General features: G+C 40.8%; 6 protein-coding genes across 20 annotated transcripts; 3 read left to right on the top strand and 3 right to left on the bottom strand.

Annotated features, from left to right (window-relative positions):
• Positions 1-2,143: 2,143 nt before the first annotated feature.
• LOC309385296 (transmembrane protease serine 12-like) lies at positions 2,144-24,489 on the top strand. Its single transcript, XM_081939591.1, has 5 exons — positions 2,144-2,347; positions 4,047-4,251; positions 11,223-11,488; positions 22,874-23,007; positions 24,033-24,489. The coding sequence occupies exons 1-5, from the start codon at positions 2,245-2,247 to the stop codon at positions 24,270-24,272; spliced, it is 948 nt and encodes a 315-aa protein (XP_081795717.1). The 5' UTR covers positions 2,144-2,244; the 3' UTR covers positions 24,273-24,489.
• Positions 24,490-27,662: 3,173 nt separating this feature from the next.
• Positions 27,663-41,157, top strand: LOC309385291 (transmembrane protease serine 12-like). Its single transcript, XM_081939578.1, has 5 exons — positions 27,663-27,779; positions 28,832-29,033; positions 36,215-36,480; positions 39,522-39,664; positions 40,841-41,157. Exons 1-5 carry the CDS (start codon positions 27,677-27,679, stop codon positions 41,081-41,083), a joined length of 957 nt encoding a protein of 318 aa, XP_081795704.1. The 5' UTR covers positions 27,663-27,676; the 3' UTR covers positions 41,084-41,157.
• A 13,575-nt stretch (positions 41,158-54,732) lies between these two features.
• ATF1 (activating transcription factor 1) lies at positions 54,733-89,765 on the bottom strand. Of its 4 annotated transcripts, none has more exons than XM_081934562.1 (8): positions 77,370-77,557; positions 74,619-74,736; positions 72,123-72,245; positions 70,388-70,485; positions 67,555-67,676; positions 66,978-67,142; positions 64,744-64,903; positions 54,733-57,388 (listed from the first exon to the last, which is right to left on the bottom strand). In XM_081934562.1, exons 2-8 carry the CDS (start codon positions 74,727-74,729, stop codon positions 57,244-57,246), a joined length of 924 nt encoding a protein of 307 aa, XP_081790688.1. In that variant the 5' UTR covers positions 74,730-74,736; positions 77,370-77,557; the 3' UTR covers positions 54,733-57,243. The 4 variants fall into 4 exon arrangements, with proteins under 4 accessions (XP_081790688.1, XP_081790687.1, XP_081790690.1 ...); XM_081934561.1 differs by lacking the exon at positions 77,370-77,557 and adding an exon at positions 89,555-89,765 and having other exon boundaries at positions 54,734-57,388; XM_081934564.1 differs by lacking the exon at positions 77,370-77,557 and adding an exon at positions 89,555-89,765 and having other exon boundaries at positions 54,734-57,388; positions 74,663-74,736.
• Positions 89,766-93,035: 3,270 nt separating this feature from the next.
• DIP2B (disco interacting protein 2 homolog B) lies at positions 93,036-288,839 on the bottom strand. Of its 3 annotated transcripts, none has more exons than XM_081934084.1 (38): positions 288,524-288,839; positions 201,633-201,704; positions 169,700-169,828; positions 164,866-164,991; positions 149,830-150,042; positions 145,717-145,866; positions 138,460-138,579; positions 137,199-137,396; positions 135,659-135,750; positions 135,346-135,456; positions 134,446-134,569; positions 133,286-133,395; positions 131,627-131,729; positions 130,029-130,093; positions 127,937-128,030; positions 127,362-127,481; positions 125,005-125,119; positions 123,473-123,612; positions 122,336-122,472; positions 120,943-121,023; positions 119,883-120,010; positions 118,450-118,564; positions 116,839-117,040; positions 116,179-116,291; positions 114,939-115,019; positions 114,238-114,361; positions 112,580-112,701; positions 111,148-111,259; positions 110,843-110,952; positions 109,455-109,585; positions 107,920-108,088; positions 103,937-104,107; positions 103,296-103,357; positions 100,901-100,958; positions 100,276-100,350; positions 99,660-99,837; positions 97,290-97,413; positions 93,036-96,724 (listed from the first exon to the last, which is right to left on the bottom strand). In XM_081934084.1, exons 1-38 carry the CDS (start codon positions 288,624-288,626, stop codon positions 96,472-96,474), a joined length of 4,731 nt encoding a protein of 1,576 aa, XP_081790210.1. In that variant the 5' UTR covers positions 288,627-288,839; the 3' UTR covers positions 93,036-96,471. The 3 variants fall into 3 exon arrangements, with proteins under 3 accessions (XP_081790210.1, XP_081790211.1, XP_081790212.1); XM_081934085.1 differs by having other exon boundaries at positions 116,179-116,288; XM_081934086.1 differs by lacking the exon at positions 149,830-150,042.
• A 6,372-nt stretch (positions 288,840-295,211) lies between these two features.
• LARP4 (La ribonucleoprotein 4) lies at positions 295,212-343,237 on the bottom strand. Of its 5 annotated transcripts, none has more exons than XM_081934604.1 (17): positions 343,027-343,237; positions 325,092-325,197; positions 324,474-324,621; positions 321,885-322,040; positions 315,764-315,839; positions 314,677-314,813; positions 312,493-312,596; positions 311,857-311,967; positions 309,668-309,721; positions 308,837-309,046; positions 306,956-307,059; positions 304,511-304,744; positions 304,369-304,417; positions 301,765-301,923; positions 300,549-300,667; positions 300,017-300,185; positions 295,212-298,860 (listed from the first exon to the last, which is right to left on the bottom strand). In XM_081934604.1, the coding sequence occupies exons 2-17, from the start codon at positions 325,170-325,172 to the stop codon at positions 298,519-298,521; spliced, it is 2,253 nt and encodes a 750-aa protein (XP_081790730.1). In that variant the 5' UTR covers positions 325,173-325,197; positions 343,027-343,237; the 3' UTR covers positions 295,212-298,518. The 5 variants fall into 5 exon arrangements, with proteins under 5 accessions (XP_081790730.1, XP_081790731.1, XP_081790734.1 ...); XM_081934605.1 differs by having other exon boundaries at positions 324,474-324,618; XM_081934608.1 differs by lacking the exon at positions 321,885-322,040.
• Positions 343,238-427,388: 84,151 nt separating this feature from the next.
• Positions 427,389-506,917, top strand: LIMA1 (LIM domain and actin binding 1). Of its 6 annotated transcripts, none has more exons than XM_081934673.1 (11): positions 427,389-427,408; positions 458,664-458,800; positions 465,695-465,740; positions 473,073-473,534; positions 485,433-485,544; positions 487,610-487,740; positions 492,581-492,688; positions 496,083-496,131; positions 498,449-498,564; positions 502,821-502,954; positions 504,510-506,917. In XM_081934673.1, the coding sequence occupies exons 2-11, from the start codon at positions 458,682-458,684 to the stop codon at positions 505,510-505,512; spliced, it is 2,280 nt and encodes a 759-aa protein (XP_081790799.1). In that variant the 5' UTR covers positions 427,389-427,408; positions 458,664-458,681; the 3' UTR covers positions 505,513-506,917. The 6 variants fall into 6 exon arrangements, with proteins under 6 accessions (XP_081790799.1, XP_081790802.1, XP_081790801.1 ...); XM_081934676.1 differs by lacking the exon at positions 427,389-427,408 and adding an exon at positions 427,435-427,454 and having other exon boundaries at positions 473,073-473,195; positions 485,436-485,544; XM_081934675.1 differs by lacking the exon at positions 427,389-427,408 and adding an exon at positions 427,435-427,454 and having other exon boundaries at positions 473,073-473,195.
• The last annotated feature ends 2,651 nt before the right edge of the window (positions 506,918-509,568 follow it).

Raw genomic sequence — 509,568 nt, 5'->3', positions numbered from 1 at the left:
TAAAGGAGACTAAAGGAAAAACTGAATAAAGGAGGAGTGAAAAACTAATAATCCAAAGTGATAGAACATGAAAATATTTCAGTCACACTTTGGTATGTTTTAAGGCACATTATACCTTAATCAATATATTGCATGTTGCCTTCTAGCTGGTGGAATATGGGCAAATGTATCTTGGCTTGCAGAGTAAGTTTTGGACCTCTACTAGCTTGCAAAGAACAATGTGAGCATGCTTTGGATAAAATTGGAATGGTCGTTGGCTCAAGCATTCATTTTCTGTTAATATTAAGTGAAAACTTATTTAAGGAGGAAAAATAGTAAAACACTCCTTTGTCTAACTCTTGTAGATAATCCAAAAGGATATCATAATTCAAAGTAGCTATGGCTAAGAGCAAATGTCTGTTAATTTTGTGATATAATATTAATATATAAAGAGAAACAAGTTGAATTCAGTAGAATGAGGCATTTCAGAAGTATGTGGTAAAACAATGATGGGGAATGAATTGATCAACCCAGAAGTAAATGAAAAGCCTTGAAAAGCCAAGTGACAGTGGCTTGGTTTAATGTATTTCCTTAGTCGTTTCCCCAAATGCACTTCAATACAGCACAAATATGCCCTGTGTTTTGCTTCAAGTGCCTTGAATATTGTGTAATTTTGTGCATAAAAGGTAAAGGGGTCTGATTCCAGGAGGCAGTGCTCACCTCAGTTTTCTGGTCATTGGCTAACATGACTATGCCGAGATGCATGGAATACTGTTACTTTCCCACTGAAGTGGTCCTATTTATCTACTTGTATTTGCATATTTTCAAACTGCATAGTCCAATCCATTTAATCTATGTCTAGCACCAATATCAGTTTTATATATAAAAACCTTCTGAACAAAAAACAACTTAAGAGACCCTCCAGGACCTGATGTCTACGAATCCTCCATTAGAAGAGATTATCATTAATAGCCTGTCAGGGCAATTTCAAATAACAAATCTTAGTCTTCCATTTGTTACCTAGAACTTTAGGGTTCATTATCAACCTTTTAAAAGGTGATATTAACATTTTTAACATTGCAGTCTTGGCCTCTTTTCTAACTTCAGAAAAACATGTTCTTTTTCTTCTTAGCCAGCTATTTTTTTTTGGTATGGTTACAGGAGAACTTGTCTTTTCAGCAATAAACAATAGTATATTCTCAAAGCAAGGACACACAAGTTTTAGAAAAGTACACTTTGAAAAAGGAAGACCTAATGCAATCCATAAATTTGCCACTTGTGGAATGTAATCTAGAATCAATGTTTTATTGTTCAAGTGTCACACATAATGCCTTTCATTCTTTTATTGCTTTCTTTCTGAACTATCAAGTATGCTGAACGTATAGTTTCTTCCTGTACCTTATCCAAACATTTGACTCTCAATAAATGCTTTTTGCTTTGTCTTACTGTTTCCTAGTTTTAGGTAGTAAAGAAGCACTTATGCAACATTAAATGTTTTATCTCTAAAATTCTGGTATCAAGTTCTTATCAGCTTCACACCGAACTCGGGAGTGCCAGAATTTAGTGGCAACATATGGTTTAACGTTTTTGCCTGTAATACCATTCAAGCAACGAGTATGTGTTTTGCATCCAAAGGATCGTGATTTGCATGGGAGTCGTTCCCTTTAGCTAGTCTTTAATTGGAAACATACTTGGGGTGGGATGGGGGAGAACGTGGAACGAAATGAGTCCCTCTTATATGGGGACCCTACTATATTTGCTCCTGATAATAGACCGGCAATATTTTCTTCTGTCCCTCTCCTAAGATGGTCGTGACGAATTTAAGTCACTCATTGCTGTATCATGAACATGGCATGTGCAGTTTTTATATTTAAGTTATTAAATGTTTTATTTATGTATTAAATTTATTTGCCGCCCATCTCGTCACAAGGTTTCTCTGCGTCCCCCATTACTTCGGATGGTAAGCAGGCAGAGTCTGCCAGTCAGCATGAGAGTAGCTAAAGGGGCCCGCATGGTGATGGGGAGGGCCCGGAGTCGCCCGGTTCAGCCAGCGGTTATTTCAGTGACCGCTTGGAAAGCATGTCCCCACCTTCCCCCATTCGGTGGCCATGCGTGCCTCCATTTGCCGCAGGGAAGCGCCTTAGCCAGGGGCTCGCCGAGAGGAGAACCGTGGCTCTCTGGCCGCCTGTCACCTGACCCTTAGCGGCCCTTGCCTGAGGGAGAACGCGCGCGAAGCCGGCCGCCATTTTGCTCCCTGGACGGACGATGAGACGCAACTTCTGTCCCGCCGCCTTTTCCTTTTGGGCTTCGCTTGTGCTGTTTAGGGAAGCCGCGCCCAAGGCCCTGCCCTCCCTGAATCTTTCCGACGGTGAGCCCCGTCCTCGCAGGCCGTCGTGCTCGCCCGTTGATCGCCAACGTGCTGCTTAGGACGGGGCAACCTAACAGATCGAGGTTGAGGGGTGGGGGGGATGGAGCAGTCACCGGAGCTCGCGCGAATCCTTGGCTGAGGGCGCGCAAGGGACAAGGCCGTGGTCGGAAACGTCTGCTCGGCAGGGGGGTTTGCGAGCGCTGCCGAAAAGGAGGCGTCCCCGGGGTACGCTATTGCCATTTACGCGACAGTGGCGCCTCGCGAAAGGCCCATCGACGATTGCATAAATAGGGGCGAAAGTGGGGGTTGCCTCAGGCCTTTGCTCTCGGTAACTACTCCGCGAGGATGTCTGCGCAAAGTTGCCTTCCGACAATGCGGGGGTCTCGTTCCCTACGACCTTTATTGACGATACAGCAATTTGGTTGCGGGCATGTGAACCTCTCCCTCTTCTTTACTTTTGAAATGAACGAAGGAAATAACACCCTGGCGTACATAGCTACCGTTTCAACAATTGTCGATACGTTTCATTGAGATTCCTTCCCAGCTGTTTTCGCAATTACTTTATCTCACGGCCCGTAAATCTGTTGTCGCTCCTGTAGGAAATTCTGAGAAGCCTATTTGACCACATTCAATTTGTTAAGTTTTCAAGCTCGAAGGACCGGATTCATAATTGCTTTGGACCTATCTCTTATCAACATTACATTACAGCTGTTTTTATTATGGAAGAAGTATTGTTGCTAGTATTGTAGGTTTGACTTTTCACATTAATTGGAGATGTTGAAATCAGCTTGGGTTGGGAGTAGGAATTGTAAATAAAAGGGCTGTTACAACTTTTACCTGCTGTCTAATATATAAAGGCAGAATATAAATAAATACAAATACTCTTATGAGAACCTAGTAAGTATTTCAGATTGGAGAAATATCTGCAGTTTTCTTGGCAATATTTTTCAGAAATGGTTTGCCATTACCTCCTTATTAGGACTGAGAGAAAGTGACTGGCCAAGGCCACCCAGCTGATATAGTGCTCAAGATGGACTAGAATTCAGTCTCCCAGTTTGTAGCTTGATGCCTTAACTGCCATTCCATTGCTGCTAGATACTATTTGCAACCAAAATAAAAATATGTAGACCAGTATAGTGTTGAACTAGGAAGATTTGGAATCAAAACTTCACTGATTTACCAATTTCACTGGATAACTGCAATTTTTTCAGCCTAACAATTTTTTTTTGTAAAGATATTACAAGGGAAGGGGGAACTCGTATCAATTACTCTATTCTGATATCATGAGATTAAACTCAATTATTTTCAGTTTGTTTTACTGAGGCATCAATTGTGAACTGTGAGTTTAGAATTAGGCATTTAAACATCTGCAGATGGTTTGGATTACAGCTTCAAATCTCTTTACTGCTAATCCCATTGACTGGAGCAGATCAAAGTATTAGCCAAATTGACTTGAATTTACTGCTGCTTCAATTCAAATGATTAAGTTGGACAACTCTTCTAATAATAAAAGCTAGTGGTATTTCAGACTCATTAATCTAGCAGTATCTGGTCCAATAACAGCAAATATTTCCTTCCGGATAAGTTTTAAAAAGGCTCTTTGGTTATTACTTTATGTATGTTTCAAATTTTGGTGTTGATTTTTGAACTATTTTAGAATAACTGAAAATTAACAATCGAACTACATTTTGATTTCCAGGATGTGGAGCAAGGCCTGCAATAGTTAACATAACAGCAGAGACTCAGTCTTTAGGTGGACATGTTGCTCAGCTTGGAGCATGGCCATGGCAAGTTAGTCTTCAGATTTATCGTGTTCCATCAGGTCGATTTCGGCATGTATGTGGCGGATCGTTAATTGATAACAACTCGGTATTGACAGTAGCACGTTGCATTAAGAAATGGGTGTATGTATCTTTAATTTCTAAATCTTTTTCTGTACAGTTTGAAGATTTTAAATAAGTGATTGAATTTTGGAATTGCATGTGCAAGCAGAGATTCAGAAAGTGTTTTAGTATATTTCCAGCCTTTACAACACTTGTTCAAATCTTTTTATCAAACTAGATAAAATCAAATTAGATGAAACTAGATAGTATAGGGGTGCTTCAGCAGGGGGTTGGACTACAAGCCTTCCAAGGTCCCTTCCAACTCTGTTATTCTGTTAGATTCAGCAGTTTTTAACCCATGCAGAACATATTTTAGGAGAGGACAACAGCTAAAGAATTCCTTTATCTCTTTTCCTTGATAGTTAAAATGCTGTTCATCTGTTTGTCACTTGGCAGAAAAGTAAGCTAGGATAAAATTTCTGTTAGGGTTTGCTTTCAAGATTAATTCAAAGCTTTCCACGGGTTCTAGCTGTGGTTAGAATGCAGTATTGCAGGCTATCTCTGCCACAGCCTTGAGTTTGATCCTGACCACCTCAACGTTAACTCAGCCTTCCATCTTTCTGTGGTTGGTAAATGGGGAAACGTTGGGGCAATATAATGATGTAAACAGCTCAGATAAATATAGGCAGAATAAGCGTTCTAAGAGCTATTGCTATTAATCAACAGGGATTAATAAAGTTGTGGAAAGGGGGATTTGAATTTTGGTGGAGCCCAATTTATAAAGACAGGTAGGATGACCCATTACAGAATGAGAGCTCCCTCTCCTTCATGGCGTGTTTTTCCCCACACTTGCTAGCACTTAACTAAACTATTTACATATGGATTTAGCTTTCTTCTGAAGGAGCCTTAAACTGGTGATTAAAAGTAGTCTGATAAATAAATTACAAGCAAGAAAATAGGTTGTGGGGTGGGCATGGGAGTCCCCATTTATATGATACCTACACTGTGTGTGTTGTCTCTTAATTGGGCTAATCCCATTTTCAAAGCCAAGTTCCCAAAGAAAAACTGTTATGGCTTGTTTCCTGTTTAAGAACTGTTTTAAAACCAGAACTGAGGATGCTTTTGTTGTTATAAAGTTTTTTATTTTTTCCATTTTCATAACATATAATCTCACATGTATACATAGCCAAGATCATATTGTAATGTTTACATCAATTCATCTTGCCATCAATTCCCAAAGACAATTATTGGCTCTTCTACTCTTTGTACACCATATTTGTATCTTACCCATCACTTTCTTCCCCTTTTCTCCTCCCCCACCCTATCTCCTTTCTTCCCTCTGTCATCCTTCCCTTCTCTACTTGCCTTCCTCTCCCCTTTCCACTCCTCATTTCTCTCCTCCTCTTCCCCCCTCTTGCCCTCTCTTCTATCCCTCACTTCTTCCCTTACCTCTCTCCTCTATTTCCCACTCTTTCTCTCATTTACTTGGTGTATTTCAGCTTCTGAGCAAGCTCCATTTTATGTTGATGGTATTTATAATTCCTTTTCAATATACATATTTAATTTTAACATGTATTCTCCTTTAAAAAAAAAAGGACAAAAAACTATACATATATAGTCATTGTACTTTTAAAACCCTCCCCCCCCCTCCCCAGCCTAATTTTGGCCGAGATGTAGACCTGGTTACAATTCCCAGCTATTCTCATCATTATCTTTATATAATTATACATCCTTACATGCCCCCCGTTAGTGATTCTGTCTTTAAATCTCAATAGTTTCCCATTGTAGGTGTATTTCATGTTCCCTCTCCATTTTCCATATCTTAGTTTAATTACCCTTGATTGTCTATAAGTGGCAATCCTCACTGTTCAATGATCATTACAATTCCCTTAATCTATTATATAGAATAACTGGTAAACATCTAACTTTATTCATCATCTTAAAAATTCTATATATGTCCATATTTCATATATTTTAACCCATGTTTAGTTTTCCTTCTATTGTCATATTCAGTCAATTCACAACTCAGTTTAATTATCATATATAAAAGTGTATCTCTGCTTTACAACCTCCCCATATCAGTATCATATTTATCCATATTCCATATATTTGTTTATCTTTCCATTATTATATTCAACCAATTAGCAACTCCATTTTATTGTCATATTTAGGAATACCCTTATTTTATCTTTATATTTTCCTATATAAAAGTTTCTAGTTTTCTGATTTTTTCCTGGTAAGTCTTTTGTCCCACTTCACCGTTCCTCTCTTCTCCCTTTGTTTTGACACATCCACTCTCTTCAATTTTCACCAGGCCACCATCAAAAGGATATTTTATATTTCTCTATGTTGGGGCAAAACCTCCTACTTCAATTTTCCTTATACCACCAACAACCTCAACCTCTTTTGTCTGCTTTTTATTTCCTTTTATTGGGATACCTCCTCTTTTTATAGTTTTCCCTATATCACTGCCAAGACTAATGGAGTTTTTTTGTCTGCTTTTTATTTCCCTCCATTTCTACCCTTTCGTTGTCTTGCCCTTCTTTGAATTCTTTAGATATCTGCTTCTCTGGGTTCAGAATTCTATTTAGGCTTGATTTTAATGATTTATGCATATTTTTATAATTTCACATAGTTCTTCAAATTCCCAGCTTTCCATGATGTCCAGTTCCAAAGTTACAGTTAGTTATACAGTTCTTATTTCAGAGTTCTGATCCACCTTAAAATTATCTACTTCAGCTGCTGTGGGGAAGAGTGATGGGAGCCATCTTGGTCTTTTGTTCTTCCTTAATGTCTAGTTCTAAAATTGCAGTTAGTTATACAACTAACTACCTACGTATTTAATTATTTAACTGTTTTGTATGTATTTTATAACGTATTTTAGTGACTGTACACCGCCCCGAGTCCCTTCCGGGAGAGGGGGCGGTCTATAAATATGAATAATAAATAAATAAAATAAATAAGTCTTATTTTGAGTCCACCTTAAATTTAATTCAACTACTGTGAGACCGGAAGAGAAGCCGGGGCCATCTTAATCTTTTGCAGCGGGGAAAAAAAAGGGTGAAAGGGGGGGAACCCTTGTGTTTCCCAGTTCTTGACTCTGTAATTATTCTTTCGCCTGTCAACTTCCGCCTCCAGTCAACCACAGCTGCTCAAACATATCAATTGGAACAAATTTGCAAATAGCCAGATTTGGATATGTTTCTCTTTTGCCTCCTGCTTTCCCAAATTCTGATTTATGGCAGTTCGTTAATTAAAATTTCCTGCACAGTCAAGGTTAGATTTTCAGTTACCAGTGAGAAGAAGTGTTTTTCTTTTTACCTTGCTTTTTTGGAGTTGCTTCAAAGCAAAGTAAATCCTTCGGAATGTTTGGTTTCTATTTCAAATCCCAAACCGAGTTTAGAGTTTATATTTGAATGGGTTTGTCACTTCTCTGCTTTCTCCTTTTCTGTCCGAATTTGTTTCAAGCAAAATAGATTTTTTTGGGGGTGGGTGGGTTCAACCCTCCATTTTCCTTTCTTTCTTTTGGAGAAAATCCCAATCTAACCATCAATATTATTTATGCTTTCAAGATTTCTTTGCCTTTACCAGGCTTGATTTATGGCTGTGGGTTTGATAAATTTTCTTACCAGTCTTCCTCACCCTCCTGTTCATTTGCTTAGATGGGAAGACAGCATCTTGTCAGCCATATTGCAGGCTGCCGCCCCCACTCCGATTCATAAAGCAAATCTCCGACCTGTGAGGGACCTGTTGCCTCGCTCTGGGTCTGGTGAGACACTGCCCTTCTTCATCTCCCCTCCAGGGGGGTTCTGATCCAAAAAAGGGTCAGCAGAGTTAGTTTGTCAGGCAAGGTCATGTGAGGCTCTTCAGAGTTTACATTCAGCTAGAACTTCCTGTCGAATCCCAGAACTGAGGATGCTTTGAATCAGCTTCAGATTTGAGTTGGAGATGAGATGAAGGCAAAATCATAAGGCATGACAAAAAAAACCCCAGTGTAAAGTTCATTCTCTGATTAAGTGCAAGTGAGGAAAGGCCTTGAGTCAGTGGGAGTACAGGTGATTGCAAAGATTATTTCTGCTCCTTTAAGGTAGAGACAAATTTTATATCTGGAAACTTGGAATTTTTTGATCTTTGTTACTGACTTCAGTAGAAGAATAGAACTTTGCTGTTCCTGAACTACTGAAGGAGTCTGAGGTCTTAAATTCTTTAGGAAATTATTTTGCTTTCTTTCCTATGCCTTATTTTTAAACAGCAACTTTAAAGGAAGTATAACAAGAGGAAAATCTGTCTTTGGAATGTTTGGCTTTCAGACCATGATAATTAAATCCACATCTTCATATATTTAATTATTGCCGGGATAAAAATGTTACCTTAAGCATTATTTTTCCCCCAATCTATCTGGGGAAGCAAGAGGTTTCCAAGCACCATTACCTAATTTTCCACTCTTTTAGGAATAATGCAATCATTGAATTGTAAACTGCCCAGAATCATTTATTAATATGGGTGGCTATAAAATCATATGAATAAATAGAAATGAATCAACCAATTATATTAGCTGTGACTTGTATTACCAAAATAGCATCCTGCTTGTGTTTTACAAGTGGTCCTCACTTAAGAACCACTGATGCAGCACCATTCCAACGTAGGAACGGAACAAGTGATAGTCAATGACTGGTCTTCATATTTATGATAGTCACAGTATCCTCACGGTCATGTGATGGTGATCCAGACACTCAGTGACTGATTTAAAGTTATGAGGAGAACTTTACAATTCAGTGACGTAAGTATCTATTCATTTTTGGCTATCACAAAGCTGTGGCTGTTGAAAAGATAGGTAGCATGCATCTTGCCATAATGCATCAGGCTAAAGATAATCTAAATTCTTTAACACTCATATTAGATATCACCATTCACAAAAGCAAAAGGAAGAATTTTAAGAGCTCCAATTACTTCACTATTTTTTTTGTAAAGACTATTATAGAGGTGAAACTCGAAAAATTAGAATATCGTGCAAAAGTTCATTTATTTCAGTAATGCAACTTAAAAGGTGAAACTAATATATGAGATAAGACGCAAAGCAAGATAGTTCAAGCCGTGATTTGTCATAATTGTGATTATGGCTTACAGCTCATGAAAACCCCAAATCCACCACCTCAGAAAATTAGAATATTACATGCATAAAGCTCGTCTGCGGAAGGAAGCATGAAGTGCTCCAAAATCTCCTGGTAGACGGCTGCGTTGACCCTGGTCTTAATGAAGCACAGTAGTTCACTGTTGCTCAGTGGTCCAAAGTCCTCTTTTCTGATGAGAGCAACTTTTGCCAAAAGCGCCAAAAACTGGTTCAATGACGGTGGGATTACTGTGCTTGATTGGCCTCTCCATTCTTCCTCCATACTCTGGGTCCTTGGTTTCCAAATGAGATGCAAAATTTGCTCTCATCAGAAAAGAGGTCTTTGGACCACTGTGCTTCATTAAGACCAAGGTCAACGCAGCCATCTACCAGGAGATTTTGGAGGACTTCATGCTTCCTTCCGCAGACGAGCTTTATGGGGATGCTGACTTCATTTTCCAGCTGCCCACACTGCCAAAAGCACCAAAACCTGGTTCAATGACTGTTGGATTACTCTGCTTGATTGGCCAGCAAACTCGCCTGACCTGAACCCCATAGAGAATCTATGGGACATTGCCAAGAGAAAGATGAGAGACATGAGACCGAACAATGCAGAAGAGCTGAAGGCCGCTATTGAAACATCCTGGTCTTCCATAACACCTCAGCAGTGCCACAGGTTGATAGCTTCCATGCCACGCCGCATTGAGGCAGTAATTGCTGCAAAAGGGGCCCAAACCAAGTACTGAGTACATATGCATGCTTATACTTTTCAGAGGTCCGATATTGTTCTATGTACATGCCTTGTTTTATTGATTGCATGTAATATTCTAATTTTCTGAGATGGTGATTTGGGGTTTTCATGAGCTGTACACCATAATCATCACAATTATGACAAATCACAGCTTGAACTATCTTGCTTTGCATGTAATGAGTCTTATCTCATATATTAGCTTCACCTTTTAAGTTGCATTACTGAAATAAATGAACTTTTGCACAATATTCTAATTTTTCGAGTTTCACCTGTATACCTATGCCCACACAAACAGCAACAGCAAACTTTATAGAAGGAGAGAAAAAAACACAATATTTATCCTATGAAGTATATTATGACAGAGTCCCACTTAGGAGCAGGAGGTCCCTTTGTAAGTCCTTCCTTCTCATTTGAATAAAAGATGTACATATTTTTTTTGTTAGATAAACTGCTTTTTTTTATAAGACCGGAGGAGCCAAGACATTTCCTAGGACAATATTACTTCTGCTGCTTTAAAATGTACCAAATAATTGACTAAATTATACTTAGAAAGAGATAAAATATGTCTGTGAAAAGTTTAAAATTCGTCATCATGTGACTCAGCTGCTCATTGATTTCAGAATTGCTAAGCATTGAAACATTTTAAAGTTTTAGCCATTAAAATGGCATTGATGAAAAGGTCAATTTTTAGATTTTTCAGATAAAGTAGTGTCTAATAGATATGGAAGTAGAAAAAAGCATTCTATCTTCTTGAATTATGCTTTTTAGGAGATCCGGTTTTTTTGTCTGAACTACCCTTTTTTCTAGTAAAAAAAACACTGGATATATTGTAACTATTCAATGAAGGGTGAACTACCATCAAGTACAAAGTTACTAATTGGACCGGATGATTGCATAATTTTGCAGCTGTGCATAATAATGGCTAAACCAGCATGGCTGCATAAAGAACTCTGACAAATTGAAAGACAAAAAGGATAAGTATAAAAAGTGGAAAGGGGGGCACATAACTAAGGCAGACTATCACCAAATAACAGAGCCTATAAAGATGAAGTGAGGAAAGCTAAGCTCACAATGAAGAAAGCCTTGCGAATTAGAACTACAGTGCTACAGATTTTAAGATTGCATAATTCTAAAATTATATAAAGCAGCCTCTGACCCTCATTAATTCTACAAACAATTTTATTGTCCTAGAAATCCAGAATATTGGAGAGTTGTGATTGGCTTACATCGTCTTTACAAACCTCATCCTCATACTATAAGTCGTCGGGTGAAAAGTATCATTGTCCATTCTGGTTTCAAGTGGGACAGCTATGAAAATGACATTGCAATGTTTAAACTTGTGAAGCTCGTTGAGTACAATAAATACATTCAGCCTATCTGCTTACCTCAGGATTCTCATCTAGTGACTGATAAGAATCTATGTTACATAAGTGGATGGGAAAACATAAAGAAAAAAGGTAATTATTTAATCTCTCTGCGGATAACATTTCATGAATTCAGAAAACTTTCATATTTTAATTCAAGTAATTTAACAGAGAATAGGGTTTGGCAGCATTTAATGGGTTGGGAGCTATGCTTCCTTTCAGCCTACAAGAAAGCCTGTGATGCCATCACTAGGAAGGTTTGGGCTGATTCTTAGTCCTTCAAGGCAGTTCAGAGGTGCATATGGGAGCAGGAGACCAGTAGGAAACAAATTACTCCTACTGCTAACATTAAAATCCCTGAATCTCCATCCCTGTCTGTCTGCATTATTAATATAACTTTCAGCCTTAGCCTATACATAAAACTAAATTAAATTTCATTGTCTGCTGAATTACTTCATATTATAGATGTTAAGCAACTTTTTTTTTTTTTTTTGCAAATTGATATGAGTGATTTCATATTAGGGCTATGAAATGTTATGGAGTAAAAATTATAGGCTAGGAAAGAAAACCCAGGAGAATGAATAATTTTCATATAATCTACATTAAATCATATGTATTTAATCATATTCCTTTCCATTATATTAAATATTTAGTGACAAGTTCTGGAAATGCTTTTGTGCCTGCATCTTTTTCAGGCATATTTGTTTGAAATAAATTGCTCCAGCGAACATGAGCCTCACTATTTTGTTCTGGTTTCCTGATATAATCAACATAAAGAAATTATCACACATCCCATATAATCAGCTGATCAGATCAATCTGTTGTTTTCTAGGTAAAGAGAAGAATAGTAGTCTTCTGGGGGGGGGGATGGCTAATTGAAAACAGGCAGAGAGCTGGTGACTGCAATGGAATGAAGAGCTGGTGATGGGACCAGCTGTTCAGGTTTCCTCTCTGAACAAGAGCACTTGGAAATGTCCACATATGCTCCAGACAATTGATTCTCACACTGAGACCACCAGCCAATGATCTCCAGCAGGTTTAAAACTTTGGGAGATGAGGGCTTTTCATCTTTGCCCAAACTGGCACTTTTTCAAAAGACACCGGATTTTCTTTCTTAATCACTTTTGGAAATTGCTTATTAGCTCTTTTTTGAATACTAAGAACCTAAAGAAAGGCAAGTTTTACTACACTGAAGTGAGTTTCCTTCAATCCTTAGCAGAAGAAGATTTAAACACAAATATAAGTAGTTAAAAAACTTTTGGGTAATAACCTGCAAAAGGATGATTAGAATGTGGATTTTGAGAAGTTATAAAGGGATTAAGGGTTCCAAATTGTTTTGAAATAATTAAACTAATTTTAAGAATGCTTCCCATGGGAAAATGACCATTGGCTTACCTGAAGGGTCCTTTTCTGTACACCGCGGGAGAGTCCAAGCAATGGATTAATTCAGTCTGCTTGCCCTTAGGACTGAGGAACTATTTTTTCTTTAGCCACACCTCCTCCTGGTGTGATCAATCCCCCAGAATTCTTAGAAGGAGTCAGTTTGTGCGGACGGAGCGAAGCGTCCAAGATGATGTACTGTTGACACGAAGAACCCAAATCCCGGCCTTGAGAGCCAGGGTGGGTTGGACTCTCCCGCGGTGTACAGAAAAGGACCCTTCAGGTAAGCCAATGGTCATTTTCCTGTACACCGCTTGGAGAGTCCAAGCAATGGGACATACCCAAGTTATTGTCCATCTGGGTGGGCAGAAGGCGGCTCCCGGGATTCGGTCTCTGACACAACCGTCTGGAGCACACGCCTGCCGAAGGACGCCTCAGCTGAGGCGAAAATGTCCAATTTATAGTGTCGCACAAAAGGAGAAGGAGAGGACCACGTAGCGGCCCTGCAGATGTCCAGGATTGAGGCCTGGGTGGCCCAGGCCGCCGAGGTAGCAGCACTCCGTGTGGAGTGTGCGGTGATGCCGCGCGGAATGGCTTTGGATTGGCTTTCATAGGCTGTCGCAATGCAGGCACGAAGCCGCCTGCCAATCGTGGAGGAAGAGACCTTCTTCCCTAGGGAACCAGGCTGGAAGGAGAGGAAGAGAGCCTCTGACTTCCTGAACTCCGCAGTGCGAGCGATGTAAACCTTCAGAGCCCTCCTGACATCAAGATTGTGCCAGGAACGCTCTCTGGGATGCGACGGATGAGGACAGAAATTTGGCAACACAATGTCTTGCGCTCTATGGAACCATGAATTTACTTTGGGGGTAAAGGTCGGGTCCAGCCTCAAAATGACCCTGTCAGGGTGGATGACGCACAAGTCCTGGCGAACAGACAGAGCCGCCAGTTCCGAAATCCGGCGGGCGGATGTGATGGCAATCAAGAAGGCCGTCTTCAGCGTCAGGAATCGAAGAGAAGTAGTGCGTAGAGGCTCGAATGGAGGGCCGGAGAGGGCCCGTAGGACCACGGACAGCTGCCAAGTGGGGTAGCGATGAACGGTGGGAGGGCGAAGGTTAGAGGCGCCCTTGAGGAAGAGTCTCACCTTCGGGATTTTGCTGAGAGGCAAAAGAAGGTAGCCCGACCAGACGGTGGACAAGGCCGCCACTTGGCGTCGAAGGGTGTTCGGGGCCAGGCCCTTGTTGAGTCCCGCTTGAAGAAAGGACTCTGGAAACAGGCGCGGTCGTAGGCTCGATGAGCAGCTCCTCACACCACTTTGCGAATGCGGCCCAAGACGCATCATAAATTCTGGTGGTTGAAGGGCGTCTCGCCGCCTGAATGGTGTTCACTACCTCCTCTGACAGGCCTTCGCCTTTCAGTTGGTCCCCCTCAAGTGCCAGACGGCCAACTGGAGCCACTGGGGCTCTGGGTGAACCACGGCCCCCTGGCTGAGGGAGATCTGGTCCGGAGGGATGCGCCATGGAGGAGACACCGACAGGTGGACAAGGTCGGCGAACCACGACCTGCGGGGCCAGTGTGGGGCCACGAGGAGAACTTCCGCTCCCTCTGCGATGACTTTGGAAATGAATTGAGGAAGGAGAGGCAGGGGCGGGAAGGCATACAGTAGCTCGCGGGGCCACTTGCAACGCAGTGCATCTGTCCCCTCCGCCCCCGGGGTGAAGAACCGGGAGTAGAAGCGGTCGAGCTGCTTGTTGTCCCTGGACGCGAACAGGTCTACGGTCGGATTTCCGAATCTGTTGGACATCTGGTGGAACAGGCGAGGGTCCAGTTTCCACTCCGCAGGATCTATGGTTGTCCTGCTCAACCAGTCTGCCTGTGTGTTGTCCACTCCGGAGATGTGGTCGGAGCGGAGAGATTCCAGGTGGCGCTCCGCCCAGCGGCCCAGGGACTCCGCCTCTCTCATCAGTGCTCTGGATCTGGTGCCACCCTGGCGGTTGATGTGGGCCTTGGTGGCCACATTGTCCGTCATCAGAAGCACATGTTGACGATGGATGGACCGGCTGAAATGGCGCAGGGCCAGGCGAGCAGCTCTCAGTTCCAGTAGGTTGATGCTGTAACTGGTTTCCACTTGGGACCACTTGCCCTGGACAACCAGGGAACCCATGTGGGCTCCCCAGCCGGAGAGGCTGGCGTCTGTGGTGATGATTAACCTCTCGGGCTCCTTGAATAGGTGGCCCTTGAGGATGGCCGGAGACACCCACCAGCGGAGAGACCTCTTCACTTCCGGCGGAACTCGAATCGGTCTGGGAGAGTTGCTCCTGGATGCCCTCTGGTGCGGTAGCAGCAGCCACTGAAGAGCCCTGGAATGCAGGCGGGCCCACGGCACGATGCAAATGCAGGAGATCATTTTTCCCAACAGCTGCGACAGAAGGACCACTGGAGCCTGCCTCAAGCTCATCACCTTGTGGGTCATGGACCTTAGACCGTCCAACCTGTCTTGGGAGAGGAAAACCCTGCACAAGTTGGTATCTATCACCGCCCCCAGGTGTACAAGTCTGTTTGTTGGAGTGAGATGGCTCTTCTCTATGTTTAGAGTGAAGCCGTGATTTCTGAGGGATCTCATAGTGGTTTGGAGATCCCGCAGGGCCTGCTGCCTGGACGACGACTGGATAAGGATGTCGTCCAGGTAGCACTGGAGCCTTATGGGCCTGCGTCTTAGCTGGGCCGCCACTACCGCCAGAACTTTGGTAAACGTCCGAGGAGCGGACGAGAGGCCGAACGGGAGAGCTTTGTACTGGAAGTGGCGACCTGCATAATAAAAGCGCAGGAACTTCCTGTGCTGTGGACGGATGGGAATGTGGAGGTATGCCTCTTTGAGATCTATAGATGTGAGGAGATCTTCCTGTCGAATCCCCGCCAGGATGGTCTGCAGTGACTGCATCTTGAACCTCCGGTAGGCGATGTGCCTGTTGAGGTTTTTGAGGTCCAAGATGGCTCTCCACCCCCCCGAGTTCTTTGGCACCAGGAAGAGGATGGAGTAAAACCCCCTCCCCTCTTCGCCCTGGGGAACGGGTTCCACGGCCCTGATGTCTAGGAGATGTCTGACTTCCTGGTCCATACGCTCCCTCTTTTGAGGGCAGGATGGGACAGGGCACCGGATGAAGGTCCGGGGGGGAGGGACAGGAACTCCAGGGAGAGGCCTTCCCTGACTATCTGCAGAACCCAACCATCCTCGGTTGTCTGGGCCCAATGGGAGGCAAACAGCTGGAGCCGACCCCCGATGGGCGCCGAGCTCGGGCAGTCACTTTGACTTACGGAACGGCCTGTTGGAGGCCCCACCGCGGTTATACTTGCGGAAGCCGAACTGCTGCCTGCCTCTGTCCCGAAAGGGCGCCCTGTCCTGGGACCTGTCGCCCTGCTGACCGAAGGACCTATTGGAGGGAGAGAAGGAAGAGGCAGAGGTGGAAGGCTCGGAGGCACGAAAGGACTGCCTCCTGGAATAGGGAGCGGTCTTACGTTCCTGCTTCTTGTTTAGAGAAGGGAGGATCTTCCTCTTGTCCTTGGACTCGATGAGGAGAGGATCCAGGGACTCGCCAAATAATTTGGACCCCTTGAAGGGGGCGGAAGCCAGCTTCCACTTGTTTTTCTGGTCCGCTTGCCAATGGCGGAGCCAGATCAACCGGCGAGAAGTGATATTAGAGCCGAGTGCCCTGGAGGCGAACTTAGTGGCGTTCAGGGAAGCGTCAGCGGCGTATTGGGAAGCCGCGATTATTTTAGACACGTCCTGGTGGAGGCAGACGTCTCCCGCCGGGAGCTTGGTTAGGAGCTCGCGTAGCCAGATCACAGAAGCCCTATTGAAAAAGGAGGCGGATGAAGAGGCCCTAATAGCCCAGGCAGCCGCCAGGTGGGTCTTGTGGCATGCCTTTTCCGCCTTCTTGTCCTCCGCCTTAAGGCCTTCCAGGAGGTCGGCCGGTAGGGAGGAGTTAGAAGTGAGTGCAGCGATGGGCGGGTCGACAGTGGGAAGGGCCAGAAGGTCCTCCAGCACTGGCTCCATAGTATAAAGCTTCCTATCTACCCCACTGGGAGAGGACTCCGTGGGTGGTTGAGCCCACTGGCGCTGGATTAGGTCGAGAAACAGCCCCGGAACCAGCTCCTGTTGGGGTGCTGGGACATCAAACATGACCGCATTGGGATTAGCCGGAGTGGCATCCGCCGCCGGCGCGGCCGGCTTGGGCTTGATCCCCACCCTGGTGGCAGCCTTGACCTTGTGGAGGACAGATTTGAAAAGGCTGGGCTTGAACAGACCCGCAAAGGCGGGCGCTTCAGGGGGGAGGTCCTCGTCGTCCGAGAGACCTAGCACCTCCGGGTCAGGGTCCTCAATGGCAGAGGCCTCGCTGACCACCGAGGATTCCAGGGAAGGATGGCGAGCACGCTTGCTTGGAGGGGGAGCTGCCTGATCGGGTTTGGGACCCCTTGGGGCCACTGCAGTGGGATTCTTAAATTTCATGGCCTCCGTGATGCCCTTGGCAATGGCACGGGCCATCAGTTCCTGCATGCGGGGAGATAATTCCTCTGAGTCAGAATCAGGATCCAAACCCTCCTCTAGGGGGGGTGAAGCCTCACCCTGCATATCATCTATGCTAGCATCCCCAGGGGGAGGGGCCTGCTCACAGGCCCAAGAGGGTGCCCGGGAAACCGGCTCTGCAAATGACCTATTTGGGGATAGGTCCTGGGACTCCACCTCCTCGGCGAGGACCATCTGGAGATCTTCCCGGGAGGGAGGGATTCCTGAGTGGGACTGCTCCCTGTCTGCCTGGCATCTGGCCTTCTCAAACTGCTTGTCAAGGGCCCGCTGGCGCCTTTCAGCATCCTTGGCCTCAGCCACGGAAGGGGTTCTGGAACGCTGTTTCCCAGAACTACCCCCACCACTTGCCCGCACCCCCACTCCCCGATGAGGAGGAACCCTTGCTAGGGGCCTGAGAGAGGCTCGGCCTAGTATCTTGGGAATCGGGGGGACTAGGCAGGTCCATAGTCAATGACCACACAAGATGGAGCAAGGCTATGACAAGGCAGAAGTTAGAGAGAGAGACTGGTTGCTGCAAGGGGAACAAAACAAAAAGATTTGTCAAAATTGCTACATGCACAGTAATTGAGTCAATACGTATGAAATATCCCATGCTTAATACCAGTCAGAGGCCCAGGGGTAGGATTGGGGCCTGCACCGAGGCGCAAGGCTCCGCAGGAGAAGCAGGGAGGAGAATGACTAGAAAAATGCTTTGGCCTGCGCTTACTTAGGCCTCCTCCCTGAGCCGGTATAATGACTGTTGGTATGGCCCAGGAACCAGCACCGCTCGCAAAAATAGGCAAAAGGATGGAGGTGGTGATCCCAGCCTGAGAAACCCTTGCTAGGCCCTGCCACCTCCAGCGGTCTCCTGATAACGAGGCTGATGCAAAATGGCGGCCATGGCTGGGCGCGCTTTTTTTGCGCCTAAAATGGCCACCGCAACAGCGTGGGGCTAAGGGAGAGCGAGGAGCGAACGCGCCTCGAATGGCGACGATCGCTCACTCCTCCCTGCGGCAGAGGTCCTCTAGCAGGCCGGGGAACGAAAAAACTTCGTCTAAAATAACAAACGAGGGGCCTGGGAACGTAGGAACCTTGCCGCTGCAGCCGCGCCGTTTTAAACGACAAGCGGCAGGCCTCCGAAGCCGTCCCATAAGGATCGGCTGAGGGGCACCCCCCACCACCTTCCAGCTTACCTCCTGGCCTTCAAATGTAAATTCTGCTGGAGAAAAAAGCAGCGATGAGGAGAAAAACGTCTCACGAAGTTGGGGAAATGTTAGGAAAGAGAAATAAAACGCAAATAGAGAGTCCAAGCCAAAAAAAGGATTAATTCAGCTCAGAGCTCTAGCTAATTACGTCCAAACGGGCTGACTGAGGAAGAATTCTGGGGGATTGATCACACCAGGAGGAGGTGTGGCTAAAGGAAAAATAGTTCCTCAATCCTAAGGGCAAGCAGACTGAATTAACCCATTGCTTGGACTCTCCAAGCGGTGTACAGGAAAATGTGTTGCTTTTGTATGCATGCATGCATATAATAAGATGTGATTGTGAAGGTTGGACACTAGGGGGAACCAGAAGGAACTAAAGGACAAGAACACTTACCATAATTTGAATGGAACAAAATACTTTAATACTGGGTTTATTGAAGGATGAATCCAGAAGTTGATTTTAAAAGTGCCTGCCACTACAGATAGACCTTGACTTATGACCACAATTGAACCCCAAAACACCTTTGCAATTAAATGAATTTTGCCCCATTTTACAATTTTTGCCACAGGCAAATCACTGCAGTTATTAAATGAATCATGCTGTTGTTAAATGATTCTGACTTTCCCCATTGACTTTGCTTGTCAAATGCTGGCTGGGAAGGTCCCAAATGATGTTCAGATGACCCTGGAACTGTGCAACTGTCATAAATACATGCCATTTGCCAAGCACCCAAATTTTGATCATGTGACCATGGGGATGTTGCAATAGTCATAAGTCTGAAAACTGGTCATAAGTTCACTTTTTCAGTACCATTGTAACTTCAAATGGTCACTAAATGAATTGTTGTAAATCAAGGACTACCTATATAGTGTTTGGAAAATGGTATAGAAGAGGAGACATTTTATTGGCTATAAGTGAGATTGATTTGAAAGTGAATTTAAAAATCATTGGCTATAAGAATGGTATGGAAGGAGATGCTATACTGTATGTACAAATTAAATTGACTGCTATACAAATTAACAAACCAAAAGAGAGACCTGGATAACTTTTCTATATTGGATTTACAAAAGAAACTTATTAAAGAATTTTATGAAAAGGAATAAAGAAAAAATGAGGCAAAGGGAAGGAATATAAAGTTAATTTATTTGATCAAGGTTAAAAATGGACTTTTGCTCATCAGAACTCAGTGATGAGACTTTAAAGATTTGATGATAGATAACATGAGATATGGGGAGAAGAAACTTTGTTGAATTTTACAGGAAAATGGTAAGTTACTAAAATAGTTCATTCGCTTGAAGGGGAAGTAATTTCTATATTTTTCTTTTTTTAGCTATACTATTTTTTCCATTTTCTATTTTTTTATCTTTTTTACCTTTCTATTTTTGTTTTTCTAGTTTGTATTAGTTCTTATCTTTTTAATAGTAACATTCGGTAACATTAACAGTAAGAGTAACCTGTAGTTGGTGAGATGTACTTTGATTTTGCCAAGGGACCATTTTTTCTAGATTGGGAGAAGCCATCTTCAGTCTCCACATCAGTATTTTAAATACTGTAGGCCAGTGTTGGCGAACTTTTTCGGCACCAAATGCCAAAATGCGTGCACCAGAAGTGCAGCTGCCCGGTGCACATGTAAGCGCCTGGAAAATGATCTTCCAGTTTCCGGTGCATGCATGCACACCAACCAGCTGGTTTTCGTACATGCATGCTTGCCAGAAACAGGAAGACCAGATGGGCAGTGCGCACTGAAAACAGGAAGAGCAGCCGCCAGGTGTGCGCATGCGCGTCAGCGGCTGCTCTTCCGGTTTCCGGCATTCCCATACGTATGAAGACCAGCTGGCCGGTGCACCGGAACCTGGAAAAGCAACATGCGACAGCTCACATGGCTGGAGTGATGGCTCTATGTTCCACTTCCAGCACGTGTGCCATATGTTCACCATCATGGCTATAGGCTATAGTTGTTTTTGGATTCAAATTAGGGCACTAGTTAACATAAGTCCAGAGGTAACATAGTTAAAGATGTAAATGTGATATTGAGATTGCATTCCTAAAATATAAAATTCAATATTTTGAAGGGCTTTGACATTATCAAGCCTGTTTCTTGGAAAAGAAACAAAATTTATGTAGATGGAATTAAACTAACACTCTTGCTGTTAAGGAACAGAGTCAAGATTAAAAACATGATTTTTATTATAATAGTATAAGTTAATACTGTATTTAGAGAAATAAAATAGAGTATAAAGAGTAAAAAAATAAAGGAAAAGGAAAAAAGGAAAGACAAAATATGTAAAAAAAGTGGCTTTATCACAGGTATAAACAAACTTTATCACAGGTATAAACAAATTTATGGATTCTTCACCTTCATTAAGATTACAATTAATCAACATATTTCTTTCTTTTACTTCTAACAGTCTTAATCTTAAGATTAAGATTGTCTTAAGATTTGATTTTTCTTCAATTCTTTTTTATCTCATCACAAAGAAATCTTTAGGTCTTTTACATACTTGTTTTTTAAATCTAGTAAGGAAAAATATTTAGATCACTTTTTGGTTCGTCATTTGTATTTGTATAATCAATTTTTTTGTATAACCAGTGAGAAATCATTTTCCAAGCTATTCTTTTGGCCTGTCATTTGTAAATCCACTTTCAGTATCATCTCTAACTTGTTAGATACAATTTATTTTGCATTTCTTCAATTTCATTTTTTAAAACATAGTCTAACCATAGAGGCAGATGCCATGACTGACATTACTGATATTGTGGCTATTATTCTTCAAAAGTCTTCGTTAATATTTTGAATATTATGTTTTGCATCATTTTAAATGACACAAAATGTAGGCTTGTGGTTTCTACCTAGAATCTTTAGTTCCCTCTAGTGCCCAATTTTAAAAACATAAAATTACTTATCATTACAGCTTGCAAAACTAGAAAATACCTATTTCCCATGGTCTGTTTGTTCTTTATAATTAATTCCAAAATCTTACTTTTTCTATATTTCCAATTTATCTGCCCCCTTGTTCATTTATAATTTTCTGAGATGAATCTTATTTAGTTTTTGCTGTTTATTACAAATTCTTTAAATTTTTAAACTTATACGATTAAAATTTTCTTTTGTTTAGGATTGAAGCAAATTCACCAGGTGTTTTCAAATTTATCAATCCAAAGGTCTCTAATTTAGTTTACTTTATTGTCATTGCACATCATACAATGAAATTAAATGCCATCTTCAGTGTAGATTATAACTATAATAATAAAAACACATAAACACATCCTTCACATGTTATATAATTGAAACTGAAATGTCACTCTAATATCTTAAAAGTAATTAAAAAACAATTTTTGAAAGAGAATAGAAAATGAGGTTAGTAGTGTCCTTTAAAAGGTGCTGACCACAGTTGCAAGCAAGATGGCTATTCCTGCCATCTTCCATTGGTCACACCTGCAAAATATGAGGAGCACTTGTCTGGAATATATGGGTAATCTCCTATCTTCTCCTTCACAAAGAAGACAGAAGCAGGTCTGCTCACCAGTTCATCAATGTTTGCCATAGTTGTCAATTCTGCTTCTGCAAAAATGTCCTCAGTCAACCATTCTTTGCTTGGAAGCCAAATTTTATTTTTATTTTTCTAAAAATGAGATTATCGTGTTTTTATAATATTTAAAATATATTGCTGAATTTAGGATAAAATAATCTTGTATTGAAACTACCTGGATCTTTTCAATAATTTTTTTTATTACTACTTTATATTTCATTTTTTAATGGCTACAATGTAGGGGGTTCTATAGTAAAAATGGGATGGGTGAAAAAATGCCCATTTTTGTCATCTAATAATTTGAAGTCTTAGGACATTATGCTTAGAAAATAGCACTGGATCTAAAACTGCCAATATTCTGTATTTTTCACAAGGCTTGTCTTACTACAAAATTAGCAAAGAAATCTGTAGCATTTAAAGATTTGTGAGACGTGTACCCCAGGGGGACAGTGCCAGGGACCTCATAGCACCAGAAATCTCAAAACTTTGCCAAGAGACTCAAGCCAGCCCTTCCCCCTTTAAGAAAACCAAGAAGGACCAGCTGAAAGAAAAACACAGAGCAGACCTGCTACAGAGCTGACAATAGAAATACTTAAGTATTAAGGAAAATGAAGTAAAATAAATGTAAATAGTGATAATTACCCTCTGGTAGTAGCCTTTGACCTTTTTGTAATGCACATTGCCTAGTATTCAGTGAGGTAAGCTCTTTGAACACTTATTCCATAATAGACAATTTTTTTACTGCTCTTTTAGAAACACTTTTGCAAAGAATGCTGAACATATTTTGTGTTTTCTTTACAGGCAAAATTCAAACTGTATTACAAGAAGCTCGAGTAATTACTATTCCACTATATGCCTGCAATAAATATGAACAGTATAAAGAAATATTAGCAACTGATATGATTTGTGCTGCCTCACCAACAAATAGCTGTGTGGTAAAATAAAAATATTTTTATAAGTTTTAAGTGTATAATGTAGTGTGTCATTTGGTATTTTGCAGTGCCTTAAATTGAATAATGAGTAAATAAATTAAAAGAATTTGTGAATTCATGTATTTTTTTAAAGAACTTTTTTTTAATAATGAACATCTAAGTAATTTGTTCTTTAGCCCTCGACTAATGACCGCAATTGAGCCCAAAATTTCTAATGCTGTGAGACATTTGTTAAGTGAATATTGCCCCATTTTACAACCTTTCCACATTTGTTAAGTGAATCACTGCAGTTCATAACACAGTTGTTAAGTGTATCTGACTTCCCCCTTCACTTTGCTTGTCAGATAATGCAACTGTTGTAAATGAGTGAGTTGGCAAGCATCTAAATGTTGATCATGGGGATGCTGCATTGGTTGAAAGTGTGAAAAACAGTATAAGCCACTTTTTTCAGTGCTGCTTCAACTGAATGGTCACTAAACAAACTGCTGTAAGTGGAGGACTCAACTCTCAGCCTTGAATTGGCTTTGTATTGAACACAGATGGCATCAAATGCTCCTATTATAGTCTAGATTCAACTGACTGTTTTAAAACTTATTGGTAACTTTTTGTATTCATATAAAATTAAAAGTTTTAAAGTATTGAATGGCAAAAGAACTTCTGACATGAACATTTTGTATTTTCATGGATTTTTCTATCTACTTTTTAATGATTCTTTGAAGTGTGTGTGTAGGATTTTCAATTTTTCTGTACATATTTTTTTCTTAAGCACCTTTTTACAGCCCCTATATTGTTTTTAACATGGTTTTCATAAGTTTTGTAGTCTATGCTAAATGTGTAATATGCCAACAAAATTGTGTTGATATTTTGAAATTGAATAAATAATTGAATTTTTTTAAAATCTATTTTTTGTTAGCCGAAGGCCTGTGTAAATAACACACTATCTGAACCAAGCAGAAGATTCCTATATAGTAGTTCAGAACTTCAGAATAACATGAACATTTTACTTTTTCCATGTTTTCATATTCCAGGAAGATAATGGTGGACCTTTGATGTGCTATTTCCCAAGTGTATCCAAATACTATCTGATAGGCATCACCAGTTTTGCCAGTGGCTGTAATCAAGATTATTATCCAGGACTCTATACACGTACAATTAGTTACAGAAAATGGATAGATTTTCATCTTCATGATAAAACTACAACCACAGTGAACATCCAGAGTATTCTAGTTCTTTTAATTATGGAATGGATAATCTTTCACCTTCTATAAGTAGACACATTCTTAGGTGGAGTATTCAACATTTCTGCTTGTTTATTTAAACTATCTCAACTAATTGAATTTATAATCTATGACTTTACAATACCCAATAGCATTTAATTTATATTTCATTTGTAATTTTAGTTAACAGATCACATTATTAAATATTTCTGTATTGTTGTATTAAATGTCTAAAATTTTGAAATGCTGTATGATATAAATTAACGGATGTTATCTTTTGGCATAAATCAGCGATGGCTAACTTTTTTCGCACGGCTGCCCAATGCACACACCAATGGGTACCTTAAATGTATTCCACAGATTGGAAGGAAGTACCATATTTTTCAGAGTATAAAACGCACTGGAGTATAAGACACACCAAGGTTTTGCAAACTTTTTAAAAAGTAGGTAGATAGATAGAGGGGGAGAGAGGGAGAGAAAGAGAGAGAAATACAGTAGATAGGGAGAGAGAGTGTAGGTAGGTAGAGGGATAGAGAGAGAGAGGTAGGGAGAGAGAGTAGGTAGGTAGGTAGGTAGGTAGGTAGGTAGGTAGGTAAATAGAGGGGGAGAGAGAGGGAGAAATACAGTAGATAGGTAGGGGGAGAGAGGGTAGGTAGGTAGAGGGATAGACAGAGAGAGAAATACAGTAGATAGGGAGAGAGAGTAGGTAGGTAGATAGATAGAGGGAGAGAGAGAGAGAGAAATACAGTAGGTAGGTAGGTAGATGTTTCCAGATGTATTTATCCATGTGCTAGAGAAGGAAATCGCTGACAATCTGTAGCACCTAAGACTGTTTCTGCTGGCACAGCACTTGATCAATCTAATTCTCAATCAGGTAAAGAGCTTTCCAGGGGGGGGGGGTGTTGCATTCTGCAAACCTCCCAAAAATGGCCCGTTTTTCACACAAATGGCCCCATCCCCCCCCCAAAAAAGGCATAAATAGCCCGGAGAGGGGCTTGCAATGCTCCTGGGGAGGTGCCCCCCCAAACGAGCAAAAATCATATACCATATTTTTCAGAGTATAAGATGCACCAGAGTATAAGACGCACCAAGGTTTTGAAGAGGCAATTTTTTAAAAAAAGTAGGTAGGCAGAGAGAGAGAGAGAGTACATAGGGAGAGAGAGAGAAAGTAGGTAGGTAGATAGAGGGGGAAGAGAAATACAGTAGGTAGGTAGGTAGAGGGAGGGAGAGAGAGAAATACAGTAGGTAAGTAGGGAGAGAGAGTAGGTAGGTAGGTAGGTAGATGTTTCCAGGTGTATTTATCCATGTGCTAGAGAAGGAAATCACTGACAATTTGCAGCACCTAAGACTTTGTTTCTGCTGGCACAGCACTTGATCAATTTAATTCTCATCAATCACTCTAACTAAAGAGCTTTCCGAAAGGGGGGGGGAGTTTTTGCACTCTGAAAACCTCCCCAAAACAGCCCGTTTTTTGTCAAGAAAATTGCATACATAGCCTTATGGAGGCTTATAGAGTGCTCCTGGGGGCTGGGGGGGGTTGAGCAAAAAACAGCCTGTTTTTCACTCATTTCTGCCCTCCCCAGCCCCCAGGAGCTCTCTGAAAGCCTCCTACAAACTATGCTTGGCCATTTTGGTGAAAGGGGCAGAGTTTTGGGAGGCAAAAATGCTGTATTCAGTATATAAGACGCACCCAGATTTTCAACTTCTTTTTTGAGGGAAAAAGATGCGTCTTATACTCCGAAAAATACAGTAAATAAATAACAAAACAGAACATTAGTTGCTGTGAGTCCAATGATTTCTTCATTGCTAACAGTTTTCAAGCAATCAAAACAATGCCTGCTGTATATACCTGAACTTCAGATAAAGTACACAGAAATAACTGAGATCAAAGAGTTCAGCAAAGATGCGGCTATGGGCTGGTTATTGAACAGATCGCAAACTGTTCTTGTGCCAGTTCTATGTTCATCTAAAATTGAAGAAGAAAGCTAGTGGTTTCCACAATAGTCAGTTTTGATTGAGCATACCTTCCATTTTCCGGCACAACGCCAAAAATAATTTAAAATCCTAAACCTTCATGAAAGGGAGCCAGTGAAATGAAATTTTTAAAAGTTAAGGATGACTGTGAAGAGCGACTTCCAAAGACAGATAAACAAAAGTAAGCAAACAGGATGTCAGAACATTGGAGACTGCCAAGAAGAAAAGGCAAAGCCATGAAAAAAATATATCAAAATTTCAGAGAGTTGTTATAAGACAAGGAGTAGTAATACAACTACTACTTATAAATATGTTTATAAATATGTTGAAGATAAAAAAATCACTCGACAAAAAAGGAAAGTCTTACAAAAGCCTCCAGAAAATTCCAATCTCAAATTGATATGCTAAATGAAACTAATAGGCAGTAAGTCCTAATTCAAGAAAATTCTGTACCAGAATTTTATTGAATTAGAACAATATCCAAGATAGACTATATCCACTAAGAACTTCTAGAACTAGAAGACTAAGATGCCACTTGAACATTAGTGAAGCTTCATCATATCCATCTTCTCTAGCTTTCTGCCCTCTGAACACTTGGCTTACAATTCCCATCACTCTCATGGGGCAGGCCTGATTAAAGACCAGCTCAGGGAAGGAAAACCAGTTTCGCTGCCTTGAAGGGAGATGTAAAGAGCAGATTTCTCCATGTTTTCTGTACGCTGGCTATGTCTGGCAACTATGGAAAGTAAGTGTGTGTGTGTAAATATGTGTAGATATAGATCTATATATCTTAAACTTTCATCCACCCATCATCTATCAATAATCTATAATCTATTATCATTACTATCATATCTATCAATCTATTATTTATCATCTGTCAATCTATCATCTAACCATCTATCATCTAGCAATCATCTATCGTCCATTATCTGTCAATCTATCATTATCATTAGTCTATCATTAATCTACCTATGTCAATCTTTCATCTATCTATCCATCAATCAATCTATCAATCATCTATATAGCTCATCATTACTATCATTATCCATCTGTCAATCTTATCCATTTGTCAATGTATCATTAATCTACCTACCTACCTGTCGATCTCTCATCCATCAATCATTTATCTATAATCCATCATTTTCATCTATCAATCATTTGCCAATCTGTCAATCTATCATCTGTCAACTTATCTTTCATTAATCTACCTACCTACCTACCTGCTCTATCTAATCGTCTAGAAATTGCGAATCATCTTACTTCCCCCGCTCCACCCGATAGTGGGCCTGATGACCGCGATTCCTCTTTCCACCCCCCACCCCACCCATACATTCGATCCAACTGGCCTCCCGTTGCCGCGTCTCAGAGGCCATTCCAGGTGGAGCCCGCGGCTGCCTCCCCGCCGTTGGGCATCCTTTCCTGCCGGGAAGGAGGGCAAGAGCTCGCGCGGGCCTCTTTTTCCTTTCTCGTCGGGACTGACGATGCAGAGGCGGTTTTGCGCGCCGTTCTCTTCCTTATTCCCGCTGCTTTTTCTATTGAGCAAAACCCCGCCCAAAGCCCTGTCCTCTGTGATCCCTACAACCGGTAAGGCCGCCTCTCCGCCCGCGACCTCGACGCGTCTTACGGCGGCAGCTGTGAAAGGAGCCAGGCCCAGCCGCTCCCGCGCTCAAGCTGCGAAGGGCACGTGGGCCGCGCCGCTGCCCTTCCCCAGAGAACTACAACTCCCGACAACCTCTCCTCACAAGACCGCCACGCGGTGCAACTCCGCAAGCAGGGATTGGAAATCCCGCCCATCTTTTTAAAAACATGGAGCGGGAGATTTCTTCGTCTTCGAAAGTGGCTGATCATTGCAAACGTCCATAAAGGCTATCCTGGGCAGGGTGGCAGTGGGTGCCCTGGAGATTTGCTCAGCAATCCTGACCAAGAAATTTCTATAAGCTCTGGCGGATATGAAGGGAAGGGAATGTTTGCAGGCATATGGATAGGAATATGTAGGTGGGCAGACTAAATAGAAAGAAGAAAGGCATCTGAAATAAGGAACACGCGTGGGGGGGTGGAGGCGGAGGTGTCTTTCAAGCTGCCTCTTTTTGAACACATCAATCAGAATAGAGAAGGAAGGGGCCTTTTCAAGACTTCTAGTCCAACCCTCTTCTCAAGCAGGAGACCCTGGCCTATACCATTTCAGACATGTGGCTGTCCAGACTTCTTTAAAAAACCTTGAGTGATGGAGCACCCACAATTTCTAACCCATTCCACTGCTTAATTGTCCTCACTGTTGGGAGTTTCTCCTTGATTCCAGGTTGCTTCTCTCCTTGATTAGTTTCCAACCATTTTTTATTGTCTAGCCCTCTGGTGCTTTGAAAAATAAGTTGACCCCCCCCCCTCTTCTTTGTGGCAGCCCCTCAAATACTGGAATACTGCTATCATGTCACTCCCTCAACCTCAGAACATCATCGACAACATCAGCCGTGCCTCTGGTTTAAAATAAAGGCTGGCTGCGCCCATAGTGTGCAACCATCATCTGCTTAATCACTCTTAGTGCCTATTTCACACGTGCTGTTGCTGGTCAAGGAATTTACGTGTGTGTGGGGAGGAGTCCTTAAAACAGGCACTGTTAGTAGTCTTTTGCCTCCTAGATTGCGGAACAAGGCCAGTTGTGGATGACATAGTAACAGGAACACGAATTGTTGGTGGACTTGATGCTCAGCTTGGCGGATGGCCATGGCAAGTTAGTCTTGAGCTTTATCATTTTGGTAAAGGATTTCTTCATGTATGTGGTGGATCGTTAATTAATCACAACTCGGTGTTGACAGCTGCACACTGCATTAAAGAATGGACGTATGTATTATCTTCCATTTTAAAACTACTCTTATCATTATAGATTGGTTAGCCTGCAGTCACTGAATTTAGAAGTATGTTTTTGAATCGACATTGACTTCCTGAACTTGTAATAAAATATTAGTGTTAGAAAAATATATGTTGCTGACATTAACTTTTATCTCAAATCAGTTCACAATGAGATTAGGTGAGAAATAGGTCTGTAAAGCACTATATTAAAATGCTTAGCTAAATGGGCAGCGTTTGTTTATGCGATTTTTACTTATCAGTAGTTATGAGCAAAAGCGATATCTGCATGATAGTAAGACTATAGCTGAGTAAAATGGGTAGGGAAGAATAAAACAGCCGACAAAAATATTACTGAAAGAAATATAGAGAAGGAAGCTAAAGGTAGATGAGCTGCAAACTGAAGTGAATAAGAATAGAGCTGGAAGAGACCTTGGAGGTCCAATCCCCTACTCAAGTTAAAGAGCAAGAAATAACGTAGTTTGAAGGAATATAAAAAATCTGTTAGGGAGTATCCAGAACCAAACGTAAGAAATCTCTGAAGCAAAGTACCTGAGAGGGGAAAACTGGAATAAACTGGACCTAAGAAAAAAGAAAATTAGTCAGATCTAGGTAGCAGTTGAAAAGGAAGGTTGAGACTAGCATAGTTTTATTTATTTTTATCCCATTTTTATTATTTTTATAAACAACTCAAGGCAGTGAATTTACTTAATACAGATAGTCCTTGACTTGCGACCACAATTGAGTCCAAAATGTCTCTTAAGTGAGACATTTGTTAAGTTAGTTTTGTCCCATTTTACGACCTTTCTTGCCTAAGTTGTTAAGTCAATCACTGAAGTTGATACGTTAGTAACACGGATGTTAAGTGAATCTGGCTTTCCCATTGACTTCGCTTGTCAGAAAGTCCCCAAGTCACATGACTTGGGGACACAGCAACGGTCATAAATATGAACCAATTGCCAAACGTCTGGATTTTGATCACATGATCATGGGGATGCTGCAAAGGTTGTAACTGAAAAACGGTCGCAAGTCGCATTTTTAGTGCTGCTGTAAATTTGAACGGTCACTAAATGAAGTCGAGGATTACCTGTACTCCTTCCTCTTCCTGTTTTGCCCAAATAACCCTGTGAGGTGAATTGGATTAACAGTGTGTGACTGACCCAAAATCACCCAGCCAGCTTTCATGTCTAAAGTAGGATTATAATTGTTTACTCAGTTACCTTTAGCTGTCATTCTATTTTGGTGCTTCAGGTGAATCTTAAATTAGGTTCCATTTTCATGAATTGTAAGTTTTATGTCAGATTTTTACTTATGAATAAATGTGTCTAAAAAAACTCTAAGATTTTTTTGGGGGGGGCCAAAGTGGAGAAATAATCTGTTCGTTCATGGCTAATGGGTTAGAGCACGAATTACAAACTTGATCACGTCATATGATATCCCAACATTTTTTGCTTTTATGGAGTCGGGGTAGATGTGGCCTGCGTGTGATGCATCCAGCCCTTGGGCTGCCAGTTTGATACCCCTGGGAGGTTGTGTCCTTTGTACTTGAGTACTAAGTACTTTTTAAATACAATAGTAAACATGTTTACTCCGCCCAGAATTTCTATTTCCAAACATGATTTTTGTGAGCTCTGAAGAACAAGAATATATGAAATGAGACTTTGGCCGGGGTTCCAAATACCTTACTTGTACCCCTTGGAATTTTTAATACTGAATGTAGCAAACATCAGACTCCTTATGTAATTTCCTCCAGTTACAAATAGGAGCGCATAAAGCCAATTTATTTGGAGCATGGCATATCATACATGGATTAGCAATATAAATTAACATTTCAACTAGACTAGTAGAACCAGTGATGGAATTCAAAATTTTGTACTACCGGTTCTGTGGGTGTGGCATGGTGGGCGTGGCAGGGGAAGGATACTGTGAAATCTCCATTCCCACCCCACTCCAGTGGAACGTTAATGCAAAATCCCCATCCCCTTCCGAAAAGCTGGGATTCGGGAGGCAGAGAATAGATGGGGGTGGGGCCAGTCAGAGGTGCTATTTACCGGTTCTCCAAACTACCCAAAATTTCCGCTACCGTTTCTCCAGAACTGGTCAGAACCTGCTGAAAACTACCTCTGAGTAGAACCCAATAAAATATAAATGTTAAAAAGCATAAAGCATAAATACTTGGTGATTCAGGATCATAGGTTTAAATTATTGATTTTTTTTTTGATGCGGGCTTTAGTACTTTAAGACATGAGTCAATGGCTGATCTATCATGGTTTTCCTATCTTAATTTAATCCTAGCTCCATTTAATAATGAATAGAACTCAGGCAATAACTAGCAATCAGTGTTCTGGTGTAGGTTAAGGAGTGGCAGAACCTGGGGGCAGTGTCAAGAGAGGAATCAGCCTAGAATCTCTACATAGCCACAAATGGTCTAAATCCACTACCCCCTTGAATTCAATGGGAGTCTTAACACCACACAAGTGCTAACCATTAGTTGAGTAGATTCCTGCATAGGCCTGAGTAAAAATAAATCAGATTGATTGGAACTTCACATGTGATGCTGACATTTTTTTGCCTGACATCTGCTGGATGATATTGATGTTGCTGTATTTCTTCACTAGTAGGCTATTAAGAGGATTCAGATGTGAGTGGGGTTCTTAAAATACATTTTAAAACCATTGCCAGCAGCTTGAGTTTGATTTGATCAGATCATGTATTGTTAATTAGCGTAATCTGAGACATTTTCCTTTAGCATTTCATAGTGGGTGTTTTCCTCTCATTCATATTGGAAGCATGGCTAGATGCTTTTAAAATTGTGCCTGTGAGGGAACATTGTTCTGGACCTCCATTAGTCCAGAAACCATACACCTCTGGAACCTCTGCCTTTTTTTCCAGTATGGCCAAATCAAGCTAAACTTCCTTTCTTTTTTGTTCATCCTCTTTTCTACTTCTTTTTCTCCTTCTTATACCTTGCTACAGCCATGATTAGTGCCAAGAATAATCCATCTAGATCAGGGATGTCAAACTCGCCTCTTCACAGTGTTGTCATATAATATATCGGGACTCCCCCCCCCTTGATAAACTGGGTATGGGCGTGGCCAGCGCATGATGCATCTCGCCTGGGGGACGGGAGTTTGACAGCCCTGGTCTAGGTAAAAAGGAATGAGAAATTACACATTAGTGCTTCTCACCTGGGGCTGACCTACAGGAGAAGCAAGAAGAAGAAGTGATGGTGCCCTGCTCATCAGATACTACATTTTAGGCAGAGACATGAAGTGTTACTATGAGGAGAAGTGCCAGGCCACCAAACAGAAGGAACATCCAGGCCCCCCACACACACACACTTCTTTCAACTTATGTTTTTGATACTTCACTTCAGAATCACTCAGATAGGGAGGTGAGGGTGTTATCCCCAAAAAGAGAAGGCAAATAGTCCTTGGATTAACCAAACTTTTTAAAAAAATCAGACGCCAGGACGCCTGAAAGAATCGGAAACAAACCCTTCCCCCCCACCCCTGGACCTTAGCAGCAGAGGTCCTCAAGGAACTACCAATCTGACCTCATATTTCTCTTCCCAACAAAGAGAATGGTATCCACTTAGCATCTACTGTCCAGAGCTCCCTCTGAAACCCAATTTTAATCCGTTTCTTTTATTCAAATTTACTTTTATATCCTTGCACTTTATTCTTATGTCTGTTTTTACTCCTGCATCATTATCCATTTTATCAGTCTTTTGTTTTTACTCTTATTCCTCATTTTATTCTACTTCTCTCCTGCTGGGGAGTCTGGGCTGATATTTTGAATTCATGATGGATAGGCTGCATAAATTTTATTTTTAACCACCGGGCAGAATGTCTTTTGTTTCTATATCAATTATCCATCTGCCATTGCTAGAGGAGCATAAAAACAATGAAAAGGACATTGAAACTAATACAAGGGAGACTGAAAAAGACCAAAAGTTTATCTAGAAATCAATGCAAGAAATGCTCTGAGATGTAGAAAGGTGCTAAATATCTGAAATGGTTTACTATTGAAGATTATGGAGGGAGGCAGGGGGAGAGAGAGAGGATGGATGGATGGATGCAAACTTTAAGGTCATAACACAAGTATGGGAAAAATTATGGAACAAATCTATAAAATTTAGCGCAAGTTACAATTTATGAGAAAACTGGTATTCTTTGATGTTTTTATACATTGTATAAAATTCCCAAAATAGACAAATACATCAGTAATTGTCAAACTAGCCAAATTTAGTGATAAATGCTGGAAATGTCAGAAGACTGATGTCGAATTCATGGCACGCGTACAGGAAGTGGCACACAGAGCCATCTCTCCAGGCTCACCAGCTGTCGCCCATTGTCGCCCATTTTGGGTTCCGACGTGCACATGTGCGCAGGCCAGCTGGTCTAAGAGCAGCTCTCAGGCACGCATGCATGCACCGGGAAGCTGAAGCTGAGATTCTGTTTTCCAGTGCGCACCAGGGAGCTGTTCTTCCAGTTGTAGCCCAAGCTCTGTACGTGGAAATACTATTCACAGTACCATGAACCACATTTTTTTAACCAGCCATAATTCCAAGACATTATAAAAAAAGAAATCACTACTTCATAAGATACATTTTCATGGCTCCAAAGATAAGCCTGGCACAACACTGGAAAAGAGAGACCAGATTAAGAACTGAAACGTGGAGAATATGCAATAATGGCAAAATTAACAGCATACAGAACAGTTTGGAAAGCAAAAATAGCTTTCAAATCATGTATTTTCCGTGTTACATCACGCCAGACGTAAACATCCGAAGTGTTTTTTTTAATAAAAAGAATTTGACCAAAAAATTAAAATAAGAAATACACGAAAATGTATAAATATTATATACTACTCAGGGTACAAACAGCAAAGAGGAAATTAGAAACTAAATGTTAGAAACCTATGTTTTTCATTCTGTTCCTGTTTAATCCCTTTTTGATATCCTTAAATGCCAAAAAATGGAGACTTTAACACTCAGTTCAGATATTTAAAAAGCTCTAAAATCCTTTTTTAAATTATAAAAATAATTTAAGGTGTTCTATTTTTTTATTATTAAATGCTTCATCATTGACATACTGAGACTGTTTCCTCCCAGTAACTACTTTGTCCACTTATTGATTCTATATCTCTGCATTAATTATTTTTCCCTTTGCTTGTTTATTGTCTCTTTATCTAAAAAAGATTAACAAAAATAATATTTTTTAATATTTTTTTTATTTTCAGACAAACACAAACACACAACACATATAACATAAAAGCTTCTTCAATTACACACAGTGTGTCAATTGGTTACAAAATCTTTCTGTGTCCTTTCCGTTATCCTCATTTGAATTTTACCAAAATTCACATATTAACAATCAAGATATCTTTGTATGCATTGTTATTATGCTTCCTCCTATTCTAAGTCATTCAATCATTTTAGCATTGATAACATTCTCTAATAGTTTCCAGTTCCATGGTTTTCCCCCCCATTATTAGTATCATCAATCTAATATACATGCATACAAATATAAACATCCATTAAGGCCAGCTTTTATTACATCCTTTCAACATAAGGCATATTAAATTTGAAGTAAATTTATAGTATAACGTTTTATTACATTATCCTGAAATCATCCAATGATATTACATCTTTATAATCTATTCTATATAGAATTGTTTATCTTTTATAAAAAAGGCTTTTCAACATCATCTCCATGATCCCCACTTACAGTTTGTATAAGATTTCACATTATCAATCTAGTATATATAAATGCTTTGTTATCATTGTTAATCATTTATTTGACTATAGCTATTATTACGTTGTATATTGCACTCAGAATTTAACTACATTTAACTAAATTTATTGTGACATCATTCTATTAGTTTAGCATTGATAATATTCTCTAATACTTTTCAATTCCACGTTTTTCCCCCATTTTTAGTATCATCAATCTAATATACTTGTATACAAATTGATATAATTATTAAATATCCATTAAGCCCAGCTATTATTGCATCCTTTCAACATAAAGCATATTAAATTTAAAGTAAATTTATATGACATTTTATTACATCATCCTGAAAACATCCAATGATATTACATCTTTATATTCTATTCTATATAAAATTGTTTAACTTTTATAAAAAGGCTTTTCAACATCATCTCCATATCCTCACGTACAGTATTGTATAAAATTTCATATTATCAATCTAGTACATATAAATGCTTTGTTATCATTATTAATCATTTATTTGACTATAGCTATTATTACATTGTACATAGCACTCAAAATTTAACAACATTTAACTAAACTTTATTGTGACATTTCATTTCATCATCCTGTATCCTTCCAGAGATAGTGTAGTCCAATATCTCTTGCCATTTGTAAAGTCTCTATTCTAAATGTTTTGTTGATAGGTCTTATGTGGACTTATTGTCCATTTATTGTATAATGAACTTATTGTTATTGTTATAAGAATTCGAAACCCTTTATCTGCTCTTTTTATCAGCTTCACTTTTGTTATCATTAGTGCTTTTGCCGAGATTACTCTCATTATTTCTGCCAAATTTTCTCTCCTGTCTTCATCTATTTTCTGACATTCAAAATGAAGATCCGGTTCAACAAAAATAATTTTTAAAATGTAAGAAAAAGTGTGCAAATTTCAGGGTCTAGGAAGCTGCCATACAATTCTACAGCCAGCTCACATTTGTTAAAATATTCATGACTGGGAGACACATGGGAACAAGGTCAGCCAATGAATAGGCATAAGCAACTAAGTCAGCCAATGGAAGCTTAAACAAATTGAGTCTATGCAGAGAGTTGGAAACAGAAACTTAAGTACAAAGTCTGGGCATGGCTTAGCTATATTAAACTTTATGCTGAAAAATGAAACTTAAGCAGTCTGCTGCCCTGAGAAGTAAACAAGCAGTCTGTCTGGGTTTGTCTGCTGAAATGAAGCTAACTGCCTGTGTTTGCCTGTAACTCTCCTACCTTGTGTTTACTTGGAAGAACCATCTTTGGTGTTGTACATCTATTCATCTATTCTTAACGTATATAAAGAAGTTAATGAATCCAGCTGAAACAGTTATCTCTGTGTGCTTTCTGGATTTGATTTTTCTGCAACAAACTCTGACAACATTGATTTCTACAGAGGGCTTTATTCTGTTCTAGGGTCGCTTCGTTTTGGAGAGCTGTGGTTGGATTGCATCATATTTCTAGATACCACGTCCATACAAGAAAGAGCCGGATCAGGGCTATTATTATGCATTCCAGTTTTAACAAGATTACCTTTGAGAATGACATTGCCTTGTTCAAACTGATGGAGTCTATCAAATTCAATCAGTTTATCCAGCCCATCTGTATCCCTGATGTTCCTGTGGCTCTAAATGACGAGACACCCTGTTTTATAACTGGATGGGGACAGACAACAGAAAAAGGTGAATTTTTATTTTCCTCTTCCCGTTGGTCTATCAAGAATGAGAAAGTTGGATTGAAAACCTGAATGTTCCTTTTTGAAACTGGAAATTATCCAAGAATGAGGTACCACTCCCCTTTGATTTAAAGAAAAGTGAGACATTCTTAGGATGAGCGGTCCCCTTCAGTCAGAGTGCAGCTGACACCATTAATTGGTGGACGATATATTTGGGGAGTTGCACAAAATATGTCTTATTCTTAGCCGGGGATAAACGCACTGCCCAGATATTTGGCTGATCTCTTCCACAAGCCTCATATTCCCAATGAACTGAGACGCAGACTAGAGAGACCTAGAGGGTTCCTGTAGGTTCAGTAGGGTAAGATTGGTACACTCTGCCCCTCTCTCCTGCTCCGCATTGCCGTGGGTCCAGCTCTCCCATCATTTTCGTGTCCTTCTTTGAAGTAGACTAAATCCAGAACCCAGCAGGGATTCCAGGAATATTTTTTATTGTAGTAAAGCAGAACAGCAGAATATTGAAAGCCGGTCAAAGTTCGTTTCTGCCCCATCTTAAATTGAACAACGTAGGATGGGATTATTTGTACTTTCCTCCTCACGCTTCCCTCTTTCTGCAATTTCCGTCCCGCAAATTCTCCTTGAAATTCCTTCCTTCTCTATGCACAAGATCAGCTCTACTCTCCATTACACCTCTTTCCCAAGACTTTTCTTTACTTATGTGCTGCTCTCCCGCAACACAGCAGGCCAAACATGTTTCTACTGTTCCTCCAGATCTCACACCTTCCTGAACCATGCATGACTGTCAGCTTTTGCTAAATGTATCCAAATGGCCTCCTTACCCTTCTCTCCATTTTCCTATGCCTTCTTCTTGTATGCCTTCCTTTAACCTCCATCACTAGTGACCTTACCTCTTTCCACATTCTCCTGATTCTGGGGCATCTCTGCCTAGTACACATATGCCTGGATAAAACACATACAGTTCCAGGTCTTTGTTGAAATAATATATGTGATCTGTGTACATAACAAACATGTTGGTCCAGGCATGTACCATTCCAAATTCTTTGCGCTATGAAACTCACGACCAGATGCAGAGGTGGGCTTCAGCCGTTTCACACTGGTTTGGGCGAACTGGTTGTTAACTTTTAGCCCAGTTCGGAGAACCAGCTAATCCCACCTCTGGCTGCCACCGCCCACCCCTCCCCTACCAGGAGTCCCCCTGCGGCCTGTTTTGGCTTCCAGGGTGGTGCTGGAGGTCTTCCAGGCCCAAAACCCCTGCTCTAGGGTGAGTCAGGAGTGGGGCTTTTGCATATGATGCAAACTGATCCCCCTTGATCAGTTGCTTCACAAAAAGTGTTTTGATTGGTGCCAAGTCTCTATAACCTCAGGCAAAGAAGGACTATTCTGCACCCCTCCCTCAGATGTTCCCAGCATTTCTGTAGGAGCCTCCTACATGCAAATTGGTTACTCATCCTGAAATGAATCCTCTTTACCTGGAGCTTCAAAATTTGCTGTTTGCTGGGGAAGTGTGTAGCTAAAAGTCAGTCTACCTTTAGTGTACAATCTGACTTTGGGGATATTTCTTCATAACCAAATAAAAGTGTATTTTCTGTGCAGTTCACACCCCTTGCTCGCTGGATCTGGATGTCCCAAAGCAAAGCCCACATTTTGTAATTAAACCCCGCGCCCCGTTTTGACTGGCAAAATGCTGCAGGAGGCTGAGTGTTGTCCCGTCCCCTGGCCACGCCCAACCAGCTGGTCATTAGGGCAGAGAACCGGTTGTAAAATTATTTGAATCCCATCACTGGCCAGATGCGTCACGCGCTGGCCATGCCCATGCCCGGTTTAGCGAAGGGGGGGGGGGAAGTCACAATATGTCACGTAACAACACCATGACGTTGTGAGTTTGACACCCCTGGCGTAGACCTTTAAATGGAATATGCCTAACAGCACAGCATTCAACAAATGGGGAACAATGTTCCTACCTACTGTAGGTTTTACCCTAGAACTGCAGAGCAGCTATAATTATTGATGAATAAATTGAGTGATGAAACATATGGTAGATGAACACAACTGACTCCTTCAGACATTTTTCCTTGGTTATATGTAAGAATTGCTAATGAGGTTGGTGCCCTATAATCATTCTACTCCTTGATCATTCTGTTTTAATTTTTTCCATAAGGATAAAATATTGTTTCAATTCTTCATTCCTGCCTAAAATGGTTTTTTTTCCCCATAGGAACTGATATATTTAGTCTCCTTTTTACAAACCTTTTAACCATTAGTTTTATATTCAGAAAATGCCTTCTCCTGACAGAATCAATTTCTATTATAAATGTTGAAAGAAGGGAATATCTGTAATCCCATGTTTTTCTATTTTTTAGTTTCTACCTGTTTATATCTTTCATGAGACAGGAAACACCTGAATTTGTATTTTAAAAAAATAATGCAGTTTTTCACCATGTTGTTTTTCTTTGATCATGTCAGTAGCATCTTTTTTGCTTCGGTACGTTAACTGATTACTCAGCTCAAATGCATAATCATTGATGCTGTGAAGGACAGGTTGCTTAACAGTGGTCCCAGTATTCATTGTTTTTCGTTTCATTGCACTACTATACCTATGCCTAAACCAGGAATCTCCAAACTTGGCAACTTTAAGACATTGGACGAGGAATTCTGGGAGTTGGCATTCACAAGTCTTAAAGTTGCCAAAGTTGGACCTAAACCTAAACAGTTAAATGTTTGACCATTGGAAAAAATGAAAAAGAAAAAAATAGCATTGCATTGTAACTTTTCTATTTACCTTCTGGCTATGTTAAGTGCCAAATAAAATTCATTTCATATCCAAATGCTGAAAGAACCTCTGAATTTTTCTTTAGGCAAGCGACTGGGTAACCAGTTGGAAGCAATGTGCATTCGTGTTGTTAGATTTAAGATACTTATGATGCACCAAGAATAATCTGTACCAACGTTTTTCCATTTTTGCCTGAAACAGACATAGGAGTACTTCCAGGTTTGTTTGTTTGTTGTTTTTTTGAATTTTCATTTCAGAGAGAGAGAGAGATGTATTACAAGAAGCACAGGTTGATATTATTCCAATATCAACTTGTAATAGACATGACTGGTATGGAGGGATGGTGAAGGACAACATGCTTTGTGCTGGCTCTGAAAAAGGAGGAATTGATGGTTGTCAGGTAAAAGAGAATTTCCTTGTTTAGTTATTTGTTTATAAAACGTATTGGCTGCCCATCTTATCACATGGTAACTTCGGGCTGTTTACAATCATAATAGATAGCACTTAGACTTATATGCTGCTTCACAGTGCTTTACAGCCCTCTCTAAGCAGTTTACAGAGTTTACAAACTGTTGCCCTCAACAATCTGGGTCCTCATTTTACTGACCTTGGAAGGCTGAGTCAATCTTGCGCCTGGTGAGCCGGCAGTCAGCAGAAGTAGCCTGCAGTACAGCATTCTAACCACTGCGCCACCACAGATAAATATTATATCTACGAAAAACATAAATAAGTTAACACAAGCCAAATGCTACAGTCCAATTAAAGATGGGGAGGGTGTGGGAACAGAATGGAGGTGGGAAGTGGGATCTGTTGTTAAATTGTGGCCCACCTCCACTGCGATGCTCCCTCGTTGAATCCTTAAGCTAGCTAGTTTTAGGCTCTCGGGGAAGGTCAGGAGGGTTGGAGCTGACCTTACCCTGGGGGTGGGGGGAGAGATGTTCCAGAGAGCAGAGGCAATGGTAGAGAAGGCCCTTCTGTACCCCACCAGCTGTAATACTTGGGTCGATGGCTGTTCAAACATGCCATAAAGTAAGTCCTGTAAAATGACGTTAATTTTCAGAATATTTAAACTTCCAGCCAGGTTTGAAGCTAAGAAGGTTCAAGGCTGGCTCTCTTAATAACTGTTTACCTAATGCCTTCTTGGCAGCTACCATTGGAAGACTGGACTTTCAGAAAAGTCCCAGGAAGCCTGCAGTGGAGTTGTCATGGTCAGATGTTGAGAGACTGACAGGACTTGTACATTTTGCGGTATAACCGAGGCAAGAATATCTCATTTCCAGGAGGCGGTATCTTACAGAAAAGCTCTCTTTATGTCAAATCATGAAAGGTGTAGCTCACAATTTCTTTGCTGAGAACATACAGTGAGGCCCAATGCTTAGCTCAGCTTAACATATGAATCCAGCTAATATTTATACATTTGTGGATTGTGCTATATCAGCCAATTATGATTTTAAAATCTGGTTAAGCAAAGCATGCTTTGTGGGTTAAGTAAATGTGTTGGATTAATAATATGTGTCCCTCTAATATCTGAGAATTCCCTCCACTGATATTTTCTTCTTGGTGTCTTATGTTCCAGGGAGACAGCGGTGGTCCTCTTACGTGCTATATGCCAGATCTCACCAGGTACTATCTGGTAGGGATCAGCAGTTTTGGTTATGGTTGTGGCCGGCCAAGGTTGCCAGGAGTCTATCTGCAAACGGGTTTTTACAGAAAGTGGATACAGTCTCAAGTTATTTTATTCGACAAAGCCATGACTATGAAGGCTCCTTATCTTTTCTTTTTGACTGCAGGATGGATAGTTTTCTGCAATGTTTGGTGAAAAAAATAATAATCTCCCATTAGGTTGGGATATCTTAGCTTTCCAACTTGTTTCCACATGTAGCAATATTTATTACTTTTAACTGCTAACAGATGTAATAAAAATATTGCCCATTGCCCAGCAATTTATTGTGTCTGAACTTTAGACTTGCTACTTCGTCACTGACAACTGTAGCTTGAAGAGAAATTTTTTTTTCTGGTACCGAATGTTGAACTTAATATTATAAAATTTGATCTTAAGAATTATTAACGTTGCTGCTTCCCTTGTGGTAAACTAAACACATATTTTTAATCTGTCCAGAGATACAGATTTTTTTTTTACAAAATTTCCTGCTTACCTTCCTCCTTGTTTGAGTACCTTAATCCCATGGCCAGATTGCTGGTGGAGTTCTCCAGGTTTGGGTCTGGTGCGGTGGGCATTGGTCCAGACTCAGAGGTTACCCTTGGGCACTGTAGCAATCACAGACCTGGTCCAACTTATTCAGGGCTCAACTCTCAGAGGAGTTCACCAGTACGATTAGGGTGGTTGTGGGATAATCTAAAGGGAGGAATACTAATGCCAGTCACTTTCCATGGTTAGATCATTCCCCTTTTAACCCTGAGGTTCTCTATCACTGCCTTCCACTGCAGGAAGCTGGGGCCTATTCAACTAGTTAACACCAGGTCATTGATGAACCAATGAGGTTTCAGAGGGAACTTGAGTATTTTCTTGAAGCTCTGGTACATGGTTCCACTGAGGTCCTGGTCCAGAAGTAGGTTGTTCAATCCTTATTTGCCCAAAAGGCTGAGTCATAGTTGAAGCCACGCTCCCAGCTTCCCTGCTGCTTGGCTCCAATTCCAACTCAGTCTTGCCCGAAAAGAGATGTATTTTTCACTTGTTCGTGAGTTGGTTTTTTGGGGGTTTGTTGTTTTAGTTTGTTAGTTTTTCTTTTTTCTTTTAATTGTTGGTGTTGCCTGCCTAGACTGATTGGCTTACTTGGCTCCCAAGTGTTTTCCACTTTTGTTGCTGTTTTGGTGTGTGGATCAGCTCATGTGACTGTTTTGGAAGCTCCCCAGGTGTCGTGGGAGCGCTGCTGGCTGTGCTGGCTGTGGGGGCGCTCGTTGCGGCTTTGTTTGTCCCGCTGTTATGCCGCTGGATTGACGAGGATGGTGGCAGACTTCCTGCGATTGCCGCTGGCTATCAGTGGCAAGGGCAAGCTGGCGGCGGCGCTGTGGGTGCCGGGACACATTGGGAAGAGCGTTGGCCCCTCCACGTGGCAGCGGGTGAGTTCAGAGAACCCGAGGCGCTATTGGCGCGGGCTGATGGAGCGGCGGCACTTTGCAACTTTGCTAGGTTTCTCAGGGCCATTTTTGCTTGCTGGGCCGTTTGTCAGATGTGAGCTGCTTCCACGTGAGTATGGGACCCCTGGGAGTGGCCATTTTGGAAGGGATCCCCAGAAGGTGGCCATATTGGTGAGGTCCTCGTGGTGGCGGCCATTTTATGGGTGGCTATGAGGAGGAGGCCATTTTGGTTGTTGTTATGGGCAAGTCATGAGGGCAGCGGCCATTTTGTTTTCCCATTTCCTACCCATGAGGCTCATTGTTGCTGCTGGTTCCTGCGTGTGTAGTCGCAGTTCGGAAGGCAGCAACAGGGTCTGGTTTATTGCTGGGAAAGCTTTTTGGCTTAGCGTGTGTGGGCCGGTGAAGGGTACAGCGATGGCTGATTCCCCTGGTGAAGGCACCTCTGGGACCTCTGCTACTGCAAAGAAGAGCTCCAGGAAGAGAAAGGTCTCCCTAACTGATCCCCCAGCATTGGTGAGACAAAGTGCTACCAAGCAGGGTGGCAAGGAGGATGGGGGGGGGAGAGCTGAGAAGCCCAGACATGGGGATACAGAGAAGGTCTCTGGTTCGTTAATGAGATCCCCACCCTCTTTGAGGGCGGTATTGCTCTTCCCCTCACCTTCTCCACCAAGGCTCTCGAAGTCTCCGAGGGCTAACTCTATTTCACCCCCTCTCTCGGAGGTAGACGTTGAGGAAGGCAATGGTCAGCCTTTTGCATGCTTAGAACCTGTTTAGAGAGCCTTTGCCTTTGTACTGGCCACAGGTATACTGCAGGTGAATTCGATGACTTGCCTGATAACATTCAATCTCTTATTCATTGAGCCATTGTCCATGGCATAGCCCTTAAGGGGCGTTCCTCTTGCCAGGTGGATGTGGAACTGATGAAGGCCAGGCGCAGGCACGTCCAGAACCCGGACAGATGGTATCTCCTTCGCTGAGGAGCAAGGTCTTGGTCCCAGAGGATGAGGAGCAGAAGGAGACGGAGCTTTCTGATGACAAAGGTTTGGCGCCCGATGTCCCTGCTTTTGCGGGTTTGTTTCCTCCCAGTTTGTTTCATTCCTTGCTGTTCAAGGCCAGATGTACAGCGGCTGTCGAGACTGAAGCTGACAAGCAGAAGGAGAAGGAAAAGGAGACGGCAGTCGAGGCCACGGCTTCCAAAAAGGCCCTGAGGAAACGGCTTTTTTTGCAGAACATGCCGCTAGAAAGGAGGAGATCCCGGCACCGAAGCTGTTCCTGGATGTGATCCAGAAGCAGTGGGCCAAGTCAGGTATCTTTCCCACCCCAGGTGGGAATGATCGACGTTTCTATAATATGGAGCCTGATCAAGTACTGCAGGTCCCGGTGGTGGATGTGCCTGTGGCTGCCTTGGTGTCTCCGGCGACCATGGTAGCGAGTAATGTGGCAGACAACTTGAAGGTGGAGGATAAATGTATTGAACTGGCATTGCATAAGACTTTCCTGGCGGTGACATGGGCAATTAAGGCTGCCTCCTCTGCATCTTTCTTCAACCGTGCCACGTTGTCGTGGCTAGAGCAGATGCAAGAGCGGGTGCCCGCGCACGACATGAGGTTGCTGCAGGACATCAGCAAGGTCATCGCTACGATCCTGTTTTCGGCTGATGTGACCTTGAACGCTGCTAAGTTCACCTCCAGGGCTCTTTCCTCCTCTGTTTCATCTAGAGGGATGATATGGCTCCGAAATTGGCAGACGGACCCTAAGGCTGATAGAAAGAGCAGATGCTGGGTTTTGAGCTTTTATGAGATACGAAAGGAACAACATGTTGCAAAGAGAGGTTCACACAAGATTTATTAAGAAAGTAACTAGAATATTAATGCTATAAATGGCAAGAGATATAAGACTGCACTATTACTGGAAAGATACAGGTTGATGCAATGAAAATGTATAATAATAACTAAGCTAAATTTAGTTTACTAGTAGTTTACATGTATAAAATGAAGTGACAATAGCTATAGTTAAATAATGATTAATAATGCTAACAATACATATAGATATATTAGTTTGATAATATGAAATTAGTTTGATAACATGGAGAATATGAGAGGAGAATATGAGAGAAAGCTTTATCTAGAATATGTTATAAAGATGTATTGCGATTGGATGATTTTAGGATGATTTAATAGAATGTTATCATGTAATCCTATTCTAGATTTTGAATATTACATATAAGAGGATGTAAAAACAATTATAGTCAAATTAAGGTTGAGATATAATAATCGTGATATACATGAATATAGGTGAATTTAAAATATGCGATTTGATATGAAAAGCAGGTGATGACTATGGAAGAGATGCATGGAAATACTGTAACCAACTGACACACTTTCTACAATTTGTAATGGAAGATGGTTTTTTTTAATTTTTATGTTTGTTTGTCTTTGTTCAAAAATAAATAAATATTGTTTATTTAAAAAATGGTCTTGTGTTTCTTCTCTCCACTAGGTGGCTTTTGTTGTTCTTCTCTACAATTAGGTCACTAATTTGTCGAAACTTGCCAAAAGTCAAACCAAAAGCTCCAAATCCAAACTCAAATTGTCCTAATCTTCCCTTTGATAGTTTTAGGTTTTTCCAGTTCCAGTTTTATTAGCCAAATTCTCCTTGGGCTTAGTATTTTATCACCGATAGCTAATTCCCTCCTTTCTTTCCCTCTGTGTTCCGAGTGACATTTAGCCGCTAGTTTACCTCTGGAAAATTTTTAAGCACCAATATAAGTTTCTCTTGATCTTACATCAGCCAATCTTCCTCCGGATCTAACACTCTGTCCGTATCCTCCGCTCCTGCACAAGTCTTGTTCCACATGTGAGACAGGCTTCAGAGCGGTCATTCGAAGATGGCCGCCACCCCCACCACTGGTCTTTAGAGAGCTTGAATCGGACCTGCTGGGAAGCTTGCCTCACTCCCTGCAGTCGCCCGAAACATTTCTCCTTGTGCCCCGTCCCTTCAGGACGGCTCCAGTCCGCAAAGGACCTCTCGACGGTGGTTTGCCGGCTGGGCTTTCACATAGCTCAGCAGAGCTCACTATTTCCCCAGCTGTTCTCACCTCAGCGCTTCTGGTCTCTCCTGGGACCCATGTCTCCTATTCGACCAAGCCTTCCTAGGTACTGTAGTGGCATATAGTTGGGCCCAATCTGCGGTTAGTAATTCATTGCAGGATGGGTGGTCTTGCCTGTCTTGAAAAATGCAGGAGTCTGCCCCTTCTCAAATGGACATCCTTGGACCCCATAAAGTTTCATTTGGTGTCCAAATTTCTGTTTTTAGGAATAATTGTTGTGAGGGTATTAGGTCCTCTCCGGATCAGGGTTCAGGCCAGGTTACATTACTGACATGACATTGGTCTCTATATTCTTGAAAATAAAGATTTGCTGGAAATCAGTCTGTCTCATGGTGAGAATAATTATTTGTTTAAAAATATTATTGAGCCACCCAACTCTGGGCAGTTCCCAATCAAAAATTTACAACAAATTAAAAGAGATAAAATCATTTTAAAATCTAAAAACTCAAAAAGTTAAAACACAAAACATTAAAAACAACAAGAGCCCGGCACCAATGAATGCTAATATGCCAAAATCTAAATTCCCAGCGCTTGTGGGAAAAGCCAGGTCTATAAAGCTTACCTTATCTGACCTGCTAGGATGGGTGGATGTCCTTAGGGAAAAGCAATCTGCAGGTAGCCTGGGCCCCGTGCCATATAAAGCTGATGATGAGCACCTTGAATTGTAGGGGAAGCCAGTGCAGGTGTTACAGGGACAAACCTAGGGGCCCCTCATTACTGTACTTGCTACTGCATTCTGGACCTGTTGAGTTTTCTGTGTAAGTCTTCAATGGCAGCCCCCTGTAGAAAACATTGCAGTAACCCAGGTGGGAGATGACCAAGGCATGACTGACCATGGACAAGCTGTTCTGCTCCAGGAATGGGCCCAACTGGCACACCAAACCTGTGCAAAGGTCTCCCTAGCCACAGCTGCCATCTGCTCAAATAGGAGCCATGAGCCCAGGAGGACCATGGTTGAGCATTAAGTGTGCACCAGCTCAATCCAGGAAAGTGCCACCCTGTCTAAAGTCAATGATGAAATATCTGATCCTGGGGTGCCAAAACCCCATAGCCGTTCCATCTTGCAGTGTTGAGTTGATGCCAGTTCCTCCGCATCCAGACCCATAACAGCCTCCGGGCACTTGACTAGCACCGCCACCACTCCACTTATGTGGCTGGGGGTGGAGATACATAATTGGGTATACTGATGATACCAAACCCTGTAATGACAGATGACCTGCCCTAGTGATTTCATGTGAATGTTAAAAAAAGATTGGTGAGAGGCTTGAGCCCAAGGCACCTTCCCATTGCAGGGGCCTAGAGCTTGGCTCTTCCTCTTCTAACACCACCGACTGGAACCAGTCACGGAGGAAAGAGTACTACTATAACACAGTGCCTCCCACTCCCAACTCTGAAGCTAGTCCACAAGGATACCATGGTCAATGCTACCGAAAATACGCCAGGGTCTTATATTTTTTTGACCCACGAAATATGGCCTTGGGCTTATTAAAGGGGAGGGCTTATTATTTTTGGGTTGCCGGGCGGCTGCTCCCTTGTGACTGGGTTCCCGAAGAGCCGGGCACAGCCTCAGGGTCGAATGGCTGTGTTGCGCTGTCGCAGCAGCAATGCAGCAGCCATGAGGTGACCAAGCTTATGAGCAGCCGCCCGGCAACCCCCCTTTCCAGCCGCTGACCGACCTAGCAGTACCCGGAAGGCACCAAGCAACACGAGCACCTGTTCGCCGCCCTCCGCCTCCCGCGGCTCGGTGCCTTCGGAATGCCCCTAGGTGAGTGAATGGGGCTCTGCATGGCTGGAGAGGGGAGTTGCGCAGCGGCTTTTCCGCTCCCCGCTTGCGCGAAGGGCATCTGCACTGCTGGCGCCGTCCGCCGCTTGTTTTTTTTTTTCAAAGCACGGAGGATGGATGCCGCTCTGGAAGTACGCTCTATGGTCGTGGAGTATTGTTGCCATGCAAATCATGTTTAGTTTTGCAAAATACCATAGTTATCATTCATCAACAGGCTGTATAAAGATAGTTTTTTAAAAAGCCTCTTCTTGTTCTGAAATAATAACATTAAATAATTATTGTAATAGTTTCTGAATACCAAACTATTTTTACTATTAAATATATTTTGAGAACTACATACAGCAATACTAAACTAAGATTAGCAAAAGGTATTATAGGTATCAGATGTTATATAGTAGTGGCCAAAATTGTGGAAACCTTTTGGAAAAAAGTGTATTTTTGAGGTTGGATGGCTAATAACACCACTTTGTTTTGGGTAGTACCATAAAATTATATATCAATGGAAAGTTAATGTAATAAAGAACGTTATGCAATAACTTTTATGAAGAATTTGTTATTAGAATAGTAGTTATAAAGAAGAAAAGTGAAACACATAGAAAAGATGAGATATACAAAAATTATCACCATGTCTGTTAATACGTAGGTGGGTAACCTTCAGCATGAATTACAGCTTTACAACATCTTCCCATGGAGTGAACCAAGTCTTTTAGTTCTGCAGCTGTTATAATGTGAAACCAAGATTGAATGATTGGTTCTATTAACTGGGTTTTATTGCTGGGTTGCTTCTGACTTCTTTAGTCAGCTCCATAGATTTTCAATTGGGTTAAGGTCTGGGCTATTCCCAGATCATTCCAGCAGTAGAATATGATGATCTTGAAACCACTTTTTGCACACAGCGGCAATCTGATATGGAGCTGAATCTTGCTGAAATATAAACACTTAATTGTCTTAGAAAAGATCATGTGCGGAAGGCTTCAGTTTGGGCTCAAGTATTTCATTAATATATTTAGGGCCATTTATATTCCCATTAATCACACAAATTCTGCCCGCACCCTTTGATGTCATACAACCCAAGATTATAACACTGACTGTGTGTTTCACAGTACATGTAATGCAATCAGGATGCAAATTTTCTCTGATTCTTCTCCTAACGTATTTTATGCAGTCTCCGAAGTGAGGCGTGGGAGGAGTCACATATGGGTAATATCACAGCCCTTTTGCCCTGGAGGCTGAGGTAAATCTTGAGGCCATACCTCCGTACTCCTCTGACCTCCCAGATTAACCTCAGCCTTCGGCCCAGAAGGAGTGTTTTTACCTGACTCTCCCTCACTTCGAAGACTACGTTTTCCTTTACAGTTTTTTGCAGTTTTTATACCTTTTTCCATTCGTTTGGATTGCTGAGTCCTCCTCTCCGTGCTCAGCGTTGGTAGCAAAAGCCTTGCCGCTTGCTAGCGCGCTCTCCCCAAGCAGCCGGATGGTCGTGTAGAAGGGGAAGAAGCCTCGGCGCCGCCTGAGCGCTTGAAACAGCTGCCCAACCTCCAGGAGACCGGTGAAGATCCTCGGAGGACCGGGGATCTGGCAGGGATCGCCCCAATGCTCCCCAGCTACAAGGAGATCGGGCCGCAGATCGGCAGCCGCCATCTTGCCCGCCATCTTGAGCACGTGGGTGAGCGCGTGACCGGCGTTCCTCCTACGGACACCGAGAGCGCTCAGAAAGCACCGCCGAAGCCGGAAGAGGCTTCGAAGGGCCTAAACTCTGCCGGTAATCCGGGGAGAGCCATGGATCGGTGCCTGCCGGCAATTCGGGCCACAGATCGGCGATAGAGAAGAGGACTGTAAGGGGATTCGGAGCCCACAGTTGAGGCTGGCAAACAGGGAGGAGGTTGGTGATCAGCAGAACCATGAGTACGATGGTGGAGGCAGCGAGGAGTGGGGGTGCGAGCACCAGATCCACAGGGAATGCGGATCCCGGTGAGGGGACCTCCAGGGGGATTCCCCCAGTCACCAGAGGGAGGTGCCCCACCAAGAAGGGCCACCCCAGGGCCCATAAGAACAGAACCTCTAGGAAAGAGGTTTGGGCAACCAGGGCTTCTTCCAGAAGATTCAGGGCCACCATCAGCCCCTCACCTTCCAGATCTCGCTCCCCCTGCAGGCTCCCTGCCTTGGAGGAGACCCAGGTGGCAACCCCTGGCTCTCCAGAGGGTTCAGGAAGAGGACGTAGTTCCATATCGCCCCCCCCCCATCGCCTGGCCATCCATCTGAGACTAGAGCTGACCCCTTTGGGCGCAGGGCCTCCAGCCAGCCTAGGCACTGACTGGCACCACAGTGCCCTGATCCAGGGGAGCTTCTGCAACCCCCAGAGCTGCACCTCTCCCTCCCAGAGCTTCCTGAGAGCTTCCAGGAGGTGCTGGCCAGGGCCATAGCCCAGGGGATTGCTTCTGGGATGAAACACCAGTCACAGGGTGCCAGGAGTAGGTCTTCCCGGGACCAGTCCAGGGGACATCAGGATCACCCCAGGAACACCTCCACCAGAGAACCCAGATCACCTTCCCCCTCCACTGCCAGTGAGGTTTCGGATTTGGAGGAAGGGGAGTTGAATGAGGTGGGGTTCTCTGAGGATGAAGACACCCAGGCCCCTGATGCGCCCAACATTACCAGGCTCTTTCCCCCCTCCCTTTTTAGCTCCTTACTTCATAAGGCCAGTGCTACAGTGGATCTGGACTCCCCTCCAGAGTCTACTCCTATGACTGCCATCCCCAGCACCAGCGGGGGGAACAAGAAGGGGCCCTTCCACAGGCCCCAGGTGGAAAAGAAGGAGACCCCTACTCCAGAGATGTTTCTAGAGGTGCTTAAATCCCAGTGGATTAAGCCAGGATCTTTTCCCAACCCGGGGGGCAATGAGCGTAGATTCTATAATCTCAATTCTACCTTCGCCCAAGCTCTGCAGGTACCTTCAGTGGACACCTCAGTTGCCAGCCTGGCTTCTGCCTCTGCAGTGGTGACTGGAGACATAGCCAACTGCCTCAAGGCATAGGACAAAAAGGCGGAGATGATCTTGCGTAAGTCCTTCCAGGCTATAACCTGGGCTATTAGGGTGGCTGCAACCGCCTCCTTTTTTAACAGGTCAGCAGTGCTGTGGCTGGAACAGCTGAGAGACAGGACCTCGCCCACAGAGGTGCGTTTACTGCAAGACATCTCCAAGGTGCTGGCAGCGACCCAGTTTTCGGCGGACTCCACGCTGGATGCAGTTAAGTATGCCTCTCGAGCTTTATCGTCCTCTGTAGCTTCCAGGCGCCTGTTGTGGCTACGTCACAGGCAGGCGGAATCTCGAGCTAAGTGGCACTTGGCAGGAGCTGACTACACCAGGGACAAGCTGTTCGGTTCTTCACTGGATCCAATCCTGGTGGAAGACAAGAATAAGCGGAAGGTCTTCCCGGCCACGACCAGAAGGTCACAACACCGACCGGCCCCGTACCCCAGGAGAGCATCTTACCGCCCGCCTGACACGGACCCCCAGAATCAGAGGTACCCGGTTCCCAGGTTCCACAGGCAGTTCTCTAGGGACAGATTCAGAGGTCAGCAGCAGAGCAAGCGGCCCTTTTGAGGAAGGGGCGGCCGTCCTTTCTGCAGGTTCAAGTGATCCGAGCGGGGATCACCCCATTGGCAGTCGCCTCTCCTTATTTGCGGATGCCTGGGATTGTGTCACATCGGACAAGTGGGTCTTCCAGACGATCAAGCTCAGGCTCCAGATGGAGTTCTGCTCGCAGCCCCCGAATAGATTCCGCACCTTCGCCTCCTCCAGAGATCCGGCCAAACAGGCCCTTATGGCCAAGGTCATAAAACACCTGTTAGACATCAGGGCTATAGAGAGAGTACCAGAGGGGGAGAAGGGTTCTGGATTCTATTCAAACCTGTTCCTGGTTCCCAAGAGTTCAGGGGGCTGGATGGCCACCTTGGACCTTAAACTGCTCAACTCCAGAATGGTCTACCGTAGGTTCAAGATGGCCTCGCTGAAGTCCATCCTAGAGGGCATCAGACAGGGCAATTACCTGGCTTCCATTGACCTCACGGAGGCTTATTTACATATCAGAATCGCCCCGGAACACCGTAGATTCCTCAGATTCTCCCACGAGGGCAGTCACTTCGAGTATAGAGCCCTCCCCTTCGGGCTCGCCTCAGCTCCCAGGACCTTTACCAAGATGCTGGCCGCGGCCGCAGGTCACCTTCGTTTCTTCCCAGTCCATCTCCATTGCTACCTGGATGACATCTTAGTCCTAGCTAGGTCTCCAGACACGGCTAGGCAGGATCTGGGTCTCACCATTGACATGCTAAGGTCCCTGGGGTTCTCGATCAATCTCGTGAAGAGTCACCTAGCCCCTACTACCAGACTCCAACACCTAGGGTCCATTATAGATTCGGTGTCTGGAGAGGTTTTCCTTTCCCGGGAACGTAGGGACAGTATCGTCCAGCTGGTTCAGGAGATATGCAGGTTCCACTCTGTCCCTGTAGTTCTTCTTTCCAGGCTCCTTGGGAAATTCATTTCTTGCATAGGGATCGTGCCTTGGGCTCGTCTCCATGCCAGGGAGCTCCAGTGGTTCCTGCTCCTGCACCAGAGAGCCGGAACAAGCGACGCCAGCTTCAAGGTCTGGGTGTCACCCCAAGTTCTCCTATCACTCCGTTGGTGGTTGACCCCAGCCCTAGACAAGGGGTCACTCTTCAGAGAACCAGCAAGGAAGGCACTCAGACAGACGCGAGCCTGTTCGGCTGGGGAGCTCACCTGGAGGCCCAGATAGCCCAGGGCCGCTGGACTCCAACCGACCTGCGCAACAACATCAACTAGTTGGAGCTCAGGGCCATCCATCTGGCTCTACGCCACTTCAGGACTACGGTGACCGACCATCATGTCCTGGTTCTGATGGACAACGTGGCAGCCAAGGCCCACATGAACAGATAGGGAGGCACCCACTCGAAGGCCCTGCGCGACGAGGCCCTCCAATTGGGAAACTGGGCAGAGAGGAACCTCTGATCCATCAGAGCAGAACACATCTCGGGGACAGAGAACCAGCAGGCGGACTGGCTCAGCGGGGAGACAGTCGACAACGAAGAGTGGCAGCTCCATCCCGACATCTTCCTACAGATCTGCGAGAGGTTCGGATGCCAATGATGGATCTCTTCGAAACTCCAGAGAACGCCCAGCTGCCTACATTCGTGCTGAGGTTCCCCTCCAGATACGCCATGGACACGGATGCTCTTCGTTGCAGATGGCTGACCGGTCTCCTCTACACCTTTCCTCCCCTTCCCCTCATTCCCAGGGTCCTGAGGAAGTTAGTGGCAGAGAGAGCAGAGATGGTTCTAGTGGCTCCCTTCTGGCCACGTCGTCCCTGGCTAGCAGACCTGGTGGAGCTGTCTTCAGCCCCCACTGGAAGCTCCCACTAAGGGAGGTGTCCCTTCACCAGGGGTCTCTGGAACATCCAGACTCGGAGTGGCTCCATCTGACCACCTGGCGATTGAGCGGGAACGAGAGGGGCACACTTCTCTGCAGAGGTCATTAAGACCATCGAAGTGTCCAGGAGGCAGTCCACCACTCGCATTTACAATGCTTCCTGGGCCGCTTTCGCGGACTGGTGCCAAGCAAGAGGCCTTGTCCCGGCTTCGGCTTCTGTGCCCCAGGTGCTGGACTTCCTACAGGAAGGACTGGACAAAGGTCTGGCTCCCAGCACCCTCAGGAGACAAGTCTCTGCCCTCTCCACGGTCCTGAGGGGTGTGTGTCTCAACATCCGGTCCTAAGGCGTTTCCTTAAGGGAGCGGCGAATCTGAACCCCCCCCGTCGATTCCCTACCTGGGATTTACCCACGGTCCTCCAGTCACTAACAGAGGCACCCTTCGAACCCTTGAGGGAGGTTTCCCTTCAATTCCTGACCCTTAAGGTTGTTTTCCTGGTTGCCATCACCTCAGCCAGGAGTGTTTCCGAGCTCAACACTCTGTCCAGCAGGGCGGACCTCTGCTCCTTCCTGGAGAACCGGATCATCCTCAGACTGGACCCCGCCTTGATGCCCAAGATCAACTCCCCATTCCACAGAGGACTAGAGGTAGTTCTGCCGGATTTCTGCCCGCAGCCTTCCAGGGATAGAGAAAGATCTTGGCACCGGCTGGATGTTAGAAGAGCCCTGCACATCTACCTGAAGTGCACGGAGCCCTTCAGGCGTTCAGAGGCCCTCTTCGTCTCCTTTCAGCATTCCACCCGAGGAGCCAAGGTTTCCCCGGCAACCATAAGCAGGTGGATCAGAGCGGCCATTTCCAAAGCCTACGAGGCACGAGGTCTCCAGGTTCCAGGGGGCATCACCGCACACTCCACCAGGAGTGCAGCCACCTCGGTGGCTTGGGCCACTCAGGCTCCCATCGAGATCTGCAGGGCTGCAGCTTGGTCTTCTCCATCACCTTTCATCAGGCATTACCGGCTAGACACAGACGCCTCCGCGGACGCGGCCTTTGGGAGGAAGGTTCTTCAGGGAGTCCTGGACTCTCGGGGTGCTCAGGCCCATTGATCCCTCCCAAGGACATCTAGCTTTGGTATGTCCCATATGTGACTCCTCCCACGCCTCACTTCGGAGACTGTCAGTTGGTCTTACCTGAATTGCATGTCTCGAAGATGGCGTGGGAGTAGTCACCCCCCCCCGTTAGGGCGCCCATGCCAGGGGCCTGAGTTAGCTCAGCGGTCAGTCAGGGACCAGGCAGGAAGGATGTGTGTTTCTTATCTGTCCCTTCCTTTCCAGGTTCTTTGCTACGACCATCAGTTAATCTGGGAGGTCAGAGGAGGTACTGAGGTGTGGCCTCAAGATTTACCTCAGCCTCCAGGGCAAAAGGGCTGTGATAATACTCATATGTGACTATTCCCAAGCCATCTTCGAGACATGCAGTTCAGGTAAGACCAACTGACAATAACTACAAAAGGCACCTCATTGGCTCTCTAAACACTCATGCTCATTGGCTACCAAGCTACCTGATATCAACCTAAGCAAGTTGCGCTTCCTTTTTCTGGTTATTTGGCTATAACTTTTCATAGAATACAGATAATTGAACAGACTTTGTTGCATTACATTCCACAATTTTGGCCACTTACTATATCTTAGTGTTAAATATCAGATGTTGGTGTTAAATCTGACAACTTCAATTTTCTTCTAAACATAATAAAATTAACAAATGCACAGAAGGGAGTCCAGCTGTATACTATATTTTAGTTTTGGTGATTGTGATCCATAGCAGAGATTAGCAACACAGGTGCTCTATTTTATAAACAGCAGCTGTTTGCCATTTTATGCATGTGAACCATATGGCAAAACAGATTTGCGTGTGCTGGTTGGGATGATGGGTGTCTGACATTGTGTGTGTGCGCGCACCCTCGTGTGCACCCCCCCCCCTACTTAGAGGCTATTTTTGAAGACACAGACAACACATTTTTTGATAAGTTTTATTTATTAAAAGTTTTTATAGATATATATCATAGGCATTTGTTTTAAAGAGTTCAACATTCAGGTGAGGATAAATAATTGGAAAAGTTCATGTAAGGGTATATATATACCCTTCTCTCCACAGTGCATAACTATGGAGCTCTGGTGCAAAACTAATAGCTTCAGCTACATTTTACCCTGAACATCACCCCTCTGTGCTACGTCACCACATAGCACTGGCTGCTGAGTTTTACTTAGCTCCGCTTGTGCCTGCAGAAAATGGGAGCCCTAAAGAGAAGCTTCCAAAGATACCCATTCCCAGAATCCAATTACTCTCTTCAGAATATTTTAACTACAGAGATGGGCAATATGATGTCCTCATAGATTCATGGATCACAACTTCTCACAAACCTTTTTGTCCATCATATCAGGTTAGAATGATGTCAACTGCAGTCCAGTGTACCGGGTAGGTATTAAATTGCCTATAGCCAACGTAGGCAATAAAAAGTTGTAAGTACCCCACCTCCAATCCCTGCTGCCCTTTCAGTCTTTAAAAGAGAACAGAACCAAGAGAAGCATATGGCTTATTTTCAAGGATATCATCTTTTTAAAGCTCCCCCCCCCCTCATTTCCAGTTATTGTTCCTTTGCTGGGGGAGGTTACATCAGATGCGTTAAGCCTATTGTATAGGTTACACATTTTTTCCTTATGTTTACCCAAAAACTGCAGAAATCCATGCAGCTTCATTTCTTCTTTAGCTCTTGGGAGCTAACAGTTTTGGGAGAGAAAGGCGCTATCATTTTTGCTTTAAAGTTTAGTAACAATTTTCTGCACAATTCCATGGCTTTATAGAAATATTCTGCTGTACTGTCTCTAAGGCATGGGGCTGCTGGTATCAGAAGAAATAATTTCATGGCATTTTCTATGGAATGATGTACCATGATAATCTCAAAATTGCCCAGAATGTTAACATATGCAGCAGTATAATAGCTTCTTGGCCTAAAATACGGATTGAAATGGCATTTTAAAGGGTATCATTGGAATGGTTAAGTATTGTGGCAACAACTGTTGGCTTAACATTCACTAGGTATTCAAAAGAAGTCTTTAACATTTCTTGAAAATAAGAAAGCAAAGTAACATAATTATCCCTGACAGCATCTTCATATTGAAATGATCCATGCATTTTTCTATGAACAATAGGAACCTTTCGCCCCAGAATATTCAAGAATATTTTTGTTAATCTCTACCAGATGAAAGTACACAGAAATACGATTTAGTTTCTCAAAAATTTCTACAAATATAAAGTTGACAATCTGAGAGAAAAATATCTGCTTTCTGAAATTGTACATATCTAAAATACCCATATAAAAGGTAAATATTTTAACTATAAAAATATATCTGAGACCAATTCCAGCTGGATTACCTCTTTATAAAAATCGGAAATATTTTAACAAATTACTACGAGGCTTACAAATAGAGTCTTGAAATTAAGTATTTCAATGTCTCTCTGTGTGCATTATCTTTGGTTTGTAATTTTGGATTCTTTGTGGTATACAATGGGCAGAGCTAAGGATCTTGGCATTTGCTCAGTCATTGTATCCAGGAACAGCATCTTCAAATAACATACAGGATGCACATTCACTTGAATTAATCTTTCAGACATTTTTCTTACCTGTGACTAAACGCATAGGCAAAAAGTCAAAGTATTCTCCAGCAGCGTTTGTTCAGTTGTATAAAGCATCAAAAAATTTGGAATAACTATGATTGGTATTATATTTCATGTCTTCAGGTGCCTGCTATTGCTTTTATCAATACTGATAAACAGCACATTAAAAAAATTAAATTGTCTGCCTTTGAAATCATATGTATGGTCTCAACAAATTTATACTGCAGCTTAGAATTTCCAATCTGAAGGAAAAAATATGTATACAAAACTGAAAAGCCTTCTTATATGAGGATTGTTCCAGGTATACAAAAAATACAGAGGTGGCCTTGTCTACTAATATGACAAAAGTAAATAGAAACCACACAACTGGGAACTCTGAATGCATGGATTTGAAGCTTAGGGACTCTGTATAAACCAAAACATATGAATGCTCATTGCAGATGTGCAGTTCATTGCTCATCAATTTATATGCACAGATCTAGTATGGTGGGTTAAAGAATAAACATGAATATATCCTGATTAAACATGTTAATAGACATTTACAGCTGATGGCAGTCTTAGCTTCTCTGCAATTTAACTGCAATAAAAAGTTAACAAGCATTTAAAATTAAACTACAGCTCCTGAAATTCAATCGCTCGATTGACTGAAGGTACATGTCCATATAGCCTGATTTAATCAAGATTCCAGTTGTGCCAGAGGAATGCTTCTTCACACAATTTCATGCTTTCTTTGGTACTCTGCTATGCAACAATTTCAAATAATATTATAAGAGTCTTTAAGTTGTAGAATTTGAAGAGATTTTTGACCTTTCATTTTAATTTTTAAAAAATCAAATCCCCCTGATATTCGTGAAAAAGCTTCTACCTTCTTTTCTTACACACTTTTATGGCAATAAAGATCTTTTAAAGTTCTTAGTTCTTCAATTAAAGTTTTGTTCTGGTTTTCAAGGACTGCAACTCGATTTTCAAGGCATTTAACATATTCTTTTTTCTTTCTACGACATTCTCGAGCAGCTTCTCTGAAATCCAAAAGCAAAAATATGTTAATTACGATACAAAACTCAAAATATTTTGCAAACATTCCATTTTTGCTTAGAGAAGATGGTTATTATTATTTTTTTCTTTAAATGATGATCAGGATATTTTCCTTGCAAGGTAGTATAATTTAGTTCATTCTAGAGTGCTCTGTATTGTGATAGACATGGTCTGCCATGTACTAACATTTATGCTACCCTAAATCCATCTTCTGCTCCAACCCCTTTTAGATTCCTTTTTGTTTTTTATGTACATAATTTTATTCTATACCTTTTAGCTTTTTATTATTTTTTAGCCTTTGATGAAGTTTTTGTGTGTTTAATTGACAGTACCCTTCTCTCCTTATGCTGATATGGCTATAATAAAAATCTGATTTAATTCTTTTAACTAAATTCTGAAATAAATGCTGAGCATTTTTTCAATATGTTATACTAAACAAAATCAACAGTCAATGACTGTCTACAGTTAAATTAATCCAAGAAAAAGCAAGGTACTGCAACTGTGCATAAATATGCTCTAATGCTAAGGAACAAAATAACTGTCCACTGAATATGGCTTAAAACTAAATACCCACAGAAGGATAGTCTAAAGCAGTGATGGCTAACCTTTTTGTTGTTGGGTGACAAAAATACGAGGGCATGTGTGTGATTGCGTGCATGCGTGCCAGCACTCGTAATGCAAAGCGCCCCTCCCCCATGTGTGTATGTGTGTATAAACCCTCCCCATGCTCCCCCCCCCCCATGCGCGCTGCACTTCTTGCCTCCAAGCTGAGCTTGGTATTTCTTCCATGGGGCCGGGAGAGGCCATTTTCACCCTCCCCAGGCTCCAGGAAAGCCTCCAGAGCCTGGGGAAGGTGAAAAATTGGGCCAATAGGCCAACCAGAACAAACCTCCGGTATGCCAGTTGGGCCTGTTTTTCACCCTCCCCAAGCTCCAGAGGCTTTCCTGAAGCCTTGGGAGGGCACAAAATGACCGTTGACTTACCTGAACGGTCGTTCTCGGGGCGCTGCGGGAGAGTCCAAGGATGGGTTAACGCAACCAATCTGCCCAAGGACTGAGTTGATTTTTCCCCTGGTCACGCCTCCTTTGCCTCCTTAGGTTCAGTTTTAAAAACAAGGTTGGTCCGAAGCAGGACGCCCAAAGGTACTCTAAGTGCACGGTACAGTCTTGATTCCGTCCAGCGCCCAGAGAACGACTGTTCAGGTAAGTCAACGGTCATTCTCCAGTGCGCTGCTTGGGATGGGACATAACCAAGCTATTGTGTCTCAGGGTGGGGAGCATCACGACTGTCTGGAGCCTCGATAACCTTTTGCAAAACTCTTCTTCCAAAGGAGGCTTCGGCGGAGGCAAAGGTATCCATTTTGTAGTTCCTAATGAAAGCTGTGGGAGAAGCCCACGTAGCAGCCCTGCAAGTGTCAATGATGGACGCTTGGGTTGCCCAAGCTGCAGTCGTGGCTGCACTTCTTGTGGAGTGAGCCGTCACTTGAGCCGGAACAGCCTTTCCCTGGTGCTCATACACCATCTTAATGCAGGCTCTTATCCAGCCCCCAATGGTCGATGAAGAGACCTTGCGACCCAACGATCCTGGTTGAAACGACACAAAGAAGGATTCTGAGTGCCTGAGGTCCTTAGTCCGTTTCAAGTAGAAACGAACAGCTCGCCGCACATCCAACTTGTGCCAAATGCGCTCCTTGGGGCGCTGAAGCTTGGGACAAACGTTCGGAAGTATCACCTCCTGGGATCTGTGAAAATGAGTATTTACCTTCGGCAAGAAGGTCGGGTCCAGGTGCAAGATGACCCGGTCTGGATGTATGATGCACAGCTCCTCCCTGACCGAAAAGGCTGCAATCTCTGACACCCTTCTAGCAGAGGTGATCGCTATTCAGAAAGGCGGTTTTAAGAGTCAAGTGACGCAGAGAGACCGTTCTCAGCAGCTCAAATGGTGCAGCAGTCAATGCCTGCAGGACAAACGGCAAGTTCCAGGACGGATACCTGTGAACAGCTTGAGGTCATAGATTGGCAGCCCCCTTCAAAAAACTCTTGATCTGGGGGTGATGACTCAAGGACTGAAGATGGTGTCTAGCCAGAAGGGTTGACAGGGCAGCGACCTGATGCCTGAGTGTGGCGGGTGCCAAACCCTTGTCCAATTCCCTCCTGGAGGAAGTCCAGCAACTGCGGTATGGACGCCTCGTTTGCACCAAGTAGCAAACACTGACCAGGTTGCATCATAGATGCGAGTCGTTGCCGGTCTCCTGGAAGCCTGGATAGTCCTGAGAGGTGTTGTTCCCTCAGGAGCTGCCCTTCAAGTGCCAGACGGCTAGCTGTAGCCACTGGGGCTCCGGATGACTGATGGCCCCCTGGTACAGGGCTACTTGCTCCTGAGGGATTCTCTACGGTCTTTCCACAGAGAGATCGACCAGATCCGCGTACCAGGACCGCCTGGGCCAGTATGGAGCTACCAGAATGAGCTCCGCCCTTTCTGCCAGGAGCTTGTTGATCACCTGCGGGATGAGCAGGAGTGGCGGGAACGCATACAGGAGTTCTGGGGGCCACCTGGTCTGTAGCGCGTCCATCCCCTCCGCCTGAGTCGATCGGTAACGCGAGAAGAACCTCGGGAGTTCTGTGTTGGTAGCAGTCGCGAACAGGTTGACTTGCGGGAGTCCGAACCATCTCATGATCCGACGGAACAGGTCTGGATCCAGTCTCCACTCGGAGTTGTCGATCGTCTGTCAACTCAGCCAATCCGCGCTCATGTTGCTGGTGCCGGAGATGTGATCCGCTCTTATTGAAGCTAGGTGACGCTCCGCCCAACGGCCCAGGGTCTCCGCTTCCACCATGAGATGCTTGGAGTGAGTGTCACCCTGCCGGTTCACATAGGCCTTTGTCGCTACATTGTTCGTGAGCAGCAGGACGTGACGACCTACCAGTTGGCTTGCAAATCGTCTCAGGGCGAGTCGGGCCGCTCTCAACTCCAGCCAATTTATGTTTCGGGCTGCTTCCACACGCAACCATCTACCCTGCGCTAGTTGACCCTGGCAATGTGCACCCCAGCCGTAGAGGCTGGCGTCCGATGTTACCACGATCCTGTCGGGCTCCTTGAACAGACAGCCCTTCTCTACCACCCCCGACTGCCACCATCCCAGGGAGCGAGACACCTGTGGCGGGAGCCGAACCCTCCTGGGCGAGTTGCTGGCCTTCGCCCTCTGCATCGGCAGCAGGAACCACTGTAGTTCCCTGGCATGGAGTCGAGTCCAGGGAACTACATTGATGCGGGAAATCATGACCCCAGCAACTGCGAGAGTTGTACGATCAGCAAGGCAGAGGCCCGGTGGCACAGCCGAATTCTGCTCTTGAGAGAACGTAGCCTGTCCGGAGATAGGAACACCTGGCACGAGACAGAGTCCATCATGGTGACCAGGTGTTGGATGCGCATTGCGGGTTCTAGGTGGCTTTTCTCTAGATTCACCGAGAAGCCGTGTTCCTGCAAGGTTCAGATGGTGATTCTTACGTCTCTCACCGCTTGCAGACGAGTCTTTGAGTGAATAATGATGTCGTCTAGGTAGCATTCCAGACGGATGGGACGAGTGCGCAGATGAGCCGCCACAGCTGCAAGGAGCTTGGTAAAGGTCCTGGGGGCAGACGAGAGTCCGAACGGAAGAGCCCTGTACTGGTAGTGCCGTCCGTTGTAGCACAGCCGCATGAACTTCCTGTGGGCCTGGTGGATGGGCACATGTAGATACGCCTCCTTGAGATCAATGGATGTGAGTAGATTGCCTCGCCTTATGCAGCCCAAGATGGATTGGAGGGACTGCATCTTGAAACGCTTGTAGGCCAGATGTCGATTCAGACGCTTCAGATCTAGTATGGCCCTCCACCCCCCTGAGCTCTTGGGAACCAGGAAGAGAATGGAGTAAAATCCCTTCCCTTCCTGGTCCGGGGGAACTGGCTCTATGGCGTTTATTTGCAGAAGATGGTCGATTTCTGCTTGCATGAGGGATCTTTTTACAGGGTTCTTGGCCAGAGGGCAACGAACAAATGTTTGTGGTGGAATTGATAGGAATTCCAACGTCAGCCCCCTCCTGATGGTGTTTAGGACCCACGCATCCCCGGTGATTCCCTCCCAGCGGTCTGCATAAAGTTGCAGGCGGCCCCCGATGGGAGGGGAGCTCTGATGGTCATGTGCCGCGCCTGAACTGATGGTTGTTGGAACCCCCTCGAAAAGGCTTTCGAAAGGAGCCCTGGTTGTTCTGCCTGCCCCTGGAACTATAATTGTTCCTGTCCTGGTTCCTGTCATTAAGTTGGTTGTAGGACCTTTGGTAGGGGAAGGATGAGGTGGAAGCCTGGGTGCCCAAAAGGTCTGTTTCCTGTAGGAACCAGAACCCTTCTTCTCATTCTTCTTGAAGGTAGAGGGAAGGATCCTCCGTTTATCCTTCGTCTCAATCAAGAATTTCTCCAAGGAATCCCTGAAGAGCAAGCCTGCCTTGAACGGGGCTGAAGCCAGCTTCCACTTGACCTTCATGTCGGCCTCCCAATGCCGAAGCCACAGCAGGCGCCGTGAAGTCACATTGGAAGCCAGCGCCCTGGAGACAAACTTTGCTGCATTCAGGGAGGCATCCACCGAGTATTCCATGGCTGCAATGATCTTGTTGAGATCATGCTGCCAACGAGATGCCTCCGAAGGAGGCTTAAATCTCAGCTGGCGCAGCCAGAGCAAGGAAGCCCTTGTAAAGAATGAGGTGAAGGTGGATGCCTTAATCGCCCAGGCGGTCGCCTGATGCGTTTTATGGCAGGCCTTTTCAGCGCGCTTGTCCTCTGCCTTTAGCCCTTCTTACAGGTCAGCCGGGAGAGTGGAATTGGAGGTAAGCGAGACCACTGGGGCATCCACCTCGGACATCTTTAATGCATCCTCCAATTTCAGCTCCAGAGAATATAAGGTTTTGTCTGCACCACTGGGGTTGGCTAGGGTACCTGGCTGGACCCATTGGCGCTGTACCACGTCCATGAACAGGACAGGGACCGGGATAAGTTCTGGGTCCGGGGTAGTTTCACTAAATAGGCCTACTTTAAGGTCCTCGGAAGTAGAAGGAATGGCCTTATCCTTAGGTTTGGCTCCGAGCTCCGTAGAGGCCCTGGCCTTGTGTAAGATAGCTTTAAACAATGAAGGTTTAACAGGCCGGTGAAAGCCGGCTTATCGGGAGGCATGTCATCTTCATCCGCAGCTTCCTCTTCCCACACAGATACCTCTGTGGTAACAAATGTGCCTGGGGAGTCGAGGACGTGGCTTCTACCTTCCGCGTGGGGACGGGTAGCCCTAGGGGCCTTGCCACTTTTACTTTTCTTTTGGCACATGGCTTCAACCACCCTCTGGGAGATGGCCTGATCAATGACCTCACTCATCTCAGCTGAGAGAGCCGGGCCTCTGTCCTCAACAGGCCTGGGCCTAGAAGGGACTTGGCCTCTTTCAGAATGAATATGAGTCAAGGGTCCCCCCATGTGGGGGCAACCGTGGAAAGACTCCAACTCCTCCGTCACAGGGGAGCTAGGGGAGTCTGGATAACCTAGGGATGCTGCAGGGGAACCAGACAGGGAACCCCTACCACTGATAGAGGGTGACTGATCCCCTTGATTGGAGAGAGACTCCTCTCTCTCCTGTCTGGGTAAAGGAGGCCCCATTCCAGCCTCACAGGCTTGAGGAGGAAGAGGGGCCTGGGCCTTACTAGGCCTTTTCCTAGGACCCTCCTGCTTCTTCTCTCCCAGGTGTTTAGGGCCTGGGAGAGAGGAACTGTGGAAAGACTTGCTCCCTGCTCCCCTATTACCCTTTCTCCCCTGGCCTGAGGGATCTGGCCTCCTGCGCTTAGCAGGTGGCCCTGCCAACTCCTCCCTCTGCTCCAAACCTTCATCAGCCATGGTCTTGATGATTGTTCAGGAGGAGAATGAGCCAGCTGTAGGGGAAGGGCACTGGACGCTGGCCAGCCGGCTCCAAAGCATCTGCAGATCCGACAATTCCGGAGGCTGGAAGGGACACTAGGACATTCCACAGCCGCCCCTTTAGGCTGAAGGTCAAGTAGGGAGGGCCCAGGAACTGCCGGCGCCCCGGACAGGCCTTTGCAATCCCTGGCGGTGATCTGTGCTGAGGTGGAGAGCTGCGGAGAGCTGCTAGATTTTCTTGCCGTGCTGCTGCCGAAATGGCCAAAACAAAATGGCCGCCGCAACTTTCGCGTGCTTTAAACGGCCAGGAATGCAGCCGGCGCCTACAAGGAGGCCGTTGGAAAGCGCGCCAACACATCGCTTCCAAAATGGCCGCCGCAACCTCCGGAGCCTGCTGAGACACCGCTGGGGAGAAATTCAAGCCGAAAACTCCCTGGAGCGGTCGAAAACGCGCCGAAGCCTCGACCATCCCCACACTCGCCGGCATCCGCCAGACTAGTGGCCTCAGCTGATTCCCCCCACCGCGCACGAACGCAGCAGGTGGGCTCCTCCAATGCCTCAGAAAACAGCCTTAAAGTAACAAATCCTAACTAAAACACTAAAACACAGTAAGGAAAATAAGGGAAAAATCCTAAGATTCTACTCTAATCACTAATCTAACAACTTCACTTGGAGAGCCCAGCCTATCTGTCCAAAGACTGAGAGCTCCCCAAAACAAGTCCTATCGGGCAGACTGAGTTTTTAAAACTGAACCTAAGGAGGCAAAGGAGGCATGACCAGAGGAAAAATCAACTCAGTCCTTGGGCAGATAGGCTGTGTTAACCCATCCTTGAACTCTCCAAGCAGCGCACTGGAGAACGGCGTCTCCTGGCCCTCCAGAAGGCCGAAAATCAGCTGCCTGGCATGTGTATGCGTGCTGGAACTGACTGCTCACGTGCCAGCAGATATGGCTATGCATGCCACCTGTGGCACGCGTACCATAGGTTCGTCATCACAGGTCTCAAGCCTATTTAGGATTTTACTTCAGAAGTTTGACACATTAAAAAACACAGGTTAAAAGTTCAAGTGATCCATCAATATACGGTATATGTGATGGAACATTTCACAATAATTTTTCATTATGAAGCACAAGTAAAAAGCTAAGATTCCTAGGGGGGATGCTTTAAATTTATTTTTCAAGAATCTTGTTTTCTTATTTATTAAAAACAATTCTTTTCTCCTTATTTCTTCATTTTTAAATGAAGATATTTCCCACTCCAAAATAAAGTGAAATCAGGAAAAAAAAGCAGGCAATATAAGCAAACATTTAGTTAGAAGGGAATAATATTCCTTAGGCAAGATAAAATGCTGAAACCTATTGGTAAACTCTGTGCACAAGATATCTTTTAAGAACATAAGTGGAAAGTAAATACCTATTTTTCATCAGCCTTATTTCTCGTTTCAGTTGGGGATCATCTGTTTTGGTTGACTGAGATGTCAAGGACACAGGCGTTGTCATCACAACTGTTTGTGGAAGGGAAGTGGTGGTTGGTGTCCTGCGTAACTGGTAGGTCTGCATATCCCCAGATGTAGCTGTTAAAAGAATCAGAGTAGAGCATATGGTAAAGCAGTGATTCTTAAACTCTGAAATATTGCTACTCCCACCCTCCAAATAAAATTAATGATTCTACCGAGTTTAGGGTTGGGCAAGAAATAGATAGTATTTTTAGTGGTGGTTTTTGAGAATAGAGGCAAATACTGACAATGATGGACGCTGTACATAGAAAAAGAAAGTGGAAAATTGCAAAACTTATGGAATTAAGCAGTATTACTTTTTAAATCAAAAAGTATGCTTATATAATTGGTTAGGACTAATTGTTTTAATGGCTCAGGATTAGAGAGACTGTTCCCAACTAGTTAGACTGCCTAAATGATAGAAAATAGTACACTTAACTTAATAGCAAATACCCATTTTCTACAATAATAGATTTTACTGCACCACCCATTCTAGGGGAAGAACTAAAACCAGCTTTCTGTGGGAGGAGAAATTTTGAAAAAGGTAAGGTAGAAATAAAGAAAAGATCTTCTCCCCACTCTTTTTTGTAACTGCCTGGATAGGCCAGGTGGCCTCTCCCTGCTATAGGAAGTGGACCTTCATTGTAAGTCTAATATACTAACTTCTACAGTGAGACATACTAACTAGAGACAATTGTGGGATTGGAGTTTTCAAGAGAAGGGTCCTGAGCTTTGACAGAAACTCTTTTCAGTAGATCCTCTTCTTAGAGGAAATTTGTGAAGAGACATATAAATTAAGTTTGCAGTAATTAATAAATATGAACTCAGAAGGCCAGGTGACAACCCTACAAGGAAGCACTTGAAGTTTGAATGAACTCTTTACATTCACCACAAAACATTCTCCTGAAAATTTTTCTTAGTCTGTGCTATAAACACTTTTGCACATGATTGGCATGGGTTTCAACCTGCGGAAGCCTCAGATGTTACTTTAGTGAACACTCTGTATAATACCAGTCCACTTTATAAGAGAATCAAGAAAGGAGTTACAAGTACATAGATATTATTGGGAGGGTGGGCGAGATTCCTCAAAAGCTTTCTCATCCCTTGCTTCTTTTAAACCTGGAAATAATACTAACCAAATGGGAAGACTTTTGCATGCAAAAGTGAATGCTCCAGATCTGAACTTGAAGCCAGTTCACGGAGTAGTGCTCTGAACTGGGACTGTTGCTTCACTTAATGAAAATCCAAGAAAACTTTTGATGGAAATGAGCGAGTAAGCTTCTGGCACGTTTATCACAGTTTAAAAGGTTTTTAGATCATGATTTCTGTCATGCACCTCAGTAATTTCCATTCTGCATATTCCATGGCTAATAGAATCTATTAGCCAATTCCATGGCTAATAGAATAGAACAGTGGTCTGAGGTTCAGGATGACATGCCAAGCTCCAGTTTTTACTCCCTTGAACAGAAATAGGGAGAACAGATCCTCCATTCTTTTATGCCAGTGTCAACTAAGTGATATATTGCCACCTTCATTCTATGGAGAAAGGCCTGTCATGTTCAGCAGGAATGCCATCATACTGGACCCAGTTAACCCTTTCCTGTCAATCCTATATCCAGATGACCAAAAAAAAAGGCAAAAGAAAGAAAACAGCTAACCTGCATAGTCCTGGCCAGAAGGATAGCTGGCACAATTGGAGTAAAGGAAAGCCAAAATTGGAAAAAGAGCTAAATCCCCTTAGACAAGTAGCACCATAACAAAAGCCCTTTTCCAAAGCAACTGGGAGAATAATATCTACCACAGGTTGCCCTTCTTTCATTGTAGGAATACATCTTAGTTGCCAAAGCTAAATATTATGAACAATTTCTGCTAATGTCATGGAAGGGATTTGGGAGTTGAACCAAAGCTTTAAGTCTATTGGAAACTGCCCAACCTTGCCATAAATGGACATTTAATGAACTGGTAGTAATATTTATTTATTTATGTCCCGCCTTTCCTCCTCCTATTTTCCCCGCAACAACCACCCTGTGAGGTAGGTTAGACTGAGAGGGGGGGGAGGGAGGGAGAGGGAGAGAGAGAGAGAATATGACTGGTCCAAGGTCACCCAGGCAGCTTTCAGAGATGGTTTGAATTATTTAAAGTGGATACTTACTTTGCACCACTACCTGATTACTTGGTACCAGTATCTGCTGGCCATCGGATGTCTGCACATACTGCAATAGTGGAGTCCCAGCAGCATTTGTGAAGGTCTGTAAGCCCTGCACACTCTCCGCACCTGGACTGCTCAGCTGTAACGGTCCATTTGGGGCAATGGCAACTTCAAAACCGGACAGAACGAAAGAGGGAAGATGCTGAATAGTGCATAGCATAAGATAATCAATTATAAGCAAGAAATGTCTTTTCTTTTGGGCAGTTCCACAGGAATATTCCGTTAAATATAGTCCCTTGCCTAAAAATAGGTAATAAAGTAATCTTTGACTGACAAGTACATTTAAAAATATTTTCTCAAAGCTGGCTTGTTGGATTACATGCTTTGAATGAATAAATATTTAGGATGAGAAAAATATGATTTTTAAATCATAATAAACAATTATTGAATTAGAAACATTTCCAAAATTATTGCTTTGTTTTTCTGATAATAAATAATTTTGGAAGAGATTGTAATACTGAATTAGAATCAGGGGTGCTAGCAACCTATCCAGTGTAGAAGTTTATTAATTAATACATACTATATTGACCAGTGCTGGTCTGATAAACAGGTGTATTGATAGGCACTGAAGTGACCACCGAATTTGACTCATCTCCTTTCCTATCCCTTGTGTCTTCAGAAGAAAGATCGTTCAAGATTTTCCTTAAAAAAAGCAACACAATGTATCAGACATATACTGCTGGAAGAAACAAAAACCATGCTAAATAAATAGCTACATTATTATTATATTGATTATTACAATATGTACAATTTTAGGCAGAGTTTCTTTTTTCAAATTCAAGAGAAGCAGAGCCCAATATTTTGTGGCTTTATAAAACTAAAAACCGTTCATTAAAAAGGTTGCTAGTGATGCATATTTTTGAATTCTTTTGCCTTGGATATGTTATAGAAAAATACAATAAATGCAATAAAAAGACTGAAGGTGGATATTGTATAAAAGAGAGTTAGCATTTGCTTGGGAAGCAGTTTTAAAGCCTAGATTCCATGACTGAAAATATCTTAACAGTTAGCCGGGAAAGTCTAAGCAGCCTCAGAAGCAGATTGAAGTTCTTGTAGAAGCTCACAGGCAAACTTGGAAGTTGTAAGATACTGCTGTATGGTGCTGTTGTGGCACACACCTTATCTTTTCCAGATAACTTAAAGAGCAACCATGAGGGAGGTCATGTTTATCCTCACAACCATCCTGGGCCAGGTAATGCTCAAAGAGAGAAGGGCTTGCCAAAACTCACCCAGTGGACACAGACATGTCCACTGACGCACATCTAACAATTTACTACACTACACTGACTCCCTAAAATTCAGGTTTAGGCACAAAACAAATGGGCAATCTGTGACTGTTGGCTCCAGAAAATTCAGGATCCTTAACCGATAGCAATAAGACTTATATACCGCTTGACAGTGCTTTGTAGTCCTCTCTAAGCAGTTTACAAAGTCAGCCTATTGCCTCCAACAATCTGGGTTCTCATTTTACCCACCTCGGAAGGATGGAAGGCTGAGCCAACCTTGAGTCAGTTAGGATTGAATTCCTGGCAGTCGGCAGAATTAGCCTGCAATACTGCATTCTAATCACTGTGCCATCATGCCACTAATTAGCCAGAACATCAGCTAGCAATCTATGTGGCTCTCAGACATTAAAATATTTCCCTCACATGATTTAGGTCTTCGCAGAACAAAACAAACATTTGGAATTAGTGAATGTTTGGTTCTAAACATGATTTTTGATATTTTGAACCAACCAAAGCTGTTGAACAGTCTTCAAGGGCAGCACCGTACATAGCATATTACTATAATCTAAGTGGGAGGTGATTACATGGTAAATGACTAAGATGATTCTGGGTTCACCCCCTCCCCCCCCAAGAAAGGCCCCAACAATCATATAAGGTAACATTGATGAAGATCATTCTCAGTGTCTGTAGTAATTTGGCCAGCTAGAAAAAAAGTTCCAGCAGTGGGAAGAGATCCAGAAGAAAATCCCACTCTCTTCTACGTTATCTGCTTATTTGCTTCCAATCAGAAACACATAGTCAAAACAAGATTTAGAAAATGGAACATGAAGAATAGCAGCCTCTGTTGCTGTTGTTTTCCTTTTTGGAATATCTAAGTCAGTGTCTTGGCATGAGTTTCTCAGAGGCTTCAGTGTTAAATGCTGAAGGACAGAAATAAAATCTAACTCCCCAATGCACTATGCTTTAGCTTACTATTCAGGAAACGTTCTAGAGAAATTTGCAATGTTCAATACTCAGAGTGACACCTATTGCATTTCCCTACTGCAGAACAAAGATTATTGTGCAAAATAATTCATCTCCTATCAGGGACTTTTTTTCATCAGGAAGTACTACAATCTAGACTTGTACAAACACTGTCACCTTGAAATGTTCTAACCTCAAAATAGTTGAAAGTTCTGAACATGAAACAAAACAATGTGTTTTGAAAGTTTTGCTGAAAACATGAAAGAAAAACACTGCATAGTTTTATTGACTGTTCCAAACACTGCAACTGGGCTATTCTTACATCCTGTGGCAGGGCTGCTTTTTTCAAACCTTTCTCAGTCTTTCTAGAAGCAGGGAACAAAAAGTGTTGTTAATGCCGCTAAGGCTGTATAAATTTAAGAACTATTATTACAATGGTGATTTAGTTGGTTGATTATTGTTTGGTTTGACATTCTTATGCTATTTTATAATACTAATATGCATGCAGTTAAGAAACACTAGAAGTCTTTTTTATTTGTTTTGTCACCAGCAAGTACTCCTCTCTGCAAACATCTGGAAAGAACCACAACACAGAACTTTTATTACATTTAGGACTGCAAAATTGCAAAAAAAAAAAATTCCTACAGAACTGCCTACCAAACCATTAAACATAGGGAAGCAACTGTCAAAAATAAGTGACATTGTGGATTCATTTAAATAATCAGAAGAGCTTTAAAAAAACTTAAATTGTTTTAAATTTTTGCAAATATCTTCAATATCTGGGCAAATAATTTATTTTGTGGAACTGTGAAAGGAGGGGTTTTTGAACCATACTTTAAGAAATACTGATTTAAAGAAACTTAATTGGTTCCTTCTGTTGAGAGGCTTCTTAAAAAAATAGACACTATCTAATCAGTCTTTTGCAGTTAGTGAAATTGATGTGCTCATCATTTCCTAAGGGAATTTAACCATTCCAAAAATCATTTTAAAATTATGTGCCTGATCATTTCTTGTTGCCATTTGGCTAGTATAGATGAGGCCAAAAGAATTGGTACTCTTCCATGTTTTTCCCCAAAGAATCCAAATTTGCCAGGAAATATTATTTTCCATAATAATTCTAGAACAGATCTGAGAAGAAATTATATTTTGGTATAAAATAGAGACCTGTATGATGGACGGCGTGCTAAGAGACCTCTTGCTGTTTGGGAAGAGTCCATACTATCCGAAGAGTCTTGTGAATCATCATTCTCTGATAATGACACCTGAAAGAAATCAACTGTTGTTTTGTTGAATGTTATATGAGACAAAATGATGCACCATTTCTTCTATGTCAGGTATAACCATTAAAATTTAACAAATGACAGCAGCCTTCCAAAATTTTCCCATTAAAAATATTCTATGCTTAGGGTAAATAAATGTATTCTAAAAAATTGTTATTTGTTTTTTAAACTAGAAACTGGATTATAAAGTGATTATGGATTCCAGTCCCTTTATGTATAGATCCAAAGGAAAAAGATTGGAGCTGTCTCATGTTGATCAAACAAACAAACAAAAAGATTTAAAACAAATTAGAGTTATATTGCAAAACAGTGTTAGTATTAAAACAGGTACAATTATTTTTCCCAATAATTTTATTAAAAGATTATAATACACATACAGCAATTATTCAATGAAAGTTCTAGCCCCTGCCTTCATACATTCTCCTCTTATCTCAAAATTCTTGCTTTCATCTTTATTGTCCCCTTTGTACTTCCAATATAGCAACTCCAGTAAAACCTTCTTGTAAATTCAATATAAGAAAACAATCCAGATCACTCATCTGGTTTGTGATTAGTACTTTTTCAATTATTGAATTATTTACTTGTAAATCGTTAAGAAGGCAAAAAATTGGAAAGGGGAATTTACAAGAGAATAAAAAAAGAGAAAAATAGGAGGATAACTTTCAGTTTTCCTAAATGCAATTACAAATATAAAATATATTAACCTCTTGATATAAAATTCAATAATATACATTATTTTTATAATCATCAACAATTATAATCAACAGATCCCAAAATTAATATAGCATTTCTTTGAATTTCCAGAAAAAGTCCAAAAATGGTTTCACACAGAAACAAAGTTAGACAAAAACGTTTCTTTAATCAAGGTGGTTAATTTCGCCAGCCAGTTCCATTAAATTCACTATCCATTCTTCCATTGGGGCAATTTGTAAATCTTTCCATCTTTGTGCAAGTCTTGCGGCAGTTATCATATATAAAAACAAAGTCCCATGTTTTTTTTTTCTCCCAATGCTTATCCATCAAACCTAAAAGAAAAATCTCTGGTTTCAATTGTACATTTGTTTTAAGAATTTTGTGGATTAAAGTACATATTTATTCCAATAACGCTTAACCTTCTTACATGTTCAAAGGTGGTAAAAGGTACCTTCAGAATGATTACATTTCCAACGTATGTTTGACCCACCATTATACAGCTTTGATAATTTATTAGGTGTATGACCATAGCATGAGAGGCCCTCCCATATCCTCCCCTATATCCCAGAGTTTGCCTAAATTCATGTTCATTGTGTCAATGACCCTATCTAACAGTCTCATCCTCTGCTGTCCCCTTCTCTTCTTATTAGATGGACAAAGTATTTGACCTTATATTATTATAAAGTAACCAACCAATAAATAAATAACTTTTATAAATAGTGCAATTAACTATCAATTGCTTATAAAGACTTCTGCTATTTGTTTTATTTCTATACTGCTGAAAAAAATATTATACATGAAACTTGTCCATAAACTCAGCAGAATTCAAACTTGACTGGAGGGAAACTTTTTAAAAATCAAATGTATAAATGCAAACTTTTAGTAAAAGCTGAAAATAAGCTACATAATGGATATGAACAATGTACCTGTACTGATTGTCCTTGTGGTGAGTGAATCACAGAGGAGGTCTGAGCTGTGTGAATGACTCCCTGAACCTGATCTCCAGACAGATGTACCACTGTTAGTGGAGTTGGACCTCTAAGAGACATCTAAGGGAAAGAAGTAGTTTAGTATCCATATTCACGATCAATGGAAAGGAAAGTATAATTAATAAATAAACTCTCTTATGTAAATAAGATTTCAGTTGAGACACAGCAGAGCTTAATGTTAGTTTATTATTTTTATTTTATTTTATTTGTTTTTGCCACCTATCTCACCATGGGTTACTCTAGGACAGGGTTCCCCAACCCCCAGTCCATGGACCGGCAGCAGGCCGCAGCATGACAGCAACCAGGCCGTGCAAACAAGCAAAGTCCCATCCACAGGATGCAGGCAGCACACAAAACCACCCCCCTTCCGGTCCACGGAAAAGCCTTTCTTCACAGAACCGGTCCCTGGTGCACAAAAGGTTGGAGGCCACTGCTCTAGGAGGCTTAATAATAAAAAGGAAGAAAAGGGTATGGAATGCAAACGGAAGTAAAATAATAAAATAAACAACAACAAAGGAACCCAACAAGATAATACATCAATATGATAACCAAAAAGATGGATGGTTAGGGAGCAGAGAACACGGAGGGGGAGGGGAAATTTGCCTTCAGTTTAGCAGCCACCTCCAGAGACTTAATGTTTGTTAAGTCAGGCTATGCAATTGAAACATTAAAAAACCCCACTTAAACAAATTTAATTCTGAGAATGTACTCTAAGAACTATATGTACAGCAGATATCTTCAATTGTCATCTTTGACAGCTTTCAGTATTTGCTAATCTCATTTACTAAATCTAATAACTTACTTATACTCCATGTTTCAAAAAGCAAACAAAAATTTATCCATAGTCTCATATAGAAGCTCTTCCTTTTACATACAGGAAAACATAAAAATATAACCTTGTTCCCACATTCCTGAGTTTTAGGAAGCAATCAAAGTCAACCGGACTTTTAGGGGGATATGTGCATATAACTTTCTGGATTTTTATTGCTCCTTGGCATAGGAATATTTTATTATTACTGTGTTCAATTCATGTATATTAATATTTGTTTTTAATCTGGCTCTATTTTCTTAGTTGTTGTAATCCTGTTAGCCCATGGTAGAGATATAAATTGCTCATATCCAACCATAAATTATAAGCCTAGCATTATAAGCCTAGTACAATTATAAAAACATAAAAAATACAACCACTTGCTTAAGTTTCACAGATACTATTGTTGTGCTGCTGTTTAAATTTTATTGGGTAAGAATTTCTTAAATTTAAAGTATTTGCAGCAGGCCCTATAACGCTAATTTTAGAATGAGAAAATATAAATAGTGCACCTCTATTCTAGTAAAACTATCTTAACCACATGAATAATCTCCATAAAAAGAAGTGGAGACAATGTAATGTCAGTGCTTGGTGTTGCATTATTTGTGATGCATCATTATTTTCCTCCTGACATATTTGCTGAAGGCCTTAACAGATGGCAGAACCTAGCCAACTCCAGCTGATCTCAGAAAATTAAATATGACTGGCCTGGTAATACTTGAACAAGAAAATCTTATTGGAAAGTTGAAGAAGAAAATAAAGGTAAATCTGTACTGTTGCCAAGAAAACTACATGAATGTGACCATGCTTAAACAGGAGGTTAAGCTATAAAGCTTCTAATCCTCCTCCTGACCTTATGATTCTATGTAATTTAATTAATTATGCAAAAAGTAGATAGTTTCTTGGGAGCAATTTTTTTAAACAAGTATCACAATAATTGCAATGTACAATTTTTGAGGCTTAGCATATTTATGATTCTGATAACTGAAGACATCTTTTCAGAAATATTTTAAATTATAAGCTTAGGTTTTTAAAAGCATTGGGTATACTCAACAATAGTTCAAAGAAAACCAATTCTCCATTTCACCGGTAAACTAGTTCAGATGGACCAGAATTAGATAGACCTTCTAAAATTTATAGAAAATGAGCATGCAGATATTATGGGGTGTGCAAACACATTATAGTATATTGGGGGGGTGTTCCTTGGTGCTCTGCGAGTTTGCTTGTTTTCTTGCAAATGTTTCATTACCCTAACTTGGTAACGTGATCAGTGCTACTGTAGTAAGGAGTGCTGTTTGCTGTCAATTTATATTCTGGTGATTTGCCGGTCTGTGTGTGTGGTGTGATCTTAGAGATCTTTTGGTTGGGCTGTTTACTGATGTCTCATTGGAAGTTTCTTGATTGGGGTATTGTTTACTTGATTCTTGGTTTGAAGTTAATCTTGGTTATTATAGTATATTTGCATATATTTTGAGTTTTCTTCTGGAAGCACGATTGCCTAAAACCCTTTGAGATCGTATACATACTTATTGAAGTTATTTAGAAAGCAAACATCAGAAAGGAAAATTCTGCGGTAGCCTAGTTAAAACTCCTTCATGAATCTGGTCATAGGTAGCTAATTTTACCTGTTGAGAAACATGAGAAAGTTGAGCTTCCTGTAGAGCGGTACCTTGTAAAGATGCTACTTGTGGAGATGTTGATGAATTGTTATTACTGCTTTTGGGCACCTCGTCCATAATCAATCTATAATATATCAAAGATACATAATATGCATAACTAGTTAAAACTGATACCTTTTCAAAGTATACCTATCATATTTAACTATGTTTACCTGTGAAATAGAATATGGTGTCAAGAATATTAATATAGATCAGGGGTGTCAAACTCGATTTCATTGAAGGTCGTATCAGGATTGTTTTGACCTTGAGGGACTGGGGTGGGTGTGGCCAGCTTGACGTCACCTGTGGTGCCTGTGGTGGCCCAAGCGCTCTGCCAGTGAAAACTGAGCTTGGGAGAGCCGTGGCCCTTGCGAGCTCCCTTTTCGGCTGTGACAGCCTCCTGGAACCCTCTGCCAGTGAAAACAGAACCATTTCGAGCTCCATTTTTGCTGGCAGAAGCACCGCAGGCCGGCCCTTCACTGTTTCCAGGGTGGCCCTTCGGGCCAGATCTAAGCCCCCTGTGGGCTGGATCTGGCCCCCGGGCCTTGAGTTTGACATCCCTGATTTAGATAATTCAGGGATATTAACCTAGCTAAACTGCACATTCTGAAACCAATGGCACTTATAGAAATACAAGTACTTTAAAGCTCTAAACTTATACTTATTAAATGGGAATAAAATCCACTACACTCAGTAAGTCTGAATAAAAAGTATAGAATTGCCATATTTTTAGGCGTATAAGACGCATCTTTTTTCCTCAAAAAAGAGGCTGAAAATCTGGGTGCATCTTATACACTGAATACCACATTTTTTGCCTCCTGAAGCCCCTGCCCCTTCACCAAAATGGCCTTGCATATCCTTATGGAGGCTTTCAGAGTTCCTGGGGCTGGGGAGGGCAGAAATGAGAAAAAACAGGCCGTTTTTTGCCCCCCCAGCCTCCAGCAGTTCTCTATAACCCTCCATAAGGCTATGCATGCAATTTTTTTTCACAAAAAAAAAGAAAAAAAAACGGGCCTGTTTTTGTGAAAAATGGGCCAGTTTTGCTCATTTTTGCCCCCCCCCAGGAGCCCTCTGGAAGCCCCCCAAGGCTATTTATGCCTTTTCTGGGGGGGGAATGGGCCCATTTGTGCGAAAAACGGGCCATTTTTGGGAGGTTTGCAGAGTGCAAAAACTCCCCCCCTTTTGGAAAGCTCTTTAACTGATTGATGAGAATTACATTGATCAAGTGCTGTGCCAGCAGAAACACCTATCTACTTTATTTCTCTCTCTATATATATCCTACTACCTACCTACCTACACACTCTCTTTCTCCCTAGCTACCTACTGTATTTCTCTATCTCTCTATTTCTTTCTATATATCCCTCTACCTACCAACCTACCTACTCTCTCTCTCTCTCCCTACCTACCTACTCTCTTTCTATTTCTCTCTCCATCCCTCTACCTACCTACCTACCGACACAGACTCTCTATTTCTCTCTCTCTACCCCTTTATCTACCTACCTACCACCTACCTACCTACCTACCTACCTACCTACCTACCTACCTACTCTCTCTCTCCCTACCTACTGTATTTCTCTCTCTTTCTCTTCCTCTCTATCCCTCTATCTACCTACCTACTTTTTTTAAAAAAATTGCCTCTTCAAAACCTTAGTGCATCTTATACTCCGGTGCATCTTATACTCCGAAAAATACAGTATGTACTTTCAACTTTCACTTCCATTGCTGCTATAACTTTCTAGACTTTCAAAATATATAATGCATTTCCACTGAACCAGATGAACCAGTTTCCAGAATCTGTGGCAATGTTTCTTTTAAAATATTTTATAAGTTGTTTAGACTATAAAGCAGAGATGTCAAGTTGCGGTGTCACATTGTTGTCATGTGATGTATCGTAACTTCCCCTTCACTAAACTGGGGGTGGGCGTGGCCAGCATGTGATGCATCTGGCCTGTGGGCCACGAGTTTGACACTCCTGCTATAAATTGATCAGCAGCTTTTTAATATGGTGTGTTACAATTATATATTCCTAACTATTCACATGTTCAGGACTGACTTCTTGTCATATTTGTTCTAATAATTTACACTGGATGCATATTATTATTTTTATTATTAAAAATATCAAAGTATGAACAAAAATATATTGAGTATCCCCACCACTTGATATTACAGATAGTCCTTGTTTAATGGCACTAATGTGGGGTGGGAAATTCAGGAGACCTGTAATGGCTCAGTAGTTAGAATGTAGTACTGCAGGCTAACTCACTGCTCACTCCAGTTCGATTTTGACCGACTCAAGGTTAACTCATCCTTCCATCCCAGGGGAACCCAGATTGTTGAGGGAAATATGCTGACTCTACCAACCACTTAGAGAGGGCTGTAAAGCACTGTCAAGTGGTATATAAGTCTAAGTACTATTGCTATTTTGTTATTTCCTCCAGGAAATGACAAAAAGGGGAAAGGAGTAAGATAAAGAAGATAGCTTCTATCTTTGTATGTCTTAGAACTTTCTGTATCTGTATTGTCGTACCTGTTGTACAGTTAAGTAGTATTGTCTAGTTAACTGCACTACTGTATAGAAAGTATTTAAATAAAAATACCCCCAAAGCATTCAAGTTGATTTACCAGCTCTGAGAATGCTACAAAATATTTCAAGTAGTTGCAAAAACATGCATGATAAACTGAAAAAAAAAAACAATTTTCAATGGAAATGTGACTCACTGATCTTTCCCTGCTGAATCCAACCATAGGAGTTTAGTCTTGAAAGTATGCTGAGTATAAAAAGTCAACCCTCAGAAGATTCCATTCCCATCCACCACCATAAAATTCTTTAATTGATATCAGGTAGTGGACATAAAGTGACGTCTAACTGTATACCACTCCCGTATTTTCAGAATAATAATTTTTATTCCAACAATAGAATCATTCCATGGATAATATTTCCAAATTATATACGTTGAAAAGGCTATGCAACACTACCACCACCATCTCAAAAAAAAATCCTAGGAAAAAGGCTTCTAATATTCCTGTAAGTGATAAGATAGATATGCAGAAAAAAACAACCCTTAAGATGAAAGAAGAAACAAATGGAATGCATGAAAAAGGAACGCATAAACATAAGAAGGATCCAGGTGAATATGTTGTTTCCTGATTGGCATTGAACTACAAATTAAAATTGTTTCTAGAGAATATTGAGAATAAGGGATGATAACAAGCAAGTCTTTTAGCCTGAGATGGGCAGTATATAGAGTCTTTGTCACAGTAGGATTAGGTGGAATCTTCTACAGATGAATGCAGCTGGCCTAATTTGAAATATTAACACAATTCATGTTAGGTTATATCAAAAAAATGACTAGCTCCCAGTCTGTTTTCAATATTTTTTAGTATGGAACAAATTTTAAGAGACTAATAGTTTGCCTATCAACTGTAAGATTGTGTTTTTTAAAAAAGCCACTCTCAACTCCCCCACATGATTCAGCACAATTATTGTACATCGATGCAAGATGTGTGATTGAAATAGACTATCAAGAGCTGAGTGCCCTGTCTTTTTAATGTACCATCACCTCCTTATATGATGTGCTTACAGTAATTAATGGTTTATGAACATGAACTTTCAATGAAGGTACCCTATTTCTCCCAAAATAAGACCCAACTGGAAAATAAGCCTTAGCATGGCTTTTCAGGATGCTCATAATATAAGCCCTACCCCAAAAATAAGACCCAGTTAAGATAATCAACTAGACTGATGCATTTAGCACTGTATTTCCCAGAAAAACAAGACCTAAACAGAAAATAAGCCCCAATGCGTCTTTTGGAGCAAAAATTAATACAAGACTGAGTCTTATTTTCAGGGAAACACAGTAGTCAAATGTACATAACCCTGCAATATTGCTTTTTCCTCCAGTTTAGGCTGGGAGACTCCATAGTAACTTAGAGGCTCAGCTCTTATATTCCATGTACAAGTTAGAAGGCTGTGCCAGTGGAGGGTAACTTTGGGGAATGGACTGGAGTATCTTGAAAGAAGGTACAACAGGTACACTAAGCAGGATCACATTGTATTGCAATATTTTGCTGCCAGCACCCCTTGTACTTTTCTGATTCTGTAGTTTTCCAATCTGCTGATCCTAAACAAGAGGTTCAGTCAAGTTGGACTTGCTTTCCTGAAAATTAGCTGAACCATCATTTCCAATTTCAATGTGCAGCAGCTAAAAAATACTGATGATAATATAGAGTCCATTCTCTATCCAACAATGAGATACAACATGCCTGGCCAGTACTCAATAAGAACTTATAATGAATTTATTCCAGATAACACATTAATGCAATGGAATTGTAATGGAAGGAGATACCTTCACAGGAAAAACATGTGATGGGTTTCCAGAGCAATTTGCAAACAATGTACAATATGTGCCTTTGGTGTAAAGAGCAAATTCAAAATTTAAATTACTGCTACCACCAATATTTGTAAAACAAGGTTTTGAAAAACTAGTACAGTTTACAGTTTGAAATGAGATCACCTATCTCAAAGTCTCCTATACAATGAGATATACAGATTGAATGACATGAAAAACTAGAATCATTATAGAATACTACAAAAATTGCTGAATTTGTATTTTAGAAGGTTAAAAACTGTGACAACTATATGATCTCATTATTAATTCCTTGCATCACATTACTATAAATAAAAGGATGAACCATAGATTAAATCAGAACAGACTCCAGCCAACATATTACGTTCTATGCTCAGTAATGTAATTATCTTGTTATGTCCTAATTCTGTCTTTTCAATAAATATTTTCATTCAAGGAAAGACATGTTGGATGAGCCAAGAAAAAAGAATAAGAAAAAAAGTGTCACAACATTTCTATTAGGATTCATTTTTGGATTTAGTCATTTAAACTAAATAAAATGGTAGTTATAAAAATGTATTATAATTTTTATTTATATTCATATAGGCCCTTCCTTGTAAATAATTTGAGAAGAGCCAACGTTTTAACTGGAAATGCATAATACAAGAAAACAAATTTGTTTCCTTAGTTAGTAAGAAAAGGAACCTCCTGCCTTGCATATTGCCTTTCCATCAAACTAAAAAAAAAAATTCTAACATTAAAATTAGTATTTCTCTATATGAAACTTAGAGAAACGCATCAAACAGACATGTTACATATGTAAACAGTTCCACTAGCAAAGTTTTGATGAATTACATGTACTACATAATTATTATTTGTAACATAGACATTTTTACTATGAAAACAAAGGTATAGATGCCTACCTAGCCTATTGTGCTCCAGCATTCTATACATATTCTTGCAATTATTGTCACAACAATCCAATTAACAATTTATAGACAAACTGAAATTTATTTCAGTCATTGACCAATTAAAGTACATTCAAGAAAACAACACAACCCTAACCCTAACAACAAGAACCATTGGAATCCATTTGTGTGCAAAGCTTAAACATAATGTAGCAAAATTTTGCTACTTTTAGCGAAATAAACTTGACTAGTTTAACAGCAAATAAAAATGATCAAAATGCCCTGGGTATTTACATTAAAAAAAAGGGGGGGGGGAATCAGCTGGTGGTGAATGTTCCTGCACAACTGGCAGTATACTGTAGAAGAACATAAGCTATGGTTTCTATGGTGCCCATATCACAAGGGCGCTATCAACATTTGTATGGTGTTTTTCCTATATTTCCCTTCCAGGATAGTTGTGCGGAGAACATTAAACTGAGCTAAAGATAAGATTCTCCTGAATTTGGGAACTTTGATATGATATAAATAAGAGGCTGGTTTAGGCCCTAAAACATAGTTATTTGCTTATATTAGGAAACAAAGCAGCAATTTCAGTTTGACCTACTACATTAATATCTTTTGTCTTAGTATTAATCTACTTGATCTCTGGAGGTTAAGAAAGCATCACTGAAGAAACCATAGAGGCTCAATTTCTTTTGGATCACTATTTCCCAGGAAGATTAGTAGTTGTTTGCTAATATTAGATGGGTCAGTTCAGTGGAATTGTTGCATAATTTTAAGCAATAAGTAAAGACATTTATTCAGAGAGTCTACTGACTCCTACTTCCTGTCTAAGTGTTGTATTTGGAACACAGCAGGTAATCTGGAAGATATTACATACATACATAAGTGATTTCAAAGCTCTTTTAAAGCCAACAGAGTTAATGACAGAATTACTGCATCAACGGCATACAATAATAAATTTATATGTCTTTAGGCTATAATTTAGAAGGATGTAAAAATGTTATTTAAATGAAGAACTAAGCAGGCTATATAACAATTGAATAAAACTGGAGCCACTACACATCCCTAACTCTCTTCCTTATGGATATTTCCTTTATTACATATCCTTGATTACTGCACCTTCAATATCATATTTTCATGCACTTTGATGAGGAGCAAGAGTAGATATTTGTCAACTATGATACAGCTAGTCCTCAACTTATGACAATTGAGCCCAAAATGTATGTTGCTAAGTAAAACATTTGTTAAGTGAATTTGCCCCATTTTACAACCTTTCTTGCCACAGTTGTTAAGTGAATCTCTGCAGTTGTTAAGGTAGGAACACACTTATTAAGTGAATCTGATGTCCACATTGACTTTCTGTATCAGGTCATAAAAGGTGACTACATGACCCCAGGATGCTGCAACCGTCAAAAAGATGAGCCAGTTGCCAAACTTGAATTTTGATCATGTGACCACCAGGATGCTGCAATGTTTATCAATTTCAGGTCAGCTTCCAGCACAGTATCTAGAAGTACAGGTAATCCTCAACTTTCAACAATTCATTTAGTGATTGTTTAAAGTTACAACAGCATTGAAAAAAATGACTTATGACCGTTTTTCACACCATAAGTGTGAAAATGCCATTGTAACTTTAAACAATCACTAAATGAATTGTTGAAAGTTGAGGACTACCTGTACTTCTAGATACTGTGCTGGAAGCTGACCTGAAACTGATAAATGCTGGATAGAGAATTGTCCTGTATTATGGGTATACTTTTCTACTACATCAGTGATGGCAAACCTTTTTGGGCTGTCATGCCAAAAGTGGGGGGAGCACAGGAGGGGTCATGCGCCGGCACACCATACCCATGCTATGCACAAGGCCCCACCCAGCGCGCATGCATGAATGCAATCAGCGACACACACACACCCGCTTTTGCCACGGTTTTTTCGCCTTCCCCAGGTTCCAGAGGCTTTCTAGGAGCATGGGGAAGGTGAAAACAGCCTCCCCGCCCGCTCCCCGGAGGCCTCAGGAGCTTCTCTGAAGTCTCCAGAGGGCAAAAAACAGACCTACGGGGAACCCGGAAGTTCGGGAATTGTGACTTCCGGTTTGTCCTTAGGGCCTATTTTCAACCTCCAGAGCCTTCAGGAGGCTTCCCTGAAGGCTCTGGAGGGCAAAAAACGGTCCTACTAGCAAACCAGAAGTCCTTTCCCGAATTTCCGGTTTGCCCATAGGGCCGTTTTTTTGCACTTTGGAGGCTTGAGGAAAGCCTCTGGAGGGCAAAAAACGGCCTCAAAAAAAGGCCGAAGTCAGCTGGCCAGCCCTCGCATGCCCTGACAAATGGCTCCGCTTGCCATCTGTGGCATGCATGCCATAGGTTCGCCATCACGGTACTAGATGTTGCAAGGCCAAGGCATGATCTAATGTTGACTGGTCTGTTCCAAACAGTGTCTTCAAATTCAAACTACAGGTTAGCCCTTGACTACAACCACAACTGAGCCCCAAAATTTCCAATACAAGCAAGGCAGTTGTTAAGTGAGTTTGGCCTATTTTATAACCTATTTGGCCACCACTGTAAAGCAAATCACTGCAGTTGTTAAATGAATCATGATGTGATGATGTGACTTTGGGACTCTGCAACTGTCATAAATACATGTCAGCTGCTAAGTGCCCAAATTTTGATCATATGACCATAGGGATGATAGAACAGTCATAAGTGTGAAAACCGGTCATGTCACTTTTTTCTGAGGTATTGCAACTTTGAACGGATACTAAACAAATGATTATAAGCTCAGGATTACTTGTAATCAATTACCTTCTCCTGTAGATTTTTGGCATACATTTTGCTCATCTGATTTAGCAAGCAGATTGTGCAATAGTTAGCTGGATCTCTTTTGTCTTTCTTATATATTGGTATTACAATAGCCAAACCCCATCCTTCGATATCACAGCTGAACAATCTATTGCTATGAAAAGTGAAGCTAGCACTGGGACTCAACTATTCTACATTATTTTTTATTACTTCATATGTAATGGAATCTGAGCCTTAGGAATTAACAACAGTTCCCCTTATTTTCTCTGATTAATGCAATACCATATATTTCCATGTTTCTTTTGATAGAAATCTATCTTTGGTACTATCAATCTCTTAAAATAATTATAATTAATAATTAACAGTATTTGAATTTAGCAAGCCCTGATTACTTTATTGTTAAATTCATATTAACTATAAAAGGGCCTAACGCAACATTCAACAATCAATTTTTGCCCTATGCAATCTTAATTTTTTTCTGAAAGAACAATTCTGTACTAAGGGAATCATGACTAAAAAGCCCTAATGTGAGTTTCAGAGGGGATAATTGACGAAGGGCCTGGAGTGATGATTGTAGCACCTGAATCAGCATATAGAGAATAAGAATAAGCTACAGAGGTTCATACTTAAAAAACTTTATAAGTGATATCTTACAAGCACAAAGGTTAACCAGTGGTGACCATAATGGATTTATTTTAGAGTAAATGTACATTAAGTCCATTGAGAATATGCTTTAATTACTTGCTTTCCTTAATAATAATTAATTCTAAGATAATAAATTTTCAGAAACTCCTGATACTTGCTACTGCTATTTTTCAATAACAATAAATTATATACACATTACTATGACTCTTATTTTTATCTAATACTTTTCTCTTCTATTATATATATATATTCTTATATTCCTTAAAATATACTTATTGTAATCTATAAGAATAGGAACAGAATGTTTGCTTAAATTACCTGCACTTTAAATATTTCATTGTCTGCTAAAACTTAAATAATAATATATGTGCCCATTGACATAATTGTCTTCACTACTTAATTAAATGGAGATATAATGCAATAACAGAATCCTAGTTTGTTACCCTGTTTTAATATCTGTTATTTCAGATGCTTTGTTCCAGCAGGGGCCTTCTGAATATTCATCATTCAAAGCAATAAATGTATATTTAAACACTAGCTTTCCAGTAACACTGAGGAATAATTTAATTTGTTTTAAGTCGATTATTAATATTATGAAGTCATGGAATTTTGCTTTTTACCTAACAACACTGAGATTATTGTATGCACAAAGATGGAAAGATTCGGCATTTCCCACAATGATGGAATAGTTGGTGAAGATGATGGAACTTGCTGAGATGATAAAATGACATATTTGATCAAAGAAAAGATAATATATACATTTATTACTCACTGGAAACCTTTTAGCCTTTTTGCATGAAACAGAAAAAAATGAACATGATTTATGGTTTTGATTAGACAAAGTAGATTATATAAAGAAGAGTTATGTTGTAACTGTTGAATAAAAGGTAAATTTATAACTGTATTTATAATTGCTATAAAGATCAGAAGCTACTTCTTTGCATCTTTTTTCTTTCTTTTCTATTTTTCTTTTTCCTTTCTTGCACTTAGCTTTCTCTTTGATTTCTTCTTTTTCTTATATTATATTAGTTAGTTGGGTTTTTCAAAAAACGTGTTTAATAAAATTATTCAAAAAATACCTATTAAGTGGGAAATGGTTTTCATTCCCAACATATAGATGATAAGATTGATATAGCATAGCTTGATCCAAATCATGCAATGAATTTATATGAAGATGAGAATTTGAAGATTGCAATTTCTGCTTTGCACCATATATTTTTTTATCAAAGGTCTATTTTTATAATTATTTTGTATGTTGGGGCATCTCTATTACACTTGTTCAGAGTTGCTTATTCTTTGATTTCTGGTAGAAAATTAGTGTGAGATGATAAACTATTAAAACTAAAACCTTTATATGTTAAAAGAAATTTATAGTGAATTGGAAAAATGTATACCATCTAGCCATTACTGTTAAAATGGAAAAAATTAATCATTCTGTGCATTTTCGTAACTCTTATTAATCAAATGGCTACTAAAATAATTCCTTGTTTTAGAGCACTTTTTGATAAACAAATATTTTGAATAATAAAATCTATTATCCTTAGTCCACATACATATTTTAACAGTTAATCTAGATTTAATTGGCAATGCAAATGCTACTCTAGAAAGGTAAAAAGTGAACTAGATTTCTTGAGTAATTTTAGCAGTTTAAAAATACTTCTTTAAAATTATTTATTTATTTATAAAATTTATTGGCCACCCATCTTACCACAAGGTAACTTATGGTAACTTGCATCTGTACATATCACAATAGATGTCATGTATGAATTTTTACTGCATTTGAATAATTGTGCCTAAAGTACTATAAGAATATTGATCGATTGATTGACTGATTGTATGCCACCATGTCTGTTGTCATTTGGTGACCACATAGATAAGACTTTCTCCAGGACGGCATTTCTACAGCTTCACCTTTTAGTCTCCAGTAATAGAATCATCACTATTATAGTGAAGACCACCCATTTTGCTGCAGGATGTCCTTTTCTTCTCTTTCCTCCCATCCTTGCCAAAATTCTGCTTCTAATTATGTTGATAATCTTTTTAGTTTCCCTATTGGTTTCCTGTTTCACAATGGCAAAAATGTCTTTTTCTTCATTTACAGTTTAAAAAGTGGTTTAATGGTTGATCATGTATGATTATTTTAACAGAATAACATACTGTTCCCCTTGTGACTGAGTTTTTAAATATGCTAATATAGTAATATGATTTTAAAAATACAAAAAAAATCCTAATAAAAATACCATAGGCAGCAATGAACAACTAAACTCTATAAGTATTCCCTTTGCAGGAGGGATCAACATTAAATACATCAGATTTCCCCTCCCAAGTCTTAATTATATTTCAGAAATGAAAGAACATTAGGCCTGATCTGGCCTTTAGGGGAATGCTTTTCCAGCGAAGGGAGGCAGGTACTGAGAAGGATCTATGCTGCTAATAGGTGACATTCTCTAGGGATAGAGATCCAGATAAACTCTTGCTTTCTAGATTCTAACAAACAAGCAAAAACTACTGAGAGTGAGTAGTCTAGAAGATATCTGGGTTGTAAGCTATGTAGGCCTTTAAAGGTGACAAAGAGATTTTTCAATTGCACTCAGAAACAAACAACTAATACCGTTTCCCCAAAAATAAGACCTCCCGGATAATAAGCCCAATTGGGCTTTTGAGCGCATGCACTAAAGTAAGCCCTCCCCTGAAAATAAGCCCTCCCCCAAAATATTGCAACACAGCAGCGGCCATGAGGTGACCACACTTGCTGCCTCCTGCAGCTCAAAAATAATAAGACCTCCCCGAAAATAAGGCCAAGCACTTATTTCGGGGGTCAAAAGAAAATAAGACTCTGTCTTGTTTTCGGGGAAACACACTAGTATTATTTTGAGTAGCATGGGCCATAACTCCTGGAGTCACTGCATTTTGGACCAATTAAAGCTTCCACAGGGTCTTCAGGGATTTAGTGTAAATGAGACATGACCAAGGTTTAAGTGATACTGAGCAGAGCATCTCATCTATAAAAGTTCACAATGGAGACCGAAGATAGAGTTGTGGAAAAGCACTCCTCACCACATGTTTTTGATTACTGTTATTTATTAATCAAGTAAAAATTAAACAAAAAAGCATACTGATCATTAATAAATATCAATTCGGTTTTTAGCATTCCTCTTTCCCATCTTAAAACAATGAACAACAACTGCATTTGGAGCCTATCCACGTGATTATACCTGTTCAGTACATTTTGTTCCTTCCCTATATAGAGACTGAGTCATATACACATTCAATTCTGAATTCACTATATTTGCAGTTTCTAAATATCCATCTCCCTCAAACCATCAGCAGTACTGTGAATCAATTTCACATAACATACATTTACCTTGTATGGTAAACTAAAATCTCACTAAATATCAGTTATAATTTTCTTATAGGCCTAAACTCAGAAATTCTGGAGACAAAACAAAACAAAACATTTCAATATTATAACTGAAATAAACAGCTACGGTAATAATATTGTCTGTCATAATATACTAGCAAATCAACTGCAGCTGTTAAAACTCTAATGGGCCATTTTCAATTCAAATTTTAGATTAAAATCTTCTTTAGGATACTATTTCTTATTTCAATTCAACAATTTCTGCTCTTCCTCTTAACTTTATATCCAGAAGACACTATCCAGCATGCTTCTTCTTTGAAAATATTTCTTTATTTTGTCTTGTACACTTTTTGTAGATATAAAATTTAATTATTAAATCAAAATAAAAGTAAAATTGTAATTCTGTATCTATTACTTCAAGGTTGGACAACCTTTCACCTTCCTGTTTTTTTAATTCTTTTTGAAGACTACATTGTTCAGCAATCTACATTATTTGTTGAAAGCTATATAATATAGGTAATTACAGCATAATAAACATACAATTAATACAATTAAATAGGGGCTATTTAATCTTCCAAAAGATGTAATAGAGACTATTGGGAAAAACATTCCTTTTATTTTAGAATAGTTTTACAGTGCCCCTTTAAATCACTAAGCCAATATTATAGCATATATTTAATAGAAATGATGTAAGAACTTTCCTCTAAAACTGATCTAATTTTTTGCATAAGAATTCAAGATGCCATCAATAAGAACTAGGTGCAAAAAAAAGCAACTCAATAAAGAGATAGAACTGCAGAAGACATCTATGCGCAAAATACAAAAAAGGAGCTAACATAGAAATATACCATTTTTTTCTTAAGTGTTCTAATTTTAACTGTTTGCATATATCAAAAAACACAATTTGTTATTCATATTTTAGGCACACTGATATATATTATGAGTTTGAATCCCTATTTTCACTGTGTGCTACTTACAAAAGACACACACACACACACTTAAATGAAACTGAGGCTAAAAATAAACACAGTAAAAACAGTGATTGGATTTTAAAAGGCCACGAGAGCCACACTGAAGAATTCATTAGATGGTTATTATAAAAAGACTTTAAATAAACAATTTGCAATGATTTATTTAAACATGAAAAAAAATCTGAAAAAAAAATCAGGCTCCACCTGGCACCAAGAGTATCAGTTTGTATCAGGCAACTCTTGGGAAGAAATTCTGGGGAAATGATTATGCAAGCTTTCTCTCCTCCCCATGAAATGTGTAGCAAACTTTTTTAAAAAACAAGGAAAGTGTAACAAACAAATTAACAGAGCCAGATCAATTCCAGGGAAGACCAGTAGGTAGACTGCTGCACAAGAACAGAACATCACTGGCTGTCCAACCTATACCTCAATTCATTCAAACATATTATTAATAAAATACAACCCATACTGGACAATGACATTGCACTTTCTCAGGCAGGACTGTACTTGCATGCAGATAAACATCCATCCTGAAGCTGATTTTCACAAGTAATCAGAAACAGGGAAATAATACTGATGAGGTAACCAGACCCTGCACACTCTGCAGATGCCTACTTGCCCCCTCATTTATAGTAACAGCATCATCACAAGTCTCAGTAACTTCACACATAGGGTTAGCAGTGCCTTCCCACGCTCTTTCTCCACCTGCCTAGAAATGCCCTTTTGAATGCTACATAAGACAATTCGCACAAAATAATTAATAGTCATTGATTTCACACCAGACTCAAAAGAAAAGTAATATCAGCATTTCGACCTGTGATTTTAATCTTTATGACAGATTTTGGAGTAACTCTCTCTGAAACCAATGAAAAGTCCACAACTTGAATGAGACTGCTGAGCTCACCTACATTTAAAAGGTTTCAGGCTATCTCAAAGGCCACAATAATACTCATTATAATTATTGATAGAGCCTGTGTAATCTGACCTATATGTCACCCCTCTTCGCTCCCAAGTCTAACTTAAATCATATATTAGTCTATGCATCCGATGAAGTGAGTTGTAGTTCACAAAAACGTTGTAGTAGAAAACGGCCCTACAAGACTCCGGGTTTCGGGACTACCATACACTTAATTCTTCTTAGAGGATTTTGAGGTATAAAATCATGATTGATTCTGGCATTTGACGGTCTGCTGGAAGTGGGGCATAAACCTCTACCTAATCCGTTATTTGCACCGGCACCAACCACCGTCGCGTAGTATCGAGGGAGCCCGCTGACGACTTCTGTGACATTTGCTGGTTCTATAAAGTACTTCCATCCCCTGGCGTCGGCACAAAAAAATGTCTTTAAAAGTGTTCAAAAGTCGGCTCTGCTTGAAGCCATCGGCCTGAGGCGGGTAAGCGGGTGTAAACTGACTGGGCAGATGCCGCCCATCAACGACAGCTTTTATAGCAAGCCTTGCCCGGTTTTTTTTTGTGGGCACCCTGATCTTTTGGACTGATAAGCCGCGGCAAGAAAGTATGGATGTCAGTGCGCGAGCCCCGGTGCTTGAGCAACAGCTGGGAACGAAGGGCTAAGCGCTCGTCGGTACCGACGCGGCGCATCACAAGCTTCCCCTCCCGCCAAATCCCAACTGCCTCCAAAGCCTCCCTCCTTTCTCCCCCCCCCCCCCGCAGCGCCTCGCGCCTTTTTTATGCGCGCGTGCTCTGGAAGGGGGTCGCCCAACGACTCCCCTCCCCGGACTTTGCTCAGCCGCTTCTCTCCCCGCTCCCCCCCCCGCTCTCCCTTCCTTCCTCTTCCCGCTCGATGGTTTCAGTCGCGTCCGATCCGCTTCGCGCTCTAAATTGAGTCGCTTGGCCGTCGCGCCCGCTTTTACCTCAGAGGCTTTCCGGGTTTCGCCTCGACTTCGCGTTGCCCCACAGGGAATCGCCCTAATGCCTCAAGAAACCGGACCCACCGCTACTTGTCAGCATTACCAAACTAATCCCCGCCAGGGGGACGCTACCCTGCGGTTGCTCTTGGTGGGCGGGTTGTGACTATAGAGTGCGCCGGAGGCCAGCGCTAGAGTTGGCTACCGCCTGATAACAATAGAGTTTCTCTTTTTCCCTTGGTCTAGAGTAGACTAACCGCAGCCGGGAATCAGAGAGTTGCAAGTCTGGACGCTAGAGTGGCAAAGCAATGGGTATTTTTGAGGCCTTTGGACTATGGTTTCGTACCTTTCGGTGCCTTTTTATCGCGACCACTAAGTCTGCATACATAGGATTGTATCCTGATTCTACTTAAGTGTATTCAGAAGTGACTTCAAATAAACAACTTTAGGATTGCAATCTTGGCCTGTATCTCGCAAGAGCAGAGTATTAGTTTTAAAAAAAAACATTTACGGACGCAGCGACCAAGCGAAAAAAATAAAACAGTTCAAACATAGGTGTGCATTTAAAAAAGCTTGCTCAATTCTACGTAACTTCAGATTTTACCGGCTGCGAATTTTAAAAGTTGAGAGCGGATCAGGACATCTTCCTCTTCTGTGCAATGGAAGGAAGTGAAAGGAAGAAAAATTTGGACCTGAAGATCTGTTCTTATTTTCGCTTAGAATTCAAGATATTTTATGTTTTCACAAGAAATGACTGAAGGGGGGAAGCTTTGGGATTGCACATACATATGAAATGTTGAGAATTTGTGCACAGTCACAAAATGATTGCCTGCTCACCAATTAACCACTCTGTTGGGTGGGGCTAGTAAAAAAAAACCCTCAGCTTACAGGACACTAGAAATAGTTCCTCATCGTGATGAAATTATATCCATTGGGTCATGAAGAATTGGAATGGACTGAACCAAATAACAAAATGGAGAGATTGCTCAATGCCTTTTATTAACCTAAGTTATCTTGGCATTTTTTCTCACCAGTCACTAGTTTTATATCTATGATATTTATATGGGTTTTAGCTGCATTCCTCTAAATATATTAGAGGCTGGTACCATTGTTTTGCAGCATGCCTAAGAACCATATAATTTTAAACAAAATGCCTGCTTTGCCTTATTAGAGATAAAAGAATGATAGCCTCAATCTATCTATCCTTAACATGGTATAGTATATGGTGCAATTAAAAATCAAGCTCTTGCATGTGCTGTATCCTCCTTGCCTAATGTCCCAATGGTGCCTTTTTAAAGAGGCAACTGGACTTTCTGTTTTTGTTTGAAGACATTTCACTTCTCATCCAAGAAACTTCTTCAGTTCTGACTGGATGATGAGATATGGAAGGATTTACTGATATATTCCTTGCAGAAGGCTGGTCATTTCCATTCTTTTAGAGAGTCCTTGAGGCCACTTGGAGGATAACTGTGGTCAGGGTCACTGAGTAATGCAGATGGGCGTATGGAATGACGATGTTGGTTCATTTATTGTTCTCTGTGTAGTTTGTTATAGAGGAGTTCCTGTAGGGTCTTTCTGGAGATTTGGTGAAGGCCCACTTGGGATAACAACACGCTCTAAGGGCTTCCTTGAGGTGTTTTAGTTCTTTTTCCTTACCATCTTTGCTGGTAGGCAGGCCTTCAGCTCAGTGATGTAGGGCTTTGATGACTCCCGTTTTCTACTCCAATGGGTGGTGAAAATCAAACTGTAAACATTGATTCATGTGCGGGTTTTTCTGTAAACTACAATGTTAAGGCTTCTATCTTCCTTAATGTGTACTGCACAGCCCAGGAAGACTAAACTATTTTGCTTAAGATCTTCCAGTGTGAATTTGATATTTCTGTCCAGTGTTTGGTGAATGCTTCCAATTCCTGTGTTTTGATCTTAACCAAAGTATTGTCCATAAACCAATACCAGTATGTCAGTTGAACAGCCCTCTCGACAGAGGGGGGGGGCTGCAACCTCATCTATCTCCAGTCTATAACAGTCCTTTCAACAGTTCCAAGAAGGTTCCATACCAATTCCTGACAGATAAACCTCCAAGTGGCCCCAAGGACTCTCTAAAAGAATGCAAATGACCAGCTGTCTGCAAAGATTATAAATCCTTCCATTCCCCACCATCCAGTCTGAGCTGAAGCTTCTTGGATGAGAAGCAAAACGTCTTCAAAAAAACCCCTGAAGTCCAGTTGCCTCTTGAAAAAGCAGCTTTTGGACAATCATAACCTGGATGACTGAGATTCTCCATAGGCACTCCTTGCCTGATGTTTCAAGATCTTATTGCCTTACAATAGGGCAGTGATGGCGAACCTATGGCACACGTGCCACAGGTGGCACGCGGAGCCATTTGTCAGGGCACGTGAGGCGCTGCCCTGTCAGCTGGCCAGCGCGCTGGCCAGCTGAGTTCACCCTTTTAAAAAGCCATTTTTCGCCCTCCCCAGGCTCCAGAGGCTTTATAGGACCCTGGGGAGGGCGAAAACAGCCTCCCCCGCACACCCTCATGTAAAAATGGGGGGGGAAGCGCCTGTAGTGCACGCATGCGCTCTGGGGCACGCGCATTGCATTATGGGTGCGGCACGCCCGCACACGACCCCCCTCTGCTCCCCCCACTTATAGCACGCGAGCCAAAAAAGGTTCGCCATCGCTGCAATAGGGTATCTCTGAAGCACATTGCCCCCAAAGTTCAGTTTCAATAGTTCATTCTAGGCTGGTGGCCTTATTTATCGCCAGCAGTGATGGAAATCTGAATGCACTTTGTAGACATGAGTGTCATGAGGGATATGGGCTGCAAAAATCCAGCAGGCCACTAGGTGATCAAAAATTCTTGATTACTTTCCTGTGGTTGTCTGAACTTCAGCCTGAGTGACTGAAATTTCTGCTTTTCTTCCTAGCTCTTAATGCATGCCAGAGGACTTGCTCTGCAGGAGTGTAGAACAACTAATAGCGAGGACAAATGACAGTATATTTTTGTTCTTAGTAAGACTCAGAATACAAACTTGGTTACCTTTAGGACATTTTTAGGACAGTTCTTTTTTCTCTAGGGGCTACTTAGTAATACGTTTGATGCAAAATATACTTTCTTTTTGAGTTAGCATTTATTAGTTTCTTTTTTAAGCTTTGGGGGTTGTCCTGCTTCTTTTTCTTAATTTTTTAAAAATAATTATAGTAATTCTCTTCAAGAACTTTGCCAAAAATCAATTAGTGTTTCAAATAAGTCCTATAATGATTGGAATTAGGCTAAGATCAGTAAAATGCAAATAATATTCAATCACAGAAACTCACTAGATTATTTGGCCAACACCTCATCATTCAATTTACTATATAGTGTACAGAATTAATTGGACAAGGGAATATTATATGTGTAGACCACCAACAGGAGTTAAAGTTGGTAACATCCAACAGGCTTTGGAAAAAAAACATGGGATAAAATATTAATGATATAATAAAAACAGACAGGCATCATTATTTATTAACACAAGACAAGAAAGACACAATCAATGCATTAATGGAACACTGTCCAGCCAGATGTTAAATTTTTTTTAAAAGTATATCTAAAACCTAATTTCAAATAAATAAAAAAGACTTTTTACATAATTACAGTTGTGATTTGAATCTGACAAATGGTAAACGTATTGACATCAACAAAAGCAAAAAAGGATTAAAGACAATGATCTATTGTTCTTACAATCATATCTCCATCACAGTTAAGCTTGGCCCATCATTGCTAAACTGCACAATAAAAAATTGAAAAGCAAACCTATTTAACTAAAAAAAGCCTATCTTTGAAAAAAAAAAGTGAAATATGGTTTTGTAGTTTTGTGTTGAGGGTAGTAAGTTCATTTTCAGGAATAAGTGTTCTAATTGCTTCATATTAATATATATTTAGTAATGATGTGAATTCAGAGGGTTTTTTGTTAATGAAACTGCACTCATGAGATATTTATGGCAGAAGAATATAGGAAGGCAATTCTATCACTGTCAACACTCCATAAGCTTCTGAAAAGCAAAACATGAAAGAAACATGTTATGAGAATTACAGGGTATTCACAGAGCTCCCCCACTTCCATTGTTCTTGGAATTTAATTTTGAGCTTACGAAAACAGGAGTCCTTCCATTTGCAGAATGAATACTTTGATCCAAGCCACTGTATTTAAATTAAGTATTACCTGAGCTAATAAGTAAATCCAAAAAGCCAAGGCTGAAAATGCTGGCTTTAACCTCTTTGGATATATGAAAAAGTATTACCATACAATGATTACGTGGAATGGGGTGGGGTGGGGGGGAGGAGAACAAGCTAACTCCAGAACCTATGGAGAACTAATCCTTATTGTATTCCACAAAGAATCTTTAATGTCTGATGGAGAACACAGAATAGCACACCCAAAGCCACACTGAACAAATCAGTGTTAGAACCCCCATAAAGAGAGCACTGATTCTACAATCATTCCTTTGGAATCTCAGCCATGTGTATAAATTATTGGAAGGCAAATATGTGTGGCACTGAAGAGATCTCAGGGCTAAAGATTAACAATGAAATCCTTGGTGTATTAATTATAAATCTTTGGAGAAAGTATATTAAAATCTCACATTAACAGGGAAGAAATAAAATATTTAACAATTAAATCAAGGAGAAAAATGATATATTTGAAGTCAATGTTGAAAACAAAACTTGAAGTATTTCAGATTAGAAGATCTGTAATATTTTCAAATGTTTTTCTAGACTGCACATAGTAAATCTACCATATTACATGTAATAAGAATCTAAACATAAGCGTAGAAAATACTGCTACAACCTTGGGTAGAGAACCATGCTCTGTTTTCATTCAGTAGGACATTAAAAGTGTATTTTTATAAGAATTGAGACCTCTTAAGAGCCACATTGGAGTGAATAAATAAAGGCTGGAGTACACAGAACATTTATTTGCTGAAGGCCTTCTGTTCCCATGTGGAGTGCCAGCAACTGCTTTATCTGTGTTCGTTTTCCAAACTATTGCAAATTACAAGTTAAAAACAACTTCAGCATGGGGTGCATTTTAATTACATAGCAGCACCACACTGTGGAAATACTGATAATGCAAAATATTCAAATCGTCTCCATTAACAACCAGTAGTTAATATTTCAACAATTTGAAGTAATGAACCTCCCTCCACCCTGTACTGCTTTTGCCATAATTCTTCAATTCAAGATATATTGAACATATGTATAAGAAGGTAATTGTGAATATTTTGTTAATATATGTAAAAGTTTTCTGTCTAAATATCTATACGTCAAGCCATTAAAAAAACAAGCTTTTGAAAGTTTGTACAGAAAGGTTTTCAAGTATACATTTGGAATTTGTTTTAAGGAATAAGTTGCCAGAGCTACACTTAATATAGCTGCTGTAGCTGAGGATTTAATCCAGGTTTATATTTATATCTCTCTTAAAAATGTCTAAAAACACTAACTTTGTTACAGGGAGGGTAAACAGACATTATTAAAATATTCTAAGTATTTACACAATAGGCCACAAATGACCCAAGCAAGTTTGTCACCATTTCTAGTATCTGCTTTCTGTGTTATTTCAACAAACTTCTTAAGGAGAAACAAGAAGATTCTAAAGTGTAATCAGAAAAAAATAAGAATGGTTTAAATAGAAATATTGTTTTTCCTACCAGCTTATTGGAGATGGGGTTGCAGACCATTTTCAAACAATGGCTATTCCAGCACATTTTAAGGCATCTATTGTCATCAATTCTTTGAAGGCTGAAACTGATCAGCTATTTTGAATGGGATAATCACAATTTGCCAATCTTTCAAAACAATTAGTAGGCTGTTTCTGATTCAAAGACATCCTGCAAAAGCCCATGATTTGCAGTACAGTAATGAATCCCACCCAGAAAGTAGCACATCAAAGTAATGGTAGGAATTTTCTTTTAAATGAATTCTTACTGTGCACCAATCAAACAAAATATGTCTAAGATCATAAATGGAGTGATTCTAGTTAACACATGTTTGCTTATAAAAAACATTTTAGTAGGCTATACAAATTCTATTCAACATTCCAAAGTCACAGAATTGCTTCTTGCTTTTTAAAACGCTTGTAACGCTGATGAGAGTCAGCCTCTTTATAAACATGTGCATTGAAAACGTACATTTCTACATGCTATGTCATCATACCTGACCAGCAACAAAATAAGAGAAACCTAATAGTCTAATTGCATTCCTCACTTTAATTGCCTAACCATAATTTATTAAAGGACTTTGTTAAATTCTTATTTGAATCAGTTTTCTAAATAAATGAATTATGCATACTAATATTTACATATGTTTTAAATAGAGGCAAATTCTTTTTAAGTTCATGAGATAAGCTATATGAATAAGTGATTCTTCTGTTGAATATTGAGTGTGGTCATGGCACAATTTTAAGTAAACGTGATCCCTTTCAACACAGTACTACAGAATTAAGCTAACAGTTTTAAAGTACACTGTTTACAGACGGTATACATAGGACTTACATAACCAGGTTCTTACAGATTTGTATTTTAACTAAATAAATCATCCCTCATAGAATTCTAAATCAGTGTTAGAAAAAGTACAAATATATACAGTAATTGAAAATGTTAACACTACAATAAAGGCCCTAATAATTGCTGTTCGTTTTTCATAAGGGCCTATTTTTCATTGCCTGTAAAGCTATCATCTTACAATACAAATGTAGTTCCCTGGTTGCCATCTTTTGTCTTTTAATCAGTCCAGCTTGCTGTCAGTCCAGTAAGATGGAGAGAAAAGAAGTCAAACAGCATTGTCCAGTTTCACAACTACCATTGCTAACAAGCTTCTCTTGTTTCCACAGTCATTCCTGGTCCTTGCGCAGTTTGTAGGATAGTTTCAGACCCGCACTTCCAAATTACATGTTGTATGCTACATATATAGGATCCAGTTGATCAGCCAAGAAACTGTCACGGAGATGCATCCGCTGCTTCTCTCCTCTGGAATTGATGGGTATCACCCCAGGATCAACTACCACCACGACTCCTACGATCAGATAATGTTCTTCCAGGACCACATTGGTAACCAGAGGGACTAAATCAAGAGCTTCTTGCTCACAGCCACACAATTCCACAACCACTACAAGTAAATTGGTCCATGTGAATACAGCACTAAAGGAAAAATAAGAAATCCAGAGTTTATAACACACACTTTATAGGAATGAGCAGATTATTATTTTATAAGACTATGCTAATATGTTTAAATATCTCAATTTTAAACTGAAAGATCCCCCTGTCCAAAAGTTTTATGCATTCTGAAACGACCACTTGGAACGGATCAAGTACAGTAATATACTCACTTTAAAATATATAAATCAGTTCATGCATTCTACTTTTAGTTTACAATAAATAGTTATATAATAAATAAACCTAAATTACACATAGGAATCTGGTAAAGTATAATGCAAAATTTTAAGATGTGGTTATATAATCTATAAAATAGCACAGAATAGTTTGCTACTGTTCTCATATCAGTAATGAAATGAAAGCTGGGGCTATCATCCAAAGCTCTGAATAGATGTGCCCAATCTAATATTTTCTCAAAACACAGATGTGATTGCTCAGGATCCAGGTTGCTCTGAATTTACAACTACAGTCAGTAACTTTGTTTTCCTATTGCTACACCCTTGTTAAACAATGTATTTTCCCCAAAGGAATATATTGCATAAAACTGTACCATTCTGCGATGCTCCTGTGCATCCGAGAAATTGAAGTTTCTATATCAATTGGATGATAACGCAATCCACGTAATTCCAGAGTTTCATCCAGTGCCCCAACAACATACAATGCATCATGGCGTTCTAAGGAACATATTGTACATGAATATATAGAGATTTATGCAGATTCTTCAGAAGAGAATATTGAATTGTCCTAATTGTTTAAAATATATATGGGGGATTAATTCTCAAAGTACAGGTAATCCTCAAAATCATTTGTTTAGTAACCTTTTGAAATTGCAACGGAACTGAAAAAAGTGACTTATTACTGTTTTTCATACTTACAACCACTACGGTATCTCCATGGTCACATGACACTTGGCAACTGGCTCATATTTATGATGGTTGCAGTGTCCCTGGGTGATGAGATCACCTTTTGTGACCTCCTGACAAGCAAAATCAGTGGGGAAGCCAGATCTATTGAACCACCATGGTCCTCCAAAAATGGCATGCTAAGCGGTGGGGTTTCCTGCTGACAAACAGCTGATTTTGCCATCAAAACTGATTCTTTGGTGGCGTGCTCCCCAAATTTAAACAGAGCAACTAGGAATGACCCAAGATGACCCTTGGTACAACTGTGTACCTACCTGGGAAGAGTCTTGACAGTTGCAATTCTGGGTAGGAGCATCTGGAGAGCCACATCTCTATCTTTCCCTTTCAGCTATTTATTTTAAGCATCCCTTGGTTTTAACTGCACGCTTTGAATTTTTTTTCATTTTGATTTTTATCTTTAACTGTCAATGAACTGGTTGAATTCTGACTTATTCTAACCCCTTGCTGGATTTTAATGTGGGGTTTTGGGGGTGTTTTTTGTATCTTTTTATTACTTTATTTTGGAGTTGCAAATCACTTTTGCTTTCCCTGTATGGAGGTCGAGGGCAATTTCCAGGGTAATGAAAGCGATTTACACTTACACAGGATTTCAGTACAAGGATTCTGCATTTTATTAATTTTTAAAAGCTCTGTTGTTGTTGTTTTTTAATCTCTGCTGGAAAGCAAGGAAATTTGATCCTGGACAGATCAGAAATAATGATTGGGTGGTTTATCAGAAGCCAATGTGGCTTTTCTGCAAATGAAATACAATAATGGATTGTTAACAGAGAGCTTTGAATTTTAACTTTGCTGTTGACTTTACCTGTTAATTATGTTTTTTATATACTAGATATTTGCCAGGTTCAAATTAGTTGGGTAAACAGGTGTAGAAGTTTATAAACTCTGTGCCTGTTTTGCAAGGGGGAAAAGCTATTATTCTTGATATATTTTTATCAGTATTCAACTAGGAGGGACAATCTATGTATATGTTCGTCTTTTTCTTTTTATACACTTTTTCCCCGTGTCTTTACTTTTGCTTTGTTGTATTTCTCACCCCTTTTTTTACAGTTTGTATTTTAATGATGTCAATAAAATTAAAAACCTATTGGAAAAAAAACAACTGCAATGATTCACTTAACAACTGTGGCAAGAAAGATTGTAAAATGGAACAAAAGTTAGTTTTTGTTCTGTCTTACTTAGCAACAGAAATTTTGGGCTCAATTGTGGTTGTGAGTTGAGGACTATCTGTATAGCAATTCTCCTCTACTTTCCAAGCAACTAACATGCTGATAGAAAAATTCCCACTAGCTACTCCTGGATCTAAAAAAGTACTCAAGTTACATGCACTAGAATATATATTGATGTTGATTTGTGGGAAATTGTTCTAACAGCTTTTCTTGTAACATTAACTTTACATTCATGCAGGGGTAAATGCAACCGGTTTGGGCCAGTTCACCCAAACTGGTAGTAAAAAATGCTACCGTTTGCCAGAACCGGTAGTAAAATAATGCTTAAAAAAGTAAAAAAAAGTTCCGGTAATCAGCTGTGCCGCACTATCTCAGAACTTTTTTTAGCATTTTTTTTTACTACCTATTTGCCCAAACCGGTAGTAAAAAAAATGCTTTAAAAAAGTTTTTTAAAAAGTTCTGATTATCAGCTGTACGACAATCAGCTGTGCCTGATTGTCTTCCTGCTTCTTGCAGAGGCCATTTTGTGTGAAGTCCAGTTGCTTTTACACTGTGTGTGAGTCAGTTGTGCAGCTTTTGTGTTATTTTTGTGTAAAGTGTGATAGTTGGTTTTTGAGCTTTCTGCGAGGTTCCTGCTTGTTGCAGGGGCCATTTTGTGTGAAGTCCAGCTGCTTTTACACTGTGTGTGAGTCAGTTGTGCAGCCAGGCCCACCCGGTCACATGATCACCAAGCTACCCCCACAGAACCAGTAGGGACAATTTTTGAATTTCACCACTGCGTTCATGTCACCAGTAAAAATGTCCACAGAAAGGAAGAGTAATTTGTCCTACCTCCAGTAGCTGCTGTGAGTTCAGTCCGTCGTACAAAGCCAAGGTATCCTGTTCGTGCCCAGAGAGTTTGAGCAGCATCACCAAAGCTCAGGCGGGTATTGAAATGATCTGCTTGGAGGGTTTCATTATCATAGATGGTATAATATCCACTAGCAGTGTGAGGACTATTTACCCAAATCTATGAGGGTGATAAAACACAAGTCTTCTATTTCTTGTTTGTTTGTTTTTTTGTCGCTTTTTAACCACAGAATATAGATTATACTTTTTCGGATAAGCATAACTAAAATATAATATTCATCATCATATAAATTATCTGTAGTTTAAATGCTCTAAGTAGGAATTGACAGGCCTTAGAAGTAGCCTTCCTGCAAAAGGAATGCATTTTTTTTTAAGTTTCAAAAGATTTTGGTAACTGAAATAAGCACACTGTAGAATCCTTGGTGCTCTCTGAGCTTGGTAGTTTGCTTGCAGACGTTTCTTTACCCAAGTAGGTAACATCATCAGTGTACTACCTCCTCTTGAACTGGACATTGCTATGCATATTGGACACATATTGGGAGCATAAAGATTGGTTAGATTAAATACACTTTTGTAAAGTACCAATGGCAGCACTTACCTCTCCAAGGTGTGAGTCACCAACAGGTCCCTTGGTCTCAGGATTAACAATTATCACTTTGACTCCAGGCAATATCTGAGAGAAGGAAATTTGGGGAGAGGGAATATTGGCATCTGTATTATACTAAGTAAACACTTTAAACAAGCCTCTCTTTTCAACTTCTTGAGGATGTGACTTATCTCTTATGAAGTTAAGTGCAATACAAGCAATTGTGTATTTTATAGCCTAGAAACATTTCCCACTCTGACATCTCTGCTGTTGGGATTCAATTTAGCTCAAGCAATTTTTCCAATTTCTCCATTTCCACCAGAGCTATCTAGATCTAACCTGAGTTTTATTCTTAATTATTTTAGCATTACCCATTCCCAACTCCACCTGCTTTCTCAACAAGGCCAGACACAAGGAAACAGTACTTCAAACTCATTACTTGGCAAAGGAAAAAAATAGTATTTTAAATGGCCATTGGGGAAGAATCTATAATATAGCTGCAGAATGGAGGTTTTTTTTTGTCCTACACAAAAGTTGTACACCCCAAATCAAAAATGCCGACTGAATTCTACTGTTTCCTTACTTTGGGTTCCATGCAAATGAATCACAAAGACTTACAAACTGATGTATTATTTACCTTGCCTGATTCGGAGAGTAAGAGGCTCTGGGGAGCACCTCTTTCAACTAGCCGCACTCTGGAGATAGATTTTAAAAATTAACACAATCACATACTTGTGATTTAAGAACCTTCATTACAAGATACTTAAATTACTCTTTAATATTCCGAACATAACACAAACAACACTAAAGAGAAAGGATTTTTCTTCCGTTTTGTTTAAATTCATGTCACCACAAAATCATCAATTACATTCCAAGTTATTTTTTTTTTTTATCCTACCTTTATTATTGTTCATAAATAACCCAAAGTGGCAAATTTACCTAATACTCCTACCTCTTCCTATTTTCCCAACAACAATAACCCTGTGAAGCGGGTTGGGTTGAGAGAAAGGGATTGGCCAAAAGTTCAAATCAACTACTATGTCTGAACAACTGCTTTTATCTTAGTATAAATTATTTTTGTTACCTGATCTGCGCGATCCACCCACAACTACTTTACATACAAATGCACTCAACTTTGAAGTTCTTAGTTCAGTTATGATTCAGGAAATGAAAAACCCAAGGATGATCATTCCAAATTAACATTGACAAAGTACCTTCAATCTCTCCATTTGCTTGGCTGATAGTTGGTTATTAGCAAGAAAATGGCAAAGTTAGCTGAGGAATATTTGCACTAGGTATATCGGGCAGGTTTTTTGGAGAAGTAAGATAAGCAAATACCCATATTCTCTGGAAATGTTCTTTTTTAATACCCAGAAAAAGTGCCATTACCCAAACATATTCTTGCCTGTTTTATAAAATACCCTTGTTAAATTTATGTTTTTTTTTCATTAATGGGTATTTCATTCTAGGGTCTCCTTATAAATACAGCATTTTCTTTATGTCTCAGCATATGACTGTGCTGTCGGGTGCCCGTTCACTTGACAGTGATTTTGTGAAATTGATGTGAATTTGAGTAGTGAAATGGGTGGTATATAAATTTACCTTAATAAATATGCCATTATCTGTCTTGTCATTCTCACACAAGAATTAAGATGTTATTAGAATCAATAATATTTCATTCCAATTAGATACAGTTTTTGATTCTTGTTGATTTCTTAGCTTCTGCTCTGTTGAAATATTTTGCTTTCTGCTAATCTTCGGGCATAAATATGATTATAGGAGGAGAGATGGGAAGAGGTTTGGTTTGCTGGGCACTATTACATGTTGCCAACAAAAAGAAGAAATGTGAGAAAGCTCTCACATACTGAAAGTGATAGCCTGCATTTCAAAGGAGAGGTTCTAATCTAGAGTGGCAAAACCAATGGAAAATGCTTTCCATCATTAAAATTCATGTATGACGCATGTGTGAGCTTCAGCTAGCATTTCCCCACTCCCTTGTAAATGATCCTAATGCTTTCTATCCACTCGGTAACGTAAAAGCAAGAACCACTAAGTAAAATGTAGGTAAATTTGCATTAGCCTCTTTGAGCCAAATGAGGAAAATTGTATGTGTGTGTGTGTGCATACACATGTGCACGCTTGCACGCGCGCGCACACACACAGAGATCCCTATTATGATTTTGTAATACTGAATGTAAAGGAAGAGACTGTTCGAAAAACCGAAAATTCCGGAGTAACATCCTGTTATTGTTCACTTCAACAAGGCCTTTTGATCAGGACAATCACTGACCATATCCTGTCTAACACCAACTATTATGCTAAAGAATCCCCCACAGGCCTACTGCCATTTTTTTCTCCCTACAGTGCTACCTCTAAAAGTCTATGAAAATTGCTAGTTTTAAGTACTGAGTGCCTGTTTAACAATCTGAATTGACTAGCCATTCATTATAGGGTTGTTAACAGAACTTTCAGAACGTATATGCATATATAAAGTGTAAGAATACCAACGGAATTGAACTGTAAGTGTCTTCAGTTCATAATACTTATTGGAGTAGGGAAAAAAGTGTATAAAATAATCTGAACTGGTTGACTGATACTTGAAATCTTAGTAATTTTGCAAATTCAGAAGGAATGGCTATTCTCTTAGTGGGAGAAATAATTTTCTGGAATGTTAAATATTGGGCCAATTTTATTATTGGTGAGAAAGAAAGTAAATCCGTAACTGATAAGAATATTAAACATTGCACTTTCACTTTCCAAAAGGATTGTTACCACCATATGCTTAGCATAATATAAATAATAAACACTGATTTGTTCCAATACAATCATATTTGGGAAAATCAAGAAATTTGTATGTAAATCTGGGATAAGCCATCCATCAACTTCCAGAAGTTCTGAACTACTACTCATAATCTTGTGCCTGCTGGTTATTGCTGATAAGAAGTGAAATAACTTGCACACTCAGAAATGATCAAAGTGATCTGTTCTTACAGAATTCAGTAAAAAACCAAATACAATAAAAATAATAGTACCTGTCATGTCGCAATGATTTCAGATCCACATAAACTGTGGTTGGATCAGGCCCTGAGGTTCCCTATAATAATAACAGAGATTATTTTTAAATGTGTCATATTTTCTGCTGCTAAGTGATACATACTAAAGGCACTTTCAATGAGAGCAATGCCAACTAGATACATAAGTGTCCAATACTGTCAAATAAGGGAGATATTACATAAAAGAAAATATTTCTGCTGAAAATCCAAGAATACTTGCGTGTACATTTTCTTGAGAGATGCTCCACAACTTTTAGTTAATAGCACAGTCCCACTTTACTTTTTCGGTTTGGAAAATATTAGTGAAAAACTGAATTTTTAAAAAATGTTTTATTAATCTAATCTATTCATTTATGTTTAACCATGGGAACCTATAAAACTAGAGTTAAAACTAGGGTTAATGTTTTTTTAAAAAATAAGCAATATACAGTAAGAATGAGCCCATGTAAATTAAAAAAAATTCTGCAAATCAGCAATCACAATTCTTGAATCTCAAAAACAAACAAAACAAAAAAAAAACACCATCCCCTGCACAAACAGATTTAGAATAGGTTGAGAATCCTGCTAATGTGCAGAGCCCCTGATCTCTAAAAATAAATCTACCAAATCTTCACTGTTACCTGTAAACAGATAGCTACATTGACTCTTGACCCAAAGGTGGTGCTGACTGCACGAGATGATAGACCAATGTCCTTGAAAAGCTTGGAGAAAGACTGAGTAAGTGCAACACGTGGGCGTTCTTCGGCCACCACAACACATGTCCGAACTCCTGATAAATTGATACCTCTTGCCTGTTAATACAGAAAGGTTTAAATTATTGGGGGGGGGGGGGTGACAGCATATCAAATATCAGTTAATATCCAAGTACTTGGGAGGTCATTTGCTCTAATAATCATCTAGAAAACATAATCAGGCTCTTGGTTTTTTAATACCAGGCAAACCACTAAGAAATCACTAGCACTTGCCCATCTTTTTTATTTATCTCGTTCTTCAGAAATATAGAACCAAGCAAAATGTAGCCATAGGACTCTTCCCACATCATTTAGACCCATATGGAAAAGCTGTGTGAAGGTCCAAAGCGTTTGCAATTCTTTAGGATTAAAAGAAAAAAGAAAGTGAAGGATCAAAAGATATGAATTGTATTTTAAAAAATCAGAACAGGGTGTACTATCGAGGGCTGTTGGATAATTAAAACAATATATTTGTTGAATCAATAGCAAGATACTGATCTAAAGCAGCAGGGAAGAAAATTCTAACAATGGGAGTGACATGTCCTTCTCAACTCAACTCTAACAAAACTCCAACATCCAAATACTTAAGTGAACCCTCAAGTTTTCAAACCATTAAAACAAAAACATCGGCTGCTATCCAGTATAGTTTTAAAGAACATAATATGCACTATATTTCATTTTAGGAACTTACTATTTAACTATCTTTTCTAACAATCTGTACTGAGTTATATACAATTAATTTGCAAAATCCAGTGGAGTAAAATCAACATACACCTAAAACTGAACATACAGATCTAATTCACCTACAATGCTTAACTATGCTTTAGCCTGGTTAATATGAACACTGCTTCCAGTTCCTTCCATGAGCATTAACAGATAGAGAACAATTGCAGCATATTTGTTTATAGGTAACATTTTGTTCAAGTTCAGGGCATGTACTAGTTCTGACCAGAACCCAGAGCAAAAAGTATAATCCCTTGCATTGTTAATTTGGATGGAAGAAGTCGTCTTGAATTTTATGGCATGTTTAACTATAAATATACCATTGGACAGGAGTTTCAACAGCCCCATTGCAGAGGGAAATGGAAGTGGAAGAATCAGCAGAGAATTTTACACCAACCAAATCTAACAAAATATTGTGTTGAGCAACACTTCTATTGCCAAAGCCCTGGGATTCCCATGTTTGCCTTTCTTCTCCCTTTATATGCAAAGAAGATGGACCTTTAAGAGTTCTAATGACAATTTGGATCAATCTGCAATTTCCTTTTTCATGTCAACATAGGAAATTGGATCACGCAGCTTTTGTCTGTAAAGGAAGATTATCAAAATCTGGCTTATTATTATTTTTTAATGAAGCACTATTTCTCATATCGGATGAAATGAAAAAAATGCAGATTGTTTACAGTCATGATCAGATATAAAATGTCGGCCTCTTGGCTACAGAGCATAAAACGAGAGGGAGATGCACACATACCGTATTTTTCGGAGTATAAGACACACCTTTTTCCCTCAAAAAAGAGGCTGAAAATCTGGGTGCGTCTTATACACTGAATACAGCATTTTTTGCCTCCCGAAACCCCGCCCCTTCACCAAAATGGCCGTGCATAGCCTCTAGGAAGCTTTTAGAGAGCTCCTGGAGGCTGGGGAGGGCAGAAATGATCAAAAAATGGCCCGGTTTTTTGCTCAATTTTAACCCCCCCCCCCCCCAGCCACCAGGAGCACTCTATAAGCTTCCTAAAGGCTATCCATGCCCTTTTTAAAAAGAAAAAAACGGGCTGTTTTTTGCTCATTTTTGCCCCCCCACCCGCCAGGAGCATTCTGCAAGCTCTCTAAAGGCTATTCATGCCTTTTTTGGGGGGGGGGAATGGGGCGTTTTTGGGAGGTTTGCAGAGTGCAAAAACTTTTTAAAAAATTGCTGCATTTTATACTTCGGTGCGTCTTATACTCTGAAAAATACAGTAAATCTATGTCCCTGCATTTAACAATTATCTATAATTTGCCATCTCTGATAAAGTCAATTATTTCATCCTAAAACAAAAACAGAGTTGCCAAATATAATTTTAACAAAAATTTCCATTTTCTCTTTTGCTCTAAATCTAAATACATTGTATCTTCTGATACCATACTTACCCAGCACTAATTAAAAATTACTGACATTCTATTTAGATAACTTAGTATTGAAAATAGAGAAAATTTTATTAATATTAATTACAAGTAGGATATCATTAGTACAAGCATAAACGTATTTGACATTTTGATTTAAAACAGTGCTTAAAAATGCTACAGATTAAAGTATACATTGTACTATAAGGATTTCAGTCGAGATTTTTACTTAGTGTTAATGTCTTCAATGTATTGTTGCATCTACACATATTTAGTAAAAGGAAAAAATAAATAAGCAAAGCAATTTTAACAAGAATTAAACTATAAAAACTTAAAAAAGAAAAAAAAAACTACAGATAGTTCTCAATTTACAACAGTTCATTTAGTGACTGTTCAAAGTTACAATGACACTAAAAAAACATTTTTCACACTTACAACTGTTGCAGCATTGCCCTAGTTACGTGATCTAAATTTGGATGTTTGGCAACTGACTCATATTTATGATGGCTACAGAGGCCTGGGGTCATGTGATCATCTTTTGAGGCCTTTTGACAAGCAAAGTCAATGGGAAAGCCAAAGTCATTTTACAACCATGTTACTAACTTAACAACTGCAGTTGATTCACTTAACAACTGTGGCAAGACAGATTGTTAAATGAGGCAAAATTCACTTGACAACTCTTGCTTAACAACAGAAATTTTGGGTTTCATTGTGGTCATAAGCCGAGGACTACCTGTGTTGAAGTTATATAACAAGTTTCATAACTAAAAATATTTATATTTTCAATAGCAAGCTGATTGACATATAGTTATAAAAGCCAAACCACATCAAGTATGGTACTTAATTATGAAATACACTTACTGTATATGACCGCAGAAGAACTGAAATCTAAACTGGAACCTTAGAGAAAACTGATAGATTGTTCAACATAACATAAGATGTATGCAGAACGTTCCTAATTGAACTGAGCTATACATTTTTTTAGGGACACGGTGGCTCAGTGGCTAAGATGCTGAGCTTGTCAATCAGAAGGATCAGCGGTTCAAATCCCTAGCGCCGCGTAATGGAGTGTGCTCCCATTACTTGTCCAAGCTTCTGCCAATCTAGTAGTTCAAAAGCATGTAAAAATGCAAGTAGAAAAATAGGAACCACCTTTGGTGGGAAGGTAACAGTGTTCCGTGTACCTTCAGCATTTAGTCATGCCACCACATGACCACAGAGACGTCTTCAGACAGCGCTGGCTCTTTGGCTTTGAAACGGAGATGAGCACCGCCCTCTAGAGTCAGGAATGACTAGCACATATGTGCGAGGGGAACCTTTACCTTATACATTTTTAAAAAATGTGTTTTTAAGGTAGCGAGGCAAACTTGATTATTATCATTATTATTAATGTGGGTAATATACAGTTATATTCACAATCTAAGATTGGTGGAAACTTAATTCAAGTCCTAACCAAGAATCTAAGAATTATTAAAGTACTGTCTAGGAATATAAGCAGTTTCAAACATTTTAAAAAATAAATAAATTTGGGATATTCGGATCTGATAAATTCTATATTTCCAGATAGTGAGGAAGTTGCCAAGAATCTGATCTGTGTCTGTGGGGACACTGCAATGGTCACAACTTCAGTGCAAATGGTTGTTAAACAAGGACCACCTGTACTTACAAAATCAGTATGACCCTAATATTCTGTTGTAACAATCTGAATAGTAAAATAGATCTTCTAAAATATGTTTAAAAGGATAGGGGTGGAGGGAGAGGATTCTTACCTTTAATACTTCCACCTGATTCCCAAGCCCCTTGGTACACATATCCATGACAGAATAGGAACAGAAAGTATCCCGTATTTTATACTGGCTTACAGTGGAGAGCCACAGGAAAAGATTGGTTTCTAACTCCATAGGAGGAATTAAAATGGATTGATGACCAGAATATACGCTGCAAGAGAAGATCACTAATCAAATAGATGGATTTTATTAACCTGACAGCCTAAAATATAATCCTCAGCCTCAAACTGCTGATCCTTCTCTGCACAAATATGCAATCCAAAATGATTAGTAATCCATTCTCATTCGTTGCCTTAATTAGGACTGCCTAAATCACAGACTGACTACTGTCAAAGGCAGTTGTGTAACAAACATGGGATATTTAAAAGGTATATCATTATGTGTTCTCAAAGAAGCTTGTGATCAAACTGATCTCAATATTGTTTCTGAGCTAGTTATTTGCCCTGCTACAAGAAACAAGCCATTTCTGATTTGTTAATAGTTTCCCCCAACTATATGTCCCATGCTTACAAAAGATTTCAATAATTAGTTTCAATAATTGGTGTGAATTTGTTGTTTACAACAATTAATTCATAGTGAATTATACATTTTGTTATTGAATCCACAGTCAACTAGAGTTATTAGGCAAATCCACCAAAGTCTTGGGATTTTCCCTCCCAAGAATAATGTTATTTGCCAATCTGAAATATATCCTAAGAAAAACACCAACTTGTGATTTCTAATGTTCACAGCTTTAAAACATCACTTCAAAAACAAGCATAAATGCTTACATATTTGAAACATGTATATACCAGAGGTGGTATTCTACCGGTTCGGATCGGATCGCCCAAACTGGTAGCGAAATCGCAGGTGGCTCTGCCTACCCGTGCCTGGCTCTACGGCATCCCATTTAGGCCATATTTCTTTTTGCCAAAAGTGCATGCGCAGAAGGATCTGTGCATGTGCAGAGGTGGCACGTGCGCTCACATTTGCGAACCGGTAGGGAAGGTAAGTGTATACCACCACCCCTTGTATATACCAATTTGTACCCAAATTTGGGAGAGATGGAAGTTTTCTTAAGTGGTTGCAAACCTATTTGTTTAAATCTGCAGAACGAAGTAGAACACCTGACAGACACTGACATGGATTGGATTGGATCATATAACAATGATTCCCCGACGACATGGAAAAAATGTCAATACCAGCCTATTTTCCTTAGGCTGGTCTATGACCATAATAAAGATTTGATTGATTGAATGTCAATACACGGGATATAGGATAATCATGTAAAAAAAAGTGCAAAAACTCTTGTAATGTTTTAATAATCATCAGGAAAATACTGGACATTTAGTTAATAAAACTGCATGTTGCTTAAGAATTCTGTCTGCCATGTGAATTAGATTTCATTTGATATCCAATCCCCATACAAGCTCATACAATCAGGCATTTCATTGGATTAAGATAGATGTTCTAATTTATATCAAGCAAAAATTTATCTTCTGCCAACCCACCAGTTCTAATTACATCCTGACTCTTACCTACAAAGACACCAAAGTGCAAAGCCGAGGCCACAATAGGGATCAAGACAGATGGCAATTTGCCGTGTGGAGTACAGCTCACACTGGAGCTTTATGGCTCTACAGAGGGCACTGACTGATGCATGGGACATCTGTGGGAAGAAGAAGAAGCGGGGGGAGAGAAGCGGGGGGAGAGAGACTGAATCCCAGTTGCACAATAGAAGGACATAATAACATGTATAGGAATATGATAAAAGTATCACTAATACATAAGCATATGAGTAGCCATATATTATGTGGTGTGAATATTGAAAATAGTAGGATGTTTTATTGCATCAGCAAAAACCATAATCAATTCTTTTAAATTATTCATCCTGTTTTGTCATATTTGTCTACATAACTTTTTGTTTTAAAAAAGGGGAAATACGTATTTCCGTATTCTGCCAGGAGCCGTGCAGTCAAATGAAACTCAGAGCATGAACTAAACAAGGAATTAAATTTGGATGTTCACACTGCACCTTAGTATTAGCGTGAAAGTATTAACTGCTATTGCTGTCCATCAGTTTATATTCCAAATATTTTGTTTATGCCACTGGGACCCTCCAGGGTTTTCCCATCCTTACTCCTGGATGGGGTTACACTATGGCAGTGATAGCGAAACGTTTTGGCACCAAGTGCCCAAACCGGAACACACATGCGCCGGAGCCCCAGAAACTCAAAGACCAGCTGGCCGGTGTGCATGCGCACTGGCCAGCTGGCCTTCAGGTTTCCGGGGCTCCGGCACACGCAAAGATCAGCTGGCGCTCCGGAAACCAGAAGAGCAGCTGGCGACGGCGCACATGCCCACAGAGAGGGCTGTGTGTGCCACCTTTGGCATGCATGCCACAGGTTCGCCATCACAGCACTATGGCCATGGGAACAGGCCAGAGAATGAGCCAACACTATTAAAAAAGAAGGCCTAGTTACATGGTGACACTTCTGTTCCCCGCTGTTAACCAGGAACTGGTAACAGTGAAGCCTAAGCACAGAAGGGAACTTGCCCTTGTCCTTGTATATCTGCCACACCTTCTTTGGTAATACAAGCTGTTTCTTATTCCATCCAGCCTATTAGAAGATCATGAGCAATGTTCATTGAGAAATGGTGTTCTATCATATGCCACCCTGCTGTCTTTCATATCTTACAGTCAAAGCTATGAGAACCACTAAAGTGCCTTTTAAATTCAAAGCCAAGCAAGATTACTTTGCTCTCCTTCATGCATTACAGTTTCTAATATCTGACTTTAGCCATTCAGTGATTTTTATGCCCAGATAAAAATATGATGCCCTCTTTATCTGTAAACAAACAACTAGGAATATTTCAGAAACTCTACCTATAACACAGGCATCAAACACATCAAGCACTCTTATACCTTTACTCCTGTAAGCATCCCTGTTGTGGAAACACTAAAATCCAGGTATGCCAACATTTCCGGAGTCGGTGGTTTGTAGACCTGAGGTAGCCGCTTTCTGGGCAAATCATCTGAAACATATAAAGAATTAAAGTGCTTATTGTTGAATTAGCCTGGGGAGGAACATTGGAATGACATGCAGAAATGCAACAGAGCTAAGCAACGCAATTCTAAATAAAACAGAGTTGGCTCATGGCTCGCGTGTGCATTATAAGTGCTTGGAAATCCTGGGAATGAGTTTGATGGCCTAGCAAGGTCTGTGTCACCTGTATCAATGATGGTTGGCCAGGTTTTTACATCAACAGCAGTCGCCGCCTCTCTGGACCTCAGTAGTCTCATCAGAATTTGATTTGTGAGAATACAGGCAGCTTTGCTCACCTAAAATAACATTCGATAAATATGGTTGATTATCATTCTTGACAGCATTGTCATTAATCATTTATACAGTGCATTTTTAGCATGCAAAATAGTTCACAGATTCTTGCCTTCTTCATGCAGAAAGCTTGTACTATAGCTTTATATTAGCCCCACTCAGCAGGCGTAAGGGTCACACTGAGACTTGCCTCGTTACACTAAGTCAATCCACAAAGAAAGTGAAATATCTGTAACTCTATAGCAGCGGCCTCCAACCTTTCCGGCTTTGCGGACCAGCAGGGAGAGAAGGGTTGGTGGTTCTGTTTGAGTAGTGAGCACAAGTTGAGATGTGCTCATGTGTGCTTTCCCACCGCTTCCGTGGCCTGGTTCTGAGCAGGCTGCAGCCTGGTAGTGGGCCACAGCTTGGGTGTTGGGAACCCGTGCTCTATAGCTAGCACTTCACAGTTTAGTATCCTCTCTATTACCTTAACATTTTAAGAATTTCTTTTGATTTTTAACACTATCATTTTTGTCCAGTAAACTCAGTAAAGATCCTGAACTCAGTGAAAATACAATTTTGATTTTTATCTCAGTATCATTTGTATCTTTTGTAGCTTTGGGTTACAGAGAAGAAAATCAAATCATTAGACAGAAAACGTTACCATTCTCTATTAAAATATAACGATGTTCCCCTTAATGTGTGGCTTTAAAGGCTAAATAACCCTAAGAAACTTCCAAGATGATCAGGAAGGCAAAAGGCTTCTAACTTGAACACAAGAAACTTAACTGCTCTGATATTTAATGATTCATGAATTACAGGGCAGCAATACTAATATTTTTCTAGTATCTCACTGATAATCAGCATAAGGTGGTTCTCAGGTTACAACCAACTATCCAAACTTGCAAGGGTGCTGAATGTTGCTTATAAACCATGATTGGAGTTCAGGCCATCACAGTATCCCCCCGGTTTCTGACGTTCCCTGCTGGCTTTTGACAAGTAAAATAAATAAGAAAGCGGGCAGGAAGCCAAGTCGTGATCATGTGAGGTCCTCACTTAATGAACCACACGGGCCTCATTTATCAACACAACCGGGACTGCTGGAACTGCTCTCGTTAAGCGAAATGGTCACATGATCTTACGCTTTAAAATCATGTTGCTTAGCAGTGACAATTCCAGTCCTAATGGCTATCATAACCTGAGGACCACCTGTTATGACAACAGAAAACAAATTTCCCACAGAATAATTTCTATGTCAGCTGACGCACAATAAGCCACCATTCTAAAACAAAGGGCGAGAACTACTGATGGAGATGCGACAGCTTACGCTCAGCTCTTATACTCACATCTACTATCATCCGCACTGTGGGCAAAGTGGCAGTGAGGTTCTGAGCATGCGGAGGCCGGACAGTGACTGGGATACAGCCAGCGTACAGGCAGCCATAAAAGGCTGCAATGAGTTCAATGCCTAGAAGACCAAGAAACAGTGTCATATCATCCTTCTCCCTTTCTGTTTGCTTTGGCCGGAAGCTCCTTAAGAGTCACAGCACTAAGACAAAGTTGACAAATAGGAGAGCAAGCCAGGGAGGCGAACTGAAGGAACTTGACTACACAAAGCAAAAGATTAAAATAAGACAAATAAGCCAACGCGAAAGAGGAAGGGGGGGGGGAAACATTCAAAGGGTTGTTTATTCCAAGGAGTCCACTTTACAAACTACTTCAGTGACTTAAAACAGAAACCTGCTCTTAGTGGAGAGGAACATTCGGGGGAAAAACAGGAGAAGTGAGTTTATGTAGTAGATTCATAATCGTTAAATGCTATTTGTCCAAGCAAGCACTGAACATTTCCAACATAGAATATGGATATACGCATAGCTAAAAATTAAGACGCTGAAAGTTTTTGAAAATTCTTGGGACTATATATGACTGTGTCAGGACCATAGCTACTGGCAGGAAAACATGTCTCTTACTGCTTCAATTAGAATATGAGGTAGGCAAAGGGATTTGAAATATGACAAGGAAGCACCAGTGTGGTTTGATAGAAACACAAACGGACACCCTTCACCCAGTGACGGTGAATCCATGACACGTGTGTCAAAGGTATCACGGCATGACGTTTTGGGTGACATACTAGCATTCACTAGCACTTGTCAATATCTATTCTCGAAAGCATGCCCCTGTCTCGCATGATTTTTGGAGGATGGATGACAATGGGCGTGCTCTTGCGCAATCTCTGAAAGTCACGCAGCCTCCGGAGCCTCCGAAAATCACGCAAAAATGAGGCATGTTTTCATGTGGTTTTCAGAGGCTGCAGAAGCCACGGAAGGGCATTCTCCAAAGCTGCTTCAAGAACAAAGGCCTTGTGCAATCCAGAGCTGCTCCAATTTTTAAAAAATGAATATGTAAACAATTGTATATTTTTTCTTTGGAGGAGTGACATACCAGCAGAGTCGTTGGGCATTTTTCAAGTTTTTGACACGCTGAACCCAAAAGGTTCATACCATCACTGCCTTAGCCACCTCTTCATATTCTAAAGCAAGAGTTCTCAACTTTTCCGGCTTTGCAAACCGGCCGGGGGGGGGGGGGGGAGGAGGAGGAGGAGATGGTTCTTTGCAAGCGGCGGGCAAGTTTATGGGAAGCCCCATTTGTGTGCGCGAGGAGTATGCACACATGCCGCTTGCGCTGCTTGCAAAAGTGGGGATGCATGCACAGGTGCATGTGCTCATCCGCCACTTCCGTGGCCCGGTTCCAAATGGCTCAAGGTCTGGTAATGGGCCGTGGCACGGGGTTGTGGGACCCTGGATCTAAACAATTTCTTGCTCTAATTTGTTTTGCAGTTCTTGAATTTCAACTTGACATATCAAATGCTTCACTTCTAATAGGTGCAGCCACATTTTCCTGTAGTCCAGTGCCTCATGAAAGTTTACAGCTTAGACATGGCAAGGAATCCCATATAAACTCTCTCTCTTCGCCCTACGCCCCTCGGAATCTCGGTTTTCCTTACCAGGAGGATACAGCAGCACCACATTATCCCCAGCATTGAGGTGTCCCTTTTCATACAGAATTGATGCAATTCGCTCCGCTCGCTTATGCAGCTGTAGGCAAGTTGCTGTACAGACAGGGGCCCCCTTGCAGAGAATAAAAACAAACAAACTCTGAAAGTCTGCCCAGCTTGGAGAAATTGCTTCAGAAACAAAGGCAAGCTGCTCTCTTGAGTAATCAGAGGCAAAACATGATTTTCAAGAAACATTAGGGCCATTGGCTTTAACAGGGTATGCTGACACTCTGTGTTAAGAGGGTATGGCGTAACATCAGAGTTAAAATGAAAGTAACCCCATGAGTTTTAAGGGGAAATGTTAAGACTTGCAACATAGATTTGAACGCCTTCTCCAATATTTGCATGAAGACGTTACTGTCCCTTAGCCTTATCCCATTTTCAAATGGAAGTAATGCTAACCTACACCAAGCTAGATGGATGTGAATGAAAATGTCGGCAACATTGTGTAGGTTTAAAAGTGATTTAAAATCCCAGGTTTCTAAAACAGACAAAGTTCCTCAAAGAGAAACCAAACCAACCAACCAAGCTCCACAAACAATCACCTCATGTCTGGAAGAACAAGCAATGTTTTTAAAGGCTGAAGGGTGAGAAGTCACAGGAGTTCAAAACACACAAACATTGGGAAAGTGCAAAACTTTTATCTCTACCTTGGCATTGAGCAAGAGGAAAAGCATGTGCTCAGGAGTCGCCTGTGCTCGCCACTGAAGCACCTCAGACAGAAACTGATGCTGCAAAAAGAAAAAGAAAAAAATCAGTAAGTTGTAGAGCACCGAGGTATGTCTGTGTATGTCAAACCTGCGTCGTCCCGTTGCCGTCATGTGACGTATCATGACCTTTTTTCTCTTCGTGGAGCTGAGGTGGGTATGGCCTGTGCGTGTTGCATCTGGCCCGTGGGCTGCAAGTTTGACACCCCTGTTGTAGAGACAGTCTTAGGTTTGATGGGGTAAGGTAAAGGTTCCCCTCGCACATATGTGCTAGTCGTTCCCCACTCTAGGGGGTGGTTCTCATCTCCGTTTCAAAGCTGAAGAGCCACTGCTGTCTGAAGACGTCTCCGTGGTCATGTGGCCGGCATGACTAAACACCGCAGACACATGGAACACTGTTACCTTCCCACCAAAGGTGGTTCCTATTTTTCTACTTGCATTTTTACGTGCTTTCGAACTGCTAGGTTGGCAGAATCTGGGACAAGTAACGGGAGCTCACTCTGTTACGCAGCACTAGGGATTCGAACCGCCAACCTTTCTGATTGAGAAGCTCAGCATCTTAGCCACTGAGCCACCGCATCCCTCTAATGGGTTAGTATTGAGGTAAGGCTTGGCTGCACCTGTCCAGGACCACAATCCAATCCAATGATACAGATCTCTTTCACGCCCATTGAGTGACTGTACATGTACGGTATAATATTGCCTTATATTCATTAAGCCACTAACTACTTGCCTAAGCAAAGAAGCAGATATCCTTTTGTGAGTAAGAGAATGACATCAATGATTCTTAGAATTTAAGGAGGAGGAAAAAAGCACACATAGAAAAAAAATCCGCAATGAGGTTTAGCAACAATGGCCAGAAATATTACAGCATTTTTATTTCAGAAGTAGGCAACTCTTGGCTTTATTTTAAAGAATTACGGAAGTGACAGTTCAGGCTCAATCTGTTACTATGCTGTTTGTTCTTTGTGGAAAATGAAAAGAAACAATCAGATCATAAGCTAAGAGTCTTGTATTGGCTCTGGTCTTACCCAACATTGGCTTCCGCTCCTTCCAACAACTTTTGATCCACAGCTATCTGATTTTGAAAAGTTGCATTTCCCAACATAAAAAGTAACCACCATGCTTCCTAATTCGCGCAAGGGCCAAGAGGAAGTCTGGAAAGTATGGAAGAGATACTCACCTTTCTCACCAGGTCGTTCTCTTCTATCTGTCCCAGATCCCTCCCAGAGGCCTGTGCAATACGCTTCCCTGCAACCAGGTTCCCCACCATCACAGAGGCAGGACCAACACCTACTGGAACATACCAAGGTATAAACACTTAGGAAAAGAAGGCCACTGACAGTATTATGCATCAATAAAAAAATTACAACGTAAGTGTCGTGAAACATTTTTCTTGCTTAAATCATGTATTTACTTTTAATTCCAAATGAGCTTTGCATCAGAAAAAAATGCTTGAAAATAATAGGGTGATGTCTGATGCACAACTTTAGAGCCTGTCCATTGACCTGCCCCCTTGAAGATGTGCCCCCAGCTACTTATCCAGGAATTAACTCAGCTCCACTCAGTGGTGAAATTCAATTTTTTTACTACCAGTTCTGTGAGCGTGGCTTGGTTGGCTTGGTAGGTGAAGGATACTGCAAAATCTCCATTCCCACCCCACTCTGGGGCCAGCCAGAGGTGGCATTTTCCAGTTCTCTGAACTACTCAAAATTTCCACTACCGGTTCTCCAGAATCTGCTGAATTTCACCCTTGGCCCCACTCCTTTTCCATTATGACAAGTAACATTTTCACCTACACCAAGAACTTTTAATCCACTGAAGGGAAGTTTTGTCTAATTACCTGGTTGTTTCTGCCTGGGTTTTGGCAGATTGGTTACACATGTGTGTGGGCACATGAGAATGTTACATGGATGCAATGACCCTTCCAGGAAGTGCTGTTTGGTTTGAGATATATGAATCCCTCCCAGAGGAGTTTTTGGCAAAGTATTTGCTGGAACAAGAGCAAGGCAATATACTCCAACTTGGTGAATGCTGTCAATTGCCTAAGAATCAAGAAAACAAAGGTTGACATTCCAGAACTATGAAGAGCTATCTGTATTTTCCTAGATAACTCTAGAAAGGAGTAGACAAATTGGCCAAGTACTGAAAAATAAGTTGTTTTTAAAAAGCCTTTACAAGTCGCTTAGTGATTGCTTGAAGTTTCAATGGAGTCCCCCCCAAAAGGACTTACAACCCAGACTCAAACTTCTCATGGCTATTCCCCCCATGGTCACATGATAACTAAATTTTGAGCAGTCAGCAACTGGTTCACGTTAATGGCCGTTTTCAGTGTTCCATGGTCATGTGATCGTGATTTACAATGTTTTATGTTTTTTTGCAAACTGGTCTTTACTTTCAGTTAGTGGCAAAAACCACTTGTGTAGGAAATGACCAGGCTGAGCAGTCAAATGCTTTGTAAGTTACGAGTCCCTGTGTGCCTGCAAAAGATCTAAGTCCAGCCCACCTTGAATGTCTCTCTTACGTCCAGCACATTTCCCTCAACGGCCAGTCGGTCAATGATTGTTGTAGACAGCTTAAGCTTTCAATAAACCTTTATACTCATTTGAACTGCCTGAATCTCCTGATTTCCCTGCTGCTTGACAGATGTGGGCAGTGGGTTTGCTTAAGGATCATGGCATTTGCTTAACAACCATGATGCCACGGCAAAAAATACTGCAAAATCGGTCACGATCCGAGGTGGGTTCCTACCAGTTCCAGCGAATAGGTAGTAACTCGGTCTGCCATGCCCCTGAACCAGTTCTATCGCCGGTGCTGCCATCTTGATTTTAGATTCTGCCCATGCGCAGAACAACCTTCATACGCAGAAATGTATTTTTCCCCCTTTTCTAACGTTGTGCGCATGCACAAACCTTTTTAGGTGCAGATGTGCATGCACATGGAGCAAATTTTTTGTGCACCAAACCGACAGTGATGCCGGCAGCAACCCACCCCTGGTCATGATCACATGATGATCTGTTTAGCAACTGCCACGATTCGTGACTCCCGATTCTGGGCTCAGTTGTGATTGTAAGTTGAGGACCTGTAATTGCAATTAATATTGTACACTGCCCAAGGCCTCAAGCAGATGGTCTGTTTAGAAACGTGAAATATAAATAAATAATATGCAATCGGACTAAAATGTATTAGCGGATATTTACAGAAGGAACTTTCCACATGCCCGATTTTTGATTCAATACAAATGCGAAAGCACATGAAATGAGAAATTAAAGAAGATGGGGTCATGGTTAGGGTGAGGTGCATTCAGTTTTGAGACAGTGTCTCATAAGGATCAAAAAATTCCACTCCCACCACTCATAATGACTCTGTTGTATATGAAAGCGTACAGGTCAATGGTGGCTACTGCCCATCTATTAAGAGAGAGAAAAAATAAGTTGTCCTAGGCTAATCTGACCTGCAGTACACGACTCATCCACTGAAAACTATCTTCTTCAGAAGCATCAGGCCGTTGTTCAGCTACCACCACAATCCTTTCATCATAAAACACAGTCACAGAGAACACAGCAATCCTAAAAAGAAACAGAAGAGAGGTTGTATGGATGGGCTCTTACAGAGATGGGTGATCAGCTTTACCCCAAATAGTGTCTGGGAGATATGCCAAAACCGTACGAGATTACCAAATGTTAAAGCACGTTAAGAGTAAAGAACATGAATTCTCATGAAATGGGATGACATTACGAAGTTTCATATTATTATTTTAATGATTAGAGCAGGGTGATGTCCTCACCACATCCTTTGCTAGTACAAATCCTTGGCACTATTATTTTTGGGGGTTGTTTAAAATAAAACAATTTTTTTGTTTTATTTTTTGTTTCAATCAAACAGATGGCAGCCTGCAACACTAATTGCCACATATTTTGGACTGATATTTTAATGAAATAAAAATAAAGAAATCTGTTATCTGTACTAGAATTATTAAAGCTGCCAATTCGAAGTCGGGGAAATGGGGAGGTCATAGGTAGCAGCCATCCCCTTAGCAATGCTGGGGCTGAATCCTGGCCTATGTTTATTCCGTATACAAAGGGAAAAAAATTTCTGCGAGGTACCTGGTGCTCCCTTAGCTTGCTGTTTTCTTGAAGATAGTTCATTACCCCAACTAGGTAACGTCATCAGTGCTACCAGTAGTAAGGACTGCTGTTTGCTGTCAGTTTATACTTTGGTGTCTTGCCTGTCTGTCTGGGTGGGTGGGGGCACTTACGACATTCTTTGGTTGAGCTGTTTACTGATGGCTTTGGCAGTTTCTTGATTGGGGTATTGCTTACTTGATTGTTGGTCTGAAGTTAACCTTGGAGATAATCTATGCTTATCAGGGTGCTGATTACAGATGGAGAGATGCTGGAGCCTTTTTGTTCTCTTTGGGACTGGTCTTTTTCTACTGCATTTTTTGAGGGGGATGGTGGCAAAAAATAAAATGATTTCTATCAAATGTTTGGGGAGAAAGAGAATGTTTTAATAGGAAGATGCAGTTCTTCACTTATTAATCCTTCCGCAAGTCTAGATGGAGATTTTAAAAATCTCCCCCCCCGACCCTCCATCCCGTCTTTTGCTGGGTTGCCTGAACTGCAGACCATTCTTGGTGAAAGCTAGAATGGCAAATGGCAGGTTCTTCTTTGCTTCTTGTTTTTCAGGATGGGAGACACTGAGCCAGGAAGACATTAAGAAAGGAAACCCAGCCTGCTCTCAGTAGAAGATAAGAATCTGCCATTTAGATGACAAAGAGACTGCTTTGGATTCATAGAAGAACATTGCTAATTGAACAGCCTGATTCCAGCAATCGACCATCAAAAATATGTTATCATGGTATTATTTAGAGAGATGTAGACTAACCTTCCTCTGTAAACTGTCTTTAGGGATTCAACTGCCAATCCGGTGGCCACAATGTCATCAGCATTATGTCTGCGTCCACTAACAATGAGCATCCCATCTATTTTTCCAACCACAAATACCAGACTGCCCTATAAAGAGAAAAAAAGAAAAAGAAAAAGCCTATCATAAATGTCAAGTGCTTCCCTTGCCTTTTATAAAATGTCTATTATTATTTTAGCCACCATCTAACTTTGCTGGAATGTAAATCCCCCCCCTTGCACCCTAGAAATATCTACATTAAGAAAATGAATTAAAAAAGCATTTACTATTTATGACACGTAGAAGAAAATAAATCCAGGCAAAAGAACACAAGACTGTTTATAAAGGCTTATGGGCGAGTGGTAATGAGTTGCCCTACAAAAAGCAGAAATTGTAGCACTGGGCTAATTTCTAAATCATGTACCAAGATTATGCCAATTTAAAAGCACAGAATGTGTATTTAAGTCAAAATATGATATGCTTCTGTATTCTGTATATGGTGGGAAAGGGAGGTCTTTTCCTCCTTGTGGCTGCTACTGCGCAGACAATGAAGGAATAAGGATGCACCAAAACTCCTAGTTACAACTGATATATCTGAGAGCAGGAGGGGCTCTTGGAGTTGTCGCCAAAAGCACCCAAAGCATACGATGTATCAGCCGATCTGCTCGGTTAACAATATGTGTCTAGTCCAGGGGTGTCCAAACTTGGGAACTTTAAGACTTGTGGACTTCAACTCCCAGAATTCTGAGAATTAAAGTCCACAAGTCTTAAAGTTCTCAAGTTTGGACACCCCTGGTCTAGTCAATAGTTAAACTCGGATTCATGTTCCAGTTTATGCACGCCAGGTTCATAGGATCAACTTGTGAAATGTCACCGACCATTGATGTGCAAAACAGGGAATAACTCTGTGTATATGTTGATGACAAAGGCTGCGAAGTGTACCTCTGGGCTCTAAAGAAGTGGAGGATAAGGGAGAACTCAGCATCAACCTAAAGGTTGACACATAACAATAATAATAATAATACAGACAACTGAAACGTACAGGCCCAACAAACCCCAGCAAGCCAGATCGCACAAAAGGCACATCTCCCACAGGAGAACCAGCTGAATTCACTGGGAAGACCTGGAAGAAGAGAAAGATTGTTGGTGATCAAACAGCCAAAGCATTTTTGCCTGGAAAAAGACAAAACAGCTGAAAAATCTGTTCTTTTTTTACTGCAGCACCTTTATCAATTTAATCACAGCATTGACATTTTTCCAGAACCGATTAAAAACCCTGAAAACAAGCAAGTTAACAAAAAGACTTCAGTTAGGCACAATAAAATTGGAGACCAGAAAAGGATTCCAGGCAAGGTGAGCTTCTTCCTTGCAGAAGTCTCTCCTTGGGTATCTACAATTATCCTGAATAGAACCCTAAATCGCAAGACCTTCATTTTCAGAAGAAATTAACAAGGGACGACTTGCCAGCAGGAATATGTTGGCAAGGTAAACAGAGGACTAAGGAACCGCTGTTCACAGATTAGGAAGCTCCTGTATTTATTCCTGTTGTACTTCTTTTTTTCTTAACAACCAGAAAGAGAAATCTCCTGCTGTTAAGAAATGCTTAATATTTTGATGGTGCCCAACTGTGCAATTAATTAGTTTTACAGGATAGACATCCAATGTAAAAACGTAAGACTTATAATACATCAGAAAAAAAATCTTATGTAAAAATATATTATGCTCAATAAACTTTCTTCCAGCATGTTAAAACATCAGCGGTATGCCCATTCTAAATTGGCTTCAAAGTGATTAACAACACTTAAAAGTCACAATTCAGGTGGATGATTAATTTGCTCATTTTAAGTAGTACTTCTGATTCGGTATTAATAGTATGCTGTGATATCATAAAAATATTTCTAACTTTAACTATAAACAAATCAGTGGACTCGCTGGTATTGCTTAATATGAAACCTGAAAGCCCCCCCCCCCCCAGTTGTTGCTTAAAAAGTGAAAATTAAGCTGGTATAATTTAGCTATTGAGAGCACAGATAACACACTTGAAATCTCAGCTCAAAGAGAGCTTCAGAAAATAGCAATAGCACTTAGACTTATATACCGCTTCACTGTGCTTTACAGCGGTTTAGAGAGTCAGCATATTGCCCCCAACAATCTGGTTCCTCGTTTTGCCGACCTTGGAAGGATGGAAGGTTGAGTCAACCATGAGCCTGGTGAGATTTGATGTGCCAAAATGTAGGCAGTTGGCAGTCAGCAGAAGTAGCCTGCAGTACTGCATTCTAACCATTGCACCACCACGGCTCTTAAACATTCACTTTCAACACCATTCACTTTCAACACTGCAAATTAGCAATACAATGGACCTGTTCCAAACAGCTAACTGAACGAAACCCGATATAGTCCAAGTCAAAACAGAAAATGCAATTTGATTGCTATACCTCAAATGTGTTCTTTGTTACTCCACTGAGTCCGTAATACATCATCCCTCCTGTTCTGGCGCTAACACAGATTTCCCCAATCTCATCTGTCTTGCAAAGCTGAGGGGAGCCGTCCGGCTTTACGATACACATCATTCCTAGAACAAATCACATGCTATTATGAAAGTCCTCACCTGACACAAGGACAGGAATTTAGCTGAAAATACGGAAGATATGTAAGAAGACAGGAAATGAAATACAATGGCAGCTGAATGCATTCCAAGGATTCAGTGCACAATATGGTTGCCTATTATATAGAAAGCAAACAGCATATTTAAATCAATGTTAGTGCCCCCAGTTGTATTTGCTGTTTAAAAAATTTGAGTCAAACAAAGCACTTGGACATTATACCCCCCCTCCTGAAAAAGCCTGCTTCCGGAATTCTTTTCACGCAAAAGCTATTTCACTTACTCTGCATATTTTCAGATTTCTGCACACAGGATAGGAGGGAGCGGTGGAGATGGAGAATTAGTTGCAAGCATGCGGGAAGACCCAATAGGGCCCTAAAAGCTAGGTAATGTGAACCCTAAGCAGAAAAAAGATTAGGCAAACACAATGTCCCATTTTCTTCCTCAGTGAATTAAATAAGCCTCAAAAGACTTGAATATCCAAGTAGATGAAGAGATCTGTTGTCAGCATGCAGAGGCTCAAGAGTGCAACAGCAAAGGATTATACCCAGCAGCTGGGGCTCCAGCAGTAGCAAAGTAAGCTATGTGGTTCGCATTATGGATGCTTTACTCCTATTATTTATTTAATCTAAGCACACATTTCCTTTACTCTTCAACCCAAAAGGCTCTTAAAACGGCACACACAGTATTAATAGAAATAAGGGAGCGCTCAAATCTACAATCTAAAGATTATATTCCATAAAAACAGCCTGTGCCTACAGATCCACACACGCAAAAAGAAGGGAAAACGAAATAAGGCAAGCTTAGGTGCCGATTTTTAAAATTCAATTGCAATTCATAAAAGGAAACTCTGGAGTGCAAACAATTCAGGGGGAAGGAGGATCCAAATGGAGCTTGTATCTCAGCAGGACCTTGAAGGAAGCAATCGGAGAGCCTGTGTAACTTATCTTTCCTCTCCAAGGACACTTACCACCTGGCATAACGTGACCAACATCCTGTATGGTGAGAGCAGAATTCTTATCTTCTGTATTTACACGAATGACGCCATAGCTCAGACCATTCATTGATAAGATAGCTCTTCCAGGCAAAGGTGCCCCAGGAACACCAGGTCTGAAAAGAAAGGCAGATGCCATAATGACCGCAAAGTTTTGCGAAGATGAATCAGAATCTATGAGTAAATCACTGGGTGTTTCACCATAGACTGGACTGAGTTTCCAACTCCCATTAATTTACAAAATCTGCAAAAAAGGAACTAATTCTGCGCCTGGCTCCATATTTTAAAGCACAATTTTGTAATGGCTGGAACTCGAGGGTTTCCTACAGGAAAAAAGTTGAACTTATCTCACTTATTCTTATCCCTACGCCTATAAGGTAATAGGCAGGAGGACACTGCTGGATTCCACCATTTGGAAATTATTTTCAGATAGCCAAGTTTTTCTACTCATCTGAGTGTTACGATTCCCACCAGAACCAAGTATTTGGAAAGGAACTGACACAGTAAATCCCACAGAATAATGGCTAAGGAGCCTCCTGAGCATAAATTCATTTAGGAAACACAGTTCTACTGAATGTGTGCTCTCGGGTAACAGTAGAAAAAATTGTAATCACTTGCTAGACTGTGAGAAAAGTAATTATATGAGCAAAATGTAAGGTGACAAATATCCATTTAAAAGGTAAAGGCTGCCTTGCACATGCATGCTAGTCGTTTCCGGCTCTAGGGGGCAGTGCTCATCTCTGTTTCAAAGCTGAAGAGCCAGTGTTGTCCAAAGATGTCTCTGTGGTCATGTGGCTGGCATGACTAAACGCTGAAGGTGCATGAAGCACTGTTACCTTCCCACCAAGGTGGTCCCTATTTTTCTACTTGCATTTTTTACATGCTTTCAAACTGCTAGGTTGACAGAAGCTGGGACAAGTAACAGGAGTTCACTTCATTACGTGGCGCTAGGAATTCTAACCACTGACCTTTCTGATCTACAAGCTCAGCGTCTTAGCCACTGAGTCACTGTATCCCTCAAAAATATCCATTACAATCTTTAAATTAAATTACAGTATGCAACTGATTTGCACAGGATATGGATAAATGGAATCCCTCCCCTCAAAAAAAACAACCCTTGATATATTCTGCATGATATAAGCCAGTGTAAAATAAAAAATACCAAAACAGAACACATTATAGATGTTTTTATACTCCTGCAATATCATACATTCATTACAAAAACATTTTCAGGCATTGCACTTTGTTCTCCATCAGAACATTTTTATTTGTCTCTCCACTCAATGTTCAATATGAATGTATCGATCATAAACGTGTTAGAACTATTTGTCATAGCATGAAAAGACCACAGTTGCTGTATTTAATAGTAAAGTAGCTGTTCAAGAAATGAATCTAATTTTAGCTTCTGAAATGCCAGATAAGAAATGATACAGTACATGAAAAGGAAATGAATAGAGTCTCTTTAGCAGATAATGGAAATATCCTGGAAAAGCGAGATCCAATTTTACCTCCGGATAGCCACTGTCATTGCTTCAGGAGATGTAGCACAGGGACATATTGCCTCTGGTTTAAGCCCGTAGTTCTGGAATAGACTCAGGAAAGCATCACACGAGGACACAGACCCTGGAAAGCAATTACATCCCTGTTTGAAATAGTGAATTAGGGCTTGGTAACAGAAACACAAAGGCTTCTTTAAAAGCCATGATGACTGCTATTTATAAGACCTCCAAATGTAATTTGTTTTCTAAAAGATTTAATGCACTGCACACATGTGTAATTGCTGTAATAGAGTACCTCTTTCTAAAATTAAACTGCTTCATTTAATTACAATGCTGTAATGTAGACATGAACTTTGAGCATCTTACATCATCATTTGCAGAGGGATTGTCCGTAGATCAACCAGGCACAAAGCTTTAATACACTCTTGCAGAAATAAAACTGCAGGGCTGGATTATGCATCACTTTCCACCTGTTTATTTTTTTCCCCAGAATCCAAAAATAAATTACCAGAACTAATTTTAACCCCAAATAATCAAATGCAATTCTGAATAATGGCTTGCACAGCTAGAAGCTTTTGCAGGTTCTTTCTGAATCATAAAATACAATTTCAAAGAAGAGATTGTATCCTGTCCAGAAAAGAGCGACACACACATTTCCCTGTTGCAGTCTCCCTGCCTCCACTTGATCCAGAAATCATAACTGCATTCAAATCTCATTTCTTCCTAGCACCATCTGGGCAGACAATTCATTAAGCCCACTGAGCAGCAGGAATCCATGAAAATCTGTTGTTCATTTCTTTCAAAGACCTTGGATCATTTCTCATGTGCAATTCAAACACAGTTAGGCTGGCCCTCCTGCTTCCTTCCCTTAGGTGGCCCATTAAAGCTACTTTGGTTCTTAAAATTCCTTTTACAGGAATATTTCCACCTTTCCCCTTTAATGATACAATTTTTATATGAATTCCGCACAACTTTGATTGTTTCACTGAGGATTGGAAGTAGAATGCCAGCTATTCACAATCTGAGGCTAAGAAGTGCTTTTATCTCTCCATCATTTATTCTACCACTTTGCTGATACTATTCAGCATGACACCATTTAACTCTTCTTAAGACAAAGAAACGTAAAACTTGCTTCAGGGACAGTGATGGCTGCCATTTCACTCTCCCGATTTCTAGCAAAAGTGAGCTTTGTATACAAAGCAACCTCATCTATTTATTACTCGTTTATAAATATATTAAAATAAAATATAATGCTCTAGATCAGTGATGGCGAACCTTTTTTGGCTCGCGTGCCATAAGTGGAGGAGCGCAGGGAGGTCATGTGCGGGCGTGACGCACCCATAATGCAACGTGCAACCCCTCCCAGTGCGCATGCGCGCGTGAGAGGCGTTCCCCCCCCCATTTTTCCATGCTTTTTTCACCCTCCCCAGGCTCCAGAGGCTTTATAGGAGCCTGGGGACGGCGAAAACAGCCTCCCCCAAACACCCCGGAGGCCCTCTGGAGGCTTCATGGACCTTCAGGAGGCTTTCCTGAAACCTCCGGAGGGCTTAAACCGACCCTACGAGCAAACCGGAAGTCCGTTCCTGAACTTCCGGTTTGCCCGTAGGGCCGGTTTTTTGAGCTCGCGGGGGGGGGGGGGAGAGGCTCTTGTCGCCCTCCCCAGGCTCCTACAAAGCCTCTGGAACCTGGGGAGGGCGAAAAATGGCTTTAAAAAAGGCTGAACTCAGCTGGCCAGTGCGCATGCTGACAGGGCAACGCCTCACGTGCCCTGACAAATGGCTCCACATGCCACCTGTGGCACGTGTGCCATAGGTTCGCCATCCCGGCTCTAGATGTTGGCTTCAGTGATATATCTGCCCTGAACACTCAGGAAAGGTAGGTTAGAAATCCTTCACGAAATAAAAAATCAGAATCAGAGGAAGGACCTCATCAAATGCTGAGACACTGAATCAAATCTGGTAGTTCTTCAGTCTTTGATGAACTGTGCAAGTCCAAACCCTTGCACCGTTCATCAAAGACCGAGGGACTACCAGTTTAGATTCAACATCTCAGTGTTCAATGCAAGTGTACATTATTTAAATGTATGTCATACATTCATAAAATGCATGACAAACATTAGCCTGTATATCAGGACTGGGGGGGGAGGGGGGGAAGCAAACAGCTGTTTAACACATATTTGCCTTTCTATTTTTGTAGTTTGAAAGGAATGGAGAATGAAAAATGAATACCCATTTTCAAGGATGATACAGTCTGTTCTTTGGTGAATGCCCAACCCTTTCACTCATCCTCTCACTCATACAGACATTGGAAAAATTCAGGGAGAAAATCTGTTTAACTAGCAGGCAATACTATCAAGGCCTACTTACAGGGATTAGCACCATCAGTTACAATCAGCATTCGTAGGGAACTTAAGCTGACATCTCTTTGGTCCCGGTGAGCCATCATGGCCCAGTGCAAATCTCGACATTTCACCAAAGCTACTTTAGCTGCAAATCCAGGACAGAAGAGAAAGTAGAAATCAATACACAGAAACACAGGCATATTTATGAGAACCAACCGCAAGGATATTCCCCAAAGCTGAAAAACAAATGAAAAGATTTAATATATGGATACTTTTTTAGAACCATGGCAGACTTGGTTCCAAGAAGAAATGTGTTTACCAAAAGGCTCTAGGACTATTCAGTGAAAGAAGTAAGCCACCTGGGATAACCAAAGCAGTGGTGCAGATGGATCATGTATCCTAGTAATATGCTTTTAACTTCATAGCTCAAACCTATTGTCAGTCCCGTCCCGTCCCCATCCCCCAACATCTGCCTATAAGATAACTGGAACAGGATTAGAATTCTCTTGAGAGTTCTTAAATATCACCTGCCCCATTCATTTTTGCAGGTGCTAAAAATACTAGAGATCAATCCATCATGCAATTCAATATGCACACTACCTTTGTGAGTGTGAACCCTCTGTGCCCAAGAAAGAGGGCAGGTTTTCATCACTGCATAGGGCACGCTGACGGTGTGCAGCTTGTTCATTACACTCTGGGGGGGGAAAAACAAAATCAAAAAGCGATACTATTTTTACCAAAATAACAACAAAAGATACCGATCAAAAAGTACTTCCCCCCAGGAAGACAAACAACAACAATAACAACGCACAAGTCCTGAAAGCTTTCATGCAATTGGTTCCCCTGAAGCCTTGTTTCCTGATCATTAGAAGGTTCTGTTCAGATTGGGTTCAATATTTCGAAAGCAGTTTTATTCTGCCCGCCGCATTTCGTTTGCTGAAATGTCGAGTGTTACCCCAGTAAAGCAATGCTGTAGTGTGACATTTCCTACTTCAGCTGCAGTCTAGATTGGCACCAATGAAATCCTCAGGTTACAACCACAGTTGAGCCCAAAGTTTCTGTTGCTAAGTGAGAAATTTGCTAAGTGAGTTTTGCCCCATTTTACGACTTTTCTTGCCACCTTTGTTAGGTGAATCACTGCAGCTGTTAAATTAGGAACACGGTTGTTAAGTGAATCTGGGTTCCCCCGTTGACTTTGCTTGTCAGAAGGTCACCAAGGGTGATCACATGACTCCGAAACACTGCAATTGTCATAAACGTGAGTCAGTTGTCACACATCTGAAATGAAGTCATGTGACCATGTGAATGCTACAACGGTCGTAAGTGTGAAAAACAGTCATAAGTCACTTTTTCAGAGGCATTGTAACTTTGAACGGTCATTAAATGAAATGTTGTAAACTGAGAACTACCTATATCAGCGATGGCGAACGTTTTTTGACTCGCGTGCCACAAGTGGGGGGAGCGCAGGGGGGTTGTGTGAGGGCGTGCCGCACCCATAATGCAATACGCGACCCCCCGAGTGCGCATACACGCACAACACGCGGAAACCCCCCCCCCATTTTTACATGCTTTTTTTGCCCTCCCCAGGCTCCAGAGGCTTTATAGGAGCCTGGGGAGGGAGAAAAGAGCCTCCCTCGCCCCCCCAGAGGCCCTCCGGAGGCTTCAGGGACCGTCTGGAGGCTGCCCTGAAGTGACTTTCGGGTTGCTTGCAGGGTCGTTTTAAGCGCTCTGAAGGCATCAGGGAAGCCTCTGGATGGTCCCTGAAGCCTTCGGAACATTTGCTCGGAGGGTAGTTTTAAGCGCTCCGAAGGTGTCAGGGAAGCCTCTGGACGGTCCCTGAAGCCTCCGGAGGCCCTCTGAGAGGGTGGGGGTGGCTCTCTTCGCCCTCCCCAGGCTCCTATAAAGCCTCTGGAGCCTGGGGAGGGCGAAAAATGGCTTTTAAAAAGGTGAACTCAGCTGGCCAGCGCGCGCATGCGCACTGGCCAGCTGACAGGGAAGCGCCTCGCGTGCCCTGACAAATGGCTGCGCGTGCCACCTGTGGCACGCGTGCCATATGTTCACCATCACTGAACTATATAGTTTCCAAACTTCTAAGATGGGCTTTGGCTAGCCTAATCTCCATCAGCCTTCTTTTACCCAGAAAACTTTATTATTTAGACAATGCCTTTGTGCAGATTGACTTTTAGGGATGCAGCTATTTCATGTTTCATTATAGATCGTTCTATTATTATTACATGGTCATAAGTGTGATAATCTGCCCTGAGCGTTATTTCACAGAAAAATCACAATGCAAACATAACAAAATAATGAAAGAAATATACCTCAAGGAATAGAAACATCTTACCCTTACTTAGAATACAGAGGGAGGGAGGCTAACTGACAAGTGGGGAAATCCAGTGCCCATTGCCACTCTCAGCCCCCCCCTCCCAAACCAATTCTGAGGCTTCTCAACCACCATTTGGTGGAGGAAACACTTATCTGTCAGCAATCAAAATAATTTGTGACATTTTGAGCAGGGAAACACATGAATACCATAATGGAATCCCACCAAGATTAAAACCAGTAAAAATAGACATCTCAGCCCTTTCCCCACATATATGATGTAGCTCCGTGTCGATCCCTCTGGAGCTACCACCATCTCAAAAAGAAAAGTTAAGTGGTGTTATAGTCACCAAAAGGTTGTCCGACTCACCGTTAGCATGCTGTGCCACAGTCCTGCATCCTTTTTAAAATCCAGAACATTCACTAGCGTTTCACCTAAAACAAATGTAACAATCCTTACTGTTGAAATTCAAAATACACAACTCTGCAGCAAAAATTGGGTTCCTTTTATCAGAAGAAAAATAAAAAAGCCTATAGTTGTCTTTGGCTTCAATGTCTACAAGAAACCTGGGTTACAATCTGGTATTAGCCACTTATTGGCATTCATCGGAGGGGACAAAGATTGAGTAAGTGATGCAAACACCACCCTTTTTATATTTGTATCACAAAGGTCCACGCAGGTACTTAAGAGAGAGAGAGAGAGCACCTGCATTGTGACATCACAATGTATGTTTTTTATTTTGGCATCATTGTGAATCGGCACCGAAACCAATGTAACTGTATAGCTTCAATAAACATTTCAGTGGGAAATTAGCAAATTTGGTCTAGTGCTGTGATGGCAAACCTATGGCACGTATACCCAAAGTGGCATGCAAAGCCATGTTGCCCGGCCTTGCCTGTTTGTCTTCCGGGTTTCTGGCAAGCACACACATGCAAATATTAGTTGTCCTTCGCGTGTGTGGCAGTGCCAAAAACCAGTGTGCACATGCGCACCGGCCAGCTGATTGTTGGGTGCGCATGCATGCCAGAAACCAGAAGTTCGGCTTTTCCTGAGCGCGGCCCCGACGAGTGTGCGTTGAGTGCATGCATCATTTCCACGCGACCTTTTCGGCACTCGGTGCTGAAAAGGTTCGCCATCACTGGCCTAGCCATCAGGTTAGAAAATGGAAGATCGTGAGTTCTAGTCCCACCTTAGCCATGAAAGCCAGTTGGGTGACTTTGGGCCAGTCTCTCTCCCTCTCTTAGCTCAACTCAGCTCACAGGGTTGTTGTGGGGAAAAGAAGAGGAGGAGGGTGTTTTGGATAGGTTTGCTGGTTTCAGTTATTTATAGAAATAATAAAGGCAGGATACATAAAAAATAAAATCCACAGTGAAAATGACAATCAGGAACCAGGAAAGCTTGTATATATTCATCTGGCAGATATTTATTTCTTCGTTTGTTTGTTTGATTGATTTATATGCTGCCCATCTCATTATTGAGTGATTATGGGGGGTATGGAAGAAAGGGAAAAATTCACATATTGCCCTGCATTGGCAATAGCAATAAACATCTCTGGCACCCCAACCAAAAAAGGTTAAAGCAGTATTTCATTTATACATAAATTTTATTTTAATTTCTTTGAGTTTTGCAGTGATGGCACTTCAATATGGTTCTTTTTAAATTCAGCAAGCATGAAATGAAAGAGGCAGGAAAGTAATATGTCTAGAGAGAAGAAAATATCCTTATCTATCAAAATAAAAGTAGCTATTACTATCAGCTCCAAACTGTTTCCCAGAATAATTTATACCGATATCCGATTACGCAGAAAAGATCTATGCTGATGTTACATATATCTATATATCTAAATCTATATTGAAAATTTATCCATTCATTTTATATGCCACCTCCCCAACCCCCCATTTGTTTTTGTCTAGTAAGGGAAATTATTTAGCCTCATATGTAGTATGAGAAGGTATCATAGGACTCACCTTCCGAGTAGTTGCATGCCTGAGACAGAGCTTGACAATGAGACAAGAGGGCAATTCGGGACACAGTTACACCCATCACGCTCCCCTCCTTGCTGGTCTTATACTGGGAAAAAAAAGAATATTAACATCGTCAATTAAACTTCCTCTATCAGGAATCACTACAGCTATATTTACATCATGATTCATAAAGATGCAGTCATTTGGTCTTTCTCTCCTTTCATGACCATGCTTGTGTGTTTGTGTAGTGGAGTCCACCTACAAAAGCACTCAAGTGTTGATCACAATGCAAAAAAATGTAAGCCTGGATTTTCTTCCCTTACATCATCTTCATTCTAAATAAATGTGGGAAATTCGTGACGTAGGTTTCTGCAATTCTTAACACACACAAAAAGATCTACCGGATTAAAAAATAATAATAATAGGCAGACGGAATCTGCTGTAAGTGTAGAATGTTTACTTCCACTGTAAAGTTAGCTCCTAGTTCAGCAAATGATACATTCTCCATAAAACCCAAATCAGATAAGGCACACCAAAATGCTGCTATACTGGAATGGTATGCAAGCAATCCTTGATTTTAAACATGCTAAATACTGAGGAGGTGTTCAATAATTCTGCCTCCTTGTTCCAGATGAAGTGTGTTTTCACTACTTAAATGTTTGTGTCACGTTTGTTACTTCCCTATGAGACATGGACTGAGATTGTGAACAAAATCTAAACTAATCTTAAAGCATACATTTTCAAGAAAAAGAGGACATGCCTGGTGCATAAAATATTTGCAATGACCTAAAGGAGTGATGGCGAACCTATGGAACGCATGCCACAGGTGGCACACGGAGCCATTTGTCAGGGCATGTGAGGTGCTGCCCTGTTAGCCGGCAGGTGCGCATGCGCGTGCTGGCCAGCTGAGTTCACCCTTTTTAAAAGCCATTTTTCACCCTCCCCAGGCTCCAGAGGCTTTATAGGAGCCTGGGGAGGGCGAAAAGAGCCTCCCCCGCCCCCCCCAGAGGCATCAGGGAAGCCTCTGGATGGTCCTTGAAGCCTTTGGAGCGCTCAAAATGACCCTCTGAGCAAACCGGAAGTCACTTCCGGTTTGCTCGGAGGGTCGTTTTAAGCGTTCCGAAGGCTTCAGGGACTGTCCGGAGGCTTCCCTGACGCCTCCGGAGGGTGTCCGGGGGGGCGGGGGAGGCTGTTTTCGCCCTCCCCAGGCTCCTATAAAGCCTCTGGAGCCTGGGGAGGGCGAAAAAAGCATGTAAAAATGGGGGGTTGGCCTGTAGTGCGCGCATGCGCACTGGGGGTCGCACATTGCACTATGGGTGTGGCACGCCCACACATGACCCCCCTGCACTCCCCCCACTTATGGCACGCGAGCCAAAAAAGGTTCGCCATCGCTGACCTAAAGGTATTAACAGTTGTAACATATTTTATTTTGTCAAATCCCATTTGCACCTATATACCACAATATATGTAAAAATGCATGTAAAAAAATAGGGACCACCTTTGGTGGGAAGATAATAGCGTTCTGTGCATTTAGTCATGCCAGCCACAGGACCATAGAGACGTCTTCGGATGCTGGCTCTTCAGCTTTGAAATGGAGATGAGTAGTGCCCCCTAGAGTCGGGAACGACTAGCACATATGTGCAAGGGGAACCTTTACCTTACCTCAATATAAGCTGGTTCAGTCCCTGCATTTGAAATGTTGGGCTGCCAATCCTTTGGTGTTTTGGAGAGGTACTTGGAATCTGTAACCACCCACTTGAGCCTTGGCCAGCCTAGAACCAAAAAAGAAACTCAAACTTTAGGCCACAAGTTGTTAGGGTTGCACTTACAGTGCAAATCATGGGGATTTGGCTCATTCAGAAGCAGCTTGCTACCACAAATTCAGTTCCCCCATTTTCTCAATGTCTAATCCTCAGGAAAAGTTCATTTAAAAGAAAACAGGCGATAATGATACACACATAGACAGAGTACTATGTATACAATACATAGACAGAGTACAGATTACTGTGAACCACAAAAGGAATGATGAAATTAGGGCTGTCTCAGAAGACCGGCAGATTTCTCAGAAACTCTCTTTGCACAGAAATAATTGTACTAATGAAAATCTTTTTTTTGTGTGTGTGTGGCTATTTTTCCATTAATTGTATCGGATGAAGTTGCTGTGCACCAGCTGTTTACAAATATGTGAAACTGAGAAAAAAATAAGCAGACCATATTATTTTCATAGCATGAAGTGATACTCAATGTGTAAGCTATTTAGAGCTTCACTATTCTGTGTCCAAAGCGACAAAACAACAAGACAATGTGTTTCTAGTTCATTTCCATGATGAAAGATACTGTGGTTGGTGGATTCAACAGCAGGCATATACAGTAGATCATTCTAATTTTTGCACCCTAACAATCTAATGATTCCTCTACTAGAGGAATGACGGATGCTATATATTTTTGTGATAGTTAAAATTCATAACCTGCTTATGCCAAGTACACTTACAATTAACTATATTTAGGTCAATTACATTATTAATTCTACACTGAGAGAATATGCACCAGAGACAAATTCCTTGTGTGTCCAATCACGCTTGGCCAAGAAAGAATTCTATTCTATTCTTCTATTCTATTCTATTCTATTCTACTCTATTCTATTCTATTCTTCTATTCCATTCTATTCTATTCTATTCTATTCTATTCTATTCTTCTATTCTATTCTATTCTACTCTATTCTATTCTACTCTACTCTACAACTGGTGGAGAAGTAGATGTAGGCAACCATTTTCATTACTTTAAAAAAATATTTTAAAAAAAACATTTTAAAGTTAACAAACCCTTGAATTGCACAATTTCTCCATTTTGTGTTTTGGGGAGTCCTTTCAGGCAAACTTCAGTGGTGAGGGCCAAAGCAATGCCACAGCTACCCAGTAGAAAGCCAATCTGCTGGCCACCAGCATCCTGAAGAAAAAGAAAGGGAACAACTATGATTTGCAGACTAGTAACCAGTGCCACTTTTAACCACACAAAACTTATATTTTAGTAAAGTATTAGTAAATGGATAGTAACATTGTGACAAGAGTAAATGCACATATCCAGACAGTGGTTTGAGAATAATATCAATTGTCGAAAAGCATAAAATTGCCTAAAATCTGACTCTTTAGTAAACACAGCTTGTAATCTGAATTGCAATCTCTTTAATAAGAAAAGAAGTTTCAATTAAAGGTGATTTTCAGATTATTGTTCAAATTAAATAAATGTGTTCTTTTGGCATATCAATTAACATAGCTATGGAACAGTCTACTTTTTTCACTGTTCAATCTTAATTTTATTAAAATTGAAACATGTAAAAATGTCAAACTTTTAAACAAGCACAATAATATTTAAAACATAACAACAGAGCTTTTCAGCAACTGAAGACTATAAAACTCAATGGAATAATGAATAGACACCAGTGTCCCCGCTATTTTATTTTAGCAAAGTGCCTAGTTCTGAGATTCTTCTCCTATTTTACACTATATCAGCATGCATAATGAGCATACAGAGAAAGATACCATGGTTTTGTGAGTTTGTCTATATAATAGCTGTGAAATGAACATCTCTTTGCAAGCCTGGGAACTTAGCAAAGGAGCAACTGGTGGAAACCTTGAGTATGTAAGTGCATCTAAGAGCAACAACTTGTTTGTTTCTTATTTGCACTCATGGCTTATGATACCTCTATGATCAACCACTATTACCTTTCGGGTTAGAGGCACCTCTATCGGCACTGGGAGGACTTCAGCCAGCAAACAGCCATAGAATGCAACCATGAACATGACAGGGTCATTATTGGGATAAACAAGGGCTACCTGTGATTCACAAAAATACTTCGTTAGAGAAAGAAGGGAAAACAGCATTAGTGTTTTGACCATTACTTTTAACAGGTACAACTGCTTCACTTAGCAATGAAAATTGTACTCCCGATGACTGTTAAGTGAGAACTGCCTGTACATCTGATTGATCACTCTTGCTTATCATCAGAAGTGCGAGTTAGAAGGTAAAGCATCTTACCCTGTCTCCAGGTTTCAATACAGGTTCGTTTTTGGTGCCCAGCTTGTTCAATAGCGTATATGCCAACTTAAGGCTTCTGCTCCACAGCTTGCCTGGAATAAAGAGAAAAAGCAATCAACACATTTGTGGCATTAGCAACAGCATTATATACATACATAATATTTATTATTTATCAAAGAAGTACGTTCATATTTCAACCCTGGTATCTGACTCGGTTTGCGGTATGAAGGGGAAAAGGGTCCCAAAAATTTAAATTCAGCAGCTAAATCCTGATAAACAGCCACAGTGGCACAGTGGTTGAAAGTGCAGTACTGCAGGCTACTTCTGCTGATCACCGGCAGTCAACAGTTTGGCAAATCAAATCTCACCACGCTCAAGGTTGACTCAGCCTTCCATCGTTCCGAGGTCAGTAAAATGAAGACCCAGAGTGTTGGGGAAAACAAGCTGACCCTGTAAACCGCTTAGAGAGGGCTGTAAAGCACTGTGAAGCGGTATATAAATCTAAGTGCTATTGCTATAAATGCACGAGAAAAAAATGATGTCTTAAGCACCATAAAAAGGAGCACCCACAGAATGGTTCAGGTTTAGACCACTGAAAAGGCTAAGTGATCTTAACTGCCATTCACTTTGGCCCAAAAAGATAAGTGCCTCAGATGACAATCTTAATGAAATAAATTGAGTTGTCCTGTGAATAAAATCGGGGTTGAGAGCCAAGAGAGGCAAGAATATATCCTGCACAATGGTCACTCTGAGCAACCAAATACATGTAAGGTGCTTCTTTCCTTAGCATTGTGCTCTTCCCTGTAATGCCAGCCAGAGAGTAATAGCTGCTGACCATCCTAAATGACGCTTTACTTGCTATGGAGCAGAAATTAGCCAATAGAGATGCTCTATACCCAATGATACACAAACATACATGTTTTTGCTATACCCCAAATAAAATCTAAACTTATCACAATTTAAATTGACAAAACAGAATAGTAACAGTGTTCTCATTACTTTGGATTACCAGTTTTTTTTTTCTTTTAATGTATCCAATCTGTACTGATTTGCTGACTACTTGGTGAAACTTAATATACAATTTGTGCTATGGTGTCATAGATGTAACTATATACTATAGCTATATATAATCGATATATGCTGTATACGTTAAGACAAAAACCTAATGTCCATGCAGGGCAGAATGAATGCAGATTGCAAAACATTACTTCATCAATTAACTGCTTAATGCATCAAGCAAACAGATAAACTCAAAGAGATATCAATAGCACTTAGTCTTATATACCGCTTCGCAGTGCTTTAAGCCCTCTCTAAGCGGTTTATAGAGTCAGCATATTTCCCCCAACAATCTGAGTCCTCATTTTACTGACCTCGGAAGCATGGAAGGTGGAGTCAACCTTGAACCTGGTGAGATTCGAACTGCCAAATTGCAGTCAGCAGAAGTAGCCTGCAGTACTGCGTTCTAACCACTGTGCCACCCTGGCTCAATATAGAGATATGTACGGTAAAACATGAAGACCATCGAGCTAATGGAACTCACCATACGTCAATGTGTAGACGGGTTTTCCAGAGACATCCAGGGCTGTCAAACAAGGGCACTTGGCCTGTGTTGTTCCCCAGCGTTGCAGAGCTGCTTCTAAAGCAGGAGGCCAATTGCAAACTACACCCAAGGGTTCTCCCTTCACAGGTGTCATCTGACGCCCCTCAGGCCTGGGCTGATTAGGATCTGGCTGTGGAACTACAAAGAAAACATCATCCAATCAAATGTTAAAACCATTCACAAAATAGAACAATGTTCTAAAAAATGCTAATAAACTCTACATCTCCCCGTATTAGTGATGCAAAGGATTCCCCACTCTTCCCCTCCAATGGTTCTAATAATTAAGGTTTTCAAAACTATTGCTAAAGGTCAAAGCAATTTGAATATATTTGTTGCTAAGGAAAAACGTCTCACAATAGGAGATAGGAAATGCGTGTGCTTTCAAACCTAGAAAACCATATTGTTAATCCAACTGCAATTGGTAGGAACCTACTATTACTGTTTCTGCTACTGTATAATTATATTGTATAGCATGAACCACATACTAAACGCAATATAGAATACCAAGGTTTAAATTCATAACCAGAAAATTTTTAACTCTCAATATGACAGATTAGAAATGGGACTTGAGTTAAAAAAAAATACACCAAAGATAGAAGAGGGCAAGAAAAATGGGGACAAATTGTCTGGCTTTTAGAGAAGCAAAGAAGATTGTAATTTTTAGAAATAAAGAGAAACTATTCCTTATATAGAGCAATAGGGCAGAAAATTCTGAAGTGGGAGTAGATGATGGAATAAGGAACAAAGAAATAACTATATTAATAAAAAAGCAAGAGGAGACAAAATGTGTTTTATTAAAATCCAAACACCCCACCCCACCCCCAACATATCAAGTAATTTTAAATCAAGGAATTTGACCTTCAAATAATATTTATTCTATATGAATATTTTTATAGGGTAATATTACATCTGTCCATGAAGGCATACCTTCTACTAAACACCCTTTTAAATAAACTTGGCATTGGAATCAACAGCTTCGTATTCCATGTGCCCCATGTCATTTAGTGGGTCTTCTGTTGATCTGAGATGGTTATCGCATAAATTTTTCTCAACATATGGCCAAGAAAAAGACTTTTAATTAATTAATGGACTTTAAGATTTCAAGTAAACATGCACAAGTGAGAAAAAAGAGATTAAGATGCACTGGTATATGATAACAGCCACACTATATAGTCCATGGAAAGATGCCCAATCCATATACCTTCCACAATTTCTTCAAAATCATCCACAAAGAACTCCTTCAGAGGTGGCCGTTTAGGTCGCTTCAGAGTATTGAGTAGCTGCTGGATTTTAGTAGAGACTCTGCTATTTACAGGGACACCTACAGTATAGGAAATGAGTTCAGTTTACCAGAAATACATCAAATATGAGCAAACGTAGACCTATAGTATCTGGGCTACAAAAACCTGGCTGACCACTTGACAAAAGAACTCCAGTGTTGTTACCAAATGAGAGCCATTGTAAAATATGGGTAATTGTAATTTTAGAGAGATTACATAATCTTTCTGATATGTAAAGCTATTGGGATTTGGGATGAAGCCCAAATGTAGAGTAAACTGAATATTTCAGAAGATGTTTCTCTAATACTTGATTTATTTTTCTGCTTTCCAAATCTACCCTTAATATTGGCATCACACAGGATATATACGTTTATTATGTCTTACGGTGGATGTTATCATAAGATACCTTCTGTTTTTGCTAGGGCAAAAAACATGGCATTTATCAATACTTTTCAGACCTCAATTCCTAGCTGATCAGAAATGTTTGGCTGAAAGGATACAGCTGCACTCAAGGCTAATTTGCTAATAATGCCTTAAGACATGGCCACCAGAGGGTGCAAGGACAACTAGAGACTTATTAAAAGCTAGACAATTATCTTCAAAGGCTTTACATACTTCAAAAATCATTGCACAGCACAATTCTGCTATTCATTAAAGAACCCTCAGTTTTTTCCCAGGATTCTGCATGAATGTGACAAAAAAAAGTGCCTCTGCTTTAACAATCACCGTAGTGGGTTCCTTAAAGCAGCAGAATCTTTTTTTCAGGTTTCAGTGGAAGGCATGAAAAAATTAACCTGCTTCAATGAATAGTAGGCAGATGTGCTCATGGTCTGAAGCACGTCTTCTGAATCATTTCCAAAACATGAACAGCCTATCATAAATACAGGCAATTCTTGCTTAATGCTCATTTGTTCAGCAACCGTTCAAAGATACAGCAGTACTGAACAATTGGCACGTTCACCCAGGTCTCAAAATGTATACAATTTTTATAAGTTGTTATAAACCAGGGGTGTCAAACTCAATTTAATTGACAGCTTCATCAGGGTTGTGTTTGACGTGGGGAAGGCTCGCCGGGGAGGGGGTGTGGCCAGGTCGACATCACTCGTGTTGGGGGCACCTGTGGTGGCCTGGCCGGGGTTGGGGCATCCTCCTGCATCCCTCTGCCAGTGAAAAAGGAGCTCGGGAGGGCCGCACACAGCCCTCCTGAGCTCTGTTTTCACTGGCAGTGACACCACGGGCTGGTCCTTTGCTATTTACAGGGTGGCCCCGCGGGCCAGATCTAAGCACTCTACCGGTCAGATCTTATAAATGGGACATTTCACAATCTTTACGAAGCATTGTGATGCCACATGGCATCAGGAAGAAAGCATGGCACGGCCAGCAACTGCTTTCCATAGGGCCAGGCCAGGCGTGCCTGTCAGTGGTGGGAGGAAGACAATGAAAAAGGTCAGCTGAGCGCAAAACCCAGTGGAGTGCAGGTTGGTGGCGCAGCTGGGGTTTTGCATTGTAGCCCCTTGGTAGCTAGCTGCAGCAGGAGGATTGAGGTGGCACTTCTCAGTAGTGATGATGGGTGGTTCTAACGTAGAGGTCCAGGGCTGGTGGCAGCTGTTGAAAGCCATAGGCCTCTCTGTTTCAGCCCCAGTGTAAACTGCCATCTCCGCTGAGGAGCGTCACGGTGCAGGGCATTCAAAAGGGCAAAGATGGGGCGTGCAAATATAGCTGGTAGGGGGAGTTCAAGAGGAAGCAGACCCTTAGTGAGGCTTGGAGCTGGGGGGGACCAAGCCAGGAATGGCTAGAATCAGGTTGGATCTTTACCTAATGACCAGCGAGATTCGATTAATGATGCAACAGGGACTGCTAGGATTTCCATCTCTAAGCAATGTAGTCACATAACACGCTGCTTAGTGACAGAAATTCTGGGTCCCAATTACCATTATTAACCAAGGATTACTTGTAACAAAAGTCCTACAGCTACAATAATGTAGGGTCCCCCCCCCCAATCTTTAAATAGGCAAACTCCACCAGAACAGGCGTTTTACATATAAAGTAGGACACTTAACAATTATACATTTTTTTAAAACATGGAAAGCAGTTGCTCTGAAAAGTAGGACAAATTCACTTCTCTAGAGATGGAACTAGCTCAATAAATGAATAATATCAAAAACCCTTTGTTAAACACCACACATGGCTCTAGGAGTAAAACATATAAAGCAGTTTTGTACTTTTGACCTCAAAATGGGCAATCCAAATTTTCTAATAAATATGTTTAATTAACACATGGGAAATCAGCAATCTTTTTTTGACTGCAAAATTTGTTTCTAAAGCAAATTTAGTTTCTTAAAATAGAAACAGAGCAAGGGCGAAAAGAGAGAAGCAGAGATCTCACAAAACAAAACAAGAAATCCTGTGGGAATTTAGGTGCAGAGTTAAGAACTGAAAAAAAAAATATCCGCCTTTGGTTTCAGTGGTAGCAGCTGATATTGCACAAGTAACATACTTGTTTTACAAAAATGTTAATACAAACTACAACTGCGACTGCAGAGAAAACACAATATGGGATTATCCAATATTAAAAAGGCAGAGGCTCTGAAGTTCAGAATCCATCCAAGAATTTGTTCAACAAATCAAATTTATCGCTGACATTTGTACTCTACTACACAGGACTAATTCTTTAAAGGAAAGAAAACAAAACTTTTCCAATTTTATTTAGAAACACAATTTCATTACTTATATGCCAGGTTTACTTTCTTAATCTTTTACTCCTATAGCCATTATTTGGTAATGAACAATGGAAAGAGATCCATAATACAGCACATTTTATTCTTCTTCTTCAGAAAACACAATAAAAGTGACAGTAACTTGTGATTATTCCAACCATATACAGTGAAAGTCAAAAAATTAGAATATCGTGCAAAAGTTCATTTATTTCAGTAATGCAACTTAAAAGGTGAAACTAATATATGAGATAAGACTCATTACATGCAAAGCAAGATAGTTCAAGTCGTGATTTGTCATAATTGGGATGGTTATGGCGTACAGCTCATGAAAACCCCAAATCCACCATCTCAGAAAATTAGAAGATTACATGCAATCAATAAAACAAGGATTGTACATAGAACAATATTGGACCTCTGAAAAGTATAAGCATGCAACTTTTGCCAAAGTTTTGCCAAAAGCACCAAAAACGGGTTCAATGATGGTGGGATTACTGTGCTTGATTGGCCTCTCCATTCTTCCTCCATACTCTGGGTCCTTGGTTTCCAAATGAGATGCAAAAGTTGCTCTCATCAGAAAAGAGGTCTTTGGACCACTGTGCTTCATTAAGACCAGGTTCAACGCAGCCATCTACCAGGAGATTTTGGAGCACTTCATGCTTCCTTCGCAGACGAGCTTTATGGGGATGCTGACTTCATTTTCCAGCTGACCACACTGCCAAAAGCACCAAAACGTGGTTCAATGACTGTGGGATTACTGTGCTTGATTGGCCTCTCCATTCTTCCTCCATACTCTGGGTCCTTGGTTTCCAAATGAGATGCAAAAGTTGCTCTCATCAGAAAAGAGGACTTTGGCCCAAGGAGCAACAGGACTTTGGACCACTGTGCTTCATTAAGTCCATGGTCAACGCAGCCGTCTACCAGGAGATTTTGGAGCACTTCATGCTTCCTTCTGCAGACGAGCTTTATGGAGATGCTGACTTCATTTTCCAGCTGCCCACACTGCCAAAAGCACCAAAACCTGGTTCAATGACTGTTGGATTACTGTGCTTGATTGGCCAGCAAACTCGCCTGACCTGAACCCCATAGAGAATCTATGGGGCACTGCCAAGAGAAAGATGAGAGACATGAGATCGAACAATGCAGAAGAGCTGAAGGTCGCTATTGAAGCATCCTGGCCTTCCATAACACCTCAGCAGTGCCACAGGTTGATAGCTTCCATGCCACGCCGCATTGAGGCAGTAATTGCTGCAAAAGGGGCCCAAACCAAGTACTGAGTACATATGCATGCTTATACTTTTCAGAGGTCCGATATTGTTCTATGTACATGCCTTGTTTTATTGATTGCATGTAATATTCTAATTTTCTGAGATGGTAGATTTGGAATTTTTATGAGCTGTATGTCATAATCATCACAATTATGACAAATCACGGCTTGAACTATCTTGCTTTTCATGTAATGAGTCTTATCTCATATATTAGTTTCATTATTAATGAAACTAATTTAAGTTGCATTACTGAAATAAATAAGTTGCATTTTAAGTTGCATTACTGAAATAAATGAACTTTTGCACGATATTCTAATTTTTCAAGTTTCACCTGTATTTCTAAGTCCTATCAAAGAAGTGTATTTTGTCCAATTCCCAGAAACATTGAGTTATAAGGAGCAACAGGATTTCCACACAGTGGGACAACATGACAATCAGACATCAGGCTTTGGCTCTTCCAAGGAATACAAAATCAAAGCAGTACCAATAGAGTAACAGGAAAGAATAGAAAAGGAAAATCTCTGGGCATAAATTATGTTTTTGACAATTGCAAGAACTGTCTAGGCCAGCGATTGCGAACCTTTTTTGGCTTGCATGCCATAAGGGGGAAGCGCAGGGGGGTCGTGCACGGGCATGCCACACCCATAATGCAACGCGTGACACCCCTCCAGTGCGCATGCACGCATGAGAGGTGCTCCCCCCCCATTTTTCCATGCTTTTTCGCCCTCCCCAGGCTCCAGAGACTTTATAGGAGCCTGGGGAGGGTGAAAACAGCCCCCCCCCACCCCCTCAGAGGCCATCCGGAGACTTCAGGGACCTTCAGTGACTTCCGGTTTACTCGTTGGGTGGTTTTTAGTACTCTGGAGGCTTCAGGGAAGCCTCCTGAAGGTCCCTGAAGCCTCCAGGGGGCTTAAACTGACCCTACGAGCAAACTGGAAGTCCATTCTCGAACTTCCGGTTTGCCCGTAGGGCCGTTTTTTTCCACTCCGGAGGGCCTGGGGGGGGCTCTTTTCGCCCTCCCCAGGCTCCTATAAAGCCTCTGAACCCTGGGGAGGGCAAAAAATGTCTTTTAAAAAGGCTGCACGCTGGCCAGCTGACAGGACAACACCTCGCATGCCTTGACAAATGGCTCCATGTGCCACCTGTGGCATGTGTGCCATAGGTTCGCCATCCCGGGTCTAGAGTAAGCAGAGAGGAGTTTAAAGAACAAATTTATTCTGCTCACACATAAACTGAAAGGCTGACCCCCGTTACGGCAGTGAAGATATTTGCAATTTCTGGGAAAGCAGTGAGCAGTGCAATGTCCCAAATTTGGGTTACTAAATCACAAACTGAAAAACTGCATAAGGACCTGATCACCAGTTCTTTGAAAAGCACAAAAACATTCTAGTGTGACAGAATTCAGTGCTGCACAGGATCTAGATGAATCAAATATCTGAAAATTTGTCACTGTAAAATTTCCTCTGTGTAAGTTATTTCATATCTACCTATCTATTTTGCCACCTCAAAGGAAAACCTGCTGTTGGTGAACTTGCGTTTACTTCAAGCAGCTGGTGAACGATCAGGGCCAGATCCTGCTGTGATATCCTCAAGGAATAATTGCACTTGATCGTTTTAGTTTTCTATGTTTTATTTTAAATAGCAACTTTTCTTTTTTCTGATTCCTCTGTTAGATTTTTAATAGATGTACTAAACTGGCAAGTGGAGTTGCTTTAATGTTTTTACCTAGCTGATGGAGGGTCCTTTCCCCATGTGCCAAACTACAGAGTGTGCGTGCATATGGCTATTTGATTATTAAGGAGTGAAGACTCTGGAGGAGGAACTATCCTTCTCTAGAGTTCCAACTGTCAGGCCTGGATTTCCATTCATTTAGACTTAGGGTCAGTGGTGGGATTCAACCGGTGTAACAACCAGTTTGCTTTGCGAGCGCAAAGCGCAGACACATTGCATTTGAAATCAGCACTAATTCTTATCTTTTTCCGCAGCCCCGGTGAGTAAAACAGTTGAGACACAGCAATCCGCTCTGCTGCGCCAATCAGCTGGGCTTCAAACAAAGGAAATATAGGACAGAATAGAGCAGGGGCGAGTAGGCGGGGCCAACTGCTCCACGGAACTACCGGTTCGCCTGAACCAGTCCAAACCAGCTGAATCCCACCCCTGCTTAGGCTTATTAATTATAAGCAGCGGTCATGTGTCTCTCTCTGAAATATTTGACAAAGGCTCCAGCAGCTTATTCTTCTAAAAAAGGCTGGAGAAATAGATATCTCAGCTTGTCATATAACCAAAGAAGTATGAAACAAAATGTAAAGTGCCAACATAATTCAAGTCTTTGCCAATGCATTTGCCTGATATTCATCCGAAGAATTTTGTTTTGCCTGTAAAAAGAATCATTATCTTTCATTCTATAAGAGATGTAAGTATTATGTCTGCAGAAATGATTACAAAATATAACCTCTCAGTGTACCTCCTACCTGAGGATTTAATAGGATTCTGAATAGAAAGCAAAATACTACTAATGAATATTACCTACTGTGTCAGAAATTTAAATAAGATTTGCGGCTTGGTTGATTTTGGCTATTCCAAAACCATCTTTCTTTTTTTCTTTGTTGCTGCTCAAATCTGAATGATGTCATCTTTGCACCCCCTTCAAGAATCTAGACAAGCCAATTTTGTTTTTTTACAAAATTACATACTTTTTTTTCAGTTCACCTTACCAAGGAAAATTTGATTGAGAATTATCTCAACATTTTCTGCCTATCCTAGCAACATAAATGTTGGTGGTTATACAGGGCTAACTGTTCTGTTCACGAGTTTAGTTGGGACTATTTTGAAAACCTCAAGCCTTTTCTTTGCAGACATGGCATCTTCCATCGTAAGACATATTAAACCATCCTTGTGATGCTATTCCAGGTAGTTAACCTACTCATAGACCATGGCGGCTGTCAAGTCTGGGAGGCTTGGAAAGTTAAGCTAAATAACAGAAGTTTTTTTCTTAAATACACATAGTTATTTTTGCATAGAAGCAACAGAGGATAGAACTAAGGATTCCATGTTACCAGGAGCTCCCAGCTACCCCATTTGAGTCGCAAACTCCCATATGTTATCCTTTCAGAATTCTGTGACATTAAATGGCCTGATTCCTGCTTAAATTTTATTTGTGGGGGGACAATACAGCATTGTGGTTCTGCAGATGTACCATCAGCTGTGTCCATAAGGCTGGACCGGTTGGATGATTTGTGCATGCCCTTCACTATTCCCGATGGAGGAAGGTCAATAGCAGACGGGCGTGCAGAAGAGGCGGGTGTGGAGGTAGTTGCAGTAACATCCGGGGGAACTGAAAAATTCTCTGAAAAGAGGATCAAGGGAGAAAAGTCAGATTCTGATTACTTCTTGTTACAAGGTGACTCAAGAGGAAACTGGTTACCTTCATAATTCTTCCCTTCTCTGATGCAAGGGCATATGTTTTTTATTCAATTATCTTGACAAAAACCCACAAAGGATAGAGAACATGATGCATACTAAGTGTCATTTTTACTTTCCATTTGGTTATACATGCCAATTCACATGTCTGCTTTGGTAACCAACAGATTGCATTGTCTCTTTTCGAAGGTTAAAGGGACTATCTGGATTTGATTTAAGGTGTCCACTGCAATGTCCAAGAACAAGGAAAAAAGTACACTACACCATCATATCAAATGTATGCCTAGGTAAGAATTGTACCTAAGGGCAAGAGTAGAATTTTTGTCCACGTAACTACTATTACGAACTGTAGGATTCTTTCAGATTGTTTAGAATATAACTCAGCAAACGTGTGATGGGAAAAAGTCATATAACCTCTACACTTCATCTAGATAGCTGCATGTAATAGGAAAAACTGAATCCTTTTACAAACATACAGATTTTCATTAAGTTTCTAAATTGCAACAGAAACAATGATATTGACACTACTGACTAAACTAATTCTATACTGGGTTACTGCAAAGCCTCTCTACACTTTTATATCATTCTCTTGCTTTCTACTGAATTGCAATATAATTGTTTCTATTACACTGCTGAGAGCCAGTCACTTCCTCTCAGCCCTTGGAAGGAGTCAATGGCAAAAGGCTTCTGAAAAACCTTGACAAGAAAACTGCAGGGACTTTTCCAGGCAATCTCTAAGAAATGGAAGTGATTGAACACAAGAAAAAAATATACACTACTATTACTTATACAGATCACATTTCTCTATATAGTATTACAATAAATTATATGTATTAGAAGCCAAATATTCAATTTCTGTAGGAAGCATATTCTGATTACAGCACTGGTATATACAAAGAATACAAGTTCATTTATATCCATGCATTTATCATAAGCCACACAAATTAAAAGCTTGTACACAATTCATTTTGTTAATGATTGTTATGCTCACCAATGTTATTAGTCACGAAACGTATACAACTAGATCAGTGGTGGGTTTCAAAAATTTTTAGAACCTCTTCTGTAGGTGTGGCCTGCTTTGTGGGAGTGGCTTGCCAGCCGTGTGACCGGGTGGGAGTGGCTTGCCAGCCATGTGACTGAATGGGAGTGGCTTGCTGACCATGGACTGGGTGGGCATGGCCAACTTGTAAAATGTGGTGAAACTCACTTAACAACGCTCTTGCTTAGCAACCAAAATGTTGGCTCAGAAACTCTGGCATTTGAAGCACGCAAGTCTTAAAGCTGTAAAATTACAAGAAACTTGCACCCCTAACTCTTTAGGAAAAAAAAAACCCAGGGGTGTTCAAACTTGACAGCTTTAAGACTTGTGGACTTCAACTCCCAGAATTCCTCCTCTCGCTCTTCATCTTGATGATGTGCGGACGGTCAGGGTGAGGGAGCTGGAACCGGTTCTAAAAGGCACTGTAGATTTGTGGAACCTCTTCTATAGAAGAGGTTAGAACTGGCAGGAACCCACCCCTGAACTAGATGGACAGAACGTGTATTATATGTACCTTATTGAATTGCTTTCTGCATTTTAATGTTGAATTGTTTTGGACTTCTAAATGTGGATGCATATTTTCATTTAGATATTGAACAACAGCAAAGAGTTCCTCTCCAATACATAAATATAAAATAGAAACATCATCCTGCTTTCAAACAGGGTCAGATTTTCACTGTTGCACTCATTTAACTAATGCCAGTCCTTTTAGCCCATCTTTCAAAAGTGTTCACTAATAGCCTCTACTTCAGTTTTGCCCAAGAGTCAGTTCTCACTTGTGTGCAATGGTTAGAAGAAAGAAACTCAGTGTTTAATCAGATAATGTCAGTCTGTGGGGAAATAGCTTCATATTTGCTGCTGCTGTTACTAACACCCACTGAATTCAGTTTTGGTCAAATCAGTGCTGAATTAGGCACACGGCCACCAAAACAGTATGAAAACAAGCTTTCAGAAAGGTTTCAGAAGTTCAGATCTAGAAACATGATACTTCCAAGAACAAGCATCTATACATATATAACATTATACTTCAGACCTAGAAACACATCAAACCAAAATGGGATTTTTACCACTTGAAATGTTTTCAAAATAGTGAGCAAGTGCACGATCAATCAGTTTCTGTTCTTCTAACCACTGGTCTCTGAGAGTTGTATTTATCAATCAAATTAAGTTCTGTTGTTTTCAGGCTAACTATGGCTGTCTTTTATAAATGTGAAAATGCCCTAACATTTTAGAATGTTCTTACATTTATAGCTGATGACTAGTATCTGTCTCTGTATTGAGCAGTTCTTGCAGACATTTCATTATTCAACTAGATAACATCATCAGTGCAAGTGAGTGTGCGGTTTTCTGTCATTTATATGCAGCATATATAATGTTACAGTACCTGGTTGGGTAATGAAATGATTGCAAGCAAACCGGTAAGTTCAGAGAATACCCAGAACTCAGCAGTGTAACTCTTGAGCTACAAATATTACTATTTTTTTAAATATCGAAATGCAATGTTATTACTGGAAACCTCGCTTTTCATTAGCTGTTCTTAATATTCCTAACACGTTTCTTACAAAAGAAAAAAGGTGCATTTTATAACATCAATATGACACCAGTTATTCAACAACTGAATAGCCATGAGTTCCAATTTGAAGGAACATTTTAATGAGAATCACTTTATTTGAAGAAAGCGTGATTTATGGTGATGGACTTTTAAATAGGTACACCCCCACCCCCCCGCAAAAGTTTTCCATTTTAGAAAATGAGTCACATCCCAGTAAGTAAGAAAGTTAACAAAGAAAGAAAGAAAGAAAGAAAGAAAGAAAGAAAGAAAGAAAGAAAGAAAGAAAGAAAGAAAGAAAGAAAGAAAGAAAGAAAAGAAAGACAGCAGCAACATATAGGTTGAAAGAAATAAAATGCAGCAATTAAGAGACACCAAGTATTTACACAATGCTTGTCTGAAATCAATTAAGCCAAAGCAGACAGCACACAAAGACACAGGCACCCCCTGAGATGCAACAATATTGTTTGGGGCATGTTAATACAGAAACACATATGATGGAGCCAAACAGACCCTACAAAATTTCACACAGCAGCACCAGCGGCAGGGAGCACCTCAGAGCGTCAAAAAACTGAGCCTGGGGTATCCAAATCTATACGTGCCTCAACAAATATGTACTACTTGAGCTGGGGGAAATGTATTTGTTTGTTAAATTTATTAGCTGCCTATCTCACCGTGGGGCTATTCTAAGCAGCTCAGGGTCTATGGTTCAGGGTTCCCAAAAGCAATATAAAAAAACTTTACTCAAGACAGGTGGGCCATTTCCTACTTTCCTTCTTGGAAAGAGCTGAGATCAGTAACAACAACACAAAAGCCCCCCGTTTTGTATACTAGGACTCAGTCACTAGAGAGGTATAAAATTTCTTCCTGGTGATAAAGAGTGATAAAGTTGACTTTTTTCTCCCCAAGATCTCATCATAGGCAAATCTCATTGTGGCATTTGTCTGGTAGATTTTTTAAAAAGGGCAGTGGCTCTGACTGATTAAGGGGACATGTGGATTATTATACTCTCTTCTGCTGGCTTGGAAGTGAAATGACCGACTATAAAGAGCAGCTCCAAGCATCAGAAACATCAGTGGCATTAAAAAAAAAAGGCAGGCTGCTGTGCAAATGTTTCATGGTGATTATGACAAAAGGCTTCTCCCTTTCTCTCTTCCAATGGAGTCCTTTCTCCAAAATCATGCTTAAATTTGCCAGACTTCTAGAAAACGTTTGAAAATAATTTGAGCTTTGACACTGGGGAGATTTCTAAAGCTTTACAGAAAAATAAATATTTCCCACCCCCACCCCCCAGCTCCTACCTATTCGAGTATTGGCAAATACATCAGCTAGTGACCCACTGGTCCCTTTGCCTTCTCCATGGGATAGTGTAGAAGATGCTGATGAAGATGTGGATGACCCCTGAATAGATCGGTTGATCCATGACTCAGCATTCTGTAAGCTCTGATGCAATGCAGCAGATAGGGCAGCCTGGCGCCTGAGCGAACCTTCATCCTCGGAGGCAGAAGATGTGTCTGTGTGGGATCAGAAAAGGGAAGCACACTGCACTTAACATGCTCTGTTTGCAACCGAGGAAATACTGGCAAAGGCTCCGTACCACCCAATGCAGAGCGCACTAAGCATGGGTCAAGATGGAAGGAAGCTATTAGCAAACCCACCAACTTGGGCCAGCTTTGTTCCTTCCCGCAAAGGAAAAGCAAGTAAAATTGTTGAAACCCCACCAGAAAAATATCCATACACCAAACTCTCCAGGTAAAATAGCCCTGCAGTCATCACCCTGCAAATTGCATGCTATGGAACCTGGCCGCAGTTTTCCCCAACCATTAACAATTCTGAAATGGAAAACATCAGAATCAACCCATATATGAACATTTGTTTGGCAATTCCCATTCTGGGAAATTTCGTATGGTCTATAATTATTGATTTGCAGATGAACACAGAAAAAGTAAAACTTCCTTTACATACTGAAGATGTATATGGTGAAGAATTCCTCCCTTCCATCCCATTTTTTTTATACAAAAAACCAACATCAGTACTGTAGTATTCAACTATCTATGCAGTATGATTAATATTTAGGAATATTCAATCTGTTAATCTATGTAACTGTGTAATCTTTCACACAAAAGTATAGTAGAATCTCTGGTCATGACCATAATTCGTTCCATAACTTTGGTCACAACCCGATTTGGTCATGACTGGAACCTAATTTTAGAAATTTGGCGCTGATAAAAAACATTAGCGTGGAAGGGGAAATTGGCTGCGGAAAAAAATTGTGAATTTTTTGATCAAAACCCGATTTGGTCGTGGTCAGAAGCATTCATGACCAGAGATTCTACTGTATGCATAAATTTCTGCATGTAAATATGTCACAACTGGCCCGTCAATACATCAATAATCTCATTGTCACATACAAACTCAGAACTTGAAGGTGGCAGTCATTTGAGCCAAAGAAAAGAAAGCCAGACATCTTTTTGCTGTCCCCTGTTGAATAAAAAAATCATCCCCCCCCCAATGGATAATATTATTTTGATCCTGATGCATTCTTGACAAAGATGGGAAGCCTCAGCTTTTTTCATCTCAGCCCTCTCACCATGATATTGAAAGCAATTGCAAAAAAGATTTGTGATTTTTCTCATCTGTTTACTTGCTACTTTTCCCTATTCCAGATCTATATTTTTTTTCCCTCTGTCAATCATTATAAACATTTAAAAACTAGAGAAGCAAGAGTAATGTAATCAGGAGCCTAAAGAGGAAGGTAATTATCTGTGCACATGTAAATTTAAAACAATCTTCCTATCACCTTCACCCAGAACAGAGATGAGGTAATGATGACTATCCTGCCTGCTCTATAGAGCTGGAATGTATGACTACTGCCTTGTAATAAGGCACCTCAACTGATCTATCCACACATCTCTTCCGAATGGCACAAACTCAGGTTTTTCAGGTACTTGAACCTAAACATCAGGGACTAAAGAGCAAATTTTACACATGAAAAACCAAGCGTTCTGCTACTAAACTACAGCTCTTCCCCACTGAAAAAAAGTTGAATGAAAATATGTAGGTTTTTTAAAAGTATAAACCTATGTATAAATACTAACACATTCAGAAAAAAATGAGAAATGTTGAATTGTCAGTATGAAATTGTTGGGATTTTCATATTCAGCTAAGTTCAGGCAAATTTCTTTGATAAAAATAATCCAGAAAGTACCCACGTAAAGTTATTGCTGAATCTCAGACCAAGAATATATCAAATCGTACGTGAAAAGTATTAAGGCAAGCAACATATTGTAAGTGTCATGTGGCAACTGAAACAAGTTGTTGAACAAACAAAAAAAAAATGAAAGAAAAGGAAAAGAATGAAAAAGAAAAAAAGAAAATTCAACAACAAAATCCAGCTATTAGTAAAAAGTCTCTCTTAACAGGAATCTGATGCAATAATATTAATATACATTAATAATATATAATATTAATATTGCCAGCAGTAGCGCTTAGACGTATATACCACTTCACAGTGCTTTACAGCCTTCTCTAAGCAGTTTATGGAGTAGCATATTGCTCCTAACAAACTGGGTCCTCATTTTACCGATCTCAGAAGGATGGAAGGATCAGTTAACCTTGAGCCAGTGGGAATCGAACAACCAAACTTCTGGCAGCCAACAATCAGCAGAAGTAGCTTGTAGTACTGCATTCTAACTATTTCGCCACCATGGCTCTTGCCCAGCAACCTGAACAAATCTCATTTGACAAAAAGAAAAAAATGCCAGAAAGAGGATACCACTATTAAGATATTACTACTACTAAGATAATAAAGGTTTCAGGAAGTCAAGACATTGGGCACATGCACTGGCATCAGAAATAAGACTAATTTCTCAGATAATGTAATGGTATGAGGGAATGACTTTGGGAGACCAGGCGAACAGGTGCTGCCTAGGGAATGGTCAGATAAGCATAATCCACAGCTGCATAGTGGGTGGAGCAAGAAGCTCAGGAGAATTTCTACCCAAGGTATCACCTACCAAGGCAAGGGGAATGTCAGTTGGTCTTACCCGAACTGCATGTCTCGAAGGTGGCATGGGAGTAATCACAGCTGGGTATTAACACGGCCCGTTTGCCCGGAGACTGAGGTAAATCTTGAGGCCACACCTCTACTCCTCCTCCTGACTCCCCCAGATTAACCGTGACCAGAACTAACTACTCAGGCCCCTAGGCGCAGAGCGCACCTAACAGGTGGGAAGTGACTACTCCCACGCCACCTTCGAGACATGCAGTTCAGGTAAGACCAACTGACAGTATCCGAAGTGGGGCGTGGGAGGAGTCACAGCTGGGACATACCAAAGCTAGATGTCCATGGGAGGGCTCATTGGGCCTGAGTCCCCTGAGAGTCCAGGACTCCCTGCAGAACCCTCTTCCCGAAGGCAGCCTCCACGGAGGCGGAGGCATCCAGCCGGCAGTGTCTGATGAATGGCGAGGGCGACGACCAGGCAGCTGCTCTGCAGATCTCCTTGATGGGTGGCCCAGGCTGTGGAGGTGGCTGCACTCATGGTGGAGTGTGCGGTGATGCCCTCCGGTACCTGGAGCCCTCACGCCTCATAGGCCTTGGAGATTGCCAGTCCGATCCATCTGCTGATGGTGGCCGGGGAGACCTTAGCTTCTCGAGTTGAAGGTTGGAAGGAGACGAAGAGTGCCTCCAACTGCCTGAAAGCCGTCGTGCATTTTAGATATATGCGCAGGGCCCTTCTTACGTCCAGGCGATGCCAGGACTCTTCCCTTCCCCTGGAGGGGTTTGGACAGAAGTCCGGGAGAACTATCTCCTGAGCCCTATGGAAGGGAGAGTTGATCTTGGACATGAAGGCATGGTCGAGTCTGAGGACGACCCGGTTGGTGTGGAAGGAACAGAGATCCACCCTGCTGAAGAGAGCGTTAAGCTCGGACACCCTCCTAGCAGAGGTGATCGCTACCAGGAAGACCACCTTGAGGGTCAGGAACTGTAGACTTACCTCCCTCAGGGGCTCGAAAGGCGCCTCCAGCAGTCCCTGGAGCACCGTGGGGAGGTCCCAGGTGGGGAAGCAGTGGAGGGGCCCCCCCCTGCGACCGCCCAGCTGCTCAGAGGCTCTCTGCTACTGCAGCAAGCACCGCCTGAGCAAAGCTAGCAATTAGAGAGGCGCGAGTGAGGAGAGGTGGTCAGAAGTCAAAAAAACAGCTGAAAGGTAAGAAGTCTTCGAATCGAAGGGTGAGTCAGGAAAGTACTCCTTCTGGGCCGAAGACTGAGGTTAACCTGAGGGAGTCAGGAGGAGGAGCAGAGGTGTGGCCTCAAGATTTACCTTAGTCTCCGGGCAAATGGGCCGTGTTAATACCCAGCTGTGACTCCTCCCACGCCCCACTTCGGAGACCTGGACTTTCATACTTGCAAGATTGTGCACTGGGTATGTTTGGGATGGTGAGACATATCTAGCACTAAAGATAGCAAAATATCAGATTTGGAAGGCCTTAAGACCCAAACTCAATCTTGCCAACAATCAGTTGAAGTCTGTTGTTCCCCCTTCAGACCTTACAGCTTTCAGGCACTGGCACAAGACATCCACAGCATCACTCAGTTCACCAGGGGCAGAAATGAAATAATTAGGTATTATCAGTATTGCTCACTCATCCTTAATGGAGAACAATTTTACCCAGGGGCTTCATGCAAATGCTAAATAGGAGTGGAGAGAGTACCAATCTCTGAGGGAGCCCACATACTGTTTGCATGATCTTTCACTCCCAATCAACATCAACCGATATCAGTCCTGTAGGAAGAAAGAGAACCAGCCCAATACTGTGCCAGCCCATGACACCAATCCAAAAGGATACCATGGTAGAAAGCCACCAAGAAATCAAGAAAAGCCAGGATGGATGCATTAGCCCAAACTCACTTCTGACGCAGATCAACCAAAAGCATGAGCAATGTTATTTCTATCCCATGTTCAAACCTGGGGTGAAAGGGGCCCAGATAATCTGCTTCATTCAGAGCCTGCACAATCACCTTCTCCACAACCTTTCCTTTAAAAAAGGTAGATTGGACACTGGACAGATGTTGCCCAGTATAGTGAGATCTATCCATGGCTCCTTGATGAGGGAACAAATCAAAACCTCCTTATAAGGTAAAGGAACAACCCCTTCTCTCAAAGATGAATTAATCACTGCTAGAACCCACCTTACTATACGTGTCACTCTCTGGTCAACGTTGTACAATGAGGAGGGGAACTGGTCTAATGAACAAGTGACTGAGCTCATAGTCATAAGGATCCTATCCATTTCCTCAGGCCCAACAGATTCAAACCATTCTTTATAACAACAGGGCAAGATCTTTCCTCCAAGCACCTCCATGGGACCTGTACTAAAGCTGGCATTTAACGGGAAAATTCAAGTGATTTTTGTCTTACACTTGCTCTGAAAATTCCCTGGCACACTTTTATAAGTGAATTGCCTGGTTCCTGATCCACACTAGAAGGGCTTGGGTCATCCAGAACATGACTATTGGGAGGCAATCTGTGAACACAATAAGGCCAGATAAGTATTGTCACTTCGTCACCTTTACCACCATAAGATAGGACTTAATAGCAGCTTTCACCTATGTTCAGTTGAGTTCATCCTTCAATGACCTCTGACCACTGGGAGATTATTCTTCTATCAGTGAGGGATGGCACCAGAGAATCTAATGACTATCAGAACATGATCTGACCATGACAAAGGAGTCATAGAGAACTACCCCAATTCTAGATCCTTATTGGATTTCCTCTCAAACCAATAGGGATCATAACCCATCACTTGATTTTCCTCTTTCACTTTCATTAATAAGATTGAGAGACAGGGAAAAAAAACTTTATTGCTCCTTCTAGGAGTGTTCCAATAGCAAATCTTACAGCTTCGATACTCTATTAAATGCTGAAGAACCAAGACAAAGAATGTCAATGAAGTCTTAGGGATAGAACATCAAATAACTTTTTTTAAACTATATATTCTCCTGGCTTCTATTAACAACATACATTCAAACCTGATTGAGTGGGAATGAGTCTAAGCAAAATCTAATTTGAGCCCTGTACTATGGCCAGAAGCAAAAATGAGCTCCATTTATAGCAAGTACCTGCATCTGATCAACAAACAATATAAGGTTCTTCTGAGTGGCAACAAGATTCCAAGCCAACATTGCATGGAAACTGATTAATTAGTGCAAGAAGAATAGTGAATTTCTCTTCTCCATCAATAGAATTTAAAATAGCATGCTGGAAAGAAAAATGATTTAATCTGATCCTGAAGAATACATTGTTTTTCCTAATACATTCAAAACTATTCTCTGGATAGGAAATTGAGCAGCTGGCTCAATTTGATAAGCAGTGGGATCTAAAATTAATACAGGCCCAAGTATCAAATAAGTTCAAAACTGTCAGGGGAAAAACGCCTGAGATCTGAGATCAATGGATCGGGCTGATTCCCTTCCGCATATCTTTTGAGATATTAAGAAAAATAAAAGTCTTTAAGAAGTATTCTAATTAATAAACAAACTTTAATAAAAAAATAAAAAAATAAATGAAACAGAAATAACTAATTGATTACATTTTGATAATAAAAGCTCTGGTTGCCAAGTTGGCAGCCGAACAAAGAAGAAAGGAATTTTGGAATGTGTAACGCATGCGCAATAAATCACTTTCAGATAAGAACTTTTATGACCTGCGCAATAACTCTTTCTTAGTTTAACTCTTGAATGTCAGTTCATGCCTAGCAAACTTTTTAACATCGTGACAAAAACATTCCATTCCTCTTCCAGCCCATGCCAATCCCATTCTGGAAATTGCCTGGAATTTTTTAGAACTGAACCTCACCACCAGAAGTGGATTCTTATTTTTGGAGAATGGTATAGAAATGGGGCTGTCAGGCCTGCAGCCATCTTTTCTTTTGGATCTTTGGCCTGCCACATTTTCTATTATTCTACTATACATTTTCTATTGTGGGAAAATGGGAGGAGGGATTGTAGGAGTGAGATGTGATGTAGCCATAACAACATTCTTTTGAGAAAGCCAAGGCCATCCTTTGTCTTTGCACCTCTGCACCTGACCGGAACTGGATGGGTGGAACTGCCAGCATGGCAGTGGAAGATAGGACCATGTGATGGACTTATGAGTGTGGGGGCAAGATCTTGAACTTTCAATTAGGTGGGGAAAACCAGGAAGCTTTCAGATTCGCGTTTTCCCAGATGTGCCAACATGGCTCTCTTAATAAATTGGAAATTTGAGCAATACTTTGCCTTGGACTCTGATTTACTTTTGGATGCTATTTGGAACCCTGACAGGGGCTGGACCACATGTATAACATGGAAACCCATGTCCATTTGTAGGATTGATTTCACCTGAAGAACAGCTACATTAGTGTCATCTGGAGAAGCAACAGAAGTCTCTAGAAGAGTTCTCAGGAATGTTCTTTTCCCAAAATGGAAGATTCCACACATTTTGAATTTAGACATTAAAGAAAATGATAGTTATTGTTGCAGAGCAAAACAAAATACTACATTTTAAATGTCATGACTAGCAAACATTTTTGCAAAGTTAATTGCATATGCATATTTTGCAGGATTATATAACTGAGCTATTAAAAAAGAGGCCACATAAATAATTAAACATTAAAACAATCAATGTGAAATAAAATTAGATCTGGCAAAGACAATGTATGGCTGAATATAAAAGTACAATTATCCTTTCCTCTCTCTTTTTTTTTTTTTTTTTTTGCTGCGGTAGGCAAGGCTAAATTAATAAATTTAAGTTTGTTAAATCTAATAAAAGCATCATTTTAAAAATTAAAAAAGACCAGCAGCCAACTTTAAACTTATATATTGCTTTCTTCCTCTTTGGTGTCCCTGGGTAAAAAAGTTTTTGATTTTAAGTCAATTATAGTTTCTCTCACCAACTACAAATTTAATAATCATAATAGTAATGAAAAGGAAATGGAGGAAAAAGAAATCCTGGAAAATTATGATATAAACAGATATCTTCTCACACCCCAACTGTAATCATAGTGCTTGAAATTATTTGTCCTTTTATCAAAGACTCCTGATAAACAATTGTTCAACAATCCATTGTATTACCGTCTACATCTGTTCAGTTTTATTAGAATTCTTTGAGTCAAACTCTATCCTACTATTTGAAAAATCCATATCATTGATCTCCATATTATTGATAGATTTCAAATGCATGGCATATACAATAATTCTCAATAGGAGCTGAATTCTCAAGTTCTTCATTTCAGCAGATGACCAAGTGCCCAATGATAACCCTGAAAGTAGAGAAATCAGAAACTACCTATTCCAACAAATAAATCTAATTTGTGGCACGAAAATCTCACAGAATGCTGTTGCCTGTAAAGATACTAAAATAACATGATGGAATAAACCTAAGAAGGTCTCGCAAATTGTGAATCAACCTTGCAGTTGAATTTATCACATTTGCCTTTCTCCAAATACTTAAAATTGAATTGTAGATCTGCCTCTTGCCATTTGTTATTTGCATCAGGACAGGAAATAAACTCAGATTTGATCTGGTGAAAACATATTGAGGGAAGCTGGATTCTAAGAGATTAAAATGATTTTAAAATTGGAGAAACAAACATAAATAAGCTGCACTACGCCTATGACACTATTGATGGCTGAAAATGCAAATAATCTGCAAGCTCTGGTAAGGAAAATCTAGGGACACAGTGAAACAAATAAGAATAAGATTAAATATAAAGAGCAACTAATGACAACCAGCTTTAGAACTGAAAATGAATAAACTGAAGTGGTAGATTGCGTCTGTCTTTTAATAAATCCCCTTTAATAAGCCCAAAGGCCATAGTTCGTGGGTCAAAAAAATAAAAGACCCTGTCGTATTTTCGGGGAAACACGGTAGTTCTTTTGAAAAGTCTATAATATTGGAAAGGTAGAAGGAAAGAGGAACGACCAACAGCATGGTGGAGGAACTGAATCACTGTGATAATATACATATGCCACTGGAAGACCTGATGGGTCAGAAAAACCTGAAGGTACATAGTTGGAAAACCTGAAGAACAAATCATCCTTAAAAAAAGAGTCAACACCAATTTGATGTTGCATATAATCAACAAGTTCAGTTGAGAAAGTTATCTGATAGTGTTTATACTGTACCAAAATAAATAAGAGTCAAAGCACAATGCAACTCATCCCCAAAATGATAATAATAGGATTAATTATATATAAGAAATATTTAATTATTACTCTTTTAGTCATATTACATCCAGATAACTTTGGGGTCGACTTTTAGTTCATGGTGTCTGTGAAACAACATGGAGCCTTAGTTTTGAATCTCCAAAAAATGTACCTGGTTTCTTTTAAATACATATGTTCTCTTCCCTATGAGTGAGAGGGAGGTGAGATATGGAAGAAAGCCTGAAGTTTACTGATATTTCTTGATTGGGGAAATCAAAGTTTTTGTTATATGTGAATTGACCTACAGTCATCTATTGTGGTTACTCTTGGTACAGGCTACAATACATTATTTCACTCCACTTGTACAAGATATGAAATCCCGAATCCACTGCTAAATCTAGCTGTACCAGGCTGGCTTATGGAAATAGCTAATGTCCTATTTATTTAGTACATACACAGCATTCTACTTTAATATAAAGCACAATGCAAGATGGGCTGGATAGATAGATACATTTGGGGGGAAGCAGAATGAAATGTACTTTGACCTTGAATCTTTGTTATATATGTAGTAGTTTGTTCATGTGTTGCTTGACATGTCTTAGTAATATGTAAGGCACACAATGGACTCCTACAAATGGAGAGGGTGAAGTAATATAACCTCATGACATTAGGGAATGAATTCAGGCTTACAAAGAGAAATAAGAAAGCTGTAATTCAAGCCTTCTGAAATAATCTGAATATTTGTACAATTAGATCACACATGAATAATTTGGGAACCACCAAACTGATCTACATGCTGCAAATCTGCCCACCCCTCCCCTGCTCCCCACTTACAACAAATGTAATATTCTACATTTGATCCAACCAAGAGAAATTGTTAAGATTTGTTATGGTCTCAGGGTGATTTGTACATAATAAAAAATATGTTTGTTTATATATCAGCAAAATTACTAAGGTGTTTAAGGATGAAGATTGTTTCTTCAAAATCATACAAGAAAATTGACACAATCTGCATTCACAAGGAAGCATAACAACATAAGCAAAAAAATACTAGTATACAAAAAATAAAAATATGTACAATTTCTAATCTGAAACTGTATCAGTGGTGGTTTGCAGTGGTACGCCCCGGTACGAGCGTACTAGAGCATGCCTGGAACACTGGGTACTGTTCCGGTACGGTGCTCCGGAGGGCCCGCCCGCCCACCTGAGCTCCTTACCTGTCCTTTAAAGCCTTTGGCACTTCTGCACACGTGCATGGCGGGTACAGTGCCTGCGCGACACTCTGTCAAGCAGCTGGAGTGCCACGGAGATTTGCAGAGGCGTTGCTGGCAGGTATGCTGCACGCGCACACTGCATGTGTGCGTGCGCTGCGTGCGTCCATGTGGACAGTGCCGGGCCCGTTCCAACCGTACCGGTTGGAATGGGATCCGGAACCCGCCACTGAACTGTATTAAGTTCAAAGTACTGTACTTTCAAAATGAGAGGCAGTCTCCATCAAATACAAACAGTTCTTTTGCCTTAAAACAGGGAACCTTGAATTTGGGATGGTACAATGTGAAACATTTCGTACACCCTTAGTAAAAATCAAGAGTACTGTGGAGCAATAAACAAAGTAAGTCTGTATACAGCTAGGGCAGTTCTCAAATGGATCTGAATTGCTACAAGAACACTATAAAACAGGGCTTCAAACTTTGATTTATTTTGAGCATCATGGCACATAAACAAACAAACAAATAATTTCACTGCAAAACAGAGCTTCTGTTTCACTCTGATCACTAACCTGGAAGATTTTGTTTTCCTATTAACATGACAGCAATATTTGGTTTTATATCCTGAAATGAAGCCAGCCTGACTATTTCTTATACATATACGTTAGTTACTCTTAAATTCAATATAGATTTGTTGACTTTCATAGGTGAAAAAAAACTGTTCACATAAGCACATACATCTGAACAGTGCTAGTTTACTTATGGAAGTGATATTTTCAAAAATCATTCTTGGGAAGAAAAAAAAGTAGACAACTAAAACGTTATTATACTTCTGCTTTAAAATCTAAAACTCCTCTGTAACAGTCACTTCGCAGTAAATAGTGATAGCATTATTATTAGCATTTGAATTAAAAAGGAACATACGTAGTCAATGACATTTATTTGCAGTTTAATGTTGATACCAGCACTGTCTTTTTGTGTGTCACTATTAATCCTAAAATAGACAACTATGACTAATTCCTTGGGAGCAAACACCATTGAGTTTAATAGGTTTCCTTCTAAGTCGACATTCATAGAATGACAGTTTGTCTGGACACCCCCCCCCCCCAAATCCTATTCTCCCGCTAAATGGACTATAAAATCTCATCTTGAACTATTTTCCTCAACCTCCTGTCTTTCAGATGCTTCAGCAAGTACAATTCTTAACTTCAAAAATAATGCTGGCTAGGAAGCCTGGAAACTGAAATCTAAAGCATCTGGAGAATATGACTTACCATATTTTTCTAAGTATAAGACACACATTTCCCCCCCCCCCCCCCGCTAAAAGAGCGTGGAAATGTTGGTGAGTCTTATATACTGAATACAGCCATTTTGGGGCTCCCGAAGCCTCGCCCCTACATCCCAAAAATGGAAGAGTTTTCCCCTTCCTCCAGCCCCCAGAAGCACTCTGCAGGCTTCACCAGGGCTGGGAGAAGGGGAAAATGCCCCCGTTTTTGCAAAAAATGGCCCATTTTCCTCCCGTTTTTCGCAAAAACGGGGGCATTTTTGCCTTCCCCCAGCCCTGCTGAAGCCTGCAGAGTGCTCGGGGGGGGGGGGGGGAGGACAAAAACTTTTTTTTTCTTACTTACCTCTTTGAAATATTGGTGCGTCTTATACACCGTTGTGTCTTATAGTCCAAAAAATAAGATAAGTAAAGCACCTTTAAGCATGTATGAAGTACTCCAGCTTTTCTTGTGTTGAGCTACAATACCTGTTAGTCTCCATGGAGTAGGAAACCAAACCAACTTTGGGAAGGAGCTTGAATTCCTTCCTATTTCTATAACCTGAGGTTTGGCAGGCCTCTACTTCCTTGGCTTTTTGAAAAGCAACAAAGACCTGGCTTTTCCTCCCCAAGTGCTGGGATAGGATAATGTGACTTAGTTTTGATACTGTTTTTATACTGTTTTATTGTTGCTATCATTTTAATTCTTGATTGGGAGCCACCCAAAGTGGCTCTATAAATGTTTTAAATACGTAAATAAGAAGTCATGAATTCAGCTTTTGCTTTTCAACGTGGTTCTGTTTGAACTATGCACTAAGCACCCTTGCACACTCAGATGGATACACCCAAGCAAATCCATGGAAACTCCCCTAACAAGATTTATTCCCCAAATGCATTTATAAAGTGTCTTTTCGAACATGAATCACCGTTCAGTTTTTACAATCAGCTGCGACTGAGAAACATGCTTCCTAAGAAGCCAAGAATCAGGAGTCCCGGAAGTAAGTAGGCCATTGAGCCAAGGAGCATTACAGTGCCTACTCTGCAAGTCCCAACTTGCAACAGATCTGCACTTTTCAAATAGAAAAAGCCCTGGGTTTGTTTGGGTTTTTTTTTTGTTTGGCAATGTTCAAATACAGTTGTCAGAGCTGTTACAGTAATATGAAAACCAGAAATTCCACAGATGGTCTACCACTCCTTGTGGTATATCTTCAGAGGTTTTGCATTTTAATATATATTCAGTTTTGATATCACTTGCCTGCCTACCATCTCTGTTGCTGCACTTCCTTGCGACCAGAAGTAAACTGGTCCAGTCTGGGGATACGATGGTACTCCAAGGTAGGGCTAGAAATACAGTCAACTCTCAGCCTGGTGTGAAGCTATACTTTCTTCTCAACCTAAGGGAAGATTCATAATGCTGCAGTCTTGCTTTGTACATGACCCCTTTTCTCTTCTATTGTCCTTATTGGCTGCCAAAACCTGCAGAAAGGGTTCTCATAACACAAAACCACTAACACCTCTGGAGAATACCTGCAGCATTGCAGTTTGTTGACCATCCATCTTTTGCAGGAAAATCAACACCATTGTTCAACCTCAGTGCATATGTATGTAAAAATGTAACATAATCGGGTCTTTCAGGCCAATGTAATAGAGGCAAGAGTTCTCATGAGATCAGCCTCTTCACCAACACTAACAGGCCTTACAGGAAGGAAAAGAACTACTGTAAACAGTGCCCTGATCCTAACCCCAGAGCCAGTCCAAAAAGATATCATGGTTGATGGTATATAAAGCAACAGAGAAATCCAGAGATCATCTCCATCCTGATTTCTCCGAAGGTCATCAATGAGCACAACCAATGCCCTAACAATAATACAGTTCAGCCTGAACCCAACCTGAAAGGGTCCATCTAAATCGCTTCACCCAGGGCCTCGAAGCTAAGGGCCCATCAACCTTTCTATAGCCTTCCTTGAAAAGAGCGAAGGGGAATGCTAATTGCAGCTATGAAGAACCTTGGTTAATGGTGCAGTTAAGATATGTTTTCAAATGTACCAACAGTAATCTATAGTGAGTTCCACTGGAAAAAAAAGGCATATACATGCTTGCACATTAAGAAATAATGGCATGCTAAAAAGTAATTAACCTAACTACAAACTTGTTTAAGGACTAGTAACTGGAAAATAGTAAGTAATCTTGGTCTCACCCCCCCCCCAAAGGAAGTTAGCATCCACCCCTCTCCTAGAAAAATGAAATATTTTAGGAAATATAAAAAGGGAAGAATATTTCCCCCCCAAAAGGAGGCAGAAACTCAGCCCCTCACCTTTGTTAAGGCCTGGGTCAGCTTATGTACAACACAAAAGATGTGGCCTCCAGGACATAAAAGGACCTATCTAGCAACAGAACTCACCACATGGTACCTGGGAAGATTGCATCACCCAGCAAGGCTCAACCAAACTTGGGACTCAAAACACAACCTACAAAGTTATCCCTGTATGGCCCCATGGGAGTCTGACAACCAATCAGAACACAAGCTCAAATTCAAAAGCCTAGAGAGGGTATAAAACCCAGTTACTCTCAGCATCTCTTCACTTTTTGCCCAGGACCTCAAACCATGTGGTGGCCGTACCCATCGTAAAACCATCTTTCCAAGCAGCCTCCATGTTTCCAGTGTCTTTCTACCCACTTGGAACTGAACCCAGATTGACATTTCTTCCAACAGAAGAAGATAGTATGGTAGTATTCCTCCCATCCTTCTAAAGAGTGGTGATAGACATTGGGGGCCGGGGGGGAGATGTGAAGGGGACAAGGTCTCTTTCCAATCCATTTCCATTTGAGAAAACAGATATTTTTATCCTGCCTAACTGTATGGTAAACTAAAAAGACTGGACATTTTCTCCTTGTATGCTATTTATTCATTAAATTTCTACAGCACTCTCCTGGAACATGAGAAATCAATTGGATATGGAAATCAAGCTCACTTGGCCTTTTGGTTTTATTTGAATGAGAAAAAACACAAACCTAGGAATAAAGAAACAGCATGAGCAGAAACACATTTAACACAGTTCCTCTCTTCATTCATGTTTTCAACTGACAAGAGGAAGGTGCTGCCAGTCTTACAGCAACGGAATTTGAGTCTATTTCATTGGCTGTGTTGATTGGAAAGCTCAACAAATAGGGAATGCCCCATTCTCTATGAACAATAATCTCCATTCCATCTATTTCACATATCAACCACTCAATCACTAGCAACGACTGTTTTAAAAAAGATAATATCAGGTATATTATCCGGAGAGGTATGTACAAAATCTCAATTCTACAACACAGAATCCCTCCACATTAAAGAAATCTATTCCGATGAGAGTAACAGTAGATATGTCTTCCGTGCACATTGTTAGGAACATTCTGGATCAATAAAATAAACCGCATATATACATTCTATCTCACTTGAGAGACTTGTTAAAGCAAACAAAGTATATTTGGGGAGGCAGCAATCTTCAAAAGGTGAAAAATATTTTAAAAGCCAAAAAGAAGTTGGAGTTCATAAAGTTTCCTTTGAAGGGAAAGAAGGTACATATTTCATATGTAAAAAAAAATAATTTTCTAAATATGACTCATTCATCAAACAAAAAGTTAGCAGAAATTCAAGTTCTCGGAAAGGAAATCAATTGATTCCCAGTTGATTTCTAACCTGGAGGCGTGCAGGCATCAGCTGGAGACTGTACAAATGTAGAGCGCCTTTTTGTGGGCATAGGCAGGGCCATCTTCTGTTCCTTATGTTTTGCCAATGCAGCTTGCACTGCCTCTGTATGGATGTCTGAGAAATAGAAGCAAACCCGTAAGAAAATAAGAACATTGCAAGAGCAGAGCCTTTAATCATATGTCTAAAACAGAGGTATCCTTTTATAGCCATTTAGCAAACTGGTCATGAAGCCATATAGCAAGGTTAAGCATATAATTGCTAACAACAGAAGCTGAACAAAGTTGTATCGTTTAATTTTTTTTTTTAGGCACATCCTACACAAATTGACAGTGTCTCTGAAAGCTTCGCTGATTTCACAGAATATGAACTTCTGTTGATCAATGGGGTAGAATATTTCAAGACAAGAAACATTTATACTTGCATGCTTTTCTGAAGAAAATTTCATATGACTAAAATGAATTATTAAACATAGTTAATGGGTAAGATTGTGGTTACAGCCAGAGTGCAGAGATCCCCACTTTAGAAATACTCTTCTTTTCTACAACTTTTATGTCTCTAACCAACTCATCCAGAGAACTGGAAATCTTTTCAAATAACATGGGCTGATACCAGGGGTGGTTTCTGGCTTCTGTTACTGCCAGTTCGCACAGGGATGCTCTTTGGGCACCCAAGGTGCTTGATGCATGCATGCACAGTAGTGAAAAAATTGCTTCTGTGCATGGCGCAAAGTAAAAAACAAGATGGCAGTGCCGTAGGCGCCCCCGATAGGACCAGATGGGGGCATGGCCAGCCGAATTACTACCTACTCGGCTGAACCAGTCCAAATCGGTAGGAATTCACCTCTGGCTGATACTATACTGGTTCAGTGGTGTATATAATTCCTTTCTCATTCTTGAAGCAGGAATTTCTGATGTAGTATATTGTGTGTAAATTAAAGCTAAATACACACAATCTGAATTCTAATTCAACATTTCACACAAATTTGACATATATTTCCATTTTACAAAATGAATCATAATGAAATGTTTGAATTTGCAGAAATGCAAATGTCTAGATGCACAAAACATCAATAGAAGTTGAAAACACAGCAGTTGAAGAATATATGAAGAAAGGCATGTTAACAGCCCTTCACATCTCTTAAAGTTAGATAAAATACAGCTTTTTAGTTGGATAAATCTACAACTAGTTTAACACAACTGACTGCCTGGCTTCAAAGGGCTAGTACAGTTTTTAAATTCAACAATAATCTGCTGAACAATATGCTCCAGAAGAACAACTTCAGCAAGATGACAGGGACCAAGGTCATAAAGTCTGCAGGAGGTTATGCAAAAATAACAGAGTTCATGCTGAATGTGCCATTTACTCAATATGACTCATTTGGACAAGCACAATAACACAGTGCTAAGATGAAACCAACACAACGTGATTCATTCATTCATTCTGGAGCACAATAAGAAGGAACATATGGGCACAAAAGTTCACCTTATCCAGAAGGATTAAAAATATATATTTGTGCGTTCAAGGTCTGAATACATTTTGTAACTAAAAGTGACTCTTCATATAATTCATATTGACTGGCAACTGTGAAACACATTCAAATTCATAAACATTTCAATAATAGATTGGCTATTGGAATACATTATGAGAAACACCTAAAGTAAGAATATCACTTGTAAGAACTTTGACGACAATTGCAGATTACTCATATGTCAATAACGCTTTAAAAAATTCCCCTCAATTTTAGGACATTTCAGGTCCCAAACATGGGCAGAACTTATTCGAATCCACTATGGCAAAATCTGGATCTTGCTTAACAATATCAAACATTTTGTCCTCCGCTGAAATACTTTGATTGGCTTGAATTTAAACATTTGGTTTTCAACTGTTTTGTATAAGAACTACTCTTATTGAATGTGTCACACCCAGATTCCCAATCTGGAAATCGCATTATCTGCAGCAAGAACAGAGCTGTTACAGAGATTCTCAATCATCCAGGTCATGGTTGTCTCAAAAGTGATTTTCCAAAAGGGAAAAAAACCACCTTTGGGACATAGTTGATGCAGAAAATACTGAGGTTCTTCTGCCCCCACTACTAGTATAAAAGCACTGCCGACTATGAATAGTTTTTAAAAGTATAAGTGAGCACCAGCAATAGCAATAGCTTTTAGGCTTATATATTGCCCCATACTGCTTTATACTACTCGCTGGTGCAGTTTACAATGAAGAAGCAATATTTGCATATTGCCCCCAACAATTAGGTCCTCATTTTACCAACCTCGGAAGGATGAAAGGCCGAGTCAACCTTGAGCTGTTCAGAATCGAACTTCTGGCAGTGAGCAGTGAGTTAGCCTGCAATACCGCATTGTAACCATTGCGGCACCAGGCCTCCATCTTGCAGAAAATAGGTCTCTTTTTGAGACTCCTTCAACTCTTACCAAAGTTCAAATATAGGTTAAAAAAAAGAAGCTAATTCCAAGAAGATCAGAACTCCTCAGTGACATGTAATGACTACAAAAACTCAGGATAGAAGGAAACTGTTCCTTTATTCATATATTTTCTTTACAATAAGTCTGTGGACATGAAGGGGGAGGAGGGATCTTCTCCCACGTCAAGATGCAAGTTCTCTCTGTACAAAATGAACCTTTCCACAGCAGGCAGCTGTACTCCAATTCCCTTACTACTTCACAGCAGCTGGAAACAGTATATGGAAGATGTCAGAGTCACAGAGTCACGCTTACGTGAGAATCTTATGTAATCTCCAAACATAATAGTCATAATCAGTGAAAAGAAATGTCTCAATGGTGTAAGCTGAAGCCACCATGCTAATTTTTCTCATATGAAATGGACGTTCATTTTTACTGTGAGAAGCCATATGCTTGCTAGCTACCTAACTAACTAACTACTGTGAAAAAAAGATATTACATTGTGTAATCAGAGTATGGACTCTTGTTCAAATGAAACAAAGGTAGCCTGTTTCCCTGAAGGTCTTATTTTCTTTTTACCCCCTTGAAATAAGCAGTTGGCCTTTTTTTCGGAGAGATCTTATGGCCTCTTTTTTTTCTTTTTACCCCCTTGAAATAAGCAGTTGGCCTTTTTTTCGGAGAGATCTTATTAATTTTGAGGTCCAGGAATCGGCGAGCGTGGTTACCTCATGGCTGTTGCTGTGTTACAATATTTTCGGTGGAGGGCTTATTTTAGCGCATGTGCTCAAAAGCCTGACTGGGCTTATTATCTGGGGAGGTCTTATTTTCAGGGAAACAGGAGATAAAAACACAGTTTAAAAAGCAAGTGATTTTTATATTAAGACTATATTGGACAGTTTAAAGTAGAAAACTGATTCACTGTCATCAAGTGGATTTTGTGATTTTTAAAGTGTCTAAATCTGTGCTTCCTACTAAACAAATGACTCTTGATAATCAATTATTGAAGCATCCCAAAAAACATCTCAAAAGATGCTTAAAAGGCATAAAGTTTTCTTTCACCTATAATATGAAACTATTGAGAAATCAGTTTGTCAATCTGGCATCTCTGTTATAAGTAAAATGTAGCAACTTATTCAATGAGAATTTAGCATGCTGCTCATATGTAGAAATATTCATGTGCATGTGGTCGGAGACACTAATGTTAATATGTATGTGACAGTGTCATTACACAAATGCTACAATTTATGCACGTGTCATATATTGAGAAGTAACTATGCAGGGCAATTGCTGAAAGGCTTCAACTCAAACCTGTCATTTTGGTATTACTTTAGTTGCTGCAGATATTGTTGGGTATTTTTAAAATTGACAATAAGGAAATTAGTACTTAATAAATTATTACTAAATTTATTTACTAAATAAAACATCTCATAATCCTAAAAGTGTTTTTATCATGTATTGTATAGCATTCAGTTAAAATGAAACAGGCTTTAGATTAGGGTACTATACAGAGCCACACAGATGACCTTGGAGAAACTGTTAAAAAACAAAAACATGCTTTAAGCCCAGGAAACAGAGAAAGTGCTAGAAATAACCTGAGATTAGGTAAAGGTAAAGTTTCCCCTCGCACATATATGCTAGTCGTTCCCAACTCTAGAGGGCGGTGTCATCTCCATTTCCAAGCCAAAGAGCCAGTGCTGTCCGAAGACATCTCCATGGTCATGTGACTGGCATGATTAAACATCAAAGGTGCACGGAACACTGTCACCTTCCCACCAAAGATGGTTCCTATTTTACTACTTTCATTTTTACATGCTTTCGAACTGCTAGGTTGTCAGAAGTTGGGACCAGTAACGGGAGCTCCCTCCATTATGCGGCGCTAGGGATTCCAACCGCCAAACTGCCTACCTTTCTGATCGACAAGCTCAATGTCTTAACCACTGAGCCACCATGTCCCTGAAAAAATTAAAATTAAACATTAAAAAAGTAAACTGAGACTACTTTCATCCTAATTCGTTGGAGTATAAGCAGGAGAGGGGAAACCAGGCTTTAAATATTTTTAACCATAGCCTACATCAACATCACTCCAAACAAATTTGAAGAGTCCGTTTGTGACCTGATCTACCTCAGAAGACAGACGGGTGCTTTTAGCTCTTCTCCTAATCTCCACTGCTGACACAGATATTAATTTGGATAATTTTAAACATTATTATACATGAACAAAGTAAATTCACTACCATTCATAATTTGCCAACATCTAATGATCCCAGCTGGCCTTTTCCTTTTTCCCTCCTGTAGTACCCTCCGCTTGTCATAACTAATATTTCTGTTTATTGTTTAGTCAAAGATACTAAAGGTTCATTTGGTTCAAAGTTCATCAGGTGATTTTCTGGCTTCCTTACCAGACCGGTAGCGTTCGTCTCTGGCTCCCCCAGAGCGTCCTCGGTGATATTTAGATGAAGATGGTGCAGGAACCGCAGATGGAGTTGGTGTCTGATTGCGGGGTTCTTTTTGTAAACCTGTTTCAATCCCTGTGGGAATATTAAAAAATAAAAATATTTTGTCAGCAAACTGAAGTGGACATATTTGGGACATTGTTAAAAAAAACTCTACTGGTTTCACTGTGTAACCATTTGGAGTAATTACATTTAAAAATTCTTTTATTGAAATAGTTAAGGTCTCTGAAACAATGAGAGATCTCCCTTTGAGTGTATATATCAGGGATGTCACCGGCCAGCGGGGTGCTTAGATCTTGCCTACAGGGCTGCCCTGGAAACAACAAAGGACCGGCCTGCGGTGCCTCTGCCAATGAAAATTGAGCTCGGGAGGGCGCAGGTGGCCTTCTCGAGCTCTGTTTTTGCTGACAGAGGGTTGAAGGAGGCCGCCGCAGGTGAAAGCAGAGCCTGTTTTCGCTGGCAGAGCACTCAAGCTACCACAGGCGCCCCCGACACGAGTGACATTGAGCTGGCCATGCCCATCCTGGCCGCCAAGATCAAATACAACCCTGATGCGGCCCTCAATGAAATTGAGTTTGGTGTATAGCCCCAATTCTCAGTAGACAGAAAGTAAATACTCCATAAAGAAAGCAGAAAAGCTGACTAAGATAAGGCACTTCAAATAACTTCATGAGGCAGCAGTCCAAGAATATTTTCACAATACTGATGGTTCTATGTATAATCATAGATACATATTCCATGTATGGATATATACAATGAGAATTTCTACACTTCTCAGTATGCAGACCTTTGCTCTTTTGCTGTTTGCAGTACATTTAATGATACATTCTTTCATCAGAGGAAAATAATCAATTTGAGCCAAATATAAATTTGATCAGAATACCTTAAAATGTAATTCCTAATATTCTTTAAGCTAAGCCCAGCAAGCTTCACAAGAATAATAGCATACTAGCACCAAAAGGCACATGACATAATGTTTTTAAACACAGTACAATGGCTTTGTTTCAGTGCAGGAAGAGAAACAAGGTCATTCATAACTGGAGACCTTTTTGAGTAAACAATTGCAACCTGCTATTTTTATTTTATTTTATTTTTTGCAAAGCAGGATACGTATTGAAGATGCTGGAGGAGGAGGAGACATATTATTTCACATAAGATTGCATATCTTGGAAATTTGCTGCACCACCATTTTAAAGGCTGACAAGGTGGTTAAAAAAACCTAGATCTTTTTCCAAGGATTGGGGTGATCTTTCAAATCTTATTTCTTTTTTATTAGGACCCTAAGATCAAAGCACCACAGCAATTTGCAAAAAATCATAGATGGAGTTAATGATCAGGACTCTTTGAACAAATACCAAGCCTCAGAATTGGTTCTTAGTATTAGAAGTGAACTAGGTTTACAGTGTTTGATAAACTGAAGTTTCCTGCATTTTGGAAGCTTAATTTAGGTGTACAGTATTGGGGGAATAATCACTGCTGTTGTTAATTAATGGAATAAGAAATCTTGCTAATTTATCATAAATTACAGAAGGGCAATTCTGCTGCCCTTCTGCTGTAATTCTAAATTACAGAATGGTAATACTTATTTTTCCATTCCCACTTTCACAATCTTAATACAAGCAATCCTCCAGTTATGAAGGTCCATTCAGTTATCATCATCTTCATTTAACAACCCTGTAATCCTTGGCGTGATGAAGTCTGGGCAACTGAATGGAGCTAGCAGAATGTTTTAATGGCCCAATGCCCTTCCTGTCACCAATGCGGAGTTTTGTTCAGCAAATATATTCTCAGTGTGCCCAGAGAGAGAGGAGGCGGTCTAGAAATCTAAATAAATAAATAAATAAATAAATAAATAAATAAATAAATAAATAAATAAATAAATAATAAATAATAAATAAATAAATAAATAAATAAATAAATAAATAATAAATAAATAAATAATAAATAAATAAATCTGCCTCTACCTAGGATCGAACTCACAGCCTCCTGATTGTGAGGAGAGAGTTCCACCTGTAGGCCACTGCATTACTCTTATGATGGTTCGTTCAGTGACCGTTCAAAATTATGACAGTGCTGAGCGAGGCAACTTATGACCTGTGTCCTAAGTTACAGGCGTTGCAGCTCTCTCCCTGCAGTCACATGATCACAGTTTTGGCTCTTGCCAGCCTGTCCACACTTACAACTGCTGGGGAGGCGGGGGCTGTAACTCCTCTTACCTACCTATCTTTCCCTCCCATCTCTGCTCTTAAACACTGGGAAAGTTTCAACAGTGCAGTGCGGAGCAGCCAAGCTCCCCAAGGGCTAAACACTGATTAGCTTCCACACTGCCCCACAGGAAGCTCCAAATGCTCAGGAGACTCCAAGGGTGTGAAGTAGCCACCGCCCCCCTCAATTGAAGCCTGGGAGGCCCCAGCCTAGCCACCCTCACTGCCCTGCCTATCACTATGTTAACTGATCTTTACTGTTTTCCTCCTTCCATGAGGCCATCTGGAGTGGCTCTTTATCAGCAAAGGATTTTAAAAAAATATTGTGGTGCGGTGTCTTAAAATGCCTCCTTTCCTATGCTCCTGGGGCAGGGCTGGAACACTGGAGCTGGGTTCAAGGAGAATTTTTTTTTTAAAAAAAAACACCTTCTCCTTGCGTTCCCAAGGTTCTGCAAAGGGAGTGCAACTCTTCCAAGGCTGTGCAGAGCACCCTCGTATCCAAAAGCAAATGTTTTGGCTGCCATTAGCATTTCCCCCCCCCCTTTTTTTTTCCTCTTTGCAGAGTGTTTTCATAAGCTCAATCGTTTTAGAGGAGGAGCTAATTCTAGGTACAGAAGGCCAAGCCTTCAGAACAAATCCATACAAAGCCAAAATTGAAAAGATAGCAATAGACAGCAAACGCCATCCCAGCAAAGAAGTAGAAGAAATAGTGGACCACTTAGATACCCGCTGCAACAACATTGGACAGACTGATTACAGACAACAACATGACAAAGTAGCAGCAATGGTGCATTGGAATATCTGCAAGAAATACGATTCGCCTGCAAACAAGATCAGGGAGGACCAAAACATCGGCAAAGTCGTAAAAAATGAAGAAGCTAAATCGCGCTGGGAACTTTAGAATTCAAACAGACAAGCACCTCGTCACCTAACATCCCAGACTTAACAACTGTCAATAAGAAAGAGAAAAAAGTCTTCTGGATAGTGAACATGATAGCGGGATAGAAGAGAAAGAATAGGAGAGAAAAAAATACATAAAACTGTAACTAGAAGTAGAATGTGGCAATGCAAGTGAAGTTAGTTCCAATAGTAATAGGCACCACACTGTGCCCGAATTGGCCTGAGCAGTCATCTTAGATCATACATCTTAGATTTAACATGATTGATGTTCTCAAGGTTTCAATCAATGTCTCAAAGGTGCTTTTTGAAGAGGCAACTGGACTTTCTGGTTTCTCCATAGTGAGGGGAGGAGTATCCAGGATGGGTTGACCTTGTCCTCTCTTGATTGGACTGAGTCAGATAAGTTCTTTTAGCCACACCTTGGTCACCAGGCTCCACCCTGTTATCGACTCAGTCCATCTACGGACGGCTGTGTTCATCATGAGATCCTGAAGAAACTTAAAGGAAAATTTTTAAATTGCTGCAAAAGCGATTGAAATTGCCTCCATGCTGCCTGATCAATCACTAGAAGCTGAGGAAACCCCCAGCGGAGGTAGAAAGCCTGCGCAGCAACCGCTAAGGCGGCACGCAGCCCAGGTCACAGAGCGAGACCCAGGGCGCTAAGTGAGGACTCTCACCAAAGATATTTCGCTTCTCATCCAAGAAGCTTCTTCAGCTCTGGCTGGACGGTGGGGAATCAGAGCTGAAGAATCTTCTTGGATGAGAAGCGAAACGTCTTTGAAGAAAAACTAGAAAGTCCAGTTGCCTCTTGAAAAAGCACCTTTGGGACAATCATGACCTGGATGACTGAGAATCTCCAAAGACATTTTCATCACTGACGAACAAACAACATGTAACTGTACTACACATGGTGTCTACACTATATTCAGGTTTTACTGATATAGGTGGCCTTTAACCAGGGATGGGTTCCTGCCAGTTCTAGCCTCTTCTATAGAAGAGGTTCCATAAATCTACCGTGCCATTTAGAACCGGTTCCAGCTCCCTCCCCCCGCCCATCCGCACCACGCTTGCCCTGCCCGCAGCTCACTGATTGGCTGGCTCACCAATCGCCCCGCCTACTTCTAAGAGTTCTATATAAATTTTACTTAAAGCTGTCAAATTTGAACACCCCTGGGGTTTTTTTTTCCTAAAGGGTTAGGGGTGCAAGGGTCTTGTAACTTGACAGCTTTAAGACTTGTACACTTCAACGCCAGAGTTCCTGAGCCAACATGACTGGAGGAGGAATTCTGGGAGTTGAAGTCCACAAGTCTTAAAGCTGTCAAGTGTGAACACCCCTGGGTTTTTTTTCTAAAGGGTTGGGGTGCAAGGGCCTTGTAACCTGACAGCTTTAAGACTTGCATGCTTCAAATGCCAGAGTTTCTGAGCCAACATTTTGCTTGCTAAGCAAGAGCATTGTTAAGTGAGTTTCACCACATTTTATAAGTTGGCTACGCCCACCCAATCACATGACTGCCAACCCATTCCCACATGGTCACATGGCCGGCAAGCCATTCCCACAAAGCAGGCCACACCTACAGAAGAGGTTCTAAAATTTTTTGAAACCCACCACTGCCTTTAACTTACAACCACAATTCAAACCGGAATTTCCACTGCTAAGCGAGATGGTCAGTAAGGGAGTTACACCCAAAATTTTACAACCTTTTTGCTTAAGTGAATCGCTGTCACTGTTAAATGAATCACACAGACATTAAAGGAATCCAGCTTTCCTCATTGACTTTACTTGTTGGAAGCTGACTGGAAAGGTCACCAATGGTGATCATGTGACCCTGAGATCCTACAACCATTGTAAATACATGCTGGTTGCCAAGTGCCCAAATTTTGATCGCGTGACTTCAGGAATGCTGCAATGGTCCGAAAGTATGAGAACAAGTTGTAAGTCAAGGAATTACATCGTTGTCTATATCCCCATATAATTACTTAAGGCCTATCAGTCAATGAACCTAACACTGTTAATTATAGTTTTTCCCCCACTGTCATTATAGTTGCTAATTAGCAGTTATATTGCTAACAGTTAAACATTGCTTGAAAAGAAAAGAAAATTTAAAGAGAGATCAAACTGCTTTATGTAGGTAAATAATATGGTTCTAAAATTGGCTGGAAATCCCCAAAGAATAAAACATTTTATTTGTAGCATACCAATTATATTGCTTGTGATGGGAATTATATTGCTAGAATGAGGAAATTATAGGGGGACTATCAAAGCCTAGAAGAGCAGACATATTCATTTCAGCTTGAATTGCTCATTTTATACAGCTTAGTTTCTACATTCATTCCAAAAGGAGTACATTTTTAAATACAAAATATTGTAATATTTTACAAAATATTAAATCTTTGCTGTCAGGCCAAACGGCATTTTCAAGATTTGCTAGAAAACAACAACAAAAAAAGAATCACAGATAGGCAGGAAAAAGAAATTAAACCACACATAGACATGTTTTCACAATAATTACCATGACCCATAAAAGTTTGGAGTCAGCAAAATGGGACCCACAAAGGTATGCCTACAGCAAAACCCAATGATCTTTAAAATAGGTTTTTTCTTCAAAAAAATCTTGTTAAAATGTTCAAAAGTAAAGAAACCAAATCTGGTGTTCTCATGCGGAATGAGATTTTGATCTTTTTAATTTAAACCTTTTAATACAACCATAAATACTCTAGTGCTAACAATACAAATTGTCCAATTCCAGATTTTCACTGGGATTCTGAATTGATTAGATAGTCTAATAGTCCTTCGGGAGAGGGTGCGGCTAAGAAATAAATATTCTATTCTATTCTATTATCCAACCACTTGTACTTAACTTTTGAATGACTTTTTTCACATTTGCTGCAACTGTCTTGCCCTTCCAGAAGGAGGACAATGGATAAGAGTTGTGAAAAAAGGCAAATAAACTGTCTATACTAAGGAAATATATGTAATTGTGTTTTGACAATAATTGCGCTTTTCTCTTCATCTTTAAAACAATTGTTTGCTTAAAAGAAAATAAAAGGACACTGGTTAGACTTATCCTGTTTCATCTAATCTTAAAATATGTCTTACTTAAACTGGGGAAAGGGACTTAGCAAAAAGAATTTTGGTGTGTTTCTGAAACTATCATTTGTTAATCTGCATCACTTTTATTCCAAAAAAGATCTTGTCCATAACAATAATGTTTCCTGCTTATTCTTTCAGAGTTTGTCAATGTGTAAAATACATTGATTCTTCTTAAATTGCCAGATTTGATCTCTACAGGAAAAATGTTCTAAAAAGCCACTTCTGTAATCTGATGAAATGAAGGCTAAAACAATGTAATTATTGATTCACATACAACATTTTATCAAAAAAGTGCCAGTTTCTCTGAAGAGATTCGCTCTTTCATTAAAAAAAAATAACAACCATCACTGGATCCCCCCTATCTGGACAATTTCATCCAGTTTGCCACCTCCTGTTTTTAGAGAAGGTTGTAGAAAAGGTGGTGGCCTAGCAGCTTTAGATGTCTTGGATGAAACAAATTATCTGGACCCCTTTCAGTCAGGATTCAGGTCTGGCTATGGGACAAAAATGGCATTGGTCGCCCTTGTCAAAGATCTTTGGCGAGAGTGGAATGGGGGTAGTGTTTTGTGCTCATTCGGCTCCTTTCTTTGTGGCTGGTGCCAATTGGTGTTGATAAGGAGTGAGAGATCCAGCTCTCGGCATGCTGCATTGCTCGGTATGGAGACAACGGGATTTGACTGAATAAAAAAAGAAAAACTGAAAGTGTGAATCGGTTTGTGTACATAGAGCTCCAGGACTTTGTCTTCTTTGACTCTGAATGGAGTGGCATTGCCCCAGACAGATGAATGGTCCCTCAAGTAGCCTGGACAGATCTGACCGCCCCCCCCACTCTGCCCCCGCCCTCCCCACGTGTAATTAGACTTTAGATTTTAATGGTTGGATTTATCTTATGAATGGCTTTAAAGGCGATCACCAACACCTTGAATTGTATCCTGAAGCAAACCAGAAACCAATGCAGCTCATGGAGCAGTAGTGTTACATGGGCCATTCTTAGGGTCCCAAGAACTGCCCCCACTCTGCACCAGCTGTAGCTTGCAGATGCTTTCCAAGAGTAGCCCCATGTAGAGCACATTACAGTAGTCCAGTCATGAGATGGTCATGAGCACAGTCATGAGCACAGGAAATCCTGATCTAGAAAAGGCCCCAACTGGTAATTGTGCAAAGACTCTACCTAGCCATGACTGCCACCTGCTCTTTGAGCAGGAGTCACAAGTCCAGGAGAACCCCAAGGTGCAAACTGGATCTCACTGGGTTTGGCCCACCCTACTCATGTTGGCAGGGAGAGCAAGCTGTGGCTCCCGTCAGCCTGATTATTCTAGATGGCAGAGACCAGGAGGAGGGTCTTCTCTGCTGTTACATGTGCCTTCTGGAACATCTTGCCCCCTCCCCCCATGTGAGGTTTTCCTTAACCTTCCTATCATTTCATAAGGGACTAAAGATCTGACTCTCCCAGTCAGCTTGGGGCTCCGATAAAGGAAAAGGACAGCGGAGTTGGTCGATCAAACAACAGATCTGACCGCCCCCCCCCCACTCTGCCCCCGCCCTCCCCACGTGTAATTAGACTTTAGATTTTAATGGTTGGATTTATCTTATTTATGTATAGATACTGGTATATGTACACACAGGTATAGATTTTTATGACTGTAAGCCACTCAAGGTTATTCTGTGGCAGCCAATAAAAAGGATGGATGGATGGATGGACGGACGGACGGACGGACAGACAGACAGAGTAAATAACTAAATAAATAAATGTTGGACATTTTCTATTATGCAAATAAGTACGGTATGTAGCATACTTCACAATTTTTTCAGGATCTTCCAGAATAACAAACAAAATCAAAACATAATTTGCATTGCTTTATCTATATGCACAATTTTATTTTCAATCAGTTTTTACTTAAAATATGGAGACAAGCAGGACCATTAAAGTATTTCCAATTAAACCAAATTAAACCTCAGAGAAGTTAAGAAAAGCTTAAGAAATGAAGATTCTTACATCCACAGTATCTACTTTTATAATCACAATTAATTTCACTCCAGTATTATTTCTGAAGAAACCAATGAAACAGATTCTATTAAGTATATTCTAAAGAAAATATGAGCAATAGATTATCTTGATAGGAATAAGCAAGACATACAAATTGCTTTCCCTTTGCATAAGAAGATATTTATCTTCAGCATATGCTGGATTATTATTATCATTGACTGATTACTGGTAAGTATGCCTGTGATCTTATATTGCCACCCACTTACCATGTGGTGTTTATATGTTTTAATTCTTAAGAGTTCATTACAGTTAATTCTTGTAGAGGCATCAATAATCAAACAGTACAAAAACCTATTCCTGACTTTAAAGTCCCAACGATGCCGTCAAAGTGATGTCCCGGTGTCTGGAAGCCGTACGGATCTGGATGGGAAGTAACAGACTCAGGCTCAACCCGTCCAAGACGGAGTGGCTGTGGCTACCGGCACCCCAGTTCAACCAGTTGACTCCATCACTGGCCATTGGGGGCGAACATCTGGCCCCCGTGGATCGGGTACGCAATTTGGGCGTCGTCCTAGATGCCCGGCTGTCAATGGACGACCATGTGACAGCCGTGGCAAGGGGGGCGTTTCACCAGGTTCGCCTGGTGCGCCAATTGTGTCCCCTATTGGACCGGAATGCCCTCCGCACAGTCACCCATGCGCTTGTGACGTCCTGGCTGGACTACTGTAACACTCTCTACACGGGGCTCCCCTTGAGATGCACCCGAAGGCAGTTTCGGGAGTCGCTAGGTACTCCCACGTAACACCTCTCCTGCGCGGGCTGCACTGGCTACCTGTAGCTTTTCGGGTGCGTTTCAAGGTGCTGATTATCATCTTTAAAGCGCTCCATGGCACAGGACCTAGGTATTTGCGGGATCATATCCTGCCCCATACATCCATTCGGCCGATCAGCTCACACAGAGAGGGACTCCTCAGGGTGCCGTCCACTAGGCTGTGCCAGCGGGCGACACCCAGGGGAAGGGCCTTCTCTGTGATGGGCCCGACCCTCTGGAATGACCTTCCCCCTGATATTAGAATAACCACGGACCTCCGCTCCTTCCGTAAGAAGCTTAAAACTCACCTGTTCAATTTAGCCGGCCTGGCCTAATTCCAGCTCTCCCACCTCAATCTGTATTTTTAAATTTTACGGGTGGGTTTTAGGCCGAGTTTTAATTTTTATAAATTTGTACAGGGGTTAAGGTTTAATTTGATTTTAATGGTATTTATTCTTATGTGTATGGTTTTTTAATTTGGTGCCTGTACACCGCCCCGAGTCCCTTTGGGGAGAGGGGGTGGTCTAGAAATCAAATAAATTGAATTGAATAAAGTCTTTTTATTTGATCAAAAGAAAAGCTACTGTATTTTTTGGAGTATAAGACACACCTTTTGTCCTCAAAAAAGAGGCTGAAAATCTGGGTGCGTCTTATACGCTGATAACAGCATTTTGTGCCTCCCGAAACCCCGCCCCCTTCACCAAAATGGCTGTGCATACCCTTATGGAGGCTTTCAGAGAGCTCCTGGGGGCTGGGGAGGGCAGAAATGACCCGTTTTTTGTCTCCCCAGCCCCCAGCAACACTCTATAAGCCTCCATAAAGGTATGCATGCAAGGTTTTTTTTGACAAAAAACATTTTGCTCATTCCCCCCACCCAGCACTCTGCAAGCCCCTCCAAGGCTATTCATGCCTTTTTTTAAAAAAAAATGGGCATGTTTCCGTGAAAAATGGGCCGTTTTGGGGAGGTTTGCAGAGTGCCAAAACTTTTTTTTTCTTTTGGAAAGCTTTTTAACTGATTGATGAGAATTACATTGATCAAGTGCTGTGCCAGCAGAAACAAAGTGTTAAGTGCTGCAGATTATCAGCAATTTCCTTCTCCAGCACATGGATAAATACACCTGGAAACATCTATCTACCTACCTACTCTCTCTTTTGGCATTTTAACCACCTTATCCACCAAGTCCTAGCTGGCAGAGTGTTAAAGGCATCGTTGCAGGATGTAAGCTGTAAGTACTATAAAGCTGCCTTTGAAATTGACTGATGTGTCAGTGCTGATGTTGTTGAAGTGGTGGTCCAGATGCCATCAAAGGCATCTATTACTATTGATATTATCTTTGCTTTCTTTTGCCATATTTATTCTACTTCTGTTTGCTGGTCTTTGTATTTAGTAATTTTTCTCCAGTTCTTTCTCTTCTCTTCTTCTGTGCTCTTCTACTCTACTCTCTATCTCCAGGTATTACAATGTCCACTATCCAGACATCATCATCATCTACACAGCAATATGAAATCACAGCTGCCAGTTCTTTAGCTGGTGCTGGCCTTCATATGAATTGAGTACTTCCCAAGAATCTAAGATGTTGTAATGTATTGGTGTGATATATGTACAATATGCAATTGAAAGATGGAATTTTTGGCAATGCACAGATTTCCTAAATGCTGTCCAAGGTTTCTGGGTGTGGCATTGAGTGTGTTGATAAGCGCTGGGACCGCCACAACTCATTTATGCCACAATGTTTCAATTTTGATACTTTGTAATCTTCTCTAGTTCTCTGTCTTCTATTTTACTATCTCCTGGTATTGCTACACCAATTATCCACACTTTTTCTTTTCAACCACAGTTAAAACTGTTGGGTTATGAGCCAAAACTTTATTAGCTTATATTCAGAAATTCCACAATATTTTAAACTGCTTGCTTTCAACTACTTTTTCAAATCTATGTTTCATGAATGACATAGGATATTTTTTTTATTCAGTGAATCATTTTGGTGATTATATTATGTTGTTTATAATCAATCTGTGCAGCCTTCTTATACAAGCTGTCCAATCTACTGTTTTTTCTGCCTCTTTGCACGATCTGCATTTTGAATCATTTGATGATTTTTCAATTCTGGCCTTCATTCAAGCCTTAGTTTTAATAGCTTGTTCATAGTCAGCCAAAATCAAGCCTTCAATTTCTTTTTCTAGCCTTGTAAGCTATGCCAGGTTTTGACTTTATTCACTTTCTCAATATTTGGTAGAAATTGACCACGTAATGCTTTTCCTTGCCAGGAAAAACATTCTGTTCTTGTTTTTATTACATTATCATTATTATTGCCTCCTCCAATTAGCCCTGTCATGCCAGTAATATTTCTGGCATTACTTTTGTAACAGTGAGGTCAATATCATGGCAGAAATAAAATACTGAAACTGTTCAGAAATTAAGTATGGTCAACTCAAAAGCATCTTGTATACGTATTCTCTGAGAAATTGCAGGTATGTCTTGACTGCCGTCAACAATATCAAACTAAATCAGTAGTATCAGCTTCTGTTATCAAGTAAAAACTATTTAGAAATACGCATGGTTACAGCCAAGGAACTTGAATTGTGGAGTGTCTCTTCAAATTAATAGCAAGAAAAGGTTAGAGATTAACAGATTAACATTTTTTATAAAGGACATTAAAAGATATTAGCCAATCTATCTATACGTATTAACATACAAACTGGAAAAAAAACCATGTTTTGTATCACTAAAAACTAGTTAAAATGCAATAATCACGCTCCCAGTCTTTTAAAAAGTATCTGGAAATGCTTGTCTCACTTCGCTTTTGTTGCCTAGTCAAAGGATTGCATGCACATCACTGTTGCACCTTAATTTTAAATATAATTTGTTTAAACAAATCAACAAACTAAATAGAACTTGGATCTCTTTTAATTATTCAAAAGGCCGAGTCTTTGTCTAATGTACAATTGAGAAGCATAACTAAATAGAAAACCAGCAAGAGAGAAACTCAGTTTCTTTATTTTCATGTCTGAAACAACATTAAGCATCCACTTGAAGCTCACATAAAAAAATACAACAGAGACTCTTCCCTCTGAATGAAACTAATTTCCACACACATTTAAGACCCATTTCATATCATCCATTGGCATTGTCTTCCCTCTAAATGCTTTAGGTGTTGTAAGAATGCCAACATCTTCCTAAGCATTAAGCAACAAGTAAAACATTTGACCATTATTAATTATCCATAGATTTAACAATACTCTTGAGCATTTTAATAGCTGCAAGTTTTTATTTAGAAAAATGAAGACAATTAAATCCATTGGGATTTTATAACTGGCACTAAGCCTACTTGCTTTCCAGATACCCTGGAATCAGAACAGCAACTATTTCCGAATGAGCTAACCTATTGATGTGATGGCTAGATATGGAGGCAGTTACCTCAGCCTCAACTCTTCTGAAAGGCATAAACTTGGACAAGACTGAATCTAGGCTCCGGGTACTTCTTAAATGCTTTCTAAACTCAAGACTGATGTCTCCCTTCTTAGCCTGCTACAATCAAAATACCTAGAATCAGAGAGACTTACAGGATTTCCAGGAAAGCAAAACTTTTAAAAAGGTGACTTTGAAAGCACTGGCCCTGATCTAGCTGGCAACATTAATAACCACATGTCTTGTTTTCATGCCAATGAGGGAAGGGGAGATATATATTTTACTGAGCAGACAGGCCGCTTTTAAAATTATAGAGATATGAACTGTAGTTTTACAGAGAGCTAATGGAAAATGGAAAATATTAGTTTTTTCATGGGTGATCCACTCTGAGAGGGGCATAACCAGATTGCACATGATTATTTCATAAAGAAAAGATGAGCTCTTTTGTTCTTTTGGAGGAATGGGCACCAAGGGCTTTTCATTAAAATAGATAAATAAATGTATAGGTGTAGCGGATAGGATGACTACTGCTGCCATGAATTACCTCACAGGTGGTAGCTATTAGGTATTTGCATTCTTATGTTATGTGTGTGATGCTATATAACTCTTTAATGCATTCTTGAAAAATTATCTCTGAACCCTGAGATTTTAGGTACAAATATTCCTTTCTTAGGGACGTGGTGGCTCAGTGGCTAAGACACTGAGCTTGTCGATCAGAAGATCGGCAGTTCAGCGGTTCGAATCCCTAGCGCCGCGTAGGTGAGCTCCCATTACTTGTCGCAGCTTCTGCCAACCTATCAGTTCAAAAGCATGTAAAAATGCAAGTAGAAAAATAGGAACCACTTTGGTAGGAAGGTAACAGTGCTCTGTGCACCTTCGGTGTTTTAGTCATGCCGGTCACATGACCATGGAGACGTCTTCGAACAGCGCTGGCTCTTCGGCTTTGAAACGGAGATGAGCACTGCCCCCTAAAGTCGGGAACAAACAGCACATGTGTGTGAGGGGAACCTTTACCTTATTCCTTTTTTGGCCAAAATAATAGGGCGGTAATGAGTCAGAAGTGGAAAAGTGAGAAATTATATTTTAGTTTGGCTTTACATCAGCACCAAATAGTCTCAGCTATCTTAGGACAGCCCTTACAGTCCACATGGATCTCAAAACAGCTTTGGCACCATTGCAAAAGCAGTCCTGGGCTAGGAGGTAAAGGCAAAATACTGCAAAAGCATTGGAAGACGTTTCAAAAGCAGCAGCTCCTACAGAATGCAGCTACCTGATTATTACATAAGGCAAATAGGTGGTCTTTGTCACGCCTCCGTTAACTTGCACTCCTCCTCCAATTATATGCTATTATAATTTTTGCTGCCCTGATGGCCAAGCCTCTAATCTGCCTTAATAGAGCAAATGGCTATAATTGGCAGCACTCCAAATTATATAGGGAATAAAGAAAATGGCACTGCTGCCCTCTCAAGAGACACTATTAGGAAAAAGCTGAAGCAGCAGAAAACCTATAATGTACTCATTTGACGCAGAACTAAGCAATACAATACATTTCTAATATAAGTCAATGAATAGCCCCTTCCCCTCCCTTTTTTTAAACTAACATGTAGAATTACCTTTTTTTTAAGATCACTGAATATGTGTTTAATAACAAATGCAACAGTATACCAGAATACTCTCATATGTATATATATGAGTCCAGAGAAGGTCTGGACAGCATTATGGGAGAAGAAACATCCTTAAAATCAAATTTATGATTTCGCCCCTTAAGCCCAGTTCAAATTGGTCATGGAAGGAAATGCCCAGGGATCTAAGGGGAAAGGGAAGGTCTGAGCAGCTTTAATTGGCCAAAAGGTGCTCAGAAGATATAAACCCTGGCTTAATGATCGATAAGAACATGAATGATACTTCATAGATTGTTCACACACCAAGTCAAACAGCTAAGAAACAAGTTTCAAACTGAAACAGCTAAAGAAGAAATTAGACTACATGCATAGTGAGCAGGGGATAAGTCAATTAGACCAGCGGGCCTTCAACCTTTTGGGCACCAGGGCCCAGTTCCATGGAGAGAGGTTTTTCCGCGGACTGGAGGGGCGTGGTTTCTCATGCTTCCTACATCCCGCGGATGGGGCTTTGCTGGTTTGCATGGTCCAGTGCCGGTTTACTTTTTACAATTACTATGCTATCTTCGTACCATGGTTAGGAGAACATGAAGAAGAACTCTAAATAGGATAACATACTACAAAGTAGCTTTCTGGTTGCCCATGAACTCTCAAAATCATTTCAAAATGTTGGTTGCCCTAATATCCAATATTAGGCATTCAGTAAGTTAAAATAGCTTGGTAGACTGTCTTAATGTCCCACGTTTTAGGCATGGATCACAGGTGGCTTTGATTATGGACTTCTTCTACCAGCTGAATATTCAGTTGAATACCCAAGCCACAGACTGTATTTCTGCTGTTCTAATGTGCTTTTCTGTTTCTTTGTTTGTATATTGGAGTGTATCTTTTTATCTTGCATTGTGCCCTTTCTTTGACGTTTTAATGATGACAAATGGAATGTGTATTTCATAAGTTAAATAAATTAATGAAGCTGGGAATTATTTATTATTCCAGTGTTAAAACAATGCAGATTTTTATTGGAAAAATAATCTCTAGAAGAGACATTTAAGCTCCACAACAGCAAAAATTGCATTTATGGAGGAATAAATCAACCTGCAAAAATGATAAAAATAAGTTAGGAAAACAAGCAGCCAGACTCTATTGGCAATACCCAATAAAAGTCTCTTGGAGAAAACATAAACAAATACACCTGGATAAGAAACAGGTTACATTAAATTATTCCTTGCATCAAACAGCCTGCTATGTGACTACTGAGTACCAACAAACATGTCTGCTAATGATTAAAACAACTAAGGCAAGTGTCAATCTCTATGTAGGGTAGCCAGTAATGAATTAGATAATTCAGAGAGCTGAAAGTCTATAATATGATTTTTATGCTGACTGAAATAAAAGCAGCCAACACCTAATTTAAAATTTGGCTGTGTTAACAGGTTGGCTATTTATTTCTTTGCCACCATCTCTCTCCACCCTGAACCTTAGGATCATAATTTTGTCTGGGCTTGCCATAGATGAGTCAATACACTTTTAAAATAAATTTTCCATGAGATTTATCACACCCAAATCTAGAGCAAGGCATGTGGGTATCTTGCCCCTAGCACAGTCAGTAACCAGCACACTGACTGTTCCATTTAAAAACTTGTAGGGCAATAAAGCCATGCACACCACAATTTCTCTCTGCACGGATATCTGTCAATTACAGTGAGGGCACACACCACAATAGCAGAACTATTTTCGTAAAGAGCTAGGCAGAATGCAAAACTCTGGTTTTATAGACATTTTCTTTCTATACACCTGACTGGTATATGGCAGGCTTACTTGACTATACAATAAACTAAATAGCAAGCAAATAACCTTCAAATATTAGTAGATTAATTATCAAAAAGCAAAGAATTAAAATTCCATTTAAAATGAGAAACCGGAAGAAAGAACGTTGGTCCTTACCTGAACGTTTCTTTTCAGTAGACAAAGAAGCCACGGGGCATCTACTGTGGGCAATTAAAGTGCCTGGGAAAAGGCCTGCTCCATATTGTAGAAGTGGCGGTCATTGCTCCCAGGACTGGGAAAGGTAGGGGGCGGGCCCACTGATTCTTTACCACCTCCAGAAACAGAGGAGGAGTAGGAACCTCCTCCTTATTGGTGGGAGTATTGGAAAACATGACTAGGTTAGGATCCCTGGATTGAGGGACAGCTGGCTCCCCAGTCCCCACCTTAGAGGTCTTTCTGGCCTTGTGAAGCAGAGTTTTAAACACAGGAGGAGCAAATAGATTAGACCTTGATGGTCTTTGAGCAGCAGAAGGTCTGGCTGCTGCTGCCCTAGTTCTAGGGCCTTCCATTCCCCCAGATCCGGTCTCAATGTGGCCTTCCCCTTGGGCCTGTGATTCAGCCATCCGGCGACTCACGCGTCCGAACTCTGTGGGTTTGCCTGGAGACACCAGCCAGTGCAGAGGCCTTGCGGGTGAAGACGGAGCGCCGAGAACTTCAAATGCCAGCCCCACCATGGCCGCGATGCAATGAGGCTCAATTAGTGATCAAAATGGCCGCCTCAACATGCGTGCTTCAAAATGGCCACTGGAGCTTCGCTGCGCACTTCAAACGGCCTGTGAGCTCCGTCGTGGCTTGTTTGGATAACCGCGGTTCAATAGAAGGTCGCGTGGCTGGGAAATGGAAACCGGCGCCAGCCCAAAATGAGGCTACCCGCTTTGGAGCCTCACCTGCGTAGCTGCTATAAGGAGCCCAACACCCCCGTAGTAGTGGGAATCGGTCGGAGCTCCCAGTGCCATGAGAGGAGAGCGGAAAGCCAATTAGCTCTCCCTCGATGCGCTGCGGGACGGAGGACCCTGTCCCTGCGAGGCAGCAGCTGTTTTTGGAATTTAGAATGTCCAATGGATCTAATAGGTAGAAATATAAAATTTACCTAATTTTTCTCAATGAAATGCTGGAACCAAAGCAGTTGTTTGGACCAAAGACTGAGAGGAACTGGGAGACAACAGTGAAAAGAGGAGGTTAAAAGAAATTTCCCTCAGTCTTCGGACCAATCAGGCTTTTGGAATATCCCACGTATGGTCCCTCCCTCGAGTCTACTGGAAAATGTCTGCTGTAATAAGCCTCTCCCTGTGTCCTCTATCTACTTTTCTAGCATGAACTATAAGCCCAGGAGGACTCTTCCATCAGGACTTGCACCCTATCTGGAGACATTATTGGAGACAAACAGAAAAATACAATGGACAAATAGTAACTCTGCCTTGTTAAGATTCAATTGAAGCCTGTTGTCTCCTATCCAGATCCTCACAGTTTCTAGTTATCATGACAGGACTTCAATAGCATCATCAGCCTTCCTTGCAGTAATGGTACCAAGCTAGGTATCATCAGAATGATACCACTGATAATGCCAGACCCCAAACTGCCAGATGACTTCTCATATAGAGTTAAAGAAAGTAGTCGATGACAGTGATCTCTAACCTTTCCGGCTTTGTGGACTGCTGGGGAGAAGGAAAGAGGAGATGGTTTCGCATGAGCAATGGGCCCGCAGCTCCATTTGCCCAAGCGGTGGGCATGCGCGCCTGCTGCTCACATAAATAGAGCTGTGTGCGCATGCTCACTCACCCGCTGCACACAAAAGGGGGTATTGCGCGAATGTGCATGCTCACCAATTTCCAATTCCCGGTTCATTATGGGCTGGAGCCTGGAAATTGAGGACCCCTGGTCTATGAGACACCCCATAAAGGAGTAGCTCCTGGATCAACTTTCTCCTCCTTCTCCCCTATGCCTGGAACCAACCAATGAGGAAGGATCCCGAAACCCCCAGCAGCATTCCAGAAGGACACCATTGTTGATGGTACTGAAAAGAGAGTTCTTAGGGGACCAAGGTGGGACCACTTCCCCCATCAGGATCCCCAAAAAGGCAACTGACTAATGTAACCCATGCCAACTCTCCCTTTTCCGGGACTAGAAAATACACTAGAATTTCTTTTTTAATGTAGTATTACAATAAAATAGATTTGTTGTCTAGTCGTGCTTCCTGTCAGGTTTATCTGTGAGGGCTGACATCAGCCTTGCAATCTGAAGGTACAAACATCCTGTCACCACTTTTAATTGTCTGATCAATTGGGGGGGGGGGTCCTTTTTTCTCTGACCATTGACTGACTGCAGGCTCTTCCCTCTCTTTGTTCCATAGACAGCATCTTTCCTCTCTCTCATCCACAATTCCCTTCCATTCCTTGAGAGATTCCTATGGCAAGGGCTGCACCAAAACATTCTGTCAATTAATAGCCATGAAACTATTCCCCCTCTAACTGCACAAAGAAGCCAAGAGTAGCAAGGATCCAGTCCATAAGGAGCAGAGAACATCCTAGAGATATCTGATCAACTTCTTCAGAGGTCAGAGGTAAAAAGTACCAGTAATCCCTTGGGTAAAAAGATGATACAGCCACTATCTAAAGTCCCCAGACTTGAGTAAACTTTTTCTAGGAAAAAAATATTGCAATAATTGGTCACAGAACCAGGTGGAAACTCTTTATACCGATTCTTCCCAAAAGGGAATTAGCCATCCAAATATGGCTAAGGGACAACAACTTGTTAATAAAATATAAGGAAGAATAAATAGTCAGTTCATGTCTCTTATTAACACAGAAAAGACCCAAATGAGGGCATATACCTTAGGTTCATCATTCAGTTTTTCTCCACTGGCATTCTATGCAAAATTTCTGTTGCTTCATTTCCCAGATGCTTTCAGTAAAGAAGGATCCAACCAGGATGGATCAACAGGGAGAGAGGTTGATTTGGGATGACTTCATCAAGGACCCAAGTCACTTCACACTGGCAACAGTGGATCGGACCCTCACCAGATTCACCCACCAGATCATCAGCATATTCCAGAAACCATCCAGGTCCATGTGATACCTGGAATGGCTCATTCAAATGGGTCCAGCTTTACAGAGGTCACAAATAACTATCAATCAAATCTGGACCGAGAAATGATTGAGTCACGACAGAAGTGTGATGGTAATTCTCTTCACGTTTAGATCTGATATTCTGAAGCAAAGTTCTAATATGTCAGTCTGTGTATGTTGAGGCTAAGGCCCCCAAGGAAACAGGACCTGTCACATGGAGGTCCCCAATACCAACAGACAGAAGGTCTCCAGACTAGAAACCCACACATCATTATCCTGATGGGCACTAGACACTTAGTGCACCAACAGCATCCCTAGCTTGTGTCTATAGCCAATTAAACACAAAAACACCCACACTAAGCCACTGCAGGAACAATGATGACCAGAGATAAGATGTCCAGATAGTTCAGCACACAGACATAAATTCTAGCCCTGGCCTTGAGATTGATGTAGGAGATGAAACCACAGGACTTGTTACCAAATGCCAGGTCCACCACAAACATCATGTAAACGTATCTACCAGCAACACTTTTAAGACTAGGAGCACCAATAATCTGGCCATAGCTGAGATTGTTAAGATTCCCACACATATTATTTCTTACAGATTTAATTTTGTTTAAATTCAGGGATGGCATAAAATTCTAGCCCTCGAGGCCATCCTTAAAAGGGCACAAAATAAACAAAGCAAGGAAAGAAGGCAGAGCATAGCTTTTGGAATGATTTCCAACCCTTCTATCAGAAGTACCCAAAAAAAGGCGTTGGGAATTTCTTTTGCATAATTAAATAATATAACATCTCTGTATCTGTGTTTTTACTTTCTCCCCAGGGTCTAATCCAGGTGAAGTCATATGTTGCCTCTGTGTATGCAAATATATGTATCAATGGCATTCTAATTAAAGCAGGTGCCTATATATTGCAGTTATCTCCCCCCTCATGTTGTTTCTGTACTTGTGCTTATGTATTCCCTGGAAAATACAGGGCATACTTTTCACTCTAGACTACCAAACAGAAGGAAGAGGACCCAGACAAAATTCAAAACCATTACCCATCTGCTTCTACCATGGGGATGCACCAGATAATTTTTTTGAGGATTTTTTCCCCTCCATAATTTTAATCCTAGCCCATTTTTAGACTTATATTTTGCTGGTTCTACAATACCAAACTAAGGCCCATTCAATTTTGGCCTTAGGCAATTACTAGACAATCTATTGGTCATTGCTTCAGAGATATTTTTCTTACTCAGAGAAACAGAATGACCATGGGCAAAAAAAATAGAAGCAGGAGTGACTTCTGCTGGCTCTCCCATCGACTTTCCTTGTAGAAAGCTGGCAGGGAGCATTGGAAAAAACTGTCACATGACCACGTCTGACCATGACAGTATACACACACTGAAGCAGCCACAACTTTGCCAAATTTCAGTTCCACAGGAGCCATGGGTCCTGGGTTTTGGACACATTCTATAAGTCCATTTGAAGTCCATTTGATGCAAAAACTGTTACCTGTTTTATCTAACTGAAGGTTACAAACAATCAAATAGACGTGAGGGTTTTAGTAGTATGTAGATAGTTTCTGTGGATAGGTAGGGTCTTGAGTTCCTTTACATGTTTTCTTCACATTCTTTGGGATGGAAATAATAAAAATAACTGTCAATTAAAGTTATATTACTTCTGAGTCAATCCACTCAAGAAAAAGGTAAATTAGCAATGACAGAGAATATCCCGGAAGATTAGATAGATATAATTACAAGGAACTCAAAGGGGTAATAGGAAAAATAAATAAATCTTTTTTGCATGGAGAATGTTGTGTGTATTACGTGATATTATTTTGTCATAGCTAGTTGGTTTTTGAATCACTGGTGCACATTTTGCCTAAAACATTTTTTTCATATGTGAACCTCGGGTTTGAAGTAATTTTTAATTTTGGAATGGAGATTATATCACAGTCTTGTACTTAAACTCATATGAAAGGTTTTTTTTTTAACCTCAATGTCACATAAACATCACAGCAACCATTTTATAATTAGTCCACCCTTCCTCATGTGGTAGCCATTTTATGAGTCCACCAAAGCTTTGAAACTGCTAATTACAAATTACAGAGTAATAATTATGAAATTCACTCATGTTCACATCTAGGCTTCTTTGACTTGCATTACTACCATATATAGTGCTAATTGGAGCTTCATTCTCCAGAAGGTGCCAGGTATTTTCCTTAATATACTAACAGTAAGCAATATATTCAATTGTTTTTTCCAACAGTTTATTCAAAGATCTAAAAACAACTGAATGCCGCTTCCCTTTTCTCTGCACCATAAAGCAAAAGCATTTATTGGCAGCCTGGCAGCCAATACACCTGAACAGGATAGTGACTCATAAACTGTCTCTTTGTTCAAATACTGTTTGTATCTTTAACAACATAAAAGGGCTAAGCAAGGTTTTGAGCTTTGAGGTAGAGAGTGAGATGGCCTTGTATTTACACTAAAGTACATGATACTCCACTCCACTGTTCTCTGATAAAGCAAATTGGAGTCAATTAAACCTAGCAGATATTAGGTGACTACATTTATTATTCTTTTTAGAATAATCTGGCTTGATCTGCACTTCCTACCAGCAGGAAACTTTAGATATGCTTGGTCAAGATAGTGGTAAGATTTTTTTAAAGCAAAGAATTAATTAGTCTACTGGAAGTTTAAGGGTCATTAGACTTTGAAGAGATCTCTACAGGTTCTCAGTCATCCAGATCATGGTTGTCCCAAAGGTGCTTTTTCAGGAGGCAACTGGACTTTCTCCCCACCATCCAGTCAGAGCTGAAGAAGCTTCTTGGATGAGAAGCGAAACGTCTTCAAAGAAAAAGAAAAGTTCAGCTGTCTCCTGAACTTTTGGAATAGGCTTTGAAAAAATCTGAAGCGTCATAAATAAAATGGCTGATGAAGTGAAGGCAGACACAAAACAAACAATGTATGTTCACAAAAAAACACATTCAGAAAGGCACGTCTAAAGTAAGAAACTCAAAAAGTATGCATAAAAATTCAATAAGACTGTTCCATAATTACTACTTGTTCAAATAGCAAAGCAAGGTTCCTTTATAACAGAGATAGACAACCTGTGCCATATACACATTGCTGAACCACAGCAACCCTTATCATTGGCTAAGCAAACTGGAACAGCAGGGGGATGTAGTTTAGGAACAACTGGAGTGCAAGAAGTTACTATCACTTTACTATACTGCAAGTTAAGAACATTGGTATTGATTTTCTAGAAGCAGGTACAATACAACAATATCTGAAGTCTGTGTCTGTAGGCCTTTGGATTCAAAGATCTCTATTTCACAAAAAAAGAGCAATGATTCAAAGATAACCATATAGCATCCTCAAAATCTGTACACCACAGATTTAGACATTTGACATCTCTAAAAGACTACTTATTCCAAACTTACCCATAAAAAAATATCATGTAGCATAAAAACATGGACTGTGTAAACAGCACCCTTCATTTTCACCATGTATGATGCTTGTAGCATGTATTATTTACATAAGAGGAATGAATCTACTAAGATACATGAAGTGTATATTTAAAAGGCATTCATTTGATATTTAGGACCATCAAAAGCAATTTTTTTGTTGTCTCCTTATACGTGGGATCATTTTATTTTGGAATTATTGCTGAGTCATGCACACTGGATTCCTTTGAGTTTGCTGTAATTTCAGAAAATAAAATGCGCGCACACAATTCAGTGACATTAACTTGCAGGTTGATTCACCCGCTGCTGAAAAAGGAGAAAAATAAAAAGATCTTAATTTGGACTCTTAATGTGGAAGTAGCGAGAGGGGGGGGGGGAGACATGAATTCATTATATCAAAAGCCATCTTTTCTAAATTATGTTTATTGTTAAAAAGCCCAGTTAACCCAGGCGCAAATATCAAAATTACATCCACCAATAAAATAACTTTAAACAGAATAAGATGCTATTCTCAGAATTGTATTTTTTGTTTTTTGGGGTTTTTTTTTTTTTTACAAAACTCTAAAGCAGTATTTCTACATTCTACCACTAGGGGGCAGAGTTGCAAACCAAGGTATAAACTTGCACCAGCAAATCCAATTAAAAAGATTCTGAACAGCATCTTGTCAAGTTGCAACCAAAAAGTAGCTTCTTAGAAGCAACCACAATGGCCGTGGTTCCTGCTCACATGTGAAGACATCAATTTCTTCTACAAAAGGCTGTTTAACACAGGTTTATCAGTATTAGGTTCATCATTAATAAAGTTGTGCTATGGGGGGGGGGGGGATTAGAGCACCATAAGAGAAGGCAGAAATTAAGCAGAACTATGAGTAGTCTAGTGGCTAAGATTTTAATTATATTATATTTTGCCCTTTAACATATTTTATTAATTATATAATTATACTAGTGTTGCCTCATCATCTTGTGACTACTGGCTACCATACACAAAGGCAACATTCTGCCAAAAAAAAAAAAAAAAAAACCCAGACAATTTATCAATCTGATGCTAGTGGTACTGAACCTTAGCGCTGCTGCTGTTTTATTAAAGCCAAGTCACTGAAACACTTGATTTGCTAACTTGATAATTATAGTTTAAAAAAATGAAATCTTGAAAGGAATGTTCCAAAATTCAAAGAGTTCATATGTATTTGCTATATTGATTGTTCTCAATCACCAACACATCCAGCTAGCAACAGTGCTTGTAAAGAGATTTGAATGCTTTTAAATGCAGCATTTGAAGGATGACAATGTCCTTTGTCTAGAACAAATATCTCTCAAACAGCCATAAAGCTTAATGAATGCCCCTTGTTTGTTTTGTTTGCTGCAAGTCTAACCATATGGGGTTGGTGGTTTTTTTTTTTTTTTGCATTTAACCCTTTTTTCTAGTTTACAATGATTTAGTTTTATCTTAACATTAAATCATTTTTAAGTAGAAACCCACAATTAATATTTCATTAATAAAAATTCAAGCAAAGGAAACTCTTAGTTCCATATTCTATTCCTTATTTATTTACTATTCCACTGTATTTTTACTATTTTAATATATAATAAATAGCATTCAGAAATTCCCGAACTTCCGGTTTGCGCGTTGGGTTGTTTTTTTGCCCTCCAGAGGCTTCAGGAAAGTCTCCAGAGGGCGAAAAACAGCCAAAAATGAAAGCCAAAATCAGTTGGCCAGCACACACATGCGCTGTGGAGCTGACAGGGCAACGTCTCACGTGCCTTAAGAAATGGCTCTGCATGCCAGCTGTGGCACACGTGCCATAGGTTCGCCATCACAGTTCTAGCTGATAAATAAGCAAAATTTAGGGAGGGCGGATCTACAATGGATCAATTTGCCATTTTACAATTCCTAAGAGATAAATACATACATGAGCAATACTGCCTCTTTTAGATTATAGATATAGATTATCTTCAATGAATTAAACCATCAATTCTATTCCAAATAACTGAATCCAGTAGAAACTGTCCCTCATTTCTACTGACCAGGGGTTACCCTTTCTAATTAGGCTGCTATACCTTTGAAAGATCTGAACAACCAGGTTAAGGGCAGAGTACCCTGAAGAAAATCACTTAGTTGTGATTGCTGAGAATCAACACTGACTTGATGGCACATAATCAATAAATTATAACAAAATCAAGATAAAGTCACCCAAATTAAATGCTAAACAACTGACCATCATATTGGAGACATTCCAATCTACCTATTCAATCCTGAAAAAGGGTTGTAATTTAGCTTCCTTATTGTTTAATATCTATGTGAATTCATAGTAACTACCTTAGCCAGAAAGGAATTCCATCCTTCTAAACTCAGTGACAAGTATTTGACACTTCTGTTGTATGTCAACGATGGAGCAATTCTTTTGCTTACACAAGTGCACTTTCAGGAGTTGTCTGCAGGCCTTAGAAGGTTCCCCCCCCCCTGCACATATGTGCTAGTTGTTCCCGACTCTAGGGGGCAGTGCTCATCTCCATTTCAAAGCTGAAGAGCCAGCACTGTCCAAAGATGTCTCTGTGGTGGTGTGGCTGGCAATGACTAAACGCCAAGCCACACAGAATGCTTTTACCTTCCTACCAAAGGTGGTTCCTATTTTTCTACTTACATTTTTACATGTTTTTGAACTGCTAGGTTGGCAGAAGCTGAGACAAGTAACGGGAGCTCACTCAGTTACGCGGTGCTAGAGATTCGAACCGCCGAACTGCTGACCTTTCTGATCGACAAGGCCAGTGATGGCAAATCTTTTCGGCACCAAGTGCCCAAACCGGAACGTGCATGCATGTGCACACGCCAGAGCACCAGAAACCCAAAGACGAGCTGGTCGGTGCGCACATGCTTGTATTTTGGCCTTTTTTCAGGCAGTTTTTGAGGTGCTTTTCAGGCCATTTTGGGCCCCAAAATGACCTCAAAATGCCCCCAAAATGACCTGAAAACAGCCCCCCAAAGCCCCTGGAAAATGGCTGTTTTGGGGCCAGTTTTCAGGCTGTGCAGAGTAGCTGGTCAGCGCGCATGAGGAGCAGCTGGTGATGGCGCATGTGCCCACAGAGAGGCCTCTGAGTGCCATCTCTGGCACAAGTGGCATAGGTTCGCCATCACGGCTCTAGGCCTTAGAAAAATGCTTTAAGAAAGAAGGGCTTTTTATCAATTACTCTAAGACCAAAATTATGCTTTTCTGAGGAAGATCTAGTCACCACAAACATCAATAGCAAATTGGAAATAATAAAATTCTTTTTTTAAAAAACAGCATAATTTTTCAAATTACAAAGCTTGCCAAAGCCAACAACAGTGCTAAGGCAATTTTTTTCATTTCAAAAGAGGCAGATATATTCCTACCGCCATCAAGTTTTTCAAAGATAACACTACTTCCTAAATACTGTATGGTGTATAGCGTTGCTTACTATGGTTCAAAACCCTTAGATGTTTCTCAGTCTAGGTAGTCTTCTTCTGCTTCCCATACTATGTTTTGAATGCTTTAATCAACATGTCTGCATTTGCCAACTGTCCAGCTTCAACTCCTGTTCTCCGAACGTTCATTGGCCCCATTAATTCTCCTTGGTAACTTCTCCTCATGATAAAAGAAAGGGGGGGAGAATCTTCACTGACTTTTGTTAGCGTCACCTTTTTACCTATTTTCTGCTGCTGCTAAGCTAGAGAAAACTCAACTGAAACCCTTCAAGTGTCTTTGATATCACACTCCAAACAGGTTTGAATGCTGAAGCCAACTTTTTGAGGGGTGGGTGGGTTCTGAACTGGGAAACCTTTTAATGGCCACAAGCTACATTATCTAGCATGCTGTGGAGCCAATATTTTTGGCTTGGATGAATGCCTTGCCCTCAGCAGCACCAGATGGGAGATACAGCAAGATCCTATTCGGAGAGAGAGGTCATCCCACTGGTCAGTAAGAACCAGAGATTCTTATTGTGTGACTTTTTCTACTGCCTTTACTACACCAATTTAACTACAGCCATTCTTTTAGCCCCCTCCTAACAAATCCCCAGTCTTGAATGAGGAAGAGCAATCCGTTTCCTATTTGCTCCTCCATTTCTCTCTGTTGCAATTTCCCTAAGATGTCACAGCAGTGGCTTTCCTTTTTATCTTATTGCATTTCTGTTTTATGTTTTGTGCTGTTTTACTACATTTCATTGAATGTTCTCCTTGTCTTGTGTGTTTTAATTTTTTTTAGCTTTCACATGGTTTGTATTTTATTGTTTTTGTTCATTGCTTCTAAGGTTTTTTTTTTTTTTACTTGCTGGTCATCAACCATTATTTTTTAAAAGAAATTTGATTTCTGGCATAGAACATTAAGATTTTTTTATATTAATAAAACATTAACAAAGCTACTAATGATCTCATTTTCACAAATAAGAAAGAAGGCAAAGAAGCTGTGGTGAGCATAAATCTGAATCTAGGACATCTGCTATTAACCAAGGAAATGGTAAACATCAGTGGCATTAATTAACAGCAGAGGAAAGGAAATATTATAAGGAAACTGGAAACACTTCCCCAAAAGTATTGGGTTTTGAAAAAATATTTTAAAGAAAGGAATTGGAATATAAAAAGGAAGGTAGTCTACAGTATAATTTATATTCTCCCACGTGAAATAAGGAGGGTTATTACAAGCAAAGAGAGAAAAAGAAAAACACTTAAAACTACAGCTAGTCTTCTACTTACATCCATTCATTGAATGATGGGTCAAAGTTATGATGGCCCAGGGTAAAAATAGATGATTAAAAAAAAATTAAAAAATCAGATGTTTTTATTTCACAGATTTTTTTTATCAAATTTATTTTAATAAAATGCTTTTGGAGAAAAAAAATCTACCAAAAGATAGTTTTCTATTTAAGACACATAAATAATTTAGTTTATTCAGCATGAAATGGAACTTAGTTATGTAGCATGAGGCTGTATATTCTGCAAAAGTGAGACTGTCGGTGAGTCCACAGAGGGCCAGAGGAGCAGAGCAGAGATGATAGTTTTTAAAAATTATGATTTAAATCATGATTTAAATCAACTTGATTTACATCAAATCCACCCTGTGATGGGCTCAGAAAAAGTTATTTACAACCTGTCCTCACAATTGCCACTGTTTTGCACCACCCCTGCAGTCATGTGATCACAACTCGGGCGCCCGACCACCAGCTTGCATTTACAACTGGTTGCACCACTCTGCATTCATATGAACGTCATTTGCAATCTTTCCAGCTGGTTTCCAGCAAAACATCAACTGGGGAAGTTGGATTTGCTTAACAACCATGTGATTTTGCTTAACATTTCTACAATTTGCTTAAAAGACTGCAGTAAAAATGGTTGTAAAAAAACTCAGGTCCAGTGGTCATTTGATAACTTGATTTCTAAGGATATTCTACTGGTAGTAGAGATGGAATTGACCTAATAGCTGAACTTTTTTTCTAAAATTGCGAATGAGAAATTGAACAGAAAATCTGAAGTGATGGAAAATCTGAAGTGATGGAGCAAGAAGGAAGAGTTTGGATATCAATATAACAGAGAGGAAAGCAATCAGAACAGAACATATATATATAGGCAATTCAGAAATCAGCAGATTTTTTTTAAATTCATCTAATAACTCAACCTTTTTCTAAAATTGCAAAGGAGGCAAATTTTAATTATAAAAATTAAAATCGTGTGTGTGTGCGCGCGTGCGTGCACACACACACGCACACGATTTAATTTTTATAATCGTATTTATAATATAAATAATATTATTTGTTATTATTCCAAACATAAACAACTAGCTGACCTGGAATTGGAAATACGCCCATCCATCCATTTATTTGTATGTAAGTCTGGTACAGTTCTATTAATCCATTGTTTTATTATCTAAATAATAAATCTGAAAAAAGTTCCATTTATTGCTTTATATAACATATACCATTTCAATAATGAACGTGCTTTTATTAGAAAAGGTTATACAATCTACCTGTCTAGTGAGTACCAGTATATTATAATTTAAGTTGTTCACTTGTAAATCAAATCCACATTGCTAAAACTTTCAAATCAAAAACATATAACATCATATTACAATGGATACATTTTTGTATAGGTTTTGTATAGGCTAATAACAGAAAATTCTGAATTTTTAACATACAGATTAACAACAATTAAAAACAACTATTATTTATAGAACATGCTATATTAATTTAACTCTCAATAAAGCCAATTTATCTTTGAGGGCTCCAACTCCAAATATTTAGTATTATGACTTAAAAGATTGGATTTTTTTTTACTGGCCCACTTTTGGAGGCAGAATGCAGAAATAACTTAACTTAACTTAACTTTATTGGATTTCTAGACCGCCCCTCTCTCAAAAGAGACTCGGGGCAGTGTACAGTCATATTAAAATAGTTGAACAGTAAATATACATGTTATAATTATACAATAAATAAATTAAACAAATAATCAAGAATTACCATCATCACACATTTTCTGGGCATTATCTGAAAACTGTAAAGCCTCCTTTCTAATAAAAGTGAACACAAGCATCATATTTTTTAAAAAAAAACACCGGATGTTTTGTTATTTTAAGCTCTGGATATCAGGAGCAACACCACAGATTTGAATGCTAAACTAAGAATGCCATTCTTCATCTACAATCTGTTCCAATTGAAATAAAAAAAATTACCATCAGGTATTCCTGCAAAAGGCCCAACTGAGCTAGAAAGGAACAGTACAGTTTTAAAAAGTGAACAATCCTCCTGTATAGGAGGTCCCAAGGTATCACATATGGATCTTCTAGCAAAGATGTTTCTTATTTTACAAGAAAAAATAATTAATTTCACTTATGTGAATTAAGACACTAAAATATTCTTGTATGAATATGTTCGTTTTCCCCATGCGGCCAGCCTGGCTGCATCAAAATAAATTTATCCTCAGTAGCTTCAGGCACTAACGGGAGTAGGTCAGACACACCCAATTCCCACAGAAAGCAACATGCAATGCTTACCTCTATGTATCCATTCCTAAAATTTCTTGTTTCATTGCATCTGCTCCAGTTATTTTAATGAATGAGCTTCAATATGACCTCAATTTGTTTTTCTTTTACAAGTTTCAGAAGCAAACTGACTCAGCATCAAGAAGCATAAACCTTAAGTTTCCTTTTTAAGGATCTTTGTTGTTATTTAGAGTCAGTGAAAAGGACTACTTTCAAGCTAAAGTCCAATGTCATGCTATTTCCCAGATTGTTAATGTCGTACAAGACAGCAGTTTAAGAAGTTGGATTGTTGTTTGGTTTTTTTTAACTTGTTAAAACCTGAAATATATATGCTGATATTTTTGAAAATACATCTTTGTGTCATAAAATAACATGAAAACTGCAAAGCTCTTTCTTCTGTGGATGAAAGTAATGATGATGCTTGCCAGCTCAAATATATTGCCAACAAAACAAAATTCATTCTTCTAAGGTACTGACACTCAGTCCCTTCAACTCTCCCTCTCCTTCATTTAAATCTCTCCAACAGCTAATTGCAGTATGTCACTGGTATGAGACATTCAATTCCCTCCCACATCAAAAGGCCTCAGTACATTCTTTTGACTTTTTTTGTAAAAGCCTCATTTATTAAGTAGTCTTTTGCTATTTTTTTCTGTTTTTTGATAGCCATTACTGTTATTTTTATGACTAATGAACAAATAATCTTTCATTACATCTAGAATTCTGTGAATAGAATACTTCTTTATTTCCCACTGGCTCTATTTCTTTCATATTTTAATGTATACGGTTGTTTTAAAAACTACGTCATGCATACATTTCTAAACAAGTTATTCTAAGAGGGTATTTTAAGCATACATTGCATTCATTATTTTGCCGTCTTAGCCCATGTCAGTAGATTAGGCTGTAAGACAATGAGAAGAGCTATCTGTCTCTATCCGTCCAACTATCTACCCACCCACCCACCTATACCACAGGATGTGATTAGGTCCATACTATTTGTATCTGTTTTGTTGTGGAAGGGAATTGTCCCTGCAGTCTTGAAGGAAGCAGTGATGCATCCCCTCCTCAAGAGGCCTTTGTTAGACCCCATGTGCTGGACAACTTTTGCCCTGTCTCCAGCCTTTCCTTTTTAGGAAAGGTGACTGATGAGATGGTTAGGCTGTGAGTACAGAGGGCCCCGAGGAAACTGATTATCTGGAGTCCTTTCAGTCAGGATTCAGGCCCAGACATAGCACTGAGTCAGCAATAACTGCACTTGTTGATGATCTTTGGAGGAATTACAACATGTATATTACGGAACCAGAGACACTTTATCTTTCATCCTGAATAGGATGGCCTTTCCCCCTTTAGGACTGCACAGTTTGAGGGTCTTCCCGAACATTCAGATTTGAGGAGCAGATGGTAACTGTGGCTAACAAAGTATTTACACAGCTTCATTCATCTCTATCTGGATCAGAAAATTTTTCAGACACTCGTGTGGTTTAGTCACCTCATGCATGGAGTTTTGCAATGCCTTCTATATGAGGCTGTCCTTGAATGAAGCTCCAGCTAGTCCAGAATGAAGCTGCATAAATAATTATTGCCATGTCATATCATATCCGTGTAGCAGTCTTGCTATGTGAGCTGCAATGGTTACCACTAGACTTAAGAGACGCAATTAATGTTGCAGTTTTGTTTATTGCCTATAACAGTGATGGCTAACCTTTTCTGGACCGAGTGTCCAAAGAGCGCATGCATGTGTGAATGTGCGCACGTCTAAACCCCCCAAATGCAATTCACGCCCCATGCATGCACCCCACCCTGGCACATGTGCCCCCCACGCACCTTCCCCCCTGCGCATGTGCATGAGCCTCCCCATGCACCCTACCCACCCTGCATGCATGACAGATACTCAAAGATCAGCTGGCCAGTGGGAGGCACATGCGCATGTGCAGCGGACCTGAACTGGGGCAACGGCTCACGTGTCCACAGAGAGGGTACTGCGTGCTACATCTGGCACACGTGCCATAGGATTGCCATCACGGGCCTATAATCTAGAGAGTGTGATTAAGATTGCCTGTTTTCTAAAGTATCTTCCTAGCCAGTATAACTGGGCAGAATGGGGATGTTCCAGGTCATCCATTAAACACTACTATATTATGGGACCCAGGAAGTGTAACTTTTCTTTGCAGACTATGAAACCCTATGGAATCCCAATTCCCGAGATTTGTCTGGCTTCCATTCCTGACTATATTTAAAAGAGCCCTGAAAATCTATGTCTTCCCTTAGTCGTTGGTTTGGAGTGAGTGATGGATTGCCTGTATTTTACCCTTTAGAATTTTTTTTTCTAAATGTTTTTGGTTTTTAAATCTGTATTTTTTTTTGTATGCTATCCAGAATTATTATAGAGTTGTAAATTTAATAAAATAAATATCTAAATAAGCAAGTATGCAATGATATCATAACACACTATCTTTTGATATCCTTATGACTTATAATGGCCCAACTAATAATGTTCTTAAGAGCAGCTCAAGCATCACAAAAAGCCTACCTTGAGTCTGTGGGAAATATGGAGCCAACAATTTCGCCCTTTTCTTCTCATAGCCCTTCTGGGTAATATCTCCTAAAAAATATAAGGTAGCAAAATGTCAGATGTAACATATCATAAATTCAGGATAGGCTATTTAAAGTTACTATATGTACATATGCAGCTATGATAAACTGAACCAGCTTTATGCTCTACCAGCAAATAGCAATGGAGTGATTACAAACGCTTCTAAAAACCATTATTGGTGTTCCACACCATTTAAACTATCATAAACTTTACATATTTTTCATCTGTTTGGACGTGATCTATTTTTAACCTCGCTCATGGCTATTAATTTATTCAAAGCAAGCAGGATGGCCGTAAGAAGCATTGGGAGTCGTTATATAATATAAACTGAAGACAAAGTAATGTAAAAAAATAGGTTACACGATGATTAATTTATTAAATAAAGCTCTATGACACTGATCTGTTTGATATGCTGAAAGAACCATATGCTGTTCCTTTTTTCATTCTAAATTTATATTTTATCTGAATGTGTCAGTTCTTTAAGAAAGGCCAAATCCCTCACAAGGCTACATTATTACTTCAGGCTATGCAAACAGGGTGACAGAGTCTCTTCTCTCTCTCTCTCACCCCCTCTTACACCAAAAGAATCGAGAGAGAGAAATTTTGAGCGTCTTCCTCGACACCCTCCTCCCCTTCAGAACCAAGCTGATGTTTACTTAATGGCAGTTGGATACTTTCTTCAAGGTCACCTTTGCATTCCTTTTACAGAATGGCAGAGGAAAAAATGTTGAAACAAAGGATTAAGATAGAACAGAAAAAACATTAAGTCCAGAAACAATGGAAATGCTTTTGTAGATTTGTCATCACCTTTTTGTAACTGTACCACCAAAAGATTATTTGTAAACCATCCACTATAGAGGAGAGACTTAAGCATAGTCAACAGTCTAACGGAAACTGAATCAAAATACCTTAACTTATGGCAAAGATATTGCTCCTATACTCTTTTTGGTGTAACAATATTATATTGATACTGCTGAATAAAAACCCAAGTTCCAAAAAGAAGTAGAGTCCAAATTAGTAATAAATTAGGATTCTAGTCTAAGACATAATGGAGCAAAATTCACAAATGAATTAACTTTGCCTTTCACTTGTAGTGTCTTGCAAAAAAATAAACTTTGGGATGGGTCTGCCTCATACTACTCTGTTTCCCTGAAAATAAGTCCTCCCCAGATAAGCCTAATCGGGCTTTTGAGCACATGTGCTAAAATAAGCCCTCCCAAAAAAATAAGCCCTCCCTGAAAATATTGCAACACAGCAGCAGCCATGAGGTGACCACGCTCTCCGTCTCCTGCACCTCAAAAATAATAAGCCCTCCCTGAAAATAACGCTTATTTCGAGGGTCAAAAGAAAATAAGACCCTGTCTTATTTTCAGGGAAACATAGTATGCCGAACAACGACCACAGCAGGTCTTCCTGCTGCTATATAAACCTACATATGTTATTTCTTGATTTTATACTGCATTTCATAGGTACTTTTTATTTATTGAAGTATTTAAAATCTATATACTCAAGATCTTTGAAAACACTACAATCCATTAAATAGAAGAAAATAATGACACACAATTAAAATACTTTAAAAAGATTAAAACAATTTCTATAATAAGTAGTGAAGCACTAATTTTCTCAAGGGACAAGAGAAAAAAACAAAATGTAGTTGTTGACACATGAAATCGTAAAAAGAGGACTTCACCTGGAACTAAGCAGTAAACACACCCTGGTCTCCAGGATTCTGATGTTAAACACCTCCATAGAGAGGCCCTTGTTCCTATGTAACCATATAATACACTTTCAAGCTTAAGGGCGAACACATTACTGATAGAAATGTTGTATTGGAGGTTTAAGCAGTTTAAGGCTTTAAATGGCAAAACTAGTGAACTCCAGCACAGGAATTATATTTTAAAGACCCTTCTAATCATTATCTCCTGTAATTCTTAAAACTTAATTTACTTGGTAGCTGCAGTCACTGCAATTCCTCTAGCCTTAGTGTTACATATTCTAGATAGCAACCTCAAGGCAGCATTTAGTACTGCTTTGAAGTCATCTTCAAGGAGAGGGCTTGAGGCCACATCAGTATCCTTGGGGAGGCTAACAAGCATAATGTAAACCAAGGAAGCAGGACTCAGAAAAGTTATCTTTAATCTTCCTCCAGATCTACTGAACTACAATGTTCAGAATACACAGTCTGATTATTGTGATTTTACACTTTAAGGTAAAGCCATTATAGTATAGTATGTTGAAGGCTATATTTATTATGTTGAAGACTGTGTCAAAAAAAACCCAAACTCAAACACAAGTGAACCATGTCTAATTGTATTACTTTTCTTAATTTCTTTCTCCTCTAGAATTTAAATAAATATAAAACATTGCTATGTTGTTTCATCTATTTGTTTGGTTATCCATCCATTCATCTCCATAACTTTGTTTTTTAATTATGAAAAGAATAAAACTACTCCACTGTATTGTCAGTAAAATGCAGGTACAGAGATAGGGAAGCTTATGAGCTATACCATCGCCCCATTAAGTCATGATTTTTGAACTCTTTCCAAATGCATTTCAGAATAATATTTTTTATAACTGCTTTGGGTAATTTCCATATAGTTCAGTTCAAAGCAGTTTTGCCATAACCAACATCATTTTCTATGGTGTTTCAGTTTCCACTTATTTACCGTATTTTTTGGAGTATAAGACGCTCCGGAGTATACAATGCACCAAGGTTTTGAAGAGGCAAATAAAAAAAAGTTTTACACTCTGCAAACCTCCCAAAACATCCCATTTTTCTTCAAAAAAGGGGCATGATTAGCCCTTAGGAGGCTTGTAGAGTGTTCCGGGGGGGGGGGGAGGCAAAAACAAGGAAAAATGGCCCATTTTTCCACAAAAACAGGCCAATTTTTTGTCAAAAAAGAGCACTAGGAAGCTTATGGAGTGCTCCTGGGGCGGGGGTGGGGAAATGGAGCAAAAAACGGCCCGTTTTTTGCTCATTTCTGCCCTCCCCAGTCCCCAGGAGCTCTCTGAAAGCCTCCATAAGGGGATACACGGCCATTTTGGTGAAGGGGCGGAGTTTCAGGAGGCAAAAAATGCTGTATTCAGTGTATAACCAGATTTTCACCCTCTTTTTTGAGGGAAAAAGGTGTGTCTTATACTCCGAAAAATACAGTATTTATGTTGGCAGCTCAGGTTCGAGACAGAGCCGTGCGGCTAAAACACCCATAGCATTTTCTCTGCACAGCCCGCAACCGGCTACAATTCTGCATCCTTCACGGGCAGCTCAGCACCAGCCACCCTTCGTGTTGGCTCAGGAAGAAGGGGAATGGGGAGGAGCAGCCACCTCCACTGGATGCAGGGAGCTCTGGCTCTCCTGGCAGCACAGCTCTCCTGCGCAACATGGCTCTCCTGCACTGTGCAGCACAGTCTGCTACTCACCTCCCTGCCCAGTGGCGGCAGCGGGAAGAGTTGCCGCCGTCCCTGCCATTGTGATCCCAGCCCAGGAGGGTATCCCACTTGTGTGTGTGCAAGAGAGAGAAAGAGATGAAAGAGGAAAGGGGAGAAAAAGAGAGAAAGAAATGAGGACATGATAGAGGGAAAGAATGAGAGAGGGGAAAGAGATACAAATGAGAGAAAGAGAAGGGGACAGAATGAGAGAGAAGGAAAAGAGTGGGAAACAAATGAGAGCGGGAAAGAGATGAGAGAGGAAGAGAGAGAGGGAGATGACGCTACCTCCCACCGCGAGGAGGCGGAACCAGACTGTCTAAGCTGGTACCGCCCCAGGCACCTGATGGAACCGGATAGATTCCAGACGGAGCTTGGGCCAATACCTATAGCCCTGACCCGCTCCCGGTCGGAGGACCTAGCGGCCGCCTGGAATAGGGCGGCAGCTGGGGCCTTGGACCGGGTTGCGCCTTTGCGACGTCTCCTGCGGCAGCGATCCACCCGGGCTCCTTGGTTTACCGAGGAGCTGAGGGTGATGAAACGCCACAGGAGACGTCTAGAGAGCAGGTGGAGGTCCTCACGCTCCGAATCTGATCGAGCACAGGTAAGAGCCTACTTGCGGACTTACCTTGTGGCATTAAGGGCGGCCAAACGTAGACATTGTGCCGCCCTTATTGCGTCCGCCGATAACCGCCCTGCCGCCCTGTTTCGGGTGACCCGCTCCCTCCTATCACAGAGGACGCGGGGGGCACCCCTGCAGGGAAGAGCAGAGGAGTTTGGGGAATATCTGCAGGACAAAGTCGCTCAGATCCGGAGCGGATGGGCCCCCTTCAGTGGACCGGACGAGCCGTCAACAGCGAGTCTTGTGAGACCACTCTAGGAGGAGTTTGACTCTGTTGCCCCCGAGGATTTGGACAGGTTACGTGGACGGCTGCGACCCACCACATGTTCAATGGACCCGTGTCCCTCCTGGCTGGTACTGGCATCCTGGGAGACGACACGAGGCTGGCTTCTGGGCCTGGTGAACGCTTCGTTGGGTGAGGGATCCTTGCCAACCGCCTTGAAAGAGGCGGTGGTGAGGCCCCTGCTCAAGAAGCCTTCACTGGACCCAACGGAACTAGCTAATTACCGTCCAGTCTCCAACCTTCCCTTTTTGGCGAAGGTTGTTGAGAATGTGGTGGCGCAGCAATTTCCGCGACACCTCGACGAATCCGAATATCTAGACTCACGCCAGTCCGGTTTCCGACCCGGGCACAGCACGGAGACAGCCTTGGTCGCGTTGGTTGATGATCTCTGGAGGGCCAGAGATAGAGGTTGTTCCTCTATCCTGGTCCTATTAGACCTCTCAGCGGCTTTTGATACCATCGACCATGGTATCCTATTGCGCCGGCTGGGGGGGATGGGAGTCGGAGGCACCGTTCTATGGTGGTTCGGCTCCTACCTCTCTGACCGGACGCAATGTGTGTTGACAGGGGGGCAGAGGTCGACCCTGAGGCCACTCTCTTGTGGGGTGCCGCAGGGGTCGGTCCTCTCGCCCCTCCTGTTCAATGCATATGTGAAGCCGCTGGGGGAGATCATCCGTGGTTTTGGGGTTGAATACCATCTGTACGCTGATGATACGCAGCTGTACATCTCAACCCCAAACCACCCCAACGAGGCTGTCGAAGTGATGTCCCGGTGTTTGGAAGCCGTCGGGGTCTGGATGGGGGACAACAGACTCAAACTCAACCCCTCCAAGACTGAGTGGCTGTGGCTACCGGCACCCCGGTTCAGCCAGCTAACTCCATCGCTGGCCATAGGGGGTGAACAACTCCCCCCTGTGGAGCGGGCGCGCAATTTGGGCGTCCTCCTAGATGCCCGGCTGTCTATGGATGACCATGTGGCAGCCGTGGCAAGGGGGGCGTTCCACCAGGTTCGCCTGGTGCGTCAATTGCGCCCCCTACTGGACCGGGATGCCCTACGCACGGTCACTCATGCACTGGTGACGTCTCGCCTGGACTACTGCAATGCCCTCTACATGGGGCTTCCCTTGGGACGCATCCGAAGACTACAGCTAGTCCAGAACGCAGCCGCGCGGGTGATTATGGGGAGCTCAAGATACTCCCACGTGACACCTCTCCTGCGCGAGCTGCACTGGCTACCTGTGGTTTTTCGGGTGCGTTTCAAGGTATTGATTACCATCTTTAAAGCGCTCCATGGCACAGGACCCAGTTACCTGCGGGATCGTATCCTCCCGCACACATCCCTATGACCAATCCGCTCTCACAGGGAGGGACTACTACTGGTGCCGTTCACTAGGCAGTGCCAGCGGGCGACGCCTAGGGGTAGGACCTTCTCTGTGATGGGCCCAACCCTCTGGAATGACCTCCCCCCCGACATTAGAACTACCACTGACTTCCGTTCCTTCCGTCAAAAATTAAAGACTCACCTGTTTCGATTAGCTGGCCTGGCACATTCTTAGTTTTTACCTCCCGGTGGATATATTTTAATGGGTAATTTTGGGTAATATTTTAACTCCTGAGTTATTAGAGTTTTTAATGTACTATATTTATTATTCTATATACAGTCTTGCAACCTCCTCCACCTACGTATTTAATTATTTAACTGTTTTATGTATGTATTTTATAACGCATTTTAGTGACTGTACACCGCCCCGAGTCCCTTTCGGGAGAGGGGGCGGTCTATAAATACGAATAATAAAATAAATAAATAAATAAATAAATGAGAAAGAGAAAATGAGAGAGATGGAAGGGAGAGGGGGAGAAAGAGATAACAGAGGGAGAGGGAAAAAGAGAGACGAAAGGGATAGAGAGATGAGAGATGTTTCCCATTGAAAACACTGGAGTCACAAAAACTGGGTAGGTGTGGCTGGGGGGGGGGTCATGTGACTGGGTGGAAGTGAGTGATGTCAAGTTGGCCATGCCCACCCAGGTTTTGTTGCTCCTGGTGTTTTGTTTTCTGTGGGAAATGGGTCCAAATGGCTCTTTGAGTATTGAAGGTTTCAGACTACTGCCCTATAATGAGCCACAAAAGGAATCTAAGGGATTCCTTTACCCACACACACACACACACACACACTAAAAAGAGTTTACAGCATCCCACAGTACTTTGTCAATTTCATTTCACATAAGAGCGAAAGGTTCATCAATCCTCACAAAATAAGATATGCAAGTACTCACCTGAACTATTTGTCACCAGTATTTCTACAGACATTGTTATACATTATTGTTTCTTCATTTACAAGACAATCACTAACCCCACAAAGAATAACAAGCTAAGAAGTCCTAGCAGTAAATGGGAAGCATTTAGTAAAAGAAAGGATAAACATAGATAGATTTGAAAAATCATAGTCACATTTGAGTATGCAAAATCACGTATAAAACACTAAATGTATCTCTAGGGAAAAACGATGCATACAGAAACTGGAAGACAATAGATTGCCCTGGCCATTTAAAGCCAGCCTATTGATTTAATTCTGTTTGGAAATGTCAACTTTTGTTGCTGAATTTGCAAAAAAAAAAAAAAGTAATGTTCGAACTGCATTAAAACTTCTGTTATGAGGTCATCATCAATCATACAAATGTATTTACAAAATAGAATTTATTTTTTTTTTAAAATCCTCAAGAACATCCCTCTTCATTCCTAATGTCTTTAACAGAAAATATTTTTTTCAGAGTGTTTTAAAAAGGGTCTTTGCACCAGAAATCAGCTGGTTTTAGAATCTGAGATCTCATCTTTCAACACATGTGTAATTGTCATTTAGGTCAGAGATAAACTGAAGATGCCATAACTGAAGCCTTTCCCTGCTTTGGAAACGAGCTATGAATACCTAAATCCACATTTTTTTCCTATTATTACTTCTCCAATGATTTTTCAGAATCTGACCCAATTTTCCTAGGTAATGACAGAAGATGTAGAATCAAGACCACTTTAAAACAGCTGCAACAGAAATTATCAGCTGATATACAACTTTTCCCAATTTTATCAAAAGTATACAATATTATGATTATACTTCAAATTAACATGCACATGCAGCTGATCTACATTTCTGTATCTCTTATTCACTTTAATGTAAGAAATAAAGAAAAGTGCAAATCAATAAAAACAGAAACTAGAAAGACAAAAACAAAAAAGCATTATGAAACACAAAGTTTTTAAACATTATCTCTTGACCTCATGAAGTAAAGTTCGCCGATCCTGTTGTTACACCAATAAGGCAATTCATCAGGAGAGCAAAAGCATATAATCAATCCATAATGACACTGCCTTTAAAATAAGAAACAAATAATAAATAAAATAAGCCTTGTTGCACCCCACTAACTCCTCTCCAGATGTTCCTGCAACTGGTTCATTTTCTTCCGAGCTGCCATCTGAAGAGGTATCGAGGAAGCACCCGGGAAAGTCATCACATGTGTAAAATTAATCCAGCTCTACTTTTAAATTTTTCTTTTTATCTGGGGGTACGTAAACTTTATTTCAAGAGTCACCTGCCTCTTTGGAATTGCTTTCAACAGTTATGCTGGCTAGAATTTTACATACACATAAATAAATGTTCATTCTAAGTGATGATAAAGCAATATGGATACATTTAACCAATTTTTTTTTACGAACGCTGAAATTTTACAATAAATCCTCTATATCTCCTTTTTCCTCCTGTTTGACTATTGTTTAAAACAATCTCTTAATTGTGTTTCCTTCTCTTGACGCAACTTCACATTTTCATCTTTTGATGCTATTTATAATTTTCAAGTTGCACTGCAGATTGTTTCATGGCTTTACTTCCCACTGTAAGATGTAACTTAATTTTCTAATTCTTCTTAAGTGTCTAAAAGTTTCAAGATGTGAACAGAATGTTAACAACACAATGAATAATAGGCCAATGATTTTTTTTTGCTGGTATTTCTAGCTTTAATGTAATGACAACAAAGACTAATTTAAAATGTCTGTTTGATCTCTAGTTCAGTTTTTAATAGGTTATGCTTTGTACAGAGGCTTTTTTCAATTCCAGTAAGGATTTATTCACTTATTTATTCATTCATCGCATTTATATTCCATCCAGGAGCATACAATAGTGACATTCTCTCCTGCAATTTTTCTGTTCAACAGCAATCCTGTAATGTAGATTGGATTAAGAGATATTCTAGTGATCCTTGATGGCTAATGAAAAATTCAAACTTAGGCCTGAATTGCATTAATTCAACACCTTCTCATTATACCACACTAGTTTTCATTTCCCAAACCTTTATGGATTTTCATTCTACTTGAATTTCTGTGTTTAGCTTTAATCCTAACAGGGATTTAATTTTTATTTAAGGCTATATAATATGAATTACATATATCACTAAGAATTGTCAAAGCAGCCAGAAGAAATACGAGCTTGTTTGTCTTAATCATGTTAAATTTTGAAATCCAGTTAGAGAGGAGCCTGTTGGGAGAGAGTTGTGTGTGTGTGTTCATCTATTTCCATAGTAAGAATTTTGTGCACTCTTATTGTGCACTCAAGGCAATTTCGGAGAGACCAGAAGCAACTCTGAAAATAACAGCTGCTGTGAAACACTTTGGCATTAGATGGGCCCCGGCTGGTAAGTTTATTTTCTTCAAGGAAGATGTAAGTGAAAGCAGTAGGAGGCAATTCTTTATCTGGGTTTTTGTCTGGCTGTTTGCTCATGGAGATGGAATTCAGGGTAATGATACTAATTCTGCTGAGTGTGTAATACATTTTGCCTTGCATTGTTAACCTCCTTCACACTTTTGAGATTAAAGAAAAAGAACAAAAACAGAAATATTGAAGCTGATATTGCAAATATTATCATACGGTATTATTGGAGCTTGAAGCATAGCTGGGGAGTGACATAAGGGAATAGGAAGCTTGCTCATTACTGGTGTAAATTACCATATTTTTCGGAGTATAAGACGCACCGAACTATAAGTTGCACCTAGATTTTAGAGGAGGAAAACATGGAAAAAAGTATTCTGAACCAAATGTAGTAATATATTATTTAATAAAATACCAGTATAGCAGAATAATTTTTACAACCATATATATTTTTTACAACTCTTCAACTCTGGCACTTGAAGTGCACAAGTCTTAAAACTGTAACCCTAACCCTTTTTTTAAAAAAACCCAAAAATAAAACTTTTAAGTATTTTGCACCCGGGGAAAGTCGGAACAAGGCACACCGGACACACACCACCTCCACTGACTTTGAAGTCTTTCTCTTGCGCCAGCGGTCACCCCTTCAACCTCCCGCCCAAGGGGGAAGTGTGGTGGTCCTCCTGCCTGGCAGCTGCCTGCTCCACCACCACCCCCGAATAGAGTGGAGGCTTAAGAAAGTGAGAGGGTAGAGGGGAGCTGCAGCGGGGAAGGAGTCTATGGTGGCGCAAACAGCAGAAGCGGTGGCGGCTGGAGCACAACCCTGGGCTGCCAGCTCCGGCTCTCCCTTCCCCGAGCATGTCCTGTTGCTGCTGGTGCCGGCCGGGCTCTTGCCATCGCTGCTACTCTCTGGTCGTGGCAGCAGCAGGAGCAGCAGCAATGACAAGTGCCCCGCCATCCAGCTGCAACCACCACGGGACATGCTCGGAGAAGGGAGAGTCGGAGCTGGCTGCTTGGGGTTGTGCTCCAGGAGCCACCACTGCTGCAGCCACCAGAAACTCCTTCCCCGCCACCGCCCACATGGGATAGGGCATAAATACGGGAAAGGAGGAAAGGGTGCCTGGCTTCACGAAGTTGGCAGGAGAGATGAGGAGCTACTGCAAATTTGGAGGCAGTGGGGGGAGGGGGGAGGGACTGGTTCATGCTGGGGATCGTCCTGGCCATCACCGTTGCCAAGCTAGAGCCAGACTTTGGGGTGAAGGGGGATAAGTTTCCCAGAGACACTCCAGCCTTCCCGCCCCCCACCCTCACACATCTCTAGTTTGCAAGTAGAGAAAGAAACATGCAGGAACTGAACCCCCTTTCCGCCCACTGTCCCCCCCAAAATCGGGACTCATTCAGGCTGGTATGTATGTGTGATATCTCTGCCTGTGGGCGAGCGGGCGGAAAGGGGACACAGCTCCTGCACGTTCTCCTGCAGCGCCCTCCTCCTCCTTCGCAGACTTGCCTTCTCTCCTGGCCAGATCCATTTCAGGCAGCAGATCTGGCCAGAAAAAAAGAGAAGGTGAGTCTGCAGAGGAGGAGGAGGGTGCACATCTCTTTCCTTCTGGATCTCTTTTCAGGCAGTGGCTCCTGAGGGGGCCGCGCCTTCCCCGCTTGAAATGTCTTTACTCTGAGGGCATCGCTGACAGCTGCTTCCCATGGCTCAGGAGGTCTGCCCTCTCCTCACTGCTGCTGCTCGGCCTCCTCAATGTGCAGAGGCAGGAGGAGGAGGAGGAGGCCATGACGTGGGTTTCCTTTGCTGCCTGCATGCTCCAGGCCACCAGCAGCAGAGCAGGCAAGCCAGCAATCAGCCGGCTGCCTCTGATCTGCCTGCCCTGTGCCCGTGCCCAGTTCCTGCGCCCTTGCCAGACCCATGCGCGAAGCTACATTCGGAGTATAATATGCAGCCAGATTTTCACCCTCTTTTGGGGGGAAAAAGGTGCTTCTGTTTGATGTACCATATTTTTCGGAGTATAAGATGCACTGGAGTACAAGACGCACCAAGATTTTGAAGAGGCAAGTTTTTTAAAAAAGTTTTTGCACTCTGCAGACCTCCCAAAACCGGCCCGTTTTTTGTGAAAACCGGCCCTTTTTTTGTCAAAACAAAAAGGCATGAATAGCCTTTAGGAGGTTTGTAGACTGCTCCTGGGGGATGGAGGGGGCAAAAAAAAAGCAAAAATGGCCCGTTCTTTGCTCATTTCTTCCTTCCCCAGCTCCCAGGAGCACTCTGTAAACCTCCTAAAGGCTATGCACGGCCATTTTGGTAAAGGGGTGGGGTTTCAGGAGGCCAAAAATGCTGTACTCAGTGTATAAGACGCACCCAGATTTTCACCCTCTTTTTTGAGGGAAAAGGGTGCGTCTTATAGTCCGAAAAATACGGTACTTCTGGTAAGCCCAAAAGTGGGGAGCAGGGTTATTCCCTTCTCCTGCAAAATAGTTCATGAGCACTCCTTAACCGTCCATTCATTGGATTGCCAAGAGGTCCACAAATGTGAAGGAGTTAAAAGATAATATTCTAGGGCAATTCACGAAACCAACTTCTGGTGAGCTGATGTGAAGCATCTTCTCTCTCTGTTAAGGGACTGCTGCACGAGAAGAGGGAAATCTCATCCCTCTCTTCATGGTGATCTTGTTGAATGTGATTACTTTTCACTATAATGGGAGCCTAGAACAAGTAAGTAAGTAGGGAACAACTGACAGGAGGACAAAGTATCTTCTCTTTCTCTTTCCAGCTATCAAATGCCATTTTTCCCTATGGCAGAAAAGAAGAGGTGGGTAAAAGAGTTCCTGGGTTTGAGAACAAAAAGCGTCATAGTAAAAATGGCAGAGAGGGTGGTAAGGTTGCAAACATATAGCATTTGATTTATAAGTACCGTATTTTTCGGAGTATAAGACACATTCTCCCCCCCCCCCCCCAAAAAAGTGAGTGGAAATGTCTGTGCGTCTTATACAGTAAATATTGTGGCGGGGAGGGGTTGGTATGGCGCCATTCAGCTGTTCTAGAACAGGCTGCCGCTGCCGCTGCCACAGCAAATGGCCCACAGCGGTGAACGGGCCACATCGGTGGCGAACAGGCCAGATGAATACTGGATGGATGCTGGGAGGCAGAAGCAGATTTTTTTTTCTTGTTTTCCTCCCCAAAAGCAAGGTGCGTCTTATTGTCCGAAAAATATGGTACATAACAGAAGATTAAATGGGTTCAAGAATAAAAGATCAAGAAATACATGTCTGAGTTGAGATAAGGTGGTGAAAGGTTTAAGCAACAAAACGTATGAATCACTGTGTAGACGTGGTTTGCTGGGTTAGAAGGAAGTGCAGAAATAATGTAAGTGGTATTTTTATAAACCAGATTTGATTATGTTTCTTTTTTTCCTCCTATCTCATGCTTTTAATTTATCCTACTATATATCCTACTATTTTTACTCCTTTTCTCTAGCCTACATTATGTTGTATACAGGGGTAGGTTCCAGCTTCTGTTACTGCCGGTTCGCTCAGGGATGTGCTACGCGTGCATGCGCAGTAGTAAACAAAGTGCTTTTGCACATGTGCAGAAGCAAAAAACAAGATGGTGGCGACTACAGCGCCGCCAATGGAACCAGTTTGGGGGCGTGGCCAGCTGAGTTACCACCTACTCAGCTGAACTGGTAGGAACCCACCTCTGGTTGTATATTCTGCCAAGAAGTAGGGTAATTGGCATCTATGTATATTTGTAGAGATTTGCATTAGGGACAGGCAGTTCTTCAAAGCCAGTGTGGACATGCAGACTTTGCTGGTTGATGCCTCCTTAAAGAAGCTGAGTCTTTTCCTGGGTTTACATGACTGTTACAGAATTCAAAGAAAATACATGTTTGAGATCAAGAGGTATTAAAAATCTGCCTACACCCACAAAGTACCTTTTTGCACCCTGTCAACACTTTCTTACCTCAAACACCTATTTTTTGGATTTGTGCAGGTACTATGTGAGCAAAGGAAATTATGTATCTTCTTTAAGAAGGTGTTGACAGGAAGAGAAGAAGTACCCTTACTGTGGAGCACCTTTTCTGCATATCTCTTGTATGTATGTATGTATGTATGTATGTATGTAATTCTTAAACAAAATAGAGTGGATGTTTTATTATCAATCTCCTCCACTTTCTATTCTTTCAGAGCAAATTTACTCAGTAAATAAAAGTAAAAAGGTTTTCTCTAAATATTTTTTTCTTCTCAAACATCTTGCTATGAAAAATACAGGTACATTGGGTTGAGCAGATTTCATTGCAAGGCAATATCAGTTAATCATCATCTACCAGGCACCCAAAATAGTTCATATTGTAATCTCTCAATCTGGAACATCTTTTTTTATAAACCTCTATTGGTTGAATGTGTTATGGTCTACCAAGCCAACACTGATTCTTGGTGATTACAGGACAAGTCTCTACACTTTTCTTGGCAACATTTTTAGATACAGTTTTCCCTTGCCTACTTTCTAGAGCTAAGAAAGAGGGACTGGCCAAAGGTCATCCAGTTGACTTTTATGCCTAAAGCAGGACTAGAACTCAGCCTCCTGGCTTCTAATCTCGCACCTTTAACTCAGAGGTGGTATTCAGCCGGTTCCGATCAGTTCGGGTGAACCAGTAGCGGATATTTTAACTGGTTTGGAGAACCAGCATATACCACCTCTGATTGATCCTAACCCTTCCACCCCGCCCCATGCATCCTGTTTTGGCTCCCAGGTAAGTGCAGGGAGGTTTGCTAGGCCGAAAACAGGGTGTGAGAGGTGTGGTAGCACCGCCCGCCCTGTTTTGGTTCCCAGGAGGCTTCAGGGAGGCTTGCTAGGCCCGAAACGGGTAGCGGAAGGTGCACCCTGTTTTGGGTCCCAGGAGAAAAAGGAGAGGAAGGAAGGGCCACCAACCTTGGCACTAGAGGCAGCTTCAGAGGCTGTTTTGAAACAGCACAGCAATCCAGGGCTGGAAGGGACCTCAGAGGTCATCAAACCCAACCCCCTGCTCTAGCAGGAGACTTTATATCATCTTGGTTATTTTGGTGCATCTAACACAGAAGAGAAATTCCTAGAAATCCCCAAGCATTGCCAACCTCTCCCCTCTAGCAAAAAAAAAACTAGAGCAAAAACTTCATACAGTATTAAAAAGAAGAAAATGGGACTGCTGTGTATTGTTTAATGGACTGCTAAATTGGCCATACCCACCCGGTCACAAGACAGCCTGTCTACACCCATCAAGCCACGCCCATGGAACGAGCAGTAAAAAAATTGAATCCCACCACTGCTTTAACAAACTGTTTGTTAAACAAATTGTTAAACAAACTTTATATCAAACTGGTTCTCCTGAAAAAAGCAACTCACACCTGTTTTTTTAATTCCATAGCAAATTTGTTTAGTAGGATTGGTCTAAGCTTATTTTTCACTTGTATTCAGGAAATTATCCTTGCACTTTCCATATTCAAAGTTCTGATATAAATTAAAATATTTACTTTTGTTGCTCAGAATAAAAGTGTTTAGGTACAGACATTTAAAGGGTGCAGGACTATTGTTGATTACTGTCAGAGAAGCTAAAAGTAGAAATAAAACGGCTAAAATGTATGTGGAACTATACAATTTGAGGAAAGGACATTGTCTCCTTATGGCCTTAAGGAATTAAAAATGTAAATCTTAAGATTCCTGTGAAAATTTCAAAGAAATTCTGATAGTCAAAGCACCATTATTTCTGAAATACAGGATTCAACATAGTCAATATAGTCCTCTGCACGGCACATTAGTCCTGGATTTGGGATCTCTACATGTCATGGCCTCATGTGACTTTAAACAATTCATCGTTTCACAGAATCAGTTTCTCATTTGTAAAACAGGAACACCAAACAACCCTAGAAGAGATCGTGTGAATGAAAAGATATTGGCAAGAATTTTGTTCGTTTTAAAACCGATAAAACTGGATAGTCACCACCCAACAAGTCAGTGCTGTATTAACTGGGAGGGAGCACATTATCCTACAATGGACACCTCTTAAATACCTACACTTTTCAATTTTTCCTCAGGGTAATTGGTGCCTAGCAACCAATGAATTACAAGTTATTAAACATTATATTAGAGCCAAACCCCTGCAGTCAAAGGAACCTACATGTCCAGGCCCAACATGTGCCTATAGGTGAACACCAACTTCTCTGCAACTTAAAAGAGTTGCTTTTCCACAACTGGAGCCAAAAATCCCTTTTAAACAGTGCTGTTCAATCCTTTTAAGGTGGTAACCACAATTAATCATGCTGCACTTTCACAATGAGAGCTTTTCAATTCTCCCCTCTCCCTTATCCTTATGGAATTAGAACAAGGAATCGTTTACAATGCAACAAATGAATAACTGCAACAATAAACAAATCACCCCTCTCTTTCCCAAGGATCACATAAAGCAGCTTCCAGAACAAAAGGGTCCATATTATATCTGTGTGCTGGACAAGATAGCAGACAGGATTACTGCTTCATAGTGCTTTACAGCCCTCTCTAAGCGGTTTACAGAGTCAGCCTATTGCCCCCAACAATCTGGGTCCTCATTTTACCCACCTCGGAAGGATGGAAGGCTGAGTCAACCTTGAGCCTGGTGAGATTCGAATTGCCAAATCACAGGCAGTCAGCAGAATTAGCCAGCAATACTGCATTCTAACCACTGCAGCTCTTATACTTGTAACAGCTGCATTTCAAAAATTCAGAAATTCACATTTGAGTGATCTTGTGCTATTGCTTTAAACTGTGACAAACTGCTGGTAACCATAAAGAGTGGTATCACCATCATTTTGTCCATTGTCTATCCACTGCAGAATGAAAGTTTCTTCTGCATCTTTCCAACCAATATGGTCCTGAGCTTTCTTTTGCCAATTGGGTCCTTGCTGATGTCATCAATCCATCTTGTTTTAGGTCTCTTTTGCTGTATAGCCAGACTAAATAAACAAAATTAATAAACTTAAGCACAATCTCAGAAAACAAAGCATCTAGAGCAGATCTGAAGTAGCTTTAAAGAGGTTGTTTCTTAACTGTTAGGGCTTCTTTTGAAAAAGATGCACAAGAAAGGTAAAAAAGATTGGCAACTACACAAAGCTATACAATATGTACAATTATAAACTCGAAGAGCAGGTTCCAAATACATTTTTCATTTATGTAATAAAATCAAGTTTACACAATTAAATCCAACATGGAATGTTGTTTTCTTGGGGTGATAATTTGTTCAGGCAGAAATTGCAGGTTTTTTTTTCAATATTCTGAACCTGAATATGTAAAGCAACAAAAGTATTAATACTAAGGAATATGAAGTAAATTATTTTGGAAGCTTCCTGTACACTTTACAAGAACATTATGCAATGAGTATGTATATAACTTTTCTGGTTGTAACCAAATACTATTGCAACAGCCTAAGCTTGGAAAAGCAAAAGAAAAGTTATGCCTCTCTTTAAAAACTCTTTTTTTGTCAGAGCAGAGTTTATAAATCCTTTATTTTTTGAGCACTTTGGATTGTTTATTTCTTAAGACTTTTTCTGAAAATTAAGACTGTTCACCCTGTAAGCTCTCACAATTCTACAATGCAAGGAGCATTGACAATAATTTAAAGTCACCTTGATGCGAGATGGATGGCAAATGTCTAATAAATAAAATAATTTAAGCTGAGAATTATTGAAAATACCAGCAAAATGAACAGAATAACCCCATTTCCCAAGAAGTGTCCACTCAGTTCCATGGGAAACACCTGAATTAAATCTAGTATACTACTCCTAAGCATACTGAAGTGTTAACTCAGTAGTGGCTATTTGCACGAAGGACAAAAAAGAAAGTAAGATACTAAGGTGGCTAGATTAACTAAGGAAATTTTTTAAAAATCATGATTTATTCAACTTGAGCTGTATGGATACACCCATGTGGTTTTCTTGGCAGTAGCATGAAAATGGCTTTGCTCTTTATTTTACTTTATCATCTAATGTACACCACTAGTATTTCCGTCACGTTTTTCTCCTGAGCACTAAACAGATTCAAACCTACTTAGCTTTTTTGATATCAGGCAAGGTCAGGTATATATTATTAAGTGCTCTGACACAGAAATAAAAGTAAGTGTAAAATCAGCCTATGGTGACAAGGCATGTTTCATAAATCCCAGGCAACATAGTTTGCTGGAAACCGGGAACTTCTGACAAATAAAAAGTTGATAATTCTTCCAGTAGAGGATAAGAAAAACCTCAGCATACTAGAAAATAAATTGTCAAAATAAACTGTCTGCTTCCCCAGAATCAAGATAAAATCAACAGGAAAATCAATGATAGCATTTCTCATTAAAAAGTGAAAAAGTACATATATTGGGACACTTCGATCTGTAAAATGAACACAAGGCTAGATGTAAGGTGGAGTAACTTCAATAACTCAGTTCACCATTTTATTAGTGCTAACATCCACTTACCAAATCACATTTCTAAATAAGTATAGGAACAGCTGGTTAACATAGAGATGCCCATGGAAAAAGAAATTGATTTTCAAAATCTATTTTATGTGTTGCAGAAATGACAAGAATTTCATCTTTATCTACTCTACAGTAAGAGCAGGAAAAGTTTTTCCCAGGTTTCTCTGCACCGAGTATTGCATTTAAAATGTTATTAAACAAGTATATTTTAGAAAATCAAAGTCACTGTTATGTGCCCTTAGGCTCACCTTACGAAAGCATTTATTTAAATACCTATATAATAAGAGAACCCTGTTAATGATAGGGAAGAGATAAATAAATACATTTTAATACAAACAAGTCTAAACATCTGAAATCACAGAATTAAAAATGTTAGTTAAAGACAGCAAAATCGGGTTAAGAAAAAAATAATGTATGTAATATAAATTATCTAATGGAGCACAGTTTAAGCAAATGTACTGAGTTAGGAAGTTATACAATTAAAACAATTAATAACTGTCATAACATTTTAATCTGGCCAAATCATTTCAGCCAACTATCTGTCCTTTGTTCACCTCATAGTTCATTGGCATTATGTAATAGTAATCTCAAAGACTATTGACAGCTGCATCAGTTAAATGATTGATTGAAGACGATGTTCCAATTTCATCTGGGTATGCATTTCATCAATTTTGGTTTCAGATGAGCCACTAGGAAATACACTTAACGGAAAAAATGAGGAAATGTCATAAAAATACTTATTGCAATTGTGACCTCACTTCTACTTGTTTCCACAGCTTATTTATCTATTTTAATATTTATACATTATTATTCATAATTATGTGCCATCAAGCCAGTGTCAATGCTTAGTAATTATGTAGATAATTTTTCTCCATAACAATCTGCCTCTAAAGTTGTTCTTGAAATTTTCCAATGGTGCATCCATCAGTACCATAACAGAGTCCACCTATCGTGCTGCTGATCATCCTCTTTTTCTCTTCTCTTCCATCTTTCCAATCAATAGAGACTTCTCAGAGAGTTAGACCTTTGTGTAAGGTGCCCGAAGGAGGTGGTAGGGGTGTGTGAGTGAGGAAGTCTTCCTTGACTTTGGCTTCTCTTCTCTTCTTGGCAATTCCCACTGTTTCCTTTCTTCTTCATCCTCGGCAATCTCTTTTCCAATTCAACAACTTTTTTAAAGTTCGTTCCTTAGTTCCCCATCACTGATGTTCAGGATGTCAAAATGATTTATGATATTCTCCTTGAAAATAGTGGGTATACGCGCAAGGTCATCTTGCAGAAATTGCTTGACTTTCTTCTCCTTCTTTAGCTTAACATAGAAATTACACATGATCACTTTGTGATGTCATATCTTTGATGCCAGAACTTCGCTCCTCTACTTCCTTTTAGCAATAATAGTCAATTTGATTTCTATGTATTCTATCTGGTGACATCAATGTATGTGGGCATCATTTTGATTGTTTGGAATTAATGTTAGTTATGAAGAAACTGGAGTAGTGGAAATGTCCCTGCTTCATTTTGGTTTCCTAAGTCAAACAATACAACTATATTTTCCAACTTTGGAAAAATTGGTCTCCAATCAGAAATAGCACATTTTGCTCGCATGAACGTATTCATGCCCTGAATAATAAACAGTGTGATATTCTAGCTCAATGGTTCTCAACCTGTGGGTCGGGACCCCTTTGGGGGTCGAACGACCCTTTCACAGGGGTCGCCTAAGACCATTGGAAAACACATATTTTTGAAAAAATATGGAAAACATAAAATAATGTAATGGTTGGGGGTCACCACAACATGAGGAACTGTATTAAAGGGTCATGGCATTAGGAAGGTTGAGAACCACTGTTGTAGCTGAAAGTATCCAATTCCGGTCAATCTCAATTTGCTAATTCCTAAAATGTCCATTTGTATTTATTTAATCTTTCATTGTATTCATTGTTCTGAGCTTTTCTGTGTTCATGCTTGTTACATTCCATGTTCCCACTGTAATTCTGTCTTTGCAGCTTTTTTTTCCTGCATGGCAACATCAGCAAGTATCTGTCCGATAGTCATTAATCTAGCCACGTCATAAACACCACGAGTACACTGACAAATTCTCAGCTCCTCTCAGTAGCATACTGTGTGCCATCTGATCTGAGGAGCTTTCATCCAGCACTACATCACCAATCATTTTATATTTTCTATCTATGTGGTTTCCTTGCTAAGAATACAAAAGTGATTTATCATTGCTTTCTCCCACAGAGCATGAATTTATGTCTTTATCACGTTACTAAAGTGATAATTCATCTCCAGCATCTTTCTCTATCTCTGTGGCCCAACAAAGGTGACTTCTTGCTTTAGCTGAGTAGGTGGGATGACCTTTTTGTCTTGGGTTTCCCTACTGGGAATATATAAATATTAGCATACGTTACTGGCATTCTTCACTCATTTCTCCTGCCATGATGAGGCATGACAGCAAAAGCTGGGGTAGGGGAGAGTTGTCTATAAAAATAGTTTTATTTAAAAACAGACATTAGGCGAAAACAATAATGCAACCAACAAAAAGGATCACATTATAACATTCAGAGCATTTAACTGTATGTTGCATGTCATAAATTCTACATTTAACTTGAATATTGTATATCATAGATTCTACATTTAACTTGAACTACGTCTAGATTTGACTTTGAAAGGAGTTCAAATTTTACCCACTGAAATTGAATAATTTTAATGTATCATAATTCAATAAGTGAAAGCTAGATTAAATTAAAACAAAATGCAAGCAATTTTCAAGAGTACAATATAAAATGTGGGCAGTATACCTTCATTCCCACATAATATTGAGTGGGTATATTACACTAGATTATAATAATAATGTGTAAATTCATCTACCATGGTTCTTTAAATAGGTCTCCACATCAAAATATACTTCCCCAAAATACAGCCACAAGAGGAGTCAGAATTATATATACCAGTTTCTAAACTTTCCAAAGAAATATATACAGATACATTAACAACTTATCATAAATTAGTTGTGATTTTTAATTAGCTTGGCAGTGAAGCAAATTTGCCTCATCATTTGGAATCTTATAAACCTTTTATATGAAGCAACTTCTAGGAAAAAAGGGTTTCAAAGCTATATAAAGTTAACTGCCTATCTAATACTCATCAAATACAAACTTATCTGCATACACAAGATCCACTTTCTCAAGCTGATCAGTTCTACCCCCATAGTGGGGATCAATTGGGCCTTTCGGGGAGACCTTCTTATTTTTGAGGTGTAGGAGGCGGTGAGTGTGGTCACCTTATGGCTGCTGCTGTGTTGCAATATTTTTGGGGAGGTCTTATTTTCAGGGAAGTCTTATTATTTTCGAGGTGTAGGAGGAGGCGAGCGTGGTCACCTCATGGCTGCTGCTGTGTTGCAATATTTTTGGGGAAGGCTTATTTTCAGGGGAGGGCTTATTTTAGCATATGCGCTCAAAAGCTCAACTTGGCTTATTATCTGGGGAGGTCTTATTTTCAGGAAAACAGGGTAGTTAGTATGTGACTTTCTCATATCCAGCCTCATTTTATCCAATAAGGTAGCAATCTAGAAATGCAAAAAATCTGTGAGCAAAACAGCCATTTCTTTAAAAATATTTCATTCACATTTTATAGGTGTGTTGCTCAATCTATCCGGCAGATAGCAGATACTCTCCTTTTTTTTTTAACTTGAAATTTATTGATGACATTTCCTTCATCTGGACTGACGGAAATAATTCCACATCAGATTCCATCAAGACTATAAAAATTTCTGTTCAACAATCAACTTAAGCTTGGAGTTCTCTACAAAACAAGTCTATGTGTTCAATATCGTGGTAAAATGGCACAATACATACATAAATACCACACTCTTCATAAAACTATACATCACCATGCATACCTACATACTTCTAGAACATATTACCAAATATATTGCCTATATTACAATTTATTTTGTTTTGACCCACTTGATAGAGATTTATGAATCTCAAGCAAGTGACTCTGGACTGCAAACACAATCATAACGCTTAACTGATAGTTCAGCCTCCTAATGTTTAGTTTAATTCTATCTACCCAGCAAGATCAATACACAAATCAACAGGGAGGATCTATTAAAACACAGACCACAAACAAGAAAACAACAGAGCAACATGAGTTGTCACCTATAGCTCACAGCTCAAGCCACGTAAATGCATTATTAATAGGTTACAATTCCTACTAGGCAATGATTCCACATTTTGCAGGCACCTCAGGCTAGGCCCATTCTTGCATACAGACAACCACCAACTAGAATTAAATTCTTACAAGCAAAAAGAAACAGTACAACAATATAAGATGGGAGCAGGGCCTGCAACAAACTCAGATATCAATAGACTGTCCTTGACTTACAGCTGATCACTTAATAATCTTTCAAAGTTATGGCAGATTCAAATAAAGTTACAGGTAGTCCTTGAGTTATAACCATTCATTTAGTGACCGTTTGAAATTACAATTGCCCTGAAAAGTGAAGTTATCGTTTTTCACACTTACAACCATTGCCGCATTCCCCATGGTCATGAGATCAAAATTTAGAGGATTGGCAACTGACTGACATTTATGATGGTTTCAAAGTCCCAGGATCATGTCTTCCCCTTTTGTGACCTTCTGACAAGCAAAATCAATGAGGAAGCCAGATTTGCTTAACAACCGTGTTGCTAATTTAACAGTTGCAGTGATTTACTTAACAATTGTGGCAAGAAAAGTTATTAAATGGGTCAAAATTTACTTAACAACTGTCTTCCTTAGCAACAGAAATGTTTGGCCCAATTGTGATCATAAGTCAAGGACTACATGTACTTACAACTCATTGACATTTCCCGGCAAAAACAACCACTGGATAAGTTGGAGTCAGACTTACAGCCAAGCGATTTGCTTAAAGACCTTGTGATCTGCTTCACCACCATCATAAAAATGGTTATAAAATTAAGTCCGGTTACCACAACTTCCAACCACAACAATTTACAACCAATATTCCAAGCTATTGCAATTGTGGTCATAAGTTGAGGACTACCTGTAGAATGCTTCCACATTTATGCTTCCCAAAGAACATTAACAGCATCTTCATATACTCTTCACGAAATGTGATATGATAATCTGCCAGCAATGCCACAGTGGATTCTACATAGAACCAACAGGTCAGGATTTCATGCAAAAGAATTAATAGACACAAATTTAACATCAGGGCTCAAAACAGAGAGAAAACTGCATTTTAACTACCCAAAATGCTCTATCACAGGTTTCAAAGTAATGATTTTAGAACAAAGAAACTTAGGCAGCACAGTTAAATGAGAGACTGCTAGCTTACATCAAAAGATTTCAGGCTATCTCAGAAGGTCTGAACAAACACAAAGGGTTTTTAACAAAACAGTTCTATTAATTAATAGATTACCTGTAATCTGCCTCTCAAGGAACCCTATCTGAATAACTTGCCTATCTTCGCTCCCTCCTCATCTTGATATATTTAAGTCCTACATCAGTCAAGTCACGCCATGCATCCCTAATGCATGAAATAGCTGAAACTTTTGACAGCTGATGCCTTAAAAATGATTACTTTCAAAAGATGCTGCCAAACTTTTTCTGAATTATATATCCACGATTACACCATGGTGATACATCACTGATTCTCTCGTTCTTTCCTCATATCACATAAAATAATGCATTTTAATTGGTTCCTCTTCTATGTGTAGGGATAGATAAATAAATTATATAACTGAACCAAAGAAGCTTTTTTTTTCCAAGACGCAACTGAGCTTTCTTGTTTTTCTTTGAAGGTGTTTTGCTTCTCATCCAAGAAGCTTCTTCAGCTCTGACTGGATGGGGAGGAATGGAAGGATTTATATTCTTTGCAGACAGCTGGTCATTTGCATTCTTTTTAGAGAGTCGTTGAGGCCACTTGGAGGTTTATCTGTGTCCTCGGGTTCCCCCGAGTGGTGCAAATGGGTGCAGAGCCTTCTTGGAACTGCTGAAAGGACTGTTTTGAACAGCCCTCTCTCAACAGAAGAGGAGGTATATGACATCATCTATCTCCAATCTACAACACAAGGATGGGAACTCACCCTGTCATGACATCACATGGTGCTTGGGTCTTGAACTGCCAACCTTCAGGTCAACAAACCCAGCATCTTAACTGCTAGGCTACCTGTGCTCTAATTTTATTCCTAGAGCAAAGAACCAGGGAATATTTCTGAATGATATGGAACAGGACTGGATTATCTGTGGACACAGAATTTTTGAAAACCTTTTATGTTCATCCTAAATGTCAGAAATCTCAAAATTAAGAAAAGAAATACCCATAATCTTATTCTCTATTTGTATTGTAATGATGATTATACATTGCATGCAATATAAATATTCTTGGAAGCTAAGATTATGACAATGCCCAGGTCCAAGATTTCATTCTGGCCTTATGCTAGAGATACCAACAAATTTACCTAAACGGAAGGAGAATTGGTCAACACAATTTTTCTCGCTAGCTCCTTCCTCTAGATCAGCGGTTCTCAAATAGTGGGGCGCGCCCCCCTGGGGGGGCACGAGGCTCCGTAAAGGGGGGCGCGAAGGCTCCCTTTCCATTTGGGTGCAACGGCGGCGAAGGCGTGGGCGAGGCATAATATATCCCGCCTGGAAGTGGCAGCACTTCGGACTGTGGATTTTCATTGGAGCCGCGGGCTGGAGCTGTGCAAGAAGCCTGCTCGGGCGGGGGTGGGAGGGAGGGAAGCATGGGACCGCCCGTCTTCGCCACCGCGTAGCTCGCCTCCCCGCCAGCAGCTCCACCGCCAGCATTCCGTCTGGAAGCGGAAGCGCAACAGCCGCTGTTGGGGAAGGGACAAAGGGGCGGCGGTCGCCCAATCTTGCACCGCCACCCCTTCGCCCCTGGTAATGGCGACTGTTGTGCTGCTGCTTCCAGCTGGGATGCTGGAGGAGCTGCTGGCAGGGAGGAAGGGGAGGAGGGGAGGAGGGAGTAAGGATAGACAAGCAAGAGGGAAAGAGGAAAGAAAAGCAGACACGCCAGAGGGAAAGAGGAAAGAAGGCAAGCAGGCAGGAAGGAGGCAGAAGGAAGGAGGGAAGAATGGAACTGGAAGGGAGGCAGGGAAGGAGGGAGGGAGAAAGGAAGGATAGGAGGATAGGGAAAGAGGAAAGAAGGCAGGCAGGCAGAAGGGAGGGAGGTGCAAGGAAGGAAGGAAGCATAGATAAGCAGGAGGGAAAGAAGGCAGGCAGGCAGGGGGAAAGAGGAAGGAGGGAACTGGAAGGGAGGCAGGAAGGAAGGGAAGGAGGAAGGGAGGGTGGAAGGAAGGATAGACAAGTAAGAGGGAAAGAGGAAAGAAAGCATGTGACTACGGTGGGAGATGAGGAAAGACCGGTGTGCTGTGTTATGCAGAGGTGTACTTATAACAATTTTATAGACAAATGATACTATTTACAGTCGCGCGGGGGGGGGGGCGAAATGTTTTCTTCTTCCTAGGGGGGGCATGACAGAAAATAATTGAGAAGCACTGCTCTAGATGGAAGATGTTTCTAATAAATCCCACAAAAAATATTACAAATACATCCCATCACACAATTTCACTACAATTGTTGCACTATAATTTCCTCTGCATTAACTCTGCTAAAATATTATCTTTTAACACAAGATCATGTTAACATTTCTCGCATCTTTAATTTTCTGAATACACAAAAAAGACATGGTTAAATTGTAGATAAATATACACAAACAAATGCAAATTTATTGGAACATATTAAGTTTGTAGTTGGTGAGAAAATGGGAATCCTATCTAATTGTTTTGTATGAATATTCCATAATATACTATTATACTAATTGCACATATATGGTTTCCAAGATTAAGCCCCTAACAGCTGTTCTAGATTCTCACAAAGTTTATTAATCAGATTTATTGAAAGGAGAAAAAAGATTAGATTACAGAATCTTGGAAACTTGATATTTAGTACTCTATTTACCAATAAGCTTGTTGGGGCTGGAATTTTTAGATCTTCTTACTTGGCTGTCTGTTTTTTAAAATCTATTTTTATTACACATTTGTAAGAAAGGAAAAGAAAGAAAACAAAAGACAAGAAAAGGGGGAGAGAAGAGGCAAAAAGGCAAAGAAAACACAAAGTATATAATTTACATATAATAAACATAACTAAATTTGCAATATATAACTAATTGGGATTATATACAGAATATCTGATATCATTCAAAAACTGAAGGTCATTGTTGAAATCCAATTATATAAGATTAGCAGTAATCAACACAGTATAAATTACAGTGACCAAATAGTGAAAGATTTATCCTTAGTTAAGGATACTTGAAAGTTAGAATATTAAACCTTTATGTCAAGAGAAGCCTAAATTTCAGTTGTGATTCAAAACCATAAATGAAATTATGCTTTAAAAAGGGTTTCAAATTAATTTGAATTGTTTCAAATGTATTTTGCTACTTTCTTTTCTGATATGGGAAGAATGTTCAGATGCTCTGGCCCTGTGGTAGTTTGCAAACCACCATGCATGAGTGCAAGATCTAAGAAATTCACTATAGAGGGACACATACTCCCATCTAGGTCCCTCCACAGGTTATCTACACAAATGAATAAATTCCTCCTCTCTAGTCTTCAAGTTGAGGCTTATGCAGAATTTGAAAACTGGCTGGGATCAGAGAAACCCCCTCCTTCCTCACCCAACCACAATTACCTTGTGGAGAAACAAAGTCTCATTACAAACAGGCCAGGTGCTAAGTAACAATAGCTACAATTGTGAATTGTGAAGAGAGGCTTTCCACCACCAACCCCTTTCCAGTCATGGCCTGCCTACTACTATCCATCATAGAGCCCTCTGCCCATAATTTCAATTTTCCCACCACCACTTAATCCCAATGGGCCCAAGTACTAATTTGTGGACCAAATAAACTAGTCCTTTTAAGCCTCGCTAAAAGCCTTTCCCTTCCAGTTCTGGGGGATTGCAAGTTTCATATTAACAATGGCAATACAGGTAGTCGTCAACTTACAACAGTTCATTTAGCAACATTTCAAACATACAATGGCACTGAAAAAAGTGACTTACGACCATTTTTCACACTTATGACCACTGCATCATCCCCATGCTCACAAGATCAAAATTTGGACACTTGGCAACTGACTCATATTTATGACAGTTGAGGTGTCCCAGGGTCATGTGATCCCTTTTGCAACCTTCTGGCAAGCAAAGTCAATAGAGAAGTGTTTCACTTAACTGTGGCAGAAAGGTCGCAAAATGGGGCAAATTTCACTTAAATAGTTTGCTTAACAACAGAAATTTTGGACTCACTTGTGGTTGTAAGTCAAGGACTATCTGCATATCTTTGCCTTCTATCTACCGTGTTTCCCCGAAAATAAAATAGGGTCTTAATTTCTTTTGACCCCTGAAATAAGCACTTGGCCTTATTTTCAGGGAGGTCTCGTTATTTTTGAGGCACAGAAGAAAGCAAGCGTGGTCACTTCATGGCTGCTGCTGTGTGCAATATTTTAGGGAGGGCTTATTTTAGCGCATGCGCTCAAAAGCCCAATTGAGGTCTTATTTTCAGAGAATCAAGGTAGTATTATTATTACTCTTTTCATCTTTCCTATTACCTATCTTCTTATGACTATAACCTTGTAGCTTGTATCTTACGATTTATATTATTTTATTTAGTATCTTAGTATGATTTATGTTGATTACTTATTTAGTATCCTATGACTATCACTAAGTGTTAATACAATATAATACAATAGCAGAGTTGGAAGGGACCTTGGAGGTCTTCTAGTCCAACCCCCTGCCTAGGCAGGGAACCCTATACCGTTTCAGACAAATGGCTATCCAACATCTTCTTAAAGACTTCCAGTGTTGGGGCATTCACAACTTCTGGAGGCAAGCTGTTCCACTGATTAATTGTTCTAACTGTCAGGAAGTTTCTCCTCAGTTCTAAGTTGCTTCTCTCCTTGATTAGTTTCCACCCATTGCTTCTTATTCTACCCTCAGGTGCCTTGGAGAATAGTTTGACTCCCTCTTCTTTGTGGCAACCCCTGAGATATTGGAACACTGCTATCATGTCTCCCCTAGTCCTTCTTTCTCTTAAGCTAAACATACCCAGTTCCTGCAACCGTTCTTCATATGTTTTAGTCTCCCGTCCCCTAATCATCTTAGTTGCTCTTCTCTGCACTTTTTCTAGAGTCTCCACATCTTTTTTACATCGTGGCGACCAAAACTGAATGCAGTATTCCAAGTGTGGCCTTACCAAGGCATTATAAAGTGGTATTACCATTTCACGTGATCTTGATTCTATCCCTCTGTTGATGCAGCCTAGAACTGTGTTGGCTTTTTTGGCAGCTGCTGCACACTACTGGCTCATATTTAAATGGTTGTCCACTAGGACTCCAAGATCCCTTTCACAGTTACTACTGTTGAGCAAGGTACCACCTATACTGTACCTGTGCATTTCGTTTGTTGTATCTTATGATTTATGATGAATGTATTTTTACGATAACTATGATCATGGTTTATCATTTATTGCTTGTATGTACACTGAGAGCCTATGCACCAGAGACAAATTCCTTGTGTGTCCAATCGCACTTGGCCAATAAAGAATTCTATTCCAGAAACAACCTACTTTCAGCAACTAGTGAATAGCAGAAGCTTCACAGACTCAACAAGGGCAGATTAAGTATTTTATTACCTAGGGGGAAAATATAGATCTACAAAAAATAATGCCTAAGGCAAAAACTCAAGAATCAAGCCTTATACATAACCCCAGGATTTCAATCCTAGGTCTTTTTCTCCCACTCTTCTGAGTCAACAGACATTTGGTGGTTCTTCTCTTTGCAGCCTCAACAGTGAAGGCTCCACATTTACCTAACTATGTCATCTGGCAAAAGCACTGCTGATTCCTGCCTCATTAGCTTCGGCCCTCACGGTTGCTTGCTTTGTTGTAATCAGGTTCATGATCTAATCTGTAAAGAATAATATCTATCCAGTACTCCTAGTTTTTCTAGAATTAAGATTTCTACTTATTTTAAACTGCAGATTGAAAGACTAAATGTGGCATGGAATAAATATCATAGTGAAATTAAATGCAAATATCACAATTGTATAAATAGTTGTGATTTGTCCCCTTGCTTGACAAGAGAAAAAAGTAACAACCTGTTCTAACCTGTCTTGAAATTAAAACTACAAAAACACACACATTTTAAAAAGCACAAATTCACAGCCTGTGTGCAAGACACACAACTAGCACTCAATTATGTTTACATCAGCAACCACTGCTTGAGGAATTCCATTGCTAAGGAAACCATACTGGCACATAATCAACATGGCTAAAATGCCAAATCCACTATAATGTTCATTTTCAAAAGGATCAGGGCAGAAAAGGCCTTTTCTTTTCTTTTTCTTTAACCTACCCCAAAACTTTTTTGTACATCAGCTTTTCAAACTTTCAAAAATGTTCTATTTATATGGAATAGCTCAGGATGTGGCAAGCACTGCATTTCTTGAAAAAATGTTTAAAATAACATCTTAGATCAAGATCAGCAAAACGTTATGATTTCAAAATACTCTGAATATGGGTGGAAAAGCTACAAACACTGCCTCAATTTAATGTGAAATCCAGTGATCTCTAGTGACAAGAAGGAACCCATGCTGAGGAAATTAATTTTGAAAAGATTTGTGTAGTAACTTTATTGCTGTAAGTAAATGCCAGGCTGACTACCTTCTGCCAAAATACCAGGCTGACAACCCTCTGCCAGAATGTACTGCAGCCAGAAAGAAATATAAAGGCATTAAATTCACTCCAGGTATTTGCTTCAGTCTTATAAACAAGAACCCGTCTTTGTTCTATCTCCCTCTGTGTAGAGGCAAGAAATGACATTATGGACTTATTTTCACTTGTCCATTATCCTCTAGTTCTTAGTCCTTTCAGCTTCTCCCCCCCCCCTTTTGGGGTGTGTGCGTGTGTGGCCCAAACCTCCATTTAAAAAGACTAAGAGCTGACCTAGAACATTTTTCCTTGGGAGTATATGAAATCAAAACGAATCATTCCTTTGTGTATAGGCCAACTGCAAGGAATTCTGCTCATGGTACAAGCTCTATTGTGAATTTGCACTATTGCACCAGCAAACAGCTAAATGTGTGGAAAAACACATTTTTGAAGTAGATTGATTCTTCATTGTCCTAACTAGAATGTTAAAGGTACTTTAATGAGGTAACTCATTCTTTTCTCTTCTGAGGCTACGGCCCTAACAATATTATTCATCCATGCTACTGTGTCACAGAATTAACAGGCATACAGGGAAAGACAATATCAGAGTTCACTCCCCAAACCAGCCCAGTAATATCATTTAACTTATGCAAAGGAACCTGAGGAAATTTTATGTTATTAGTATTATTTTACCGTGGCCTTAAAACATTTTGAAATCACCTGTAAACTGCCTAGGGAGCTCTTGTATCTTTAGAGGAAGAGTACAGGTCATCCTTGACTTACAATCATTTGTTCAGTGAATGTTCAAAATTATGATTGTGCTGAAAAAATGGATTTACAACTCAGTAACCCCCCCCTCCCAATCACATAATCAAAATTATGGCACTTAGCAGCCCAACCGTATTTACAACTGCAGAGATGCTCCATCCCCTCCCCCCCCCCGCCCCATGCACACAACCCTGGCTATCTGTCCGCCTCCTTTTTTCCTTTGGGCTGGCCTGTACTCTGCCTTGCAGTCTCTAAACTACCCAGCTCTGCGGCTGCTTGCCATGCCTCAGGAAGCATTCACTTGCCCAGGTATCTCCTCTCCACAGAAGGATGAACTGGGATCGCCATTGTAAATCAGTGCAGTCACTTGACATCGTGGTTTATGACTGCCATAATGCATGACAGAAATGTCAATCCCAATTGCCGTTGTAACTCGAAGCCTATCTGTAGCAATCCATATAATTAATAATCAATATGAATAGCAATCAACTATAGTTGTTGCATGTACCAATTTACTAGAACCATGATGGCGAACCTATAGCACACGTGCCAAAGGTGGCACGTGGAGCCATATCTGCCAGCACACGAGCTGTCAGCTCCAGCGCACATGCATGTGCTGGCCAGCTGATTGATCTGGTTGGTCCATTGGGCCTGTTTTTCACCCTCCCCAGGTTCCGGAGGCTTTCCTGAAGCTTGGGGAGGGCGTAAATGGCCTCCTCCAGCCCCCCCAGAGGAAATACCAAGCTCAGCTTGGAGGCAAGTAATGCGGGGTGTGGGGGGAGCATGGGGGTGGTTGTGTGCATATGCGCATGTCGGGGCATGCTTTGCATTATGGGTGCCGGCACACGCACGCGCTATTGCGCGTGTGCCCTCGCAATTGCGCCTGTGCCCTCGCATTTTTGGCACTCAACAACAAAAAGCTTACCCATCACTGCACTAGAACAATGTGCAAAATTATGCCATTTGGAAACAACAACTTCTATTAAATGATTTCTTCCCATATTTTTTGTAACCAATCTGTTACATCTGCTTACAGAACGCAAATTACCCAGAGCTTTGATAAAGCAAGATACACAGGAAATAAAATTTAAAATAAAAAACAGTTTAATCCTTTATCTGCTGCAATGATAATTTTTAACTGCTGCCTGAAACAAACTTTAATAGATTGTTCTAAATATATTGCTGCTTCACAAACAGAATCAACATGCCCTTTTAATATGCTAAAGATAGGGCCATCTGGATTCACCACAAACTGTAGGCTGAATATGGCAGTATTCTTCATCGCAACAGCTGTCCTCTGCCCCATTACATCTCCGAAAAAGTGCATTTGGGAATGCATTTTCATTCTACTTCATTAACATATCTATGCTGTCAAAAAGCTGTAAACAGCAACAGAAGGCATATTCTTTGCACAATCATAGTTAGTCCCCCTGATTTATACAACCGTTGGTTAAGGCGCATCATGTCGTTTTGATTATTTATCCCTTGTAAATCGCCATTAACAAAGAAGCTGACAAAGGCAACCAAAATTTTGCTTTTATTTAACAATAGAATTTTCCTCAGTTGTAAATTCTATGCAATAAGTGATCTAGGAGGAAGAGATATCAACAGAAATTTCAGATTTTTTATGGAGAAAAGTCATACATATACTGTTTTTACAAAAAATATTTACAAGATCATCACTTAAAAAAAAACAAAAACCCTAGAACCGAGACGGTGAACCTGTGGCATACAGAGTCCTCTCTGCGGGCACACCAGCCGTTGTCCCAGCCCAGATCCACTGCGCATGCGCATGAGCCTCCCAGCTGGTCTTTGGGTCTGCCACACATGCGCGGGGGGCAGGGCTGGAGCAATGACTAGCATGCCCACAGAGAGGGCTCTGTGGGCCACCTGTGGCATGTGTGCCATAGGTTCCCCATTACCTGGAAGGCCTCCTGCACCAACCTGGAAGCCAAATCAGAGTGAGGGGTCGAGGCACATGCACTGGGGTCACGCAAGCACATGCAGGGGGTTTCGCACACACATGCATGGGGGGTGCCGGGGGTGGGTGTCACGCACGCATTGCATTATGGGTGTGCTTTTGGCACGCAATGACAAAAAGATGAGTCATCAATCCCCTAGAATATGCCTTTACATATCACCGAATGCATGCATATATTCCATTATATGGTATCTATTGAGGTAGTCCTTATGTTACAACACCATTCGAAACTAGAACTGCCCTCGGTAGGAAATGCAGTCATAGAGCATGTCATCTGAACAGTCAAATGAACAAATGGACATAAGCCGAAGACTACCTGTAGAAGCTTAGCTTCATACAGGAGGCTTTTGCTTCCAATTCGTAAACTTCTGAAGAAGTGTTCAGTGTGAAACTACTTTAAAAGATGCAATAGACAAATATCTATGTAGTGACTTAAATTACTGCAGAATTCCAAGACAATGTTTGATGCCTTTTCTCCCCCTTTCCCTCAACAAGCAATCCCGTTACTAGCTCTGAAGTATGTTAATAACATATATTCTTATTAATTATTTATTTCTTATTCAATTCCTTTATTAACTGTGGCAAGCAATTAATATACAATTATTCCATGGTAACGTGATACATAATAATGCAGAGGTGTCTTATTCTCAAATACTTTTTAAATAGGCTGTGCAAATATTGTATGAAGGATTGGATCTACTTCTGTTACATGCAAAAGTAGTGCCAACTGATTTACTGGATCCAATCAAATGAATGTATTATTGAACCAATGCTCCTTTTCGCTCCCTCAAAATAAACTCAAATAGTTCTGGGATAATTTCAATAGTCTCACTCAATTGCAGTACTCAATTACATAAGCCTGACAAACTTGTATTATTGCTTTGGCAAGTTAATGAAACGTGCACTAACAAAGATAAATGAGCATACTTTTGTCTCACAATAATGTCATGTATATTTAACGGAGTCTTCTTCTAAGATTAAAAAAGAACTGAAAACATAGCTAGAAGTATCACACACATCCGAGCATGTATTCCAATTCTGTCTGTTACTGTATGTTATATGAATCAAATTATATGCAATTTTCTGTTGAGATCATATTACCTTGGGCCACTAACTTCTATCTCCCTTTTTTTTTTCCCTTCTGCCATATCTGTTCATCGAAGCTATTGAACCTAGACACGAGATCACTGGTTGATTCTAATGTCCCAGTGCCCATTCCTGCATTAGACACAGTTCTGCCTTTTAAATATACATTTTTCTCTCATGTAACTGATACATTTTCATCACAGTATGATGCCTCATCAAATATGGATGATCCAACCCACAGATGCCCTAAAAGGTGTTTATTTTCAACTAAGTTGCTTAAAACAATAATTTTCTGATTATGTAGTGACGTAGCAACCACTTCTCTTGTTTTAGGTAGATATTATAGAAAAATATGTGAAAGGTAGAATGAGGGTTTCTGAATATGTGCAAAATACCTGCCCCATTGCTGAGTACTGGGTGCTTCTTGGGACTTGAGTTCAAAATCACAAGCTCACTGCATCCACTGACTAAGCAAAAAAGGCAGCACTTTTTCAGTTACTCAGTTTTGCAACTATTCAGTTTAATAAGCACATTTCGAAGAAAGTGGTTAGCCACTCATCAGCGGAAACAGTTTAATGATCCTGGAATCCAAGTACGGAGGACAACTGCAAAAAATTCATAAAAAGACATGGGCCTCTTTTTAAAAAAATAAATAAATTAAAATCTCCAAATGCCAACGTGTACATTCTCTTTTGTAGTCGTCACTCTGATTTGATACTCCCTAAAGTTGACAATACAATTATGTATTGTTAATTTGCTAGGAAGAAATGATGCTGTTGATTTCCAGTAGGCCTGTGAAATGGTAGCTTCTCGTCATTCAGAATAGCATCTGTTCTGTAAAAATAAAAAAATCTGGGGAAAAAAATAATTTTGCCTAGGAGCCACTTGTACTTCAAACTCATGCACAGTTCAGCTGAAATAAGGTCCCATTGTTCATTTAGAGTTGGTATGCTATAATAGGCATACTGTTGTTCAAGGCCCTTAAACTCATTGGATGGCAAGGAAGTAGTAACTATCTTTCAGCATGATTGCCTAAATAAAATGCATAATTTGTATGAATGTTGTCTCGAGTACTTTCGGTGACAATGGAGATGAAAGGATGTATTGGTACCCAGAGAAACCCAATTATTTACACTAAGGGGTGTGAGTATCAGTTTTTTATGCCTCTACTGATGCAACTCTTTGAATGGTAAGGAGACTCAGGAAAGAGGAAGTCCTGCATTTGTGTTTGGAAGAAGATTTCAGTGAAGCTTTAGAGAACCTAGCTATAATGCTTATTGTTATCACCTTTTCTTTTCTGAACAGAAGTACCCATCTTGTTTAACTATTTCTTTCTTCCTACATTAGGGTAAATCATTTTATGTTTGATTAAATAAGTTTGTTAGAAAATTATTAGTTTTCTGCCTTTACAGCAGCTTAGATTTTGACCACAACCCAGATTATGATATTTGAAATTTCAAATTCAAGATACAGTATTGTAGCAGCACGATGAGGGGGGAAAAACCTGGAAACATTTGCAAACAGAAATAAAATGAAAAATAATTCTGGGTCCAAGAATCAGACATTTGGTACTTTTTTGGGGGGGAGGGGGGGAACGGGGGACGACAGCAAAGGATAAGTCTTCTTCCAAAATAGAAAATTAAGTGTAATGGCTTCCTAGAGTGCAGGGGTGTCAAACTCGCAGCTTACGGGGTGGATGCATCATGCGCTGGCCCCTGTCACCCCTGGTTTAGTGAAGGGGGGGGAAGTCACGATATGTCATGTGACGACAACGTAGCACAGCTGACTTTGGCCTTCTTTTAAGGCCGTTTTTCGCCCTCCAGAGGCTTCATTGAAGCCTCCAGAGCAGGAAAGACCGGCCCTAAGGGCAAACCGGAAGTTCAGGAACGGACTTCCGGTTTGCTCCTAGGGCTGTTTTTTGCACTTCAGAGAAGCTTCCAAAAGGTGGAAAACAGCCCTAGGAGCAAACCAGAAGTGACTTCCAGTTTTGCCGTAGGGCCATTTTTCGTCCTCCAGAGCCTTTTGGAGGCTTTGCTGAAGGCTCTGAAGGGCTGAAAACAGCCCTACAAGCAAACCAGAAGTCACTTCTGGTTTGGCCGTAGGGCTGTTTCTTGGGCTCCATTCCTGATCTTCCGATTTGCCCATAGGATCGGGTTTTTTGCACTCCAGGGGCTTCAAGAAGCTCCTGAAGCCTCTGGAGGGCCTCCGGGAGCGCAGGGGAGGCTGTTTTCAACCTCCCCAGTCTCCTAGAAAGCCTCTGGAGTCTGGGGAGGGCAAAAAGTGTGGCAAAAGAGGGGGGAGCACTGGTTGCACATGCATGCGCGCGGGGGATGGTGTAGCACTCGCATGCAGGCTGGGGTCACATACATAGATAGCATTATGGGTGTGGGCACGCCTGCGCACGACTCCCATTTCCCCCCCACTTTTGGCACGCGATCCAAAAAAGGTTAGCCATCACTGCACTAGATATACAACCTGTTACTAGCTCTTCAACATAGGCAAGGTTTTTCTGAACAAAATATCAAATGTTAAAAAAAGGAGACACACACTTTTTTCGCCCTTCCCAAGGCTCCAGAGACTTTCTGGGTGCCTGGAAAGGGCGAAAACAGCCTCCCCCGCCCCCCAGAGACCCTCCAGAGGCTTTAGGAGCTTCCTTGAAGCCCCCGGAATGTGAAAAACTGATCCTACAGGCAAACCCGAAGTTAAGAAACAGACTTCCAGTTTGTCCGTAGGGCCATTTTTCGCCCTCCGGACCATTCAGGTGGCTTCATTTAAGGCTCTGAAGGGTGAAAAACAGCCCTACGGCCAAACCGGAAGTGACTTCTGGTTTGCTCGTAGGGCCGTTTTCCGCCCTTTGGAGCCTTCAGGGAAGCCTCCTGAGGGCAAAAATCAGCCCTAGGAGCAAATCGGATGTCTGTTCCAGAACTTCTGGTTTGCCCATAGGGCCGGTTTTTCATACTCAGGAGGCTTCAAGGAAGCCTCTGGAGGGTGAAAAACGGCCTTAAAAGAAGGTCAAAGTCAGCTGGCCAGCCCACGCATGCATGCTGGAGCTGACAGGGGAACGCCTCGCGTGCCCTAACAAATGGCTCTGTGTGCAACCGTGGCACGCGTGCCATATGTTCGCCATCACGGGTAAAGGCCTTTGCAAATGACAATATGAAAATAACATGAAAACTAAATTACGAATATTAAAGGCAAGGTAGCATCATTTAATGGTGTATGGTTGTTTTGTTCAGGAACTAAATCTCTTTGCAAAATACAAAATACATTTGACTACAATGAAAGCTCTATTTCAAGATTGTAAAGCAATTCTAAAATTATTCAAAAATCATAAAAGATAAATGAACCTCTACTGCCATCTGAAACTAAATGGGTGTCTACTAAAATGTTTGAGATTTTGCTACATAGAAAAATTGCTTTTATGTAGAAAGAATGTTAGTTCTTACCTAAATGTGTCTTTTCAGTGGAACAGAGTGAAGGGTAACCCCTCCCTCGATTCTACTGGAAAAAGTGCTGTTTCCCAAATCATTTTTATACCCTGAAACAGCTAGAGAGTAAAGGGTTTTAGGTTCAATTTCAAAGAGCATGTATTTGCTCTTTCAGAAGCAATTAAGAATTTGGAGAAGGTATCACAGCCCTTTCAAACATTCCAGAAATGTTCAGGGAATCAAATGAAAACCTAAGCTTTTGCCTTCTTCATCTCTATCCACAAAAGAAACAGCAGTAATAAGTTATTAAGAGATCAATATTTTACTCTCATCAAGTTGTTCTGGAAAGGTGATCCATTGGATCTGTAATATTATGAACATTTATCAGAATATGAATTAATTGTTGATCTTGATATAAACTATGAAAACAGTTATAAATTTCCTTGCCATTGATGAAATATCTGTGATGACAAACATACTGAATATCAAGCAGAAGAAAAAACTTGCAGCAAATATAGGATTTGGTAGGAATCAAAAAAATATAATCTCCTACATGGTGGAAAGAACATTGTAAACTCGACAGCTGTCACTGTTAGAATCTAAGAATTCCACCGAAAGCCATTTCCTGTAAATGGAGCCAGAAAGGTTTCAATTCAATCAAGATGAAAACGTTTGCAACTTAAAGAGAACTGTCTTATCAATCTTTAACAGTAAATATCTAACGTGTATTATCTTCACTCTTTTCAACTTATCTGGAAAATATTTTTGCTTCCTGTAACAAGGAATACTTTTAAATCTCCAAGAGCTATTTTTAACTATGACAATGGATGGAAACTGACCAAGGAGATATTCAACCTAGAAATAAAGAGAAATTTTCTGACAGTGAGAACAATCAACCAATGGAACAGCTTGCCCTCGGAAGTTGTGGGAGTTTCATCACTGGAGATTTCAAGAAGAGACTGGACTGCCATTTATTGCAAATGGTGTAGGGCAGTGATGGTGAACCTTTAAGGCACCGAGTGCCGAAAAGGGAGCATGCACATAGGCGGGCGGCACTGAGTGCCGAAAAGAGAGCACTTCTTGTGTGTGCACCTGCTTCGCATACATGTGCGCACATGCTTTGCATACACATGCACACTCATCAGAGCTGCAACCAGGAAGAGGAACTGCCCAGGGGGCATGCATGCGCTGGAAAATGAACTTCCGGTTTCTTGCATACACAGCAAGTCTTCCAGTTACTGGCCATTGTGCATGCTCATGCTGGAAAATAGAAGACCAGCTCTTCCGGTTTCCGGCACTGCCACACGCACGCCAGTTGATCATCGCATGCACATGCGCCCCAGAAACCCAGAATAGGAACGAGTGATGCTGCACATGCCAGGCGACATGGCTCCACGTGCCACTTTGGGCACGCGTGCCATAGGTTCGCCATCACAGGTGTAGGGTTTCCTGCTTGGGTGGAGGTTGGACCTATAAGGTCCCTTCCAACTCTGTTAATCTAATCTAAACCATTTCAACATTTAGGAAAGTACATGTAGCTCTTGACTTACAACTGTTCGTTTAGTGACAACAGCACTGAAAAAAGTGACTTATGACTGTTTTTCATACTTCAGACTGTTGCGGCATCCCTGTGGTCATGTGATCAAAATTCAGACACTTGGCAACTGATTCATATTTATGACGGTTGCAGTGTCCCAGGGTCACGTGGATCCCCTTTTCTGACCTTCTGACCAGCAAAATCAATGGGGAAGCCAGATTCACTTAACAACCATGTTATTAACAACTGCAGTGATTCGCTTAACAATTGTGGTGAGAAAGGTCATAAAGTGGGACAAAATTCACTTAACTGCCTCAATTTAGCAACATAAATTTTGGGCTCAATTGTGATCGTAAGTTGAGGACTATCTATATACCAACTTCTGACTTTAACATGTAAATAATGAGGACCCCAAGGTTATGGGATATTTTTAAAATAAAAGCTGCATTAGATTATCTTTTTTGCCAGGAGAATCCTATAAATAATACACATTTTTCATTTACGAGATCACTTTCACAAAATGATGGATTCTTTTTCTCAGACATGCTCTCAGACAGTCTCTGATTTGCATCTATTGACACAGTCCCACCCATAAAAGATATGGGAACCAAGCAACAGGACAAGGAAAGTCAAGAATATAGTGCTCAAAGACAAGGGAAGAGTACCGTATTTTTTGGACTATAAGATGCACCAGTGTATAACACACACTAAGATTTCCAAGAGGTAAGTAAGAAAAAAAAGTTTTTGTCCTCCCCAGCCCCAGGAGCACTCTGCAGGATTCAGCAGGTCTGGAGGAAGCTAAAAACGTCCCCATTTTTTGCCAAAACGGGTGCATTTTCCCCTCCCCCCCCAGCCCTGCTGAAGCCTGCAGAGTGCTTCTGTGGGGTGTGGAAATGCTAAAACGCTCCCGTTTTTGCAAAAAAATGGCACACTTTTCACCAAAACGGGGGCATTTTTCCCTTCCCCCAGCCCTGCTAAAGCCTGCTGAGTGCTTCTTGGGGGTGGAGGAAGGCAAACCCCCCCCCCAGTTTTTTGCCCGTTTTTCACAAAAATGGGATGCGGGGGCTGGGCTTTGGGAGGCCAAAATGGCTGCATTCAGTGTATAAGACGCACCAACATTTCCACGCTCTTTTAGGGGGGGAAAGGTACATCTTATACTCCAAAAAATACAGTATCTAGAAAGTAAGCAATTACTTCTAACTCAATATCCATTGAGGTAGAAGTAAGGTTAGCTTCAACCAAAACTGTTGTAGTCCACAGACTGTTCTGAAACAGGGTTTTCTATTTGAAGATCCAGCCTTCTAGATACCCTAATCAGATATGCTGTCGACTCCGAACACTATCGCAAGGCATTTCCCCTTGAAACATACCACTTCTTGCCTTTCCATCTCATTTGAATACCCTACGGCTGATTCCACCTAAAATTAGTATTCTTCCTGAGGGCTGGGTGACTGTGTTGATGTATCAACATCATCTACAGAGGCCATACATTCCACAACTGTGGGACTCACCTCTGACTTTACTTCAATGTTAGGCCCTGGGTCTGCTTTTTCTAGTAGTTCAATAACATTTCTCAGGCTCTTCATCCAATTCCTCTTCTTTCTCCTGTCTAAGCAATGATCTGTCTTACCAGACTATTCTGCTAAAGATTGATATAGATTTATAAGAAAACTATCACTATAAACTTTGATTTCCTCTATACATTTTTCACCGATGACTGTTTTTATGGCAGTTTGAAATACTGGAGAAAACTATAGGAACTTTAAGGAGCTCTTTAAAACATGGAGTTGACAGCAGTATTTAAAAAGAAAACATCCTGCCAAGAAAGAATCAAACCTGGAAAGCCTATAATTTAGCTGAAATTCTGGGAAAAGTTAACTCTAATGACGGGTTAAGTTTGGCACAACGCCATTACATTTATTCAATTTTACTGGCATCCAACTTATATTAAATCTAGGTCAGAGACAAATCATGCAGTCCTTTGAAGAAGTAAAGGAAAGTTAATTCTAACTAGAGAACACGCTAAAGAGCAGTAATTTGGTTTTATATTATTAAGAGAAGTTTATATGCTTATTGTTTTGATCATATGCTGCTTAGGATGTTGCGTTTATGTTGTCAGCTGCTTAGAACTTGAATGACTGAAGTAGCATTTTATATAAATAAATGCCCATGAGATGAATTCGGGTCTGCATCTGATCAGTTCATTACAGCCTTCCCCAACCTTTTGACCTCCAAATGTTTTTAAACAGCAATTGTCACAATTTTCCACATTTGGTATAGCAGCTGGGAATTAATAGAAATGTAAGCCAATACTTCCCTCATATATCAGACTGAGGGAGCTGCTCCACATACCATATATTTCAGATTATAAAACGCACCTGACTATAAGATGCACCTAAATTTAGAAGAAGAAAACAACAACAAAAAGTTTTTTGGCCTCCATGTGCCCCATTTTTGGCCCTTTTAGGGGCCTTTTTTCTACCTATTTTTGAGGCTTTTGGGGCCCTTTTGGGGGGGTTGGCCCATTTTTGAGGCTCTTTTGGCCTGTTTTCAAGGCTTTTTTGGCTTTTTTTTTTTGGAAAAATACAGGATAAAAAAAGCCTCAAAAGCAAGCAAAAAAAAAGCCTCAAAAATGAGCTGAACCCCCCCCCCCAAAATGGGCCAAAAAAGGCCTGAAAAAGCCCAAAAAAGGCCCGAAAACAGGGTGTGCAGAGGCCAAAAAATGGCCAGTAGGTGGGCTGGTGCTTCGGCAATATTCGGTCTATAAGACCCAAAGAAATTTTCACCCCCTTTTGGGAGACAGAAAAGTGTGTCTTATAGTCCAAAAAATACGGTATCTTTAGCCAACAGCTATACAATGACTAGCAAACTTTTCATACTTGGGGGTTGCTTTTCATAACATATTAATTATGCAACTTTTAAAATGTGTTTATCTTCTCTACTTCTTCCATATTTATTACTCTTTTTTGAGGGTTTCCATTTTTCAATCTGTCTCATGGTTTCACTTTTTCTCTGACCTTTGCTGATCATTTGTGTTCTTCCCTACTTCTAGTACTGTCTATCAGCAAGGAGCTAGATTTATACATTAAAAACTTGAGATTAAATTAAGCATCTTATATGTACTCTAGATTCCATAGTGAAACATGGTATCTCAAGAGTAGTCTCGGAACCTCTTTTAATCTTGTTCCAACAATACAATTCTTTCAAAATCAAATGCCAGCCAGTTCTACTGGTAATCACAAATTACTGCACACAAGCATAGACACGTAATTTCCAACTTGGCAAATATCTTTCTATGTTTCAATATGGGCAAGATAACATATCAAGAAGTCTGGGCATATACATTTTTGAAAGCTTGCCAAAAAACAAACCAAAGCCATGATCCAAAATACAATACTTCCTCGAATAAGGACTTCATTTAACTATTTGCTGAATGAAGTTTCAAATATGCATTAATCATTGACTTACAGCGCCATTCATTTAGCAACCATTCAGTTACAATGGCACTGAAAAAAGTGACCTGTGACCGTTTTTCATACCTACGACCGTTGTGGCATCACATGATTAAAATTTGGATGCTCGACAACTGGCACATATTTATGATTGATGCAGTGACCTATGGTCATGTGATCAGCTTTTGCAACTTTCTCACAAGTAAAGTCAATGCGGAAGCCAGATTTACCTAACAACCATGTTACTAACTTAAACAATTGCAGTGATTCACTTAACAACTGTTGCAAGAGAGTTCATAAAACAAGGCAAAACTGTCTTGCTTAGCAACAGAAATTTTGGGCTCAATTTTGGTCGTAAGTCGAGCACTACCTGTACGTATATGATTCCACTGATGAGCATGATATCTAAATGGATCTCTCTAATTCGATAAATGTGGCAGAGAATAATTCAACAGAATTATTTGTATTTAATAAGTGAATCAATGGGTGTACAGGGGTAGTTTTTGACTTATGACTACACTTGGGCCAAGAGCTTCTATTGCTAGCAAAGTGTGAGTCACCCTTGATTTTGTGACTTTTTTGTCACAGTTGTTAAGTGAATCACTATAGCTGTTAAGTGAATCATGCAGCTGTTAAGCAAATCTAGCTCCCCCCAATTATATGCTTGTCGGGAAGCCTGAGAAGATCACAATTTGTGATCATGTGACCCCAGAATGCTACAATCATTATAAGTACCTGCCAGTCCCCAAATGCCTGAATTTTAATATGATCATGGTTTCCCCTTTGCTTGTCAGAAAATTGTAAAAGGTGGTCGCATGACCCCAGGACACTGTGATGGCCGTAAGTACAACTTTGTTCAGCACAACTGTAACTTCAAATAGCCAATAATAATAATAATAATAAATTAATAATAATAAATTTGAATTTATTAGCCGCTCCCTTTCCAGACAGGACTCGGGGCGGCGTACAATGGAGCATATAGAACATAAAACATGTGTACAAACACATAAACATACATATATACAAAGACACACATGCACGGAGGAGGTAACAAATTACATCACATTTAGACAGTTAAAAATCACCATTAAAATACCCCAATTGTAAGAAACCCAATGTAAAATTAAAATTAAAAAATTAAAAAGACAGTCAGGAGGAGTAAGAAAAATTACGGTTGAGCCAGGCCAGATAATTGAAAGAGGTGGGTCTTCAGCTGTACACGGAAGGAGCGGAGATCGGAAGTAATCCTGATGTCACGGGGGAGGTCATTCCACAGGGCTGGGCCCATCACAGAGAAGGCTCTGCTCCTGGGTGTCGCCCCCCGACACTGTTTGGCGGACGGCACCCGGAGAAGTCCCTCTCTGTGTGAGCGAATTGGTCGTAGGGATGTGTGGGGCAGGATGCGATCCTGCATGTAACTAGGTCCTGTGCCATGAAGCGCTTTAAAGATCATAATCAAAACCTTGAAACGCACTCGGTAGACCACAGGAAGCCAGTGCAGCTCGCGCAGGAGAGGTGTTGCAGGGGAGTATCTAGTCCTCCCCATAATCACCCGCGCGGCCGCGTTCTGGACCAACTGTAGTCTCCGAGTGCATCTCAAGGGAAGCCCCATGTAGAGAGCATTGCAGTAGTCCAGGCGAGACGTCACTAGCGCATGGGTGACTGTGCGTAGGGCATCCCGGTCCAATAAGGGGCGCAATTGGCGCATCAGGCGAACCTGATGGAACGCCCCCCTTGCCACGGCTGTTACATGGTCATCCATGGACAGCCGGGCATCTAGGAGGACGCCCAAATTGCGCACCTGTTCCATGGGGGCTAGTTGCACGCCCCCGATGGCCAGAGATGGAAGCAACTGGTTGAACCGGGAGGCCGGAAGCCACAGCCACTCCATCTTGGAAGGGTTGAGTTTTAGTCGGTTGCCATCCATCCAGACCCGTACGGCCTCCAGACACCGGGACATCATTTTAACGGCCTCATTGGGGTGGTTCGGGGTGGAAATGTATAGCTGAGTATCATCAGCATACAGATGATATCCCACCCCAAAACCACGGATGATCTCGCCCAGCGGTTTCATGTATGTGTTGAACAGGAGAGGCGAGAGCACCGATCCCTGTGGCACTCCACATGTGAGTGGCCTCCGGGTCGATCTCTGCTCCCCTGCCAACACACGTTGCGTCCGGTCAGAGAGGTAGGAGCCAAACCACCGTAAAACGGTGCCCCTGACTCCCAGCCCCTCTAGCCGGTGCAACAGGATACCATGGTCGATGGTATCGAACGCCGCCGAGAGATCTAATAGGACCACGATAGAGGAACAACCCCTATCTCTGGCCCTCCAGAGATCATCAACCAATGCGACCAAGGCCGTCTCCGTGCTGTGCCCGGGTCGGAAGCCGGACTGGCGCGGGTCTAGATAATCATTTTCCTCCAGGTGACGTGGGAACTGTTGTGCCACCACACTCTCTACAACCTTCGCTAAAAAAGGAAGGTTGGAGACTGGACGATAATTGACTAGGTCCGTTGGGTCCAGGGAAGGCTTCTTGAGCAGGGGCCTCACCACCGCCTCTTTCAAGGCGGCCGGTAGAAACCCCTTACCCAACGAAGCGTTCACTAGGCCCAGGAGCCAGTCGCGCGTAACCTCCCAGGATGCCAGTACAAGCCAGGAGGGACACGGGTCCAATAAACATGTGGTAGGTCGCAGACGTCCACGCAACCTGTCCAAATCCTCGATGGCAACCGAGTCAAACTCCTCCCAAAGCGGTCCCTCAAGACTCGCCATGGGCGTCTCTACTGGACCACTGAAAGGGGCCCATCCCATCCGGATTTGAGCGACTTTGTCCTGTAGATATTTCCCAAACTCCTCTGCTCTGCCCTGTAAAGGGGCTTCCCGCGGTCTCTCAAACAAGAGGGAGCGAGTCACCCGAAACAGGGCGGCAGGGCGGTTATCTGCGGACGCAATAAGAGCGGCGCAATGTTGATGTTTGGCCGCTCTTAATGCCACAAGGTACGTCCTCAGGTAGGCTCGTGCCTGTGCTCGGTCAAATTCGGAACAGGAGGATCTCCAACGACTCTCTAGGCATCTCTTGTGGCGTTTCATCACCCTTAGCTCCTCGGTGAACCAAGGGGCCAGGGTGGTTCGTCGCCGCAGGAGAGGCCGCAAAGGCGCCACCCGGTCTAGGGCCCCGGTAGTCGCACTATTCCATGCGTCTACCAGGTCCTCCACTCGGGGGCGGGTCAGGTCCACAGGAGGTGGCCCAAGCTCCGTCTGTAACCTATCTGGTTCCATCAGGCGCTTGGGGCGGAACCATCTAATACCTTCCGGTTCCGCCTCCTCGCAGCGGGGGGTAGCACCAGGGAAGTCAAGCCGGAGAAGTGAGTGATCCGACCATGACAGGGGAATAATAGCTGGATCCCCTATTCCTAGATCACTCGTCCACTGGCCAGAGACAAAGACAAGGTCCAGCGTGTGGCCTCCCTCGTGAGTAGGGCCCTGAATTAACTAGGTCAGGTCCATGGCTGTCATGGAAGCCATGAACTCCCGAACCCACTCAGACGCTTCTCCCATCGACGGCAGATTAAAATCCCCCATCACTAAAAGTTTGGGGGTCTCAACCGCCACCGATGAGATCAGCTCAAGGAGTTCAGGCAGGGCCGCTGATGTATAGCGAGGAGCCAGGTATACTATCAGCAGGCCCAACTGCCTCCCTGGGCCCCATCTCATGACAAGGGACTCACACCCGGATGTCTGTGGCACGGTGAACTCTCTCGGCTCCAAGTCTTCCCGGATAATCACTGCTACCCCGCCGCCCCTTCCCTGGGCCCGAGGCTGGTGAAATGCTCGATAACCTGGCGGGCACATTTCCACGAGGGGTAAACCTCCCTCGTGGCCCAACCAGGTCTCGGTTATTCCTGCGAGGTCCGGCTCCCCCTCCAAAATTAGATCGTGGATGAGGGGGGCCTTATTGACAACGGACCTCGCGTTGCATAACAGCAGTCTCAGTCCTTGGGTCTGTAGATCCTGACCACCTAGTATGCAGGGGTTGGTACAAACGACCGGGAATGACCAAAAACCCCGGTCTCCCAACCGACTACGCGCTCTTAATCTGTCCTCGCACCTGCCCCTCCCCACGACAGTTGGTATCAAAGAGCCCTGCACAGGAATGCTATCTTCCCTCTCCTCCCCCACTCCGCTCCCTCCTCCTTCGACCACACCTAGGTGCCTGGCTCTCCCATCCCTCCTGTCTTGTTCCCCCCCTCATCCCTGTAACCCCTTACAATTTTTAAAAAACAATTAATTAAAAAACCCCTCAACGAGCGCTTCCTCCACCTCTCTGGGTTAATGAACCCATCCTCAAGGTGGGCCCTCGAAAGGGCAGGAGGCCATAACTGCGAGAGGGGGGACTAAAACAGTCATAGGTCAAGAACTATCTACACATACCGTTTCCCTGAAAATAAGACCTCCCTGGATAATAAGCCCAATTGGGCTTTTGAGTGCATGCACTAAAATAAGCCTTCCATCAAAAATAAGCCCTCCCTGAAAATATTGCAACACAGCAGTAGCCATGAGGTGACCACGCTCACCACCTCCTGCACCTCAAAAATAATAAGACCTTCCCGAAAATAAGGCCAAGTGCTTATTTCAGGGGTCAAGACCCTGTCTTATTTTCGGGGAAACACGGTAATTTTTAGGCGTAGCTGATTCCAATCAGTTAAATTACATTAAGGATAATGCTTGTGAGTTCCATGAATACCACTGCAGCCATAGGTTGGGTCTCTGACCAATCTTCTCCAGTGTGTAGCTGCCACATGTGTGAACAAGAGTGCACATCATCTAGCATCAGCCATTATTATTTTTACTCATTGGAACCCAAAATACTAAATTGTTTCGTAAAGGTATTCATCCTAATGGGCAAGCCTTAATTCCAATCCAGGGAACCAAATCTCTACTATAGTTTAAACCTCTTTATACAGCATGTTTTTGTTTTTCCCATATGTATCCAATGAAGCTATATATATCATACATTTTAATGCTTGTGAGTCTTATTCAAATAAAATTGAAGTGAACATAGATATTTAAGACGACATAAGGAGCTTTGCTTTTTCATGTTTCATACAGAATAACTTTCTATGCAATACTATAACTAATTATGAGCTGTGTTCTATGATTTGGTATGGATGGATGATTTAGTATCATGGTTTGTTATTCATCTTCAGCTGGAATCATTAATTATAATTTAATTTGGAGGGTTGTTGTTTCTAACCTTCTTACTGTAAGGGATATTACCAGTTCTCAGGTGGATTAGACTTGAACGCCATGAATAATGAACTACTTTTATTATAGGGTTACAGGGTAACAGAACTACTTTTATTACAGGATAACGTAACTTTGCAAACCTAAATGGGTGCCTCCCCTCCCTGCCGTTATCCTAAAGAGAACCAGAGGTGGTCCAATCTGAGAGCTTTTTTCCCCAACTTTGTTCCTAGTTTGGACTGAGATTTATATGATTGTTGCCTTGGTTGTGTCTCTTCCTCGTCTTCCTCAAGTTTATTCTCTCAGCTCATTAAGATATATAAACCAGGCCCCTGCTGGACTTGAGTGGTACATAGGCCCTTTTAAAGTCTTTGCAATAGCTCTGGATACAACTCCTCAACATATTCTATTCAAACCATAATAATAAACTATTATTAAGAAAGTCAGGATTATTTTGCATAATGTTCTACTACCTGATAAAAATAGAAGCAATAATCCATTTTATATAACATTTAATTAGAATGTATGCAATTAATTGTGGAAAACTCCTTTAGCAAGAAGGTTTTGCCTATGTACAATGTACGCAATTTCAAAGACAATGGTTTTTTAAAATAATATATGCAGGGATTTTCAAACATGAATACATTAATAAAATTATGAAAATTATGAAAATGTATTTTATCCATTTATGCTTTAGAATTCAACTGAACTTCAATCCTATTTTGAAAGTTTACAGCTCTTTTAACTATAAGCAAGTCTGATAAACAATTGTATTGGATTTATGATGTATATCCTATTCTGTGAACCCAGTATTAATGATTAATTAATATAAGTCAAAAAAGCCAACACAGCATTGTAGGTGCTAGACTAGGCAAGGAGCATCTCAAGTCCTAGTCATCTTTTTGGTGTGGAAATCAGCCAGATGATTTTGCCCCAGCTTCTCTCAGCCCTAGACTGAGAAACTGAAATATATCTATCCACTATCCCAAATTGGATCACAGACTGGATTAAAGTTCACAGTTTCCTTTTATATAATGCATCATTTTCATTAAAATTCATAGCAGATCAATCTTCATCTCAAGAAAGTTCATCTGTTGCTTTTCAAAATATATTTTTTCAAATATACAGTGCCAGTGGAAAACATACAGCTACATATTTTCTGTACTATTTTCTCTGTGTGTGTGTGTGTGTGTGTGTGAGTGTGAGAGAGAGTGTGAGAGAGAGAGAGAGTGTGAGAGAGAGAGAGAGAGAGGGAGAGAGAGGGAGAGAGGGAGAGATTTGTTCCTAATTAGATTAAATCTCGTGTAAACAAACAATATCTTTTGGGAATTAAACAGGACAGGGAGGGAAAAAAAGAGAGCCATAAAAATTACATTTATATTTACATTGTCATCACAATTGTGATTATGTGCATTTTAAAAAATTCATTCAAATATAAGAACCCATATGTACGCAGATTATACAAAAAAAATAGATCATTGCTGAGAAGTTGAAGAATTATACCAAAGAAAAAGACACAATTCCAGAAATGACACTCAGTAACTGTTTAATGAGTGGAATTAAAATTAGGAAATTAAAATATCAATATCCATTTTAGTATCTTTTATCTATCAGTTTTGAACTGAAAAGCTATCTGGCCTAGCTATCTGGGGAATTTTATAGGTAAATGAAACTTTCTGAATTCATAGAATATTTAAAATTTTCCATTTCCATAGTTCCCCATAGAATTGTAACTGGATACACTACGAAAATTAACAATACTTCTCATTATCTGGAGAAGAAACTTCCAGGAAATAATATGCTTTTAACAAGCCCTGCCTCAAGAATTATTTGTAAAAATATAAATAACTGTAAATAAGGCAAAGTTCCACAAATGATGTAGATTGATTTTCAACGTAAGACAATTAGAGGTTAAAAGATCTAAAAAAATAATACAGATAGTCCTCAACTTACAACCACAATTGAGCCCAAAATTTATGTTGTTAAGTGAGAAATTTGTTAAGTGAGTTTGCTCCATTTTATGACTTTTCTCCCCACATTTGCTAAGTGAATCATTGCAGTTCTTAAATTAGGAACACGGTTGTTAAGTGAATCTGGTTTCCCCATTAACTTTGCTTGTCAGGTCGTCACCAAAGGGGATCACATGACTTCGGGACACTGCAACTGTCATAAATGTGAGTCAGTTGTCACACATCCGAAATGTAAATCACATGACCATGGAGAGGCTGCAATGGTCATAAGTGTGAAAATGCTAAAACTTGGTTTTATTAAAATAGGCTGTAAGAATTTTTGAAACACTGAGAATATTTCTTTCATATCAAAGAACATCACCAATTTGGTTTTTTTTTCTCATGTATTTTTTCTTACCCAGGCCAAGTTCATGTTTTAGTAATGGTCACCATATAATTTCTTCAAGGTCATCTCTCTGGTACTCTGTGCTAAGTAAAGCTACAATCCAGGCATTGGCAAAAAGGAGCCGGTAGAGGATCTCCCTTTTTACTAATTGATTGGTTGGTTGGTTGATCAATTGATTCAATTTCTATAGCTACCCATCTCAGCAAATGGCTCTGGATGGCTCACAGTTATGACAATTGAATAAGACTACCCTGACCATGTAATAGGTAAAGGTAAAAGTTCCCCTTGCACATATGTGCTAGTCGTTCCTGACTCTAGGAAGTGGTGCTCATCTCCATTTCTAAGCCGAAGAACCAGTGCTGTCCGAAGATATTTCCGTGGACATGTGGCCAGCAAGACTAAACACAGAAGGCGCACAGAACATTATTACCTTCCCACAAAAGGTGGTTCCTATTTTTCTACTTGAATATGCTTTCGAACTGCTAGGTTAGCAGAAGCTGGGACAAGTAACGGGAGCTCACTCTGTTACGCAACGTTAGGGATTTGAATCAACGAACTGCGAACCTTTCAGATCAACAAACTCAGCGTCTTAGCCACTGAGCCACTGCTGCCCATGTAGTGTAATAGAGCGGCAACCAAATGAAGCTGGCTGCATGTGGTGATGTGGCCAAGACTGGCAGCAGAGTCAGAAGACTGGTGGCCGACTGCCTGTAAACCGCACCTCCACAAAAAAGAGTGGCGTGGGGCAATCAGATGGGCACTGAATGGAGAAGGGCAGCAAGAGCAACCCAGCAAGGAAGTGGTCTACTATGAAGGCACTGAGTGGACAGGGATAAGCAATTGGGCAGTAGGCAAACTGAACTCTTGTAACTAGTGGCACAGGGCAGGCTTATCTGAGCTGCAGTCCCAATATCCGGATGGACAAACTCTATCAAATTAGTTGCAAAGGGCAGCCTGATGTGATCAAGTGACTTCTGGGAGGGAGCAGCCACTGGAACTTCAAATTTGAGTCATATCCAGATTATCAGAAGATATCAGATTATAGATAGTCCTCAATGTATAGTGGTTTGTCCAGTGACTGTTCAAAGTTAGAACAGCACTGAAAAAAGTGACTTATGACCATTTTTCACACTTAGGGTCATTGCAGCATCCCCAGGGTCATGTGATTTACATTTGGATGCTTGACAACTGGTTCATATTTATGACGGTTGCAGTGTCCTGGGATCACTTGGTCCCCTTTTGCAACCTTCTGACAAGCACAGTCAATGGGGAAGATTCACTTAACAACCGTGTTATTAACTTAACAACTGCAGTGAGTCACTTAACAAATGTGGCATGAAAAGCTGTAAAATGGGACAAATTCACTTAACAAATTTCTCATTTAACAACGTACATTTTGGGCTCAGTTGTGGTGCTAACGTTGAGGACTACCTGTACTGTTAAGATGGAAGCAAAAATTGTGAGGGCAGTTTCAGAAACTTATGACAATAAAAACAACACCAATTATCACTGGCAACTTGGGCCACTTAAGCAGCACGCTATAATCTTATAAGATTTCAAGATCATAATCAAATAATAATAGTTAAATAGACAAGTCTATTTAAAAATAAGCTAAAATAAAAGTCAGCTGTATAACTGCATATATTTTCATTAATAGATACTGAAAAAAACAAGAAGGACATCTTATTATGTCTTTTTTATGAATTCCCAGGACTTTATTGTTGATCATTCTACAAAAATAGTAGTGCAGGGGTGTCTAACTCAAGGATCACAGCCCAGATGCATCCCGTGGGGTGCTTAAATCTGGCCCGTAAGGTCGGCCTGGAAATAGCAAAGGATTGGCCCACAGTGCCTCTGGCAGCCAAAATGGGGCATGGGGGGGATGGTGTGCCCCCCGTGCCCCATTTTTGGTCTGGGCGGCCTCCTGCAGCATTCTGCCAGCCAAAATGGGACACAGGAGGCTGTGGGCAGACCCCCGTGCCCCATTTTGTCTGGCAGGGTGCTGCAGGAGGCATCCATCCTGACTCCCCCCCCCTCCCCTCCAAGCCGGTCCACAGAGAACTACAATGCTGATGCAGCCCTCGAAAAAATCCAGTTTGACTCCCCTGGGATAGTAGAAGAGACCTTAGTTGTGAATTTTTAGTTTATCCTACCAGTTTAAGGTTAACCTTCCACATTGGTACAATCAGGGAATAGTGTTACTGTTGTCTCATACAGCACCTCTAGCTTTATTCCAACGTAACTCTATTGTGTTATGCAATTCAACCTGACTCTGCATATTTACTTACGTGGGACCTTTAAGTTTACATTTCTATTATCTTCTCTACCATCCTCCATATATGTGTTTCTTTTCAATTCTTTGCAGCCATGCATGCTGTAGAAAAATCTAGAGTGAGGAATTAGATTTCTATATTACACCCAGTATGACCAATTTACAGTGCTGACATAAGCATATTATGAACAAAAATGTCAAAGAAGTTGGCAGGAACTTTCACTTTTCATTTGATATTGCAATGGTTCGTGCAAACAAAGAATGGAAACCTCACAACACTTCTGTGGTGTTCCATGACCTCCAGCTATTTTTAAATTAGGGAATGAAAAGGAGAGTACATAATTACTATACAAAATAAAGTAGTCAAGGTATTTGGTCTTGCCCCTTGAGCTGAAAATTGCACTTTAAAAGGAACATCTTATACTCAAAAGAACACCAAGGCAGAAAAAAATATTTGTCCACTAATGCTGTTTTTTCTTTTTGGCTGAAAAAGACCAGCTACGTTAACACAGACATGCTATTCTCTATATTAAATGCAACACATTGAGAAAGCCTAACACAAAGCAGAAATTATCACATGGTTAACAGCAAAAGAACTTAGCAAAAGAATGATCAGAAGAATCAGAAGAAAGATGCTTTTAGAAAAATTAGTATAGAATTACAAAACAAAAAATTATTTTCATAAACCTAGGGGGGGGGGTTACATTTATTTTTTAAGTCCAAATTACCAACTGAGAAGAAAATGAGATGGTTACTTATGTGTAGCTGTAAGTGAACATATGTAATGCACAGATTTGGTACCTTCGCTTATAGAAATGTATGCAGAAGCTCCACCCCCCCCCCACATACACATACCATGCTGCTAAACCCATTTCCTGTGAAGCCCCTTCAGTTCCTGTGAATGACACACAAAACCTGAAGAAACATTAAGCTGGAAATACAAAAACATGGAAGGAATATTATACATGTGTTTTGGATGCATTTGTTGAGATATTATTAATGTGATGAAAGTTTGGAACTTGTCTATTTATTTAAAATAATATACATCAACCCTGGATAATTGCAAATAATTCTGTATATCAGATTCTAAATGCTGGCTCAACAAAATCTGTCAGTTCTCAGTCTATGAACTGGATTTATGCCAATGAGGAGGGGAAATCTGCATAATCTGATTCTGTGTGGTCCTAACTAATTATTTAAAACTTGACTTGCAATCTGTTTGCAGTTAATGTTTAAAATATATTTAAAGTCATTAAACTTGTAAATTGCTATTATAACGATACTACAGTAAAGTACTGGGTTACTTTTATGATGAGGGGAGCATAGTCTTTTAAGGACTTAATAATTATTCATTTTCTTACTATGTGACACCTGTGTAATTTAACTGTATTGCTTAAACATTCCGATAAAAATATTGTCTTCTAAAAAAATAAAAAAACTGAAGGAACATTTAAGTAACCTGACCCCCGAACTCATTATGAGGGCAGGTTGTACAAATTTATAGACCATGACCAGAAAAACTACAGGTAGTCTCTGATTCACACACACACGAGGGAACAATAAGCTTCTTCCATATCTTCCATGGTCTGATTATCGTAAGATCACAAAAGAGCGTATGGCTTTTCCCAAAGTTTCATCTCTCTGAGAATACAATCCAGTCTATAATGCTGGAAGAAGATGGAAAGCATAACTTTGATATATTCTAAAAAAGGCTATCAATGATGCCACTGCTAGCTAAAGAAGCATGGATATTTCACACCTCAATGCAGAGTTTTGAAGTTGCAACCATCCATTTAGAAAAACTGGGGTGGGTGGGTGGGATATACCCTATGAGTGGACACTGGGTGGCCATAAACAAACACTGGTTCTTGGGAAATGTTACCATATAGTCCAGGACAAGATAATCACCCAAAGAAAGAGCTTGACAACCCCACCCCCCAAGAAGATTCCCCCCCCCCAATGATGAAGAGTAGAGAAAAAAGAAAGGCAGTCTTGATGTCTTGATGCAACTGGAAGATCAAGATTAACTTTGGAAGAAAGGGAATACCAGATAGGTTGCTTTGCACCTTTTTTTAAAAAAAAAAATCCTTCACTTTAACAAGACACTGCAGCTACTAGAGAGCCTACTATCCATGAGAAGAGGTGAACCACAGTAGAACAATAGTTCAAAGAGTTTCGATACTTATTATTCAGAGAACAAAGAGAGGTTCCTGCTGGTAATGGCAAAGATACCAAAGGGCAGAGAAATGCTAGTCTTTCCATAAAACGCTTCATGTCGCAGGTTGTTTATTTAATTTAATTTGAATGCCATCCAACACCAATCAACTCTGGGATGGTTAAGATAATATTGTAACATTAAAATATAGCAAAATATAGAAAATTAAATCAAAAGGCATTTTAAAAAACCCTACAAGAAATCCAACAAGAAAACTAATCTACATTAATATTACATTGAGAGATAAGAACTTGCCAGTTATTTTTTAATGCAAATATTAAACCAAGCCATATTATTTGATTGCTTTTTTCCTTCTGAAATGCTATACTGTCTTCTCTCATAGTAAATCCGTGACGTCTTCTCCCCCACCACAGACATAGTAGCAGTATGAGCTATATGCAAGAATTTACAGTGAAAATCAGAGAGGAAAAGGAATATTCAAGCCTTCTGGAATAATTAGAAATATTCAAGATTGGATAGTATTGAGTAATCTCTAACAATTCAAGTTGTTTTTCTTTTTAAAGTACAAGGACTGAGTTCTTATCTGGGCCCTGGCGCTCCCAGTACAATCAATGAAGAAACACACAATATTGAAGAGTAGATACCAGACAAGACAATTCATGAGGAGATATTTTGATACGGTATAGGATGCTTATCTTGTATTATTTTTGTAGAAGAAACTACCATGTTTCCCCGAAAATACGACACGTCCTGATAATAAGGGCAGGCCTGATTTTTGGGATGGGTGTAAATATATGCCCTCCCCCGAAAATAAGCCCTAGCATGGCCAGCACAGGAGGAAGCCCTTCCTTCCTCCGGTCACTTCAGCGCTTCTCGGCTCCTTAATCGGATGAGCTGAGCTGCTCTGGCTGCCATTCACAAAACAGCTGATTTGCGGGTGCTGCTCAGGCCGTGGCCTCCAGCAAATGCATCTGCTTTTGCCACTGAATCTGGCCACAAAAGCAGCAGGAGGCCAAGCGATGCACCCCATGTGCCTCGCCCTGGCCTTCTGAAGGATACTGTAGCAGCAGCTATCCACTATTATTTTATCCTTATTTTGTCCCAACCCATGTGGCCCAGTGAGCCACGTGGATTGGGAGAAAATAAGGGTAAAAAAATTGTGGATAGCTGCTGCTACAGTATCCTTCAGAAGACCAGCTCGAGTCTCCTGTGCAGAAGTGGCTGTGCCCGAGGAGCGCTTTTGGGAGAGAAGGCAAAAAGGAAGCGATCAGCTTCATCTCGCCCCTTGCCCTCCCCCCTTGGCTCTCCAAGGGTCTCTCCCAGAACCAAGCTCTGGCACAGCTCAAGCAGAGAAGTGGCCCACATGGTTTCAGGAGCAAAGTTGACGGTGAGAGGGCCGGGGATGGGGGGGAGTCCAGTGCTACCCCAGCACTCTTCTTTCCTTGGAAATGGAAACTTCGGAGGGGGAAACGGCATCCCCAGGTAGGATGGGTATGTCAGTATGTGTATAAAAAAGACAAAGCGAGGGAGCCAGCAGCCACGGATTAAGGAGCTTTGTGAAATGTCATGCCTACAAACAAAGTTTGGTGAGGGAGGGGGAAGAGATACTTCCCTCGCTTGGCAGTGTTTTGCTTGAAAATATTTGAGAATCAGACCAGAGAGGAGGAAGAAGCCCTGAGAGGAGATGCTTCCGACACTGCCACCTGCAGAGACACAGACAAAGAGCGAAGTTCATTGAAGACGCTCCCTCTCCAGCCAGCCCACAAGACTATCTGAAGGGGGGGGGATTTCCTGCACGTCGGCAGTGGCATCTTCTCACAGAGCTTCTTCCGACATCCAAGTTGTATGGATTTCCATGCCTTCCTTTACGAGATGTTGCTTTGCACCTGGGACATCGGGAGAAGTCCTGTGAGGAGACACCGCAACCAATGTGCAGGAAATCTCCCCCCCCCCCGCAGATCATTCTTTCAAAGAGTAGTTTCACCAGGATGAAGAGATGGCTGGAGGCGGCATTTGTGTCAGGTTGGGCTTTTTTTGCGAGGCTCCGTCGTGTTACTCACAGTTTTGTCCAGGGAAGTTGAACTAGTGAGGTTTTTTTACAAGCTGCTTCCCTGGATGCGAGGAACGTGACAGAGCTGCAAGTCTTGGGTAGGACACGTCTCTCGCGGACCAACACTTCCCACCTCACCCCAATGGTAACAGAATCCTGGCTGCTTCCCTTCCCTGCCATCTCTTTAGTGAGAGGGGTGGCGGGGTGGGGGAGAAGTGAGAGGCATGGAGCGAGACGTGGCTCCTCTTGCTGTTTCTTCTCACCCTCTTTGCTGGACATGGCAGGCTTCCTCTGCAGCTTCCAAGCCGGAGCAGAGAGGTGGCGAAGGGCGAAAGGCTCACCCCTGGGGATGAATCAGACGCTTCACTGCAGAAACCGTCCCACACCAGCCCAGGCTTCCTAAATCTCTCGTTCCCCAGATTGTCCCCCTCATGAAGAAAGCCCAGCCTAACGCAGGGTGGTGGTGGGACACATCAGGACAGCGCCGGCCAGCCTCTCGACCGGTGCAAAGAACAGGGAGGGGGAGCATGGGACATGCAGTCCCATGCTTGCTGCCTCCTGCACCCTCAAATTAATAAGACACCCCCGATAATAAGGCCCAGGCCATATTTCAGGGGTCAAAAGAAAATAAGAACCTGTCTTATTTTCGGGGGGGAGGTAGTAACATACAGAAACTTCCCATATTTTCCCAAGGCTTGGACTATTATGCTTACTAGATCTTTGAACCAAACAATACTATTTGCATAATAATTCCTTTTTTAAAAAACCCCTATTCTCCCAATATTCTGAACTGAAACTCTTATAATTTTCAGTCAACACAGCTGACAGCCATTCTGACAATACTGGATTGAGAAGACAGATGAATGACACATGAAAATAGCACACACACACACACACACACACACACACACACACACACAAAGTGTTGCCATTGTTGTTTTTCTCCCCCAAGTCATCAAGTCACTATCTTCACGCAGACAGATCAGAAGGCTGGAAAATATATTCAGAGTAACAAAAAGAGGCAATTAACTATATTTATTTACCGGTGCGCTCAGTTTATATTTTCATCTTCCATAAAAGAGAAATTGTGTTTAATTAATTAACATTACTATTTATAAATAATAAAATATAGATGAACCTAATTGGAAAAAGTTAAAAACAAAACCTGAATGTAAAGAAATCCGATACACAGTTTGAGAGCCACATAAATGCCCTTTTCCTGTGCTTGATAAGCTGCTACTTACAGTCTTTAGACTTAGGAATTCCTTTGTAGCTCTTGATATCTAAGCAGATTCATAATAAGATGGCAGTATATCCAAGGTGGGGTAAGCACCATATTCTATAAAATCCTGATAAACCTTCCCTAGAAAGCCTATAGCAAACTGGTTCAGTTGGGATAAAGCAACAGACCACTCACAGAAAGCTTTAAACTAGCAAACAGAAAATATCTTTTGTCCCTCCATCTATCTTAGCACTTAACATCTGACCCTCCAAGAGACAGTAAAGAAGAGCTTTTATTCATAGAATCATTCAATTCCCACAGCTCCAGCTGTTGAAAGCAGCAGACATTATTCCTGCATTAAAATACATCTTTTTTTCATGGCAGCGAACCATCCAGCTGTTTCAACATTAAGACTATAGAATGCCTACAAGATGCAATATGCAGCTTCTTGTGTTGTTTCTATCCCCCGGGGATACAAGCTGGAGAAAGCAGGTTGCCTAAATGCAGTGGAGGTTTACAGGCAAAAAATAAATAAAATCATTGTAGTCAATGAGGCAGGAAATTCCCTTGTGTTTCCATTATGTCAGGTTTCTTTTATGAGTCCCTTTTAAAAGTTCATAACCTGATCTCTCTGTGGCCTCAAATAAAAATAAATGTTCTATCACATAAATGTTTTTAAATTCTTATTTCTGCCTTACATGTTAATATTTCACCCAACCAATGCTTTGATGTAAACAAAATCCTTTTATCGTTTTAAAAGTGAAGACAGCTGTCAAAAAGCCTTTTGTGAAATATGTGAGGATCTGAATGGGTTACTCCAAATACTCTTCTTGAAACTTGGCATCCTATTCTGAACTCATTAAAAATTCAATAGCCTAAATGAATTTCTTTAGATCAATTGTTGGAGCAAGTAAGCACACTATATGTTTGTAATACATATTCAATACTGTGAATGCTATTCATCTTCATAGCTTTTATATTATATGGCCTACAAACACAATGATTCCTGATCATTGGCTATATTGGCTAGAAGTGACAAGAACTGTAAGCCATCTGGATAAAGTCTCTTTGGGAGTAATAGCTTATGTATAACGTTGGAGGGAGGAATAAAAGAGGAAGTTGCTTCCCCCACCATGTCCTCCAGTTTTAAAAAATGCCCCATGATACCAAAAGTGCTTTATCAAAAAGGCAACTGGGTTTCTTTGTCTTTCCTTGAATATGTTTCACTTCTCATCCAAGCAGCTTCTTCAGAACCGAAGAAGCTTCTTGGATGAGAAGCGAAAGACAAAGAAAATCCAGTTGCCTCTTGAAAAAGCATCTTTGGGTCAAATCATGATCTGGATGACTGAGAATCTCCATAAGGTAAAGGTAAAGGTTCCCCTCACATATACGTGCTAGTTGTTCCCGACTCTAGGGGGCGGTGCTCATCTCTGTTTCAAAGCCAAAGAGCCAGCACTGTCCGAAGATGTCTCTGTGGTCATGTGGCTGGCATAACTAGATGCTGAAGGTGCACGGAATGCTGTTACCTTCCCACCAAAGGTGGTTCCTCTTTTTTCTTCTTGCATTTTTACATGCTTTTGAACTGCTAGGTTGGCAGAAGCTGGGACAAGTGACGGGAGCTCACTCCATTATGCTAGGGATTCGAACCACCGAACTGCCGACCTTTCTGATCGACAAGCTCAGCTTCTTAGCCACTGAGTCACCATGTCCCTATCGAGAATCTCCATTATACATCTATATACCAATGAATGAAAAATGTTCACCAATTAATGAAAAGAGACAGACTGAGACTCTCTGATAGGCCAAGGCAGGAAAATCCTACCGCTTTACAGCTTCAGTCCCCGACTCTGCTCGACTGGGGAACAAAGGGAAGCCAGGATTCCAAACGACAAAAATAACTGGATCCTTGTAATGAGGAAAATATCCCACTACAAATGAAAGGAATTAAACAAGTAATATATCTTTTTAAGTACGCAGCTGAAATTCACCTCCAATTTTGACCAAGAAGACTGCTCCGAATATCAAATATTTGGAAAATGTACTGGAGCTTTTTTAAAAAAATCACGGCGCTATAAATACATTTACCCAGATGCTCCTGAAGACTTACACCTGTTCTCAGCAGAGCTACCCGAAAGGTTGATAAGCACTTTGTTTCAAGAAATCATCTTCAATATGGCAAGAATTCTTTCCTTCCAGATACTTTTCAAAGTCCCAAGCATAAAAATTCTGGCTATGGTTCTGCAATCTTTTTTTTTTTTAATGTTGAAGCTGTTTGAAAAAATAAATGAAACAAAATATGCTAGCCTGCACAGTCATCCAAGGTCAATCTGATGATCAGTGCACCATCATGAAAAGGTAACTGGCAGTCTTAACAGATGACTCACAATAAAAGGACAGGCACTGACCCCATACAGAGAGTTATTTTGTTTGAAAGTAGATAAGGGCAAGGATTCGTAAACAAGGCATACTCTTTCCAGAGCAAACAGTGCTGAGCAGTGAACAAAGAAGCCATCGGGTTTAAAACCCATAGATGTAGCAAGAAGAAGTGAGAGTAAGAACCTCTTCTACAGCAATAACTACTATCGCTTTCTTTAAAAAATAACAGCCTTGGAGCAGGAGCAACTTTATTTCAGTGCTACAAGCAAAGAAGTGCATTTTCCCTCTGTAAAAATAAAATTGGTATGTTTGAATATTAATTATAACTTTTCTTTAGATGCCAGTATTAAGTGTAACTTTTTCACTTTTCCCAAATTGTTCCAGATAATCAAAAGTTCATAATTGAGGTTAGCAAGAGTAAACATGAAACTGGAACACCTACAAAAATACTACCAGCTATTTCTTTTATATCGTAATGCTTCAACATTCCACTGTTGTTTTGTTTCACCCAATTTTGTAAAACCAATGTTAACACCCACAAGTTTAAAATCTTCACTTCATCAGTCGTGCAAGTGCCAAACAATCTACAGGCAATATATCAGAAGTCCCCGACATTTGGAAGGTGAATATCCCATTCAGCATTCTGAGTAAAAGTCACAGACATTCTCCCAAAACTCAAACTGGTGAGGTTGTCTCTATCATTGCTCTAGCTCAGCAAAATAATCTCTACCACTTCTCTCTCTCTTCTTCTTCTTCCTCCCTTCCTTCCCATCCCATCCCCCTTCCCTTCCTGTTTTCCCACAATGTGTGCATATTACTCAAACAAAGCACTAGGTTTCACACTCACCAATTTATTATCTTGTCTGTGGTTTATGTGAGACCCAAAGGCATTGCCAAAATGCCTCGGGTTGTGCCTGAGGCAAGGGCTTCCCATTTTTTAAAATTAAAAACCAGATGAGGCATGAAGCCTGAAAGGTGTCAAGGAAGTTTCAGTAGGTACTTTGGTGCCATGGAGAAGGACCCATGATTTACATAAAATATGCAGATTCAAAGCCAGGCATTCTTTGCTTTCAGAAAATAAAGTGATTTACAGCCAAAGGTTAAGAGTACTGGAAAACCTAAATTATTTTCCATTTTTACTCATACAAAAGACTGCACTGCCTAAAGTTATTTACCGTGAGATCCTATGCACATTTACTTAGAAATAAGTCTACTGAGTTCCAAATTGCAGCCCCATTATCGCTTGGCAACGTTTTTATAATGGCTTCATTCAAAGGTTTAGTCTCTAAAAGTTTTGAGTGTCTGCTTTAAAAACAAGGTTATGTCCAGGAGGCAATCTTCAATATAGATGTAAATGAATGAAGAGGACAAAGTATTATGAGTCATAGCAGCATCACTCTCAAATTGTCAAGTTTCTGTAGGCCAGGTTTTATCGCTACTCAGGCCCAGGTTTATATAGGTCAACACAAAAGGGGAAATAGTGCAAAAGGAGTTCAGTTGCAGAAGTAAAACAAAAGTCTGCCACCTTCCTGGCCCCACATATTTAGGCACAATAATTTAAGACCCCAAGATCAATCTTCAACCATAGGACAAGAAGTATGCAAACCAGGAATGAATATCCTATTTTCAATCTCTTATATTTTCCTTTTGCAAACACAATTCAAATTCATTATTACAGAAACGTTTTCAACTTGAATAATCACTTCTGAACAGCATAACCAAGAGAATAAAACATTAAAAAAGGAGGGGGGGGGGCCTCAAGAGATAGAAAGGAGGCATGGATCACGAAAACAAATGTTCCGGCTTGAGAAAATCTTAAAAGTGCTGGAAGTTATTTTGTAATGAAATAACAAAATAACAAAAATTGTGAACTTCCAAGGGAAGTTTGATAGAGAATGTGATCCCATTATAGACATTACTGATACTTTGCTATAGACTGAACAAGTTGCTGCTTTATTTATTAACCCAAAAAAGTACCATATTTTTCAGAGTATAAAACGCACCTTTTTTCCTCAAAAAAGAGGCTGAAAATCTGGGTGTGTCTTATACACAGAATACAGCATTTTTTGCCTCCCAAAGCCACGCCCTCTTCACCAAAATGGCCGTGCATAATCTTAGGGAGCCTTTCAAAGAGCTCCTGGGGGCTGGGGAGGGCAGAAATGAACAAAACATGGGCCGTTTTTTGCCCCCCTCCCCACAGCAGCACTCTATAAGCCTCCATAAGGCTATGCATGCAATTTTATTGACAAAAAACGGGCCCGTTTTTGCAAGAAATGGACTGTTTTTTGCTCGTTCTTGGGGGGCCCACCCCCCAGGAGCACTCTGCAAGCCCCCCAAGGCTATTCATGCCTTTTTTAAAAGGGGGGGCATTTTGGGGGGGCTGCTTTTGGGAGGTTTGCAGAGTGCAAAAACTCCCCCCCCCCTTTGGAAAGCTCTTTAACTGATTGATGAGAATTACATTGATCAAGTGCTGTGCCAGCAGAAACAAAGTTTTAGGTGCTGCAGATTGTCAGCGATTTCCTTCTCCAGCACATGGATAAATATATCTGGAAACATCTACCTACCTACTTACTCTCTCTCTTTCCCTACCTACCTACTGTATTTCTCTCTCTCTCTCTCTCCCTCTATCTACCTACCTACTCTCTCTCTCCCTACCTATCTACTGTATTTCTCCCTCTATCTACCTACGTACCTACTTTCTCTCTCTCTCCCTATCTACTGTATTTCTCTTTCTATTTCTCTCTTTCTATCCCTCTACCTACCTATTACACACACTCTCTCCCCCTACCTACCTATTGTATTTCTCTATCTCTCTCTATCTCTCTCTATTTCTCTCTCTCTCTCTCTCTCCCTACCTACCTACCTACCTACCTACCTACCTAGTCTCTCTCTCTCCCTACCTACCTACTGTATTTCTCTCTTTCTCTCCCTCTATCTACCTACCTACTTTTGTTTTAATTTGCCTCTTCAAAACTTGGTGCGTCTTATACTCCTGTGCGTCTTATACTCTGAAAAATACGATGTATACCTACATACAGAGAAAGAGAGTGTTGTATCTCCATTTATTACTTTTATGATTTATATACTGTCATTTATAATAGAGCATCTAGAGAAAGTTAGGACAAATGGAAACTTTCAATTCCATTCCAAAAGTAAGGGTTACATGAGACTTGAATTTAATTTGATTGCTACTATGATGCCTACTTGCTTCAGAGTACAGTAGTTATGTCTTGATACTGGGAACAAAACAACAATGTGACTAGGCAGATTGAGAAGCAGATTGTGGGAAAACACTGACTAGTAAAGTTACACTAGAAAATGGAGAAAGCTCCTCCCATTAGATTGCCTATTAGGACAAGGTAGTTTCAAGCCTTTGGGGTGACTTATTAGTATTTGTCATTTGCTTTTAGTGCAAGGTACTGTGTAGTTTATGTTGGCAGTAAAGAGAAAACAGAACCGAAAGAAAGGGCAGATAAGTCTATGTGACTCAGTTGTATTGCTTTTCAGACCATCGTTATTAAGCAACCGACTCACAAGAAGTTAGGACTCGCCACTGACTCAGAATGACCTCCAAAAAGTCATATAGACGCTGACTCAATTTTCAAAGGGGTAGACATATTAGTCTTTTGCAGATGAGAAATCATGCCGATAGCCTTCTAAAATATGTTTCAACAATTACTAAACATTACCTAAAGGAATCGTGGGTGAACATTCTCTATGGAAACTCAATTTGTCATAGGATATTACATGTCCCTAGATAACATTTTCCACCTCCATATTTCCCAGTGCGACAAGTAGCAGGCTAAGAGGACAGGAATTCCTCTCTCACTAGTGAAAAAGCCAGTCCCATTGTCAGCCAGGGCAACATTGTTCAGAGAGTTTGCTCAAAACACATTTTTACCTCAAACAGAAGACACGAGAGGCTTTCACGTCCTCGGGCTCTTACATACCCTAGCGCCCTTACCTTCAACAGCAAAAGGTAAATAGTGCAATAGGAGATCCTACAATTATTTCAAGAGGGGTTTCCTCTAGCAGAAAATTTTTAGGAGAAAGCAAAAGAGGAAGTATTTAAATGGCAATAGAAGATATCTGCAAATCTCCATGATTCTCCGCCTTGCTCTCCTCTCCCATTAATATTTGCTTTTTCTATAAAAAGGGATATAATAATGGTAATTTCCTTAAGAAATAGTATACATGTTGATCCCACACCAATTTGTTACATCCAAAGTATACCCTGTTTCCCTGAAAATAAGCCCTCCCCGGATAATAAGCCCAATCGGGCTTTTGAGTGCATGCGCTAAAATAAGCCCTCCCCTAAAAATAAGCCCTCCCTGAAAATATTGCAACACAGCAACAGCCATGAGGTGAAGACGCTCACCACCTCCTGCACCTCAAAAATAATAAGACTGTCCCGAAAATAAGGCCAAGGACTTATTTCGGGGGTCAAAAGAAAATAAGACCCTGTCTTATTTTTGGAGAAACACAGTATTTTTTTCCAGATCTGTGATCCAACTATTATGGGCACCCCTCCCACAATAAATACTGATGTTCCTGTTACTCTGGTTCAGCTCACTAGGACCCAGTTGTAGCTTTAAATCCATCCGTTAAAGGACATGTTACAGGGACTTGAAGAATGTTTATTCCAGTTCATAAATGCACACTGAGGCATTTGAAGTGAAATTTCAACTGGAAGTTCTTGTGTCACAGTTCACTTTTAATTGTAACACTTCTTTCATGACACTTCTAAAAGATAGTGATGTGGAACTAAATTCCACGTTCAACTGCGACAACCATTCCATCAAAGACATTCTCTAAGCAATTTTACTATTTTGGCATAATAAAGCATCTCTCCCCATATTTAGCAAAATGACTAGTATTGCCAGCTAGAACAACTGTACAATTCTGGCAAAAGATAAGTCTCTGAATCTCTAGTACTTCTTGTCTACGGTTTAAAAAAAAAGACTGGTAATTCATCCTTTAGGTAACTAATCTAAATTCTATCATTATTCCTTATTTCCCCAGAGATTCCCAAGACAAGAAATTAATAGGGAAGCAAAAACAGTCCAGATTTTTCAGACATATGGAAGAAAGCATTATGTCATTCACTGAATCACATTCAGCACTAGCACTTACGACAGGCGAGTTCATGTTGGTTGAAAAATAAACAGGAACCTTAACTCCTACAACAGCATGATGAAGCAATCATGAAGAAATCATGACCTGGAGCATTATTTAGAAAGGGGCTGCCAGCTAGTAAGAGCATACATAGCAATGAGTGGGTCTGGCCATCTGAAGACCAGATTCCAGGATCCAGAGCGCTATGAAGCTCACTAGATAATCTTGGGTAAATCACTGTCTTTCAATCTAACATACTCGGGAGAATTACCGTGAGTAAAAAGGTCAATGGAATCATGAAAATTATGAGTAAAGATCCCTATTTACTGGTAGGCAAGCAAAAATCAACACCTTCACACCCGTTTCTTCAGTTAGCATTCTAACAACATGAACTATGGATTCACCACTTTCTTACATCCATCAAGGATTGTCTTTATCCACAGTGTATTTTTATTTCATCTTTATAAGACCGAATCACTAAATGATTCCACAAAGAAACTCGATGAAAAGAGGTGAAATTTCAAAGCATTAGAAATCAGAATTGTATGAAGAAAAGTGTCTTACCTTGAAACATTTAGGATTCTCAATTCTGTATGAGCAAAGCTTCGCTACAAACCTTTAAAAGGAGAAGTTGTGTTTCAACTACCAATCAAAGTGTCGGTGAGAGAATAAGTAAATGCTGCTCATAAACCAGCTGCTCTTCAAAGATAGCCACTCCCAACATTAGTAAGAGTTTGTTGCAGTGAGTAACTTATGTTGAAGGGTGGAGTATGAAGGGAATTCGTCACTTAAGTCGAGAAACAATCATTTTTCTGCCTCCAGATCACATTATTTTACTTATTATTGACGAGGGCTCAACATCATATTGATTATTTTCTCCTTACCTCAAACAAAAGACAATATAGATAATACTGTCTTTATACTATTCTAGCATATTCCATAAATTTATTATATGCATAAGAAATTCCACAGCATCTTTTCTTGGGGTTTATGATTTCCAGCCTCTTTCCTAGCTATCTAAATAAATACATAAGCCAGAGTGCATCACACAGTTGTGATATTAAGAAAAAGTAAGTTCGAGAGGTACAGAGAAACACATTACTGTGGTCTATGCTCTACAGATTTTATCTCAAGAAAGAAACCATTTTCTCCTTTCTAACCAATGGAAGGGAAAGGTGATATAAGAATGCAGCACACTGTTAATCAATATAGTAGGTCTCTGAAAACTGATCAGAACCAAATCAAAATTGATGTGAGGGGAGAAGTGGGAGAAACAAAAAGATTGAAAATTGACCTGAATCTGGCAAGACGCTGTGGAGGAAAAAAGTTTTTTTAAAAAAATCCTCAAATATATTCTCAAAATACAGCAGAGTATCTCAGAATCTTTGCGATTCCTCTAATCTATGCGATCTTCCCAGTCATTTGACTTAGAACAAAGCTATTACTGAGAGGCTGGAAAAAGTCCAAAAGTGATTTCAGTACTACAATTACTGTCACTTGACAATTATAGTTTCTCTAAGTAACAGGGAAGCTCAGAAAGCATAACTGGAAATTAATTACCAAGAAAAAATAAATCTCACTGCACTTAAAAAATCTGCCATCTATCCTATCCTATCCCATCCCATCCCATCCCATCCTACCCAAGTATTTCTGCATACATTTAAAAGCAATATACCAAATTAGTATTTTTCCTTCACAAGGACCAATCATATTTTTATTTATTATTTATTTATTTATTTTATTGAACTTATTAGTCGCCCCCTCTCCCTACAGGGACTCGGGGCGACGTACAGAGCAATAATCAAGATAGCACCATATATCGTGCAGAGGAGGTAAAAATAAGTCCATAAATAAGCATACTTACAAAATTTAAAACCCCAAAAATATTAAACTCTAAAAACTTTAAAAAACAAAATTTCCCATTATAAAATGACCTGGGGTGGCAAGATTGTAACGTTATGCCAGGCCGGCTTGACGAAACAGGTAGGTCTTCAGCTTCATACGGAAGGAGCGAAGGTCGGTTGTTGTCCGGATGTCTGGGGGGAGGTCATTCCAAAGGGTAGGGCCCACCACAGAGAAGGCCCTACTCCTGGGCACCGCCCTCTGGCACTCTCTAGAGGACGGCACCTGGAGTAGCCCCTCTCTGTGTGAGCGAATGGGTCGCAGGGATGTATGGGGCAGGACGCGATCCCGCAGGTAACTGGGCCCTGTGCCATGGAGCGCTTTGAAGATGGTAACCAGTACCTTGAAGCGCACCCGGTAGGCCACAGGAAGCCAGTGCAGCTCGCGCAGGATAGGTGTTATATGGGAGAATCTCGATCTCCCCATAATAACCCACGCGGCTGCATTCTGGACCAACTGCAGTCTCCGGGCGCACCTCAAGGGGAGCCCCATGTAGTAATTCTACTAACAAAATATTTTTTCTTTAGAAAAAATGATCTAATCAATAACCCATTCCCAAATTGCATTTCACTATCTTATTTTTTGCTCCTAATATCAGTACCTACAGGAGATTCTCACAGTTCTAAAAGACTTTATCTAGAAATGGTGAATTCAAGACTATTAAGCACTATTAATCAAGCATAAGGATGTCTTTTTTTAATGGGACTGCAGCTTACCCCTTTTATCCTGAAAGTTTCATTAACATTACATATAAAATATAAATATAAATAAAAATAAAAATATATAAACATAAAATTAGATATACAGGTGAAACTCTAAAAATTAGAATATCGTGCAAAAGTTCATTTATTTCAGTAATGCAATTTAAAAGGTGAAACTAATATATGAGATAGACTCATTACATGCAAAGCAAGATAGTTCAAGCCGTGATTTGTCATAATTGTGATGATTATGGCTTAAAGCTCATGAAAACCCCAAATCCACAATCTCAGAAAATTAGAATATTGTGAAAAGGTGCAATATTCTAAGCTCAAAGTGTCCCACTCTAATCAGCTAATTAAGCCATAACACCTGCAAAGGGTTCCTGAGCCTTTAAATGGTCTCTGTCTGGTTCAGTAGGAATCACAATCATGGAAAGACTGCTGACCTGACAGTTCTGCAGAAAACCATCATTGACACCCTCCATAAGGAGGGAAAGCCTCAAAAGGTAATTGCAAAAGAAGTTGGATGTTCCCAAAGTGCTGTATCAAAGCACATTAATAGAAAGTTATGTGGAAGGGAAAAGTGTGGGGAAAAAGGTGCACAAACAGCAGGGATGACGCAGCCTGGAGAGGATTGTCAGGAAAAGGCCATTCAAAAGTGTTGGGGACTTTCAGAAGGAGTGCACTGAGGCTGGAGTCAGTGCATCAAGAGCCACCACACACAGACGGATCCTGGACATGGGCTTCAAATGTCGTAATCCTCTTGTCAAGCCTCTCCTGAATAACAAACAAACGTCAGAAGCGTCTTACCTGGGCTAAAGAAAAACAGACCTGGTCTTTTGTTCAGTTGTCCAAAGTCCTCTTTTCTGATGAGAGCAACTTTTGCATCTCATTTGGAAACCAAGGACCCAGAGTATGGAGGAAGAATGGAGAGGCACACACTGCAAGATGCTTGAAGTCCAGTGTGAAGTTTCCACAGCCTGTGTTGATTTGGGGAGCTATGTCATCTGCTGGTGTTGGTCCACTGTGCTTCATTAAGTCCAGGGTCAATGCAGCCGTCTACCAGGAGATTTTGGAGCACTTCATGCTTCCTTCCGCAGACGAGCTTTATGGGATGCTGACTTCATTTTCCAGCAGGACTTGGCACCTGCCCACACTGCCAAAAGCACCAAAACCTGGTTCAATGACCGTGGGATTACTGTGCTTGATTGGCCAGCAAACTCGCCTGACCTGAACCCCATAGAGAATCTATGGGGCACTGCCAAGAGAAAGATGAGAGACATGAGATCGAACAATGCAGAAGAGCTGAAGGCCGCTATTGAAGCATCCTGGCTTTCCATAACACCTCAGCAGTGCCACAGGCTGTAGCTTCTATGCCACGCCGCATTGAGGCAGTAATTGCTGCAAAAGGGGCCCAAACCAAGTACTGAGTTCATATGCTTGTTTATACTTTTCAGAGGTCCGATATTGTTCTATGTACAATCCTTGTTTTGTTGATTACATGTAATATTCTAATTTTCTGAGATTGTGGATTTGGGGTTTTTATGAGCTGTAAACCATAATCATCACAATTATGACAAATCACAGCTTGAACTTTCTTGTTTTGCATGTAATGAGTCTATCTCATATATTAGTTTCACATTTTAAGTTGCATTACTGAAATAAATGAACTTTTGCACAATATTCTAATTTTTCGAGTTTCACCTGTATTGTATGTTCGAAGTTCCAGGGCTTTCATTGACAGGCCAGCAATGAAAGAAGAAACTATTGCCTAAAAATCATTCTGGAAGTTTGTGTCTCTAGATTTGCATCTCTAGATTGTTCCAAAGGAGCCATGATAATTTGATTTTTAAAAGGCAATATTGTGAATGAGTATGTCACAATATGTAGTTTTCTTAAGTTCCTTATTTTGTTTGCCTTCTATAAATTCTACCCTCACAGATTCTACCCCATGAATTTGTATTCTCACCTGTCAGAAGTGACAACACTGCTAGGGGCAATAGCCAACATCTTAGAACAGGGGTATCAAAACTTGCGTCAAGGCGCCATTTGACGTATAATGACTTTCCCCCCCTTCACTAAACTGGGTATGGGCGGGGCCAGTACATGATGTATCTGGCCCATGGTCTGTGAGTTTGACACCCCTGTCTTAGAAGATAGGCTCAAGATCCAGAAAGAGACTTGACCACTGGCCCTTATCCAACGAAATGCAAGTCAATAATTTACACTTAAGCGAGAAAATACAAAAGTTCAAGTATAAAATGCATAGAACCTGGCTCAATTACAGTAACTGTGAAAGGATCTAGGACTCCTAGTGGACAACCATATAAGTATGAGCCAGCAGTGTGTTGCAGCTGCCACAAAAGCCAATGCAGTCTTAGACCCACCTCAACAGAGGAACAGTACCAAGATCATGTGAAGTATGAGTACAACTACATACTGCCTTGGTTAACACCCCACTTGGAATACTGTGTCCAGTTCTGGCCACCATGATACAGTTAGTCCTTGACTTACAACAGTTCATTTAGTGACTATCCAAAGTTACAACAGCACTGAAAAAAGTGACTTATGACCCTTTTTCACACTTACAATCTTTGTGGCATTCCTATGATAATGTGATCAAAATTCAAATGCTTGGCGACTGGTTCAGACTATTGCTGTTCCACGGTCATGTGATCACCTTTTGCAATCTTCTGTCAATGGAGCAGCCAGATTCATTTACCAACTTATCAACTGCAGTGATTCACTTAATAACTGTGGCAAGAAAGGTCGTGAAATGGGGAAAAATTCACTTAATAAAGAAAACTGGGGATCAATTGTGGTTTTAAGTAGAGGACTACCTGTACAAAAAAAAAGATGTTGTGATTCTAGAAAGAGTGAAGAGAATTAGGGGTCTGGAGATTAAAACTTAGGATGAACGGTTGCAACTATCAGGTATATGTAGCCCAACAAAGAGAAGACATAATAAGGGGTGACATAATAGCAGTCTTCCAATATTTGAGAGGCTGACACAAAGAAGAGGGGACACCCTATTGTCCAAAACACATGAGGGCAAGACAGGCAATAAATGGAAAATTATCAGAGAGAGAGATAGCCTAACACTGGGAAATTTCCTGATAGTGAGAAAAAAATAATTAGTGGAATGACTTGCCTTCAGATGCTCCAACACTGGAGGTTTGTAAGAAAAGATTGGATAGCCATTTGTCCACAATGGTTTAGTATCCCCCGCTTGAGTAGAAGATCTCCAAGGTCCCTTCTGATTCTTGTTATTCTGTATTATGTAAGTTTCCAATACAAACTAATAGCAAATATACTGATAGTCATTTATGAAATAAATATATGGCCTTGGCATTTGAAAGCAATCTCGCATGCCAAATCCATCTATACATAGAATGACAAAGCTGCTGACAAATGTTACTGTAAAAAAATGCTTCCAATGTCATTTTCAAGGCTAGCTATAACTTCTTGGCATGAATTTTTAAAATAATCAGATTAATATGAACCAATTTGGACGTACAATATATCAAAAACGAAGTATGGACACATTAGATGGTATGAGGATTCTGAGCAGTATCTTAGATCTTCCTAGCCCTGCACTATTCTGTATGGAGAGCTGTAATGATGTTTCTGGGATCTGTTGGAGCCACTCTCTCAGCCCCAAGAGTTCCTACCACCACAAGGACCACTTTGGCTTTTACTTTCTACATCCTCTCCAGTTCTTCCTTTAGACCCCTGGTATTTCTCCAGCTTCAAATATTCTTTCTTCCTGACATTGCTGTCACTTAACACTGATCCATCTATCACTGCCCATCTGTCTGGATCTGGAAATCCCACAGGATCTTAGCTTTCTTATTCTCCATGACCTGCTGTGGAATCTCCCATCTGGACCTGGGAGGGTCTAGCCCATATTTTGTGCAGATAGTTATGTACACAATAGTAGCTCCTTGGTTGTGCCCTTCACTGTATACTGTTCTTACTTCCATCTTAATGGAAGCTATTCCCCGAGGTCTGGCAGAAAATTATGGAATTAAAGCAAATCTGATCAACTCTCAATACTGTTACTGCAGTATTTGTAGCCAACTTGATACCCCAGTATTTTCCAAAATGTGTATCTAATACCCCTGCTTCCAACATATCTTTCACAGCTGCAGCTACAGCCTTAATATCAAATCCAACATTTTTATTGCCTTCTTGATGTACTGCATATAGCTTTGAAATAAACCCATTTGCTTTAATTAATTGCCCTGCCAATATGTTTTGGACTCGCTCAGACCTGTCTAAATAGTCTGCACTAGATCGGTTGGATGGTTGGATGGATGGATAAGGATTTTTAAAAGAATAAGAGCATTCACATGTTCTTCTGTTTCATATTTCAATAAAACTTTAGCAGTAATATTTCAAACTCAGACTTACAATGTCCGAAATCAAAAGTTCTTTTATCCAGTTTATATCTTAATAACTGTACATTGACAAGTAATCCTTCCTGCTTCCAACTCTTCTCTTGATTTTGCATTCTCCTTGACAAAATTTGAGTATCAGAATAAGTTAACCACGTATGCCTACTTATCATTTCTTTTAAAAAAAATACTTCTTGTGGTGAGAGCCACAAAGGTATTTTCAGGCATAACCTGTTTTTATGTTTCATAATCTCAATATGGCACATCTAACAAAATAGATTTTAAAATCTACATTAACCTTCCCTTTGTCATACCATAAATATCTATGTGACCCATATCTCAAATCTTGCCCTACTAGCTCCTTCTGTTCCTCAGCAGCATTCAATAATTCATCCAAACTAAACAAGCTGCAAAATATAATTTCATATCAGGTAAACCCAATTCTCTGCTTTCTTTTACATCTTGTAACACTCTATATCTACCTTGTGTTTCTCTCCCTGCCATATAAATTTAGATATATCATTCTGCCATTACCTAATTAGTGCATCATGTCAAAACAGGCACTGTATGAAACAAAAATTAAATTCTAGATAAATCATTCATCTTAATCATAACGTCTCTCCACCAATGAGAATTGTTTTGTCCCCTCTTAACATATCTTTTTAAACTTCATTCCAAGTCTTAAGATTATTTTCAAAATGCATACCAGCCATATTTGTCATATTCATAGCCAAGGATTTTACCGTATCAAACTTAAAGCCCATTTTATTCTATTTGATTTTGTACCATCATATTTTTGTCAGCATCACTGTCTTCTGTTTGTTAATCTTGAAACCTCTTTTAGTTTTCCCATTAATATTTTAATTCCCTTTGAAGATCCTTCTAAAACCAATACCAAGTCACCTGCAAAGACTCTTAATTTATAAGTCACTTTTTTAATCTTTACACTCATCAACCTCTGATTGAGTCTTATATTCAGTATTTCAAGAACTAAAATATTGTAAACAAGAAAATGGACAATAGGCAACTTTGTCTTGTTCCTTTTTTGTATTTTACATGGTTTGCTTAAATCTCCATTATTCATACCTTTTGTTGAGTATAAATTAATTTTATCTTTCAAAACATAAACAGAAAAGTTCAATTCAAATGGTCAACAGCTTTCTTTGCATGTAAAAAAATAATAATGCTTTTTTCAATATGCTCTTCTAATATTGTAGAACAGCAATGGTTAACCTTTTTGATGCCGAGGCCCAAAGCGCAAGCATGCACTCGTGAATGCACACGCATGTGCCCCAATCCCCAAAATGCAATGTGAGCACCCCCTGCGCATGCACCCCGCCTCCCTTTTGGCTTCTAGGTTGGTGCAGGAGAATTTCCAGGCCCAAAATGGGCACAGAGGAACCTCGTGCAGCATCCCTGCACTCCATTTTGGCTTCCCCGATCTCCACAGTTTCTCCCCCCCCCCAGCGCGCTCTAACTTTCTTCTGCATTTCTGCCGCCCATGCCTCCCCTGATTTCTGCAGTTTCTCCCTCCAGTGTGCCCTAGCTTTCTCCTGCATTTCTGCCACCCGTGCCTTCCCCGATCTCATGTTCCCCCCCCCCCATGCGTCCTACCTTTCTCCTCCATTTCTGCCATGGAGACGCACCTGCAGAGGAGGGAACCTGCACAGACAGGGCGCGCTGGGGAGAGAACCTGGCGAGATTGGGGAAGGCCCCGCCTCCAGCACATGCGTGGTAGAGACATGAAGAACAGCTGGGTAGCGGGAAGCATGCACACATGCACAGTGGAGCTGGCCTGGGGCAATAGCTGGTGTGTCCTCAGAGAGGACTCTGCATGCCAACTGTGGCAGGCATGCCATAGTTTCGCCATCACGGGCCTATCACTTGGGCATAAATCTTGGCAGAAGAGGCATTTTCATGTCCACACCATATTCTATTCTGATAAAGCACTGGCTGATATATCCTAATACTGCAACAAATGGCAATTAAAAGTTTATATCATAAACCAACCAAACTAACGAACATATTTACTTTAGGATTGGCATTTTTCTATGTTCACAGACACTCCTACCAGGTAATCAGTAATCTAGCTGCTGTATTTTCTATTAGCTGTAGCTTTTGGGACATCTCCAAAGGCAGGCCCACATATATCACATTACAGTAGTCCAATGAAGAGAATAGACCTGGGTAGTTTATGATCCCCGGGACCCACCTAGTCTTTAGATGTCCCTGTCCGGCCCTCATGTATTGCTTTTATTTTGAAGGCTTTTTCTTCTCAATTTATGTATGCGCGTGCATGCCTGCCTACACACTTACACAGCCCTACTAGTTTGGCCCTCCAAAATACTCCCAGTTTCATAAGTGGCCCCTTGGGAAAATTAATTGCCCAGCCCTGATATAGAGAGAACTTTTATTTAAAGTCTTGCCAATAACTGCAAGTAACAATTTCCAAAGAGGTAACCAGTAACTAACTATACAATTGTTTTCTTTCTGCCTTCAATCTGTTATGAAATGACCCCATCAATTACTCCTTACTTACTTCTATTCGCATTCTTTTTACCACGAACTTCTTTGTTGCGGCAATCTTTTTTTTTAAAAAAAATAGAATTTCTTTGAATATTGGAGACAATTTATGAAAACTGCATAATTTACTCTGAGCACAGAACTCAGACACAACAGCAGACACATAGTGTTTACTGTTATAATTGCACAGCCAAGCTGACGACCGATATGCAAACCAAATGGGGAAAAAATAATGATCGAGACAACACTGTGTGTGTAAAATCCAAAGCGTAGAAGGCCTGCAGAAGCACTCATTCTCCTCCATCGCTATTTCAGAATTTCAGGCCTGTAAATTGAAACAAAAATATCTGGGAAAAGAACTTGCTAGATCATGTCTCACTATGTGTCACAAACTGGCCTCACCTGTGACAGGGAAAAACTACATTATAATCTGGATGCTATGTAACTGCATTACAATTACAGAGATACGATCACGAGGGAGCTGATCTTGGTGAGTGCCAGCAGAGATTTGTACAGGGGATGAGGCTTATACTTCTCTCCATCTTACTCATCAAAATTGCCACATCAAGGAACAAAAATTTTCTAAATATTATGATCTACAGCAAACCGCTCCACAGAACACAACGAAGGGACTAAGCCAATTCCTTAGCAGCAAAGAGACATGCCTCCTGATTTTATTGATCACATTTCTATCCCGCTGCAGTAAAAAAAAAAAAAAACTCTCAGGAGCTTACATAAAATATAAAAACTATATCAAAGTTTCCTTGGGGCCATCTTCAGAATAAAAGTAATAAAAATAAATAACACCAACCAGATATTAGAGTAAAAGCACTAAAAATAGAAGTTAAAGTTGGTGTGATAAAATCAGAGAAAGGAGCTCTGAAACGATGGCAAATGTTGTAGCTTTTGACACATAAACAGGGTGGGAGCCACAAGTCATCTCTACCAGCTGTTTAAATGCAGTTGTGAGGATCTTGGCAGAACTCTTTGAACACTACTGATGACCCAATCTGTCCTTACACGATTGCAGAAAAACTAGGTTGCGTTTGGACTTGCATCAAATTCTTTCCACCAAAGATCAAAAACATCCACCAAAGATTATAGATTTTCTGACGTCCTACTTGAATGTCAATTTGGATTCCTGAGAATCTCCCTTGTACAGTGGCAAAGTTCCCTTGTAACTTTACTTATATTAATATATTTGAAAGCATATTTATGTGTGCTAATATAACAGAAGTCAAAAGGTATCTAACTCGTGTAGCCACCCTAGATAAATAAGGGGAAATACTACTGAGTCCCATCAGACTTCCTTCAAATTAATGCTGACTAAAATACTCTGTAAAATTTCCCAGTGTTTCAAAGCAGGACCAGTTCCTCTTAAAAGCAGCTATGTTGAAGTAAGAGTGAGGAGATTGAGGTTCTCATTTTCAGTCACCAAAGCTCACTGGGTGACATTGTGACAGTTACATTCTCTTTACCCCACCTATTTTCAGAGTTGTTGTGGGGGAAAATATAAAGAGAGAAAACTGTATATGCCCTCCTGATTTCCTGAATTAAACATAGGCTAGAAATGGAATGTACTAGATAACTCATGACCCTGTGGAGTCATCATTTCAGATACTTTCTTATCTAAACATGGAAACAGAATAATCACAGGTGGACAAAAAAATAATGGGAGCAGGAATAACTTCCAAATTTCTGACAGCTTCCCATTTCCTTGTCTGAAGATAGCAGTGAGCATCAGAAATTTTCCTTCCTGGAAAGAGAAGTGACGAGATGAAGGGAGAGACGGAAGTGGACTGGACTGGAGTGGGATGGAGGAGAGGAGAGGAGGGGAGAAAGGCCGAGGGAAGAAGAGAAGGAAGAAGACAGAAGAAGAGGGAAGGAGAGAGGAGAGTGGATGGGAGGAGAGAGTAGAAGAAAGGGGAGGAGAGGGAAGTGGGGAACAGGAGAGGGGAGAGGAGAGGAAAAGGGAGGAGAGGGAAGGAGAGAGGTGAGAGGAGAAGGAGAGAGGGAAGTGGAGGGGAAGAGAGGAGAAGGAAAGAGGGAAGCAGAGGGGAGAAGGGAAGGAAAGAGACGGAAAGAGATGGACTGTTGTCGTAAAACTGAAAATATGAGGTATTATATAGGAAAACATGTAATTAAAATATTTTTTTTAAAAAATCTTCCTTCCTTCCCTCCCTTTTCTCTCTCCTCTTCCCTCCATCCTCTCCCTCCCTCTTTCCTTTCCCTTCCCAGTAGGTAGGTAAATGGCTGCTGTCAGGTAGGGAAGGGAATATGCTACTGACCAGCACCATGCCAACACAGAGGAACTGGTGGAGCGTGTACCAATTCTCCATGTATTTTCTTCCTGCAAGCTTTCCACAAGCATGCCACCTCCATGCGACTGCACTCAGCCATGGCCATGTGATTCTCATTTCCAATGTTTCCTGACAGCTTCCCACAAGTTAATGGGGAACAGAAGCAACTGAAATGATTGCTGATGTTCCTTGCCACCTTCCCACTAGCAAAGTCTGAACAGCAGCAACACCGAAGCAGCAAAAAATAAAAAAATAAAAATCCCTAATATTCATTCCCTTGGGATTAGGCTAAAAAGCAGAGGTCCCAACGAACCACGAAAGGCAGTTGGGTGACCTTGAGCCAGTCACTCTCTCTCTCAGCCCAACTCACTTCACAGGGTGGTTGTTGTGGCCAAAATAGCAGTTGAGTTATTTGTGAAAATAATAAAGGTGAGATATATCTAAATAAATAAAATAAGCAAACGAATAAATACAATTACTGGGTGCCGGCATTTTGCATGTTAGCTCATTTTAGGAATTTTTGTTGACAAAATGTTGTCCTATGATGCAGTGTTTTGGTCAACTGAGGGTTACAAAGTATCAAACAGACATGAGAGCTTTAGTAGTATATAGATAGATGAATAAAGAAATCCTTAATAATTTTAAAAGAAAATTTTGCAAAAACATACATTTCTAATAATTGAAATCAAGAATACACTCAGATTACAGTATGGAATATAATAAGTGAAGTTTTAATACACATAGAACCATTCTGTATTTGATTTAACTAAATCCAAAGATCACTAGATTTTAAAATAAGAATCGTCCATTTGAATAGAAAGATATCTCACATAATGGCAATTGATCCAATTACTAAAAACAAAGGCTCACAAAACTTTTGTCACACACAAATATGTAGCTTTGGATCATTTTCCTCTATAAACCGATGAACAAGCATAATATTTTTTACTCATTTGTTTAATTGGGTTCTATTTATCCAGTTTTAGGACTTCTGCGGAAAACGGATCAAGCTTTAGGTCATTTTTATGCAGAAATATTGAACCTCCGAAGGGTTCACAAACTTTTAAACACTATTGTAAATATGTATAGCTGCCCTGAGTTGCATTCTAGAATCCATGGCCACACAAATCTTTAAATAAACAAACATCCTTATTGAATATTCTGATTTTTCTTACATATTCATTAAAGATAACAAAAAACCACCCTCTTAATGCTAATGTGTTTTGGAAAATAGCTGTCCTATAATGCAGCCATTCCTCCTTCAGTCAAAACACATCTTAGCAAATAACATGCCCAGACACATCCAAAAATTGATTCTGCCTTTGACTCACCTTTAGTTAAACAGATAGGAACAGGAATCCACTGGAGGAAAATGTAATTATGTTACTCCGAGTATTCATTGGTCAATTGAATTTGCCTATCAAAATGTTATGCCCTAGCCTTTAATAGAAACACATTCACTGTCTGAAAATTTTTGGACCATGAGAAGCTGGTAAGCAATGAAGGCCTAAGATCTGGTCATGCTGTTGAGTCCTAAATGCCCTCTCTCTGCAAGCTATTTAATTATCCTTAACTGTTAAGTATAAGGCAGTCTATGTTAGTGGTGAAGGCGTCAAGCTAGATACCAGGAAGTTGTGAGTTCTAGTACCAATTTAAGCATGAAACCATCTGGTGACCTTGGCCCAATCACTCTTTTTTCAGCCCTAAGAAGAAGGCAAGACAAACAACTTGTATAAAACTTTACCGAGAAACGTTCAGGAACTTGTTGAGGCAGTTGCCAGGAGTCAAAATTGACTCAAAGGCATCAATCAATCATATGGTTTATTTTAAATACACCAGAATGTTATTTAACTTTTTTTTCTGGTAACCTATTTTTAATCTATTGCTATTTATGAGCTCGGTGCTGTGAATCAAGGTTGAATTTACTAGCCAACACGCTACTTAATATTGCATAATTTCACAGAGATTAAGGAGGCCTATTCCATTGATATCCACATAATTTTAAATTCTTGATTATCCAGACAAAGCCTATTATTATTTATACAGGTGACAGAAATTATCTCTGGCATTTACAACAGATACTCTATTTCTCCTCATTGTCACAACTAAACTCAATAGCATACGTGCTCAAGCAAACTCTGTCCTAAAGAAACTGACAGAGGTGAGAGGATGAATAAAGCCCAAGTATAAGAACAAAATTTTTTACTCTTGCCTTGTCAGTTCTTTTATCTTTAGATACTATTCTTTCCCAACTCTTTTCTCATATAGTGAATTCTTTCACAAGAAGCATTCATTCAAATTACAGTCTTACCAAGATAAAGAATGCTGGAGAGAAATATCTTAATCTATGCTGATTAGAAGTAGTACACTGGATCCAATGAAAGGCCTAATCCAGCATTTCATTCATTCCCAAAGCTGAAACACCTAGAAAGTACATAACAGATTATGAGTATAAAATAACTTAATTTCACACCCATATTACTTCTTATATTAAACATGTTTATGAAGTGGCTCTTATGAAGAACAGCTACTAACATAATTACTTTCCCTAGATTTGTCCACTTTTTCATCAAAATGGCCAAGTAAGCTGCTATAATTGTATCTTTAGAAATCAAGAACCAGAATGTAACGAGGCACTAAGTATTTTCCTTTCTGTCTTGAATTTCTCACCATCCAGTTCTCTACCCATTCTAACTCATAAGTGAGTCACTGCAGCCCCTTGATCAGTTTGGTTGCTATTATGTGCATCTTTAGGGTGGATCCATAACTAAACAATATTTGAAGGCTGGGATATGGCATAAATTTGCTGAAAGATATTATAACATTTGTAATTCCTCTTTTCTCATTTTCCCATCCAGCCATGCTGAGACTATAAGGGAGCATTCATCTTCTCCAAATATAAACAGTACCTTATCTGGATATCAAACATGCTCAATTTTTCCCAATGTTAGGTTCAAGACTACTTATGTCTGGAAAATGTGTACAGTCTGAAAAAAAATCAAGACATTTACAACTTTCCTCAATAATAAGCCCTCCCCAAAAATATTGCAACATGTTCGCCACCTCCTGCACCTCAAAGCTATTAAGACCTCCCCGAAAATAAGACCAAGGACTTATTTCAGGGGTGAAAAGAAAACAAGACCCTGTCTTATTTTCGGGGAAACACGGCAGTATGATATTCCTTTACCAAAGAGATAAGCAGAACAACTTCCTATAATAGACATAAAACAGTACATTTGGGAAAGGTGAATTCTAGTAAGGAATCTTTAGCTTTAGATACAACACATCCTAACTGTCACAATGAATGTAGCTCTTAGAAAACAGATTAGTGGAATCTTCCTTCTCTAAGGAATATTGTAGACAAGACTTTTATCAGTTTCATTCTGCATTACAGCATTTGAAAAATTGTGCCTAACAACTTCAAACTGTATCTTTAGTTTCTCAAATCTTCAAAAACAGACACAATACCTAAAATAATAATTATTAAATATCTGTTTATTTCTACAACCACTCAAATTGATGCAGCATCTCTATGGCATGAATTATTTCTCTCTGCTTCTCATTGGCTAATTAGAGGGAGTTTTCCCTCAGTCACCCCCAATAAGAAGTAATGGGGGATTAATGCTAAGGAACTTCAATCAAAACCAGCAGCACCTTATTTACAAGCAAAAAGTAAAACAGAAATTAAAGGCAGCAATTTTTTATGTTCCAAACCTCTACAAAATCAATAGCTTTAATAAGCTGTCAAAGAATAATAAATGCCCTCTTCACTTGAGGTATTAAATTGGCTAATTGCCCATTAATGTTTTCAATGATTTAAAAATACACATACTTATCACACTATAAAAACACACATAATGTTATAGGAAAAAAATCACCTCTGTAATTAATGAAAGCAAATTATGCATGGGTAGTATAAGCAAATGATGGGAATAAATTATTATAGGAAGCTCCTGAAAGATTTTGAAAGCTTAAAAGAGAAGACGCACAGAAGGAATGAAGTTCTCAAGTCAAGGAAACAGTAGGATACAGACAGCGGTGGGTTTCACATTTCATTACCACTGGTTCGCCATGTACATGTTAGCTTCGCAGGCACGTGTGCCGCTTCTGGCATGTGCCCAGCCTTCCGCGCATGCGCTTTGCTCACACATGCATCTTCTGTGCATGCGCCCGGCCTCAGAAACGTGTCTAACTAGGACAGCATAGAGCCGTGTGTGTCTGTGTCTGTGTGTGTGTGTGTGTGTGTCTGTGTCTGTGTGTGTACCAGTCCGAACCAGCTGAATGCCATCTCTGGATACAGAGGCATCCATGGGAAGATGGGCAAATGACAAAAGCAGTGTTAAGCCATAAGCCTTGCCCCTTCTGTATACATTTTGTTCTGGTGCACCCACATTCAAAGGGGTTTAGATAGCATCACAAAACTACTTTACTTTGACAAAAGCATCGGGTCCTGCAGTGTACTTCTGATAACATTAAAATTGTCAAGGTTATAGCCACAAATTATTAAAGAGATAATTTAAACATAGATAGCCTTGGCTCCTTGTTTAACATGCAGGGTCTGGCACATGGTCAAACTTTAGTTAGGGCTGGACAACTAGATATTTTGTTCAATTGTCAGAAACAGAAACTGGGGATCTTGACAAATCATTGTACCATATGATGACTTCCTGAGAGACCCATAACTGACTTTGTACAACGATATCACGTATAGATTACCTTCACATGGTGCCCATATAGTATTCTTTTGTAGACACCTATACTGATCTATCCACCACCAGAAACAAAATGGAAATAAAACATGTCAGAATACAATCCTATATTTATATCTTGTATATCAAAAATGCATGCCAGGATGACTAGAGGAAACCAAACTCCATGCATCTACTGGTAGCTGGAAATCACAACCAGCACCTCCAAATTTCTGAAATGTTTTAATTTACAGCAGTAGATTAAGAAGAAGCAAGGATGGGTGGGTGACTTAGAATTTGTGCACTGGTTTACCAAATTAAGATGTAACAAACAATCTACTACCATACACAAACGTAGCTGAGCAGGATGCCAAATAAAAACTGTATCACATTCAAGGCTTTTGATTGGCATCCTTTTTTGTAGCATGATGCAGAAGAGGTTGATGTATTCTCCTTTAAACCTGCATAGTTTTATAGAGCTTCTGTTTATACTGATTCCAGTGAAAAGTACCACATATCCTTGGCATAAAACCATCCCCAAAAGGCATCAGTAATAGCAGTAAACAACTAATCAATGTAGACAAAGGTCCCTCTTAATAGAAATGCTTACCTCAAGTCTGATGTTTTTAGCTTTCTGGAAAATTTAGTTGGCTCAAAGGTGCTGAAATTATTCTGTAAAAAATCTTTACTCTCTTTAAGAATCAGAACTCCCCAGGGAGGAAACATTATTGGTTTACATGAGTTTCTATTCTCTCTCTATATAATTTTCACTCAACAATAATCAGAATGCAACAAAGAAGTACCTATATGGAGGGCAAGTAGCATGCTATCGATACAGACAGACATCCCTATGTAAACATGTTTCCATATTGCATTAGCATCCTTGCTGGGCTATGCTGAAAAAGCAGCACTGCAGTGCTTTTGAACTGCAGCTTCAGGGATACCGTATCAAGATCAGATGCTATGCAAACAATGCAGAATAAGCATAACACAGCATACTTTCAAAGATTAAATTGTGTAAGGTAAGTTATATCATTATAAAAACTGGTTTTTTTTAAATCAGCCAAATGTGCTGGTATATTCGCAATGTAGGATTTGTTGAAAATGATACAAAAAGGAGTATTTTTCATGATTCTCCAAACGTAATAGGATTTCAATTAATTGCTTGTGTGAGATTTCCATAAATGAAACTGGGTCAATCAAATCTGACACTGGAAATTTATATTTATACATTGCAGAGCTACATATCAAAACAAGAAGACTATAACAAGGAAATATCAACAAAACAAGGCCAAAAATATAACCAAAAAAAAAAGCCCTAAAAGCTGATGATTGAGAAAACATATCAAAATGGTAAAATAAATTTAAAAACAACAATAGGATGAGCAGAAATATGAAGGGTAAGGGCAAGAAAAATCTTAGTACACAGATTTCTTACTCAAGAAAATTGTATAAATTTGCTATTAAATAAACAACGTTCCTTCTCTAAAGTTGTACATACAGATTTTCATGAATGCTTACAAAGATAATGTTCCTATATAACAATATAACATCATTGCTTCCTCCCCAAATATTGTGCAGAAGAAAATCATGGACCAGACTTGAACAGTTTCTTTTTTAGCAGCAGCAAAAGCAGCAGCAGCAATAATGTACAGATTGCTACTCCCCTTAAAGACCACTGTACAGAAATACAGCAACATCTCTTAATGATTTGTACTGAATTACCTTTCTCTGTATCCTTACTTGCATATTAATATTATTTGAATATCAACAGGCCTTTAGTTTTAATGGTTTTCATATAGCCCAGTATTACTAAATTGTAATGCATTATACAAGCAAGACATGTGATCTTTGGTCAATTATTAATTTTGTACAGTACACATTTTATAGTGTAAAATAATATAACATAGGACTCTCAAAACATCTCTTTAAGTTTCTTCATTCAAGATCCAAAAATTAATTCCACTTGGCCAACTATATGTTTGATTTGTGATATTTGAATGAGAGTCAGTTTGGAGTAGTGGTTAAGGCATCAAGCTAGAAACTGGGAGACCATGAGTTCTAGTCCTGCCTTACATACAAAGCCAGCTGGATGACTTTGGGCTAGTCCCTTTCTCTCAGCCCTAGGAAGGAGGCAATGACAAACCACTTTTAAAAACCTTGCCAAGAAAACTGCAGAGACTTGTCCAGGCAGTCTCTGAGAATCAGACATGATTGAACAGAAGAAGAAAAATGAACGGCAGATCTAATGTTAACACAAACTAGATGAGAAAAAAGAACAAAAAGAGCTATTATAAAAGAATTATGATAGATATGGGAGGAGGTATTCTCTCCACCAAACAAAAAAAAATCCATTAGTTCAATCCCTTGAACTAATTAAGTAACTGCTTAAAATCCAGCCTGTCATGACAAATATATTATCAGGGTAAAATAATTCACAAAATGTCCCCTTCTGAAATAATTAACTTTGTATTCTCCTCAGAAAATTACAGCTTTACAGAAATGAGACTACTATTTATTTGAGTTTTGAAAAATGATTCGTACATGTGTCCCAAAAGGAAATTCAGGCATACTAACAATGAATTCTGTATGTTTTATTAATTCTTGTTTAACTTCCAACAGCTTCTTCTGTTTCACAAAATTCACTTATGGTTATCATTTTATGAGGACAGAAGACAGTAGTTCAACAGCCAGTGAGCAGAAAACAACCTAGAGAGTTAAGAAAACAACTAAAAGTGGGGGGGGAGGGGGGAGAAAAAGAGGAAATGTGCCATTTATGTCTCAAATACCATTTCAGCTTTTGTTTTTAGCATAAACAGGAACTTTGCAAAGTACTTACATATGCATTGAAACAGGCTGCAGAGCACATAGAAAGCTCAAAAAAGTCATTGTTTTCTAAAGTCCTCAGCCATATAGATCCCTTTTAAAACTCATTTTCCTTTCAAAGAGATGCCAATCAGCAGTATAAGGAAGATAAATCATTTCTAGTAGTTATAGATAAGCTTTAGTCAAGTGAGTTCTATTTTGAGACCCTTGACCACAACTAACATACATTTAAAATTAAAGTTCAAATTTTTTATGCTTTTCATTCCCAGAAGAAAATAGAATTCCTAGTCATTTCCCACAAAAATAAAATCCTGTTTAGCCTCACCAACTTTCCTAACTTCAGACTGTAGTTTTGGAGTCACTTGCTTATATGTGCATTTAAGCATGTATACATTTGAACCATTATATGGCTGGAGTCGGCAATTAATTTCCCAAAGAGCCATATGAAAAACTGGGACTGTTGGGGTGGGCCACTGCCCTGTCCCCTTGCACCACGCCACTACCTCCAACACCATTGCCCCCTGGTGCTGATGCCCTACCCTCTGCTGACAATACCAACATTGCGCGCCGGAAAAGGACAGTCAAAAGTGTAAATGTGACCCGCATTCTGTAAAATGCCCAGGTCTGGGATATCATATCAAGAACAAATGGTGCATTATGTCACTCTCATACTTCTGAATGTGTATGAAAGGCTTTCTGGTTCATCTTTAAACTTTGTATATTTGAGCAATACAATTAATCACTTCAAAAATAGTTTTTGGACTTTACTATCTTTAAAATGGTAAAACTGGTTACATTATTCACATTTTTCTCTTATCTACTAAATTCTGATTATCACGTCCACCCACTATGATATTCATGGGCAGTGGTGGGTTGCAAAACATGGACGCGTGCAGCGCGCGCATGCATTCAAGCACCTCCGTGACGCTCCAGCTGCTCCACGGAGCATCGCGCAGGCGCTGTATGTGCCATGCGCCTACGCGGAAGCACAAAAACCTTTAAACTCCGGTAAGGAGCTCGGGCGGGCAGGTGGACTCTCCGAAGCACCGTACCGGAACGGTATCTAATGCTCCGGGCTGGCTCTGGTACGCGTGTACCGGGGTGTACCGCCTGCAACCCACCACTGCTGACAGGCAATATTGCTGATGTAGTGCAGGAATTCCCCATATATTCTAAAACAAGTTGTGATATCACTGCACCAAGTGGTAAGATACATATAACATTTTCTGAATTAATATATGCAGGGGGAATAAAACAGAAACTGCAGCAATTATCCAGGCAGACAAAAGGCCAATCATGCTAGAAGCTCTTAACTGCATAAAGCATATTTGTAATTCTCATTCAACAGCAGAGCTTCCCACAAACCAAGATTTTTTTTTAAAGGTCCATCTGACTACCCAAATAGAAGAAATTAAAATCTGGATCCAGGAAGGGTTAAAACGGATCCTTATATTTTTTACATGAAACCTACTGAGTACCACTTACAAATCACAGATTTCCATCCTTCTGCACAAAATGATATTTGCACCTATTATGCAAAAAGGTGGGTTCTTATGGTTTTTATGTTGACTCTATGGGAACCTGCAGATTTTATCCATCACTGATGTGGTCAGATGTATACAAGTGGAATGAAGGGGAGGAATGGAAAGAATGTGACCTGGTTCTCTCAGTGACTGTTACATCCTCAACCATCATATTCCGCCTAAGCATTTCTCTAAATTATGATGTAGAAGTGATGGGTCAAGAGTCTTCTTTAAAGGATGGATTGAGAAAAAAGCTTAATTAGTCAAGTAGTACTTCCAAAACGACTTTGCCTGGCAATTATAAACTATTAAGAAATAGGGGGGGGGGACCCTAAATCTTGAGGGACATCTGATCAAATGATGGGAAAAAACACATTTTATTGTTACTGTACTTCTAAAACTAAACCTCAAAACTGGACTGAAGCCATTTCTTTACAGAGATACTAAGCACCCAAAATTAGAAGATTGATGATTAATAATTCTGTCTGTGCAGGAAAACAATAATCTATGGTTTGTTGGTGATTTCAGGTGTGTTACATATAAAATGGTGATGCTGTATGACGATCACTGCATTGGATCTATTTTTACCACACGCGGTGACAAAAATGGACAGATACACGATTGCAATGGCACATTTGTCTGCACAGAATGATACTAGTGTTCTGATAATTGTTTCTGAAGGATTCCAAGCAAAACCTGGGGGATTCACAGGAATCTGATTCAGATCTATGTTTTTCGCCTTTTTTTATATGCCAGCTATGTTATTGTAGTGAACATTATACTGAACAGATAACTATGACCTCTATTTTAACGGAAGTTTTCATGCAAAAACCAGGAGCATATGCACCTTGAATCCACCTTATTGTGCCACAGTAGCATCAAAAAACATCATATCCATGACAGTCAGTGGAGATAGAAGTAAACTGTGATTTCGCCATGGCCTCCAATGCAGCCTACATAAAAATTCATAAGGATGTGTATGAATGTAAATTTCACCAAAACTGCTCTCCAAAAACCCATTTACAGCAAGAGCAAAGTATTTGTTTAGTAACATCCTACCCATGACTGTAGATTCTGGGAGTTATGTTACAATAATGCAGGTCAAAAGTCACAATTAAGTCACAGGCTGGGGGAAGAGGGAAATGTGGAAAAAAAGAAAGAAAGGAAATCTCATCTATGCAGCCACAGAAAGAAAAAAAGAGAGAGAGGAAATTGCGTCTTTGTGGAAGAGAAGGAAAAAATAAACTGAAACATTTATGTGGGTGTGTGCAGAAGTGTACGTATGCACAGGCGGCTGTATTTATTTTAGGCAACCTTAAAATATATATTTTTAAAAAAAACCAAAATGACCTAATCTGTTTTATCCAGCTTTCATGCAGACACTCAATAGGAAGATCCAAGCTAACCCTAAAGGAAAAAAGGAAAACGCCACCACCAGGGAATAGACTACAGAGCGCACGTTGGGGGGGTGGGGTGGAGAGCCAGGGGCCTTTTCTTCTTATTTCCCCCATTTATCCGTCTCCCACCCCCACCCCCAGCAAAGAAAATCAATCAATTCAACCGGGAAGCCCAGGGGAGAAATACGTCCCCTGTTCTCCACCGTCGGGAGAAATGGAAAGCTGCCAATAATCTGGTTTCCGCCCTAGAGAAGAGAGAAAGGGGGGACGGAGGGGTGGCTCACCTTCCGAAAGCTCCAGCTCCAGCTCCGCAAGCTGCTCACGGACCTCTCGGGGCAAACCGACCGGAGGAGAAACGGCGCCGTTACCGCCCGGCGGCTCAGCCATGATGGGAAACAGAGAGTGCCCGACTTCGGCGACTTCACCTCCTTTCCCTTCTCAGCGCCGGCAGGTCCGGGTCTTGCCGTGCCCAACAGAGGCGGCAACGAGACCCACCGCCGTGGCCATAATCCGAGCCTCTCCTTCAGCCTCGCCGCCGCCACCCTCCTCCTAGCCGCGTTGAAGGAGCCCGGCTAAGTCACATGAGCGAGGCGGGCAGGCCCAGCCCAAGCGCCAGCCTTCCTCCCCCCCCCCCCTCCGCCCGATGAGAAGACAGGGAGAAGCGCCGCCCCGGGCGGGCAGGGCAGGCCCAGCGCTGGGAAAAGCCGGGCCCTGTGCCGCGGGCGTCCTCTACCGGCCTCCTCCCACAAAACTGCCTGCCTTTTCGGATTGCCGCCGGCCGTAGGAGGCCAGGCGAGGCGGCTGCGTGTGGAGCGGTTCCCGGTTTTCTCCAGGCACAATTGCGTTCGATTCGAGGCTCCAAACTGTGCGCAAGGGCCTTCGACGACCCCGCCACGCTTCTCCCCGATGGATGTCGCGGCTTACCCCCAATTTCTGGGTTAGCGGAACACGGTCGCTTGGAAAATGATCGGTTTACTTAGGCTAAGGGCCGCAGTGCTTCATGCAAACGCAGCCAAAGACAAAGGCGGAATGTATAAAACTGCAGCAAGCGATGGTTTCTTTTAAGAGTTATCTTTAGTATGGTATACTATAGCTTTAGTATAGGTAGTCCTCAACTTACAACTGCAACGGAGCCAAACGTTTCTGTTGTTAAGTGGGACCTTTGTTAAGCGAGACTTGCCCCCATTTTATGAATGACCTTTCTTGCTATGGATGTTAAGTGAATACCTGCACTTGATAAATTAGTAACCTGGTTGTTAAATGAATCTGGCTGCTTCCCCATTGACTTTGCTTATCAGAAGGCGATCAAATGACCTTGGGACACAGCAACAGTCATAAATATGAACTGGTTGCCAAGCATCTGAATTTCGCTCACATGATCAATGGGGAGGCTGCAAAGGGCATAACTGAAAAGCAGTCATAAGTCACTTGATATAGTGCCATTGTATCTGGTGATTAAATGAACTGTTGTAAGTTGAAGACAACCTTTCTAGGTGTAGTGGCTAAGTCAACATTACAGAAACCCTTTTAGGAGTTTGTGTGAAATTGTGAACAAATGGCAGGTGCTTGCCTCCAACAGCTCAGAAGGTTTATTTAGTACTGTTTTTGCCATTTAAAAGTGAACGTGTTTGTTTTGTGGTTATTATTAATTTATGCATACTTAAGTGCACAATTGGTTTAGCACTTAATGTGCTCTCAGCTCTCAAGAACTTCTTTAAACTCGCCCATCAACCCATGTGCACAGTATAAGGAACCACAATTATGGCATCCTCGATAAATGCCATTGCCCATCTGGTTTCAGTTTTAAGGTCCTCTAGCAAAGGAGAGTCCACCCCTCCAGAAGATGTCACTTGCATTGCTAAATAGTTCCTAACACAACAATGTTTTCTTGATATGCAACCGGATTTTGTCCCTTCTACATAACATCGCTTCAGCTAGAACAGGGATGTCAAACACGCGGTCCGTGGACCAGATGCGTCATGCACTGGACATGCTCACCCCTGGTTTAGCGAAGGGGGAAAAGTAGTTATACATCACATGACATTTGACACCCCTGAGCTAGAACCATGGAATTTCCCATCATTCTTTTTTCCAAGCTAAAAATACCCAATGCTTCCAAACTGATCAATGAAGGCAGTGAAGATTTCATTCTATTTTATATTGTATTCCAAATGCCACCAAACTTTCTTTTTTCTTCCAGGCCCTTTATTTATTTTGGTTGTTTTCTTCTGGAAGGTACCAGTTTGCCAATGTCTATCCAAAAATGTGGTGCTCAAAAATGGATAAATATATTTTTGGATCAGATTTAATAGATTTTGAGTTGGAAGGGACCTTGTAGGTCAGCTAGTCCAATCCTCCCCCACCCCCGGTCCAAGCAGGAGACCCTATACCCATGATGATGAACCTATGGCAGAACCATATTTGGTAGCACTCTAGCTGTCAGCTGCAGTGCAAATATGCACGCCAGCCAGCTGATTTTTCGCCCTTCCGGAGGGCCAGGGGAGGCCATTTTTTGCCCTCCCCAGGATTCAGGAAAGCCTCCAGAGGCTGGGGAGGGCAAAAAACAGCCCCAACGGCCCAGCCGGAAGTTCGGGAACGATTCATTTTCGACTTCCGGAGGACTTCTAGGAGGCTGGGGGAGGCCGTTTTCGCCCACCCCAGGCTTCAGGAAAGCCTCCAGAGCCTGGAGCATGGGGTCCGGACACAAGCAAGGGGGGGGACATGCGTGCATGCATGAGGGGATGTGCACGCATGGGCAGGTGGGCGCCGAGGATTGAGTGGGCATGTGCGTGCAATTTTGGCCAGCCATAAGAAAAAGGTTTGCCATCACTGCCCTATACCATTTCTGATAAATTGCAGTCTAATCTCTTCTTGAAAGCCTCCATTGACGACACAAATGTGATAGCCAGGAACACCTTAACAGTCCCTTTACTTAAGATGGGTTGTCATTCCTTTGGTCTATCAATTGCCCTGCTTAAAATGATAACATTCTTATCCAAGAACACTTTGGCAGGAGAAAACTGAAAAAAAGTAGGAATATGTCTTAATAGAAATAGCACTTAGATTTAGGTACCACTTTATAGAGCTTTACAACACTACTCTGAACAGTTTACAAATGTCAGCATATTGCCCCCAACAATCTGGCTCCTCATTTTACTGACTTCGGAAGAATGGAAGGCTGAGGCAACCTTGAGCCGGTCAGTATTGAACTCCAGACCATGAGCAGAATTAGCATGCAATAGTGCATTCTAACCACTGTGCCACCATGGTTCATAAACATTAAACAGAGATAAGGGGCTAAAGATGTCCCCCCAAAAAGGGCAGCTTCATCCAAAGTATTCAGTATTTTTATGTGAAATGGAAAGATGTAAAAGGAGTCAAGAGCCTCCTCCCAAACTGTCCCTAGTGGCTCCACATACAGTAGGGCCACCATATTTTAAAGAACTCTACCAGTGATGGCTAACCTTTTTGTCATTGCGTACCGAAAGCACGTGTGCACACCCATAATGCAATGCATGTATGACCCCAAGCGACCTGCCTCTGTACATGCGCACCTGACGCCCCTGCATGTAGCCTGCCCCTCTACGCATACATGAGACCCGTGCTCCCCTCACTCCCTCATACATGCATGTGTGACCCCCTTGTGCTCCCCCTGCCCCCGTGCATGCGCCTCCCTCTCTTCAGCAGAGACCCGAAAACCTGCTCGCCAGTGGGAGGCGCGCACACATGCACAGTGGAGCTGAGCTGGGCAATTGCTCGCGTGCCCGCAGAGAGGGCTCGGCGTACCACCTGGGGCACACTTGCCATAGGTTCGCCGTCACAGAACGATACGTTGTTTTAAAAAAAGAATATGAGCAATCAGTAGAAAAAATCTCTGGGATATAATCCAATATGGCTGCTCCCAATTAATTCAGGCAAGTCCTTCCTCTTTTCTCTTTGGTGATGGATCACAGTCATACGTCAACAGAGCTAGTTGAAGAGTTTGTTGTCTTAATCGTGATCCGCTTCATCAGCATCTTTATTATGGTCACTGACCAGTCCAGTGGTCAGTGACCATAATAATACTTGCTGCCTTAACATTCTTATTTTGTAGAATGTTAAGGCGGCAAGCATCATGATAAAAAATATAAGGGCATAAGTCAAATAAAGCTGTGGGCCTGATTAACACATCACTAAAGCACTTCCGAAGGATTATTTAATGAATTCTGTAAGCATCATCACAGTTCAGCTTCCAAAATTATAACAACAATCTAAATTTATCTAAGAGAAATAAATGTGAAATAGGGCAGATCTGCGTAGTATTTTAGTCACTACAAAGTCATTCTCAGCCTCCCCTATTTTTGTTATTTGATTTATTTAATTACTGGCTTAGTCATCAACTCTGAGCAGCTGCCTTCCATATGCAAACATGGCTAAAACAATCAATAAACTATAGGTAATAAAACAGTCCTATGCCTTTTGTAAAGCATTCAGGGCCAGAGCGACTGAATTTGCACAAAGCACCGGTTTGTAGCTAATTAAAACTATTTATTGAATTAATGCAATTTCCTGATTTCATACAACACAGAGCTACATACAAACCAGCTAACTTTATTCTAGATTATGCAAGCTCAGCCATTATGCAAATCAGACTGTTTTGTTCAACAAGCCTCAGCTTTACAATATCCAAACCAAAGTATGTTTGTTCTCTGCTGAATAGCTTATTCATTACCAAGGACAATAAAGTGTTTTAAGACTATAGAGGTTGGACAGGAAGAATTGAAGAAAATCTGTCTTTAGTCCTTTATTGCTCTTTTGTGCCTTGTTCCAATTTATCTATAAACTGGAGTATTTCTCACAAACAACTCTCCCCTTTACTTTCAGATCCATACAACGTCTCAGCTTTTTGTTTGTCCACATGACTATTGTTCTAGGAAAGATTAAAAGTTAAGGATTCTATCTAAATGCATTCTTAACTCCTAAACCAGGTTCTCGGCCTCTTTGGCCTTATTCTCAGCAACACCCATCCAATTTTATCTGAATTTAGAAGCTGAAGGCCGGGCCTCATTAGTCCTTGGATAAGAAATCATCTGGGAATCCCAGGCCTGAATTGAAAAAAAAATTAAAGACAATCTGGAAAAAGGCAATAGCAAGCTGAATTGCTGCAAAGAAATTGTAGTGATCTACTTTTTATTTTTACTGGTCTTGGTCAACCACCCTTGATTTTGTTTTAAGTGGTAAATCTGAAAATAAGAGTTCTGGAAATTGTATCTCTTCTGAAGAAAAATAAAAACAAAGAAATGCCTGCCACACATAGATCATAGTGTATTAATGGAAATGGATCATTATCATGTGAATGGAATTTAAGGTTTTCTCCTTGCAACAGAGTAACTAGAATGGGGCATTTTTGAGCCCATCATCTACCTCTGGGGTCGCATCACAAAGGAATAAATGTGCCCTGGGACATCTCTTCCCAACACCCATTCCCTTTTTAAAATAAGTTCTTTCCAGAGAAGGTAGAATCCAATTTCTACTTCTGGCTCCAAGTGGAATCTAGGAACAATGTATTGGAGAAAAAAGTGATGCTTACTACGTTAGAATGGCAGGCGAATGCAAACAAAGCTAAAGGCATTTTAAAACACATATTTATATAGAAAATTATCTAGTGAGTTCCATAACAATTTCTGGAGACCACTGAATGGAATATGACTTAAATCTACAGACTGACTTTTCAAAAGGTTAACCTTTCTCTTATTTAACTTACATATGGAAATAAAAGAAATGATCAATCTTTTTCATTGATAAATTTCATGGATTTCTTTCACTAATCAATTTGTTTCCTCACCTCTCAGTTTTGATCCTATTAGATTTAAACATATTTCCTCTTACTATTTATTACACCAAATAACATTCAGACAAAGGTTTTTTTTAAGGTGGCTTTTATTATTTCCTTCTAACTGTTATTTCAATTTCCCATAGCACCTTGGCAATGTCAAAAACAAATACAAATACATGTATAATCTTAACAATTAAGCATGAACCTACTTTACACAATTTCTTGGATTAGACAGCTTTGACAACAGGAATAAACCAAACTGATATAAGAAATAGATAAGCCAAATAATTGAGATATATATGAAGCCATCACTCTGCTAAGTCAGACTAGATGTGTCACAGAAGTCAAACTTTTAGGGAGAAAGATATAGCTGAGTAGTTTGGTTTATTAAAACAGAAGCCATTTGCACACTAACACTTATATTTGAAATTTCTTTGAGGGAAATTTTATCCATAACTGATTTTTTTCAAAAAGTCATTAAATAAAAGTGTTGAAGTTAACAGGTTAGTTCAGAGGCTGATTAGTTCCTATGCTAAATTTTAAATCTACATTAATACACTCATTCCCATCTCTTCAAGAGTCGAGGGCTGAAGATGCAAATAATCTTCATCCAAAGAACAAAAAAAAGGGGGTGGGGGGAGAGAAGGAAAATCAGAGGTACCATCCTAAAGGAAGCCAATGCTATATAATAGATTCTCTCTCACATACACACAAGAGCATGATAGACCATTACAGACTGATGGTGATCTTATGTTTCAGAAGAAAATATCAAAAGTTAAAAGAAAAACCTATTGCATATTTCTTGTAATCAAGAGTTTACAAAAGTTTAAGCAATCCCCACCCGAAGTGCATTTCTGTTGCATTTTTATCAGTATACAATGTAGCATTTTATAAATTTAAAATAATCTGTACACATGTAGCAGGAATTTTTACCCAAGTGAATGTTCACTCGATGACAATAAAAATAGTGGATATATTCAGACATTTAGCTGATACTGACGAAGTAATAAGGCCATAGCTATTTAAATTATAGTAAAGCATTGCTTAAGTCACTTAATTGCTACTGATCTGCCCATATCTTCAGGTAAATAAGAAGAGTTTGATTTTAATCTGTTAAAACTGCACCACAATTTTCCAAACTACTTTTTTTGGGGGGGGGGGGGAGAGAAAACAAATAGAAATTTCACCCACAGAGAATCTTCTTTTCCCTTTTAGAGAAGTACAATACCATGGCTCAGAATTATTGAATAAAATTAAAGATACAGAATGTGTAAAAAAAAACTCAATTTCCTGCTAATGAAGATCTTTCACAAGTTCAGGAAACACAGGTAATTGTGATCTTTATCATCTTGCATATTATTATATTTCATCAAAAGTTTAAGGATAAAAGGCATGTACGTCCAATGATGACCTATTAAAAGGGAAATACAACTGTTCTCTTAGTTGATAGTTTTGGCACTGATGCTCTATGAAATGCAAACATCAGCTTCATCTCTGTTGTTCCAATATTTACAATGAAAATGCTCTTTTTACTAAATTTACCAGTATAAATCATACTGGCAATGTCATTTACATTCAACCATTGCTGAGACAGAGGATAATGATTTACAAATTGGTCAATATATCAACTTTCAGTTTTAACAATGTTGATTTGTTCACTTACATTTAATGCACACCTATGCAGAAAACAAACGCTACCAATATTGCACATCCTTACAGCAAGATAGTAAAATTGCCCAGACATTGAATCTAAAAAGTATTGTGTCTCATTTCTAAAGTAATATGGGAAGACTGATGAAAATCCAATTCACTCTCTGAGAATAATGATTAGCCCAAATACCTTTGTTCCTCAAAAGTAATTGCAATTAACAGCATATAGCATATGGTACTTTTTTTTTTACTTCGTCATTTCTTCTATCTAAATTTACATTTAGGTATTTATGGTAACAAAATAGACAGGGATATTGGAGGAGAGTGGAGAAGATGTTAACTGAGGAAACGCTTATCAAACACTTCAGTTTTAGTAAATCCCTCCAAGGTATTAATCTGACATTGGAAAAGCTGCTTTTACACACTTTACACATACATTGCACAAGAGCCACTTGTGTGGGGAAAGCACACATGCGCAGACATAAGCATCAGGATGTACAACACATCCTTTCCCACAATCAATTTTTTCCCTCACAAAAAAAATATCTCTGAGCTATGTTTGCTTCAATATCCAGTAACAAAAAGAGTTACATTTAGTTGATGTGTCTTTGAATACTAGATTCCATTCAAGCATGGACATATAAACAGAGCTAGATTTCACATTCTTGCATTGCCAAGTAACTTTTAAAGTAGCATCTTCCCACAGAATTGCATTCTTCTTGAAGAGGAAGCATTTTTAAATAACTCCCAGCAACTGTTAATTCAAATCCATCTTTAGTTTGCAATGACAGTGCTTTTATCTATCCTAAAAACAACTACGGTACAGTATAGCAGTTCAACCTTTTTTCCATTCCAAGTGCAATAATCAGAATTATGGGTCTTTTAAAATGAAGTATTTATACATTTTTCAGAATTCCTAACATTTTAAGTACTTCACCTTTTGTGTCATATTCAGCAAAAATAGCATTATGAGTAAACCAAAATGGGTTGGTACTTAACAGACGTGATCAATTGTTTGTTTTAATGTAAAGTCTGCTAAGGCAAGCAGTTACTTCAAAATGAGAAATGATTAATAACATGCATAGAAAAAGAGTATCAACTGCCTTAAGTACATTTATACTTTTCAATCAAATAAAAAAAGTGATTGCCAAGCTGAATAAGTTAGAGAAATGACAAATCTGACTATATATACATACACACACATATATATTTGTGTGTGTGTGTGTATATATGTATATGTATGTGTATATATACTTATAAAAATAGATATGAGTGTTCTCAAAGCCATTGATAGAGAATGCCTACAGAATTAAGAAACTGCCAAAAGTTTTCTGGCTAAGAAAAATCAGAAGATTACCATTTTCACAGTTAATTATTTATCTGCCACTGACATTTTAAAGTTATCACTAACACACAAACTAAAAATGCATGGTGGTATCTCATAACTGAGCTTTCCAGTGTTTACAACTAATGTCTTTAAATTTGTATATCCGCTACCAACTAAAGAATCCAATATACTTTCCCCTAACACTTTAATACAGAACTTTGAAATCTAGCATGCTGATTTTGAAAGAGTAACATTTTGTAATTGTCCTAGTTCTTTTCTTAAGTTCTATAATCGTCAGCTTGTAAACCACACTGCTTGTTGCACATTGTTATTCTAATTAACATACATCTATCCTAATATTCTTGCCAATATTCTCCAAAGTAAGTTAATTTTCAGTTATCAGCTCTATCAAACAGGGAAACTTAAGACTCTTTGTTTTGTCTCCCCATTAAATAAAACCTGATTTCTGGTATAGTTTGAAACTCCTTCAAGTAGAAAAGGTGTTTTCAGTATATCAAAGTATGATCCTAGGGTGGCCACGCTATTTGTTAAACTAAAGTCAGGCCTCCAAAATGATCTTACCTCCTTCTAGAGAATTGAGAATATTAAAGAGTTGAAAATCTCAATTCAATGCACCAAAGTAATATTTATAGAGAAAGTTTCACATTCCCTATTTTTAGTTCTGCATTAGTATCAGAATAACTACATTCCAGCTAGATGTGTTTAATTCTGTAATAAAGGATCAGAGAAAATATTAAAGCAATGGAAAAATAAAACAATGCTATTCCTAATTAGAGAAAATGCTGGAACAAATTAAAATCTTACCCACTATTTCTTGTTTACTAATCTTGCTCTTTGCATACTCCAGAGTAAAACCATAGTTTTAAAAGCTGACCAAAATTAGTAAAGTCAAAGACTATATTACCAAAACACAAACTCCTACAGTAGTACAATCAATTATCATCAGTGACTAAATCATGACATAACAGGTAATATGGCTACACTCATTCATACTGACCAAGCATGTCAGTTTTGGGGCTGAATTGTAATGCAAGGCCATTAATGGCATACATGTCATCTTACAAGCCATACCTTAAATAGATTTTTAGAAGTAATTTATAACTTTTACAGTTTTTTCCAAAAAAAAAAAAATTGCCCCCTCTTCAAGTAAGAAACATGCTAATATGTGTATTTGTTCCTCATCTTTAATAAGCTAGTTCTTAATGCAAAAATCTAATTCAAACAGGAAATTAAAAACAGAAAGTTACAAAAATTATAATCTTTATCATATTTATATTGATTCTATTTCTCCAGCATTTTGTATCACTTCGAGATGAATATTGGGATCCCTTTAAGCTCTCTCACATTGCAAACCCTGTGCTCTTCAATTTACTGTCCACTTTTCCTATATTTATAATTCTTTGAGCTGGCCAGTTTCTCCTCTACTGCTCTTTAGGTTCACAGTTCTGATTAAATAAAAAGTTTGATCAATTTTCCTTTGGTGATCGCGGTGGCATATACTGTTCCTTGCCAACTCGCCGAGGCGCTCCCTGAGGAGAAGACCTACGTCCACATTGACGCCTCTGTTCCCTGATTTTTCCTGCAGCTCCTTTGGGAGGCCCATTGCCTCTGAAAACACCCAAGTCATTCATCCGTCCTTCAGACTTTTCATGTGCCTTCTCTCCTGCCTTCTCATGGGTGCCATTTTCTTCTGTTTTGGCAGGGGAGGTTACATTAGAACGCAGCTCCCGAAGTGGCTGAGCAGGAACAGAAGGTACTTCTTTTGGAGGTTTCTGACAGACCTCAGCATAACTGAGCTTCCGAGGTTCCTTACCAAAAGAAAAACACTTTAGTATGCATCTAATATAACAAAGTCAAGCAGCATATGCTAGTGATAATTTAAAATTAAAGCTATATTTAGCAATTGTACACACAGTGAGTCCTTAATTTACAACTAGTTGCTTAGCAACTGTTTTAAGTTATGGCGGATCCTGGAAAAGCTACTTACAACCTAGTTTCAAAGTTATAATTCCAGCAGTAACCCTACAGTTGTGAACATTCAGGCGGATTCTGACCAATCATAGGGACTGTAACCTATCTCCCTCCTTCTCCTGCCCTGCCTGCCCCACCGCCTCCCACACCCTTCTCCCTAGCCCCATCACCCAGTCATTTACCTTTCAGTGTAGATCTTCTGCAAGAAGCTGCTGCATCACGGAGCCATACATACATAGTCCAGAGATCATGTTGGGAAAGGGGAGCAGGCTGCTCTGCCCCTCAGCATACCTGCAGGCTCCGTGGCACTATCCAGGAAGTGAGTATCATTTTCAGAGTAGCCATGTGGCAGCTATTCTAAAAATGGTGCTAGCTTTCAGGATGAAGCCACACAGCCTAGGGATGCTGAGGGGGTGGAGTAGCTTACTCTCCTTTTCCAATGTGATCTTGGGAGCTCTTTAGATGGCAAATAAACAATCGGTGATGGGAGTTTGAGAGGAGGGTGTGTGGGACCCAGTGAAGTGGGAAGCAGTCCCTGTGGAGACCCAGTGGAGTAGGAAAATAGGTCCAGGGCCTGAAAACACTTCAAGGGATAGACGGCGTAGTACAGGGTGCCTCAGGGTGGGGTGGGACCTTAAGAAGCTTAGGGCAGGCAGCCCTAGGATGGGCTTTCAATCCTAAAACACTCCCCCCACCCCCACCCCCACTCTCTACTTAATGATCATGTTCGGGAGAGCAGGGACAGTGATCGTTAAGCAAGGCAATCATCTGGGCACCTTGCTTAACAACCATCAGGACTTGCTACTATAATGGACAGAACTCCAATACGGTCACAAGTCAAGGACTACCTATATTTGTTCTTCTAACATTTTCATCCAAGTGAGTCTGACATTTTAATTTCAGGCTATTTTTAAAGGTTACATTCTGTACCTCTATTATATCTGGAAGGTGGCTTATTAGAACTATCCAAAATGATTGAAAGCAGTAACTTACCTGTATCACTACAGCAGGCATTGGGTTTGCATTGGTTGTGGATGAAGTGGTATTTGTCCTGGGTGATTTTACAGTACTGGGGGGGCATACAGATGAAGGTGGGGAAGTCTGACTTGCAGCCTCCTTGTGCACATGAACCTCTTCTAGTTTTTTCTCTTGTTGAGTGGCACTAGAGAAAGCATTAACAGAATTGTGTGACATCTTGCATATTCAAAGACTTTTTAAAAAACAAAATAACACAACAAATTACTTTGAAGCACACAGACATTTTCAAACAGATTAATTTTCTGCTTTGGAAATAAAGGCAACTATGACTTTTGTTTCATGCTTTCAATGTTGGTTGATTAAGACAGCTACCTGAATTAAAATATTCAAAACGAATCAAACTTGCATAGTATTTTCTATCTGGGGTTTATGTTAGGAGAAAACTGTTACCAATGTTACTGGTATTAGAACTAAAACACACAAAGATGTATTTGCCATACAAAATAATTACTGCTAATACTTGTAATTGGAAGACCAATCTCCATACCTTAATCCAGGAAGCTCAATCCCATAGGGAGAACTGGCATTCGTGACAGGCTGAACAACACTTTGGCCCTGCTCTTCCTGAGTGGATGTTAGACAACTAACTGTCAAATCTTTGTTTTCCTAAAGAGATCAAAAGGGAAGAGAGAATGTTTGCAGAAGTACAGGTTAAAAACTAAATGTGTTAGTACATAAAAGAAAAATTAGATATCATATAGGCCACAAGCCACCTCACAGCATTGAGATCAAGGACTGACAATTTATTATGGCCAGAGTAGCAAGGACCAAAATTGGTAGTGCAATAACAAAAAAGAGGAAATAAATCACAAATATGAGCAAGGTTCAATCCAAAAACATTTTTAAAAGAACAAGGGGCTCCATCAACCCTATCTTAAGGCCTAGCGCAGCTTCATCTAAGATTGAAGACAGAAAACAATGATATTGGGGGAATGAGGAAGGCCTTCTCTGCTGTTGCTCCTGCCCTCTGGAATATATTGACTCCCAATGTGAGGTTGGCCCCAACCAGTCTATCTTTTTCTAAGGGCCTAAAGACATGGCTGTGCCAATTGGCTTGGGGCTGTGGGGGATCAGCACAACGGTACTGGTTGATGCTTCACAGCCAGCCTCTCACAAACCAAGTCACTGAGAAGGCCAGCAGCTGGCAAGTAAGACTCATGTCTTCTTGCGTTCAACAACTGCAGGTAATTTACTTAGCAAATGTAGCGGAGCAGACAAGTTATGCACAGTTATGAGATGTTTCAATTATAACCATGTCACTTAGCAACAAAATTGTAGGTCCCAATTGAGATTTGTTCATTTGTTATTGGGCAGTAGTGTACAGCTGAAGAACTGTAAGCCATGTTTTTCAACAATTTTTGCTTATTGCTGGATGTGAAAAGAACACCTTAGAATAAAATTTCATTTTCCTACACTGTACTGGTGAAAACCCAGAATATACTAAGGCTTTAGTTTCTTGAATTTTACAATATATACTTATATATAAATTAAGCAAACAGCAACTTTTGCAAAAGGCTATCAGTTTTGCTCTTGCTCTGATAAGGTAATATAAATAATATTTATTGTTTGGGATTCAAGCAAATGTAGTAGGGATGAATTAAGCATGTTTAACATTGTCAAATAATGTAACGGTAAAAAAAAGGTCATGCAAGATTAAAATTGAGAGAGAGAGAGAGAGAATGTGAAAAAATACAATTAAGTACCTTTTCTTTGCTTATTCCTTTAACTATATCTGACATCCTATTCTCCAGAACAGGATCTCCTTGTGTTTTTATCATGCTGCCTGGCAATGGAGGAAAATTTGAGGCTAGCAAGTCAAACTTTGGTGTCAAAGTCTTGGTTTCAACTGAAGCCTGAGGTCGCTAAAAAAGAGAAGAAGCATGTTAATATGTTATATTCTCATTAATCTTATTTGCAAAAGCTAGAAAATGCCATCGGATGCTTGTATCCAATCCCAATTATTAGGGAGCAATTTAGCATCGGCAATTCTGGAATGGCTGAAGATTCAAAAGCTGAATGACTCTAGGATATTATTTGTTATAGCTCTAGATAAGCTTGTGTCAGAAGCAGCTGTTATGTCAACAGGTTATGCACTACTCTTAATGGAGCAAGTCGAAGCTATGGTCAGGAGGGCCTCTGCCCAGTTTGGTGATGGACTGATGTCAATTTTAGAGTAGTCAACATTGACTCACTCATGGCTTTGGTCCTTAAGAGTGGATTACTTAATGCACTCTTCATAGGGCTGTTGTTAAAAACCACCTAGAACTACAATTAGTACACAATTAAACCACTCTCATATTAACCAGGACAACCCAATATTGATATATAACACTAATATTCTAACTGCACCATTTGCCAGTTTGTTTCCACCAGAGTATAATTCAAGGTACCTATGATCACTTCTGAAGTCCTACGTAGCTGGAGACCTGGCTTTCTTTTGAGGCCTCTTTGTGATGGCATCTCTAGCTAGATTGGAGGGTGTTATGACACACAGCATCCCTGCGGTCACATGAGCAACATTTAGGTGTTTGGCAACCAGTATTTATGATGGTTGCAGCATCCCAGACTCACATGATTACCATTTGTAACCTACCCAGGGGGTTCTGACAAGCAAAATCAATGGGGAAGCCAGATTGGAAAAAAGGTGGTTAAATGGAGTGCAATTTACTTAATGACTGCATGATTAGTGGTGGAAGTTCTGGTTTCAATTATGGTTGCATGTCAAGGACTACATGCATACCTGATTTGTTACTTCAAGATTACAACTCTAAGGATCCTCTTGTATATTACCTGAACTGAATTATAGCAAATTGAATTCCAATAAAACTTCTCCCATGTCTTCCCATTTTACATCTTCTCTAGTTTATCATAAATATAATGGGTTATACTCCACTGTGCTGTAAAGCACTGTGAAGCAGGATAGGAGTCTAAATTCGATTACTATTGCTAATTTCACTATTCCAATGACAAATATTCTCTTGTTTTTTGGCAAATTCTTTTTTCTTTTATTCTCCTAGAATGTGTCAATTCAGGATGTTCTGATTTGAAAACCTGTTCCGAGTCCTGCCAACCATTTCCTGGTTCCAGAATACTTCTTTCTAAGAAACTATATCATCCCCAGAATTGCTGCATCACTGCATTCAGGGGAAAACCCCAAACATTTTGGGGGACAGTGAAACATTCAGTCTCTAAACCCAGGAGTCTGAATACTTCAAATAGAAAACAGACCTCATGGTTACACTTTCTGCTTCACAATGGACAATTCTGTGGAACTCAACCTGAAATGCTACTGCTTATCTTTGCTTAAAAATGTTGACAATGACATATTAATCTATGTTTGAAACATATCCCAGAAAGGATTTAGTAGAACAGGAACAATCACAAACATCTAGCTCATGAATCCAGAAACATGTATTTTGGCAGTAAGTTCAAACTCCCAGGTTTTCTGACATCCCAGAGTAACTTATTTTGCCTGGATATAATTCTTACAATTTCATAAAGGGTGTTCTTTTGATGAGAGCTTAGGTAGAAATTACTGCTGCTTAGAATCTAATTCTAGACTACCACTGGTTTATTTATTATTTATTTATTAAATTTATATGCCATCCAACAAGAGACTCTGGGTGATTAAGTCTGGTATTATCTGTATTACAGAATATAGGTAATTCTTGACTTATGACCTTAATTGAGCTCACAATTATAGTCATAAGTCACTGCAGGTGTTAAATAAGTCACCATATGACCATAATTGATTTTTTTTACAACTTTTGCAGCTGTTGTTAAGCAACCATGATCAGTAAGCTAATCTGTTTTACCCAATGGAGGGTTGTTTTTTTTGCTGGAAATGACAAGTAAAATATTAGAAGCTGCAAAAACATCAAACACCGTAGGATGGTGCAAATGATTGTAAAGGTAAGGTGGTTGCCAAGTGGTCAAAATATAATCATGTGACCACAGGAGGATGTATGTATGTTGTCTGTGTGTGCACACAGTCATGAGAACTTCAAAATCGGGTCATAAGAACCTGGGAGGAGGGGTGGATTCATCATAGCTTCAAGCACGTATAAGGTGGATTTCTTTGCTTATGTGATAATTTTTCTGCAGCCATATAAACGAACATTTAACAAACAGAAAAAGTAAGATATGTGATACTTCTCAAAGTTACTCTGTCGGAATTCTTATTGTTATCCAATTTAGTGGAAAATCCTTTACACTCTACGGCATTTTTTAAAATTCACATACAATTCTCATGTTAGCATCATTCTCAACAGCTGGTGACTGATATCGTAGTAAAAGTAAATACTTACTGATAGCCGGTCATCTTCCCGTCTCCTCCGACCTCTGAAAATGTTTCTTCTGCAAATGAGTAAAGAAAAGAATTCTGTGAATATGTTTTAGGTTTATTCATATATGATATGAATTAATGACATAATATTACAAAGAGCTTACCTGCCTCTTCCCATGCCATAATCACCATTTTGTTCTACATGAGTAATTTGAGACTCCTTCTGTGTGTAGCTTGGCTCTTGATGTCCAGATAGTGTACTTGTTTGCCGCTCTGGCTGAAAATTACGTAAAGTGGTTCTATGCAAGTGTCCATCACCTACTGAGACAGCACTGAGTGTGGAGGGTCCTTCTGATGAGTGTTCTGAGCTATTTGCCAACCGGAAATGAGACTTCACTCTGGATTGACATATAAAAACAAGTGAATAAATTCCTCCCACAACACAAATAAATTTCCTGAAAGAACTCAGAGGAGGTTGATGTCTTAAGGATCAAGGAAATGTGCCAGTATTTTTTTTCTTATTGTAACTATATAGATCTGTTGGCCAAGAACTGGCAAGCACATTTCTCCAAATCAGTTCCTAAACAGAACTATCCAACCACAACTCTTCCCTAGGTAATTTATAAATGTATTACTAACTTAGTGTAAATAAGTAAGTAAGTAAGTAAGTAAGTAAGTAAGGAAGGAAGGAAGGAAGGAAGGAAGGAAGGAAGGAAGGAAGGAATCTTAAAGAGATTACACTGAGCATATACTTAGGAGCAGAAAGACATGACCATACAAGTATGCAATTTCGCATTTTCCAATTACATAAATACTCCCCATTTCGGCTTACAATTTTGTCCATTTCTTTCTTAAATTCTTTTCTTTTCCTCTTCTAGAGTTGAATTTAAGGAATAATAATCAAATACTTCCTTTTTTCATTTGGGGGTTGAATACCCATCTAAATTTTAGACAACCAAGGATCTCTCTATCTTCCTTTCCCACTATCCCTATTCAGTGGCATAATATGAAACTTACTTGATAAATACAGGTAGTCCTTGACTTACAACCATTCGCTTAGTAACTGTTTGAAGTTACTACAGCACTGACAAAATACTCGTAATTTTTTCACTTACGACCATTGTAGCATTCCCATGGTCACATGATAAAAATTTGGAGCGCTTGGCAACTGGTTTGTATTTATGACATTTGCAATGTCCCAGGATCATGTGATCACCTTTTGCAAACTTCTCACAAGCAAAATCAACGGGAAAACTAGATTCATTTAATAACCATGTTACTAACTTAACAACCATAGTGATTCACTTAACAACTATTGGCAAGAAAGTTCATAAAATGGGGCAAAACTTACTTAACAAATATCTCATTTAGCACAAACATTTTGAGCTCAAATGTGGTCGTAAGTCAAGGACTATCTGTACACAGGATAAAACAAAACAAATATATTTCTTCCTCCTTAAGAAGTTCCAATCCTTTATCAAGGATTCTTAAGTAGATTTGAAATAGCACATCACTGCACTCAAAAAGAACCTCTGCCAAGTTGTCACGGGCAGACTTTTTAAAAAAAGTGCTTTGACCTTACGACATCACAGGAATATTTGTCTCCCAAAAGTTTAACATACCTATTTGGCACATTCTGGGATTTCCCCCCAGCCCCAATCCACCAAACTCTTGGTCCAAAACAAACGATTCTATTATTAGATTTCAATGATAAACATGGGTAAGGAACAGCTAAGCTTATGCGTTGCAATCTCAAACTGAAAAATGTGAGTATAGGTTTCTAATTGCTTTAGCAAAGTTCTTTTACAACTCAAGACAGTTTATAGCAGAACTGGTGTTACTGTTTTTTCTGCCACCATTTATTTATTTATTTATTTATTCTGTTTCATTTAAGGCTGCCTCAATGACACCAGGATTTTGGTAAACTCTTATGATTACAAAATAATGCAACAAATAATTACCACAGCTGTGAAAAATGACTTCTTAAGGAAAATAAGAACACACAGAGTTCTTATAGAGTTCATATGGAGTTTGCTATAAGCAATGAGCAAATGAAGAATTTTCAATTCAAGAAAATATATTTCAAAAATATTTTCTTAAAATGACCTGTTGTCAGGAGATACTTAAAAATAAAAGACTGATTTGGGTATCATAATTAGCACAATGGATTGACAATGTCCAATGAAGGATATGGCACAAGAACAACACAATGAAATTAACTAAAAAGAAATGAAGTTAGTTTTAGATTAAAATAAATGTAGACCAAAATATTGCCATGAGTAAGTTAAAGATAATTCTTCTCATCAAACATAATATGTAGACTAAAAAAGCCAAAAACAAAGGGCCTTTTTTGCAGCTGTCAATCTCAAAACCCAACTAAATTTCCTGTAGATTTTAGCAAAACTACTTCCTTTAGATATGAAGAAAATAAAATATAAAGCTGAACAAAATATAATACAGATATGAAACTGAAGCAGGAGTTGACAGGAATTCACTTATGAGCACAGATAAAATAACCACACTCTTTTATTGAACAAGGTTGGTGATTGTCCCAATATAAACACAGAAGAAGTTTTACTTTCCAAAAAGGTTGGTGCCAACTTTCTTACCGATTTCTATGGAATGGGCGACCTATACTCAATGCTGCAGTATTTGTCTTGTATGAACCTGGTGAACTGAAGCCGTTCAGAAATCCACCATTCGGAAACGGAGCCTGAAGTAAGCACGACATATATCATGAGGTTCACTGCAAACAACTGAATACAAATTCTCAGAACTGCAATTTTAACAGCTGCACAGCTAAAACCAAGGAAGTACAGGTAATCCTTCTTGCTTAATGAATGATCACGGATATGATAAAATCTTCCAAAATCTACTTATGATCCCGTTCTGGAGTTCTGACAGTGTATTCCAGGGATGTCAAACTCAATTTCATTGAGGGTCGCATCAGGGTTGTGTTTGACCTCGGAAGGCCGGGGGTGGGTGGGGTTGGGCGCAGGCCCCCAAAGCTCCGTTTTTGCTTGCAGAAGAACTGCGAGCCAGTCCTTTGGTGTTTCCAGGCCAGCCCCACAGGCCAGATCTAAGCACCCCATCGGCCGCATACCTTGAGTTTGACACCCCTTGGGTATTCCCACCATGGTCACATGACCATATTTCTGGCACTTGGAAACTGGCATGCCCTTATAGCCAGTTACAGCATTTCAGTCACGTGACTGCAATGATTTTGCTGGTTTCTAATCAAAACTGCCCACAGGAATGAATCCATTTTATGACTACAGGATTAGCACAAAGAGTGCTGCAAAAATAACCATACAATTGAGTTGGTCACATAAAGGCCTTGATTTATAACTGTCATGACTTACAACATAAATTCCATGCTCCATTACAGTTAAAGTCAAGGACTACCTGTAAGTACTACACCTATATAATTTCCACAATAATTGTTGTTACAATATAAACTTGGATGCCTATGCATTGGTTGGAGGTGTTCTCAAATTTATTACTTTTGGAAAATAATTTCTAAAATAATATTGATATAGTAATGCAGTGGAAAGATAAATGCAGACCAGATTATAATTTAAAATAAACACCTGCTCATGAAACATAAGCTTTTACTTTGGAATCAACAATCCTGTGGAGCTCAAATATTTAAACAGTTCAAAAATATAAAATTAGGACAATGCAAACTGCATTTCATTATATTCACTATTAAAACAGATCTGACTTTATTTTCTATTACAGTTCTATCAATACAGGTAGTCCTCGATTTACAACCACAATTAATCCCAAAATTTCTGTTGTTAAGTGAGACATTTGTTAAGTGAATTTTGCTCCATTTTACAACCTTTCTTGCCATAGTTGTTAAGTTAATCACTGCTGTTGATAAGTTAGTAACCTGGTTGTTAAGTGAGTCTGGCTTCCCATTGATTTTGCTTGTCAGAAGGTGATCACATGACCTTTTGATCATAAATATGAACCACTTGCCAAGCATCTGAGTTTTGATCACATGATCATGGGGATGCTTGGTCAATAGTCACATTTTTCAGTGCTGTTGTAACTTTGAACAGTCACTAAAGGAACTGTTTTAAGTTGAGGACTACCTGTAATGAAAATAGTTGTTTATATATTTGATAATGATTAATTTGTGCCACTATATTTTAGTTTCAGAGTAACATCCCGAATTTGTGAAGAATGCTTTTGTCTGCCAAATAGTTGCACTGCTAATCTACATGGTTCTGGAAACCCCACTTAGCTATAAGCATAAATATTTTCTATTTGGAATTTAAATGACTATGTTTAATTTCCTGGAGTTATCAGTGTTCCACTCCCCAAGCCACAAAAAGTAGAATATGCAACTCCAACACCAATTAAATGCTGTATGAGGGTCAAAAGACATTCATTACGGGACAGGGGACTTGGTATTATTTAAGACAGATATATATGTTTTGAAGTAAAGCAAACACTGCAAAGCACAAACGTTAGGTACTTACCAGGGGTGTTTCAAAATAAGGTGCAGGGTTTGGAGACCATGTCTGAGGCACAATACTATAGATGGAGTACTGCTGAGGACTGTATATAGGTTGCATGAACAGTGGTGAGGCAAACTGTGCTTGTGTTTGAACCGGTTGAACGTAAACACTGGAATCCACTACCCGGTAACCATTCTTTGCAAAAAATGTGTTGATGGCTTTTATCCTGGCCTGTATAAGAAAGTTTAAACTGGGCTATATTTACCATAACAAGACCGTTACAGGACACAAATGTTACTATTTGTATTCCATCTGTTTCCTAACAGGTTGTCTCTAGCTTTACTTTTACCTTCTGTTAAAATTTGGGGATCTCCAATTAAAAATGCCAATTCAAATTAGTTCCTGATTATTTCTGCAACCAACTTATATTCTTTGCTGAACCACTTTGCAGAATGCATTGGGAGCAACTGCAGTTCAGTTTAATAGATACACTTTCAATCACTGTCTGGAACAAATATTTCTTCTCTTTTTAGTTCCTCGTGTTCAATTTTTATCAAGATTTTATCATGACAAGATTAATCTTGCAATTAAAACTGCCACAAAATTATATGAGAAATAATCCTTTGTAATCTTATTCATAGTTAACCGTAACATAGCTAACTTTGAATTAAACCAGAACTAAAGTTGGTGCTTCAAAATATTACATCTATGACACCCTGTAGAAAAACAATCATAAACGTTATGATAATCATACTAATGAAAATCTAATAGTGATTAAGTAGTTAGAAGTATAATTTAACAGTTTAAGCATTACACTATAACTTGAGATATACATACGATAATAAAGCTTACCATTATTGGCTTGCCCTGAAAGGTTTTAACTTCTTCCCGTAAATATTTAAAAGCCTGCACAGATATAAAAATATCCAATGACAGATCAGTATAACAACATTTTCAAAAACATTAAAGAACTTCCAGGATTGATCTCAAACTGAAATATAAGTAACTCTACAGCACTCTTTTGTTACTTCTGCAACATTTCAACTTTGCTATATTTATTAAAGCATTAAGAAAATTACACCACCTTCCTTTCCCATATTTTCTGAAACAAATCTTTTCTCAAAAATCATGTGTAGATTTTTCTTTAAAACAAATAAACAGTAATTTTCTCTATTTAAAGTTATAAATCACATCCCAGAAATAAAGACCTGTGCAAAGCAATATACCTAAGATAAATGATAAAACAACAGCTAGCTTACCTATAACTGAAATTCAATGTCATCAGTGTATTCAAAACTAATGCATCTGAAAGTTCTGGAATTTTCTCTAGCTGAGCAATGGGAGATTAGAGAGCTTACCCGATGGGAGAGGGGAGGGCAAAGGAAAGCACAATTCTACCAAAAGAAGAATCAGCACTGTGTCTGAGATTCACAATGTCTCACCAAACTGGATGGGAGATACCTATTACATTTTACATATAAGTTGTGTATATATAGGGTCTGACTTTCAGGCACAGTGACATTCTGAGTGAGGCCCCCCTCAACACCAACCTGCTGGGAAGTTCTCCTGATTTCACATTTCAGATGAACACAAGTTGTTCTTGCTGCGAAATGACTGCTAAAGAAAGTGGAAGAGGTATACCAAATGGATCAGTGGAACTGAAGAAACCATAGCTATGATCCTGGGACAGGAAGTATTTCATTTGGACTTTTGGAAAACAGCAATGTGTGCAGTGGCACATCTTCTGTCATTTACTGACTTTTTACAATCACCTAGCTGCTTACAATTATCAACGTTCTTAACTTTTAGAATACTGAAAGTGGAGGAAAGAGATTTTTTGCTGGGATAGATGGCATCAGGGAATCTTAGGTAGGATTAAGCAGCAATTAATGGGCTGCAATCAGCGTAGGTATTGTTTGCTAAGCTTGGGTAATAGGGCCCAAATGGAGTGCAGACAACATAAGATTTCAAATGCTTTGCCATTTTACATTATTTTGGTGAAATTGGAAGGTATGAATGAGTGGAGGTTGGAATCCTGTAAACTAGGATAAAGTCAAAATAATTGACCCATACGTCTGTAGTAAGCAATTCTGACAAGGAGCATGATTTTTCCAAAGCAAAACTAGACATCTGGGAGCTGGGAAATATAACCAAGAATCCTAACAGTTTATTTTGCTTGCTTTTAGAGAATGAATGGAAGAAAAATCTCAGACCAAAATGTAACATCCTCACAAGGTCATCAGAATAACAAAAAACAGAATTTTGCTGAACTTGGTTTTAGATATATAGTTTAGGGGAAAGGGGCTATTACTTTTCAATTAAACTAGAGAAAATTCCAGAATGAAATTACATACAGACCTAAAGCCATTAGTGAGATTCAAAGAAAGCACAAAATATAACAGGTCACATCAAACAGGATTCTAATACAGCAAAGACATTTCATAGAAATGGGGGTCTTGTTTTGTTTGGTTTAATAAAAGTCTTGATTTGACCATGTTCTAAATAATTTTATTTTCAAAGCTGCAAATACCAGCACATCTGTAGAGCTGCAGAAATCTTATGCACCTAATTTGAAGAGCAGCAATCTATAGAAATGCTGAAAGAGTCTAAAATCCAATGTGCCTGTTTAACAAAAGGACTTCTATGAAAAGCAGTTTGCATTTCCAACTGCAAGCTTTGGACAACAAAAAGATTTCTTGCCACACTGAAGAGACCAAACACTAAAATATTTCCAACCACTTTCAGATTAACTGTATAAGAACATGCTTGAAGGGGAAGATAGCAAGAACATGTTTGCATATGTGCTATTAGTTAAGAGTAGGTTGTTTATTCATAGTCTTAATAAAGTATTTTCCTATAAGCTTTATTAAGATCCCAATGCTTTTGCTCTGCCTATGTTTCTGAATTTATAAATACAATCTATTTTTATTAAATTGACATATTTAAAAGCAAGAATTTCAAACTGCTTTGACTTATTTGAGATACTAGAAAAAGATAGAATTCATTAGTGAAATGAAATTCAGAACACATCCTATTCTTACCTGCTGCGCGTCAGTATCTGACTGGAATGTAATGTACCAGTTGTTATTGTGAGCAAATTCACAACTTATAACTTTGGGACAGCTTTCATTCTTAAACAGTGCTTTTACCTCCTGGATTAAATATATAAAGACTATTTCAGTGAAATACATTAACAATTATGTTTAAAAAATCCTATCCATGCTGCAGGGGATTTTAATTTCTGCAACAATAGTTTGAAAATTACTGTTTTCATTTTAATTTCCAAACAATGGTTAATATTAAGTATATAAAATCATTTTGTGACTTTCCAAATTAAAGTGCCTAGGAAATTAACAATAAAAAATACTGTCATAGCTAAGAAAAAGTCATTATTCTTTACCCACTAGCAATGCTGACATGATACCTTTTTTAAACGGCAAATTACATTACTTACTACAAGAATGTGGTAAACAATACAGGTATTTTAAAAGTACAATCATTGCCAAATATTTCTAGTCTCTCAAATCTAACTCAAAACCAAGATGTAGCTCAAATACATTATCATCTCTCAGTTGCAAACTTGTATCAAATATAAACATTACTTTAACCTACTGGTTATTGTCCTACAAATGAACTTGTTTTCACACTGTCATATTTACATTTTAAAAGACACTTACCTCTACTGGTGTAGTTTCGGGGATCTCACGAAGGATAATAATGCAACGCTTATGATTTGGTCTAACTTTCTCTCCTTGTTCATCCACTTGGACTATAGGAGAAGCTAAATTAAACAGAACAGAACTCTGTTTATTGAAAATACACCGAGAAAGCATGATGAAAATCTCTTTCTTCAGATTTCAACTTAGTCTAAAACAATATGGTCATTGTTTAGTACTCAATGTATGTAATGCTGCTCATTCTTCTGTTAGAGTGTCGTCATCTAACACAACAGATTTTATGTATGCCACTAAAATAATTTTCTGTATTTATGGGTATAATACTCTGTACTGGGGCAAGTTTCAGGTATATTTTTAGAAAATACATCTTTGGTTAACTACAGGTAGTCCTCAATTTATTTCCAGGATAGGGAACAGAATCTCAGTCACTCAGCAAAGCAGTTAAGCAAGACGCCCATGTGACTGCTTTACTCAGTAACTGCAAACCCAGCATTCCCAATTGCAGTCATAAGCAATCTTCTGGGTCATTAAGCAGACACAGCAAAAGAACTGCTTGCTGGAATTAGCTCCCCTCTGCACATGGTAGAAAACTTCTCTGGTGGGTTGCAAAACAAAGTGTGGACCTTCAGGATCTAAGCTCCACATTTATATGAAATTCAGCTCTCCTTGTGTGGGGAAGAGAACTTCTCTGGTGGACTGTGGGAATGGAACCTGTGGGACCTGAGCTTCATTTCTCCACCCTGCTGAAGGAGTTCTGTTTCTCTTAGCAGGCTGCTCCTTTAGCCAGTCCCCAGAGATGAGAGGGAATCCTCTTGGCAGGCAGTAATAGCTTGCAACCTTCTCTGCTGGCTTTCCCATTGACTTTCTAGAGAAGCTGGCAGAAAAAAAATGCAAATGGCTATCACATGATGATGGGGCACTTGGTAAACAGTCATAAGAGCCACACAGTGGTTAGAATGCAGTACTGCAGGCTAATTCTGCTGCCTGCTAGCTGCCTGCAATTTGGCAGTTCAAATCTCACCAAGCTCAAGGTTGACTCAGCCTTCCATCATTCCAAGGTCGATAAAAATGAGGACCCAGATTGTTGGGGCAATATGCTGACTCTGTAAACCGCTTGTAGAGGGCTGTGAAGCACTGTGAAGCAGTATATAAGTCTAAGTGCTATTGCTATAAGTATAAACAAGTTGTCAATTACTCAGATGCAACCACTATGAGTGGCAGGGGAGATGTTTTATGACAACTGGAAATGTTAAATGACTGGTTTTAAATCCAGAGAAACCTTGCTTATCTCTTGCCTCATTCAGCAACCATTCAAAGTTAGGATAGTGCTGAACAAGTAGCTTAACGACCAATGCCTGCATTTATGCCTTCATAGTATGCCTTAGTCACGATTGCCATTGTAGTCCATATGCCATCCTGTGCCTGCTGAATGGTTGGTTTTATATTCTGTCCCTTTCAGAGAGTTAATAGTGTTATGTGATGTCATGCTGGCCACATGACCACAGAAATTTCTTCAGACAGTGCTGGCTCAATGGCCTTGAAACAGAAATTACCGCCTGTTATAGTCGGCAACAACTAGCAGAGTAAAATCCACAGGGATTCTTTTACTTTTTTTTAATCTGCCAAGATGGGAGAGGAAAGGGTTACAAGAGGGTTAGCAGGCACACAATGAGGAATACATATTGAAAGGAATGCACTGGTGGCAATTCTGAGTATATACACAAACAATCCAGTGTGTCTGCTAACTCTTTTAATCCCTTTCTCTCAAATCTATTTACTCTGCAAGGGGAATGGAGAGAACAAATGGTCAGGTACCAAAGAGATTGTTTTTTTTCCTTTTCCTAAACTTGGGAGGGCAGAGATATCTAGTTAGCCTCTCTTGTACCTGACCTATTTTTGTCATCCCTTTTTGTAACTAAAAACATCAATTCCCTTCTTGCTAATTATCCAAGTGCCAGAGTGATCATTCCAAAGGATGGGCGACAGAGGAAAATGAAAACAGTCACAGACATGTGATTTCCCACTTAATAACATCATCAATTAAAGACAGAACTACTGGTCCCTGCAGTTGCTAAACAAGGAATACCTCTATATCTGTTTCTATGTAATAACAAGGTCAGGACAAGAGATTTATATAGAATAATAATTCTATAGAATTCACACAGAAATGAGATTTTTATATACCTCTTAGTACTTCCACAATAAGATCCATATTGGTTGTCAGTTTCTTAATTCCTTCCATATTGGCAATAGTCCATATTGGAATAAATTGATCACTGTCCATCTGAGACATCAAGTAAAGATCCTTGGATAGATTCTCACTGGAAATAAGTTAATAAACATTTTACTTAACTTTTTAAAAAACAAATACCGGTACTATTTTCTTTTCAAAAGAAATTAACGTATTAATCCAGAAACAGTTTAAGCAGTTAATAATACACCCAGCTACTTTTAAAGGAGGTATTATTTTTAAATAAAATCTTGATCACATTCCCAAATTAAAGGATCACCATAACAATATAATCTGATATTATTACTGAAAAATAGTTTCAGATTTAGGGTGGAAAAGTAAATGGCTATAAACATTTTAAGTATTTCTTTGCTCCCACATCACATCATCCACATTGTTCCAAGCTGATTCTGGCAAGCATTTATTAATACACTATACTAAATTATTAATATCATTCCCGACTAGCTTGCAGCAAACCTTGTTTTAGCAAAATAAAAAATAAAAAACCTGGATGGAAAGGGTATCCATTATTTCTCTGAATCAACTGTATTAAAGAATACATTATTACAGCAACAAAAATATGCATTTTAAGTCATTAATGTGAAATTATGCAAATTTGGATCATTTGTGTAATGACTTAATTACACCAATTATGTAAAATGCAATGGAATTTGGTCTCTTCCATGTGAACCCCATTGCATTGCAGTCCAGAAAACTGAGGTTTTACTTTGAACATCTTTGGCAACTGTATTTAAAATTAAAGTATTCAACTTATTTATCCCCAAGAAAGCAGGGACAGTTATTAGAAAAATAAACTATTTCTCTATTTTATTTCAGAGTATTTTAATTGAGGTGTTTTAGCTCAATCTGACTTTGCAACTATATCTACATCTCATTATTAGCATTGGAAGCCTCTAGAGATATTTGTCATTAGATTTTCAAATGAATTTCTTATAAAATATCCACAAAGCATGCCAAGTAGCTCTATTTAGCTGAAATTAACCTCATGAATACACTAATACAATAAAAAAGGCACAATACCGTGAGAAACAGAACTCTAATTGTTTCTTCAAGCATTCTTTTAAATCATCTGTAGAAATGACAGGGTTGCCTTCACCTGAGAAAAGAATTCCAAGAATATATTATCTAAAACCAGGAACTTATATTCTGTTTTTATCCCTACTGACAGAAAGCAGTTGTAACTCACTTCCTCCTAACTCCTAACACCCCTTGAGAATATAGTGTTGAAGATTAGGGAATTCTTAGAACGCAGAGGCTTTGAGAACACATATCTTACTTCCTTTCTCCATTCAACAGTGTTGGGATCAAAGGATATCAGTAGCCAAAAAAGTATTTTCCTTCATGGAGGACTGGCAGTAGGACAGATTTATTAAGAACACCAAACTTAACAAATACAATACAATACAATAGCAGAGTTGGAAGGGACCTTGGAGGTCTTCTACTCCAACCCCCTGCCTAGGCTGGAAACCCTATACCGTTCCAGACAAATGGCTATCCAACATCTTCTTAAAGACTTCCAGTGTTGGGGCATTCACAACTTCTGGAGGCAAGCTGTTCCACTGATTAATTGTTCTGTCGGGAAATTTCTCTCAGTTCTAAGTTGCTTCTCTCCTTGATTAGTTTCCACCCATTGCTTCTTGTTCTACCCTCAGGTGCCTTGGATAATAGTTTGACTCCCCCTTCTTTGTGGCAACCCCTGAGATATTGGAACACTGCTATCATGTCTCCCCTAGTCCTTCTTTTCATTAAACTAGACATACCCAGTTCCTGCAACCGTTCTTCATGTTTTAGTCTCCAGTCCCCTAATCATCTTTGTTACTCTCCTCTGCACTCTTTCTAGTCTCCACATCTTTTTAACATCGTGGCGACTGAAATCATTGATGAAGATGTTGAAGAGTACTGGCCTAAAACAGAGCCTTGGGGTACTCCACTGCATACTTCCTTCCATGTCGATGCAGTTCCATTGAGGACTACACGTTGAGTGCGGTGGGTCAGCCAGTTACGAATCCATCTGGTGGTGATGCTGTCCAACCCACATTCTTCTACTTTATCTAGTAGTAGGTTATGGTCTACCTTATCAAATGCCTTACTGAAGTCCAAGTAAACTATATCAACAGCATTCCTCTGGTCCACTAATTTTGTCTCTTTGTCAAAGAATGCAATAAGATTAGTCTGGCATGATCTGTTTTTGACAAACCCATGTTGGCTTTTGGCTATTACTTTGTTTACTTCTAGGTGTTCGTTAATTCATTGCTTGATTATTTTTTCCAGAATCTTTCCTGGTATTGAGGTCAGGCTGATAGGTCTGTAGTTTCCTGGATCTATTTTTTTTTCTTTTTTTGGAGATGGGAACCACATCAGCTTTTCCAGTCCTCTGGCAGTTCCCCGGTTTCTCCAAGATCTCTGAAAGATATAGTTCAGTGGTTCTGAGATCTCATCTGCCAGTTCCTTCAGAACCTTGGGGTGTAATCCATCCGGTCCTGGTGATTTGAACTCGTCTAGGGTAGACAGGTGCCCACTTACCATTTTCTTCCCTATTTCAATTTGTATTCCTAATCTGATTTTTGTGGTGCTGTTTTTGATAGGTTGGACTGTTTTAGTCCCTTTGTGTAAAGGCAGATGTAAAACATGAGTTAAATAGTTCTGCTTTCTCCCTGTTGCTTGTCACCTTCTTGCCACTTTCTCCCAGCAATGGACCAATTGTTTCCTTAACCTTTTTCTTGTTTTTAACATGTTGGAAGAAGCTTTTTTTAGTTTTTTTTTTACTTTTGTGGCAAGCCTTTCTTCATTGTGAGCCTTAGCTTTCCTTACTTCATCTTTACAGACTCAGGCTACTTGCTGATATTCTGCCTTAATTATGTCCCTCTCATTCCACTTTTTATGGTTTTTTTGGGAGCTGTTATTTTACTTCTTCATTGGTATTGTGCTAGACTGGGCTTTTGTAATCTCATTTTTCAAAATTTCCCAAGCTTCTTGAGTTGTTTTCCCCTTGAGGATTCTCATCCATGGAATTCTTCCCAAGCTCTAAGTTTATTGAAATTAGCTCTCTTAAAATCCAAGACTCTAGTTCGACTTTGTTCTACTACTTGTGTTTGCATAATGTTGAATTCCAATATTGCATGGTCACTTGCCCCCAGGTTCCTATGGCTTCAACACCTTCTATCATTTCCTCTCCGTTAGTGAGAATTAAGTCCAATATGGCTGATCCCCTTGTTCCCGTCTCTACTTTTTGGGAAACAAAGTTGTCTGCTAGGTTCGTTAGGAACCTGTTAGATCTTCCACTTGGTGCAGTTTGTTTCCCAGTTGATGTCAAGGTAGTTAAAATCCCCCATTACTATTGTGGTGTGCTTCCTACATACCTTAGTTAGCTGACTAGCAAAAAGTTCATCTACTTCCTCTGCTTGGTTGGGTGGCCTGTAGTATAGACCTATGGCAATGTCATTTCCCCCACAATCTTTAATATTGACCCAAATGCATTCAAGATAGTTCTCATCATTGTTGTGCTCTATTTCTGTAGAGATGTAGTTATTTCTTGTATATAGTGCAACTCCACCTCCTCTTTTATTTGGTCTATTTTTAAAAAAATAATTTAAATCCTTCTAGCTGTATGTTCCATTTGTGGGTTTCATCCCACCAAGTTTCTGTAATGGCAACATATCGTATCTGCCCTCATTTACTTGAATTTCTAATTCACTCTGTTTATTCCTCATACTTTGTGCATTGGTGTATAGACATTTGAGTCCATTTTGATTGACCCTGTGTTTACTGTCTACATAACCTGTGTTATGCCTGACTGCCCCTATTTTCTTGCCACTTGTGTGATTCATGCACATGGTATGGCACTCACTATTAAATGCTTGGTTTTGCTTGACAGCAGATCATCTTACCCGCACAAACATCTGTTACATGCAATGATAACCCTATGAGTTTTAGATTGCTGGGGACAGAAATATTCTGTATCAATTAATTATCTCTCCCCGCTGTTCATTTTAAATGTTTATCCAGAAAATCTGTGAATTTAATGCCAAGTAACTCAGTCCCTTTCTTGGATGGGTGCAAACCATCTCTTTTGTACAGTTTTTCATTGGACCAGCTGCAGGCATCATGACAAATAAAACCAAAGCCTTCCCTTTTACACCACTCCTTTAGCCACACATTAAACTGTGCTACACGCTGGCCCTTCCCTTTTTGTTCCTTATATTCTGGTAAAACCTCTGAAAAGATAAGCCTACAACCTACACTACTAAGTTCATACCCCAAGCTCTGGAAATCATTCTTCACATCTTTTTGGGATAGATCATTTGTGCCAAGATGTATAATAGCATCAACGTCACAGTTCTTACTTGCATTCTTGACTATCTTAAGAATACGCCTCTTGTCTCTGCTGGCAGTAGCACCTGGAAGACACCTGACCTCTTTCGAAACCTCCATAGCCTTTCCTAAATTTACATCCCTTACGATTGGATCACCAACCAGAAGCTGACTTCTCTTTTTACATACCTTGATCTTCTTGTGCAACTCATTGTGATACCTGGACCCCCATTTCGCCTTTCCAAAGAAAGTTCTTCATTTTGGACCATGATCCCCTGCTTATTTGAGTCACCATTATCACAACTACCTTGACCTGTCTCTTTAGTGTCCCCATTAAGGTCAGCAAGGGCGCTATATCTGTTATGCTGGGTCACAGCAAAAGCTTTGTGTTTATGGTTCACAACTCTCACCCTGCCAGATTCCCACGGTTGTCGAGACTGCTCTTCTCCTGCAGGATGTTTGTGGTAGAGGGGGCTGATAGCGTGGCATCTCCATAGTGTGGAATGGTCAAATTGGGCACCTAATTTCTCCTTGGAGAGCAGAGATTAGAGATTCTAGATAGGTAATCTGTCTATGTAGACTAGTAATTTGTTTACAAAGGGGACAGTATCCAAATTTGAAAAGTACTGAGAAAGACAGGTGCAAAACAGCTATTACATTGAACTAAGCCGGTCATTTTGAAATAAAATAAAATCACAATCTCAAGTGCACTAATCCAGAATGTATTATTGCTATTTTGGTTTATAGATATATGATTCACGCGCCGTTTGGCGCGCGGGCTACTACCTAGTCCTCTTTGTCTCTCTGACTCCTCCCTTGTAGCCAGCAGCTCCAACCACCAGCCTCAGAGAAGTTCAAATGAAATAGAGTTAAAGGGCCCCTACCTTTGTCTCTCTGACTCCCCCCTTGTAGAAAACAGCTCCAATCCCCAGCCTCAGGGAAGTTCAAATGAAATAGAGTAATGATCCCAAATCCCCAATACCTGGGCTGCAGTCAGTTATTTGTAACTGTATCTAGTAATTACTGTTCCTCCTTTTTTTACCTTTATTAATTATACAAAATTGGTTTGTAGTACTTATGGTGTTCTAAGTATATTTTGAACATTGTTCTATTAATATCAATTGCATTGAAACACTCTTTATAGGATTGCTGCTGTCACAGGGTCTATAAAGCAATCAAATTAGAGCTAATGTGATAGCGATAAACACAAAATATACAGGGCTTTTTACCAGAAATCTATAACCTACAAATACTTGCAATACTTTATTTGCCTTCAGATATTAATTCAAATATTTTGAAGAAGAAAAAACCAATTATCACCTGGAAGAAGATCTTACATGCAATTTACACACAAACAATGAAATTAAACAGGCTTCCCATTTTGTTGTTGCATAAGCAGTTGAACCCGTGCTTGGATTCTCCAAGCAGCACACAGGAGAATTACAAATATACATAGTAAATAGAAAGCATGAAAAAAGAACAAGCCATTTGTCCTAAAATTATTTTCAATCTGGTGTCCTTTAAAAAACATTTAAAAGAAGAGAAATAAAACAGAACCTTGTCTTGCCTATAATTTTCAACTTTTCATTAAACCCCTTAAACTTGGTGCGTAGGACGGGGACTAGAATTCTAACACTTAAAAAACATTTTGGTGTAGTTTCAAAGCTGCAATATTCTCTCTTCAAAAGTAAACAACTGAAAGAACGCTACCTCAGAATATATACAGAATAACTGCACTAGAATTGAGAAGTTGGAGGCGGCCATTTAGGTCACTGTGCCATTGTTCGGTGAAGGAATCCAAATTAAATGCTGGCTATCAAGCCTCAACTAGAATACAGCCCCTGAAGTAGATCACATGTTTAGTTTTTGCTTCTCAAAGCTTAACTAACTTGGGTCCTTCCCTCTCTCCTGATAGCAATTAGAATCAATTAGAATCTAGTTCCCTAGTTATCCTCCATTCTTAACTGATCCAGTTTCTTCAGAACTCCTTTAAAGCACAGAACTAGGCAACTACTGTCTATTGTGGGATATAATAAAAATAACAAAATAAACAAAACACATAAATGTATTTATTATTTGGAAACTATGTTTTGGAAACTATGTATTGACACATGCCTCACGGTGGTGGCTTCAGCAGCCCTGTCCAGTAGGATCCTGCGTGGCCGCTGCGCCATTTCTGCTTGATCACGGCTACAATAGAGCAAGCCGTGCCAGTGCCACAGCCACAAGGCGAGTCTGGAGGAGGAGCTGCCCCACACTGGCTTACCTTAGGGCCACTGAAGCCTACCATCCATGCCCAGACATCTTCCTTGGATCACGGCCGTGGCACCAGCATACCGCTCAGCTTCCTGCTCTGTTGTGGCCGTGAACAAGCAGAAGTGGGACGGCAGGCACATGGACTCCTGCTGCACATGGCTGCTGCTGCGAAACAAGGGGGGTGAGTGAAGTGGCTGTGGGAACCTGGAGGTAAGCCAGGCACGAGACAGCGCCACACATCCCCACTTCGTGGCCACAGCACCGCGAGCAACCAGACAGAATGGGTGGGCGGTTGCGCAGGCTCTTAAGTAGGACTTATTTTGGGATAGGGCTTCTATTAAGTGCACACGTAAAAAAATATGCTAGGGCTTATTTTTCTACTGCCACTATCCAAGTTCTGAGATATCAATAATCTCATACACTACACATAACTGGTATTGAGGGTATACATAGTGTGTATGTATTTTCAGAGCCTATGTAATATTCTGCATAATTTGCCAATGTGTTTGGAATAATATTTCATTGTTATTTCTAGTTTTAATAAATGTAGGTTTTCACAATGTAGATTATTTACCCGAAACATCATAGAGTGGATATCCAAGTTCCTCATGTGCTAAGACCAGACCATTAGCAGCTGATTCTTCAGCACATGAACTGTTTCTTGACAATTCACAAGACGAATACATTGCTTCATATTGTTTAGTACAATCCTCTGCAGCCTCAGTATTGCCTGAAAGAGTACAAGAGCAATCAACGGGAAATAAAGTCTAGTAGCAACCCATTCTTATATAAAAAGCTAATGTTTGAGAACCTCTTGTGAGAGAGGAGGCTGCCCAGAAAATGGCAGTACTGCTGTAATCTGTCTCTTTAAGAGCTCTTGGTAGCCAGTACTGCAACCTTGGATATAAAAGCTGGGCTGAGAGGCAGCTGGTGGTGTTATGTGGGAGCAAAGCCCTTAGATAAGAGATAATTGTCTCAAGGAGCAGGAGTAGGATTTATAAGTAGTAGTAGTTGGAGTAGCAGTGGTAGGAATAGTTGTAAATTGGATATAATTAAAAGAACCTGTGAGACCTCTAAGTACAAGGTGTTTTTTTTTTTTAAAAAAAACATAATTACCAAAGTGCTCATACAAATAGGTTAACTTAACTTGGATGCATCCACCAATTTTGGCTTTCCCCCAACATTTTTATATAAATGACAGTTTAAAGGAATGTCAAGAATACTAGACAATAAGAACTACACTACCTCCTCTCTCTCCTCTTTTTTACAACCCCATAATCCTTTCTACGTGTCAATTCAATCTTTATTGTCAGTGCAGAACATGTGTACAAAGAGTTTGGCTGAACATCCCTTAGTGCACCCCCCAACGTAAATGCATATCCTTCATTCTTCAGATTACAGCTGTGAAACAACTCCAAAAGCTTGTTTCAAAAGACAAAAAAAGCAAATTATAATTCAGTGATTTATATTTAGATTTTTTCTACAGATATTTGGAGACCACTAAGACAAAACACGTCAACCAAAGTCCCAAAGGCACCAGTGAAAACACCAAATGTTTAAGTGAGCTTCATAACCCCTTGAACATTATTTATTAGATTGTATCTCATCTTTATTACTCTATCAGTAATTCAAGGCAGCAAGCATACCTAATGCTCTTTCCTTTTCCTGTTTTCCCCACAACAACCCTATGAAGTGGGTTGGCCAGAGAGAATGACTGGCCCAAAGTCATATCCACTTGGTTTTTCATGCATAAGACAGGATTAAAATCCAGAGTCTCCCGTTTCCTAGTCCAGCACCTTAACTACTACAGCAAAGTTGGCTCTATGCCAAATATGAGCTTTTATATTAAACATTTTACTGTGACAAAAAAAATATTAAACATAAAGGAAGTAATCATATTATTTAGTTTAATGGACCCATTGGAGAGAAGAAATATTTGCTATTCATGAATGGCTGCTAAATAAGGAAGGACATTATAGTGGCGATTTATATCATTTGAGTGATGGCACTGGACAAATGGTAACACCTATCAATTTACATCATTATGATGGTGTCATTATACAACTCTCATAAGACACTATGTACATTTAAATTTTTATCAACTGCATATAAAGTTTGTTGCACTGAGATCCCCAAAAATTAGTATTCAGTTAATTTTAATTAATTTTAAATTTAATTAGGCTAATTTGTTGAGTCTGCTCACTGCAACACTAGCTCTTTTTAAAGAAATAATTTAAAATATAATGGAACAAAGAGATGCATGGCTAAATTATATAAATAACCACCCCAAGTCACCTTATAGAATTATACTATACTTATAGGATTATACTATTGTTCAGCATATACGTAGTAAGTTATTCTTTTATAGTTTTTAATGTTTTTAATAATTTATCATCATTCTAGGTAATACTTATTTTATATTTGTTTCATATTTATTGTTTTATTGGATTGTTGTATGACGCCCATTTATATGGTGGCTATATAAATTTGATTAATAAATATTTCTATATTCTCTCCTTAGCTTCTCATCACCCAGCAACAATCATACAAACTAATTCACATAAATACTACAAGATACTTAAGAGTCAGTAATCTCTTATTTAGAAGCTACTACATGTCAAATAACAAAATAAAGTTTATTCATAGTGCAAGTAACCGATGATGAAATCAATGGCCTTGGATTCCATAATAAATTATTTACTAAGTTGCTCATTATTCTAAGGAAGTAGGAAGGATTGTACATGGCCCTCAGATCTCATAATCTTTTTGTTCATAGGGTCAAGTGTTCACTAAGGTGCAGAAATGAGAAAAAGATCAAGACAAAAGTGAGACAAGAAAGGAAATAGGAGAGGGAAGAAAAAGAATAAGTCAAGAGATCATTTCTGTACATTTAGCAACATGATCCCCTCTTAGCGCGATACTTGGTCATCACTGGGCCACCATACTTACATTCTAAGAGAATTAGCCTTAATATTCAAATATCTTAACTAACTTTTTCGAAGTTAATGCCTGTTAGATGCCATTGGCATTCAGTAGCTATCACAGGCTGTTCAAGAACAAGATTTGCTTCTTACTACTAAATGCTGGTACTAGTGTTACATCTAGAATTCAAAACTAGGAAAGGAATTAAGAAGCATTTAGATATATCAACCTGACATCTTACCTTCGGTACAATTACCCTGCACAGCTGCTGCCTCTTGCCATGATTGCTCAGTGCCGTTAGGTACTGCTGCAGCTTCTGGGTTTCCCTGCATGCTTTCTTGCCATACCTTTGCATTAGGATTTAAGCTGGCACCTTTCGAGGTTACCTGCTGAGAAAACAGAAGATATGCATTAGAAAATAATAAAAACTTCAGAAAATAACTTTGGGTTGTTTTTATTGCTCTTTGCTGTTCAATCATTCTACTCAGGCAATCTACAGAGTTTAATAAATACACTTGTGATTTATCATTGCATGCAATTGAGTACATTTAAGTTCCATGTTATTCCTCAATCTCAAAGCACTCAGTTTAGAGTATAAAAATACTGTTAAGTTCTTCTAGTCATTCAACCATCCGCACATCTCTGGTTTTACTGTTGGCATGCAGTAAAGCCCGGTTCTTCAAAATTTTAGGATGTCGTTTCCAAACACCTGCCCCCCTGCAACCTACAGCCTTTTCACTCTCTTTTGCGAAAGCCCAAACCTTAAATAACTCTTTCCTGAACAAAATCACATCTCAAAATACAACACAAGAAAAGCCTCTTTATTAAGGCAGCATAACGGTACTAAACAAGCACTGACCATCTTGCCACAGAGAAGCACAAGCCAGAGAATAAGGAAGTTGAATTTCCAGAGTCTAGCCTTCTGGAGTCTCTCTAGCATCAAGGAGTAGTTTTAGTACCATCCCCTGTCCATAGAACAGAAAAAAATAGGACATAAGGAAACAGTTTGGATGGCCATTAATATACTTTTGCTCCTATACACATTCAAAATTTTTAACAGCTCTATAGTTTTGCAACTAATAAACTACCTACACAATTTGTCCTAACATCTCTCCATTATGATTTTTGAAGGAGTTATTTTGCAAAAGTAACCCATGCTCAGATTGTATTTAAAATTGAGTTTCATCTATATTTTCCCTTAACATTTGCCCCAAAAACATTCTTAAAGAATGAAATTAATGTGTAAAACTTTAAAACAAGACTGATCTCCACATTAATTCTACAACAATCAACTAATTAACCTGGGACAGCAAAAAAAAAACAGAACTTAATTAGTGCATCCTTGTTTCATAACATTAGTTTCCAGAAGCACCTATGTTTCTGATCAAACAGAAGTTTCTACATACTGTGTAACTATTATAAAACCCGATTTAATTGGCTAATGTACAAAGAAGTGCATTCCAAAGACAGAAATTACATAAAAATGATTGGCATGGAAAACAATGCTATTTATATTTTAAGTACAAAGTATAACAAGTGCTCAACACAAGAATTCCTATACTCCTAAAAAGAGTAGGAGAAAAATAAATGTTTGCTGAGTATTCCTCAGGCATAAAAATAAGGATAACTTTTTTTGCAGGATTCATTTAGTTCTGGATTCTGCAATATGACTGACATTACCCATGTGTCATGCAGTATTAGAAAAAGTACACTTTAATGTAATTATAGAAATTGGATGCAGATATAATAAAAAGTACACCACCAACCTCAAGTATATTAATGTTTTGGCTATATACAGGTCAATGGGCATTCTTAAAAATAAAATAGAATTTTAATATATGGGCATTTAATAATGTCCAATCTTTTATTTAGAACTGGCCCAACATGTCCAAGAAAAGACAATAAACAACATGTGCTCACACTTATCTACCTCTTCTAGCAAAAGTGCTATGATTTTGAACAATTCAGTGAATCCTTACCAATAGCATTGCTACTTATCATTCTGAAATGCTCTCATTTTTAAAAGAGCAATCCTAATCCACAATCTTAAAGATTTGGCAAATAATAATGGTATAAAGGTGACTACTGTACATATTTTGAAATGACTAGTAACTTTTTTATAGTTGGCAGGACTTTCTTATAATAATACTTTTTGAGGGTTTGAAATAATTTATAAGAATAAACATTTTTAACTGGAAATTAAATTGATGTTTACTAACAATAATATTTAATGAATAAACTCAAACCATAATTAAAATCATGGTTTCTTTCTACCAATTTCCTGCTTCTTTTAGCAATCCCAAATTTTCACATATAAGATTCAACTGAAATCTAAAGCCAACACTATAGCTTACTTTTACAATGTGCTGACAACTCATGACTGAGCAGCCTTGAAAACAAAAAATAGTGTTATATGTCCAAGTATTCAATAGTTTGGATTAAGAACCTGTTACACAAGGCTATCTTTCCATGAAAATATTTCATAATACAGCTTCTATTTTTATGCGGCCTATATCAGTCTTTAATACTTTCCCCTTTTTAAATATTTAAATTATTGCAAAAAATAAAAAAATGCATGTAACCTCTTTGGACATAACTGATTATGAATAATAATAATAATAATAATAATAATAATAATAATAATAATAATAATAATAATAATAATAATAATAATAATAATAATAATAATAATATAATATTTATTTTTAGCCGCACCCTCTCCCGAAGGATATAGTCCTTGATTTGTGTTCACAATTGGGACTGGAAAATTAATTTTTAATATACTGAAATTCATCATACCCTCCAGAGGATCTCTTAACAAAAAAAAAACAGCAATACTTTTCTATCTATTATTTCCTCTGTTGTTGCTATAAATAGCATTTTAAAAGCACAACTATCTTCTCAACAAAAGCACTATTGATTGATAAAATTATTAGACAACCATGTGTGAATCTGGTCGATGTCTTGTTCACACTGTTGTTACTTGATTAAGTCACAAAGATTTGGAAATGGAACAATCGGTATTCTCATATTGATTATAAAAAAATTGCCACAGTCACAACTGAGCCCAAAATTTCTTTTTGCAAAACAAGACAGCTGCTAAGCAAATTTTGCCCCATTTTACAACCTTTCTTGCTATAGTTGTTAAGTGAATCACTGCAGTTATTAAGTTAATAACATAGCTGTAAAGTGAATCTGACTTTCCCATTGACTTTGCTTGCCAGAGGGTTGCAAAAGGTGATGACATGATCCTGGGACACTGTAACTGTCATAAATACATACCAGTTGCCAAGTGTCTGACTTTTGATCATGTGACCATAGGGATACTGCAATGGTCATGTGTAAAAATTGTCATAAGTCATTTTTTTCAGTGCCATTGTAACTTTGAACAGACACTAAATGAAAGGCTGTAAGTCAAGAACTGTCTGTATAGGTAAAGTTTTAGAACTAGAATGAATTCATCCTGTGTGTGTTCTCAAGGCCCACAAAAGAAGAATAACAGAATGCATTGTAACGAATGCTTCTTTACTGCAAGGTATGAGTTTGGTAAATTAAACTCAAGTTTAAATACCTAAACATATTTTCCATATCTTACATAAATTAAAACGTTCACATTCTCCTACTTTCTACCAAAATCCAATCATACTTTTAAACAAATGAAACATGATGCCCATTGGCTTACCTGAAGGATCGTTTTCTGTACGCTGCGAGGAGAGTCCAAGCATGGGTTAAACTCAGCCAATCTGCCCAGGACTGAATTGAAACTTTAGCCACGCCTCTGGTGTTGCCTTGACTGCCAGATTTTTCAATGAAGGCATGGATCTGTGCGCGTTGAAAGGTAGTCTAAGTAAGTCCATAAAATCATCCAAAATACCAATTGACAACGGAGAAAGACCCCCAGGGTGGGGTTGGGCTCTCTTCACAGCATACAGAAAACAACCCTTCGGGTAAGCCAATGGTCATTTTCCTGTACGCTGCTTGGAGAGTCCAAGCATGGGACATAACCAAGTTAAATGTCACTGGGGCGGGAAACCTGAAGAGTCCAGGGTCTCTCCGCTGGTATGAATACCCTGTAGGACTCACCTTCCAAATGCCCCCTCCGCAGAAGCGAATTTGTCCAATTTATAGTTCCAAACGAACGGAGATAAGGAAGTCCAAGAAGCTGCCCTACAAATCTTCTCTACTGGTGTCTGGGTCGCCCAGGCCGCGGGCGTAGTGGCACTCCGTGTAGAATGTGTGGTAATATGGCGTGGCACCGGTGTGGATTGCAGGATGTAAGAGAGGGCAATGCATGCATGCAGCCAACGTCCAATGGTAGATGAAGAGACTTTGCAACCTTGGGATGCAGGTTGAAAGGACACGAAAAGCGACTCAGAACGTCTGAAAACTGCTGTAAGCTTGATGTACCTATGTAGCGTGCGACAAATGTCAAGCATGTGCCATCTCTTTTCCCTTGGATGTTTTGGATGTGGAAAGAAATTCGGAAGGACCCAGTGAAAACAGGAGTTGATTTTGAGAATAAATGCAGGATCCAGCCGAAGGACCACTCTGTCATGATGTATCAGACACAAGTCCTACCGAACCGACAGAGCTGCTAACTTGGAGATCCGTCATGCAGACATGATGGCAATTAAGAAGACGGTCTTAAATGTCAGATGTTTCAGACTGGCGGAACATAGACACTCAAAGGGCATGGCTATCAGGGCCCGTAACACGACCTCGAGTTCCCATGACGGGTACCTGTGGACGACTGGTGGTCTCAGGTTGGTGGCACCCCGCAGGAAACTACGGATGATGGGGTGATGGCCAAGTGACGAGGACTGTCAGCACAAGGATCGTGGATAAGGCAGCCACCTGACGCCTGAGGGTGTTAGGCACCAGGCCCTGGTCCAGTCCATCCTGTAAATAGTCCAGAACTTGAGGGATGGTAGCCACGGCCAGCATTACCTCATGCATTGTGCACTATTTTTCAGAGGACCTCCAGGTGGCGGTATATCCTGATCGTGGCAGGTCTTCTGGACGCCTGAATGGTGTGTCTGCCCTTGCTCAGGAAGCCCCTCTCAAGTGCCACATGGATAGTTGCAGCCACTGGAGCTCCGGATGTTGTAGAGCCGCCTGGCTGAGAGACCTCTTGCAGGGGAATTTGCCAAGGTGGATTGATGGACAGACTCACTAGATTGGCGAACCAGGTCCTCCTGGGCCAGGAGGGAGCCACAAGCAGGACCTCCGCTCCCTCCGTCTGGATCTTCTGAATCACTCTGGGCAGGAGGGGCAACGGAGAAAATGCATATAGAAGTCCCAGCAGCCAGGGGCAATGTAGGGCGTTGACCCTCTCCGCCTGCGGGTTGTAACACCATGTGAAGAACCTGGGAAGGTGAGCGTTCTCCGAGATGGCGAATAGATTGACAACCGGTTGGCCGAACCTCTGCAACAGACGATGGAACAGGTCCAGATGCAGGCGCCACTCCGAATGGTCAACCGTGGCCCTGCTCAGCCAATCCGACTGGATGTTTTTTCCCCCGGAGATGTGCTCCGTCTGAATATGAGCACAGGTGTCTTTCTGCCCACCTTCGCAGGGACTCGGCCTCCGCCATCAGGGACTTGGATCGGGTGCCCCCCTGGCAGTTTATGTGCCCCTTGCCCACTACATTGTTCATGAGGATCATCACGTGGTATCCCTGGATGCTGCTCTGAAAGTGAAGCAGAGCCAATCTCGCTGCCCTCAACTCCAACCAGTTGATGCTGTGTGTCAACCTGGTCGCTGACCACCTGCCCTGTGCTATTTGGTTGTGGAAGTGAGCCCCTCAGCCGAAAAGGCTGGCGTCCGTCATAATGGTGAGATTGTCTGGTTCTTTGAAGAAGGAGCCCTTTGCTAGGGCAGAAGTCATTCACCATCAGAAGGACATACGCACCCAAGGAGGGACCGGAATCAACGCTGGTGAGTTGCTTTGTTTGGCCCGCTGGTGCGGGAAGAAATGCCATTGCAGTCATTGAGAGTGAAGTCCGGCGCAAGGTACAATGGAAAGACAGAATATCATCTTGCCCAACAATTGGGACAACTGTACAATCGGGGCGTGTCGCAACCAGTGTACCTGTTGCACAAGGGTCCTGAGGCTTGTCATTTGGTCGGGAGACAAGGAGACCTGACACGCTACAGTGTCTATGATGGCGCCGAGGTGCTGCAACATGGTGGTCGGCTCCAGATGGCTTTTTTCTAGATTGACAGAGAACCCGTGGTCTCGGAGGATTTTCATCATGTACTGCAGGTCTTGCTTCGCTTGCTGGCGGGACGATGACTGGATGAGAATGTCATCCAGGTAGCATTGGAGCTGCACTGGACGCGATCTGAGGTAGGCTGCTACTGCTACGAGGATTTTTGTGAAAGTTCTGGGGGTCGATGACAGGCCGAACGGCAGAGCCCTGAACTGAAAGTGCTGAATCTTAAAAGTCTGTGGTGGGCCTTGCGGATAGGTACATGCAAGTTAGCCTCTTTTAGATCTATGGACGTTAAAAGGTACCCTGGCCTGATGCAGCCCAAGATGGACTGGAGGGACTGCATCTTGAACCCTTTATACGCTATGTGATGGTTACCTCCAGTCACCTACCCGAGTTCTTTGGGACAAGGAATAGAATGGAATAAAACCCTGTCCCTTCATGACCAAGTGTAACTGGTTCTATGGTCCTGATCTCCCTGAGGTGAAGGATCTCCTGTTCTATGAGAGCCTTTTTGGGGTTGGGCACTAGATGAAGTGACGAGGTGGAGGTGAAATGAATTCTAATGTCAGACCTATGCAAATCATTTGTAGGACCCATTGGTCCGATGGGATGTGCTCCCATTGGGCGTGAAACAGCTGAAGACGCCCTCCAATGGGAGCCATCCGATGGTGGTCATTTATACTGGCAGAAAGGTCTGGAGCCAGATCCCCCCGCGGAAAGGTGACTTAGAAAAATTCTGTTGGCGGCCTCTGTCACAAAAGGACTGACGGTCCTGAGACCTGTCAGCATTCTGGGAGTAGGGCCTCTGGTAGGAGCCAGAGGTGGAGGGCTGGTCTGAGGCCCGAAAGGGCTGCTTCCTATAAACGTTGGAACCCTTATGTTCAGATTTTTGGGTGACCAAAAGCATAACCTTCTTTTTGTCCTTATTCTCTATAAGGACTAGATCTAGCGCCTCCCCAAAAAGCTTATCCTCCTTGAACGGGACGGAAGCAAGCTTCCACTTTGATCTCATGTCCACATTCCAATGTCTAAGCCATAAGAGGCGATGGGTGGTGACCTTAGAAGCTAGGGCCTTAGACGCAAACTTGGCAGCATTCAAGGTGGCATCCGCTGTGTATTCAGTCGCTGCAATAATCTTGTTGACATCCTGTCTGAGTCTGCTATCACCAGCTGGGAGTTTGGTGAGTACCTCAGCCAAAGGAGATAGGCTCTGGAAAGGAAGGAAGCAGAGGCAGACGTCTTCATCGCCCAAGAAACCGCCTGATGAGTTTTATGGCAGGCTTTCTCTGCTCTCTTGTCCTCTGCCTTGAGCCCCTCCAGTAGGTCAGGAGGAAACACCGAGGAAGAAGTGAGTGCAGCCACTGGCGCATCCACAGGGGGCAGCTTCAGCAAGTCTTCCAGACTAGCATCCACCGTATATAGTTTCCTGTCACTACCACTAGGGGTAGCAAGGGTACCCGGCTGAGCCCATTGTTTCTGTACTACGTTGAGGAATAATTTGGGAATGGGCACTATTTCCTGAGCCTGAACTGGTTCCTCAAACAGACCCTCACTGAGGTCCGAGGGATTAGAAGCCGCCTGGTCCGGGCTGGCAGAGCCCAAATGGGTAGAGACCTTACCTTATTCAATATAATCTTGAAATTAGTATGCTTGAACAAACCGGTGAAAGCGGGCTTATCGGGTAGCAGATTCATCCCCTGAGAAGTCTGGCTCAGGGTTGGGCAGGATATCTTCCTCCCAGGCAGAATCCTCACTATCCAGCGAAGAATGGGGAGAGGCAGGCCATGGGGGCAAGGAACTGGGAAAGACCCCTTGCAGAGTAGGGCAGAAGAATTTGTTCAGTATCTGCAGGATAAAATCGCTCAGATCCGGACAGGCTTGGACTCTGACTGGGTAGATTCAGGTGAGTCGATGGGGATGAATCTTGTGGAGACAATCTGGGATGAGTTTCACCCTGTGACCCCCGAGGGCATGGACAGGATTATGGGGAGACTCAGTGCTGCCACTTGTGTGCTGGACGCATGTCCCTCTTGGTTAGTTTCGGCTTCCCGGGAGGTGACACGAGGCTGGCTCCGGGCAATTACCAACGCTTCATTGAGAGAGGGGTTCATTCCCATTGCCTTGAAGGAGGCAGTGGTGAGGCCCCTCCTTAAGAAGCCCTCCCTGGGCCCAGCTTCTTTATCTATCGTCCGGTCTCCAACCTTCGCTTTGTAGTGAAGGTTGTTGAGTGTGTGGTAGCACGTCAGCTTCCCCAGATGAAGCTGTCTACCTGAATCCGTTTCAGTCTGGTTTCAGGCCCGGGGACAGCACGGAGATGGCATTAGACCTATTAGACCTCTCGGCGGCTTTCGATACCATCGATCACGATATCCTACTGCGACGACTCGGGGGGTTGGGAGTGGGGGGGCACCGTTTTACGGTGGTTCTCCTCTTACCTGTCGGATTGGTCGCAGTTCGTGTTGACTGGAGGGAAGGGATCGACCCCGAGGCACGTCACTTGTCCAGTGCGATCCCACAGAGTTGGCCTCCTCAGGGTGCTGTCGGCCAGACTGTGTCGGCTAGCGACCCCCAGGGGGAGAGCCTTCTCTGTGGGAGCGCCTTCCCTCTGGAATGAGCTGCCCCCCGAGCTTCGCATAATCCCCAACCTCCGGTCCTTCCGACGCGCCCTAAAAAGTTGGCTTTTCCAGCAAGCCGGCCTGGCCTGAACAAAATAAAAAAAATGATTGATTTAATTGTTAATTTTAATCCAATTTTTAAAATGTTATTGTTCATATTAATTGGGTTTGTTTTTGGATACTCTATCTAATTTCTTTTTAACTTTTGTAATATGTGTTTTTTTTAGTGTTGTACGCCGCCCTGAGTCCTTTGGGAGAAGGGCGGCATATAAATCCAATAAATCCAATCCAATCCAATCCAACCTCCTTAGGGGGAGCCGGGGCCTGAGAGTGGTGGGTCTTGTGCGGGCGCTTCGCCCGCTGGCGCATCCCGTTCTCAATCCCCTGGGAGATGGCCCTGACAATAATGTCCTGCATCTCAACAGAAAGATCAGGACCCCGATGCCCCGCAGGGCGACCCTTAATGGAAGGTTGATCCAGTGGGAATTGTGGGGCCAGATGGCTCGAGGGAGCTGGATCCTCCTCTCCCTCAGATAGGCATTCAAAGTGGTCTGCATGGTCAGTGATTGAGGGTCCTGGGAAGCCTGGGGAAGCTGCAATAGCTAGCGAGGCCTGAGGGGAGAATTCCTGCCCTTCCCCTTCACTCTCTGAGATGGGAGGCCTTTGCCCTGGTCTGGCCTCTGATGAGGAATCCCTGGGAAGGGACCGATTGGAAGCCTGAGCCTGCTGCTGGGCCTTGTGGAATTGTTTTTCCAAGGCCTTCTGGCGATGAAGGATATCCTTATCGAGGCCTGGCCCTAGCTGCTTATCCTGCCTAGTATAAGGCTTGCTTGCCTTTAGGGCCTTCCTGGCCGCTTTGCTAACCTGCCTGGAAAGAACCCTGCTGGTACAGGGGCTTGGCTGGCTAATATCCCCAAGGCCCCGCTCTGCCATTTCAGCGATCTTGGGGTGACTGGAAAGGAACTAAGGGCTTTTTACTCACCACCCTAGCGACCCTGGATCAATGCCCTAGTGTTCCTGCGGTGGAGGCACTGAAGGCAGCAGCCAGATGGACCTAGTGTAAGCAGAGGCCAGTAGATCAGATGCGAGTCAATCACTCCCAGCACCAGCACAGATCGAGAAATCACGCGCCTGATCACTGAGGCCAAGAGAACGCCTGGGCCGCAGGGAATCAATCCCAATCCCAAGATCCCGCACGGACAAGCAGTTTCACATGGCGATCTGCTGTGAGCAGGGCAGAAAGGCAACGGCAGGCAAGAAAAATGTGGGGAAAATGTGAAAACAAAATGGTGGCCGTGCTGAAAATCGATCCAAAATGGCCACCGGAAGTAGTTAAAGAAGCCTGCCGAGGCGCCGCACCAGCAGCCAGTTCCTCCAAGCGAACACAGACAGCAGCGATGAAAACCCATGCCAGGAACACGATCATACAGGCAAGAAAAACAGTGCGATCACATGGGATTCGGCACTCCGACCCCACGCTTCAACCGGCAGCTGCCTGCGACCTCCACAGCGCCCAAGCGAGCCCAGGACACCGTGGGAGCCGGGAATGGTGAGGGAGGACGAAAAACAAAAGGGTAATAAAAAACTCTTCTCACCGCTCCTCCTTCTCTCTAGAGAAGAAATGGGAAGGAAAATCTTAAGGTAACAGCAAAAAAATGGAATTAGAGAGTCCAAGCAATCTGTAAAGGACTGAGAGATAAATAAAATGCATCCACTGGGCTTTGACTGAATTGAGAAATCTGGCAGTCAAGGCAACACCAGAGGCATGGCTAAAGTTTCAATTCAGTCCTGGGAAGATTGGCTGAGTTTAACCCATGCTTGGACTTTTCAAGCAGCATATAGGAAAATCACACACACACACACACATTTTTGCTTTAGTTCTAGGCAGTTTTAAGTAATGCTTTATCTGACATCAACATCCCATAAGAGACTTGACACATCATTCAGGTGATCATTATCAGCCCAAATAATCAAGAAATTCAAGGTGTTTAATATCGGCGCATCAAAATTTAATTTTGACTAGAAAATCCATCATTCTCCTTCATACTTTCAGTTCTGGTGGTAATAAGCCACAACCTGAAAATATTAATCAGCATTTCCCAATATGGCTCAAGCAATGCCAGTCCTTAAATTATCATAAAATCAAGCACTACATCTTAGATAAATTCTATACACCGTAAGACAAAAGCATCAATAACCTATCAGTACGGGACTTAAGCTAGTTTTCTGAAAGATTTACGGGCAATAGTTAATGTTTGAAAACATTCTAAATTGTATTTAGTGATCTCTCAGGATTGCTGTAACGATCACATCTGTTTCATGGATAAATTGCAACAAAGGAAGGAAAGATATATAACAAATATTAGTGGATTTAAAAATTAGTTAATGTTTGCTTAGGAAAATCAACTTTATTCACTATCAGGTTAATTATGATACATAATATTCAACTGCAGAAAACCAATAGGTTCTGCAAACAAAGCCAGAATCATTGAACTTTCCTAGAAAAGGCAGAGTTAAACAAAATATTTTATTTAGACAATTTAAAGGAATTTCTCAGGTTGTATTAGCCCTATCTAATTATGTTATACACGAGGCTAGACCTACTACAGCTACGAGAGTCCCCCCTCTCGCAGCTATGGCCTCCTGCCCTTTCGAGGGCCCACCTTGAGGACGGGTTCATTAACCCAGAGAGGTGGAGGAAGCGCACGTTGAGGGGTTTTTTAATTAAATGTTTTTTAAAAGTTGTAAGGGGTTATAGGGATGGGGGGGGGGAACAGGTCAGGAGGGATGGGGGAGCCAGGCACCTAGGTGTGGTCGGAGGAGGGAGCGGAGTGGGGGAGGAGAGGGAAGATAGCATTCCTGCGCAGGGCTCCCTGATACCAACGGTCGTGGGGAGGGGCAGGTGCGAGGACAGATTAAGAGCGCGTAGTCGGTTGGGAGACCGGGGTTTTTGGTCATTCCCGGTCGTTTGTACCAACCCCTGCATACTAGGTGGTCAGGATCTACAGACCCAAGGCCTGAGACTGCTGTTATGCAACGCGAGGTCCGTTGTCAATAAGGCCCCCCTCATCCACGATCTAATTTTGGAGGGGGAGCCGGACCTCGCAGGAATAACCGAGACCTGGTTGGGCCACGAGGGAGGTTTACCCCTCGTGGAAATGTGCCCGCCAGGTTATCGAGCATTTCACCAGCCTCGGGCCCAGGGAAGGGGCGGTGGGGTAGCAGTGATTATCCGGGAAGACTTGGAGCCGAGAGAGTTCACTGTGCCACAGACATCCGGGTGTGAGTCCCTCGTCGTGAGATGGGGCCCAGGGAGGCAGTTGGGCCTGCTGATAGTATACCTGGCTCCTCGCTATACACCAGCGGCCCTGCCTGAACTCCTCGAGCTGATCTCATCGGTGGCGGTTGAGACCCCCAAACTTTTAGTGATGGGGGATTTTAATCTGCCGTCGATGGGAGAAGCGTCTGAAGGGGTTCGGGAGTTCATGGCTTCCATGACAGCCATGGACCTGACCCAGTTAATTCAGGGCCCTACTCACGAGGGAGGCCACACGTTGGACCTTGTCTTTGTCTCTGGCCAGTGGACGAGTGATCTGGGAATAGGGGATCCAATTATTACTCCCCTGTCATGGTCAGATCACTCACTTCTCCGGCTTGACTTCCCCGGTGCTACACCCCGCTGCGGGGAGGCGAACCGGAAGGTATTAGATGGTTCCGCCCCAAGCGCCTGATGGAACCAGATAGGTTCCAGACGGAGCTTGGGCCACCTCCTGTGGACCTGACCCGCCCCCGAGTGGAGGACCTGGTAGACGCATGGAATAGTGCGACTACCGGGGCCCTAGACCGGGTGGCGCCTTTGCGGCCTCTCCTGCGGCGACGAACCACCCTGGCCCCTTGGTTCACCGAGGAGCTAAGGGTGATGAAACGCCACAAGAGACGCCTAGAGAGTCGTTGGAGATCCTCCCATTCCGAATTTGACCGAGCACAGGCACGAGCCTATTTGAGGACGTACCTTGTGGCATTAAGAGCGGCCAAACGTCAACATTGCGCCGCTCTTATTGCGTCCACAGATAACCGTCCTGCCGCCCTGTTTCGGGTGACTCGCTCTCTCTTGTTTGAGAGACCGCGGGAAGCCCCTTTACAGGGCAGAGCAGAGGAGTTTGGGAAATATCTACAGGACAAAGTCGCTCAAATCCGGAAGGGATGGGCCCCTTTCAGTAGTCCAGCTGAGACGCCCGCGGCAAGTCTTGAGGGACCGCTTTGGGAGGAGTTTGACTCGGTTGCCATCGAGGATTTGGACAGGTTGCGTGGACGTCTGCGACCTACCACATGTTTATTGGACCCGTGTCCCTCCTGGCTTGTACTGGCATCCTGGGAGGTTACACGCGACTGGCTCCTGGGCCTAGTGAACGCTTCGTTGGGCGAGGGGCTTCTACCGACCGCCTTGAAAGAGGCGGTGGTGAGGCCCCTGCTCAAGAAGCCTTCCCTGGACCCAATGGACCTAGTCAATTATCGTCCAGTCTCCAACCTTCCTTTTTTAGCGAAGGTTGTAGAGAGTGTGGTAGCACAACAGTTCCCACGTCACCTGGAGGAGAATGATTATCTAGACCCGCGCCAGTCCGGCTTCCGACCCGGGCACAGCACGGAGACGGCCTTGGTCGCATTGGTTGATGATCTCTGGAGGGCCAGAGATAGGGGCTGTTCCTCTATCCTGGTCCTATTAGATCTCTCGGCGGCGTTCGATACCATCGACCATGGTATCCTGTTGCACCGGCTAGAGGGGCTGGGAGTCAGGGGCACCGTTCTACGGTGGTTTGGCTCCTACCTCTCTGACCGGACGCAACGTGTGTTGGCAGGGGAGCAGAGATCGACCCGGAGGCCACTCACATGTGGGGTGCCTCAGGGGTCGGTGCTCTCACCTCTCCTGTTCAACACTTACATGAAACCGCTGGGCGAGATCATCCGTGGTTTTGGGGTGGGATATCATCTGTATGCTGATGATACTCAGCTATACATTTCCACCCCGAACCACCCCAATGAGGCCGTCGAAATGATGTCCCGGTGTTTGGAGGCCGTACAGGTCTGGATGGATGACAACCGACTAAAACTCAACCCTTCCAAGACGGAGTGGCTGTGGCTTCCGGCCTCCCGGTTCAACCAGTTGCTTCCATCTCTGGCCATTGGGGGCGTGCAACTGGCCCCCATGGAACAGGTGCGCAATTTGGGCGTCCTCCTAGATGCCCGGCTGTCCATGGATGACCATGTAACAGCCGTGGCAAGGGGGGCGTTCCATCAGGTTCGCCTGATGCGCCAATTGCACCCCTTATTGGACCGGGATGCCCTACGCACAGTCACCCATGCGCTAGTGACGTCTCGCCTGGACTACTGCAATGCTCTCTACATGGGGCTTCCCTTGAGATGCACTCGGAGACTGCAGTTGGTCCAGAACGCGGCCGCACGGGTGATTATGGGGAGGACTAGATACTCCCCTGTAACACCTCTCCTGCGCGAGCTGCACTGGCTTCCTGTAGTCTTCCGAGTGCGTTTCAAGGTTTTGATTATGATCTTTAAAGCGCTTCATGGCACAGGACCTAGTTACATGCAGGATCGCATCCTGCCCCATACATCCCTACGACCAATCCGCTCACACAGAGAGGGACTTCTTCGGGTGCTGTCTGCCAAACAGTGTCGGGGGGCGACACCCAGGAGCAGAGCCTTCTCTGTGATGGGCCCAGCCCTATGGAATGACCTCCCCCGTGACATCAGGACTACTTCCGATCTCCGCTCCTTCCGTGTACAGTTGAAGACCCACCTCTTTCAATTATCTGGCCTGGCTCAACCGTAAATTTTTCTTACTCCTCCTGACAGTTCTTTTAAATTTTAAATTGTGTTTTTACAATTGGGGTATTTTAATGGTGACTTTTAATTGTCCAATGTGATGTAATTTGTTACCTCCTCCGTGCATGTATGTCCTGTATATATGTATGTTTATGTGTTTGTATACATGTTTTATGTTTTATATACTCCATTGTACGCCGCCCCGAGTCCTGTCTGGAAAGGGAGCGGCTAATAAATTTAAATTTATTATTATTAGTAGTAGTAGTATGGACAAAACTCAAATCCAGCTTTGTTGACACTAAAAGATTTAAATATCTAACTTTAAGAACACAAGAGAGTATTTTATTTAAAAACTCAAGCAAACTAGTTGCATCACTGACAATGAAGGGTTGACTTTTAACTCAGCAATTCAGTTAATATTTAAAGTGCAAGCTTTAAAATTGCCTTCAAAGGACTATAGGCAAGAGTGCATGTATGTTTCTTCCATTATAACTGCCAAATATGACAAAATTTACTCAAATCTGCTCTTCAAATCTATCAGTGTATTTTAATCAATTTGCACAAAGAATTCAACCACTCAGCAACAAGTAATGTTCTTGACTTAACAGCTGTAGTAAATTGTTTTACATGTTCTTTCCAGATTATTTTTCTACCGACAGCAAATAAACAGCAAGAGCCGTTTTGAATCTTTTATGATCCAGCATCCTGTTCCTCAAAATGTTTAGCATAATGTTGATGAGACAGCCATAAAAATAACATGACAAACAGCATTTTCTATTGTTCTTCAGTATTAAAATTGTATTAAAATTAATATAGATGAGCTAAACCATATACATTTAGACCATGCTGATGCAGCATACAATTTTTAAAAATATTTAATTTTCGTTCAACATCATGAACACATTTCTTGTACCATTCCAAGATCTACTTGGGAAGGAGGGGGTGTCATAAAACTCTCCCAAGTTTGAGTTAAAAGAAACATTAACATGATACCATCACCCTATCACAATCTCTATAGAACACTTCTTGAACATATACAGTATTTTTTCTTCTGGGGTTACAGTTACCTTACAAGACCAGAAAAATGTGGGGTTTCTTTTAAGGTGCCACATATATCAACCATACCTACACCAGATATTTTCTATCAGGCATATCTTCCTTAATAACCCAACTTTATGTCAGTGGAGATGCCAAGGATTATATTTTTATAGTCTTCAATATTTTAAATCAAGAGATGGCTATTTTCTCACCAGTTTTAAATTAGATGAGTAGTAAATATTGTGATAGAAAGAAAACAGTAGAAAACGCTCATATAGTTTCTAGGCAACCATGTATGTATTGACTGAAGCTTTAAGATGAAGCTGTAAGATACCTGTATAGTTCACAAAAGGCCACAAACTGTACCTTCCTTCCTTCAACTACAGAGCTGCTAGTCACAGCAGAGAAAAGACAACCATGGAATTCAGGATTCAATGCTAAAATGGCCACATTCAAAGTAAAACTAATCCAGAATTGCTATGAATTATCTCTGCATTACTCCCCCAATAGCAAAAGCCACTAAACCAGCCAGAAAATAATGCCAATTTTCTTTGTTCAGGATTTTTATTTTGTTCCTTCCTTAACAATCCAAAGCACAGGTTCAATCTAACTGGAAGTATTTATCTCCTCTGTAATGCAGTTTGTTTAATATTTCTATTGCACAGATAATCTATAACATATAAACCAGAACTATCAACAATTCTGGCATGCTGCTGTGGCCAATGTTCTAATTCAATCTGTACTATAGCAAAATGTTATGTAATAATTTTATTCAACTTTGTCAAACAGAACTGAATAATGAATGACAACTCACAAATACCATCATTTAGTAGATTTCAATACTGATTCCAAGCTTGAACTCTTAAAACTCTCCAGAAAAAAGCCTTACTTGTAAAAAGCATATTTATAATTGTAGTTAAAGTTTCTCAGAATTGTTACAGATCTTTAAACATTAAAAAAATATTTTACATATTACAAAAAGCTACTGAACCTCAGGCTGATAGTAAAAATTTAGGATTACAACTTTTCTAACAGCTGTAATCAAAAGATCAGAATAAGTGTCTGCCTAAGTTTGTATGCCTTTTCCTGCTTTGGGAATATTTATCTTCACTTTCTTTAAAAGAAGGATTAAGCTGCAAACTTTGAAAATCATCTTAATAGTAATAAATGATGAGTCATGGCACATCAGGATACTATTTCTCTATAAGAACTGTGACAGCAGGATGTTATTCCTTGTTATCCCCATATTAAATGATTGCACATATTTCACTACAATAACATAAAAGTATTTTACTGCTAATAGTTATTACTCCATTCTGATTTATTGTAGATACCTTTGTAAATGAGACTCACACTTTATAATTTTTTATACACAACAGTCCTATTTCTTGGGAGTATTCATTGATTTAAGATGGAATCCTATATTCACTTACCTAGACTATAGCCCAAATGAATTCAGTGGGCCTTGCTTCAGAGCAAGCATATTTAGGTGCAGTTGACATTTTGCATACCTTGAGTATAATAAGGTGGCAAACATAATGTCATTTCATGTTAAGTCTGCATGCATCTATTTCTCACAGCCAAGGTAGTTTACCCATGAAGAATAAATTTCAGTTAAAGGTTTGATGTTAGGGGGGATACACACACACACATGTATGTATGTATGTATGTATGCAGAAATCAATTAATTTGCAGAACAAGCTATCAAACCATAAGCCTTTTCCTATGTGTTATTTCCCAGAATCAGTCTCATGAACATTCATGAATAAAACTTCGTACCTTTAAGCCTGTTCTACAAAATAGACAACTCCAAACAAGTATTTTATTTTTTTAAATGATTTTAACTGACAAAATAATTATCTTAAACTGCTGTCTCTATTCGAACTTCACTGCAGTATAAAAAGTTTTTCTTTATGTTGCAATATATATGGAATCAAAAAGGCGAAACTGTGTTGCTCAGTTAAAACGAATATTATGAAGCTCCTCCTTCAGCGATTTCTGAAGGATAGAAATAAGTTTAAATATCCAGCCTTAAAAGCCAGGTTAGCACTAAAAACCTATTACCACTTTCCTCTTAAAAGCTCTGTTTATATGGGCAGAGTAAAAACCAGTGCCACGTTGCTAAGTTACAGCTTTTACTAGTCTGACATTTCTACAATAAGAACAATACAATCTGGAATCTACTCAAAGCATTAGCCAGGCAAGGGAAAAAGAAAGCCAGCAGTCAGCTGACTATATATTGTACTCCTGGCATGTGCCTGCCGTTTTTTTAAAAGAGAGTTGGAAGTGGATGACCTCCCACATATTTTTTAAATTTATTTTAGCAAGAGGCAAGATGGGAAACAGGGAGGCAGAAAAACGGCTTCCAAAACGTTTCTTCCTCCTCGGCGCGGGCCTCAGATATGCGCGTAACCTTCACACGTGCCCGGCCATGTTCCAAGCAGCAGCCATCAGGGAGAACTTTTACGAAAGGTCATTGCGACGTCTCTCACGGCCTTCTCCTCTCGCCCAGGCTCTTTTCCACACACACCCACACCACCCCGAGCAATAGGCACGAGCAGCTAAGGCAACCCGTCCACGGACACACGAAAACTCCTCGGTGCGGATCTCCCGAACTGCGCTCTCCCTTAGGCCTAACTTCACCTTTACGCGGCAAGCCACGCTTTCACATCCTGTCCCCCTTCGCCCACACGAGGCGCAGATCCCGGCCCGTTCACAGGCCTTCCTTGGGCCGCTCGCGAAGCTTGACCTTGGGGAGGCCCAACCGCCGGCCCAGCGTGCCCGATTGGCGCTTGGGTCTCCAAATCCGCTTCGCCCCATTACCCCACGGCGGCCGCGTGATCCTCCTCCTCCTGCTGCTGCTCTTATGGCGCACCATGGCGGGCAAGTGCGCCGGGAACGCCGTCCCCCTCCAACCTCCCCCTCCTTTCCCGCCGGGAGACGACGACCCCCTCCCACAAGAAACTCTCCCCCCCCACCGGCGCCCACGCGCGCGAGGGAGGGCTATTTGCTGTGTCAGCCTCCATCCCCCCCACTCAGCCGAGCGAGCGCTGCCTGGCGAGTCACGTGGCTCAACTCCCCACTCACCTCCATGAAGAGCAGCATCTTTTTTCCTCCAGCCTCCCCCCAACCGGCCAGTCTTTTGACCCTCCCGACCCCGACCGAAGCCCCCGCGAGGCGAGCCACCGAGGCCGTCTTCCTCCACCACTGCCGGCAAGGAAAGCCTGACTCCGCGCAAAAAAAAAAAGACGCGAGCTCCGCCTCCTCCGGCCTCCTTCTCCTTCCTGCCGCCGCTATCACTCCATTCACCACCAGGGCCGAGCCCCAGCAGCCGCCGCCGCCGCCGCCACCACACGCAACCCTTCCCCGCCTCCCCTTCCGGGGCAACTTCCACAAATGCTTCCGGAGTACGAGATACTCACTGACAAGCCTTTAGAGAAATGACCCTCTGGTGACAAGCGGCCGCGCGAGCGTGGTAGCGGCAGAATGTACCATTAGTTGAAAGGGGGAGGGGTTGCCATTCTTCCACCTGTTCTTCGCAGGAACCATTCTTTTTCGCCCGTAGGGAGCGTCGTTTGAAGGAATGTGAAAAACACCCGCAAGATACATGAACCGCCTTATTGTACCCAGCCAATCCTGAAAATCTATCTTGTACTGTCTCCGCGTTATTTTATTTTGGCTAAAAACTAAGCTCACGGTTGAATACTTTAAATCCAGCTAAATTTTCGCAAGCGTAAAGGGGTTTTTTTGTGCTCAGAGCTTGTAGGACGAGTTTGCAAAATGCTTCTTTTTACGGTACTTTCCTTCGGTCGCTCCAGCATGCTAGAATTAAACGTTTTGTAGCATCTTGAAGACTAAGTGTAACCTATTTTCTGGGGGAGGCGGGGGGGGGGAAGTGCTGTTTATCTTATTTTATTTACTAGATTTATCAGTCGTATACAAGATAATAGTATAAGAATAAACATGAGTATGAATGAAATGGGTACGAATAAATGGGGACAGTAGGACAGGGACGGCATGCACGATGGTACGCTTATGCACGCCCCTTATATTTTATTAAATATTTATTATATAAATATTTGTGGAAGGCGCCCTTTTTCGTAAACTTCATTGCACTGAAGTTACAGAACGTAATGTCCTGGATTAAAGAAGACAAAACTGAAATCTATTCCATATTACTACTAGTCTATTACATAGTAGGTATAGAGAGGCAGGGGGACATGAGTAGAAAAAAAAATCTGATAACTGTTCTGTAGGGAGAACCCACCTACATAGTCCTCCCTCCAGCGCTTCTCCGAACCCCACCAGTTCCTCGTCTCCTTCAGGGATGTGAAAGGCCTGAAAAAGCCTCGTGTATGGGAAAACGCCTCTCGCCTCAGGATGATCCTCACGGCCGTTCCCTCCCCCTCCCCTCCTCCATTGTGTAACTGATGTGTAAAAAATCGATGGGTTTCATGTGTTTGTTTTTTGTTTTTGCTCCCATGCCGGAGACAGAACCGAAAGTGACACCAGGCACGAGAACCGTTACGCTGCACGAAAGCTTGTTCTCTGCATTGAAAAAAGTGGGGTTTCACTGTTCCGGGTTTGAAGGCTCCCCACGTGTTAATAATAAAAGGTTGAGTGAGCAGCATTTCAACTGATCGAAGGCAGTTTGTCTTCTTGTGCGTGATTAGAGTTGAGTTTTCCCGCTCGGTATGAAGTGCCACCTCTTTTATCAGTGTATGCTTCCTTAGAAGGATGTTTCTCCCCCACTCCCTGAATTCAGTGGGGCTGGCTGTCAAGTAGGCATGCTTAGGATCTCTTCTCTGGATTCCCCAGAAAGGAGTTGCATTTAAAGTGTCCAGTTTTATACAAATCTTGCCTTTCTGAGGACTGTCCAGAATGCATAAAATGTCTGGGCTTTGCAGTCAGCTTTCGTGCAACTCCAAATAACAATAACCTTCACATTATTCGTTCTTGGAAATTCTTTAAAACTAGAACATTTGCAATGCTACTAGTTGGTTTCCATGCCCTCCCCATCGCCTCACCTGCAAAGACTTGGCTAACATGGCACAACATGGAGCCGTCTGCATCCCCTCCTTCCCTTGGTGCAACTGTTCTAAAAGAGGCTACTACATTGTAATCCTGAATGTTGTTGAATATTGTGATACCCGTGGGCAGTCATCTTCCAGATTGTATTTAATTAGCTTTTGAATGACACTTGAATTCAGACTAGGTTTCGGCCTGGCCTGGCCTTCTCTTACTTCTTTTCACAAGCTGGAATGGGTCTCCTCAAATGTAACTCACAGGCTTATCATAGTTCGAAAATAATGGTGCAACCTTAATGCAGGAAGGCAGTTAATTCTGCTGATGTAGCCAGGAAACCTGCAGGAAAGGTGATGTCCGGTCACGGCTCCCAATTGGTTGAAAGGAATCCTAAACAAAGCTTAATTTCTAGTCCTTCTGTCAGTCCAGACATCCTGTAGAATAGTGATTATCATCCCTCAAGGCTGTGAACTGATGCTTCTTCCTCTTGAAATATGTTTGATCCAACCCAAAACAAAATCTAAATGCAAAAGAATCGGGGCTTTATGTAAACTGTACAGAAGCATGAAAAAAACAAAACAAATTGTACCATGAAGGAGATTGCAATTGCTTATTTTCTGTCAAGGGCCAGGAAATTCAGGAGATCCAGACAGCCCAAAAATGTATTGTAAGCTTGAGCTCTCTACAAGAATCTGAACTACTAAGGACCAAGGGAAATTAGCAGGAGATAAGAATAGAAGGAATTCAAGGTGGGCTGTACTTAGACCTCTTGTGGGCACGAAGGGACTCGAGACTGATGATGCATTTGACCCCTCCCTCAGGCTCAGCCTGGCCATCTACTTTTTCTGGGTAAATCTCTATACATTTTGTGATTGCAGAATTTGGTCGTTTTTCTGACATAATTTTGCAGAAACCTTGGTTTCAAAACTCATCCAAATATTTGGCCTTCATTTTTTTTTAATTGGCTAGAAGTTGAGGTTCTGTTTGTCACGATGTCAAACACCAGAAAGAGAGGCAGGATCTCTGGACGTGAAAATGTATCTTGCATGGTTTTTATTTTGTTATTCTAAATACAGATATTTGTAGCTCAAGGTTGAATTGTAGAGTTCTTGGTGCTCTCTCAGCATGATGTTTTTCTTCTAGATGTTTCATTACCACAGTAGGTAATATTATCAGTGCATTTATGCTTATTTTTATCATTGCCGTGTATGCATTTGCCCCATTCACTGCTCTTTTGTTGTCTTGGTTGTGTCTTTACTACCAACTTGCTTTGCCAAGGTGTGTGGCTGTGGAAATCCACAAAAGTTTCCAATTGCAAACTTACATAAAGGACGTATGTGTGTACTTTGGATTGATTTTTAAAATAATGGACAATGCGGTCAGCCATATATCAATTTTTCCTCTGATTCCTATTCATGCCTAGATCTTAGGGTGCTTGTATGAGTTTTCCACTTTTAATATGATTTGCATTTACTTTCTTCATGGTCTTTATTGGATTTACAATTGTTTTCATAGTAAGAGGTTGCGGTTAAACCTTCACTTTTTATATTTTGTTCGGAACAGCATCTAATCTCCCCTCCTCCCAACAGTCTATACTGTATAAGATCAACCTTTTGTAAAATCCATCTTAGTCTCATATCCCAGTGGGGGGGGGGGGGGAATCACTGTTCTTAATTTTACTGCAGGACAATGAAAACTAGGACAAGCTTCCTTATTTTAAAAAAAAGTTTCATCAAAATTGGGTAGATTATATCAAAAAACCAGTGTCATGTTCTCACCATCGTACTTGTCTTACTATCTGTTTGTTCCTGGCTTGAGCAGAATATACATATGGGTGAAAGTAAGGGCGTAGAGATGGGACACTCATTTGTCTGAAACGGTATAGGGTCCCTTGCTTGAGCAGAAGGCTGGACTAGAAAATCTCTAAGGTCCCTTCCAACTCTGTTATTCTGTTATTGCCCCAGAAAGAGAATTCTCACTTTTAAAAATAATAAGCTTTGGTTCTTCTAATAAAATTAAGGCTTTGGACATGATATTTTCCAATCCATAGTGTCCCAACTATTTGCTACAGTATAGAATGAATAGGGACGCGGTGGCTAAGACGAGATTGTTGATCAGAAAGGTCGGCAGTTTGGCAGTTCAATTCCCTAGTACGGCATAACAGAGTGAGCTCCCGTTACTTGTCCTGGATTCTGCCAACCTAGCAACTCGAAAGCATGTAAAAATGCAAGTAGAAAAATAGGGACCATCTTTGGTGGGAAGGTAACAGCGTTCCATGCGCCTTTTGGCATTTAGTCATGGTGGCCACATGACCACGGAGGCGTCTTCGGGCAGCGCTGGCTCTTTGATTTTGAAACAGAGATGAGCATCGCCCCCTAGAATCAGGAATGTCTAGCACATATGTGCGAGGAGAACCTTTATATTTACCTTTATCTTATAGAACGAATATGCAAGTGTTGAATTTATGGTCTGGAAACAGCGGTGGGTTTCAAAAATTTTTAGAATCTCTTCTGTAGGTGTCGTCTGCTTTGTGGGAGTGGCTTGCCAGCCATGTGACAGGGTGGGAGTGGCTTGCTGGCCATGTGACAGGGTGGGAGTGGCTTGCTGGCCATGTGACTGGGTGGGAGTGGCTTGCCAGCCATGTGACTGGGTGGGAGTGGCTTGCCAGCCATGTGACTGGGTGGGAGTGGCTTGCCAGCCATGTGACTGGGTGGACATGGCCAACTTATAAAATGTGGTTAAACTCACTTAACAACACTCTTGCTTAGCAACCAAAATGTTGGCTCAGAAACTCTGGCATTTGAAGCACGCAAGTCTTAAAGCTGTCAAGTTACAATACCTTTCCACCCCTAACCCTTTAGAAAAATAACTCCAGGGGTGTTCAAACTTGACAGCTTTAAGACTTTAAGGTTTAGATAGGATTCTTAGAAGTGAGCGGGGCGATTGGTGAGCCAGCCAGTGAGCGGCGGGCGGGGCAAGTGTGGTGCGGACGGGCGGGGGGAGGAGCTGGAACCAGTTCTAAACGGCATGGTAGATTTGTGGAACCTCTTCTATAGAAGAGGTTAGAACTGGCAGGAACCCACCCCTGGCTGGAAACCACAAGAAAAGGCCTCGCTGAGAGGAAGAAGGAGTTCTGGACCTCTTTAGAAGTCAGAGTTTATTACAGATAGTCCTTATTTAGTGACCACAAGGGGAGGTCACTGGCAGCCTTCCTGGTAGAACAGTCAAGGAAACATAACCAGCTGAGCAAATTCTACTTACCTTAACAGAATCTTGCAATTCTGAAAGTACAACTCTCCCGCCATCTCTTTTACAGCTTTTTGGCCAATTGGTGGTGCTGAATGAAGTGGACATTGACAACGTAGTTGGTCGTGACCATCCTAGCTGTGAAAACTGATCTCTTCACACACAAATCCCCGACCAACATTGAATGAGTCTTCTTGAGGGTTGGGTGAAAGTATTCCAAAGAGACCCTTTGGCCTAAATTTGGAAGGCAGATACCAACAGGTGGGTGAAATTGCATCCCCTGTTACATTGTGGACGTGAGAGGCTGTTTAGAATCTTGGTCTACTCTAGGACAATGTTTCTCAACCTTAGCAACTTCAGGATGAATCGTCTTCAACTCCTGGCTGAGGAATTCAGGGAACTAAAGTCCACACATCTTTAAAGTTGTTAAGATTGAGAGACACACTGTTCTAGGATGTCGGGTTGACTTTCCTTCCCATAATTCCCCTAGGAGTCATCCCGGTGTAGCACTTTTCAGGGTCAGGATTATGGGAATGTCAGACTGGCTTATAACTGGCTTGTCTTCTTTTCAGCTGATTCCATCTTCTGCTCTGTTTGTTAAAATACCTTGCAGTTTTTCTACCATCAAATGGAAATGACAGAGAGAAAAAATGCTAGTTACAACTCACTTTGTAGAGCAAAAGCTAACCACGAGCAAGACCCCCCATCTAGATTCAGGTCTTGTACAGCAGTTCAGACACTGGATGCAATTAAAATCCCATTTAGCTGTGCAGATTTGCTGTTTTTTCCTTGAAATGCTGAAAGCAAGAATATTAGAAGGAAAACAATGCTTCAATAAATCAGAGCTTTCTCAATTGTATATTTTAATCACTTGATAAGTAGAGCCCTCTCCAAAATCCTTGTAAAGTAACACAAATAAAGTGTTCATTTTATGTTTTCCCTCCCCTGTATATAAAGCTGTCTGCCCTATTCATTCATTTGCAGGGAATTCCATGTTTTACAACTATGGCCTTATATTCCTGATCCACTTGAACACATTTGGAATTACAGTTGATGTGCCAATATATACCTTTTGAATCTTGTTATGTTTTTTTTAATAAAAGTTTTTTAAAATTTTCAAAACAAACACAACACATCCTTCTTTACATACTGTAGAAAGTGTATCAGTTGGTTACAAAAAGGCTTACGTGCATCTCTTCCACAGTCAACAAACATAGTTCATATTAACCCAAGTATTTTAACTCAGATATTTATACATGTTACCATCATCCATTTTCATTTGACTATAATCGTTTAAACATTCTTCATCATAAAATATACCAAGATTTAATACATAACCACATACTGGCATTTCATTTACTATTTCTAAAATCCTCTAATAATACTGAATCCTTATTTCCTATTCTAGCTAAACATCCATAATATTTAATAACAAAATTTTCTAATCCTCCTTTCCAAATCACTGTTTACAATTTACACCCAGTTTCCTTATGTTGTACTCATACATATATATATACGTTGTTATCAATATCCCTCCTTTATTTGACTATATCCTGCATCATCATTTTCCCCCTAATAATCAAGACTTAACTGAATCTAACTTAATTCTTTTTTTATTGACCTTTATATATAATCCAAAAGGATTTCTAATCTTCCTTTCATGGGTACCATTCAATATTCATATCCAGTTATTACTTATCATAACACTACACATTATATACATTATTATCATTATCAATTATTTATTTAACTATATGTATTGTCACTAAATTTCATTAAGTTTAATTAGTTTTAAATTATATTCTTCCATCTATCAACCTGTATCTTTCCAGTAGCAAAACAGTCTCATATCTTCTGTGGTGTCAGTCCTCTAATCATTTCCTTAATCAACTTTGTATGGACTCCTCTTAGCAACTCCTTGGTTATAAAATCTCTCATGTAATTTCGATGCCCTTCTTCTGTTTCCTTAATCAGCTTATCTTTGATTGTCGGTAGTGTTATCAATGATATTGCTAATAAAATTTCTCTCTTTAAATCCATAAATTCTTTTGTTTTCTCTTCTTCTGTATCTTGCCATCTGGGGTAGATTTCCCCTCCATTTAATTCCTCTTTCAGTATTCCACTCTCCCTTTTCAGAGGCAAACCAATCATCATAAATATCAGCAATTTTAATTTCTTTATATTATTTTCCTCTTCGATTTTTAGGATTTTAACCGCCACTTTTTCCATTTGATTAACATCTTCAACTTCATCATATTTTGCTGTTAAGTGCACTAAGTCTTCCAACTTCTTCTCTATCCTCTCACGTGTATCTGATAATGTTTGTATTTCTGAGAATATCTTTTGCAGACTTAAATTTTCTTTCTGCTGTTGAAATTGTGCCATTATCTCCAGCTAACAAACACTGCTGCTCTAGCTTAGAAGGTTTTAACAGGATTAAGCATAGATTCACAATAACATTTCACCTTTCTCTGGTTAAAAATATACTTCAAAGGAACATCTGTATGCTTTTCTTCTTATCACTCTCTATAAACAAGCTGTGAGACCTTGAAGTGCCAAGCCAGGATAATCAGTGAAAAAAAATAAAAGTGTTTCATTTCCAATACACAGACCTCCAGCCTCCGAGTAGCAGTGTTATTGTTGCAATGTTGCAATTTTCTGTTTCTTTTTGTTTCTTTTTTGTATTTCAATTTTAAAAAAAGTCTGATTCTTAAATGAATTAGAAAAACACCCACAGTAATGAAAGAGGAGAATTTTAGTCCATAGATTACAAAGAATAGTAAAAGAAAAAATATAGAAGAAGGAAACTTAACCCATTCATTTTAAAAGGCTTGCATAAATTCCATCCGTGAAGATAGCATTTAAAAAATAAGATAACCCACTGTCCAAAACCATTCCAAATTTAATTCCGCCGCTTATTTCTTCTGTTCTCCAATTTAAATTAATTTTAAGTTTTTTATAGGCAGTCACTTTTAAAACAGTAAAAATTCCTCACCAGCTGGAAACACTTTCTCTTTCCATATCCTTCCGTTTTGGAGCCGCCCCGACTTCATCAGCCTGGTGGCTGGACTTTTTGTCGCCGGCTTGAAGAACTTCTCTTGGATCGACCAGGGACTTTGCGATGTTCTGAGATCAGCAAGACATATTCTTCCTGTTCACCGTCTCTGTGGGACGGTTTAGATCCAATTGGACCACCCGGTGGCAAAAGTATCGATTGCGATCTCAGAGCATTGAGATCACACTTCGTCTGGTCGCGACTTCAGCTCCTCCCCTGCATCTTGTTATGTTGAGGCAGAGGCCAAATGCTTTGTTACATATATATTAAAGATGTTCATGTACACCTTGAGAGTTTCCTCCCATCTCATCCGAATTATTTGGGAAATGTATGTGTGTCTGTGCACAACTGGTTTAATAAACATTCTTTGCTCACTGATCAAACGTCTTCAGTTGCTCTTGCCTTTCTAGCTCAAAGAATTCACACAGTTTGGTTTTTAACATTTCTCTTTCATCACGCTTCTGTGCCCTTTTTCATCTGCCAGTTGTCTGATTTTGTTTGAAAGCAGATAAGGAAGCAAAAGTGTTTGTTCCGAAAGTATCTGAACACAAAAATGCATTAAAGAAAAAATTTTTTTGGGGGGGGGTTGTGATATGTTTGATAGCTTGTAGGCAAGGTTTGAATGTAAACCTGAAGCCGAAAGGGGGGGGGGTAATTCCTGTGTAGGTCTATGAATAGCAGAGACAGGGAAATATATGGGAAGTCCATATGTGAACATTTCTATAATTATCTTTAGTTGGCGTGTCTAGAGAAGAGAACTGACAGAGACCAAAGTCACCCTCAAGTTAAGAATTGTCTGGATCGGGTGGGCGGAGCTTCACGTCGCGGTGATACGATTACTTTTCCGGGCTCTCCAGATAGCCGTCAAATTCAGATCATCTGGACGGTCCAATCCGGACCTAAACCCTCCCGAAGAGACGGTGAAAGATAGGGGGAAATCCTGCGGTCCCAGAGACACCTGCAAAGACTCTGGTGACCCGGAAAAAGCCCCCTTTGCCAGTGATCGCGAGTCAGCCCCTAGGCTGCTGAAAATGCTGACAGCTCCTACATGCAAGCGCAGGAGAGAAGCATGTCGTTCTGGTAAGAGTTTTTAAATCTTTTTTTTCTATTGGGGAGAGAACACCCTAAATTTGGAAATTTAAGTTAAAATAAAGGCTGACTAGAGAGAAAGCGGCGGATTTAAGATGGCCAATTGTAGTTTTTCTTTTTTCTCTTTTTATTTTGGACTTTCAATCGCAATTCAATGTGGATTGGCTTATTGCACTTTTTTATATTTTTATTTCTGGGCTTTGTGGGGACACTGAATTTAAATTTTAACTGCTTTGAAGATTCTTTTTTCTCTTGAAGGCTATTTGGTTAAGAACTGATAGGGGCAGGACAGTTGTTTACACAGCTGTTTCCTGTGGAACTTTCAGTATCTGGAAACCTACTTTGGACTAACTCGAAGGGAAAGCTCAGAGTGACCTTGGAAAGACTTTCATCTTAAAAAAAAAAAGAAGAGACTTTGAATCTTTTTTTCCCTAGTTTTGTGGCAGTGCATATATTATCTTGCTGGGGAGGTGGTGATTTTTTTCTTCCTTGGGTCCTTGACTTCTTTTTTTTAAAAGCTTTTGAAGTATTGACTCTTGATTTTTCTTTGCTCTCTTCCCTTTGAAGATATTGGAGATAAATAGATGGCTTGCTCTAAAATTTGAGTAAATTGGACTGAAGATTTTTTTTCCTTTTCTCTCTCTTTCTTTTCTCTCTTTCACTTTTCTTTTTAAGTAAGAGATCTTTATTTTTTTCTCTTTCTTCTCTCTTTTTTCTCCTTTCTATCTATAACTTTGTACTTCTATAAGCTGATGCTTAAATCTTTGTGATACTAATTAGACTAATTGGATTAAAATACAAAAGAAAAAACTTAGAATATGAGTAGAAAGATAACACCTGTTGGTTCTACTACAACAACCCCTGCCTCCTCACCTGTAGGAGGACAAAGATCAATACAGCCGATGCTTCAACAAGAAAAAGAAAAGGGAGTAACTTTAGAAGCAATTATGCAAGCGATACAGAAATTACAAACAGGAGATGATTGCAAGAATGAAAAGTTAGATACCATTGTAAAGAAGACTGAGAGTATAGAAAGAAGAATTGAGACAACAGAGCAATGAACTGAAAGCATAGAACAAAAAACAGCTAAAACGGAAGGAAAAATATAAAATATGCAAAATTGGATGATGAAATACGAGGACAGAATCCAAAAAATTGAAGAAAAAGTTCAACAAGAAGAGAAGAAGGTTGAGGAGTTTGACAGCAGATTGAGTGACGTGGAAAGGGAGAGTAGTGGAATATTAGGATGGGAGATGGATAGGTCTGAATTTTTCTTAAGATTTCAAAACATAGAAGAAGAAAGAGGAGAGAACCTTGTACAAATAATATCTGAAATTTTGATAAATGTATTAGAGCTATCCCAAGAGAAGATGATGGAAGATGATGGACAGCATAGATGAAGCGTTCTGAGTATATTCAAGATATTTAATGAGAAATGCTCTTCCAAGGGAAGTCCATGTAAGATTTACTAAGAAAGCAACTAAATTACAAATATTACAGAAAATGAGAGATAGAAAATTAGAATATAAAGGTAAGGAGATTGTAGTTCTGAAACAAATTCCGAGAAGAGTAAGAGAGAAGAGAAGAGAATATCAATTTTTGACCAAGGCTCTGATTTAAAAAGGTGTTAATTATAGATGGCTCATACCAGAAGATCTATTATTTGTATGGCAAGGACAAAGATGCAGAATAGACACAATTGATAAGGCAGAAGCTTTCTATGCAGAACATTTTAGAGAAACGGCTGAGAAAACTGGAAAACTATTGGTACAACTACTGGAGGCACCCATAATTGAGATTGAAAAAAATAGAATGTGCTGTAGGCGGAATTGATAAAGAAGAAGGCGTGGTGGGTGGAGTAAATCTCAGAGAACAATGAGAACCCAGATCAACTAGAGCTATAAATCCTGTATATAAAGTATAAACATGGAGGAAAGAAAAATGGTCACAATCAATATAAACGGACTTAATTCAGCAATTAAAAGAAGGAAAATATTTCACAAATTAGAAAAGCTAAAATTTGACATAATTTGCCTACAAGAAGTGCATATTCAAAAGAGATATGAATATTTATTAGTACAACCAAAGCTTGGAAAAATGTTTACTACACTGGCAAACTGTAAGAAAAGAGGAGTGATCTTCTATATTAAAGATAATATTCCACTGAAATTAATTAATTAAGGGAAGAATCTTGATGGTGGAAATTATGGATAATATTAAAAAATATTTTAATTGCAATTTATGCTCCTAATGAAAAACAAGATGAATTTTACAAAAAACTCCACAAAAAAATTTCTGATTTGGACTATGCTGATACTTGTATGATGGGAGACTTCAATGGCATTGTAAACCAGAACATGAACTACAAAACACACAAAACAACAAAGTTAAAAAGAAAATTGCTTCCGAAATCCTTTTTCAGGATGATAGATGAAACAAATTTGAAAGATATTTGGAGAGAAAGAAATCCTACAGAAGAATATACTTTTTATTCAAATAGACATTCATCATCTTCCAGAATCAATATGATATGGGCCTCAACAGAACTGATTTGTAATGTACAAGATATTGAGATTGAAACAAGCACCTGGGCAGATCATAATCCAATTATAATCAAATGGAAGGACCAAAGGACAAGATCTAGATGGACATTAAATAATACCATATTGAAAGAGAAAGACTTTGTACAGAAAATGGAAAAAAAACTGGCCTTCTTCTTTAAAGAAAATAGAAAAGAAGATACATCAATGCAGAATCTTTGGGATACAATGAAGGCTGCTATTAGAGGTCTAATAATAGATTACATAAGGAAGAGAAATTTAAAGAAAAGATAAACACATAAAGCTCTAGAGAACGATTATAAAATACTTGAAAAAGAGTTACAGAGATCTCCACAAAATAAAGATGTTAAAATAAAAATGGATACAATTAAACATAAAATAGATCTACTGGAAAAAGTAGAATTGGCACAAAAAATTAGAGGCACCAAACAGAACTACTTTGAAAATGCAAATAAGCGAGGCAGATGGTTGGCATATAAACTGAAAAGAGAGAGAGAAGCAAAGAAAATATTGCAGCTAAGAGATGACCAAGGACAAATTCAGTATGGAAATGCTGAGAAGAAGAAAATTATACAAGACTATTATGCTAAGCTTTATGAACAAGAGAAAATAGAAGAGGGAGGAGTAAAAAAATATTTACAGGATGCTACTCTTCCCCAGATACCAGATGAAACCAGAACAATGTTGGAAGGTAAAATAATGATGATAGAGCTAGCGGAAGCACTTAAGAAACAAAATAATGGAAAGGCCCCGGGATCAGATGGATTACCAGTGGAATTCTACAAAACATTTGAAGAATCCTTGTCTCTCCAACTCTTAGAAGTTATGAATGAAGTGATGTCTGAAAGTAGAATACCTAAATCATGGTCAGAAGCATACATTACATTGCAACCCAAAGAGGAGACTGATTTAACACAAACCAAGAATTATAGACCAAGCTCTTTATTAAATTCAGATTATAAGTTATTTGCATCTATATTAGCAGAGAGACTTAAAAAGTACCTAAATAGTTTTATCCACTCTGATCAAAATGCCTTTTTACCAAAGAGACAAATTAAAGACAATATGAGAATGATTTTGAATACTTTGGAATACTATGAGGCCCATCCCAAAAAACAAATGGCTTTGATGTTTCTTGATGCACAGAAGGCTTTTGATAACATGAATTGGCAATTTATGTTCTTACAATTAGAACAGATGAATTTTGGTAAGAAATTTATTCAAACTATACAAATGGTATATCATAAACAAACAGCAAAGATAATGGTAAATGGAGAACTGACAGACTCTATTGAAATAAAGAGAGATACAAGACAAGGTTGCCCACTATCACCGTTACTATTTGTCTTAACATTAGAAGTCTTAAACAGAAAGATTAGAAAAGAAGAAGAAATAAAAGGAATGAAAATTTAAAAAGAAGAATATAAGCTACAAGCGTTTGCAGATGATTTAGTTTTTATCCTTGAAGATCCACTAGAGACAGCACCCAAATTGTTAGAAAGAATAGAGGAGTACGGAAAAGTAGCAGGCTTGAAAATAAACAAAGACAAAACAAAGATTTTGACAAAGAACATACCATTAAGACAAAAGGAAGAGTTGGCAGAAGTTTTGCAGATTCAAGTCACGAACAAGGTTAAATACTTGGGGATATATCTATCAGCTAGATGCAGAACTCTTAAGGACAATTATACTAGACCAGTGGTGGGCAACCTTTTTTTTCAACTGAGCCAAATCTCGCCAAAACCACGATTGAAATTTATTTGGAGAGCCGCATTTTTAAAACCGAAAATACATAGGATGGTACACTGTTTTTAGTTTCAATAAGTTTTTATTGAGAATATTCCGCATGCAAGTATCCACATAGGTGGGGAGGATACAAATAACACAACTAATAAAATAAAAACTTTAGAACGATATTATTTATCGATAACGTTAAATTCCGTAAAATTTGCCTTACAATGTAGAGAAAATTACATCCTGACAATGACTGACAAAGTCACAACCACTAATGTGAACATTGGCCTTGCATTTCCTTGGATAGTTTGAGTAAGTCAGGTTTGTATGTTGTTGCTTTTAATTTCATCTCCCTCTCCCACTTTCTTTCTTTTTTTCTTTTTCTTTCTCTCTCTCTCTCTGGCTCTTTGTCTCTCTCTCCCTCCCTCCCTCTCTGTCTCCCTCTGTCATTTTCTCTGGGTGTCTATCTGTCTGTCTCTCTCTCTCTGTATCTCTGTCTCTCTCTCCTCCTTCCCCCATCTCTGTCACTCTGTGTGTGTGTGTGTGTGTGTGTCTGTCTCTCACTCACTCTGTGTGTGTGTGTGTCTGTCTCTGTCTCTCCCTCTGTCTCTCTCCCCTCCCTCTCTCTCTGTCACTCTGTGTATGTGGGTGTGTCTGTCTCTCACTCATTCACTTAATCACTCACTCTGTGTGTGTCTCTCTCTCTGTCTATCTTTCTCTCCCTCCCTCCCCCTCTGTGTGTGTGTGTGTGTGTGTGTCAGTCTCTCTCTGATTCCCTCCCTCACTCCCTCTCTGTTCCTCTCTCTGTCTGTCTGTCTCATTCACACACACACATTTCAAATGTGATTGGAACACTCAACAAGGTGACCACAGTGTGTGTGTGAGTGAGACAGACAGACAGAGAGAGGAACAGAGAGAGGGAGTGAGAGAGGGAATCAGAGAGAGACTGACAGAGACGAATCAGAGAGGTACTTTTAACTACCTGGCAGCGGCGTTTTGGCTTGGGGGGCTCCTCAGAACTTCCCAAGACTTCGGAGGGAAGTTTACAGCCCTCCCTCGGAACGCTTCGGAGGGAAGCTTCTTCAAAAGCCCTGGCGAGTGACAAGAAGTCTCCCAGGCTTTAATTTGCCGAGCTGTGCGCACGCGCCTGTTTTCCACGCCGTGGAGCAGCGGCGAGATTCTGCGTGGTGAGCGATGATTCCGGGGGCCATCCGGGAAGATGAGGAACGCGAGGGGGGACCCTGCCCCCCCACTGATGGCCCCCGGAATCATCGCCGCCCAGAATCTCGCCGCTGCTCCACGCCGTGGAAAACAGGCGCGCGCGTACAGCTCGGCAAATTACAGCCTGGGAGACTTGTCTCGCCGGGGTTTTGCAGAAGCTTCCCTCCGAAGCCTGAGAGGAGGGAGGGAAGCGGGCGCCCAGCACACAGAAGAGCCAGATTAAAATGTTTAAAGAGCCGCATTTGGCTCGCGAGCCACGGCTTGCCGACCACTGTACTAGACTAAAGCAACAAATTGCAACTGACTTGATGAAATGGGAAAATCTACTACTATCAATGATAGGAAGAATTTCTACAATTAAAATGAACATTTTACCCAGAATCTTATACCTGTTTCAGACAATTCCAATCAGATTGGGCAAGGACTTTTTTGAAGATCTAAATAAAATAGTTTTGAAGTTTATTTGGCAAGGGAAAAAAGCAAGAATAAAACTCAAGTTGCTATAGATGCTAGAACAAGAGGAGGATTGGGCTTATCTGACTGGGAGTTATATTATCAAGCAAAAAATCTGATGTGGATTAAGGAGTGAATAACACTAAAAAACTCTACATTATTGAATGTAGAGTGTCATGATTTATTGTTGGGATGGCATGCTTTTTTATGGTATAAGGGAACTAAAGCACATGTTATATAAGGGAGGCTTTACTATTAAATTGGGAAAAGGTTAAAAGATTACATTACTTAAAAACTCCAGTCTGGATATCAACCATTGAAGCATTTTCCTATCCAATAATATATAAAAAGGAACAAACATATGTTGAAATATTGAATGCAGAGGGTGAACTCAAATCTATCCAAGAGTTGAAACAAGAAGGAATAGAAATGAATTGGTATTCATATGTGCAGATACACTCTAGATATAATGAAGATAGAAAATCAAAAGGTCTTTATAACAAAATGACTGAATTAGACAAAATTGTAACAGGTAATGATGAAAAAATAATTTAAAAACTATATGGATATTTATTAGAGGTCAAACTACAAGAGGAACAAATTAAAGAAATTATGATAGCTTGGGGGAAAAATTTTGGACATGGGATTGATTTAGAGAAATTGTGGTCCCAAAATTATAAAATGACGATGTCAACTGCATATAGAGAAAAATTGTATAAGATGTTTTAAAGGTGGCCTCTACCCACAACAAGAATTGCAAGAATGTCCAAGAATAAATCAGAAGTGTGTTGGAAATGTCATCAGATACCGGGTTCTTATTACCACATGTGGTGGACTTGTATTGAAGCTAAAAGATACTGGACTAAGATTCACATGTGGTTGGAGAAAATGATACACAAACACATAGACCAGCCAGAGATTTTTTTATTGGGAATCATACCAGAAATTTACAATAAAGACTTGAAATATTTGATTATAAATGTTTTAATAGCAGCTAGAATTGTTACATAAAGGTATATTGTTATTAAACAACCAAGAATGCAAGGGAATTAGGTTTGTTGAAAGGAAAGAAATATTAACTGTAATTGAATATATGATGTACAATGAAAGTGAGGTACCTAGTCATATTAGATCAGTGATGGCGAACCTATGGCACGTGTGCCACAGGTGGCACGCGGAGCCATTTGTCAGGGCATGCGCGCGCTGGCCAGCTGAGTTCACCTTTTTAAAAGCCATTTTTCATCCTCCCCAGGCTCCAGAGGCTTTATAGGAGCCTGGGGAGGGCGAAAAGAGCCTCCCCCGCCCTCCCAGAGGGCCTCCGGAGGTTTCAGGGACCGTCCTGAATAGATGGGGCAGGACCAGTCAGAGGTGGTATTTACTAGTTCCCTGAACTATTCAAAATTTCCGCTACCAGTTCTCCAGAACTGGTCAGAACCTGCTGAATACCAGCTCTGCCTTGTAGGTCATCGAGTCCAATCCACCACCCAAGCAGGAGAGCCTACACCATCCCCTAATGGTTCCCTATTCATGATAGCCAGTTTGGTGCAGGGGTGTCAAACTAATGGTGTCACAGCAGCATCACGTGATATATCAAGATTTTTTCCCTTTGTTAAACCGGGCGTGGGCGAGGCCAGTGTGTGGCGCATGCAGCCCGCAGGCTGTGAGTTTTACAGTGCTGGTCTAGTAGTTAAAAAAACAAGAAATCATAAGTTCAAGTATTGCCTTAGCCATGAAAGCCAGCTGGGTGACATTGGGCCAGTCAATCTTACTCAGCCCAACCCACCTCATAGGGTTGTTGTTGTGAAAATAGTTGGAGATGTTCGTTGCCTTGGCTTAATTGTAAAAATAATAAATGGGATTTGGGATATGAATGAATGTGTCTTCACTTTAAGGCAGGGAGATCATAGAATATCAAGAAAGAGCTGTTTTACTAGACGTAGTAAATAACTACTAGAATTATTTGTAGTAATTTTCTCAGTTCTAATCTATAAGGAGGAAGAGAATACAATACGTTACTGATGACCCCACTGCCTGCCATGCTATGGATGATGGTCATTGGTAGCATGCTACCTATGGAGTCTTATGCTATATTCGCCACCATGTTCCTGAGATAGGATTGGTTGCTACATCTTCGTTAAGGCACTTAAACTTTGGCCATCTTGGCTCAAGTTTTCATCTCACCGAATCTTGGAAATTCGTGACTTTAAAAAATAGACATGGGAGAAGACACTACTGTGGTGAAGAGCCATGGTCGCGCAGTGGTTAGAATGCAGTATTGCAGGCTAATTTTGCCTACTGCCAGTAGTTCAATTCTCAATGGCTCAAGGTTGTCTCAGCCTCCCATCCTTCCGAGGTCGGTTAAATGAGGATACAGATTGTTGGGAGCAATACGCCGACTCTGTAAACTGCTTAGAGAGGGCTGTGAAGCAATATATAAGTCTAAGTGCTATTGCTATTGCTAAGTGCTACTGTACATTATTTATATAATTTCCTCTGAATGTGTCTTGAGGGAGGTTTGGCAAAAGCATGAGGATCCCCAGCTAGCCCCATTGAAGCCCAAAGAATTAAATGTATGTTGTGACATCACATTGGAAGTTCCATCATTTTGAATCTGCATTTGTGTCACACTCAGGCCTATGTAGGGGTGGGGATTCATGGCATTGCAATGAACCCTTTTTCACTTCACCCACCCTCGAAGTCTAAGTTCAAAAGACCATTGAAAACAACAGCAACTTTGGAGTCACTTACTACTCTTTGCCTTTCCCTTTGATATCTACAGTATGTAGGTTGGGCTCATCAGAAGAATACCAGGTTATTGTAGACTTATTCAGTCCTCAGTATGGTTGGGTTCATTAGTTCAACATGCTATGGGAACCAATGCTTTATTTTAATGTGTCATGTGAAGTATGCACACATCGGGAACAGGCTCCAGCTGTTCTTCTGCCCCACTGATCTCCAACTCTGAAGGCAGCTGATAACTGTCAGACGGCCCTTGACCCATCTCTGCCTCTAATGCAGAGCACTCAACAGAGCCTTCCCCAGACTCCAGGACTGGCCATGTTCCTCACCAACCTCCTCACTGTCTGAATCTGCCACCAGTTCTGCTGGTGGCTGGCAGGCCACAACAGAAACATAATTCATTTGCATGTGACAAACCTATGGAAATCCAGTTGCGATTTTCTTAACCTAGGTTCATCCTTCAATATATTTTGGGAAACGCCTTTGATCTGTCACACGGTGGACGTGAACATACACACAGCAATGTTGCAACAGGTAGGAGAGGTTCGGATCAGAGAAGGCCAAGTTTTTTCAAGACTTTGGACAGTGCCCTGTGGGAAAGGCTAGAAGAATGTTGAGCACAAAACAAAAACAAAGACAGTAATATATCAAAAAGAAGGGTGGAAATTGTTTCTTCCCTTAACTGCTGGTTTTCCAAACATTTAGTAATCCAGCAAATCCATTTGGATTTCATTAGAAATCCTGACCCCGCCCAAAAAGTCACTGGTAATAGTGAAATAGTAATAGTAATAGATAATAGTGAAATAGTAATAGGTAATAGTGAAATAGTCCACACAAGAAGCATGACAATGAGTCTATAATCTGTGCACTGCTAAGTAGAGTCTGTCTTTCCTCCTTCCTGCCTGCCGGACTATCCAAGCTCTTAGGCATCTTTGTCCTCTTTATTGGAAGGTTACCATATTTTTCGGAGTATAAGAGGCACCTTCCCCCCCCAAAAAAAGTGGGTGAAAATTTAAGTGCGTCTTATAGACTGAATTTGTCTAAATATGGGATGCCATGGCTCAGTGGCTAAGACGCTGAGCTTGTCGCTCAGAAAGGTCGGCAGTTTGGTGATTCAAATCCCTAGTGCTGCCTAACAGAGTGAGCTCCCGTTACATGTCCCAGCTTCTGCCAATCTAGCAGTTCAAAGGCACATAAAAATGCAAGTAGAAAAATAGGGACCACCTTTGGTGGGAAGGTAACAGCGTTCCATACACCTTTGGCGTTTAGTCATGCCGGCCACATGACCACGGAGACGTCTTCAGACAGCATTGGCTTTTCGGCTTTGAAACAGAGATGAGCACTGCCCCCTAGAGTCGGGAAGGACTAGCACATATGTGCAAGGGGAACCTTTACCTTTTATAGACCGAAAACAGGCGTTTTTGGCCTCCCGAGCCCTCTGCGTGCCACATTTTCACCCTCCTCGGCCCTCAGAAGTGCTCTGCAGTGCTCTGCACGGCCTGTTTTGGCCAGGCCCATTTTTGGTGAAAACGGGCCATGCAGAGGACTGCAGAGTGCTTCTGGGGGCTGGGGAGGGCGAAAATGTGACATCTGGAGGCCAAAACCTATTTTTTTCTTGTTTTCCTCCTGCAAATTTAGGTGCGTCCTATAATCCGGTGCCTCTTATAGTCCGAAAAATACGGTATATTAACAAAAACTTGCAAATCTGAAAGTTCCCTCCTGCCCCTTATTTTTCCTTTCCTGAAAACCGGGGAGGCATGTCCCTTCTGAGCCACTTGGTTCCCTCCTCCTCCCTCAGACTCAAGTTTTTGCTTATCGTGCTGTTGGCTTTTAGGCTGCAGCTCTTCCTTCTGTCTCCCACGGCCATTTTTACAACCCATGACACCTGCTATGATACAGGAAGCAGAGGAGAAGTTGCAGCCAGCATAATCTCTGCATTCGGCATAGGGTGCTACAGGTGACACAGATAGGCAGGTCTTGATGGTTGGGTGAAACCAGCTTCCCAGAATGAGTCTGTCACTAGAGGCATATGTTCTTCTTCTTTCCTAGGAATTACGGTATCTCATCTTTCCATGTCCAGAAATGAATTACCATGCTGATACTACTTGGGGCAAATAGCAGGAAATCTGAGAGTATCTGAGCAAAAATGCAGAATGTCTGCTTTGTTCCTTCGAGGCTAGTTGGGTGATCAGGCAGAAATGCAGTTGTGCTTTTCTTCTTCCGCTTCCTCCAGTGCAGCAAACATGGAAGGAATGTGGCAATGACAACACGCATGGTGGCTTTTTAGTTCTGGAAAACTCTCTTGCCACAGGTGCAACAGCTGATCCTGTAAAACAAAGGATTTCTGGGAATTTGGCTCCAACCTTCACTCAGGAACATCCTTGGAAAAAAGAAATCCAGATTTCCTTTTAATCCTCTTCCTCTTTAATCCTCTACGGGGGGAGGGCAGCAAGACGGCATGTGCAGCTAACACCATACAAATGCCACGCCCATCCAGTTGGCCACCCGAAATCCCCCGAAGTCAAACACAGCCCTGATGCAGCCCACAATGAAATTGAGTTTGACACCCCTGGCCTATGAGCTTCTTTTCTGGTCCCTTTTCGGGGTATGCTAATTGCACAGAAGGTGTCAAGACAGTCCTCCCTGATCCCATCACAGGTTGATTGAGTGCATGAAGGAAGTGTCTGCAAAAGGAAACCCTCTTTGACAAATGGGCATCTAGTCATACAGGCAGGGCCCCCGTTTCTCCTTTTGTGCATGAATGAATTGATGAATGAAAGGCACAAAGTGTTATTGTCTGAATGCACATGTTCACATTTGCATTGTTCACTTTATGTTGTTACACAAGGCAGAGAGGGAGACAGAAGGAACATGAGTTTGGTGTAGAGGTTAAGGCATCAGGCTAGGACTCGGGAAACCAAGTTTTACTCCCGCTTTAAGCATGAAGCCACCTGGGTGATTTAGGCCAGTCACTATCTGTCAACCCTAGGAAGAAGGTAATAGCAAACCATTTCCAAAAATGTTGCCAAGAAAATTCCAGGAATTAATCCAAGCAGTCATTGGGATCAAAACAGACATTTGAAGGTGAAGGGAGAGGAGAGGAGATAACTAGAGGAGACAGGAGTGTGAAACAGAAGAGAGGAAAAGAGAAAATAGCAGAGGGGAGAAGAGATGAGATGGGGACGGGAGGGGAGAGGGGAGGAGAAGAAGAGGGGAGAGGGGAAGAGAAAAGAAAAGAGGAAAGAGAAGAGCAGAGGGGAGACAAGATGAGAGAGGGGGAGGGGAGGAAAGAGGGGAAGGGAAGAGAAAAGAGGAAAAGGGAGAAGTGCAGAGAGCAGAGCAGAGCAGAGGAATACATTGGCCATTGTCACTCTCAATGTTGTATGCCATCCAGAATCACTACTTCTGAGAAAAGAAAGGAAGAAAGGAAGAAAGAGAGAGGGGGGGAGGAGAGGAAGGAGAGGAGAGGGGAGGGGAGGGGAGAGAATACTTAAGACAAATATTCCCAACCAGATGTGCCTCCTGTTATTTATATTTAGGATGACCATGTATTCTTATTTGACAGCAGAGAGTAACACTGTCGCAATCTATTCACATCTTCAGTGTGATTCAAGGTGCTTTTTTTAATGAAACAGGAACATTGTCAGGAGCTTATAGATGGACATCAATCTTGAATCCCTGTAACAATAAGGGCTGGGTTAAATCCGACTCTTCTACAGGAAGTCCTTGTCTTAGAACAGTTTCTTAGTGACAATGTTACAAGAAACGTTCAAAGTTACAACGGCAGTGAAAAAAGTGACTGTTTTTCACAATTACGACCTTCAAGCATCCCCATGGTTACATGATGAAAATTCAGATGCTGGGCAACTGGTTCATATGTATGACCTTTGCTGTGTTCCAAGCAGTGGTGGACTGCTGCCAGTTCCAACTGGTTCAGGCGAACAGGTAGTAGCGACCTGTAGGTTAGGGTTAGGGTTACGGTTGGTTAGGATTATGCTTAGGGTTAGGATAGGGTTACGGTTAGGGTTAGGGTTAATTATGGTTGGTTAGGGTTAGGGCTAGGGTTGGTTAGGGTTAGGGTTGGTTAGGGTTTGGGTTGGTTAGGGTTAGGGTTAATTATGGTTGGTTAGGGTTAGGATTAGGGTTAGGGCTAGGGTTGGATAGGGTTAGGGTTGGTTAGGATTTGGGTTAGGGTTTGGGTTGGTTAGGGTTGGTTAGGGTTAGGGTTAATTATGGTTAGGGTTAGGATTAGGGTTAGGGTTAGGGCTAGGGTTGGTTAGGGTTAGGGTTGGTTAGGGTTTGGGTTAGGGTTAGGGTTGGTTAGGGTTAAGGTTAATTATGGTTAGGGTTAGGATTAGGGCTAGGCTTGGTTAGGGTTAGGGCTAGAGTTGGTTAGGGTTAGGGCTAGGGTTGGTTAGGGTTAGGGTTGGTTAGGGTTAAGGTTGGTTAGGGTTAGCGTTAGCGTTAGGGTTAGGGTTAATTATGGTTGGTTAGGGTTAGGGCTAGGGTTGGTTAGGGTTAGGGTTGGTTAGGGTTTGGGTTAGGGTTTGGGTTGGTTAGGGTTAGGGTTAATTATGGTTGGTTAGGGTTAGGATTAGGGTTAGGGCTAGGGTTGGTTAGGGTTAGGGTTGGTTAGGGTTTGGGTTGGTTAGGGTTGGTTAGGGCTAGGGTTAATTATGGTTGGTTAGGGTTAGGATTAGGGTTAGGGCTAGGGTTGGTTAGGGTTAGGGTTGGTTAGGGTTTGGGTTACGGTTAGGGTTTGGGTTGGTTAGGGTTGGTTAGGGTTAAGGTTAATTAGGGTTAGGGTTAGGGTTAGGGTTAGGGCTAGGGTTGGTTAGGGTTAGGGCTAGAGTTGGTTAGAGTTAGGGCTAGGATTGGTTAGGGTTAGGGTTGGTTAGGGTTAAGGTTGGTTAGGGTTAGAGTTAGGGTTGGTTAGGGTTAAGGTTGGTTAGGGTTAAGGTTAAGGTTAGGGTTAGGGTTAAGCAGTGACGTGCGGTGAGGTTTATGGCTGGTGAGGCTGGTCCCTCACGGTCCCCTTCATGTTGACTCAGGAAGGCAAGGAATCGGACCATGTTTGCCTTTTCCCTTTTCCCTTTTTTTTCTTTTCATGATGAGAGCGGTGAAGCTCTGCCTCCCCTGCCTCCCCTTACCGCACTGGGGTTAGGGTTGGTTAGGGTTAGGGTTAGGTTTAGGGTTGGTTAGGGTTAGGGTTAGGGTTGGTTAGGGTTAGGGTTAGTGCAATCCCATCCTATATTGCTGAATTTTTTTGATGCATGCATGCACGGATGGTGCATGCGAGTGAATTGCTGTGTTTTGTGACACTGTGCATATGTGCGGACAGCATGCGCGCATTCACATTTCCAGTGCTGGCCGAACCGGTTGTTACAGTATGTGACGCCGACCTCTGATCCCAAGATCATGTGACAATTAGTTTGCTTAATTGGCTCGTGACTCTCCGAGACTCCTTGCCAGGTTTTGCAGATATTGGCTTGTCAGCTCTCCAAGCCAGATAAGGTCTGTGACTGTAAATCCTCCCTTGAAAGACTTTGCTGGATGTGAATGAGCAGAATTCACAGCAAATTAATAAAAGGGTTTTTTGTCGGAACAAGGAGTTTGCTTCATGCTCTTGGGAAGCCTCGGTCGGAACATTGTGCTGCAGGAGGTTTGTAAGCTTTCTGACTTATTCAAATTTGTATAAATAAATCATTTTGAACAATAAATGCTATTTTATCTCTCAGCTGTGCAGCACCAGGGTTTGATTCAATTATAATAGATTAAAAAAGGAGAAGATTGGACAATTCCATTAATAAAATTTATGTTATTTGGGGGAGGAGCTTAATGTAGACAACAACATGTCTGGCTCATGATGCGTTGTCATTTTTTGACATACTGTCTGACACACTTAAAAAAATAAAATTCTGTTACCTGTTTTCAAAAGGCACACATATACACATACATATATATACCTACACCCATACCAGTGGTGGGTTCCTACCGGTTCAGACCGGTTCAGCCACACCGGTAGTGGTTTGGCGGCCTTGGCCACTGGAAACGGCAGCAACCCAGGCCTGCCACGCCCCTGAACCGGTTCTCCGACTAGCGCCATAGGCACTGCCATCTTGTTTTTTGCTTCTGCGCATGCGCAGAACAATTTTTATTGTACTGTGCAATAAAAGCGCACCCCGAGCAAACCGGCAATAGTGCCTGCCGGAACCCACCCTTGACCCATACATATAATCTTATCTATTTTTCCAAGTAATGGAATAAAATATTCCAAATTGTCCAAATTGTGAGTCAAAAAAAAATCCTCCAAGTAATTGTCGCTCTGATTCTCTGTCTCTTGCAGTAAACATGCAATAACAAATTAATCAATTATCAACATTGCCATTCTATCTATGACAGATGCTTCAAATCAACATTAAATATTTTGTAACATTTGATAATGGCTTATACTGTCAATTCAAGTTTGGAGAAATAATGCCAGGATTGAAAGGGGACTCTGTTCAGTGCCAATATACAAATATATTCAATATTTTCAAAATGTCCTTAGCTAAACTGAGGATTATAATGCTCAACTACTACTGTATATTACTGCAATGCTGCTTTGCTTCCAAAGGTCTGATATACGGTGGGACATGTTGTCAATGAAACTTCCTATTCAATATGTAGAATTGTGAGTTTCTTTTCTTGGAAGCTTCTTTATATGCAAATGTTTGTTGCTTGCTTAGTGACATCATGGATTAGAAGCCATGGAATGGCAACGGAGACATCAATTCTATAAACAGAATCTGCTCCTCTCTGGGTGATTTTCCATTTAACTGTAAAAAAACAAAACATTTTGAAATGTAAATCTCTTTGTTTTCACCCATCCACTCATCTACCAACACAAATTATGTGATAAAGAGTACAGGAGGCTTATCTGGCTCATTCTGTGCATTAATCATGAATTTCCAAAGATTTGTTGCATGGGAAAATCTACCATCCTTGACTCCAAAATCTGATGGCTTTGATTCTTCATCATTGAATTCAGACAGCGTGAATGAATATGAATCAGAAGGTCTTACTGTGCCCAAAGTTGCAACCACCAAAAAAGAAACCATGCCTAACCCAGTTGAAATTCCTATTTCTGTAAGGCGTGTTTTGGATAAAATTGACGTGGCACAACTGGAACGAGCCAAGAAGGTAGGCACCAAAAATATAATAATAATAATAATAATAATAATAATAATAATAATAATAATAATAATAATAATAATAATAATAATAATAATAATAATAATAATAATAATATTTTATTTGTTAGCTGCACCCTCTCCCGAAGGACTCGGGGCGGCGTACAATAAAAACATATAAAATATAAAATATGGACAATACACACACAAAATAGACATATACGTGGAGGAGGTAGACAGATGGATGGAAACAATTAAAATCACAGTTTAAAATCCCCTAAATAAAATCACAAAAATAAAAAACCCGTCAGGAGCGATATGATCAAACTATGGTTGAGCCAGGCCAGCTACTTGGAATAGGTGGGTCTTGAGCTTTACACGGAAGGCGCGGAGGTCAGAGGTAATCCTAATATCCGGGGGGAGGTCATTCCACAGGGCTGGGCCCGCCATAGAGAAGGCTCTGCTCCTAGGCGCCGCCCCTCGGCACTGTCTGGTGGATGGCACCTGGAGAAGTCCCTCTCTGTGTGAGCAAATTGGTCGCAGGGATGTATGGGGCAGAATACGATCCCGCAGGTATCTAGGTCCTGAGCCATGGAGCGCTTTAAAGATCGTTATCAATACCTTGAAATGCACCCGATAGACCACAGGAAGCCAGTGCAGCTCGCGCAGGAAAGGTGTCACATGGGAGTACCTTGTACTCCCCATAATTACCCGCGCGGCCGCATTCTGGACCAACTGCAGTCTCCGAGTGCATTTCAAGGGAAGCCCCATGTAGAGAGCACCTTCCCCTGGAAAAGGAGAATTAAGTTTGCATAACTCTTCACAATAGCGGTTACATTTGCCTCATAGATTCATGACTATCAATTGCATATTAAGCACAAATATTCTCGGACCACTAATCAGTAAGAGTTTTACCATTAGGCAAAATATAATCTGATTCTGGTCATTAATGAAGGGGAAGAAATGGTCAGCTCTTAAACTTTATTGTTACAGTACTATAATCTGCTTTTAAACCACTATCATCACCATTATACTTTTGGGAAGAGAAGTCAGAAGTGTATCTACATTTAAATCTCCCAGATACAAAGGCAACAACTTATGGGATTTACTATCTTGGGAGGAACATCTGATTTGTCTTGAATACTAGGAAATGTAGTTTGAGGAGAGTAGCATTTGCTGTTCCCACTCAAATATCACAATGTTTTAATTCAGCCTTGTTGAGCATCTCCCACCACCTCTGAAAGGCAGGGGTGGGTTGCTGCTGACATTACTGCCAGTTTGACGCATAAAAAAAATTGTGCATGCACATTTGCATCTAAAAAGGTTGTGTATGCGCACAACCTTAGAAAAGGGGGAAAAAAATTAAATTTCCGGAATGAAGATTGTTCTGCGCATGAGAACCAAAAATCAAGATGGCACCACCGGTGATAGAACTGGTTCGGGGGCGTGGCAGGCCAAGTTACTACCTATTCGACCGAACCGGTAGGAAGCCACCTCTGCTGAAAGGTCGGAAGAAGGAAAATATTAATTTATTCCACAAATAAATGCTAAAACACCCAAATTAAACTCTCTTATCATGAAAAATACTATATTATTGAATTCCTTCCTAAATGAAAAAAGAAAGCACAATGCCTTCCTTTTGTTTTTAAGCAAAGTCTAGGTCCTGTTTTGGGGTAATTTCTTTTTACAATGGGAGGGGAGGAGAGATGCTTCAAGGAAATCTAGAAGCAGAGTTTTAAGTTTATGATTATGTTTTTTTTTTTTTACAAGGTAATCATTTCTGAATCTGGAGGTTTTATTGTTTGATTAATACCTACAGAAATGGATACGCCTATCATTAAATGAATTTGCTCATTTTAAAATCTAAGAGACTTTCACTATTATTTAACATTTTAAAAAATTCACATGCATTTCTATCCCCTTTCTTCATAGGACACAAAGCAGGTAGCATACCAATTAAAATATTACAGTAAGATCACATTCACACATCTAGAAATTTCCCAGAATTTTAAGAGGAGACTGAAAGAGCTCCAAAACTAAGAAGTGGTTTAGACAGCTGAGTTGGGAATTCCTGTAACGATTCAATACACTACTGTTCCCTGCAAATATGTTCTGTTCTTACAGGAGATTTCTAAAAAACTCTTCCGCATTCTGGAGAATGTGAATCGAGCTTATGAGCGCTATAAAAAAGATGATGGCATCGATCCCAAAATAGAAAAGGAATATAACACCTTATTAACATGGGAGGAGAAAAACCGTCGATCACACTTCCTAGATGAAATTGATAGTGTGCTAAATGTCAACATGGACAAATTACTGGAACTACACCTAGTACTGGAATCATGTAAAGAATGCAGTAAGTTCTGTAACATCAACAGTGGGAAGAGATACTCTGACAAAATTCTATCTCATAGAAAAGTAGTTTTTTTTAAAAAAAAGGAAGTTGTGAGAATCTGATCTGATATACTGTAGAAGACAAGAATCTGTTTAATCAGGTAGACTTATACCTGTATTTCCCTGAAAATAAGACCGGGTCTTATTTTCTTTTAGGCTTCAAAATGAGCACTAGGGCTTATTTGGGGGGGTCCCTTATTTTTTCCCATATAAGGGAGACCCTCTTCTTCTGCTTGCTCGCAGGAGGCCACACAGCACACCAATGCTGCCTCCGCAATGCAGGGGAATGGAGTTGTCCCATGCACACTGCACCAGCTTACCTCAGAGCCCCACAGCCAGGCCACCCATGCTCCAACATGTGCCTCGCCTCGCAGCAGTGGCTACACCAGCCCCGCCCAGCAGGACCCTGCGTGGCTACTGGCCCACTTCTTCTGCTTGCTCACAGCCACAATGGAGCAGGAGGCAGAGCAATGTGCCAGTGCAGCCATGAGGCAAGACAGGGGTGGGTGGAGATGCCCCATGCACCCCCTTACCAGCTTACCTCAGGGCCCTGCAGCAAGGGCGTCCACCACCACTCAGCCTCCTGTTCCATTGAGGCTGCAAGGGACGAGAAGTGAGCTGGCAGTCATGTGGGCTCCTGCTGCACATGGGTGCTGCTGCTGCCACCACTAGGCAGCTGTCGGGGCATGGACGGCCTGGCTGTGGGGACCCTGAGGTCCACCACCACCCCGCCTTGTGGCTGCAGCACAGCAAGCAACCAGACTGAATGGGTAGCTGGTCAGCTGATCAGGCTCTTAAGTAGGGCTTATTTTGGAAGTAGGGCTTATATTAGGTGTACACACAAAAACATTCTAGGGCTTATTTTTAGGATAGGTCTTATTTTCAGGGAAACAAGGTACAATGCATGTGAAGCCTAGGTTTAAAGGTAAAGGTAAAAGTTCCCCTTGCACATATGTGCTAGTTGTTCCCAACTCTAGAGGGCCATGCTCATCCTTGTTTCAAAGCCGAAGAGCCAGCGCTGTCCAAAGACATCTCCGTGGTCATGTGGCTGGCATGACTAAATGTCAAAGGCACACGGAACACTTTTACCTTCCCACCAAAGGTGGTCCCCATTTTTCTACTTGCATTTTTACATGCTTTTGAACTGCTAGGTTGGCAGAAGCTGGAACAAGTAACGGGAGCTCACTCCGCTATGCGGTGCTAAGGATTCAAACCACCTAACTGCCGACCTTTCTGATCGACAAGTTTGGCATCTTAGCCACTGAGCCACCGTGTCCCTAAGCCTTTACCTTAAGTCTAGGTTTAGCTAACATTTAATAAGAATCTAAATTCTAACACAATGGTCTTCATCTTCTATATGTTACATCCCACCAATTGCTCTATCAAAGTAATTGGATCTTCCAGTGATTGAAAGAAAAAGTCTTTTTTTTTCTTGAAAGGATATGCATACATTTACACACATTCTGCTATTAATTTATCAGCTATACCATGTTTTAGTTATTTCATTAAAGTTTCATTGGTTTATTTTTAGTTTTTCGGCTAGGCGCATTGCATCTATTTACCTCTGAATCCTCATTTTGTGAAAAAGACTTGTGACCTCCTGCCAGCTTCCCCATTTACTTGGCTTGTGGGAGGCCAGCAGAGAAGGTCATAAATGGTGATCCCACAACTCCAGAACATCATGTGAGTTGGTTGCCAAGTGCCCAAATTGCAATCCTATGGCCACAGGGATGCTGCAGTGACTGCAACTTGTAGGACTGATCCTAAGTCTCCTTGTTCAGCACTGTTGGAACTTTAAACAGTTGCTGAATGAGTGATTATAACCCAAGAAGTTCCTATAATCAGGCTAAACTATAAGCTAAACTATCTACTTTCATGCAATAAGCTCAATGCAATAAAATTTCAATTGCTATATCTTGGACTCAGAATGCTATAGCTACTATAGCTATAGCTACATATTTTTTTGGGCAAGATTCTGGGGTCTTCTTAAGTTGTAAATCAAGGATATTTTCCTGTTGGTCTTTCCTTGACAAAGGAAGGAATAGGGGTGGGTAATGCATATCTGAACTATGAATCCAGCAACATGAAGTCCCTCAAGTGTATCACGGAATTGAGGCCTTGGGAAAAGCAATTCTCCATATAATTTTCATATTGTTGGACTACTCTATAAAATATTTTCCAAAGGAAGAATTTTGATGTTATTTAAGAAGGATCTTTCTTCCATCCCATTTCAGTTTAGATTTTCTCTCTAGGTGGAATGCTAAACAACGTTGAATTGCAAGAAAAACTAATTCCCAGTGAAGAAATTGTTCAGAAAATGGAGGTGGATCTCTTGAAACTTATTGAAAGAATTGAAGGGAACGTTCTACGTTTGATCAAACTATTCCAGCCACTCTTTGCAGAGAAATTGAAGGCACGACGGAAATCAGGTACCTAAAGAAAAAAGTAATGGATTCACTTGAAGCTATACTTTTGGCTTAATTACAAAATGTATCTGAGAACAATCACCTGGCAAAGATCAGCCACAAAACACCCAATGTCAGAAACAGAATCAATCAGCCACTGTCAGCATTTGCATGTTGCTAGAGAAGATGTACACTTCATTCAGCTTTGTGTGACTGATGTCCTTTTAATAACTATACAAGTCCCAGTCGCCTGGTTTCTAATTTCTATCATCTGTGCAGTTTCACCAGCTGTGTCCCAAGTCTATTGTTTAGCAGTGTTTGTAAGCTGATTCTGAAGAGCTTTTTAAAAATTATTATTATTATTATTATTATTATTATTATTATTATTATTATTATTATTATTATTATTATCAAATTTATTTGCCACCCATCTCAGTTTGAGGCGACTCTTGAGTTGCTTTTGTTTTCCAAATATATCTAATATGGATTCCCTGACCATGTTCTTCTACAATTTATGTTACAGACATATACAATTAGTTGTAATATTCTTCTTGACATGTGAGATAGTTTATTAATACCCTGTTTCCCCGAAATTAAGTCTTCCCTGGATAATAAGCCCAATTGGGCTTTTGAGCGCATGCGCTAAAATAAGCTTCCCCCCCAAATAAGCCCTCCCCTCAAATATTTAAACACATGTGCAGCTGGGCTCCACCATTTCCTGGGAGGGAAAGGGGGGAACATGCCCCATGTGCTCCACATGCACCTACCATCCATTCCTGCAAACCCTAGCTACCGTGACCCTTCTCTTAGTGGCGGCTGCAAAAAGAGCCCAGACACTAGGGCTGGCAAGAGTGTGCCAGAAACAGAGAAAGAACTTCTCTGAAGTTCTCTCTGAATCAGCTGATCTGTGTGCCGTGGGCCAAAGTTAAGAAGCCTCCTGCACCTCAAAAATAATAAGGCCTCCCTGAAAATAAGGCCAAGACCCTGTCTTATTTTTGGGGAAACACGGTATAATCTTAAAGTAATAACTTTTAAGAATGTCTTGTACAATGATCTTTTATCTCCCAATTCTACATTATTACCGACACTACTACTATTCCTCTTATTGCCATTTTTGTTACTCTTATTATTACCTTTCTACCTCAGGTCAAAAATATACCCTTCTGTTTAAAGCATGGCGAGATAAAGTGGCCGATACGCCTCAGGAAGGTGAGCCTTTAACACCCGAACAGATGTTGGATGATGAATCTCTTGCTTTTGCTCGTTGTCATGATGTTAACAACATGATACACGAACTAGGGGAATCTCAATTTTTCAACAAAGCAGAAATAGTTGCCCTCAAGTACACTGCAACCATGGTAGGAAACCTTATAAAGGCTTTCAGCCTTCTAGTTAAACAATGCCGCAACCTAAAACTCAAGTGTGACAGTCTAACTATTGTGGACAGCAGGAAGCAAGATCCTCAGGTTTTAGTCCTACAGAGAGAACTGAGAATGGCCCTGGAGAGAAAGACAGCATTGGAGAAGCAAGTCCAAAGTGCTGAAGAAAGGTGCATGGCACTCCTGGTCACAAATGAAATGATTCAAAAAGAATTGCAAGATGCGAATGAGAAAGCATCGATGGCAGAGAAGATCCCCCTTTCCAAGGTTACTACAGGTAAAACTCCGAGTAAAACATCTCTTCTTGAAAAAGATGTAAAGAGCAAACCAGCTGAGAAACCAAAACTCCAGACAGAACCTAAGAAGAAGCTACCTAGAAAAGCTGAAGGAGAAACCATGGATGAAAGACGGGACTCTCAAGGAGAGGGTTCACAAGTATCCCTACTAAGTATTTATGGAAGAGACCAAACTCCAGCTGGAAGCTCTCTGGATATAAGAATGAAACAAAAGAAAACAGTTTCTGACAGGGGGAAAACAAAGCAACCACCGAAGGCTACAGACGAAAAAGGTCCACCGATGGATGGAACAGTCACTGAAAGATCACCCGCGCTACTTGACCAAATGCTCACTAGTCACAAAACTTTGGACACAGAATCTGATAAAGTGACTCCTATATCCAGTGATGAAAAGCCTGTTGAGAGAAGTCCATCTACAATGGAATATTCATCATTAACTGAACCAACTGCAGAAGACGTTTCAGGTCAAAGCCTCCAAAAAGATAGAAAAGGAGCTAGGCGCAGGTTATCAATGAAAGGTACTGCAGATAAAGTTGTACTGACCGTAAAAACAAAAAAGACGGTCAAATTCCCACCCACCAAGGATACTCCTACCGTGGACATGCCTAGCCAGGACACACCTCCCCTATTCACAACTGTCCAGGAAATACCTGAAGGTGAATCAACTCAAAGACCAATGATGACTTCAGAAACCAAGAAGGAACCAGAGACTCTAGATAAAACCCTGACGCAACCAGCTGCAGCAGAGACAACTGAGGAAGCCCCGAAACAATTACCAGAGAAATCAAAAGAGATCCGAGAAAAGAAAGAAACGAAGCGGTGGGGTAAATTATTACAAGTCCCAAGGCAGGCAGCGAAGTCTGAAGGAGTGAGACATGGTTTAGATGCAAAGTTGCAAGAGACTACCTCGGCCAGCCCTACCCAGGAAATACCTACCTTGGAAACCCCTACCCAGGAAACCCTGACCCAGGATAAACTTCCCGTGGACATCCCTACTCAGGACTCCCCTACCCAGGTTATACTGACCCTGGACACCCCTACACAGGACACTCCTACCCAGGTTATACTTCCCCTGGACACCCCTACACAGGACATTCCTCCACAGGACACCCCTACACAGGAGATAACTAGAGGTGAATTGACTCAGAGACCAACAACGACTTCAGAAACCAAGGAGGAGCCAGTGTCTCAAGATAAAGACCTGACGCAAACAACTGCAGCAAAGCAAACCGAAGAAGCCCCAAAACAATTACCAGAGAAATCAAAAGAGATCCGAGAAAAGAAAGAAACGAAGCGGTGGGGTAAATTATTACAAGTCCCAAAGCAGGCAGAGAAGTCTGAAGGAGTAAAACATGGTGGAGATGTGAAGTTGCAAGAGACTGCCAGGGACATACCTACCCCAAGCATTCCTACCCCGGAGTCCCCTACCCAGGACATTCCTGGAGGTGAACTGACTCAAAAGCCAACAACAACTTCAGAAACGAAGGGGGAGTCAGAATCCCAAGACAAAAACCTGACACAAACAGCTGTAATAGAACAAGCTGAGGAAGCCCCCAAACAATTACCTGAGAAATCAAAAGATATCCGAGAAAAGAAGGAAACGAAGCGATGGAGTAAAGTGCTACCCTCAAAAAAGGCAGAGAAGTCTGATGGAATAAGACATAGTGTAGATGTGAAGTTGCAAGAGACTGCCAGGGACATACCTACCCCAAGCATTCCTACCCCGGATACCCCTACACAGGACATTCCTGGAGTTGAACTGACTCAAAAGCCAACAACAACTTCAGAAACCAAAGAGGAGCCAGAATTCCAAGATAAAGACCTGATACAAACAGTTATAGCAGAAGAAATTGAGGAAGCCCCAAAACAATTACCAGAGAAATCAAAAGATATCAGAGAAAAGAAAGAAACAAAGCGATGGAGTAAAGCATTACAACTCCCAAAGCAAGCAGAGAAGTCTGAAGGAGTCCTTCATAGTTTAAATATAAAGTTGCAAGAGATTGCCAGGGAGAAGGATGGTATGATAGATATAGAGACTATCAAACATATTTTTGAAGAATTAGACCCATCATATAAAGACACTGCAGCAGGACCAGTGACTGGAAGCCGCCATGCAGACAAGCTTGCCAAAATATTCAGTGTAAAAAAATCCACATTGCCTTCTGATACAGCTGAGCAAGCACATACTACAAAAGAAAAACGGAGAAGCTCAAGAATTGATGAAACTGCTCTCCGTGAATTTCAAGAAGCCACTCTTGCTTGTTTAGAGGACAAGCTAGAAAAGTTAAAGAAAGGTCTCCCTGGCAGTGGGAAAGAATCAGCTCAATTTCAACCCACAGATCCACAAGCTCAACAACTCTTTAAGGCAATACAAGACAAAGTGGAAGAATGTTTCTTGATAAAGCAGAAGTCCATTATTCCTCTGGAGGAAGATAAAGAGATTTCTCAAAGCATGGAAGAGTTGGAAGATAAAAGTGGAGAAGAAACAACCAAAATTCCTTCATCTACTCATGTCACCCCTACTCAGGACATACCTATCGAAGATACATCTCCACAGGACATACCCACTCAGCTCCCCCCTCCACCTCCAAAGGACATGCCCACTCAGATCCCGCCTCCACCTCCAAAGGACATGCCCACTCAGATCCCGCCTCCACCTCCAAAGGACATGCCCACTCAGATCCCGCCTCCACCTCCACATAGCATAGCCACTCAGATCCAGCCTCCACCTCCAAAGGACATGCCCACTCAGATCCCGCCTCCACCTCCACATGGCATACCCACTCAGATCCCGCCTCCACCTCGAAAGGACATGCCCACTCAGATCCCGCCTCCACCTCCACAGGGGATACCCACTCAGATCCCGCCACCACCTCCACAGGGCATACCCACTCAGATGCCGCCTCCACCTCCAAAGGACATGCCCACTCAGATCCTGTCTCCACCTCCACAGGGCATGCCCACTCAGATCCCGCCACCACCTCCACAGGGCATACCCACTCAGATGCCGCCTCCACCTCCACAGGGCATACCCACTCAGATCCCACCTCCACAGGGCATACCTACTCAGATCCCGCCTCCACCTCCACAGGGCATACACACTCAGATCCCACCTCCACAGGGCATACACACTCAGATCCCGCCTCCACCTCCAAAGGACATGCCCATTCAGATCCCGTCTCCACCTCCACAGGGCATGCCCACTCAGATCCCGCCTCCACCTCCTCAGGGCATACCCACTCAGATCCCGCCGCCACCTCCACATGGCATACCCACTCAGATCCCGCCCCCACCTCCAAAGGACATGCCCATTCATATCCCGTCTCCACCTCCACAGGGGATACCCACTCAGATTCCGCCTCCGCAGGGCATACCCACTCAGATCCCACCTTCACCTCCACAGGGCATACCCACTCAGATTCCACCTCCACCTCCACAGGGCATACCCACTCAGATCCCACCGCCACCTCCACAGGGCATACCCACTCAGATCCCGCCTCCACCTCCACATGGCATACCCACTCCGATCCCGCCTCCTTCTCCACAGGGCATACCCACTCAGATCCCGCCTCCACCTCCACAGATCATACCCACTCAGATCCCGCCTCCACCTCCACAGGTCATACCCACTCAAATCCTGCCTCCACCTCCACAGGTCATACCCACTCAGATCCCGCCTCCATCTCAACATGGCATACCCACTCAGATCCCGCCCCCACCTCCACAGGGCATATCCACTCAGATCCCCCCTCCACCTCCAAAGGGCATACCCACTCAGATCCCGCCTCCACCTCCACAGGGCATATCCACTCAGATCCCGCCTCCACCTCCACAGGTCATACCCACTCAGATCCCGCCTCCACCTCCACAGGTCATACCCACTCAAATCCTGCCTCCACCTCCACAGGTCATACCCACTCAGATCCCGCCTCCACCTCCACAGGTCATACCCACTCAGATCCCGCCTCCATCTCAACATGGCATACCCACTCAGATCCCGCCTCCACCTCCACAGGGCATACCCACTCAGATCCCGCCTCCACCTCCACAGGTCATACCCACTCAGATCCCTCCTCCACCTCCAAAGGGCATACCCACTCAGATCCCGCCGCCACCTCCACAGGTCATACCCACTCAAATCCCGCCTCCACCTCCACAGGTCATACCCACTCAGATCCCTCCTCCACCTCCAAAGGGCATACCCAGTCAGATCCCGCCGCCACCTCCACAGGTCATACCCACTCAAATCCCGCCTCCACCTCCACAGGTCATACCCACTCAGATCCCGCCTCCATCTCAACTTGGCATACCCACTCCGATCCCGCCTCCACCTCCAAAGGACATGCCTACTCAGATTCCACCTCCACCTCCACAGGGCATGCCCACTCAGATCCCGCCTCCACCTCCACAGGGCATACCCACTCAGATCCTGCCTTCACCTCCACGGGGCATACCCACTCAGATCCCACCTCCACCTCCACATGGCATACCCACTCCGATCCCACCTCCATCTCCACAGGGCATACCCACTCAGATTCCGCCTCCACCTCCAAAGGGCATACCCACTCAGATCCTGCCTTCACCTCCACGGGGCATACCCACTCAGATCCCACCTCCACCTCCACATGGCATACCCACTCCGATCCCACCTTCATCTCCACAGGGCATACCCACTCAGATTCCGCCTCCACCTCCAAAGGGCATACCCACTCAGATTCCGCCTCCACCTCCAAAGGGCATACCCACTCAGATCCCGCCGCCACCTCCACAGGTCATACCCACTCAAATCCCGCCTCCACCTCCACAGGTCATACCCACTCAGATCCCGCCTCCACCTCAACTTGGCATACCCACTCCGATCCCGCCTCCACCTCCACAGTTCATACCCACTCAGATCTCGCCTCCACCTCCAAAGGGCATACCCACTCAGATCCCGCCACCACCTCCACATGGCATGCCCACTCTGGTTCTACCTCCACTTCAACAGGACATACCCCTCTTGGTCCCACTTCCCCAGGAAATACCCACCCTGGTCACACCTCCCAAGGACATATCCACTCTGGTTCCAAGCCCACTTCCCCAGGACATGCCCTTCCTGGTTCCACCTCCCCAGGAGCTACTCACTTTGTTCCCATCTCCCCAGGACACACCCACCCTCATACTGCCCCCACCTCCCCAGGATATACCCACTCTGGTCCCACCCACCACCCTATTCCCACCCCCTCAAGAGATACCCCCCGTGTTCCCGCCTCCCCTGGAGATACCCCCCCTGGTCCTGCCTCCCCTGGATATACACCCCCTAGTCCTTCCTCCCCTAGAGATACCTCCTCTGGTTTTGCCTCCTCTGGAGGTACCTCCCCTGATCCTGCCTCCCTTGCAGATACCCCCCCTGGTCCCATCTCCCCTGGAGATACCCCCCCTGGTTCCGCCTCCCCTAGAGATACCCATCATGGTCCCGCCTCCCCTGGAGATATCCATGATGGTCCCACCTCCCCTGGAGATATCTACCGTGGTCCCGTCTCCGCTGGAAATACCTACCATGGTCCCATCTCCCCTGGTGATACCCACCGTGGTCTCGCCGCCCCTGGGGATACCCAGTCTGGTCCCACCTCCCCTGGATATATCTCTCCTGGTTCTTCCTCCCCAGGACATACCCACCCTGGTCTCACCACCCTTGGAGATTCCCACGCTGCTCCCACCTCCACCTCCTCAGGACATACTCACCCTGGTCCCACCTCCCCAGGAAATACCCACCCTGGTCTCACCTCCACCTCCTAAAGACATGCTCCCTCTGGTCCCACCTCCCCAGGAAATACCCACCTTAGTCTCACCTCCCCAGGACATATCCCCCCTGGTCCTGCCTCCACCTCCGAAAGAGATATCCCCCCTGGTCCAGCCTCCCCAGGTCATACCCAGCCTGGTCCCGCCTCCTCTGGAGAGATCTACCCTGGTCCTGCCTCCACCTCCGCAGGAGATACTCACCCTGATCCCATCTCCCCAGGTCATACCCACCCTAGTCCCGCCTCCCCCAGACATACCCACCCTGGTTCCGCCTCCTGAGGACATGCCTATCTTGGTCCTGCCTCCCAAGAAGGTACCCATTCTGGTCCCGCCTCCCCAGGACAAAGAATTGTTCGCTCCACAGGATGTACTCCTACCTAAATGGCAAGAGAAAGAAGAAGACCTGGCCAAGGCTTTACCTCTCACAAAAGAGGAGCAATCTCTGAAACATGTGCCTGATGAAGGTGATCGGCGGCGGGTCAAGGAACTGAAGCAGGAAGAGGAAGAACAAGAAAAGAGCAAAATAATCATACCAATTTCCGTCGACAAAGGAAAAGAGCCATCCCCAAAAGTGAGCCATTCGAAACTGAAGAGCTTACAGGAGTTAGATATGGAGAAGGAACTTTGGTACCAGCAACTTCAGAAGGAGCTCCTGGCAGAGAAGGAACGCATGCAAGAAGAGCAGTTACGGATACAGGGGGAATGTCAGCAAATAGAAAAGGCCAAGAGGAATCTGGCACAATGGCAGGGGTTGTTCCAGAAACAGCAGGAGGAGTGGAAGCAGAAGGAGGAGCAGCACAAGGAGCAGGAGCATCTCTGGCAGCGGCAGCTTGAGCAGTGGCGGCGCCTGCAGCAGCAGAACGATCATTATCAGCAGTACTGGGCTGAGCAGCAAGAGAAGCAGAAGGAGCAGCAATGCAGGTTGCAGGAGGATGTCAGGCAGCTGCAACAACAATACAAACAGCACGTGATCCTCCAAGGAGAGCAGGCCAAAGAACAGTGGTGCTGGAACCAGTTGAAGGAAGAGCACAGAAAGCAGCAGGAGATCTGGCAAGAGGAGGACAAGGAGTATGAGAGTAAGAGAAGGCAGTGGCAGCAACAACAGGCAAAGCATGAGGGACAGATGGAGGCCCTGAGGCAAGCCCATCTGCAGCAGGAAGAGCAGTATAAACAGCGGCAAAAAGAGCAGCAGAGGAAGCAACAAGAGCTCGAACACACTTGGGAGAAGCGCTGGCAGCAGCAACTGCAAAGCTGGCAGCAGGAGATGCAAAAACAGCAAGAGCCAGAGAGCAGAGATCAGGAGCAGAAGGGCAAGGTGCCGGAGAAGCAGAGACAGAAGGAACCTAAGCCCATGAGTGCCAAATTGAAAGTGGTGGAAAGCTCTGTTTTGGATATATATGTTAAGCCATGTAAAATGCCCCCCGTTTCTAAGGAGAAAATAACTTCGACCACTCCTCGGACTCCTTCCCCTAGTATTGCCTTAAAGGAAGATTCCTCTGAATTAGAAAGTACGTGGTTCCCTAAAATGTTCACCAAAATAGAAGAGCTTCCTTCGCATGGCATCGCAGAGAAGCGCTACTGGATCAATGTGGACGCACAGAGGAAGAACCTGAAGCTGTTGCGGGAAGCTTCTCAGAGGGCTGGTATTTCACCAGATCTATACAATGATACTAAAGAAACCATCAAGCAAGCACTACACAGCAACGTGGAGAGGCTAGCTATGCTCATTCGCAAATACAGATCTTTGTACAATCTCCACGAAGTCAGGTAAGATTAAGCATCGAATATGAGGCGAAATACTTGTATTTGCAACTAAGAGACACACGTTATTAGATGAAAGCATGATAGATAGTTTTTAAACCCATCAGTTTATAAATGAAGAGTTAAAAGCAAATCTATGATTTTAATCACCGTAGGTATAAAAGACAGGCATCGATAAAATATTTTCCAATTGAAGCAAAGCTGCAATGTAGGAATGATTATTCCTACTCTGTGCATAGCAGGCACTGCTGCAACGTATTTGTCAATTTTTTTATTGTAATTGTGTTGTACCTTAAGAGTCTTTTTCCATGGTAGAAACACAGTACAGCAGTCTTAAGAAATGTTAGATCCATTTTCGTACATTTGGCAACTTGACTGGTCAAAAAAAAAGGATCCCGTGCTTTAGAATATGAACAAGGGAAGGTCCCTGATAGCAAATCATTTTATTAATCTGCCTAGTTTAATATGGTCTGCACTGTTTTCCAAAATTTCAAGCTGGAATTTTTCCTGGTTTTACTATAAAGACCAGGGATTAAAACTACAGCCAGACCTTCTGGATATAGGATAGAGGCTCTATCGTGAAGCTGTGCCCTGTTGCTTCATCTTAGAAATATGGTAAAGATTCTATATACAGTTCCAATTGTATGGACTATCCTTTGCAATTGAGTTTGAGAAGACTGAGGCAGGTTCTAGAAGCTCTCCTGCAATCTCTGGCCAGAGATGGCACATATGCAACATACAGTACTGATCACCAAGCATTGCCCAATTGATTTCTGGAATATAAGAAGAAACAGCATCACAGTATCAGAAGTGTAATACTCCAAATGAGTTCATGCAAATAACACACTGGTAATGAGCAATCTAATCTACCAAACAGATTCTTATCTAGTCAAGTACCGTAACTTCTGCAAAGTCAAACCAAAGAACCAAGCTAGTGTGTGAAATGCCAGAAATGTTGAATGCTGACCCTCTAAGAACCTCACTGACCATAGTTATTAGTGTCTGACTAGTGTCAGAACTAAGTCAAATAAATCAGTTATCCCATATTGTGAATCAATTTGCCAGGTAGGTAGAACAAAATCAACTCCCATAGACAGGCCCCTTTCTATGGGGACTAGATTGATCCTAATGGAAACATCGGTAGCTCTTGCAACTTTATTTCCTCATCCCATTTAATGCTGGGAATGAACTGCTATAAACTCATAATTTATATATTCATTTGAACCAGGATTCTATCAGTTTTGACTACCTGAAAAACTAGATTCACATCTTGAAGGGTCTCAAACTCCCAGCATTCATCACCCTAAGTATACCTGCCTGTCAAATATGAAAACAATCAGATGTGTTTGGAAATGGGGAAAGCAGGCACTCTGTAACTGTACAGTCAATCATAGTCGCATAGTTCTGCTACCCAATTCCAAATATAAAGTCAGGCTGCTTAAAGTAATTTATCCACAGGCATGTAGATTTTATGTGGCCTTTGTCTTCCTCCTCCACCAGTGAAAAGAAGAAACATAGGTCCCTCTGTATAATCTATGATTACTTACACTTTAATTCCATAATCAAAGTGGATTACTATTTTCTTCCATTGATTTTTGAACTCTTTAGAATAGTTGCCAAAGACACAAGTGTTTTGTCAGATTTGACCTCAAAGGGGTTTTAGAATCACATTCACATGAAATAAGGGTATGAATATTCAACTGCTTTCAATTATTGCTATGGAAAGTTTGAATAATGCCAGTCAAATCTGCAGGCATACCCTTGTTCTTTTTCAAGGAGTTATAAATATTATTTTTCACAATTCTCTGTATAAGTTCTTAGAGTGTCCTTCAGGATCATAAACTTATTTTTAAAAAATCTTCAGTATCTTTATTATTACAGTTTCTGTACTAAGCTAGAAAAATGTATTTTTACAGCATCAGGGCTATTGTATTTTCTCAAATGGAATTAAGATGGCTTCATTTAAGGTAACCTCCATTCTATCATGAAAGCCCAGCACATATCAGGAATATAAAGGGATTCCGAGGCTCTGTACTTTTTAAAAAATTATAAATATTTTTATATTTTTTTATAAATAAGAGAAACAGTTGATTTCCCTTATCAAGAATAGAATAGAATAGAGGAGGAGCCAATGTCACGACGAGATGACGTGTGATCTCAACGCTCTGAGATCGCGGTTGATAGTTTGGGTGGTCCAAACAAACCTAAACCGTCCCGCAGAGAGAGTGAACAGGAAGAATATGTCTTGCTGATCTCAGGGACATCGCAAAGTCCCTGATCGATCCAAGAGAAGTTCTTCAAGGCGGCAACAAAAAATCCAGCCATTAGGCTGATGAAGTCGGGGCGGCTCTAAAACGGAAGGCTAGGGAAAGAGAAAGTGTTTCCAGCTGATGAGGAATTTTTACCATTTAAAAAGAGACTACCTATAAAAAACTTACAATTAATTTAAATTGGAGAACAGAAGAAATAAGCGGCGGAATTAAATTTGGAATAGTTTTGGACAATGGGTTATCTTACTTTTTAAATGCTATCTTCACGGATGGAATTTATGCAAGCCTTTTAAAACGAATGGATTAAGTTTTCTTCTATTTTTTTTCTTTTACTATTCTTTGTAACCTATGGACTAAAATTATCCTCTTTCATTACTGTGGGTGTTCTTCTAACTCATTCAAGAAACTGACTTTTTTAAAACTTGAAATACAAAAAAGATACAAAAAGAAACAAAGAAAATTGCAACATTGCAACAATAACACTGCTACTAGGAGGCTGGAGGTCTGTGTATTGGAAAGGAAACACTTATTTTTCTCACTGATTATCCTGGAAATGGAAGAGTATAATTTAAAACTAGTTAAACTTAGTGAAATTTAGTGACAATAGATATAGTTAAATAAATAATTGATAATGATAATAATGTATACGATGTGTAGTGTTATGATAAGTAATAATGGGATATGAATTTTGAATGGTACCCATGAAAGGAAGATTAGCAATCTTTTTGGATTATATATAAAGGTTAATAAAAAAGAACTAAGTTAGATTCAGTTAAGTCTTGATTATTAGGGGGGAAATGTTATGATACAGGATATAGATAAATAAAGGAGGGATAATGATAACAATGTATATATAGGTATGGGTACAACATAAGGAAACTGGGTGTAAATTGTAAAACTGATTTGGAAAGGAGGATTAGAAAATTTTGTTATTAAATATTATGGATGTTTAGCTAGAATAGGACATAAGGATTCAGTGTTATTAGAGGATTTTAGAAATAGTAAATGAAATGCCAGTATGTGGTTATGTATTAAATCTTGGTATATTTTATAAACCAAGAATCGTTTAAGAATGTTTAAACGATTATAGTCAAATGAAAATGGAGGTATAATGATGGTAACATGTATAAATATCTGAGTTAAAATACTTGAGTTAGTATGAATTATGTTTGTTGACTGTGGAAGAGATGCACGTAAGCCTTTTTGTAACCAACTGATACACTTTCTACAGTATGTAAAGAAGGATGTGTTGTGTTTGTTTTGAAAATAAAAAATAAAAAAAATTATTTAAAAAAAGAATAGACTAGAATAGAATAACAGAGTGGAAGGGACCTTGGAGGCCTTCTAGTCCAACCCCCTGCCTAGGCAGGAAACCCTATACCGTTTCAGACAGATGGCTATCCAACATCTTCTTAAAGACTTCCAGTGTTGGGGCATTCACAACTTCTGGAGGCAAGCTGTTCCACTGATTAATTGTTCTAACTGTTAAAAAATTTCTCCTCAGTTCTAAGTTGCTTCTCTCCTTGATTAGTTTCCACCCATTGCTTCTTGTCCTACCCTCAGGTGCCTTGGAGACTAGCTTGACTCCCTTTTCTTTGTGGCAGCCCTGAGATATTGGAACACTGCTATCAGGTCACCCCTAGTCCTTCTTTCTATTAAACTAGACATACCCAGTTCCTGCAGCCGTTCTTCATATGTTTTCGCCTCCAGTCCCCTAATCATCTTTGTTGCTCTTCTCTGCACTCTTTCCAGAATCGGCACTCTTTCTAGAGAAATCCTTCTAAGTTGGTTCTGCAACTAAATAAGCCTTCTTTCAATACAAAGAAGTATTCATTTCTTAACCATCAGCCAGATCTATCTGTCACCGCTTCATTCAAGCTGCTGCCTCTGATTTTATGTTGGGAGTAGTGTTGCCACAAGTTTATGAACTATCTTCTCCCTGTGTGCACTGCTGATAACCGCTGCCACCCAAAAATGATATTTTTTAGAAGTTTAAGAAATAGCTTTAAGTTATCAAGAATGGCTTTCACCTTTGGCCCTACCTCTTCAAGGGTGCTAGATATCTCATTGAGATTTGAATGAATGGTGAGACTTACAAACCTTGTGATTTTGAATTACATATCCAAACACTCATGTCTCTACTTGAATAAAAAGGTAAAATGCCAAAAGGTGTAAGGAACAAAAGATCGATTGGTATTTGATAAAATTTGATAAAAAAGAAAAGTGAACAAAAATCAAAGGAGAAGGCTTGGCTTGAATATATAAAGGCATCTGAGTTTCTTCCACCTAGTTGGATAAACAAACTATTTTTTTGTAAAAAAAATAAAGTTAATAAAAAGTAGACTACAACTTTGATGGGCAATTGTGAAATTAAAGGAGAGAAAAAGGATTTTTTAAGGGAATTCATTCGCTCCATTGTTTTTTTACTATCTCACTGATACCCTTTACATATTCTGAATAAAACAAAACCTGGATATGAACTGTTAAAAAAAAGTAGAAAATATTCCATCTGTTATATAGGGATGATTTGAAACTACTTAGGGGAAGAAACAAACCTGAAATTGAGTCATTAGTATTGTAAGGATATATAATGATAATAACAACATGAAATTTGGAATTGACGTGTACAATGCTCAATATAAAAAAGGAAGAACTGATATATATATAAAATTTGTTTTCATAGATTTTCATGGGTGTAGGTATGCTGGTCTTGTATTCAAATCTTTTCCCGTGTAAGATTGAGATTGTCTTGGCAACATTTCAGCAAGGTCTCACTCGCCATCTTCAGGCTGGGTTTTGGGCTTAAAGTGTGATCGGAGCTGCCGTCTTTCTATAAATCTTGGTGTGTGTGTGTGGAGTGCTGGCTTTGTTTCAGTAAGTGGAATGATTGGTTGTGTGGTTGTATCAGGATTAGTAGATTGGTGCTGATTGGTACTGGCTGTGTGTCTATTGTTGTATCGTGTTGTAACGGCCTGGGTGGTGGGTGGGGCTCGTTTGTTGACTAGGGCTGGTTTCCAGAAGTCTGGTAGGTGGGAGGTATCATCACGTTTATTCATGTTGTGGGGGTGTTTCTCTATTTCGATAGCTTCCATAATTATTCTCTCGTTGAAGTGTTCTATTTTGGAGATTAACCTGGTTCCTTCAAAATTAATTTCATGTCCTGTAGCTTTAAGGTGCTGGAAAAGGGAGGAAGTTTTTTCTTTTTATCTTACTGCGTTCTTGTGTTCTACGATGCGTGCATTTATTCCCCTGTTCGTTTGTCCTATGTATGTTGCAGGACAGATTTTGCATGGTATTTCGTAGACTCCTTGGTTTTCTAGCTGGATTTTGTCTTTGGGGTTTCTTAAGATGTTGGCTAATTTTTGGTCAGTGTTGAAGGCTGTCTTGATATTGTGTTTGTGGAGAATTTTGCTGATTTTATCTGTGGTGCCTTTGATGTAAGGGAGGAGGGTGATGCCGTTTTCCTGTTCTGTGTCTTGGTTTTTTGGGGGAGTCTCCTTTTGGATTAGGTTAGTAATTGTTTTTCTTTGGAATCCATTGGAGATTAATACATTTGTGAGAGTGTGTAATTCAGTTTTCAGGTGGTCTTTGTTGGCTAGGCGTTTGGTTCTGGAGATGAGGGTCTTGGCTACAGAGTTGATCTGTGCAGGATGGTGATGGGATTGTGCGTTTAAGTAGCGGTTGGTGTGTGTTTTTCCCGGTAGACGGTGTGGCCTAGGGAGCCATTGGGTTTTTTGTAGATTAGGACATCCAGAAAGGGAAGTTGGTTGTTTGCTTCTATTTCTATGGTGAATTGTATTTTGGATTGTAGGCTGTTGAGATGTGTGAGGAAGTTGTCCAGTTTTTCTTTCCCATGTGGCCAAATCACGAAAGTGTCATCAACATATCTAAGCCAGAGTTTGGGTTTGTGTTCAGATTTATCTAAGGCGTTAGTTTCAAAATATTCCATGCATAAATTTGCAATGATGGGTGAGAGGGATGATCCCATGGGTGCTCCTTCTAACTGTTTGTATCTTTGTCCATTATGGATGAAGTATGTGTTGGTTAGGCAGTGATTGGTCAGGTCCAGGATGTGTTTAGGGGGATTGTGTTTGTTCTGGATAGCTGTCAAGGCTTCTTTTATAGGCAATTGGGTGAAGAGGGATATGACATCGAAACTCACGAGCAGGTCGCTGGGTTGTAGGTTTTGTTTCTTTATTGTTTCTATGAAGTGGAGTGAGTTTTGTACATGTGAGATGATGGATTCTGCGTAGGGTTGGAGTTGTTTGGCGAGGAATTTGGCAAGATTCTGTATAGGTGAGCCTATGGATCTGACTATGGGTCTGAGTGGTGTTCCTTCTTTGTGTATCTCCACAAACACAATATCAAGACAGCCTTCAACACTGACCAAAAAATAATCAACATCTTCAGAAACCCCAAAGACAAAATCCAGCTAGAAAACCAAGGAGTCTATGAAATACCATGCAAAATTTGTCCTGCAACATACATAGGACAAACGAACAGGGGAATAAATGCACGCATCGCAGAACACAAGAACGCAGTAAGAAAAAAAGAAAAAACTTCCTCCCTTTTCCAGCACCTTAAAGCTACAGGACATGAAATTAATTTTGAAGGAACCAGGTTAATCTCCAAAATAGAACACTTCAACGAGAGAATAATTATGGAAGCTACCCCAGCAACATGAATAAACGTGATGATACCTCCCGCCTACCAGACATCTGGAAACCAGCCCTAATCAACAAACGAGCCCCACCCACCACCCAGGCCGTTACAACACGATACAACAATAGACACACAGCCAGCACCAATCAGCACCAATCTACCAATCATGATACAACCACACAACCAATCATTCCACTTACTGAAACAAAGCCAGCACTCCACACACACACCAAGATTTATAGAAAGATGGCACCTCCAATCACAGCCCAAAACCCAGCCTGAAGATGGCGAGTGATACCTCGCTGAAACATTGCCAAGACAATCTCAATCTTACACGGGAAAAGACCCAAATACAACAAGACCAGCATGCATGCACGCGCGCGCGCACACTCACACACACACACACACACAAACAAATTTAAAGTTATATTGTGGAAATATAATCAAAGCCACAAATGGTTAATACAGTAAACTGGACAGACATTGAAATGGACAATTTAGATCAGAAAACCTGAAAGTTGATGACAATGCTTGATGCACTAAATGCACAAATTGATGTTGATTGACTACATTTAGTATGAAAAATAGGAGGTTGTGATTTACTGCTGGTATAAGAGTGGAAAAACAAAGATAACCAGAATCACATGATTATATTAAGGCAAGCAAAGAGAAAATTATTGTTGTAGTTTGCAAAGAAAACTTCCAGAAAGTAACAGAAGCAAAAAGGACTATAAATGTGAATTGTTTTATAAATCATTTAGAACATTGGTGAAATAAATCATTACCAATACATTAAAAACTACAAATAAAGTGGGCAAGAAAAAGAATTGGCAATAGTTATAAGCTGACATCATCAGAAGGATTAATTTTATCATTAAAGAACAACATTGCAGACAAATGTTATGGAATCAAGCAAATACAGACTTTGTAAAGAAAAAGGTAGAACAATGTATCACATATTTAGTAGGTACAAATAAATTGCTCAGTTTTCATATATAAACAACATCACAACAAAATATCCATTCATATCTGTTGCAAAAATTATGGATTCTGAGTTTCCCAGATGTGGGTATAACAAATTTGAAAACAATCATTGAAAATTATGTTAAAATTGTAAGGTAAATATTTTTGACATAGATAATAATAGCAATAGCACTTAGACTTGTATACCGCTTTACAGTGCTTTACAGCCCTCTCTAAGAGTCAGCATATTGCCCCCAACAATCTGGCTCCTCATTTTACCAACCTTGGAAGGATGGAAGGCTGAGTCAACCCTGAGCCTGGTGAGATTCAAATTGCCAAATTGTAGGCAGTCGGCAGGCAGCAGAAGTAGCCTGTAGTTCTGCACTGTAACCACTGTGCCACTGTAGCTCTGGAACATCTGGAACATAAACACAACAGTTAAAATAACAATGAAAAGAATATTTTTGTATATGTACCAATGCCTAGGGAACTAAGGGAAAAAAATAGAAAAAAATACAAAATATTGAAATTAGTAGTTGATGGAAAAGATCTCACAAAATCATCCCTACAATTATTAACGTGTTACTCAGTGAAATAACAAATGGCTTAAATAAATGTTTACAAGAACTAAAAAAATTGGCTATATCAACTGTGGATTTATAGAATACCAGTCAAAGATGTAATTATTTTTATTTATTTTTGGTAATCCTTGATTGATAAAAACAGTATTACAATAAGCTCAGAGAAGCAACTGAGCTGGACAAGTGGCTTTACTGCAGAGAAAAACAAAATCAGACAAGGAATGAAATAGAAGACAGATCTATCAATAATGCAGAAGCTAACTAAGATACTTTAGGAAGAGTTCCAAACACCAAAAGGTACAAGTGAATAGTGTGACATTCAGTTGTCACGTTGATAATAATTCTAGGAGATCCTTTGGTACTACTATTTGAACCAAAATTATTCTTTTCAAGCGTGATTTCCATAGAGTTTACCTTAGCAAGGTTTATTGAGATGTGGGATGAGGGTATAGGAATTCCAGCTAGTAAAGAAACTCTCAATTTGGAATCAGTCTATCTCAGGGTACATTACAGTGAAGTCTTACAGTTTTGGGGAAGTCTACAACTAGGTGCTTAGTCATTTGAACCTTTATCAGTGTAAGACCAACTCTTAAGCCTTTTCTAAAACAATCATCTAGTACTTTTGCTTTGCCTTCACAAAAGCAACACGCTTCATGCTCTTTATATTGAAAAAGCATAAGAAAAGGAATCAGAATCTTGCCACCTTAAATTGCCTGTTTATAATTTTCTGATTTGAAAGTAGAGTGCTGGCTGGTATTGCACCTTTAATCTTCTTAGCTACTAAAATAAGTATTGCTAATCTGAGTTTTGAGACTTTGCTCTTCGGATTAACTGTTCACAGTCTGGGTTATAACAAGAGAAGTCTGAAAAGAGTAAGATCTAGTTAATCACGAAAAATGGGGCATGGCTTCCAGCAAGCGGTTATAAGAGCACACAAGAATTGCTTTTGGTACTGTATTGGGTCAGGTGCTCCAAATACGGAATTTTCCTGAAACCAAATAAACTGAATTTGTTCAACAGAAAATGCCAGATTCCTCAGGAATAACAGTCATTTCCCAATATTCTGTGAGATGATTTTCTTTTCAGTCTCGCATGTCTGTGTCTTTCAGGAAACTGGGCCTTGATCTGCTATTGTAGATTTTGTAGACAGAATCCCAGCTGGAATCTTGAGCCACAAATTCTCCAGTAGGAGAATCTGAACCTCTCAATTTGCCCTGCTAGGCCCCAACTCCTGGTCCCCATCAGTCTCTCTAAGTCTAAGGCCTCGCCTGGCTGTACTTCTGAAAATGAACTCTCAGTATGGTCATGACAAGCATAAAAAATTACCAATTGATGCTTAAGCCAGAAAGAGATGTCCTGCTGAATCCTAAGGTAAATTGCTGAATTACCCTTAGTGCCATTCTGGAGGTTATATCAGTCAATCAAATAACAACCAATGTTTGTTTTAACAAGTGTGGTTTAGTTTGCAAGCCATTTCTATCTTCTTCTCTAGATTAAGCAGATAAAAGACTCAGGTACTTAAAACTATTTGAGAAAATAGTTAATTATTTTGTTGGTATCCAGGGCTGCATGATGGCTCAGCAGTTAAGACACTGGGCTTGTTGCCTGGAAAGCCGACATCCCAGGTTCGAGACCCGAGCACTGTGTAACAGGCTGAGCCCCTATCCTCACTCCAGCTCCTGCCAAACTAGCAGTTCAAAAGCACGCAAATGAGTATATAAATAGGTATCCCTTTGGTGGGAGGGTAACAGCGCTAGGTGACATTTTGCTGGTCACATGACTGCAGAAATGTCTCCAGGCTCAATGGCCTTGAAACAGTGATGAGCACCGCCCCCTAAAGCTGACTACGACTGGCGGAGTAAAACCCAAAGAAACTCCTTTACCTTTTTTAATCTTATCCACGACATAGGGAAAATATACAAAAAGACAGCTCTTAATGGCATTTAATATATAATCACTTCTTTTTTGTGTGAATTCTGGTATTCCCAAATCATTCAAATGGGAAATGTCTTTGTTTACCTCACACCTGGAAAGCATTCTGGTGTCAGTGGGCAATTCCCCTGCATAGCTGACTCATGGATGACTAGGAGGTAAAACTAACTAAAAAGCTGGTAAAGCTGCAGTTCTAAAAGGGAACACATATGATACCTATATGGAACATTACCTGATTAAACATGGAGTAAAGCAGATCCACAGAAGAGGGAAATGATTTTAGGAATAAATCTCCCTGTAGCCTGTAGCTGAAGACGTAATGACATATTGATGTGAATACTGATGCTAGCAGCCATGAAACAGGTGGAACGTTGTTTCAAGATCATGATAGGTTATTGAAGCCAGTGGCTTATTGTTCCAATTCACTCATAGATCCAAATATGCCCAAATAATTTGCCCAAATTTAGATGGTATTTTACAGCAGTGTGGGCATGCATATGTTTTGAAAATATATTTTTAAACAGGAATCCTTCCAGCCTAAATATAAGTCATAAATTATTCATTTCCAGATAAATGGCAAATATTTGGCCTGGGTACCTATGAATTGCCAGAATTCTTCTCCAGATGATGAGTTAAAACCTATATACAAAATGTTGTCCAGGTAAAACACTTATTGTTGATTTAGATGACATTCAAATTAATGAAGCAGTATTGCATGTCTCAAAACATGAATACTAAGTAGTTGGCTATTACACGCAACCCATTCTTTTTTTGTTTTTGTTTTTTTTTAAAGGAAGCCTTACAATATTATAGGAATTAATTAATCCTTGTTTCACCTGCATCCATTTAGACATCATAACATGCAGAGGTCATGCAAGACTATTTGATGGCAATGATTTCTTAGCATTTGCAAGTAGGCTAGGAGTTTTGCTAGAATAAATATTCTAAATGAAAAGAAATTTTAAGAGTCACATCAATGCCAGAGAAACTCTAGAAAATCTGATATTTGCAAACTTGAAGGTCATAAAAGACTTAGCGGTTTTACACTATTTCCCAAATACTTGGTATTTATAGGCCTCAGTTTTATACACTGCCATTAGTTGCTTTAAAGAATAACAACAAGATGGAGATATCCTGAGCAATTTATAAATACAATGAAAAACTTTACTCATATTACAAGCAGTCTATAATTTTTACAAATTGTTAGGCAAGCAGAAAGTGTGGTTCAAACAACAAAGAATAGAAAAGTCCATTTTATAAATCTCCCAGACTTTGGGAAAATATTACAAGTTTTTGGTTTCAATATTCTTGAAGGAAATATTATTTCTTAATATTATTTCTTAATTAATATTATTCTTGAAGAAAACATAGAAAACATAGAAAAAAAGAACACCAATAAGAAGTTTTGTGAACACCATTTTGGAAGAAGATGTTACTTATTAAATATCAATGAAGGTGCAATAGGTTTGTATGTATGCCATAAATAGTGGAGAACAATGTTTCCTGTGTATGCCATAAACATGCATTGCATTTACTAAAGCCCAGTTGTAACTATATGAAGGTATTGCTGGGTTTTTGTTTTAAAAGGTGTGGTTTCTAGTTTCAACCTTTTGTTTACTATTCATCAGAGAGCAAGGTCTAAATGTTGAAATAATGTAGGGTGTAACTATTTGCAGTTTTCTCTTTCTGTGAAGTACTGCATGTATTTATAATTTGTATTTGTACAGTGGAGTCCCTATTCATAATTTGCAAAACCCTTGATAGGCTTCACTTGTTAATAGGCTTCAACTATTTTCAGTTATGTTATGTTCCCCTAGCATTAGACACTAAAACCAAGTGTTCTGGAAACAGGACAAAGTAGGTCCAAACCCTTTTTATCCTGGCATCAAGCACCTCAGTTACATCAGCTGGATTTGTTATTGTGCCTCTTAATTACTTTAAATAAGGGAACCAAAAATATATACAGTTTGAAAAGCTATACCTTTCTTACTTTGGAGAAAGGGAGACTTTGAAAGTCATGGAGATTATTCAGTGCTTTGTTGTTGTTAGTTGCAAAGTCGTGTCCGACCCATCGCGACTCCATGGGCAACATTCCTCCTGGCCTTCCTGGCCTCTACCATCCTCTGGAGTCCATTTAAGCTCACACCTATTGCTTCAGTGACTCCACCCAGCCACCTCATTCTCTGTCGTCCCCTTCTTCTTTTGCCCTCCATCTTTCCCAGCATTAGGCTCTTCTCCAGGGAGTCCTTCCTTCTCATTAGGTGGCCAAAGTATTTGAGTTTCATCTTCAGGATCTGGCCTTCTAAAGAGCAGTCAGGGTTGATCTCCTCTAGGACTGACTGGTTGGATCACCTTGCAGTCCAACGGATTCGCAGGAGTCTTCTCCAGCACCATAGTTCAAAGGCCTCAATTCTTTGGCGCTCAGCCTTTCTTATGGTCCAAATTTCACAGCCATACATTGCAACTGGGAAAACCATAGCCTTGACTATACACACTTTTGTAATCCATGAAGGGGATTCAGTGCTTTATTCCTCACCAATTCTGTTATCAAATAGTTCTGCAATATTTTAATTCTTTTGATATTGCAATGCAGAGAATACATTCTATTAATCAAAAAGAAGCTATCTACTGAATAAATATAAATATGACTGATTTGGTAACTAAGTTATGAATGATGCATTGCTGGTTGTTAAGTAAATATTGGCCAGTTTCATTCTGCCTGCCCATGTATATGTATCAATCTGATCGCTCTTTCCTTGTTGTATCCTACATTGTTGGCATTTCTGAATTCTGTTTGGTGCATATATAATTTTAAAAATATTGAAAGCAGGAAGACATCTAAAGCAGGTAATACAAAATTTCACGAAAGCAGTAATTGCATTTTAATTTCAGGCAACTCCAGATAAAAATTCCTAGTTATTTTTGCTTTTCTCAGTTAATTGCTCCTAAATTATCAGCCAAATGTTTTTTCTTAGAGAAAGCTATTCTTCCTATACTTTTTTTTTGCTGAAAATTAGTTTTTCCATGATTTTCATGACTGATTTTTACACCTTCCTTTCCAACCACAACAAATACTTTCCTCTACCATGTGTTTTCAAATGCAAATATGTTAATAAAAAGTAGAATTGGGCATTGCTTACTTTTTATTAATTGTTCCAAAAGTGTTTTTTCAAGAGGCGACTGGACTTTCTGAAGCTTCTTGGATAGGAAGCGAAACTTCTTCAAAGAGAAACATCCATAGTCTCTTATATTAACTTTTGTTTTTCTTTTTAAAAACTTTTTTTTTATACATATGTGATACTTAATTTTTAAATTACAGTGTTTTGACATTTTTAAGAACAAAGAACTATTTCTCAATGGGAAAAAGATCATACTCTGACCTCAACCATACTTATTCAGAAATCTGCCCTATTTATTTCAGTGGAATTTTACTTTACATGTTAATTTCCTGCCATTCTGACTTCTATTACTGGAATTTGTAAAGGTCTAAAGTTTCATAGGGGTGCAGTGGCTCAGTGGCTAAGACACTGAGCTTGTCAATCAGAAAGGTCAGCAGTTCGGCGGTTTGAATCCCTAGCGTTGCATAATAAAGTGAGCTCCCATTACTTGTCCCAGCTTCTGCCAACCTAGCAGTTCTAAAGCACGTAAAAAATGCAAGTAGAAAAATAGGAACCACTTTTGGTGGGAAGGTAACAGCGTTCCGTGTGCTTTCAGCATTGAGTCATGCCGGCCACATGACCATGGAGACATCTTCGGACAGTGCTGGCTCTTCGGTTTTGAAATGGAGATGAGCACCGCCCCCTAGAGTCAGGAACGACTAGCAAATATGTGCGAGGGGAACCTTTACCTTTACATTTAAAGTTTCTTTTACTGTTTAAGTACTATAATATAGTGCTATAATATAAATATAAAATAAAAGATCTATCCACTTTTTCTTCCTATTTCCAGAAAAGAATAAAAAAGAAAGAATAACTCACAGCAGTTGTTATAAAACAATGTGTTTTTTTATATATTATTTTATATAAGATTTTAGCAGACTAGGCCAGTGGCATCTGTACGATTCTGCTCCAATGCATGTAGGAAAGGGGCAGGACTAGTGACAAGATAGCACTGCTTTGTGCTCAGCGTGACTCACCCACCGCCCCTACGCACATAGGGCTTCACTTTCCTAAACTGTAAGCAATTATAAAAGTTAAATATTGATACTTGGAAGAAACATATTATTGTTACTGTTCTAATTCTGAAATATTAAACAGCAATATTGAACAGCTCTGATACATATAATTGAGTTTCTGAGAAAGAAGAACTATTTATTAAATTTGGTTCAAGTTATTAAAGTATTAGGTCTAAACTAACTTGCAATGAAGAAATATGTACCTACTTTTTCTCACTACTCCTAATTTACAGACAAAGTTTAATTCTTCAGTTAGACACTGCCAGAGAAGCAAACGATGGTGCCAGAATGCAGAATTTGTACAAGATGGTGGACAAGGTGGATACTTATCAGAAAAAGCTTCTGGACAACTGGAAAGTTAGGCAGAATATTGTAGAGAAGCAGCGCCAGTACTGCCTTACAAAAATGGTTGATTTGTTTGCCCAGGTAAACCTACAAGTATGGATTGACAGCATAAAACCTCAGAAGTGTAACCTAGGCTAATAATCCACTCCTTCTCCACAGCTCTGGGGAGCTTATAAACACTCATCAAATTCCCCATCCTCTGATATTTTGAGGCAATGTCATATCTGCACTTAGTGCTTACACTGTTCCTGCCCTGTGTTCGTCCTGGCTTGGCTCAAAGGAGTTTATGAAAATCCTCTCAGGACTCAAGATACTTTGGCCACAGCTTGCAAGGTCAGTCTGGGCTGCAGATTGTCACATACTTCCACTGGACAATTCCCCTGCAGCTGTGCCTTCCACCTTCTCTTCCAGGAAAGTCATGGCCAACCATTTTCCTACCTATTTATGGTTCTTCTATCTTATCCATATTTTTATAATTGCCTATGTGTATGTATGCAGACACATTTTATGCACACAAAAAAGTAATGTATATAAAATACAGATACAAGCAATGGCTTTTAAAAATCCTTTACTACCATCTATTTCTTTCTAATATCTTTTAGACTTGCTATTATCACGAATACCATAGTAAGTTTGGAGGTTGCCAATTCGTTCGGAAATTGCCAAATTGGAGAACTTTGAGGTCATGAATTTACGATTCATAATCATTCTACATTGGGGAAAGTTTAGAGATTAAAGAAACTCGCTATAGTAGCTTAAACTCACATGATGTTCATTTAGCTTACTAAGCCCTAATGTGGTATTGTGTATTGTGTGTAACCCTAGTTAATTGTTGTTGATTAAAATGATATTTAAAGAATAGAAAATGATTTAGGATGATGTACGAATCCAGCAGAGATGGTATTCAGCAGGTTCTGACCAGTTCTGGAGAAAGAGTAGCGGAAATTTTGAGTAGTTTGGACGACTGGTAAATACCATCTCTGACTGGCCCCGCTCCCATCTATTCTCTGCCTCTTGAGTCCCAGCTGATTGGGAGGCAGAGAATAGATGGGGGCGGGGCCAGTCAGAGGTGGTATTCCTCCCAGCTTGAGGAAATGGAGATTTTACAGTATCCTTCCCCTGCCACGCCCACCAAGCCACGCCCACAGAACTGGTAGTAACAATTTTTTAATCCCACCACTGGAATCCAGTTAGTAAGTTTTATTTTGCAATATGAATAAAGATAGGAACCAGATGTTCATGATGGGGATGTTAATCCCCATGCTAGAATCAATTTGTAGATAAGTATTTTTTACAGATAAAAGGTATACTTTCTTGATTTGTGTTTGATTTAGCCAGTTAGGAGTCCAAACCAACAATCTGATTCAGATCCAACTTTTCAAAATGATGGTATGGTGAATCGTAATAATAAACAATTAATAATCCATAGTGAGGTGCAATAAATTAAGATATTCTTTCTTTCTGTCCTTTTTATAGGTCCATTTGAGTGCCCAACTCCACCTCAGCAATCCATGCCCATTGATAGTTAAAGTAGAAGATAGCACAAAGGAGACCTTCCACATGCCTCAGATTGGACCTGTCTTCTTGAAGTCTAAGGTTTACAAAAGCCCCCTGATTAGGGTGAAGAAATCCCAAGATTTCAGAGTTACAGCTATGATCAGGTATGGCTGAAAGAAAACCACAGGGATGGGGCTACTATGGGGCAAATCGTTAAGTTATATTCCTCATATCAGATAACCTAAATTCCTATAGGAAATAGTTTTTAAAGTTATATTCAAGCAAAATATCAAATGCAAACCATCAAGATTGCTCATGGCAATAACATCAATACCATTTTCATCAAACCCCATAAATCATTAAAATATGCAAAAGATAGTTGAATCAGTAACAAAACTATGATTTGATGTCCCAAACATGCTTTGAAGCATGAATGTACCACCTGCTTGCAACACTTTAAAGCATCTGTGTCTTTTTGGAGGATTGCGTGCAAACCTGGAAAATAACAATTGCTGTGATGTAGACAGACGCTACATTTGTGCTCTTGCACGCTCTAAAATATCTCTACATCTAAAGCATCGCACTGTATTATTTTCTGAAGCTCTTTATAAAGGGGAAATGTTAACTTTTTTTATAGCCTTTGAAAAATTAATAGTGATTTTTTCTGATGAGACTAAGTTGAAGAGGATGCTCCAAAATCATTCCCAGAACTTTTAAGAATACAGTATATTTTTTAAAAAGTCATTGTATTGTTTGAAATAATTAATGCCCGAAATACATCTAATAGAGAAATGCCTATAGTATAGTACTAATAGTCCAATTGCTGGTGGTAGACAATTAAGAGCTGATGAAGCATGACTTATTATGCTAAGACATAATCTGGTTGGTTTGATTTTGGCTAATAGTGTTGTGTAAATCCAGCCATTGTGTTTTGAGAAACATAGTTCATGGCTCATGGTTTACTATATTGTATACATTCACTTAATTTTATCTGATTCAACACATTGTAGAAAGTTAGTACCCACCCTCTTAGAAGAATGAAATATTTTAGGAAATATTAAAAAGACAGAATATTATATTTTCCCTAAAGGAGAAACATGTTTCTAAAGACAGAAACTCAGAGCTTCAGCTCCCTGACCCCAGCAGGTATTTGGTACCCATTGAGAAGGACTGGGCCAGCCTATCTACAAAACAAAAGATCTTCAGCTCCAGGATGATGGGATTATCCTTCAGGGCAAAGCTATTCAGCCACAATAGAAACTGCACAACAAAGCCCCTTCATTGTATCAGCACACTTCAACCAAACTTAATTTCAAGACAAAATCAGCTATGACCCATGCATAGCCCCATGGGAATCTGACAGCAACCAATAGAATATATGCCCTTGCCACAGGAACAGGAAGCTCAAGAGCAAGGCCCAAGAGAGGGTATAAATAACCCTCATTCTCAAGTCCATGTGGTCAGCTGCCCAGGACCTCAAACTCATGTTGTCATGTTCATCAATAAACCACCTTTCCAATCGGCCTCCATGTTTCCAGTGTCTTTCGCCCAGCTTGGAACTGAACCAGATAGATATTACTTCCAACACCATATCTAAACAAATCCTGCCAATCTTCCTGTTAATTGTTTTTTTTTCTCCTCTACAGAGCTATTACCTCATGTTAAATATATAAGAATTGGAACATCATTTTATTAAACTGTATTAAATAGTAGATTGCTTCAATGTTTTTCCATTTGCATTATAATTGTATTTTCCCTACAGAAGAAAGCCAAGCAGTGAGCAAATAGAATCACTGTGGAAGACCGATATCACAGAACTGAGTTTTCCCCTTGGACCCAAAGCACCTGTGTCTGTTCTGTGGCCAGAGACTTCTGGCTTTCCAGATATTCCTAGATTTTTGGAATTAGACATTTCCTCTGTGAGGGGGAAGCCCCTTCGATATACGGAGACTCGGTAAGTGGCCTTGGGTTAAGGAATCTCTGTGATGTCAACTGGTATAAGTCATAAAGATGTTAATGCAATTAACACTTGCATGATTTTTCTCACGCTGATTAAAGAACATCAATCCAGAGCAGCCTCAGCAATTTCTCTCATGAGATGCTTCTGCCATTATCATTCTCAGAACTTTATTTATTTTTTGCTTCCATAGGTGTGGCTGTCACCTTTTCTAGCAGCCAGTTCTTGAATAATGATGCTTTCCCCTCCTGCCTCTATTTTGTAACAACTATTTTAGATAATGGTTTTAAAAATGGGAAGATGACCGCTCTCCTTACCTAACTCCTTTCATTGATATATCCAGGGTACCTCTATGGCATATGGGTAGGCAACCATTGACTCTACACTAGTGGTGAAATCTAATCTCCCCTCCCCCCCCGGTTCTGTGGGCGGAGCTTGGTGGAGGTGGGGCTCATGTGACTGGGTGGGCATGGCCAACTTTTTTTCACCTTCAGCTTTTAAAAAAACTTTTTAAAGCATTTTTTCCCCTGCCGGCAAACTGGCAGGGAAAAAATGCCTTAAAAAGCTTTTTAAAAAGCTTTCAATGATTGTGCGGGTTAGCTGTGAGCCGCGCAATTGTCAGAAGCTATTTTTTTAGATTTTTAAAGTATTTTTTCCCTGCCGGTTTGCCTGAACCGGCAGGGGAAAAATGCTTTAAAAAGTGGGGGGAAAGTTCCAACGGTCGCGCGGCTCACAGCTGAGCTGCGCAATCGTCAGAAGCTTTTTTTTTTATCTCTACTGGTTTGCAGAACCAAGGACAATCATCTCTACCAGTTTGGCTGAACTGGGCTGAACCAGGAGGATTTCACCCCTGCTCTACACATGAATACTAATACTACTTTTATTATACGATTACAATAAAAGAATCTTTACAGTCTGAATATATGTCCCCACTCTCTCTTTTTCTTTGTGAGAACTAGGGAAAGTCAAATCTAAGATTTTTTTTTTCAAATTATATTTCTGTTTTGGACTCATTTTTCAAAAAGTCTTACTGTTATGTTGGCTGTGTCTTTTCTTCCTGTCCCTCAAGGTTACTTTTATAGTAACTGGAGATAAACCAGCTGCAAACAAGAGCAAGAGAAGCTTGAAATAGCCCTGAACCTTCCCCCAGATTTCTGCCCATTGGGTCCACTTCTGAGAGCTGTAAATTGACTAACTGTCCTATTATCGATCAACTCGAAGATTGAAATTCATCTTTTTTACTCTTATTATTTATAGGAATATTGATCTCCTGCCCTCTTGCCAGACCCTGTCCCCTCTTGGCTTGAACTTCAAGAAAGATTAGATATTTAGATTATACAGAATAGGTCTGTCAGCAGCTTTTTTCTTTGCTAGTTTATCATAATATTAAGGGAGTTTCATCCTGATTGATAATTCTGTCTCCACATGAACTTCATTCTTGACTGACAGCTCTCTCTCTCTCTCCCCCCTCTCCCTCCCTCCCTCCATAGAACATATCTGTCTTCCAGGAGAATATTAGTCCTGTAATTCTATGGTAGACCCTCCCCGCCCCCCCAAAAAAATCTGCTTGATTGGTTGATGGGGCATATGAGGAGAGTAGGATGAAGCATAAGGGAACTATTGATCTGCATGCCAGCTCCTTAAAAATGAAAGACATGAGGTTAGAAAAGCCTCACTTGTTTCTAAACTACCTCTTGAAAAGGAAGGAAGGAAGGAAGGAAGGAAGGAAGGAAGGAAGGAAGGAAGGAAGGAAGATTCCCCTTGTCTCTTAAACCCAGAGATTCACTTAACTAACAACAAGTTAGGGGAGAAGATTGTAAAGCCTCTACCCCTCATTTACTTCTTGCAATTTGCCCAGGTGGTCAAACAACTCATATGTGTAAATACATGAGGCATAGACAGAATACGGAACAATATGAAACTAGCTGCAGTTCTGTGCATAGTGGCCTGTAGATGTCACTATTGAATAGGAGAAACTTATATCAGTTTTTGAAAAGTTCATCATAGTTTCCTTATTTCAACAGAATAACAGAGTTGGAAAGGATCTAGGATATCTTCTAGTCCAACTCCCTGCTCAAGCAGGAGACCCTATACCATTGCAGACAAATGGCCGTCCAATCTCTTCTTAAAAGCCTCCAGCGATGGAGCACCATTTAGTTACATTATATAGAAACATCTGGAGTGTGCATGAAAGATGCAATGATGAAAGCAATGCCATCATGATGCAAGCTTGTGTCTGCATTGTTGCATCATACATATAATATAATGGGGGCAGAAATGGTATCACGATGGTACAACGGTGTTTTCGTTTCTTGACAGAAGCATCAGATCCTGCAGGTACCTTTGCTTCCTAGACTATCCTATTTGACAGTTCATCCACAGACATAACTTCTGCTGGGATTCTTAATGAAGCAAAGTACTATGTTTGTACACATGCACACAAACAGCTGGGGACAACCCTTAGAACAATTTTGTGAGTCTTCCAAAGAACATAACTATCTTAACGCTTTGAGCAGGGATGTGTTGCTCACACTTTGCAATACATCTCTTTTTAACACATTATATAATTGTATCACATTATATAATTGAAACATATGCTTGGACAGCTTGCAATGGGACAAGAAGAAAGCAGAAAAAGTATTAACAACTAACAGCACGCAGTCGCAGATTTAAATTGCTATTTTAAAGCTTAAAAACTTAAAAACTTATACCTATGCATAGTAAAAAGCTTCAAAATGACAAAATTCTGAAAGCAAAATCATACAATTACTGCTTTAAAGATACGCAACATATATTTATGAAATTATTTTGTGTTATATTTAAACTCATGTTCTCTCTTCTTTTGCAGGATTCAGAATATTCCCAGATGGAAAATATCTGGATATAATTTTAAGCATTTGTAAATTAGACAATAATCACCATTTGTTTCAATATGTTAAAACAATATGTTATATAAGGGGTTGAATAACAATATATAGTATTTATTGTAGACCTGATCCATTTATATTTTACTGATTATATTTTATTAATTTATTTAACTGATATTTTTATTAATTTATTTAGCTGATACTTTACTCTTCAACAGAGAGTCCAAGATACTTTAAAATGGTTTATATAAACCAGCTTCGTATTATAAAGCAGCCAATAAATAAAAAACATTATAAAACATGTGTTTGGCCATAATCCATGAATATTAAGGGTCCAGAAGCCCACATGGAAAATTTGTCACACAGAGCTCTTGACAACTGGTTTTACAAGAAAAGGTACTGGATTTTTGCTGAGCTAAGGAATGTGTCTTTCTGCCCCTTGCCCCCCCCCCCCCCGGCCCTATTTAGCAGGAATAGTCAGCTTCCTGATAGTTTAGGATTATAACCACACAAATCTCATCCAATAGGGTGAATAATCAGATTGTAATCAATCCTCTGAGGATAAAAGTCATGACATAGTAATGTTCATATGCTTAGTTTGCTGAAGCTGCAACAGATGTATTATTATCAGACTTCTTTTAATCAGTTTCTTTTGCCTCCAGATAGAGAGGAAGGACAAATGAAGGAGTCATTTTTCTATGGGAGTCTTCCCAGGATTATTGATTACTGTTTCTTGTATCTGGCTACAGGCATTGATAAAAGAAGCATTCTTCTTTCCAATTGACGGTGAAATCCTTCTGAAAAATCAATTAATGGCAATCCTATGTACAATCGCCTTGAAATAAGTCTTATTGAATTATTGAAAATACACGTATTTTAAAATAAAAGCAGTAGAGGGTTGAATCGTACAGTAACTATGACTGGCTGATGAAGACCACTCTTATCTGGTTTTCCCAGCGTCTGCTGTCAATATGACTTCACCTACGTGTTAAGAGCTCATTGCCTCCAGCAAGTCATACTTCAACTCTCCTCCTTTCGCAAGAGCCTTGTTTCCCCACCTACAGGAAACTCCACCTCAGAGGCAGCATATCAGGAATTTGCTTCCTAAAGAGGCCAAAAGTTAAAGATCCTGTCTGCCAAGTCAGGCTGACAAATAGTATGACTAAGCCCTATTGTGCTGGAAGCCTTCAGCAGAGTCTGGTGGGGAGGAGAAAGCTCAGGCCCAAGGCATTAGGGCCTGAGCTGCTTTCAGTACAAAACGGAAATGCCCAGCTGACACAGGGCAATAGTTCATAATTCAATAATGTGCACCCCCCCCACCCCACTCAGTATTTACCGGCCTTGAGTCAAGGCTTGTTCGTGACTTTTATTTTCTGCTGCTGTAGGCAAATGAAAAGTTGCTGTACTGACAGCTTTCTATGTCAAATGCTGAGCAGCCTACCAGCCTGTTATTATTTTTATTCTACTCTGTCTCATAGTTATTTTCACATCCATCAGCTTTGTTTACCTGATTGGTATCAATCCTACTATTTCAATTTAACCCTGCTATTTCAAAGGAGTGCTGTTGCACCAGTAGCTTCTTTTCCCTCCTTAGGTAAAGGTAAAGGTTCCCCACGCACATATGTGATAGTCGTTCCTGACTCTAGGGGGCGGTGCTCATCTCTGTTTCAAAGCTGAAGAGCCAGCACTGTCCCAAGACATCTCTGTGGTCATGGGGCCAGCATGAGTCAACGCCGAAGGTGCACAGAATGCTGTTACCTTCCCACCAAAGGTGGTCCCTATTTTTCTACTTGCATTTTTACATGCTTTAGAACTGCTAGTTTGGCAGAAGTGGGGACAAGTAACAAGAGCTCGCTCCGTTATGTGGCGCTAGGGATTCAAACCGCTGAACTGGCGGCCTTTCTGATTGACAAGCTCAGTGTCTTAGGCACTGAGCTACCGCGTCCTTCTTTCCCTCCTTAGGTAAAGTAATACATCTTCAGTTAATAAGACCATAGAGAATTAAACATGCTAGATTCAACCACCATTTGCATTTCCCTATCATTTGGGATGAGCAAGCACATTTGAAATGGAATATGTGCTGCAGATGAAAAAAAAATCCATATACATAAAGTAATAAGCTTGGTAAGTCATAAATCATACTCATTTCCCAGAACACAAGTTTGAGGTCAAAAGGAAGATAATTGCTAGCCAGTCAAGGTTAGCACAGTCTGGAAACCAGGAGTTTTGAACTACACTTTAATGTGGTAAGAGTTTTGCAACAGAATCTTGAAAGTCTGTAACATGTCTCCAGGTCAACCTACCTATCTCCATTTCTATCAAAACCAGATGGAGTTCTTTTGAGTTCCTTTTTCACACTTTCTACTTTCCAGGACTAATGGTTTAGCACTTTCGTCTGCCCTTTCTGAATCATACCAAACATTCCATCACAAACCTAAGTCTAAAGAGGATAACAGATTCTGAGTTTTAAACACCTAGGTTTTTCTTTCAACCCACAGTTTTCTGCAGCAATGCTCATTTTAAAGAAGAGAAATAAACAGGGCTCAGTGTCAAATAATTTGATCAAGCAACTGAATGAAAGGCAAAGATCGGGTTAGGGATACAAATGCCAAATCACATGAGTTTTCTTCTACACTTCTCAACAAAATATCCATTACACAAAAATAAATCAGCATTTGACATTGCTCACAGCCCTAGGTTTAACAAAAGACTAGCTTGGGGTCAGTTTCGATACTGAATTCTACTATAGTTATGACCCCACAGCAAGAATTGGCAACCAATGCATTGTTTGGCATGCAATATCCAGAACCAAAGTCTACCAATTTCTTCCAGTGGTTAATTTTCTATGCTTTTTTTTTAATTCCCCAGTAACTAAAATCAGTTAAGCAGTGAGATGTTTGAAAAGCACTGATGTTGCAGAAAAAAGTTCATACTTTTTGTGTTGTGTGTAATGTGTTACCATAGCAACTAAATAAAAACACTCCATAAATTCATTACTTTTTAATGCCAAAGAATAGTAGGAATGTCAGCATTAGTGATGAGGTTTTATATTTTTATGTTTTAGATGCTAGTAAAATACTTGGAGAAAGAAATATTACTTAGCACGAAGCACTTAGACTTATATACCACTTTATGGTGCTTTACAGCCCTAAGCGGTTTTTACAGAGTCAGCCTATTGCCCCCAACAATCTGGGTCCTCATTTTACCCACCTCGGAAGGATGGAAGGATGGGTCAACTTTGAGACTGGTGGGATTTGAACTACAAAATTGCAGAAAGCTGATGGTCAGCAGAAGTGGCCTTCAATACAGCACTCTAACCACTGCGCTACTGAGGCATACCGTTACTACTATTTAAAGGAGGGCAATCTAAAGGCATGACTATAAGCCAAAGTAATAATACAATAATACAATAGTAGAGTTGGAAGGGACCTTGGAGGTCTTCTAGTCCAACCCCCTGCCTAGGCAGGGAACCCTATACCGTTTCAGACAGATGGCTATCCAACATCTTCTTAAAGACTTCCAGCGTTGGGGCATTCACAACTTCTGGAGGCAAGCTGTTCCACTGATTAATTGTTCCTACTATCAGGAAATTTCTCCTCAGTTCTAAGTTGCTTCTCTCCTTGATTAGTTTCCACCCATTGCTTCTTGTTCTACCCTCAGGTGCCTTGGAGAATAGTTTGACTCCCTCTTCTTTGTGGCAACCCCTGAGATATTGGAACACTGCTATCATGTCTCCCCTAGTCCTTCTTTCTCTTAAACTAGACATACCCAGTTCCTGCAACCGTTCTTCATATGTTTTAGTCTCCAGTCCCCTAATCATCTTTGTTGCTCTTCTCTGCACTCTCTCCAGAGTCTCCACATCTTTTCTACATCGTGGCGACCAGAACTGAATGCAGTATTCCAAATGTGGCCTTACCAAGGCATTATAAAGTGGTATTAACACTTCACGTGATCTTAATTCTATCCCTCTATTTATGCAGCCTAAACTGTGTTGGCTTTTTTGACAGCTGCTGCACACTGCTGGCTCATATTTAAATGGTTGTCCACTAGGACTCCAAGATCCCTTTCACAGTTACTACTACTGAGCAAGGTACCATCTATACTGTACCTGTGCATTCCGTTTTTATTGCCTAAATGTAGAACCTTACTCTTTTCACCATTGAATTTCATTTTATTAAATAGTGCCCAATGTTCAAGTTTGTCAAGCTCCTTCTGTATCTTAAGCCTATCTTCTGGAGTGTTGGCTATTCCTGCCAGCTTGGTGTCATCTGCAAATTTGATGAGTTCCCCATTTATTCCCTCATCCAAATCATTGATGAAGATGTTGAAGAGTACTGGGCCTAAAACAGAGCCTTGGGGTACTCCACTGCATACTTCCCTCCATGTACATGCAGTTCCATTGAGGACTACACGTTGAGTGCTCTTGGTCAGCCAGTTACGAATTCATCTGGTGGTGATGCTGTCTAACCCACATTCTTCTACTTTATCTAGTAATAGGTTATGGTCTACCTTATCAAATGCCTTACTGAAGTCCAAGTAAACTATATCGACGGCATTCCTCTGGTCCACTAATTTTGTCACATTATCATAGAATGCAATAAGATTAGTCTGGCATGATCTGTTTTTGACAAACCCATTTTGGCTTTTGGCTATTACTTTGTTTGCTTCTAGATGTTCGCAAATTCGTTGCTTGATTATTTTTTCCAGAATCTTTCCTGGTATTGAGGTCAGGCTGATAGGTCTGTGGTTTCCTGGATCTATTTTTTTCCTTTTTTTGAAGATGGGAACCACATCAGCTCTTTTTTTTTTTTTTTGGATTTATATGCCGCCCTTCTCCCAAAGGACTCAGGGCGGCGTACAACATTAAAAAACACACATCCCATTTTCCAGTCCTCTGGTAGTTCCCGGTGTTCCAGGATCTCTGAAAGATATAATTCAGTGGTTCTGAGATCTCGTCTGCTAGTTCCTTCAGAACCCTGGGGTGTAATCTATCCGGTCCTGGTGATTTGAACTCGTCTAGGGTAGACAGGTGCCCACTTACCATTTTCTTCCCTATTTCAATTTGTATTCCTAATCTGATTTTTGTGGTGCTGTTTTTGATAGGTTGGACTGTTTTATCCCTTTGTGTAAAGACAGATGCAAAACATGAGTTAAATAGTTCTGCTTTCTCCCTGTTGCTTGTCACCTTCTAGCCACTTTCTCCTAGCAATGGACCAATTGTTTCCTTAACCTTTTTCTTGTTTTTAACATGTTGGAAGAAACTTTTTTTGTTAATTTTTACTTTTGTGGCAAGCCTTTGTTCATTGTGAGCTTTAGCTTTCCTCACTTCATTTTTACAGGCTCGGGCTATTTGCTGATATTCTGCCTTAGTTATGTCCCCCTTTATATTTATCTTTTTTTGTCTTTCAGTTTGTCAGAGAGTTCTTTATGCAGCCATGCTGGTTTCTTTTGGGAGCTGTTATTTTTCTTCTTCATTGGTATTGTGCTAGACTGGGCTTTTGTAATCTCATTTTTCAAAATTTCCCAAGCTTCTTGAGTTGTTTTCCCCTTGAGGATTCTCATCCATGGAATTTTTCCCAAGCTCTCTCTAAGTTTATTGAAATTAGCTTTCTTAAAGTCCAAGACTCCAGTTTTACTTTGTTCTACTACTTGTGTTTGCATAATGTTGAATTCCAATATTGCATGGTCACTTGCCCTCAGGGTGCCTGTGGTTTCAATACCTTCTATCATTTCCTCTCTGTTAGTGAGAATTAAGTCCAATATGGCTGATCCCCTTGTTCCCTTCTCTACTTTTTGGAAAACAAAGTTGTCTGCTAGGTTTGTTAGGAACCTGATGGATCTTCCACTTGGTGCAGAGTTTGTTTCCCAGTTGATGTCAGGGTAGTTAAAATCTCCCATTACTATTGTGGTGTGCTTCCTACATACCTAAGTTGGACATATGCAACATACATGCCTACTCACATCATCTCGTTTGGTTACTTACTCACTACAACGCACAACTAGCACATGAAAGGTTACATCACTGGCAGTGATCAAGACAACCATATTTTTTATATATATCTACATATATTTTATGTGGATGAGGCTGTCACTTTTCTTCCTATTTCTGGTTTTGTTTTTCCTACAGAAGTGAAAAGAAAACTGGCAGTGACACAATCAGAGCTGGTGCTATAAACTATAGATAGGCTTGGGAAGATGTATGCATGCATACCTGGTTTTAACCCTTACAAATGGCCATAGACATATACTTTGTACGCCCTATTTTCATGGTACCTCTCTGGATTGCAAAAATCTAGACAACCATTAGTAGGCAGAATATTCAGATTTTTGCATTCTAGTTATGATAGCTCTATCCTAGGATTTCATGTCAATCCTAAGCATCGGGTGTGACAGCTAACCTACAGGTATGAGTTTGCGTGATACAGTGCTGGGTAGTAAGGTGGAGATTTAGTTGACCAGGGAATAAGTTTCAGTTTGTTTAGAGCTAAATTAAATGTTAAGAGTTTAGCTTAGCCTCCACCCTACATCATCCCCCAGTTAGCCAAGTGTGCAAAAGGAACCAGTAGATCCTTGTCTATAATATGGGACAACTTGAAGAATATACTGAGATAGGATTGTGCTTCAGATCTGAGAAATTGTTATGCCTCATGCAGTCCTAACCTTGTGCAATTTTTTTTCTAATTGATTATGTGCTATCAAGTTGTCACAATTCTTAGGACCCCCATAGTAGACCTTCTCACCTTTCAGATTTTCCAGTGTGTTCATCACTTCTATAATTGAATTGGTTCACCACTCCTTTTCTTCTTCTCCTCCCTTCCATCTTTCCAAGCATTATAAGCTTGTCAAGAGACCTGGTTTTCATATTACATGTCCAAAATATGATAACTGGGATCTGGATATCTGTGCTTCACATCAGAACTCTTGAGTTCAGAGGTGGGTTGCTGCCAGTGTTACTGCCGGTTTGCTTTGCATGCGCTACGCTTGTGCGTTGCTTGCGCATGTGCAGTTGCCTATAAATTGTTCTGCACATACGCAGAACATTATAAAACGACTAAAAAACATGTCAGCAACGGCATGGGCGACTGGGGAACCGGTTCGGGGGCATGGCGAGCCAATAGTGGCGGTAGTGGGAGGCTCCACCCACCTGCCCAGATATCATCATGGACACTCTGCGTATGCGCAGAAGCACCACACGCAAGCGAAGTGAGTGCGTGCTCCCGGTTCCAAACCAGTATGAAGGTAAGAGGATTTCATGCCTGACTTGTACCCAAGTACTGTCCTTCCTAACTATGAGAGCAACACCATTCTTTTTTGGATTTTTGAATCCTGGGTTGTAAATAGTATGAAAGCGTACAGATCTAGTCCATTTCAGTTCACTGATTCCTAAAAGGTCAATATGTAGAAAGGTGTCATTTCATCTTTCAGTGTGTTGAGCTTTCCCACAATTCATGCTTCTTACGTTCTTTGTTTCCATTGTAATTCTGTCTTTGCCGTTCTGGATTTTCTTTTCCTGCATGGCAGTATCAACAACTAGACATACCAAAGATTTAATCTGACTACTTCATTGTAACATGTTGTGCAAAAACCATTAAAATTGGATTGAATTCAGTTAACTATGGATAGCAATGTTGTGCAAATTCAACCATTGTTGAGTGTCTTAATGCCATAACAATTTCTGCCTTGTAGCTATCCTATCATGCTGGCTGTGAACACTTTTCTTGGCTTCATGACCAGTTAATTCACAAAGATTTTCCTCTACAATACACATATTGCAAAAGTCTTCATCTTCTAGCATAATATTCAAAAGAATTGCACACAAAGCCATTCTCAGTTGATGTTTTTTTCTATTTTAGCCTTACTCACAGGAAGAGGGCAAACTATAGTTATGTGTTTGTGGAAATAGAGGTAGCTCCACAATGAGATGCAGTTTGTCGTGACCAGTTGCAAGAACAGAACAATGCAACTGTGTTTGTATCCTGTGCATTGTGTGCCAGCATAGACCTAGAGATGAAATCATATCAGGAGCTTACATGTATTAGTCTGAGCCACACACATTTCATTTTTTTGTTGGGGAAAGCATCAGTATGAACAAAAACATGGATATTGGTAGAAATACCAATTATTAGAGCTCTAGACCTGAGCCTCTAAAATTTTCTGATAGGAAAAAAAAAACCAGGACAAGCTTCCTCAAAAATTGACATCTGGCAGATTTAAGCACCAGCCAAATGGTGAATCATAGTCACTCTCTTGGGCTTTGAACCTTGAGCAACTGAGACTTAAGCTCTGTTGAACCCATTGTTTTTGCCAACTGGAAGAATAGAGTGGCTACAGCTGATGGCAAAAATAATAATTAAGAAACAAAATCAGTTTTAAAATAAAAGGTCTCACATAAATGGGGAGGAGTGCCAGGAATGTATTAATCCAATTCACCGTCACACTATTAGTAATCTCTATCACATTTAAGTAATTCTCATTATATTGTTTAAACATAGATAAACAAAAAAGGCCTAACTCCTCATCTTTATCTCTATCTTCATCTCTATCTTTCTTGTTCAATCTAAACCTTTCTCTATTGTGTATGAATAAAGTTGGTTCTGGCTATCCATATTAATCCAATTCATGGTAACAATATTAATAATCTCTATCACATTGATCAAGTTTAAGTAATCATCATTATATTGTTTAAACATACTTTTTAAAAAATGCCTAACATCCGTGAACTTCTAATCTATCTATTATTTTTATTTATTCTATAAAAAATTATATTCTAATATTTCCCCTATCTCATTTTATTTCTTCCTCTTTCAGCTTACAATCAAGCTGCTTTAATAAGGGCAATTCTTTTTGCCCTCTTGTTAGAGGACAATTTAAGAAGGGCAATTCGTTTTGTCCTCTTGTTAGACTCAAATAGCAAGTACAGAGCAAAACCAGGATATTAATGAACAACTATAGGGTTGGTTTGCATTTATGTAAATAGAAAAGGATATACTTCTTTCCTGGTATCATTTTTACTATTCTCCTCAAATGGAGGGGGGAGGGGAATGCAGGCATAATAATAATAATAATAACTTTTATTTCTAGACCACACCCTTTCCTAGGCAGGACTCGGGGCGGTGTACAGTCATGTTAAAACCATATACAAATACATAGACATGAACATAGATATAGACATAGATGTGGACGTGGACGTAGACGGAGGAGGTAAAAAATATACTGTACAATTCTTAGTTAAAATACAAATATTAAAATTCCCTTAAAAATTCCCCAATAAAATGTTTGCCAGGAGGTGGAAGATGGAACTGTCAATCAGCTAAGCCAGCTAGTCGGAACAGGTGAGTCTTGAGCTTCTGTCGGAAGGAGCGGAGGTCATTGGTAATTCTAATATCGGGCGGGAGGTCATTCCAGAGGGTTGGGCCCATCACAGAGAAGGCTCTACTCCTAGGCGTCACCCGCTGGCACTGCTTGGCGGATGGCACCTGGAGGAGTCCCTCCCTGTGAGAGCGGATAGGTTGTAGGGATGTATGAGGTGAGATGCGGTCCCGCAGGTAACTAGGTCCCATGCCATGGAGCGCTTTGAAGATAGTAACCAACACCTTGAAACGCACCCGAAAAACCACAGGCAGCCAGTGCAGCTCGCGCAGGAATGGTGTTATGTGGGAGTATCTTGATCCTCCCATGATAACCCGCGCGGCCGCATTCTGAACTAGCTGCAGTCTTCGGGTGCATCTCAAGGGGAGCCCCATGTAGAGAGCATTGCAGTAGTCCAGGCGAGATGTCACCAGCGCATGAGTGACTGTGCGTAGGGCGTCCCGATCCAATAGGGGGCGCAATTGACGCACCAGGCGAACCTGGTGGAACGCCCCCCTCGCCACGCCTGTCAGATGGTCATCCATCAACAGCCGGGCATCAAGGAGGACGCCCAGATTGCGCGCCCGTTCCACGGGGGGCAATAATTCGCCCCCTATGGCCAGTGATGGCGTCAACTGGTTAAATCGGGGCGCCGGTAGCCACAGCCACTCAGTCTTGGAAGGGTTGAGTTTAAGTCTGTTGTCCCCCATCCAGACCCGCACGGCTTCCAAACACCGGGACAACATTTCGACGGCCTCGTTGGGGTGGTTTGGGGTAGAAATGTACAGCTGTGTATCATCAGCGTACAGATGGTATCCAACCCCAAAACCACGGATGATCTCACCCAGCGGCTTCATGTATGTGTTGAACAGGAGGGGTGAGAGGACCGAACCCTGAGGCACCCCACAAGTGAGTGGCCTCAGGGTCGACCTCTGCTCCCCTGCCAACACACACTGCGTCCGGTCGGAGAGATAGGAGCGGAACCACCGCAAAACGGTGCCCCCCACGCCCATCTCTTCCAGCCGGCACAATAAGATACCATGGTCGATGGTATCGAAAGCCGCTGATAGATCTAATAGGACCAGGATAGAGGAACAACCCCAATCTCTGGCCCTCCATAGATCATCTACCAACGCGACCAAGGCCGTCTCCGTGCTGTGACCGGGTCGAAAGCCGGACTGGCGTGGGTCAAGATAGACTGCTTCCTCCAGGTGACGTGGGAACTGCTGCGCCACCACACTCTCTACAACCTTCGCTAAAAAGGGAAGGTTGGAGACAGGACGGTAATTAGCTAGTTCCTCCGGATCCAGGGAAGGCCTCTTGAGCAGGGGCCTCACCACCGCCTGATTGGTGGTGCATGATTAGGTAGAGAAGATGTAAGCAAGAAAAAAGCCAAGAAATCTCTTCTCCCGTGCCTTCTCTCTCCCCACATGCAATTCCTCATAAGTAATGCTGAAATTCAGCTAAAAGAATTGCTTTTGGAAATAACTGGGTGCTCTTAAAAACTCAGTTTATATTATCAAATCACACTGAATTACTAGCATGATACCAAGAAACAAAATCTATTACAGAGATGGGGCTATCCAGGAGAAGGGTGTCTTATTTGTCAATAGTTCCTACTGAATTCTGTAGGATTTGTAACCCAGTCAAGGCGCAATTCAGCATGTCCTTCATGCTGCCGGAGGCAGTATATAATTCAGTATATAGTTAAAAGGAATGTGTGTAGAATGTCCCTGAGCATTTTAATCATGTTTTCCTCTCTGCTGGGAAAATAAGTTTTTCACAACATTAAGCCATTTTATAAACAACTTTTAGAAGGTGACATTTTCAGCAAAATAAACACTGCACTCTTTCTCTAGTAAAAATTAAAACAAACAAACAGGAATAACTTCACCCATAAATGTGTCCTAGGACACTGTCATATACTTTCGCCCACATAAATTGAAACAATGGCCTTTATGCAATCATGTAGAGAAAAACAGAAGTGCCATGCCTGAGGCCATTTGCAGCTGGCTTAGCTGTACCCATCTCCTCCTCTGAGATTTTCCTCCTCAGAAGATTGTGCCTCTAGGAACATGGTGTACAGAATAGTTTTGCAACAGGAATGAAATAAATCAGGATTTATATTATTGGAGCAGAAGGATTCTGCATAAGTAAATATTTGAAGTGACCAAATGCTACTAGAATAAAAACGTTCATAATGATCAAACATAGGCAATAGTTAGGTATCGTTCTATCCAGTGACGTGCAGTGAGGTTTATGACTGGTGAGGCACTGACACAGTGCTGGGTTTCAAATATTTTTAGACTTGTGGACTTCAACTCCCAGGGAGGGAGGAAGGAGGGGAAGGGAGAAGAAAAAGAAAGAAGGAAACTTCTTTCGCAAAGGAGAAAAACAAATGCTGTTGCTTTAAATCGGAACTGAGCATGCCTGGCTGTGGAATTCTGGGAGTTGAAGTCCACAAGTCTAAAAAAATTTGAAACCCACTACTGTGTCGGTGCCTCACCAGCCATAAACCTCACCGCACGTCACTGCTCCACATAGTGCATTTTCATCCTCCCCACCCCCCCTGAAGCACTCTGCAGTGCTTCACACGGTCCCCATTTTTGGGCTCCCAAGCCCTCCACACATCACATTTTCATTCTCCCAGGCCCCCTGAAGCACTCTGCATTCTCCACATGGCCTGTTTTCTCCAAAAATGTTTTTGACAAAAACGGGCTGTGCGGAGCATTGCACAGTGCTTCTGAGCGCCTGGGAGGGCAAAAGCGCGATGTGCAGAGGCCAAAAACTATTTTTTCTTGTTTTCCTCCTGTAAATTTAGGTGCGTCTTATAGTCCAGTGCGTCTTATAGTCCAGTGCGTCTTATACTCCGAAAAATACTGGTTTGCAGATGCAGCTGGCTAACAGCAATAGAATAAAACTTACATTAAGAAAAAATTAATAAGCATGTTTAATGGGAAGAGATCAATATTGAAATGAGCAAAGTGAATAAATCTCCATCACTTCAGCACAATGATTAAGAACAGATGAAACACCTGACAATGTGAAATGTTTATACTGGAAAATCACAGTTTATGCTTAATTACAACATTGCCCTTGGCAGTAGTATGGGATGTTTGCAATTACATTGACCTAGAATCTTTATTTCATTAGAGTAGAAACCGGTATGTTTTTAAATAGAAAAAAGTGTATAATGAAGAAATATGCTAGTACATAGAGTAATGCTAGTTTGACCCTTATATGATCAGCCATATTATTTATATAATGTTTTGATGTCATGGTGTTCCATAGGCCCAAGTTAATAATATTAAAGCATTTGGGATAATATAACTGCCACCTTTTAGCTAATTTAGTTATCTTCTAGGTCAGCATAAATATTAAGCAGCATATACTATGACTGTTATGAATATTGCCTTTGAGAGAAAAGTATATTTCATTCCCTCCAAAAATGTAATATCTAGGGCACTGAGAGCTTGCTGTTCCAGGGTTTTTTTTTTCCTTTTCCTTTTTGTTTCTTCCTTCTTCATCAGAGAACAGTTCTTTAGAAGATAGGTATATTCCCATCGGTGGTGGGTTCCTACCGGTTCGGACCAGTTCAGTCGAACCTGTAGTAGTTTGGTGGTCTGGGTGGCTGGAATCGGTAGTGACCCAGGCCTCCCACGCCCCCGAACTGGTTCTCCAGGCGATGCTGTAGGTGCCGCCATCTTGTTTTTTGCTTCTGCACATGCGCAGAATAATTTTTATTGTACTGCGAGCGCACACAGGGCACAGCCACAAGCGAACCAGCAGTAGTGACTGCTGGAACCCACCCCTGATTCCCATGTAATCATTTATTAAATCAGGACTCTAGCTTAAGCTGTTTTTACATTAAGTACACTGCCAGAAGAAAAGAAGAGAAATTGGCTTTATGTGGTGTCCAGGAAAGTTTAGATATATCTTAACATTATTCAAACAATGGATTTTAGATCGGGGTGAAATCAACTTATCTTCACTACTGGTTCGCAAATGTGAGCATGTGCATGGATTTTCCGCGCATGCACAGAGCGTCAGAAATGGGACGTGATGACGTCTGGGTGGGTGGGCGGAGCCTCCAGCCGACACCACTATCGGTTTGCCCGAACCGGATAGAACCAGCTGAATTGCATCACTGTTTTAGATACAATATTGTATCTTTTTTTTGTAGCTTAGATTCGTTTTTTATCTCCTTTATTATTTTTATAAATAACTCAATGTTGGGGACATACCTGATATTCCTTCCTCCTTCTGTTTTCCTCACAACAACAACTCCTGTAAGGAAGTTGAGCTGAGAATGTGTGACTGACCCAAGGGCATTCAACCAGTTTTCATGACTAAGGTGGGACTAGAACTCACCTGGTATCTAGCCCAGCACCTTCACCACTACATCAAAGTAGCTCTCACTCTTAAAAGAGAAGAAAATGGCAAACAATGAGAAAATAAATCTCTGTTTATCGAATATAATATAAAAGTAACATCCAATTCAAAATAGATTATTGAAATAAATACTAAAACTTCTTACATCAATAAATAAGAACTCAAGGCTAATGGAGTCTTGGAAAATCTTTGGCAGAAAGTATAGGAAGAAAGAACAGTACCACTCTATCTTTGCCGTTAAGATTTCTCATATTTTAGTATACATTTTGAATACATTTTGTCTAGAGTTTAGTAACTGTAAGCAAAAGAACAATTGACTTCCTTCCTATTGAAAAAGAATTCCAGTAGCTAGGTATTCATAGGGTCCAAAACAGAATATTGTGTGTTTGTGTGTAAGTAACAAAATCCATGCCCAATGCATCTATATTTATTTTAGGGCACAACCCAATATAAATAAAAATTGCAGCCAAGCTTGCCATACTTTTTCAGATGTATTTTTGTGCATTATGGTGTAATAAATTGAGTGATTTTATGTAACTTCTACACCTGCTGCATTGCAATCTGACAATATCCAAATATTAATGAATTACAACTCCCTGTATGGTAGACATGCTTAATGAGGCTGCTGAGAGAAATATTCAATATCATCTGGAAGGGCACAGACCCCCCCCCCCTCCCAATGTTGGCAGTGCCTAGGAACTGATCTCAAGTTTACTCTCGGTGACAATTGACTGCATACCAGGCTCTGTCTATACAAGTTCAGAAATAGTTTTGCAAGAATTTTCTTTCATTTTTTTTATTGTAATCTGAATCTAGATGGTTCATATATGTTACATAAAACTAAAACTTCAGCTTCAATAAATAAACATTATAAAAACTTTACTTCTACGAAAATATGGCTATGATAGGAGATTTAATGTGAAATACATTATTACTTTCCTTTCAGCCACGAAGGCAACACAGACTTTCTAAGAACACTGAAATCCATTGGCACTTATTCTAAAAATGCCACTTTAGCCACATCAGGGGTGGGTTCCTGCCAGTTGTAACCGCTTCCATAGAAGAGGTTCCACAAATCTACAGTGCCATGTAGAACCGGTTCCAGCTCCCTCCCCCCGCCTGTCTGCACATCATCAATATGAAGATGTATGTATGTTGATAGTAAGATATATAAAGATTTTTGATTTAAAATATACAATGTGATATGAATTATAAGTAATGACTGTGGAAGAGATGCATGAAAGTTATTTGTAACCAATCGACACACTTCTACAATATGTAACGAAAGATTATTTTATTTTATTTTTTTGTGTTGTGTTTGTCTGTTTAACCAAAAATTTAAAAAAATTCTTTTCAAAAAAAAGAAGAGCAAGAAGAGGAATTCTGGGAGTTGAAGTCCACAAGTCTTAAAGCTGTCAAGTTTGAACACCTCTGGGTTTTTCTTTTCTAAAGGGTTAGGGATGCAAGGGTCTTGTAACTTGTCAGCTTTAAGACTTGCATGCTTCAAATGCCAGTTTCTGAGCCAACATTTTGATTGCTAAGCAAGAGCGTTGTTAAGTGGGTTTCATCACATTCTACAAGTTGGCCGCGCCCACCCAGTCCCATGGCCGGCAAGCCACTCCCACTCGGTCACATGGCCAGCAAGCCACTCCCACAAAGCAGGCCACATCTACAGAAGAGGTTCTAAAAAATTTTGAAACCTACCACTGGCCACCATGGATATTCAAGCACCATATATTATCACCTGCTCCCACCAAATAGGGACTTCAAGTCATTGTAAACATTATCAGACTGTGTGTTTTATACTTGCCAATAACTATTTTACAGTTGGCAATGACATATATCTGCAAATGTATGGTACTGTCACGTATATGGTTCCACAATATGTCAACATCTTCACTGCTGATCTAGAACAAAATATTCTCAACTTTTCTCCTTAGTTGAGATTCATTGATAATATCTGCATTATCTGGACTCATGGAAATGAATTTCTCATCAAATTCCATCCTGATCTTAACAACATCCACACAACTTTCAGCTACAAAGTAGATCAAACTAAATAAACAAACAAATGGTCCCTTTGGCTAGAACTGGAGTTATAAACTACACATTGGAGACATAAACATCACATTACATAGGAAACCTACAATTGCCATGCATACCTGTTGTGGCCCATTATGGGACTGCTCTGGAGGATGAGGAAGACTCTGGAGGGTATTTGGAGTCAGAGCAGGAACTAGAGAGGCCTGTTGGCCACCAGGTGGCATCTGAGTCAGGGAGCAAGGAGGTGGAACAGAGGGAGATTGTCCCTGATGTGCGTTTACGTAGAGAAGAGAAAGGAACAGCTGTGGAGAAGACATCATAGAAGAAAGTAAGGACAGCTGGTTAAAGGTGTGGCCCCTCCCAAAGAGTTTATAGGTGGAGTGATGGGAGGGGAAAGTTTGCAGGAAACAACAGTCTATTAGGCAAGCCGTTGAGAAAGCCTTCTGTAAGTTTCATCTTGGGTTCTTGAAGATAACTTTCTAGGCTCCTAGCCAAGGGGTGGCTTTATCTATGTAATTAGTCGTGGCAGACAGCCAAGCCTGAGTCTGCATATTCATTGGAATCACGGGACAGAACAATACCCTACCTACTTCCAGCTTCTATCCATAATATACCACCAGATCTATCATCTATAGCCACTCCATACAACAACTACATTTGTTGGGACATGCTTGGTTGAGATGTTCAGTTAAAAGAATTAAACTACCCATTCAGTAAAATCAATAGACTAGGATCTATCACAAAAATAGAATCACAGTAGAATACCATTACTTGTCACCTCTGTCTCACAGATCACACCACACAAATGAATTATTAATAAGCTACAGTCCCATTAGTTCAGTAGCCCCCAACCTTTTAGGCACCAGGGACCCATTCCACGGACTGGAGGGCAGATGGTTTTTCCGCAGAATGAAGGGAGCATGGTTTTGTGTGCTACACATGTCCTTCAGATGGGGCTTCACTTGTTTGCACAGCCTAGTTGCTGATATGTCACCTCTGCCCCAATCCCATATCCGCGGAGCACCGCAGTGGTCCACGGATATGGGATTGGGGCAGAGGTGAAATGCTCTGAAGTCTGCTACCACTTTGCTTTGCTACTGGTTCGCTTTATGAGCATATGCACACAAAGCATGCATGTGTGCCAAATATGCGCTTTGCACGCATGAGCACTGCAGGCCCTACCGCGCAGCATTGAAAAAGAATTAAGAAGCCTTTTCTGAGTCTCCAAAGGTAAGTAGAGCAGTAAGGGGGGGGAACAGCTGTGCTGTGTGATTTAGATTCGCTAGAAAGCAAGATTTCCTGCTTTCTAGCGAATATAAATTTCGTGGCACAGCTGATTGTCGCACAGCTGATCATCGGAACGTAAAAAGATGCTACCGGTTTGGGAGAACCGGTAGTTCCAACAATCAGCTGTGCCATGCGATTTCTAATTGCGTGACACAGCTGATCGTCAGAACATAAAAAAATGCTACCATTTTTTTCTAGCAATTTTTACTACTGGTTTGGGCAAACTGGTCCAACTGGTAGCATTTCACTCCTAGATTGGGGACTCTGTGCACTAGACAATGGCACCGTTTCTTAGGAATTGAATGGGAGGCGTATACTAACATTCAGCAACCATCCAACCTGAAGTAGATTCTTGCAAAAGACAACAATGCTAACAAAGCTAGATGCCTAGTTTGCCCCCATATTTATGTCAATAGTACCATCACAAGCCCCAACAATTTCACATACTGTATTAAGAGTAGAGGATCTTCAACTATCCTTAGGCAATGGAACAAGGTTCCTGAATATTTTATATGGTTTTCATTATTATACTTAAAATAGTATCACGAGTACAAGACAAATAGCAGGAGACATTCCCTATAACCGTGATGGCAAACACACGTGCTCGGTGGCACACAGAGGCGCCATGTTGCCTGGCACATGCGGCATCACCTGTTCCTCTTCCAGTTTTTGGGCGTGCATGCGCGTGCACTGATCAGCTGGCCTTCATGCATACAGCAGTGCCGGAAACTGAAAGAGCTGGTCTTCTGTTTTCCGGCGTGAGCATGTGTGCCAGGCAGCTGATCGGCATGCACACATGCGCACCAGTAACCGGAAGACTAGTTTACCAGCACGCATGTGCACACCAGAAACTAGAAATTCATTTTTTGGCATGGGCCTATGCCCCTGGAAGCTCCTCTTCCGGGTTGAGGCTCTGACGAGCGCACACATGCGCACACACCGTTACTGGCACTCTGTGCCAAAAAGGTTCACCATCACAGCCTATAGTAAATTACTGATTATATTATACAATTTACCAGGTTTCCTTCACAGGCTAATCTAAAATATAAAACTTTTCCACTGAATTGTGGTCCATCTTCATCTACCAGACACTTTAGATCAGTGCTTCCCAACCTTTTTTTGGCCATGTACCACTTAAGCATCTCTAAAATCCTGACACCCCCCTCGCTCCGTCACATAAAATTCTTACTTTACTCAAAAAGTGAACTCTACCCACGTGGAGGAAGCCTAAAAGGCCATTAACTTGTTTTTAAAAAGTTCAAATTTCCCTCATTAAAAATCAAATTGCTCCCTAGTGGGGCATGGGACCCACATTGGGAACAACTGCTTTAGATGAAGGAGAAATAAGAATGGCATGTTCCAGTAGTTCAACTAAATTGCAAAGAATACACATAAAGTACATTCTATATTCTATAATATAGTTTATATTCTATAATCTTTATATATTCTCATAAAATCACCAAACTTTTTAACCAACATCACTGACGAATCCCATTGACTGGTAAAGGTAAAGGTTCCCCTCGCGCATATGTGCTAGTCATTCCTGACTCTAACCAAAGGTGGTTCCTATTTTTCTACTTGCATTTTTACATGCTTTCGAACTGCTAGGTTGGCAGAAGCTGGGGTAAATAACGGGAGCTCACGCCGTTATGCGGTGCTAGGGATTTGAACTGCCAAACTGCCGACCTTTCTGATCGACAAGCTCGTCTTAGTCATTGAGCCACCGCATCCTTTCCATTGACTGATAGAGTCTAATTATTTTTAGTCTGAGCATGATCTTAATTTTTTATAATATTCAATAGTATATTATTATGTATGGATCCAATGTTTTAAGACAACCTGACTTCTGAAGATTTCTTTAAAACTTTGCACCATTACTTACAGGTACTTTTGATCCTCCTCTGCAAATGATTTGTTTCATTCGATCTGGTCTACACCATCCTCCTCTGTTGTTGCATCCAGTAAATTTGGACTGTTGAAATCAGGTTTATAGAATTTTTGAATACAACTGCCACAAATGCAGTCCTGGCATGACAATTTGTGCATTTTGAGATGAATTATTTTAACTTTGAGTTTTTCAGTGAACCAGATAGAAAAGTTCTTCAGGCCTTTCTTGCATGAAAGAAGTTGTTTCCCATCCAACCATTATATTATTGATTTTAAGGGGAAGGAAGATCATTATTCCCTATTTGGAACTTTATAAGCCTAGCTTATAAAACCTCCAGAGGCTTTCTAGGAGCCTGAGGAGGGTGAAAACAACCCCCTACCCCCCGAGGCCATCCGGAGGCCAGAAATGACCTGTTTTCCTACTTCTGGTGGGCCCGGTAGTCCATTTTTCACCCTCCCCACCCAGGCTCCAGAGGGTTTCTAGGAGCCTAGGGAGGGCAAAAAACAGTCCAACATGCAAACTGGAAGTTCGGAACGGACTTCTGCTTTGCCCGTAAGGCCGTTTTTCTCCTTCCCAAACTTCTGGTTTCCGTGTTGGGCCATTTTTCAACCTCCAGAGGTTTTAGGCTTCCCGGAAGCCTCAGGAGGGCAAAAAATAGCCCAACGCGCAAACCGGAAGGCCGTTCCCCAATTTCTAGTTTCCGCGTTGGGTGGTTTTTTGCCCTCCGGAAGCTTCCCTGAAGCCTCCAGAGGGCGAAAAACAGTCCAACATGCAAACCAGAAGTCCGTTCCCAAGCAATTAGTTTGCACGTTGGGCGTTTTTTTGCGAAAAACGGCTGAAAATCAAGGCCAAAAAACAGCTGGCGCGCACTGGAGATGACAAGGCAATGCCTCGTGTGCCCTCAGAAATGGCTCCACGTGCCACAGGTTTGCCATCACAGGCCTACACCATCACGGCTCAATGAAATGAGGGACGGACAAGTACAGTATATCAATGTAACACTATCCCTTTGTAATATTCCAGATGTTCATTCTATTGATGATAATCACACACTACTTTAAAGGTCAGACTAGTCAAACTACAACCCTACTCCCACTGGCTTCCTCCTATATGGATCCTGATTCTATTAATCCAATGCTGCATCATCTACAACTTGTTATTCCCCCTTGCAACTTGCAACTGAATTATTTCCATAGAAGTGGCCAACTGTCTGATTCTGATCCCCAATCTGGTTTTACTTGCTCTGCCTACGAAATGTCTCCTATGGAATTATCCTAGACTCAGGATTAGCCACCCTAACTGGCAGCAGGAGATCCGTTCTCTGTCTTCTCCTTCAATCACCAATTTCTCCAACCCAATTGTTGCCCCTTCTAAACAATTATCCAGAGATAGCACCGTGAGAGAACAAAATGACAACCACATCTGCTAACCATCTCTCTATCCTTATTCCTGATTTCTAAACAATATGATAAAACTGGTGTAGGAAGTTAAAACCCACCCCTCTGCTAGAAAACTGAAATATCCTGGGAAATATTAACAAGGCAGAATATTATATTTCCCTGGATGTGAAAAGGGAGCAACATGTTTTTAAAGAAAGAGTGGCTCCCTGGAGTTTCCTGCCCCCCCCCTTTTTTTGTCAATGAGCCATTAAAGGCTGAGCTAGTCTACTTACATAATAAAGGTAGGATTAGCCTTCTACAGAAACTCACAACATGGCATCTGGAAACTCAATCAAACTTGGATTCAAAACACAGCCTAGAGAGTTGCCCCTGCATGGCCCCATAAGAATCTGACAACCAATCAGAATACATTTCTTACACAGGAACAGGAAACAGAGGTGGGGCTGAACATAGTATAAAAACCCAGCAAGCCCTCTCTTCTCTCTCTTTTCTTCTTCACCCAACATCTGGAAGCATGCGACCGCCCCCGCCCTTCTCCGTTCAGGAGCTCAAGCCATGTGATCCTGTCCACCATGAAACCATCTTTCCAAACAGCCTCCATGTTTCCAGTCATTTTCCCCACTTGGAACTGAACCCAGAAGGACATTTCTTCCAACACTGGAATGTGATGAAACCAGAAGGGGACTTTTCCCACTATATTCAGACTATCAAGGGGGAGAAATAAAACCATATTCTAGCACCATTGCTTTTTAACATATATATCATTAAAACCCATCAGAGTTTATATCCATGCACTTCAATGAGTTTTTTTCAAGGATAACATCAGAGATCACTTTGAAATCCTGAAATGCATTGATAGGGGACAAGAGGAAGTATGGAATGAAATGAAAGGAGGTGCTAAGGTTGAGTGTGAAAAGAGATTAGCAGTGATCAAGAATCAGAAGAAAGCAAACTAAAGGTCAAAATAAATTGTGAAAATAGCAAAAGAAAGAGAGACCAAAGCAAAAAAAAAAAGGACAAACATCTAAAGAACTAACAAACAATTTTAAAGAGCTATCAGAAGAGACAAGAAACAGCACTGCAATGATATTGCTAAAGGTATGAAAGATTGAAACAGGAAATGTTCTTCCAAAAGATTGCTGAAGTCCAATGAAATCTTGCACTGGTATATCTGGTATAAGATAGTAACTGATTCAAAGAAAACAAAAACAAAATGGAAGTAGTATCCTGAAATTCTTTACAGAAGGAATGTCAAATTCCTAAATAGAAAATATTCTATGAACCTTCAGACATGCCTTAGAAAATGTACGAAACTCAGAAGAACCTCTAGTGTTAGAATATGAAGTTAGACCAGCACTCTGGTTATTAATAAGTTAAAAGATTAGAGGAACTGATGGAATATTTACAGAAAAATAGAAGCAACAGAAGAAAAATCAGTAAATGTTCTGGCCAATCTATACCAGGAAATCTGGAGAAAAACATAGTGGCCAAAAGATTGAAAGATGATTGCCTACATTCAAATTTCAAAGAAAGAACATTTGACAGACTATATAAACTGTCATAATACTCTTAATTTTACATACCACATTATCCCAGGAAGATTAAAAACCTACATAAAAAAGAGAGATGCCAGATGTTCAAGGTGGCTTAGATAGAGTTGGAGAACAATATCAGAGGTGGGTTGCTCCCGGATTGGCCCGGATTGGGCGAACCGGTCGTAGCGGCGGCGGGAGGCTCCACCCAACCAGCAGGACGCTTCTGCGCATGTGCAGAAGCATCATGCGTGCAAGCCCGAGTGAACCGGTAGTAAAAAAAAATAGAAACCCACCACTGAACAATATATATTATTGCTGATGCATACTGGATAATTAAGAAAGCAAAAAAATGTCAAAAAGAAGTTAGCATGTGCTTCACTGATTATAGGAGGATTGTATCAATCATATTCAAAACTGCACTAGAAAAATAAGAATCCTAGAACATTTCATTGGCCTCATGCAAAACCTGTACACAGGTCAGGAAATCATAGTGCAGACAAAACAGCAAAACAGACTGGCTCCGAATTGGCAACGGAATGAGACAAGGCTTTCTAGTCTCCCTTATTATATATAAACAAAGGATTATATATATAAACAACAAGGAGTTGGATGGGAAGAAGATGAGTGTGATTTTAAAATTGCAGGAACAAACATCAATAACCTATGCTATGTGGTGCGATATCACAACTCTGATAATAACAACAGGCACAGAAACCAGCTTTAGAGCTGACAGTGAAAACACTGGTGGGTAGCTTTTCGCCTTTAAGATTCACTATCAATTGTAAAAAAAATAAAAAACCACACAGTCAAAAATAGACCACAGACTAACATTTGGAATAGTAGTAGTGAAAGCCTTGGGAAAGGCACAGTATTCAGTTTTCAGTTTTCTATACAAAAATCAGAATTATATAGGGGATAGCTTTCCTAGAGCACTCTATAAGACAAAAATTGGACTTTGAAGAAGCAGAACAGAAACACTATAGAATTTTTTAAATTTTGCTCTTGGAGATTTCTGAAAAACCCTGGAGAGCTGATTAAAATTTAAAAAATGGATTAGAACAAATCAATCTTCACTCAAGGCATACATAACCAAGTTCAGACAGAAGTAATAATATTTTGGAAACATGAGGTGAAGACCTTTCTTAAAATATCTATATTGCCAGGAAGGGTGTCAGGAAGACCAGCAAAGTGGAAGGACCTGATTATAGCGGTAATGGTTGCTATAAATACTGCACTACTTTGTTTATGGACAAAAAGTAATCCTTTACACTGCACTCTGGTGAGTTCTAAAAGGCAAATTCGCTTTTAGACTTCCCAATATTGGAAAGCAACAGTCACACATAACAAAGTGCAGTATTCGGAGTCTCCCTTTCAATATGCACGTACTTGTCCTGTAAAATGTATTTCTTTGCAACTTAGGGACAATAGGTTGCTGTGCTTATGCGAAGGGTTGAATCGTTTGCATTTTTAGTGCAGATTTGAGATCATCTCCAAGAATATCTACTAGCTGTGCTTGTTATCACATGCTCGTTTATGGTTAACTTGTCCATGGGTTTACTCAATCACTCATCCACTGAGCCATAAACTAACTACATCGGCTGGGTTTGGCAGGCTAAGGTGTGGTTGGCTAGTTGAATTCCGTGTGCTGTGGCATCTCAAGAGGGGGAAATAAAGAAATTGCAGCCATTGCTGCTCATTTGAGCAAGAACTTCTCCCAATTTATGCTCACGATAAATTAGTGTCCACTAAATTATGCTGTTCCCCATTCAAAGAGGGGATTACTGTACCTTTTAGTTGCTTTCTTTTATGAAATAGCACACATACGCGGGGAGAGAGCGAGCGAGCGCGAGAGCGAGCAACAGGTCGAGCATGCGCTAAAGAATTAGAAGCGTTTTGGCTTAGAAAATGACGGGGCGGGGCCAAAAGGCGGCTCAGATTCCGTCGGGGGGGCGTGGTTATCTCCTTCTTTACTTGGCGCCGGAGGTACCTATTGCCGCCGCCGCAGCAGAAGCAACAGGTGCGCCTAGCTAAGAGGTTTGGGGAGCGGCCGCTGAGAAGTCGAGGTAGATGGAAAGACATTACGTTTGGCTTATCTTGCTGGCATTTGTGACGCACATTTTATTTCTCTGAGATGCTGTAATCTTTTCTTTTGCAAAAATGTAATTCGTATCCCTCTAGGATCAAGGTGCCTATCCCGTATATGTCCGTTCCAAAGAATGGGTAGCTGTTCTCCCGTAGTTGCTTCCCATCTCTGAAATAGTTCTATTAATTGATAGTGAAATGTCAACCGCTCTCCTTCCTTTTATCCCTCCCGTCCTTTGGATGGGAGAAGAAAGAGCTGAGCAACTATTAAAGAAAGCCTCGAGTGTTTTAATTCGGGGGGAGGGCTTTGCTGGAGACTGTTGAAAGAATGTAGTTTGTTGAACGGACCTAGTTGTCTGCAGTGAACAGGCTATTGGTGTTCTCTTCCTGCTCAAATGCTTTGAATAAACAAATTGGTAAGTAATAGGAGTTCAGCGGATTAAACAGCCAGGAAGCTCAGTTTGTAGACAAATGTATCTGTAGACAGATATATATTTCTGTGTGTGCATGTTGTATTTCTGGCCTACAACACTACTTTTCTGGTTTTTATGTTAGAAGGAATTAGACATTTTTTTTCTGTTAACTCTATAATTTCCTAGGAATTTTTATACTGCAAATCTTTAGGTTAGAGAGACAGTCATAATGGGCTTGCCATATTGTCATTCACCATGTACACCTTGCTCTGGCCTTTTACTTAGCAGCTGGAGAATACTAAATGTAGTTCATTTTCTCAATATTAAACTATTTAGTGCTCAATGTGCTGCAAATGTCTATATAGTGTTTTGAGTCTTTAAGATCTTGAATCTGTTGGGACAAACGGTTAACTTAATTTTACAAAAGACAACCTATCTGGATGTCTTTCAGCATTTTCCCCCCAGAATTTACTAGAATCTCAAGTAATCCAGACATAAGGTCAACTTTCCCCAATTTATTGCTTTCTGGATGTATTGGCATTGTCGTTCTATATTACTAAGCATGCTGCCTGTGATCCATGGGAGGAGTTACCCCAACAAAATTGCAAGGATATTGTACAAGGCTATTCTACTGAGAAAAAGTGCCCTAGAAATGTCAGTAGTATCCATTAGGTAGGGTGCAAGGTTGTCGGCATATTGCTTCGAGCACTGCTCTTAGTGAAGTGATGATTGTTTCTCCCTTTAGCTGATAGTAATCTACTTTCTATATTCTATCAATATAGTACTGCATAATATTTGCAAGGGAAACGAGTTAGCAAAAAAAATTTCTTCAAGCCAAAATTGTTTATTTTTATTTATTGGGTGTGTTAAAGCAGCCCATCTACATTAAAACTGTAAAATGCAATCTAATGAAAATTGCCATGGTGTTTGAAAAATGGTAGAATTGGTTGAAGGTGTAAATCCTGATTATTCCAGGATTGACTAATTCTTAACTAAAGGGAGCCGAGAAAAGGCTTATATAAAAAGAACTGTGTGGAGGCAAGTCTATGGCTTGTTAAAGCTCAAGGTGTACCTTTAAAATCTAAAAATTTATTCTGACCGAGTTATGTCCTTGGCTCACCTTTCTCCCTGAGCACAAGAATACTCTCTGGGCTACATAGTGCAAATGAGGGAGTGGTTGCTAATACCTGGAATGGATTTGTTGTTGTTGTTCAAAAAAGAAAAAATCTACAGAATAATAATTGTTAATTGATACTGACTCAAAATACAGAGGGCTACCTCTGACCCTGAAATCTTCAATCATAATTAATATTTATATTAATACACACTATTATTACAAACACATACACTGTAACATAATTAACTATTGGCTGTGGAAAAAGTTACAGTATACTGTTCTAGTTTGCATTCGCACATCACATTAAGCCATAATATGCTTTGCTCTGTTTACATGATGGGTAAACCCAACAATTAAGAATCATGTTTTAATCAGGTACTATGGATTTTTCAACAAACACTGGGTAATCCCTCTCCACCCACCCTTTGGTCAATTGTCTTGAGTTTAATATTCCAAATCTGAAACTTATTATTCCAAATTGTCTATTACATGAGCTGTTTGTTAATTAGAAACCGATGTTTCCTTCACTATATCTGGATAGCACAATGCTAATTTATGGTTTACATTAACCATTGTTTGTAAACATACTACAGTACTGTGGGTCACATATTGTGCTAGTTGAAAAGCATAGTCTGTAAAGTACAAAAGGTAGCTTTGTACTATATGCTAAGCAAGTGTTTTCTTTGGATCTTTCTTAGTATATATTACAAAGCTACCTTTTGTACTTTACAGACTACGCTTTGTAACTAGCACAATATGTGACCTACACTGCTATAATATGTTTGTGGGTAAGTTTGGCATGTATGTTACTTTCTTAATATATTACATTAAACCATAGTTTGTTAACATGCTTTTAATAACTATAAATTGTACCACAACATGTCCTAAGCTATAAACCATGACTGGTTTTATAAGCCATGGTGCCTGAATTCAAAATGGTGAGCAACATGCAAACTTTATCGTTGCTTAGCAAAATATGTCATCTTGAGCTCCATATCATAATCATTTTAAAATAGTTGTGAAAGCAACCTGTCCAGAAAACAAGTTTATGGACCAAGCACCCAAATTATCTCTAGTTAGAAAAGGATTTAAGCCTATTAGTGGCAGAAGCAGGTAATTGTACTATTGAAGATGTCTCTAATTTATGCCATAAATATTGCTGCTGAAAACAAGAAACCCTTTTATTAAGGTTGTTAAATGACCTCCCTTGTATCCAAACATGAATCTGCAGATTCATTAGTGATTTGGTATCAGCTATTTTGCCAAATTTTAATAGTAAATACCTTTTTTTACTATCTTTTGATTTACTTCAATTGAATGTTCTATTATCTGGAATAGGATATTTTGGAGAAATTCATGTATTATTGTGTACTGCACAGCCACTAAAAACAGTCTCTGGAAGGAGGGGAGGCGTAAAGAGTGCTGCATCACTTAATAGCTCAGTTTCCTAAACCTTGGACTCTCTGGGAGAGTTGGGAATATATAACTAGTATTTCCAAGACATATGTGGAAACCTGGGGAAAAGAACCCTAATAAATCTACAGGGCACTAGATTCAAAAACACTGGTTTAAATTATGCAGCACCCTCACTTTATTAGGTGTATCACTGGGGTGTTTTGGTGGAATAGTTTTTAAAAGTCTAGGTTTAAAAAAAACATACCAAGTATATACTAGTTGAAAATTGTTTTTGTGTTAAGGGCAGGTCTGATGTTGGTTTTCACCACCTTGTTTTTCCTTTTGGAATGACTGCCCTGGAGTAATCATAGATGAATTAAAGCAAACAGTAAGCTATAGTTATAGAATTAGGCCATTCGCTGTGTCACTCTTAAATGACCATTACGATATACCAGGTAGATATTTTTGGGTGAATTTTCTTTTTTTAATCTAGTACCTTAAAGATGTATTTTTCACAGTGGCGTAGCATGGGGGGTGCAGGGGGGGCCGGCCGCACCGGGCGCAACATCTGGGGGGGGGCGCTCGCACTCGCAGCTCTCTGCCCCTGCCTGGCTCACTCACTCTCTCTCACTGCAGTGCTGGCTGTGCGAATCCGATCCGAGCTGCCGGGTCGCCGCCCACTGTGGAGGTGGAGGTGGGGGGTGCCAGCAGTCGTTTACGATGGTTGTGAGACGACATATAATAGCATGGCCCATGCTAGGTTACTACATTTGTAGATTTGTATTCATAGACCTGCTGAAAATGTGGAGAATGTGTAATGCATGTTCGCACTCAATAAAGTGTTTGAAAATAAACTTGTATTTAGATGCATTTTACTTTAATTACATCAGTATTTTCATAACAAACAATACATGTGCTTAGGGGGTAAGGGTTTGTTTAACTAATCTAGTGGAAGAGACTCGAGTGCTAAAATCCACGGGTTAGGGGGCGCAAATTACTTGCCTTGCCCCGGGTGCTGACAACCCACGCTACGCCACTGATTTTTCATAGTTATTGAACTGATCTTTAAGCTGTCATACTGTTACTCTTTTTATTAAAAAGAGACATTTTACTCTTTTTATTAAAAAGAGACATTTTACTCTTTTTATTAAAAAGAGACATTTTACTCTTTTTAACAAATGATTTTTGATAGAAATTTGTGGTCATCATTCCATAATTTATGACGAACAGTTCATCAAAATCTTTTGGAATGTTAATATAGTGGGATAGAATTTTATGTTTGGATTGGATATCCGAGTGAATGTATGGCCTTTAAAATTATTGGAAGACTTGGTACATTTTCAGTTTAACTAACCCACAAAAGCCTGGACTTGTATATTTTTTAAGGAAGTCTCTTCATGGTAAAAAAAAAAAAGGAAAGCATTCATGCAAAGACCTTTACTAGGCACCTTGAGGAGTTAATTTCTGAGGGAAATATATTAGGGGAATATAGGTTTGTAAGCTGCTGGTTAACTTCTTATTGTTAGCTTTGTACAGTATTTTCTGTCATTTATATGTATTTCAATAAAACATTGCTGAAAATAGTTCCTTAAGAGATAAAAAAAGTGGGTGTTGAGGAAAAAAAAGTGACTCAGGAAGAAATAGTAATCAGTTAAAAATGATTCTGAAGCCATTATTATAGTAATGCATGTTCTGTTTTATTTCAAAAAACTGATTAATTTTGGCTTAATGTTTTATGATAACCATACTATTATAGTTGTGGTTCATAAAGTATAGACTGTAAGTAGCATTGTATATGGACTCATCCATGATTTATTCAGTATTTAATGATTAAAGGAACTATGATCTACTGTAATTGGCATATCCAAGCTCAATATTTTATGCCAATTACAGTAGGTCATAGTTCATTTAATCATGAGTAATGATTAATTACAAGATGAGTAATGTAACTCTTAACTATCTCTTGTTAAAAAGTTTTGGTTTTATTTATGTGGTCTTGATAAAAAGTAGAACCTAAAGCTATTGAATTCTTGTCTGCTACATTTTATCATTGTGACTCTTCACTTCAAAGTTCTTTTATTTAATGGCCGCATAAAATTCATTGCTCATATTCTTTCTTATTTCAGTCTCCTTTAATTTGTCTTCTTTCTAGAGTTCAAGATGACATTTGTATAATGAAAACAAACAAACGATAAACATATGGGATTTTTTTTCATTCTGATTTAGTATTCTATAAATGCACTACTATAATTTCGTATTAATATCCATGTGTCTACTTTATTACAGTGCCAAACTGATTTTTAAAGCTGTTCTTCTAAACTATTACTGAATTTGTGTATTTGCAATTGTACCCAATTACCAGGAAGAATTCTCACAAAGCTAAAACTGGTATATCAAAAGCAATAGAACATGATTCATAGTGGCATATATGGAACATTTAAAAAGATCCATTAGGACTTGGCTAAATGCAGGTAGTCCGCATTTAACCACAATTGGGACCAGCATTTTTGTTGCTAAGCAAGGTGATTGTTAACAGAATTGTGCCCAATTGTATGACCCCCCCCCCCCATTAATGAATCACTGCAGTTGTTAAACCAATCTCAAAGCAACACATGATCCTGGGATGTTGAAAGCATAGTAAATACATACCAATTGCCCAAATTTTGATCACATGGCCATAGGGATGCTGCAACAGTCATAAGATGAGCGCCAGTTGTTAAGTCACTTTTTCCATTGCCATTATGGTTTTGGATGGTTGCTAAACAATGTTTGTAAGTCAAGGACTACTTGTACTAGCTAGGAAGAATTTGATGCATATGCTGGCTAAGCAGATTGTGATTGATATGGTAGGTAGGTTGACAGGATTCTATAGATTTGTGTGCGAGTGGCACCTCTGTCCTGGATTATCTTCTCTATTCATTTTGGAGTAACCTTGGGATATTCTGTACAAGTTCCTCTGTTATCCAGGAATGAATAACTTTGAAGAAGAGTAACATGACAGTTTATCTATTTCAGGAGCTAACAGGGTTCTCCATAACCATAACAGGCTTTCTAAGACTTTTACACCTCACTGTGCTTTCAGATACCAACCCTGCTACAGCATACAATATAGCCAGGTTCTGCCAGCATTACTTAAAATATGTCAGAAGATGATAAGCCAGTTTTAATGAGCATCTAGTTTATTTTAGAGTGACTTGTATTGTGATAGATTTAGTTTGTCATGCTCTTTTACTCCTATCCCTGGTTTTAGTCCTTATTAGATTTTTAAAGGTGGCTCAGTGGCTAAGATGCTGAGCTTGTCGATCAGAAAGGTTGACAGTTTGGCGGTTCAAATCCCTAGTGCTGCATAATGGAGCGAGCTCTTGTTACTTGTCCCCACTTCTGCCAACCTAGCAGTTCAAAAGCATGTAAAAATGCAAGTAGAAAAAATAGGGACCACCTTTGGTGGGAAGGTAACAGCGTTCCGTGCACCTTTGGCGTTGAGTCATGTGGCCACATGACCACGGAGTAGTCTTTGGACAGCGCTGGCTCTTCGGCTTTGAAATGGAGATGAGCACTGCCCCCTAGAGGCAGGGAACGTCTAGCACATATGTGCGAGGGGAACCTTTACCTTAGATTTTTAAAAGATTTTTGTTTTGATATTTTCGGCTTTTAACATATTATTTTTTATTCTAATGTATCTTGCCCACCTTATGCTAATGTTTGACCATAATAAAAGTTTGATTTAATTGATCTGAGGGTTTCTAAGGAAGAATAATTGCACTTTAAAATTCTATTGCATATTTACTTAGCAAATCATCCAAATGCAACAAGTTGCAGTCTTCCATTTAAAGAGAAAGGTCAATCAGTATTTTTTAAAAAATCTTTGAAACAACAGTTAGCAGAATCTGAGAGAAATCTTTTGATGTACTCCTTATATCATAACCTTCCTAACCTGGGTGCATTTTGGCCATGGTACACTTTAACTTTTATCTTGTAGTTGTGCACTCCCCAGTGTCACTTTTAGTGAAGTGGGCTGCTGTAGAAATTTGATGAATACATTAATGAAATGCATACATTCAAAACTATTAAATGTATTACCTGGATGCAGAACTTTTATCCTCTTACTATACTGAGGGTTTAGCAATAGGCTAACCCCTGGCTGGATTGAGTTTTATAGAAAGTGATTGCTGAACTTGATCCTGTGATCTGATCCAGCATAGCTGTCTTATGTTTAATGATATGCTATGTAATGGATGTGCCTGTTGTTACATCTGTGGACTCTTGGTATCTCTGGCCTCATTCTTTCATAACTATTTTGGAATTATAGGTATTGTATTTTTCGGAGTATAAGACACACCTTTTTTCCTCAAAAAAGAGGCTGAAAATATGGGTACGTCTTATACACTGAATACAGCAATTTTTGCCTCCTGAAGCCCCGCCCCCTTCATCAAAATGGCCATGCATAGCCTTATGGAGGCTTTCAGAGAGTTCCTGGGGGTTGGGGAGGGCAGAAATGAACAAAAACGGGCCGTTTTTTGCCCCCCAGCCCCCAGCAGCACTCTATAAGCCTCCATAAAGCTATGCATGCAATTTTTTTGACAAAAAACTGGGCTGTTTTTGGCTTGCGTTTTTCCTCTTTGGAGCAGCCTCGACCCATTCCTGGTAGAGAACAAGGACAAGCGGAAGGTGCTCCCCACTGTTCATGTTGTGTACTGGCGAGCCCGGCCAGCAGAGGGCATTCAGAGAAGCCGCTCTGATTGGTTCAGGCGCGCCTGCCGGCCAGCGGGAAAAATACCCAATTCCTATTGGTTCGCCGTCTGACAGCTGCATGTATAAATAGCTGTCAGACGGCTTCTGTTGTGCTTGTTCCTGTCAGCTCTGTTTAAGTTAATAAACGTGTTCCTTGCACTCAGCTGTCTCCGTCTCCTCAGTTTAAGCTATAACAGTTCACAAGAAGTCCAACTTCAGGGCGGCGCCATACCCTAGACGCCCCAACTCCCGGGGGCAGGATTTTGGGTCCTCCTTCCTGGGTCAGGAATCCTTCAGGGGCTTGGAGTTTGGATACTCGGGCTCTAGGCAGTACCAGGGAGGTTTTTCATCCAGGCAGAGATACCTAGATAGACAGCAGAGGGGCAGGCAGCAGAAGAGGCCCTTTTGAGGGGGCGGAGGAGGAGGCAGCAGGCGCTCCTTCCGCAAGACCTAGACCTAGCTCACCTCCCATTGGGGGGCGCTTGGTGTACTTCGCCGACCGCTGGGACTTGACCTCCTCCGACAAGTGGGTCCAGAACACCATTCGGTATGGTCTCTCATTCGAGTTCCTCTCCAACCCCCCGAGTTCTTTTCGGAGCTGCCCTGTCACAAGCAACCTGACCCGGAGGTTGCTGATGCAGGAGACCATCCAACACCTGTTGGACTTCAGGGCCATCCAGCCAGTGCCTCTAGAGCAGCAAGGCCAGGGGTATTACTCTATTCTCTTTGTAATTCCTAAGGCCTCGGGCGGCTGGAGAGCGATTCTTGACTTGAAACGCCTGAACTATTTCATCCGCTATCGGAGGTTTAAGATGCATTCACTGCATTCCATCCTGGAAGGGATTAAGCAGGGAGATTTTCTCACCTCCATAGACCTCACAGAGGCCTACCTGCATATACCCATAGCCCTGGAACACCGTAAACATCTCAGGTTCTGCTACCTAGGGCACCATTTCCAGTATCGAGTCCCACCTTTTGGGTTGTCGTCCGCCCCTTGAGTTTTCACGAAGGTAATGGCGGCATTGGGAGCTCACCTGAGGCAGGTTCCTGTTTGAATTCAGGGTTATTTAGATGACCTGCTATTGCAGTCATCCTCCTTCAAGGGCGCGCTACGGGATTTAGACACTACTATGGCAGTCCTGAGAGACCACGGGTTTTTGGTAAACCTGGCCAAAGGCCACCTTCACCCCTCCACTAGTCTGGTCCACCTAGGAGCCCTGATAGATACAGAGGTTAGCTCCCAACACAATTAGGAGACAGATCTCTGCCATCTCATCGGTACTTCTGTGCGGTAGGTCTCAGACCTTGACTCACCACCCCATGGTCAGGCAATTCCTCAAGGGGGCATCCAATCTTAAGCCACCTACGGTACACAGGTACCCCTCCTGGGACTTGCATAAGGTGTTGGACGCTCTGACAGGCCCTCCTTTTGAACCCTTGCGAACTGTGTCTCTTAAGTTTTTGACTCTTAAAGTGGCCTTTCTGGTGGCCATCACCTCAGCCAGGCGGATATCCGAACTACAGGCTCTGTCGGCCAGGGAGAATCTCTGCGTGTTCCACCAGAATAGGGTGGTACTAAGGTTGGACCTCTCCTTCATCCCTAAGGTGTGCTCCTGCTTCCATTGCTCACAGGAATTGATATTGCCCAATTTCTGCCCGGACTTCTCTCATCCGTTAGAGAGGAAGTGGCACACCCTAGACGTAAGGAGGGCTTTGAGGATTTACCTCAGAAGAACCCGGCCAAACAGGAAGTCTGAAGCCCTGTTTGTCTCTTTCCAGCCGAGATCTCTGGGGAACAAGGTGACATCCTTTACTTTACTTTACTTTTATTTAATTTATAAACCGCGCCCTCTCCCAGAAAGGACTCGGGGCGGTGTACAGTCATATTAAAAATCCACCACCATAGGCAGGTGGTTACGAACCTGTATTGTTACCACCTACCAAGCACGGAGTCTGCAAACACCGAGCTCTATTACAGCTCATTCCACACGAAGCGCGGCCACCTCAATGGCCTGGGCCACACATGCTTCATTGACTGAGATCTGTAGGGCAGCTACGTGGTCTTCCCTCTCACCATTCGTGAGGAACTACAAACTGGACTCCTTTGCCTCTGCAGAGGCTTCATTTGGGTGTAAGGTGTTGCAGGCTGTGCACGGGGTGGAGGTGACGCCTCACCAGGCGTAAGATTGTGCGAGCTCTTAACATGGCTAATCCTCCCTAGGGATGTGTAAGCTTTGGTACATCCCATCCTGGATACTCCTCCCCTCACTATGGAGAAAGGGCGTTGGTACTTACCTGATACGCCTTTTCATAGTGGGGGAGGGCTATCCAGCTCCTCCCTGATAGGGTTATGTAACATGAGCTTTATATTTGATGATTGAGCTGTTCTGTTGAAGAAATAAATAAAGGTTGAAACTTAAGATAAAGTCTGGAGTGGATGACACAGCGAGTCAGATAAGGTTCTTCGCCGATAACTGGGTGGTACCTGGTGACCAGAGCGTGGCCCAAAGAGCTTATCTGACTCAGCCCAATGAGAGGACAAGGTCAACCCATCCTGGATACTCCTCCCCCACTATGAGAAGAGGCGTATCAGGTAAGTACCAACGGCCTTTCTCTCTCTATCTCTTTCTCTCTCTCTCTCTATCCCTCTACCTATCTACCTACCTACACACACAAACTCTTTCCCTACCTACTGTATTTCCCCCCCCCCTCTCTCTCCCTTTATCTAAATACCACGGTATTTCTCTCTTTCTCTCCCTCTCTATTCCTCCATCTACCTACCTACTTTTTTTTCCCAATTTGCCTCTTCAAAACCTTGGTGCATCTTATACTCCGGTGTTTCTTATACTCCGAAAAATACGGTATATAAATTACTAGATTTCATATAAATGGTTGGATTCTTGCCGGTCTATAACACGACAGATCTGACGTAATATCTATTAAAACATTAAAAATAACTAATGGTGGAATAACTAATGATTCTTGTCATGTAGATTAAAATCTTTGTTCTTTAGACAAAAGTACAAGCATGCATGAAAAGGGTGTTTTCACAGTGCGCTATTGGGGCCGGACAGACACATTGTACTTGGTTCTTTAGGCTTAGATGTTGAAGAGGAAATCTTGTTAAAATAAATAGCAAAGAACTTTTGCCAGGCATATGATTTTATAGAGAAAACTGGACTTGGCTCAGAGGGAGGGAGGATTGGTTACTTAACTTGCCAAATTTCATGCAGAGATGCTTTATTATCTCGTTTCCTTAACCGTTTAAATAAAAGTGAATTTTGCCATAGAGGCTGGTTAAAATAGCCTTGATTTAGTGAAGTGGCAAAATTTGGGGACTATTGTAACAGCATTTCAGTAAAGCATTCTATTCACTTTTGTGTTTAGTTCTGAGGACACTGGCAATCCGTTTCTTAAACTGCTTGATTTCAAAAAAGGAAACGAAATTTTGAATCATCGTCTGGTCATGCTTGGCATCAGGATTTATCAAAATTACATTGGGATCATAAAACCTATCCATTCTGAAGTTTCAGTTTCAGTGGTGAAAGGTACAACCAACCTAGTTAGGTAATGTTTGCTTTACGGATGAATGTTCCCATGTAAACATTAACTACACAAAATACTTAATGTCCTGAACCAATCCTTGGGAGTGCCTTGATAAAGAGTTTGAGATGGAGAGCCACTCATTTAGTTGGCTTTGCAAATACTATTCCGTAGGAACAATTGTGACTTTAAAGCCTCATCAGCCCTATTTTTATGAAAAGGTAGGGAGGTCTGCTCCTGCACAGGAGAGCTTACACATTACCCTTATGGCTGCTCCACCTGTAACAATCATGTGCCCTTTGATTGGCTGTGATGGCCCTTAAGACATACGTCTTCATTTTCAGTAACAGCAGAACAGTTCAGATTCTTCCGATGTTGACGAGTTTCCAAACTAATAGTCTGTGGCTTAATTATCTGGTAACTTGATGTTATGCCAACAGCTGTGGTTGGCATCTTCAGAGGTGAAAGTCAGCTGCCAAGAAGTGTGCTAGAGAGTAGATCAATTTCAGCTCTGAAGAAGCCAGCCACAGCTGCTGGCAAAACATTGGAATATCAGTTTGATGTTGGCCAAGAAAGCCTGCATTTATAAATTAGCTATAAAAGGGATGTGGTGGCTCAGTGGCTAAGACGCTGAGCTTGTCCATCAGAAAGGTTGGCAGTTCAACGGTTCGAATCCCTAGCGCTGCGTAATGGAGTGAGCTCCTATTACTTGTCCCAGCTTCTGCCAACCTAGCAATTCAAAAGCATGTAAAAAAATGCAAGTAGAAAAAGAGGGACCACCTTTGGTGGGGAAGGTAACAGCATTCCATGCGTCTTCGGCATTTAGTCATGCCGGCCACATGACAACGGAGACGTCTGTGGACAGCGCTGGCTCTTCGGCTTTGAAACGGAGATGAGCACTACCGCCCCCCTAGAGTTGAGAACGACTAGCACATATGTGCAAGGGGAACCTTTACCTTTTTATAAATTAGCTGCTGCTGTGGTTCAAATGAAATTGGTGTGGACCCAATCACCAACCCAGCATCAGGACTAGCTCTTTGGGGCAAGCAGCTTCCCATTGGCAGAAACACTCAGCTCTTTGATTTTTTTATCCTCTCTCTACTTGATAAACTCTTCTTAATGTTACATTTCCAACCACTGGTCTTCTAAAATTAAAGAGAGGAACAACTTGCCACTGTCCCTGACAATTACCAGGGTTCTTCCTTTCAAACCTCATTGTAACAAAAAATCAAAGAAATATGGACTGAGTTGAAGAGGGCTCCAACCAGCTACTGATTTTTTTCTTATCTGATCCGTGGCAGTCAGTTGAAGGGAGGGTGCCATCATTTGGTAGTGAAGACAAGTCCCATGGTGCTCAGAAAATTATTTTTAAGCTTAGTGGAATGGAAATAGCTCTGGGGAACAGCCTTTCAACAGCATCTATGAAAATGCACATTTTCGTCAAAAATTAGTTCATTCTTGCCTTTCAGTAACTTGTTTGATGAAAAGGTACAAGAACTGTGGCACCGTTGAAATGTTACAAAATTTCTATACCTTTATTAAAAGTGTTGTCCTTGTGGATACATATCTTTCCCTTACAATCAACATGAGAATTGTTTTGGTGCATATTTATGCTAGCTAGGGAAAGGGGGTGGTATTCCTGGGTAATATCTCAGTACCGTGTTTTCCCGAAAATAAGGCAGGGTCTTATTTTCTTTTGACCCCCGAAATAAGTGTTTGGCCTTATTTTCGGGGAGGTCTTCTTATTTTTGAGGTGCAGAAGGCGGTGAGCGTGGTCACTTCATGGCTGCTGCTGTGTTGCAATATTTTCGGGGAGGGCTTATTTTCAGGAGAGGACTTATTTTGGCGCATGCGCTCAAAAGCCCGATTGGGCTTATTATCCGGGGAGGTCTTATTTTCAGGGAAACAGGGTAGGTACTAGTAGTTTTTGACTTTGCTGGCCACAATAGAATTTGATATAAAACTCTAGGTAGCACAGTGACGTGCAGTCAGGGGAGGCAGGGGAGGCAGAGCCTCACCACTGTCAATCATGAAAAAGAAAAAAAATGTAAACGGGAAAAGGCGAGTGCTGAAGTGAGGTTACCTAGCTCACCGTGAATGACTGCCTGTTTAAAAAAGCTTCTAAAGCTCTGAGCTCTGCCGCGAGGGAAAGAAAGTGCTTTAGTCAGTGGGGTGTCAGGGGAGAGGAGAGAATATTCAGCCATTCTCTCCTTCTCTCGCCCACACCCCTCTGAGTAAAGCGCTTCCTTTCGCCTGCCCGAGCTCTTCCGTGGGGAAAAGAAAGCGTTTTAGTCGGGTGTCCAGGGAGAGGAGAGAATATTCAGCCATTCTCTCCTTCTCTCACCCACACCCCGCTGAGTAAAGCGCTTCCTTTCGCCCATCTGAGCTCTTCCGCGGGCGAAAGAAAGCGTTTTAGTTGGGTGTCCGGGGAGAGGAGAGAATATTCAGCCATTCTCTCCTTCTCTCGCCCACACCCCGCTGAGTAAAGCACTTCCTTTTGCCCGCATGAGCTCTTCCGCGGGTGAAAGAAAGTGTTTTAGTTGGGTGTCCGGGGAGAGGAGAGAATATTCAGCCATTCTCTCCTTCTCTCGCCCACACCCCGCTGAGTAAAGCGCTTCCTTTTGCCCGCATGAGCTCTTCCGCGGGCGAAAGAAAGCGTTTTAGTCGGGTGTCCGGGGAGAGGAGAGAATATTCAGCCATTCTCTCCTTCTCTCGCCCACACCCCACTGAGTAAAGCACTTCCTTTTGCCCGCATGAGCTCTTCCGCGGGCGAAAGAAAGCGTTTTAGTCGGGTGTCCGGGGAGAGGAGAGAATATTCAGCCATTCTCTCCTTCTCTCACCCACACCCCGCTGAGTAGCGCTCCGTGATCCTTTTCTGTGCGTCTGGCGTTTAGATAGATAGCCGGGTGTTTTAAACGCCAGGCGCACAGAAAAGCAGCTGCTGTTGGGGATCGTGGAGCGTTTCGCCGGCGAAGCGCTCCGCGATCCTTTTCTGTGCGTCTGGCGTTTAGATAGATAGCCGGATGTTTTAAACGCCAGGCGCACAGAAAAGCAGCTGCTGTTGGGGATCGCGGAGCGCTTCGCCGGCGAAGCGCTCCGCGATCCTTTTCTGTGCGTCTGGCGTTTAGATAGATAGCCGGATGTTTTAAACTCCAGGCCCACAGAAAAGCAGCTGCTGTTGGGGATCGTGCAGCGCTTTGCCGGCGAAGCGCTCCGCGATCCTTTTCTGTGCGTCTGGCGTTTAGATAGATAGCCGGATGTTTTAAATGCCAGGCGCACAGAAAAGCAGCTGCTGTTGGGGATCGCGGAGCGCTTCGCCGGCGAAGCACTCCGCGATCCTTTTCTGTGCGTCTGGCGTTTAGATAGATAGCCGGATGTTTTAAACGCCAGGTGCACAGAAAAGCAGCTGCTGTTGGGGATCGCGGAGCGCTTTGCCGGCGAAGCACTCCGCGATCCTTTTCTGTGCGTCTGCCGTTTAGATAGATAGCCGGATGTCCTAAACGCCAGGTGCACAGAAAAGCAGCTGCTGTTGGGGATCGCAGAACGCGAACCGGCGAAGCGCGCTCAGGAAGGCGGGGTAATGGGGTCACGTGTGCTTGAGGCTGAGGCAGCCTCAGGCTCCAGCACACGTGGTCCCATTCCCCGCCTTCCTGATGACGTCACCAGCCTCATCAGCCGTAAACCTCACCGCACGTCACTGAGGTAGCATATGCAGAATGTGGTATAAAAAATATAACCTAAAGCTGAAAATCAATAACTGAAATATGTCCCACAGAAATCCATATTTAAAAATGAGCGTTTCTCATGTTGGCATCTACATTGGTCTTTGCTGTTAAAAGTTTTGCATTTGCTGTGGCAAAAGATGCTTAAAGTCACAAGGATGCATAAATCAGTAGGGCTGTGCAAGATTCAAAAAATATTTGGAAGACTACCTCTCCAGCCATTGTGTGAATGATAATACCTGTCTTCAAGTTGTAAAGCAACCTGGGTTTGTTTTTTTCCAGGCTTCCTTGTGACCTTGCAGAAAAGTACTGCATCCTTAACCTGTACAATTGACCGAATTGATTCCCTAAAGCAAGGGTAGTTTTCTTTCAGATTCCTATGGAAGCCCCCCAAAAGGCAGGCTGGCGTAATTAATAGCTATGCTTACATAAGGACTGAAGTATTTTTTTTTCTGAATCATTCTGAAGCACGCTCAGCCCTATAAATTAGCATTGCAAGGAAGACATTTATACTTTTAATCTTGAGTTAATGTGTGACTGTGGCACTTCATCTTTATAAAGTGTATATTAAATAGCACTCTTAATAGCAGGTAAGGAAAGAGGGACCAAGAGAGTGCTGGTGAACAAACACTTCCTGGAATCTGCTCAGCTTTGTTCTAGAAAAAAATGTTTCACAAACATGTTGAACTGCAGCAATTTGTTTACAAAAGTAGTTGCTGGAGGTCTTCTTGTTCAGTCATACGTATGCAATTTGGTACTAGGTTTCTAGAGCTGTGGGTTGGACATTAAAGGAACAGAATCCATAAATCCGATTGCTCCTAAGGCCAAATACTGGAGAAAAAGATAAGAACAGCAAGAATCTTCTCCCAGATTTCCTTTTCAAATCACTTTTTGATGAATTGGCAAAATTATACAGATGGCCCACCTGCTAAATCAGGGTTGGTAAGTGAAAGTGTCTGGTAAAGGTAAACCCAATTCATATAATTCTTCAGTAATAAGAAATCATTATTTAACCATTGCAGGCTCTTATCCTTTCCTTTGAAAAAAAACATGTGCAGCTATTCGGATCTAAAGCAAAAGTTGCTTTGGAAAGGTGGTGGGCATGCTTACTCTAGAAATAGTCATTGCCTTAAAGAAGCCAACCCTTTTTTTGGCTTACCTGGTAGCCTCAGGGTTCCTGGACAACGTATCTGAATTGAGGAGGCGAGAGTATGTGACAATTTGTTGCATGGTGTCTGGGCATTCTTAACTCAAAACCATATTACTGTGGGAATGCAGATACCACCCAAATGTAAGAAAAATATATTCTTATGGAAGCATTCAGAGTGCACCTATATCCTCTCTGAAAGATCTTTCCTGTCTTGAATATGAATTATTGTATCTTACACCTTTCCAAGAGGTACGTGATGGCCTTTACACACTTCCAAGTTTTCCTGTACACCGCTTGGAGAGTCCAAGCAATGGGTTAATTCAGTCTGCTTGCCCTTAGGACTGAGGAACTATTTTTCCTTAAGCCACACCTCCTCCTGGTGTGCTCAATCCCCCAGAATTCTTCCTCAGTCAGCCCGTTTGGACGTAATCAGTTAGAGCTCTGAGCTAAATTAATCCTTTTTTTGGCTTGGACTCTCTATTTGCGTTTAAATTCTATTTCCTAATATTCCCCAACCTTGTGAGACGTTTCTCTCTTCAATTCTGCGACTCTCTCCAGTAGAAATTGCATTTGAAGGCCAGGAGGTAAGCTGGAAGGTGGTGGGGGGTGCCCCTCAGCCGATCCTCATGGGACGGCTTCGGAGGCCTGCCGCTTGTCGTTTAAAACGGCGCGGCTGCAGCGGCGAGGTCCCTACGTTCCCAGGCCCCCCGTTTGTTGTTTTAGACGAAGTATTTTTCGTTCCCGGCCTGCTAGAAGACCTCGGCCGCAGGGAGGAGTGGGCGATCGTCGCCATTCGAGGCGCGTTCGCTCCTCGCTCTCCCTTAGCCCCACGCTGTTGCGGCGGCCATTTTAGGCGCGAAAATAGCGCGCCCAGCCATGGCCGCCATTTTGCATCAGCCTCGTTATCAGGAGGCCGCTGGAGGTGGCAGGGCCTAGCAAGGGTTTCTCGGGCTAGGATCGCCACCTTCGTTTTTTTGTCTATTTTTGCGAGCGGCGCTGGTTCCTGTGCCATTCCAACGGTCATCATACCGGCTCAGGGAGGAGGCCTTAAGTAAGTGCAGGCCAAAGCTTTTGATAGTCATTCTCCTCCCTGCTTCTCCTGCGGAGCCTTGCACCTCGGCGCAGGCTCCAATCCTACCCCTGGGCCTCCGACTGGTATTAAGCGTGGGATGATTTCTTACGTATTGATTCAATTACTGTGCATATGGCAATTTTAACGAATCTTTTCGTTTTGTTTCCCATTGCAGCAACCAGTCTTTCTCTATCCTTCTGCCTTATCATAGCCTTGCTCCATCTTGTGTGGTCATTGACTATGGATCTGCCCAGTCCCCCCGATTCCCAAGATACTAGGCCGAGCCTCTCGCAGGCCCCTAGCAAGGGTTCCTCCTCATCGGGGAGTGGGGGTGCGGGCAAGAGTGGTGGGGGTAGCTCTGGGAAACAGCGTTCCAGGACCCCTTCTGTGGCTGAGGCCAAGGATGCTGAAAGGCGCCAGCGGGCCCTTGACAAGCAATTTGAGAAGGCCAGACGCCAGGCAGACAGGGAGCAGTCCCTCTCAGGAATCCCTCCCTCCCAGGAAGATCTCCAGATGGTCCTTGCCGAGGAGGTGGAGTCCCAGGACCTATCCCCAAATAGGTCATTTGCAGAGCCGGCTTCCCCGGCGCCCTCTTGGGCCTGTGAGCAGGCCCCTCCCCCTGGGGATGCTAGCATAGACGATATGCAGGGTGAGGCTTCACCCCCCCTAGAGGAGGGTTTGGCTCCTGATTCTGACTCTGAGGAGTTATCGCCCCGCATGCAGGAACTAATGGCCCGTGCCATTGCCAAGGGCATCACGGAGGCCATGAAATTTAAAAGTCCCACTGCAGTGGCCCCTAAGGGCCCCAAACCCGATCAGGCAGCTCCCCCTCCAAGCAAGCGTGCTCGCCATCCTTCCCTGGAATCCTCGGTGGTCAGCGAGGCCTCTGCCATTGAGGACCCTGACCCGGAGGTGCTAGGTCTCTCGGACGACGAGGACCTCCCCCCTGAAGCGCCCGCCTTTGCGGGTCTGTTCAAGCCCAGCCTTTTCAAATCTGTCCTTCACAAGGTCAAGGCTGCCACCAGGGTGGGGATCAAGCCCAAACCGACTGCGCCGGCGGCAGATGCCACTCCGGCTAATCCCAATGCGGTCATGTTTGATGTCCCAGCGCCCCAGCAAGAGCTGGTTCCGGTCCCGGGGCTGTTTCTCGACCTAATCCAGCGCCAGTGGGCTCAGCCAGCCACGCAGTCCTCTCCCAGTGGGGTAGATAGGAAGCTTTATACTATGGAGCCAGTGCTGGAGGACCTTCTGGCCCTGCCCACTGTCGACCCGCCCATCGCTGCGCTCACCTCCAACTCCTCCCTACCGGCCGACCTCCTGGAAGGCCTTAAGGCGGAGGACAAGAAGGCGGAAAAGGCGTGCCACAAAACCCACCTGGCGGCTGCCTGGGCCATCAGGGCCTCTTCATCCGCCTCCTTTTTTAATAGGGCCTCTGTGATCTGGCTGCGCGAGCTCCTAACCAAGCTCCCGGCGGGAGACGTCCGTCTCCATCAGGACGTGTCAAAAATAATCGCGGCCTCCCAGTATGCCGCTGATGCATCCCTTAATGCCACAAAATTTGCCTCCAGGGCGCTCGGCTCTAATATAACTTCTCGTCGGCTGATCTGGCTCCGACATTGGCAAGCGGACCAGAAAAACAAGTGGAAACTGGCTTCCGCCCCCTTTAAGGGGTCCAAATTATTTGGCGAGTCCCTGGATCCTCTCCTCATCGAGTCCAAGGACAAGAGGAAGATCCTACCTTCTCTAAACAAAAAGCAGGAACGTAAGGCCGCTCCCTATTTTAGGAGGCAGTCCTTTCGTGCCTCCGAGCCTTCTACCTCTGCCTCTTCCTTCTCTCCCTCCAATAGGTCCTTCGGCCAGCAGGGCGACAGATCCCAGGACAGGGCGCCCTTTCGGGACAGAGGCAGGCAGCAGTTCGGCTTCCGCAAGTATAACCGCGGTGGGGCCTCCAACAGGCCGTTCCGTAAGTCAAAGTGACTGCCCGGGCTTGGCGCCCATCGGGGGTCGCCTCCAGCTGTTTGCCTCCCATTGGGCCCAGAACACCGAGGATGCTTGGGTTCTGCAGACAGTCAGGGAAGGCCTATCTCTGGAGTTCCTGTCCCTCCCCCCCCGGACCTTCATCCGGTGCCCTGTCCCATCCTGCCCCCAAAAGAGGGAGCGTATGGACCAGGAAGTCAGTCATCTCCTAGACATCAGGGCCGTGGAAACAGTTCCCCAGGGCGAAGAGGGGAGGGGGTTTTACTCCATCCTCTTCCTGGTGCCAAAGAACTCGGGGGGGTGGAGAGCCATCTTGGACCTCAAAAACCTCAACAGGCATATCGCCTACCGGAGGTTCAAGATGCAGTCCCTGCAGACTATTCTGGCGGGGATCCGACAAGGAGATCTACTTACATCTATAGATCTCAAAGAGGCATACCTCCACATCCCCATCCGTCCTCAGCACAGGAAGTTCCTGCGCTTCTATTATGCGGGTCGCCACTTCCAGTACAAAGCTCTTCCATTCGGCCTCTCGCCCGCTCCTCGGACGTTTACCAAAGTGCTGGCGGTAGTGGCGGCCCAGCTAAGACGCAGGCCCATAAGACTCCAGTGCTACCTGGACGACATACTTATCCAGTCGTCGTCCAGGCAACAGGCCCTACGGGATCTCCAAACCACTATGAGATCCCTCAGAAATCACGGCTTCACTCTAAACATAGAAAAGAGCCATCTCACTCCAACAAACAGACTTGTACACCTGGGGGCGGTGATAGATACCAACTTGTGCAGGGTTTTCCTCTCCCGAGACAGGTTGGCCGGTCTAAGGTCCATGACCCACAAGGTGTTGAGCTTGAGGCAGGCTCCAGTGGTCCTTCTGTCGCAGCTGCTGGGAAAAATGATCTCCTGCATTTCCATAGTGCCGTGGGCCCGCCTGCATTCCAGGGCTCTTCAGTGGCTGCTGCTGCCGCACCAGAGGGCATCCAGGAGCAACTCTACCAGGCCGATTCGAGTTACGCCGGACGTAAAGAGGTCTCTCCGCTGGTGGGTGTCTCCGGCCATCCTCAAGGGCCACCTATTCAAGGAGCCCGAGAGGTTGATCATCACCACAGACACCAGCCTCTCCGGCTGGGGAGCCCACATGTGGTCCCTGGTTGTTCAGGGCAAGTGGTCCCAGGTGGAAACCAGCTACAGCATCAACCTGCTGGAACTGAGAGCTGCTCGCCTGGCCCTGCGCCATTTCAGCCGGTCCATCCATCGTCAACATGTGCTTCTGATGACGGACAATGTGGCCACCAAGGCCCACATCAACCGCCAGGGCGGCACCAGATCCAGAGCACTGATGAGAGAGGCGGAGTCCCTGGGCCGCTGGGCGGAGCGCCATCTGGAATCCCTTCGCTCCGACCATATCTCCGGAGTGGACAACACACAGGCAGACTGGCTGAGCAGGACGACCATAGATCCTGCGGAGTGGAAACTCGACCCTCGCCTGTTCCACCAGATGTCCGACAGATTCGGGACAACAAGCAGCTCGACCGCTTCTACTCCCGGTTCTTCACCCCGGGGGCGGAGGGGACAGACGCACTGCGTTGCAAGTGGCCCCGCGAGCTACTGTATGCCTTCCCTCCCCTGCCTCTCCTTCCTCAATTCATCTCCAAAGTCATCGCAGAGGGAGCAGAGGTCCTTCTCGTGGCCCCGCATTGGCCCCGCAGGTCGTGGTTCGCCGACCTTGTCCACCTGTCGGTGTCTCCTCCGTGGCGCATTCCTCCGGACCAGATCTCCCTCAGCCAGGGGGCCGTGATTCACCCAGAGCCCCAGTGGCTCCAGTTGGCCGTCTGGCACTTGAGGGGGACCAACTAAAAGGCCAAGGCCTGTCGGAGGAGGTAGTGAACACCATTCAGGCGGCGAGACGCCCTTCAACCACTAGGATTTATGATGCGTCCTGGGCCGCCTTCGCCAAGTGGTGTGAGGAGCTGCTCATCGAGCCGACGACCGCGCCTGTTCCCAGAGTGCTTGACTTCCTTCAAGCGGGACTCAACAAGGGCCTGGCCCCGAACACCCTTCGACGCCAAGTGGCGGCTTTGTCTACTGTCTGGTCGGGCGACCACCTTTTGCCTCTCAGCAAAATCCCGAAGGTGCGTCTTTTCCTCAAGGGCGCCTCTAACCTTCGCCCTCCCACCGTTCATCGCTACCCTACTTGGCAGCTGTCCGTGGTCCTGCGGGCCCTCTCTGGCCCTCCATTCGAGCCTTTACGCACTACTTCTCTTCGATTCCTGACGCTGAAGACGGCCTTCTTGATTGCCATCACGTCAGCTCGCCGGATTTCGGAGCTGGCGGCTCTTTCTGTTCGCCAGGATCTGTGCGTCATCCACCCTGACAGGGTCATTTTGAGGCTGGACCCGACCTTTACCCCCAAAGTAAACTCATGGTTCCATAGAGCGCAAGACATTGTGTTGCCAAATTTTTGTCCTCATCCGTCGCATCCCAGAGAGCGATCCTGGCACAATCTTGATGTCAGGAGGGCCCTGAAGGTCTACATCGCTCGTACTGCGGAATTCAGGAAGTCAGAGGCTCTTTTCCTCTCTTTCCAGCCCGGTTCCCTAGGGAAGAAGGTCACTTCCTCCACAATTGGCAGGTGGCTTCGTGCTTGCATTGCGACTGCCTATGAAAGTCAATCCAAGGCCGTTCCGCGCGGCATCACTGCACACTCCACACGAAGTGCTGCTACCTCAGCGGCCTGGGCCACCCAGGCCTCGATCCTGGACATCTGTAGGGCCGCTACGTGGTCCTCTCCTTCTCCATTTGTGCGACACTATAAATTGGACATTTTCGCCTCGGCTGAGGCGTCCTTCGGCAGGCGTGTGCTGCAGGCGGTTGTGTCAGAGACCGAATCCCGGGAGCCTTCTTCTGCCCGCCCAGATGGACAATAACTTTGGTATGTCCCATTGCTTGGACTCTCCAAGCGGTGTACAGGAAAATGACCATTGGCTTACCTGAAGGGTCCTTTTCTGTACACCGCGGGAGAGTCCAACCCACCCTGGCTCTCCAGGCCGGGATTCGGGTTCCTCGTGTCAACAGTACATCATCTTGGACGCTTCGCTCCGTCCGCACGAACTGACTCCTTCTAAGAATTCTGGGGGATTGAGCACACCAGGAGGAGGTGTGGCTTAAGGAAAAATAGTTCCTCAGTCCTAAGGGCAAGCAGACTGAATTAACCCATTGCTTGGACTCTCCCGCGGTGTACAGAAAAGGACCCTTCAGGTAAGCCAATGGTCATTCTCCTGTCTCACTTCAAAGATCAGAGAAACTTTATTATCTTGAGAAGAAATAGCAATCCTACCAACAGAGATTTTACCTGATGTATTTTGTAAATACTCCCCTGCCATTAACCACAAATCTGTTACTGGGACATGGCAGACACTCCAAAATTCCACCTTCTCTGCAACTTTAGGATGCCAACTTTATTTCTTCTCATGTGACTCCTTACGGAGTGGGACCTAAACTCCAGTCTGCTTTTCTTCTGCTTTTCTGTTTCATTGGCGAGACTGAAAGAGTTTGCCATGCATCCTGCTTGGCAGCTCACATTTCATGCTTGCTTGCAGTGAGCTCCTGAAAGCAATCTGCAATCTGCCGTTCGGGAAGACACAATAAAGGGAAAGTGGATTAGGTTTCCAGTATATCAAGAATGGCTTGCAAATTGAATGGGTTATGTTGTGACACAACTTACTTTGAAATAGAATTTGAATCTTCCAGAGTCAGAGATCACCTTACACACTTGATGTATATACAAAGTTGCAGGTATCGCCCCAGTTCGGAGGGATAGCATTTCCCTTGCACTCTTTATGCTTACCAACAATCAAATGACGGTGCCGAACAATTTTAATATATTATTATATGATTATTGAGGTAGTGTACAAATGGAAATAACTAATAATGGTATAAGGATCAGGGATGAAATGCTACTGGTTTGGACCGGTTCGTCTGAACTGGTAGCAAAAAACACTACCGGTTCGAACAAACCAGTATTTCCAACAATCAGCTGGGTGACGATCACCTGTGACACATGATTTATATTAACTAGAATCGTCGGATCTCCTGCTTTCTAGCTAATCGAAATTGTGTGATACAGTGGATCTCCCCCATCACTGTTCTACTTACCTTTGCAGACTCGGAAGGCTTCAAAATGTTCATTTTTTAGCACTGCACATGCACACAAAGCACACATGCGTGCACAAAGCACACGCTCGGTAGTAGACTCATCGAACCGGTAGCAGACTTCAGAGGATTTCACGGTTGTGCAAGATATAGATCAGTAGATTAAGAAACAGTGAAGGAAGTAACCCCACCAAAATTGAAAGGATTGACAAAACTCAAAGCACGCTTTATTTACACTTTAAAAAACGTAATTTTGTTTAGAGGGGTGTGGATGCTGAGAGCTGTTACATAATGCCGTACAAAGGGTTTAAATTGCAAACAAAAACTTCCTGTTCTAAATTTTGTATAGAAAACCAATCTGCATGTTGCAGATTTCTTATATGAATAGTCCACCCTTTTCATATTAGCCACTTGAAGGGGTGAAAGTTCTTACATTCTGCAGCCTAGTTTTTGACTTCTCTCCACTCAGTGGATTCTCGGTAGAAGCAACAGCTTCAGTTTCTTGAAGAGAGTTTGAATTAGCTCATTTTGTTCGCTGGGTCTCTCCTACATTTGCCAATGCACATTCTCTATAATTGGCCCATTTTTCTCTTCCTGTTATGTCAGAGAACAGCCTATTCCTTCTGCCAGTCTCCACCCAGGGGGATAGGACTTCTTCCAGGGTTTCTACAGTTGGGTCATTTTCCTCAATAAGCAGAGTGGGAGAACCAGTTTCTGAACTTCCTGTGTGCTGCCTCTTGCTCATGTTGGACTTCAGCATCTGTGCCTGAAACTGGAGCTACTTCCTGGGACTCATACAGCAGTGCTAGTTGATTACAAGTTCCTACACAGGAATGCTTAAAGCAAAAAGTCCCTCTCTGTAATTTTTTTCTGGGAATCCCTGAGGAAGGTAAGGACAGGAAAAAACAGCCTTCTCATCGATTGCCTGAAGACGAGGCCTGCATTATTTATTTTATTACATCACATTTTTTATTCCTCCAAGCGGATTTACAATTTTCTCGCCCTTTTTTAATCCTTGTGGCAACTTAGCACAACATTTTAAAGCATAAATATAGTTGAAAAACTACAAGGCTAAATTAAAACCATGTTATAGCTTTCTTGTGTGAATCAAACCATCACACTAAGTCACATTGTGGTTTGCTTGTGCTTAGTTTGTTTATTGAGCAAAACCTTCATTTTGTGTCAATTGTGGCTTAAGGGTGATGGTAACCTATTAAGCTATGGTTAGCCTAACCAAGCATAAATATAGTTGACTGGCTTCATGCCACACATTTAGGTGACACATTGTTACCTAAGAGCTGGTTTCAGGAAATATGTTAAGCCACAAAAAAGTATATACAATTTGGTGGCATGTATAAATACAGCCAGCAAATCATGGTGAATTCAATTTATTATTAAATAATTTGCATTTAGCTTGGTTTTCAACATATATGTACATATTTTATGGCTTAATAGAGCATTGGATAGGTATTTCTGAAAGTTTGTTGGATGGTAATAAGTTTCACAATGAAGAAAGACTTTGAAACTGGGGCTCTGAATCTCACCTGTCAACCCCACTAGAGATTGCCTTGTTTCCTAAAGTGCCCTTTGATCATATCAAATCCTTAATGGCTTTTTAAAAAATTGTTTGTTTAACTCATTATACATCTAACACAGGTTGTGATGGTTTGGAGTACTTTTAGCATAACTTGGAGATTAAGTCCTACATCTTTTCTCCATATGTTGATAAAGTGATAAGTTACCATTCATGGGAAACAAGGTTCTCTGAAAGGTAAAGTATTACTTCATGCAGTGTGTGTCATGCTTTCTAGCTTGCTAACATGCTAAGTGACAATGTATTCATTGCACATGGGAGAAACTTCTCACACTATCTGCTTGGACTTTTCACTTTTCACCTAAGTTCCAGGATTTAAAGTCATCACATAACATTTAGCCAATGTGGTGCAATGAGTGCTTTGGACATAGACAACTGCTGTTCAAATATAGTATCTGCTTAATTATGACATGGACTTGAGGGAGTGTATAAGCTGCTGCTGGGCTAGGTTTGTTTGTTTTTTGCATTGACACTATCTTATAGGTTTGTTGTGAAGTTAGTATATCCCATTTTTCAGCTTGAGAAGATGATAGGAGTTGTAGAAAGAAAGACAAAACAAAGAATGAGAGCAGTCAATGATATCTTCCCTGCCAAAATCTGCCTTTTTAGAACTGATTTTTCACATTTCCGTAACAATTTTGTGCAGTTGTAATAATTTGCTAGTAACAGAAGAGCATCTATTGGCAGTAGGGAATGGCTGAGGAATTTATTCTGTTGCTCTGGTTTTAAGTGTTGCATACTTTTTTCCTTGAACTTTTTTCTTTGAAAACTAAATGCTAGCTATAATGAACTTTCTATGTAAATCTTACAAAGAAGATATAGCAGTGGGTTTTCTTAAGTTTCTTAATTGTTGTCTTTTCCATGTATTTAGGCTGATTTTTAAATGTATGAAGAAAAGTGTATTTTAATGCATTTGCTTACTTATATGAAGGACAGTCCAATACCAAAAAAGAGATTTTACTGCACAATTATACCCAAGAATGTTATCCTGAGGCTGGGGAAAAAATCAGGATACTAACAGCACCTTTTCCAACTAACCAACATTATTAAAAAAGTTTTGTAAGCTGCAGTTCATCCTTTGAGATATATGGAGTGGCTAGACTGAAGTAGAATTTAAATTAGAATGGGGATGGATGAAAGACAGGTTATGTAGATGCAGGCTATATGTGATATAGATCAGTGATGGCGAACCTTTTTCGCCTCAGGTGCGAAAGCACATGCGTGCGCGCTATCACACGAACTTGAGTGCCCACCCACATAACTTAATGCCACCCCTCACCTTTGTGGACCACGCATTTTTGTGCAAGGCTTCCTTGCCATTCCCTGCTCTGGCTGCTGCCCCTTGACTAATACCCAGTGAGGGGAGAAGTTGCTCTGCCACAAACGGGCAGAGATTGGGGGGGGGGGATGCTCAAGTGTGCTCCTGTGTCAAAAAACCTTCCCTTATCATTCTTCTGTGTAAAGATTGGGCCCTTTTTACTATGGCAAGTGTGAGTCCAGTTGCCAAATTCCCCCCTTCTATTAAAGAGGATCCTGGGCACTACAATCAATAGACAAATGAGGAAGGGAGCTGCTGGCACAGGGGAAAGACAAGCGGCAAGGAAAGAAGAAAAAGCAGCCTTTTTCCCTCAAGGTGGCTGTTCTGTTTCCCCCCCACCCCCATGCTAGCACAGAGAATCCTGCCTGGTCGCTGCAATCCAAAGGGAAATGAGGAAGAGAACTATCTGCATGAGGGAAAGGCAAGCAGCAAGGAAATAAGAAAAAGCAGCTTTTTCCCCTCAAGGTGGCTGCTCTGTTGCCCTTTTCTCCATTTCAGCACCACTCCATGGAGCCTACCCCACCCACCATCGCCCAGGTCCTCGCTTCTCCCAAGCATTTCTTTGCCTATTTAATTTCCCCTCTGTAGCATTTTTCCATCATGTTTCTTGCTGTTTTGGACAGGAAAACAAAGTTTGTGGGACTAAAAAAACCCCCCTTCAATCAATCAATTCCAACTTTGCGAGATCTCCCCCCCCCAAGTTGTAATAGATTGATTGAAGTTTTTTTTTTAGTCCCACAAACTTTGTTTCTCTGCACACGATGGCAAGAAACGTGATGGAGCTAGAAATCAGGTAGGCAAAGAAATGCTTGGGAGAAGCAAAGACCTGGGCGATGGTGGGTGGTGCAACCTCAATGGCGTAGCACTGAAATGGAGAAAAGGGCAACAGCAGCCACGTTGAGTGAAAAAAGCCTCTTCTTTCCTTGCCGCTTGTCTTTCCCCCGTGCTGGCAGCTCTCTCCTCATTTCCCTTTGGATTCCAGCGATCGGGCAGGATCCTTTTTAGTAGGAGGGGGGGAAGGAGGGAACAGAGCAGCCAGCATGAGTGAAAGAAGCCTCTTTCCTTGCCATTTGTCTTTTCCCCATTCCGGCAGCGCTCTCCTCATTTCTGGTTTGCATTGGGCTATTTTTCGCCCTTTGGAGGCTTCAGGGAATCCTCCGGAGATTAAAAAAAAAAGCTATCGAAAATCAGCTGGCCAGCGGGCGCATGCGTACTGGAGCTGACAGGGCAATGCCTCGCGTGCCCTCAGAAATGGCTCTGCGTGCCATAGGTTCGCCATCACAGATATAGATGATCACTTAATAATTGTAATGTGTATTAAAAGCCTATTGTGTTTGGGAGGAGGAGCCAACGTCGCGACGATATGGACGTGCGGTCTTCATGCTCTGAGACTGTGGCCGATACTTTTGCCGCTGGGTGGTCCAATGGGACCTAAACCGTCCCGCAGAGATGGTGAACAGGAAGAATACGTCTTGCTGATCTCAGGGACATCGCAAAGTCCCTGGTCAATCCAAGAGAAGTTCTTCAAGCCAGCGACAAAAAATCCAGCCACCAGGCTGATGAAGTCGGGGCGGCTCCAAAAAGGAAGGATACGGAAAGAGAAAGTGTTTCCAGCTTGTTGAGGAATTTTTACCGTTTTAAAAGAGACTGCCTATAAAAACTTAAAGTTAATTTAAATTTGAGAACAGAAGAAATAAGCGGCAGAATTAAGCTTTGAATGGTTTTGGACAGTGGGTTATTTTACTTTTTAAATGTTATGGATGGAATTTATGCAAGCCTTTTAAACTGAATGGATTAAGTTTTCTTTTTTTATTAGTATTTTTTGCAACTTATGGACTAAAATTCTCTTTCTTCATTACTGCGTGTGTTTTTCCCTTTTTCTTCTCTATTTCATTCAAGAATTTGACTTTTTTTTTTTAACTTAGAATAAAAAATATACAAAAACAACAAAGAAAATTGTAACAACAGAGGGGAAGAAGACACTGCTATTCGGAGGCTGGAGGTTTGTGTATTGGAAACAAAACACTTTTACTTTCCTTACTGATTATTCTGGCTTGGCACTTCAAGGTCTCACTGTTTTGTTTATAAAGAGTGATAAGAAGAAAAGCATACAGATGTTCTTTTGAAGTATATCTTTAACCAGAGAAAAGTGAAAATAAGACCTTATTGTGAATTTATGCTTAATCATGTAAAAACCTTCCAAGCCAGAGCAGCAGTGTTTGTCAACTGGAGATAATGGTACAATCTCAACAGCAGAAAAAACTTTAAATTTGCAAAAGATATTGTTAGAAATTCAGAAATTAGAGGTTAGAATCCTAAAAACAGAAGAGAAAAATGACTACAAAGAAATTAAATCCGCTGATATCTATGGTGATCGGTTTGTGTCTGGAAATGGAAAGAGTGGAATATGAAAAGAGGAATTAAATGGAGGGGAACTCTACCCCAGATGGCAAGATACAGAAGAAAAAAAAATAATGTATGGATTTAAAGAGAGAAATTTTGTTAGCAACATCGTTGAAAACACCACTGATAATTAAAGATAAGATGATTAAGGAAATAGAAGAAGGGCATAGAAATTACATGAGTGACTTAATAAGCAATGAATTGCAAAGAGGAGTCCATACAAATTTGATTAAAGATGATTACTGATACCACAAATGGCAGAAGACATGAGATTGTTTTGCTACTGGAAAGATACAGGTTGATAGATGAAAGGGTATAATCTAAAACTAGTTAAAGTTAGTGAAATTTAGTGACAATAGATATAGTTAAATAAATAATTGATAATGATAATACTGTATACATATGTATTGCTATGATAAGTAATATTTGGATATGAATATTGAATGGTACCTATGAAAGAAAGATTAGAAAATCTTTGGGGTTATATATAAAGGTTAATAAAAAAGAACTAAGTTAAATTTAGTTAAGCTTTGTTTATTAGGGGGGGAAATGTTATGATAAAGGACACAGTCAAATAAAGGAGGGATAATAACAACATATATATATATGTATTAGTGTTACAACCCCTGGTATGCCTAAATATGGGAGGAAGGTCACTACTCCCTCTTTCTGTCCTTCGGCTTCATCACAGAAGACCATGCAGGCAGAAAACCATATTTTTATTTTTTAATGTTGCCTTTTATATTTGTGATGTATTTATCAGTACAAATACATCACTATATATATATATATATATATATATATATATATATATATATATATATATATATATATATATATATATATATATATATATATATATATATATATATTTGTTTTCGTAGATTTTCACGGGTGTAGGTATGCTGGTTTTGTTGTATTCGGGTCTTTTCCCGTGTAAGGTTGAGATTGTCTTTGCAACGTTTCGGCAGGATCACACCTGCCATCTTCAAGCTGTGGGCTTAAAATGGGAACGGAGCTGCCGTCTTTCTGTAAGTCTTGGTGGGAGGGGATGGGGTGCTGGCTTTGTTTCAGTAAGTGGAATGATTGGTTGTGTGGTTGTATCATGATTGGTAGATTGGAGATATATATACACACGCATGGGTACAACATAAAGAAAGTGGATGTAAATTGTAAACAGTGAATTGGAAAGGATTAGAATTTTTTGTTACTTAATATTATGGATGGTTAGCCAGAATAGGCCATAAGGATTCAGTGTTATTATAGGATATTAGAAATAGCAAATGAAATGCCAGTATGTGGTTATGTTTTAAATCTTGATATATTTTATGATGAAGGACATTTAAACAATTATAGTCAAATGAAAATGGAGGTATGATGATGTTAATATGTATAAATATATCTGAGTTAAAATATTTGAGTTAATATGAATTATGGGTGATGACTGTGGAAGAGATGCACGAAAGTCTTTTGTAACCAACTGATACACTTTCTACAGTAGGTAAAAAAGGAGGATTCTTTGTGTTGTGTCTGTTTTGAAAATTAAAAATATTTAAAAAAAAAACCATTGTATTTGTTGAGACATTTTGAACATGGAAAGTACCTTCAATGCTGTTTGTTCCTTTAAAAAAAAACCAGGTCTGACACAAACAGTGACAAGCTGTACAAGTTCTTCACTTATGAGTTTTCTCATAAATGCATGTACAGTTCAAAGTCTATCTGGGTAGGTTAATCTTGTGTTCCAGAAGAACAAAGGCAAGATGCCAACTGTGGTAGTCTAAGACAGCTCTGAAGTATACCTACATTTTAAAGCAGCCTAAAGTTTGACAAATCTCATCTTAGGTGCCTTCTCATACCTCCTGGTACTTTCCAGTGGAGTGCCGTTGCTTTTATATGGAAACTATCTGTTGTTTTAAAAGCCTTCTTTTGTTGTGAGATTGGTATATTCTGTACCTCACTGTGTTTTCTTTACAATTGGCATTGTCTATATGATGTATAAGTTGACAATTTCCTGAACAAATCTTTCTGCCTCTATTGGTTTGAGTTGGCTTCACATATTCCAGTCATCCAAATAATGGCATAAAGCCACACATCATCACTCTATCATGGCATTATAGACTTACTGGCATTATATATTAGTGACAATATACTGTTAACATACTGATATGTGGGTGGTTAAAATATTTATACCTAATGAATTAACATATTTTACTATAAAAACATTGTTTTACAGGGTGATCTAGGATTCAGACAGTCTAGTAGCATATTTGAGACTAACAATTTTATTTACAGCAGATGTTTTCATGAGGTGCAGCTTATTTTGTTGGATGCATGGAGTAGATTAACTTTTCCCAAATTGATAACTTCCATGGCAATACTGGTTGGAAATTATGGATGTTGCAATCTATTTTATCTAGAAGGATCTGAAACAAATATTTCTGAGGGAATGTTTTCTTAAAAATTAAACTGAAAGTTAAGTATTGGAATCTTGTTGGGATCTAGCGTGAAGTTCAAGAAGTGAGGAAGTGAAGAGTTACTGTCACTCAAAGACAATGGGATGGAGAGTATTTCCATGTAAAAATCAGTCTGTCATTTTCCCATAGGCATTACTACATTTCAGAATGGAGCCATCTCCATTTAACCGAAGGCAATGGGCTTCACATTCGCTGAGGATAACTGCCAAAGAATTGTCTCTCGTCAATGCGAACACATCATCAGCTCTCCTACAGAGGTTCTCCAAGTAAGTTCTGTTGGGATTTTCAGGTTGTGACTTAATCAAATAAAATGTTATTTTTAAGATACATGTTGCTATATCCCTTACTACAAAAGACCATGTATATGGTGAGCTGAGACGCAGTAAAACTTTGTGCCCAGTGCCAGTTTTTCTAAAGATATTTAGTAAACATAGAGAAGGCATACATTCACACACAGAATTTTAGACATTTTTTACAATTAATACTCCAAAACTGTGCTGTAATTAGGCATGTCCATGTGAGATGCAAATTGATAAAGATCAGAGCTTCCTAATGACAATTTTCAGCCTTGGAGTGGAGGTGTGGAAGGGAATTGAGAAAGTATAATACCTGTGCCTATGTATGAGCAGAAGAACAAAATGCTTTCCACATCAGCTCACAATAAGCAACTACTCTTTCCCTGAATACTCTTCAACCAATACAATTTTTTCTTTTCTTTTTTTTCTGGCCAAGTGGCACATTTTCAAACAAAATACTTATTTGGAGTTACCCATACTTTTTATTTCCTAAGAATGCTTAGAAAGTAAAACATGAACTTCCACCACCACCACCACCCCGACATTTTTTATAAGGATAATGCTATAATCTGATGCTTTACTTTGTAGCATTTATTCTTTCTGTTGTTATTCTTTGTGTAAATTCCCCTAATGTCTGGTGGCCCCATCAACAAGGGAAATGTCTGACATGTTGGGTCTACTGCATGGGTGCGTTCCAGCTTCTGTTACTGCCAGTTCGCTCAGGGACGCGCTTCAGGCTCAGTAGTAAAACAATTGCTTCTGTGCATGCGCAGAAACAAAAAACAAGATGGCGGTGCCTAAGGCACCACCGATAGAATCGGTTTGGGGGCGTGGCCGGCCAAGTTACTACCTACTTGGCTGAACCGGTCTGAACCAGTAGGAACCCACCTCTGGTCTACTGGCACTGCATTGCATACTCCCTGGCTTAGCTAATGGAATCATCATTAGCTTGGTATAGGGATGAATATTTAACATGGAAAGTATTTTGCTATGCATTTTTCAGGAATTTGCTTTTTCCTTTTAAAATTTTATTATTTGATATGCAGTTAAAAGGTAACGAGTAGATACTAGGGTTCAAGAAAATAGAGCAAGCTTGAGCTGATAATGAACAAATGGGAATATGGGCCTAGATTTAAGGCCTCTGTTTTTGAGGGCCTGAGGGGGGGGGGGGGTTCCAATATGGTTGTGACAACTAGCGTACACTTTGGAGATTTTGACTGCTCAATTCACATGTCCCATCAAACTAAACTTTGCAGAAAGAAAAAGGCAGGGAGTTGAAAAAAACGGTATTTTTGTTCTTAGGAAAGTCAACATCATTGTAACCAAGGAAAGAAAGAGCCGCAATTGGCAGCATATTCCGCCTTAAGTGTTTTCAGGAAATGCCTTCCCTGAATTCCTGAGAGAGAGAGAGAGAGCACAAGTGAGCATAGTTCAGTTTAAAATTTCCAAAGGAGACAGGACAGAATTGAAAAGGCCTCACTGTGGTAATCCAATCTTTCAGCAATTTTACCTGCCACTAGCATGACAGCACCTCCTCCACAGGCTGAAATTAGAACTGATTATCTGTGGACTTGTTCAAGATGGACCAGCAAAGGCTCACATTCCGAATATTCTCAACCTCCTCCAGCTTCAGCGAGGAGGCCCATTCATATACAGAGGCTGCTGTAACTGATGGACTGATTTCTTAATTCTTGATAAAAAGATCCTAGTTCCCGAAGTACCAGTGTCCACTTAGATACCTCTTCAGTGCCCCACAAGCTTTTTGTCCCAATAGATTTCTAAAAGGAATTTAGTTTAATTTAAAAAAATGAAAATTAGTATATCACAACTGACCGCTTGCACTTTTATTTTCAAGGATACTTCTAGGCCCATCAGCTTGATGGATGGCTGCAAGAGAGCACCTTGTTTAAAAATGTGTGTGTGTCTTCTTTAAATTAAAACAAAAAGTGCTCCATCACTGGAGATTTTCCAGAATAGCCTAGATAAGCATTTGACCCAGATGGTATAAGTTCTCCAGCCTTGAGCAGGGGGTTTGGACTAGATGATCTCCAAGGGACCTTCCAGCCCTATGATTCTATGAAATGAACAAAAGTAGAGGAAGCATCTAATGTAGAAGAGGGGCTAAACTCAGGTGCTTTGTGGTGTGTGCTGTTTGGCAACCACTATTTCACAAGGGCACACACAACTATTTTTAAAATTCCAAATAGACCAAACTGGTTAAAAAGCGAGGCTATCCTTATTCCCCATTGTCAATATGCACACTTGTATTTTTCAGTGATTGTATGCTGATCTTTGCTAATGGTATTGCAATACCTCCAATTAGCATTTAATTTGACTCCTTTTAGGCCATACAGTGGAATCAGAAATAATTTCTGGATTCCCAGAAATGTATAATTTGACAAGAGGATGGCTGGTTCATATCATTAAGCCACATTTTGGCCAAATTAACCCCCATTAAGCCATGTTAATGACAAACCCAGAATGCTAGTATAATAAGTCACTTCTGCATATAAGCTTTTTACCTTTGAATTGGCTTATTGAAAGAGTTGACTGCAGATTAATACAAAGGCTGAGAGAAGGTTAATTACATATATTCTCAGACTATCGGAAAGAAACTTTTAAGAAGATGCAATATAGTGAGAACTAGCTACAGCATATTTTGTTTTGAGGATGGGAACAAGTCATACTGGAATTCGTTTCACCATTTGCTTCCCATAGTTCACTTGCTCCCCCCCCCATTTTGCTCTCTTCTACAATATTCTAAAAATTTTATTCCACCAGGAAACTACTGAATCAGTTAAATACATCCGATAACTTTACTTGCCTGTTAAATGTTTTCCTGTTCAATGTATTGTTACTTTAGCAGAACGTTACTGCAGTTTTCTAATTAGTTTTAATTATTAAAAGCTACTCTCAAAAGTGCGCCTCCAGGGGTGGCAATATAAATCCTTAAATAATTTCTGCATTTGCTTCGGTTAGGCTACAGACTAACCCAGTCCAAGGTGATATGTTGTCTGAAGTTAGAACAACCTTTAAAAATGTAAATTTGAGGACTATAGTGCCAGAACTGGCTAAATTATTCTGGCATCAAAGGCAGAAAAAAACTACACGTCTCTTTCTCTGGAATAAATAATAAATGTAGTTTTCAGTAAGGGAGACAGCCTTGCATTTATTTATTCCTAAAGTGGGAGACAATGAGGAGCTGCTTGGCTCTTTCAATGATTGGCTGTGGAGGCTGTGTAGGAGCGCTCCAAACTCTATAAAGGCAGAGCCAAAATTAGGACTAGGGACTTGGTTGCTAAGCAAAGTGATCAGGAAGTAAAACCACGAAAGTACTTATGATCAAAGTTCAGGTTCTTTTGCTTTGCACACTAGCCAAGGTCATAAACGCAAATATTAGTTGTAAAGTTATTTTTTCCCATCATTGTAACTGCATATGATCAGTAAACGAGCCAGTTGCTAAATGGGTGCTATCTGCACCCTGTGAGATGGTGTGAGAGCTTCCAGGGCAGAGAGGGATCATATGATCCTCATCTGATCACTCTAAGAGCAGCCAGGTCAGAGGGAGAACAGATTATGCTTGTATGGCTTTTTCCCATTTTCCTACCCTTCCCTTCCCACTGTAAGTACGGTTAGCAGCACCCTGGCTGACCTTTAAAACCCGATCAGTGTCAGACTTGGTTAATCCTTGGATCCCTGCGTTGTAAGATAAACTCGGAAGTAAAACCCAGAATTACACAAGAAGGCGTAGCAAAATACTTTATTCTTTACATACATGAGTGTGTGTGTGAAGTCATCAGGAATTAAATATAATCTCAAGGAGAGTTTACTTTTTAATTGTGTAGGAGGAGAGCCCTGTTATAGCAAAAGGTATAATACAATACAATACAATACAATACAATACAATACAATACAATACAATAGTAGAGTTGGAAGGGACCTTGGAGGTCTTCTAGTCCAACCCCCTGCCTAGGCAGGAAACCCTATACTGTTTCAGACAAATAGCTATCCAACATCTTCGTATAAGCTTTTGTGAATTGCAGCTTGGTTCATCAGATGCAAAAAAGTGGCTGGACTGATGTAGGATTTAAATTCTTTTTAACAGTAAACTTGAAGACAGATTGGATGATGTTGTTGTTATTATACAGTAACCTGATCTGAAAGTTCTTCTCACTAAAAAAAGGTTTTAAATCCAGATTCTACAGCCGAAGATTGCATCAGCTCACAAAGACATTGCTAAGATTCTGATTTCTTCAGTGAACCATACATGGGTTTATACAACATGTTGAGGCATAAACTATGGTTTACAAAGCAGAAAGGCCAGGCGTGCATAGCTACTATCCTAGATCAAAATATTCATTTGAAAAAAAATAAAAATAAAAGCAGCTCTCTCATGTTTGTTGCATGAATTCACTTGGTAGAAATTTCAGCAACATATGAGAACAGACTAAATATCAGCCAGGAAACCAATGAAGCAAGTGTTGCTGTTCATTCATCAAGACAATCCAGGTTTGTACCTGGATTTGAATTGGACCAAGACAAAAATAATGATTGTCTGTCATGATTGAAGCAGTATGTAAAATTAGCAAATAGGTCATAGAAAGCATTGCTCGGCAATTGTAGTAGAGAGGCATGTCTATGGACCAGGGGTGTCAAACTCACAGCGTCATGGTGGTGTCACATGATGTATCAGGACTTCCTCCCCCCTTCGCTAAACAAGGCATGGGCGTGACCAGCAGGTGACATATTCATCCGCAGGCCGGGAGTTTGACAGCCCTGCTGTAGACCAGAGGCATGCAAAGACAGGTCATAGCTAGTGTCATCAGTGAGGCACCGTGGAATATTTCTCCAACTCTCAGGGATAGTTTGATTATCGAAGTCTGGATATAGGGTCAATTTATGCAACTTTGTGTTCCTAGGAGGAACAGTGGGACTTGATTGAAATTCTGTTGAAATAGTTCAACTGAAGCAGATTGCTCTAAGTTTTGTTTCTCACAATGACCACATACTTCAATTTTGTGCTTGTTCTTGGAGTTCTACTTTGAACTGGTAGCAGTAGGCTTATATACCGCTTCACAGTGCTTTGCAGCCCTCTCTAAGTGGTTTACAGACTCGGCATATTGCCCCCAAACAATCTGTATCCTCACTTTACCCACCTCAGAAGGATGAAAAGCTGAGCCAACCTTGAACCAGTCAGGATTGAACTCCTGGCAGTCGGCAGAATTAGCCTGTAATACTGCATTCTAATCAATGTTCCTCTTCCAGAAATGCTGTTTCAGCCTTTCTCTTAGTTTTCTCTTGAGCAGTGTTTCTCAGGCTTTAAGATATGTGGACGTCAGGCTGGCTAGGGAATTCTGGGAATTGAGGTCCACACATCTTAAAGTTGCCAAGCTTGAGAAGCGCTGCTCTAGCTGCATCTAGTCTATATGGCCTGCAATTTCCAAAGTTCTGAAGTACATGAACGGCATGTTGCAGACATTTGAAGAGGTGGTGAAAGCTGATGCATGTGTTTATGTGTTAAATATTTCACTGCTGGACTCTTGAAATGGAGTGTTTGTACAAAGTAGTGAATACATTTCTGGGAAGCAAATTCCCTCTGATTGCAGAGGCATGCGGGGTCATAGCTGTTGAGAAAATTCATGATCAGTTATCATTGTAGAAGATCCCTTAAAGCAATCTGAGCCAGCTGCCATTATCCCAAATTGGTGAAGTGAGATTTCAGGATCCTATGTTGCTGATACACATGAAAAAGCCTGGTAGAGATGTAGGGTAAAATTGTTCTGAGAGGGATAGGCCCCCTGAGGCAGTTCAAAACTTTTCCTTAACATTAGCTCAAGCATAAGATTGGGACATTGTGCGTACACATTAAAAAAAAACCATGTATATTCCATATTTTACTGGAATGTCAAGTGACTATGTTCTTTGGGCATCCTTTTGATCTAATCTGTTTTGCCAGTAAAGGAACTTGAATTCTGTTGCATTCTACTGATTTTTCCCTGTATTGTTTTTTTATTATTCGGAAGCAGAAAAATGTATAATTAGTAATAGGATCTGTATCTGGAGGCTGCTAAAGAAGTGCCATAATTGGGAAGGGTAAAGCAAAGGCTATCAGATCAGCCTTTGTCATGGGTGTGGTGATCAGCCTTTTCAAGAGCAGTGACTCGCCTCCGGTTTATTATTATCTCACCTGCTGGTTTTAACTTGTTCTGCAATTGCTGCTTGGTATGTAAACGTGGAAAAAGTCATCTTGAAATAATCTTCTGGCTTGAAGGCTTTTAATAGTTCCTCATCAGAGGCTTCCAAGAGCACCAGAAGCTTCAACAATTAAATAGCTTTAAATAATTATAGATAGCTAAGGCTATGGTGTAAATCAATTGCACAATGGATATCCTTGTTAATCTTTTACCACAAAATGTTATGCAATTTTTATTTAACTTTAAAGGATAAACTTGTTGGATTTTGTCCTACTTTATCAGAGTGAGCCATGAAGTATTAAGGCAGCTGGATTACATTTCTTTTCTTTCTGTGGGTACATTTGCATATGGGCTGATCTGGCTGCATGAAATTAGCACTTTTGCTCTTTGCAAAATGATCTGTAGCTGGTAAAAAGTGCGTATTATGCACATGTGGCCCTTTAAAATGTTTATTTTGTTTAGTTTTGCATGGGATTTTCTAAGTTTTTAAAAATAAGATCACATGTTTGTTCCCCTTCTTTTCTACTAAACTGTGATATCAATTACTTATAGCTTGTTATTAAAAAAAATAATTAGTTGTTTCTTGAAATTTTGTATACATATCAATGAAAAGTTTAGTGGTTGGAATAAAAATGTTTTTGTCTACCTTTTGCCATCTTTTGCTGTAAAGGTACCAGAAGGCAGCTGAAGAAGCGGCTGCGGAGAAAAAAAGGAGTGTAAGTATTTTAAAATTGTTATGAACTCAGTAGTAGCATGACAACTTAATGACATCTCAGTTTTTTGATTCCCTTTAGCAGTTACTCTTGCATTTCCTCAAAATATTTTCTCTTGTCTCCTCTTCCAGTGCTGACTCTGAGAAGTGTTCTTAGCCTTAGGCCTTAGTTTAGACCAGGGGTGGGGAGCCACGGCCCTTTTACGGCTTGTGGATTTCAACTCCCAAGAATTCCTGAAGCAGACATGCTGGCTCAGGAATTCTGGGAGTTGAAGTCCACAGGTCATAAAAGGGCCGTGGTTCCCCACCCTGGTTTAGACTTTGCTATGACGCAGTTTCTTCTCTTCACACGAAGGTTGACTAATGAGAAAACCAAATAAATTTCCTGACATTCAAAACTTCTGAGACGCTAACTTATTTGTCCTAAATTCAAAGCAGACTAGGTTGCTGTGTTCAACTTTTATGCAGTTGTAATACTAACTTTCAAATTTTAGATGCAGGCTGCCTGCATAATTCTGCCTCTCTGCTTGTGTGTTAATTTTTCAGCTGATTCCTTATATTTATGTAAATAAGGTTGATCTTGGTTCTTGATTATATTTTATTCAGCAAAGTAGCAGTCTGAAGAGAAAAAAAAAGCCAACATGCTATTGCTTTCCAAAATAACATCTTTACTATTCCAAGTAATACTTTCCCGCTGTTCAGAGATTTTTTTTGTTATCAGATACTGTTTCTGACTCAGAGCTTCAGTTCCCACCTAAGCTTCCCCCCTCCAGCACAGCTTGGAAAACTCCAGGACTAGAATTACAAATTAATATGATCAGAATATTGTAATCCTTCATTACTATGGATAGTCCTTGAATTACAACCGTTTGACAACAGTCCAGAATTACAATGGCCTCAGAAAGGTGCTTTACAGCTCATAAAGCACTTCCTGCCATCCCAAAACATTGAACAATCATGTGATCATAATCTGGGTTCTTGGCAATCTATCTGCGCATGCCACAATTATGATTGCCATATGCAACCTTCTCAGTGGTGGGATTCAATTTTTTTTATTACTGGTTGTGTGGGTGTGGCATGGCTTGGTGGGCGTGGCAGGGGAAAGATACTATAAAATCTCCTTTCCCTCCCCACTCCAGGGGAAGGTTACTGCAAAATCCCCATTTCCTCCCGATCAGCTGGGACTCAGGAGGCAGAGAATAGATGGCAGGGCCAGTCAGAGGTGGTATTTACTGGTTCTCTGAACTACTCAAAATTTCCGCTACCGGTTCTCCAGAACTGGTCAGAACCGTCCCACTTCTGAACCTTCTCCAGAAAGTCAGCGGGGGACGCTAGCATAGAAGAGTGCAAACAGCTTCTTCTTGTCGCTGTGGGTTGGCTGAAAGAGCTTCCTGCTAAGGGAAGCTGAACTCGTTTGGCAGGGTGCAGAAACAGAGCTGAAGTCGGATTCCTTCTGTGCACACAGAGGAGGTGAAATCCCTTGGCAGGCAGCTTTCAACCATCCCCAGAGACAAGAGGGTTCTAAAATCCAAACCTGGAGCTAAGTGGCAGCCTGGTAAAGTAAGGAGTGCAGAGTGCCCCAGTCAGATACAGAAGGCCTTGGAAAGCCAAGCACAGGCCACACACAAGTGTCTTTTTGCTCAGTGGCTGAAAATTCTACTTGGATTTTGGCAGGATTTTCAGGTCTTGAACAGGTCCTGAACAGAGCCTCCTATGATCTCTTCTATTTTTCTGAGCCACCCTACAATCCTTACCTGGAACTCTACCTAACAATGCCTGAGATTGCTTAACAACCACAACCGAGAAACCAGGAAACCACCGCCTGGGCATCTTAATTAATGATGGCTTTGTTCAGTGACTATAATTTTTGTCCCAATTGTGATCGTGAGTCAAGAATTACCTGTGTGTTAATTGACTACAATCTCTCTCTATTTTGGTTCTAAACAAAGCAAACCATACTTTTTAAGCCTTTTATACACATATCCTTCTAGTGAAGCCCACAAGAATAATTTAAAGACACAGTAGCCGAATTCATATATGGTACCAATCCATGGATCGTTTACACATTTTTAACCGAATAAGCCACAATTGACTGGGTGTGCCCAATGTGCTGCTAAGCCTAGGCTCATGCTGCTGTATACCACATCCCTTTGTAGACATTGCACTGCATTTTGGAAAGGAAGGACATCCAGAAATGTTGGAGAATGAGAACAATAGCACCTTCCTTTGCCTCCTGCTCCAACATGAAGGAAGTTGGGAGAATGATCTGGTCTTAAGAATAATTGAAGTTGCCTCTGAATTGTCCTGTTGTACAGACTATTCACTTCTCTAATCATTAACTCGAAATTTTGGAACAGGACATTTGACATAAGCAAAAAAAGAAAGCTGTAGAACAGTCTTCCAGTGGCAGAAGATAGCCCAAGTTTTATTCCGGCATGCAAAGTTTGTACTTTTCATCTACATGTAGGTGTGAAGTCATTCTGCTTAGAATTTTTCCTAAATTTGCCTATGACAGTATAATTAAGTAGATACGGGTAGTGGTGGTTGTTTTGCCATGTCATTACAATGTCCCAACACATTCCTGGAAGCAGCATAATTAAAGTTATCCTTAGTGATTCTTGTATTTAACTTGTGTTTTTCCTCCTAAGTAGTCGATAACCCATGGCAATTTTACCATAAAGGTAAAGATTCCCTTCGCATATATGTGCTAGTCGTTCCCGATTCTACTTTACCATAGGTGCGCTCTAATGCTATTTCGTAATCCTTCGGGTGGTGACTTCTTAAGAGCGTGGAATTAGCCTGGCACCTATTGGCCACTTGAGGCTACTGCAGCCACAGTTCTTCCCAAGGCCAGGTGGTCTGCTGGTAGATCTGGTTTAAAAGAAGGATCAGCCCAGCTAACACCCAACTGGCACTTGGAGGTCTGTGCAGTATAGGAGAAGGCAGAGAAGCCTGTTCATTCTCTCCTGCTTTCTTTACATCCTCATCTCCACTCACTTAAACTCATATTTGAAGGGAGTCTAACTTACAGCTAGCTTGTAGTGGGAGGCAGTGTGGGGCAGCAACTTTCTCTCTAGTTTCAACACACAACTCTTTGTCTTCTCCCCAACTCTCATACTACGTTAAGGAGAGAAATTGGGCCAGGAGGTATTTTCCCCGTTGCTGGTGCTGTTTGGTGGGAAGGAAAGGAAACAGAAGCAAAGGAATGAACGATGCATTCCTTTTCCTCAACTTGCCCCATGCGCCATAAATGACCATTAAATGGCAGCAGAGATAAGAGAAAAAAACAGCACTAGGTGTAGCAAATATTCAACCAAGTTAAGAACTTATGGATAATACTTTAACCAGCCATTGGAAAAATGGCCTTGGTGACAAATAATCTTCCTGCATGCCTGGTTCTGTTTCTGGGAACAAAACATGCCAGGAGGATTTTAGCTTCATTTTCTAATTTATATTATACTAGCCGATAACCCGGCGTTGCCTGGGTATTTATTTATAGAGGGGAAATGTCCGGACCAAATGTAATTTCTAATGTTGGATTTTTTTCCCCCTTACCAAAGGGAACCCCCTTGTAGAAGCCATTTTACGGCAGTACATTAGAAACCATTTTAAGGCACAGCAGGTTGTATCTTAACAGAGCACACACCCCGAGGGGTTTTAGGGGTATCACCCCCACCCCCCCCCACATAGTATTTATTTCAAGAGAGTAAGTCATCTGTGTAATAAGTTTGGTTGAAGTTGCTCAAGGAGTTCCAGAGTTATGCTGGAACATAAAAACACACAGCCGTTTATATATATATATATATAACCCTAACCCCCATTCATGGACCAGCATTGGTCTGTGGCATGCACAAACAAACATGCAGGATCCAGGCAGCACATGAAAACCACGCTTCCTCCAGTCCTTGGTTCCAAAGTTTGTTTCTGTGAGCAGAAACGTCACTGCCAGTTGTACTCAGAATACCATTCTGACTACTTATAGCTTAACACAGCGCCCTCAACCTTTTGGGCACTGGGGATTAGTTCAATGGAGAAAAGTTTTTTCCAGGACTGGAGGAAGCGTGGTTTTCATGTGCTGCCTGCATCCTGCATGTTTGTTTCTGCATGCCACAGACCAGTGCTGGTCCATGAATGGGGGTTAGGGACCTCTGGTTTAACATAAGGAATTGTCAGCCAAACGGTATTCACTTACTATTAACTGTCTTGTCCTGTTTTGGAGTCCACTATAAATACATTTTTCACAAGTATAAGTAACTCATTAGCATTTCCCTGTATTCCCCGTAGCAAACATTTAGCCTTCCAAATTTCTTCTGCTGCAGAGTATATTCCCAGGAGCTGGGAATTGGGATGAGTCAAGAATTGTGTGCAGTGAGAGCTTAGGTCACCCTTTGAAGCACAAGGCAGAATATATTGCAATTTTTGGACCACTGCCCTCAATCACTGCCTTCAAATTATATTTCCCTGTCCACAGATATGAGCTCATAGGCATACATCAAAACAACTTGCACCAAAACCTCTGATTATGAAGTCAAGGCAATTAGTGTGGGCTGATCTTCTTTAAGAACTAGGACTGAATCTTCACAGGGAAGGCACCTTAGCTGGACTCAGTGTTTTAAAAACAGGAAGAAGAAACAGTCGCATTTCTGGACTGATCACCTCACCAAAGTCTTCAGATGTAGAATTTTGGATTAATGGTGGAAGGGAAAGGAGAGGGAGGAGCAGCAGGGTAAAGAACAGCCCTGCTGTGCAGGCAATGAGTTCTCTTCCCTCAGTCAGTTCTCTCGGTTTAAAAGACACCTGGGAAACATAGAAGAAGAAGCTGCTTCTGGTTAAAACCTTTGGCCTCTACAGCCAGAGGAAAATGGGGGGAAATAACCTAAAACAGAGCTGGATAAATCGAGGTAATCCTCGATTTACAATTGAGCCCAAAATTTCCGTTAAGCGAATTTTGTCCCATTTTATGACCTTTCTCACCACAGTCGTTAAATGGATCACTGCAGTGAATCTGGCTTCCCCATTGACATTGCTTGTCGGAAGGCCACAAAAGGTGATCCACATGACCTCAGGAGACTGCAACCGTCATAAATATGAGTCAGTTGCCAAGCGTCTGAATTTTGATCACATGACCATGGTGGTGCTACGGCGGTCGTAAGTGTGAAAAATAGTCCTACATCACTTTTTCCAGTGCCATTGTAACTTCAAACGGTCACTAAATGAACTGCTGTAAGTTAAGGTCTACATGTGTAGGGGATCGAGCATATAGAGAGCTACCATCATATCATTACACACACACACACACACACACACACACCACACACAAAATATTTTTGGTGGTAAAGAAAAAAAGACGAAGCACAATGGAAAACCTGGCGACAAATGGAAGTTGACAACGTTTCCAACACTGGTAAAAACTATATAAATTAAAAAAGGGACATTAGACAGTAACAGATTCTTTGGTTATTAACTCTAGTCCTTGGAGTTTCTCTGTATTTAACCAGCGAAGTTAGAATTGCCTCTGTAACACCCCTACTACTGTGTTCACTGAAGGGATTTCATTTAAATAGCTCTGAATTTAAACAGATTGCTGATTAAATATGCTGATTTTGGCATCTGTAATCTAATGTAGGGTACTGAATGTGGATACAGCTTGGCTAATGTTTGACCTTATCTATGCTTCTGATTCTGTTCTGTCTGCTCAGCATAACCTTCCAACCTTACTAAGAGTATTTGTGTGCTGCCTGGAAACTGCTTATCCTCTGTGTTAGATGAAGTTTTGTTCTGGTGAGCTTGAGAACTCTCTGTCCTGCTTTTGATTGTTATCAAACTTGGCTTTTTTCCCCTCCTCTTTTAGCATTCCTCATCTAACGTGTGACTCACTGTATTAAAGAGCTGACTCTTGGACCTGTGTCTGTTAGATAGCAATGCTGTCTGGCTGATGATTTTTTTGACGTACAGAATTGAATAGTAAACTGTGAGTCAGGTCAGCAGAGGCCACAAAAGTGAGCTTTGCATAGGAGCCTTTAAACAATGAATTCAAAGAGTGTCCAAGATGAGTCACACTGTGCTGTACTGCTTATTCCAGATGCAACCGAATACTTTTTTGGAACCTGATTTTTCTATAAAAGCACTAACATTTACATTGCTTTACGTGGTTCTGTACCTCTTCTCCTCCCCCTCATTTAAAAAAAAAATCTGACTTCCTGATCTTGCACTATTACTTTTCTCTGCAAATTTAAACCTGCTTGAAATGGAGCAGAAAATGGATTATTTCTGAAAGTTACGTTCCCTTCTCACTGATTTGCAAGGTGGAACTTTGCAAATCAGTATAGCAAAGTAGGTATAGCAAACAAGGAAGATACAGGTTGCCAACTACTATGAGTGGCTCACTTAGAAAAAGTTGGGCAGCGGAGTTGCCCGTTAAGTAAGTAAAATGCTTGTGTTAAAACAGGAATGGCACAATGTTTTCCAGGTCTACCTTAAATCTTTTAGACCCCTTTGATTTTTTAAAATCATTTCATCGGTGGTCCAAATCACAATCCTTGTAAGGGTGTGATCCACCTTTAATAAATAGGTAAAAAAGAAATAAAATTAATGGCTGGCACAGTTGGGAAGAAAATTACCGAAATATTATCAGCGAATGCTTATAAAGAACAGAGTGAGTGACAAGTTCACCTCTCCCCATTCCTAAGAGGTCCTTAAAAGGAGCGTGCATAAACGCACCAGCGTGCCTACCGTCCCTGTCCTACTGCCTCCATTTATTCGTATCTATTTACTGTGTTCATATTTAAGTTCATACTTATGCCTGTTATCTTTTACACGTTTGACAAACTAAATAAAATAAAATAAAAGTTCCTTGAAAGATAAGCCTAAATTTAAAAAAAAAAAAATCCAGCTTGCTTTTTGGGTCCTCTTTCTCATCCCTTGGAGCAGATGGGAGGCTGGGGGTTCTTTTGACAGTAGCCATCTCATATGGCTTCCCACCTATTCTGGAAGCAGCCTGGGAGAAGGTGGGCTTTTGTTCCCTCCTTCCTTTGTGCCGAATGTTGAGGCAAAGAGGCTTGGTTCTAGCTCTCTCATTCAGTGGATTCCCTTGCTTCCATATAAGGCCATCCTGCTTTCTCACTTCCTGCTTCAGCTCCTTTTTCTTTTTCCCCTCCCTTCTCCCCTTCCTTGCCCTGGATCCAGCCTTGCTCCATGTGGCACAGCTCTAACGATTCACAGCTGTCTGAAAGTGCCGTCCGCTCGGGCTTTTTGAACTTCCTTTCTTTCCTGGGGGAAGAACTTGGGGACAGCTTTTATAACCAGTCTCGCTTTCTTGTTCGTTTCTTTTTTTTAGAGCATTGACCCACTTCCCCCTCATTTTAAAAGGGGGAACCTCAGCATCTTGAAGAAGAAGTGGGAAAATCCAAGCTTGGGGACGGAAGTCCGGAAGGAAGCCGTGGAAAACTGCCGTGCTGAGGTTAGGCAGAAGGCTGTCAGCCCTGGTGGTGGAACTGAAAGCGTCTCTGCTTCCCTAGCAGAAATTAACCAAACCTCAGGGATTAGTCCAAGATTGAGACTTCAGTCCTCTTCCAGATTGTTTGGCCGGTTCAGATATCCCAGTGTTGGCAGCGAAGACCATAAAGCACAGTCATCTCAGAGTGGGGAAATGGAAAATTGTCTTAGAGAATCCAGACAAGACATAGGAAAGCTGGAGACCAGTGAAATCCCAGAATCGTCAGGGAAAATAGAGAAGTTTAATGTTCCTCTAAGCAAACTAAAGATGATGTTTGAGAGGGGGGATGCGGTTCAAACAAAGGTAAGGAACGATTTGCTTCAGTTCTCCCTGGCTCTTGAAAAGAAAAGAAAAAATGGCAAAAAGGATGACTAAAATCTGCCTGCCGTGCAAGTCGGTATCTTTTATTTGTCCCATTGTAAAAAAATCCCCCCCCCCCTTTTGTGGATAGCACAATAATTCTTTCCCACAATAATTCTTGCTCAAAGGAGAAGAGTTTGTGCGGCATAATGCAGTTTTTTTTAAAGAATGCCAATAGCTGTTGCAAAAAGAAACCTAATTAATTGAGGTTAGCCTCACTGGGGTGTTGGCCCTATTGAAGCCTCCAAATAAATTGAGAAGTGTGCATGCATGGAATTGTGAAAAGAACATGGGGAATGTGTGTGTGCGTGAACGCATATTGTGATTGCAGGGCAACCGTTCCTTGATTATTATTTTTGTGAGTTGTGGAAACTAATGTTTGAAGCTACAGTTTTTGCACTTTTTCTGTCTGCATCCTGGCAAATGTTTCTGTCTGCTGCTAAATCTTCTCACAGGAAGAAAGTGTGTGATGATAGGCTGAGAAATGCCCGTCTTCCACCAGTTTTGACTTGCAAATTCATGGGCCTTGCATTTTCCTACAAGTACTCGTGAAATCTGATCTAGCATGTGGACTACAGACTGTATCCCTGGGGGAAATTGCAAATTGAGTAACAAGAAAATGAGTTGCACATGGTAGTGGCTTGAAGCACTCTTTGGTTGACTTTTCCCAGTTTCTTCATAGTTTCCCGTCAGTTTAGTCCCTTGTATGTGTTCCAAGTATATGCTGGAATATAAACAAGATATAATTGTGATTTAGAATTCCTCAGGGCTTTGAAAAGGTGAATTACTTTGGAGTCAAGCTAAATTTGGTAAATTAGATCTCCAAATCTAGGTTGCCACAGGAGCAGTTTATTTTACCTTAACTAGATACAGCCTGCTACGCTGATTGAGTGGTCCAATTAGATCTGAACATAACATGGATGAAATAGCTGGGTGTGTACAGCTATCACAAAAACGTGTGGACACCTGATCTGTAGACATAGATTACTCACTTTAAACATGTTTCAAAACCTAATGTAGATATACTGCCTGTATTGTTCTAGGCCAAATTTAAAGTCACTTAAAGGTAGGAATATGCAACTTTTCCAGTTTTACTAAATCTTTCAGTTACAAAAGAAAACTGGCCCATAGAGAAAATATTTCATGCTTTTTATAATTAGAAAGCTATTCTTAGCTGTGGAGAAATGATCTTGCAGAAAGAATGTTTCAGCCTGAAGACATGATCTTTAGTTGCATGTTGGTGATGGTTTACATTTTAAAAAAATGTCATGAAAATTGCCCGTTGTAAAAGTGATATCCTAATAGATATGATTGTTATGTAGTTTTGCATCACTGACAAATTAGTAGTACAGAAAATATGTTATAGCAGCATATTTTGGATTTTTCAGATGCACAAAAGTTGTGATGGTAAACTAGATGCTCTCTTTCTAGTAGCTAAACTTTAATCAATTTTGGTTAAAATCCTCTAAAATATATGTGCAATGGACAGAATTAGTTTACTACAAGACTCTGGAAACTTCAGAACAGGATTGGAATATATAATGCAGTTCTCATTGATTCATATGCCTGATGTGTCCCCAGTGTACCGACCTGATATTTCAGAATCCACTAGAACAGGGGTCACCAACATTTCGGACCTCAGGGACCACTAAATTCATAATTTTAAATCCCACGGACCACTAATATGATCTGCCTAATGACCGGCTGGGTGGGCGTGGCTAGGTGGTCATGTGACTGGGTGAGCATGGCCAACTCAATGTCACTCACGTCAAGGAGTGCCTCGCCAGTGCTTCTGCTCACCCCTCCCAGCCACTCCTTGCCTCCCAGCCCGGACTCCTTAGGGCCCCAACAGGAAGCAGTTGTTGGAGCTAAGCAGCCACCATGAGAAAGAATTGGCAAAACAGCTGGCTCAGTTCAAATTGGATCTGACCGAGAAGGAGGCTTAGCAGAAGCACCTCACTGAGGACTACGAGCATAGGCTTTCCAAGCAGAGGGAAGATCTGCGGGAGTGGAAGGCCAGGTGCCAGCACCTGGAGGCTCAGCAGGCTGAGATGGCCATGATGCTGCCCCACTAGAACAAGGTCCTCTGGCTCTTCGCCACCAGCAGCGCTTCCCCCCAGCCTTCCCCCAAAGCCCCACACCAGGAGGCTGAAACAGACCCCAAGTTGGAATTTCTGCCCCCCCTGCCCCGCGCAAAAAGACCCCAAAAGGGGAGACACTCTGTAGCAACACAAACATTCATTGCACGTATTTGAGGACCCCTGATTTAGTGCAATATAAAAAAATGCAAATAATTTTTCTGCGGACCGCCAAAATTTTCTTGCGGTCCACAGACCACCGGTTGGTGACTGCTGCACTAGAATCCATATATAGTTGCATATGAGTGTTATGTATTGGGTTATCCAATATCTGGGAGCAGATGACAGCATTACAGAAATACTGATCTCTCTGTTTCTGTCAATGGACTTAAGCTCATTAAGAATGTCCTCTTAGCCTCAAGTGCAGCAACTCGTGCAAAATGCAGATCCTGAGACCAAACACATAAAAGGGAAGGATGTAGTCTGAGCAATTGAAATATTGGAATGGGGGACAGAGGAGAATCAATACCGTAGCGGTAAGAAAAGGGCAGGAAGCGCCTCCTATATATTTGCTTAGTCCAGGATTAATACATAATAAGAATCGCAGATATACTATATTGCCAAAAGTATACTCAGTTCGCTCACAACTGAGTCTGATTATGTGGATGGGTGAGCGAATACTTTTGGCAATATAGTGTATTTTAGGCTGTGATAATCCTTACCTGATCTTACAACTAGGAAATGCTTGCTATTGAGTTATAATTATTCTCTTTAAAATAAGCTGACACAATAGATTTACAGTGAACTTCCAGGAGCAAGAACTGATTGGGCATCAGCAGAAGTCAGTAGGGAAAAATTTGGGCCAAGGGAGAAGAAGTCCTCCAAGGAGAAGTGTTCAAAAGAATGTGCATAATATGTTCATTGAATTGTTTAATAACTATATAATAATGCACAGCAGTAAGAAGTAAACCTCTTTTATCTTGTTGAAATCTGCAAACAAAATCTGTTTTAAATGTTTTGCAGACAAGAGCAGGAATCCCCCCTCTCCCAATTCTTCTATTTAAGGATTTTTAAAAATCATTTTGGTCATAAATGCAGGAAGGGGTATATAACCTGTCAAAACCTAATAGTTCGGATGTAGAGATGAAGAGAGATTTGATACAAAATGAGGCTTTCCCTCCCTGTTCCTTAAGACTTAAATTCTTTTTAAAGTTCAGGAGCTCCTCTGAAATTGCATAATAGAGAATGGCAGACAATAGTAGGAATGGAAAAAACTGGCCTTGTGCAAACTGAAATGCCTTTGTGCTCACACTAGATATCTCTGGATTCAACTGATTTGTATTATATTGATTGACTGACTATTAAATACAGAGATGAAGGAAAGACTCATGGAATTATGTGCTACGTGCTTTATGATAACGTCATTTCCTTTGCCTAAGACTTATTTGAAGACACAAACGCTATGGCTGTGCATGCAGCTTTTGAAAATGATTCAAAAGAAGTGCTTTGGATCTTGCCCAAGGCCAAGCCTCTTTGTACTTTTCTTAAAGCAAGCTTCTGGTTGCATTAATTTTAATGAGCATATTCCTTAAAGCAGTGGCATTTCTCTCCCTTTTGGTCTTGGACAAGTTATGTGGCGGTCTTTGTGTGATGCTTTCAAGTAATTTTTGAAGCATGCATTGCACACAGCCCTAATAAACAATGTGGTCTTTCTTCAAAAGTTTGTCATTGGAAAGGCATTGCAGTGAGAGCCAGTGAATTGCAGTCAATGGTTGATATCATCTGGAGAGATCCAGCCCTACTTGTGGAAAATGCACTAGATAATGTTGCAGCAATCATTATCTTTCAAGCTGATTCTAGTTCCCAGACAGATGGTTATTATGCAAGCAACCTTTAGGTCCTTTTATATATATATATGCTGGTTTTGTTGTATTCGGGTCTTTTCCCGTGTAAGGTTTATGATACCTCCCGCCTACCAAACATTTGGAAACCAGCCCTAGCCAACAAACGAACACCACCCACCACCCAAGCCGTTACAATACAAAACAACAATGCACACACAGCCTGCACCAATCAGCACCAATCTACCAATCATGATACAACCACACAACCAATCATTCCACTTACTGAAACAAAGCCAGCACCCCATCCCCTCCCACCAAGACTTACAGAAAGACGGCAGCTCCGTTCCCATTTTAAGCCCACATTTTGAGCCCACGCTTGAAGATGGCAGGTGAGATCCTGCCGAAACGTTGCAAAGACAATCTCAACCTTACACGGGAAAAGACCCGAATACAACAAAACCAGCATATATATGTATATGTATATGTATATGTGTGTCATTGTATATGTATATGTATATGTGTGTCATATGACTAGCTGATGAGAGCTAATTAGCTCGAAATAGATCTATACTAGTCTCCCTTTATTTATCAGTACAAATACAACATATATATATATATCACATAATTATATCTAATCATATTATCATATTATATATAATATTCTCTCTGTGTGTGTGTGTGTGTGTGTGTGTGTGTGATGTTTCCCTGAAAATATGACATGTCCTGAAAATAAGACCATGCCATATTTTTCGGGTGGGCAAAAATATAAGCCTCCTCTGAAAATAAGCTCCCTGGACAACCCTCCCCCCTTCGGCCAGGCAGAGCACCACTCACCAACCTAGCGATATCCCGAAGGCGCCAAGCCATGGGAGCCAGGGGGGGAAAGGTGCTCACATTGCTTGGTGCCTTCGGGATACCGCTAGGTTGGTGATGGCGCTGTGCCCAGCTGGAGCGGGGGGTTGCTAGGCGGCTGCTCTCTTGCAAGCGGGCTCCCAAAGAGCTGGGCACAGCCTCAGGAGCAAATGGCTCTGTCCCACCAGAGTCTTCTGGCAGCCAGCTCACAACCATAAGCGCGTACTCCCAAAGCAGCCACTGCCAGAAGACTCGGCAGCTGATCCCCGGAGTTTGGAAGCCGGAGAAGAAGTTATGCTTGGAGCTTGGTGGCGGCGGTGTCCTGGCCCTGCAGGGAGAGCTGGGCCACGGCATGGGGAGGCTGGGAGGCACGGAAGCTGGGAGTGAAACAGAGGCTCATGCAACCTCCCTTTCCTGCCAGGCAAAGCGCCATGCACTGACCTAGGGGTATCCTGAATGTGCCAAGCCATGAAAAGCCTGCTAATTTGCAGAGTGACTTTAAAAATAGCCAGTAACAAAATGGCAATAACACTTTGACTTACACACCGCTTCTCAGTGCTTTACAGTCCTTTCTAAGCAGTTTACAGAGTCAGCCTATTGCCCCCAACAATCTGGGTCCTCATTTTGCTGACGCTGGAAGGCCGGGTCAACTTTGAGCCAGTGAGGATCAAACACCTGATAGTGAGCAGAATTAGCCTGCAATACTGCATTCTAACCACTCCACCACCACTGCTATTAAAATGCAGTATCTCAGAAGGCAAATGAGCCGCGGTGGCACAGTGGTTAGAGTGCAGTACTGCAGGCTATTTCTGCTGCCTGCCGGCTGCCTGCAATTTGGCAGTTCAAATCTCACCAGGCTCAAGGTTGACTCAACCTTCCATCCTTCCGAGGTCGGTAAACTGAGGACCCAGATTGTTGGGGGCAATAGGCTGACTGTGTAAATCGCTTAGAGAGGACTGTAAAGCACTGTAAGTCTAAGTGTACTTGCTATTGCTTTGCAGAATGCTTTCTATCCACCCATCTAGACCTTTGTGCAGACCAAAGGCATTGCTATAAATGTTATGTTGAAATCTGTTAGAGCATGCTAGCTTACTTTCATTTTAAAAATATTTTTAAAAGTCTTGTGGAATGTTGGCCTTGATGGACCTTACTGAAGTCTTTGCAGGACCCAAGCTGCTGACCCTTGTATTTAGAGAATGCCTTCTGAGTCTTTGTGTATTCACACATCTTACCCATTGATTTCCCCCTTTTGCTTCTTATGCATTTTGGTAATCCTAATATACCCTGATTGTAGTTCAAGCTCAAAGATCTGGATAAAGATTGCTTTTCTGTTTCACGCAACCAATTATTATATTCCTACTTTTAAACTACATTTTGCTGTATTAGTACCAACTTTGCAGTAATAAAATGTTTATATGCTGTTATATATCTTATACATAAGGACGCAGTGGCTCAGTGGCCAAGACGCTGAGCTTGTCGATCAGAAGGTCGCAGTTCGGCAGTTCGAATCCCTAGCACCACATAATGGAGTGAGCTCCCGTTACTTGTCCCAGCTTCTGCCAACCTCGCAGTTCAAAAGCACGTAAAAATGCAAGTAGAAAAATAGTGATACTTTTGTGGGAAGGTAACAGCGTTCTGTGCGCCTTCGCCATTTAGTCATGCCAGCCACATGACCACCGAGACGTCTTCGGACAGCGCTGGCTCTTCGGCTTTGAAACGGAGATGAGCACGGCCCCCTAGAGTCAGGAACGACTAGCACATATGTGCAAAGGGAACCTTTACCTTTATATCTTATACTAAGGATTGTTCTTAAATCATAGAATCTGAGACAGTTAGTAAATATGTGTAAGAGCCTAAAAGCGTCCTGAGGGTTTTCACTTTAGAATGTATCATCAACATTATGCTCAATGCAGGAACTCCAAGTGAGATGCATTAATTATGAGATTAGTGATCATGTCCTGTGCTAAGCACAATGCAGCAGCAATAATCAGATTAGAAAACCAATAAATTAATATTATGCCCAATGCAGGAACTCCCTGTGAGATGCATTAATTATGAGACTAGTGATCATGTCCTGTGCTAAGCACAATGCAGCAGCAATTATGACATTAGAAAGCCAACAAATTGGAAAGAGGTTAAGTTGGCAAAGGCTGTGAAAAGTGCGTAGAATGAAGAATATATGTAGTCCATTTCAATAACAATATGGCACATAGTGGATTCTTGAGATTGGGACATCTCATTGCTTTGAAAATTGTCAGAATCCCATTTTAATTCATTTCAATGGCCTGGTTTTTGAGAATGATGACAGAAGAGATGCTGACAAAGCTTCCAGCTCCAGTATTTCTTTCCAGGCACTGACTTTTTGAGGACTTTGGCCATTAACCAGATAATTATCTAGAGAGTATAGAATAAGTTGGTGAAGACTTTTGAGCAGTGATCGCTAAAGAGGAAGGCTTTACAAAGGTTTCATAAACTGGAACCAATTGGTGCTAGACATTGGGATTCAGATTCAGAATAATTGCATACTTAATCGGCCTTCATCCGCTAAATGCCCCCCAGATATATTGGCAATGTCGCATTGCTTGTAGACTATACAAACTGGTTTTAGCTCACGGAAGAGTGGAATGCAAATCGCTATTGATTCAGCTTCCAATCCCGTTTAGCAGATCTGCAGTATGCTACTACATCTGAGCATGTGTAAATAACACATGTCTGAAGTGGGGGTTTTAAATCAAAATATTATAATAGTATTAGAAAAAATATTTTGAAGACAATGCAAGCTCAATCTCAATGTGTGTTTTCTGCAAAATAGACCAAGACATTTAATGCAAAGATACTTTAGGAAGTTGTTTTGCTCGATTATGCTACACCTTACCCCTCTATACTTTGTATATCTGTCAAATCCTCCTTTAAAAAGTAGTAAGTTCTAAAATGTCTTAAGATGTTTTATAATAAAATATTATTATAATAAAAATTAATATAGCTACCCCCAGTCCTGTCTGAAACCCGTGACCTTTTAAATGCAAACTGTATTTGCAAAATAGGGGCATTGATGTACCAAGGAAATAATCTGGTACATGTGATTGAAAGAAAGACATAAAATCTTGTGAAATTCTTTTTAAAAATTCTGGATTGATACTTGAGCTGAGAATTGATCATTAAAGTATTTTTTGAAAGTTTAAACAGTTTGTATCTCATAGTCAAATGGCATTGGCTTATATAGGTAATCATTCTAAAGATGACTACTGTCGTGGTCCGCCAGCAGCCTGCGGAACTGGCAGCAGAGTCGGATAGTGAGGAGGTTGGGGAGGAACATTGGCCAGTCCTGGAGTCTGGGGAAGGGTCAGACAAAGGCTCTGCGTCAGTGGCAGAGAGGGGGCCAGGGCCATCTGGGAGTTATGTGCTGCCTTTGGAGCCTCCAGAGTCGGACATCAGTGAGGCAGAGGAACAGGGGGAGCCTGTTCCCAGTGTGCGCATGCGCAGAGCTGCCAGAAGGCAAGAACAGTTAAGACAAAAGGGACAACTCAACCCTCCCATAGGACATAAAGGAGGAGCAAAGGCACGTGAGCCTTTGGAGGAAGCAGTTTTGTTTGTGCTGGTTGGTTTAAATTCTGAAGCTCCGTTTTGACTCTTTCCTCTGTGTGGCCTTGCAAGCTAATTGCCAATTAGGTCTTTGGCAGTGTTTCAAGGGAGATAAAGGTGGGTGCTTATTAGCCTTATCCCGAAAGACTTTGGCAGACTACTGTTGGACTCTTTACAAACTATTTGGGACTCATTACGGGCGGTGAATGAACATAATTCACAGCCTTTGAAATAAATTTGGAACTAAGCGTGTGCTTTTTACTGTATCAGGAAGCCTAGGTCAGAACAACTGCATTGGTAATTTATTTTTTTTAGTCTTTGAATTAAATTGGATTATGCAACCTGGGAGGACAATTATGATAGTTTAGCTATTACACAAAAAAGAGGATTTGCAGGTTTAGTAGTACCGCTATCCTTTGGGCAATGGCACACATCTTTTACAATCAACACATAAATTCTGCTAGGCCTTCCCATATAACTTTGCTAAGGACGGGCAGTTCTTAAAACTGTACAATGTAGCTTTGTTTTTCCTTTCCACAGAATTTAATTAAGGTCTAAATGAGTTCTGTGTAAACTTCGTTGGATTGTTCCAGGTAATCAGAGCCCTTATTTATTGTACCCATAGGCACTCTTTCCTTTAGCTGCTTTAAACATCTAGGGCTGACTCCTACCTAAGTATAATCAAGCAGAAAACTGCTTTACTTTAAAAATACGATGCCACGTCCTTTCAGTTTGTGAGCAACATTGGGCCTGTATTTTAGAATTCTAGATGTGACAGGACTTCTTTGCTGTGACTACAGTATTGAAGGAAAAATTATTAGATGGTAAATATCGTATTTTTCAGAGTATAAGCCGCACCTTTTTACCCCCCAAAAGAGGGTGAAAATCTGGTTGCGTCTTATACACTGAATACAGCATTTTTGGCCGCCTGAAACCCCACCCAGTTCACAAAAATGGATGTGTAGAGGGTTTGGGAAGCCTGCAAAGTGCTCCTGGGAGCTGGGGAGGACACAAACAAGCAAAACACGGGCCATTTTTTCCTCTTTTTGCCCCCCCTTCCAGCCCCCAGGAGCACTCTACAAGCCTCCTAAAGACTATGCATGCCCTTCGCAAAAAACGGGCCATTTTTTGCTCATTTTTGCCCCCTTCCCCAAGCCCCCAGGAGCACTTTGCAGGCCGCTCACACTCTCTGCATATCCTGTTTTTCCACAAAAAATGAGGCTTGCAGAGCGTTTGGGAGGTCTGCAGAGTGCAAAAACTTTTTTAAAAAATTTACCTCTTCAAAATCTTGGTGCGTCTTATACTCTGAAAAATAAGGTAGCGGCTTTAGAAAAGATGTGGCGAAAGTGGAAGAGCCATGGACGTTGATGTCCATCTTAATGGTTCCTCAATACATTTATAGAAATAAATTGCCCGTTCAATTCCCCCCCCCCCTTTTTTTCCTGTTGCAAATTTCTAGACTTGCTTTTCCTTAAGCTAAGGATGACAAGAAAAACAAAATCCATAAACATCTTTACTTTTATCCACAAGCAATTCTTTAAGTCAAATTAGTTTGAAGTCAGCACATCTGTCTCCTGTATAGTTTCTGCTATTGGTGGTAATAATGGGCTCAGGACATTATGATTTTTCTGCTGTCATGCATGCACGCACATATACCCAAATGTCAGCATGCACACATTCATTCTTTCCTCTAATGAAATGCTTTTTCTTGTTGGTTCTAAACTTTTTGCAAAGGCTGTTCACTACCTAGGAAGTACTTGTGTGTGATATCCGTATGTAGGGTGTGTCACTTTTTTTCACATGCTTTCTGATTCTCTGCAGCGCTGTGATTTCTGGAACTTATGCGCTGGCTTACAATTCTATTGCCTAATGCTTCCCTTCTTGAGTATAGAAAAATGCAGGCCCAGATGAATTCCTGTCTGCTGACAGCATCTTAATAAGAAGAGGAGAAATGGCTCCTGAGAAATTAGAGCAATCCCTGAGCTTTCATTTTTAATGAAACCAAATCGATTTGACATCTGCGTGCACTTTTTAAAAAATGGACTTTATTGCTAAAATTTGCGTTTTGATTAAAGTGTCGCAGTATGAAGTTTAACAAGAACCGTTTCTCTCAATTTGAAAGAAATTATTTCTATTCTCCCCCATCCCCCCATGTTTCCTATTACGGTAAAAGATTATTTGAAAATCAAAACTGCTTTAAAATAAAATAAAACATCTCTCACTGATGAATTTGCTCAATGGCTTTGTTGATTAGTCTGTGATCGTTTTTTTGGCCTATGGATTCACTCAGGTTTTTTAATTAGATTTGAGAGGATTCCGCTGCTATTTATTGTCATGTGGTTATCTTCACTGAGATCATTGGATGTTGTGTGTAAAGGAGGTAATGTTGGGAAGTATGTGTATGTATGCCTGTGTGTATTTGAACCTTCTTTTTTACTATATCTAAATGATATGCCATTTTTAATAACATGGAATGCCAAATGCAATTTCTGTATTTTCTGCTAAAGGATCAAAATAGGAATTTAAATATATACTGGGGTTCCATTGGCAGCTTATATCCAGAAGCTTTGACTTTGGATAGATGAATTTGTGGGACTGTTCGTTTCTTAACAACCAAGATTAAAGAATTTTGAGCCAGGATATATCCAATTCTAATTCATAAAATATAACTTTCACACGACAAATGTGTTCCCGCCATTGGACACAAAAATGCCTAAAATATAATTGCCTCCTTTAATAAACAATGAAAATTAAGTTGATATATAGATTTATTTCTTCTTAAGGATTCCTTAGTAAAAGCCCATTATGACAGAGTGGCACCCTCAGGCCAGACCTCCTGACATATCTTAGTTGGTTTGGGTCTAACAATTTTCAAGCACCTGGAATTTCACGTAAAATGAATGCAGGTAATCCTCGACTTACAACAGTTCATATCAGTGACCGTTCAAAGTTACAACAGCACTGAAAAAAGTGATTTATGACAATTTTTCACACTTATGACCATCGCAGTATCCCCCTGATATGTGATGAGATTTCAGATGCTTAGCAACTAGTTCATATTTATGACTGTTGCTGTGTCCCAAGGTCATGTGATCACATTTTGCGACCTCCTCACAAGCAAAGTCAATAGGGGAAGCCAGATTCACTTAACAATCAGGTTGCTAACTTATCAATTGTGGCAAGAATGGTCATAAAATGCGGCAAAATCCACTTAACTGTCTCACTTAACAACATAAATTTTGGGCTCCATTGTGGTCACAAGTCGAGGACTACCTATACAGTCAACCTAACTAAATTAATGTTTACCATCTTGAATAAATTCTTAGTGGTCGCCATACATTTAGAGTTCATTGAGAGAGAAAAGAACATCTTAGCTTGCTGCATGCATATTGTTGGATTGATCTTTCTTGCTTCTGCTTTCCTATTTCCTTCTCTTCATTTGGCGACTAATCAAATAATAAACAGAAAATATTTCCTTTTTAAAGCAGGTTGTTCATGACTATGGCAGAACTGCTGAGGGTAGAGTGATTTCAGAGAACCACTTCTTTTCAGAGGATCTCGACTTACCTCATGGAGAAAGAAGCCACAATTCTTCATGTGAGCAAGCTTTTTTCTTCTATATATATAAAAATGGCTCTGTGTTTGTGTGTGTATTTTTCCAGCATAACTCTGGAACGCCTCCAGCAATTTCAACCAAACCTAGTACACAGATTACTTACCCTCTGGAAACAAATACTATGGGGATAAGACACTCCTAACACCACTCGGGGTGTGTGTTCTGTTAAGATACAGCCTTTTGTGCCTTAAAATGGCTTCTACTGTACAGTCTTAAAATGACTTCTACTATACAGCACTGTGGAAATGCCATGGTAACGGCTTCACAGTATTCCACAAGGAAGCTCTATCTGGTAAGGGGGAAAATCCAACATTAGAAATTGTGGCGACATTCATAGGAGGGTTAGAATAAATAAATACCCGGGCAGTGCCAGGTTGTCAGCTAGTATTCAATATAGTTGGGATGACTCCTATATGCACAATGGCATACACAGTATTTATCCTTTTAATAAAGAAGAGGGGCACCTCAGAACTCAAAATATTAAACAACTTAAAATGCAAATATATCTAATTAATTTATATGAAGTGGCTAAAAGAAAAATATAGGATAAATGCTTATATATTGCTAATATATTGAAACTGTCTGTCTGATCATTATAATATGCAAGATTTATGTTCAGGTAGTCTTTGACTTTTCAATTGGATTTCTTTAAAAAATATGTAATCTTCAGGATTGATACTTCCACAGATTCGTAGCTACTCTACTACTAAACCAGACTTCTGGTGATGACCTCTGTTTACTTGAAGGCAGGATACTAATGCATCCCTTTGATAAAATGGAAATGTTTTGGGGGGTTGCGGTCACTACCAATTGCTATATCCTTGTGTGCAAAAGAGATAACATGGTTGTATGTTTTTCTTTGGTGTAGAGACAGGCCTCCACAGATATGACAGTATAATTGTTGATAGATATGTTACATTCATATCAACTGTGGTGACATACCATGTTTCCCTGAAAATAAGACAGGGTCTTATTTTCTTTTGACCCCTGAAATAAGTACTTGGCATTATTTTCGGGGAGGTCTTATTATTTTTCAGGTACAGGAGGTGGCGAGCGTGGTCACCTCATGGCTGCTGCTCTGTTGCAATATTTTCGCATGCACTCAAAAGCCCGATTGGGCTTATTATCCATGGAGGTCTTAATTTCAGGGAAACGGGGTAGTAATTACATAAAATTTGGCCCTACCACAGCAGCAGCAGAAGCAGCAGGACTTCCCTGTTTTTCTTGGCAAACTAAACAACTGGGACAGTTTGTAAGTCAAGTGTGATTTGTACTATTTGGAATTGCGTGACATAAAGTACAATTTGTGCTTTATGAACTTCAGTCCCGTGCTCCCAAGCAACCACTTCAACTCCAGTTCTAGATGATATGTAAGTTCAGAAATAACCTCGTACATTTCTCAAATGGGAATGGGGGAGCCAAAAGCATAAGCATCTCTCATGGTTTCCCCAACTTGTGTTTTTGTTTTCAAAAGGGTACGTGGGTAAAATTCAGCAGGTAGGTTCTGGAGAACAAGTAGCGGACATTTTGAGTAGTTTGGAGAACTGGCAAATACCACCTCTGGCTGGCCCCAGAATGGGGTGGGAATGGAGATTTTGCAGTATCCTTCCCCTGCCACGCCCACCAAGCCACAGAACTGGTAGTAAAGAAAATTGAATTTCATCACTGGTACTACTCACATCCAGGTCTGATGCTATTGCTTATAATTTAGTTTTAAATTAGCAAAGAAACCAAGGGAATCTTTAAATAGGGCAAAGTTCATTCTTTAAGGTAAACATTTTTTGCTTTGGTTATGGAGTTAAAATTAATTCGTGCCCTTTGGCCACCTGAGTATGAAGCGATTGTTGTGTTAAGTAGATTGAAGTTTTCAATCTCTTATGATGGATCTCGGTATCAGAAGCTGTGTATGTTTATTCTAGAAGATCAGTGTTTTTCAAAACTTTCAAGCATGCTGTCTAGGCAATACTGGGATTTGAAGTCCACACATCTTAAACCTGCCAAGTTTGAAAAACATGCTTCTAGATAATTTGCTTTATTCCTCTGCAGTTTCAAGCCCGGAGAAAGCAGAGAGCAGGAGAAACCTAGAAATACCTCGCTTTTCAGAAACATCCATCAAGGATAGGCTTGCTAAGTACCAAGCGGCTGTGTCCAAGCAGAGTGGCTCTCATAGTTATATGGTAAGTTTTACTTTTTAGAGATGGGTGGCTGTCACTGCTCTGCAGTAGAGGATTCCGTCTAAAATAGGGGTCTCCAACCTTGGCAACTTTAAGCCTGGCGGACTTCAACTCCCAGAATTCTGTGAGTTGAAGTCCTCCAACCTTAAAATCACCAAGATTGGAGACCCCTGGTCTAAAATGTTACTGATGACTTTGTCCTGAATACTCAAAATTCCTGAGTCATGATTTTTTCCCCTTTAAAAGTCTTGTTTCTAATGAAGCTAGTGGAACCTCTGTCAGGTTCTTTGTATGTGTGTGGAATTTTCTCTGACTTTTTTTTCCTCAGGGGATAAGCTTTCCTTACCCGTGAGAATCGGAAAAGTTTAAAAAAATTACCATTATCATCTACGACTCCTACATTTACACCAAAGCACTTCGTTTTGGAATGAAAGAACTATCAGAGATTCCATATTTCCATATAGGAATAAATGGAAAAATTTGTGCTATTTTGGTCAGCGTGGAAAGAATTGTCTTTCTAATGTCTGGCTTAGCATTCTTTCCTTTTCAATAAAATAAAATTTAGATGTAGGAGCCCATTCCCTGTGTTTTGTGTATTTCTTGATGGCAAATTGTGATGTAGGTTGAGGTCTAGTAGGTAAATATCCTCTTGCAGGGTGAGAGGAATTCAGGAGTCCTTGGTGCTCTCTGAACTTAGTTGTTTGCGGACATTTCATTACCTGACTAGGTAACATCACTTTGAACATTGGATGTCCACCTATGACTAAATACCAGCGGACCATCAATAACTTTAAGGACAATTGAAAGAAATAATAACTCCAGATCACACCAAAATGCTGACAGATGTTGCATTGAAGGAAATGCAACTTGAAGGAGATATTATTTTTGTCTTGTGTTTTTGCAGCAAGTGGAGGAAAGGCTGGCTTAGGGGAATAATTAATGAGTGGACAGAAATTTATCAAATGAACAATTTCAAGAAAGCCAAATATTACAACTCAGGTCTCTTAGAACAGCTACTAGCAATGCCCAGTAGCCTGGTCTAAGCAAAAAGAACTTTGAGAATGAGATACTTTATTTTATTTTTTGTTTTCTCAAGCATGTACAAGATAACAGGTATAAGTATAAACATAAAAATGAACAAAGGAAGTAAATACAAATAAATGGGGACAGTAAGACAGGGACAGTAGGCACACTGGGGCACTTATGCACGTCCCCTTTACGGACCTCTTAGGAATAGAGTGTGGTCCACGGTCCATTTATGTCTCAAAGGTGCTTTTTCAAAAGGCAACTGGGCTTTCTTTGTTTTTCCTTGAAGTCATTTCACTTCTCATCCAAGACATTTCAACCAATGAAGCTTCTACCATTCTTGCCTTCAAATATGATGTTTCCTGCATGTTTCCCTTGGTAAATGTGCTGAGCACTGCCCTTAACTATGGGTGCTAAAGTATCAAGATTCCCAAGTCCTGCAGTATCAGTAGATTCTGTTTTTTGCATGGAGGGGAGATGCTTACAGAATGCTTTTTTGTGCTACTAGATACTAGAAATAAGGAACTGTAAGCAACAACTAGTTAAAATGAGTTGGCTATATTTTAAGGAGACCATAACATTTAAAGTAATCAATATACAGTATCCTGTCCTGCTTACTGAACATTTTACTGTGTTCTGTATATTTGAAAGAGGTTAGTAAATTAATGTGAACCTAGGATAGATCAATGTCTACTTGAATAATTTCTGGAGGCTGTGCAATAAATTAGCAAGTATTTAACCACCTGTTTTGCAAAAGAAGATTTCTTCCCAAATTAGGCCACTGAAATTTTAAAAAAAGCTTGAAGAAAACTGGATTCTTATATACAAATGTAGTTCTGAAATTGAAAACATTTTTGGTCTTAAAAACTGCCTGTAAGTGTTTAGATGTCCTCCTCCCTGCTTGCAGTATTTTTTTGCACCCAATTCCAGTTCATGTTCTTTGAAGTTCTAGGAAAAAGTAGTAGTTCCCAAGGATGAGTCTGCTAACTCGTTTGTCAGCAGTTCTTATAAAAAGGAAGGAATGTGAATGCAAGGCTAATTTGTGATAAAGCCTGAACAGCTGATTGAGGTTAGACTTCAATTGTCTATTCTATGAAACCCATTAATAACAGTTGTTACATATTATTTTAGAGAGCGGATAGCTCCTTAAAGCTTAAAAGAATAAGGAATGGCATTTTACTTGGAAATTTGATAAAGAGAAACAATTTCTGCATAGGAATACTCTAACTGCAAATACATTTTGTTAGTGGGTAGGGTGGGATTTTCATCTGTTTACAAAGATCTAGATTAATTTATCCAAGTATGATTCTCTCAAGGCATGTTACACTACAACTCCCATCCAAAACAGCAGGCTTGGCCACTGGGAATTGTGGTCTAACATATCTCAAGAGTACCATGTAGAAGGCAGCATATACAGTATAAATTTCAGAACTCTATAAATAAGGAAGTAGAATAGAGGCCATCAGCCCAAACAATCCTATCATATATCATTGGAGTTTATCTTATGTTTCTCATAAAAAAGAGCCGACATGGCACAGTAGTTAGAGTGCAGTACTGCAAGCTACTTCAGCTGACTGCTAACTGCAGTTCAGCAGTTCAAATCTCACCAGCTCAAGGTTGACTCAGCCTTCCATCCTTCCGAGGTGGGGGCAATATCCTGACTCTGTAAACAGCTTAGAGAGGGCTATAAAAGCACTATGAAGTGGTATATAAGTCCAAGTGCTATTGCTATTATGTTCTTTAGCTTAGCAAACAGAGATTTTGGGGATGAACAAAGTGCATTTTCTTCCTAAGCCTTTGCAAAAGCCTAAAATGATTTTTAAAGGAAAATGTTTCTCTTCCCCAAATTCTTTGCAGATGACAAGGCAAGCAGGAAATGGCATGGAAAATAGCTCTCCTCCTGCTATTTTGCATATTTAATAGTTGTGTGTATGCATGTATTGCAGAGGGAGAAGTTGATGTTTGCCTGCAAATAAAGCTTTGCTTTTTTCAGTGCAAAAGTCATCACTCATGCCTACTCTACAGGGAAAATCATAAACCATACTCATTGCAGTTTCTTTTTCCCAAAATACAGCTAGCTTTCTAACAAAAGAAAAAAAATATTATTTTAGTATTGGGAGGGGTACCAGTTTGATATCCCGTGTTCTTGTTAACATAAGAAAAAATATTTTTTCTCAACCCTGTGAAGTTTTTATAATGATGTTTGACATTTTTGAACCTTTAAAATTCCATACAGTGAAGTATTTCCCACAGTAACAGCTTGGCACTATTACTTTCCCTGTAGCAATGCTTGGACATTTTAAGAAAGAATTTAATTTTAGTGAATTATGATTCTCCCAGTAATAATTTTTGCAATCATTTTCTCACAGCTGCAATTCTCCTCGCTCATCTTCCTTTTAACAGGAGCAAATAGGCACTTTTATCCAACAGCATGACTTTTGTCTTACGTGCAATTAACGGTACTGATTACATAATGTAAATTAATTTAAGTTAGAACCAGTGTGAGATTGACATGAATGTTACGCCCATTTTGCTGGGCAAATAAATCCATCAGGGCTGTAATGGAATTATTTAAACAGACAGAAACCTAATTTGTAGGAGAAGGTCTATTGCCACTCAATTGAGACTAGTAACTGCCAAGGGAGAGCTTTTTCCAGGGTTGTTCCTTACTGGTGAAATATTCTGTACAAGAAATGTTCTGTATTCCTTAAGACTACAATTGGAACCAGAATTTCTGTTGCCAAGCAAGGTGGTTAAGTGAGTTGTGCCTGATTTTATGTACCTTGTTAAGCAAATCAACACAATTTTTAAATGAATAATGCATTATTAATCAAATCCAGTTTCCCCCATTGACATGGGGCTGTTGCAACCATCATAAGTGGGAAGAACAATCATGTCACTTTTTAAAGTGCTGTTGCACGTTCACTAAACAAATGGTTGTAAATGAGGGCCACATATCAATGCTTCTGTTTATAGAGATTCACTGGGAAATTTTTACTGATTTTGCTAGAAATTTTGGCTTTCAGACAAGTTTCTTTAGCATTATATATGTGGACCTGGTCCAACTGTAAGATTTTAAGGGAGGTGGTATGATTTTGGTTTATTATTGATTGATTGATTGATTTTGCAGGTTTTAGTTCATTATAAAATGAATTTATCATTTCAGTTCTAGCCTTAAGAGTGACCTTAGGAATATAATTGAATGGTAATATAATAAAATGGTTATTAAATATAGGACATATATACTGTGTTATTTTAACCATTTAGTCGTATCTGACGCTATAAAGTCACCAAGAGACTGAATGATTATAGCAACATACTGTACTGTGTGGTATAGATAATGGGTCTGTTACTTTAATATTAGATTTCTTTCATCTTTTTTGCCATATTCTTCTACATAGAAATCTAGTTGTAGACATGTTAAAAAATATGCCATATTTTTGGAGTATAAGACGCACCTTTTTCCCTCAAAAAAGAGGCTGAAAATCTGGGTGCATCTTATACACTGAATACAGCATTTTTTGCCTCCCGAAACTTCGCTCCCCTCAACCAAATGGCCATTTTTTGCTTAATTTTGCCCCCCTACAAGCCTCCTAAAGGCTATACATGCCCTTTTGGGGGGGCGGAAACAGGGCCCATTTTCGTGAAAAACGGGCCATTTTTGGGAGGTCTGCAGAGTGCAAAAACTTTTGTTTTTAAATTTGCCTCTTCAAAATCTTGGTGCATTTTATACTCCGAAAAATACGGTACTTAACCCATATTCAATTGATCTAAAGACCAATATTTATTCTAACTCAAGTGTTTTGGTTTTTTTTAGAATGAAACTCAAACTAATGAAAATGAAGATAAAGATTACAATTATGAGCAGAAGGAGAATTTGCCACCATGTTCTGACAATTTATTTCCCCAGCACATTGAAGAAAAGGTAAGAGGATTGCCATGGTGCTAAAAATTAAAACAACCCAGATATGGAATTCCTGTGAATGTTTAAAATGGGATTGTATGTACTGATGAAAATTGGTGAATACATGTTCTGGTTATAAGATTGTGGAAACATTTCAATCTAAAATGTATACCATGTATGATTAACAAAATGTATATATTTTATTTTACATTATTAGCATAAACCAGTGTTTCTCAATCTCATAAATCTTTACAAGTGAGATTGTGGACTTCAAGTGTGGACTTCAATCCCCAGAATTTCCCAGCCAACATGCTGGCTAAGGAATTCTGGGATTTGAAGTCCATCTTAAAATCACTGAAATTGAGAAAAAAACTGTCTTAGACTGAATAAGAGTGGGCCTTTAATATGTATTATAGTATCCAGGATACATTTTAGTAACTTTCTGTTTCCAAGCATAGATTAATAGAACGTGAGGTAATATGTAGCGTAGTGTGAGATGCCCAATTAAAAAAAAATCCTGTGCAGAACCCATACCCTTATTTCCTGAAAGCTATTGGCACATTTTTATTCCTTACATTGAGCTTTTTCTCTACATTGTTAGGAAAACTGATCTTAATCCTATCCTAGTAACCTCTTGGTTTGTTGGGAGTTGCTTCCCCAACAGAAGGTCAGCTCATTTTAAAGCAAACACCATTGATTAAAGAAGTAATTTCCCTTATTTGTTCTTTTCCTACAGCTGAATGGATGCGTTCAGTAAAAGGCCTCTTCCTGCTGATTTGAAAGAGTGAATAACTTATGATTTTTATAGGCTTTTTTGTGGCTTTCCCTTCTTTCCCCAGTTAAGCACTTGCTTGATATGCATGAGAATTTCATGCAGGAAATGTGGAAATGAGAGGTGGGGAAAGTTTTTACAGCTTTCCTAGGTATAGGAAGAATGTGCGCAAGTATATTTAATAAACCTACCAGCATGTTAATTGCATGCCAAAAGCACTGCTTCATATCACGTGAGGGCTTAAAACATGAGTGTCTTTCACTGAGAGTGCTGTTGAATGTGCTGTGAAATGCCTGGGGTCATGTGTTTCTCCAGATCAGACCCCCAGGCACAGAATGTTAGCCCAGCTTACCTGGCTTCTTGTTAATTTGCAGTTTAATTGCTCACAGTGGGGCTTTCACTGTAAATTAGAAGGAAGCTGCAGTTAAGTTTATTATGGTATATTAATTCCTTAATTAAGCACTTAAGGTGCATTTGATTTAACAGGCTGAATATTGGGGGCACGAGACACCCTATTACTCAGAATGTGGCACAACTTGTTTTATGATTGCCTTGTACTCAAGCATGATGTGCACATGTCACATACAAACATATACTCTGTGCATGTGTGTACATATTGATCAGTCCTCTGAAATTCCAGATAGAACCTCTCCTGTAGATAAAGTGCTGAGTTCTACTTTTATTAAGTGAAGATAAACTGGTGTTTCTTCCTGATACGGTACAGTGTTCTCAAATGTGGAATGAATAAGCATTGACATGCAAATTAAAAACTGTAATGCAAATAGCAAGATGTTAAAAGATAGTCAATCAGGGTTGAGGAAAAAAAATGTGGGAGATTGCAGGTAGTCCTGGACTTAGTATTCTAATGGAGCCTGCCCATTGCAGTCATAAGTCGTGATGGTTATAAAGCAGGTCACCCACATGACCAACCCAATTATACAACCTTTTCTTATGGCCATTATGAGGCATTTTTGTCAAAACCCAAAAGTATTTCAACAGAATTTCACAGTCACATGACCGCAGGATATTGCAAACAACTGTAAATGCAGGCTAGTTGATGGGCACCCAAAATAAGTCGTGATGGGGGGGGGGGGGTTGAACTTTGGAACAGAGTCTTTACATACCTTTGGAGAGAGGACTAAGTGACAAGTTACTACTTACGTAGAGAAACAAAGGTGTATAGAAAAATAGTATCACCCCAGATGCTTCTCTTGATTTCTGAAGACTGCATGTTCAAAAGATACATGGCGTGGTGGCGCAATGGTTAGAACACAGTATTGTACGCTAATTCAGCTCACTGCCAGTTGTTCGGTCCTGACCGGTTCAAAGTTGACTTGGCCTTCTATCCTTCCGAGGTCAGTAAAATGAGGACCCAGATTATTGGGGGCAATATGATGACTCTGTAAACCACTTAGAGAGTGCTATAAAGCAGGGGTCTCTAACCCCCCGGGATGGGGCCCAAAACTGGGCCATAGCATGTTCAGAACCTGGCCACGTGAGTGGCAGACAAACACATATGGAGTTCCACTTATGCGAGTAGCAGGTGCTTACACTCATGTGCAAAGCTGCATTTGGATGAGCAGCAGGCTCGTGCACCTGCTGCAGCAGCAAATGGAGCTACGCACGTCTGCCTCTCACACAGTACCACCCCCTCTCCCCTGCTGGGCCGCCAAGAACAGAAGGTTGGGAAGTGATCTCTTGTCTGGTCTTTGAAGCTAAACAGAGTTGAGCCTGGCCAGTGCTTGAAAAGGAGATTTCCTGTAATATTAAGGTTGAAAATTTTTTTCAGAAAGTTTCAGTGGCAAATCATTTCCATACTAAAAAAAAAATTAATTAAACATGGATGTAAAAATGAAGTTGAATTTTACTCAAAGAAAATAGTCTTATAGTATCTGTATTGGATCTACTTCATTTTGAAATATTCATTAGTTACATAGAATCTGATTTGATCAAACAATTTTCAACCACTTGAGCTGCAAAATCTTGATAGTAGGAGCTATACACTTAAGCATAGAAATTTGATAGACAGACGGATCTTGGAGCTGGAGGATTGGATTTGTTAGCCAAATACAAATAATTACAAATAGAATCTCAAACTATGAAGCATTTGTGCCCAGTGTGATCCAAGGCCTCAAGGATATTATTTTTCTCTAGTACTAGTGCCATTGGGGGGCGGGGGGGGGGGGGGTTAGTGAAAACTTTGGACCTTACCAAATGTAAGAGGCTTTGGCTTTGTCCTCCAAATCTTAGAAGATTTCAGGTTGTGATTTGGTGATCTTATGCAGAAGAAAAATAAACGTTACCTTAAAATACAAATTAAAACATTAAAGTTTGGATAATGTGGAAACTATCTGGGAGTGTTTTGTTTTTCACATTGCCAATTGCTAGCTTGTAGTCCTCAGAAACCTTTAGGCATGGTATAATAGTTTATGTAATCCACAATAGTAGGGACTGCTGTTTTGTGGCAATTTAAGATTTGATGTGGCAGTAATGCTGTGTTTTTGCATTTAATCACAATCTGCTTTGTGCTTTTCCCAACAACTTTGCCTGCTTTGCTGCTTTTATGCTTACCACACAAGGTAAATTCAGTTCTCTGGATAACTCCACAAGAAAAGATGGTTCATAGTCATATCTCTCCTACAGGTTTCAGTAAGAGATGGTTTGACTTCCAGTCTCTGTGAAGATGGCACTGGTGAGTTCTTAATCTCTCTTTTATCCCCAAACCTACAAAATAAGGAATTAACAGATGTGTCCTGTCTGTTAGGCTTTTAAAGATTGTTTTTATTAAAGTTTACATATACAAAGGTAAAAAGATAAATGCAAACTTAAGAAAAATATTTTTAAAAGATGAAATGTGAGGAAAAAGGAAAGAAAACAGAAATGAGAAAAGATCTATAAAAGGTGACGACTCCTCTTTCTAGACAAATATAAGCAATTTGCCTAAATTGATGCCTTCTCTAGTACTTAAATAAATAGAAACTCTTCTTCCCATATCTCATTCCTTATCAATAATCAAATTATATAAACTACTCATCCTGATCAGTAAAATTCTCTGTCGTCCTCTTCTTCTTTTGCCCTCAATCTTTCCCAGCATTAGGTTCTTCTCCAGTGAGTCCTTCCTTCTCATTAGGTGGTCAAAGTATTTGAGTTTCTTCTTTGGGATCTGGCCTTCTAAAGAGCAGTCAGAGTTGATCTCCTCTAGGACTGACTGGTTTGATCACCTTCCAGTCCAAGGAGCTCACAGGAGTCTTCTCCAGCACCATAGTTCAAAGGCCTCAATTCTTTGGCGCTCAGTCTTTCCTATGGTCCAACTTTCACAGCCATACATTGCAACTGGAAAAACCATAGCCTTGACTATACACACTTTTGTTGGCAGGGTGATGGCTCTGCTTTTTGGTATGCTGTCTAGATTTGCCATAGCTTTCCTCCCCAGGAGCAAGCATCTTTTAATTTCTTGGCTGCAGTCCCCATCTGTGGGGAGCCCAGGAAAATAAAACCTGTCACTGCCTCCATTTCTTCCCCTTCTATTTGCCAGGAATCGAGAAGGCTGAATGTCATGAGCTTCCACTAATTATTTAGTTCAGAAAAATACCTACTTTGCCTTCTGAAACCTAATTCTGGAAACATAGCCAGTCTTCTGTATAATCAGAAGTAAAACTGCCTAAATCACCCCACAACTGATTATTCTGTAGTCTGAACCCTTTAAGAATTTTGCATGCGCTTAAAACAGATTAGACTGCATTCTCCTTGCTTGCATAATGGTTGATCGTTTCTGATTTAGAAAAAATAAAACTAAATGGATTTTGCCATAGAGGTAGTCCTTAACTTCCATTTAATATTTGTTCAAAGTTAGCTTTAGCTGTTAGAATTTATTTGACTGAATCTGATCAAGAGAAGTGCAGAAATGCTTCTATGTATTACTTCCCATTGAAACATTGAACTACAAAATAATGGAATATGTTAACAGTTTCAAAATAAATAATTGATCCCAGAGGCTAAAAAGGAAATACATTTTAAGTTACTCCAATTTAGAGTATATAACCTGTTATGGAATTTGCTTAATCTTAGGAAAGGATGCGGCAGCTTTAAAGAGTTCAGTTGATATGTAGACTACAAAGCATAAAAGTGTCTCTTAATTATTTCCAATGTATTGTTTCTAGCCAATAATCCTTGAAAGACAGTTTTTCCTGCAATGTTGCTAATGGATCTATATAGTCCTTTATTAAATACCTCTTCTCTATCTGAATAATATCTTTTGTTGATTTTTAAGTTTGAATCATACCTCTATGTTACTTGTTTTTGTTTTGCTGCTTTTAAATTTCCTCTCCTCAGAAAAATACTTAGCAGTTTATTTTATGTGGAAGGAAAATATTGTTCAGTCAAACCAATAATTTACCAGTCATTTACAATCTAAGCTTTGAATTACTTAATTAGCTTCATTTATGGGCAAAACATTTATGGACCTTGCAGCTTTTAAAACACAAATGTTTTTGTGCACTGCATTTGATAAGTTAACTTTTTAATACTAGGATTTGTCTGTGGACACTTCAACACAGGCTCTTAGCACCTCTGCAGACCCATCATCTAGGTTCAGCTGTCACATTGACTAATTTCTAACTCAGCTGCAGTATATCCAGTATCGCATAGAAATATTATTTATTTTTGCTTTGCAAAAGTTGTGGGCAGTCATTTTTCCTCCTGCCAGAATTTCTTGCCTCACTGGATCCTAGGTGTCATGTAACATTCTGATCATAAGTTCTTGATATGGAATGTGGCCTAACAGCTTCAAAAGTCTCCTTTCACAGCAAGCATCTGGAGTTTTCCTTTTCCCCCCCTTCATTTGGGGTGGGGGGCCATATGATCAGACAGGTGCTCATCACTCTTCAACTGCAGCAGTGTTGATTGCTTGGCGGATTTGGTGAAACCGGGGAGTGGAAATGGGACTGTGGCAGAGCCTCGTATTCCTTAGTTTTGAGGAAAAGTACCTAATATGACTCCTTTTGTTCTAGCTGGGTGTAACTTCCAGAAAGAGATTGAAATTGCAAGACCTGTCTATGCCAAACAACAAAGTCCTAATTCTAGAGCGTCTTCTCAGTCTGACAGCTCTCCTCCCAAAGCAGTGAAGGTACAATGGGTTTTTTTTCATTAATGGGCAATGTAGGGGGAGGGGAATCAAAAATGTAAATTAGTGGTGAGAATTGTACATTATTGCCTGTGTTTCCTTTTGTAGTTAGGCTGCTTCTTGACTTCCAAATTTTATTAAGTTACCTTTTTTCACATTAGGCCATGAAAGAATATTACACTGTAGTTCTGTGAATTTGTAAAAATATATTTACTTATTCCTTCGTTAGATTCATGTCTTGCCTTTTTTTCCATTAACCCAGTTTTTCCTCTTAACAATTCTGGGAGACAGTGAGTTGAGAAAAAAAGACCAAGTGGGTGTCTCTAACACTACTCCAGCACCTTAACTGTGATTTCATGTTGACTCTCAGGACATCTCAACAAAAGCTGTTTTGAAAAATTGTACTTTTAGTATAGTGGTTTTGGTATAACATGATTTAATTTTTTTATTCAACAAACAGAATGCGTTCAAAAACAAGCAACACAAATACGTTGATATACAAATGAACAATGACGTGTACATGTATGTACACATAAATGAAAAAAGAAAACATATACAGGCCTAGAAAGATCTAGTTATTTAGAAACTCATCTCAGGATTGGCTTATCAGTATAATTCTGCTTTGGAATCCCTAAGCTTGTTACGTTTCTATATTTAACATACCTGCATGAATATATGTTTTCTAAAAATACAAAGTGCTTCAAACTTTCTTTAGCCATGAGGAAGTCCAGTTGCTGACGTATCATAAGGTCGTCTGTGACTATTGGTGACATTTGTGAAATAATGAACACAAGTGTCAATCTATGAAATAATGAAGACAAGTGTCAACCTATCTATATTTCCCTCTACATTTTAATTACAAAAGACTAAATTCTATTCTCAACTGGGTCTGTTAAAGGGGTAGAAAGAAGCTTACTGTACATGGTATGGTTTTTGAGTCATAGAAATGTTTATGGAAACCAGAACGTTTGACATTTGATTTCTGTTTATCACTAATTTGGGGGAGAAGATGTCAGCTTTTCGACTGAAATAGGAAAGTGTGCAGTATTGTTAATGATTTCATTGATATGCCCATGGAGTTTTTCCTGAACAGTTGTGTGTGAAATATGTTATACTGTAGTAGAGGGGTGTCAAATTTAAGGCCTGGGGGCTGGATTCGGTCCATGGGGTGCTTAGATCTGGCCTGTGGGGCTGTCCTGGAAACAGTGACTGACTCGCCTGTGATGCCTCTGCCAGTGAAAACGGAGCTCGGGAGGGTGGCCCCCCTCAGCTCTATTTTCGCTGGGAGAGGGTTCCAGGAGGCTGTCGCAGCCAAAAATGGAGCTCAGGAGCCCATTTTCTCTGGCAGAGCGCTCAGGTCACCACAAGTGCCCCCAACACAAGTGACGTTGATCTGGCCACGCCCACCCCAGCCCCTCAAGGTCAAACACAACCCTGATGTGGCCCTCAATGAAATCGAGTTTGACACCCCTGCTGTAGTATATACGCTGTTACCCTTTGTTTTAGCTCTTTTTTCCATAAAGCAATTCCATAAAGGAATTTCTTAGTGGCTGAGCCTACTTTAATAGCTTTATAATAAAATATTATTCACTGGAGGAACTACTTAGTATACTTTCCAACAAGTCCATATACGTTTATAAATAGTCGTTTGTCTTTTTCAGCTTCTGTTTCCTGCTCCTGGTTTCTAATCTCTATTCCTGTCTTCTGCTTCCTTTTTAACGTGAGCTCATCTCTCAGCTTTCCTGCGTCCTCTCCTCTTTTTATTAACTGGACTTCATGGTTCTACTGTAGTTGCTCTTCATAACATGCTTGAAAAGGAATATACTTCTGCACACCCCAAAAGTTCCTCCCATGTAAGTTGGAAAGGGGAATACACATTGCTGCAACTGATGTCATTTATTGCAAGTGCCCTGTTCCCAGAGCAAGCTGGAAAAAGTGGGAGTTTTAATATTCAAATTTATTTCCTGGATTCTTGAGAAGAATCTATCATCCACACTATTAGGGGAATTCCATGACACTATAGCTTCCTTGATCATTATAATAAAAATGTTTCATTGTGCGCAACATTTCAGAAAACTTTTTCTATGGAACAGAAAACCAGCTTTGTACTTTTTTTGACACCCATTTCCAAAATCTGTGGGTAGCTAATCCATGTATAAAGCAACGTCAGGCATTTAAACCAACTGAAATCTTAACATGCTTTAGGTACAATATTATTAATTGTCAACGTTGCTTGAGTGGTTTACCTAGCAGCACATCTCTTTCTGCCCAACTGTGTCCTCTCTGTTTAATTTGTGCCACCCAGTCAGTTTTCACTTTTATTTAGACAACACATTTTTATAGCAATTATAAGGTACAGGAAGAGTTTTGATACATTAGAATACGTTCATCATTTCTGCCTGTTGAAGCACTAATTCCAGAAGAATCTATACTATAAGAATCAATTGTTTGACAATTGATTTTGAAGGCAGAGTATGTGATAAAAAGTTCACCTAATTGCTCAGGTGAATTCACTGAACTTACAACCAGTCATAAAAAGGAAGCAGAGCTTTGATCGCACTACAAGTAGCCATCAACTTACGACCATTTATTTAATGACCGTTCGAAGTTACGGTGTTGCTGAAAAAGTCACTTACAACTTCTTGCACTTATGACTGTTGCCCTGGGGGTGACAATAAAAATTCTAGCACTTGGCAACCAACATTTACAACAGTTGCACTGTCCTGGGGTCATGTGGTCATCATTTGCAAGCTTCCCAGCCAGCTTCTGACAAACAAGAGTAAATGGGAGAAGCTGCTTTGCTCAACAATTGCATGATTCACGTAACAATCACAGTGATTTACTTAACAGTCGTGACCAAAAAATGCCATAAAATTGCATGACTTACTTAACAACTGCCTTGCTTAGTAATGAAAATTTTGATCCCAGTTGTGGTTGTAAGTTGGAGGCTACCTGTGTTATGGCTGCCATCGTGACTTTTTGACCGTAGCCTGTAGATACCCTTGAGCTTCCCTAACTCCTTGCGCTCCTTCAACTTTGTGTATGCTTTCTCATGCATTTTCTGCTTGGGAGAAGGCAGAGCCCCCAGGCTTGTGCACTGGAGAAGAGGAACAATCCTACATGCTTCAACCATAAGCCAGCTCTGAGTGGTGCTGATTGACTAGTTCTAGCATACTTTTATGGGACACGGTGGCTCAGTGGCTAAGACGCTGAGCTTGTTGATCAGAAAGGTCAGCAGTTCAAATCCCTAGTGCTGGGTAGCGGAGTACGCTCCCATTACTCATCCCAGCTTCTGCCAACCTAGCAGTTCGAAAGCAGGTAAAAATGTCAGTAGAAAAATAGGAACCACCTTTGGTGTGAAGGTAACAGCGCTCCATGCGCGTTCGGTGTTTAGTCATGCCAGCTACATGACCATGGAGACGTCTTCGGACAGTGCTGGCTCTTTGGCTTTGAAATGGAGATGAGCACCGCCCCTTAGAGTCTGGAACGACTAGCACATATTTGCAAGGGGAACCTTTACCTTTAGCATGCTTTAGCAGAGCTGTTCTGGACATTAATTTTCCACCTTAAAAAAGATGAAGCATGAGTGGCATTTTAAACAAAGTAGCCTTGATAGGGGTCAGGATGATGGTGTTTTTCATAGTAAAACTGATCATTTTAAGTATTTGGTTAGAGCCTTTAAAACTGTCTTCATTGTTTTAGACCAGGGGTGTCAAACTGGTAGTCCGTGGACTGGATGCGTCACACAATGCCCACCCCAGCTCCGTGAAGGGAAAAAAAGTCACATGTCGGCAATATGATGCCGCGGGTTTGAGACCCGTGTTTTAGACTTTTGAGTGCCTTTGTTGCTTTTTGCTCTTGGTCTCCCTCTTCAATTACCTCTCTTTTGAATCTCTTGTCCCTCTAGAGATGCTGAAGAAGATGATACAATTGTAACTTTAAATCGGCAGAAATCTAGAATTTTGTCCATTCCCTCTGGTGGTTTGATAAATTCTGGAGCCCGTTAAAAATAGCAATAAAATATAGTCTGCTAAATTATTTTGGGATTTTGCAAACGTTTTCAAGAATGCTAACCCCTCTAAGGTGACATGATCTAGGACTAAATACACATAGGAGAGAATGTTCTTTTTAAATTAAACAATTTAATCTGTATTAAAGTTTAGGGGAAGATTCTGTAGAGGCTGACTTCAGGACTCTTGAATGAAAAATATCAAAAGATTGTTCATATTTACACCATTCATCCACTTTTCTTTCAACAGAAATTTCAGGTACCTGCAAAGGAAACATGTATTGCTTGCAAGAAGACTGTATATCCAATGGAGCGTCTCTTTGCCAATCAGCAAGTCTACCACATTAGCTGTTTCCGCTGTTCTTACTGCAATAGCAAACTCACGTAAGCCTCAAACAAAATAATAGTTTACTATATACATTTAATGTTCTAATGTGCTTTAAGGTAGGTAATGAGTTTAGTATAGTAGAGCTACACCAAAATGTGAACTGAGTAGTCTTTGGATGGTCGCAAGAAGTTCAAGGGCTATAATAATTTGGGGGCAGTTATACATGCTCACAAGGAAGTAGTCATCTATATATAAAAAAATGGCTGTGTGTGCGTATGTTCCAGCATAACTCTGGAATGCCTCAAGCAATTTCAACCAAACTTGGTACACAGATGACTTACTTTCTGGAAAAAAATACTGTGGAGGTAAGACATCCCTAAAACTCCTCGGTGTGTGTGTGTTCTGTTAAGATACAGCCTGTTGTGCCTTAAAATGACTTCTACTGTACTGCCGTAAATTGGCTTCCACTGTGCACACAGTGGAGTTGCCATGCAAACAGCTTCACAGTACTCCACAAGGGGGCTCCCTCTGGTAAGGGGGAAAATCCAAGATTAGAAATTATGTTTGGTCCGGACATTTTCCCCCTATAAATAAATACCCGGGCAATGCTACGTTATCGGCTAGTAGATATAAAGCTTACTGTGGGGTTTCTAACTAATTTTAAAATTAAAATCCATAAATTCATCTAAGCTTAAAAAAATTAACAGCATTAGAAATAGAAAAGGCCATTAATCTATTTTTTTTTTCAAAAATAAGATCAGGTAACTATCATGACTAATGGAGACTGCTGGGATTACCATTGCTAAGCAACGTAGTCTCCTGACATTGCGATTGTATTCCTTAACAGTGGAAATTCTGATCTCAATTGCCACCATTAAGCAAGGACTACCTATATTTCAAATCCATTTGTTAAGATATTTAAAATGTAATAGCTGGAGCAGTGAAGGATTGACAATGAGTAAGAACACACAGTTATAGCTAATTGGTTAAACATGTCCTATTCAAATTTAAAAATAATAAAGTGAGATTTGTCCTGAAATGAATTGTTGTACAGTGTTCATTATGATAGTTTCCATCTGCAAATTGGGACAACAGTTCGTTCTCTATCTATCTATCTATCTATCTATCTATCTATCTATCTATCTATCTATCTATCTATCTATCTATCTATCTATCATCATCTATCATCTATCTATCTATCTATCTATCTATCTATCTATCTATCTATCTATCTATCTATCTATCTATCTATCTATCTATCTATCTATCTATCTATATCCCTTTGTAATACAACAGCAGGTGTTCTTTTAATAATCACAATTTCTTTTAAGTCATGAGTATTTTTTTTTAAATCTGAGAAAGTTTTCCCTTTTAAAATTGCTGTATAAGGAAAGTTATTCTAAACAGAACTACTGTAATTAGATTGGTATAATTTTTAACAGTAGGTGCTTGCAATTGCCCAATCTCATATGTTAGCTTAGGTTGTCTTATGGAGTCAGTGATAAAACATCTGGTGTTGTTGTTTTTTTGTTTGTTTTTTTGAAGGCATGGTAAGCTTCTTCAATTTTGTGAGTTACTAATGGGCATTTTTATTGTGTTTTCCTTATACAGACTTGGAACATATGCCTCTCTTCAAGGACATGTTTACTGCAAGCCTCACTTTAACCAGCTCTTTAAATCCAAAGGTAATTATGATGAAGGTTTTGGACATAAGCCTCACAAAGAACTATGGGCAAGCAAAACTGAGGCTGATGACTGTATTGGGAATGCCACGGAAGCCCCTCATAGTCCAGGAGTAGAAGATGCCCCAATTGCCAAAGTTGGGGTTTTAGCTGCCAGCATGGAAGCAAAAGCTGCTGGAATGCTTGAGAAGGAGGAAAAAACTACAGAGACAAAAAAGCTGAAGATTTCCTGGCCACCTCCTCCTGAACAAGGCAGTCAAGGGAATGTCTTGGAAGAAGGCATTCGAGTATTCAAACCAAAGTGGCCTCCAGAGGATGAGGTTCAGAAACCAGATCCCCAGGAAGAAGTAGACCAAGATCTTAAGAAGCTACGCAGAACATCCTCATTAAAAGAAAGGTGTCGACCATTCACGGTAGCTGCCTCATTTAGAACAGTATCTGTGAGGAACCATCGAACGGAAAACTCATCTCCTCCCAAGCATGAATCAAGTACATCACAGCAAAGTGATGAGCTTGTGAAGGAGATGGCAGTCCAGAACAAACCAAAGGAAGAAAGCAATACAATTGAGTATGTCGGTACCCCAAACACTGCCGAGAAGGATAGAGAACTAGATCAGCAAAATGAAGAAGCACAAAATGAAGCGTTCCTATATAAGAATGGGCAGAATAATGCTGAGCCTGAGGAGGAGGAAGAGGAGGAGGAGAAGGAAGAAGGTGCAGGACAGCCAGCATTTCTTGAGAAAGAACCAATGATCTGCATCTCTCCAGAATATTCATCCTTGATTCTCTCAAGTGAAAAAGAATTCTCCACTAGTCCAAATTATAGATCCAAAGATGCAGGGCTTTTTGAAGGAGAAGACCAAGATGGTTTAAGTGTGGAAGAACAGATCAAGAGGAACAGATACTATGATGAAGATTATGATGAAGAATAGATTTTATTCTCTCTCTCTTTTTTTCCCCTTTAAATAGAGGACTTACTGAAAGGTGCAGGGCCTTAAGTTGGAGTTTAATGTTTTGTTCTTTCCTAAAGCAGGCGTCTTTACGAAAGTGACTTTGTGTTGCAAATTAGTGTGAAAATCACATAACTCTTCAGATCTGTTTTATAGGAATATATTTTGGAGCATGCAAGAATGTTACCAGTTTTGTGAGAAAGCGTAAATGCTTAAAATCGTGGAGATAGCTGCTGCCTCAGTTGAGCGAAAACCTGTTTCACATTCCATTCTGTAACTTAGTCACTTAAAAGGCATTGCATTCTCTTCTGCTTACCACAATTTCCGGCATTTAATAGTTGAGCGAAAGAGATAGGGCTTTGATATACTTAATTATGATATCATCACTACTAACAATACTACTACAGAGCTTCCAGATCAGTTTCCAAGGGATGGGGACTAGTTTAAAAGAGACTGCACTTTAATGTATATATAAAAACAGAGTAATACTTTTTTAAAATGGTGGTAACACTGTTTTCAAGAGAGGTATTGTTCAGTACCTACAGTATGATATGCAGTCTGCAATTTGATAGAAGAGGAAGGCTGATTTTGCTTGATCAAGATTAGGAGAGCATCTGTCCACTTCGCCTTTTATTTTATTTTATTTTATTTTGTGAATCAATTGGCTTTCTCCAAGCTGGGCTTAGGAGCATCTTTGTTCCCAAGAATCAGCTAAAGGATGGCAAAGTTTCTGCTCTCAGTTGTCCCGAATAACATTTTCCTCTTGAAAACATGATTCTCTCTTTTGACAAGCAATCAGAGTTCTCCATGAACCAAACTGCCAGATTTGACTCAGTATGAAAAAAGTTGCAAGAAAAAGAATCTAGTGGTAAACTTTTTTTTCTTTTGAGACTGATAGCCTTATGCATTTAGAGCTTTTCAACTTGGCTGCATGTGTTATATAAAACATAGTGTTTTGAATTGGTTTAAATGCTTTATTGCAATAATTTTAATAGGGTTATGCAGCACTTTGGATTCAATTCCAAAATGGAACCTGAAAGTCTGTGGAGCATAAAACAGTACCTTCAGGAAGCTTTTAAAGCATCCTTGTCTTTTTCCAGATCAGATGGCAACTGCAGAGAGCTGATGAGCAATCCTGGGAAAAGATGTTGCTGCTTTAAAAAGTTGCAAACCAATGCTTAGTTCACACATTTCCGTGTTCTGAAGCACCTTTTGGGAACTGGCTGTAATGCATTGTATAAACCCTTACTTTTAATCTGTATTATTTGTTCAGTTAAATTCTATCTATTATTTTACAATTGTGAAATATCTTGCTTTTCATACCCATATTATATAATTTGAAACATTTTTACTTAAATAAATGCTCTGCCATTTTTTTTTGTGGGAAGCTTTTAATCCAGACTCTTTTTTATAGAATCCTATTTTTCACCAGGAGGTGGCACTATTTAGCTTGTTGTATGGTAACTATTTTCTTACACTTTTATTCAAAATAGGTCTTGAACTAGCCCCTATGGCCGTGACGGCGGACCTATGGCACGCAGTGCCCTCTTTGTGGGCATGCGTGCAGTCTCCAGCTGCTCTTCTGGTTTCTGGCACCGTCCAGCTGGCTCTTGCAGGTGCTGGAACGCTGTAAAATGGCCTGAAAACAGCCAAAACCCAGACCGTTTTGGGGGGCTTTTCCAGGTTGTTTTTTGGGCCAGAAACTGGCCTGAAAACAGCCCAAAAACCAGCCTGAAAACAGCCCAAAAACGCCCTGAAAATGGCCCAGAAAACAGGCATGCATGCACTGGCCAGCTGGTCTTTAGATTTCTGATACTCCAACGCGTGCACATGCACCCACAGACATGCATGTTCCAGTTTGGGCACTCGATCCCAAAAAGGTTTGCCATCACTGCCCTATGGGAATGTTAGTAGATATCTAGTAATTTAATTCTTTTTTTTACAGTATAAAGGGTTTAGCTTCCATCATGCATGACAAATAGAAAACAAAGAAACATCAGTTTTAAGCACACTTGAAAGCTCACAATACACTTGGCTAAAAGTGTGCAAGTTTAGCCAATTACAATGCATTTTATGAACTCCTTAAAGCAGGGGTGAAATTCAGCAGGTTCTGACAGGTTCTGGAGAAGCAGTAGAGGAAATTGTAAGTAGTTCAGAGAACTGGCAAATACAACCTCTGGGTGGTATAACCCAGAGTGGGCTGGGAATGGAGATTAACCATTTGTCTGAAGCAGTGGTGGGTTTCAAAATGTTTTAGAACCTCTTCTGTAGGTGTGGCCTGCTTTGTGGGAGTGGCTTGCCAGCCATGTGACCGGGTGGGAGTGGCTTGCCAGCCATGTGACTGGGTGGGCGTAGCCAACTTGTAAAATGTGGTGAAACTCACTTAACAACGCTCTTGCTTAGCAACCAAAATGTTGGCTCAGAAACTGGCATTTGAAGCACGCAAGTCTTAAAGCTGTCAAGTTACAAGACCCTTGCACCCCTAACCCTTTAGAAAAAACAACCAGGTGTATTAAAACTTGACAGCTTTAAGACTTGTGGACTTCAACTCCCAGAATTCCTCCTCCAGTCATGTTGGCTCAGGAACTCTGGCATTGAAGTGTGCAAGTCTTAAAGCTGTCAAGTTACAAGACCCTTGCACCCTTAACCCTTTAGAAAAAAAAACCCCAGGGGTGTTCAAACTTGACAGCTTTTAAGACTTGTGGCCTTCAACTCCCAGAATTCCTCCTCTCGCTCTTCATCTTGATGATGTACGGACGGGTGGGGGGAGGGAGCTGGAACCGGTTCTAAACGGCCCTGTAGGTTTGTGGAACCTCTTCTATAGAAGAGATTAGAACTGGCAGGAACCCACCCCGGTCTGAAGTGATGTAGTGTTTCCTACCTAGGCAGGGGGTTGGATTAGAAGACCTCCAAGGTCGCTTCCAACTCTTCTATTCTATTCTATTTTGCAATATCCTTCCCCCAGGAGTGGGGAGGGAATGGAGATTTTGCAGAATCCTTCCCCTGCCATGCCCACCAAGCCATGCCCACAAAACTGGTAGTAAAAAAAATTTAATTTCACCACTGCCTTGAAGGTTTTTGATGATACGTGTAACTAGAAAAGAAATGTAAGTAGAGGTTTGGGAACTACAATACCAGTAAATACCTCAGCTCTGACATTTCATATGGAATTAATACCATCATAGACACACTTGCTTACCCTTATCTAGTCCTTGGCTTAAGCTAAAAAGCTGTGATTTGGCTTCTTTGTTATTATTCCTGCTGTGTACAGTACAGTAGATACAGAGAACCTATTGGGTCAGAAGTCATATTCTTATAGAGGATTTCTTCCTAGTCCTGCCAAATTACTCTGGGAATGCAACATAAATTCTTAAGCCTTTGTCACACCACTCTAAAAATATCCTGAAAAAGCTATTTAGCATTTGTAAGTCTCTTTCAGAATGTGTCAAGTATTTGACCTCCAGAATCCTTCAGACAGGTGGTAATGCATTTTTTAGCGTAATGGAGGGCACCATCTCCACGCAAGACTTTTGGCATCTCTGCATAAGAGTTTTGCACCAGGCAAAGATTGGTTGTAAACCTCTACAGTTTTCTGAAGGTACATCAGGGGTAAAATTACTACCTGTTTGGACCGGTTCGCCCGAACCGATAGTAAAAATGCTACCCGTTCGGTCGAACTGGACAGACCGTTTTCTCCGACGATCAGCTTTGATGCACAATTTATATTAGCTAGAAAGCCGGATTTAATCTAATCGCGTGACACAGCAGTTTCCACCCCCCCTCTGCTTGCTTACCTTTGCAGGTGCGCTCTGCACATGCGCGGAAGGTGCTGCGCATGTGCAGAGGTGGCACGTGCGAGCACGCACACAAGTGGCTACCGAACTGGTAGCAAAGGTAAGTAGATTTCACCTCTGAGGTACATGGCTTCTGGTTCTGCACTGTTCACTTGAAACCAGAGTGAAATCTGGCTTTCATTTTCTAACATGGCAGAGCTTAGTGCTGGTCCATTTTTCAAATTGACAAGAGTGCTAATGGAGT

The sequence above is a fragment of the Natrix helvetica genome (genome assembly GCF_964273705.1).
Source record: "Natrix helvetica genome assembly, chromosome: 1".
Taxonomy (NCBI): domain Eukaryota; kingdom Metazoa; phylum Chordata; class Lepidosauria; order Squamata; family Natricidae; genus Natrix; species Natrix helvetica.
The sequence above is the reverse complement of the archived record's forward strand: the minus strand, read 5'-3'. Positions and strand labels throughout refer to the sequence as shown.

Coding starts and splice junctions, on each gene's coding strand:
- LARP4 (XM_081934604.1), bottom strand. CDS start 325,172: ATGCTAGAGAGACTCCAGAAGGCTAGACTCTGGAAATTCAACTTCCTT. Junction 324,622..325,091: donor TGCTTCTCTGTGGCAAGATG/GTCAGTGCTTGT, acceptor CTGTTTTCTCAG/CAGGTAACCTCGAAAGGTGC. Junction 304,418..304,510: donor TATGGCATGGGAAGAGGCAG/GTAAGCTCTTTG, acceptor ACTCATTTGCAG/AAGAAACATTTTCAGAGGTC.
- ATF1 (XM_081934561.1), bottom strand. CDS start 74,729: ATGGACGAGGTGCCCAAAAGCAGTAATAACAATTCATCAACATCTCCA. Junction 70,486..72,122: donor CACAAGGACAATCAGTACAG/GTACATTGTTCA, acceptor GATTTCTTTCAG/GTGTCATTATCAGAGAATGA. Junction 57,389..64,743: donor ATAAGGCTGATGAAAAATAG/GTATTTACTTTC, acceptor TTTGGATTTCAG/AGAAGCTGCTCGAGAATGTC.
- LOC309385296 (XM_081939591.1), top strand. CDS start 2,245: ATGAGACGCAACTTCTGTCCCGCCGCCTTTTCCTTTTGGGCTTCGCTT. Junction 2,348..4,046: donor CTCCCTGAATCTTTCCGACG/GTGAGCCCCGTC, acceptor TTTGATTTCCAG/GATGTGGAGCAAGGCCTGCA. Junction 4,252..11,222: donor CGTTGCATTAAGAAATGGGT/GTATGTATCTTT, acceptor TTATTGTCCTAG/AAATCCAGAATATTGGAGAG.
- DIP2B (XM_081934084.1), bottom strand. CDS start 288,626: ATGGCTGAGCCGCCGGGCGGTAACGGCGCCGTTTCTCCTCCGGTCGGT. Junction 201,705..288,523: donor GGAGCTGGAGCTTTCGGAAG/GTGAGCCACCCC, acceptor TATATTTTTTAG/GAGATATTACCCAGAAGGGC. Junction 120,011..120,942: donor TGCTGGGGTTTGTTGGGCCT/GTACGTTTCAGT, acceptor TTCTCTTTATAG/GGCAGTCTGGTATTTGTGGT.
- LOC309385291 (XM_081939578.1), top strand. CDS start 27,677: ATGCAGAGGCGGTTTTGCGCGCCGTTCTCTTCCTTATTCCCGCTGCTT. Junction 29,034..36,214: donor CACTGCATTAAAGAATGGAC/GTATGTATTATC, acceptor ATTCTGTTCTAG/GGTCGCTTCGTTTTGGAGAG. Junction 39,665..40,840: donor GAGGAATTGATGGTTGTCAG/GTAAAAGAGAAT, acceptor CTTATGTTCCAG/GGAGACAGCGGTGGTCCTCT.
- LIMA1 (XM_081934673.1), top strand. CDS start 458,682: ATGGAGCCATCTCCATTTAACCGAAGGCAATGGGCTTCACATTCGCTG. Junction 465,741..473,072: donor CTGCGGAGAAAAAAAGGAGT/GTAAGTATTTTA, acceptor TCTTTTTTTTAG/AGCATTGACCCACTTCCCCC. Junction 485,545..487,609: donor AAGAAGCCACAATTCTTCAT/GTGAGCAAGCTT, acceptor ATTCCTCTGCAG/TTTCAAGCCCGGAGAAAGCA.